The 572,637-nt window shown below is 45.6% G+C and overlaps 12 protein-coding genes across 22 annotated transcripts in view; 6 read left to right on the top strand and 6 right to left on the bottom strand.

The window, feature by feature from the left end:
- Nucleotides 1–16,993, bottom strand: part of SRRM4 (serine/arginine repetitive matrix 4) — a 104,160-nt gene extending 87,167 nt beyond the window's left edge. Inside the window, exon 1 of the mRNA XM_058158790.1 lies at nt 16,860–16,993. Within this exon, the coding sequence (XP_058014773.1) occupies nt 16,860–16,993 (134 nt within the window). The remainder of the gene's footprint in view (nt 1–16,859) is intronic.
- Nucleotides 16,994–104,058: 87,065 nt separating this feature from the next.
- Nucleotides 104,059–127,142, bottom strand: SUDS3 (SDS3 homolog, SIN3A corepressor complex component). Its single transcript, XM_058158068.1, has 12 exons — nt 126,807–127,142; nt 124,704–124,773; nt 123,488–123,543; nt 122,750–122,821; nt 121,253–121,272; nt 117,485–117,641; nt 116,121–116,216; nt 114,462–114,523; nt 112,342–112,363; nt 110,872–110,977; nt 105,889–105,973; nt 104,059–105,145 (listed from the first exon to the last, which is right to left on the bottom strand). Exons 1-12 carry the CDS (start codon nt 127,018–127,020, stop codon nt 105,047–105,049), a joined length of 1,059 nt encoding a protein of 352 aa, XP_058014051.1. The 5' UTR covers nt 127,021–127,142; the 3' UTR covers nt 104,059–105,046.
- A 3,217-nt stretch (nt 127,143–130,359) lies between these two features.
- On the top strand, nt 130,360–259,261 carry TAOK3 (TAO kinase 3). Of its 8 annotated transcripts, none has more exons than XM_058158060.1 (22): nt 130,360–130,533; nt 169,896–169,997; nt 174,375–174,477; nt 175,981–176,190; nt 178,546–178,617; nt 180,588–180,689; nt 182,851–182,896; nt 186,119–186,215; nt 186,462–186,575; nt 190,748–190,839; nt 192,390–192,483; nt 194,138–194,219; nt 196,850–197,017; nt 202,006–202,212; nt 211,688–211,822; nt 238,862–239,098; nt 242,316–242,474; nt 243,993–244,196; nt 249,626–249,865; nt 252,615–252,827; nt 254,246–254,428; nt 257,110–259,261. In XM_058158060.1, the coding sequence occupies exons 4-22, from the start codon at nt 176,071–176,073 to the stop codon at nt 257,269–257,271; spliced, it is 2,727 nt and encodes a 908-aa protein (XP_058014043.1). In that variant the 5' UTR covers nt 130,360–130,533; nt 169,896–169,997; nt 174,375–174,477; nt 175,981–176,070; the 3' UTR covers nt 257,272–259,261. The 8 variants fall into 8 exon arrangements, with proteins under 8 accessions (XP_058014043.1, XP_058014042.1, XP_058014045.1 ...); XM_058158059.1 differs by having other exon boundaries at nt 174,369–174,477; XM_058158063.1 differs by having other exon boundaries at nt 130,362–130,533; nt 174,369–174,477; nt 242,316–242,444.
- Nucleotides 259,262–285,528: 26,267 nt separating this feature from the next.
- Nucleotides 285,529–335,080, top strand: DTX1 (deltex E3 ubiquitin ligase 1). The gene is made up of 9 exons (XM_058158600.1): nt 285,529–286,524; nt 313,313–314,003; nt 325,839–325,900; nt 326,210–326,371; nt 326,726–326,787; nt 329,821–329,979; nt 330,980–331,141; nt 332,433–332,522; nt 333,812–335,080. Exons 1-9 carry the CDS (start codon nt 286,266–286,268, stop codon nt 334,034–334,036), a joined length of 1,872 nt encoding a protein of 623 aa, XP_058014583.1. The 5' UTR covers nt 285,529–286,265; the 3' UTR covers nt 334,037–335,080.
- A 3,991-nt stretch (nt 335,081–339,071) lies between these two features.
- Nucleotides 339,072–401,788, bottom strand: RASAL1 (RAS protein activator like 1). Its single transcript, XM_058158599.1, has 21 exons — nt 401,724–401,788; nt 393,326–393,382; nt 375,917–376,030; nt 375,215–375,276; nt 374,467–374,596; nt 372,428–372,509; nt 371,791–371,928; nt 370,149–370,237; nt 368,148–368,265; nt 366,594–366,747; nt 364,919–364,983; nt 362,575–362,687; nt 354,642–354,834; nt 352,375–352,512; nt 350,986–351,130; nt 349,537–349,712; nt 348,689–348,826; nt 347,737–347,872; nt 345,682–345,802; nt 342,872–342,940; nt 339,072–339,458 (listed from the first exon to the last, which is right to left on the bottom strand). The coding sequence occupies exons 1-21, from the start codon at nt 401,786–401,788 to the stop codon at nt 339,320–339,322; spliced, it is 2,442 nt and encodes an 813-aa protein (XP_058014582.1). The 3' UTR covers nt 339,072–339,319.
- A 15,696-nt stretch (nt 401,789–417,484) lies between these two features.
- CFAP73 (cilia and flagella associated protein 73) lies at nt 417,485–431,209 on the top strand. Its single transcript, XM_058158789.1, has 8 exons — nt 417,485–417,543; nt 418,625–418,730; nt 421,326–421,430; nt 424,050–424,250; nt 427,029–427,250; nt 428,162–428,320; nt 430,291–430,428; nt 431,174–431,209. The coding sequence occupies exons 1-8, from the start codon at nt 417,485–417,487 to the stop codon at nt 431,207–431,209; spliced, it is 1,026 nt and encodes a 341-aa protein (XP_058014772.1).
- A 2,705-nt stretch (nt 431,210–433,914) lies between these two features.
- Nucleotides 433,915–459,808, bottom strand: DDX54 (DEAD-box helicase 54). Its single transcript, XM_058158609.1, has 20 exons — nt 459,662–459,808; nt 457,176–457,302; nt 456,732–456,802; nt 455,217–455,405; nt 454,540–454,589; nt 451,962–452,003; nt 449,669–449,764; nt 448,435–448,556; nt 447,239–447,300; nt 446,316–446,447; nt 445,537–445,747; nt 444,579–444,713; nt 443,261–443,482; nt 442,252–442,325; nt 440,742–440,933; nt 439,684–439,829; nt 439,342–439,455; nt 438,103–438,207; nt 436,288–436,385; nt 433,915–434,261 (listed from the first exon to the last, which is right to left on the bottom strand). Exons 1-20 carry the CDS (start codon nt 459,737–459,739, stop codon nt 434,035–434,037), a joined length of 2,493 nt encoding a protein of 830 aa, XP_058014592.1. The 5' UTR covers nt 459,740–459,808; the 3' UTR covers nt 433,915–434,034.
- A 1,836-nt stretch (nt 459,809–461,644) lies between these two features.
- Nucleotides 461,645–465,204, top strand: RITA1 (RBPJ interacting and tubulin associated 1). Of its 2 annotated transcripts, none has more exons than XM_058158378.1 (3): nt 461,645–461,941; nt 463,629–463,945; nt 464,701–465,204. In XM_058158378.1, exons 2-3 carry the CDS (start codon nt 463,677–463,679, stop codon nt 465,182–465,184), a joined length of 753 nt encoding a protein of 250 aa, XP_058014361.1. In that variant the 5' UTR covers nt 461,645–461,941; nt 463,629–463,676; the 3' UTR covers nt 465,185–465,204. The 2 variants fall into 2 exon arrangements, with proteins under 2 accessions (XP_058014361.1, XP_058014362.1); XM_058158379.1 differs by lacking the exon at nt 461,645–461,941 and adding an exon at nt 461,978–462,517.
- Nucleotides 465,205–465,905: 701 nt separating this feature from the next.
- Nucleotides 465,906–473,669, bottom strand: IQCD (IQ motif containing D). 2 transcript variants are annotated; one of them, XM_058158377.1, is made up of 5 exons: nt 473,416–473,669; nt 470,900–471,724; nt 468,988–469,221; nt 467,154–467,225; nt 465,906–466,187 (listed from the first exon to the last, which is right to left on the bottom strand). In XM_058158377.1, the coding sequence occupies exons 2-5, from the start codon at nt 471,578–471,580 to the stop codon at nt 465,909–465,911; spliced, it is 1,266 nt and encodes a 421-aa protein (XP_058014360.1). In that variant the 5' UTR covers nt 471,581–471,724; nt 473,416–473,669; the 3' UTR covers nt 465,906–465,908. The 2 variants fall into 2 exon arrangements, with proteins under 2 accessions (XP_058014360.1, XP_058014359.1); XM_058158376.1 differs by lacking the exon at nt 473,416–473,669 and having other exon boundaries at nt 470,900–471,768.
- A 689-nt stretch (nt 473,670–474,358) lies between these two features.
- On the top strand, nt 474,359–511,420 carry TPCN1 (two pore segment channel 1). The gene is made up of 27 exons (XM_058158380.1): nt 474,359–475,249; nt 479,239–479,366; nt 481,094–481,270; nt 481,948–482,061; nt 482,228–482,358; nt 483,801–483,889; nt 484,582–484,616; nt 486,038–486,096; nt 487,426–487,525; nt 488,537–488,653; nt 488,881–489,005; nt 490,398–490,446; nt 491,321–491,384; nt 491,933–491,977; nt 493,566–493,622; nt 493,729–493,779; nt 494,492–494,564; nt 494,686–494,793; nt 495,772–495,843; nt 497,042–497,131; nt 499,195–499,310; nt 500,359–500,405; nt 502,669–502,737; nt 504,021–504,105; nt 506,094–506,230; nt 506,336–506,416; nt 507,511–511,420. The coding sequence occupies exons 1-27, from the start codon at nt 475,153–475,155 to the stop codon at nt 507,631–507,633; spliced, it is 2,439 nt and encodes an 812-aa protein (XP_058014363.1). The 5' UTR covers nt 474,359–475,152; the 3' UTR covers nt 507,634–511,420.
- A 4,816-nt stretch (nt 511,421–516,236) lies between these two features.
- Nucleotides 516,237–555,489, bottom strand: SLC8B1 (solute carrier family 8 member B1). The gene is made up of 17 exons (XM_058158697.1): nt 554,662–555,489; nt 553,979–554,144; nt 552,641–553,000; nt 546,923–547,075; nt 545,620–545,672; nt 543,273–543,329; nt 541,528–541,634; nt 540,947–541,114; nt 538,523–538,630; nt 535,393–535,440; nt 534,633–534,763; nt 529,967–530,108; nt 528,710–528,831; nt 525,179–525,332; nt 522,009–522,089; nt 520,946–521,010; nt 516,237–519,456 (listed from the first exon to the last, which is right to left on the bottom strand). The coding sequence occupies exons 3-17, from the start codon at nt 552,821–552,823 to the stop codon at nt 519,259–519,261; spliced, it is 1,770 nt and encodes a 589-aa protein (XP_058014680.1). The 5' UTR covers nt 552,824–553,000; nt 553,979–554,144; nt 554,662–555,489; the 3' UTR covers nt 516,237–519,258.
- Nucleotides 555,490–564,339: 8,850 nt separating this feature from the next.
- Nucleotides 564,340–572,637, top strand: part of PLBD2 (phospholipase B domain containing 2) — a 23,737-nt gene continuing 15,439 nt past the window's right edge. For both annotated transcript variants that reach the window (XR_009152231.1, XM_058158720.1), the window contains exons 1-3: nt 564,340–564,593; nt 571,185–571,278; nt 572,266–572,427. Coding sequence is in view for 1 of the 2 variants with exons in the window: in XM_058158720.1 (XP_058014703.1) it covers nt 564,376–564,593; nt 571,185–571,278; nt 572,266–572,427 (474 nt within the window). In the remaining variant the exon portion in view is untranslated. The remainder of the gene's footprint in view (nt 564,594–571,184; nt 571,279–572,265; nt 572,428–572,637) is intronic.

Genomic DNA, 572,637 nt, shown 5'->3' with positions numbered 1-572,637 from the left:
TACATCTTTCCAAAAAAAAAATTACGGAAAATAACAATCCATTTCCGTGCTTATGGTATATATTTATCTTGCTGGAAGAAATGGGGCAGACCCCTTCCGTCCCTCCAAGAGATCTGGTAATGACATCAATTACCGCTCAGAGAAAAACATCCATCCATTCCAATAAGAGCTTCACATCCAGAGGCAGCCATACTCTGACGTAACCGCCGGCTGTCAAAAATAAAAGCAAGCAGAAAACGGGGATGCGTTGAATATACCAGGGTTTGTGGGGGGGGGCTGCGATGGAGCTTGGAAAGAGGACCTGACCTTTGAGGATAAAACCACTCATTTTGATGGAATTGAAGAGCCTTTGGTTTGGTTTGAAATAAGCCGAAGTTATGTTTTCTGGGAGGAAGGAAGGAAGGGAGGGAGGGAGGGAGGGAGGGAGGGAGGGAGGGAGGGAGGAAGGGGAGCAGTGGTGGGATTCAGCCAATTCGCACCACTTCGGGAGAACCGGTTGTTAACTTTCGGAGCAGTTTGGTGAACTGGTTGTTGGAAGAAATCATGAGGGCAGAGAACCGGTTGTTAAGTTGTTTGAATCCTACTACTGGAGGGAAGGGGAGGGGAGAGGAGGAGAGGAGAGGGCAGAGTGGGGAGGGAAGGGAAGGGAAGACAAGGGAAGGGAAGACAAGGGAAGGGAAGGGAGGAAAATATATTTTCTGGAAGGAAGGAAGGGAAAGAAGGAGGAAAGGAAGGAAGGAGGGAGGGAGGGAGGGAGGAGGGAGGAGGAGCAGTGGTGGGATTCAGCCAATTCGCACCACTTCGGGAGAACCGGTTGTTAACTTTCGGAGCAGTTTGGTGAACTGGTTGTTGGAAGAAATCATGAGGGCAGAGAACCGGTTGTTAAGTTGTTTGAATCCTACTACTGGAGGGAAGGGGAGGGGAGGGGAGGAGAGGAGAGGGTGGAGCGGGGAGGGAAGGGAAGACAAGGGAAGGGAAGGGAAGGGAGGAAAATATATTTTCTGGAAGGAAGGAAGAGAAAGAAGGAGGAAAGGAAGGAGGGAGGGAGGGAGGAAAAGGGAAGGGAAGGGAAGGGACAAAGATATGTTTTTTCTCAGGAAGGACCTCGGAGAGATGGAAGGCTGAGTCAATCTTGAGCCGGTCAGGATCACACTGTGGGCAGTGGGCAGAATTAGCCTGCAGTACCGCATTCTAACCACTGCGCCACCATGGCTCTAGAAGATGTTCTATTAGATTAGGGGTCACCAACCTTTCGGACCTCAGGGACCATTAAATTCATAATTTTAAATCCCGAACACCACTAATATGAATTTTTTTAAAAAGATAAATAGTATTTAGTACAATATAAAAAAAATGCAAATAATTTTTCTGCGGACCACCAAAATTTTCTCACGGACCACTGATTGTTGACCATTGCATTCGATGGAGCAAGGGGATAGTTTTCCCTCTAATACCAATACAGCTCAGCTTAACAAGTCAGTTTCCCTCTCTTCTCCTCTCCTCTCCTCTCCTCTCCTCTCCTCTCCTCTCCTCTCCTCTCCTCTCCTCTCCTCTCCTCTCCTCTCCTCCCTTCCCTCCTTCCTCCCTCCCTCCCTTCCTTCCCTTCCCTTCCTCCTCCTCCTCCTCCTCCTCCTCCTCCTCCTCTCCTCTCCTCTCCTCTCCTCTTGTCTCCTCTCCTCCCTTCCCTTCCCTTCCCTTCCCTCCTCTCCTCTCCTCTCCTCTCCTCCCTTCCTCCTCCTCCTTCCTTCCTCCTCTCCTCTCCTCTCCTCTCCTCCCTTCTCTCCTCTCCTCTCCTCCCTTCCCTTCCCTTTTCTTCTCTTCCCTTCTCTCCTCTCCTCTCCTCCCTTCCCTTCCCTTCCCTTCCCTTCCCTTCTCTCCTCTCCTCTCCTCCCTTCCCTTCCCTTTTCTTCTCTTCTCTTCTAGATTGTGGATGGCTGGTGGGCATGATAGCTGTCTTCCAGTCCCTGTGTTGCTGTCACAAATAAGAGGGAATTGATTTATTCTCCAAAACACCTGACAGCATGACAAGAACTAACAGACTGGAAGCTTATCAAAGAGAGATCCAACCTAGCATTAAGGAGAAATTTCCCTGACAGAGACAACCATCTAGTCAGTAGAAGGGGCTTGCCTTTCTAGGCGGCTCCATCATTAGAGGTTTCAGTGAGAAGACTGGGCCACCAATCTGTCCACAGCATGGCATAGGACCTCTTGCTCCAGCAGGAGGGTTGGCCTAGATGACCTCCAAGGTCCCTGCCAACCCTATTATTCTACTCTGTATGTTCTACAGCACACACAAAAAACTCTCTCGCAGGGTATATCATCAAGTCCTGGGAAAAGAGCCAAGTTTTCAGTGTGGGGTTTTTGGACAAAATAGGAGCCATATGGATCTCAGGGCGGGATTTCGATCTAGAGGACGTGGAAAAATTGAAGGATAATTTATCTTATCCAACAGATTTTCTCTCTCTCTCTCTCTTCTCTTCTCTTTCTAAGAGAGAGAGAGCCTTGCGTGACTGTTTTCGCCAATCTTGTTTGCATTTTTTTTTCATCCCTTCTCCCCTACTGCCGCTTTCGTTCCTTTTTTTTTTTTTTTTTTTTTGCAGGATTGTTCTGTTTCCAGCGCTTGCAAAGTGCCCTCAGCCACTGTTAATTCCGGGAAAACAAGCAGAATCCAGAAAGAAAAGAAAGGAATATTGAGGTGTTGCCTGCAGGCCCTCATTACTCACGAAGCCAGGCTGAGACAGCAAAACTGGAAAGGTGGCGGTGTGGGGGGCGGGGGGCTTATTGAACCTGAACATCAGTATGGGGAAGAGAACTGGTGAAGCTGCAGTGAACCAGAGACATTTGTTGTTGTTGTCGTTGTTGTCGTTGTTGTTGTTGTTGTTGGACTCAGAGTCACCGGCTGTCTTCAGACCGGAGTTGGCCTTTTTGTCCACCGATCGAGTCCTTTCCCCGAGAGCCAGGTGTGGATATTTGATGGAGTTAAACATCTCGTCGCAGGATGAAAGCTGTGCCACGTCAAACTGCCTTTTTTTTTTTTTTGCAATTGACCGATCGGGGATTTTGTCAATGCCGATGATGTTTTTGTTTTTTTGTTTTCCAAAAAAAAAAAAGTTTTTATTTTTGTTTTTCATAAGCATATTTAAATGTACAGTCTTTTATCCATCATTTTCCCTTCGTCTTGTCTTTTAACTTTCATTTTTAATTGTTCGGGGCCCCTTTTTTACCATTTACCCTTCTTTATTTTGCCACTGCTTTTCTTTTCCATTCCCTCCTTACTCCTGGGGGAAGGATATTGCAAAATCCCCATTCCCACCCCACTCCTGGGGGAAGGATACTGCAAAATCCCCATTCCCACCCCACTCCTGGGGGAAGGACACTGCAAAATCCCCATGCCCTCCCCACTCCTGGGGGAAGGATACTGCAAAATCCCCATGCCCTCCCCACTCCTGGGGGAAGGATACTGCAAAATCCCCATTCCCACCCCACTCCTGGGGGAAGGATACTGCAAAATCCCCATTCCCTCCCCACTCCTGGGGGAAGGATACTGCAAAATCCCCATGCCCTCCCCACTCCTGGGGGAAGGACACTGCAAAATCCCCATGCCCTCCCCACTCCTGGGGGAAGGATACTGCAAAATCCCCATGCCCTCCCCACTCCTGGGGGAAGGACACTGCAAAATCCCCATTCCCACCCCACTCCTGGGGGAAGGACACTGCAAAATCCCATGCCTCCCACTCCTGGGGAAGGACACTGCAAAATCTCCATTCCTCCCACTCCTGGGGAAGGATACTGCAAAATCCCCATTCCTCCCACTCCTGGGGGAAGGATACTGCAAAATCCCCATGCCCACCCCCCTCCTGGGGGAAGGACACTGCAAAATCCCCATGCCCTCCCCACTCCTGGGGGAAGGATACTGCAAAATCCCCATGCCCTCCCCACTCCTGGGGGAAGGATACTGCAAAATCCCCATGCCCTCCCCACTCCTGGGGGAAGGACACTGCAAAATCCCGATTCCCCCACTACTCCTGGGGGAAGGATACTGCAAAATCTCCATTCCCACCCCACTCCAGGGGTAGGACACTGCAAAATCCCCATCCCCCCACTACTCCTGGGGGAAGGATACTGCAAAATCTCCATTCCCACCCCACTCCAGGGGAAGGATACTGCAAAATCTCCATTCCCTCCCCACTCCTGGGGGAAGGATACTGCAAAATCTCCATTCCCTCCCCACTCCTGGGGGAAGGATACTGCAAAAACTCCATTCCCTCCCCATCCCTGGGGGAAGGATACTGCAAAATCTCCATTCCCTCCCCACTCCTGGGGGCAGGATACTGCAAAATCTCCATTCCCTCCCCACTCCTGGGGGGAGGATACTGCAAAAACTCCATTCCCTCCCCATTCCTGGGGGAAGGATACTGCAAAATCCCCATTCGCACCCCACTCCAGGGGAAGGATACTGCAAAATCTCCATTCCCTCCCCACTCTGGGGCCAGCCAGAGTTGGCATTTACCAAACTACACAAAGTTCCCACCACCGGTTCTCCAGAACCTATCAGAACCTGCAGGATTTCATCCCTGCCTTCATGGTGTACCTAGCGTTGGTTCACCACACCGTCAGCCAGTTGCTCAGTCTGGATTTGGCATTCCAGGTAGTCCTTGACTTACGGCCGCGCTCTGTCGCTAAGCGAGGCATTTCTTAAAGGAGGATGCTGCAAGGATCCCTTTTTTCAGTGCTGTTGTAACTCCAAGCGGTCACTAAAGAAAGGGACGTAAGTCATTCCTGTACATTAATAATCCTTCATCTTCCACCCCCCAAGGAATGATTGAAGATATGTAATTAAAAAATAGAAATAATTTGAACAATTTGAAATGAAATCGGGGCTGCTCAGCTGCCATTTCAGAAGGGAATGGAAAGGGAGAGAGGAGTAGAGAGAGTGAAGAAAGAAAATAGGTAGGAAAAGAGAGAGGTAGAAGAGGAGGAAAGGAGAGGAAGAAGAAAGGGGAAAGAGAGAGGGTTAGAAAGGGGGGAAGAGAGGAGTGGGGAAGGAGGAGAGGAAGTAGAAAAGTGAAAGAGAGGAAGGATGGAGAAAGTAGAAGAAGATAGAGAAGGGAGGAGGAAAGGTTGTGTTAAGGAAGGAAGTGGTAGCTGAGCAGGCCCGAATAAGTAACAAATGAAAGTTAATGATTAATATTGAATAAGAGACTGTAGATTGAATATGTTGTTGGAAAATGGAAATAAAACTTTTTTTATTAAAAAAAAAAAGAAAGGGATGTAAGTCGAGAACTAGCTCTATTAGGGAAAAAAAAGAATTTGGGATTAGCTGGCTGGCGGTAAATTTCCTGAATAACCATTCCCCACCCCAAAAAGCAAGCTCCCCCCCCAAAAAAGTATTTTCCTGTCTGAAAACCACAGAGAGCCTGTGCTCGGATTCATTGGGCATCCGTGGATGAAATTAATCGCGCTCACCCAAGGCAATGACAAAGCAAGGACTTCAAATAACACCTTCCAAGCCCTATTCAGTGTGTAGCCTTCTTCCTCCCTGAGGTCCAATCCTGGCTATTTTTCTCTTCTGCCCCTCTCCGAGAACACCTAAGTCTGTTTCCCCAACCTTGAATACAGCTCGCCTGTCTGGAACCCATACCACATTTCAGACATCAATACAATTGAACGAGTCCAGAAATATTTTACAAGAAGTGTTCTCTACTCCTCTGAATACAACAAAATACCTTATGCCACCAGACTTGAAATCTTGAATTTAGAAACCTTAGAACTCCGCCGCCTTCGACAGGACCTGGTTTAACTCATAGAATCATCTGTTACAATGTCCTTCCTGTTGAAGACTACTTCAGCTTCAATCACAACAATACAAGAGCACACAATAGATTTAAACTTAATGTTAACCACTTCAATCTTGATTGCAGAAAATATGACTTCTCTAACAGAGTTGTTAATGTTTGGAACACACTACCTGACTCTGTGGTCTCTTCTCAAACTCCCAAAAGCTTTAACCAAAAACTGTCTACTATTGACCTCACCCCATTCCTAAGAGGTCTATATGTAGGTCTTTGGTTATTCGGGTTTTCTCCTGCGTAAAATTGGAAGTGTCTTGGCGACGTTTCGACGAAGTCTCATTCGTCATCCTCAGGCTTCAGCTCTGTGCTTCTGGGAGCAATGCATTGCTCCCAGAAGCACGAAGCTGAAGCCTGAAGGTGACGAATGAGACTTTGTCGAAACATCGCCAAGACACTTCCAATTTTACGCGGGAGAAAACCCGAATAACCAAAGACCTACATACAAACACCCGCGAAAACCTCAGAAAACATATATATATATTCTTTTATGTACACTGAGAGCATATGCACCAAGACAAATTCCTTGTGTGTCCAATCACACTTGGCCAATAAAATTCTATTCTATTCTATATATATGCTTTTATGTTATATAGTTATTTTCATGCTTATGCTTATATATACTGTTGTGACAAAATAAATAAATAAAATAAATAAACCTAGCGGGGCTCGTTGTCCTCAGCTGCACTGTTATTCAAAGGGTCTTTTGCCCCACATGGGACCTCCGGGAATGAAAATAAAATCCGCTAGGATTTGTCACCGTCGGCCTTGGAGGGACGTTTGAAAGACTGCCGGGATTGGAAAAAGGGAGCTAAGAGGAGCACGAAAGGGGGAGAGAGAGAGAGAGAGGGAGAGAGAGGGAGAGAGAGACATCAGCTGGGGGGGAGCAGACAATTTCATGACAGCATCACCATAGCAAGCGTCCTGTTATTGGGGGGGGGGAACTGTCACATAGAAGATTTATTTTCTCCCTGCCCCAAAGGCCAGGGACGGAGGGGGGAACCAAATGAATTAATGCGACTGGAAAGATGGCTCAGGACTAAAGGTCAGGTAAGAACTACCCAAACTGCACAAGCTTGTCAGCCAGGAGAAGAGAACTGGACCATGATCTGGTGCCTTGTCAGTTGCATTTAAAGTAGAGCGAACCGAGAAATAAACTCCCCCCCCCCGAGAAAAGGAATACGGCTTCTAAAAAGAATGGCAGAGCTGGAAAAGGGACCTTGGAGGTCTTCTAGTCCAACCTCCTGCTCGAGCAAGAGGCCCTATACCATCCGGACAAAGGGTTGTCCAATTGCTTCTTAAAAACCGTCAATGAATAGAATAGAATAGAATAGGATAGGATAGGATAGGATAGGATAGGATAGGATAGGATAGGACAGGACAGGACAGGACAGGACAGGATAGGATAGGATAGAATAGAATAAGGATAGGATAGGATAGGATAGGATAGGATAGAACAGGACAGGACAGGACAGGATAGAATAGAATAAGGATAGGATAGGATAGGATAGGATAGGATAGGATAGGATAGGATAGGATAGGATAGGATAGGATAGGATAGAATAAGGATAGGATAGGATAGGATAGAATAGAATAGAATAGAATAGAATAGAATAGAATAGAATAGAATAGAATAGAATAAGGATAGGGTAGGATGGATAGGATAGGATAGACAGGACAGGATGGGATGGATAGGATGGGACAGGACAGGATAGGATAGGACAGGATAGATAGAATAGAATAGAATAGGATAGGATGAGAACAGAATAGAACAGAACAGAATAGAATAGAACAGAATAGAATAGAACAGAATAAGGATAGGATGGATGGGATGACAGGACAGGATGACAGGATGGGATAGGATGGGATAGAATGAATAGAATAGAACAGAATAGAACAGAATAGAATAAGGATAGGATGGGATGGGATGGGATGGGACAGGATAGATAGGATAGATAGGATAGGATGGGACAGGATGACAGGATGGGATAGGATGGGATAGGATAGAATAAGGATAGGATAGGATGGGATGGATAGGATAGAATAGAATAAGGATAGGATAGAATAAGGATAGGATGGGATGGGATGGGATGGGATGATAGGATGGGATGGATAGGATGGGATGGGATAGAATAGAATAGAATGAGATAGAATAGAATGAGATAGAATAGAATGAGATAGAATAGAACAGAACAGAACAGAACAGAATAGAATAGAATGAGATAGAATAGAATAGAATAGGATAGGATAGGATGGATAGGATGGATAGGATGGGATGGGATAACAGCACCAGCGTGCCTTCCATCCCTATCCTAATGTTCCCTTTAATTGTATTCATGTTATGTATTCAATTCATGCTTACATATATTATCTAATATGTACTCGACAAAATCAATCAATCAAAAGAAATCAAGCAAGCAAAAGGAGGGAGCATGGGATCTCCTGCTTGAACAGGGGGCTGGACTAGAAGGCCTTTCAGGGTCCCTTCCAGCTCTATTCTGATCCTGATTTAGAAAGCGGCGCCGTCTCATCAGCTGACGTCCCCTGGAGACTCCCAAGTTGACAGCAGACCCTAAAAGCAGAGCCCAACCGCCATTTCGATATCTCTCCTGTCAATTCGAAGGTTGCTGCACTTGTCAGTGGTTTAGTCTTCCTGATATTTAATCATATTCTCATTTTTTTTTCTCCCCTCCACTCTGCGCCTTGACTTTCATTATTAGTGCCTGCGGATCATCTGCAAACTCGGCTGTCAGAATAGTGTCATCAGCACAGTTACAAGGTGCTGATGTTTCTTTCTACAATTTTAAAACCATCCCCACCGCCTCTGAGCAAGGCAGGGCAGGAAGCAACCAACGGATGGAAAGGTGTCGAGGAGAGAAGGCGACTCCTGAAACTAAGGAGAAATTTCCCGACTGTCAGGACAAATTACTCAGTGGAATGACTCGCCTCCAGAAGGGGTGGGCAGCCCAAGACTGGAGGTTTTCAAGAAGATGTTGGACAACCATTTTGTGTGAAATGGTAGAGGGTTTCCTGTCTGAGCAGGGGGTTGGACTAGAAGATCTTCAAGGTCCCTTCCAACTTCTATTCTGTTCTGTTCTGTTCTGTTCTGTTCTATTATTTTTCTATTCTATATTTTTCTATTCTATTTTCCTATTCTATTTTTTTTTATTTGCATTTATATCCCGCCCTTCTCCGAAGACTCATATATGAGTATGTAATAACTATATTAATTTGATATAATGAAAGGGAACAATAGGACAGGAACGGTAGGCACGCTGGTGCTCTTATGCACGCCCCTTACAGACCTCTTAGGAATTGGGTGAGGTCAATAGTAGACAGTTTTTGGTTACAGCTTTGGGGATTTTGGGAAGACACCACAGAGTAGTAACGTATTCCAGGTATTAACAACTCTTGTTACTGAAGTCATATTTTCTGCAATCAAGATTGGAGCAGTTAACATTAAGTTTGAATCTATTGTGTGCTCAGGTATTGTTGCAATTGAAGCTGAAGGAGTCTTTGACAGGAAGGACATTGTAATAGATGATTCTATGAGTTAAACTCAGGTCCTGTCGAAGGTGGCGGAGTTCTAAATTTTCTAAGCCCAGGATTTCAAGTCTGGTGGCATAAGGTATTTTGTTGTATTCAGAGTCTGGAGTATTATTAGTCTGGAAGCTTCCATGCTGCCTACTTTTCCATGTGTTGGAAAGTAGGAGGTGGGGGATTTAGTAGAGGGGTTGTCTTTAGACGTAACAGCATCCTTCCTGTCGGTCAAGGTCAGGCCGAGAAGGAGTGGTCGGAGTGTTGTCTCGAGATGCGACGGATGGCGATTGGAGCATGTGATCAACCGAGGAGTCAAGGGATGGTTTTGGGGGTTTTGATTTACTGAGGGGAAACCCGGAACGTTCAGATTCGGATTTTCCCAGATGTGCCAGTTTTTACCTATTCTAGTAAATAGAATTTTGAAAAATGCTTGCTTCGGAGTTTTGACTTGGAGTTGGATTTATTTATTTTTTTCCTGGAAAGCCGACACGATCTTCCTTAAGCTAAAATTCAACCCATGCTTTTCTCTCTTTCATTTCTCTAACCCCTTTCCCTGAAAATAAGACCCAACCGGAAAATAAGACCTAGCAAGGTTTTTTTTCAGGATGCTGGAAATATAAGTCCTCCCCCCAAAAATAAGCCCCAGTTATGATCATCAGCTAGGACTGTATTTCCCCCCAAAATAAGACCTAACCAGAAAATAAGCCCTAATGCAACTTTTGGAACAAAAAAAATAATAATACAAGACCCAGACTTATTTTCAGGGAAACATGGCGCTTTTTTTTTTTTTGAAGAGGGTCTCCTCTAGCAAGTTAGAAGGTCAGAGAGATCTATCTCTGATAGGATTACATCCTTGTTTCGAAACAGCCTCGTGCCTCGTTTGGCAGGAGGAGGAAATAATACTCAGTCAATGTTGACAGGGCAGAGAAAATGAGTTGTTTCAGTGCAGATTAAAGCTGATGCAACATGAGTCAAGGGGACCTCTGAGCTTTCCCAAGACGAGTTCGAAACCCAACTTGAGGATAAACAGAAGGAAGAAGAAGAACACCCAACCCAAAACCCAAGAACTATATTGTAGCCATGTAAATATATATATATATATATATATGTATATCTTTGGTTATTCGGGTTTTCTCCCGCGTAAAATTGGAAGTGTCTTGGCAACGTTTCGACGAAGTCTCATTCGTCATCTTCAGGCTTCAGCTTCGTGCTTCTGGGAGCAATATATATATATTTATATACATACATACATACATACATACATACATACATACATATATATATATATGTCGAGGCTCTGGAAAGAGTGCAGAAAAGAGCAACAGGCTAATAAAACATACAAAGGACGGTTGCGGGAATTGGGTATGTCTAGTCTAATGAAAGAGGGACGCGATGGCTCAGTGGCTAAGACGCTGAGCTTGTCGATCGAAAGGTCGGCAGTTCAATGGTTCGAATCCCTAGTGCTGCGTAACAGGGTGAGACGAGAAGAGAAGAGAAGGGAAGGGAAGGGAAGGGAAGGGAAGGGAAGAGAAGAGAAGAGAAGAGAATGACAAGAAGAAGAAGAAGAAGGGGAAGGGGAAGGGGAAGGGGAAGAGGAAGAAGAAGAAGAAGAAGAAGAAGAAGAAGAAGAAGAAGAAGAAGAAGAAGAAGAAGAAGAAGAAGAAGAAGAAGAAGAAGAAGAAGAAGAGGAGCTTGGAGATCTTCTAGTCCAACCCCCTACTCAAGCAGGAGACCCTAGACCATTTCAGACAAATGGTTGTCCAATCTCTTCCTTAAAAACCTCTAATGATGGAGCACCCACAACTTCCGGAGGCAAGCTGTTCCACTGGTTAATTGTTCTCACCGCTTAGGTAATTTCTTCTCTCCTTGATGAGTTTCCATCCGTTGCTTCTTGTCCTGCCTTCAGGTGCTTTGGAGAAGAGGTTGACCTCCCCTCTTCTCAATGACAGCCCCTCAAGTACCGGGGAGACTGCTATCATGTCACAGATCGCACAGCGATGAAAAGCGAGTCCTCTTCACCACATTACAATCTCTTTTTTCCCCCCTTCCTTTCATCTCTTCCCGGCTTAGTTAAAACTGTGAGTGATCGACGCCGCACATGAGTGACAGCTTTCGGCACAAACACGCCGAGCTCTTCCACAAACACGCCGTTTCACCCTTCCCTTGGTGTAACTCAGAAACGCCGCATCGTCCTCCCACCCGTTCTCTCTCATTCAGCTTTGGTTCATCTTTTTTTTTTTCCAGAGGAAGAAAAAAAAAATAGTTGCTAGTGAAATTCTCACGGGAGAAAGGTGACGTTTGAGCACCTGAGCAACGACACGCCATAAAATGTTGGTTGGGAAGGGTTTGTCTTCTGTGCTACAAACTTCTCTCCGGAGGGCTTGCAATCGCTCTAGTTTTTTTCACTCCTCACCTGAGGAAGAAATTCTCTCCAGGAGATTTTTTGGGGAGATTCCTTCCCCCCCCCCAAAAAAAATTCTGGTGTTACTATGAATGCTAGGGGAAAGTCCTGCCTTTCATAAATGATTGGATAGTTTTACTGCCCCCAAAGGAGGTTGGAATAATTTAGCTGTCCATAGATAAGTTGGGGTTTCACGGTGGCTCATTGGCTAAGATGCTGAGCCGATCGAAAGGTCGGCAGTTCAGTGGTTCGAATCCCTAGCGCTGCATAAAGGGGTGAGCTCCCGTGACTTGTCCCAGCTTCTGCCAACCTAGCAGTTCGAAAGCACGTAAAAAATGCAAGTAGCAAAACAGGGACCGCCTTTAGTGGGAAGGTAACAGCGTTCCGTGCGCCTTTGGCGTTGAGTCATGCCGGCCACATGACCACGGAGATGTCTTCGGACAGTGCTGGCTCTTGGGATTTGAAACGGAGATGACCACCGCCCCCTAGAGTCGGGAACGACTAGTACATATGTGCGAGGGAAATCTTTATCTTTACCTTATGTATATATGTGTGGATGGAAGGATGGAAGGATGGAGGGAAGGAGAGAAGGATGACAGAGAGAGGGATGGAGGGAGGACAATGAGATGGTTGGAGATGGAGAGGGATGGAAGGACAGTGGGATGGAGTGATGAATGGATGCACAGTAAGAGGGGGGAAAAGAGGGAGGGACGGACCGTAAGAGTGTTGAGATGGAGATGGAGATGGATGGAACGATAGTGAGAGGGATGGATGGATGGATGGATGGGACAGTGAGACGGAGAGAGGAGGAAGGAAGAAGAGTGAGAGAATTGGAGATGGAGATGGATGGATGGATAAACAGTGAGAGGGAAGAACGGATGTAAGAAAGGGCAGCTGAGTTGACCTTGGGAATCCCCCCATAATTAAACCACCCTCTTTTTCTGTCCGCCGTTTTCTTTTCTGAAAACAAACAAAAAAAGGATGCTCTTAAGAAATGCCCAACCGCTCCGAACGACTGTATGAAACGAAACCGCAAACCGTTTAAAAATATGTCCATGGCTGCTTATGCAACCATAGAAATGCAGGAAGAAAATTCCTTAAGAAAGGACCCAAGATTAGATTCAGATTAGAAAGAGGGGGGGGGGAACCCCCCACAAAGCTAGCAATAAAACAAGGCGAAAAAGAAAGCAGATTTTATCAAGCGGATCGTCTCCCCCTGTTTGAAATCGGAAATCATGTCAAGCAATCCAGAACAGTTTCCAGGATAAGAAGAGGCAACGAAGGCCACGGAAGTCCTTACTCGCAGCCGCCTCTCTGCCACATCCCCTTGTAGGAAGGGCTTCACTTCGTACAAATGCCCCAATTTCCCCCAAAAAATATACATTAATTTCTTCTACAGCTGCATTCGAGAAGAAAAGGTTCCAGATTGTTACACAGATTCCCTCCATGATGGAGTTAAAAAAAAAGAGAGAGAGAGAGAAAGAGAGATGGAGACACTCATGCAATTCAGAAAGACGTGCCCAGGTTCTGTTGTTCTAAGAATTTTAGGGATCTGGAAAAAAAATAAATAAAGACCGACGATGGCAGGTCCAAGTCTGCCTGGCTAGGCGGCTCAGCGGCTAAGACGCTGAGCTTGTCGATCAGAAAAGGTCAGCAGTTCGGTGGTTCGAATCCTGCGTTGAGCGGGGGGGGGGTTGGACTAGATGACCTCCAGGGTCCCTTCCAACTCTTACTGTTAAAGTGTTCCTTTTCAGATTTTGGATCACAACAGGTTTTTTTTTAAAAAAAATAAAACAAAACCCTGCCATTTTGACGTGAAAAACATATGAAAACTATAAGCAAAGACTCGGCCGAGTCAAACTCAACTCTGGGAGACCACAAGGATACATTTTGTAGGCCAAATCTGTAGAAGGATAAGGAAGAGGTTTTATTTATTTAATTACCGATCAAGGGCCTCTGGTGGCTCAGACTGGTAAGACAGTCTGTTATTAACAGCAGCTGCTTGCATTTACTGCAGGTTCAAGTCCCACCAGGCCCAAGGTTGACTCAGCCTTCCATCCTTTATAAGGTAGGTAAAATGAGGACCCAGATTGTTGGGGGCAATAAAAGTTGACTTTGTATATAATATACAAATGGATGAAGACTATTGCTAACATAGTGTAAGCCGCCCTGAGTCTTCAGAGAAGGGCGGGGTATAAATGCAAATTTTAAAAAAAAGCATCAGGTTCGAGTGCTTCATTTATCAGCTGCAGGAGAAGAAACCATGAGGGGGGAAGTGGGGAGAAAGGAAAATGTTTAAAGAGCGATCCAACCCACAATTAAGAAGAAATTTCCTCACAGTGAGGATAATTAACCAGTGGGACGGCTTGGCTTCCAGAAGTTGTGAATGCTCCATCACTGGAGGTTGTCAAGAAGAGATTGGACAACCGTTTGTCCAGAATGGTCTACGGCCTCCTGCTTGAGCAGGGGGTTGGACTAGATGACCTCCAAGGTCCCCTTCCAACTTTATTATTCTGTATTCTGTAACTTTACATAACTGCTTTTCTCACAGCAAATGATTCTGGGTGGTTTATCCCTCCCTCCCTCTCTCCCTCCCTTCCCATCCACCTATTAATCTATCTAACCATCTTCCTTCCTTCCTTCCTTCCTTCCTTCCTTCCTTCCTTCCTTCCTTCCTTCCTTCCTTCCTTTCCATCCACCTATTCATCTATCTAACCATCTTCTTTCCTTCCTTCTTTCCTTCCATCCTTCCATCTTTCCTTCTTTCCTATCCACCTATTCATCTATCTAACCATCTTCCTTCCTTCCTTCCTTCCTTCCTTCCTTCCTTCCTTCCTTCCTTCCTTCCTTCCTTCCTTCCTTCCTTCCTTCCCATTGACTTATTCATCTATCTAACCATCTTCCTTCCTTCCTTCCTTCCTTCCTTCCTTCCTTCCTTCCCTAAATTACAACCTTCTAATTTTCTCCTAATCTCTCACACTCTCTCTAAATGTTTGACCAAGTCCAACCTTGGTGAAGACCAGGCAGCTTCGGTCATTTTACCCATTAAATAAACAGCCCCTTCAAAACTCTTCCCCAAGAAGAAGGAGGAGGAGGAGGAGGAGGAGGAGGAGGAGGAGGAGGAGGAGGAGGAGGAGGAGGAGGAGGAGGAGGAGGAAAGCAACTTCACGCAAATACGGGATGCGATTGTGCACATTTTGTAGTCTCCTGCTCCCCTGTTAAGAGACTCATTTCTCTGAAAGCTTAACTTCACAAGGATATTTCCTAGCGCATTGTGATTTTGAGGATATTGTGCTGTCAGAGGGAGCCAAAACAGCCTCTCAGGAGACAACCTGTCAATTATCTTGAAAGCAAATAGAAAAACGACTCCGCTACTTTTCCGTACAGCAACACACGTACTGTATTACCACCGCTCTGCTCTTGTCCCTGAGGAGCAAATATTTTTTTGGACCACTTCAGGGAAAAGCAGGTAGGGAAGCCGTCAAGAACAGCCCCCGTTGGCTACCACCAGGGCCAAGAGGTTACACACCTTTCTCCTTCAGGAAGCTCCTAGCAGGTGACACGTCTTCTCCAGAGTAGTGGCAGAAAAGCTTGGACGAAAACCATCCCTGGAATTTCTCCTCTGGGAAATCATATTACGGTTTCTAGTCTTCACAAGTCCCTGTTTTTCTCCAAGAATTCTAAAGCTATATGCATCCCTCCCTCCCTCTTCCTCTCCCTCTCTCTCTCTTTCTCTCTCTCTCTCTCTCTCTCCCTTCCTTAGTTTTCCTCCCAACCACATGGGATAGGCTGGAGGGAGAGAGAATGACTGGTCCAAAGAGCCAGGATGATCCATGGCTGAACATGGACTTAGGTTTTCCACCGTCGTAGACCAGCGCTCTTAACCAACACACCGTAGGGGGATATCAATCGCATCTAGTTTCTACATTTATCTTCTTTCTTAATCCATAATATTCCTTTGAGAAATCCCAGGGGAGTTTATCTTCTCCCACCATTGAAATAACCCTGCCAGAGTTTTATTTCAGGAACGCATGAAACGGGCCAGATGGAAGGAAAATACTAAAGGATCTGTTTAAAGAATATTCCTCCTTCACTTTTTCAGCTGAATAATTTGTACACCTCTGCTTTTCTGCCTCTGGACAGTGTCCCTTCCTGCCTGGATCCTTGAAGGTCACAGGAGATCTATTCTAAGACCAATCTCTCTTCATCCATCAGAAAAACTGACACTCTTGGGTCAAGAGTGACCTTCTGTATCCATAAGGTTGTGGACTGGTTTACCATCACTGGATGGTAAGATTAAGAACCATCCTTTTTCTTGGGCTCATGGCTTGTCCCACAAATATTGGCGGTGGCGTGGAAGAGAAGGAGAAGGGCTTGTCATCCAAGGGAAAATTAATTTGAGAAGAGCATCCCAGATCAACTCAAATCCAGAGCCGCCCAGGACAGAAGATTCAACCCAGCTGGCTGATCCAAGCAAAAATAGACAGCAGAAATAAAGAGCAGGGGTTGAGCAATATTAACAGGACCACAATACAACGTCAACGGTATTAGAGGCGAGAATCAAAGCCAGGAATTGTACACTGAGAGCATATGCACCAAAGACAAATTCCTTGTGTGTCCAATCACGCTTGGCCAATAAAAATTCTATTCTATTCTATTCTATTCTATTCTATTCTATTCTATTCTATTCTATTCTATTCTATTCTATTCTATTCTATTCTATTCTACTCTAAATGATACGATCATTGCAATAAATGCCATCGATGTTTAGCGGTGGCCGCGGTCGTTAGTATAATTTTGCCGCGCCGAAGTGTCAAAGAATCGGAGGCGAAATCGTTCTCGGCTACCCCAGGACCTTGGAAAAAGTTTTCAACCCTGCCCAATGATGACCCCACCACACCACACACACACACACACACACACACACACACAATGAGCACAGTCTTTCTTTCCATCCATCAACTCTCCCAACAGAGAATATCTCAGCCAACGAATCTCTCGGCAGAGCGACTGAGTTCTCCCCTTGGTGGTCCAGGCTCTCTCGGCCATCCTGGAACGGAGGGTCTTACCTGGCCAGGGGCTTGGTACGGGAGGTGATCTTGGTCATGATGATGCTCCCCAACCTGGGGGTGGCCACGGCTCGGAAAGTCCCTTCCCAAAACTTCTCGAACAGCTGCTTCTCGCCTTGCTGTAGGGTGGCCATGTCGCGGAGCTCTCCGAAGTGCTGAAAAGGCACCCCACGGGGACATCCAGAAAGGGCGTGGAGGGCGGGGGGTGGGGGGTTTCTCGGGCGCCCGGAGGAGGCAGGCAGGGTTTAGGGACCCTGGGTCGGGGGCTCCGGAGTAGACGACCCTGGAGGAGAGGTGGGAGAGGGGGGGTGGTGGCTTCCCTTGCCTCTCGATCCAGCTGCGGGGCTACCTTGACGGAGGCGTTTCTTTCTTTTCTTCCTCTTCAACCCGACCAACAATTGAGGGACGGATGCTCAGTTGCCTCCTTCCTTCTTTCCTTCCTTCCTTCCTTTCTTTTTTCCTCCCCTTTCTGTCTTTCTTCTCCCTTCTTCTCCTCCTCCTCTTCCTGCTCCCTCTTGTCTCAGAAAGGGACACAAAAGGCAGGCGCGCTCTTCGCTCCGATTGGCATCACAAAAGACTGCCCCGTGTGTCCCTCCCACTTCACCCCCCTCCCACACCCCACCCCGGTGTGAGGCGGTGCCGGAGGGAGGGGTTGGGGGGGGTCGTGTGCTTGTCAATAGCTTGGGAGGGGAAGGGGGCGAGGCGAGGGCGCTGACTCACAGCCGGCAGAATTGGGGAAGGGAGAGGGAGGAGACCAAGGCGCAGAAGCCCTCCAGCAGACACACAAAGACACACGCGCGCACGCAGGCGAACACGCGGAGACACACTTCAGTCCGGAGCAGACGGAGGAGGAGGAGGAGGAGGAGGAGGAGGAGGGAGGTGGGCGGGATGAAACCATCCAGATTCGCCACCTCGTGGTCGAGTGAAGTTGGGGGGGGGAGGGCAGAACAGTGCTCCTTGGGGGCCCCAAGTTCTTGGCAACTTCCCCCCCTCCACGCAGTCAGGAGGGAGGTAAACACACACGCACACAACACAAAAAACACACGCGCACAAATACTGTCGGAGCCAATTTGTCAGCTGCCAACCAAACCCGCTTTTCCCAACTTGCTTCTCTTTGGTTGGGACGGGTGCCAGCTGTCAGCTACCCCAGCCAAGAAGCTTTGGCGGGTAAGTGAGAAGGCTGCAGCTCTTGCTCTTTCTCTCTCTCTCTCTGTCTCTCTCTCTCTCTCTCCATTTGTCCCTGTCTCTGTCTCTGTCTCTCTTTCTTTTTTTCCTCTCTCTCTCCATTTGTCTCTGTCTCTCTCTTTCTTTTTTTCCTCTCTCTCTCTGTCTCTCTCTCCATTTGTGTCTCTCTGTCTCTCTTTCTTTTTTTCTCTCTTTCTCTCTCTCTCTCTCTCTCTCTGTCTCTCTCTCCATTTGTGTCTCTCTCTCTGTCTCTGTCTCTATCTCTCTCTTTCTGTCTCTCTCCCTCTGTCTCTCTGTCTCTGTGTGTGTGTGTGTGTGTGACTGTGCCTGTCTCTTTCTCTCTCTCTGTCTGTCTTTCTCTTTCTCTTTCTTTCTCTGTCTCTGTCTGTCTCTGTCTGTCTCTGTCTCTCTCTCTCTCTCTCTCCATTTGTGTCTCTTTCTCTCTCTCTGCCTCTATCTCTCTCTCTCTGTCTCTCTCCCTCTCTATCTCTCTGTCTCTGTCTCTCTGTCTGTCTGTCTGTCTCTATCTCTCTTTTTCTGTCTCTCTGTCTCTCTGTCTCTCTCTCTCTCTCTCTCTGTAAAGCCACATCAGCATCAACTCCAAAAGGTTCCTAATTGGGAAATCAGGTGCAAAATGCTTTCCTTGGAGATCTTGATGCCTTGTGACCAACTCCTGACCCAACACCAAAAACCCAAGGCACACATTACAGAATTTCTCCCGAAGTCACCTTCCTGGCCTGCTTAAGTAACCTCGCTCAATAGACTCGCTCCTCCACTTCAAATCAAACCCTTTTGGTATATAGACGCTGAAAGCTTGTCGGTCAGAAAGGTTGGCCATTCGGCCGTTCGAATCCTTAGTATAGGTCTCCTGGGTGAGCAGGGGGGTTCGACTAGAAGACCTCCAAAGGCCCTTCCAACACTTCTCTTCTATTCCTCTTCTGTTCCTATTTCATTCCTATTCTATTCCTATTCCTATCCCATCCCATTCTGTATTAAAAGCTGTGCATATAAGCGTACAAGATAAATTGGGCATTAGGGAATTGCTATGAATTTGCTTTAGGTAGCAAGGCATGGTATTCTTCAATTCTCTGCCCTCTTGGGACCTTCCAACTTTCCCTTCCCTTCCCTTCCCTTCCCTTCCCTTCCCTTCCTTCCCTCCCTCCCTATCTCTTCTCTTCTCTCTCTCTCTCTCTCTCTTCTCTCTTCTCTTCCTCCCTCCCTCCCTCCCTCCCTATCTCTTCTCTTCTTCTTCTCTTCCTTCCCTTCCTTCCTCCCTCCCTTCCCTCCCTATCTGTTCTCTTCTCTTCTTCTCTTCCTTCCTTCCCTTCCATTCCATTCCATTCCATTCTCTCTATCTCTTCTCTTCTCTCTCTCTTCTCTCTTCTCTTCTCTTCTCTCTCTCTCTTCTTCTTCTTCTCTCTCTCTTCCTTCCCTCCCTCCCTCCCTCCCTCCCTCCCTATCTCTTCTCTTCTCTCTTCCTTCCTTCCTCCCTCCCTTCCCTCCCTATCTGTTCTCTTCTCTTCTCTTCTTCTCTTCCTTCCTTCCTTCCATTCCATTCCATTCCATTCTCTCCTATCTCTTCTCTTCTTCTCTTCTCTCTCTCTTCTCTTCTTCTCTCTCTCTCTCTCTTCTCTCTTCTCCTCTTCCCTTCCCTTCCCTTCCCTTCCCTTCCCTTCCATTCTATTCCATACTACTCCATTCCATCCCATCTCATCCTCCTTCCTTCTTTCCTTATTCATATTCCTATTCCATTCATTCCATTCCATTCCATTATGCTTCTATTCTATTCTATTCTATTCTGTTCTGTTCTGTTCTGTTCTGTTCTGTTCTGTTCTTACTCTGCTCTGTTAAAAGTTGTGCATATAAGCATACAAGATAAATCGGGCAGTAGGGAATTGCTATGAATTTGCCTCAGGTAGCAAGGCATGGTGTTCTTCAATTCTCTGCCCTTTTGGTGTGTGTGCATGTCTGTGCCTGCATGCTGGATTACACCCCCCATTAACCACAGCCTCTTCAGGAGAGGGAGCTGAAGTCCCAGCCATCAGAAACAGTGCCATGTGGATTTATCATATTGCAACTCAGAACCTCTCCGATAGAACAAGAACAGTTTTCCCCCGAAGGCCATCACTCTGCTAAACAAATAATTCCCTCAGCAATGTCAAACTATTTACTAAATCTACACTACCATTAATCTTCTCATCGTTCCCATCACCCATCTCCTTCCACTTATGACTGTAGGACTGTAACTTTTTGTTGCTATCACTAAAGGTTCAATTGCAACCTATGACCATCATTTGTGTTGTAAATGTTGTACCTTTGATGAAGGTATTTTTTTCTTTTTCTTTTTCTTTTCTTTTATGTATACTGAGAGCATATGCACCAAAGACAAATTCCTTGTGTGTCCAATCACACTTGGCCAATAATTCTATTCTATTCTATTCTATAGAGAAAAGAGGTTTTGTTGCAGAAGGTAAATTCAGTAAAAAAAAAGAAAAAAGAAATGCTTATCTTAAAATCCAAGTAATTCCTAATACCACCTCTAGTTTCCGGGGATTTAATGCACAAGCTCCTTGCCTGCTGCTCTTTTAATTAAATGAATTTAAATTAAAAGGAAAAGCACTTTGGCTAGCCGGGGTCTGCGCTACCTGTGAAATAATCGAGATAAATTTTGAAGTAACATTTTTGGTTTTTTTTTTTGGTGCTTCGGTTGTGGAGAAGCTTTGCCCACAAATGGTTGCTCGTAGCTCTTGTTGTCAGGGGATCGTTCTGCGTTGTAAGATTGTTGTCTATTGATTGGGTTTTTATTGGTCAATGACCAAAATAAAGTTCTGCCTGTCTAGCGCTCTATTAAATTGAGGGGAGACACCTCCCAAATTACTCAGAAAGCTTTCACTTAGATTAGTTTTAATCTCTTCCCCTCCCATCCTCTTCTCTTCTCTTCCCTTCCCTTCCCTTCCCTTCCCTTCCCTTCCCTCCCCTCCTATCTGTTCTCTTCTCTTCTCTTCCCTTCCCTTCCCTTCCCTTCCCTTCCCTCCTTCTCTTCTCTTCTCTTCTCTTCTCTTCTCTTCTCTTCTCTTCTCTTCTCTTCTCTTCTCTTCTCTTCTCTTCTCTTCTCGTCTCTTCTCCTCTTCCCTTCCCTTCCCTTCCCTTCCCTTCCCTTCTATTCCATACTACTCCATTCCATCCCATCTCATCCTCCTTCCTTCTTTCCTTATTCATATTCCTATTCCATTCATTCCATTCCATTCCATTATGCTTCTATTCTATTCTATTCTATTCTATTCTATTCTGTTCTGTTCTGTTCTGTTCTGTTCTGTTCTGTTCTGTTCTTACTCTGCTCTGTTAAAAGTTGTGCATATAAGCGTACAAGATAAATCGGGCAGTAGGAAATTGCTATGAATTTGCCTCAGGTAGCAAGGCATGGTGTTCTTCAATTCTCTGCCCTTTTGGTGTGTGTGCATGTCTGTGCCTGCATGCTGGATTACACCCCCCATTAACCACAGCCTCTTCAGGAGAGGGAGCTGAAGTCCGAGCCATCAGAAACAGTGCCATGTGGATTTATCATATTGCAACTCAGAACCTCTCCGATAGAACAAGAACAGTTTTTTCCCGAAGGCAATCACTCTGCTAAACAAATAATTCCCTCAGCAATGTCAAACTATTTACTAAATCTACACTACTATTAATCTTCTCATCGTTCCCATCACCCATCTCCTTCCACTTATGACTGTACGACTGTAACTTTTTGTTGCTATCACTAAGGGTTAAATTGCAACCTATGACCGTCATTTGTGTTGTAAATGTTGTACCTTTGATGAAGGTATTTTTTTTCTTTTTCTTTTCTTTTATGTATACTGAGAGCATATGCACCAAAGACAAATTCCTTGTGTGTCCAATCACACTTGGCCAATAAATTCTATTCTATTCTATTCTATAGAGAAAAGAGGTTTTGTTGCAGAAGGTAAATTCAGTAAAAAAAGAAAAAAGAAATGCTTATCTTAAAATCCAAGTAATTCCTAATACCACCTCTAGTTTCTGGGGATTTAATGCACAAGCTCCTTGCCTGCTGCTCTTTTAATTAAATGAATTTAAATTAAAAGGAAAAGCACTTTGGCTAGCCGGGGTCTGCGCTACCTGTGAAATAATCGAGATAAATTTTGAAGTAACATTTTTTTTTTTGGTGCTTCGGTTGTGGAGAAGCTTTGCCCACAAATGGTTGCTCATAGCTCTTGTTGTCAGGGGATCGTTCTGCGTTGTAAGATTGTTGTCTATTGATTGGGTTTTTATTGGTCAATGACCAAAATAAAGTCCTGCCTGTCTAGCGCTCTATTAAATTGAGGGGAGACACCTCCCAAATTATTCAGAAAGCTTTCACTTAGATTAGTTTTAATCTCTCTTCCCCCCTCCCATCCCCCTGTCTGTTTGAATCAGTGTCGAGACAGCTGCCTAGAAAAATCCCTGCTGTTTCCTTGGCGAAGTTTTTCAGAAAGGGGCTGGCCATTGCCTCCTTCCTAGGGCTGAGAGAGACAGGCTGGCTTAAAGTCAGCCAGCTGGCTTTGCGCCTAAGGCAGGATTGAAATAGTAATAGCAATAGCACTTAGACTTATATACCGCTTCACAGTGCTTTCCAGCCCTCTCTAAGCGGTTTACAGAACCGGCCTCTTGCCCCCCTCTCCCAACAATCTGGGTCCTCATTTTACCCACCTGGGAAGGATGGAAGGCTGAGTCAACTTTGAGCCTGGTGAGATTCAAACTGCCAAATTGCAGGCAGCCAAATTGCCAAATTGCAGACAGAAGTAGCCTGCTGTATTGCACTCTAACCACTGCGCCACTGTGACAGACAGACAATAGATGAATGGATGGATGGATGGATGGATGGATGGATAGATAGATAGATAGAGCAATAGCAATAGCACTCAGACTTATATACCGCTTCACAGTGCTTTTACAGCCCTCTCTAAGTGGTTTACAGAGTCAACCTCTTGCCCCCCAACAATCTGGGTCCTCATTTTACCCACCTCAGAAGGATGGAAGCTTGAGTCAACCTTGAGTCGGTCAGGATCGAACTGCTGGCAGTCGGCACAGTTAGCCTGCAATACTGCATTCTAACTATTGCACAGGAAGGAAGGAAGGAAGGAAGGAAGGAAGGAAGGAAGGAAGGAAGGAAGGAAGGAAGGAAGGAAGGAAGGAAGGAAGGAAGGTGGTTAGATAGATGAATAGGTGGATGGGAAGGAAGGAAGGAAGGAAGGAAGGAAGGAAGGAAGGAAGGAAGGAAGGAAGGAAGGAAGGAAGGAAGGAAGGCTGAGTCAACCTTGAGCCAGTCAGGATCAAACTCCTGGCAGTGGGCAGAGTTAGCCTGCAATAATGCATTCTAACTACTGCATAGGAAGGAAGGAAGGAAGGAAGGAAGGAAGGAAGGAAGGAAGGAAGGAAGGAAGGAAGGAAGGAAGGTTGAATCAACCTTGAGCCAGTCAAGATCAAACTCCTGGCAGTGGGCAGAGTTAGCTTGCAATACTAATACATTTTAACACTGCACCACCACAGAAAATGGCCATAAACCAATTTTTTTCCGTGCTGTTGTAACTTTGAATGGTCACTAAACGAACCATTGTAAGTCAAAAGGACTACTTCTAATTACTTAATATACACTCCAAGTCCCTGGATCACATTTATTTTCCCTTTTCAACCCAATCTTGCGTATTCGCTTACTGAAGGATTGTCCCAGATGGCAAACAAACAAACAAACAAACTACGCGATTTGCATTTTAGTGCTCTTCATTCTTCTAACAGGAATTTGCAAAGATGGTTCACCATCAAATCAAATAAACGGAGGGCGACAGGAGCGATGTAAGAATAAACCTCAACAACAAGCATGAGTGAGTCCCGAAAAATATTACAGTCAGTTATAGAATGATGAAAACCTTCCAGATTTAGAGACAGGAGGTTAATAACGAGAACTGAGGGTGACTTCAGAGTCAAGTGGACCTCATCTTGCTGAAGGAGCGGAAAGCTAGTTTAAGCTGCCAAAATCTGATATTAGCAGAGTTGACATTCCTTGTTCAACCAGGCCAATTAAAGACCAAGCGACTGCAATGCACAATCAGCTCAACTTGGTTAATGCGACATTGGTTGTTTTTCCCCTCGCACAACCGTTCTTGGCATTGTGGGTTATGCTACTCCAGGCTGATTAATGTATAGTCCAAGGTATTTTATGAACCCAAAAAGCAAAATAGGTTTATTTCCAATTGCTTGGACAAGCTTGCTGTGGAGTCCCAAATGTTACTGCTCAACGGGAGACAAACTAACAGAGATTTTGCAAGGCATTCTGAGAGACAAAGCTCAAAGGTGAATAGTCAGGATTTAAGAAGCAGGGTGGAAAAACCATTTAAAAGAGAGAAGGAGAAAAAGTGAAAGGGAGAGAGAAAGCAAGAGAAAGAGAAAAAGAGAAAGAAAGAGGGAGAGAAAGAAATAGAGAGACAAAGAGAAAGAAGGAGAGAGAAAGAGAGAAAGGGAGAGAGAAAAGGAGAAAGGGGGAGAGAAAGGGAGAGAAAGCAAGGTAAGGCCTGGTAAGGCCTGTTATTAAGAACACAAAGCCTGCAATTACTGCAGGTTCGAGCCCGGCCCAAGGTTGACTCAGCCTTCCATCCTTTATAAGGTAGGTAAAATGAGGACCCAGATTGTTGGGGGGGCAATAAGTTGACTTTGTAAATATATACAAATAGAATGAGACTATTGCCCTATACATTGTAAGCCGCCCTGAGTCTTCGGAGAAGGGCGGGGTATAAATGTAAACAAAAAAAAAAAAAAAAAGAGAAAAAGAGAAAGAAAGAGGGAGAGAAAGAAATAGAGAGACAAAGAGAAAGAAGGAGAGAGAAAGAGAGAAAGGGAGAGAGAAAAGGAGAAAGGGGGAGAGAAAGGGAGAGAAAGAGAAAGGAAGAGGGAGAGGGAGAGAAAGAAAGAGAAAGAGAAAGAGAAAGAAAGAGAGAAAGGAGAGAAAGAGAAAGAAAAAGAGAAAGAAAGAGGGAGAGAGGGAGAGAAAGAAAGACAGACAAAGAGAGAAACAAAGAGAAAGAAAGAAAGAAAGAAAGAAAGAAAGAAAGAAAGAAAGAAAGAGAAAGGAGAGTAAGAAAGAAAAAGAGAAAGAAAGAGGGAGAGAGGGAGAGAGAGAGAGAGAGAGAGAAAGAAAGAAAGAAAGAAAGAAAGAAAGAAAGAAAGAAAGAAAGAAAGAAAGAAAGACTTATTTAAAAATCAGTCTGAAGAAAATACTCCAAAACATTGCTGGAAACAGGAGGAATAAAATTAGAACTGTCAAATTTTAGAACTTCAAACGAGCATCGGAACAATGTATACCGTAAGTCTTTCCTGCCACCTAGTGGCCAAGTGGATTTTTGCAGCTATAGATCGGGTGGCCTTCATCGCAAGACCCCCTTCTGCCATTGATACCAGAGGTGAAACGTCAACTCCCAGAATTCCCCATGCTGGGCTGGGGAATTCTGGGAGTTGAAGTCCACAAGTCTTAGCGGCCGCCCTGGTTGGACACTCCTGATTTCTATAGATCTACCCGCTATTAGCAGACGGACATTTTGCTACCAGTAAATAAGGATCATGAGACTATTTGTGGTCACAACTAGCTGTACAACCTTCATCGTTCTCTTCATTCAAAACTCTCTCTCATCGACTAAGATCTGCCACTTGAGAGACAATTTAACTTCCTCTCAGTAATGCTAGCCTGGTTTTAGATGTCTGTCATGAAGGAAAAGTCGTATATCCTTTTAAACACACACACACATACATACACACACACACACCTTCGAATATGATACCCTGCTCCTGACAGTGAGAATAATTAATCACCAGAACAGTTTACCTTGAGAAGCTGTGGATGCTCCATCTCCACAGCTTTTTGAAGAGGAGGGTGGACAGCCATTTGTCTCCTGCTTCAGCAAGCAGGTTGGACTAGAAGACCTCCAAGGTCCCGTCCAAGCCTATTATTCTATGTTCTGTTTGTTTCCCAGTATAGTTTGTTTCCTTATATTTTCCCTGTTTGTTTCCTAGTAGGATTTGATCGCTTATTAGTAACTTATGGCTATCACTAAGTGTTGCATCTTATGATTCTCGATGGATGTATATTTTTCCCTTTTAGGTACACTGAGAGTATATGCACCGAAGACAAATTCCTTGTGTGCCCAATCACACTTGGCCAATAAAAGAATTCTATTCTATTCTATTCTATTCTATTCTATTCTATTCTATTCTATTCTATTCTATTCTATTCTATTCCATTCCATTCCATTCCATTCCATTCCATTCCATATTTTCTATTCTATTCTATTCTATTCTATTCTATTCTATTCTATTCTATTCTATTCTATTCTATTCTTCCAATATTCTATTTTTTTAATCATTCTATTCCATTCCATTCTTCCGATATTCTATTCTATTCTATTCTTCCAATATTCTATTGTTTTAATCATTCTATTTCATTCCATTCTTCCGATATTCTATTCTATTCTATTCTATTCTATTCTATTCTATTCTATTCTATTCTATTCTATTCTATTCTATTCTATTCTATTCTATTTTTTCCCTCAGAAATTTAACAGTTATCAATAGCTTACCATGAAGGGAATGCTGAGCAGGAAGAAGTAAACTGGGAATAATAACCTCTTTCTAAACTATTAAAAAAACCCTTTTTTTAATAGATTAGGAAGAGGTTATTATTCCTCTATTATTATTTCTCTATTATTATTATTATTATTATTATTATTATTATTATTATTATTATTATTATTATTATTATTATTATTATTCCTCCCTATATAAAGAGGGAGGCAAGAAGTGTTATTTTTGCCTCCATATTTACCCCACAAATATCAGCAAAGGCCCCTCCTATTTCAAGTCCATGATTAGAATTATCTCCACCTGTCCTTCCTCCAATGTGAACTAAGTCATGTTTAACCAGGAATAGCCCTCTGAATCCTATACAGCAGGAGTCTCCAACCTTGGTCCCTTTAAGACTCGTGGGCTTCAACTCCCAGAATCCCTCAGCTGGCTGAGGAACTCTGGGAGTTGAAGTCCACAAGTCTTAAAGGAACTAAGGTTGGAGACCCCAGCTATACAGGACAAACAGACCAGGGGTCACACAAAAGTACTAATGGGTTTTACAATCTTAACAGAATAAACAGAATTGGAAGGGACCTTGGAGGTTTTTCAAAAGGCCACTGGACTTTCTTTGAAGATGTTTCGCTCCTCACCCGAGAAGCTTCTCCGGTTCTCTCAACAGCTTCTCGGATGAAAAGCAAAATGTCTTCAAAGAAAAACAAAGAAAGAAAGTCTCGTGGCCTTTTGAAAAAGCTCCTTTGGGACATCCTGAGACTGTCTGGGATAAATCCCTGAAGTTTTCTCGATAAACTTTTTGGATGTGGTTATCCAGCGTCTCCTTCCTAGAACTGAGAGAAATGGCCCAAGTCCAAGTTGCTCGCCTGGTTCTGCGCCTAAGGCAGGATTAGAACTCGGGGTCTCTAATCCGATGACTCCCAACGCTGTGCTAGATTGGTCCCTGACATTAGATGACAGGCAGTTGTCGAGTTACAGCCATTCATTCAGTGACGGCTCAAAGTTACAACAGCATTGGAAAAATAAAATCGGAACGAACAGAGGAATTAAGGTTAAATATCCAGATGTTTTAAGAGTAAATGGCCAGGTGAGATCAAGTGGTTAAGTGCGCCCTCTGGTGGATTTTGGAAGCATTAAAAATAAAGTGGTGTTTTTATATATATATATATATATATATATATATATATATATATATATATATATATATATATATATATCTGAAGCCTGAAGATGACGAATGAGACTTCGTTGAAACGTCGCCAAGACACTTCCAATTTTACACGGGAGAAAACCCGAATAACCAAAGACCTACATACAAACACCCGCAAAAACCTCAGAAAACAAATATATATATATATATGTGTGTGTGTGTGTGTGTGTGTGTGTGTGTGTGTATGTATGTATTTAGAGGACCATTTTTTTGAATCCAAGATGACTGAATGTCTTTGATAAGATTTTGATTGGCTCTGTGACTTGGTTAAATTGGTGTCTCTGAATCCAAAGTTTATCCAATCCCGAAATGTATCCCTCTTATGAAGAATTATCGTCATTTTGAAAACTTTTATTACTTCTCCCTTTTCCCACCCAGCTCCATTTTCCTGGCTTCAACAAAACACAAAAATCTGGCTAGAAGGCTTAAACAGTTGTCGATAGAAGAAAATATCTGTAGCGCAGAGTCAAACGGTGGTCTCTTTTTTTTTTTGTTTACATTTATACCCCGCCCTTCTCCGAAGACTCAGGGCGGCTTACAATGTATAAGGCAATAGTCTCATTCTATTTGTATATTTTTTTACAAAGTCAACTTATTGCCCCCCCAACAATCTGGGTCCTCATTTTACCTACCTTATAAAGGGTGGAAGGCTGAGTCAACCTTGGGCCTGGTGGGACTCGAACCTGCAGTAATTGCAGGCTCTGTGTTCTAATAACAGGCTTCTCTATTGCCTGAGCTATCCCGGCCCGGTCTCTGAGCTTAGTGGCTTTCTTGCAAGACCATAATGGAGCAGAGGGATGGACTAGAAGACCTCCAAGGTCCCTTTCCAACTGTTTTTATTCTAGGTTCTGTGTTCCATGATTTGTGTCCTGGTTAAGTACAGGTCTATTTGCATTCCGACATGTATAAACTTGGGTTATTGAATCAAACTATTTCCTGGACTGGCACATATTAAATACTTAATTGACCAGAATGAAAAAAAAAATAACAGAATTGGAAGGGACCTTGGAGGTCTTCTAGTCCAACCCCCTGCTCAAGTGGAACCCCTGTTCCACTGGTTGATTGTTCTCACTGTCAGAAAAGTTCTCCTTATTTCCAGGTTGAATCTCTCCTTGATCGGTTTCCATCCATTATTCCTTGTCCGGCCTTCAGGTACTTTGGAAAATAGCTTGATCCCCTTCCTCTCTATGGCAGCTCCTCAAATATTGGAAAACTACTATCGTGTCTCCCCTGATCCTTCTCTTCACTAGACTAGCCATGCCCAGTTCCTGCAACCATTCATCGAATGTTTTAGTCTCCAGGCCTTTGATCATCTTAGATAGATTCAGATTAACAGAGCTGGAAGGGACCTTGCAGGTCATCTAGTCCAACCCTCCCCCCAAGCAGACCCTACACCAATTCTGACAGATGGCAGTCCAGTCTCTTCTTGAAAGCTTCCAGTGATGAAGCTCCCACAACTTCTCTTCCACGGATTGATTGTTCCCACTGTCAGGAAATTCCTCCTTATTTCCAGGTTGAATCTCTCCTTGATCAGTTTCCATCCATTATTCCTTGTCTGGCCTTCAGGTGCTTTGGAGAATAGCTTGACCTCCTTCCTCCTCTCTGTGGCAGCCCCTCAAATATTGGAAGACTGCTATCCTGTCTCCCCTGGTCCTTCTCTTCACTAGACTAGCCAGGCCCAGTTCCTGCAACCATTTTTCATTCTATCCCTCTGTTAATACAGCCTAAGATCGCTTCTTTTTATTACTGTGTGCACATCAAATGCTATATCTTGTCAACATTTCCCCCCCCAACCTACCCTACCCCCAAAGATTGACCTGAATTTAGCTCGTTGTGTAATTCCAGCCACAAGTCCTTAAATAAGGACCAATTAAGCAGATCGCGCATTGTGACGGGTCTATGATGCCACTGACTCTTCTCGGTTGGATCGGGAATTTCGAACATCTCTGGTAGATCCTAGCAACCGCACAGTCCTTTTGTTACTCAAGGACAAGCGAGACAATTCAATATGCAAACAATTTATACCCTGCCCGTCTAGTGCACACCCATCATTCAGGGTGGCTATCAATCATGGTTTGATTTGCATAGCTCTATTTTATTTTATTTTTTAAAAGAAAAAAAAGATAGCAGCCGTGGGCCAGATCGAAAGATGGAAGAGGTTTCAAATGGATTGGAAGCAAGAAAACCCAGTCTCTGGTTTTGCCTCCTTTTGGAATGACCCCCATGCTGAAAACTGATCCAGAGGGTCTGCTTGAATAGGATAGAATAACAGAGTTGGAAGGGACCCTGGAGGTCTTCTAGTCCAACCCCCTGCCTAAGCAGGAAACCCTACACCACTTGGTTATCCAACATCTTCTTAAAAACTTCCAGTGTTGGAGCATTCACAACTTCTGGAATCAAGTGGGTCTATAAAATAGACTATAAAATAGAATAACAGAGTTGGAAGGGACCTTGGAGGCCTTCTAGTCCAACCCCCAGCTTAAGCAGGAAACCCTACACCACTTCAGACCAATGGTTATCTAATCTCTTCTTAAAAACTTCCAGTGTTGGCGCCTTCACGATTTCTGGAGGCAAGTTGTTCCACTGATTAATTGTGGAATGAATCAGGAAATTTCTCCTTAGTTCTAAGTTGCTTCTTTCCTTGATTAGTTTCCACCCATTGCTTCTTGTCCTGCCCTCAGGTGCTTTGGAGAAGAGCTTGACTCCCTCTTCTTTGGGGCAGGCCCTCAAATATTGGAAGATTCAGGGCTGGGCTGCTGGGGGTTCGCAGGGGTTCGGGAGACCCTCTAGTTAAGATTCTGTGCAGTTTGGAGAACCCTCAAATCCCACTCCTGGCTGGCCCTTCCTACCCCACCCTGCCCCTCCCAGGAGTCCCCATGAGGCCCGTTTTTGGATGCAGGTAAGTGCAGGGTGCACATCCATCCCCCACCATCCTGTCAGAGCTGAAGAAGCTTCTCAGACGAGAAGCAAAACGTCTTCAAAAGCAAAAAATAGCAAGAAAGTCCAGTTGCCTCCTGAAAAAGCACCTTTGGGACAAACCGTGACCTGGATGACTGGGAATCTCTACAGACTTTTAGCTACACAATTTGGTATGAACCCCCTTTGAATGGTGTGTGGGAATAAGAATGGATTTCCAGAGGAAAAAAATGGGAGACTACAAGAACCATTTGCACCACTCAGGTGACCCTGAGGACACAGGCAAACCTCTCCAAGTGGCCTCAAGGATCCTCTAAAGCAGCGGTTCTCAACCTATGGGTCAGGACCCCGTTGGGGGTCGAATGACAATTTGCCAGGGGTCGCCTAAGGCCATCGGAAATATGGGAAGTATACTTGCGAGTCGAAGAATCGCGCTCCAATGGTTGACTCCACAAGCCAGCTGCAGGCTCTTCAAATCGCTAGCCGAATTCGGCTTCAGGGGCGATGAATTAAAAAAAGAGAGAAATCTTTGCTCTGATGTCTCCCTCTCAAGCCAGATGCAATCACTCCCAATCGTCAGCCTAATCTGGCTTCAGGTGCGATAAACTTAATAGGGGAGGAGTCTTCGCTTTAATGCCTCTGTCCTCAAGGCAATCGCAAGCAGTTCAGATCGCTAGCCAAGACGGCTTCAGGCGCGATAAATTCAAAAAGAAAATAATTTTATGGTTGGGGTCGCCACATCGTGGGGAATTGTATTAAAGGGGTCGCCACATCATGGGGAATTGTATTAAAGGGGTCGCAGCACTATGAAGGTTGAGAACCACTCTCTAAACAAATGACCGGCTATCTGCAAGGAGTATCAATCCTTCCATTCCATCCAGTCAGAGCTGAAGAAGCTTTTCGGATGAGAAGTGAAATGCTTTCAAAAGAAAAAACTCTATTATGGATGTAATGTTGTTATTTGGTTAAACAGAATTTAATTGTTATAATTTATATATTTTGGACATAAGTTATAGGTGTAATTTCAATAATGTTATTTGATATATGTAAGCTAAATTGAAGATTTTAATTAGTACAATTGACATATTGTGGATACAATATAGGTTTAATATTAATATTAGCAATGCTATTTGAGGTATGTAAGTGATACCAAAGCTTTGAGAAGATAGAATATTGTTTATTTTTGGAGATTGGACATTGGACAGTAAAAATTAGAATAGAATTTTTATTGGCCAAGTGTGATTGGACACACAAGGAATTTGTCTTGGTGCATATGCTCTCAGTATACATAAAAGAAAAGATACGTTCATCAAGGATTTAGAATTTAAGTTGGAAACATGAACTATTTTTGAGAGACTGTTTAAGGAAGAAAGATATTATAGAAGAATTCCTGATGAATATTGGAAGATGGAACGTTGTTTGGGCGTTGATCGATGAAGATTGGATATTAAAAACTATGTACTTTATTGAAGAACTGGAAATACCAATTTAATCGGAAGATTCTGAAGACTTTAGGAGTGGAATGGACTGAAATATAATGGACTGGAAGAAGAATGTACTTTCTTGTTTCTGGAAGGGGAGTTAAGGTTTTAGAGAAAGGAGTGACTATGGATTATGACTTATGTTGTATTTTAATTTATGATTGTTAATTTTATACCCTGCATTCTGTTCTGGGAAGTCTCGGGGGGGGGAGGGGAAGGGAGGGGAGAAAATCTTTTGTAAAACTTTTTAATAATAATAAAAAAGAAAAGATCTATTAAGTGTGACTCACTTACCCACCTCGCTTAGCATTTCCCATATCCATCTGTTGTTCATTGGTAATATTTTGAAAATGTGTCTCCCCCCCATTTTTTGTCTTCTACTCTATCTCAGCGTGTTCTGTGGCTTGGATGCCTGAATTCTAGTACAGGCAAGTCCTCGGTTTACGACCATAATTGAGTCCCACATTTATGCTGCTAAGTGAGACGTTTGCGAATGACTTTGGCTCCACGTTACGACTTTCTCCACCCGCAGTTGTGATGGCGGCTGTTATGTTAATAACCCGGGCGTTAAGTGAATCACACGATCCCGGGACACTGCAACCGTCATAAATACGAGTCAGTTTCCAAGCATTTGAAATTTGGGCACTTAACCAGGAGGATGGTTCAATGGTCATAAGGGTGAAAAACGGTTATAAGTCACTTCTTTTTCCAGAAGTAACTTTGAACGGCCACTAACGGTGGTAAGTCAAGTCGATCAGTATTATGAAGTCATCAACATACCACACAGGCACGGAAGGGATATTTTCGGCGAGCGAAATTATTAGGAAAGGTGCTGGAAAAAAAGGATTAAGCTCCTTTTCCAGTTCAGCAAGACAGATTAATTTTTATCTCTAAGTAGCTACTCGGGGATACCAACCGCTTACGATATTGCTGTTATACGATTCTGCTTTATAGCTTGTCTAACGCTGTTTTATTTACTTGTACGATTAGAGACGCTTTTGGGTACAGAGATATTTCAAATTCTGCATCTTTGCAAGGCCGCCCCGGAGGGAAGGCAAGCCCCTTTGGGAATGGCTGAAGTGGCAATCTAGCCCATAATAGTATTGAAAGAAGCCTTAACCCAGTGGAAGGCATAGACTGTAAGGATTACAACTGGAATTAAGAGAAGGGGAAAAAGAGGCATCAAATTTAAAAGCTGTTTCAGAGCTACGGGTCCCAGTGGCTCTGAGATTTTTGGGGGGTACGGGGGAATTTTGTCCTTAAGATTGGTGGAAAACTCCAGACACCGCTTTAAACTCCTTGGAGGAAAAGCAAAATAAATGCATTAGTTGTCCGCAGATTTAAAAAAAGAAGTAGAGACTCTGGAAAGAGTGCAGAGAAGAGCAACAAAGATGATTAGGGGACTAAGAGGCTAAAATATATGAAGAAAAGTTGCAGGAATTGGGTACATCTAGTTTAATGAAAAGAAGGACTAGGGGAGACATGATAGCAGTCTTCCAATATCTCAGGGGCTGCCCCAAAGAAGAGGGAGTCAACCATCACTCTGCTAAACAAATAATTCCCCAACACTGTCAAACTATTGACTAAATCTGCACTACTATTAATCTTCTCATCGTTCCCATTACCCGTCTCCTCCCACTTATGACTGTATGACTGTAACTTTGTTGCTTGTATCCTTACGATTTATATTGATATGGATTGTTTCCTGATTGCTTATTTGTACCCCATGACTATCATTAAGTATTGTACCTGATTCTGGATGAACGTATCTTTTCTTTTTATGTACACTGAGAGCATCTGCACCAAGACAAATTCCTTGTGTGTCCAATCACACTTGGCCAATAAAAAAATCTATTCTATTCTATTCTATTCTATTCTATTCTATTCTATTCTATTCTATTCTATTCTATTCTATTCTACTCTACTCTACTCTACTCTACTCTACTCTATTCTATTCTATTCTATTCTATTCTATTCTATTCTATTCTATTCTATTCTATTCTGCACCAAGACAAATTCCTTGTGTATCCAATCACATTTGGCCAATAAAAAATTCTATTCTATTCTATTCTATTCTATTCTATTCTATTCTATTCTATTCTATTCCATTCCATTCTATTATGCACCAAGACAAATTCCTTGTGTGTCCAATCACACTTGGCCAATATCCTTCCCCTGGAGTGGGGAGGTAATGGGGATTTTGCAGTATCCTTCCCCGAGGAGTGGGGATGGAATGGGGATTTTGCAATATCCTTCCCTTGCCATACCATCAAGCCATGCCCACAGAACCGGTAGGGAAAATTTTTTGGATTTCACCCGTGAAAAAAACACGTCGGGCCTTATAGGAAGGCTGAGGGATTCTAATGAAGTCATTGCTGGGGGCTCCATCACTCTCTCTCCGGGCTGTTATGGTTTTTTTGTTTTTTGCAAACAAATCTACAGTCCTTTAAAATTGAGAGTGGGGATGGGTGGAGGGAGGGGGAGAGGGAGAGGGAGAGATAGAAAGGGGAATTTTGTTTCTGTTTCTCCTGGCAGCTGTCGGTCACCAATCAATCCCTTGAGTTTTTAAAGGGCACCTTTTCGAAAAAATGGCTCGGGAAGCGACGACTGTTTTCAAAGCTAATGGATGCCCGCTAAAAGCTGTTATTATCTGGCCCGTGGATCCGTCGCCATGGGAGGGAGAAGGGGAGAGAGAGGAAAAAAAAAAGAAATATGCCAACGTTGCCGGTTGCAGAAAACACTGGATTGGGCACATCCCTGAAAGGTGTGTGTGTGTGTGTGTTTGTGTGTGTAGTTGGGGGAGGGGGGGCGAGACAGGTAACAGGGCTGGAAGCTTCAATGGTCAGGGAAGAAGAAGGCAGAATGGTGGCATCGGTTGGCTTCTCCAACCAGTTTGGATTGTAAGAAGCACCTTTCTCTTCCCACCGTTCCCACCGTTCCCAAGCCGAGTGGCGCTTCAGAAATCCTTACTCCCCCCCCCACTTCTTCTCATTTATATTCTGCTGTTTTGGGATTACCCCGTCAGCGGTTCCAGGTGATGCAGACAGGAATTCCAAAACAGTGAGCGGCAATGCTATCTTGATTGACAGGTGCCAGCAGCAAAAAATGTGCATATCTGGAAGCCTTTTCTCTCTCTCCCCCCCCCCAACCCCCGCCTTTACCTGTCAGAGCACTAGGGAGGGTCCCGGCTGAGATACTTTGTCCACCCTCATCTCTGCTTTGGACTTAAGAGTTTGTTTATCAGACCGTGGTCTAAGCTGTCGCCCAAGGTCATTTTCACAGTTTGTTATATAGTGGGAGAAAGAGAAGAGAGGGAGGGAGGGAGAGAGAGAGAGAGAGAGAGAGAGGAGGGAGAGAGGAGGGAGGGAGGAAGGTCATTTCACAGTATGTTATATAATGGGAGAGAGGGAATGATGAGGGAGAGATAGAGCAGGGAGGGAGGGAGGGACGAAGGAAGGAAGGAAAAAGAGAGAAAGGAAGGTTAAGAGGGAAGGAAGGAAGGAAAAGAAAAAAACAGGGAAAGAGGGATAAGAGAAAGATGGAAGGAAGGAAGGAAGACTAGAAGGGAGGGAGTATAGAAAGAAGAGAGGGATAAGGGAGAGATAGAGAAGGGAGAGAGGGAGGAATAAGAGAGAAGGGAAGGTTAAGAGGGAAGGATGAGGGAGGGAGAGAAAGAGAGAGAGAGGAGGGAGGGAGAAAGGTCATTTTCACAGTATGTTATATAGTGGGAGAGAGGGAAGGATGAGGGAGGGAGGGATAAGGGAGATATAGAGCAAGGAGGGAGAGAGGGAGAAAGGAAGGAAGGAATAAGAGAGAAAGGAAGGTTAAGAGGGAAGGAAGGAAGGAAAAGAAAAAATAGGGAAAGAGGGATAAGAGAAAGATGGATGGAAGGAAGGAAGGAAGACAAGAAGCGAGGGAATGTGGAAAGGAGAGAGGGATAAAAGAGAGATAGAGAAGGGAGAGAGGGAGGAATAAGAGAAGGGAAGATTAAGAGGGAAGGAAGAAAAGTGAAGAGAAGAGAAGAAAAAAACAGGGAAACAGGAATAAGAGAAGGAAGGAAGGAAGACAAGAAGGGAGGGAGTGTGGAAAGAAGGGAGGGATCAGGGAGAGATAGAGAAGGGGGAGAGGAGAGGGGGGAGTAAGCAATAAAAAAGAAAGGTTAATAGGGAAGAAAGAAAAGAAACGGAGCGAGGGATAAGAGAAAGATTGAGGGAAGGAAAGAAGGCAAGAAAAGAGGGCGTGTAGAAAGGGGCTTATCCATCTTATCAATGCCAATGACACAACACTGAGGCTTTTGCAAAACAAAAACAAAAACAGTGAAAGGGGGCTCAGAAAACATGAAAATAAACGGATAACAATAAGCCCTCGGAGGCCAAATCAGCCTTTGGTTAACAGATGGCGAGGAGGAAAAGAAAGGCTAGGAAGGTTGACAAACTCATGTTTTGCTTGCAGGAAGCGGCTTGCCGGACTGGATTGAGTCCCCGAAAACTCCCTCTCATTTTTCTTAAAATAGCCCCCGTCGCCGTTTCAGAGCAGAACAAGCTGCTAGCGCCACAGGGCCAACACCACTTCTGTCAAAACGACGCGGGGGAATTCATACACCCATCCACTTGCACGGAAAGAACATGCCGAGACCCGATCAACACAACACAGGGAGGAGGTTGAGTCATGCTGTTGTGGCCCACCGGCGGCCAGCGGGTCTGGCAGCAGATTCGGACAGTGAGGAGGTTGGGGAGGAACATGGGCCAGTCCTGGAGTCTGGGGAAGGCTCTGATGAGGGCTCTGCATCGGAGGCAGAGAGGGGGCCAGGGCCGTCTGATAGGTATCAGCTGCTTTTGGAGTCGGACATCAGTGAGGCAGACGAACAGCTGGAGCCTGTTCCCAGTGTGCGCATGCGCAGGGCTGCTAGACAAAGGGAGCAGCTAAAGAACAAGGGTCGACTTGGGAGTAAGGCCACAGGTGGATGATGAATGGCCCCTCCCAGAGGGAATAAAAGAGGAGCGAAAGGGGAGTGGAGTTTGCAGGAGGCCATTCATTCATTCCTGCATTCTTGCCAAGTATTGTGGGAGTCTGAAAGATCTCGGCCTGGCCACTCTCCAAGCCTGATCAAGGTCAGTCATTCCGAACTATCTTGAAAGACTGTGAGAGTGGAAAGACTTTGCTGGAGAGGAATTCACTGTCGATGAAATAAAAGAGGTTTATCGGGACGAGGACTCGGCTTCGTCCTGCTGTGGAAACCTAGGTCAGAACACATGCAACCAGACCAGGCGTGAAATGCTATTGGTTCGCTCCAGTTCAGGTGAACTGGTAGTGATAAAAACTACCGGTTTGGGCGAACCGGTAGTGAAAAAAAAAAAAAGCTACAGATTCCAACTGTCAAAATGACACTCTTCCACTGGGTTTTTAATCAGGTTTGAAGGGTTCTGACCACATCTGTGTGTGTCTCTCTCTCTGTATCTCTCTCTCTCTCTCTCTCTCTCTCCTTTCTTTGTCTCTCTGTCTCCCTCCCTCTCTGTCTCTCTCTGTCTCTCTCTGTCTCTCTCTGTCTCTCTCTGTATGTTTCTCTGTCTCTTTCTCTCTCTTTCTCTGTGTCTTTGTGTCTCTCTCTTTCTCTCTCTGTGTCTCCCTCTCTCTCTCTCTCTTCCTTCCTTCCTTCCTTCCTTTCTTTCTCTCTGTCTGTCTCTCTGTCTCTCTGTCTGTCTCTCTCTCTCTCTCTCTCTCCCTCTCTCTCTCCATCTCTCTCTGTCTCTCTCTCTCTCTCTCTCTCTTCTTTCTTTCTCTCTCTCTCTTCTCTCCATCTCCCTCCATCTCTCTCTCTGTCTCTCTGATTCCCCTCTCTCCCCCTCCCTGTCTCTCTCTGTGTGTGTCTTTCTCTCTGTCTCTCTGTCTGTCTGTCTGTCTCTCTCTCTCTCCCTCTCTCTCTCCATCTCTCTCTGTCTCTCTCTCTCTTTCTTTCTCTCTCTTTCTTTCTTTCTCTCTCTCTTTCTCTCCATCTCCCTCCATCTCTCTCTCTGTCTCTCTCTGATTCCCTCTTCTCTCTCTCCCCCTCCCTGTCTCTCTCTGTGTGTGTCTTTCTCTCTGTCTCTGTCTCTCTCCCCGCCCCCGTTTGTGTTTTTTCAACTTGTGCAGCCAGAAAAGGTCTGTGAAAGCCTGCCTTAGCAGATGGAGCTGGAAGGGCTCTTGAAGAGTGAGGCTTTCCCTACGAGTAAATCAGAGGCCCATCCAAGCAGGTGATGTTTCTGCTTTGCGCCAGAGTGACCCCTTCAGCCTATGGACCCTGACTATCAAACTCTTCTAGGAAATGGCGATGGGCCTTCGCTGGGGCTGGGGAAACGGCTTTCGGTATTTGCAATATGGCATTTTAATTGCCAGCAAGCTCCGTCCTGCAACATCAGATGGGAACGGAGAGAATTCCACAATTGGTTTAATGACCAGTTTAAAATGGAATTAAGCAGCTGTCAAAACACTGCTTGTGCCTGGTTTTATTATAGTCCCAGTTTGGAAGGAAAAGAAAAAGAAGAAGAGAAGGCGGGAGAGAGGGAAAGAGGAAAAGAAAAAGAGAAAAGGAAGGGGGGAAAAAAGAAGGAAGGAAGGAGGAAAGGGTGGAGGGAGAAAAAGAAAGAGAAGGAAGAAAGGAGGAATGAAGGATGGTATGAAGAGAAAGAGGGAGAGAGGAAAAGAATGAGAGAATAGGAAAGGAAGGAAGGAAAAGAAAGAGAAGGAAGGAGAAGGAGAAAAAGAAAGAGGGGGAAGAAAGGAGGAACAAAGGTATGAAGGGAGAGAGGGAGGAAAGGAAGGATGGAGGGAGGAATAGAAAGCATCCCAGAGAAGAAAGAAAGGAAAAGAAAGAGAGAAGGAAGGAAGGAAGGAAGGAAGGAAGGAAGGAAGGAAGGAAAAGAAAGAGAGAAGGAAGGACGGGGAAAGAGACGTCTCATCGTTTGCCTCCAGTCCCCCACCCACCCCCCGTCTCATCGTTCACAATCTAAATTGGACTTGATCTTAAATTTGAAACCACCAAGGGATTCCAGCATCTTATCTTTTACAGGCAAGCAATGTTTAGACACGAACAGTATGAGAATGAATGGCCTGATAAAAAAAAATAAAGCCGCATCCATCTGTCATAAACCAAGTTGCTATGGCAAGGTAGAGCGCCAGACAATGTCTGGAGGGTGGGCGATTTTTTTTCTCCCTCTGGTCAGTCTGAAATCAGCTTGCTGATCCCCTGACTACAGGCTGCCTTTAAAACTTACCTGACAGTCCGTATTAATTGCCCGTCTTTATGTTTTATCAGCCGCGCCATCATACTTTCCAACCTAGCCGGCCAAGAATTAACATTCATCATTCCTCGAACAGGACCATGGACAGCTCTCCTTCTCTTCCTTTAACCCCCATCTGATGTCCTTGGACGTTTTCGACCAACGCTTGCTGGCTGGGGAAGACGGGGGTGGTCATCTACATATTTGAAGGGCGCTGAGGTTTGGGGACAAAAAAAAAAAGTACTTTAAGGAAAACTTAGGTTAGGGCAGAGAGAAAACGCAAACTTGACTCCAGTCCCTGACAAACGCTGCCAGAATTTGTGAGGCCCAGAATTGTGGGTTGAACCGTCTTTAGTGGAGGGCCGTAATTAAAAAGGCTGTGGAAGTTGGACCACAAGGAAGGCTGAGCATCAAAGAAGAGCATCCGGAGGCTCCAACTGGTACAGAATGCGGCCGCGCGGGGGATTGAGGGAGCTCCTTGTAGCTCCCGTGTAACACCTCTCCTGCGCGGGCTGCATTGGTTGCCGGTGGTCTTCCGGGTGCGCTTCAAGGTGTTGGTTATCACCTTTAAAGCGCTCCATGGCATCGGACCGGGATATTTACGGGACCGCCTGCTGCCGCCAGTTCCCTCCCATTGTCCGGTGCGTCCAGTCCGCTCTCACAGGGAGGGCCTCCTTAGGGTGCCGTCAGCCAACCAATGTTGGCTGGCGGCCCCCAGGAGAAGAGCGTTCTCTGTGGGGGCCCCGGCTCTGTGGAACGAGCTGCCGGTGGGACTCCGTCTTCTCCCTGATCTTCGGACCTTTAAACGCGAGCTCAAGACTTTCTTTTTCCACCAAGCGGGGCTGGCCTGATTGATTGATTTTAATAATTAGGGATTTTAGTGGGTTTTTAACAGGGGTTTTATCTCTGTATTTTTATCTAATAGTTTTAAGTATACAGCAGTTTAATAAGTTTTTTAATTTTTGTTATGGTATTTTAACTGGTTTTTGTATTATTGTCGTTTTATTTGCTGTACACCGCCCTGAGTCTTCGGAGAAGGGCAGTATAAAAATGTGAATAATAAATAAATAAATAAATAAATAAATAAATAAATAAATAAATAAATAAATAATGGAGACATTTGAACTCTGGGGCTGGAGAAGACTCCTGCGAGTCCCTTGGACTGCAAGGCGATCAAACAAGTCAGTCCTAGAGGAGATCAACCCTGACTGCTCTTTAGAAGGCCAGATCTTGAAGAGGAAACTCAAAATCCTTTGGCCACCTAATGAGAAGGAAGGACTCGCTGGAGAAGAGCCGAATGCTGGGAAGGATGGAAGGCAAAAGAAGAATGGGACGACAGAGAATGAGGTGGCTGGGTGGAGTCCCTGATGGGGTTGCGATGGGTCGGATAAAATTTGCAACTAACAACGATTAAAAAGATATATGTGGGGGAATGCATGTTCCCATAATCCTTCCCCCAGGAGTGGGGAGGGAATGGGGATTTTGCAGTATCTTTCCCCTGGAGTGGGGTGGGAATGGGGATTTTGCAGTATCCTTCCCCTAGAGTGGGGAGGGAATGGGGATTTTGCAGTATCCTTCCCCTGGAGTGGGGAGAGAATGGGGATTTTGCAGTATCTTTCCCCTGGAGTGGGGTGGGAATGGGGATTTTGCAGTATCCTTCCCCTGCCACGCCCACCAAGCCACGCCCACAGAACAGATAGTAAAATTTGAAATCCCACCACTGCTTCAGTCACGCAGTTATAGCTGGCATCTGGATTTTTTCTTGACCCTCGCTCTACAGAAGAGACCATATTGTAGTCGCAAAGGTTACGCAAAAGGGAAGCCACATTCTTGTAGCCGTGTGGTGCTCTCGTTTTGACTTTGATCCACCACGGACTATACCCTGAGGATCATAGTTCCTGTCGTGTCCCACTCCTCCTCTGACGGCCGGGTCTGGGAAGTCTGTATCCAGCGTGGCCACGAAGCCTCTGCAGCTTTGCCAAATTCCTGTCAGAGTTCTCAGGGCAGGCAGGAATCCAAGGTGTGACTTCAGCAACCAGATGAGATTTTGCCTGACTCAAGGAATGCCAAAAAGCAGATCCTTTATATAGGCCATGGGGTGTGGCTCCATGACTCAGCACTTATCCAGGCCTGCCCCTCCCTTCCTTTTGCTGACGTCGCCTCTCCATTCTCCGGAAGCGGGGATCTGTCCACGTTTTGTCCTCCTGCTCAGCTGCCGGCAATTCTAGCTCGTGGCTGGCTTCGTGCTCACACGCTGTAGGAGGGAGGTTTGTTTGCTCAGTCTGTCCAGGCATGGTGCCAGGGCTGGGGGCTGGAGGCATGCCAGGCCATTCTTCTTCACTATCAGTCTCTGGCTCAGATAGCAGGAGATGGGAGGGGCCCGGCTGAGGAGAGGAGGGCGGGCAAGGCACAACAGTTCCTCTTTCAGAGTCCTCCAGCTGACCTGCTCTTAAGAGGGTCCATCTGCCGCCATTGCCAAAGGAGAACTGGATGCAGAAGATCAAGCGAGTTAAGCCCCTTATTAATTCATAAACTGATGAAGCCAGAGTAATATAATGTTCGACAGAGGCGGGAATAGAGTTTTCTTTTTCCTGCCCTGCTGGGTTTTCTTTCCAACTGGAAAACTGCAGCATCCTTGGTGTTCTCTGAGCTGGCATGTTTTCTTGGAGACGTTTCATTACCCAACTAGGTAACATCATCAGTGCTAGAAGGGAGAGGGAGGAGGAGGACTGTGAGGTCCTTGGTGCTCTCTAAGCTGGCTTGTTTTCTTGCAAACATTTCATTACCCAACTAGGTAACATGATCAGCTAGAAAGAAGTGGGGTTTGTGGAGAGGAGGAGGAGGAGAGTAGGGTCCTTGGTGCTCTCTGAGCTTGGCTGTTTTCTTGCAAACATTTCATTACCCAACTGGGTCACATCATCAGCTAGAAGGGAGTAGGGTTTGTAGAGAGGAGGAGGAGGAGGAGGAGAGTAGGGTCTTTGGTGCTCTCTGAGCTTGGTTGTTTTCTTGCCGACGTTTCATTACCCAACTAGGTAACATCATCAGCGCTAGAAGGGAGGAGAGGAGAAGGAGAAAGAGGAAAGGGAGGGGAGGGAGGGAGGGAGGCAGGAAGGAAAGAAGGAAGGACAGACTGTGGGATCTTTGGTGCTCTCTGAGCTTGGTTGTTTTCTTGCCGACGTTTCATTACCCAACTAGGTAACATTATCAGTGCTAGTAACAAGTAGTGTTTGTTCTCAGTTTATATTCTGGAGGCTCTTTTCTGTTGGCTTCTTTGGCAGGTTCTTGATTGGGGCATTGTTGGTTTCTAGTGAACCTTAGAGTTACTCTATGCCGATTTGAGTGCCGATTGCTGGTGGAGAGGTGCTTGGGTCTAACTTGGGCTGGTTGACGGTCTCTTTTTGCATAGTCTTTAGATCTCGTTCACGTCTACCTGCCGATCAATGGCTGATTTGTCAAGAATGCCAGGCCTCTAGAAATTCCCTGGTGTTTTGGAGACTTGGCTTGGTCTACCATGGTCACCTTTCCCCAATTTGAAACTACGGTCGACTCCGTCTACACGTTGTGAAATGAACGAATTTTCGCCATGTCTTCTGACAGCCAGCTGGCGTTCGTGGATGCGTTCTGCCAGTCCTCACCCGGTTTGTCCTACATAGCGGCTGTTGCAGTTCTTACATTGTAGGTTGTAGATCAACGGTCACCAACCGGCGGTTCCATGGACCACCGGTGGTGCGGGAGAAAATTTGGGTGGTCCGCAGAAAAATTATTTGCATTTTTTAAAATCTTGCACTAAATCAGGGGTCCTCAAACTAAGGCCCCTGGGACAGATACATGCAATGAAGGTTTGTTTTTGCTGCAAAGAGTCTCCCCCTTCGGGGTCCTTTTGTGGGGGTCACAAGGGGGGGGAAATTCTGACTTGGGGTCTGCTTCAGCCTCCTGGTGAGGGACTTTGGACGAAGGCTAGAGGGAAGCGCCGCTGGTGGCAAAGAGCCGGAAGGCCTCGTTCCAGTGGGGCTGCATCATGGCCTGGAACTGGCTGACCATCTCAGCCCTGCTGGAGCCTCCAGGCACCGGTACCTGGCCTTGCACTCCCGCAGGTATTCCCTCTGCTTGGAAAGCCTATGCTCCTAGTCCTCAGTGAGGTGCTTCTGCTGAGCCTCCTTCTCGGTCAGATCCAATTTGAACTGAGCTGTTTGGCCAACTCTTTTCTCGCGATGGCTGCTTAGCTCCAACAACTGCTTCCTGTTGGGGCCCTAAGGAGCCCGGGCGGGCAGGCGAGGAAGAGCTGGGAGGGGAGTAGAGGCTGGCGAAGCACCCCTCAATGCGAGTGACATCACGTTGGCCACTCCCACCCAGTCACATGACCACCTAGCCACGCCCACCCAGCTGGTCATTAGGCAGATCATATTAATGGTCCGCGGGATTTAAGATTATGAATTTAGTCGTCCTTGAGGTCCGAAAGGTTGGGAAACCCCTGTTCTAGAAGACTCTTGGGGTTTTTTTTCTCTCTCTTCTTCTGGAGTTATTGGGTCTTTTGGTCTGCTTAAGATTTTATTTTATTTTATTTATTTATTTATTTTGTCACAACATCATACAAAAAGATTATATAGTATATAAACATATATATGAGTAAATGTTAGGAGGTATAAGCATATATATATATAGGAAGAAGAAAAGAAAAACAATAGGACAGGAACGGTAGGCATGTTTGTGCGCTTATGCACGCCCCTTATGGTCCTCTTAGGAATGGGGTGAGGTCAATAGTAGAAAGTTTTTGGTTAAAGCTTTTAGGATTATGGGAAGAGACCACAGAGTCAGGTAAAGTATTCCAAGCACTGATGATTCTGTTACAGAAGTCATATTTTCTGCAATCTAGATTAAAGCGGTTAACATTAAGTTTAAATCTATTGGTTGCCCTTGTATTATTGCAATTAAAGCTGAAGTAGTCTTTGACAGGAAGGACATTACAATAGATGATTCTGTGAGTTAAACTTAGGTCTTGTCGAAGGCGACGGAGTTCCAAGTTTTCTAAGCCTAGGATTTCAAGTCTGGTGGGATAAGGTATTTTGTTGTTTTCAGAGGAATGGAGAACTCTTCTTGTAAAATATTTCTGGACACGTTCAATTGTATTGATGTCAGAGATGTGGTGAGGGTTCCAAACAGGCGAGCTGTATTCTAGAATTGGTCTAGCAAATGTTTTATATGCTCTGGTTAGTAGTGTGGTGTTTTTGGAAAAGAAGTTACGCAAAATTAGGTTTACAACTCTTAGAGCTTTTTTTGCTATGTAGTTGCAGTGGGCTTTGGTACTTAGATCATTTGACATGAAAACTCCAAGGTCTTTAACGGGATGGCGGTCGTCTGTAAGGTAATGTCCATCTAGTATGTACTTAATTTTTGGGTTCTTTTTTCCTATATGTAAGACTGAGCATTTGCTGGTTGAAATTTGGAGCTGCCAATTTTTAGACCAAGCGGTTAGATGATCAAGGTCGTTTTGAATGATAGAAGTATTGTCTGTGGTGCTAAATACTTTGACATCATCAGCAAAGAGAACACAATCACTTGAGATGTGATGGAGATGGTTGGAAGGGCTTGAGTTGGCTCGTCACAGGAGTGGGGGGAGATTGCAAGTAGGGACATAAAAAAGGTGGTTAAAATTACAAAGAAGATGGTGGATGTATTGGTTTATTCGGCTTATCCAAACAAATCGAGCAATGGTGATTTACTACCCGGTTGGAAAAACACAGCAGAACAAACACGATAAGGTCTTGGCATGAAACCCTTGTTTTTGTTTTTGCTTCTTGTTCTCCCATCGTCGGTGTTTACTTTTCTTGTCTTCTTTTGTTCGTGGCTGGTGGCTCTAGAAGAGCCAGTCAGCTGCGATGGCTAAATTAAACTTCTTGGATGAGAGAAATGACATTAGCGGCTTTTTTTTATTAGTGACTGGAAACCTCGGGTGGACTTTTTGCATTAAAAAAAAGTGGGGGGGAGGGGAATGAGCGTGTGATTTATGGCTCCGATGATGAGACAGGATGGATTGTAGAAAGAAGAGAGTCAGTGATGGAACTCTAGAGAGAAATTACGATATAATTGCACTCATAATTGCTGGGAAGAAGTTACTTCTTTGTGTGTGTATATGTGTGTGTGTTTTCTTTCGTTCTTTTCTATTCTTCTTCAACTTTTTTTCCCCTTTTCTTGCACTTTTGGCTTTCTCTTTCTCTTTCTTTTTTCTTCCTTACTTCATCTTAGTTTGTATTCATTTTTATCATTTTTTTCCTCTATCTCGCTATCTCCGCCTCTCCGTCTGTTTCTCTGTCTCTCTCTATTTCTCTCTCTGTTTATCTCTCTCTTTCTATTTATCTATCGTATAGCTCTCCTTATTATCTATCTATTATCTCTCTCTTTTTTCTCTATCTACCTATCTGTCTGTCTTGTCTCTTTATCTATCTATCTATCTGTCTGTCTGTCTGTCTGTCTGTCTGTCTGTCTGTATATCTATCATCTATCTATCATCTCTCCCTCTCCCCCTCTATCCATCCATCCATAGCTAACTCTCTCTCTCTCCATCCATCTATCCATCTGTATCTTTCCTCCTCCTCCTCTTCCTCCTCCTCTTCCTCCTCCTCCTCCTCCTCCTCCTCCTCCTCCTCCTCCTCCTCCTCCTCCTCCTCCTCCTTTTTCTTCCATAGCTAGCCATCCATCTATCTATCTCTTTTTCTCAATCATCTGGACTTATTCTGTATACAATGCAAGCTATTTGGTTGCACCATTCAGTGTAGGCTGTTCCTGCCTGCCTCTTATGTCCTGTTACTATGTATTGGACTTCCTTTGAGGCTTCTCTGCATAGCAACTGTGTAGAGTAGTAGTAAGAAAATTCCCTTCCCCTCCCCGCTTAGTTGTGAATGGGAACTCTCAATTTTACAGACACAGGGAGAGAAACTCCAGGGAAAGATTAATAATTATGTCCATGCATCCAAGCCCAGATTCCACTCGGCTATAATCCTCAAATCTTCCTGGAAGCTCTATAAATAAATTAGTGCTGGGAACGGAAGATTTTGGCCTGCTGGCTCCACAGAGCATTAGTTGAAATATCTTCAAGTTACTTCAGAAACACTATGGAACCATTCCGGGAACCAACTCATTTGCCAATTCATCTACGAATACCAACTCGTTAGCTGCCTTGGTAGCACAAGCCAAACTTGGCTTGTTTTAAATTTTGAATATTTTGTGTGTGTTTGTGTGTGGCTTAGCATGTGCAAATCCAAGCCTTGGAGGCAGTTTATGAATCAATTGATTGCAGAGTGCAGAATATTGGCTAGTCAATTAAATGCCTCTCTATCTATATCTATATCTCTCCTGTCTCATGTCTAATCTCCATCTCCAATCTTCAATGCTAATCTCCATCTCTGTCTCTATTGCTCCTGTCTCCTGTCTAATTTCATTTCTAATCTCCATCTCTGTCTCTATCGCTCCTGCCTCATGTTTAATCGCCATCTCCAATCTCCAATCTCCATCTCTAATCTCCATCTCCATCTCCAATCGCCATCTCCAATCTCCAATCTCCAATCTCTAATCTCCATCTCCATCTCTAATCTCCATCTATGTCTCTATCATTCCTGTCTCCTGTCTAATCTCCATCTACCTCTCTAATCTCCATCTCCAATCTCCAATCTCTAGTCTCCATCTCTAATCTTCATCCCCATCTCTAATTTCCATCTCTGTCTCTATCATTCCTCTGTCTCCTGTCTAATCTCCATCTCTATCTCCATCTCTGTCTCTATCGCTCCTGTTTAATCTCCATCACTGATCTCCATCTGTCTCTGGTTCTCCTGTCTCCTGTCTAATCTCAATCTCCATCATACACCGCCCTGAGTCCTTCGGGAGAAGGGCGGTATAGAAGTTTGATAAATAAATAAATAAATAAATAAATAAAATCATCTCTAAACTCCATCTTTAATCTCCATCTCTAAACTCCATCTCCATCTCTATCATCTCTCTCCATCTCCACCTGAACCTCCATCTGTGTAGGCTTGGCTCCATCTACGTTGTAGACTTTTCTAAAACTCTGAACTCTAGAGAGAGGAAAATGCACCGCATCTATTATCTGAATGTCAACCGTATAAGAAAGAGAGGCCTTAATATCTCAGTCCAGCCTATTGGGAAGCCTATGTTAAAACAACATATTTCATGCGCGGTCAGAACCTAAATATTATGCATAACTTGGCCTCTTTATCTGAACACAAGAGTACAATTAAGAACTGCATATGTGGATCCGATTGGAGTAAATTGTGACATTAAAATATGATTTGCGCTTTTGTTTTAGTTCTGCCTTTCGCTCTGTTTTGTAACACATGGTCTTTTTATCGTTCTGCAGTTTGTATTCCGATATGGTCGTAAACTAGTTTTAACGAGCATCTACTTTGCCATGCTAGAAGGTTCTGTAATTTGATACCCTTCCGCGCAATAATCTTTATGCTCCCTAATATCCATCCAATGCTCCTACTCCTTCTTTAAAACTCTTTTTTTTAAATATATCTACTCTCTGTTTATTAATACTTACTAGACAACCCGTGCCTTACTAGACAACCTCGGTGGTGCAGAGGTTTAATGACTCTGGAACTTCTGGCCAGAAATGGGCAGTTCGAGTCCAGCTCTGAGAGATAGAGTGAGCTCTCATTGCTTAATCCCTAGCTCCTGCCCACCCAGCAGTTTTGAAAGCATACAATATTGCGAGTAGATAAATGGGTACCACTTTGGTGGGAAAAACCTAGCTACGATTGTGTGTGCAGAGAGCAGAAATTAAAAAAAGGAAGGCAATTATTTCCTGACCTAAACACAGAAAGAGAATGACTAAGGTCAGCCAAAAATATGCAGTGGAAGCCGGAATAAGTTTCGGCTTCCTGTCGGCTTCCGCAGTGACTTTTCTTATAGGAAACAACCCAGGGGTGAAATCCAGCAACTTCTGACAGGTTCTGGAGAACCGGTAGTGGAAATATTGAGGAGTTTGAAGAACCGGCAAATACCACCTCTGGCTGGTCCCAGAGTGTGGTGGGAATGGGGATTTTGCAATATCCTTCCCCCAGGAGTGGGGTGGGAATGGGGATTTTGCAGTACCCTTCCCCTAGAGTGGGGGTGGGAATGGGGATTTTGCAGTACCCTTCCCCTAGAGTGGGGGTGGGAATGGGGATTTTGCAATATCCTTCCCCCAGGAGTGGGGTGGGAATGGGGATTTTGCAGTATCCTTCCCCTAGAGTGGGGGTGGGAATGGGGATTTTGCAGTACCCTTCCCCTAGAGTGGGGTGGGAATGGGGATTTTGCAGTATCCGTCTGACTCATTTTTGGAATTTTATCCATCGAGTCCTTCCCAAGAGTCTGGGATAGGCAGATGTGGATGTTTGTTGGTATCAAAGATAACATCGCAGGATATAAGCTGTTCTAAATTAAAGCTGCCTTCTGCAATTGACCGATGGGGATTGTGTCAATGCCGACGGTGTTCAAGGCATCCTCCAGATTATCATTACGGTTGGTTGCTAGCTATTTAGGCTGGATTTGGCATTTATGTCCACCTATCAAGTCCCTCCCAGGGACTTGTGATAGGCAGAACATTGTTATTTGACGCTGATAGTGTCAAAAGTCTCATCACAGGATGTCAGCTGTTCCGAGTAGAGCTGCCTTTTGTAATTGGCGGATGGGGATTTTGTCAATGCTGAGGGTGTTCAAGTGGTGCTCCAGATATTTCGGGATGGCACCCAAGGCACCAAGCAATATTGGGTCTTATCTTTGTTTTTTTTTGGTCACAATTATCCTATTTCTCTATGCATGTCTCTGCATTTTGCTATTTATTATTGCTCGCCACACCATCGGCCAGATGTTTAGGCTGGAATCCACCTATCCACCTATCGAGTCTTTCCCAAACAAGGAAGATGTTGTTGCTTGACGGTGTTACATGTATCCCCTTACAGGGGACACGCAACCTGTTCCGAGTGCAACGGCCGTTTGCCATCGAGCCGCAGGCGGTTTTGCAAAACCCTCCCGTAGACGGGAGAACATTCTAGACTTGGGAAAGTTGACGGGTGAGAAAATCCTAGATGTGCCAAGCGTCTCAACAAAGATTGCAAGAGAAGACGAAAAGGTGTGACTGGGGTTTTTTTTTCTCCCCCACCCCAGGAAGCAACCGTAAATCATAGCTCTACCGGAGACAGGCTTTTATGCAAAATGCCACATGCGCAATTGGCGTGAAGGGCTCGCAAGCCCTTCCATTGTTGGGAGGGACATGCAAATAACAGCCAGGGGTCCATCAACTGTCACTAGGAGGCTAGGCATCCTTGCTAATATCTGCAAGGTGTCATTATATTCCTCCGAATTTGTCAGCCGCCGTTTGACGCCGGACGTTCTGAGCTAATGTAATTCGTGCTCCTTGCCAAATCTAGCTGAAAGCCATGTCAGTTTTGTTTTTAAAAAAGTGGGGTTCCATCAAGAAAGAAAAGGTGGAAAAAAAGCATGAGTGAGGGGTAGGGGGAGAAAAGAGGACTGTCTATTGGTTCGCAGAAATCAAGGGTTCGATTGTCAAGGGTACCCCGTTTTCAAAGACATCAGCCTGCTTTGCATACAGGTTTAATCCTTGACTTACTGTTCTGACCTAGGCTTCCCCAGCAGCACGAAGCCGATTCCTCGTCCCGATAAACCCCTTTTATTTAATTTACAGTGAAGAAGAGCAAAGTCTTTCCTCTCCCACAGTCTTTCAAGATAGTTCACAGTTACCGACCTTGATCAGGCTTGGAGAGTGGCCAGGCCAATATCTTTCAGACGCCTGCAATAATGCAGGAATGAACTAATTGTCTCCTGCAAACTCCACTCCCCTTTCGCTCCTCTTTTATTCCCTCTGGGAGGGGCCATTCATCATCCACCTGTGGCCTTACTCCCAAGTCGACCCTTGTTCTGTAGCTGTTCCCTTCGTCGGGCAACTCTGCGCAGGCGCACACTGGGAACAGGCTCCAGCTGTTCGTCTGCCTCACTGATGTCCGACTCCAAAGTCAGCTGATAACTGTCAAAAACGAAATTCTTCATAAACAGTCTACCAACCATCCTAATACCTTCAAATCCTTTTTGCCACGAATGAATGAATGGGGAGGGGGGGGGAGAGCAATTTATAAGTTTTATAAGTCTCAGTTTTATTTCCAATTTTTCAGCAACTTCCATTTTCTTCTTCTTTTATATGCCTGGCCCTCCAGCTCCGGAGGCGTATCTCATGCCGAATGACTTCATTCTCGGGATTGTGTTCCCACAATTGCCACTTCCTCATAAAGATGGGGGGAGGCGGGAGGGGGGCAGCGAGATGGTCTTGGGAACTCCATTTCCTCTGTGACTCCCCTTTCCGCTATTCTGTCGTCTCCCCATCACACCTGCCACGCTACCCTCCCCCTTATTCCTCCAAAACATGAAATGCCGCCATGAACAAACCAATTAAGATTTGAAATGGGCTCGACATTCGCCAACCTCTATTCTGGTTCCAATTTCAGGACTGGGACTCATAAACCTCATTAATTTATGAAAAGAAGAAATCTCCATAGGATCTCGAGAGCCGGTCAGCTTGCTTCATTGGAGCACAGCATCTCAATAATATATCGGAGGAACATTGGTAATGATATCCTAAAATATTAAAACCAAAAGTCTGCTCGTTGTTTTTTTTTCATGGCAAGTAACAGCAGCAGACTTGAAAGGGACCTTGGAGGTCATCTAGTCCAACCCCCCCTGCTCGCGCAGGAGGCCTACACAAGGGATTCGAACCGCCGAACTGCCGACCTTTCTGAGCGACAAGCTCAGCGTCTTACTCTCCCCCCATATCTGTGGGCCTGTTTTCTTTAAACCCATCTCGTGATTTCTCTGGTGGGCTGATGGGAAATTGACCGATGGGGATTTGGTCAATGCCGATGGGGTTCAAGCGACGCTCCAGATTATTATAAGGGATGGTTGCACCATAAAGCCAGGCTGATTTTGGGATTTGTATCCGTCCATTGAGTCCTTCCCAAGAATCTGGGATAGGCAGATGTGGATGTTTGTTGGTATCAAAGATAACATCGCAGGATGTAAGCTGTTCTAAATTTAAGCTGCCTTTTTGCAATTGACCAATGGGGATTGTGTCAATGCCCATGGTGTTCAAGGTATGCTCCAGATTATCATTATTGTTGGTTGCACTATCAGCTAGATATTCAGACCTCGGCCAAAGAGGTTGTTTAAAAATGCTTTTAAAAGGCTCTGACGATCCCAGCTGAGTTACCTGATCGTCAGAGGCTTTTCTTTTCTTTTAAAAGCATTTTATTTTGCCTTTAAAAGAAAAAAAAAAGCCTCTGACGATCAGGCAACTCAACTGGGATCGTCAGAGCTTTTTAAAAGCATTTTTTCTACCGAAGGCAGTGACGATCAGGCAACTCAGCTGGGATCGTCAGAGGAGCCTTTTAAAAGCATTTTTTTTACAATCTCTTCGGCCAAAGAGGTTGTAGAAGAAATGCTTTTCAAAGGCTCTGACAATCCCAGCTGAGCCGTGCGATCATCAGAGGCTTTTTTTTTACTTTTAAAAGCATTTTTTTTTGGCCGAAGAAAAAATGCTTTTAAGAGTTAAAAAAAAACCAAACAACCTCTGATGATCGCACGGCTCAGCTGGGCATGGGGGAGGGCAAGGATTTTTTCTACCGGTTCTCCGAACCACCCACTGCCATCACTACCGGATCGCATGATCCGGTCCGAACCGGGAACATTTCACCCCTGCTTTCCATAGAGGAAAACTAAAAGAATATCACAGCCTGTCATTGAACAATGTCTCTATTAAACTTAAAAAAAAAAAAATAGGGGAAAAGAGAGCAACGGCTTCCGTTCCCTAGCTGTGTTTTGCCCGCAAGTTCTTCTTTAATTTAATAAAGTTTCGCCAGCCAGGCCTTTCATTAACCAGAGCTCCAATTTTGGGAGTTTTATCACAAGATGGATGTCATCTTTTTTCCGAGATACTGTAAGTGCCTGCGAAGTATTGTTCCGGGCCACGGAAGACGACTTGAAGGACTGCGAGGGGCTGCAGGGTGATAGTGGTGAGATCCATGATAAATGTTCTTGATTAGAAGGTTTGAAGGGTCAGTTCAACCTTGCAGGTGCTTTCTTCGCTGTGTATTTAGCAAGTGACCTCAAGGACAAACAGTCGTCTGGAGGAGGAAGAAGATATTGTATTTTCTCCGCCGGGCTCTTAATCAAGCAGTGACAGGCGTCATGTTTGGAAGTGCAGCCTTCCATAAAGATTGTAGGCCTCTCATCATACGGCGCTGGCAAAGAGCTGCCCCATGCATCAAAAGTTTGGTGTGTGTGTGTGTGTGTGTGTGAGAGAGAGAGAGAGATTGTGAGGCTTGACACAAGCAGCTTATGGAGGCAGGGAAAGGGATGGATGGGGCAGGAAACAAGGGAGGGAGGGTGGTAGAGAGGGAGAGGAACAAAAAGGGAGGGAGAGAGGGAGGGAGGGAGGGTGGAAGGATGGTAGAGAGGGAGAAGAACAAAGATGGATGGAGAGAGGGAGGAAGGGAAGGTGATAGAGAGGGTGGTAGAAAGGGAGAGGAACAAAAAGGGAGGGAGAGAGGGAGGGAGGGAGGGTGGAAGGATGGTAGAGAGGGAGAAGAACAAAGATGGATGGAGAGAGGGAGGAAGGGAAGGTGGTAGAGAGGGTGTAGAGAGGGAGAAGAATAAAGAGGGATGAAGAGAGGGAGGAAGGGAGGGAGGGAGGGAGGGAGGAACGGTGGTAGAGATGGAGAAGAACAAAGAGGGATGGAGAGAGGGAGGAAGGGAAGGTGGTAGAGAGGATGGTAGAGAAGAAGAAGAACAGAGGGAGGGAGGGAGGAAAACCAAGGGAATGAGGAAGGGAGGGAGGGAGGGAGGGAGGAAGGATGGTAGAGATGGAGAAGAACAAAGAGGGATGGAAAGAGGGAGGAAGGGAGGGAGGGAGGGAGGGAAGAAGAGATGGAAGATGGCACTCATGGATGATAGACACCTACTGTCACCTGAAGAGAAGATGCATTGCCGGCTGCGGGGAGCAAGAAGCGGCAGGAAGGCGCCCTCGTCCCACCTTCTCATCCTCCCGCTGGCACCGATATAAATGTTAGAGGTGGAAGGAAGGGTGTAGATCAAAATGCAATTTTCTTTTACAAGCTGAGGGAGAACACCAGGCCTGGTGGGCAATTTGCCCCCAAGGGTCTTCTAAGCAACAACCACTTCTTCTTCTTCTTCTTCTTCTTCTTCTTCTTCTTCTTCTTCTTCTTCTTCTTCTTCTTCTTCTTCTTCTTCTTCTTCTTCTTCTTCTTCTTCTTCTTCTTCTATTCACAGATTAACAGAGATGGAAGGGACCTTGTAGGTCATCTAGTCCAGCCCCCACCATCCAAGCAGGAGACCCTACACCATTTCTGACAAATGGCCGTCCAATCTCTTTTTGAATGACTCCAGTGATGAAGCTCCCACAACTTCTGAAGGCAACTTCTATTCTATTCTATTCTATTCTATTCTATTCTATTCTATTCTATTCTGTTCTGTTCTGTTCTGTTCTGTTCTGTTCTGTTCTGTTCTGTTCTATTCTATCCTATCCTTATCCTATCCTATCCTATCCTATCCTATCCTTATCCTATCCTATCCTATGCTATCCTATCCTATCCTATCCTATCCTATCCTATCCTTATTCTATTCTATTCTATTCTATTCTATTCTATTCTATTCTATTCTATTCTATTCTATTCTATTCTATCCTATCCTATCCTATCCTATTCTCCTTCTTCCCTCCTCCTATTCTAGTCTAGTCTAGTCTAGTCTAGTCTAGTCTAATCTAATCTAATCTACTCTACTCTACTCTAGCCTATGCCATGCCACCCCATCCCATCCCATCCCATCCCATCCCATCCCATCCCATCCCATCCCATCCCATCCCATCCCATCCTTTCCTATCCTAGTGAGAAAGAAGTTCCCTGAGGATAGGCTCCAGCACAAATCTGAAAGCTTGGAAGACTTCAAACCTCTGGCCCCACTGACCGACCCAGATTGGATCCTATATTTTAGGTAGTGTCTGCTTTACGTGGTTTTTTTGGGCTGTATGTTTGTGTGTGTGTGACCTGGCTTTTCTCCCTCCCTTTTGGCCCGAGAGCGGACAAGACGGTGGGATTGTTTCTATCAGGTTTCTCATCAGCCTTTGTCTACGACTGCAGCCAACCTCAAGACTTTGGAGGGAGAGAAGGAGTCACCTCCAAAGGAGCGCTGACTTTTCCACCATGAAAGGTGAAGAGGAAGGCAGAGGAGGAGGAGGAGGAGGAGGAAGCTCACTTGCCTTGATTAAACAGATTTTTCTTGCGTGCTTGAGAGCTCACCGAAGTCAGCCCTTGCTTTTCTCAGGGAGGCGTCGATCCTGTCTTGCAAATGAATGCTGGAAGCTTTGGTTGCAGGCTAATGTGGTGTGAAGTAGCTCAGCACGCGAGAGAGAGAAAAAAAGAACTCGGGAAGGAAATACATATGAAGGACTTCGGGGAGGATGGCAGCATTCGGCTTTGATTGCCACATGATGGGCCGCTTGGCAGACGTCAAACACCCCCCCCCCCGCTTCCTGAAATTTCAATTTGGGAGAAGGAGGCTGCGGAATGCAGAATACAGACACAAGAGAGGTCACGGGAGGATCCAGGAGAACTTACCTTTAACCAGGTAGACCAAGATAGGTACAGGAGACACCTTGGACACAGGGTTCTGCAACCTTAAACACTCAAAAGAGCCATTTGGACCTGTTTCCAACAGAAAAGAAAAAACCGGGAGCCACAAAAACTGGGTGGGTGTGGCAACTCAATGTCACTCACTCTCAACCAGTCACATGACACCTCCCCAGCCACGCCTACCCAGGTTTTGTGGCTCCCAGTGTCTTCTGTGGGAAACAGGTATCTCTCTCTCTGTGTCTCATTCTCTGTCTCTGACTTTCTCTCTCATCTCTCTCAAGCCAGGCGAGGAGTGACTGGAAGAGGAGGGCGAGGGGTGGGTTCCACCCAGTGGTGATGTTCCGACAGATCTATCCAGATCGTGTGATCCGGTAGCGCTGGCAGCAGGAGGCTCTGGCCACCCGCCCGGATGTCATCACGTCCCGTTTTTTATCCTCTGTGCATGCGTAGAAGGTTCTGTGCATGCATGGAGGAGGCGCGTGTGCTCACATTTGCGAGCCGGTAGGGAAAGGTAAGTGAATTTCACCCCTGGTTCAGCTGATAGGGAGCTACAGCAAGGAGACAAAAGAGCCGCATGCGGCTCTGGAGCTGCGGGTTGCCGACACCCTCAGGCTTGGAGAGAGGATTATGTGGTTAGGTGAGAATTGCGTGTTAGGTACAAATGGGAAGAAGGGAATTGGCACGTTCAACTGCCACAGAAGACAATCCACGGCTTGGTAATGAAGAGAAGGGGTAGAGGGGATAGGACAGGACAGGACAGGACAGGACAGGACAGGACAGGACAGGACAGGACAGGATAGGATAGGATAGGATAGGATAGGATAGGATAGGATAGGAAGTCCTTCGGGACTTGAGGAGCTGACTCAGAGAAGAGGGGGGTCAACCTATTCTCCAAAGCACCTGAATGCAGGACAAGAAGCAACGGATGAAAACTAATCAAGGAGAGAAGCAACTTAGAACTAAAGAGAAATTTCCTGACAGTGAGAACAATTAACCAGTGGAACCACTTGCCTCCAGAAGTTGTGAATGCTCCAACACTGGAAGTCTTTAAGAAGAGGTTGGATAACCATTTATCTGAAGTGGTGTAGGGTTTCCTGCCTAAGCAGGGGGTTGGACTAGAAGACCTCCAAGGTCCCTTCCAACTCTGTTATTCTAAAAATTCTAAATCCTATCCTCACAAAAGTGAGCTCAATCCAGTAACTTTAATTTTACATTTTTTTTCCCTCTTGAGTACTATCCCTTCCTTCTCAGTTTTAAATGAGAATCATTACGGTATCCTCCTTGTTCTGAATTCACCGAATATCTGTGTCTGCCTAAACCCACTATCCTTGCTTAGATGCATCTGGCGGAGGACAACTCTTGGATTCTATGAATCATTGGGGCTTAATCATCTTGAGTCCAACTGCTAATCGTAAAACATTTATGACTCCGCAGAATAAATAGCAAATTTCAAGAGCAGGCTATTTCCATTTAGAAGCACTAATGAAATGTGAAAAGGGTGGTTGTTTTTTATTTTTATTTTATTTCTCTCAGCTATCCGGTAGCTACGTTGGCATATTTTGAAGTGCTTCCATTTGTGGCTAATGCAAAGGCCCATAAAAAGTGGGCTAAATTTACATTTTATTAAAAGGCTAAACTTTTGGGGGAGTTTAGAGCTGCAGAGGGACAAAAGTAGCCCCTCTTCTCATTGTGTAATCATCAATTACACAATTGGCCAAACGGATGGAATAGAAAGTCAACCCTGTGTGAGAGTTCAAACGTGGGTTTGGTTAAATGGAAACGATTCCACGAACTATAAGCATCCACTATTTTATCCATTAACAAAGAAATTTGAGGGAGATCTGAGGGCCACTTCAAAAAGGAAGTCCACCATACACCCTACGCCATTCTGGACAAATGGCTGTCCAGACTCTTCTGGAAAACCTCCAGCGATGTAGCCTTCAAATTTCTGGAGGTAAGCCATTCTACTAATTAGTTCAGGTAAATTTACAGATTAAAAGACGCTTGCTCCTGGGGAGGAAAGCTATGGCAAAGCTAGACAGCATACTAAAAAGCAGAGACATCACCCTGCCAACAAAAGTGTGTCTAGTCAAGGCTAGTTGAAATGGGAAATCAACTTTCCCAGTTGCAATGTATGGCTGTGAAAGCTGGAACATAAGGAAGGCTGAGCGCCAAAGAATGGAGGCCTTTGAACTCTGGTGCTGGAGAAGACTCCTGCAAGTCCCTTGGACTGCAAGGCGATCCAACCAGTCAGTCCTAGAGGAGATCAACCCTGACTGCTCTTTAGAAGGCCAGATCCTGAAGAGGAAACTCAAATGCTTTGGCCACCTAATGAGAAGGAAGGACTCCCTGGAGAAGAGCCTAATTGTTGTGTCTGCGTCCCCCGAGCGGGGCCTCCTGCCAGAAAGTGACTTGGACAGTGAGGGGGAAGGGCCGTCAGGACTTACCTTGGGAGCACCGGCTTCCCTGGCTCAGCTCCAGGAGCCAGAAGCAGGCCAGGTGGAGGAGATAACGAGGCTTCCATCCCCTGACTCTTTCCCCCCCCAGACCATGCCTCCAGAACCAGCTGATGGCAATCAGGCCTGGCTGGACCCTAGGTTTCTTAGGCAGGAGAGGAGGGAACAACAGAAGCAGGGGTGGGGCAGGCCTAGGAAATGCTGAGTCATGGAGCCGCACTCCACAGGATATAAAATACAGCGAGAGCTGCTGTGTCTCTTTGTAACAGGCAAATCCACTGATTAAGAGCTGACGTTTGTTCCTGGGTGACTCACCAGCGTCATGGAAGATAACGGAGGCTTTTGGCAGACGCTGGCTATTCTGCTGCCAGAGCTGATAGTGCCAGCTAATTAAGCCATCACTCAGACGGAGGCGAGGGAGGACACAACACTAATGCTGGGAACGATGGGGACGGCGGAGAACGAAGTGGCTGGATGGAGTCACTGAAGCAGTCGGTTGGAGCTTAAATGGACTCCGGAGGATGGTGGAGGACAGGAAAGCCTGGAGGAATGTCGTCCATGGGGTCGCGATGGGTTGGATAAGACTTCGCAACTAACGATAGATAGATAGATAGATAGATAGATAGATAGATAGATAGATAGATAGATAGATAGATAGATAGATAGATAGATAGATCCAAGGGACTCCTGTGAGTCCCTTGGACTGCAAAGCAATCCAACTGGTCAGTCCTAGAGGAGATCGACCCTGACTGCTCTTTAGAAGGCCAGATCGGGGGTCGAAAAATGGATTTGGAAAAAAAAGAATGGAATGCTTCTGCAAAGAAGAACTTTTTTTTCCAACCGAGTCCATTTTTGACATTCGGCTCTCTCAGACAGGGTGGTGGACGTTTGATATGGACACACAGAACCGGCACTGGGTCTTGTTTTTTTTTTTTTTTGCATTTATATCCCGCCCTTCTCCGAAGACTCAGGGCAGCTTACACTGTGTCAAGCAATAGTCTTCATCCATTTGTATATTATATACAAAGTCAACTTATTGCCCCCAACAATCTGGGTCCTCATTTTACCGACCTTATAAAGGATGGAAGGCTGAGTCAACCTTGGGCCTGGTGGGACTTGAACCTGCAGTAATTGCAAGCAAGCTGCTGTTAATAACAGACTGCATTAATCTGTTGAGCCACCAGAGGCCCAAGGTTTTATCCACTGAACTGAAAATCCATCTTGAATCAAAAGCCGCCGAGAGATTTGAATCCATGATTTGAACGTGAATTTGCCTGATTTTTTTTTGTTAAGGGTTATAGAATTATAGGGCTGGAAGTGACTTCGGAGGTCTTTTAGTTCCCAACCCCTTGACCAAGGCAGGTGTCCTTATGTCATCCTGGTCAAATGGTTGTCCGATCAGTGATGGGGCATCAACAACCCTGGGAAGCAGGCTTAACAGAAGAACAGTCAGATAGGGACCTTGGAGGTCTTCTAGTGTCATGTCCCACTCCTCCGCTGACGGCCGGGTCAGGGAAATCCGAATCAGGCGTGCCTCTGCAGCTCTGCCAAAGTCCTAGCAAAGTTCTCAAGGCAGGCAGGAGACCAGAAAGTGACTTCAGCAAGATAAGTTCGACTTTGCCTGACTCAGGGAATGCCAGAAAGCAGGTCCTTTATATAGGCCATGGGGTGTGGCTCCACGACTCAGCACTTATCCAGGCCTGCCCCTCCCTTCCTTCTGTCGCCGCCGCCTATCAATTCTCCTGAAGCGAGGGTCACTCCAGTCGGCAGCTGTTGGTAATTGACCTCCCTCAGGCTCACATGCTGTGGGGGAGGGGGAGGGGTCTAGTTGCTCCGTTTACCTGGGCATGGAGCCAGAGCTGGGGGCTGGAGGTACTTCTTCCTCCTCAGCCTGTCTGGGCATGGAGCCAGGGCTGGGGCCGGGAGGCATACTAGGACATTCCTCAGCGTTCGGAAGCAGATAAGAAGGCCCCGGCTATGGTGAAAGCGGACGAGACACAACATCTAGTCAGACTAGAAGTCAGACCATTTCAGACTAATGGATGTCCAATCTCTTCATAAAAACCTCCAGTATTGGACATTCACAATTTCCGGAGGTAAGTTGTTCCCCTAGTTAATTGTTCTCGGTATCAGGAAATTTCTCCTAAGTTCTAGGTTGCTTCTTTCCTTCATCAGTTTCCATCCGTTGCTTCTTGTCCTGCCTTCAGGTGCTTTGGAAAATAGCTTGACTCCCTCTTCTTTGGGGCAGCCCTTGAGATATTGGAATACTGCTATCATGTCTCTCCTCCTCCTCCTCCTCCTCCTCCAACCCCACTCCCTTCCATCACTGATGTTACCTAGTCATTGTCCTCCTCCTCCTCCTCCTCCTCCTCCTCCTCCTCCTCCTCCTCCTCCTCCTCCTCCTCCTCCTCCTCCTCCTCCTCCTCCTCCTCCTCCTCCTCCTCTTCTTCTTCTTCTTCTTCTTCTTCTTCTTCTTCTTCTTCTTCTTCTTCTTCTTCTTCTTCTTCTCCTTCTCCTTCTTCTCCTTCTCCTTCTCCTTCTTCCTCTCCTCCTCCTCCTCCTGCCATATCCATCATCGGACGTTGGTGATCATGTTGGCCATCCTATTTTTGTCAACAGCCACATGAAAAAGTGCTGCTGAGTTTTGTCCAGACCAGTCCCTTAGGTTTTGAAGCCATTTCAGTAGCCTACACATATCCAATTCCTGCAACTGTTCTTCATATGTTTTAGCCTCCAGTCCCCTAATCAAAGCCTAATAATTAGCCCTTTGAGATAGTCCAGACAAGAGGCACAAGAATGGATACTAGCTCTATCTTTGTACATTAGCAGAATGCTGTAAGGTTGAAAGTTCCCTTCCTTTCCCTAAAGATATATGGAAAAAACTGTAACCTCCATAACATTATATATCTCGGCCTTACTTGTTCTCTTGTACTATATTCCTTTATTCCTTTTATATAACTTTAAAGTTTCATGCTTTGTAGTCTTTTTTTTTTTTAAAAAAACGCCTAATGCAAAATATGACATGCTCATCAAGTTTCCAATATTGTGTAATGTATCTTCTTTTTCCTGGTGGTTAAACCCGGATAATGAAATTGTGCGGTACTCTGCTTCCTGGGTCAAAGGCTGATGTAAGGAGAGAGAAAGAACCTCAGTCAAGCTTTTAAGCTTCTTCTTCTTCTTCTTCTTCTTCTTCTTCTTCTTCTTCTTCTTCTTCTTCTTCTTCTTCTTCTTCTTCTTCTTCTTCTTCTTCTTCTTCTTCTTCTTCTTCTTCTTCTTCTTCTTCTTCCTCTTCCTCTCCTCCTCCTCCTCCTCCTCCTTCTTCCGTATAAAAATATAGCGGCGTTCCAGTACTTCTGCTACCTGATCTAGCTTACCTAGGAGGGCTGATAGCAGTCTTGAAAGCCTAGCAGAATTTCTCTCCGTTACATTAGCCTTACATTGGCAAATCAAGGAGAGGCGGTCTTGAGTTTCTTCCTTATCTCTTCCTGCCTTTCAAGACTAAGTCTAGGTCTTCTCAATGGCTGCATATTGTCTTTGGATGGATGGATAGGTGGGTGGACAGGTGGATGGATGGACGGGGTTGATGGATGGATGGGGTTGATGGATGGAGATAGGTGATAGCTAGTGGATGTGTGTGTGTGTGTGTGTGTGTGTGTGTGTGTGTGTGTATTTATCTCTCTCTCTCTCTCTCTCTCTCTCTCTCTCTCTCTCTCAATCTCTCTCTCTCTCGATCTATCTCTATCTATCTATCTAATCAATTTCTCTCTCTCTCTCTCTCTCCCCCTATCCCTATCCCTATCCCTATCCCTATCCCTATCCCTATCCCTATACCCAATCTATCTACCTATACCTATACCTATACAATTAACAAGCCTTCTGAAGTTATGGGTGCCCCATCACTGGAGGTTTTCAAGAACAGATTAAACAGCCATTTATTTGCAATGGTATAGATAGATAGAGAGAGTTAGTGATAGAGAGAGATGAGAGAGAGATGAGAGAGAGAGAGAGAGAGAGAGACAGTTAGAAAAATAGAACAGATTAAACAGCCATTTATTTGCAATGGTTTAGAGTCTCCTGCTTGAGCAGGAAGTTGGATTAGAAGACCTCCAAGGTCCATTCCAACCCTATTATTCTAGGTTCTATGTTATAGATTAGAGATAGATAGATAGATAGATAGATAGATAGATAGATAGATAGATAGATAGATAGATAGAGAGAGAGAGAGAGAGAGAGAGAGAGAGAGAGAGAGAGAGAGAGAGAGATGAGAGATAGATGAGAGAGAGACAGAGACAGAAAAATAGATAGATAGATAGATAGATAGATGATAGATAGATAGATAGATAGATAGATAGATAGATAGATAGATAGATAGATAGATAGATATAGAGAGTTAGTAATAGAGAGAGAGATAGAGAGAGAGAGAAAGAAATGATAGATAGATGAGAAACAGACAGTTTGACACAGATAGAGAGATGGATAAATGGATAGATGGACAGACAGATAAGCATTACCTACTTTATAATTAAGCGATCAGACTAGCCTAGCATCGACTATTCAAATAAAGGGCAATCTCTCAAGTGAAAGCAATTTTCCTCGATAGATTCCGAGTTTATCTGACACGGAGAAATCCGGAATGGACTTCCTGATTATGTCCTCCCAGTGAGCTATGGATCTCATTAGCTCGAAATGCAAGCGGTAATGTATAGATTCATGGACGGCCTCCAACGGTATTCATTTGTATGATAAATAAGATGGATTAAAGTGATTTTTGTTTTTGTTTTTAAAAATTGAAAAGATGAAGCCAGACAGCAATGGAGTGGAAGATGTTTTGCTTTGAGGGGTAGGGTTGTTTTTTCTTCTTCTCTCTCTCTCTCCCCCCCCTTCTTTTCTTCTTCTTTAAATAGTAGAATGCCATTTATTGGTTCAATTAATTGTTTAAACTGCCAAGCGGATGAAAAGTGTGGGGACTAAACAGATGCTGATCATGATTCAATAGTCATTAAGGAAGAGAAAGGAGCCGTTTGCTATGCATGAGTAACTTCTGCCAGCCAATGTTTCATATAGCAGATGATCAGAAGAGGATTAATTGCTCCACAAATAGCCTCTTTGATAGCTCGGGAATGTTGGCCCGCGACTTGGCTCCGCTACCGTTGGAGAGGGCGGCGTTGGTAAACTTCGCCGTTCGTGAGACTCGACCCAACGGAGCCGTCAACTGGGTGTAGAACTTGTGCCTATCGCAGGGAGAGGGTCTCCTGGTGGACCGCCGCTAAAGGATGAGCCAGCTGTGCGCTGCAGCTGCCCCAAAAAGCGGAGGCAGTCCTGGGCGGACGTCAACGGACGGATGGTTATCAAGATCACGTCAAAGGCAACTGGACTTTGTTTTTTTTTTTAAAAATTTATTTATTTGTCAATCATATATAAATCATATATTATCTGCTAAACAAATAATTCCATCAACACTGTCAGACTATTTACTGAATCTGCACTACTATTAATCTTCTCATAGTTCCCATCACCAATCTCTTTCCACTTATGACTGTATGACTATAACTTGTTGCTGGCAATCCTTATGATTTATATTGGTATATTGACCATCAATTGTGTTGTAAATGTTGTACCTTGATGAAGGTATCTTTTCTTTTATGTACACTGAGAGCATATGCACCAAGACAAATTCCTTGTGTGTCCAATCACACTTGGCCAATAAAATTCTATTCTATTCTATTCTATTCTATTCTATTCTATTCTATTCTATTCTATTCTATTCTATTCTATTCTATTCTATTCTATTCTATTCTATTCATAAGATAACAGGTAAACGTTTGTATAAACATAATTTGGATACATGAAAAGAGTAAGTAAGTTTTCCTTGAAGACGTTTCGCTTCTCATCCAAGACCGTCTAAAGACTTTTTAGCTATTCAGTTTGGAATGAACACCCTTGGAGTGGTGGGTGTGTGGGAGTAGGAATAGATTTCCAGAGGAAAAAATTGCAGACTGCAGGAACCATTTGCGCCACTCAAGTGACCCTGAGGACACAGATAAACCTCTCCAAATTTTTTTGAGCACCATTGCTAAATTCAAATGGACGCGAAACAAATGGTCATAAGTCAAGGCCTTCCTGTGTTAATACTCATAACTTGGTTTTCTAGGCTGGTCTACCTCAAAGGGCTGATACCCAAGGTGTCGGGATTCCGACGGATGCCCTAATTAAATCATGAGCCTGGAGCCAAGCTTCAAAAGAAATCCAGTTATTTATTAGGAGCTTCGTGTTGGCATGTCCCAAGTGAAGCCAACTCTGACCTCACGTAATTTACAGCCCAGACTTGATGCAGTTTCCTCGCTCCCCTCCCCCCCAGGTGTGTCATCAGTCACATTCATCAACAGAGCAATTTTGCGGGTTGTAGAGATCATTCCCCTTCGGCCGCTGTGGGTAACCCCCGGAGACAGCCTTGAGAGAGATATGTCTGCAATGTGCTTTTGTTTTTGGCTGCCTACTGCTTTGCCGTTTCCCCATCCCCCTTGCCTATGGCAACTCGAGAGCAGGCCAGGGATGCTTTGCAGGTTGACCCAGGGACTGGGTGACACAGCATGTTGAATCACAAAGCAAAAACATAGGATGAATGGTTGCGGGGATTGGATGTGTCTAATCTAGTGAAAAGAAGGACTAGGGGTGACATGATAGCAAGTGTTGTGACTCGTCCTCCCTCCTCTCCTCAGCCGGGCCCCTCCCATCTCCAACCGGGCCTTTTATCAGACTCCGAGTCTGATGATGAAGATGAAAGGCCTGTCATGACTCCAGCCCCTGACCCTGGCCCCATGCCCGGAGAGGATTCAAGGAGTGAATCACTCATACAGCGTGTGTTCCTTTGGCTCAGCCTTCAGAGCAGGAAGCCAGCCAGGTGGTGGAATTACCCAGGCCTACTCCCTCTGACCCCTCCCTTTCCCAGACGCTGACAGCAGAGCCAGCTGAAGACAATTCAGGGTGGGTGGATCCTTGTTTCCGGAGATCTGAGAGGCGATGCCAGCAGAAGGAAGGGTGGGGCAGGCCTGGATAAATGCTGAGTCATGGAGCCACACCCCACAGCCTATATAAAGGACCTGCTTTTGGCATTCCAACCTTGAGTCAAGCAAAGTCTTATCGAGTTTGCTGATACCGGACCCTATCGCTGAAGTCACAACTTGGACTCCTGCCTGCCCTGATAAACCTCGAAGGCACTTGGCAAGCTGCAGAGGCTTCGTTGCCAAGTTTGTTACGGACTTCCTTGACTCGTTCGTCGGAGTGGGGGGTGGGACACGACAGCGATGTTCCAATATTTGAAGGGCTGCCACATAGAAGAAGGGGGTCAAAAACTCCAGAAGGCAAGAAAAAATGGATGGAGACTGAACAAGGAGAGAAGCAACCTAGAACTAAGCAGAAATCTGCTTAGTTAGTGAGAACTTAGTGAGAACTTAGTTACTTAGTTAGTGAGAACTAACCGGTGGAACAGCTTGGCCTTCAGAAGTTGTGGGTGCTCCATCACTAGTGGCTTTTAAGGAGAGACTGGACAGCCATTTATCTCTAACTGGTAGAGGGTCTCCTGCTTGGCCAGGGGGCTGGACTAGAAGACCTCCAAGGTCCCTTCCAACTCTGTTGTTCTCTTCTACCCTGTTCTTATTTTTAAGAAGACTTTGCAAACCAGGGATCTTCTGGTCGAATCCCGCTTCAATCTTTCGCCATGTCAGATTAGAAGAATTTCGAACAAAAGGTGAGACTATCCCTGGGTTGTTGTTTTTTTTGGATTTTTTTTGCTGGAACATCACAGCTGAATAGAAACCCTTTCGCCCCTGGGGGTTGGGGGGGTTGGGAGAGCCGCATGTCCATTTTCTGGCCACCGATGCTCCGAAAGGAACACGCCAAGCGCCTGCTGTTTGCGTTTAGCGAGCAGCTGTTTGGTTAGAGATAAAAACTGCCCATCAGGACGCAGTCTATCTCCATTTGCTCATGGTGTGTGCCCGAACAGATATTTCAAAACTAGCCCCATAAATCTCCGAAACGCTCTCTTCACAAAGGAACTGACCCCATCTAAGCAGCTGCGTTTAGAAGTTCCTGCCGCTTTGGAAGGACCGGGGAGGGGGGAGGAAAGGGGGGAAACGGAGCATCGGTGCGCAAAACATTATCTTTGCCAAGGGACAGGAGGCTAAGTTTTTGCTCTCCCAGGATATCTGCCTATTGTCTAGAATCAAGAACGCAGCGGATGTTCCAGTTCTTTGCAGGAATAGACGGGGGGGGGTGGGGGGGAAGGAAGCCCACATAAAAATAAGAGAGTGGTAAAGAGAGAGTAAAGAGGGGACATTTTATGCAGTGGTGGAATTCAATTTTTTTTTCTGTGGGCGTGGCTTGGTGGGCTTGGTGTGGTGTGGTGTGGTGTGGCTTGGTGGGCGTGGCAGGGGAAGGATGCTGCAAAATCCCCATTCCCACCCCACTCCAGGGGAAGGATGGTTTTATAGAAATGGCTTGTTCATACTATTACGGAAAAGCAAAAAGCTGTGATTTGATGTTATTTTACTGTAACAGAGAGAGTCGGAAGTCAACTCTTGTGGTACCCATTTAATGAAACACCCGTGTCCTTCCTACCTTCTTTCTTTCCTTCCTTCTTTTCTTTCCTTCCTTCTTCTCTTCCCTTCCCTTCCCTCCCTTCCTCCGCTTTCTTTATTTCCTTCCTTCCTTCCTTCCTTCCTTCCTTCCTTCCTTTCTTTTCCCTTCCCTTCCCCTTCCTACCATTTTTTCTTTCTTTCTTTCTTTCTTTCTTTCTTTCTTTCTTTCTTTCTTTCCTTCCTTCCTTCCTTCCTTCCATCCTTCCTTCTTTCCTTTCCCTTCCCTTCCCTTCCCCCCCTTCCTACCATTTTCTTTCTTTCTTTTTCTTTCTTTCTTTCCTTCCTTCCTTCCTTCCCTCCTTCCTTCCTTCTTTTTTCTTTCTTTCTTTCTTTCTTTCTTTCTTTCTTTCTTTCTTTCTTTCTTTCTTTCTTTCTTTCTTTCTTTCTCTTTCCTCACTTCTCCTTCCCCTTTCCCTCCCCACGGCTTTCCCATTTACTTTTTGTATTTTATATTAACTTTCTAACTCAATAAAAATGTTAACTCGTTAAAAATAAGAGAGCGGAGTGCGGTGTTATCGAATTACAGGTCGTCCTTGACTTACAACAGTTCATTTTAGCGACCGTTCAAAGTCAGAACAGCGTTGAAAAAAAGTGACTTGTTGTATGACCGTTTTTCACAGTTACGACCTTGGCAGAGGAACAGATCGGTGGAATGAGGTTTTTTTTTTTTTTTAAATTTGCATTTATATCCCGCCCTTCTCCAAAGACTCAGGGCGGCTTACACTGTGTTAAGCAATAGTCTTCATCCATTTGTACATTATATACAAAGTCAACTTATTGCCCCCAACAATCTGGGTCCTCATTTTACCTACCTTATAAAGGATCGAAGGCTGAGTCAACCTTGGGCCTGGTGGGGCTAGAACCTGCAGTAATTGCAAGCAGTTGCTGTTAATAACAGACTATCTTACCAGTCAGAGCCACAGGTGCCTCCAAAACTTGTGGGTGCTCCAACACCAGAGGTTTTGAAGAAGAGATTGACAAGCATTTGTCTGAAACTGTATTAGGGCTTCCTCCAGTTCAGGGGGTTGGACTAGAAGACCTCCAAGGTTCCTGTTGCAGCCCGCCAGAGGATCTGGCAGCAAATTCGGACAGTGAGGAGGTTGGGGAGGAACATGGGCCAGTCCTGGAGTCTGGGGAAGGCTCTGATAAGAGCTCTGCATCAGAGGCAGAGGGAGGGCCAGGGCCGTCTGACAGTTATCAGCTGCCTTCGGAGTCATCAGTGAGGCAGACGAACAGCTGGAGCCTGTTCCCAGTATGCGCATGCGCAGAGTTGCCAGACGAAGGGAGCAGCTAAAGAACAAGGGTCAACTTGGGAGTAACGCCACAGGTGGACGGTGAATGGCCCCTCCTGGAAGGAATAAAAGAGAAGCAGAAGGGGAGGGGAGTTTGCAGGAGACCATTAATTCATTCCTGCATTCTTGCCAAGCATTGTAGCGTCTGAAAGATATCGGCCTGGTAAAGCCTGATCAAGGTCGGTAACTATGAACTATCTTGAAAGACGGTGGGAGAGGAAAGACTTTGCTGGAGAGGAACTCACCGTCAATTAAATAAAAGGGGTTTAATAGGGATGAGGACTCGGCTTCGTGCTGATGGGGAAGCCTAGGTCAGAGCAGTTCCTTCCAACTCCCGTTATTCTGTACTCTGTCAATAAATAAACAACCAAGCAAGTAAATAAATATATTCAGTGGCTCCTCTGCGTTGTCCATCCGCAAGCTACGTGTCTCTGCTGGCCGTCAGCAACGGATTGAATTGGGAAGACAAATTGGCCAGCAGCTACCTGAAATAGGGAGAGGAAGATGTTGGTGCGGGGAGGTGGATTCTCTGTTAATTGAGACATTTGCTCCAAACCAGCCAGCTACGGGCTTCCCGCACAATGATTAGTGCTTGTTATCAGTGGTGCCAAGGTCCTGTTTTCTGCGACGACAGGGGCTGGTTTTCACAATCAATGCAGGAGCCTGGTTCTCCTCCAGGCTATAGAGAGGAAGGTTGGCTGCTTCCTTCGTTTCCAACAAAGGATGCTGGCAAAAGAGTTTCTCAATTAGATTTTTTTTCCCCAGGTCAAACACAGCCCTTTTTGCAAGAGCATCTATGGAGATTCTCCGTCAGCTGGGTTACGTTTGTCCCAAAGGTGTTTTTTTTCAAGAAGCAACTGGATTTTCTTGTTTTTTTTTTTCTCCTTTTGAAGACGTTTCGCTTCTCATCCAGGAAGCTTCTTCAGCTCTGGACTGGATGGTGGAGGAAGGATTCAATCACTTCAAAAGACATTACCTTGTAGATGACCCTCACCCCATTAAAGACCTTGGAGTTTTCATATCAAATGATCTAAGTGCCAAAGCCCACTGCAACTATATCGCAGAAAAGGCTTTAAGAGTTGTAAACTTAATCTTTTTTTATTTATTTATTTAATTTTGTCATAATAGTATACATAAACATTGTCATAAGTAAAAAACATATCATGAATCTATCTATCTATCTATCTATCTATCTATCTATCTATCTATCTATCTATCTATCTATCTATCTATCTATCTATCTATCTTGCGTAGCTTCTTCTCCAGAAAGATTACACTACTAACCACAGCATATAAAACATTTGCTAGACCAATTCTTGAATACAGCTCGCCTGTCTGGAACCGACACCTCATTTCGGACATTAATAAAATTGAGCGTGTCCAGAAATATTTTACAAGAAGAGTTCTCCACTCCTCTGATTACAACAAAATACCTTATGCCATCAGACTTGAAATCCTGGGTTTAGAAAATTTAGAACTCCGCCGCCTTCGACATGACCTGAGTTTAACCCATAGAATCATCTGCTACAATGTCCTACCTGTCAATGACTATTTCAGCTTCAACCGCAACAATACACGAGCGCACAATAGATTTAAGCTTAATGTGAACCGCTCCAATCTTGATTGCAGAAAATATGACTTCAGTAACAGAGTTGTTAATGCCTGGAATGCACTACCTGACTCTGTGGTCTTTTCCGAAAACCCCCAAAGCTTCGACCAAAGACTATCTCCTATTGACCTCACCCCATTCCTAAGAGGTCTGTAAGGGGTGTGCATAAGAGCACAAACGTGCCTACCGTTCCTGTCCTAACGTTCCCTTTGATTGTATCCAATTCGTATAGTTATTTCATGCTTACGCTTTTATATACTGTTGTGACAAATAAATAAATAAAATAAAAAGGATTGATACCCCTTGCAGACAGATGGTCATCTTTAAAGGGTCGTTGAGGCTGCTTGAAGAGGTTTTATCTGTGTCCTCAGGGTCACTCGAGTGGTGCTACTGGTTCCTGTAGTCTGCAATTTTTCCTCTGGAAATCCATTCCTACTCCCACACACCATTCCAAGGGGGTTCATCCCAAATTGTATACCTAAAAGTCTGTAGAGATTCCCAGTCATCCAGGTCACGGTTTGTCCGAAAGGTGCTTTTTTTTCAGGAGGCAACTGGACTTCCTTGCTATTTTGAAGATGTTTCCCTTCTCATCCAAGAAGCTTCTTCAACTCTGACCGGATGATGGCGAATGGAAGGATTGATACTCCCTTTGCAGACAGCTGGACATTTGCATCCCTTTTAGAGGGTCGTTGAGGCCACTTGGAGAGGTTTATCTGTGTCCTCAGGGTCACCTGAGTGGTACAAAATGGGCGTGGAGCCTTCTTGGAACTGCTGAGAGAGAGCTGGAGCTGGGCGTTCAAATGGTTCCTGTGCGCTTCAGTGTGAGAGGCAGAAACCCACAAACACAACAGCCTGCGCCTGTCTCCAGTAGTGAAGGGTCACAGGGCAGAAAAGATCCTGCAGAAAGCACAGCTCCACGACACAATCCTTTCACCAGTCCCAAGAAGGCTCCACATCCGTCGACTGGCGGCCCCCAGGGGGAGGACCTTCTCCGTGGGGGCTCCTACCCTGTGGAACGAGCTTCCCCTCGGGCTTCGACAACTACCTGACCTTAGGACCTTTCGCCGCGAACTTAAAACCTATTTATTCCATATGGCTGGACTGGCCTGATTTTAAATTTTTAAATTTTAATTGTGGGTTTTAAATTGTTGTAATTTGAATGGGGTGTAATGTTATTTTAAATTTCTGGCATATTTGAATCAGTTTTTTAAGGGTTGTTTTAATTGTGGTGTATATTTCTGTTTTGTATTTTATTTGCCTGTTCACCGCCCTGGGTCCTTCGGGAGAAGGGCGGTATACAAATTAAAACATTATTATTATTATTATTATTATTATTATTATTATTATTATTATTATTATTATTATTATTATTATTATTATTATTATTATTATTATTATCCATTTGCACTGCTCAGGTGACCACCCCCACCCCCCGAGGACACAGGTAAAACCTCCAAGTGGCCTCAACAGCTCTCTAAAACAGGGGTCTCCAACCTTGGCAACTTTAAGACTTGTGGACTTCAACTCCCAGAGTTCCTCAGCCGTCCACAATTCTTAAAGTTGCCACGGTTGGAGACCCCTGCTTTAAAAGGACCAGCTGTCTGCAAGGAGCATCAATCCTGTCCCAGCGCCACCCCTTCTGCTGTTCTAGCTCATAAAATCGGACTAGCTCAAGAAACAATCTGCCAGCCGGCTTGGATGGAGCTCATTCGCAGTGCCCTGAGTAGGTATGTGTGTATAATTGTGCAAATGCTTTCGGTGGCGTTGAAAAACACCATTTCTTTTTCTTTTTTTCTTTTTTAATTGTTTGGCCGCCCTTACCTTCCGACCCCTTGTCTCTGTTTTCATTTCCAATTTGGACTTGCATTCTAAATCTCATTAGCAGCAAAAAAGTTTTCTTTATTTTAATTTTTTATTTTTCTTTCTTTCTTTATTTGTCAATCATATATATAAGGTAATAGGTAAAAGTATAAACATAATTTGGATACATGAAAAGAGTAAGTAAAAAAGGAATATTAGGACAGGGATGGTAGGCAGGCAGGTGCTCTTATGCACGCCCCTTACAGACCTCTTAGGAATGGGGTGAGGTCAACAATAGACAGTTTAAGCTTAAAGTTTTGGGGGTTTGGGGAAGAAACTACAGAGTCAGGTAGTGCATTCCAAGCACTGACCACTCTGTTGCTGAAGTCGTATTTTCTGCAATCAAGTTGGGAGCGGTTCACCTTGAGTTTGTATCTATTATTTTCTCATGTATTGTTGTGGTTGAAGCTGAAGGAGTCATTGACAGGTAGGACATTGTGGTAGATAATTTTATGTACTATGCTTAGGTCGGATTGAAGTTGGCGTAGTTCTAAGTTGTCTAAGGCCAAAATTTGGAGTCTGGTGGCAGAAGGTATTTTATTGCGAGCAGAGGAGTGGAGGACTCTTCTTGTGAAATATCTCTGGACTCTCTCGACTGTATTTATAACTGATATGCAGTGCGGGTTCCAGACAGATGAGCTGTATTCAAGGATTGGTCTAGCAAAGGTTTTGTATGCTCTAGTTAGTAGTACAGTATTACCAAAGAAGAAGCTGGCTTTCTTGTGCAGCCAAAGCAGGGGGAAAAAAAATTGACTTAGAGATAGTCCTCGGCTTACAACAATCTGGTGAACAATGGTCCAAGGTAGCGCCAAACTTGGAAAAAGCAACTTTTGATCTGCACTCGCTCTTACAACGGTCATAACACCGCTGCGGTCGTGTGATCGCCATTTAGCGCTTGGCCACCGTCTCACAGTTACGATGGGTTGGAACGTCCTGCGATCAAGTGATCCTGATTGGAAACCTCTTTTGTACCATTTCTGGCCCCCAAAAATAATAATGGCAAAACCCATCCATTGGGGAAACTGGATACGCTTAATGACCGCGTGATTCGTTTTGCAACCACGTTGATTTGCTTAGCAGCCGCTGTAAAGCTCCACACGTCCGTCGCCAAGCGAGACAGCGGTTCAGTGAGGTTTGCCCCATTGTCGGACCTTTCTCGCCACCGTTGTTAAGTGAATCCCTGCGGTGCTTAAATTGGGGACACGGTTGTTAAGTGAATCTGGTGTTCCCCATAGACTTTGCTTGTCGGAAGGTCGCAAAAAGGCAATCGCGTGACCGTCATAAATACGAGGCAGTTGCCAAGCATCTGAATTTTTATCACGTGACCATAGGCATGCTTGCAACGGTCATAAGTCACTTTTTTCACCACCATTATAAACTTCAGAGGGTGGAGTAGGGCGGTGGCTTAGAGGTGGCGCTCTCGCCTCACAATCAGGAGGCTGTGGGTTCGATCCTAGGTAGAGGCAGGTATTTCTTTCTCTCTGGGTACCGTGAGAATATATCTGCTGAACAAAACTCCGCACTGGCAACAGGAAAGGGCATCCGGCCAGTAAAACACTCTGCTAGCTCCATTCAGTTGCCCAGACTCCACCCTGCAAGGGATTATGGGGTCATTAAATGACGATGATGATGATTGTAACTTCGGATGGTCACTAAAGTTGGAGACTACCTGTATTTCTACCTGGCGCATCCTTCCTTATTTCCCTGAATCTTTGTTAGAGTAGATATAACCTATTCTTATCTCTCCTCTCTTTTTCTCCCCTCCCATCGTCTGTCCTAGTTGCCTGGTTACTGACTGCTTCAAGAGACAAACCAAGGCTAACAGGCAACCCTGCTAAAAACCTCTCAGTTGTTCTTCTCCTTCCTTTTGTTCAGTCCTAGTCACTTTCCTTTTTTCTATCCGGCTCCCTTCGCGGAAATTCTTAATTTATTTGGGCATCGCCTTCCACATCCGTGGGTGTATTTGCGAACCGTTCTCTGAATCTTCGGAAAAGAGCAGAGCTTTGCCCCTCCTTGCCTCTGAATCATTCCAAGAAAATTATAGACTTGTAGAAAGGAAAAGTTGAGATTTTGCTTTTAAAAAAAATATCTAATGGCCTCTGAATCATTCATCAACCTAGGTTGGGTAATGAAACGTCTGTAAGAAAACCACCAAGCTCACAGTTGTCCTCCTGCTCCCGCTCCTCCTCCTCTCTGCAAACCCCACTCCCTTCCAGCACTGATGACGTTACCATGTTTGGTAATGAAATGTTTGAAAGAAAGCCACAAAGTTGAGAGATCACCAAGGGCTCCAAAGTTCTTCACCTCCTCCTCTTTGCAACCCCTCCCAAACTCAGGAAGCACACGGACCCCATAGTCGTTGTCGTCCTCCTCCTCCTCCTCCTCCTCCTCCTCCAACCCTACTCCCTTCTAGCATTGATGATGTTACCTACTTGAGTAATGCAACGTCTGCAAGAAAGCAACCAAGCTCAGGAAGCACAAGGACCCCATAGTTATTGTCCTCCTCCTCCTCTCTTCTTCTTCTTCTTCTTCTTCTTCTTCTTCTTCTTCTTCTTCTTCTTCTTCTTCTTCTTCTTCTTCTTCTTCTTCTTCTTCTTCTTCTTCTTCTTCTTCTTGTTCTTCTTCTTCTTCTTCTTCTTCTCCTCCTCCTCCTCCTCCTCCTCTTTTCTTCTTCTTCTTCTTCTTCTTCTTCTTCTTCTTCTTCTTCTTCTTCTTCTTCTTCTTCTTCTTCTTCTTCTTCTTCTTCTTCTTCTCTTCTTCTTCTTCTCTTCTCTTCTTCTCTTCTTCTCCTCCTCCACCTCCTCCTCCTCTTTTCTTCCTCCTCCTCCTCCTCCTCCTTTTCTCCTCCTCCTCCTCCTCCTCCTCCTCCAACCCCACTCCCTTCCAGCACTGATGATCTTGTATATTTTTGTATATTTCTTTTGTCCCAACAGTATACACAAACAATTGTCATAGATAAAACAACATGTCTTGAAGAAAATACATAAGTAAAGATATATGTTAAAGATATATGTTACCTACTTGAGCAACACAACATCTGCAAGAAAGCAACCAAGCTCAGGAAGCACCCAGGACCCATCCTTTCAACCCCGAACCACAAATATTCTCCTCTTATGGTGGAACAACTACTTTAGAGTCTTACGCTCTTCTCTCCTCCTACCTTCCATTCACCATGGCTCCTCTTTTGCTCATAATTAATCAATAATAATCTTGGAAACGCATCTTGCTTCCCCTCTCCCACCCTCAGGATATGAGCATGGCAGTTCCAGAAGAGGACCAAAGGGCAACCACACACAATGAAAAAGAAAACACCTGTCACAGGTAACTGCGAAGCACGAAGCCATCTGCCAGGATGAAGAGGGGCTCCCTTCCTAACCCTTCAGGTTTGATGGCGCTCCTGCAAATCTACTCCTTAATCTCAGCCAGCGGAACTGAGATTACGAGCACCTGGCGCTGTCCGAGTTGCCAAAGGTGATTTCCGCGGGCCGCAAATCCTTGACAAACACGATTAGCGGATCGCGTGTGGATTTGTCACTGGGGGCCTTTGGCGGAAGGGCGATGAGGCGAGTGGGTTGTTTTACATCCCCGTAACTGAAATCAGCCTTACAATCGCTCCCCGTGGTTTCTACTACCCCTTGCGGGATTTATTTATTTAGTTATTTGCAAAACCATCTTTTTCAAAAACTTCTTTGCAAGGCGCTTGGTATTTTTTGTGGCAGGTTTTGACGGCTGGAGGTGGATGAGGCGAAGAGGATTGACAATTTTTTTTTTCTCTACAAATTTTTTTTCTCCCCTGCTTTCCGTCACTCTGAATCCTCTCCAGCTGCTCAAATCTGAGAGGGATTTTCCTACCCACTCCCCTCCTGTGCTTTGGAATTGCTTTCCGGATATCTTTTTACATTTATTTCTTTATTTGAAGGGAAGGGCGGGGGACGGAGGGAAGCTGACAGCAGCTGATTTTCCGTTGTACTTTACTTTTCTCTCACTTTGAAATGGAAGGAGGAGGAGGAGGAGGAGGAAGCAGTGAGAAAGAGAAGGAAAAAGGAAAGGAGGAAGAGGAGGCAAGAAGAAGAAGGAGAAGGAGAAGGAGAAGGAGAAGGAGAAGGAGGAGGAAGAGAGGAGGAGGAGGAGGAGGAGGAGGAGGAAGACAATGCTCTCTACATGGGGCTCCCCTTGAAGAGCACCAGGAGGCTCCAGCTAGTCCAGAATGCGGCTGTGCGGGTGATAGAGGGAGCACCGCGGTGCTCCTATATAACACCTATCCTGCGTGGCCTGCACTGGCTGCCGGTAGCCTTCTGGGTGCAATTCAAGGTGTTAGTGACCACCTTTAAAGCGCACCATGGCTTAGGACCGGGCTATTTACGAGACCACCTTCTGCCACCGATAGCCTCCCAACAACCTGTGCGCTCCCACAGAGTGGGCCTGCTCTGGGTGCCGTCGACCAAACAATGTCGGTTGGCGGCCCCCAAGGGGAGGGCCTTCTGTGTGGCAGCACCCGCCCTTTGGAATGAGCTGCCTCCGGGGTTATGCCAACTCCCTGACCTCCGGACCTTCAAACGTGAACTGAAGACTTCATTATTTCATCGTGTGGGACTAGCCTAAGTGTATTTTAATTGTAATTTTAAAGGGGTTTTATGTCGGTCTTTGACCGTTTTAGTTGATTTGGCCTACTAAATATTTGTTTTTAATTCTTTTTAAATTTGTTATTTATATTTCTGTGTTTTAATATGGCTGTAAACCGCCCTGAGTCCTTCAGGAGAAGGGCGGTATAGAAATTAAATTATAAATAAAAATAAATAAAATAAATGATAGACCAATTGCCTGAAATGGTGTAGTAGGGTCTCCTGCTTGGACAGGGGGTTGAATGGTTGCAAGAACTGGGACTTATCTAATGAAGAGAAGGACCAGGGGAGACATGATAGCAGTCTTCCAATATTTGAGGGGCTGCCACAGAGAGGAGGAAGGAGGTCAAGCTATTTTCCAAAGCACCCGAAGGGCAGACAAGGAACAATGGATGGAAACTGAACAAGGAGAGATTCAACCTAGAACTAAGGAGACATTTCCCGACAGTGAGAACAATTAACCAGTGGCAGAGAAGTTGTGGGAGCTTCATCACTAGAAGCTTTCAAGAAGAGTCTGGACTGCCATCGGTCAGAAATGGTGTAGGGTCTGCTCGGGAGGGGTTGAACTAGATGACCTACAAGGTCCCTTCCAACTCTTATTAATACGTTAAATCTGTGAAAAGGAGGAAGCGAGAAGGAGGAGGAGAAACAGAAGGAGAAGGGAGAGGTCAGAAAAAGGAGGAGATTTCTACGTTGTGCCATCAGGACTTAATACCGGCACCCGAGTTCTTTTTAGCGATACGTTCAGAAGCAAAGTTGTTTTCCAGCCTTATCGAAATTTGACAGCTCAGCTCCCTTGTGGTTTCTCGAAGACATATCTCTTTTTAAAAGAAGGGACGTGAAGAAAGGAGAGATGGAGTAAGACGAAGGGAAAGAGAAATGTGGAAAGGCAATTAGATTTGGAAACAGCAAATGGATTTGTGAAAATCAAAATGCTTTCCAGTCAATCGTTTTAGGGGCGTGGGGGGAAACAATTTCTTGCCCCCAATATTAGCACCTGGCTCCAGGTTTAAAAATGAGAACACTCTTGAATCTTCATCTCTCACTCTCTCTCTTGTGTTCTTTGGGTCTGCAAACCACAGAAATAAGCTGCATTGATTTTCATTCAAGTTGTCAAAGCAGTTTTCCCTCGCCTATCGTATTACATTCGCAACATTTGTGGGTGATAAATTCCAGACCTAAAAAAGAAGAAAGATGGGAGTCGAGAGGAAAAATTCTATCTGCAAAGCCACCTGCCCATTGCTACATTCAGAAAGAAACTCCTTTTTGCCTAAATTCAACCTAGAGCTTAGGACTGTGATAATAAGAGAAGAGAAGAGAAGAGAATTTTTTTATTGGCCAAGTGTGATTGGACACACAAGGAATTTGTCTTGGTGTAGAATAGAATAGAATAGAATAGAATAGAATAGAATAGAGTAGAGTAGAATAGAACAGAACAGAACAGGAATAGAATAGAATAGAATAGAATAGAATAGAATAGAATAGAATAGAATAGAATAGAATAGAATAGAATAGAATAGAATAGAATAGAATAGAATAGAATTCTTTATTGGCCAAGTGTGATTGGACACACAAGGAATTTGTCTTGGTGTAGAATAGAATAGAATAGAATAGAGTAGAGTAGAGTAGAGTAGAGTAGAGTAGAATAGAATAGAACAGAACAGGAATAGAATAGAATAGAATAGAATAGAATAGAATAGAATAGAATAGAATAGAATAGAATAGAATAGAATAGAATAGAATAGAATAGAATAGAATTCTTTATTGGCCAAATGTGATTGGACACACAAGGAATTTGTCTTGGTGTAGAATAGAATAGAATAGAGTAGAGTAGAGTAGAGTAGAGTAGAGTAGAGTAGAGTAGAACAGAACAGAACAGAACAGGAATAGAATAGAATAGAATAGAATAGAATAGAATAGAATAGAATAGAATAGAATAGAATTCTTTATTGGCCAAGTGTGATTGGACACACAAGGAATTTGTCTTGGTGCATATGCTCTCAGTGTACATAAAAGAAAAGATAGATTCATCAATAATCATAAGGTACAACACTTAATGATAGTCATAGGGTACAAATAAGCAAATATTGTTTCCTGATTGCTTATTTGTAGCCTATGACTATCATTATGTGTTGTACCTTAGAATTGTTGACAAATGTATCTTTTCTTTTATGTACACTGAGAGCATATGCACCAAGACAAATTGAACCGAAAAAATGCTTTTAAAAGTAAAAAAAAAAAGCCTCTGATGATCGTTCGGCTCAGCTGGGATCGTCAGAGCCTTTTAAAAGCATTTTTTTACAACATCTTTGGCGGAAGAGGTTGTAGAAAAAATACCTTTAAAAGTTTTTTTAAAAAAAGTTGGCCATGCCCACCCGGTCACATTACTCCCCACCAAGCCATGTCCAAAGAACCAGTAGTAATAAATGAATCAAGAAAAGAGGTAAGCATTTAAAATCACAATTTTCCCCTTATTATGATGCTGCCGAGCGTCCATTTTTTGCATTTTGTAATGAAAGCGGAGGAACAGATTGCCGTAACAAAAGCAAGGAGTCTATTAAAACAATATTTGTGCCTCTTCTATTGTCGTGTGATTGTGAAGAGCTCTTGGTCGCTCGGGTTGGCTAATGAGCACCATCACACGTGATTCTGGTCACGGAACTCTTATTTACAACAACAAGAAAAGAAAAACCCTTATCTATCTATTTATTTATTTATTTTGTCACAACAATATATGTAGGTATCATACAAAAAGATTATATAGTATATAAACACATATATGAGTAAATATAAGGTAGAAGTGTATATATATATATATATATATATATATATATATATATATACATATATATATATATATATATATATATATATATATATATATATATATATATATATATATATATGAAGAAAAAAGAAAAACAATAGGACAGGAACGGTAGGCACGTTTGTGCTCTTATGCACACCCCTTATGGTCCTCTTAGGAATGGGGTGAGGTCAATAGTAGAAAGTTTTTGGTTAAAGCTTTTAGGATTATGGGAAGAGACCACAGAGTCAGGTAAAGTATTCCAAGCACTGATGATTCTGTTACAGAAGTCATATTTTCTGCAATCTAGATTAAAGCGGTTGACATTAAGTTTAAATCTATTGGTTGCTCTTGTATTATTGCAGTTAAAGCTGAAGTAGTCTTTAACAGGAAGGACATTACAATAGATGATTCTATGAGTTAGACTTAGGTCTTGTCGAAGGTGACAGAGTTCCAAGTTTTCTAAGCCTAGGATTTCAAGTCTGGTGGGATAGGGTATTTTGTTGTTTTCAGAGGAATGGAGAACTCTTCTTGTAAAATATTTCTGGACACGTTCGATTGTATTGATGTCAGAGATGTGGTGAGGGTTCCAAACAGGCGAGCTGTATTCTAGAATTGGTCTAGCAAATGTTTTATATGCTCTGGTTAGTAGTGTGGTGTTTTTGGAAAAGAAGCTACGCAAGATTAGGTTTACAACTCTTAGAGCTTTTTTTGCTATGTAGTTGCAGTGGGCTTTGGTACTTAGATCATTTGACATGAAAACTCCAAGGTCTTTAACGGGATGGGGGTCGTCTGTAAGGTAATGTCCATCAAGCGTGTACTTAGTGTTTGGGTTCTTTTTTCCTATATGTAAGACTGAGTATTTGAGAAGTTTATCGTCTCAGCATTACAAGGGGAGGGGAAGAATGAGAAGTTGCGGAATCTATAAAAACCCCTGTCAAAGGAAAGGAGTGTGCAAAACGCTTCCGTTCGTTACACGGTGGTGTTTTGTCTCACCGGGTGACAATCGGCTCCCCTCAGTGGTGGGATTCAAGTAACCGGTTCTCTGCCCTAATGATTTCTTCCAACAACCAGTTCACCAAACTGCTCAGAAAGTTAACAACCGGTTCTCCCAAAGTGGTGCGAACTGGCTGAATCCCACCACTAGCTCCCCTAGGAACAAATTTGCATCCATTTGTCCTCTGGACAGAAATCCCCCTTTAAAAATGAAATGAAAAAAAAATATTCCTCACCTGCTTTTACGATGGACCTTGTCAATCGTCAACTTTTGATGCCATTAGTTGTACTCCTCTGATTCAGTTTGGGTACCAGATGTAGGAGGATTCAACCGGTCTAAAGTAATAATAATAATAATAATAATAATAATAATAATAATAATAATAATAATAATAATAATAATAATAATAATAATAATAATAATAATAATAATAATAATAATAAGTATATTGTGAAACTGATTAGAAAGGAATAGACAGCATTAAAGGTAAAGGTTCCCCTCGCACATCTGTGCTAGTTGTTCCCGACTCTAGGGGGCGCTGCTCATCTCCGTTTCAAAGCCGAAGAGACAGGGCTGTCCAAAGACATCTCCGTGGTCAGGTGGCCGGCATGACTCAACGCCAAAGGCGCACGGAACGCTGTTCTCTTCCCACCAAAAGTGGTCCCTATTTTTTCTACTTGCATTTTTTACCTGCTTTCGAACTGCTAGGTTGACAGAAGCTGGGACAAGTCACGGGAACTCACTTGTCCCGTTATGAGGCGCTAGGGATTCGAACCGCTGGACTGCCAGCCTTTTGATCGACAAGCTTAGCCCCTGAGCCACCTGGTCACTGTAAAGGTAAAGGTTCCCCTCGCACATATGTGCTAGTCGTTCCCGACTCTAGGGGGTGGTGTTCATCTCTGTTTCAAAGCCGAAGAGCCAGCGCTGCCCAAAGACGTCTCCGTGGTCATGTGGCCGGCATGACTCAACGCCAAAGGCGTCACGGAATGCTGTGACATTCCCACCAAAGGTGGTCCTGATTTTTCTACTTGCATTTTTTTACCTGCTTTCGAACTGCTAGGTTGGCAGAAGCTGGGAAAAGACACGGGAGCTCACCCCGTGACGCGGCACTAGGGATTCGAACCGCTGAACTGCCGACCTAAAATAAAAGAAAACGATTTCCCAGCGTGAGCTCTTTGGGGCTGAAGGGCTGAGAGTTTTTTTTCCCACTCATCAGTATTTTTTTAAGTGAAGTTCAGTCATCTTCTCCCAGCATATCAGTCTTCCCAGAGCAGTGGAAGGAAAAGAGATTAGATCTATTCAGACCTGACAGATAGACCCAGGCATGATAGCTTTCATTCATATCAGCCCAGAAATTGCATGCATCCGTCCCAGGGGCCGCAGTTTGAGGGCCCCTGATTTAGTGCAAGATAAAAAAAAAATGCAAATCGTTTTTCTTAAATTAAATTTTTATTAATTTTACAGGGCTGATACTGTATTTTAAATGGAGCCAATTGAATAAGTTTTTTAATGTTTGTTTTTAGCATTGTATGTGTTGTTTTTTGTATTTTATTATGGCTGTAAACCGCCCTGAGTCCTTCGGGAGAAGGACGGTATACAAATTAAAATATTATTATTATTATTATTATTTTCTGTGGACCGCCAAAATTTTCTCGCGGACCACCAGGTGGTCCATGGACCACCAGTTGGTGACCGCTGGACTAGAAGACCCCGAAGGACCTCCATAACTCTTGTTACTCTGTATTCAGATGCTTCACCTCACTTTCCCCTGTCTTGCAACAGCCCTTATACAACGATGTGTTTTCGCCACCAACCGAGTTTGATGTGTCAATGGCTCCGCCGAGCAGAACTAATCGGAACAGATGAGGCGCCACATTCATTCGTGAAACTCAGCTTGTTCTTCAGGACAATTAGGCCGAAGGCAATCTCGGGAGATAAAAAAAAAAACTGTGCAGGAGGGGAAGGCGGTGGATGTTGGCACCAGAGGACAGGCCTGAAATAATAACCGCTCTATAAAGCCTTAGTAAAGACCACTCCTAGAATCCTGCATCCAGTTTTGGTCACCACACTGTAAAAAAAGATGATGAGACTCTAGAAAGAGTGCTGTTGTGACTCCAGCCCCTGAACCTGGCCCCATGCCCGAAAGTGACTCCGAGAGTGAGGGAGAAGGGCCGGTAAGGCTTACCTTGGGAGCACCAATTCCTTTGGCTCAGCTCCAGGAGCCAGAACCAGACCAGTTGGAGGACGTAATGAGGCCGTCATCCCCTGATTCCTCCCTTCCCCAGGCTACGCCTTCAGACCCAGCTGATAATAATAATCAAGCTTGGCTTGACCCATGCTTCAGAAGATTAGAGAGGCGGCGTCATCAAAAGGAAGGGTGGGGCAGGAGCCCCACCCCACAGGATATATAAGGAGCTTTGGAACTGCTCTCACTCCACGGGAAGCAAAGTTTAGCTGATCCGTTTCAAAAAGAGCTGAAAGTCTTGCTACATGAGTCATTTGTTTGAACTTTGGCAGGCAGCTGCGATTTCTCTGCCAGGACTGATAAGAGCTGTGAATCCACTGGCTGAAGGTCAGTCAGAAGTGGGGAAGGAGACAAAACAAGTGCAGAGAAGAGCAACTAAGATGATTAGGTGGCTGGAGGCTAAAACGTACAATGAACGGTTGCAGGAACTGGGCATGTCCAGTCTAATGAAGAGAAGGACCAGGGGAGACATGATAGAATAGAATAGAATAGAACGGAACGGAACGGAACAGGAATCTCCAAAGCTTCAACCAAAAACTATCTACTATTGACCTCACCCCATTCCTAAGAGGTCTGTAAGGGGCGTGCATAAGAGCACCAGCGTGCCCACTGTTCCTGTCCTAATGTTCCCTTTGATTGTATCCAATTGATATAGTTATTACATACTTATGCTTATATATATGGTTATATACCGTATAGTTATTTCATGTTTATGCTTATATATACTGTTGTGATAAATAAATAAATAAATAAATAAATAAATAAATAAATAAATAAATAAATAAATAAATAAATAGCACAGCACAGCACAGCACAGCACAGCACAGCACAGAATAGAATAGAATAGAACAGAATAGAATAGAATGGGTTCTGGCAATCAGGCAACTCACCTGGGATTGTCAGAACCCTTTCAAAGCATTTTTTTCTACAAGCTCTTCGGCTGAAGAGGCTGTAGAAAAAAATGCTTTTAAAAGTAAAAAAAGAAAAAAGTTGGCCATACCCACACAGTCACATTACACCCCCCCTCACCAAGCCACGCCCACAGAACCGGTAGTAAAATTTTTTACATTTCACCCTGCTCCAGAGGCTTTCTAGGGGCCTGGGGAGGGCAAAAACGGCCTTCCGCAACTCCCCGCCCCCCGGAGGCCGTCCAGAGGCCGAAAACAGCCTGTTTCCTGATTTCCTGTGGGCTCAGAAGGCCCGAAAATCAGCTGGCCGGTGTGTGCATGAGCTCTGGAGCTGAGCTAGGGCAACACGCGCATGCCCACCTATATGGCTCGCCGTGCCACCTGTGGCATAGGTTCACCATCACGGGTTTAAGGTCTCCCGCTTGGACTAGAAGACCTCCAACAACCTATTATTCTAAAAATCTACGTTCTAACTTCAGCCACCAGGGCAAAGGTGGCCTCTCTTTGTTTTTGCTGCGATAACTTTGGTGCCTGTTGAGGAAGACTTGGCAATAGTTGTCTTCCATCCAAATTGTCTCCTCTGCTCACAGCCCAACCTAAATATTCTTATCGCTGGTCATTTTCTTCAGGCGGAGAAATATCTCGAGAGGAGACACCTTCGGATCGCAACAACTTAATCTCGGCGGCATCTCCCGTTTGTCATTCAGTTATTCCACATCTCATTTTTCGTGGGCTGCAGCGTCCCGTCTCTGCAATATGTTAACCATCAAACAAATAAATAAGAGAACACCCAGCACCAGGAACACTGATTTCATATAATGCACCATTTATTTTCAATTATCGTGGCGCTTTCTGTTCCTTCCCCTGCGCCTCCTTCTCGGCCTTCCCTCGCCTTCCCTTCCAACACCCTTGCCAGCTCGGTGCCAGGAACGTTGCACAATTACACAGCCAATTCTCCGCTGCAGAAACTCTCTCGAGGTAGCGGGAGCCTTTTGAAGTTCAAATAGAGGAACGGAGATTTTAGGTAACATGAACTTCCCTGCCTTAAAGAATTTATTTATCCCATTATTTCAATATCACAGGCAAAACCGAGTCTGAATGGCAGCAGTCACTTGTAATAGCGCTTAGGCTTATATACTGCTTCACGCTGTTCTACAGCCCTCTCTAAGCGGTTTACAGAGTCAGCCTCTTGCAAACCCCAACAATCTGGGTCCTCATTTTACCCACCTCGGAAGGATGGAAGGCGGAGTCAACCTTGAGCCGGTCAGGATTGAACTGCTGGCAGTGGGCAGAATCAGCCTGCCATACTCTGTTCTAACCATTGCGCCACCCGGGCTGCTAAAGCATTCCTATTGGTGTGAAATGTATGTGAAAAGAGCAGTTACTCTCTGGTAACCTGTGTGTGTGTGTGGATAGCTAGCTGGATGGATGGACAGAGAGAGAGGGGCAGATCTAGATAGATAGATAGATAGATAGATAGATAGATAGATAGATAGATAGATAGATAGATAGATAGATAGATAGATAGATAGATAGATAGACAATAGAAGATAGATAAATAGATAGATAATAGATAGAAGATAGATAGATAGATGATAGATAGATAGATAGATAGATAGATAGATAGATAGATAGATAGATAGATAGATAGAAGATAGATAGATTGATTGATTGATAGATAATTTCTATGGTAGGTAGGTAGATAGATAGATAGATAGATAGATAGATAGATAGATAGATAGATAGAAGATAGATAGATAGATAGATAGATAGATAGATAGATAGATAGATAGATAGATAGATAGATGAATAGATAGATGGAGATAGATAGAATAGATAGATAGGTAGATAGGTAGATAGATAGATGAATAGATAGATAGATGAATGAATGAATGAATGAATGATAGATAGATAGATAGAAAAATAGATAGAAGATAGATAGGTAGATAGGTAGGTAGGTAGATAGATAGATAGATAGATAGATAGATAGATAGATAGATAGATAAATAGATGAATGAATGATAGATAGATAGATAGATAGTAGATAGATAGATATAGATGAATGAATAGATAGATAATAGATAGATAGTAGATTAGATAGATAGATTGATTGATTGATAGATAGATAGATGAATGAATAGATAGATAGATGATAGATGAATAGATAGATTAGATAGATGATAGATAGATAGATAGATAATTTCTATGATAGATAGATAGATAGATAATAGATAGAAGATAGATAGATAGATAGATAGATAGATAGATAGATAGATAGATAGATAGATAGTAGATTAGATAGATAGATAGACAGATAGATAATTTCTATGATATAGGTAGGTAGGTAGATAGATAGATAGATAGATAGATAGATGATAGATAGATAGATAGATAGTAGATAGATAGATAGAAGATAGATAGGTAGATAGGTAGGTAGATAGATAGATAGATAGATAGATAGATAGATAGATAGATAGATAGATAGAAGATAGATAGATATAGAGGCTCCAGTGACGTCACCCTCCTGCTGGGTGCTCAAACAGAGCACTCCGTGTTAGAAGATTGTAAAAGTCAGTGAAACAGAAAATAAATCACTGTTCACTGAGCTTAGCATAATCTCTGGGTGAAAGAGATTATCAGAATTGTGGAAGAGTGGCAGGTCTGACAGGGGGTTTGCTCTTAAGAGCGAATTTTCCTGGATTTATGACCCCACCGAATTCCACTCCTTCCAACTTCAGCACGCCCCTGTTTTTATCAGGGAAAAGGAGAGGAATGTTGCTTCTGCTCTAGAGAACTTATTAAATTGATTGATATTCCAAGCAGACGGGAATTTCACAAGCGTTCGAACTTTGATGTAGAATCAGCACGGCAAGTACCGACTCCCTTTTTGAAATTTGAAACCTTTCTTTGTCTTTGATTAATTGACTTTTAAAATGGCGTCTAAAAGTGAAAGTAAAATTTTTTAGTACGATGAAGCAGCGTTACTTGTGGATTGTTACAAACGGAGTTTTTTTTATACTGAAAGGAGGGAAGGAGAGTTATTAAGTTTGAATTCCTGATTCTTTTGAAGACAGAATGGCAGCTAAACCTTTAAAGCCTTCTGGAAGAAGGGGATCTGAACCAAGTCTTGAGGAAATATTGAAAGAACAATTAAAACTTTCTGAAGATAGGCAAAAAGAGATGATGGAGAATTTTAATGCAAAAATAAGAAGATATTCTTATGGCAGTACAAGGACTGAGAAAAAAAATTGAAGGATTGGAAGTGGAAATGCAACAGATCACTCAGTCAAATAAGCATTTAGAAGATGAAATGAAAGGTGTTCAGAAAAAAGTGGATCAAAATGAAGATCAGGTTGTGATATTACAATATAAACTTATGGAAGGAGCTCTTAGAATTCGTGGTATGAAAGAAGAGCGTGGAGAAGACTTAAGAAAAATTATATCAGAAGCATTGGCTGAATTTATTGAAGCGGACCCCAAGAGGTAGCTTACCAAATTGATAAAATATATAGAGTTAATTCTTGGATTGCAAGACAGAGAAAGCTTCCTCGGGACATTGTGGTTTATTTTGTGAAAAGGACTATGAGAAATCAAATTCTGCAAGTTTCATATCAGACAACTTTAAAAATTGGAGGACAGGAGTTGAAGGTGTTGAAAGAGATTCCTTCAAAGATGTTAAGAGACAGGAAGAATTTGCTTTTTACACAAGAACTTAAAAAACATCAGATTCAATTCAGATGGGAGGTGCCAGTTGGACTGACACTATTCTATCAAGGAAGGAGATATAGAATTGACACGGTTTTAAAGGCAAAGGATTTTCTTTCTACAGTTTTGAAAGTCGAAATAGAAGTGATAGAAAACTTCAAGAGACTCAAGAAGGCGTGGTGACCCAAGAGCCTTTATTGCTGCCAGTATTAGAGGAACCACAAGAGCAAAGGGTGACAAGAGGGCCCTTAAGCGTAAGAAGAGCAACAGTCTCAAAGTAAAAGTCAGGATCCCATTATGGAAGCTGTGGGAGGAGCTAGACGGAAGATACCGGAGGAGGAGCTCGTTGTCTGCTTCAAAGCTTCAGGAGGCCAGTAATGGCAAATAGAATCTTGTCATGGAATGTTAATGGCTTGAATTCAGCTCAGAAAAGAAGGAAAATATTTCACTACTTGAAACAATTTAAAAATGATGTGATTTGTTTGCAAGAGACACATATAAAATTATCAGACCAAAAATATTTAATTAATTCAAAATTGGGTAACCATTTTGTTGCATCAGCTTTGGAAAAGAAGCATGGAATTGTTGTATATATCAGGAAGGATATACCAGCTAAGCTAATTGAGGCAGATATTCAAGGAAGATTTATTGCTATTGAACTGGTGATAGATGCAAAAAAGACTTTGTTGATAGGTATTTACGCACCTAATCAGCAACAAGAAAAGTTTTACAAAATGTTACATGAGAGGTTGACCCTCTGGGATTATAGTTCGTTTATTTTATTAGGAGACTGGAATGGAGTAATTGATACAAGAACCGATAAGAGAACTTCCTCCAAGAAGATACCTATACATGCAAAATTACCAAAATCTTTTTTGAAATGATGGAAGACTTTGAGTTTAGAGATATATGGAGGTTACGGAATCCAGATGAGAGAGATTTTACTTTTTTTTCTGATAGGCATCAATCTTTTTCACGCATTGATTTTATTTTAATTTCTAATGACTTGCTTTCTAGGGTGAAGAAAACGAAGATATTTTCGAGGTGTTTAACTGACCATAGCCCAGTATGGATGGAATTATTACAAGGGAAAAAAGGTGGTAGAACATGGAGGTTGAATGAAAATCTGTTTAGATATGAGGATAATGTAACTTATTGTAAGAAACAGTTAAAAGAATTTTTTGATTTTAATATGTACAAAGGGACACCTATAGGAACTGTGTGGGAAGCGAGCAAAGCGTTTATTAGAGGATATTGATTTTATTTGGACAACAGGCAAAGGAATAATAAACAAAAGCAGCGTAGATATTTGGAAGAAGAAATTCAAAGGAAGCAACAGTTATTAATTCAAAACCCACAAGATCATAAACTTAAAGAGGCTATAAAAATATTACAGAGTCAATTTAATATGTTAATGGCAGACCAGGTGGCAACGAATATACAATATGCTAAACATAATACCTTTTGTAATGCAAATAAACCTGGGAGATGGTTGGCATATAATTTAAGGAAGAAACAGAAAGCACGTGTCATACAAAAATAGAATATAAAGGTAAAGAGATATATCAACAGGATAAAATTAAAAGGCATTCTCAGAATTTTATACTGCACTATATGCAAAAGACAAAATATTGGATAGGGACATTTATGATTATTTGAAAGATTATAAGGTTAATATTCTAACATTAGAACAGAGGAGGAGCTGAACCGGCCGATAGCTACTGGAGAAATAGTGGAGGCAATTAAACAATTAAAATGGGAAAACCCTGGTACAGATGGTCTTACAGCAACTTATTATAAAAAACACAGGATGAAATATTAGGCCCACTTAAAGAATTATTTAATCAGATACAATTAGGGTGGAATACCCCCGTCATGGAAAACATCTTTTATTTCACTGATACCGAAAGAGGAGCAAGACTGCTCTAAACCTGGTAACTATAGGCCGATTTCACTTTTAAATAATGATTATAAGATTTTTGTAAAAATAATAGCAAACAGATTAATGTTAGTTTTACAACAAAGAATTCATACTGATCAATCTGGTTTTATAAAAGGGAGGCAGATGAGGAATAATGTTAGACAGATTATTAATATATTGGAATATTTGGAAAAGAAGAATACTTCAGCGGCACTTATTTTTTTGGATGCAGAGAAAGCCTTTGATCGATTGCATTGGGATTTTTTATTTAAATTAATAGAGAAAATGCAATTTGAAGACTGTTTTATTAGAATAATTAAAGCGATTTATGGAGAGCAAACAGCACAGATTATAGTAAATGGTAGTTTGACAGAAGTTATTAAGATTGCGAAGGAACAAGACAGGGATGTCCCTTATCACCATTATTGTTTGTTTTGACTCTGGAACCATTATTAGATAAAATACGAGAATTAATGAAAATAGAGGAATTAAGATTAGACAATATGAGTACAAAGTTAGAGCTTTTGCAGATGATGTAGTGGTTACGTTAATGAATCCTATAAATTCAAGTAGATTTTTGTTGGAAGTAATTGATAAATATGGAAAGGTATCAGGATTTAAAATAAATCAGAAAAAACAAAAGTGATAATTAAAAATATGTCTATACAACAGAAACAAAAACTAGAGGAAATGACAGGATTTGAGGTAGTAAAAAAGGTTAAATATTTAGGGGTCTATATTAGCTCATCGAACAAGAAACTTTATAAGAATAATTATGACTTGCTATGGCAAAAAGTTCAGAATGATATGAATGGCTGGAAGAAATTGCAGTTATCCCTATTGGGAAGGATTGCGGCTATTAAAATGAATGTGTTACCTAGATTTTTGTTTCTGTTCCAGATGATACCTATAATTAAAAAGGATAAAAATTTGGAAGATTGGCAGAGTGGGATTAATAAATTTATATGGCAGGGTAAAAGGCGAGGTTAAAATGAAAATAATACAGGATTCACGGGAAAGAGGTGGTTTAAGAATGCCTAATTTTAAACTATATTATGAAGCAGTAACCCTCTCAGTAATAAGTGACTGGTTTAACTTAACAGAGGAAAGAATTTTGAATATAGAAGGTTATGACTTGTTATATGGATGGCATGCGTACTTATTTTATGGAAAAAGTGGATAGGGCTTTTAAGAATCATGTGTTGAGAAGTGCTCTTTTGGTCTGGAATAAATATTCCTATAAATTAGATTATAAGATCCCTATATGGGCGAGCCCTAGACATGCAATAGAGAATATAAATATAGAACAGAAACAGGAAATGATTACATATAAAGAACTTTTGTATGCTGAAGGAGGTAGATTGCAATTAAAATCATTACAGGTATTAAATGAAGAAGGGAGGAATTATACTTGGTTTCAATATGGGCAAATAAGTGCTAGATGGAAAGAAGATCAAAAATTGGTATAATGCAAAGGAGGAAAATTTAATAAAGCAAATTAGAAATCAGACCCAGGAGCATATAAAGAGATTGTATAATGTGTTGCTTGAAATAGATTCGAAAAGGATTTGGTAAAGGATTGTATGATAAAATGGGCACAGAATATTCAGGAACCAATAATGTTGGAAACATGGGAGAAAATTTGGGTTAGAAATGTTAAGTTTACACAAGCACAGAATTTAAGGAAAATTTTTATAAGATGTTTTATAGATGGCATTTAGATCCCAAAAAATTATCATGTATGTATCCTAATATCCAAGCGAAATGTTGGAGGTGTGATTGTGATGATGCTACATATTTTCATATTTGGTGGACTTGCAAGAAAATTAAGGTCTTTTGGATAAGAATTTGGTGGATTATTCAAAATGTACTGAAGAAGAAGATAAAGTTCCTGCCACAATTTTTCCTTTTGGGAATTATAATGGATTGTACAGGGATTGAGACTAAACTGATTTTGAACTTAATAACAGCAGCAAGACTGTTGATTGGACAATACTGGAAGAAGAAGAGATACCTACAATAGAAGAATGGATATTGAAAGTTATTAACTTGGCTGAGATGGCTAAAATCTCAGCGTTTTAAAAGACAATACGCAGGAAAGATATTTAATTGAATGGAAAAATGGATTGATTATCTACAAAACAGATATCAGATTAAGAAATATCAGATTGCCTTTGAATAATTAGAAAGTTATTTTATGTAATGGGAGGGTTGGGAGGCGAAAAGCTTTGGATGTGGTTATTTGGATTGGACTTTACCTTGTGATTGACCGGGAAGCCGGGGTGGGGAGGAGGGGATGTTTTTTTTTTTTTTTTTTGGGAGGGAGGGGGAAAAAAGGGGGAAAATGTTTTTGTTTTTTTTAAAACTCTTTCAATAAAAAAAAAAAAAAAAAAAAAAAAAAAAAAAGAAGATAGATAGGTAGATAGGTAGGTAGATAGATAGATAGATAGATAGATAGATAGATAGATAGATAGATAGAAGATAGATAGGTAGGTAGGTAGATAGATAGATAGATAGATAGATAGATAGATAGATAGATAACCAAAGACCTACATAGATAGATAAATAGATAGAAGGTAGATAGGTAGATAGGTAGGTAGATAGATAGATAGATAGATAGATAGATAGATAGATAGATAGATAGATAGATAGATAATAGATAGAAGATAGATAGATAGATAGATAGATAGATAGATAGATAGATAGATAGATAGATAGATAGAAGATAGATAGATAATAGATAGAAGATAGATAGATAGATAGATAGATGATAGATAGATAGATAGATAGATAGATAGATAGATAGATAGATAGATAGATAGTAGATAGATAGATTGATAGATAGATGGATGGACGATAGGTAGGTAGCAGTGGTGGGTTTTAAAAGCTTTTACTACCGGTTCTGTGGGTGTGGCTTGTTGGGCGTGGCAGGGGAAGGATACTGTAAAATCTCCATTCCCACCCCACTCCAGGGGAAGGTTACTGCAAAATCCCCATTTCCTCCCGATCAGCTGGAACTCGGGAGGCAGAGAATAGATGGCGGATGGGGCCAGTCAGAATTTTTACTCCCGGTTCCCCGAACTACTCAAACTTTCCGCTGCCGGTTCTCCAGAACCGGTCAGAACCTGCTGAAACCCCACCTCTGGTAAGTAGGTAGAGACAGACAGATAGACGCACTGTGACAGGTGTTAGTGCAATGACCAGTCGTAAGTCGTTTTGCCTCAGTGCTGTTGTAATTTCGAACAGTCAGTACACAAATGGCCGTACGTCGAGGACTAGCTGCACACAATAAGGGCATTTCCAATGTTCCTGGAATGAAGAAGCCAATTTGAGAAGAGAGCCAAGCAGGGAAACGCTGCCTGCGTTAATTAGTTCTTCTGCAAGCCTCGAGGTTCTGAGTGTCCGGTACTTAATTGTGCCCTTGCAGATCTCACTTTACACAAGAGTGCAACACCCTGGAGTTTTGTGCAATAATACTCCCTTTTTTGTGTGTGTCTACTGTGATAAGGCCAGAAATTATGATTTGCTGGGCTTTGTCAGCATCTTTAAGGGTCTCTATATCCCTGTCCTCATCTATCTTCCATGCCTGTGATTGTCCTGCAGTTCTTTAGTCATAGGCAGGAATTCTTTTTTTTTTCATTTCACAAGGTGGAATTGGCTAAGACAAAAATCCAGCTGGTTTACTGTTGGCATTTTGTCTGGCAGTTTGCTTGTCGTCTGTCTGTCTATCTATCTATCCATCCATCCATCCATCTAATCTATCTATCCATCCATCTATGATAGGTTTATCTATCTATCTATCTATCTATCTATCTATCTATCTATCTATCTATCTATCTATCTATCTATCTATCTATCTATCTATCTATCTATCTATCTACCCCATCTATCTATCTATCTATCTATCTATCTATCTATCTATCTATCTATCTATCTATCTACCTACCTACCTACCTACCTACCTACCTACCATCTATCTGCCTGCCTGCCTGCCTGCCTACCTGCCTGCCTACCTGCCTACCTGCCTACCTACCATCTATCTATCTATCTATCCTCTATCTATCTATCTATCAATCTCATCTATCTCTCTCATCTATCTATCATCTATCTACCATATCTATCTATCTATCTATCTATCTATCTATCTATCTATCTATCTATCTATCTATCTATCTATCTATCTATCTATCTATCTATCTATCTATCTACCTACCTACCTACCTACCTACCTACCATCTATCTACCTACCTACCTACCTACCTACCTACCTACCTACCTACCTACCTACCTACCTACATCTATCTATCTATCTATCTATCTATCTATCTATCTATCTATCTATCTATCTATCTATCATCCATCTATCATCTATTATCTCTCTCTCTCCCTCTCCCTCTCCCTCTCTCTCTCTCATCTATCTATCTATCTATCCATCCATCTATCATCTATCTATCCATCCATCCATCCATCATGTCATCTATTATCCATCTGTCCTTCCTTCCTTCTTTCCTTTCATCCACCCACCCATCCATCCTTCCATCCATCCATCCATCCCCTACCTTAGCTTTTAATATTATTGTTTTGCATTCCATGCCTCTTACGATGGTCTATAACTATAACAACAAAGATGTGTCTGACAGAAGTTTTGTTGTTTCTCAAGAACGGTATCAAGAGCTTTTGTGTTGTTGTCGTTGTTGTTGTGTTTTTTGAAGTCACCTGTGTCATTATCTTGAGTTTACAAGACCAGAAAAACGGGCACAGATGGCAAACGTTTTGGGGCAGCAAGAGCAGGGAAGATTCCCAAGCTTGTCGGAAGCAAGTAAGAATCGTCATAACGAATTATTTCTTCTTAATTGTTAGGGAAAGCCTGGACTAATGAAACACAGCTGCACAGTAACGTTTAGGGAAGGAAAAAGGAAAAAAGGGAGAAAAAAGCCTTGGGGGCTGAATGTATGGCCCTTTTCTTTCATAAACCACAGGCTGTTAATTATCTAAATACAGGCCCCTCCGTGCTGGCTGAATGAAGATTAATTAATTTTTGAAATAATCACTACATTGACGCTGGGGGGGAAAAAAAAGTAGGCTGGACTTTGGAATAATGGCTAAAAATTAGCCCCCTTATTATTATTTTTTTTTCTTTGTTTCTCTTTGTAGAAGTCCAGATGAAATTTGTCTCTGTTGCATTGGCAAGGGAAGGCCATTAATCAGCCAGGCAGATGGTCCTTCCTGAAGTCAGAAACACAGGAGAGAACATGACAAAATTTCGTCCGTGAAAAAAACCAACAACCCACAAAGCAGTGGATTCTTCTGTTTGGACGCGCTCCAGATTTGATGCCTGAAAGTCCCGCACAGCGTATTTATTAAGTCTGAGAAGCAGAAATCCAAATTTTAGACGTGGTAGAGAAAGTCTCTGAACTTAAGAGCGGAAGAAGAGATGGAGGAACCCTAGAATCATAGGGCTGGAAGGGGCCTTGGAGGTCTTCTAGTCCAACCCCCTACCCAAGACAGGAGACCTTAGACCTGTGATGGTGAACCGGTGGCACGCGTGCCAACACCAGTTGCTTTCTGGTTTCCGGTGCGTGCATGCCATTTTCCAGGCCATTTTCAGGCCGTTTTTCATATGTGTATGTGCCATAAACCTGAAGGCCAGCTGGCCGGCACACGCCTGCCTGTTTTTGGGCATTTTTCGGGCCATGTTCAGGCTGTTTTCACGCTGTTTTTCGAGCTATTTTCAGGCCGTTTTCAGATTTTTGGGGGGCTGTTTTCAGGCTGTTTTTTTGGGCCATTTTCCGGATGTTTTCCAGGCCATTTTCAGCCTGTTTTCCTGGCTGTTTCTTGGGCCGTTTTCAGGCTGTTTTTCGGGGCATATTCAGGCTGTTTTTGGGGCCATTTTCAGGCTGTTTCCAAGGCATTTTCAGGCTGTTTTCAGGGCATTTTTAGGCTGTTTTTTGCGGTGTTTTCTGGATGTTTTTCGGGCCATATTCAGGCTGTTTTGGGGGGCATATTCAAACTGTTTTCCAGGCCATTTTCAGGCTGTTTTTCTGGCTGTTTCTTGGGCCATTTTTAGGCCGTATTCAGGCTGTTTTTTGAGCCATTTTCAGGCCCTTTTCCAGGTTGTTTTCAGGCTGTTTTTCGGGCCGTATTCAGGTTATTTTGGGGGCCATTTTCCGGATGTTTTCCAGGCCATTTTCAGGATGTTTTTCTGGCTGTTTCTTGGGCTGTTTTCAGGCTGTTTTTCAGGGCATTTTCATGCCATTTTTGGGCCATTTTCAGGTGGCTTTTCAGGCCGTTTTCAGGGCATATTCAGGCTGTTTTGGGGGGCATTTTCAGATTGTTTTCCAGGCCATTTCCAGGCTGTTTTTCTGGCTGTTTCTTGGGCTGATTTCAGGCTGTATTCAGGCTGTTTTGGGGACATTTTCAGGTAGTTTTTTAGGTGGTTTTCAGGTCATATTCAGGCTGTTTTTTGTGGCATTTTCAGGCTGTTTTTCGGGCCATATTCAGGTGGTTTTTCAAGCTGTTTTCAGGTGGTTTTTCAGGCTGTTTTCAGACTGTTTTTCTGGCTGTTTCTTGGGCCATTTTTAGGCCATATTCAGGCTGTTTTTTGCGGCATTTTCATGCCATTTTTGGGGCATTTTCAGGTGGTTTTTCAGGTCGTTTTCAGGCTGTTTTTTGGGCCATTTTCAGGCTGTTTTTCGGGCCACTTTTGGTGTCCCGGCCACCATGAAGACCAGCTGGCAATGGCACATGTGCCCACAGAGAGGGCTCTGCGTGCCGCCTCTGGCATGCGTGCCATAGGTTCGCCATCACAGCCCTATACCATTTCAGACAAATGGTCGTCCAATGTCTTCTTCAAAACCTCCAGTGGATCCTTCTGGAGGCGAGTCATTCCACTGATTAATTGTTCTCACAATTTCCAAACCTTTCAGGATATCAAGGAATAAAATGGTAAGGCTTTCTTGCCCTGCCCTTCAGTGGGTTGCTTAAGAGGGAGATTTTGCCCTTCTTGTGATAGTTGTGCCAAAACAATTCAACAGTGTTGGAAAGGAATCCATTAAAAACAACAAAAACATCCATAACGTTCCAAAAATAAACCTGGAACCGCAGCCACCTATTAGGCATCGTTCCAGAAAATGCAAAGGAAAAAAAATATCATAATTGGCATCAGGAATGAATCAAGCACGTTTCAAAAGAGAGATCTTGGCTATTGATATCGGACTGAGAGATTAAATGTGGAAATGTGCTGCCAGGGCAAAATTGACAGTATAGATCAGTATTTTCTCAACGTTGGCAGTTTGAAGATGGATGGAGTTCAACTCCCAGAATTCCCCAGCCAGTCGGGGAATACGTTTTTATTAGATTTACAAAGAACTCAAACACAGAGGTGAGTTGGGCTGAGAGAGAACTAGCCCAAAATTACCCAGCTGGCTTTCATGTCTAAGGCAGGACTAGAACTCACAGTCTCCTAGTATAATTGGCCCAAAGTCTCCCAGTTGGCTTCCAAGCCTAATGCAGGACTAGAACTCGCAGCCTCCTGGCGGTTGACCCAAAGTCTCCCAGTTGCCGTACAAGCTTAATGCAGGACTAGAACTCTCAGTCTCCTGCGAGCTGCGTGCGCACCTACAGTGCACACCAAACGCACGCTTTGCGCAGAAAAAAAGGACATAGAAGAGCAGAAGAGCGAGGGGGGGGGAACAGCTGTGCCGCACTATTTAGATTAGCTAGAAAGCAATTCGGAGCAACTGGTAGCTTTTTTTTTTACTATCAGTTCACCCGAACCGGTAGCTTTTATCACTACCGGTTCACCTGAACTGGTAGCTTTTATCACTACCGGTTCGCCCGAACCAGTACGAACTGCTAGGATTTCACCATTGGTTTAACGATCTTATAAGCATTGCATGCCATCCTCCTTCCTACTTCAAACATGAGTAAACTAGCTGTGCGACTCCTGGAAAAATAGGGCTGGTTTTTTGATGGCTCCATTGCCATCTTTTGTCTTTTCTCATTCAGATAAGCAGAGAGCCTTCTGGAAAAAAAATAGGTTTTTGGTTTCTGCTTTTATTAAACACAAAACTCCTCAACGGAGCCCAGCTGGGTGTAAAACAGTGATAAGGGAATCAACTCTTTCAGTATATCTATATTTTATTAAACTCCGCTTGAGAGGGAGATCCTATCTCGGTTTGAGATATCAGCCCACTGCTTCCTGTAAACTGTAACTTGAATCAAAGCCAGTTTAGCAGGAAGGGAAATAATGAGATCTTCTTGAAGTTAACTAGACTGCCCTGCAGGAATAGAGATCTTTAAAAAGTTGCTAGAGCACAGAATTTTGCCTGGGTTGGCAAAATTTTGTTTGCTATCTCCTGGAAAATGTCAAGGTTGACCATTTGAGTTTAATCACCCCCCCCAAAAAGTTTAAAAACTCCATCATCGATCAAAGTCACAGACTTTGCATCAGGTTAAAATGTGTTTCAACCAGTGTTACATGCCATGCCAATCTAACCGCAGGGGTGGGCTTCAAAAAATGGGTGGGCGTGGCCATGGTGGGCGTGGCCTAGTAAGCCTCCTGCACCATGGCGGGTATGTATGTGTTTTTGCCCTCCCTGGGCTCCCGAGGCCTTTCTTGAGCCTCTGGGAGGGTGAAGACGGCCTCCCCAGGCTCTGGAGGCCCTCCTGAACCTCTGGTAGGCCCGATTTTCGCTCTCCCCAAGCCTCCATGTGCGCCCTGCACTTACCTGCATCTGAAATCGGCTGTGTGGGGACTCCTGGGAGGGGCAGGGTGGGGTGGACGGGGCCAGCCAGGAGTGGGATTTGGGGGTGGTGGTTCTCCGAACTGCCCAGAATCTTACCTAGAGGTTCTCCTGAACCCTTGCGAACCCCTAGCAGCCCACCCCTGCCTAACCGGTATTGTTAGCTTAGTTGCACTGTGTGACTTCCAAGTAAATTAGCTGAAGTGATATTAACTTGCCCTGATTAGCATATTGTGCAAGAGACGAGGGCTGCAACCATTATCAGCTGGCTTCCAACTAGCAAACTCGACGGGAAGCTGGCTCCGTTGAACGACCGTGTGATTCTCTTAACAATGGCCGTGATTCGCTTAACGACCATGGGGGCAAAAAAGGTCAACCACAAAAAATAAACCCGTCGCAATTTGCGTAACAACCGCCCTGCTTTGCCATTGTGGATGTAAGTTGGGGGCTGCCTGTTAACGGCAGTGCCAAATCTCCGTTTGATTTTTAATAAAGGAGAATTTGCTTCAAAAATCTCTTCCAAAGAGAGGGAGGATTTCAATGATTTTGCTTATGGGCTCGGTTCACAGGCTGCCTGGATCAAAGTTCTGCCTTTCAGATCAATCAACTTCCCTTCAGCAGCTGCAGCCTTGTTGGAAGCTAATTGAATTCCATTCGGTTACATGAAATCAAATTTCATTTTTTCCCTCGGTTTGACCCACTTCTTCCTTTTAATCCAATTTGCCTCCTGGTGTGCCCCATAAGTTAAAAAACAAGCGGGAATCTTATATATATATATATACCCTCTTGCCATCAACCAGCCTCTAAACAAGCTAGCATTTATCCTAATGATGAGGGGCTAGCAAGCCTTCCTTTAAAAACTTTCCTGAAATCCAGGGGATGAAATCCAGCAGGTGTGACCTGTTTTAATTCTTTCTTCCTGCCTTCCCATTTGGTACGAGGTGGGATGGACTGGACGCCCCCTCTTGTTAAGCTTTCTGAAATTTATTGTCTTTGCTTAGCGCGTGGCAGCATCTACCGAGGTCATGCCGAGGAACTGATATACAATTTTTTGTCTAAATAAAGTTTAAATTTCATTCACTGGATTTCAGGAAGCTTAAAAGGAAGGTTGCTAGTACAGTCCCGACCTGTAGCATAATGAAATGGGAGCAAGAAAAGAATTGAAATAATGGTGGAATTGCCATACATCCTAAATTTCTTCTACTGAAATGATAGATGTAGATAGATATCTAGATAGATAGATAGATAGATAGACAGACAGACAGACAGACAGACAGACAGACAGACAGACAGATGATAGATGGATGGTTGGATAGATAAATTGGAGAGAGATAGAGATGAATAGAGGTAGGATAGATACAGATAGGTATAGATGAGACAGACAGACAGACAGACAGATAGGTAAATAGATTGATATGGATGGACGGATGGATGGACAGATAATTGGAGAAAGATGAATAGAGGTAGATAGATATAGATGAAAGAGAGAGATGGAGATAGATGATAGATAGATAGATAGATAGATAGATAGATAGATAGATAGATAGGTAGATAGATTGATATGGATGGACGGATGGATGGACAGATAATTGGAGAAAGATGAATACAGGTAGGATAGATACAAATAGGTATAGATGAGAGAGATGGAGATAGATGATAGATAGATAGATAGATAGATAGATAGATAGATAGATAGATAGGTAGATAGATAGATAGATAGAGAATGGAGAAAAAGCTGAATAGATAGTATAGATATTTATAGATGAAAGAGAATGATAGATAGATGAGAGGTAGGTAGGTAGGTAGGTAGGTAGATAGATAGATAGATATGGACGGACAGAAAGATAATTGGAGAAAGATGATGAATAGAGGTAGGATAGATATTAGGTATAGATGAGAGAAAGAGAAGGAGATAGATAGATAGATAGATAGATAGATAGATAGATAGATAGATAGATAAAGAATGGAGAGAAAGCTGAATAGATAGTAGATATAGATAGGTATAGATGAGAGAGAATGATAGAGATGATAGATAGGTAGGTAGGTAGATAGATAATAGATAGATAATAAAGAATGGAGAGAAAGCTGAATAGAGATAGTAGATATAGTTATAGATGAGAGAGAGAGAGAGACAGATATGGAGAGAGAGATAAATAGAGATATAGATGTACATAAAGGTATGTGGATAATACTATATGGGAGTAATATATTAAATTAAGATAGAACCATAATAAAATCACCATAAAACAGAGCCATAGGATTGCAATCGGACAGATGATATAATTCGATATAATTTAGTTGATGAAATTCAGCATGTATGATGATCCCACTATTATTTTAAACCAACCTTCCTTCCTTCCTTCCTTCCTTCCATCCATTTCATTATGCTACAATTAGGGATGGATTAGCAACCAACCTTTTAAGCTCCTGGAAATTCAGTGTACGACAACTACACCATTATTTTTTTTATCATTTCCTTCCGCCTTCCCATTAAATTATATCTCAGGTGTGTCTCTTAGGATCCCTGGAGCAAGGTTATGATTGAAAGGTTAAGACAACGTTGGCCTTCTCCATCAACCCGATGTTCACCTCAATGGTAGGAAGACACTCAAACTGGACCCATGTTGCTAAGCAGCTCACCGCCACCCAATTCCAAGCCATGGTTTCTGGGAAAAACAAGTGTAAGCATCCATCAGTGACAATTAAATTAACGGCAAAAGGCCGCCTGTTTTAGCAATGGCACCTTCGTCTTTTGACAGGCTGAAGCTCCCCCAGAAAATAATGCCTGTGTTATCAGTAAAGGGTAAATGTGCAATTTATCCCCTAATTGCTGTCACGATGATCAAACATTTATTCTGTAAATAAGGAGATAATTAAGACGTGACATGGAGTGCCAGAGAGCTCAAGATTTCAGTCTTGGAGACTTTCTCTTTTTACGGAATAAATGTTTGCTGAATCCCGGGCACCGTTTGCCAACACATGGCTACCTACCTACCTACCTACCTATCTATCATCATCATCATCATCATCTATATCTTATCTATCATCTACTATCATTATCTATCAATCATGATAGATAATGCATATGCACCAAGACAAATTCCTTGTGTGTTCAATCACACTTGGCCAATAAAATTCTATTCTATTCTATTCTATCATCTCTCATCATCTATAGTCTCTGTCATTTGTCTGTCAGTCTATCATTCATCCATCTCTCTTATCTATCATTATCTACCTATCATCTATCATCCATCTTATCTATCATCTATCTTTATATTATCTATCTTATCTATATTTCATCTATCATTATGTATCAATTATCTATCATCATCTATCATATCTATCTCTCTGTCATCTATCTATGTATAATCTATCATCTATCCATCCACCTATCTTTATTATTATCTATCTATATTTTATCTATCATTATCTATCAATCGTCTCTCATCATCTATCATGTCTATCTCTGTTATCTATCTATCATCTATCTATCCTCATCCATCCATCCTATGTATCATTATCTATCATCTATATCTATCATCCATCCATCCATCTTCTATCTTTATCATTATCTTATTTATCTATATTTTATCTATCATTATCTATCATCTATCATGTCTATCTGTCATCTATCTATCTATCTATCTATCTATCTATCTATCTATCTATCTATCTATCTATCTATCTATCTATCTATCTATCTATCTATCTATCTATCTATCTATCTATCTATCTATCTTCTAATAATTAAATATAATTAAACTTGGCTTGTTGTGGTTTGCCAAGTGCCGAGACCAGATTTGGAATACAGGTAGTCCTTGACTTACGATCACAATTGAGCGCAACATTTCTGCTGTTAATCCAGACGTTTGTTAAGTGAGTTTTGTCCCAGGTTGCGACTTTTCTTGCCACCGTTCTTAAGTGCACAGTTGTCACTGCAGCTGATAAAGTGAGCAATCTGGGTTGTGAAGCGAATCTGGCTACCCCACTGAGCTTGCGTGTCAGGTCAGAAAAAGTTGATCACACGACCCTGGAACGCAGCGACGGTCGTAAGTATGAACCAGCTGCCAAGCACCTGAATTTTGATCAGAGAGATTGTGGGGGATTCTAACGGAGCTGCGCTCGCCGTGTGAATACATCTGCTAGGTATCTCTTCACCTGACTCAGCGTATCGTGTGAACATACAGCCAACCTCCGTTTCTCCTTCTGGGCCTCTGGTGGCTCAGACTGGTAAGACAGTCTGTTATTAACAGCAGCTGCTTGCAATTACTGCAAGTTCAAGTCCCGCCAGGCCCAAGGTCGACTCAGCCTTCCATCCTTTATAAGGGAGGTAAAATGAGGACCCAGATTGTTGCGGGTAAGAGTCTGACTCTGTAAACCACTTAGGGCTGTGAAATGTCATATAAGGGCCTCTGGTGGCTCAGGCTGGTAAGACAGTCTGTTATTAACAGCAGCTGCTTGCAATTACTGCAAGTTCAAGTCCCACCAGGCCCAAGGTTGACTCAGCCTTCCATCCTTTATAAGGGAGGTAAAATGAGGACCCAGATTGTTGCGGGTAAGAGTCTGACTCTGTAAACCACTTAGGGCTGTGAAATGACATATAAGGGCCTCTGGTGGCTCAGCAGACTAAATCTGTCTGTTATTAACACAGCTGCTTGCAATTACTGCAGGTTCAAGTCCCGCCAGGCCCAAAGTCGACTCAGCCTTCCATCCTTTATAAGGTAGGTAAAATGAGGACCCAGATTGTTGGGGGCAATAAAAGTTGACTTTGTATATAATATATAAATAGGATGAAGACTATTGCTTGACATAGTGTAAGCTGCCCTGAGTCTTCGGAGAAGGGCGGGATATAAATGCAAATTAATAATAATAATAATAATAATAATAATAATAATAATAATAATAAAAAAAAACACATCTGGAAGCAAAGACCCTCCGAATAAATTTGCACAAAACGGAGGCCTTTCCCATTACGTATGTCAAGCATGTTTCTCCTCCCTGCGCTCATCTCCCCCCCAGCCTTGTACTGATGAGGTTACGCTAAAGCAACCTTTTAATTAGAGATTAACATGCAGATTAACCTCTGATTAGATCTAATAAACCAGGCTGGTTTGTAAGCCTTACTCTTGGGGAGGGGGAGAATCAGCCAGGCGAGGGGGGGGGGCCAAACCCAATCCTAAACCATTTTTTTTACAAGGATGAGCAGTGGAACTAACCCTCCCTTGAGTTTACGGTCTTTAAAAAAAAAAAGGTATTTGAAGGAAAAGGGATGAGGGAAAAAAAGCAAACACATTTTTTTTTCAAAATTGATAACCATTTGGGTTCAGTGCTTTTCAAACTTGGCAACTCCCAATATGTGGAATTCACAGGCAGCGCAGGCAATGAGAAATGTGGCCTAGATCAATCAGGCTGTTAGTTCGATCCTAGGTAGAGGCTGATATTTCTTCTCTCTGGGCACCATGGGAATATTTTTGCTGAACAAAACTCCGTACTGGGGGCAGGAAGGGCATCAGGCCAGTAAAACAGCTCCATTCAGTTGGCCCGACTCCATCCTGCAAAGGGTTATGAGGGGGTTATTAAATGACGAACAACATAGGGCAACGAGAAACGTAGGAGTTGAAACCCACAGATCTTTAAAAGCTGCCAGATCTGAAGTTGAGATGCTCTCCCAGCGAAGGTGATGGAATCAACCTGCTTCTCTTCATCTTGATTTTGGAGCACAGCTGCAAAGGGAGGGGTGGGTGGGTTCTACTTACCTTTACCTTTAATTTACTTTACATTTGCACATGCTTCATCCATGCAAATGACCCATGATGACCTCGTGGCAGGTGGGCAGATCCTCCCACCGGTTTTACTATCGGTTCTCAGAACCGGAAGCAACCTACCACTGGTAGGTGGGTGGATGGGGGAAAAGGTCCGTTGCCTAGCTGCCTTCCAGATGTTGTTGAGCTCAATTCCTACAATTCTCCATCAATGTCTACACTGCTTGCCAGTTCCACATACCTGGAAGGCAACAGCTGGGGAAAGGTAGGGAAGGAATGGCTTATAATATATATCCTTTGGAAATACGGATGACACGTGTCCTGGGTTCCTAACAATTCAGCTGGGCTACAGGTGGAGTATATCCAGGTTGGAAAAAGCAGACTTGGGATACTCAATATTTTTGCACAAGGCTCACTATAGGTTTACTTGGAGCCGGTTAAGATGCTGCGTTAGAAACCAGGAGATGGTGAGTTCTAGGCCTTGGGCGTGAAAGTTGGCTGGGTGACTTTGGGTCAATCACCAGGAGATGGTGAGATCTAGTCCTGTCTTGGATATGAAAGCTGTCTTGGTAACTCTGGGTCAATCACTAGGCGACTGTGACTTCTAGTCCCACCTTAGGCACAAAAGCCAGCTGGGTGATCTTGGGCCAGTCAACCAAGAGACCGTGAGTTCTAGTCGTGCCTGAGATATGAAAGCAGACTGGGTGACTTTGGCCAATCATCAGGAGGCTGTGAGTTCTAGTCCCACCTTAGGTATGAAAACCAGCTGGGCCAGTCAACCAAGACACTGTTGAGTTTTAGACCTGCCTGAGGCATGAAAGCCAACCGGGTGACTTTGGCCAATCACCAGGAGACTGGGAGTTCTAGTCCTGAGTTCTTAGGTATGAAAATCAGCGGGGTGGGGTGGGGATTTTGGGCCAATTGGCAGGCTCTCCATGAAGGTTCAAGTATTTCACCCAACCTTGAGGTCACAGGCGGGTATGACTAGTACCCTTTTTCACTGCATATCTGGAATATTTAATCTTGACGTACATGCCCATGTGATGCATAATCGTGGCTTAACTGTGGTAGATGATTCCGTGTTTATTTTCAACACCCCATTTCTCGGTTCGTTCCACCCGTAACCAATCTGCAGAGCGATCGGGAATAATTCTAGAGACCTTCGCCCTTCGAAGGAGGTCGATGGTGGCACCAGAAGGTGAAGCCACACAAAAACTGCGCAGCGTTGTGAGGCCGGGAGAAATAAAGCCAAGGCTACACATAAAGACCGAAGAGATAAAAAATATTTGGGGAGGCAACGTTGTCGTAAAAACAGTACAATGCTGGGAAACTCAAGTCTGGGCTTTCAACCTGGATCCGAGCTCTACTCTCTTTAGTATTTACATTTGGGGAAGGGGAGGAGCCAAAGGAGGAATCAACTTGCATGCACAAAGTCAAGGCCCCCTTCAAAACATGTGACCCAAAGTTTGGAGAAGGCCAGCCTGACGAAGGGGAAGGTACCCCAGCAATGGTGGTACCTTTTGCTGATACAATCAGCCTCAGCTGTAAAGCCTTCCACGTGCTACTTTGAGCAGGGAAGGGGGATCAGGGGAGGGGGGGAAAAAACCCCAGAAAGAAGAGACAACCGCCCCCCCTCCCCACCGTGTTTGTCCATCTTCGCCTGCAAAACCAAGAACGGAAAAAAACGAGGCCAAGCTCTGAACGTCGCTTGGGTTCAAATCAAGAAAAGAAAAAAAAAAATCGCGAAACTCCGTTCCATATTAAATAACGCAAAATCCGCGGTGCCAAGGTGGGCTCCGAGAGTTCCCAACCATTTCCCGGCATGCCGACGCCGTCCTTGCTTTCCTTGTTTCGACGCGGTCGCTTTCTCCTCCTCCGGTGATGTCTGCCGTACACTCCGTTTCGCCGGAGGTTTTGGCGGAAATTCCCTCCAGGCTGACCGCGCGGCGGAGCTTTTCCTTCGACAGAAACCGTTTGCGACCGAATGAAACAATGGGAAGACAGAAAAGCCGGAGGTCCTTCTGCAACTTTGTGGAGACCACGAGGCGGCGAAAAAACAAAATCGTCAGTCCGGGTGGCGGGGACGTTCCACGAGAGAAACGTGCAGCTGGTGGAGACGCACTTCCAAATAAGGGAAGGATTGTGGTTTTGGTTTTTGGGCCAAATCACACCTAAGGGGCGCAAGCACACATCTCGCAGACGGCCAATTGTCCTCAACTACGAGGGTCTGCCGGGGGACGGGAAAAATAACAGTCAAGCTGCGGATCGCCGGCGGATCACGAAAGCGCCCCTCTGGAGCTGCCCAAGGTAGATTCTCATTTTTGTGCTGTCGCTGGTTTTCCTCACCCAGATCTGTCAAGGGTTGGGAAAAGAGAGAGACAGAGAAGGAGAGAAATTGTGACACTGGAAAGAGTTGTTCCTTTATGGAGCGGTTTTAAAACTTGACTGGCTCGATATGATGTTACGGCAGCCGGAAGTCCACTTTGATTCTACCTGCAATTCCATCCACCTTGGTTCAACCACAACATAGAATAACAGAACTAAACATTTGTGGCAATGTAACGATTCCAAGCTGATGACATGCTTAACTCCGCCCTTCATCTCTGCCTGCTCTTCTCCTACAGAAGCAGGAAACATTATAGCTTTCCACTGAAGAGCCCATCATAATCCAGCCACAGAAATCAACCACACTCATCTCTTATTTCTCCATTTTAGCAACACACCTAAGGGCTGAAAGAAAAAGATGAAGTCCTAGGAGAAGATGGATTTAAACACAACCAGCTAAAAAGCAGTGGAGCCGTAAGGGTATCTGCTTCCGATCCACCGCCAGAAAAGCTAGACGAGAGTTCCGATTAAGTTTCTAAAGAAGCGCGATGGTTAAGATCAGAAGTGTAATCTGAAGAAATAATTGCTTGATGAAAATCTCTCTTCCTGCTCTCAAGGATCCTTCCCCGAAGCCCTCCAGCCGGACGGTTGCCATGCAACGGAAGCAAGAACAATACCGTTTAGCGCACGCCAAAGTTACGGGGGAAGGCTGATCCTGATTCGCAACTCCGGAAACCCCCTCCCCCCCCGAAAAGGAGACATCGTCTTACCTCGTTGGCTCCCACCGAGCTGATCACACAACTGATTTTGGTGTTCTCTTTTGATTCCAGATAAATAGCCTGGCTCTTGTGATACCTAGAAAAGAAAGACAATATTTATTGAATTGATAGTTAGGGCACATTCGTATCATATTTCGGTTTTTTAAAAAAAGGAACAGGGAAATAAAATACAAAACCTAGAATACAAAACCTGGGATTTTAACAGGAAGATTGGCTTTCTTATATAATACGCCAAATCAAATTTAATTCTAACCGAGCGGCGCTGGCTGTGTGGATACACCTCTTGACCTGACTTAGCATATTGTGTGAACACATGGCCTCCATTTCTCCTTCTTGGACGCCCGTCTCCCGTTTTTCAGTGCCCTTGTAACTTTGAATGGTCGCTAAACAAACTGTTGCAAATCAAAGGACTGCCTGTATTGCCAGCCGTGCGTTTTTAAAAGAAATTAAAGACGTTACCCTGCCAACAAAAGTGTGCATAGTCAAGGCTACGGTGTTCCCAGTTGCAATGGATGGCTGTGAAAGTTGGACCATAAGAAAGGCTGAGTGCCAAAGAATGGAGGCCTTTGAACTCTGGTGGTGGAGAAGACTCCTGCAAGTCCCTTGGACTGCAAGGCGATCCAACCGGTCAGTCCTAGAGGAGATCAACCCTGACTGCTCTTGAGAAGGCCAGATCCTGAAGAGGAAACTCAAATCCTTTGGCCACCTGATGAGAAGGAAGGACAAGCTGGAGCCTAATGCTGGAAAGGATGGAGGGCAAAAGAAGAAGGGGACGGCGGAGAACAAAATGGCTGGATGGAGTCACTGAAGCAGTTGGTGTGAGTTTAAATGGACTCCAGAGGACGGTAGAGGACAGGAAGGCCTGGAGGAACTTTGTCCATGAGGTTGTGATGAGTCGGACACGACTTTGCGACAAACAACAACGTAACCTATGTATATGTGTGTGATGTATATGTTTGGGTAGATATACACTCTCTTGAGAGCAGGCAACAGAATTTCATTTTTAATGTGGGCTGGTGTGCTCGCAGGGAAAAAAAAATGACAATAAAATTATCTTCTCTTCTTCCAATGCCTTGTTTTTTTTTGTACCTGATCTTCTTCTAGAGATTAAGTGTCTCAGGTAGAGCTCAACTAAGATTAGCCATCCCCTAAATCGCCAGCCTAAATTGTTTGACATGCTTCCTGCTTGCGCTGTTCCGCTTGGATATCTAGGTAAGTATGGAGAACGGTTGTGCTTCGCTCCCCGTTTCTGATTGCTCTTAATAGCTCAATCTCCTGCCCAACAACGTTCACGGTGCCGTTTCCATCGTGGTTTGTGCAATTTCCTCTCCACGGTTTGTATTGCCGTATTGATTGGGAACTTCACCTGCCTGCAAGAAGTGTGTGTGTGTGTGTGTGTGGGAACATCTGCAACCGTAGAAGAGATGCTATTTTACGTTTCTCCCAATTTCTGGCATTTAAAATTGAGTACCGTTGCTTTTTTTTAACCTTGCCTGCCAATTTTAAGGGAAATGAGCAGAGGATTTTACTAGAGCGAGGAAAACCTTTTCTGCTTTCTGATAGGATCGAAAACGTTAGGCACGGGTTCGAACGTATGAGGGTGTTCAATCCAGCAGCTTTGATTCCCTGGGAGGGATTCATTGTTCTGACCCAGCCTTAGCAGAAGCGAAAAACAGACTCCTGGTCACGAAAAAAAACCCCCTCTTTCTTTATTACCGCTTGTGAATTAATGGCGTTCACCCACCGAAAAGTCCAGGCAAGAGACCTTCAAGGAGTTAAAGGCAGCAACAGACATTAATCAGTTCCTTGCGATAATTGCACGGCAGCCGAAATGCTGCAAATTTAAGTTCTGGCAAGCGGTCTTTGATGCACGAAACACCATGAGCAAAATCTCCAGAAATACGAACGGTTGTCTCCTACGACAACTACTCCCCTTTCCTTTTATTTATTCCCCAGCCAGGGACGGGCTGTTCAGCGTCCACATGTGCTTTGCTTCCCAAGTTGACTCCTTGTCCTCCATTGTTCTCTTCTCCTAACTTCCCCTATAAGGGCCATGGTAGCTCAGGCTGTAAGAAGCCTGTTATTAAAACACAGCAGCCTGCAATTACTGCAGGTTCAAGCCCGGCCCAAGGTTGACTCAGCCTTCCATCCTTTATAAGGTAGGTATTGGGGGGGGGGGGGGGGGAAATAAGATTGTTGGGGGGGGGCAATAAGTTGACTTTGTAAATATACAAATAGAATGAGACTATTGCCTTATACACTGTAAGCCGCCCTGAGTCTTCAGAGAAGGGCAGGATATAAATGTAAATTAAATTAAAAAATTAAAAAAAAAAACTGCTCTGCGCATATGTGCATCTGGAACAGGCCCCAGCTGTTCTTCCTCCTCACTCATCTCAGTCTCCAAAGGCAGCTGCCTCTCCGGTGGCTGGGAAACGTCGGACGGCCCTGGCTCTATCTCTGCGTCCAACGCAGAGTATCCATCAGAGCCTTCCCCAGACTCCAGAACTGGCCCAAGTTCCTCCCCAACCTCCTCATCGTCTGAGTCTGCTGCTAGCTGGTGGGCCACAACACTCATTTATGATAACAACCACTCTGCTTAGCAATGGAAATTCTCGTCCCAATTGTGGCCCTAAATTGAGGACTACCTACGTAGATGTTACAGTCATCTTTTTGCTCCCACGCGCAATTGTCATAACCAAGCCACTGTCTATCACACCTGATTCCTTGATGAATGTACCTTGATGAAGGTATTTTTTCTTTTATGTACACTGAGAGCCTATGCACCAAGACAAATTCCTTGTGTGTCCAATAACACTTGGCCAATAAAAATTCTATTCTATTCTATTCTATTCTATTCTATTCTATTCTATTCTATTCTATTCTATTCTATTCTATTCTATTCTATTCCATTCCATAAATGAGGGTGTATGTCCACTAAAAATCAGGTTTCACTCAACGCTTTGCACAGATTCTGGGTTCCAGCCTGAAACCCACTACTTTTTAAAAGTCTAAATAGCATTAAAGCACTTTAGATATTCCATTCCTAGCCATAATCATTAGTTCTTTCGAGATAATGATCCTTGCCTATCAAGAAAGAGGGGGAGGGGGGGGAAAGAAATATATTTTTGCAGCAGTCGGCAGATTCATTTTTTTAAGACATATGATAGCTGGGGAATTTTAATTTGCATGTCAAAATTGTCCTCCTACACGTGGGAGCTATTTTAAAAGTATCAAATTTCTGCCAAACTATTGCAATTAATCTTTTTTTTTCTTTTAAATTACAATACACATTTCTAACAGTAAAAGGGGATGGCTACGCTGAGCATAGGAAAAACCTGCGAAAGGAGAACAAAAATAACCAAAAAAACATTCTGAAATTAAACAACACGTTTAGCCTAAATATAACAAATATTCTGTGGAATGCAGAAAACCCCCAAACCAGTGAATTCGGGTGCTAGAAGGGAGTGGAGTTTGTGGAGAGGAGAAGGAAGAGAGGGAGGGAGGCACGGAAGGAAGGAAAGAAGGCAGATAGGTAGCGAATGACAGGGAAGGAATCTTAGTGCTCTCTGAGCTTGGTGGTTTTCTTGCAGAGGTTTCATTATCCAACTAGTTAACATACCCAATGCTAGAAGGGAGTGGGGTTTCTGGAAAGGAGGAGGAGGAGGAGGAGGAGGAGGAGGAGGACTGTAGGGTCCTTGATGCTCTCTGAGCTTGGTGGTTTTCTTGCTGATGTTTTATTACCCAACTAGGTAACATCATCAGTGCTAGAAGGGAGTGAGGTTTGTGCAGTAAAGGAGGAAGGGAGGAGGTGGAGAAGAAGGGGAGGAGAAGGAGGAGGAGGACTGTGGGGTCCTTGGTGCTCTCTGAGCTAGGTTGTTTCCTTGCAGATGTTTCACTGCTAGACTAGGTAACATCATCGATGCCAGGCCAGTAGCACTGATGATGTTACCTCGTTTGGGTAACCGGTCATTAAGTCAGGACTGTAGATGGGATCTTTTAAAACAGGGGTCACCAACCTTTCGGGCCTCAGGGACCACTAAATTCATGATTGTAAATCCTGCGGACCACTAGTATGAATTTTTTTGAAAAAAGATAAATAGTATTTAGTGCAATATAAAAAAAATGCAAATAATTTTTATGCGGGCCACCAAAATTTTCTCACGGACCACCAGTGGTCCACGGACCACCGGCTGGTGACCACTGTTTTAAAGATATGGCAGGTATGGGGAAAATAAGGGGCTGGGGGGGGGGAGAAAGGCATTTTCTCAGAGAAAGAGACCACTTTTGGTGGTCTCCTGCCACCTAGTGGTATAAAACATATGAAGAACGGCTGCAGGAACTGGGGATGTCTAGTTTAATGAAAAGAAGGACTAGGGGAGACATGATAGCAGTCTTCCAATATCTCAGGAGCTGCTCCAAAGAAGAGGGAGTCAAGCTATCCTCCAAAGCACCTGAAGGCAGGACAAAAAGCAATGGGTGGAAACTAATCAAGGAGAGAAGCAACTTAGAACTAAGGAGAAATTTCCTGACAGTTAGAATAATTAATCAGTGGAACAACTTGCCTCCAGAAGTTGTAAATGCTCCAACACTGGAAATTTTTAAGAAAATGTTGGATAACCATTTGTCTGAAATGGTGTAGGGTTTCCTGCCTGGGCAGGGGGTTGGACTAGAAGACCTCCAAGGTCCCTTCCAACTCTGTTGTTGTTGTTGTTGTTGTTGTTGTTGTTATTATTATTATTATTAAACATTCATAACAACCTTGATTTCCATTTCCTCCTGAATTTGGTTCCATGGGGAGACTACGATTCCCAGAATCCCCCTGCCCGGGTGACCTGGACAAGATAACCCCTCGGAGCGTGAACAGCTATTACTACTCTCCATACTTAAACTTCTGGCCTTCCCAATTCTGACAAAATAAATGTGACTTTCCGAGCGTCCTTTAAATGTTGCTCTTAAAAGCCGGGCGCCCCTTACCATCGTTTATCGTAGTAAAGCTTCCCGTCTTCTATCCGTGCCTCAAATCGTTGGGCGGGGGATTCTGCAGGCGTCGTTGGAAGATGCTCGGGCGAGGAAGGAGATGCTGGAACAGAAAGACAGTCAGGAGATAAGCGTCTATGTCTATGGAGATTCTCCGTCCTTCGGGTCATGGTTGTTGTCCCAAAGGTGTTTTCTTTTTCGCCCCAAGAGGCAACTGGGCTTACTCGCTTTTCTTCGAAGACGTTTTACTTCTCCTCCCAGAAGCTTCTTCAGCTCTGACCGGATGGTGGGGAACGGAAGGATTGAGATACTCCTGGCAGACAGCTGGTCATTTGCATCCTTTTAGAGAGTTGTTGAGGCCACCTGGAGGTTTATCTGTGTCTTCAGGGTCACCTCCAAGTGGCCTCAACGACTCTCTAAAGGGACGCAAATGAGCAGCTGTCTGCAAGGAGTATCAATCCTTCCATTCCCCACCATTCAGAGCTGAAGAAGCTTCAACCCAACAAGACAGACAGAGACTTCACAGGATCATTAGAACTGCAGAAAAAACCATGGCTACCAGCCTGCCTTCCATTGAGGACCTGTATACTGCACGAATCAAGAAGAGGGCTGTGAAAATATTTACAGACCCCTCGCATCCTGGACACAAACTATTTCAACTCCTACTCTCAAAATGACGCTATAGAGCACTGCACACCAGAACAACTAGACACAAGGACAGTTTTTCCCCTGAACGCCATCACTCTGCTAAACAAATAATTCCTTCAACACTTCTCATCGTTCCTATCACCCATCTCCTCCCACTTATGACTGTAAGCTTGTTGCTGGTATCCTTATGATTTATATGGACTGTTTCCCTACGACTATTATTGTGTTGTACCTTATAATTCTTGACGAATGTATCTTTTCTTTTATGTACTCTGAGAGTGTATGCACCAAGACAAATTCCTTCGGTGTCCAATCACACTTGGCCAATAAAGTATTGCATTGCACTGCACTGCACTGCATTGCATTCTATTCGATTCTATTTTATTCTTGGATGAAAAGCTTTGTTCCCTAGGCCATCCGTCTGGTAAACGGGCAAGATTCATTTTCCTCGCCATGTAGAGTAGTGGCCAAAACTGTGGAAACATCCGAACTAGACTGTGTTGTTTCTCTGTGTCCTATAACATGGGTGGGTATGTGCATAATACTTACTTAAATTGTTTATGTAGTATATGTTAGAGGTGGAGACCCTTTGAGAGCTGTATGCAGCGAAATTTTATTTTAATGTATGCCGATTTGTGCACATTTAAAGTGACAATAAAGTAATTTTAATATACCAACGGCAGGATGGACAGATGCTGAATCTGGGATTTTCCATACGGCAAGAAGGGCACTAAGCTACAGTCCTTCCCTCCGTTCCAAGCCAAAGCAGGCAAAATAACTAATTAAATTGAAACAACGCGCCGTGGTCATAGGACTCACCTGGTCTTTTAGGTGATTTAAGCTAAAAAAGAAAGAAGAGGAAAACTGTTGATGGAATAGTCACAAAAACACGACCAAGAAATTCATTTTTAGCTTCAGTTTTCAACTGAGGGCCAGCTAAGGTTGAGATCCAGATGTGCGGGACTCCAAATCCCATCACTTCCTTGGGGAACAGAGCTTACTAGCCACATCAGCTGGGAAGGGAAGATATTACTGGAACCCCACATCCGGAGCGTCCCAGATCTCAGCTAAAGCTTTGAATTAAATCAAACCCACAATGAAATGAATATCAAGTTATTCTTCGATTAACTTTCTACAGGTAAGTTAAGTGATGGTTTGAAGTTACGATGGCACTGAGAGAAAAAGTGACGGATAAGCAGTTCCTGCACTGATGACTTGTGGCAGCCTCCCAGTTGTGATTGCGCAATATCCCAGAGTCACATGGTTGGGAGACTTCACCTGTCTACAGGATAATGTTCTGACCTAGGCTTCCTTAGAAACAGCACAAACTTAGTCCCGGCAAACCTCTTTAATTCCTACGGCTGTAAATCACTTTCATTTACAGTCCGCAAGGCTTCATAAAACAGTTTTTCAGAGGAAGGTTATCAACACCCACCTATCTCACGTGGAACGCTGCCAAAGAGCTAATTGCCAGGTGCAGGTCAAGGCCAAACTTGGCACAGAGTCACAAACCAGACGTTTCAAATCTTGAATCGGCCAGATGAACTAATTGCTTCCTGCAAAAAGCTCACGTTCTGTTCGCTCCTCTTTTATGTCTTATGGGAGGGGCCAATCATCTCCAAACCTTACTCCCAAGTCGACCCTGTTTCCTTAAACCGCCCTGAGTCCTTCGGGAGAAGGGCGGTATAGAAATATGATTAATAAATAAATAAATAATTGTTCCTGTCTCCTGGCTGTCAGTTTTGGAAGGCAATTTTCTTTTTGCTTCTTAACTGTCACATATTTTAGCTGGGGAAGTTGGGAGGGGGTTGTTGTTGGAGCGGTAGAAAGTAAGTCATAACAACATTCCGTGTTCAAGGACATCCAATGTCTGACGGAGACTGCCTGAAGATTGTAGCCAATTGAGTGTGAAGAGTTGATTGGACAATGTGATGAACTTGTGGGTGTGGGGCAGGGCTGTGAACTGTCAACTGGGTGTGGAAAACCTGGAAGCTTTCAGTTTCGGGTTTTCCCAGCTGTGCCAACATGACATCTCTAATAAATTGGAACTTGGAGGAACCTCAAGGCTTAGAGTCTTATTTCGTTGGGGGTGTTCCTTGGAACCCTGACACTGGCAGCTCTGCGCATGCGCACACTGGGAACAAGCTCACGCTGCCTCGCTGATGTCAGACTCCGGAGACTCCAGAGGCAGCAAAAAACTACCAGATGGTCTTGGCTCCCTCTCTGCCTACGACTCAGAGCCCTCGTCCGAGCCTTCCTCAGACTCCAGCAGTGGCCCATGTTCTTCCCCGACCTCCTCACTGTCTGAATCTGCTGCCAGTTCTGCTGGCCACAACAGGAGCCCCGAGTGCTCTCTGAGCTTGGTGGTTTTCTTGCAGACATTTCATTACCCAAACTAGGTAACATCATCAGTGCTAGAAGAGAGTGGGGTTTGTGGAGAGGAGGCGGAGGACGACTGCGGGGCTCTTGGTCCTCTCTGAGCTTGGTTGTCTTTTTGCAGACATTTCATTACCCAACTAGGTAACATCATCAATGCTACTGTTTTAATTTTTTTTGCAATGTTTGGATACGGTAGTTGTAATGCTGAATAATTTAGAACAGGGGTGTCAAACTCAAGGAGTGCCTAGAACTGTCCCGCAGGGCCATCCTGGAAACAGCGAAGGACCGGCCCACTGTGCCAATCCCAGCAAAAACAGAGCTTAGGGAGGAGAGCACTGTTTTCACTGGCCGAGCTCTCGGGCCTCCACAGGCGGCCCCCAACACGAGTGTTGTGAAGGTGGCCATGTCCCCCCCACCCCCACTCCTTGAAATCGAGTTTGACATCCCTGATATAGAAAATAAAGAGGAAGGGTCTCACCCCTCCTTTCACATCAACCCCTGCCTTCAGAAGACACGCAGGGCTGTGTTTTTTTTTTTCTGCTTCTTCTAGCTACACTTACCTTATTGAGAGTCCTCAAATCTTCCATTATCTGCTCATCCGTTAGGAGATAATTGAGCTGAGGTAATCCACATTAAGGGTCATCCAAAACACTTGCGAAACTGTTCAGGCCTTGCCAAAACAACCCAACGGTGCCCTCTCGTTTTTCCATGTCATGCTGCCATGATGGCAAAGCTGTGGCACGCAGAGCCCTCTCTCGGGGCACGACGGTCGTCGCCCAACCAGCTTCACTGCACACCCACGCACGACTCCCACGACCCAGTTGGTCTTTGGGTCTTCGTGGTGCCTGCACAGGGCCTTCCCCGATCTCTACAGTTTCTCCCCCACCAGCACGCGCTAGTTTTCTCCTGCATTTTTGCTGCCCGTGCCTTCCCTGATCTCTGCAGGTTCCACCCTCCGCAGGTGACTCTCTGTGGCAGGAATGCAGGGGAAAGCTAGGGCGCGCAGTGGGGGAGAAACTGAGATCGGGGAAGGCACAGGCAGCAGAAATGCAGGAGAAGCAATCTGGAAGCCAAAACGGGGGGCAGGGGTGAAATGCTCCCAGTTCGGACCGGATCACCTGATCCGGTAGCGATGGCAGTGGGTGGTTCGGAGAACCGGTAGCAAAAATCCCCGCCCTCTCCCCCACATGCCCAGCTGAGCCGCGCAATCATCAGAGGTTTTTTTTTTTTTTACTTTTAAAAGTATTTTTTATTCGGCAGAAAAAATCCTTTTAAAAGTAAAAAAAAAAAAAAGCCTCCGACGATCGCGCAGCTTAGCTGGGATCGTCAGAACCTTTTAAAAGAATTTTTTTCTACAACCTCTTCGGCCGAAGGGGTTGTAAAAAAAATGCTTTTAAAAGGTTCTGGCGATCACGCAACTCAGCTGGGATCATCGGAACCCTTTAAAAGCATTTTTTTCTCGGCTGAAGCGGTTGTAAAAAAATGCTTTTAAAAGGTTCTGGCGATCAGGCAACTCAGCTGGGATCGTCAGAACCTTTTAAAAGCATTTTTCCTACAACCTCTTCGGCCAAAGAGGTTGTAGAAAAAATGCTTTTAAAAGTAAAAAAAAAAAAAAAGTTGGCCACACCAACCCAGTCACATTACCGCCCCCCAACCAAGCCACACCCACAGAACCGGTAGTAACAATTTTTACATTTCACCCCTGACGCACGGGGAACGCATGCACATGTGCGGGGCTAGGGCGCATGCGCCAGGGGTACTTGCACCGCATTTGGGGATTGGGGCACGCTCGTGTGCAGGCACGCACACGCACTTTGGTCACGTGGCACCAAAAAAGGTTCACCGTCACTGTCAAAGCGACAGGTGTCCTGGAGTTTGTTTTTTCAGCCAATGTTGATAGAATATGAAGGAACATCCTGATTTTTTGGAGAAAGAGGGGAAGGAGGTGGGAACACAATCTTTAACACTGGAGGTCAGTCCCCCTCCGATTCGAGGCCATCTTAAAAAGTCAGCTGGCTTTGGGGAAAAAAAAACAGCTTGGCAAGTTCTCGGTGGGTTTTCAGGGACCGGCTCAAGCAGGGGTGCCTAAGCTTGGCCACTTTTTAAGACGGTTTTCAAGGCTGTTGTGACTTTGAGCGGCCGCTAAAGGAACCGTGGGAAGTCGAGGGCTACCTTATACTGGGTTTTTTAGGGCAAGGTTTCATCGTGAGGAAGGATATCTGGAGCGGGTTTCCTCCTTTTGTCAGGAATGGGCACCGGATCGTTCGGCCTCCTCCGTAGTTTCCTGGTCATGATCGGCTTCACTTCCATGGAATCTGAAGAGAGCAACAAACCAATTGGATTGCAAGTCTGCAAATTTCTTTAAAAAGCACAGGGGAAAAAAAAAACACCTCTCCATCTGAATACTGAGGCATAATAATAATAAAAAAAAACTACTGTATTTTTTGGAGTATAAGATGCTGCTACCTTTTTTTTTTTTGATGAGGAAAACAAGAAAAAGAAATCTGCCTCCCAGCAATTTTGCCTCCTTGCAGCAAACAGCCGGATTTACTTTCATTTTCATTTTTAGCATAGCTTGAGTAGCACAAGAAAGAAAAAAAAATCTGCTCCCAGCAATTTACCTCCTTGCAGCAAGCAGCAGAGGCCCGTGCAGCAATAGGCCATGGCAATCCCTGCAGCCTGAAACAGCTGAGAGTTGGGAGACCGATCCAAGGACAATCTTGTGCTAATCAGGCTTTGCTGAAGCTGAAATGGGCTGTTTCTTCTTGCTGCTTGCTGCAAGGAGGTAAATTGCTGGGAGGCAGAGGGCAAAGGTGGGGGCCACATTCGGTATATAAGACACACCCAAATTTTCACCCCTTTTAGGGGTGCGTCTTATACTCTGAAAATATGGTATTTTTTTACTCCCCATTCCACCCCCAGATATATTTTTCACATCTATAGAATGTCGAGTCAAACTCTGTTATTCAATTTCACTGAATCTCCAAACCAGGTGGGATTTCTGTTGTGGTCTGTCAGCCGCTGGCCCCTCTAGTAGCCGAACCAGAGGAGTGGGAGTCAGGGTTAACATCAAGACAACCTGAGAGCTCTGAGGGGGGAGAGAGAATGGAGCTGGCAGAGAGAGACAGAGGTGGAGCCTGGGCCATCCGTCAGCCCTCAGATGGAGACTCAAAAGCCCCCAGATCTGGAGGTGGCTGATGAGGAAGAAGAGGAACAGCTGGGTCCAGTGCCTGATGCGTGGCTGCGCAGAAGGCAGAGGAGAGGAGAACAGTGGAAATCTAGGGGCCAGTCCTCGGGACGGAAGAGTCACCGCTGCTAGTGAAGCCCCACCCTAGCTCTGGGGATCAAAGGCAGGGGGTGGAGATGAATAGATGTGGCAAGACGGACGGACTTGTTAGCTTGCATTGAGAGAGAAACCTTTTGCCGGGACTACCGGCATTCCTAATAAAGGAATCTTTTGTGTTCACTTCGCGTTTGGGGAGGTGGGTCAGAACACTTTTGTAAACGTTGCATTGAATCTGTGTATTGAGTCAGGTGCTTCCAAAGCGATCTGTCTCAACGGTTTGGAAAAATTTTGCTCTACCTCCTGTCAGTTCCATGGTGAGCTTCTCACTCTCAATCATCTTCTTCTTCTCTTCCAATTCAGCGATCAGGCTCTCCTTCAGCTCGATCTTTTTATCCTCAAACTCCTTCACGGCGGCTTTTTTCTCTTTGATGTAGTTTCGTTCCACCTGTTCCGTCTAATCCACACCCAAAAAAGAAAAGGAGAGCATTTTCAAGGTTAAGGCGAAACGTAGGTTGCTCGTCATTAAGCATTAAGCAAGAATTCATTACCGTATTTTTCCGAGTGTAAGACGCTCCGGACTGTAAGACCATGGCACCTATCTTTTTCGGGGAGGAAAACAAGAAAAAAAAAATCTGCCTCTGCCTCCCTGCAGCAAATAGCGGAGGCCGAAAATGGGATGTGCGGAGGCGGCAATAGGCAATGGCCATCCCTGCAGCTTGAAACAGCTGGTGGTCGGGAGGCCGATCAGCTGCTTGTGCTAATCAGGCTGTGCTGAAGCTGAAACGGGCTGTTTGCTGCAAGAAGGCCAATTGCTGGGAAGCAGAGGCCAAAGGGTGGGTGCCAGGGGGTGGGCAGGGCTACATTCAGTGTATAACACGCACCAAATTTTCACCCTCTTTTGTGGGGGAGGGGAGTGCTTCTTATACTCTGAAAAATACTGTAAGCGGCTGCTTGACTCTCATCCTGGAAGGGGTTCTAATTGGGTCCAAAATGATGCTCACAGAGTCCCATAGGTGCAGCAATGGGCCTCTGTGGCTCAGACTGCTAAGACAGTCTGTTATTAACACAGCTGCCTGCAATTACTGCAGGTTCTAGTCCCACCAGGCCCAAGGTTGACTCAGCCTTCCATCCTTTATAAGGCAGGTAAAATGAGGACCCAGATTGTTGGGGGCAATAAGTTGACTTTGTATATAAATATACAAATAGGATGAAGACTATTGCTAACATAGTGTAAGCCGCCCTGAGTCTTCGGAGAAGGGCGGGATATAAATGCAAAAAAAAAGAAAGAAATATGATTTTTTTAAAAAAAATTTAAAAAATGGATTTCTTTTTATTTAAATCGGATTTTAAAATTATCTTCATCAAATTTATTTTAATAAAATGCTTTCGGAGTAAAAAAATCTATTTAAAGATAGTTTTCTATTTAAGATACGTTAATAATTTAGTTTATTCAGCATGAAATGGGAGTTTAGCTATGTAGCATGAGGCTGTATATTCTACAATATTGGGACTGTCGGTGAGTCAACAGCGGGTCAGAGGAGGAGCCACTGCGGGGCAGAGATGACGGTTGCTCTTTAAAAATTAGGATTTAAAGCGAGTTGATTTAAATCAAGCCTTTACTAGTAATTTAAATCGTGATTTGATTTGAATCAAATCCACCCCAGGATTGATGGATGGAAGAGAATGGCCAGGTTAAATGGAAATATATAAATATGGTCTGTCAGGAAAACCAATTCTCGGATGAGGAGGGAACTGGTTTGCAAAATAAAAACACAGAAGGAATGGATGCTAACTGGGGCAACCTGAAGTGCCTGGTTTTCAATAAGCTTTTCCAAAATTTCTATGGCAACGTAACTGGTGGATTTCTTTAAGGCAACAATTCTTTCTTGAAGACGGTAGCAGTAGAAGGGAAATAACCTGAGGCTGGCTAATTGCAACTATCTCTGCTTATATCAACTGGGTGATATGTATGACTTTTTATCATTTTCTCCTCCTTTTCTGAAATGCACGACTGCAACCTTTTTGTATGTAGGAATCTGTCTCATTATTTCCCGGAGGGAATTCTGTTAAATAAATACAGCAAGCGAGCCTTGATTATTAGTTTAGGGGTTTGATTCCACAGGGTCCACCCAGTGCGGAAATCCTCCTTGGTTTGCCATCGGTTCGCTGCCCACGCATGCACGGTGTGTGTTGTGACTCCAGTCCCCGAACCTGGCCCCATGCCCGAAAGTGATTCCTAGAGTGAGGGGGAAGGGCTGGTAAGGCTTATCTCAGGAGCACCGAATCCTTTGGCTCGGCTCCAGAAGCCAGAACCAGACCAGTCGGAGGACATAATGAGGCCGTCATCCCGATTCCTCTCTTCCCCAGGCTACGCCTTCAGACCCAGCTGATAATAATAATCATCAAGCTTGGCTTGACCCCCGCTTCAGAAGATTAGAGAGGCGGTGTCATCAAAAGGAAGGATGGGGCAGGAGCCCCACCCCACAGGATATATAAGGAGCTTTGGGACTGCTCTCACTCCACGGGAAGCAAAAGTTTAGCTGAACTGTTTCAAAATAACCCGGCATAGGGCCGGGTTATCTACGGGACCGCCTACTGCGACCAGATACCTCTCACCGACCCGTGCGCTCTCACAGAGAGGGACTCCTCAGGGTGCCGTCAGCTAGGCAGTGTCGTTTGGCGACGCCCAGGGGAAGGGCCTTCTCTGTGGGGGCCCCCACCCTCTGGAACGAACTCCCCCCAGGACTCCGTCAACTTCCTGACCTTCGAACCTTCCGTCGCGAGCTCAAGACACATTTATTCATCTGTGCAGGACTGGCTTAGATTTTTAAATTTAGAGGGGTTTTAAATTGATTTTAATATTTATATTTAATATTTATATTTCTATTTTTAATAATTCGGGCGCTAGAATAAGTTTTTTAAGGATTATTTTAATTTGTATATTGATATTGATGTTTTATATGCCTGTGAACCGCCCTGAGTCCTTTGGGAGATAGGGCGGTATATAAATTCGAATAATAAATAAATAAATAAATAATAAAAGAGCTGAAAGTCTTGCTACGTGAGTCATTTGCTTGAACTTTGGGAGGCAGCTGCGATTTCTCTGCCAGGACTGATAAGAGCCGTGAATCCACTGGCTGAAGACCAGCTCGTGGGTCTGAAGTGGGGAAGGAGACAGAACAGTGTGTGCCAAGCGTGTGCGCATGCGCGGTGTGTGCCAAATGCATGCTGTGTACACGCATGCGCAATATGCACCAAATGCATGCTCCACATGCGCAATACACACCAAACGTGCACTGAGCACGGAAAAAGGAGGCTTAGGAAGGTAAGTAGAACAGTGGGGGAGGGGAACAGCTGTGCCGTGCAATTTAGAGTCACTAAAAAGCAGGATTTCCGGCTTTCCTAGCGATTTTAAATCGCAATACCGGTTTGGACCAACAGATAGTTTTTTTTTTTAAACTACCAGTTCGCTGAACCGGTAGCTTTTTTCCCTACCAGTTCGCCCCAAACTGGTGCAAACCAGTAGGATTTCACCACTGGTCCCGTCACTTGGTAAAAAAGGAATCCCTGCAGATTTTATTCTGCTGGTCATTGGCAACTATAGTGGGCAGTGGAATGGGACAACTCGCCACGTGACCATTCATGACCAAGGTGGGACTAGAATTCTCCGTCTCCAGGTGATCGGCCCAAAGTCACCAGCTGGCTTTCATGGCCAAGTCAGGACTAGAACTCACCATCTCCTGGTGATTGGCCCAAAGTTACCAAGACAGCTTTCATGCCCAAGGCAGGACTAGAACTCACGGTCTCCTGCTTTCTAGCCTGGTGCCTTCATCACTAGACAAATTGGTCGGTCTTTATGTGTACCTGATGGGCAAAACTACCAGCCACTCACCCCACCAAAAGTAGTTGAGTGCACACTAAATCGTATTTTTTGTACGTCAAAATCAGTTAATAGCAACTTTGTTTAAATTTTGGTGAATCTATTCCAAATCTGTCTAGGCTGGAATCAAATGCAGGAAACAGAAATAGTCCTACCATAAAATAATTTTTGTAAGATATACTTACTTCCAAGTGAAGAAAAAGCTCTGGAAGGAAACAGACATAACAATTTTAGTAGAATATTGGAGTTGTTCTGGGATAGGTTTGTGAATGACAAAGGAGTTAAGCGTAAGCTTTAAGGTCTTTAACGCTTAGGTCGAATATACTTCTCTCTGAACGAAATCCCCCAAAAGTACACAATTCACACACACACAAACGCATGCACACAACATCATTTATAATTGTATTTATACAAATTCAATTTCTATTTATGTAGTTTGTCCATCTCATCAAAAGTCCCTTTGGGCAGCGCACAACAAAGCAGATAAAATATAAAATGCCATAGATTTATATAAACACATAAAAAAGATATATAAAATCTCATTAAAAGCTAGGTTTTTTTTTTCAAAAAAAGAATACGTCACTACAGCAATCCAAGCATTATGGCTTCTGCCTGGAACAACGTTTATTTATGAAATTTATATGCCACCCATCTCGTGGCAGGGAGAGATTTAAAACAAGAATGACGAAGCTACATGGAATTCAGGCATTTATTTTCTAGTACACAGATAGGACCAAGGGTGGGATTTAGCCTGTTTCGGATGAACCAGATGCTAATTTTACATCTGGTTCACTGAACTGGTAGTTGCAAGGACTAGCTGGTCCTGCCCCCCCAGTAGTTTCCACGCAGCCCGTTTTGGATGCGAGGTAAGTGCAGTGTCAGTTTTGGAATGCAATTTTCTTTTTGCTTCGTAACTGCCACATATTTTAGCTGGGGAAGTTGGAAGGGGGTTGTTGTTGGAGCGGTAGAAAGTTAGTCATAACAACATTCCGTATTCAAGGACATCCAGCGTCTGACGGCGACTGCCTGAAGATTGTATCCAGTTGAGTGTGAAGAGTTGATTGGACAATGTGATGAACTTGTGGGTGTGGGGCAGGGGCTGTGAACTGTCAGCTGGGTGTGGAAAACCTGGAAGCTTTCAGTTTCGGGTTTTCCCAGCTGTGCCAACATGACATCTCTAATAAATTGGAACTTTGAGGAACCTCAAGCCTCAGAGTCTTATTTCGTTGGGGGTGTTCCTTGTAACACTGACATTCAGGGCCTGCGCAGAGCCTCTGGGAGGGCAAAAAACAGGAGAAGTACTGGAAATGAAAACCCACCCCCCAAGGTGCAGGAGGCTGAGTAGGCTACGCCCCCCATGGCCACGCCCTCCCAGCAACTGGGCAGAGAACCAGTTGCTAAAATTTTTCAATCCTACCCCTGGATAGGACCGAATTGTGAGACCTAACACAAGGCTCACAACCGGCTGTTTTTTGATTTCATAAATGAATCTGGTGATCAGTGATAGCTTCAGCTCATCCAAAAAGGAAACACCGAATAACTAGCTATAACTGCTTAGCGATGGAAATGCTGGGCTCCATTGTGGAGGCGGAGCGAGAACTACCTATATCTCCCTTTGTAAGGTTCGAAATCCTGACCAGGTAATTCGACACATTAGGATGAATTTGCTACCTCTTGCTCACCTGCATTGCGGATCCTCTCTTTGTATTGCTGATCCAGCTTCTTCATCCTTTTCTGATATTCTTGTAAAGTACCTATGGAATAAAAAAGTCAGGGCATGAGAGATTGCAACTACACGCCAAAAAATGGAAAAGAAAAAAAGAAAACGAAAACCCTTTTCATTTTCTCAATTTCTTTCTATAGAAATTGCCTAGTAATGACTGCTAGGTTTAAAATACTACCATCGATTTACTCAGGAAATTATATTAACAGTTTACTAAAAACTTCTGCATTCTCTCAAAATTCTGAATTACAATCTCCCCTCCACCTCTACCACTTGACACTGGTCATGTTACCGAGAGATAATAGGTACTGAAATTACCATATTTTTCGGAGTACAAGACGCACCTTAGTTTTTGGGCAGGAAAATAAGAAAAAAGCTGATTGGCAGGTGGATTGGCCTCCCGGAATATCCCCAATCAGCTGTTCCCAGAGGTGAATTTTAGTTTTTTTTTCTGCCTCTGAAACTTCTGGAACTCTGTTTCAGAAAAAACTTATTTTTCTGCCTCTGAAAGCCTCCGAAACAGCTTCAGAAAAAAAGCCTCTGAAGCTCTTTTTGGGGGCTTCTTTTCTGGATCTCTGTTTGGGGGCTTTTTTTCTGAAGCTTCGTTTCTGATGGTTTTTTCAGCCTCTGAAACCTTCCAGGGTAAGCAAACTCACAAAGCTAAACGGTTTTGCGATTAGCAATTTAGAAGTCTTACCTTCTTGTAGTTGCTGCAGCTGCCTTTTTAGGGATGCCAATTTATCCTGGTACATCCTGAAAAGAGAATAGGTTTTAATGTTATAAGCTGCCCAGAGTTGGCAGTGGGATGGGCGACAAGCAAATGTTAATAATGATAATAATGATGATGATAATATTAACGATAATAATAATGATAATGATAATGATAATAATAATAATAATAATAATAATAATAATAATAATAATAATAATAATAATAATAATAATAATAATATGATGATGATGATGATGATGATGATGATGATGCCAGGAGATGCCAGAGTCGAAGAAAAAGAACTGGAAAAAACCATGAAATATCGCGACCTGGCCATCGAAACTACACAGCTATGGATGAAACATGTCACAGTGATACCCAAATTGTCATCGGGGCACTTGGTACCATGTCCAAGAATTTTATAAGATACATAAAACAAATTGCAGCTTCCTGCAATAACACCAGCAGAACTGCAAAAAACTGCGCTACTTGGAACATTGTACATCTTAAGAAGGTACTTGGTCGATACCTAGAGCACTGTTTTATACATATATAAAACCCTGACAAAGAAATAAACATGGCTTAGAGGTTAATACATCTGCTTAATATGCAAGCAAGCCTAGGTTCGAATCCCAGAAGGGGTATGGTTAGCTGATGAGAATTAAATAGCTTGAAATAGATCTATACTAATTATATAAATAATGTGGATGGTATATACACAGACAGACAAACAAACACACACACACATATAGAGAGAGAGATGGAGGGATCAGTGTGAGTATAATTATTGTATTTTATTCCAGTCTCATTTTAAATTGTATATTTATTCCAATTTCATTTTAAATTGTATTTTATTCCAATTTCATTTTAAATCGTTTTTATCGGATGTTAGTAATAATTTGTTTTTTGGAACTCTGCACTTTGGCATGGCCCATGGGCTAATCAGTAAACTAATTATGTATATATATATATATATATATATATATATATATATATATATATATATATATATATATATATACACACACACAGTGTGTGTGTGTATTTATTTGTGTGTGCATGTGTGTAGTTATATACATATACAGTATTTATACACACACACACACACAGGTATAATCACAGTCCATTTTGAGTATAGAGTGGAGAGTCCTGAGAGTAAGAAGGTGGATCCTAGATGGTCCAAAGCTGCCACAATACTCACTGCTCCTTCATCTCTACGTAATCTTCCTCATCGTGTTTCGCCAGATCAGTTTCACTGGCATCTTCCGTATCTAAGCAACAGGATCAGCATCATGTCAGAAAACATCAAATAAAAGCCTTTTTTCCCCCCCTTTTTATTTGCTCAAACAAGTTTCTCCAGGCTGACCCTGCAGGGCCAAAGTTGCTAACTGGCCTTTTAAAAGCCGAGATGCTGGCACGGGTGAGTCTTAAAAGTGGCAGAGATGGGTATTGTGGTCCACCACCCAGAGTCTCCATGGGGGTAGGGAGACAGTCATGGGTGTTGTGGTCCAGAACCAGCAACCGCCGTCTTTGCGGTTAGAGCAATGGGTGCCGTGGCTGGAGACTTGCAATCCAAGGCAGGCAAAAGGAGTCCAGCCACTTTAGTCAACGTAGATGGGAAGACTAATAGGTGTAGATAGTCCTTGACTTACAACCGTTCGTTTAGTGTCCGTTCGAAGTTACAACGGCCCTGAAAAAAGTGACTTATGAACATTTTTCACATTTATGACGGATGTTGCAACATCCCCCCCCCCGGTCACGTGATTTTATACTGGGATGCTTGACAACCGACTCACATTTATGACGGGGGTGTCACATGATTCCCTCTTGCGACCTTCTGATAACCCAAGTCAATGGGGAAGCCAGATTCGCTTTACAACCGTGTGGCTCATTTAACAACTGCAGTGATTCACTTGACAAACTGGGGCCGAACTCCCTCAGCAGATTTCTCCCTTGGCAACATAAATATTGGGCTGAATTGTGGCCATAAGTCGAGGACTACCCGTACTGGGGCAGAGCATGATGGGCATTGGGCTGCAGCCCCTCCCCCCTACCTCCAAAGCGATAGTTAGTGTAGTTCAACTACCTCAGAGAGGGAGTTATGGGTGCTGGAGTTCACCCTATGCACTCCCACTGTCGGCAGTGCATGATGGGCATTGGAGTCCAGTCCCTCCCCCCTACCTCCAAAGCGATGGTTAGTATAGTTCAACTATCCCAGAGAGGGAATTATGGGTGCTGGAGTTCACCCCATACACTCTCAATTGTCGGCAGTGCATGATGGGCATTGGGGTCCAGCACCTCCCCCCTACCTCCAAAGCGATGGTTCAACTACCCCAGAGAGGGAGTTATGGGTGTTGGAGTTCATCCATTGTGGGCAGAGCATGATGGGCATTTGGCTGCAACCCCTCCCCCCCACCTCCAAAGCGATGGTTAGTGTGGTTCAACTACTCCAGAGAGGGAATTATGAGTTCTGGAGTTCACCCCATGCAGTCTCCACTGTCAGGAGTGCATGATGGACATTGGGATCCAGCACCTGCCCACTACCTCCAAAGCAATGATTCAACTACCCCCAGAGAGGGAATTATGGGTGCTGGAGTTCACCCTATGCACTCTCCATTGTGGGCACAGCATGATGGGCATTGGGCTGCAGCACCTGCTCCCTACCTCCAAAATGATGGTTAGTGTAGTTCAACTACCCCAGAGGTGGAGTTATGGGTGTTGGAGTTCATCCATTGTGGGCAGAGCATGATGGGCATTGGGCTGCAGCCCCTCCCCCCACCTCCAAAGCGATGGTTAGTGTAGTTCAACTACCAGAGAGGGAATTATGGGTGCTGGAGTTCACCCCATGCACTCTCAATTGTCGGCAGTGCATGATGGGCATTGGGCTGCAGCACCTCCCCCCTACCTCCAAAGCGATGGTTAGTGTAGTTCAACTACCGGAGAGGGAATTATGGGTGCTGGAGTTCACCCCATGCACTCTCAATTGTCGGCAGTGCATAATGGGCATTGGGGTCCAGCACCTCCCCCCTACCTCCAAAGCGATGGTTAGTGTAGTTCAACTACCCCAGAGAGGGAATTATGGGTGCTGGAGTTCACCCCATGCACTCTCCACTGTGGGCAGTGCAATATGGGCCTTGGGGTTCGAGCACCAGCCAAACGAATGGGTATTATAGTCCACCACCCCCCGACACACACAGGAAACGACGGTCTAGCGCCCCCCTCCCGTCCCCCACGGTCGGCGGGGAGCGATGGGTCTTGGAGTCCGGCCCTCCCTCCGCCCCCAGACAGACCGGCCGGGGCTCACCTTCGTCGGAGTCCCGAGCGCGTCCGCTGCGCTCGCCGTCCTCCTCCTCGGCGGGGCTCTCCAGCTCCTCCTCCCCATAGCTCTCGGCGGCGACGGCAGCGGCGGCGACGGCAGCAGCAGCAGCGGCGGCCGCCCCCGGGGGCAGCGTGGAAGCCGGCGGGGGCAGCGGAGGCCCCGCGGGCAGCGCGGGGGAAACCAGCGCGGCGGCGCTCATGGCCCGAGAAGCCGGACGAGACTCGTCCTTCCTTCCCTCAGTCCCTCCTCAGGCGAGCGCCCACAGAAGCGCGCTCCTTCCCTCCCTCCGCGCAGGCGCGGCAGACGCTTCCGGAACCGCGGGGCGTTCTTCCTCGACCTCTTTTGGCCCGTCGCTCTTTCCGTAGATACCTGGGCGGGGCTCTCAGCCGCCAGGACGGGGTAGTTAGACTCGTTTGTAGAGTTGTACGCGAAACGCCTACTTCCGGGCTCTGTTTTCTCTCTCTCTCTCTCTCTCTCTCTCTCTCCCCCCCGCCCCCTTGGCGCCTTGAAGAGGCATGGACTTCCACTCCCAGAATTCCCCAGCCGTGTACATGCATGCATCTGAACTACACTGGGTTGTTTCTCTCTGTCATATAATGTATGTGGGTAGAGAACTTGCTTGCTTGCTTAGTTATCAGTGTAAATTGGAGGTGGTGACCCTCTGAGAGCTGTATGCAACGAAAGTTCATTTTAATGTATGTCGATTAGCGTACATTCAAAGTGACAATAAAGTTATTCTCTTCCCTTCCCTTCCCTTCCCTTCTATTCTATTCATTTTCTATATTCTTTTCCCTTCCTTTCCTTTCCTTTCCTTTCCTTTCCTTTCCCTTCTAATTCTATTCTATTCATTTTCTATATTCTATTCTATTCTATTATTCTATTCTATTCTATTCTATTCTATTCTATTCTATTCTATTCTATTCTATATCTATTTCTATTTCTATTCATTTTCTATATTCTATTCCCTTCCCTTCTATTCTATTCTATTCTATTCATTTTCTATATTCTTTTCCCTTCCTTTCGCTTCTAATTCTATTCTACCCTACCCTACCCTACCCTATTATTTTTATTTATTCATTTAGTCTACCATGGTTATGTACTTATATTGGAGATCGTGACCCTTTGAGAGCTGTATGCAATGAAATTTAATTTTAATGTATGCCGATTAGTGTATATTTAAAGTGACAATATCTGTCTGTCTGTCTGTCTGTCTGTCTATCTATCTTGTATCATGTCATCTATCTACCTCTCTCTCTCTCTCTCTCTCTCTCTCTCTCTCTCTCTCTCTCGTATCATGTCATCTATCTATCTATCATCTATCTTTCTTTCTTTCTATCTATCTATCTATCTATCTATCTATCTATCTATCTATCTATCTATCTATCAATCAATCATCTACAGTATCTATATCTATATCTATTTCCTCTCTCTCTTTATCTACAGTATATCTATATCTATTTCTCCATCTCTGTTTCTCCATCTATCTATCTATCTATCTATCTATCTATCTATCTATCTATCTATCTATCTATCTATCTATCTATCTATCTATCTATCTATCTATCTATCTATCTATCTATCTATTTCCAGCCAGCACACTTTAAGATGCATGGACTTCAACTCCCAGAATTCATAGCCCCTAACATCATAGAATGTAGAACTGTTTGCAGAGCAGGCTTCCCTAATTCGCACCTGGAATCCTTGCAATCCGCTTCGACCTGGGCGCTTCAAGAGGCTTCAGAGTGAAATAGATTCCCGAAGGTGGAGCAAATCCTGAGCACGGGATCCCGTGCAGGAATTGAAGAAAGGGGAGCTCCCCGTTTATAAAGGAAAATCCGTCTGTGCAAACCGAGGGGGAAAAAAAAAAGCAGAGAAAGGTTAAGGGGAAAAAGAGGGGAAGGGGAAGGCGAGGGCGAGGTTGGTAAGAACGCCGTGCAATAATAAATTCCGTATGCGAGAGGCGGCAATATTTAATCCAGGGGTCTCCAACCTTGGTCCCTTTAAGACTTGTGGACTTCAACTCCCAGAGTTCCTCAGCCAGCTTTGCTTTGCTGGCTGAGGGACTCTGGGAGTTGAAGTCCACAAGTCTTAAAGGGACCAAGGTTGGAGACTCCTAATTTAATCCATGGGTCCTCCGGATAGGATGTATGACGATGCTGATGGTTTAGACCAGGGGTCTCCAACCTTGCCCACTTTAAGACTTGTGAACTTCAACTCCCAGAATTCCTCAGCCAGCTTTCCCAGGGGAATTCTGGGAATTGGAGTCCACAAGTCTTAAAGTTGCCAAGATTGGAGACCCCTGGTTTAGACCCTCCTGGATGGGACTCAGGGGCACTGTTGTACTCCCACCCACCACTCAGCTGGAGGGTGCAGGGTTGGGGAAAGACAAAGCAAAGCAACACAATCTAGAATAGGAGGCGGAGGAGGAATAAGAATAGGAATAGGATAGGATGAGGGATAGGGAATAGAATAGAATTAAACTGGAATGGAATTCTTTTCTTTTAATTCTATTCTATTCTTTTAATTCTATTCTAGTCAATAGAATTAAAAGAATAGAAAAGAATTAATAGAATAGAATTACAGTAGGATAGGATAGGATAGGATAAGGAATAAAGCAAAGGAATGGAATGGAATGGAATAAAATAAAGAAATAAGAATAGAATAGAGTAAAGTAGAATAGAATAGAATAGAAAAATATAGAATAGAATAGAATTAAAGTAGAATGGAATAGAATGGAGTGGAATAGAATTAAAGTAAAATACAATAGAACAGAATTAAAGTAGAATAGAACAGGGGTCACCAACCCTGGCAACTTTCAGACTTGTGGACTTCAACTCCCAGAATCAGCTCATGATTCTGAATGAATGAGTTGATCCCAGAATCAACTCAGCGAAGCTGGCTGAGGAACTCTGGGAGTTGAAGTCCACAAGTCTGAAAGTTGGCAAGGTTGGAGATCCCTGAAATAGAATGGAATGGAATTAAAGTAGAATAGAATTAAAGTAGAATAGATTAGAACAGAATTAAAGTAGAGTGAAATGGAATAGAATTAAAATAGACTCGAAATAAATAGAAATAAAATAGAAATGATACTTTTATGATAATTATAATTATACTTTTACTTATATATACTTTTTCTCTCATGCTGAATTATTATGTTGATGATTGTATATAGTGTTGTGACAAAATAAAATAAAAATAAATAAAATAAATAAATAAAAGTTTTGGCTCCGGAGCCATTTTTTCCCGACCTACGAAATCCCGCTCTTCCCCCCCCCCCCCCCCCCCGCACAGCCCGCCCCCCCGCACAGCCCGCCCCTCCCGACGCGTGGGCGGAGCCTGGCTCCCTCCTTTTCCCCCTCGGAATACGGAAGTGCCGCTGATTGGTCCGCTCCCGAGAGAGGGAGGAGCAAGAGGAAGCAGGGCGAGTCCGAAGGAATCGATGGCCGATTTCCTCGCTTCGCGACCAGGGCCGGCTTCCCTCGTTTTCTCGGGAGGAGGTCCGCCCAGACCTGGGGAATCGAGCACCGAGCGGTCGATCGCCCCCCCCCCACTTTCGGCCGCGCCGGAGGGAGGGAGCGAGCAGGCGAGCGGCGGCTGCTTTCTCCTCAGGCGGGCGGAGGGTCGCTGGGAGTCCCGGCTCACCGCTGGGCTTCCCTTCCCGGAGCTTGAGCGGAGCGGCCGCCGGCGAGGAACTTTTCCCAGCGCCAGGCGGGTAAGGAAGCACTTTTGAGGTGGGGGGGGAGGAGGAGGAAGGGGGGGGGGAGAAAGCGGGGGGGGGTCGCGTGGGAAGGAAAAATGACGCGGCCGGTGGAGGAAAAAAAGAGGGAGGAAAGGAAAAAAAGCAGGCGCCGAGGGTGCGCGGGGAGAGAAGGGGGCTGTGAGGGCGGAAAACGCCGGTGGGGGGGGAGGCTTTTTTTTTAAAAAAATATTTATTTATTTATTTATTTATACATTTATATATTGATATATTTATTTATTTATTTATTAATATATTGATTGATTGATTGATATATTTATTTACTTATACGTTTATTTATTTATTTATTTATACATACATTGGTTTATTTATACATTTATTTATTTATTTAGTTATATGATATATTTAGTTATACATTGAGATGTTGATATATTTGTTTATTGATACGTTTATACATTGAGATATTTATTTATTGATACGTTTATTGATACATTTATACATTGAGATATTGATATATTTGTTTATTGATACGTTTATTGATACATTTATACATTGATATATTTATTTATTTATACGTTTATTTATACATTTATACATTGAGATATTGATATATTTGTTTATTGATACATTTATACATTGAGATATTTATTTATTTATACGTTTATTTATACATTTATACATTGAGATATTGATATATTTGTTTATTGATACGTTTATTGATACATTTATACATTGAGATATTTATTTATTTATACGTTTATTTATACATTTATTCATTTATACATTGATATATTTATTTATTGATACGTTTATTTATACATTTATACATTGATATATTTATTTATTGATACATTTATTTATACGTTTATACATTTACACATTGATATATTTATTTGTTTATACATTTATACATTGATATATTTATTGATTGATATATTTATTGATTGATTGACATATTTATTGATTGATATATTGATTGATTGATATATTTATTTATTGATCTTTCCTTCCCCCCTCCCTCCCTATGGGAGGAAGTTGAAAGGAGCAGGAGGAGGAGGAGGAGGGGAAAAAAAAGAAAGAAAGAGGAGATGGGGGGGAATGCCAGAGGTTATCTAGTTGGTCTTTTCTGCTCAGGGGAGGGGACGGGGTGGGAAGGGCACCACCGCGGCCGCATGGAGCTGGGCTGTTAGTGGCGGAGGGTGGGGTGGGAAGAAAGAGAGAGAGGTGGGGAAGAGGGGCAGTTTGGTAAGGAGGGATCTGGGGGAGGAGGGGGTCTGGGGTGGGCGAGAGAGGAGTGGGGTGGAGAGGGGCAATATTGGGAGAGGGTGGGGCTATATTGGGAAGGTGGGCAAGAGATGGGGAAAGGGTGGGGGGCCTATATTGGGAAGGTGGGGGAGGGCAAGAGAGGGGTGGGTGCTATATTGGGAGAGGAGGGGGAAAGAAGCGATTGGAGGCTGCAAAGAGCCCTCCATGATTTGGAGGGGGGGGCCTGGAGTGGATGGTGAGGGTGGATAGTGGTGGGGACCTGGGTACAATCCCCAGGAGACTGGGAGTGCTAGCTCCACTTTAGGCATGAAATGTGGCTAGGTGACTTTGGTTCAATCCCCAGGAGACTGGGAGTTCTAGTCCCACTTTAGGCATAAGAGTCAACTGGGTGACTTTGGTCCAGTCCCCAGGAGACTGGGAGTTCTAGCTCCACTTTAGGCATAAGAGTCAACTGGGTGACTTTGGTCCAGTCCCCAGGAGACTGGGAGTTCTAGCTCCACTTTGGCATAAGAGTCAACTGGGTGACTTTGGTCCAGTCCCCAGGAGACTGGGAGTTCTAGCTCCACTTTGGCATAAGAATCAACTGGGTGACTTTGGTCCAGTCCCCAGGAGACTGGGAGTTCTAGTCCCACTTTAGGCATAAGAGTCAACTGGGTGACTTTGGTCCAATACCCAGGAGACTAGGAGTTCTAGCTTCACTTGAGGCATGAAATCTGGCTGGGTGACTTTGGGCCAATCCCCAGGAGACTAGGAGTTCTAGTCCCACTTTAGGCATGAAATCTGGCTGGGTGACTTTGGGCCAATAGCCAGGAGACTGGGTGTTCTAGTCCCACTTTAGGCATAAGAGTCAACTGGGTGACTTTGGGCCTACCTCCTCAGGGTTGTTGCGTGAGAAAAAAAAGAGAAGGAGAAACGAACGTTATGTCTGTTCTGCACCTTGGGTTATTTATGAATATTTTTTTTTTTAATAAAATCTATAGTCGGTAAATAAAATTTTTAAAAAATGGAATCCACTCACTCCTGATATAATGTACGCTGCTGACTGACCATGAGAACCAGGACACCGTGTGTGTAGAGAAAAAGATCAGGGAACAGTCCAAGGAGCATCCCGAGATAGGCAGGGAAGCAAAGACAGTCTTGAGATAAGGACAGGCTGTGCTTTCCAGGGCCATTTACCCTCCCAGTATTCTCCCACACAATCGGAAGGGACCTTGGAGGTCCTCTAGTCCAACCCCCTGCTCAGGCAGGAAACCCTCTACCATTTCAGACAAAGTGGTTGTCCAACATCTTCTTTAAAAAACTCCCAGTCTTGGAGCATTCACAATTTCTAAAGGCAAGTCGTTCCACTGATTAATTTCTCTCACGATTTCCAAAAAATTTTTCCCACCATTTCTAAGACTCCCCCCCCTCAAATTCCACCTTTTTTTTTTTTTTTTGAATTTATATCCCGCCCTTCTCCGAAAACTCAGGGCGGCTTACATTGTGTTAAGCAATAGTCTTCATCCATTTGTATATTATATACAAAGTCAACTTTTATTGCCCCCAACAATCTGGGTCCTCATTTTACCTACCTTATAAAGGATGGAAGGCTGAGTCAACCTTGGGCCTGGTGGGGCTTGAACCTGCAGTAATTGCAAGCAGCTGCTGTTAATAACAGTCTTACCAGTCTGAGCCACAGAGGCCCCTTGAAATAAAGATTTAGCCCTGAGAGCACCATACTTTGGAAGCATTTTGTTGGTGGAGATTCTCAGTCCTCCAGGTCACAGTTGTCCCAAAATTGCTTTTTTAAAAAAAAAAAAAGAAGAAGAAGAAACTGGACTTTCTGGTTTTTTTTCTTTGAAGACCTTTCGCTTTTCATCCGAGAAGCTTCTTCGGCTCTGACTGAATGATTATATTCCCCACCATCCAATCAGAGCTGAAGAAGCTTCTTGGATGACAAGTGGAACGTCTTCAAAGGAAAAAAAAAAGCCGGAAAGTCCAGTGGCCTCTGGCCGGTGGTGAAGGCTGAACCGGTTGACTAACCGGTTCGCTGGCTGTGCATGCGCGCTGCGCACCACACACCCAATGCAAGGTGTGCGTGCGCAGTGCACGCCAAAAGGAGGCGTTGGGTAAGTAGAACTGCGCGCAGGGAGGGGCTGATCAGCTGTGGCGCGCGATCTTTTTTTTTTTACTTTTAAAAGCTTTTTTTTCCAACCTATTTGGCCAAATAGCTTGTAAAATAATGCTTTTAAAAGTATATAAAAAATGCTCTGATGATCAGGCAGCTCAGCTGGGATTCTCAGAGCCTTTTTTTAACCTTTTAAAAGCTTTTTTTTCCAACCTATTTGGCCAAATAGCTTGTAAAATAATGCTTTTAAAAGTATATAAAAAAACACTCTGATGATCAGGCAGCTCAGCTGGGATTCTCAGAGCCTTTTTTTAACCTTTTAAAAGCATTTTTTTTTACAACCTATTCGGCTGGATAGCTTGTAAAAAATGCTTTTAAAAGTATAAAAAAACGCTCTGATGATCAGGCAGCTCAGCTGGGATTCTCAGAGCCTTTTTTTAACCTTTTAAAAGCATTTTTTTTTACAACCTATTCGGCCGGATAGCTTGTAAAAAAATGCTTTTAAAAGTATATAAAAAAAACACGCTTGGATGATCAGGCAGCTCAGCTGGGATCTTCAGAGCCTTTTTTTTTTTAACCTGGGGTGGTGCATGGGTGGGTGGGGGCAGGGATTTTTGCTACCGGTTCTCCGAACCACCCGCCGTCATCGCTACCGGATCGGCTGCTCCAGTCCGAACCGGGAGCATTTCACCCCGCCTCTGGGGAGGGGAGGGGGGGGTAAAAGCACCATTGGGTTTGAAAGCAATTCCACTTAAATTAAAAGCAACCTAAAATCCCGAACATCTGGAAGTAGGAATATTTCTCTTTCATTTTTCTTATGTCACACCGATTTAATTATAAGGTACCTAGTCAAGGAGAAGTTTCCTTATGATTACTATTAATTAATTTTGCAAGCGCAGTCAAAGAGGGGGGGAGGGAAAAGGAAAAGATAAAAGGAGATGTGCAAACATTGTAGTCTTATGTTCTGACCTAGGCTTCCCCTGCAGCACGAAGCCGAGTCCTCGTCCAGATAAACCCCTTTTATTTAATTGGCGGTGAATTCCTCTCCAGCAAAGTTGTTCCTCTCCCACAGGCTTTCAAGATAGTTCACTGTCAGCGACCTTGATCAGGCTTGGAGAGTGGCCAGGCCGATATCTTTCAGCCGCCACACTGTAACCCACAATACATGGCAAGAATGTGTCTGAGTCCTTTGGGAGAAGGGCGGTATAAAAATCTAATAAAATAAATAAAATAAAATAAATAAAGGAACAGATCTTCACCCCAATGAACTAATTGTCTCCTGCAAACTCCCCTCCCCTTCTACTCCTCTTTATTCCCTATGGGAGGGGCCATTCACCGTCTACCCGTGGCTTTACTCCTGAGTCGACCCTTGTTCCTTAGCTGTTCCTTTCTCCTGGCAGCTCTGCGCAGGAGCACACTGGGAACAGGCTCCAGCTGTTCTTCTGCCCCACTGATGTCCGACTCCGAAGGCAGCTGACAACTGTCAAGATGGCCCCGGCCCTCTCTCTGCCTCCGGCGCAGAGCCCTCATCAGAGCCTTCCCCAAACTCCAGGACTGGCCCATGTTCCTCCCCAACCTCCTCACTGTCCGAATCTGCTGTCAGATCTGCTAGAGGGCTACAACACCTTAGCTGTAACTTTTCAAAATAACCCAGAGATAAATTCGCCTTTTAAAATGTCTTCAAAACGATTGTGCAGTCTTTTCGTCAATATGAAAACTTGCCTTCATGGGATTTCATGGGGGGGGGGGAGGTGTTACTTGGAACCCTGACACACACACACACACACACACACACACACACCCCTCCATTATTTTGTCTTCTTGACATTTTGTGGTGGAATCTGCTGGTTAGCAAGATGTAACATGGCTAGCGAGTCCCAAAATGTCCTTGAGTTTTGGGAAGACACGTATACAGGTAGTCCTCGACTTGACAATGGTTCGTTTAGCGTCCGTTCGAAGTTACAATGGTGCTGAAAAATGGACTCAGGATCGTTTATTTCCCCGCCCCCCACTTAGCAATTTGTCTGTGCAACTTGTCTAGGACCGTCTGGCGGTCACGTCGCCAAAATTCAGACGTTCAGCAAACTGACTCGAATTTATGACGGTGGCATTCGCTCAACAACCAAAATGTGACCAAATGAACAGTTGTAGTGTGATCCCCTTAACAACGGTGTAAGGTGGAGCCAAAATTCACTTAACAAACGTTTCGGCTCAGCAGGGGGAATTTTGGCCTCTCGGTTGCCGTCGGAAGTCCGAGGACTTCCTGCACTCTCAGTTGCAGCCAAGCTTGTCCTCCCCGTTTGGAATCTGGGGAGAGAGGCGGGAAGCAGGGGGGGAACCCTGGTTTTTTTTCTTTCTTTCAGATAATCCTAGTTTTGCGTTATTTTCCCCTAAATTCCGCCTTCCGCCGCGAGCTTAAAACACATCTATTCATCTGCGCAGGACTGGACTAGATTTTAAATTTATATTGGTTTAATGGGTTTTATTATGTATACTGTTATTTTTAATTATTTGGCTATGTGGAATAAGTTTTTTAATCGATATTTTATTTTGTATTTATATGTACCTTTTTATTTGCCTGTGAACCGCCCTGAGTCCCTAGGGAGATAGGGCGGTATACAAATACGAAAAATAAATAAATAAATAAAAATAAATAAATTTCCATGTAGGCCAGGAGCCAGCTTGGAGTTTGGTTGATGCTAGGCGACGTGTACTAAAATAGCGTGGCAGAAAAATCTTGAGCTGGAATTGCAAAGTGGGTGAATTTAGCCTCCTTTGGAAGGAAGCTGGGGGGGGGGGCGCGGGGGAGTCAGGCTTGATAGAACAGGATTGGATTGAGAATTTTGGACCAATTCAAGGCCTGTTTCTTACAAGCTTCGGTCCAGGTTACCGGATTACTTAAAATGCTTCCCAGATCTTTAAATAGGCCTTCTACTAATAGTGCAAAATTGCTAAGTTATATAACCGGAAACAAAACCCCCCGAGTATTGAATCATTATTTGTTCAGTGTTGCATAACAGCCGACCCTACCCAAAGACATGCCAATCTGGAATGCCTACCTACCCCAACCCTCGCCATACTTTATAGATATCACTTTTCTAATCATATCATCAGGGACGCTTGCAATAATTTTAAAAAACAAAACCTTTAATATCACTGTAAACTGGGTGGATTCTCTTTGGAGCATTTTGTTTTGCTAGTCATCCAGAAAACTGGCCGAAGACAGACAGACAGATATGTGTGTCTGTGTGTCTGTCTGTCTTTGTGTGTCTGTGTGTGTTTTTGTAGGTTTTCACGGGTATAGGTATGTAGGTCTTGGCATTTTCGGGTCTTTTTCCGTGTATCTTGGCAACGCTTCGACGAGGTCTCACTCATCATCTTCAGGCTGGTGTCTTCGACCTCGAGAAGCACGAAGCCGAAGACACCAGCCTGAAGATGATGAGTGAGACCTCATCAAAACGTCGCCAAGATACTCTCAACCTTACATGGGAAAAGACCGGAAAATGCCAAGACCTATATATATATATATATATGTATACACACACACACACACACACACACACACACACACACACACTCCAAACCAAACGCCAAAGGCACACGGAACGCTGTTCCCTTCCCACCAAAGGGTGGTCCCTATTTTTCTACTTGCATTTTTTTTTAGCTGCTTTCGAACTGCTAGGTTGGCAGAAGCTGGGACAAGTCACGGGAGCGCACCCCGTTACGCGGCAGCACGAGGGACTCGAACCACTGAACTGCCGGCCTTTCAATTGACAAGCTCTGCCTCTTAGCCCCTGAGCCACCGTGTCCCCATTTATATTTATATGTGGCTCAGAGGTTAATACAACTGCCTAATAGGCAAGCAGCCCAAGTTCGAATCCGAGTAAGGGATGAGAGCTAAATAGCTTGAAATAGATCTATACTATAGGCTTGCTTTATTTCTTTATCAGCAATATATATTTGGTACAATGGCTTAGTAGGTAAGACTAAGGGAAAATAAAATCTGTCACCACCTCCATTTCTTCCCCATCTATTTGCCAGGAATTGAGAGGGCCGGATGCCATGATCTTAGTTTATATAGTTTTTTATATGTTGAATAGAATAGAATAGAATAGAATAGAATAGAATAGAATAGAATTTTTTATTGGCCAAGTGTGATTGGACACACAAGGAATTTGTCTTGGTTCATATCCTCTCAGTGTACATAAAAGAAAAGATACCTTCACCAAGGTACAACATTTACAACACAAATGATGGTCAGTATATCAATATAATTCATAAGGATTGCCAGCAACAAAGTTACAGTCATACAGTCCTAAGTGGAAAGAGATGGATGATGGGAACGATGAGAAGATTAATAGTAGTGCAGATTTAGTAAATAGTTTGACAGTGTCGAGGGAATTATTTGTTTAGCAGAGTGATGGCCTTCGGGGGAAAAACTGTTCTTGTGTCTAGTTCTGGTGTGCAGTGCTCTATAGCGTCGTTTTGAGGGTAGGAGTTGAAACAGTTTATGTCCAGGATGTGAGGGATCTGTAAATATTTTCACGGCCCTCTTCTTGATTCGTGCAGTATCCAGGTCCTCAATGGAAGACAGGTTGGTAGCAATTTTTTTTTCTGCAGTTCTAATTATCATCTGAAGTCTGTGTCTGTCTTGTTGGGTTGCAGAACCGAACCAGACAGTTGATTGTGTAATACTAATTCAGTATTAGTAATTTTTCTGCCCTGGATAGAAAGCCTCCTGAAATCTCATTCTGTCTTCTTAATCCGTTCCAAGAAGCGGTTCCATTACTTTTCATTGAAAACTTTTTTTTTCCTCTTCTCTGAAAGCTTTGTCCCGTCCCCCCCTACTCTCCCAAAGCATTTCTGGATTCTGTTATCTTCAGCAAGGGAAAACATATCAGATAGTCATGTTACTGACCAAGTCCTTGAGATTTTAAAAACTTAAGGTCACTGGAGTAAATTCATTCATGGGAAACCCTCCTGCCTGGTTTCCCCAGTTTTTTTTTTCTTTCCTTTCAATGAAATAAAGTCATCTGAACTGAAAAAAATAATAATAATAATGAGGAAGCTGCAATAAGGTTAAATTTGAATAGGGCTTGCGTTTCTCTGCACCAGCTACTTCCTGATGGGGAGGAGGGGCATTCAATGCATTTGAGCATAGTTTAGTTTGGTTTAGTTTATGTTGTGGTCTGCCAGCGGCCTACGGAGCTGGCAACAGAGTCGGACAGCGATGAGGCTGAGGTGGGGCCAGGGCCATCGGGGAGTGAGGTGCGGACTCCAGAGTCTCCAGAGACTGACAGTAGTGAGGCAGAGGAACAGGAGGAGCCTGTTCCTAATGCACGCATGAGAAGAGCTGCTAGAAGGAAAGAGCAGCTCAAGCAAAGAGGATGACTCGGGAGTAGGGCCAAGAGATGATTAGCCCCTCCCATAAGGCTTAAAAGACCAGCAACGGCGTTTGGGCTTTGCCGGAAAACAACGTTGATAGCTTCGTCTTCTTGCATTTATTTTTGTATCGGTGTCTTCTGAACTTTTGCCAAGAAAGGCCTTTGGCAGTTTGCCTAATTGGACCAAGGTTTGCGATATGACTGAGGAATTTGTGTTGGGAGGAATTTGCTTTAATTTAGTTGGACTACGCGGAGAATGAAGTAATTCTCAGCTGTTCGAATAAAGTTTGTTTCCTTTTTCACCGACTGAGTTTCCTACTACCTACTTGGGGCTGGGTCACAACAGTTTAGTTTAGTTTATTGTCATTGAGCATGGTACAACGAAATTAAATGCCGTCTTCGGTGCACATTATAACTATAAAAATAAAAACACAAACATACGGCGCATCCTTCACATTCTATATAATTGAAATTGAAAACCCGATATTGCATTATACCATAGACTCCAATACAGTTATTGCCCTGGGATAGAAGTTGTTCTTCAGCCTATTTGTCCTTGTTTTTAATTGCCCTGTACCAGCTGCCAGATGGTAATAGTTCAAAAAAAAAAAAAAAGGGTGCCTAGGATGAGATGGCTCTTTAAGAATGTTTTTGAACTTTCTGAAGGCAGCGGGAGCTATAAAGCTCTTCTAATGAGGGGAATGGGCAACCAATGACCCTCTGGGCAATGACGTTGACCCTCTGGAGCGTTGTCCTATCTGCCCCTCTGCAATTGGCAAACCAGACACAGGCGCAGTAAGTTAAAATACTCCCTATGGTACAGCGGTGGAAGGTCACCAGCGGTTTACCGTTCAGTTGTTGTTTCCTGATAAGTCTTAGGTGGTATAATCTCTGCTGGACCCTTTTGACCAGTGCTGCCATGGTCCAAGGTCCTCGTTTTTATGACCACACCCAGAAACTTAAAACTGACCACTTGCTCCACTCGGTCTCCACGGATAAGCAAGGGCTGGATGTCTGATCTGTTCCTTTCGTAGTCCACTCTAAGCTCCTTGGTTTTCTTGGTGTTAAGGACCAAGTTATTGTCTCCACACCACGAAAGGGGAAAAAAAAACCAGGGTGGGGGCTTATTCATTTTTGTCTATGTCAGGCGGTTCAAGATATATTAGCGGTTTCTTCCTCCTTCCAAAGGAGGAAGCGCGATTAGCGTTTGAGTGAGCAGATGCTAACCGTAACTTAATTTTCGGCTGCTTGCTGAATCAGGAAGTAGCAGAACAGCCATGACTGGCCAATAACCCCTGGGGGGGGGGCACGGATTATTATTTATTATTAGGAAGTCTGGATAGTGGGATGTGGCATTACAGTAGGTAGTCCTCGGCTTACAGCCAACATTTCTTGTCGCTAAGTGAGGCCTTTCTGAATGGAGTAGGACAGGAAAGGGAATGGAATATGGAATATGGAATGGAATGGAATTAAAAAATAGAAATAGAAATGTAACCTGGTTGCTGGTATCCTTACGATTTATAGTGACTGTTTCCTAGTATGATTTGATTGCTTATTTGTACCCCATGACTATCATTAAGTGTTGTACCTTATGATTCTTGATGAACATACCTTGTCTTTTTATCTACACTGAGAGCATATACACCGACAAATTCCTTGTGGGTCCAATCACACTTGGCCAATAAAGAATTCTATTCTATTCTATTCTACTCTACTCTACTCTACTCTACTCTACTCTACTCTACTCTACTCTACTCTACTCTACTCTACTCTACTCTACTCTACTCTACTCCACTCCACTCCACTCCACTCCACTCCACTCCACTCCACTCCACTCCACTCCACTCCATTCTAATCCTGTTCCATTCCGTTCCGTTCCATTCCACTCCACTCCATTCCTATTCCTATTCCTAGTCCTATTCTTCTATTCTATTCTATTCTGTTCTGTTCTGTTCTGTTCTGTTCTGTTCTGTTCTGTTCTGCTCTGCTCTGCTCTGCTCTGCTCTGCTCTGCTCTGCTCTGCTCCGCTCCTATTCCTATTCCTATTCCTATTCCTATTCCTATTCCTATTCCTATTCCTATTCCTATTATTCTATTCTATTCTATTCTATTCTATTCTATTCTATTCTATTCTATTCTATTCTATTCTATTCTAAATTAGAATTGAAATAGAGTAGAAGAATAGAATTAAAAAATAGATATAAAAATAGAAATAAAAATTATAATAGAATAGAATTAAAAATAGAATAGAATTAAAAAATAGAAAATAGAATTGAAAATAGAATAAAAATAGAATAGAATAGAAATTAGAATTGAAATAGAGTAGAAGACTAGAATAGAATTAAAAAATAGAAATAAAAATTGGAATAGAATAGAACTGAAAATAGAATAGAAATAGAATAGAATAGAATAGAATTCCGTAAAATCAGGTTTAGCAATCCTTTATCTTAGCAATGGAAATTCCTATGCCTATTGTGGTCGTAGGTCGAGGACTGCCTATACTCCGCTTGTAATGGTAAGAAAACGTCAGATTAACTCTGAAAAGCTTACAAAACCGCTTTTGACAAAGCTATAACGGAATGCTTTCAACCTGGGAATATTTTTTTTTATGTAAGCCGTTTGTTTTAAGGACATACCTAACTTTGTGGCTGAAAAACTCAAGAAAATATTTGAAACATTCTGTCCTGACTTGGTTTGGTTTTCTTTCTAAGGTTACATTGTCCTTTTCTGTTTTTTCCTGCTTTTTAAACCCCTGAAACATTGTCTTGTAATTGAACTGGGCATCTTCAAATTGAAGATTCAGTTTAGTGTTTTTTCCCCCCCAAACTGGATAACTTTAAGACACCTCAGACTTCAGTGCAGGTAGTCCTCGACATACAACAGCTCATTTAGTGACCGTTCAAAGTGACAACGGGCACTGAACAACGTGACTCGTGACCGTTTTTCACATTTTTCACGGCCTTTGCGGCATCCTTCATGATCAAAATTCAGATGCTTGGCCACTGTCTCGTATTTCTGACGGTTGCAGAGTCCCCTTTGGCGACCTTCTGACCAGCCAAGTCAATCCGGGAAGCCAGATTCACTTAGCAACCGAGTTCCTGACTTAATCAACGGCGGCGATTCACTTAACAACGGCGGCCAGAAAGGTCGTAAAATGGGACCAAACTCAAGCTTCACAACAGGAACGTTGGGCTCCACGATGTGGCCGTACGTCGAGGACCACCACGAACAGGGAGTTGCTGACTCACAACCACGACGGAGCCCAGCATTTCTGTCGCTCAGCAAGGAGGCAGTTGTTAAGTGAATCATGCGGCCATTAAGCAAACCAGGCTCCCCCTCCCCCCCTCCATGGACTTTGCGATTTCGCTTGTCAGATGGTGGCTGGGAATGATGGTGACATGAACCAGGGACAGTGCAATGGGTCCTAAACACATGCTACGTGCTGTGACTGTCATTTTGTGCTACTTTTGTGTCCCCATCAGCTCCCCGGTTGACATGCAAAGCTCATTTTGTCCGTTTGGAATATGCGATAAACAATCTGACCACTTGCCCTTAACGTAGCTTTCCCCCCCCACCCCACTTCGGTCCTCTTTAAACCCCTTTAGTCGAATTAGGGAAATCTCCGCCAGATCTGCTTTTCCAATTTCTCACCGAGTAAATAATCAGATTTGAGAGAGAGAACAAGGCAGCCTTAATCCACTTTGCTGAGAGGAAAGTTTTGCTTCGTTTTCATTCGATGAACGGGTTGAAGGAAGCTCCTCGACTTACGGCCACGAACGAGCCACAAAAAACTTCCCGTCGTTTAAGCCGGAAGCTTGCCAAATGGGTTTTGCTGCATTTTGCGACCTACCGTGCCACAGTCATTTAGGTGAATCACTGCCGTTCTTCAGTGGTCAAAGCGAATCAGGCTTCCGCCATCAATTTGCACGTGAGAAGGTTGCAAAAGGTGGATCGCAAGACCCTAGGACAGTGTCGGCGAACCTTTGGCGGCCCCGTGTGCCGGCCTGTGGGCCGAAAGTGGCACGTGAAACCATCCCGCCCGGTGTGCGTGGCCCCGCTGGCCTTCGTGCGCGTGGGAGCGGCGATACCCGGAAGAGCGGCAGTCCATCGCGCATGCATGAGCCGGCCCCCCGGATACCGGCATGGAACTGTGCCCGATGAACAGCTGGCCATCGCGCATGCGCACGTCAACCCGGAAGTTCGGCCTGCGCATGTGTGCTGGAACGGCGCTCTTCCGGGTTCACCACTCCCGCGCATGCAACTGTTGTGCCTCGCTCGCCCCCCTCTCCGCAGCCGGGCCCCTCTCATCTCCTGCTATCTCAGCCAGAGACTGATAGTGCAGAAGAATGTCCTGGCATGCCTCCAGCCCCCAGCGCTGGCACCATGCCCGGACAAACCGAGCAAACAAACCTCCCCCCGACAGCATGTGCGCCTGAAGCCAGCCACGAGCTGGAATTACCAGCAGCTGGGGAGGAAACGATGCAGTGGATAGATCCACGCTTCCGGAGAATGGAGAGGCGACGTCAGCAAAAGGAAGGGAGGGGCAGGCCTGGATAAGTGCTGAGTCATGGAGCCACACCCCATGGCCTATATAAGGGATCTGCTTTTTGGCATTCCTTGAGTCAGGCAAAGTCTAACTTGGATTGCTGAAGTCACATCCTGATCTCCTGCCTGCCCTGAGAACTCTGACAGGACTTTGGCAAAGCTGCAGAGGCTTTGCGGCCACGCTTGATACGGACTTCCCCGACCCGGCCGTCAGAGGAGGAGTGGGACACGACAGCAACGGCCAGCTGACCGGCGCACGTTTGAACACAGGAATGCGGAAGGGGAGCCGGCGAGGCCTCGTATTTGTTGCGGGATGGTTTCCATAGGTTCACCGATACTGCCCTAGGATAGGGCATGTGTGCCGGTCACATGGTCTTCTGTTTTCTGGCATGTATGCACGCTCGAAGACCAGCTGGCCGGTGCACATGCATGCACCGGAAACCAGAAGTTCAGCATGTGCGCCAGGGAGCTGCTCTTCCTGTTTCCGGCACATGCGCAAAGACCAGCTGACGGGCGCGCATGTGCATGCCGGAACCTAGAAGAGTGACCGCTGGCATGCTCAGAGAGATGGCTTTCTGTGCCATTTCTGGCATGCGTGCCATAGGTTCACCATCACAACCCTCTACCATTTCAGACAAATGGTTTATCCAATTTCTTTAAAACTTCCAGTGTTGGAGCGTTCACAACTTCTGGAGGCAAGTGTTTCCACTGATTAATTGTTCTCACTGTCAGGAAATTTCTCCTTTAGTTCTTGGTTGCTTCTCTCCTTGATTAGTTTCCACCCATTGTTTCTTGTCCTGCCTTCAGGTGCTTTGGAGAATAGCTTGACTCCCTCTTCTTTGGGGCAGCCCCTGAGATATTGGAACACACTACTATCATGTCACCCCCCTAATCCTTAGCGTCATTAAATAAGTCCCAGTTCCTGCAACCATTTAACCACCTGCCCAAGAAGGAGAACATATATCAGACAGGTAGCTGTCCAGTCTTTTCTTAAAAACCTCCTGTAATGAAGCACCCATAACTTGTGGCAAGTTGTTCCACTGATTAATTGTTCTCACTGCCAGGAAATTTCTCCTTAGTTCTAGGTTGCTTCTCTCCTTGATTAGTTTCCACCCATTGCTTCTTGTTCTACCCTCAGGTACTTTGGAAAATAGCTTGACTCCCTCTTCTTTGGGACAGCCCCTGAGATATTAGAACACTGCTATCATGTCTCCCCTAGTCCTTCTTTTCATTAAACTAGATGTATCCAATTTAGAATTTAGAATAACAGAGTTGGAAGGGACCTTGAAGGTCTTCTAGTCCAACCCCCTGCTTAGACAGGAAGCCCTACACCACTTCAGATAGATGGTTATCCAACATCTCCTTAAAAACTTCTAGTGTTGGAGAATTGTCTGGAGGCAAATTGTTCCACTGATTAATTTTTCTCACTGTCAGGAAATTTCTCCTTAGTTCTAAGTTGGTTCTCTCCTTGATTAGTTTCCACACATTGCTTCTTGTCCTGCCCTCAGGTGCTTTGGAGAATAGCTTGACTCCCTCTTCTTTGTGGCAGCCCCTGAGATATTGGAACACAGCTATCATGTCTGGTCCTGGTCCTTCTTTTCATCAAACTAGACATCTCCAGTTCCTGCAACCGTTCTTCCTATGTTTTAGCCTCCAGTCCCCTTTATAAAATATGGGGGGGGGGGGAATTCACTTAGCAGCTGTCTTTCTCACTTAGCAACAGAAACGTTGGGCCCAATCATGGCCGTAAATGGAGGACTCCCTGCCCAAAATGTAATTTTATGAATTCATTTCATCCTGGCGCATTTTCACAAGCCCCCCTCCTCTTTTTTGGGGCCTTAAAGGACCGGGAAAATCGAAGATGATAATCTTGGCTCATGCACGCATCTTGAATCCATCTCCCTTTTAAATAAGCCGTGTCTTCATACAGGGATAAAATAATTACACACCCATGTGTGGGGCGCATCAGAGAGCTGTGTCATGACTTTCGTTCCCTGGAGGAAGGGTGGAATAGAAGTTTGAAACATAACCACTTCCTCCAGCTGATTCCGAAAGCGGAAATAAAATTCAGTATACAGATACAGTCCTGGGTCGGCAACCCTACCTCTCCATTGCCCGTTTTTTTTTTTTCCTTCCAGATGCTCCGTGCTCTAATATTTCTGTTTTATTTGCCGTATAATTTTGCCGCCTTTCATAATTGCTGCTTTGTTCTTCGTTCCGCAAGCTGTAAAAATTTGGTTCATTCCTGCAGTCGTTCCTGGCGGAATCGGCTAAATTTTATCCCAAAGGGGCTTTTTTTTCAGGAGGCAACTGGACTTTTTCTTGTTTCTTCTTTTGAAGACGTTTTGCTTCTCATCCAAGAGGCTTCTTCAGCTCTGATAGGATGGAGGGGAATGGAAGGATTGATATTCCTTGCAAGACAGCTGGTCATTTGCATCCCTTTTAGAGAGTCCTTGAGGCCACTTGGCGGTTTTATCTGTGTCTTCAGGGTCATCTGAGTGGTGCCGATGATTCCTGTAATTTGAATTTTTTCTTCGGAAAATCATTCCTACTCCCACACCAGGGGTCAGCAACCTGCAGCTCTGGAGACGCATGTGGCTCCTTCACCTCGCTCAAAATATGCGCCAATGTGCAGCACCCATCGGCATGTGATTTATTGAGCTTTTCAACCCCCGGTTGGCCAACCATAGATAAATCCAAGAAAAGAAACGTTTCAGAAGAAAACAGAACATTTAATTCAACTACATACGCTAGTTTTGTGGCTGCTCAAGAAATAGCCAGGCACGGGAAGGGTTTTGTGTGGCTCCCGGTGTTTTCTTTTCTGTGGGAAACGGGTCCAAATGGCTCTTTGAGTGTTTAAGGTTGCAGACCCCTGTCCCACATCATTCCAAGGGTCTTCATCTGTTCTCACTGTCAGGAAATTCCTCCTTAGTTCTAAGTTGCTTCTCTCCTTGATGGGTTTCCATCCGTTGTTTCTTGTCCTGCCTTCAGAAGTTTTGGAAAATAGCTTGGCTCCCTCTTCTTTGTGGCTGCGCCTTAGATAATAATAATATCAGAGTTGGAAGGGACCTTGGAGGTCTTCTAGTCCAACCCCCTGCCCAGGCAGGAAACCCTACACCATTTCAGACAAATGGCTATCCAACATTTTCTTAAAAATTTCCAGTGTTGGAGCATTCACAACTTCTGGAGGCAAGTTGTTCCACTTATTGATTGTTCTAACTGTCAGGAAATTTCTCCTTAGTTCTAGGTTGCTTCTCTCCTTGATTAGTTTCCATCCATTGCTTCTTGTCCTGCCTTCTGGTGCTTTGGAGAATAGCTTGATTCCCTCTTCTTTGGGGCAACCCCTGAGATATTGGAACACTGCTATCATGTCTCTCCTAGTCCTTCTTTTCATCAAACTAGACATAATCCAATTCCTGCAACCGTTCTTCATATGTTTTAGCCCCCAGTCCCCTAATCCTCCTGGTTGCTCTTCTCTGCACTCTTTCTAGAGTCTCAGCATCTTTTTTACATCGTGGTGATCAAAACTGGATGCAAGTATTCCAAGTGTGGCCTTACCAAGGCCTTATAAAGTGGTATTAACACTTCACGTGATCTTGATTCTATCCCTCTGTTTATGCAGCTCAGAATTGTGTTGGCTTTTTTGGCAGCTGCTGCACACGGCTGGCTCATATCTAATATGATACTGGAACCCTGCTATCACGTCACCCCTAGTCCTTCTTTTTCATGAAACTACTAGACATATCTACTGAACTTTGTTTAAGGAGGGAGTATCTGCCCTGTAAAACACATTGCTTGAAGTGATAGAATCATAGGGGACCTTGGAGGTCTTCTAGTCCAACCCTCTGCCCAAGGCAGGAGCCCTTATTATACCATCCCAGACAAAGGTCCCAAAGGTGCTTTTTTTCAAGAGGCAACTGGACTTTATTGTTTTTTTTTTCTTTGAAGATGTTTCTCTTCTCCTCCAAGAAGCTTCTTCAGCTCTGACTGGGTGGTGGGGAATGGAGGGGTTTATACTCCTTCCAGACTGTTAGTCATTTGCATCCTTTTTAGAGGGTCGTTGAGGCCCTCTAAAAGGGGTGGAGCAAAAGTCACTTAGCTGATTTCTCACTTTTTAAATATATAAATGTATGTTTATAAATGCATAAATATAAATTTATAAATTATAAAGCAACAGTGTTTGGTCCTAAGTTGAGGGCTAGCTCTTCTCCTCCTCCTCCTCCTCTTCTTCCTCCTCCTCCTTCTCTTCCTTCTTCTTTGCCTTCCTCCTTCTACTTCTCCTCCTCTTCCTCCTTCTCCTTCCTCCTTCTCCTGCTCCTCCTCTTCCTCCTCCTCCTTCTTCTCCTTCCTCCTTCTCCCCCTCTTTCTCATTCTCCTCCTCCTCCTCCTCTTCCTTCTCCTTCCTCCTTTTCCTCCTCCCCCCTCTTTCTTCTCCTCCATCTCCCATCCTCCTCCTTCTCCTCCTCCTAATTCTCCTCCTCCTCCTCTTCCTCCTCCTATTACTGCTTTTTTAAAAAAAACTAATAATAATAATAATATTGCTCCTATAAATGCTTGGAGGGGATTATCGATGGAGAATCTGAAACTTCATGGGGTGAAGAGCTGGGGCACCCCTGCTCCGTCCACTCTTCGCTGGGTGTGTGTGTGTGTGTGTGGGTGGGGGCTGAATTTTGGAAGCTGTCCTATATTAGCAGAAGGGGAGCGGGGGGGGGGGACGGCGGCATCCCTGCAGAAAGCAAAGCAGGCCTGAAGGTAAAAAAAAACCCAAAAAACAAATGCATGAGTCACATCGTGAGCGATTCTCCCCCCTCTCCCTCTCTCTGTTCCCCCCCCCCAAAATTGTGCCATGCATTAAGACCTATCCTTCCTTCCCTCCCCACTCTTCCTTTCCCTCCATCGTTTTATTTTTCCTATGGAGAGCCCTCCCAGGGGCCTTTCTGGTCTATTTTGTCCCCCCCCCCCACTTCCCTAAATTTAGCTTTTTGAGGGAAAGCTGGCGGCTGGGGGAGGGAGGCGGCTCGGGGAGGGAGGGGGGGAGAGTGCGGGGTGCGGGGGGGGGGGTGGAAGAAAGAGAGAAAAAGGAACCGTTTCTGCCCAGCTACATACAGGGGGAATTGCAACCGGCTGGTTATTTTTAGCATCTGAAGTTATCTCACCGCAAGCTTGAGACTCTCTGGTTGCAGATGCTGGTGCATAAGGATTTTTTGTGCGTCTGTGTTTGGGGGTGGGGGGTGCTTATTTTATTTTATTTTTTATTTTTTATTTTTTTTGTGTGGTGCTTCTCTCCCCCCCTCTCCCCTCTTCTTGCCGGTTTCTTCGAACAGAGCGGACCGCCAGCAGACTGACAGGGGTATGTTACTGTACTTTTTTTGGGGAGGGGGTTTGGGGGGAGAAATCTGAGGAAGGGGCTTGAACTCTTGAATTCTCCTTCTGGAGACCTCTCCCCCCCTCCCTCCTCTTCCTCCTCCTCTTCCTCCTCCTCCTCTCCCCCCATCCTCCCCACCCCCTAGCAGCTTATGCAGGATTTGAGGAAGGGGCTTGGTCTATAATTTCGTTGCTTTCTGAATGGCTGAGTCAATAAATATGTGGTTGAGTGTAACTATTGGTTACTTTCTGGGTTAAAAACCCAACATGCTAGTTGTTTACATTTTGCACCAATAACGCGTCAGATTTTTCTTTCTTTCTTTCTTTCTTTCTTTCTTTCTTTCTTTCTTTCTTCTTCTTCTTCTTCTTCTTCTTCTTCTTCTTCTTCTTCTTCTTCTTCTTCTTCTTCTTCTTCTTCTTCTTCTTCTTCTTCTTCTCCTCCTCCTCCTCCTTCTTCTTCTTCTCCTCCTCCTCCTCCTCCTCCTCCTTCTTCTTTTCCTCCTCCTCCTCCTTCTTCTTCTTCTTCTCCTTCTCCTCCTCCCCCTCCTCCTCCTCCTCCTCCTCCTTCTTCCTCTTCTCCTCCTTCTCCTCCTCTTCCTCCTCCTCCTCCTTCTCCTCTTCCTCCTCCTCCTCCTTCTCCTCCTCCTCCTCCTCTTCCTCCTCCTCCTCCTCCTTCTCCTCTTCCTCCTCCTCCTCCCTCTCCTCCTCCTTCTCCTCCTCCTCCTCCTTCTCCCCCTCCTCCTCCTCCTCCTCCTCCTCCTCCTCCTTCTTCTTCTTCTTCTCCTCCTCCTTAACCTGCCATAATCCATAATTTAGGACGTGCAAAAAAAAGCTGCTGAAGAATCTCGGACTCGAGAAATAGCCAACCGGGGCAAGTTTCAAACCCTTCCTCTTCCCACCCACCCCAATTTTTTTCTTTTTTTTTTAAGGGGGACTTTCAAAGCATCGCAGTTAAACTTAGCTTTTTTTTTTTTTTTTTAAGGCCAACTGCGATTTTTGGGTTTTTCTTTTTCTTTTTACTGGAATGACGGCTTGTCCTCTTATTTTGCTGTGGCTTTTTTTGATGTGGTGGGGCGGGGGGGAGATGGAAGAGAACGTGCTAAAAACGCTCAGGCGCCCTTCCATTTCTGCAAGTTTTTTTAATCTTTTTTTTTTTTTTATAAAAAAAGCTAGAATAGGAAGTCAAAACGTATCCCCGGAAAATAAATAAATAAATAAAAAAGACCAGCGGCAACAAAACCCTCATTTTTTAATTTTTTTATATATTTTTTTTGGTATTGTTGCTAGGAAAACTGCATGGATGTGTCACTATAAGCAGCAGGAGCTCGGTTTCAATTCAAAGCCTTTTTTTTTTAACCTTCTTCCCTTCTAGAAAATCTGCAAAGAGGCGTCTCTTTTGCCAGGCTGGTTTAGGAGTTGAAGATTATAACCTTTTGGTGTGTTTTTGTGTTTGTGTGTGTGCGTGTGTGTTTAATGCTTTAGCTTCCTTTGAGTTCCCTCCCTTGTTCAGAAAACTTGGATCATAATTCGCCTAAATAAATAAGAGAGGAGCCAGTAATGCCTCTTTTGGAAAGTCGGCATCGTTCTGAAATCCTTGCATTAGAATTTATTTTAATTTACTTTTTTTTTCGCCCAAAAAGAAGGTATTACAGGTATCGAACAAATTTTACATACTTCCTAAGCGAGATATTCAGTTGTTCTCTTTAGGTAAAAGTTGTGTTTAGGCTAATTGGGGAAGTCGGGATAGACATGATACAGAATAACAGACTTGGAAGGGACCTTAGAGGTAATAATAATAATAATAATAATAATAATAATAATAATAATAATAATACTAACAGAGTTGGAAGGGACCTTGGAGGTCTTCTAGTCCAACCCCCTCCTCAGGCAAGAGACCCCTATACCAGTGATGGCTAACCTTTTTGCCATCGTGTGCCAGGAAGGGGGGGTCGGGGGGGTCACACGCGTGCATGCCTACACCCATAATTCTATGCGCCCCGCGCATGGGCGTGTGACCCCTCCCCGCTCTCCCCCTGCTCCTGGGCACACGATAGCCCAGTAGGCCCGTTTTTCTCTCTCACCTGGCTCCAGAGCCTTTCTAGGAGTCTGGGGAGTGGGCCAAAATGGCATCCCCCCCCGGAGGTCCTCCAGAGGCCGAAAATGGCCCGTTTGCCAACTTCCGGTGGGACCGGAAGGCCTATTTTTTGTTGTCCCCAGCCTCCAGGGCCTCTCTCGGGTCTGGGGAGGGCCTTCTCCACTCACCCACCCCCGGAGGCCCTCCGGATGCCAGAAACGGAGCTGAGCTCGCGTGTCCACCGATACGGTGACACGTGCCATCTGTGGCATGCGTGCCATAGGTTGGTCCATCACGGCCCTATACAATTCCAGACAAATGGCTGTCTTGAAAACCTCCAGTGATGAATCACCCACAACTTCCGGTGACAAGTTGTTCCACTGTTCTCACTGTCAGGAAATTTCTCCTTAGTTCTAAGTTGCTTCTCTCCTTGATGAGTTTCCACCCGTTGCTTCTTGTCCTGCCTTCAGGTGCTTTGGAGAATAGCTTGACTCCCTCTTCTTTGGGGCAGCCCCCTCGAGTGTTGCTCTTGGCATTAAGGTAGAACTTTTCAAAGTCAGAGGTTGGTCAGTGATTCGAGGGCCCCCGTCCTCCAACTGGTCGGAAGCGAGTGCACCAAGAAACTCAAGGGTGGAATAAAAATTGAACAAGGCCAAAGCCTCAGAAGGTGCTTTTTTTATTTTTTTTATTTTCCCAAGTAGCAAACTCGACTTCCTTCTTGTTCTCTGAGGACCTTTCGCTTCTCACCCCAAGAAGCTTCTTCAGCTCTGAGCTGAGAACTGAAGAAGCTTCTTGGGATGAGAAGCGAAAGGTCTTCAGAGAAAAACCAGAAAGTGCAATTTGCCTCTTGGGAAAAAAAAAAACCACCTTTGGGACAACCACGACCTGGATGGCTGAGAATCTCCATAGACAACAAGGCCAACACAGGCCCAGGAGGGGCTGTAGCTCAAGAGTCCCTGCAGAGCAGGGGTCTCCAACCTTGGCAACTTTTAAGACTTGTGGACTTCAACTCCCAGAGTTCCTCAGTCAGCTTTGCAAAGGAATTGAAGTCCACAAGTCTTAAAGTTACCAAGGTTGGAGACCTCTGCTGCAGAGGAAGCTGTAACAATTTTTTATTTTATTTTTTTTAAAAAAGAGCCATGGTAAAGTGGACCACAGGCTGTTTGTCAAATTGCCAAGGAGACGCCTGCAAACAGGATACGTTTGGGCCACAGTACATCCCCATCCACGCGAAGTGAAAAACAAGTGAAAACAAGGGGCCTCTGAGTGGCTCAGACTGCTAAGACAGTCTGTTATTAACAGCAGCTGCCTGCAATTACTGCAGGTTCAAGTCCCACCAGGCCCAAGGTTGACTCAGCCTTCCATCCTTTATAAGGTAGGTAAAATGAGGACCCAGATTGTTGGGGGCAATAAGTTGACTTTGTATATAATATACAAATGGATGAAGACTATTGCTTGACATAGTGTAAGCCGCCCTGAGTCTTCGGAGAGGGGCGGGATATAAATGCAAATTAAAAAAAAAATAAAAAAAAATAAAGAGGATGGATGGATCGCCTTGCGCTCCGGAAGCATTGAAGAGGCTAATCACCAATTATTTACAAGGATCCAGAAACAAGATGTGATTATTTATTGTTATATTTTATTGATAACCCAACTGATCAAGCCAATCAAAGAAGGATTCAACCTAGAACGGAGGAGGAAGTTCCTGACCCGCGGAGAACAATTTGCCTTCCGAAATGGTATTTTTTATTTTTTTATTTTTTTCATTATTTGCATTTATATCCCGCCCTTTTCCGAAGACTCAGGGCGGCTTACACTATGTCAAGCAATAGTCTTCATCCATTTGTATATTATATACAAAGTCAACTTTTTATTGCCCCCAACAATCTGGGTCCTCATTTTACCTACCTTATAAAGGATGGAAGGCTGAGTCAACCTAGGACCTGGTGGGGCTTGAACCTGCAGTAATTGCAAGCAGCTGCTGTTAATAACAGACTGTCTTAGCAGTCTAAGCCACCAGAGGCCCTCCATCCCTGGAGACTTTCAAGAAGAGACTGGACAGCCGCTTGTCTGGAATGGTATAGGGCCATGATGCCGAATCTATAGCATGCGTGCCCCAGCTGGCACATAGAACCCTCTCTGTGGGCACACGAGCTATCACCCATGTGCGTGCGCACCTCCTGCCGGCCAGCTGATTTTCGGGATGCACGGGGGGTGGGGTGGGGTGCATGAAAGAGATGTGGAGATCACACCCACATGCATGGGGAGCGGGGGCGGAGTGCGGGGGTGTGGTTTGTCCCGCACAGTCCATTTTTGGGGCCAGGAGGCTGCAGGGAGGCCTCCTAGGTCCAAAATGGGGGACCGGAGAATCGAGTGTGCGTGTGTGGGGAGCGTGGGGTGGGTCATGGGCACATGTGCAGGGAGCGCGCATTGCATTATGGGTGCCGGCACGCACATGTGCTGTCCGGCACCTGACAAGAAAAAGGTTAGCCATCCCTGATATAGGGTCTCCTGTCTGAGCAGAGGGTTGGACTAGAGGACCTCGAGGGTCCCTTCCAGCTCTGTCATTCTGTATTTAAAGTTAACAGCGTTGTCTCAACGTACGATAGAGGCCATTACTCACCCGCCGTCATCCATGAAGTCAACTGTTCCTGGACGGGATCTGATTCATGATGTATTTTTCCGTATTTGTCCTCCTCTGGTTTTGTTCTTCTCTGAAGGACCGAGAGGTATAATTGTTTCTTCTTCTTCTTCTTTCGAGCTTCGCTTGTAGGCTACCTGGGCCGGCTTTCGCATAAGCAGCGCATTAAATCGATCAATCAATCTTGAGTTAGAGACGAAATGAACAGCGAATTGTTTTATGTTATTGTATTGTATGCTGGTCTTTTAATTGCGGTTGATCTTGGACAAGGAAGGAAGGAAGGGAAGGGAGGGAGGGAAGGGAGGGAGGGAAGGAAGGGAAGGGAGGAAGGAAGGGAAGGAAGGGAGGGAGCCTCTGGTGGCTCAGACTGTTAAGACAGTCTGTTATTAACACAGCTGCTTGCAATTACTGCAGGTTCAAGTCCCGCCAGGCCCAAGGTTGACTCAGCCTTCCATCCTTTATAAGGTCGGTAAAATGAGGACCCAGATTGTTGGGGGCAGTAAAAAGTTGACTTTGTATATAATATACAAATGGATGAAGACTATTGCTTGACATAGTGTAAGCCGCCCTGAGTCTTCGGAGAAGGGCGGGATATAAATGCAAATTTTAAAAAAAAAGGGAGAAAGGAAGGGAAGGGAGAGAGGAAGGGAAGGGAGGAAGGAAGGAAAGGGAGGGAGAAAGGAAGGGAAGGGAGGGAGGGAGGGAGGAAGGAAAAGGGAGGGAGGAAGGAGGGAGGGAGGAAGGGAGAAGGGAGGGAGGGAAGGGAGGAAGGAAGGAGGGAAGAGAAGGGAAGGGAGGAAGGAAGGAGGGAAGGAAAGAAGTCATTGGATTTCCATGTTTGCTAGCTACTTCAGCTGCTTCTATGTTTGTTAGGTACTTTAGGTACCTCCATCTACATTTCAGACGCACTGAAGAATGTTTTCAATAGAACCTCTTCAACACATACCATATATAATATTCCATCATCATCATTGCAAGGGACTTTGGAGGTCTTCTAGTCCAACTCCTCAAGCAGGAGACCCTATTACCATTCCAGACAGGCGGCTGTCCAGTCTCATCTTAAAAACTTCCAGTGTTGGAGCAGTCACAACTTCTGGAGGCAAGCTGTTCCACTGGTTAATTGTTCTCACTGTCAGGAAATTTCTCCTTAGTTCTAGGTTGAATCTCTCCTTGTTCAGTTTCCATCCATTGTTCCTTGTGGTGCTTTGGAGAAGAGCTTGACTCCCTCTTCTTTGGGGCAGCCCCTGAGATACTGGAAGACTTCCATCATGTCTCCCCTAGTCCTTCTTTTCATCAAACTAGACCTACCCAGTTCCTGCCACCGTTCTTCATAGCTAGGTTTTAGCCTCCAGCCCCCTTAATCGTCTTGGTTGCTCTTCTTTGCACTATTTCCAGTGTGTCCACATCTTTTGTTGTTGTTGTTGTTGTTTTGTCCTTAAAATAGAGAGTCTTCCTCCGGATCCTAAAGAATTTGAGAAGGAAGGGGAAGACTCTCAGTTAGATGAAGAAGAGGAGGAGGGAATCCATTGGGAGTTGGCCTAAGCTATGTTTAGCTCTCAGCCTCCAAAGGCATCTTAAGAGTTCCGCAGATTATTACGAGACCTCCTGTAACGTAGCAGCAAGCAAGCGTGTTCAGTTTAATCGCATTTGCTAGCCCTCTAATGATAGCCACAGGGCCTGCCATCTGTTCGGATCCATTGGCAGTTCCGTTTTCGAACGCATGCCTGAATTGGCTTTGGCCAAATCCTGAACATTCGCGCTGGTATCGTGTAGCGCTTCATTTTTTTTTTTAATGCTTTCCCCAAAAGGCCAATAAGCCTAAACTGGTTTTGTGGCCGGATGGCCCAGTTCCACTTAATCTTGAGAAGAAAACCCCTCAGTGTTTGGATCATTTCAAACAGCCCAGTTCAGGGCTGTTTCTCAACTCGGGCAACATTTAAGATGGTGGACTTCAACTTCCAGAATTCCCCGGCCATGATCTGCCCCAATATGGGAGGGAGCATACGGCTTCGCAGTCGCTTTCACGACAAACTATTTTGTACCAAATTTGTGTTTTGCCGATAAAGAAATAAGGGGAGACTAGTATAGATCTATTTCAAGCTGTTTAGTTCTCATCAGCTAGCCATACGCTTACACGGATTCGAACTTGGGTTGCCTGCATATTAGGCAGTTGTATTACTGGCAATGTATTACTATCCTATACTGGCATAGGATTTTAGAATTTTAATTCTTGTTATTGGGGTTTTAATTCAATTGGTTTTATTGTTTTATAATGTATTTTATATAGGGCCGTATTTGATAGGTTTTTTAATTATTGTTTTATTATATTTATTATTGTGGTTTTATATGGCTGTGAACCGCCCTGAGTCCTTCAGGAGAAGGGCGGGATAAAAATCTAATTAAATAAAGAAATAAAGAAATAAATAAATATTAACCTCTTGAGCCCTGGCTCAGCTGATCAAGGGAGGAGAACTTGTGGCTCAGAGATCAGCCCTGACTGCTCTTTAGAAGGCCAGATCCCGAAGAGGAAACTCAAACGCTTTGGCCACCTAATGAGAAGGAAGGACTCCCTGGAGAAGAGCCTAATGCTGGGAAAGATTGAGGGCAAAAGAAGAAGGGGACGACAGAGAAGGAGGTGGCTGGATGGAGTCACTGAAGCAGTCGGCATGAGCTTAAATGGACTCCAGATGATGGTAGAGGACAAGAAGTCCTGGAGGAATGTTGTCCATGGGGTCATGATGGGTTTATTTATTTATTTATTTTATTTATTTATTCGTATTTTTATACCGCCCTATCTCCCTAAGGACTCAGGGCGGTGTACAGCCATGTAAAAACACATAAATACACAAAGTAAAACATTCATCTAAAAAACTTAGGGTTGGACAGGACTTCACAACTAACAACAACAACAACATGGCAGTTTGGGAGAGGAAGAAAGTGGCATTATTTGTATATATTAGAACCTGATCCACTCCTGGGTAGTTTAACTGTGTTTGCGATTGGATGTCAGTACTTCCAAGGCGAAGTTTGTTTTGTTTTGTTTTGTTTTTAAATTGAATGGAGAACTTTTGGGGGCGGGGGGGATTCATGGTGAACTAGATGTCGCTGAAAGAGTGCGGACTGCGTTGTAGCAGAGATCAACGGTTCTAGACAGTGAATTCTGGCTGTCAAAATCTCTGGAAAAAGGAGAGATTGGGAGATGGCCCACTCGATACTCCGGACAGCAATAGTCTTCATCCATTTGTATATTATATACAAAGTCAACTTATTGCCCCCCCAACAATCTGGGTCCTCATTTTACCTACCTTATAAAGGATGGAAGGCTGAGTCAACCTTGGGCCTGGTGGGGCTTGAACCTGCAGTAATGGCAAGCAGCTGTGTTAATAACAGATATAATATATAATAAATTGATATAATAATATATATAATATATAATAAATTGAGTAGCTGAGAGTCGAGGGATTTCAATCAAGCTCAAATCTGTAATACAGCCTATTTTATTTCATTTTAAATGGTGTTTTTTTTTAAAAAAAATCCCATCTTTATTATTTATGGACATATAATTTGCCAACTCTGATTTCTTAATCACTTTTAAGAAATTGCTTCTTAAGTGCTAGGAAGCTTTTGCAACAACTTATTTTAGAGCACTGGGTATGCCTCCATCAATCCTTAGTAAATTAAGTTTTAAATATAATTTTAACGACTTAAAAATATTCTTTGGGGCAGGGTTTTATTTTTTTGGGAAGGAACAGCAAAGAGTTGAGTAAAACATTGATTTTGGAAAGTTACCAATGGACTAGGAATCCAGATGAATTTGAAATAAGGTATTGAAATTAATTTTAAGAATCCTGCCTATGGATAAATGCTGCTCTTTTGAAGCAATTGAATTGCAAACAGCATGAAAGGCGGAACTGGAAAAAATGAAATATTGCAATTAAAGGGGAAGAAAACATAAATTATTAATACAGGATGGAGCAAAATATTTTAACATTGGGTGAACTGAAGGTTATTTGTGAACAATGGATCCGGAAGATAATTATAATAGTGTCTGCCATTATAAATAGACTGTGTTTAAAAGATTGTATGGAAGAAGAACAAGTTTTACCAGACAAGGCTAAGATTGATTTCAAAGTGGATTTAAAAATGACAGGCTGCAAGAATAATGTAGAAAAAGTTGTTATACTGGATATACAAATGAAACCTGCTGATGTCTTAATAATTAGAATAAAATAGAATAGAATAGAATTTTTTATTGGCCAAGTGTGATTGGACACACAAGGAATTTGTCTTGGTGCATATGCTCTCAGTGTACATAAAAGAAAAGATATGTTCATCAAGGTACAACATTTACAACACAATTGATGGTCAATATGTCAATATAAATCATAAGGATTATCAGCAACAAAGTTACAGTCATACAGTCATAAGTGGAAAGAGATTGGTGATGGGAACGATGAGAAGATTAATAGTAGTGCAGATTTAGTAAATAGTTTGACAGTGTTGAGGGAATTATTTGTTTAGCAGAGTGATGGCCTTCGGGAATAATTAATAATTTATTAATTTATTAATATTAATAATAATTTAATAATTAAAAGCCAAAAGAATGACCTGGACAATTTTCCTATATTGAATTTCAAAAGAGACTTGCTAAAATTTTAAACAATTTTGAGATGCGGCAGAGAGCAAAAGATAAATGAAATCAATTGTTTGAAGGGATTAAAGATCAAGACTGTTAAAAGTAAAAGGAAGGAATTTAAAGTTAGATTATTTGATCAAGGTTAACATACATATGTTAATTATCCTTTAATGGACCCTTAATGGACTTTGCAAATCAGAACTGAATGACAAGGTTTTAAGGATTTATTTATAGATAAAGGATGAACTATGGGGGAAATATATTGTTTCTTGTATTTTAAGAGAAGGAGATAAGTTAGCAAAAATTGTTCATCCTTCTCATGAAGGAAAAAGTCGTTTATGTATTTCTTTCATTTTCTGCATTCTTTCTTTTCTATTTTCCTTTCTATTTTCTTTTCTTTTTGAGTTTGTATTTTTTTTAACTTTGCAAACCACACAATGCTGGCACTTACAATGTTGGCGTTTTTATGAACCGCGACTCTGCTACTGGTTCACCCCTTTGCTTGGAGTTCCATTTTTAAATGTTGTTCTTTCTTTTTTTTTTTTAAAAAAAAAAATCATTTTTAAATTGTCCATTGTACAATGCTATCCGTAGATAAAATCATTGTTATACAACGATTCCCTGAATTAAGGGTGTCTTCCTGGTTAAAAAAAAAAAAAAAGGTTGTGAAACCTTCTTTTAACATTTCTTCTGTTTTTATACCGTCTACACCTGCAGTCTTACAATTCTCCAACTGAGGTTTCATTTAGGGTTTTTTTTTCCCCCCATCCGCTTTTTCTTGGACGTTAAAACCTGTAAGCATTTGCTTCAGTTTCCATTTTTTAGTATATTATTTTCTTGTCCATACAAATCTCTAAAACCTTTCTTCTGTTGTCCTTGTTCCACCCCTTTTATTTCCAACTCACTTGGTTCGTTCGGAAGCTTCATGTTTAGCCCTCTGTCCACTTTCAAAACTCGTTTTGATGATCGCTCGCCCTTCATTTTCTCTGCCTCTTAATCGGTGATAACCACTTGGCAGCTCTCTTTTCTTTGTTTAGAACAACAGAGTTGGAAGGGGACCTTGGAGGTCTTCTAGTCCAACCCCCTGGTTAGGCAGAAAACCCTATACCATTTCTGCCTAGCTTTCGTGCCTTCCTAGCACATTTTTTTCTCTCCTCCTGCCAAGTTCTAAAATAAACTCCCCGCTCGCCCCCCGAATTTTATCTTTGTAATTTTGAAGTTCCTTGTTGGTCTCCCTTTTTTTAGGCGTGGAAGCGAAAAACAATATGTTAACTGTCTTAAATCCACGCGTCAATAAAGGAGCATCCAAATCACAGGAGCGAATATTCTTTGGCATATTCTCTTTTTAGCGATAGATCGGTTAAGAAATTAATTGCTAAGCTTGTCGTTTTGAAACGACGATAGCAACTGTTATATTTTGAAACGGGCCCAATTCTGTCTGCAGCTACTTTACTTTGGCATATGCTATCAAGATTAAGTCTGCTGACATTGTCATAATATTTTGGATATACACGTCAAACGTATTAATTTTCCAGCTGGCACTTTGCCTATAAGTAAAAAAACAGTATTGAAATTGAAGGCAGGCGTTTTGATTCCCTTTTTTGTGATTTTAACCTTACTCCCCTCCTCTTTCCTCCTTACCCCACTCCCCAAAGTTAATTTGACTTGTTCATTTCCTGTAAGTTGCGTGACACTGGATAGCATCACCTGGCTAGCTAGGGGATTCTGGGAGTTGACGTCCACGCATCTTAAGGGGACGAAGCAGTAGTGAGATCCAATTTTTTTTTACTACCAGTTCTGTGGGCGTGGCTTGGTGGGCGTGGCAGGGGAAGGATACTGCAAAATCCCCATTCCCACCCCACTCCAGGGGAAGGATACTGCAAAATACGGGTCTGGATGGGGAGGAACAGACTCAGACTCAATCCCACCAAGACCGAGTGGCTGTGGATGCCGGCAGCCCGGTACAGTCAGCTAATTCCATCGCTGACCATTGGGGGCGAGCTATTGGCCCCCACGGAAAGGGCTCGCAATCTGGGCGTCCTCCTGGATGTACGGCTGTCTTTAGAAGATCATATGACGGCCGTCGCCAGGGGAGCTTTTCATCAGGTTCGCCTGATACGCCAGTTACACCCCTTTCTGGATCGGGCTTCCTTATGCACGGTCGCTCATGCCCTTGTTACATCCCGCCTGGACTACTGCAATGCTCTACATGGGGCTCCCCTTGAAGGGTACCCGGAGACTCCAACTGGTCCAGAATGCGGCTGCGCGGGTGATAGAGGGAGCACCTTGTGGCTCCCGTGTAACACCCCTCCTGCGCAGTCTGCACTGGCTCCCGGTGGTCTTCCGGGTTCACTTCAAGGTACTTGTTATCACCTTTAAAGCACTCCATGGCTTAGGGCCGGGATATTTACGGGACCGCCTACTGCCACCAGTAGCCTCTCACCGACCAGTGCGCTCTCACAGAGAGGGCCTCCTCCGGATACCATCAGCTAAACAATGTCGGCTGGCGACCTCCAGGGGGAGGGCCTTCTCTGTGTGGGCTCCTACCCTCTGGAACGAGCTCCCTCTGGGGCTTCGTCAACTCCCCGACCTCCGGACCTTCCGCCGCGAGCTGAAGACGTTGTTGTTTCGAAGAGCAGGACTAGCGGGAACATAGTTTTAAATTGGGGTTTTAAATCAGGAGTTTTAAACGGGGTTTTAAATTTGTATTTAAAAGTTTTAGGCCATCAATTGAATAAGTTTTCTATACTGTTTTTAGCTGTTCTATATGTATTATATGTTTTCTGTTGTTTTTTATTGGCTGTGAACCGCCCTGAGTCCTTCGGGAGAAGGGCGGTATACAAATATAAATAAATCAATCAATCAATCAATCAATCAATCAATCAATCAATCAATCAATCAATCCATCCCCCATTCCCACCCCACTCTGGAACCAGGCAGAGATGGCATTTGCCGGTTCTCCGAACTACTCAAAATTTCCACTACCGGTTCTATGAACTGCTCAAAATTTCTACTACCGGTTCTTCAGAACCTGCTGGATTTCACCCCTGGGATGAAGGTGGAGAAGGCTGAGGAATTCTGGGAATTCTGGGAGTTGAAGCTTTCCAAATTGCCACGGTTAAGGAACTCAAAGCATGCCGACTGGGGGATTCTGGGAGTTGGTCCACCCATCTTAAAGTGACAAAGGCTTAGAGGTCCACACCTTTCCAAGCTTCAAGGTTGAAAAACTATAAAGCATGCCGGCTGAGGGATTCTGGGAGTTGAAGTCCAGGCGTCTTTTAAAGGCACCAAAGTTGACAAAATGCTACTTCTGAGTTCAGCTCAGTTTACTTTATTGATTCGCCCTTGGGCCATATCGACGTGCGGTGTTCCAGACGTGCGTTATTACTAAAATCTGATTAGAAAACAATTTAAAACGGAATTGGAATAAAACACGATTAAAAATGGAATCGGAATAAAATACGATTAAAAATGAAATCAGAATAAAATACAGAGGAAGACCGAGCAAAGGAAATTGCTAATTGCTGCTGATTTGGTTGCAGAGTTTGTTTCTCTTGCCCCTGTTATTCCATCTGGAAATTGGAATATAACATAACATAATAACAGAGTTGGAAGGGACCTTGGAGGTCTTCTAGTCCAACCCCCTGCCGAGGCAGGAAACCCTACACCATTTCAGACGAATGGCTATCCAACATTTTCTTAAAAATTTCCAGTGTTGGTGCATTCACAACTTCTGCGGGCAAGTTTTTCCACTTTTTGATTGTTCTAACTGTCAGGAAATTTCTCCTTAGTTCTAAGTTGCTTCTCTCCTTGATTAGTTTCCACCCATTGCTTCTTGTTCTACCCTCAGGTGCTTTGGAGAAGAGCTTGACTCCCTCTTCTTTGTGGCAAAGAACCCTGAGATATTGGGACACTGCTATCATGTCTCCCCTAGTCCTTCTTTTCATTAAACTAGACATACCCAGTTCCTGCAACCGTTCTTCATATGTTTTAGCCTCCAGTCCCCTAATCATCTTTGTTGCTCTTCTCTGCACTCTTTCTAGAGTCTCAACATCTTTTTTACATCGTGGTAACCAAAATTAGATGGAATATTCCAAGTGTGGCCTTACCAAGGCCTTATAAAGTGGTATTAACACTTCACGTGATCTTGATTCTATCCCTCTGTTTATGCAGCCCAGAACTGTGTTGGCTTTTTTGGCAGCTGCTGAATATTTTGTTGGGAGGGTTCGAGAAAAATTGTTCCGTTTGCAGATTTGCACAACTCTTGGGGGGAGTTTTACCAGAACGGTAGAGTAATGGAAGGAGTCATAATATCACTCTGCTGATAATACTGCCATAACTACCACACCCTCAAGGCTGAGCAGGAGCCAAAGTATTTGCTGGCTCTGGGCGAAGATGCATGAATAGATGGCCTGTTAACAATTCTTTCTTTTCCAGTTTACATTCCTCTCTGCTTTGCTTAAGATCACCAAACATTCTGTTCCAATCTCAGTGGGCTTCGGAATAAAGCTTTTAAAGCTGGAATGTTGTAAGCTTGGTACACACTTTCCCCGTTACTGTAATAGTCACACTATTTTATTTTTTTTAATTTGCATTTATATCCTGCCCTTCTCCGAACTCAGGGCGCCTTACACTATGTCAAGCAATAGTCTTCATCCATTTGTATATTATATACAAAGTCAACTTATTGCCCCCAACAATCTGGGTCCTCATTTTACCTACCTTATAAAGGATGGAAGGCTGAGTCAACCTTGGGCCTGGTGGGACTTGAACCTGCAGTAATTGCAAGCGGCTGCTGTTAATAACAGACTGCATTAGCCTGTTGAGCCACCAGAGGCCCCACTACCGTGTTTCTCCGAAAATCAGACCGGGCAATGGTGAAATCCAATTTTTTTTTTTTACTACCGGTTCTGTGGGCATGGCTTGGTAGGCGTGGCAGGGGAAGGATACTGCAAAATCTCCATTCCCACCCCACTCCAGGAGAAAGATATTGCAACATTTCCATTCCCACCAGACTCTGGGGCCAGCCAGAGGTGGCATTTGCCGATTTTCCGAACTACTCAAAATTTCTGCTACTGGTTCTCTGAACTACTCAAAATTTCTGCTACTGGTTCTCCAAACTACTCAAAATTTCCACTACTGGTTCTCCAAACTACTCAAAATTTCCACTACTGGTTCTCTGAGCTACTCAAAATTTCCGCTACCGATTTTCCGAGCTACTCAAAATTTCCACTGTCCGTTCTCTGAACTACTCAAAATTTCCGCTACTGGTTCTCTGAATTACTCAAAATTTCTGCTACCGGTTCTCTGAACTACTCAAAATTTCCGCTACTGGATCTCTGAACTACTCAAAATTTCTACTACTGGTTCTCCAGACCCTGTCAGAACCTGCTGGATTTTACCCGAGACCAGGTCTTATATTAATTTTTGCTCCAAAAAGACACATTAGGGCTTATTTATTGGTTAGGTTTTATTTTTTGTGAAATACTGTACTAGATGCATCCATCTGGTTGACAATCTTAACTGGGGCTTATTGGGGGGTTGGTAGGGCTTATATTACGAGCATCCTGAAAAAAAATCGTGCTAGGACTTATTTTCCAGTTGGGTCTTATTTTTGGGGAAACAGGGTAGTTGATAATCAAAGGTTTGATCTCACAAGTAAAGGCAAATAGAGGTGTCCCATGATAATATTTTAGGATCAAACCTGGGTCAATCACGGGGACCAGAGGCTTAGTCTTCTGAGCTTTCAGATTCATGCTAGACGCATCCTCAGGGAACTTCTCTCTACAAGAATGTGTGCTTTGGGCTATTCTATTCATAGCGTTTATGTGGTGCCTTGTTGGGTGCGGTTTCTTCTTGGTTGATTGTGGTGTTGATGGCTGACTATTAAGTCATTGGCTGTTGTTTCCGTGTGCTGCCAAGTTCTCCGCTGCTGACAGGCTGGTGGTGAATCAGCCCTCCTGTTGACTGCCAAGGGGCCCGTTTCTCAGGCTTCAATCATTTTCCCTGGCTGTTTTTGTCCCTGCTTGGCCAACAATCATCGTAGCTGCGAAATTGAATGTATGTCCTTGTTCACGGCAGTGTGAGGCTGCCAATGAGTTCGGGTCGCCTCATCTTGACCGCTCGCTTGTGTTCTTGCAATCTCATCAACATCCTCCTTAGAGGGATGCGGTGGCTCAGTGACTGAGGTACTGAGTTTGTTGATCGAAAGGTCGACAGTTCAGCGGTTCGAATCCCTAGTGCGTGTAACAGGGTGAGCTCCCATGACTTGTCCCAGCTTCTGCCAACCTAGCAGTCCGAAAGCAGGTAAAAAATGAAGGTAGAAAAATAGGGACCACCTTTGGTGTGAAGGGAACAATGAAAGAAAAAAATAGAATAGAATAGAACAGAACAGAGACAATAGAATAGAATGGAATAGGAATAGGAATCGGAATAGGAATAGAATTTTATTGGCCAAGTGTGATTGGACACACAAGGAATTTGTCTTGGTGCATACGCTCTCAGTGTACATAAAAGAAAAGATACGTTCGTCAAGAATCAAGAATCAATCAGGAGATGGGTGATAGGAAAGATGAGGAGATTAATAGTATTGCAGACTTAGTGAATAGTTCGACAGTGTTGAGGGAATTATTTCTTTAGCAGAGTGATGGCGTTGGGGAAAAAACTGTTCTTGTGTCTAGTTGTTCTGGTGTGCAGTACTCTATAGCGTCATTTTGAGGGTAGAAGTTGAAACAGTTTATGTCCAGGATGCGAGGGGTCTGTAAATATTTTCACAGTCCTCTTTTTTACTCCTGCAGTATACAGGTCCTCAATGGAAGGCAGGTTGGTAGCCACTGTTTTTTCTGCAAGTTCTAATTATCCTCTGAAGTCCGTGTCTGTCTTGTTGGGTTGCGGAACCAAACCAGACAGTTACAGAGGTGCAGATGACATGATATGTGGCATTCCTATCCATGAATAAGAAGCAAGGAGCAAGAACGCAAGGAATACAGATGCAAACCTCTGGCTGTGAGAACATCTCAGCTGGGCATATCGTGAATCATAGAATGGGAAGGGACGAGTTGGGCTGTTGGGTCCAGACATCTGCTCAGTATCAAGAAACCTAATAAAAACCTCCATGAGAGACAGCTGCCCAACTTGTGCTCGGTCACACCCACAGAAAGAAAGTTCATGACCTCCAACAGTGCTTTTCCCACTGTTGGGCTGGTTTCCTGGTGAGAAACCTCAAGGAGAATCTGTCTTAGGTACGTTGAACATCAGTCTTAAGATCAGTCCGACGCTCTCAGTCCCCCTAGGTAGAAATCAGCTCCAGAGGAACCTAACCTAACTATCAGATATCAGCCTAAAGTTATCAACCAAACTATCAAGTGTCAACCTAAAACTTTCAACCAAATTATCAAGAATCAACCGAAAACTAGTAACTGAAATATCAAATATCAACTTAAGACTATGAGCCAAACTATCAGGAATCAACCTAAAACTATCGAACTATCAAGCATCAGCTAAAATTGTCAAGCAAACTATCTAGAATCAACCTAAAACTGTCAACCAATCAGGCATCAACCTAAAACACTCAACCAATCAAGAATCAACCTAAGCCAGTCAACCAAACTATCAAGAATCAACCTAAAACTATCATACTATCAAGCATCAACTAAAATTGTCAACCGAACCATCTAGAATTAACCTAAAACTGTCAACTGAACTATCAGGAATCGACCTAAAACTCTCAACCGATCAAGAATCAAGCTAAAACTTCTCAACCGATCAAGAATCAACCTAAAACTCTCAACCAATGAAGCATCAACCTAAATCCAACCTAGAACTGAGGAGAAATTTCCTAACAGTGAGAACAATTAATCCGTGGAACAGCTTGCCTCCAGAAGTTGTTGGTGCTCCAACACTGGAGGTTTTCAAGAAGAGATTGGACAGCCATTTGTCTGGAATGGTATAGGGTCTCCTGCTCCTCGGATTAGAAGACCTCTAAGGTCCCTTCTGACTCTCTTATCCTGTAAATCTTGGACTTCATGGGATCCTGCAAGTACTGATTTTAAACTCTAGAACAGGGGCCTCTAAACTTGACAACTTTAAGACTGGTGGACTTCAACTTGAGGGCTTCAGCTCCCAGAATTCCTCAGCCAACATGCCTTGCTAAGGAATTCTGGAGTTGAAGTCCACAAGTCTTAAAGCTGCCAATTTGAAGACCCCTGCTCTAGAACTTCAGAACATCTGTGGCCTTTAGAGGTTCCCTCAGCCAGAAGATGTGAACTAGGCAAATGTCATAAACCTGCCCACCAAGTGGTATCTTTCCAACAGTCTCTGAATTTAGTTGAAAATATCAAATGTGGGTGTCTTTTGAACAGAAGACGCTTGAGTTCTTCTTGAGTTACGTAAAGGAGGGGTGAACTAATTGGTGACCACCTTCTGAAGTTTGTTTCTGTTTCCTGCATTCCTATCTTTCAACCAAAGGGTGCTGCTAAGACCAACTTGTCTGTTCCTTGCTGAGTCATATGTTTCTCTCATTAGCAAGACCAACAACCGGGATCTTAGGCATGGCCTGCAGTATGCGGTGGAGAAGATCAGGAGACGCCTACAGATGAAGTGCACCTCTGCCTCCAACGCAGAGCCTTCATCTGGGCCTTCCCCAGCCTCCAGGACTGGCCCGTGTTCTTCCTCAGCCTCATCGCTGTCCGACTCCATTGCCAGCTCCACAACGATCAGAATGAAATAGCAAGCTTAACTGAGAGTAAGCCAACACTTGTTTTTGACAGCTAGTAGGTGTAAGACTTGCTAATGATTGTTTCTCTGTTAATAGTCTCTCACCTCTGTGGAGTTTATGCAAACGCTTTGCATTCCTGGATTGGACAGGAAAGGTGTCTGAATTTCATGTTGAAGTATTCATCTTCACAGATTGTAAAACAGGTTTGCTACCAGTCTATGGGAGATTCTCCATCATCCAGCTCATGGTTGTCTCATAAACGCTTTTTGCAAGAGGCAACTGGACTTCCTTGGTTTTTCTTTTGAAGACGCTTTGCTTATCATCCAAGGAAGCTTCTTCAGCTCTTGACTGGATGGTGGCCAACGGAAGGATTTATATTTCTTGGTATATGCAGTACAATGCAGTGAGCCGTGTGTGCAGATTTGTCCATTGGGGAAACAAAACAACCACTTCATAAACGCATGGCGCAACATAAGAGAACATACCTTGAACATTTGAACATTGGGCGCTATCTAACAAAATGAAATTCAAGAGTGAAAAAAGTAAGGTTCTACATTTAGGCAAAAAAAACAAAATGCACCGGTACCGTATATGTGGCACCTTGCTCAATAGTAGTACCTGTGAGAGGGATCTTGGAGTCCTAGTGGATAACCGTTTGGATATGAGCCAGCAGTGTGCAGCAGCTGCCAAAAAAGCCAACACAGTTCTGGGCTGCATAAACAGAGGGATAGAATCAAGATCACGTGAAGTGTTAGTACCACTTTATAATGCCTTGGTAAGGCCACACTTGGAATATTGCATCCAGTTTTGGTCGCCACGATGTAAAAAAGATGTTGAGACTCTAGAAAGAGTGCAGAGAAGAGCAACAAAGATGATTAGAGGACTGGAGGCTAAAACATATGAAGAACGGTTGCAGGAACTGGGTATGTCTAGTTTAATAAAAAGAAGGACTAAGGGAGACATGATAGCTGTGTTCCAATATCTCAGGGGTTGCCACAAAGAAGAGGGAGTCAAGCTCTTCTCCAAAGCACCTGAGGGTAGAACAAGAAGCAATGGGTGGAAACTGATCAAGGAAAAAAACAATTTAGAACTAAGGAGAAATTTCCTGACAGTTAGAACAATTAATAAGTGTAACGACTTGCCTGCAGAAGTTGTGAATGCTCCAACACTGGAAATTTTTAAGAAAATGTTGGATAACCATCTGACTGAGATGGTGTAGGGTTTCCTGCCTGGGCAGGGGGTTGGACTAGAAGGCCTCCAAGGTCCCTTCCAACTCTGTTGTTATATATATACCCATCAGGACAAGATTCAGCAGTCCAGCTGCGTTTAACAGACAAAGGCCACTCTTTTGAAGACAGCAAAAGTCCGTATTTTGGACAGAGAGGACCGCTGGTTTGAAAGAGGGGGCCAAAGAGGACATCTATGTCAAAATTGAACAGCCGTCTCTCAAGAAAGCGGGAGGAATATCTCCAGTCTACAACACAACAGTTCTGAGAATGGTCCACTGCCATTTCCACTACTCAGGTGACCCTGAGGACAAAGATAAAACCTCCAAGTGGCCTCAACGGCTCTCTAAAAAGGATGCAAATGACCAGCTGTCTGCAGGGAGTATAAATCCTTCCGTTCTCCACCATACAGCCAGACCTTCCTTGCCACCGTCGTTAAGTGAATCACTGCGTTGGTTGAGTTAGTAATACGGGCGTAAAGTAAATCTAAGTTTTTTATTTTTTAAAGCATCAATGCATGAACAGTGCGATACCTGCGAGTCATACATTTTGGTACAAATAGAATGAAATTGCTCACATTTGATGAAGGTATCTTTTCTTTTATGTACACTGAGAGCATCTGCACCAAGACAAATTCCTTGTGTGTCCAATCACACTTGGCCAATAAAAATTCTATTCTATTCTATTCTATTTATCAAGCTTATATGGTTCTAATCATAATACAAATTCCTATGTCATTATTGAGTTATGTAAAATTTCAATATGTTATTTCTATGCCAATCAACCATAACCTGAATATCATACCTTTTAATACAAATAAAGTATTGATCGTCTTTATTACGTTGAGCAAGCTTATATAATTCTAATAATAGTACACATATTTAAGTTGTGTTACAGTCTTCCATTATTTAGTTGTTCAATATTGCAATATGTTTACTTTAATTATTGCAACGTCAAACGGTCACTATGGGAATTGATGACGATTGTAAATCCAGGACTACCTGTAGTGGAATAGATTGCTTTGGCCCAGGGGTGAAATGCTCCCGGTTCGGACCGGATCAGTCGATCCGGTAGCGATGGCGACGGGTGGTTCGGAGAACCGGTAGCAAAAATTCCTGCCCCCCCCCCGCCGCCCATGCCCAGCTGAGCCGCGTGATCATCAGAGTTTTTATTTATTTATTTATTTATTTTACTTTTAAAAGCATTTTTTCCTCGGCCTTTTGTTCCCTGCTTGTACGTGTCCCACTTGGGTGTGAAGGACGGGACATCTTTTGAAAAGCGAAGAGGGAAAAAAAGACCAAGAGGTGGTGAAAATGGTAGTTCCCGTAAATTGTTCGAAACGGGGCCCATGATCGAAAAGAAAAGTTGTATGGTGTGTTGCTTATTTTAATTCTGGCTGCTTTCCCGTTCTCTTGCAGGTCAGAAAATCGGCGTACCGAGAGCCACCAGCAACTGCGGAAGAAAAATGCTGCCGAAATGCGTTTGAGCCATAGACTGTGGTGAATGCCATAATTGTCCAGGTAGGCTATTACAGGGAGTCCTCTACTTATGACCGCAATGGAGCCCCACATTTCTGTAGCTACACAAGCCTTTGAAACAAAAACTAGGTTCAGCCACATCCTTCCTTAATCCCTTCTGGAATTGGCTTGCTAACCACGTTTGGGATGCGGGCAGTTCCCGACTTACGAGCACGAGGGAGCCCCGGATTTCTGTTGTTAAGCAAGACAGGTGTTAAGTGAGTTTTGCCCCGTTTTACGAGCTTCCTGGCCACCGTTGTTAAGCGAATCACTTCAGCTGTTTAGTTAGCAACATACTTTGTGAAGTGAATCTGGCCTTTCCTCTTCGACGTTTGCTTGTCAGAAGGTCACAAAAGGGGATCACGTGACCCCGGGACACTGCAACCATCATAAATAGGAGTCAGTGGCCAAACATCTGAATTTTAATCATGTGACCATGGGGGAATCCTGCAGTGGTCGTAAGTGTGAGGACCATTTTAAGGTATGCTGATTAATGTATATTTAAGAATAGAATATTTAAGTTCAGTTCTATTCTATTCTGTTCTGTTCGAATTCTATTCTGTTCGAATTCTATTCTATTCATTCTAATTCTGCTCTACTCTACTCTCCTTCCTTCTTCCTAACCTCCTCCTCCTCTTCCACCACTCTCCTCTCCTCTCCTCTCCCTTCCCTTCCCTTCCCTTCCCTTCCCCTCCCCTCCCCTATTCTTATTCATATTCCTATTCCTATTCCAATTCTAATTCTATTCTCTTCCCTTCCTTTCTATTCTATTCTATTCTATTCTATTCTATTCTATTCTATTCTATTCTATTCTATTCTATTCTATTCCATATTCTATTCCATTCTGTTCTATATTCTATTCTATTCTATTCCCTCCATTTCTATTCCTATTCCTATTCCTATTCCTATTCCTATTCCTATTCCATTCCTTTTATTCTATTCCACATTTTCTATTCTATTCTATTCTATTCTATTCTATTCTATTCTATTCTATTCTATTCTATTCTATTCCATTCCATTCCATTCCATTCCATTCCATTCCTTATTCTATACTGCAATGGTTTAAGTGCGAAACATTTCTTCAGTTTCACAGTGTAACTTCAAACGGTCACTAAACGAATGGTTATTAAATCGACCGTACCGTAAAGAAGTCCTAATTGTAGGGTTCCCCTCAGGAGATTTTTTTCCCCTTTCCTGGAAACCTGAGAAACCAGACAGTTTGCAAACCCCTCCAAGGGGGAGAATGAGGTAATTAAAAACCAGATGAACTCATGACTAATAAAATGCCTATTCCGTATATGAGAACATCTCCAGAATTCTGTTCTCCTTTAAAAAAAAAAGGAAAAGAAAAAAAATGCATTTTTAAAAAATTAAACAAATTAACAAGAGTTGGAAGGGACCTTGTAGGTCATCCATGGCATAGGGCGGGGTTATTTACGGGACCGCCTACTGCCACCGATCGCCTCCCACCGACCCGTACGCTCTCACAGAGAGGGACTCCTTAGGGTGCCGTCCGCCAGGCAGTGCCGACTGGCGACACCCAGAGGAAGGGCCTTCTCTGTGGGGGCTCCCACCCTCTGGAACAAGCTTCCCCCAGGGCTTCGTCAACTTCCTGACCTCCGAACCTTCCGCCGCGAGCTTAAGACACATCTATTTATTTGCGCAGGGCTAGCCTAGGGTTTTAGTTTTAAATTTAGCTTTTAATGGGGTTTTATATTATTTTAGTGATATTTTTAATTCGGCCTAATTAATAAGTTTTTTAATTGTTGTTTTTACTTGTATTATTCTCATGTTTTTTATCTGGCTGTAAACCGGCCTGAGTCCTTCGGGAGATAGGGCGGTATAAAAATTTGAATAAATAAATAAATAAATAAATAAATCTAGTCCAACCTCCTCGCCCAAGCAGGAGATCCTACACCATTTCTGACAGATGGTAGTCCTGTCTCTTCTTGAAAGCCTCCAGTGATGAAGCTCCCACAACCTCCAAAGGCAACTTCTGTTCCACGGGTTGATTGTTCTCACTGTCAGGAAATTTCTCCTTATTTCCAGGTTGAATCTCTCCTTGGTCAGTTTCCATCCATTATTCCTTGTCTGGCCTTTGGGTGCTTTGGAAAATAGCTTGACCCCCTTCCTCCTCTCTGTGGCAGCCCCTCAAATATTGGAAGATGCTATCATGTCCCCCTTGGTCCTTCTCTTCACTTAGATTATCCATGCCCAGTTCCTGCACCCATTCATCATATGTTTTAGCCTCCAGGCCTTTTATCGTCTTAGATAGATTCTAACACAACTGGAAGGGACCTTGTAGGTCATCTAATCCAACCCCCTGCCCAAGCAGGAGATCCTACACCATTTCTGACAGATGGCAGTCCAGTCTCTTCTTGAAAGCCTCCAGTGATGAAGCTCCCACAACTTCTGAAGGCAACTTCTGTTCCATCGGTTGATTGTTCTCACTGTCAGGAAATTCCTCTTTATTTCCAGGTTGAATCTCTCCTTGTTCAGTTTCCATCCGTTATTCCTTGTCTGGCCTTTGGGGGCTTTGGAAAATAGCTTGAACCCCCTCCTCTCTGTGGCAGCCCCTCAAATATTGGAAGATTCCTATCCTGTCTCCCCTGGTCCTTCTCTTCACTAGACTAGCCGTGCCCGGTTCCTCCAACCGTTCTTCCTATGTTTTAAGAAGATAAAAGGATTGAACTCGATGGGCTCTCACCATCTCTCGTCTCTAGCTCGGGCCTGACATTCCATCAATTTAAACCGATGGGAGGGGGGGAAATAATTGCAGATGTTCTCTGGGTAGCAGGAAGGAAAATGGACAATAGCGAAAACTACGTCAGAATCGGAAAGGGACAAATTTGGCTGATGCCATGAATTGTCGGTCTTAGCAGCCATTTTCTCTTTTTGTATGGAAGCGTTTCCTCCGTCGTGTTTTCCAAAATATCCTGATTTTTTTGTCCCGTTCCCCCCCCCCCCGATTTCTCCCATTCAAATGCATATCATCTGTCGAAATGAGTCACTCCCATTGGGACGGGTGATGTCATTTCATTTTTTAAAAAATTTGGGCCTTCAAAATCTCTGCATCTTGTACTTTGTGTCCCCAGGCGAAGCACAGATGTGTGTAGGTCATTTGAGGGTTTTTTTCTTCTTAAAAATATAATTTTGCTGAGGTAATGTTTAACGAGATAAAAAAAAACAATATATGGACTTAAACAACAGTTCGGTTACTGACTGTTCAAAGCTACAAAGCCACTGAAAACGAAGTGACTTAGGACCGTTTTTCACCACTTAGGACCGTTGCAATGCCCCCACGGTCACGCAATCAAAATTGGGACATTTGGCCACTGACTCGTATTTATGACAATTGCTGTGTCATCCCCTTTTGCGACCTTCTGTTCTGACCTAGGCTTCCCAAGAGCATGAAGCAGACTCCTTGTCCCGGCAAAACCGCCTCTTGTTGTTCTTTTATTCTCTCTGGGAGGGGCCATTCATTGACCGCCCATGGCCTTACTCCTGAGTCGACCCTTGTTCTTTAGCCGATCCCTTCGTCTGGCAACTTTGCGCATGCGCACACTGGGAACAGGCTCCAGCTGTTCGTCTGCCTCACTGATGTCTGACTCCAAAGGCAGCTGATAATTGGCATACGGCCCTGGCCCCCTCTCTGCCTCCGACGCAGAGCCCTCATCAGAGCCTTCCCCAGACTTCAGGACTGGCTCATGTTCCTCTCCCAACCTCCTCACTGTCCGAATCGGCTGCCAGCTCTGCTGACCGCTGGCGGGCCACAACACCTTTTGACAAGCAAAGTCAACGGGGAAGCTGGATTCACTCAACAACCGTGTGACTAACTTAACAACTGCAACGGTTCACTTAACAACTGTGGCAAGAAAGGTCGTAAAATGGGGCAAAACTCACTTAACTGTCTCGCTTAGACCCACGGAAATTTGGGGCTCAATTGTGGTCGTAAGTCGAGGACTACCTGTCTATTGAACTATTTGAAAGGAGACCCAAAAAAAAAATGTCACGTAAAAAAATGGGTCTTTTTTAAGGGGTTTGAATGCGAGTGAGGAATGAACCTATTATATTTAATTGGGGAACGATCCCATCCAATAACCTTTCATCTTAAAAGAAAAAGAAAGGAATACAAAGTTAGCTTATTTGATTAAGGTTAAAATCTAGATGTTATTGCTGGTAACTCTCAATGGACTTTTGTCAATTCTGACTGAATAACCAGGCTTTAAAATTTTATTGATAGAGAAGAGTTGAGATATTCTACCCTTTCTAATCCTCAAACCCAAAAATTACAAGTTCATTTCTCTCCCTCTCTCTCTCTCTCGCTCTCTCTCTCTCTCCCCCTCCCTCTCTCTCCCTCTCTTTTTTTTTAAGCAAAAGTTGTTTCCAGGCCCTGATAAATGAAGTTGTTGATCTTTCTGTAATCAAGTCAATTTTTGTCATCCCTGCTAATTTTGACATCTTCAACAACCATTCTTCCATTGTAAGTATTTCAGAATCTTCCCATTTCGGGGCATATAAAGAGTCTCGGAACCGTAATCATAGATTAAAAACAACCTTCCGTGGCTTTTTTTCTAACTGACTGTCCATTAATGTGTTTTATTATTATTATTATTATTATTATTATTATTATTATTATTATTCAAACTTTTATACCGCCCTATCTCCCAAAGGACTCAGGGCGGTTTACAGCCTTATAAAACATAAAATATAATATAAATACATGTTAAAACAACATTTAAAAATATCATTTTAATGATATTTTAATTGTTATTATTTTTTACTTCTTTTATTTATTTATTTTTTGTGTGAATTTTTTTTTTTTAGACAAACATACATAAAAACATCTTCAGTACAAATACAGACAGTGTGTCGGTTGGTTGGTTGCAAATCTTTTGTGCAATTTCACCATATTCATAACGTCTGATTTATCTAATTTTACATTTATATGCCCAAGTATTTTGGTCAATGAATCATTTATTTAACTCTTAAGTATTTCTTCCCTCATTTTGTATAAAATGTTCTAAATTTTATATTAATTGTATTGCATCATTCGTTTCATCATCTTGAATCAATGTGCATTTCGACAGTTCTTACATTATAAAAACCTCTATCAAACTTCATTAAGATATTTTTTTATCTAACCGTTGATAAAACAAATCCCATATCTTATAATATTGTTTATCTTCCTGTTCTCTAATTTCAAATGTCAATTTACTCATTTCAGCACATCCCGTTATTTTCTTAATAACTTCATCTTGCGTTGGTATTTTCTCATTTTGCCAGTTTTTAGCAAACACAATTCTAACCGCTGTTACTACATTCACAATCAAATATCTCAATTATAAGTTTTGGGTATAATCCTTAATAGACATATTTTTACTTCTTTTATAAGCCGCCCGGAGTCACCTTTTAGGGGAGATAGCGACATAAAAACATTTATAAGCCCAACATTTATGTCGCTAAGGGAGAAATTTGCTAAGGGAATTCGGTTCCATTTTTCAACTTCTCTTGCCACGGTTGTTAAGTGAATCACTGCAGTTTGTTAAGTCGGTCACATGGTTGTTAAGTGAAGCTGGCTTCCGCCTTGACTTTGCTTTGTCAGAAGGTCATAAAAGGGGATCACGTGACCCCGAGGATGATGCAACCCGTCGTAAATAGGAGTCAGTTTGCCGATTTTTATCCCGTCACGAAGGGGATGCTGCAACGGTCATAAATGTGAAAAACGGTCATAAATCCCTTTTTCCCCCCGTGCCGTCATAACTTTGCACGGTCACTATCGTCGTCTTTGAATGACCCCATAATCCCTTGTGGGGTGGAATCTGGGCAACTGAATGGAGCTGAGTGTTTACTGGCCGAACGCCATTCCAGTCGCCAGGGCTAAGTTATATTTAGCAGATATAATCTCAACGTGCCGAGAGAGAGAAAAAACTTCAGTTAACTGCTTTGGGGGTTGTTGTTTTTTTTCTTCTTTTCACCCTGGAAGGCTCTGAAGCCCTTGAAAATCGCACCGTCAATGAAGGAAGAAACCGCCTTGGATTTTGAAGTGTGGGCGAGGTCCTGATTCTGTCCCAACATGCGTAAAGGGGCACCCAAGGATCCGGATATCACCGACCTTTTCTACAAAGATGATCCTCAGGAGCTGTTCGTGGGTTTACATGAAATCGGGCATGGAAGTTTTGGAGCGGTTTATTTCGTAAGTAGCGGTGTGCTTTCCGTTCTCCCTTGCTCTCCCTTTCTCTCCCTCCATCCCTCCCTCTCCCCGTCTTCCTCTCTCCTTTGTCTCTCTCTCCCTCCCTCTCCCTGCCTTCACCGCTCCGTCTCTCCCTCCCCCTCTCCCTCCTTCTCCCCATCTTCCTCTCTCCTTTCCTCTCCCTCCCCCTCTCTCTCCCTGCCTTCACCGCTCCCTCTCTCCCTTCGTCTCTCTCTCCCTCCCTCTCCCCATCTTCCTGTCTCCCTTCCTCTCCCTCCCCCTCTGCCTCCACTGCTCCTTCTCTCTCTTCCTCTCTTCTTCCCTCTTTCTCCCTCTTCCTCTTCCTCTCCCTCCCCATCTCTCTCTCTTCCTCTCTCTGCCTTCCCCGTTCCCTCTCTCCCTCCCTCTCCCCATCTTCCTCTCTTCCTTCCTCTCCTCCCCTTCCTCTTCCTCCCCTTCCTCTCTCCCTTCCTCTCCCTCCATCCCTCTCCCTTTCTTCCTCTCTCCCTTCTTCTCCCTCCTGCCTCTCTCTGCCTCCACTACTCCCTCCCTCCCTCTTCCTCTCTTCTTCCCTCTTTCTCCCTCGTCCTCTTTCTCTCCCTCCACATCTCCCCTCTCTCTTCCTTTCTCCCTCTCTCCTTCACTCCCTCTTTTCCTCTCTTCCTCTCCATCTCTCCTTCCTTTCCCCCTCTGTCTCTTCCCCTCTCCCTCCTCTCTCCCTCTCCATATCTTCCTTTCTGTCTCTCTCTCCTCCTGTCCCTCCTTTTTTTTTTATTTGCATTTATATCCCGCCCTTCTCCGAAGACTCAGGGCGGCTTACACTATGTTAGCAATAGTCTTCATCCTATTTGTATATTTATATACAAAGTCAACTTATTGCCCCCAACAATCTGGGTCCTCATTTTACCTACCTTGTAAAGGATGGAAGGCTGAGTCAACCTTGGGCCTGGTGGGACTAGAACCTGCAGTAATTGCAAACAGCTGCTGTTAATAACAGACTGTCTTAGCAGTCTGAGCCACAGAGGCCCCTCCCTCTCTCCCTCTGTCTCTCCTTCACCTCACAAGCATTTATTTGTGATCCATATCTCTGCTCTCCAAAGCAATTCAGCAATATTGGTATAGGACAGTGTTTCACAACCTTGGCAGCATGAAGAAGTGTGGGCTTCAGGATTTTGGGAATTGAAGTCCGCCTCTCTTCAAATTGCCAGGGTGGAGAAAAACACCAGTCTTGTTGTGTCTGCGCCCCCCGAGCCGGCCCTCCTGCCAGAAAGCGACTTGGAAAGTGAGGGGGAAGGGCCGTCTGGACTTACCTCGGGAGCACTGGCTTTCCTGGCTCAGCTCCAGGAGCCAGAGGAAGGCCAGGTGGCCTCCGTCCCCTGACTCTTTCCGCCCCCAGGCCAGGCCTCCAGACTTGGCTGATGGCAATCAGGCCTGGCTGGACCCTAGGTTTCATAGGCAGGAGAGGTGGGAACAACAGAAGCAGGGATGGGGCAGGCCTAGGAAGTGCTGAGTCATGGAGCCACACCCCACAGGATATAAAAGCAGCAAGGGCTGCTATACCTCTTCGTAGCAAGCAAATCAACTGCTTAACTAGAGCTGAAGTACTGTTTGTTCCTGGTTGACTCATCAAGAGAGATAACAGAGTCACTTGGCAGACGCTCGCTAGTTTGCTGCCAGAACTGATAGTGCCGGCTAATTAAGCCATCGCTCGGTCGGAGGCGAGGCGGGACAGAACAGCCCTCCAACAGGTCCCCGATATGTCATCCCTTTGGATCTTTGATTAGGGGCTGCTCCCATGATCCGTATCCTTGTAACGTCATGTGTCGAACCGGAGCTGGGCTCGACAGGATGCGCACACCAGGTAAGGTACGCGCCGGCCAGCTAGTCTTCTGGTTACTGCTGTGTATACGCACACGCCAATCAGCTGGCCGGCGCGCACACTGGAAAATGGAAGACCAGCTCTTCCAGTTCCGGCACTGCCACATGCACAAAGTCCAGCTGATTGTCGCATGCACGCCAGAAACCCAGAAGAGGAACGGGCAACGCCACGTGTGCCAGGCGACATGGCTTCGCGTGCCACTTTGGCCACGCATGCCATAGGTTCGCCATCACGGCTCTTAAAAGGACCAGCTGTTTGCGAGGAAGATAAATCCTTCCATTCCCCACCGTCATCCGGTCAGAGCTGAAAAAGCTTCCCGGTTGAGAAGCGAAACGTCTTCAAGGAAAAAAAACAAACAAACCAAGAAAGTCCAGTTGTCTCCTGGAAAAAAAACAAAAACAAAAAAGCACCTTTGGAACAAGCGAGAATCTTTTATTAAATTTCATTTCTCTCCTCCTCCCTTCTGCTTCCATTTCCAGGCCACCAACGCCCGCACCAACGAAGTGGTGGCAATCAAGAAAATGTCTTACAGCGGAAAACAAACAAACGAGGTAAGAAGAGTTTTGATATCTTGACCTGGAGCAACGCGCCAATGCTCTAAAGATGCATATTATTATTTGCTGCTGCTGTCGAAAAAAGAAGTCATTAAAATACATTATCTATCTATCTATCTATCTATCTATCTATCTATCTATCTATCTATCTATCTATCTATCTATCTATCTATCATCTATATCTATCTATCTCTCTATTTCTATCTCTCTATCTATCTTATCTTTCTATCTATCTATCTTTTCTTTCTATTTATCTGTCTCTATCTATCTATCTTATCTATCTATATCTATCTATATTTATCTATCTTTCTTTCTTTCTTTCTATTTATCTCTATATCTTTCTTTCTTTCTTTCTTTCTTTCTTTCTTTTTATCTCTCTCTCTCTCTCTCTATCTATCTATCTGTGCGAAATACCACTCACGCATCATCGCGAAATCTCCAGAACCGTAAAACCTAAAAACTTGAAATTTGCCACGGATGTTCCTGTTGGCTTCTAGGTGGGCGTGGCTTGGTGGGCATGGCAGGGGAATGGTACTGCAAAATCTCCATTCCCTCCCCACTTCAGGGGAAGGATACTGCAAAATCCCATTCCCTCCCCACTTCTGGGGGAAGGACACTGCAAAATCTCCATTCTCTCCCCACTCCTGGGGGAAGGATACTGCAGAATCCCCATTCCCTCCCCACTCCAGGGGGAAGGATATTGCAAAATCTCCATTCCCTCCCCACTCCTGGGGGAAGGATACTGCAAAATCTCCATTCCCACCCCACTCTGGGGACCAGCCAGAGGTGGTATTTGCCGGTTCTCTGAACTACTCGAAATTTCCGCTACCGGTTCTCCAGAATCTGTCAGAACCTGCTGGATTTCACCCCTGCTAAGCGCTCAGTTGTAGTCCCATGTTAAGGAGTCATTGCACTCAAGGCAGAATGTGTGTCTTTTTATTTTATTTTATTCCTTTCTAGATTTTGTGTGTCACCTTTCTCACCTAGAGGTGACTTCCGTTTTATTTTCTCTTTTCATCCCAGCCGCAAAGCATTGTGTTCAAAGGATTTTATTCTGATCTCCCTGGGCAAACTCGTAGCCTTGACTAATTGCCCTTTGGTCTTTCTATCTTAAAGAGATAAGGAATAATTAACATTCCCTCCTAATCTTTCGTATCTGAAAGCCCAGGAAGCGATGTCACTTCCAAGCCATTCCTTGTCATAAAACTCATCATGAACAAAAAAATGCAGAAAGCCAAGCCCTTTGACCTGCACCTTTTTTCAGTTGGTTTGTTGGGACCCAGGCCCAAGTAGATAGTAGGAAACTCAGTCAGCGAAAAAACAAACAAACTTTATTCGAACAGCTGAGAATTACTTCATTCCCAGCATAGTTCATCTAAATTAAAGCAAATTCCTCCCAACACAAATTCCTCAGTCCTATCACTAACCTTGGTCCAATTAGGCAAACTGCCAAAGGCCTTTCTTGGCAAAAGTTCAGAAGACACCGATACAAAAATAAATGCAAGAAGACGAAGCTATCAATATTGTTTTCCGGCAAAGAGCCCAAACGCCGTTGCTGGTCTTTTAAGCCTTATGGGAGGGGCCAGTCATCTCTTGGCCCTACTCCCGACTTGTCCTTTTTGCTTGAGCTGCCTTTGCCTTCTGGCAGCTCTTCTCATGGGTGCATTAGGAACAGGCTCCTTCTGTTCCTCTGCCTCACTACTGGCAGCCTCTGGAGGCTCCGTAGTCCGCGCATCGCTCCCCGATGGCCCTGGCCCCACCTGTGCCTCCGATGCAGACCCCTCATCCAGGCCTTCCCCAGCCTCCAGGACTGGCCCATGTTCTTCCTCAGCCTTATCGCTCTCCGACTCCGTTGCCAGCTCCGCAGGCTGCTTGCGAACCACAACATGGTTCATCTTTGGAATTTTCTCGATCAAGCGACTCTGGATGTTAAACTTTATTTCCTTTTTTCCCCCCTTCTCCTTCAGAAATGGCAGGATATCATCAAAGAGGTCCGGTTTCTGCAACAGCTGAAGCACCCCAACACCATAGAATATAAAGGCTGCTATTTGAAAGAACATACCGCCTGGGTGAGTTGCATCTTGGCGAGACGGTTTTGAGATGTTTTGAGCAAGGATGGTTCCTTAGGAGGAATTGAAGCATGAGGCTAGATCAGGGGTCGGCAACCCCGTGGCTCTGGAGCCTCATGTGGCCCTTTCGCCCCTTTTCTGCGGCTCCCTGTCGCTCAAAATACGCGTCACAGCCGCCGATGTGCGACACTCGCCGGCACGGGATTTATTGAGGTTTTTTTTCCAACCCCTGGCAGTCCACCATGGATAAATCCGAGAAAAGAAAAGTTTCTGAAGAAAACAGAACATTTAATTCAACTACATCTCCTAGTTTTGTGGCCGCTCAAGAAATAGTCAGGCAACGTGAAGGGTTTTGTGTGGCTCCCGGTGTTTTCTTTTCCGTGGGAAACGAGTCCAAATGGCTCTTTGAGTATTTAAGGTTGCAGACCCCTGGGATAGATCTTTCGTTCTTTGGAGGAAGAAAAAAAAAACATTACCAGAATGGAGATACGATTCCTGCTCTGACGTCGTTGTTTTAAGCTGCAGCCCTAATGTCGTGTCCCACTCCTCCTCTGACGGTCAGGTCGGGGAAGTCCGTATCAAGCGTGGCCACAAAGCCTCTGCAGCTTTGCCAAAGTTCTGTCAGAGTTCTCAGGGCAGGCAGGAGACCAGGATGTGACTTCAGCAATCCAAGTTAGACTTTGCCTAACTCAGAGAATGCCAGAAAGCAGATCCTTTATATAGGCCATGGGGTGTGGCTCCATGACTCAGCACTTATCCAGGCCTGCCCCTCCCTTCCTTTTGCTGACGTCGCCTCTCCATTCTCTGGAAGCGGGGATCCGTCCATCCTCCAGCTGCCGGCAATTCCAGCTCGTGACTGGCTTCAGGCTCCTCATGTTCCCATGCTGTGGGGGAGGGGTTTATTTGCTCGGTCTGTCCGGGCATGGTGCCAGGACTGGGGGCTGGAGGCATGCCAGGCCGTTCGTCTGCACTATCAGTCCCTGGCTGAGATAACAGGAGATGAGAGGGGCCCGGCTGCGGAGAGGGGGGCGAGCGAGGCACAACACCTAATGATATGTCAAGGGCTGTGCCTTCACATTGCATCACACCGCAGAATAGACTAGAATAATAACAAGAGTGGGAAGGGCACCTGAAGGTCATCTCGCCCATCCCCCTCATCGAGCAGGAGAGTCTCTGTGGTTTCAGACCAATGGCTGCCCAGCCTCTCCTTGAAAGCCTCCAGTGACGGAGCATCCACCACTTTCCATACGTTGCCTCACAAGCTTATGGTCATGGCGGGGACTTAAAGAACATGACGATTCGCAAAGGATGCTGGGAAGTGTAGTTTGAGGCAGGTTCACAGTCCTCCTCCTCCTCCTCTCCACAAACCCCACTCCCTTCTAGCATTGATGATGTTACCTAGTTGGGAGGAAGAGGAAGGAAGAGGTGGTAGAGGAGAGAAGGAGGATGAGGAAGAGGTGCTGGAGAAGGAAGGAAAGGAGGAGGAGGAGGAGGAAGCTCTGAGAACATCAAGGACCCCACAATCCTCTTCCTCTTCCTCCTCTCCTCCTTCTTCTTCTCCTCCTCCTCCTCCTCTCCTCCTTCTCCTCCTCTTCCTCCTCCTCCACCTCCTCCTCACAAAGTCCACTCCCTTCTAGCATTGATGGTGTTACCTAGCTGGGTCATGAAACATCTGCAAGAAACCCACCAAGCTCTCAGAGCACCAGGGGCGTCCTCCTCCTCCTCCACCACCACCTCCTCTCCTCCTTCTTCTCCTTCTCCTCCTCTTTCTCCTCCTCCACCTCCTCCTCCTCTTCCTCCTCCTCCACCTCTTCCTCACCTCTTCCTAGCATCGATGATGTTACCTAGTTGGGTAATGAAATGTCTGCTAGAAAACAACCCAGCTCAGAGAGCACCAGGGTCGTCCTCCTCCTCCTCCTCCACCTCCTCCTCCTCTCCTCCTTCTCCTCCTCTTTCTCCTCCTTCTCCTCCTCTTTCTCCTCCTCCTCCTCCTCTTTCTCCTCCTCCTCCTTCTCCTCCACCTCCTCCTCACGAACTCCACTCCCTTCTAGCATTGATTAGGTTACCTAGTTGGGTCATGAAACGTCTGCAAGAAAACCACCAAGTTCAGAGAGCACCAAGGACTCCAACCCTTCCATTTCTTTCCACCTTTTCTTCACAGCTAGTGATGGAATACTGCCTGGGATCCGCTTCAGACCTGTTGGAAGGTAAGCTTTCTGATCACCTGCTGCCTCTTTTAGGCCATATGGCTCAGGTATGTAGGGAATTACATTCCACGGCACCATTTCCTAGGCCCATCACAGTTCCTTACAGCGACCGCCAAATCTTTTTCCCCTCTTTAGGCGTTGGGCGGTTTCTGTCCTACGCACTGAACCTCCATTCAGCTGACTATGTAGCTTAGAAATTCCCAGGCAGGCAGCTTACATCTGAATTACCGTATTTTTCAGACTGCAAGAGGCACCGGAGTATAAGACGCACCAAGATTTTGAAGAGGAAAACAAGGAGAAAAAAACCCCACATTTTTGGCCTTCATGTGTCCGGTTTTTGCCCTCCCCGGCCCCCAGGACCACTCTGCAGGCTTCCCAAACCCCTGCGTGTCCAGTTTTTGCCAAAAACAGGCCCGTTTTTTGCAAAAACGGGATGCGCAGGTTTGGGAGGCCTGCAGAGTGCTCCTGGGTGCTGGGGAGGGCAAAAACATGATGCATGGGGGGGTTTTGTGACAAACGGGCCTGTTTTTGGCTTCCCAGTCCCCACCCCTCATGTGTCGCATTTTTTGCCCTCCCCAGCCCCCCAGGAGAACTCTGCAGGCCTCCCAAACCCCCCACGCATCACATTTTTGCAAAAAACGGGCCCGTGAATGCACGGGGCGGGGTTTCAGGAGGCCAAAAATGGCTGTATTCGGTGTATAAAATGCACCGACATTTCCACCCTCTTTTAGGGGGGGGGGGAAAGATGCGCCTTACACTCCGAAAAGTACGGTAATGGCGTGCGGGGGGGGTCTGGTTTCCATCTTTTCCTGCTTCGGGTTGGATGATGGCTCAGAACGATGAGAGAGAGAGCAGGGTAGGTCCAGAGCATATTTCCAAGTCTTTTTCTAACCGTCCGTTTCCAATTTCAATGCTCCTGGGCCCGGCTGTGTTTTTTATTTTCCGTCGTTGGCAACCGAAGCCGACCGATTTGGCCAAGAGACCACTCTCGTCCGAGATCGTTTCCTTGCACGATATCTTTATTTAAAAAGCTGAAAATAAGGGCCTGTCTTTTTTTTTTCTTTGGTGGCACTAGGACAAATTCTCCGTGGTCGTTTCCCACGCTCTTATTCCCGGGGTAGTTAACCAGAAGAATGAGATGTGGAGAGGGTGGGCTCTTTGGTCAGGAGAAAAACTAAAAAGAAAATCATTTTACATTTTAAGTGCTGGTTGGTTACAGATCTAAACCGTGTGTCTATACGTGTTTTTATTTAATTTTAATTTTAATTTAATTTTATTATATTATTTCCTGCCTTTATTATTTTTATAAATAACCCAAGACTATGTGGATTTGGGTCTGTATGCACGTACGTGTGTATATATTTTATTTTATTTCATTTGATTATTTTAGAATAGAATAGGATAGAATAGAATAGAATAGAATGAAGGAGAATAGAATGGAATACAACAGGAATAGAATAGAATAGGAATGGAATGGAATGGAATGGAATGGAATGGAATGGAATAGAGTAGAATAGGGAAAGAAGGAATGGAATGGAATAGAATACAAGGAGGAGGGGGAGAGAACAGAATGGGATGGGATGGGATGGAATAGAATAGAATAGAATAGAATAGAATAGAATAGAATAGAATAGAATAGAATAGAATAGAATAGAATAACAGAGTCTGAAGGGACTTTGGAGGTCTTCTAGTCCAACCCCCTGCTTAGGCAGGAAACCCTGCATCACTTCAGACAAATGATTATCCAGCCTCTTCTTAAAAACTTCCAGTGTTGGAGCATTCACAACTTCTGGAGGAAAGTTGTTCCACTGATTAATTGTTCCCACTGTCAGGAAATTTCTCCTTAGTTCTATTTTATTTTATTTATTTCCTGCCTTTATTATTTTTATAAATAACCCAAGACTATGTGTCTTTGTGTTTGTACGTACATACGTGTGTATATATTTTATTTTATTATTTATTTCATTTCATTTCATTTTATTTTTATTTTTTTATTTCATTTTTTTAATTCCATTTTATTCCATTTTATATTTGTTTCCTGCCTTTATTATTTTTTATAAATAACCCAAGGTGGCAAGCGTTTCTAATATTCCTTCCTCCTCCTGTTTTCCCCATAACAACAACCCTGTGAAGTGGGTTGGGCTGAGAAATAATGAGTGGTCCAAAGTCATCCAGCAGACTGCCACGCTTAAGGCGGGACTAGAACTCACAGTCATCCTGGTGATTGGCCCAAAGTCACACAGCCAGTTTTCATGGCTAAGGCAGGACTGGAACTCACCATCCCCTGGTGATTGGCCCAGAGTCACACAACTGGCTTTCACACGTAAGGAAGGACTAGAATAGAATAGAATAGAATTTTTATTGGCCGTGTGATTGGACACACAAGGAATTTGTCTTGGTGCATATAGAATTTTAGAATAGAATTTTTTTTTTTTTAATTGGCCAAGTGTGATTGGACACACAAGGAATTTGTCTTGGTGCATATGCTCTCAGTGTACATAAAAGAAAAGATACGTTCATCAAGGTACAACATTTACAACACAATTGATGATCAATATAAATCATAAGGATTGCCAGCAACAAGTTATAGTCATACAGTCATAAATGGAAAGAGATTGGTGATGGGAACTATGAGAAGATTAATAGTAGTGCAGATTCAATAAATAGTTTGACAGTGTTGATGGAATTATTTGTTTAGCAGAGTGATGGCCTTCGGGAAAAAACTGTTCTTGTGTCTAGTTGTTCTGGTGTGCAGTGCTCTATAGCGTCGTTTTGAGGGTAGGAGTTGAAACAGTTTATGTCCAGGATGCGAGGGGTCTGTAAATATTTTCACGGCCCTCTTCTTGATTCGTGCAGTATACAGGTCCTCAATGGAAGGTAGCAATTATTTTTTCTGCAGTTCTAATTATCCTCTGAAGTCTGTGTTTTTCTTGTTGGGTTGCAGAACCGAACCAGACAGTAGAACTCACCATCTCCTGCTGATTGGCCCAAAGCCACCCATCCGTCTTTCGGCCTAAGGAGGGACTAGAACTCACAGTCTCCCAGTTTCGAGTCTTACTTAATCACTTCTCTCTAGACCAGTTTGTGACGGATCCTTCATTAGCCCCACTTTTAAACTTCCTGTGCCATTGAGAGAAGTGAATCTGCCTTTATTCAACCTTGTCCACACATCTTAAAAGTTGCTCTGGGTGAGACTAAAATCTGGTTTTTCTTCCTATCCAGTACATAAAAAGCCACTCCAGGAAGTAGAGATCGCTGCCATTACCGACGGTGCCTTGCAGGGACTAGCATATCTTCATTCACATTATAAAATTCACAGGTGAGAACTGAGAGTTCCTTCTCTTAAGTTTTATCATTTCTTGGCCAATGAAGCCACCCCCTTGATCTCCGTTGGCTCAGGTTCCGGCTTCCCCCACAGATTCAGGCTCCCACGACGGCATGACACTATGGTCCTAAGTCACATTTTTCAGTGCCGTTGTAACTGTGAATGGTCGCTAATCGAACTGTCGTATGTCAAGAACTACCTGCGGTAAAACAGCTCTCCTTTTTTTTTTCTTCCTTGCAGGGATATTAAAGCAGGAAATATTCTTCTAACAGAACCGGGCCAAGTGAAACTAGCAGACTTCGGCTCTGCTTCTATAGCCTCTCCTGCCAATTCTTTCGTGGGAACACCTTACTGGTAAGTGAAGCCGATGTGCCCTTTTCCTGCAGCCTTTCAAAAGACGCTGAACAAATTGGGGGAACTAAGACATCCGTTTTGCTTTAAAACACAATCCTGACCCTCAAAGAAAAAAAATCTGCATTTCCCACCTTCCGTGGATGTGGACTCCAACTCCCAGAATTCTTCAGTCATCGTGGCTCTTCCTGAGAACACTGGGAGTTGACGTTCACAGGTCTGCAAATGGCGAAGTTTGGAAAACTTTGTCCTAGATCAGGGGTCTCCCAACTTGGTAACGTTAAGAGTCGTGGACTTCAGCTCCCAGAATTCAATTTTTAAGAGTTGCTGACTTCAGCTCCCAGAATTCAACTTTTAAGTGTTGTGGACTTCAACTCCCAGAATTCAACTTTCAGACCTGTGGATTTCAACTCCCAGAATTCCCCAGCCAGCCAGTTGAGGAATTCTGGGAGTTGAAGTCCACAGGTCTGAAAGTTGCCAACCTGTTCTAAATCAAGAATCTGTAGGCAAACATGGCACATTCTACCATCCTGGCACCCTGGATGCTGAAAGGTGGAACATGTGTAGCCACTTACAATGACTTTTTAATCCCCCACCCTCCAAAAAACAGGCTAAATAACCAAAACCAATCTACGATGCAAATAAGTGCCCCTTATTATGGCACCAGCCAGGCATCTTGGAAAAAGAGTAAATATTTCAGAGAGTATATGTTCAGACAGGCCTGGTAGTCTGGCAACTACTGGGGAATATATGGGTAGTATGAATCCATTACTCCAGGGGTGTCAAACTCGATTTTATTGAGGGCTGCATCAGGGTTGTGTTTGACCTTGGGGGGGGGGCCTGGGGGTGCGTGGCCTTCTATCAGCAAAAATGGAGCTCACAGACCCCATTTTCAGCTAGGACAACCTCCTGCAGCCTTCTGCCAGTGAAAATGGAGCTCATGGGCCCTGTTTTCAGGCGGGACAGCCTCCTGCAGCCTTCTGCCAGTGAAAAATGGAGCTCACAGGTCCCGTTTTCAACCAGGACGGCCTCCTGCAGCCTTCTGCCAGTGAAAACGGAGCTCGTGGACCCCGTTTTCAGCCGGGACAGCCTCCTGCCAGTGAAAAATGGAGCTCATAGATCCCGTTTTCAGCCAGGACGGCCTCCTGCAGCACTCTGCCAGCGAAAACGGAGCTCGGGAGCCCGCATGTGGCCTCCCTCGAGCTCCATTTTCACTGGCAGAAGGCTGCAGGAGGCCATCCCAGCTGAAAATGGAGCCTGGGAGGGCCGCACACAGGCCTCCTGAGCTCCGTTTTTGCTAGCAGAGGCACAGCGGCCGATCTTCCCTTGTTTCCAGGGTGGCCCCGCGAGCCAAATCTAAGTACCCCGTGGGCCAGATCTATCCCCCGGGCCTTGAGTTTGACACTCCTGCTCTACTCCAGGAATCTCCAAACTTGGCAACATTAAGCTTTGTGGATTTCAACTCCCAGAATTGGAAGAATTGAATTGGCTGGCCGGGGGATTCTGGGAGTTGAAGTCCAGAAGATAATAAAGTTTGGAGGCTGTCCCTCTACTCTTTTATCATTTTTATAATCGGTATACTTCGGACGGCCTGCTCCCTTGTCAACCTCTAGCCCAGTCGCCTATCAATACGTCCCACCCAAGCCTCTTCAGTCACTAAGTTCTTGTGCACATTCTGTGTGTGTCATTTTGGTGTGAGCTTCCAATGCATGGCACCTTCTAGAAGCCCACTGATTCGTTGATTGGGTTATCCATGTTAATTGTTGGTTTGATTTATATAGCTTCCCTCTTCCCCCTGTCTCAGATGCTCATAGGTTAGTTGGTTGGTTGGTTTATTTATTAGATTTATAGACAGGTAATCCTCGACTTACGACCACGGTCGAGCCAGAATTTTCTGTTGTTCCGCAAGAGAATTGTTTCAAGTGAATTTTGCCCCTAAATTTTATGACCTTTCTTGCCGCCCTTTGCTAAGTGAATCCCTGCAGCTGTTGAGCTAGTAACCCGGTGTTAAGTGAACCCTGGCTTCTCCATTGGCTTGTGAGAAGGTCACAAAAGGGGATCACATGACCCTGGGACTCTGCAACCGTCATAAATATGAGTTGGTCACATGGCCACTAGAGTACTATAAGTGTGAAAACTGATCATAAGTCACCTTTTTCAGCGCCGTTATAACTTTGGATGGTCACTAAAGGAATGGCTGTAAATTGAGAACTACCTGTAGTAAGCTTTACAGCTAAAACAGATAAATTGACCCTACTCCAGTCAGTTCTTCAACCACAATTACGGTTGTAAGTTGCGGACTGTCTGTAGCTGCCCAACTTAGATGCCCATCATGGTAGTAGGTAATCCTTGGTATACGACAACAGTTGAGCCAAGGGGTCTGCAACCTTAAACACTCAAAGAGCCATTTGGACCCATTTCCCACAGAAAAGAAAACACCGGGAGCCACAAAACCCTCCCCGTTGCCTGACTATTTCTTGAGCGGCCACAAAACTAGGAGATGTAGTTGAATTAAATGTTCTGTTTTCTTCTGAAACTTTCCATTTCTTGGATTTATCATGGTTGGCCGACCGGGGGTTGAAAAGCTCAATAAATCGCATGCCGGCGGCTGTCGCACATTGGCTGTTGTGATGCATATTTTGAGCGACGGAGCCGCAGCAGAAGGGTGAAAGAGCCACATGCGGCTCCCGAGCCACATGCGGCTCCCGAGCAACAGGTTGCTGACCCCTGGTCAAGCCCAACGTTTCTGTTGCTCAACTAGACATTTGTCACGTGAATTTTACCCCGGGTTTACAACTCTTCTGGCCACCGCTGTTAAGTGAATCGCCGCCATTGTAAAGCCGGTAACCCAGTTGTCATATGAGTTTGGCTTCCCCATTGTGTTTGCGGTCGGAAAGTCGCAAAAAGCCATGTCATGACCCTCCAGGTTACAAGTGCAGCTTGGGTCATAAATATGAGCCAGTTGCCAGGGATCTGGATTTTGATCCTGTGACCAATGGGGGTGGGGGGGGATGCTACAACGGTCGTTAGGGGTGAAAAGCATTCCTGAGTCCCTTTTTTCCTCTGCCGTCGTAAATTGGAATGGTCCCTAAATGAACTTTGTAAGTCAGGGGCCACCTGTATGGCTTTCCCTATGTCTTGAATAACGACCGTGGTCTTTCTGTAAGTCAAGGACCACATGTATGGTTTTGAATAACGACTGTGGTCACTCTGTAAGTCAAGGACCACCTGTATGGTTCTCCATAAGTCAAGGACCCACCTGTATGGTTCTCCATATGTCTTGAATAACGCCCGTGGTCTCTCCGTAACTCGAGGACTACCTGTAGGGGATTAGGTTCAGGTGAGGAGGACCCAATTGCCAATTGCATCTGAGCGTTGGTCCCTTCCCCCTCTTCCAAGTCAAACCCCCTGCAAATGTGCTTGTAGCGTGTGGGTTTCCCCCGTGCTGTGTTTGCCTTGCCACCCCGCCTTTCCCCCCCCCCGCTCCCCCTTTTCCCTTCTGTGCTCCAGTTCCCCCCTTATTTCTTTCCTAGCTGCAACCCCAGACTGAACAACTCCGAGAAAACACAGTGTTGGTGTGTCAGTGGGAAAACTCACCGTAATCTGGTGAGAAGTGGTGCCTTAGGAGCGTTTTCAGGCCCTGCTTGGCTGGATCCAGGTACAGTGCCGATGGGCTGGGTGTCGGCTGCCCGTTTGCCAGCATGTTGCACTGAGATGGATCATGACAAAAACAAAAAACAAAAAAACAACAACAAAAACTTTTTTGATTTTGCATTCTCCATACATCCATAATCATTCCCCTCCCCAAACCCCTCCCCTCCTTCAACCCCAGGAGGAATTCTTGGCTTAAGGAGGCGAGTACAACAACGACGACGATGGTTATTATTATTATTATTTTATTTTATTTTATTTTTTAAAAAGAACCTCCCCAGCATGGCTTAATTCTGTTCCATGCTGATTTTATTCTTTTTGAGTTGGTCGGGGGGGGGGGAGGGGGGGAGGGGAGGGGGGACTTTGAAGAGGGGTGGGGGTGAGTGCATCTGTTGCAGTGCTGTGCCTTTCTTCCTTCCTTCCTTCCTTTCTTTCTTTCTTTCTTTCTATCTTTTTTTCTTTTCGTTTTTCTTTTTTTTTACCGGCATCCCATAATCTTCACTCTTGGAATTCATGTACGGTAGGATGGCTCCGGAAGTTATCTTGGCTATGGACGATGGACAGTACGATGGGAAAGTCGATGTTTGGTCGCTTGGAATTACTTGCATTGAGTTAGGTAAGTCAATCCGGCGTTTGCAACCCGTTGGATTTAATGCAATAACTGTCTAATTCTGACAGTTGTTTTAATCGGACATAATCTTTTCTCGGGTTCTAGTTTTGCGTTGGAAAGATTCTTGTGAGAGGGATCTTGGACAACCATTTAGATATGAGCCACTCATGTGCAGCAGCTGCCAAAAAAGTCAACACAATTCTAAACTGCATAAACAGAGGGATAGAATCAAGATCACGTGAAGTGTTAATACCACTTTATAAGGCCTTGGTAAGGCCACACTTGGAATACGGCATCCAGTTTTGGTCGCCACGATGTAAAAAAGTTGTTGAGACTCTAGAAAGAGTGCAGAGAAGAGCAACAAAGATGATTAGGGGACTGGAGGCTAAAACATATGAAGAACGGTTGCAGGAACTGGGTATGTCTAGTTTGATGGAAAGAAGGACTAGGGGGTGACATGATAGCAGTCTTCCAATATCTCAGAGGCTTCCCCAAAGAAGAGGGAGTCAAGCAATGGGTGGAAACTCATCAAGGAGAGAAGCAACCTAGAACTAAGGAGAAATTTCCTGACAGTGAGAACAATTAATCAGTGGAACCACTTGCCTCCAGAAGTTGTGGATGCTCCAACACTGAAGGTTTGAATAGCCACCTATGTGAAATGGCATAGGGTCTCCTGCTTGAGCAGGGGATTGGACTAGAAGACCTCTGAGGTCCCTTCCAGCTCTGTTCTGAGTGATCGATCGATTGATTGCACTCTATCTAGAGCCTCAATATCTTTTTTTTTATTATTATGGTGGCAACCAAAATTAGATGTGACATTCATGAATGATAATAAAAAGAAGGACTAGGGGAAACATGATAGCAGCCTTCCAATATCTAAGGGGCTGCCCCAAAGAAGAGGAAGTCAAGCTATTTTCCAAAGCACCTGAAGGCAGGACAAGAAGCAACGGATGGAAACCAGGAGTGGTTTCCTTTACTACCAGTTCGCTGAGGGAGCGGGAGCACTTTTGCGCATGCGCAGATCACTCATGACGATTTCACAGCCTCCCCCCCCAAGAGGCCCTCTGAAGGCTCTGGGGCTGGGGACAGCAAAAAAGTCACTTCCTATCCAACCGGAAGTTGGCCAATGGGCAGTTTCTGGCCTCCAGAGGGCCTCCGGGGGGTGGGAAAGGCCGTGTTTGCCCTCCCCGACTCATAGAGAGGCTCTGGAGCCAGGTGAGAGACAAAAACGGGCCTTTCCCACCACCACCCCGGGCCCTCCGGAGGCAGGAAATAACTTGTTTCCCTACTTCTAATGGGGCCCAGAAGGCCCGAAAATCAGGAGCTGTGAGCTCGCGCGCCCACTGATATGGCTTCATCCATCACAGGTTCGCCATTACGGGTGTAGTGTCTCCTACTTAGGCGGGGGGTTGGACTAGATGACCTACAAGGTCCCTTCCATCTCTGTTAATCGGTAATCTTTCTATAGTTTGTAAGCTGGCCACAGTCGCCCAGAGATTCCATCTTATCTCGCCTCGCTTTTTTTTTTGTTTCCGTTCTCTGTTTTTTCCTTACAGCGGAACGGAAACCACCTCTCTTCAATATGAATGCAATGAGTGCCTTATATCACATCGCCCAGAACGATTCTCCCACGCTACAGTCCAATGAGTGGTAAGAGTTATTGGGGTGGTGGTGTTGTGTCTGTCTGCTTTGGTTTCCGGGAAGACGTGTGCCGTGTTAGGTTTGGAGCAAAGCGTCCCTCTCCAAGCGAGAGATGGGGAATTCAGCAATACGAAACATCAACAAGTAAAATTAAAACATTCCAAGTCTCAGAAGCACCAAAAAGACCAATCCAATTGTTAAGTTGCATGTTGTCAGGTGTGAAGCATCAGGACCTCCCCTTAAGTTTCAGTTAAGCCGATTGTTGGTTCATGCTTAAAGGTAAAAGCTAAAGGTTCCCCTCGCACATAGGTGCTAGTTCGTTCCCGACTCTAGGGGGTGGTGCTCAACTCTGTTTCAAAGCCGAAGAGCCAGTGCTGTCCAAAGACGTCTCCGTGGTCATGTGGCCAGCATGACTCAACGCCAAAGGCGCACGGAACGCTGTTCTCTTCCCACCGAAGGTGGTCCCTGTTTTTTCTACTTGCATTTTTTTAACCTGCTTTTGAATGGCTAGGTTGGCAGAAGCTGGGACAAGTCATGGGAGCTCCCCCCCATGACGCGGCGCTAGGGATTCGAACCGCTGAACTGCCGACCTTTCGATCGGTGAGCTCAGCGTCTTAGCCGCTGAGCCACCGTGTCCCCTTTGTTCGTGCTTATGGATCTGGAATTAAGGAGAAACTTCCTAACAGTGAGGACAATTAACCAGTGGAACAGCTTGCGTCCAGGAATCATGGGCGGTCCATCACTGGAGATTTTTAAGAAGAAACCAGACAGCCATTTATCTGAAATAGTATAGATTCTCCTGCTTGAGCAGGGGGCTGGACTAGAAGACCACCGAGGTCCCTTCCAGCATGCTTATGACCAGCAAGTAGCTGTGATGCGGGTTGGTTTAATCTTGGCTTAGATGAAGTAAAAGCTGATGGAATTCATGGGGATCAGTCTTTGATGTCCTTCTGATTCTCAGATACCGATAGAAGAGAATATTTGCATCTCAAGGTTGAACTGTGGGGTCTTCTGCTGCTCTCTGAGCTTGGTGGTTTTCTTGCCGACGTTTCATTACCCAACTAAGTAACACCATCAGTGTTAAAAGGCACCTGGGTTTGTGGAGTGGAAAGAGGAGGAAAAGGGGAAGGAAGAGAAGGAGTTTTGGGTCCTTCGTGCTATCTGAGCTGACTGGGGGTTTTTTTGGTAGACGTTTCATTACCTAAGTAGGTAACATCGTCAGGCCTAGAAGGGAGTGGGCTTTGAGGTTGTTGGGGCTCTCTGAGCTTCGTGGTTCTCGTTGCGGACATTTTATTACCCAGCTAGGTAACTCCGTCAGTGCTAGAAAGGTTGCAGAATGGAGGAGAAAAAAGGGAGGAGGAGGAGGACCTTGGTGCTCTGTAAGTTTGGTGGTTTTCTTGCAGACGTTTCATGACCCAACCCAGGAGTATCATCAGTGCTAGTAGGGAGTGGGGTTGGAGGAGGAGGAGGAGGAGGAGGAGGAGGAGGAGGATAACTGTAGGGTCCTTGGTGCTCTCTGAGCTTGGTGGTTTTCTTGGAGACGTTTCATTACCCAACTGGATAACAGCATCAACGCTAGCAATTCTCAACCGCCACACTTTGACTTTCTATTCCCTTTCCCAACCAGAGCATGTTCTGACATCCGTTCTGTTCCCAAATCCAGGACCGATTCTTTTAGAAGATTTGTTGATTACTGCTTGCAGAAAATACCTCAGGAGCGTCCATCGTCGTCCGAACTTTTGAGGGTAACGTTTTGCCTTTCTGCTTTGGGAAATAATGGGGCAGCAACCGACTCCCCTTTTCAGTTGTCCTCCAGCGACCGCCCAGCTTTTCCTCCCTGTCTGGTTCCGCCCTTAAAAAATTCTCTTCAGATGTATCAGACCAGCTTGAGCAAACCCAAGTGGTCCATTTTTAGCCCTATTCCCTAGATCTATTCCCCTCCAAGGATTCTGGGGAAGTAAAAGAAGAGGCCATCGGTAAGACGAGTAGTTTGGAAGCAGCAGAAATCAAAGTAAGGACAGAGTGAGTGGAATAGAAGAGGTGACACATTGAAGACCAAGAAGCAGATGTACCGTGAAGTCTACTTCCTTGTTTGGTGAAGGAAAGTAGACCGGTCATCAGGTCAACCATACACATCCTTGAGTCCAATCCGGGTCGGTCACTGGGACCAGAGGTATAACCTTCCGATCTTTTGGACTCCCATCCTCCGGGATCTTCTCTCTCACCAGAATGTGATTTTTGGTGACGGAAAAGGTGACATTTTGGTGAGAGAGAAGTTCCCCGAGGAAGGGCTTTCAAGCATGAGCCCAAAAGCTCAGAAGACAAAACTTCCGGTCCTGGCAACCGGTCCAGATTGGATCCCGCAACATTATCTCAGAACATGCTTTCATTCATGAATTTTGAGACTATATGAATAAGAGCATAAGACATCAACAAGAGTCAACAATACATAGTGATGAGTCTGTACAGATAAGGCCATATCCCATCATCAATAGTCAACAATACCTAGTGATGGGTTTATACCATATCCCATCATCAGTAGTCAACAATAACTAGTTATGGGTCTTTACGGATAAAGGCATATCCCATCACCAACAGTCAACAATACCTAGTTATAAGTCTGTATGAATAAGGCCATATCCCATCTTCAACAATCAACAATACCTAGTTATAAGTCTGTATGAATAAGGCCATATCCCATCATCAACAGTCAACAATACCTAGTGATGGGTCTCTATGAATAAGGGTATATCCCATCATCAATAGTCAACTATACCTAGTTATGGGTCTGTACGGATAACAGCATATCCCATCACCAACAGTCAACAATACCTAGTTATAAGTCTGTATGAATAAGGCTATATCCCATCATCAATAGTCAACAATACCTAGTTATAAGTCTGTACGAATAAGGGTATATCCCATCATCAATAGTCAACAATATCTAGTGATGGGCCTCTATGAATAAGAGCATATCGCGTCATCAGTAGTCAACAATACATTGTCTTGAGTCCATATGCATAAGGGCATGTCCCATCAACAGCAGTGAACAATATATAAGTGAGTCTGTATGAACAACATGACATCTTCCCATGGAGTGAACCAAGTCTTTAGAGTTCTGCAGCTGTTATCATGTGAGACCAAGTTTGAACGATGGCTTCTATTAACTGAGTTTTATTGCTGGGTCGCTTCTGACTAACAAGTTTCTTTAGTCGGCTCCATAGATTTTCCACTGGGTGAAGGTCTGGGCTATTCCCAGGCCATTCCAGCAGTGGAATAGGATGATCTTGAAACTCCCCCCCAAAAAAGTGGCGTTATTAGCCATCAAACCTCAAAAATACACTTTTCCCCAAAAGGTCTCCACAGTTTTGGCCACTACTGTATTTCTAAAATGTCAGGGTAAGGACCAAAAACTTACTTTAATACTACAGGTAGTCCTTGACTTATACAGCCATTCGTTTAGTGACCCGTTTGAAGTTACAACAGCACTGAAAAAAAAATTGCCTTGTGATCGTTTTTCACTCTTATTATTTATTATTATTATTATTTGCATTTATATCCCACCCTTCTCCGAAGACTTAGGGCGGCTTACACTATGTCAAGCAATAGTCTTCATCCATTTGTATATTATATACAAAGTCAACTTATTGCCCCCAACAATCTGGGTCCTCATTTTACCTACCTTATAAAGGATGGAAGGCTGAGTCAACCTTGGGCCTGGTGGGACTTGAACCTGCAGTAATTGCAAGCAGCTGCTGTTAATAACAGACTGTCTTAGCAGTCTGAGCCACTCAAGGACCATGACCGTTGCAGCACCCCCATGGTCACGTAATCATGCCTGTATTTCTGACGGTCAGAGTGTCCGGGATGGGGGAAGTCCCATGATCCCTTTTTCCAGCCTCCTGATGAGCAAAGTCAACGGGGAAGCCGGGTTCACTCAACAAACGTGTGTCACTCACTTAACAACTGCAATTATTTGCAAGAAAAACCGTTAAACCAAACTCGCTTAAGAACCATCTCGCTTAGCGGTGGAAATTTTGGACTCGGCTGTTGTCATAGGTCAAGGACTAGCTGCGGCCTGCCCTTTTAATTTAGGGTTCAAATAAGCCAGTTTCTGCCACCAGTTGCCATTGACTCAATGAATATTTTCTGCCATAAGAGAGAGAGAGAGAGAGAGAGTCAGGGTTTCAACTAACGCCCCCCAACGAAATCACACTGTAAAATTTTCTTGACTTCATAATGAGTTTCTCCTTGTACAACTATAGGAGGAGGAGGAGGAGGTTGTGGGAGAGATTGGGCGGGTGGGGTGGTCTCGTCTTTTGCCTCTTTTTCTCTTCTCATCCAGAACGCTTCTGTCATCCCTTCTAAAACCCAGCACGAATTTGTACGATGCGAGCGTCCGCCACGGGTCCTCATAGACTTGATTCAAAGAACCAAGGATGCCGTCCGAGAGTTGGATAACCTCCAGTCTCGCAAAATGAACAAAATCCTTTTCCAGGAGGTCTACAATGGCCCTCTGAACGAGTCTCAGGAAGACGAGGAGGTATCAAGTTTATCTATACCGCCGATAAATAATAATAATAATAATAACAATAATCATCAAAATAACGTGTCTCCTGCTTCACAGGGTCCCTGCCAAGTCCTGTTCTGACCTAGGCTTCCCCAGCAGCACGAAGCCGAGTCCTCGTCCCGATAAATCCCTTTTGTTTAATTTACAGTGAATTCCTCTCCAGCAAAGTCTTTCTTTTCCCACAGTCTTTCAAGATAGTTCACAGTTACCGACCTTGATCAGGCTTGGAGAGTGGCCAGGCCGAGATCTTTCAGACGCCCGCAATACTTGGCAAGAATGCAGGAATGAACTAATTGTCTCCTGCAAACTCCACTCCCCTTTCGCTCCTCTTTTATTCCCTCTGGGAGGGGCCATTCATGGTCCACCTGTGGCCTTACTCCCAAGTCGACCCTTGTTCTGTAGCTGTTCCCTTCGTCGGGCAACTCTGTGCAGGCGCACACTGGGAACAGGCTCCAGCTGTTCGTCTGCCTCACTGATGTCCGAAGGCAGCTGTTAACTGTCAGACGGCCCTGGCCCCCTCTCTGCCTCCGACGCAGAGCCCTCATCCGAGCCTTCCCCAGACTCCAAGACTGGCCCATGTTCCTCCCCAACCTCCTCATTGTCCAAATCTGCTGCCAGATCCGCTGGCTGCTAGCGGGCCACAGCAAGTCCCTTTTCATGGGTTCCTAGCATAACGTGAGGAATGTGGTTGAGAACAAGGCTGTCTTACCTCTTGACTTCCGGCCACTGATGCTTTGGAGACAGTCCTTGAGACAGATGGCAAAAGAACATTTGAAGAAAATCCAGTTTGCTCTCAGTTTTGGGGTCACGGCTGTGGAAACCAGGGCCTACTTAGATCCCAAAACAGTCGATCCCAAAACAGTTAGATCTCCAAAACAGGGCCCGGTAGCTGTCGTTTTGTACCCAGACTAAAGAAAGTGACTCAAGATGTTTTCCTTCATGACCATGTCCAACGGAGATGATAAGAGCATCCAGCCCAACCAGAAACAACAGCAACTTCTCCCCCATGGCTGAATTAAGATGAGATGGACCAAAGGTCACTTCATTGCAGCTTGACATGGGGATAAAGACTAGTCCATAGCCGATCCGCCCATCAATCAGGGGAGGAAACTTTGTATGGAGCACAACTGGAGAATGTCTTCTTCATTGGATGATCTTTATTTACTCAGGGGCTGCCCCCCACCCATTACAATACAGGGTTAGTGAGTTAACGTCAAAGGATGGTAGTGTTTAGAAATAAAGGAAGGATCAGGACAGCTGACCAGTAGCCTTATACAGCCCTCTCTTAAGCGGTTTACAGAGTCAGCCTCTTGCCCCCGATACTCTTTGAGTCCTCATTTTTTACTGACCTCGGAAGGATGGAAGGCTGAGTCAACCTTCAGCTGGTGAGACTTGAACTGCTGGCAGTTGGCAGTCAGCAGAATTAGCTTGCAATACTGCATTCTAACCACGGTGCAGGAAGGAAGGAAGGACAGAAGGAAGGAAGGCAGGAAGGAAGGAAAATAGTAATAGCACTTAGACTTACATACCGCTTCATCATGCTTTTACAGTCTTCTCTAAGCGGTTTACAAGGTCAGCCTATTGCCCCCAACAATCTGGGTCCTCATTTTACCCACCTCGGAAGGATGGAAGACCGAGTCAAGCTTGAACCGGTGAGATTCGAACTGCCAAATTGCAGACAGCCGGCAGTCAGCACTCTAAACACTGCACCTCCATGACAGACAGACAGACAGACAGAATCAGCCTCTTGCCCCCCAATGCTCTTGAGTCCTCATTTTTTTTACCTACCTCGGAAGGACAGAAGGCTGAGTCAATCTTAATCCGGTCAGGATCGAACTGCTGGCATTGGGCAGATTCAGCCTGCAGTACCGCATTCTCACCACTGCACAGCCACGGCTCTGTTAGACTAGAAGGAATCTTGGTTTTTGAAAAAGCAACAAGGGCCATAGAGAAAGTCCGATGGACCAAAATCTTTCCTCCCAGACATTTTAACCACCAAACTAACAAGGATAGTGACAGAGTTTGGTGAAAACTCATTTGGTTGTGATTTGGGCATGAATTCAGCCTCAATCTCACCGTTCTTCCGGAGCGGCCTTTGACAAAGTGGTCTTTTGGTCCCGTCAAATAATCATTGCATGCAGCATGCAAACCTGAGCTCAGATAGTCCTCCACTTACGACCGTTCATTTAGCGGCCATTCAAGGTTAAAACGGCCATGAAGAAAGCAACTTGCTGCCGGTCCTCGCACTTACAACCGCGTAACGGCATCCTCCCCGGGTCACGTGGATCAAAATCCTTGGCAACTGACGTGTATCTGACCCTAGGGTCACGTGATTGCCATTTGACGAGCCCAGTCAATATTGGGAAGCCGGATTCGCTTAACGTCCTCACGGGTTGGCTTAACAACTCCCCAACTCGGGATTCATTAACCACCGTGGCAGAAAAGGTTTGTGAAATTGGGCGCCGTTCACTTAACCAACTGCCTCGCTTTGCTTATTCCAGCCCCTACCTTCCCCCCCCATTGTGGTCGTAAGTCGAAGACTACCTGTACTTGAACGCATGTCAAAAACCCTTCCATCTGCTTCTTGTCATTATGGCTGCTGGAATGTCCCAAGGCAGATAGCAACTAACTTTTTAAAAAAAATATGTGTATATATATATTTTAACCATCTCTTGCACGGTGGCTCAGCGGCTAAGATGCTGAGCTTGTTGATCAAAAGGTCCGCAGTTCGGGTAAAATCCCGAGTGCCGCGTAACGGGGTGAGCTCCCGTGACTTGTCCCAGCTTCTGCCAACCTAGCAGTTTGAAAGCAGGTAAAAAAAATGCAAGCAGAAAAAATAGGGACCACCTGTGGTGGGAAGGGAACAGCGTTCCGTGCGCCTTTGGCGTTGGGTCATGCCGGCCACATGACCACAGAGACTTCTCCGGACAGCGCTGGCTCTTCGGCTTTGAAACGGAGATGAGCAGCGCCCCCTAGAGTCGGGAACGACCAGCACGTATGTGCGAGGGGAACCTTTGCCTTTTAACTATTTCCAATTTGCGATTAAAAATAGAAGTGAAATAGGAGTTTCCGTGAAGCAAGTCTCCCATTCCGTACCTGGTGCCTAAAAGATGGGATTTTGAGGAGACTTAGCCCCAAAACAGTAAAGTTATCCAAGCTTGTCTTGATTTATGCAGAGGGCAAGACTGGCAAAGAACAACCGGTTTGCAAAACGTCAGGTAACAGGCATTAGAGGGAAGCTGTTTGGCTCCTGCCACCTCGCAGAAACCAGTTTCTTGGTTTTTTTTACAAGGGAAGAAGGAATCTGAGAAAAGAGAATATTTGTAGCTCGAGGTTGAACTGTGGGGGTCTTTGATGCTCTCTGACCGTGACCTAGCTAGGTAGTGCTAGAAGGGAGTGGGGTTTGTGGAGAGGAGGAGGCAGAGGAAGAGAAGGACTGTAGGGTCTTGGTTCTCTCTGAGCTTGGTGGCTTTCTTGCAGACCTTTCATTACCCAACTAGGTGATATCATCAGTGTTGGAAGGGAGTGGGGTTTGCGGAGAGAGGAGGAGGAGGACTGTAGGGTCCTTGGTGCTCTCTGAGCTTGGTTGTTTTCTTGGAGACGTTTCATTACCCAACTAGGTAACATAATCAATGCTAAAAGGGAATGAGGTTTGGGAGGAGGAGGAAAAGGACCGTGGGGTCCTTGGTGTTCTCTGTGCTTGGTGGTTTTCTTGCAGAGATTTCATTAACACTCCCTCCTAGCACTGATGACATCCCCTAGTTGGGTAGTGAAATGTCTGCAAGGAAACAACCAAGTTCAGACAGCTTTGAGGACCTCTCGGTCCTCCTGCTCCACCTCACAAACTCCTCTCCCTCCTAGCACTGATGCCGTTACCTAGTTGGGTCATGAAATGTCTGTAAAAAAAAAAAAAACCCAGCCAAGCTCAGAGAGACCCAGGACCCCACAATCCTCCTCCTCCACTACCTCCTCCTCCTCCTTTCCTTCCTCCTCCTCTTTCCTCCTTCCTTCTCAATCCTCTTCCTCCTCTGCGCAAAGCCCACTCCCTCCTAACCCTGATGATGTTACCTAGTTGGGACATGAAAGGTCTTGTAAGAAAACCACCGAGTTCAGAGAGCCCCAAGAAACCCACAGGAGGAGGAAAGGACCTAGAACCCTTTTTTTTTAAATTTGCATTTATATCCCGCCCTTCTCCGAAGACTCAGGGCGGCTTACACTATGTTAAGCAATAGTCTCATCCTATTTGTATATTTATATACAAAGTCAACTTATTGTCCCCCCCCAACAATCTGGGTCCTCATTTTACCTACCTTATAAAGGATGGAAGGCTGAGTCAACCTTGGCCCTGGTGGGACTTGAACCTGCAGTAATTGAAAGCAGCTGCTGTTAATAACAGACTGTCTTAACAGTCTGAGCCACCAGAGGCCCAGAACCCTAATGGTGAACCTATGGTATGCGTGCCAGAGGTGGCACTCAGAGCCCTCACACGCCGTCGCCGGCTGATCTTCTGGTTTCCAGTGTGCACATGCACGCCAGCCAGCTGGTCTTCACCGGTGTCGGAGCGCCAGAAAACGGGCTGAAAATGGTCCAAAAAACAGCCCAAAACCAAGCCGGTTTTAGGCTGGTTCGGGGGCATTTTTTGTGGGCCAAAACCAGCTGAAAAATGGCCTGAAAACGGGCCAAAAACAGCCTGAAACAGCCCAAAAAACACCTCAAAAATAGGCATGCCCGCGCCCGCCAGCTGATCTTCGGGTTTCCACTGCTCCGGCGCCCGCCCACACACATATTCCGCTTTGGGCACTCGGTGCCGATAAGGTTCTCCATCACTGACCTAGAAATAAGCGCGAAGAACCTTTTTGCGTCTCCTCCTAGAACAGTCCCTGTTCTAGTCTTTCCCCCCCCGGTTGGCGGCAGTTCCCGCTTTCATCCCGGCGTTAAACCTGCCGCTCCTTATTTTGTAGGACAGTGAGCATGGGACAAACCTGACTAGGACGATGGACAGTCTGGGCAGCAATCATTCCACCCCCAGCATGTCCGTCAGCACAGGCAGCCAGAACAGCAGTGTCAACAGCATGCAGGAGGTAATGGAGGAGAGCAGTTCTGAGCTGCTTCCGATGCATGACCACGAGAGCGCCATTAATTCCACTTCCTCTGTTGTCATGAAGAAGGTACGTCCGGCTGCTGCTTCCCCACCCGTCCTTCCTTCCCCGGTTTCCCCTGATCTCTGCTTCGCCGCATTTCCTTTGCAGATCTTGAAGGCGCCGTCTGTTGATCGGCGCCGCATCTTAAGAAAAGTTGAAATTGTGGCCACGGGAAACCAAAGTGGCTGCCGCGGCCTAGAGGTGGAGCTCTCGCCTCACAATCAGGAAGGGTGCGAGTTCGGTCCTAGGTAGAGGCAGATGTTTCTCTCTCTCTCTCTCTCTCTGAGCAGAATGAGAATATATCTGCCGGGAAAAACAAAACTCCGCATTGGTAACAGGAAGGGCATCTGGCCAGCAAACACTCAGCTCCATTCAGTTGCCCAAACTCTGGGCACAATGAAAATATATCTGCCCAAAAAAAAAAAAAAAAACCCCTCCGCATTGGCGACAGGAAAGGCATCCAGCCAGTAACACACTGCTAGCTCCATTCAGTTGCCCAGACTCTACCCCGCAAGCGATGACTGGGTCGTTAAAAGAGGATGACGATGATGGCAACGGGAAACAAAACTTTGTTAATCTGAGATTGTGCCATTGCTCATCTGAGCAACTTCCTGGGTCCAAACTTCCCCCCCACCCCACCCCAAAAAAGATAATTTTAGATACCTATGGCCTCAGAGGTCCCCCAATCCCTGGGCTGTGTGTGAAAAGCTTCGGGGGAACAATCTCGCGCTGCTTCAGGCCTTCCCGTCCCTTTGCACAAACTTTTATTTATTTTTTATTTATTTATTTATTTTTATTTGCATTTATATCCCACCCTTCTCCGAAGACTCAGGGCGGCTTACATTGTGTTAAGCAATAGTCTTCATCCATTTGTATATTATATACAAAGTCAACTTATTGCCCCCCAACAATCTGGGTCCTCATTTTACCTACCTTATAAAAAATGGAAGGCTGAGTCAACCTTGGGCCTGGTGGGGCTTGAACCTGCAGTAATTGCAAGCAGCTGCTGTTAATAACAGACTGTCTTACCAGTCTGAGCCACATGGAGAAGCCCAAAGGAGCGCAAAACCGCACCCCAAAGGTTTCTCTTCTCTCTTGCTCACGCATCCCAGTTCTCCTCTACACCCCACCCAAGCTGAGCCTCCCAAGCCCGCAAAAGTTAGGGACTACTGGCCTCAATGATTGAGTCTCCATCAATGTATTGCAGGGGTGTCAAACTCAAGGCCCATGGGCCGGATCTGACCCGTGGGGTGCTTAAATTTGGCCTGGAATTGGCAAAGGACCGGCCCACGGTGCCTGTGGCAGCCAAAACAGAGCACAGGGGGGCCTTGCACTCCTCCCCGGTGCCCCGTTTTCAGTCTGGATGGCCTCCTGCAGCACCCTGCCAGCCAAAATGTGGTGTAGGGCCCCCGAATGCGATACACACACACCCGTATCCTGTTTTAGCCGGTAGGGTGCTGCAGGAATCGTCCATCCCATCTCACACCACCCTGGGCCGGCCCGTGGAGGAGAACTACAATGCTGATCCGGCCCTCGAAGAAATCCAGTTTGACACTTCTGATGTATTGCATTGCATCCTTTTTTTAAAAAAAAAAATGTTGACCAAGTTACTTGGATGGGCCACGAAACCTCTCAGTTTAACACAGTTCGGTTCCACGGTTTGCCGCGATTCAACCTTTTTAAGACACATTGGCCTGGATGATCCGAGTCCTCGTGGAGTCCAGTTTACAACCCATTCATATCGTGACCGTTCAGAGTTACGACAGAGAGACCGATGAGCGGTTCCCCGCGCTTAATCCGTCATGTCGTCCGCACGGTCACGTGATCAAATTTCAAGTGCTGGGCCAATGGCATGTTTAGTGTGACGGTTGTAGCATCATCCCAGGGTCACGCGATTGCCATTTATTACCTCCCTGGCTGGCTTCCAAGAAGCAAAGTCAACGAGGGAAACCTAGATTTGCTTAAAACAATTGCAGCTGTAAGTGATTCGCTTAACAACTGTGGCAAAAAAAAAAACACACAACCCCAAAAAATAGGTAAAAGTCAGGCCCGATTCACTGAACAACAAACTTGCTGAACAATGGAAATTCTGATTGTAAGTTGAGGACGACCTTAATGGCATACCTGCTTTAAGAGCTTAGGGTCAGTATCCATGCAGGATTCATGTCTGGAACAGATCTCAAGTAGCGTTCGAGTCTGGTTAGCGAATCCAGAAAAAGGAACGTTATTTTGCTAAGAGTATCTATAAAGCTTTCCTGAGTTAAACCACATTGGCACCGAAGAAGCAAAACTAGCTCTGGGTTTCCCGCGCAAAAGCAAGTATAGTCAATTCTCCCTTTTTTTTCCCCCCACGGGCCACCTACAGTCCAAAACTTCCGACAATCACCCCTGTTCATTATGTTATGGGAAACAGGCTAGCTACGCCGGGACATCTGCTGGGGGCATCCTTGAGACGCCAGCAGTGTCTCACGGAAGCCGACGGATGCTTGCATACTTTTCTTCCTCCCTCTGATTCTGACCAACCATCCCCCCCCCCCCCCCCGTTATGGTCAAGCTGTGAGCGAAGAAGAAACGTAGGCGACACAGCGGAAATCGGTCTCGACGGTTAGGTTGGAAACGAAAATAAGAAAGTTAACGACGAGTGGAAGCTTCTAAGATCCGCCTTTTAAGACAGAATGCCTGCCAGCCTCTGCCATATCCTGCTCTCATTGTATCCTTCAACCTTGCATGTGTACCTCTGTCCTCTCCTGCGACACCACTTTGTCTCCCCAAATCTGTCTCCCGCTAAGTGGTTGTCCTCTGGCTGAAACTGTCACAGTCCCTAAACTAACAGCGTAACTTCAGTAGCTTCCCAACCGATCCTGATCTTCACGTGGATTCTTCTCTTGACCAAATAGCTGCTTCACGGATCTCCCCGAGAAGGTACGTGGTTCAGGGCTCAAGTCAGTACAGTGTTCGGATCGCGTCGGTCGCCCGAATGTAATACGTGGTCTCAGTAAAATGATCTTTCCGATCTAATGTGATTTCTGCGGGATGGTGTCAGGCACCAGCCACCAGACCCACACGTGGTAGCGTTCAAAACTAGCTACTTTATTGCTCCGTGCCTGTTTTACAGGAATCATCCCAGGCTGGCCGATTCTCCTGGGAAAAGCCAGATAAAGTTCAAAGGCATTTCAAGGGGATTCAGATCACTTGCCCTCTTGTCTTTACCTAATGATTCCATGCTACTTTCCTGTTTGATCCTTCCTCTACTTGGTTGCTCTCCGACGGGTGGAGCCATTTAGGCAAAGTCCAGGTTTGTGCGAGTGTGTGTGAATGAAACGAAACGAAACAAATCGCCACCGCCCCCTCCCTCTTCTTTGCGTTTGAGAGAGTCTGCCATCTTGAGCTACTGGGAATACTTTTCATTGCGGCAGTGTAGAAGCGTGTTTAAAAAAAAAAAATACAGCCAGTCCTCGACTTATGACCACAATGGAACCGGAACCTCCATCTCTTAAGCGAGTCGGTCATAAATCGGGAGTCACACCCGATTTAACTACCTTGTCAGTGTTCCAAGGAACACCCCCAATGAAATAAAGCTCTGATGCTTCAGGTTCCTCAAAGTTCCAGTTTATTAGAGATGTCATGTTGGCATAACTGGGAAGACCCGAAACTGAAAGCTTCCAGGTTTTCCACACCCAGTTGACAGTTCACAGCCCTGCCCCACCCCCACAAGTTCATCACATTGTCCAATCAACCCTTCACACTCAGTTGGATACAATCTTCAGGCAGTCTCCATCAGATGCTGGATGTCCTTGAATATGGAATAGAATAGAATAGAATTTTATTGGCCAAGTGTGATTGGACACACAAGGAATTTGTCTTGGTGCATATGCTCTCAGTGTACATAAAAGAAAAGATACCTTCATCAAGGTACAACATTTACAACACAATTGATGGTCAATATATCAATATAAATCATAAGGATTGCCAGCAACAAGTTATAGTCATACAGTCATAAGTGGAAAGAGATTGGCGATGGGAACTATGAAACGATTAATAGTAGTGCAGATTCAGTAAATAGTCTGACAGTGTTGAGGGAATTATTTGTTTAGCAGAGTGATGGCCTTCGGGAAAAAACTGTTCTTGTGTCTAGTTGTTCTGGTGTGCAGTGCAGTGCGTTTTGAGGGTAGGAGTTGAAACAGTTTATGTCCAGGATGCGAGGGGTCTGTAAATATTTTCACGGCCCTCTTCTTGATTCGTGCAGTATACAGGTCCTCAATGGAAGGCAGGTTGGTAGCAATTATTTTTTCTGCAGTTCTGCAGAATGTTGTTATGACTAACTTTCTACCGCTCCAGCAACCACCCCCTCCCAACTTCCCCAGCTAAAATAGGTGGCAGTTAAGAAGCAAAAAGAAAATTCCCTTCCAAAACCGACACGCCTATTTTTTTCCATACTTGCTGAGCCAACAACTAGGATTCTTAAGCGAGCCACTTTGTCGTTTAGTCAAATCTGGTTGATTTTGCTTGTCGGAAGATACGGAGAGCACGTGACGCAACCGTTGTAAGTACACACAGGTTAACCAAGCTCCTGAGTTTTGATCGCAGGACTGGGATTGATGCAAATGTTGTGCTTTTTTCCCCCCCAGCATGTTCATAACTTTGAACAGTTGCTAAATAAACACTCCTAAGTCAAGGGCTACCCGGGAAGTTGAAAGAATGAGTTCAGCAGCTCACAGCAAAGAAGCATTGTGAGAAGGCAATGTTTCTTAACTTCAGGATCTTTACGTTGGGCGGACTTCAATTCCCAGAATCCCCCAGCCAGCATTGCAGAAAACGCCAATATCTAAGAGAGTAAAAGAATGAATAGCAAGGAATAAAATGAGTTCCAGGATTAAGTCAGTATCCAATGATACTTAGAGAATCTGATGGAAAGGAAAACAAAATACATCCGTTGAAAGAAAATACATCCACTGACACGCAAATGCCAAAATAGCTTTTTTTAAAACTTCAGATTTTCTCTTTTTAAAAAGAAAAAAACAAAATCCTAGCCTTTCTGTAACTGTCTAGTTGGGTTTATCGGAACATCCATTTAGAATAGAATAGAATTCTTTTATTGGCCAAGTGTGATTGGACACACCAGGAATTTGTCTTAGGTGAATCTATTCTATTCTATTACACTGGCTATAGTAAGGTTATTTTTTTTTAAAATTTACTTAAAATTCTCCCGTGCCAGGGAATTGGGGACCCATGCCATAGATACTTTGTCATTCAAACAATGCAAATAAATTATAATGTTCCCTATTAATATCAAAGCAGTAGGGCACCGATCTTCTTCACTTGCAGTAAAAAAAACAAAACCCCCAAACACACATTATCCTAATCTGGGCCCAATGCATGTAGTTTTTGCCAAAACGGCCGACTTATATACCTTGTGCAAGATTACACTGTTTTATTGCTGCAATAACAATATATTGCTTATCAGATAAAATTTATGCAGTAGTGTGTTACTGAATGAGATCCACCAAAGCCAACCTAATGAGACTAATAAGTTTTTCTAGCGCAGCACTTCGCGTCTGTGCGTAATAACTAAAAACTCACGCCTGCCCGTTCGCCCTTTGACGGCCTTCAGTCAGCCTAAACCATGCGCCAAAGCGCAGACATTTTGAACCGAGGCACCGTTAGCTTAACGCGTCCGTGGGATCCATGACTCCCGTGGAATTGAAATTTCAAGGAGCTTCACCCTGCCGGATGTTTTCTCAAAAGTGATGGCCACCGCAGCGTTGCCGTGGCCCGTTGCGGTCACACGATTGCCGATTTCCGAAACTCCCCGCCGTTCCTGTAAGCAAAGTCATTGGGGAAGCCAGCGGGAAATCGAAAATCGCTCCTGCTCCTACTGTATTTTGACCCACGCGTAGTCTTTCTGTTTACCTGGTTAGGTAAGGAACCCTCTCTGAAAAGATGACCCCCGACACGTCTTGGGTTATCCAGTTTGATTTTAAAGGTACTTTGGAGGGGCTGCAGCTTTTTTTTTTTACAGGAATCCTGTCTCTTTTCCACAGCAAACAAATTACAAGAAACAGATTCCTGGGCAAACATATTCCTGACCCCAGCTGGACCAAAGCATCTTTTGGACGCTTGGCAACTGACTCGCATTTATGACGGTCACGGTGTCCCGGGGTCCTCTTTTACGACTTTCTGACAAGCAAAGTCAATGGGGAAGCCAGATTCACTTAACAACCAAGTGACCAATTTAACAACTGCAGGGATTCACTTAACAATTGTTGGCAAGAAAAGTCGTAAAAACGGAGCGAAATTCACTTAACAAAAGTTTCGCTTAGCCACACAAATCACTGTCATCTTTTAACGGCCCCAAAATCCCTTGCAGGGTGGAGTCTGGGCAACTGAATGGAACTAGCAGAATGGTTACTGGCCAGATGCCCTTCCTGTTGCCAGTACTGAGTTTTGTTCGGCAGATATATTCTCATCGTGCCCAGAGAGAGAGAGAAATATCTGCCTCTACCTAGGATCGAACTCACAGCCTCCTGATTGTGAGGCGAGAGCTGCACCTCTAGGCCACCGCACCACTCCTCGCTTAGCCACACGAATGCGGGGCTCAACTGCCGTAAGTCGAGAACCACCCGTAGCTTATAAGTGATAAATCATGGCTTAGAAAACCCGCCATGGCTTGCCAACCATGCCCGGCCTCCAAATCTTGAGATGATTAAATGGTGCCCCATCAAATTTCTTGCAAGAACCTGCTTTTGCTGAATGATGGAAGGTTAGAAAGTTTTGCAAAATCAGACGTCTCTCAGCGGCACAGAAGAGACGGGGACTCCTCAAGTTGCAACCAATCGTTTAATGTCAAAAGTGAGAGCCACCCCTGGGAGAAAAAAAAGTAATCTAAGGACTGATCCTTGCGCTTCCAACCTTTAGACCGCTGGAGTCCCTGCACTCGGGTGATCCAAACTGGGTGTGACTCACTTAAAAGACCGCCTTGCTTGGGCGTGGAAGTTCTGGTGCACCGTTGCGGTCATAAGTCGAGGACTACCTGCGTGCGATGATGATTTTACGAGGACCGTCTTTTAAGAATTTGTTAGGAAATTCCCACGTCTTGCCAGAGCTGGGAACCTGGAAGGAAGTTTTTTGAGGATACCAACAGAATAACAACCCTAAACCAGGTTTCAAAATTTGGCCAACTCGTACAACCTGGTTTGCGGCCCACACCCTTGTGTGTTTGTTGTGTGTGCTGGAACCCGCCTCCTTTTGCGTGTGTTTTCTTTTAACAACGAATTTGTTTCCCAGCCAGTTTGACACTTTACAAGCTGTAGCCAACTTCGCTTCGCAAACCTGTTCCCGCCAGAGTCTCTTGGCAGCAGCCTCAAAGCAGCGCCAGAGCCAATACAGTCTGGACCATACCGTAGTCCTCGTTTAGCGACTGCCTCGGCGACGGTGACGAATAAATCAATCCCCTGTCCACCCACCCCCCCACCAACCCTCACCTCCCCCAGCCTTTGCACCGATGACCTTCTCAGGAGCGCAAAGCGAAGCCAACTTGCAATCCGGCCATCGGCAGCGTGGCGGTTTTAAGTGAGCGACTGCTACGCTCAGCGACTTCGGCCCCAGTTGTGGTCGTTAAACGAGGACCCTTCCCCCGCCCCCCGTTATTTGATGCCCGCATTCCTACACCTGGCAAAAATGCAAGTTGTTTTTTTTTTTTTAAATGTCGGTCACATACGCCAACCCCAATGACTTTGCCAGCATCTACGACTCGCTCGTTCACTTGACCACAGATGACCCCCAGCCCCGCCCCACGTAAGTGGGTTTTTACACCCGCCGTCGAGCCCGTTTTCACGACCAGTGGAAGGAAGACAGCCATGTATCCGCCTCTCCCCGTTTCACAGATGGACCCACTGAGGTTCGGAACGGGGTTGGGAGGTCAGTAGGTAGGTAGCAAAGCTTAGGGCCACCCAGTCTGTGCGTTGACGGGCCATCACACGTGTGTGCACACGCGTGTCTTCCGAATCGGGACCCGCTCTGGGTCAAAAGCCCTCTTCCCTTCCCCCCCACCACCACCACCACCAAAGGCCCTGCATATCCTCCCCTCCCTTCCATCGTCTCTCTATAGCTCCTTCGGCCCCCGCTTACCCATCCCTTCCCCACGCCCCAAAGGTGCCCGCGCACGAGGCAATGCACATCCCCTCCTGGTTCAGGCTCTCACGCTTGTACGGGTGGGGGGGGGGAAAAGTGGGCTCTGTCTCTTTAAATGTGAAAGGAAAAAAAAAAAACAAAAAAGCCCCTTCTCATCCCTTTACAAGGCTATGGAAAGAAAATGCTAGAATCGTGCACGATCATGACTAGAAAGCAGCATTTCTGAGTGGCCACCGAAATCTTCGGAGCACCCCGATATATAGAAGCCAGAGCGGGTGGTGGTTGTTCTGGTTTTTTTTTTTTTTTTTTAAATTATTATTATTTTTTTGGGTGTGTTTTTTTTTTTTCCTTCCTTTTTTTTCTTCCCCCCACCCCCTTGCTCCCGCTTTTTGGCTTTTGCATTTTTTTCCCCCTTTTTTTTTTCTTCTTCCCCTCCTCCTCCTCCTCCTCTTCCTCCTCCTCCTCCTCCTCCTCCTTCAGGCTGTAGCCAGCCAGGCAGAAAATGCTTCTCCAGAGCAGATAGCCGAGTTCAGAGAGGTGTAAGGGGGGGAGAGAGAGAGAGAGAGAGAGAGAAGGGGGGGCCGGGAAAAAAAAAAGGAGAGAGGGGGAGAGGAGGAAAAAAAAAAGGGAAAGGAAAAAAAAAAAGAAAGAAAGAAAAAACCCCAGGCTGGACAAGGGAATGAGGCAAATCCTTACTCCTTTTTTCAAAGGCGGCAGCAGGAAAGGGAGCAGCGTTTTTTCTAGCCATGGAAACCATTTTTTTAAAGCGATTATTTGGGCGCAGCGTTCTCAGCCAGCAGCGCTTCTGAGGACTCCTCTCACAGCTCTGCAGTGCTCGGCGGCGGCATCGGCGTTTCCAATGCTCTTTTTGGGACCGATGTGATTTCTTTTGGAGGTTATAAAGGCTCCCCCCCCCCCTTTTCCCCACCTCCAAAAATTACCAAAAAAAAAAAAAAGGAGGAGAGAGAGAGAAAGAGGAGAGAAGGAAGGAAGGAAGGGGAAAAGAAAGAATCCAAGGAAAAAAACAAAAAAGGAAGAAGAAGAAGAAGAAGGAGAAGGAGAGAAACCTGCCGGGGAATTCAGGAGGCAGCAGCATCCCACTTAGCAATCAGCTGACGGAAAGGAAGAAGGAGAAAGAAGAAGAAGGAAGGAAGGAAGGAAGGAAGGAAGGAAGGAGCAGAGGAAGGAGTGCTGACAATGTGGTGCCCGCTTGGTTTCGTACCGCGATTGCTGTGAGGGTCTATCAAGAGCCTCAGAGCCAAACTATGCATTTCAAACAGCCGGGCTTATGTGAAAAGCAGGGTGAGCGCAAGGCTGCTGGCGAAGAAAGAGCACAAGCGGACTTTCTCCTTCTTTTTATCCATTTCTGCAGGATCATGTATTCATAAGGGATGAGGTGGGCCAAGGGGAGCGGAGGCCTGAACTGCGGCCTACTCATTCGGTCCAGAATCAGGCCCTTCACTACCGGAACAGAGAACCATTTGCCACAATCAGATCAGCATCATTGGTAAGCCGCTACCACACCCCTTATCCTGTTGTCTCCTCTCTCTCTCTCTCTCTCTCTCTCTCACATCCTCTCCCCCCTTTCCCTTCCCCATCACCCCATCGCCTCCTCCCCTCCCCCCGATGTGACACTCCGGTCTAGGGAAGGGGGTCAAGCCGTTCTCCTCTTATCCCCCCCCCGCCCCCCCCCACCCCAAAGACCCTCCATTCCATGCCTCCCACCCATTTCTTTTTTTTTTTTTTTAAATTTCTTCTCCTTCTTCCTTTTTTTTTTCTCCCCCCCCCTCTTTCCCGCCGGGGGCAAGGGAGAGGAGGAGGAGGGAGGGGGGCTGTTGGCATAGCAACCAGATATTGTAATATATATATATATATATATATATATATATATATATATATATATATATATATATATATATATATATATATAATGATGGTGATGGGGACCGGGTGGGGGTCGGGAATGGGGAGGAGGAGGAGGAGGAGGGGGGGGCGCGGCGGCAGTGGCGGCGTTCGGTGCCATGCGGATTATTTTCTCTCTCTGTCTCTCTCCTCTTTCTTTTTTTCTTTCTTTTTTTTTTTTTTTTGCAAATCCTCCCTTCAGCAGCCCCGGGATTTTTTATTTATTTTTTTAGTAGCAGTGGGGTGGGTGGTGGGGAGGAAGAGGGGAGGGTGAAGGGAAAGGGGCTTTAGGGAGAACAGGGGCTCTGGATAGGGATGGGTGTAAAAAAAGCATGCCTGTTGGTGAGGGTGGTGCTCGCACACGCACACGAGCGTGTGTGTGTGTGTGTGTGTGTGTGTGTGTGTGCTTGTCTAATCTATCTATCTCTGCATCTACATCCATCCATCCATCCATCCATCCATCTATCTAATCTCTCTCTCTCTCTCTCTCTCTCTCTATCCGCCTCTAATTGGTTCGCTCCACATCGCATCCATTTTTGGGGAGCATTATCTGTCTGGGGTGGGGGTGGGGCAGCGAGGGGGGTGGGGCCCCGGGGCCGACTCCGAAGTATTGATGATTATCATTTTAATTTGAACGAGCGGTGATGGATCTGAGCGAAGGGAAGAAGGGGACAGCTGGGCTCCGCTCAGCCCCCCGGTTTGGCGAGGCGAAAGCTGTTTGCATTTCATTCAATAATAACTCCGGCGGTGGCTGGCTGGCTGGCTGGCTGGCGGCCGTTCGTACCCGTTTGCAACCGAAAGGCGTTTTTCTTTTTTTCTTTTTCTTTTTTTTGCTTTCCCTGTTCCCACCGGTCCATGTTTTTTTATTAAAAAAAAAGAGAGAGAGAGAAAGGGTGGGAGAGGGACTAAGGTCTAGCATTCTTGCGGGAGGGATACAGGGTATATAGATAGATGGATGGATAGATATGTCTGTTAAACATACATATATATATATATATGTATATGTATATGTATATATATATATATATGTATATGTATATGTATATGTATATGTATATGTATATATGTATGTATAAAAGGGTGGAGGGAGGGTGTTTTCTCCTGAAAATGGGAGGCTGGTGAAGGAGAAGGGAGGAGGAGGGCGAGCGAGGCTGGTAGCAACAGCGGGAGTGGAATTTGTACTCTAGCAAATGTGGTTGCTAGCGCTGCCTTTGTAGTAGGAAAAGGGGTGTGTACCGATGGAGTAGAAGGTCTGGGCTCCCCCCATCCTTACCTCCCCTTCTCTCTCTCTCTCTCTCTCTCTCTCTCCTCTCTCTCTCACACACACATGCACACATACACACACAGATAAGATAGGCAGAGCCCGGAATCAGGGATGCAAAAAAAACAAAAAACAACCACACACACACACACACACAAAAACCACACCAAACCCCCCTGGACCAGAAGGGTAGCCAGCAGAGTCCGCCTGTTTGGTTCCTTTCCTCTCTATCTCTCTCTCTTTTTTTTTTTTCCACCCGTCTCTCTCTCTCTCTCTCCATCTCTCTCTCCCTCTCTCTCTTCCCCCCCCCTCCGTCCTCCTCCTCCATGCAAAACGCTAAGAAATCATTTAGTATTTCGGCCAAATCTCAGTATTAGAGGTCACATGGGCAGAGAGAGAGAGAGAGAGAGGGAGAGAGAGAGGAGGGGGGGAGATTTAGAAGGTGCCCAGCGCTTGGCCAGTTGCATTTGCTGGCTGCCATTATGACATCATCTGGAGCCAGCCCAGAAATTACAATGGTCTAACCCTCTCCTCTCGGTGTTTTCTCCTCTTGCCTTGCATTTGAATGATGCTATTTTTCACCTCCTTCCTTCCTTCCTTCCTTCCTTCCTTCCTTCCTTCCTTCCTTCCTTCCTTCCTTCCTTCCTTCTTTCCTTCCTCCTCTCCTCTCCTCCTCCTCCTCCTCTTCCTCCATTGCTGTCTCCCGGAGTCCTCTTCCCCTCCATAGCGCATCTGTCTCCCCCCCCACCCTCCCCACAAGCCCAGCCCACCCCCGTTGCTGCCGCTGCTTTTCCAGCACATCAAAAGCAGCTTGCCAGGAGCCGTGGCGGGGTTGCGATGGGCAAAGGAATGGGGGCAGGCAGGAATGGGAAGTCCTTTACCCTGGGTGCTGGAAACCCGGGGAGTTTACGGCATTGCTCACGCGCTTCCCTGGCATGGAGCCCAGGATGGGTGTGTATGTGTGTGTGTGTGTGTGTGTGCCCTCTCTCTCTCTCTCTCTCTCTCTGGTGTAGGGTAGTGTGGCACGAGGGAAGTGCCAACTTGGCGATTGACCTGAATGCATGGCGAAAGGCTGTAGGCTTCCCCCCACGGCGAAAGGCTGTAGGCTTCCCCCCACCTGCTTCAAATGGGCTTTTCATCTTTGGTTTGTGGTGTTTTTTTCCCCCCCTTTTTTTTTTTTTTAAAAAAAGAGAGAATCTATCTAATACCTTGAACCGGGGGGGTAGAACCTCTCTTTACTACGAAGCTGGCTCCCTTCCAGCAAAAAAAAATAAAAAAAATTACTACGGTCAACCTCCTCGGTTTGTTCCCGTGCCTCAGTTTTTCGGAAATGCTTAGCTGGGCATCCTTTTAGGCAGCTGAAGCAACGCTGTGACAGATAGGAGGAGGAAGCATGGGCCATTGGCGGGTTCCCTCGCCCGACCGTTCATGGGCTTCGGAGTCCCTCTCTGAACCCACCCACCCCCACCCCCCCAATCCCGCTTGGGTCCGAGGCACTCGGTCAGCGGAGGCGTGTTCCGCAGGCTGGCGTTCGGTGATCTCTTGCTCGCCTGGGGGGGGCATATTTCTTTTTATTTTATCAATTATATCCCACGTTTTGAGCTGCCCCCTCCCCCCCCATGAGTGGTGTGCTAAACGGAGGCATCTTTGCAGAGTCACACTCTTCCCCGACAACCTGAAAAGGGGAATTTTGTGGGTGTTTTTTTCCCTTTTTTTTTAAAAAAAAATGTTGGCCAGACCCTAGAAACCTCCTTGAGTTGCACCTTTTCGTGGGGGGCACAGAAAGGGCCACTGCCATGGAGCCTGGAAGGGGTGTGTGTGTGTGTGTGTGTGTGTGTGTGTGTGTGTGTGTGTTTGTCCATGACTTTTATCTCCTGTTGATGCTATATGAGAATAAAATCGGATAGCTAGCCAGCTCTGGTTCTTGTTTTCACCTTTGTCATTTCACACCGAATGATTGCTCCCCTCCCTCCTCAAAAGGCAACTGGGATTTTCTGGGTTGTTGTTTTGTTTTGTTTTTTCTTGGAAGACGTCTCTCTTCTCATCCCAAGAAGCTTCTTCGGCTCTTAAGAAAGAACTGAACTGAGACCCGAAGAAGCTTCTTCGGATGAGAAGCGAAAGGTCTTCAGGGCCAAAGCAGAAAGTCCAAGTTAACTCTTGTGGAATGGGAGGGGGAGGGCGGGGGGGGCGGGAAGCACCTTTGGGACAACCTGGATGACTTGAGCATCTCCGTAGACTCAGTGGTAGTTTATTTTATCATAAACCACCCATGGGCCGCACAGCGCACTAAGCCAGAACCAGACCAACCTCAGCAGTTGGGTGAACCTCACGTCCCCCCCCCCCTCCTCCATCTCCCAATCGGGATCGCCTCCGAGAAGACACGCGTGTCATTCAGAGCAGGGGTCTCCAACCTTGGCAACTTTTAAGCCTGGTGGACTTCAACTCCCAGAATTCCTCAGCTCTGGGAGTTGAAGTCCACAAGTCTTAAAATGACCAAGGCTGAGAAAACTCCGGGAGTTGAAGTCCACAAGTCTTAAAGTGGCCAAGGTTGCTGGCTGAGAAACTCTGGGAGTTGAAGTCCACAAGTCTTAAAATGACCAAGGCTGAGAAACTCCGGGAGTTGAAGTCCACAAGTCTTAAAGGGGCCAAGATTGCTGGCTGAGAAACTCTGGGGAGTTGAGGTCCACAAGTCTTAAAGTGGCCAAGGTTGGAGACCCCTGATTCAAAGGACACGCTAACTCCTTAGAAGGGTAGACCTAACTCATAAAAAAAAAAGCCATCTGGGACCGCCAGAGGTGACTTAATTCTTCATAGCCAGGTCTATAAGGGAATACCTTTCTTACCTGTTGGAAGCTTGTGCCCCTTCAGGAGTTCAGCTCACCTGTGTGAGGGGGACACGACAACAACTAACTTAGCTCTTTCCAACTTTGCTATGTTTCTCTTCCCCTGAGGGTATTGGTGTTCTGGGGGGGGGGAGAGGCTTAATTGGACCAGTGACTTTGGAGTTGTGGGTTATACATTTCTTCACAACTCCCACTCCCCTCCTTCGCCTCCCCACCCAACCCCTGGCTGCCAAGTTTCCATCCGACCTTCTTAATAATTCTCACTTCTCGATTGGCATCTTATCTGACTCTGGAACACGGGGTCTCCAACCTTGGCAATGTTTAAGCCTGGCGGACTTCAACTCCCAGAATGCCCCAGCCAGCAAAGCCAAACCAGAAGGCAAAAGCCAAAGCAAAGCTGGCTGGCTGGGGCATTCTGGGAGTTGAAGTCCACAAGTCTTAAAGTGGCCAAGATTGCTGGCTGAGAAAGTCTGGGAGTTGAAGTCCACAAGTCTTAAAGTGACCAAGATTGCTGGCTGAGAAACTCTGGGGAGTTGAGGTCCACAAGTCTTAAAGTGGCCAAGGTTGGAGACCCCTGATTCAAAGGACACGCTAACTCCTTAGAAGGTCTTCAGGGCCAAAGCAGAAAGTCCAAGTTAACTCTTGTGGAATGGGAGGGGGAGGGCGGGGGGGGCGGGAAGCACCTTTGGGACAACCTGGATGACTTGAGCATCTCCGTAGACTCAGTGGTAGTTTATTTTATCATAAACCACCCATGGGCCGCACAGCGCACTAAGCCAGAACCAGACCAACCTCAGCAGTTGGGTGAACCTCACGTCCCCCCCCCCCTCCTCCATCTCCCAATCGGGATCGCCTCCGAGAAGACACGCGTGTCATTCAGAGCAGGGGTCTCCAACCTTGGCAACTTTTAAGCCTGGTGGACTTCAACTCCCAGAATTCCTCAGCTCTGGGAGTTGAAGTCCACAAGTCTTAAAATGACCAAGGCTGAGAAAACTCCGGGAGTTGAAGTCCACAAGTCTTAAAGTGGCCAAGGTTGCTGGCTGAGAAACTCTGGGAGTTGAAGTCCACAAGTCTTAAAATGACCAAGGCTGAGAAACTCCGGGAGTTGAAGTCCACAAGTCTTAAAGGGGCCAAGATTGCTGGCTGAGAAACTCTGGGGAGTTGAGGTCCACAAGTCTTAAAGTGGCCAAGGTTGCTGGCTGAGAAACTCTGGGAGTTGAAGTCCACAAGTCTTAAAGTGGCCAAGGCTGAGAAACTCCGGGAGTTGAAGTCCACAAGTCTTAAAGGGGCCAAGATTGCTGGCTGAGAAACTCTGGGGAGTTGAGGTCCACAAGTCTTAAAGTGGCCAAGGTTGCTGGCTGAGAAACTCCGGGAGTTGAAGTCCACAAGTCTTAAAGTGGCCAAGATTGCTGGCTGAGAAAGTCTGGGAGTTGAAGTCCACAAGTCTTAAAGTGACCAAGATTGCTGGCTGAGAAACTCTTTTCCATCCGACCTTCTTAATAATTCTCACTTCTCGATTGGCATCTTATCTGACTCTGGAACACGGGTCTCCAACCTTGGCAATGTTTAAGCCTGGCGGACTTCAACTCCCAGAATGCCCCAGCCAGCAAAGCCAAACCAGAAGGCAAAAGCCAAAGCAAAGCTGGCTGGCTGGGGCATTCTGGGAGTTGAAGTCCTCCAGGCTTAAAGTTGCCAAGGTTGGAAGACCCCTACTTTGGAAAGCACGTTTGCTGCCCGCTCTCGCCATCCCGAATCTGAAATTTTGAGGAAACCCCAAGTGTTTTGAAGAAGTGCAAGGAAGCGTAATTCCGGCGGCCCTTGAAAAAAGAGTGACTTGTGGGCCGTTTTTCACCCGTGGCAGGCATTCCCAGGGTCACATGATCGAAATTCAGAGGCTTGGCCACCGGCTCATATTTATGACGGTTGTGATCCCCTTTTGGGGAATTTTCAGACCGAGCAAAGTCAACGGGGAAATCTGCGGAGGTTCTCAACCGTACAGACCGTGGTTGTCCTAGAGGCGACTTGTTTTTCTTGGAAAACGTTTCGCTTCTCATCTAAGAAGCTTCTTTAGCTCCGGACTGGATGTTGGGGAAGGGAAGGATCAGTGGTGGGGATTCAGCCAGTTCGCACCACTTCGGGAGAACCGGTTGTTAACGTTCTGAGCAGTTTGGTAAACTGGTGGTTGGGGAAAAAAATCATTAGGGCAGAGAACCGGTTGTTAAATTATTTGAATCCCACCATTGGGAAGGATTGATACTCCTTGCAGACAGCTGGTCATTTGCCTCATTGTAGAGAGTCATTGAGGCCACTTGGAAGTTTTATCTGTGTCCTAAGGGGTCACTTGAGTAGTGCGAATGGGTGTGGAGCCTTTCAGCCGTCCCAAGAAGTTTCCACACCCATCTGCACCCACTCAGGTGACCTTGAGGATGCACATAAAAACTCCCAAGTGGCCTCAACGACTCTCTAAAAAGGATGCAAATGACCGGCTGTCTGCAAGGCATAATCAATCCTTCCATTCATTCCCCACCATCCGGTCAGAGCTGAAGAAGCTTTTCGGACGAGAAGCGAAACATCTTCGAAAGAAAAAAAAAAACAAAGTCCAGTTGCCTTTAAAAAAACAACAACAAAAAACACACCTTTGGGTCAACCGGGGAAGCCAGATCCACCTAATAACCGTGTGAGTCACTTAACAGCTGCAGGGATCCATTTAACGACGGTGGCAAGAAAGGGCGTAAAATGGGCAACACTCTCTTAGCGAACGTCCCATTCAGCGACAGAAACATGGATACTACCTGTATCCAAGTGATGAGGAACCCAGAGGGGTTGCAAGATCAGATCGCCCCGCCCCCAACCTCCCCCCTCCCCCATCTTCTAGTTACCTGCTCCTAGTTTGAGTGACATGAGACTAGTAAGGATCTGCAGAGTAATCCCTGCAGGTGGATCCCCCGTTTTTCCAGATCTCATGCCCAACTCTTGGAATTTCCCTCCATCACGCCCGTCCTTCAAAACACACCTGAGTGACTTTGCCTCTGACACCAAGCCACAAAGCATCATCTACAGACCACACCTAGTCCTCGACTTACGACAGTTCATTTAGTGACCGTTCAAAGTTACATCCCGCCCCCCCCGCCCCCCAAAAAGATGATTTAGGACCGTTTTTCTCCCACTTAAAGGCCTTCATAGTAGTCAACCCACGATCACGCGATCAAAATTCAGACATTTGGCAATCGTTTCCTACTTACGATCATTGCCTGTGACTCCCCCCCCCCCAGGTCAGGTGATCACCTTTGGGCAAGCCAGATTCACTTAACAACCAGGTTACTGGCTTATCGACGGCGTCGATTCGCTTAACGACCGGGAAAAGAAAGGTCGTAAACGGGGGGAAAAACTCATGGGACAAACGTCTCCACTTAGTGAGAGAAATCTTGGGGCTCAATTACGGTCGTAAGTAGAGGACTACCTATACAACAACCGGGTGTGTCAAGCACAAAAAAAAAAACCAAATAAGACCCAGTGTAGTTTTAATGCAAGGTTAGAACGTTGCCATAATTTATTTATTTATTATTTATTTATTTAGCTTATCAAGCATGTATAAGATAACAGCTGTTAAGTCTAACCGTGATTATAAATACAGGAAATGGATACAAATAAATAATGTCATAGAGATGAGGAGGATTGACTGTTGTAACGGCCACTAAATGAATAGTTGTAAGTCAAGAACTGTCTGTATGCTGGTCATAAGGATGCTGGAAGGGACCTTGGAGGTCTTCTAGTCCAGCCCCCTGCTCAAGCAGGAAAACCTATACTATTTCAGATAAATGGCTGTCTGGTTTCTTCCTGAAAACCTCCATGATTTCTGGAGGCAAGCTGTTCCACTGGTTAATTGTCCTCACTGTTAGGAAGTTTCTCCTCAATTCCAGATCCATAAGCACAAACAAAGGAAATCGCGAAAGCCCAACTGGTTCAGCGATTAAGGCATCGGGCTAGAAACCCGGAGACAGCGAGTTCTAGTCTCGCCTTAAGGCACAAAGCCATCTGGGTGACCTTGAGCCAGTCCCTTTTCTCAGCCCTAAGGAAGGCGGCAATGGCAAACCACTTCTTTAAAAACCTTGCCAAGAAAACTGCAGGGATTTGTCCAAGCACTCTTCGAGAATCGGAGACAATTGAAGAAAAGGAGGGGGGAAAAAGATAGTGGGGAGGAACAGTAGATTTTAACAGGTTGAGGATTCCAAATCATGTGGCTTTTTTATCTCCAGAAATGCCGCATCTTCTAAAACACCCAACAATTCTACAATACGTGCACCTCGCTGTTTAGATATAACAGAATAACAAGGGTTGGAAGGGACCTTGGAGGTCTTCTAGTCCAACCCCCTGCTCAGGCAGGAAACCCTACACCACTTCAGACAAATGGTTGTCCAACATCTTCTTAAAAACTTCCAGTGTTGGAGCTCCCACAACTTCTGGAGGCAAGTCGTTCCACTGGTTAATTGTTCTCACTGGCAGGAAATTCCTCCTTAGTTCTAGGTTGCTTCTCTCCTTGGTTAGTTTCCATCCGTTGCTATCTGTTTTTATCCCGAGGCTCGGAAGAACCTAAAATAAGCTGAAATTTACCCCCTGCAGCTTAAATTAGCTTTAAAAGTTGGCTTAGCTATTAAAAGTTGGTGTAACCTTCCTGTGGTCAGCACTTTGCTGAAGGCATCATGCGGGCAGCTTCCTCCGGGACGTAACTGAAAACAGGCTGTCCAACCAAGGTTTTGAAGGCTCCATTAGCTGGTGAGAATTCATTCTTTTGGCTGCCATCTCTCTTAGGGTTGGCCAGCTGGGCTCCAGATTTTGCCACGGTTCATTTGAGGGTCTGGTCTTCCCAAGGCGCTGCAGTCAATTCAACAGGTCTTCTTCTTCAACTGCCAACTTTTCAGTCTTCCCACCCACCCACCTGGTCTCTCACCCTTATGTTGGATGGAGACTCCAGAGCTTCTAACCCTAGTTGCAGTCTGACCGATGTAGTTCGGATTGCAGTTCGATGACTTTAACTCGGGGGAAACTGATGGAATGACAGAATAACAAAGTTGGAAGGGACCTTGGTGGTCTTCTAATCCAGCGGTCACCAACTGCTGGTCTGTGGACCACTGGTGGCCCGTGAGAAAATTTGGGTGGTCTGCAGAAATATTATTTGCATTTTTTTATCTTGCACTAAATCAGGGGTCCTCAAACTACGGTCCCCGAGACAGATATGTGCAGTGAATGTTTGTGTTGTTGCAGAGAGTCTTCCCCTTTGGGGTCCTTTTGTGTGGGTCGGAGGGGGGCAAAAATTCCAGCTTGGGGTCTACTTCAGTTCGAGGCGTTGGCGAAGGCTGGAGGGAGGTGCTGCTGGTGGCAAAGACAGCCTTGTTCCAGTGGAACTGCATCATGGCCTAGAATTGGTTGACCAGCTCAGCCTGCTGAGCCTCCAGGCGCCGATACCTGGCCTTGCAACCCTGCAGGTCTTCCCTCTGCTTGGAAAGCCTATGCTCCTAGTCCTCAGTGAGGTGCTTCTGCTGAGCCTCCTTCTCGGTCAGATCCAATTTGAGCAGGCAAGGAGTGGCGGGGAGGGGAGGGGAGAGGAGAGTCTGTCGAGGCGCCCCTCGACGTGAGTGACGTTGAGTTGACCACGCCCACCCAGTCACACAACCACCTAACCACGCCCACCCAGCTGGTCATTAGGCAGATCATATTAGTGGTCCGCGGGGTTTAAAATTATGAACGTACTGGTCCCTGAAGTCCGAAAGGTTGGGGACCTCTGTTCTAATCCACCCCTCTGCTCAAGCAGAAGATTCTGTACCACTTCAGACCTCTTATCCAACCTCTTCTTAAAAACTTCCAGTGTTGGAGCATTTACAACTTCTGGAGGCAAGCTGTTCCACTGATTAATTGTTCTCGCTGCCAGGAAATTTCTCCTTAGTTCTAAGTTGCTTCTCTCCTTGATCAGTTTCCACCCGTTGCTTCTTGTTCTACCCTCAGGTGGTTTGGAGAACAGCCCGACTCCCTCTTCTTTGTGGCAACCCCTGAGATATTGGAAGACTGCTGTCATGTCACCCTTGGTCCTTCTTTTTATTAAACTAGACATCCCCAGTTCCTGCAACCGTTCTTCATATGTTTTAGCCTCCAATCCCCTAATCATTTTTGTTGCTCTTCTCTGCACTCTTTCTAGAGTCTCAACATCTTTTTTATATTTTTCTGTATCGTGGTGGCCAAACGTAGACTCAGTATTCCAAGTGTGGCCTCACTAGTGCAGTATAGATATTCCTCGATGTACAGTTAGTTCCAATGGTCCTTGGGGGGGGGAAAATTGACTTACGACCGTTTTTCACCCAATTGCTGCAGCATCCCCATGGTCCCACGATCCAAATTAAGATGCTCGGCATCGGGTTCGTAGTTACGACGGTTGCAGTGTCCTGGGCTTCTGCGATCCGTCTTTACAACCTCCCGACAAGCAAAGTCAATGAATCCAAGATTCATTTATCAACCGTGACAACCCACTTAACGGATGCAGGGATGCCCTTAAGAACGGTGTCCCAAAAGACGTCGTAAAACGGGGCAAGCTCCCTCAACCAGTGTTTCACTTAGCGACATAGTCTCAGTTGTGGTCATAATTTAAAGATTTACCTGTCCAGAGCAGCTGCTAACACTTCATGTGATCTTGAAGCTTTCTCTCTATAGACGCAGCCTAAGGACCGCATTGGCTTTTTTGACGGCTGCAGCACACACGGCGGGCTCATATTTAAGTGGAGGGTCCACCTGGGCTCCAACAGGGCCATCACCATTACTGCTAATTTTTTTTTATTTATTTTTTTTAATTTATATCCCGCCCTTTTCCGAAGATTCAGGGCGGCTTACATTGTGTAAGGCAATAGTCTCATCCTATTTGTATATTTATATACAAAGTCAACTTATTGCCCCCCCCCCAACAATCTGGGTCCTCATTTTACCTACCTTATAAAGGATGGAAGGCTGAGTCAACCTTGGGCCTGGTGGGACTCAAACCTGCAGTAATTGTAATTGCAGGCAGTTGTGTGTTAATAACAGGCTGCATTAGCCTGGTGAGCCATTTCCCAGCCCTTTTAAGCCAGGTATCGCCTATTCTGTACCTGTCTGAGTTTCGTTTTTCTTGCCTACTATAGAATAGAATAGAATAGAATAGAATAGAATAGAATAGAATAGGGAATGGAATATGGAATGGAATATGGAATATGGAATATGGAATATGGAATATGGAATATGGAATATGGAATATGGAATATGGAATGGAATGGAATGGAATGGAACAGAGAATAGAATAGAAGAGTAGAGTAGAGTAGAGCTGAGCTGGAAGGATCCTTGGAGGTCTTCTAGTCCAGCCCCCTGCTCAAGCAGGAGAACATATACCATTTCAGGCAAGCGACTGTCCAGTCTCTTCTTAAAAACCTCCAGCGATGGAGCGCCCACGATTTCTGAATGCAACTTCAGTTCCACTGGTTAGTTGTCCTCACTGTCAGGAAATTCCTCCTTAATTCCAGGTTGCTTCTCTCTTTGATTAGTTTCCATCCAATGCTTCTTCTCCTGCCTTCAGGGGCTTTGGAGGATAATTTGACCCCCATCTTCTCTGTCAGCCGCTCAAATGCTGAAATACCGCTATCATGTCGCCCCTAATTTGTCTTTTCTTTAGATTAGCCCAGGGATCAGCAACCGGTGGCTCTTTTGTCCGTCTGCTGCGGCTCCCTGTCGCTGGTTGGCTCCACAATTGATAGGACATTCGGTTAGGACAGGTAGAGGAAAAAAGATACTGTGCTAGTAGGAGACTCTATGGTGGGGGAACTGGACTTCTGGTCGGCTCCAGAATTGAATGGGGGGGGGACTTCCGGTTAGGACCTTTGTGGCTCTTTGAATGTTTAAGGTTGCCGACCCCTGGACTAGCCAGACCCCAAACCTGCAGCCCTTCTTCGTATGTTTTAGTCTCCAGGCCTTTGATCATCCTAGTTGCTCTTCCCTGCACTTTTTCCAAAGCCTCAACATGCTTCTTGTAGTACGGCGACCAAAACTTGGTTGCCGTATTCCAGGCATGGGCCTTACTAAGGTTTTTGTAAAGTGGCGCTAATCCTTCACGTGATCTTGATTCTGTGCCTCTCTTTATACAACCCAAGATTGCGTTAGCTTTTTTTGGCGGCGGCTGCATACATTGCTGGCTCGTATTCAAATGATCGTCCGCCACTTTTAAGTCCGTTCCTCGCTCCATTCCCGGCATCTCCGGTGAAAGATTTATTCAACGGGACTGAATAAGATCTTTTCGAGAAAGAGTGAACAACCTGTATGAGGTGTTTCTTAAAGCTGGCCTGAATTCAAATGGGAGTTAGTCATACAAGTTTAGCTGTCAGGGTTCCAAGTAACACCCCCAATGAAAGAAAACTCCGAGACATGAAGTTCCTCAAAGTTCCATTTTATTAGAGATGTCATATTGGCACATCTGGGAAAACCCGAACCTGAAAGCTTCCAGGTTTTCCTCATCCAAAGGAAAGTCCAGATCCCTGCCCAGCACCCACATGTCCATCACATCATCCATCCCAACTGCCTCCCAGTCACACCCCTCCAGGTGCAGGGCAAGATGTCCTTGACTCTCTGAGAAAGGAATGTTATTTTGACTACATATCTCCCCAGCTCCATACAATCCCCCCTCCCAGTTTCCCACAGCATTAAATATGGCAGGCCTGAAGATCCAATGAAAAAGATGGCTTCCAGGCCTGACATTAGCTTCACAACCTTCGCGTCCTCTTGAAACAAGCCGCATCCTCCTTATTCATCTCTCTCTCTCTCTCTCTCTCCCTCTGTCAATCATCTTTCCTTCTTTTCGGCATCTGATTTGAAGATTTCATTCCTGATATGTTGCCTGAGGGACATAATCAGCCATGATCATGGTCCTGTAAATATACGTGCTAGTCGTTCCCAACTCTAGGGGGCGGTGCTCATCTCCATTTCAAAGCTGAAGAGCCAGCACTGTCCAATCACGTCTCCATGGTCATGTGGCCGCCATGACTCAACACCAAAGGTGCACAGAACGCTGTTCCCTTCCCACCAAAGGTGGTCCCTATTTTTCTACTTGCATTTTTTACCTGCTTTCGAACTGCTAGGTTGGCAGAAGCTGGGACAAGTCACGGGAGCTCACCCCGTTACGCAGCACTAGGGATTCGAACCTCTGAACTGCCGACCTTTCGATCGACAAGCTCAGCGTCTTAGCCCCTGAGCCACGGCATCCCGCTTTCATGGTCCTATAGTAAAGCCAAAGGAGATGTTTGTGTAAGTCATCAAAGAGAGCCCAACAACATTTTTTTTTTAAATTTGAATTTATATCCCACCCTTCTCCGAAGACTCAGGGCAGTTTACATTGTGTAAGGCAATAGTCTCATCCTATTTGTATATTTATATACAAAGTCAGCTTATTGCCCCCCCCCCAACAATCTGGGTCCTCATTTTACCTACCTTATAAAGGATGGAAGGCTGAGTCAACCTTGGGCCTGGTGGGACTCGAGCCTGCAGTAATTGTAATTGCAGGCAGCTGTGTGTTAATAACAGGCTGCATTAGCAGCCTGAGCCACTTCCCAGCCCAGGGAATTTCTCAGATGGCCAAAAATGACCAAGCACCCCGAGTCTAGAGGAGCGTTTGAGGGGGAGAACGTAGCACCTTCACCTTCCTTAGATCTTCTCCAATGGAGGATAAGTCTGGGAGAAGATCACTCCCAAGATCCAGTCAACATGAACAGAGAACCTTCCTTCCAGCATCCATCTCACAAGCGCTCCATTTTACCTGGGTAGTTTGGCCATGGTTGGGTAAGATTGAAACCAGAAGCAAACTAGTTCAGACTTTTAAAAAAGTAGAGTTGACTAATTGACCTCTTCAGGAGACATTAGCTTCCGGATAACAGAATTTAATGTTTCCTCTGTTCAGTCCATTTGCCACTTTTGCAAGTTGTTCGAGACCAATTGACCTCCAAGGGTCCCTTCCAACCTTATTTATTCCATGTTCTAAACTCACGGGCAAATATTGATGTTACAGATTAACGGATTTGGAAGGGACCTTGTAGGTCATCTAGTCCAACCCCCCACCCAAGCAGGAGACCCTACACCGTTTCTGACAGATGGCAGTCCAGACTCTTCTTGAAAGCCTCCAGTGATGAAGCTCCCACAACTTCTGAAGGCAACTTCTGTTTCATTGGTCGATTGCTCTCCCTATCAGAAAATTCCTCCTTATTTCCAAGTTGAATCTCTCCTTGCTCAGTTTCCATCCATTATTCCTTGTCTGGCCTTCGGATGCTTTGGAAAATAGCTTGACCCCCTTCCTCTTCTCTGTGGCAGCCCCTCAAATATTGGAAGATTCCTATCATGTCTCCCCTGGTCCTTCTCTTCACTAGACTAGCCATGCCTGGTTCCTGCAACCGTTCTTCATATGTTTTAGCCTCCAGTCCCCTAATCATCTTTGCTGCTCTTCTCTGCACTCTTTCTAGAGTCTCAACATCTTTTTTTGTAGTGTGGTGACCAAAACTGGATGCAGTACTCTAGGTGTGGTCTTACTAGAGCTTTAAAGAGTGGTATTAGTACCTCCCTTGATCTTGGTTGGATCTTGGTTGTTAATGCAGCCTAGAACTGTGTTGGCTTTTTTGACTGCCGCTGCACATGGCTGGCTCCTATTTAGCTGGTTGTCCACTAAGACTCCAAGATCCCTCTCACAGTTACTGCTCTTAAGCCTGGTTTCGCCCAGTCTATATGCGTACTTTTGGGTTTTCTTTCCTGAGTGTAAGACTTGACTTTGGTTGAGAAACAGCTGATGTGGCCCCAGAATTATACAAAAAAAGTTTTTGCTTGCGTCTTTGGACTAAGGATCCTGGGGTTTTATGGCAACATTTATTCTGTTTATAAGCCTGCAATTTTTCCAATTTGGTTTTGAGAATGTCACTTGCTTTGGTGAGGTGGTACTTCCTTGACCTTTTTTTGGGGAGATCCAGTTATGGATCTTAGGGACGCGGTGGCTCAGGGGCTAAGACAGCTGAGCTTGTTGATCGAAAGGTCAGCAGTTCGGCGGTTCGAGTCCCTAGTGCTGCCGTGTAACGGGATGAGCTCCCATGACTTGTCCCAGCTTCTGCCAACCTAGCAGTTTCGAAAGCACGTAAAAATGCAAGTAGAAAAAATAGGGACCACCTTTGGTGGGAAGGGAACAGCCTTCCGTGCGCCTTTGGCGTTGAGTCATGCCGGCCACATGACCACGGAGATGTCTTTGGACAGCACTGGCTCTTCGGCTCTGAAACGTAGATGAGCACCGCCCCCTAGAGTCGGGAACGACTAGCACGTAAGTGCAAGGGGAACCTTTGCCTTTTAGTTATGCAGCTTACAAGTTTTTTAAGAGCGGAGCATCAAATATTCCATGCAGAAGCCACCCCTGTCCCTCCCTCCATTCATCTGGGCATGGTAATTACAGGTAGCCGTCACCTGACGACCACAGCGAGGGCCCCAAATCTCCGTTGCTAAGCGAGAAATTTGTTAAGTGAGCTTTGCCCCGTTTTACGACTTTCCTGCCCACGTCTGTTCAGTGAATCCCTTGCCGTTGTTAAATGAGTAACACGGATGTGAAGTGAATCCAGTTTCCCCCTTTGCCTTTGCTTGTCGGAAGGTCGCAAAAAACGGGATTGCGTGACTCTGGGACAACTTGCAGCCGTCGTAAGTTTGAGTCAGTTGTCAAGCATGCGAATGTAAATCGTGTGGCCCTGGGAACGCTGGAACGGTCGTAAGAGTGGGTCATAAGTCACTTTTTCCCCCAAATGGTCACTAAGTGAATTGTTGTAAGTCGAGGACTACCTTTATTTCAGGGTCAGTATATCTTGGCTTTTGGCCAGCATGCCCCACAAAGATCTATGTGACCCTCATGGAACATGACGTATCAGGGGTGAAATGCTCCCAGTTTGGACCAGATCGCCTGATCCGGTAGCGATGGCAGCAGGTGGTTCGGAGAACCGGTAGCAAAAATCCCTGCCTCCCCCCACCCATGCCAGCTGAGCTGCGCGGTCATCAGAATTTTGTTTTGTTTTGTTTTTTTACTTTTAAAAGCATTTTTTCTTCGGCCGAAAAAATGCTTTTAAAAGTAAAAAAAAAAAAAAGAGCCTTTGATGATCACGCGGCTCAGCTGGGATCGTCAGAGGCTTCTAAAAGCACCTTTCAAAGCATTTAAAGCCCCCCCCAAAAAATGCTTTTAAAAGGAAAGAAAAAAAATCCTCTGATGATCAGGCAACTCAGCTGGGATCGTCAGAGGAGCCTTTGAAAAGCAATTTTTCTACAACCTCTTTGGCCGAAGAGGTTGTAGAAAAAATTCTTTTAAAAGTAAAAAAAAAAAAAAAAAGCCTTTGATGATCGCGCGGCTCAGCTGGGATCGTCAGAGGCTTCTAAAAGCACCTTTAAAAGCATTTAAAGGCCCCCCAAAAAAATGCTTTTAAAAGGAAAGAAAAAAATCCTCTGACGATCAGGCAACTCAGCTGGGATCATCAGAGGAGCCTTTGAAAAGCAATTTTTCTACAACCTCTTCGGCCGAAGAGGTTGTAGAAAAAATGCTTTTAAAAGTAAAAAAAAAAAAATTGGCCACGCCCACCAAGTCGCATTACCCCCCCCCACTAAGCCACACCCACAGAACCGGTAGTAACAAATTTTACATTTCACCCCTGTGACGTATCTCTGAAAATATGGACGTTCTACCAGGCCAAGGGTTCGGATGAGCCCTTGTAGGACTTGTTTTAAGGAGTTGCCTTTTCCAAGTGTGTATGCTTTATTCTCCTTATTGATTAGATTAGAGTAGAGTAGAATAGATTAACGGAATTGGAAGGGACCTTGGAGGTCATCTAGTCCAACCCTCCCACCCAAGCAGGAGACCCTACACCATCTCTGACAGATGGCAGTCCAGTTTCTTCTTGAAAGCTTCCAGAGATGAAGCTCCCACAACTTCCGAAGGCAACTTTTGTTACCTCAGTTGATGGCTCTCACTGTCAGAAAAATTCTCCTTATTTCCAAGTTGAATCTCTCCTTGGTCACTTTCCATCCATTATTCCTTCGGATGCTTTGGAAAATAGCTTGACCCCCTTCCACCTCTGTGTGGCAGGTACTCAAATATTGGAAGATGGTTATCCTGTCTCCCCTGGTCCTTCTCTTCACTAGACTAGCCAGGCCCAGTTCCTGCAACCGTTCTTCATATGTTTTAGTCTCCTGTCCCCTGATCCTCTTGTTTGCTCTTCTCTGCACTCTTTCTAGAGTCTCAACATCTTTTTTTGTAGTGTGATGACCAAAACTGGATGCAGTACTCTAGGTGTGGTCTTACTAGAGCTTTATATAGTGGTATTAGTACCTCCCTTGATCTTGATTGTATTCCTCTGTTAATGCAATTTAGGATGGCATTGGCCTTTTTTTTTTTTTTTTGGCTGCCGCCGCTCATATTTTAGCTGGTTGTCCACTAAGACTCCAAGATCCCTCTCACAGTTACTGCTATGTTTATTCTTTTATCCCATTTGAATGTGGTATGCCTTCCTAAACTTGGGCGGCCTTCTCAGTGCAATAAACAAACAAACAAATAAATATATATATTTATTACCTACTATCTTATCATGAGTCCTTCCCTTCATGTTCTCCAAAGCACCTGAGGGTAGAACAAGAAGCAATGGGTGGAAACTGATCAAGGAGAGAAGCAACCTAGAACTAAGGAGAAATTTCCTGACAGTTACAACAATTAATAAGTGTAACGACTTGCCTGCAGAAGTTGTGAATGCTCCAACACTGGAAGTTTTTAAGAAAATGTTGGATAACCATCTGACTGAGATGGTGTAGGGTTTCCTGCCTGAGCAGGGGTTGGACTAGAAGGCCTCCAAGGTCCCTTCCAACTCTGTTGTTATGTTATGTTATGTAGCAGCCTGGTCCCCAAAGTTCTTGTCAGACATTAAACGTACACAATTTGCAGTTGAAACTTGCAATCAAAATCCAATCGAATCAAATCCTTATCATGTTTATCAGACCAGCATAAGGAGGGTGGGGTACCACCCACCGAAAAGCAGAGATGATAGATAAGTGGCTCAGTGGCTAAGACACTGAGCTTGTCGATCAGAAAGGTTGGCAGTTCGGCACTTCGAATCCCAAGTACAGGTCTACATATGCAGGGGGTTGGACTAGATGATCTCCAAGATCCCTTCCAACTCTGCTACTGTTAGATATATCAGAGTCTTTAAAATGTGGGGGGGAAACCCCCCCCCCACCGAAGATTATTAGCCCAGAAAGTAAATATAAAAGTCTATAAGAATCTTTAAAAAAGAGATAGGAGCATTAGATGGGTGTTCTGACTCCTTCCCCACTTCAGACCCACGAGCTGGCCTTCAGCCAGTGGATTCACGGCTCTTATCAGTCCTGGCAGAGAAATCGCAGCTGCCTGCCAAAGTTCAAACAAATGACTCATGTAGAAAGACTTTCAGCTCTTTTTGAAACGGTTCAGCTAAACTTTTGCTTCCCGTGGAGTGAGAGCAGTCCCAAAGCTCCTTATATATCCTGTGGGGTGGGGCTCCTGCCCCACCCTTCCTTTTGATGACGCCACCTCTCTAATCTTCTGAAGTGTGGGTCAAGCCAAGCTTGATTACTATTATCAGCTGGGTCTGAAGGCGTAGCCTGGGGAAGGGAGGAATCGGGATGACGGCCTCATTACGTCCTCCGACTGATCTGGTTCTGGCTCCTGGAGCCGAGCCAAAGGATTCGGTGCTCCCGGGTAAGCCTTACCGGCCCTTCCCCCTCACTCTTGGAGTCACTTTCGGGCATGGGGCCAGGTTCAGGGGCTGGAGTCACAACAATGGGTGTAGGGCAGGAATCGGCAACGAGCCGACAAAGGGAAGCCCCCTGTTCAGTTCAGGAGCCGACCGGAAGTCCTGTTCCCCCACCACAGAGTCTCCTCCTAGTGCGGCTTCCCTTTTTCCTCTACCGGTCCTAATTGAAAGCCCTATCAATTGTGGAGCTGACCGGCGACAGGGAGCCGCAGCAGAGAGATGAAAGAGCCACATGCGGCTCCAGAGCAGCAGGTTGCCGACTCCTGGTGTAGGGGAGCATCAGCATTTAATATGTGGGAGATGGTATGAAACTGACATGAAACGACACTTAAAACAGTGTTCAGCTTTGCATCCAGTTTGGTATCCTTCGTAATGATGACTCGGACACAAATTATCTGGATATGTTTGCAGTCATTCACTGTTTGGGATCTTGTATATAGCAGCAGCAGCAGCATTTAGACTTATATACCGCTTTACAATGCTTTACAGTCCCTCTCTAACCGGTTTACAGAGTCAGCCTCTTGCAAACCTCAACAATCTGGGTTCTCATTTGACCGACCTCGGAAGGATAGGAGACTGAGTCAACTTTGAGCCGGTCGGGATTGAACTCTTGGCAGTGGGCAGAGTTAGCCTGCAATATTGCATTCAGATAGATCGAGAGACAGACATAGATAGATAGCAATAGCACTTATAGACCGCTTCACAGTGCTTTTACAGCCCTGTATAAGCGGTTTACAGAGTCAGCCTCTTGCCCCTCGAAAATCTGGGTCCTCATTTTACTGACCTTGGAAGGATGGAAGGCTGAGTCAACTTTGAGCTGGTCACAGGGTTCTTTATGAGAAGAAAAATCTTTGCATTTCCTGATGGAATGACTAATGTCCCACATGGAGCACGATACAATAGTAGCATCAGTCGTACGATACAATAGTAGTATATGGAGCACGATACAGTAGTAGTAAGAGAATGGGTTGCAGCCAAAACTCAGTGAAGGACCCCTACTGTGACTTGTGTGGGTGGTAGGGGGAGAGCCAGTTTGTTTCTAGTGATGAAGGCACCAGGCTAGAAAGCTGAAGGCCCTGAGTTCTAGTCCCACCCTAGGCGTGAAAGCCAGCTGGCTGACTTTGGGCCAATCACCAGGAGATGGTGAATTCTAGTCCCATTTTTAAGCTTGAAAGCTGGTGGGAATGACCTTGGACCAATCACCAGGACACTGTGAGATCTAGTTCTGCTTTTGCCATGAAAGCCAGCTGAGTGACTTTGAGCCAATCACCAGGAGACTCGTGAGTTCTAGTCCCGCCTTAGGCACAAAAGCCAGCTGGCTGATTTTGGGCCAATCACCAGGAGAAGCTGAGTTCTAATCCCGCCTTAGACATGAAAGCCACCTAAGTGATTTTGACCAATCACCGGGAGATGGCGAGTTCTAGTCTCACCTTAGGCATGAAAGCTAGCTGGGTGACTTTGGGCTAATCACCGGGAGACTGTGAGTTCTAGATCACCTTTGGCCCACGTCAGACTCTTGCACACATCAACTCAGAAGGGTGGTTCGAGCTGCCATCTTGCTTGTTTCTCATGGTTTCCCCAAACGGGTCCAAACTCCTTATCACCAGAGAAAACATAGGTGATATGAATAATTCAGTTCCCACCTGGATGAAACGGGGAGCAAGCGCGTGCTCTTTTTCCTAGAAAGGCGCGTCTCAAAACTTTCCAACGGGGGAAATTTCTATCCACTCGTTTGCCTTTTTTTCCCCCCTTTTCTGCCTACACTCTTGAATATAGAAGCATCAGATAACTAGTGTTGGTGTGTGTGTGTGTGTGAGAGAGAGAGAGAGAGAGAGAGAGAGATTACTCAGGCAATGTGACTCAACCCTAGTGCTATTGGGATGAATCGGTTAAACCGGGGTGGACTCGGATTAAAATTAGAAATGGGCTGAGTCGCCAAACTTTCAATCTCAATTAATCTTTAAAAGCGACATCGATTAGGTGGATGACCCCCAAATTTAATCGATTGTCTCTCGGGTGGAGGATTGGTGCCGACTTCTGAATCCCCTTGCAACTTTACAGATGTTGCTAAGCCCTAGAACAAGGTGGCAGCTTTCGTGCACCCGGCAACCATCTTAGCACAAATTAAACATTTTCTTCCTTCTTTTTTTTTTCTTTCGGTGATAATCTATTCACTGGAGAGGGCAACAGCACAGATTAGTTTGGTGCAGGAAGGACACCCGATACTTTTGGGATACAGAAGGATCTTGACAGACTTGAACATTGAGCGCTATCTAACAAAATGAAATTCAACAGTGAAAAAAGTGAGGTTCTACATTTAGGCAAAAAAAAAAAAAATGCACAGGTACCGTATATGTGGTACCTTGCTCAATAGTAGTAACTGTGAGAGGGATCTTGGAGTCCTAGTGGATAACCATTTGGATATGAGCCAGCAGTGTGCAGCAGCTGCCGAAAAAGCCAACACAGTTCTGGGCTGCATAAACAGAGGGATAGAATCAAGATCATGTGAAGTGTTAATGCCACTTTATAATGCCTTGGTAAGGCCACACTTGGAATACTGCATTCAGTTTTGGTCGCCATGATGCAAAAAAAATGTGGAGATTCTAGAAAGAGTGCAGAGAAGAGCAACAAAGAGAATTAGGGGTCTGGAGGCTAAAACATATGAAGAACAGTTACAGGAACTTGGTATGTCTAGTTTAATGAAAAGAAGGACTAGGGGAGACATTATAGCAGTCTTCCAATATCTCAGGGGTTGCCACAAAGAAGAGGGAGTCAAACTATTCTCCAAAGCACCTGAGGGTAGAACAAGAAGCAATGGGTGGAAACTCATCAAGGAGAGAAGCAACTTAGAACTAAGGAGAGATTTCCTGACAGTAAGAACAATTAAATCAGTGGAACAACTTGCCTGCAGAAGTTGTAAATGCTCCAACACTGGAAATTTTTAAGAAAATGTTGGATAACCATTTGTCTGAAGTGGTGTAGGGTTTACTGCCTAAGCAGGGGGGTTGGACTAGAAGACCTCCAAGGTCCCTTCCAACTCTGTTATTATGTTATTTTCAAACCTCATATACTACTATTTAAAAAAAAGAGATGACTGTAAATGCAGGCCAAAATGGGATCACATGACCTTAGGGAGGGTCTGGGCATTGAAAGTTTGAATCTTGGCCATAAGTAGTTTATGCGGGGGACTCTGTCATAACTTTGATCAGTGACGAATGACTGGTCATTAATTGAGGACAACCTTCCATGCTGGGTTTGGAATTCAGTCTGATTTCCTTCCTTCCTTCCTTCCTTCCTTCCTTCCTTCCTTCCTTCCTTCCTTCCTTCCTTTCCTGCTTTCTTTCTTTCTTTCTTTCTTTCTTTCTTTCTTTCTTTCTTTCTCTGGTTTTCTTACTTTCTTTCTCTCTCTCTCTCTCTTTTCTTCCTTTCTTCCCTCTATCTCTCCTTCCTTCCTTTATCTCTCTCTCTCTCTCCTCACCCCTTTCCCTCTCTCCCTCTGCCTCCCATTCCAGTCCATGGTAAGGAGGCCATGGTGAGCTGGCGGTGACAAGTTGTCCCACAGTGGGGTGGTCATGGCTAATTGGCCACGATGAAGTGGCCACAGCAAGTTGGCGGTGATAAGTTGGCCATAGCAAGTTGTACATAAAGAGATGGCCATGGAGAGTTGGCCATAGCGAGTTGTATATGAAGAGATGGCCATAGCAAGTTGTACATAAAGAGATGGCCATGGAGAGTTGGCCATAGTGAGTTGTATATGAAGAGATGGCCATGGAGAGTTGGCCATAGTGAGTTGTATATGAAGAGATGGCCATGGAGAGTTGGCCATAGCGAGTTGTATATGAAGAGATGGCCATGGAGAGTTGGCCATAGTGAGTTGTATATGAAGAGATGGCCATGGAGAGTTGGCCATAGCGAGTTGTATATGAAGAGATGGCCATGGAGAGTTGGCCATAGTGAGTTGTACATGAAGAGATGGCCATGGAGAGTTGGCCATAGCGAGTTGTATATGAAGAGTTGGCCATAGCAAGTTGTGCATGAAGAGATGGCCATGGAGAGTTGGCCATAGCGAGTTGTATATGAAGAGTTGGCCATAGTGAGTTGTACGTGAAGAGATGGCCATGGAGAGTTGGCCATAGTGAGTTGTACATAAAGAGATGGCCATGGAGAGTTGGCCATAGTGAGTTGTACGTGAAGAGATGGCCATGGAGAGTTGGCCATAGTGAGTTGTACATAAAGAGATGGCCATGAAGAGTTGGCCATAGTGAGTTGTACATAAAGAGATGGCCATGAAGAATTGGCCATAGCAAGTTGTACATGAAGAAATGGCCATGGAGAGTTGGCCATAGTGAGTTGTACGTGAAGAGATGGCCATGGAGAGTTGGCCATAGTGAGTTGTACATAAAGAGATGGCCATGAAGAGTTGGCCATAGTGAGTTGTACATAAAGAGATGGCCATGGAGAGTTGGCCATAGTGAGTTGTACGTGAAGAGATGGCCATGGAGAGTTGGCCATAGTGAGTTGTACATAAAGAGATGGCCATGAAGAGTTGGCCATAGTGAGTTGTACATAAAGAGATGGCCATGAAGAATTGGCCATAGCAAGTTGTACATGAAGAGATGGCCATGGAGAGTTGGCCATAGTGAGTTGTATATGAAGAGATGGCCATGGAGAGTTGGCCATAGCGAGTTGTATATGAAGAGATGGCCATAGCAAGTTGTACATAAAGAGATGGCCATGGAGAGTTGGCCATAGTGAGTTGTACGTGAAGAGATGGCCATGGAGAGTTGGCCATGGAGAGTTGGTAGTAATGAGTTGTCCCACGATGCGTTGGCCATGGAGAGTTGTCCACGTCGAGTTGTCCTATGGTGAGTGAGCCATCACGAGTTGTCCCATGGTGAGTTGACCATGGCGAGTTGACCACAGTAAGTTGGTGGTGATGAGTTGTCCCACTGTCAGTTTTGGAAGCAATTTTTTTTTCTTTTAGCTTCCTGACTGCCTGGGAAATTGGGAGGGTTTTTTTTTTTGTTGGCGCGGTGAAAGAATAGCCATAACAACATCCTTGGTTCTGGGAGTCAAGGACATTTGTCTGCACCTAGATGGGAGTGACTGGGGATTGTTTTCCAGTTGAGTCTGACGGATGCATTGGACCATGTGATGAACTTGTGGGTGTGGGGCAGGGTTGTGAACTTTCAACTGGGTGGGAAAAACCTGGAAGCTTTCAGATTCGGGTTTCCCCAGTTGTGCCAACACGACATCTCTAATAAATTGGAACTTTGAGGAATCTATTGCCTGGGAATTTTATTTCATTGGGGGTGACACCCGCGATGAGTTGGTCATGGAGAGGTGGCTGTGGTGAAGCGGCCGCAGCAAGTTGGCCGTGGCAAGTTGTCCCACGGTGAGTTGGGCTGTCGCAAGTTGGTGAGTTGGCCGTGGCAAGTTGTCCCACGGTGAGTTGGGCTGTCGCAAGTTGGTAAGTTGGCCGTGGCAAGTTGTCCCACGGTGAGTTGGGCTGACGCAAGTTGGTAAGTTGGCCGTGGCAAGTTGTCTCACGGTGAGTTGGGCTGTCGCAAGTTGGTAAGTTGGCCGTGGCAAGTTGTCTCACGGTGAGTTGGGCTGTCGCAAGTTGGTAAGTTGGCCGTGGCAAGTTGTCCCATGGAGAGTTGGCTATAGCGAGTTGTATATGAAGAGATGGCCATAGCAAGTTGTACATAAAGAGATGGCCATGGAGAGTTGGCCATAGTGAGTTGTATATGAAGAGATGGCCATGGAGAGTTGGCCATAGCGAGTTGTATATGAAGAGATGGCCATAGCAAGTTGTACATAAAGAGATGGCCATGGAGAGTTGGCCATAGCGAGTTGTATATGAAGAGATGGCCATGGAGAGTTGGCCATAGTGAGTTGTATATGAAGAGATGGCCATGGAGAGTTGGCCATAGCGAGTTGTATATGAAGAGATGGCCATGGAGAGTTGGCCATAGTGAGTTGTACATAAAGAGATGGCCATGAAGAGTTGGCCATAGCGAGTTGTATATGAAGAGATGGCCATGGAGAGTTGGCCATAGTGAGTTGTACATGAAGAGATGGCCATGGAGAGTTGGCCATAGCGAGTTGTATATGAAGAGATGGCCATAGCAAGTTGTACATAAAGAGATGGCCATGGAGAGTTGGCCATAGCGAGTTGTATATGAAGAGTTGGCCATAGTGAGTTGTACGTGAAGAGATGGCCATGGAGAGTTGGCCATAGTGAGTTGTACATAAAGAGATGGCCATGAAGAGTTGGCCATAGTGAGTTGTACATAAAGAGATGGCCATGGAGAGTTGGCCATAGTGAGTTGTACGTGAAGAGATGGCCATGGAGAGTTGGCCATAGTGAGTTGTACATAAAGAGATGGCCATGAAGAGTTGGCCATAGTGAGTTGTACATAAAGAGATGGCCATGAAGAATTGGCCATAGCAAGTTGTACATGAAGAAATGGCCATGGAGAGTTGGCCATAGTGAGTTGTACGTGAAGAGATGGCCATGGAGAGTTGGCCATAGTGAGTTGTACATAAAGAGATGGCCATGAAGAGTTGGCCATAGTGAGTTGTACATGAAGAGATGGCCATGGAGAGTTGGCCATAGTGAGTTGTACGTGAAGAGATGGCCATGGAGAGTTGGCCATGGAGAGTTGGTAGTAATGAGTTGTCCCACGATGAGTTGGCCATGGAGAGTTGTCCACGTCGAGTTGTCCTATGGTGAGTGAGCCATCACGAGTTGTCCCATGGTGAGTTGACCATGGCGAGTTGACCACAGTGAGTTGGTGGTGATGAGTTGTCCCACTGTCAGTTTTGGAAGCAATTTTTTTTTCTTTTAGCTTCCTGACTGCCACGTATTTTAGCCTGGGAAATTGGGAGGGTTTGGTTTTTTTTGTTGGCGCGGTGAAAGAATAGCCATAACAATATCCTTGGTTCTGGGAGTCAAGGACATTTGTCTGCACCTAGATGGGAGTGACTGGGGATTGTTTTCCAGTTGAGTCTGACGGATGCATTGGACCATGTGATGAACTTGTGAGTGTGGGGCAGGGTTGTGAACTTTCAACTGGGTGGGAAAAACCTGGAAGCTTTCAGATTCGAGTTTCCCCAGTGGTGCCAACATGACATCTCTAATAAATTGGAAGTTTGAGGAATCTATTGCCTGGGAGTTTTATTTCATTGGGGGTGACACCCGCAATGAGTTGGCCATGGAGAGGTGGCTGTGGTGAGGCGGCCGCAGCAAGCTGGCCGTGGCAAGTTGTCCCACGGTGAGTTGGGCTGTCACAAGTTGGTGAGTTGGCCGTGGCAAGTTTTCCCACGGTGAGTTGGGCTGTTGCAAGTTGGTAAGTTGGCCATGGCAAGTTGTCTCACGGTGAGTTGGGCTGTCGCAAGTTGGTAAGTTGGCCGTGGCAAGTTGTCTCACGGTGAGTTGGGCTGTCGCAAGTTGGTAAGTTGGCCGTGGCAAGTTGTCTCACGGTGAGTTGGGCTGTCGCAAGTTGGTAAGTTGGCCGTGGCAAGTTGTCCCATGGTGAATTGGCCATCGCAAGTTCTCCCACGTTGAGTTGGGCTGTCGCAAGTTGGCCCACGGTGTGTTGGCCGTGGCAAGTTGACCACGGCGAATTGCCGTTGAGCCTCCAGGCGGGCGCTAACTCTGTGTCTTCTTCTTTCCTCCCCTTGGCCGATCACAGGTTACAAGGCAGATCCATGAGCATGAGCAGGAGAACGAGTTGCGGGAACAGATGTCAGGATATAAACGGATGCGGCGCCAGCACCAGAAGCAGCTGATCGCCCTGGAAAACAAGCTGAAGGCTGAAATGGACGAACACCGCCTCAAGCTGCAGAAAGAGGTGGAGACCCATGCCAACAACTCGTCCATTGAACTGGAGAAGCTAGCCAAGAAACAGGTGGCCGTCATAGAGAAGGAGGTGAGGAGCCAGGTTCTCCTGTGGGATGGGCCACCTTCAATGGCTGAGGGATTCTAGCTCCATAACACTTTGAGATGCCCCGTGTCAGCGTTCCGGAAAAAATAATAATAATAATATAATAATAATATTTTAATTTGTATACCGCCCTTCTCTCGAAGGACTCAGGGCGGTTAACAGCCGAATAAAACAACAATAAAAACACATACAATACAGCTAAAAACAACAATAAAAAAACTTATTTAAATTTGGCCCAAGTTTTAAAATACATTCAAACCCAATAAAACTTAATTCGAATTAAAACCCATAAAATCATCTAAAAAATTAAAATTCAGGCCAGTTCTGCGTGAGAAAATAAATATGTCTTAAGTTCGCAGCGAAAGGTCCGAAGGTCTGGTAGCTGTCGAAGTCCAGGGGAAAGTTCGTTCCATAGGGTAGGAGCCCCCACGGAGAAAGCCCTTCCCCTGGGGGCCGCCAGCCAACATTGCTTGGCTGACGGCACCCTAAGGAGTCCCTCTCTGTGAGAGCGCACGGGTCGGTGGGAGGCAGAAGGCGGCAGAAGGCAGTCCTGTAAGCCATGGAGCGCTTTAAAGGTGGTAACCAACACCTTGAAGCGCACCTGGAAGACTACAGGCAGCCTGTGCAGCCTGCGCAAGATAGGTGTTATGTGGGAGCTCCGAACCGCTCCCTCTATCACCCGCGCAGCTGCATTCTGGACTAACTGGAGCCTCCGGGTGCTCTTCAAGGGGAGCCCCATGTAGAGAGCATTGCAATAGTCCAGGCGAGAAGTAACCAGAGCATGAGTGACTGTGCATAAGGAATCCCGATCCAGAAAGGGGCGCAACTGGCGAATCAGGCGAACCTGATGACAAGCTCTCCTGGTCATCAGATGTTCCAAAAAAAAAACAAAACCTCCAAGTAAAAACTCCGAAGCAAGCATCTTTCAAAGTTCTATTAACTAGGATAGGTAAACTGGCACATCTGGGAAAACCCGAATCTGAAAGATCTGGGTTTTCCTTCAATCAATCAAAACTCCCCAAACCTTCACCTTCCCCAGATCTGGAGTGCATCTCACATATTTAGTGCTGGGCAAACTGGTTGTTAAATTATGTGAAGCCCACCCACCCCAAGTCACTGGTCACGTTGTCCAATCCAGGAGCTGGCCGGTTGCTTGGTTACTTCGCTCCTCCTCTGGCCAGCTGCCTGAGAAAATGTCCTTGGTTCCCACAAGAAAACTTTATTGTTTCGGCTGCAAAACCGCATCTATTTCCCCCTTTCCCTCCCACTGTTGTGTGGCAACTGTGAAGCCTCCCAAGATGGCCTCAGCCAGGTTCATTTCAGGGTTGACAATTTTGTACACCAAACAGGGTCACTTCACATCACTTGGGCACCTGTGTAAAACAGAAACATGGACAGACAAGAGTGTGGGTGGCTTACAACCATAAAAACTGAACATAGAACAGAAAAAAAAACCTTGGAAAATTGCTATCAGGTCATTTGTAGTCTTTCTTTTCTCTAGACTAACTATACCCGAATTCCTGCAACCGTTCATCCAATGTTTTAAACTTCCGTCCCCTAAATCAGCGGTCACCAACTGGTGATCCAGGAGAAAATTTCGGTGGTCCGCAGAAAAATTATTTGCATTTATTATCTTGCACTAAATCAGGGGTCCTCAAACTAGGACCCCTGGGACGGATAGGTGTAATGAACGTTTGTGTTGCTGCAGAGAGTCTCCCCCTTTGGGGTCTTTTTGTGTGGGTCGGAGCGGGCCAGAAGGTCTGCTTCAGACTCCTGGTGGGGGGCTTTGGGTGAAGGCTGGAGAGAAGGGAAGCTGGTGGCGAAGAACTGGAGGGTCTTGTTCCAGTGGGACTGCCTCATGGCCTGGAACTGGCTGACCATCTCAGGCCGCTGAGCTTCCAGGCGCCGGAACCTGGCCTTGCACTCCTGCAGGTCTTCCTTCTGCTTGGAAAGCCTATGCTCCTAGTCCTCAGTGAGGTGCTTCTCCTGAACCTCCTTCTCGGACAGATCCAATTTGAACTGAGCTGTTTTGCCAACTCTTAAATCCAGCAACTGCGTCCTGTTGGGGCCCTAAGGAGCCCGGGCGGGCAGGCGAGGAGGGGTGGGGAGGGGCGACTAGAGGCCATTGAGGTGCCCCTCAACGTGAGTGACATCAAGTTGACCACGCCCACCCAGTCACATGACCACCTAGCCACGCCCACCCAGCTGGTCGTTAGGCAGATCATATTAGTGGTCCACGGGATTTAAAATTATGAATTTAGTGGTCCCTGAGATCTGAAAGGTTTTATTTATTTATTATTTTAATTTATATACCTCCCTTCTCCCGAAGGACTCAGAGCGGTTTACAGCCAAGTAAAACAAAGAATCACAAAATTTAAAAACATTTTTTTTAAAATAACCTAATTCAATTTGGCTAAGAAGCTAAAAATTTTAATTAAAAAAACCCCATTAAAATATATTAAGCCAGCCCTGCGCGATGAAATAAAAATGACTTTAACTCGCGTCGGAAGGTCCGGAGGTCAGGGAGTTGACGTATCGCTGGAGGCAGCTTGTTCCAGAGGGCAGGAGCCCCCACAGAGAAGGCCCTCCCCCTGAGGGTCGCCAGTCGACATTGTTTGACCGACGGCACCCTGAGGAGACCCTCCCTATGGGAGCACACAGGTCGATGGGAGGCAATTGGTATGCCATGGAGCGCTTTAAAGGTGGTAACCAACACCTTGAATTGCACCCGGAAGACCACCGGAAGCCAGTGCAGCTTGCGCAGGAGGGGTGTTACGTGGGAGCCTCGAGTTGCTCCCTCTATTACCCGCGCAGCCGCATTCTGGACCAGTTGGAGCCTCCGGGTGCTCTTCAAGGGAAGCCCCATGTAGAGAGCGTTGCAGTAGTCAAGGCAGGAAGTGACGAGGGCGTGAGTGACCGTGCATAAAGAATCCCGGTCTAAGAAGGGACGCAACTGGCGTATCAGGTGAACCTGATAAAAATCCCCCCGGCGATGGCCGTCATATGCTCTTCTAAAGATAGCCGTACATCCAGGAGGACGCCAAGATTGAGAACCCTCTCCATGGGGGCCAATGACTCGCCCCCGTTGGGGAACCCCTGCCCTAAATGGCAGTCTCTGTGAAAATGTGGGTCAATTTTAAATTTTTTTAAAAAGTTTTTTTTTTCCTTCTCTCCCCCCCACCCCACCCACCCCCCTTCACAGGCAAAGACAGCGGCAGCAGATGAGAAGAAGTTCCAGCAACAGATTTTGGCTCAGCAGAAGAGGGATCTGACCAATTTCTTAGAAAGTCAGAAGAAGCAATACAAGATTTGCAAAGAAAAGATTAAAGAGGCAAGGAGACGCTCTCCAGATCTGGGGAAGGTGAAGGAGCAAAATGAACCTGGGGGGGGTTTCTCATTTCAGCTCATTAACTTACCTCCAGAATGACAGGCCCCCATGGGGAGGAAGAGGAGGAGGAGGGAGAAGGAGAAGGAGAAGAGGAGGAGGGAGAAAGGGAAGAGGAAGAGGAGAAGAGGGGGAAGAGGAGGAGGGAGAAAGGGAAGTGGAAAGGAGAAGAGTGGGAAGAGGAAGGAGAAAGGGAAGGGAAGAGGAAGGAGAAAGGAGAAAGGAGAAGAGGAGGAGGGAGAAAGGGAAGAGGAAGAGGGGAAGAGGGGGAAGAGGAGGAAGGAGAAGGGGAAGCAGGGAGAAAGGGAAGTGGGAAAGGAGAAGAGTGGGAAGAGGAAGGAGAAAGGAAGGAAGGAAGGAGAAAGGGAAGGGGAAGAGGAGAAGAGGGGAGGAGGAGGAGGAGGAGGGAGAAAGGGAAGTAGAAAAGGAGGAGGGAGAAAGGAAGGAGAAAGGGAGCAAGGAAGTGGAAAAGTAGAAGAGGGGAAGAGGAAGGAGGAGGGAGAAAGGGAAGGGAAGGGGAAAGGAAAGGAGGGGAAGGGAAGAGGAGAAAGGGAGCAAGGAAGTGGAAAAGGAGAAGAGGGGAAGAGGAAGGAGGGAGGAAGAGGAGGAGGAGGGAGAAAGGAAGGAGAAAGGAGCAAGGAAGTGGAAAAGGAGAAGAGGGGAAGAGGAGGAGGAGGAGGGAGAAAGGGAAGGAGAAAGGGAGAAAGGGAAGTTGAAAAGGAGAAGAGGGGGAAGAAAAAGGAGGGGGAAGAGGAAGAGGAGGAGGGGAGAAAGGGAAGAGGAGGAGGAGGAGAACTGTGGGGTCCCGGGGAGGTGGTGGGGTCTCATTTCAGTCCATTAACTACCTCCAGCATGACATGCCGCCATGGGGAAGAAGAGGAGAAGGAGGGAGAAAGGGAAGGGGAAAAGGAGAGAAAGGGGAAGAGGAACAGGAGGGGAGGGAAGGAAGGAGAAGGGGAAGAGGAGGAAGGAAAAGGAAGTGGAAAAGGAGAAGAAGAAAAGGAAGGACAAAGGAAGGGGGAGAAAGGAAGGGGAAAGGAAAGGAGGGGAAGGGAAGAGGAGGGGAGAAAGGGAAGGAGGAGGGAAGAGGGAGAAAGGAAAGTGGAAAAGGAGAAGAGGGGAAAGAGAAGGAGGGGAGAAAAGGAGAGGAGGGGGAAGAGGAGGGGAGAAAGGGAAGGAAAAGGGAGGAGGGGAGAAAGCGAAGGGGAAAAGGAGAAGAGGGGGAAGGGGAGAAAGGGAAGTGGAAAAGGAAAAGAGGGAAGAGAAGGAGGAGAGGAAGGGAAGAGGAAGAGGAAGAGGAGGAGAACTGTGGGGTCCTTGGTGCCCCCTGGGCTTTTTTCCTTGTAGACGTTTCATTACCTAACCAAGGAACGTCATCCATGTTCGAAAGGAAGAGAGGGGGAGATTAGAGGAGGACCCCGGCGGTACCCCTGTTCCCTTTCTGCCGTGGCCTTTTTACTCAGGGCCCCCTCGGTCTCCCGGCCTCTCTTTTAGGAGATGAACGAGGATCACAGCACACCCAAGAAGGAGAAGCAGGAAAGGATCTCCAAACACAAAGAAAACCTGCAGCACACGCAGGCTGAAGAGGAGGCGCATCTCCTCAGCCAGCAGAGACTCTACTACGACAAAAACTGCCGTTTCTTCAAGCGGAAAACGATGATCCGAAGGCATGAGTTGGAGCAGCAGAATATTCGTGAGGTCTCTGCTTTTCGCCTTTGCCCTGCACCCCACCCACCCTGTCCCCCCAAAACTACGTGCAAGGGGGGCGACACTGAGCAAATTTGGATAGAAAGGGTCGGTGCGCCTCCCCCCCCAAATCCTCTTTTGAAGGTTCTAGACCCGGGGGGGGGGGGGCTCTCCTATCTTGGCCACTTTAAAGACTTGGGGACTTCGACTCCCAGAGTTCCTCAGCCAGCACGAGGAGGAATTGGCTGGCGGAGGAATTCTGGTGTGTGGATGGATGGATGGATGGAGAGAGAGAGAAGGAAAGAAAAGGAAGGAAGGAAGGAAGGAAGGAAGGAAGGAAGGAAGGAAGGAAGGAAGGAAGGAAGGAAGGAAGGAAGGAAGAAAGAAAGAAAGAAAAAGAAAGAAAGAAAGAAAGAAAGAAAGGAAGGAAGGAAGGAAGGAAGGAAGGAAGGAATGTGGTTAGACAGATGAGTAGGTGGGTGGGAAGGGAGGGAGGAAGAATGGAAGGAAGGAAGGAAGGAAGGAAGGAATATGGTTAGATAGATGAGTAGGTGGATGGGAAGGGAGGGAGGGAGGAAGGAAGGAAGGAAGGAAAAGAAAGAAAGAAAAAGGAGGAAGGAAGGAAGGAAGGAAGGAATATGGTTAGAGAGATGAGTAGGTAGATGGGAAGGGAGGGAGGGAGGGAGGGAGGAAGGAAGAAAGAAAGAAAGAAAGAAAGAAAGAAAGAAAGAAAGAAAGAAAGAAAGAAAGAAAGAAAGAAAGAAAGAGGGAGGAAAGGAAGGAAGGAAGGAATATGGTTAGACAGATGAGTAGGTGGATGGGAAGGGAGGGAGGAAGGATGGAAGGAAGGAAGGAAGGAATATGGTTAGATAGATGAGTAGGTGGATGGGAAGGGAGGAAGGAAGGAAGGAAGGAAGGAAAAGAAAGAAAGAAAAAGAAAGGAGGGAGGGAGGGAGGAAGGAAGGAAGGAAGGAAGGAAGGAATATGGTTAGAGAGATGAGTAGGTAGATGGGAAGGGAGGGAGGGAGGAAGAAAGAAAAAGAAAGAAAGAAAGAAAGAAAGAAAGAAAGAAAGAAAGAAAGAAAGAAAGAAAGAAAGACAGTGTGCCCCCTAAATCCAGGGGTCTCTAACTATGGCCACTTTGAGACTTGGGGATTTCAACTCCCAGAGTTCCTCAGCCAGCATGAGGAGGAATTGGCTGGCGGAGGAATTCTGGTGAATGGATGGAGAGAGAGAGAGAGAGAGAAATGAGCCCGTTTTTGGCCTCCCAAACCCCCCATGCGTCACGTTTTTGCCCTCCCCAGCCCCCAGGGGCACTCTGCGGGCCTCCCAAATCCTCTGCGTCCGTTTTGCAAAACGGACCTTCCACAAAAACAGGACACGCAGAGGGTTTGGGAGGCCTGCAGAGTGCTCCTGGGAGCCGGGGAGGGCAAAACTTTCTTTTTTTTCCTCACTTATCTCTCCGAAATCTTGGCGCGTCTTATACACCGGTGCGGCTTATAGTCCGAAAAAATACAGTGATCAGAATTGCAGAATATATTTTCAGCAATTTCAGGGGACAGCGGCTGAGCTGAACAAAATCCCATGTTCTCTTAGCCGTCGTAGACTTAAGGGTAAGCATGGATGGGGCTTTCTCCACCTTTGTGCCTTTTTTAAGAGATGTAGACTTGAACTACCAGGATTGCTTTAAGTTTCTCAACCCTGGGGACTGGGACAATGTGGGAACCTCTGAACCTGGGTGACTTGGATGCATTGGCTCGCCCTCCATAAACCTCCCGGATCCTTTGGCGTTACTCCTCCCTGTGTAATATAAATCAGAACTCCCAAGAAGGAGGGAAATGGAGAAACATTTTGGAGCAAAAAACAAGAAATCAAAAGTGGTTCAGCCGGTTCAGCCGTACCGGTTTGTACCGATTTGGGCGAACTGGTAGCGGCGACTCCGCCCCGGCCATCCCATTTAGTTACATTTTCAAGGCTGGGGGCACGCGTGGAAGGCATGTGCGGCGAACCGGTGGTAAGAATACGTGGAAACCAATCGCTGAACCTCGTAGTCCTTTCAAAAATTGTTTCTTGGCGTTCTCCTAAATTATTTCAACTCTGCATCTTCTGCTTTAAGCGATGCGTGATCGGTTGAGATTTGGATCACGTTCTCGGCGGACGGTGCTGAAAGTTTAACGCCTACCGATAAAGGAGAATATCTGTAGCTCCCGGTTGAGAGGAGGGGGGGACCTTGGTGGGTCTCGGAGCTTGGTTGTTTTCTTGCAGACGTTTCATGACCAAACTTGGTAACGTCATCGGTGCTAGAAAGGTGTGGGGTTTGCTGAGTGGAGGAGGAGGAGGAGGAGGAAGAGAGGACAACAGTGACGACTGTGGGGTCCTTGGTGCTCTCTGAGCTTGGCTGTTTTCTTGCAGACATTTCATGACCAAACTTGGTAACGTCATCAGTGCTGGAAAGGGAGTAGGGTTTGCAAGGAGGAGCAGGAGGAGCAGACTGTGGAGTCCTTGGTGCTGTCTGAGCGTGTTGTTTTCTTGAAGACGTTTTATTACCAAACTAGGCAACACCATCAGTGCACTGACGATGTAACTTAGTTCGGTAATGTAACGGTCTTCAAGGAAACCACCAAGTTCGGAGAGCATCAAGGGCCCCTCGCCTCCTGGTTCTCACGCGCATTTGCTTGTGCGCCATCTGCTGGACAGTTTTGAGAAATACGCCTCCGATTCATGCCTGCAGCAAGACCGCGGCAGGAAATTCTGCAGCCAGAATGCAAGAAAAGTTCTGGAATTCCTTTTGTGAGATGAAGCCAAGGTGTCTTCTTTTAGAAAGGGTCTAGTTCAAGATTTTTCAACCTTGATAAACTCTAAGGTAGGGGGTCCCAAAGGTTCCTTTTTTTCAAGAGGCAACTGGACTTTCTTTGTTTTTTTCCCTTGAAGAGGTTTCGCTTCTCATCCGAGAAGCTTCCTCAGTTCTTGGATGAGAAGCGAAACGTCTTCAAAAGAAAAACCAAGAAGCTCCAGCTGCCTCTTGAAAAAATGCACCTTTGGGATAGCCAGGACCTGGATGACTTGAGAATCTCCATAGACATCTAAGGTGGGTGGACTTCAACTCCTAGAATTCTCAGCATGGCCGGCTGTGGAATTCTGGGAATTGAAGTTCACACCTCTTAAAGAGTTGCTAAAGTTGAGAAAACACTAATCTGGTTTAATGGGAAGAGACAGTTTAGTCTACTGATTAAGGGGGCTGGACTAGGACTGCGGATATGTGAGGTACGATGTCTCTTAGACATGCTGACCTTGTCTCTCAGAAGAAGACTAGGGGCAAGCCATTTTTAAAAATATAGCCAACGAAACTTCTGAAATTTATCGAAGCAGTCACCGGGAGTCAAGACTGACTTGAAGGCACCCCAAAAAAATATTTTCATGGGGCAGAAAAGGTCTACTGGCTGCACTGTCTCAGGAGAGCAGAGTTGAGTTGAGTTGAGTTGAGTTGAGTTGAATTCTTTATTGGCTAAGTGTGATTGGACACACAAGGAATTTGTCTTTGGTGCATATGCTCTCAGTCTACATAAAAAGACAAGATACATTCCTCAAGAGTCATAAGGTACAACACTTAAATGATAGTCGTAGGATACAAATAAGCGATCAGGAAACAATATCAATATAAATCGTAAGGGTGCAAGCAACCACAGTCATACAAGTCATAAGTGGAAAGAGATGGGTGATGGGAACAATGAGAAGATTAATAGTAGTGTAGATTTAGTCAATAGTTTGACAGTGTTGAGGGGATTATTTGTATAGCAGAGTGATGGCATTCGGGGGAAAAACTGTTCTTGTATCTAGTTGTTCTGGTGTGCAGTGCTCTATAGTGTCGTTTTGAGGGTAGGAGTTGAAACAGTTTATGTCCAGGATGTGAGGGGTTTGTAAATATTTTCACAGCCCTCTTTGACTCGTGCAGTATACAGGTCCTCAATGGAAGGCAGGTTGGTAGCCATTGTTTTTCCTGCAGTTCTAATGATCCTCTGAAGTCTGCGTCTGTCTTGTTGGGTTGCGGAACCAAACCAGACAGTTATAGAGGTGCAGATGACAGACTTAATTATTCCTCTGTAGATCTGGATCAGCAGCTCCTTGTCCTCCAGTCCTTTAAATGCAGATCTTGGGAGCCATATAGTACGTGAGGAAAGACAAGCAGCTTCATCCGTGGGTTTGCGGGTCTCTTAAGCGATCTTTCTGGCTGTGCTTGGAGACAAAAATTGTGGGAGATGACCAGGCTGAGCCCGAAGGAGAGGTCAAATGTGCCATCAATCTCAACTCCTTGCGCACCCACGAGAGATCCAAGTCCAGCCCACCTTGAATTCTGTTGACTTTTTATTTACTGCCAGTTTGCTTTGACGGTTAGTAGTTCTGATTCTTGTAGAGAACAAAAACTTGGCATGAAATAAACCTGATGTTGGAGATGAACAGGCAGAGCTCAAGGGGGGAGTCAAACAAGTCATCAGTTTGGAATCCCTTCGTGCCCACAAGACATCTATGTCCAGCCCTCCTTGAATGCCGGTGGCTCTTATCTACCCCCAGTTTGCTTTGACCTGTTAGTAGCTCAGATTTTTGTAGAGAACAAGAGCTTGCAATAAACCTTCATATTCATTTTCAAACCGCCTGGACTTCCTGATTTTCTTGAGATTGACCAAAATGGTTTGTTGCTGTTTTTTGCTTTGGGTGAAGGGCAGGCTCTCTGGTTGTCTCCTTAGGAAGCGTCAACCTTGCAAGGTAGTCCAGACAGGAAGCACACCGGTAGGTGTTAGCACTTTTCTTTATTGTAAGGTTACCTTAACAGAATCTTGTAAGTCTGAAAGGGCATTTTTCTACAGTTGCCTTGACAGCCAATAAACTAAGGAGGGTCTCTTCAGAGACGGTTGCCACACCCCATTTCTGCTCTGGGCTCAGCAGCCTCTTATCCCCAGGCTTCAAAAATTTTAGCAAGGGGTTCTCTGCCCGGTTGCTGGGTGGGTGTAGCCTGGTCGGCCTCCTACACCATGGCGGGGTGGGGTGGGGTGTTTTTTCCCTCCCTGGGCTCCGGAGACTTTTCTTGAGCCTCCAAGAGGGTGAAAACGACCTCCCCAGGCTCTGGAGGCCCGTTTCTGGCCTTCCCAAACTTCCCGTTTTTTGCCTTCCCCGAACCTCCGTGTGCACCCTGCACTTACCTGCATCCAAAACAGGCCGCATGGGGACTCCTGGGAAGGACAGGATGGGCGGGGCCAGACAGGAGTGGGATTTGGGAGTTCTCCGAACTGCACAGAATCTTAGCTAGAGGTTCTCCCGAACCCCCAGCAGCGAACCCCCGGCTGCGGCTCTTCCCTCTGTCTCCCAAGGTCGTCCTCGCAGACCACGCCATGAAGGCCTCGCCTCACCTCTGTTCCTTGCCCCCCTCCCCCCCCACAAAAATGCAGGAGCTGAACAAGAAGAGAACCCAGAAGGAGATGGAACATGCCATGCTAATACGGCACGACGAGTCGACGCGGGAGTTAGAATACCGGCAGCTGCACTTGCTGCAGAAGCTGCGTATGGACTTGATCCGGCTGCAGCACCAGACGGAACTTGAAAACCAGCTGGAGTATAACAAACGGCGGGAACGAGAGCTGCACAGGAAGCACGTCATGGAGTTGCGGCAACAGCCGAAGAATTTGAAGGTAGTCAAGGGGATGGAGGATGGGAGACCCCGGCCCGGAAAGCTCAGGCAACTGACCCCTCCTAGAGCCTGAAGTTTGGAAACGGCCAGCTAAGGTGGAAGGAGGCGTCAAGTGAGGTTCTGGCTTGGAATCGTTGCGTAGCTGCAAGCAGGCAATTAGCTTGGCTTCAACGAAGATCCATGAAGCCTTATCTGGCCGTTTCCGAACTTCGGAAACAGTCTGGGGGAAATTCTTCTAACACGGGCATAGATAATAATCCTTTTAACTATTCACAAGTGGGGACTGGACAGCCCCTTGTCTAAAATGGTAGCGGCTTTCCTGCTTGAGCTGGGGATTGGACTAGAAGACCTCCAAGGTCCCTCCCAACTCAGTTATTCTGCTATTCAGCTATGCCTTGCCTTGCCTTCCTTCCTTCCTCCCTTCCTCCCTCCCTCCCTCCCTTTCTTCTTCCTCTCATTCCTTTTGTACTCCCTTCCTCTTTCTCCTTCCTCTCCTTCCTTCTTCGCCCTCCTTCCTTCTTCCTTCTCCTTCCTTCATTTTCCTTCTTCCCTCCCTCCCTTCCTTCCTCTCATTCCTCCTCCCGCTCTTCCTTCCTCTTTCTCCTTCCTCTCCTTCCTTCCTCTCCTTCCCTTCCTCTCGTTCCTCCTCCCTCCCTTCCTCTTTCTCCTTCCTCTCCTTCCTTCCTCTCCTTCCCTTCCTTCCTTCCTCTCGTTCCTCCTCCCTCCCTCCCTTTCCTTCCTCTCCTTCCTTCCTCTCCTTCCCTTCCTTCCTTCCTCTCGTTCCTCCTCCCTCCCTCTTTCTCCTTCCTCTCCTTCCCTTCCTTCCTTCCTCTCGTTCCTCCTCCGTCCCTCCCTCTTTCTCCTTCCTCTCCTTCCTTCCTCTCCTTCCCTTCCTTCCTTCCTCTCGTTCCTCCTCCCTCCCTCCCTTTCCTTCCTCTCCTTCCTTCCTCCTTCCTTCCTCTCGTTCCTCCTCCCTCCCTCTTTCTCCTTCCTCTCCTTCCCTTCCTTCCTTCCTCTCGTTCCTCCTCCCTCCCTCTTTCTCCTTCCTCTCCTTCCCTTCCTTCCTTCCTCTCGTTCCTCCTCCCTCCCTCCCTCTTTCTCCTTCCTCTCCTTCCTTCCTCTCCTTCCCTTCCTTCCTTCCTCTCATTCCTCCTCCCTCCCTCCCTCTTTCTCCTTCCTCTCCTTCCTTCCTCTCTTTCCCTTCCTTCCTTCCTCTCGTTCCTCCTCCCTCCCTCTTTCTCCTTCCTCTCCTTTTCCTCTCCTTCCCTTCCTTCCTTCCTCTCGTTCCTCCTCCCTCCCTCTTTCTCCTTCCTCTCCTTCCCTTCCTTCCTTCCTCTCGTTCCTCCTCCCTCCCTCTTTCTCCTTCCTCTCCTTTTCCTCTCCTTCCCTTCCTTCCTTCCTCTCGTTCCTCCTCCCTCCCTCTTTCTCCTTCCTCTCCTTCCTTCCTCTCTTTCCCTTCCTTCCTTCCTCTCGTTCCTCCTCCCTCCCTCTTTCTCCTTCCTCTCCTTCCCTTCCTTCCTTCCTCCTCTCCTCCCTCCTCCTCCTCTTTCTCCTTCCTTCCCTTCCTTCCTTCCCTCCTCTCCTCCTCCTCCTCCCTCCTCTTCTCCTTCCTCTCCTCTCCTTCCTTCCTTCCTTCCTTCCTTCCTTCCTTCCTCCTCCTCCTCTTTCTCCTTCCTCCTTCCTCTCTTCCTTCCTTCCTTCCTCTCTTCCTCCTCCTCCCTCTTCTCCTTCCTCTCCTTCCTCCTCTTCCTTCCTTCCTTCCTCTTCCTCCTCCCTCCCTCTTTCTCCTTCCTCCTCCTTCCCTTCCTTCCTTCCTCTCTCCTCCTCCATCCTCCTCTTCTCCTTCCTCCTTCCTTCCTCTCCTTCCCTTCCTTCCTTCCTCTCGTTCCTCCTCCCTCCCTCCCTCTTTCTCCTTCCTCTCCTTCCTTCCTCTCCTTCCCTTCCTTCCTCTCGTTCCTCCTCCCTCCCTCCCTCTTTCTCCTTCCTTCCTCTCCTTCCCTTCCTTCCTTCCTCTCGTTCCTCCTCCCTCCCTCTTTCTTCTTCCTCTCCTTCCTTCCTCTCCTTCCCTTCCTTCCTTCCTCTCATTCCTCCTCCCTCCCTCTTTCTCCTTCCTCTCCTTCCTTCCTCTCGTTCCTCCTCCCTCCCTCCCTCTTTCTCCTTCCTTCCTCTCCTTCCCTTCCTTCCTTCCTCTTCCTCCTCCCTCCTCTCCTTCCTCCTTCCTTCCTCTCCTTCCCTTCCTTCCTTCCTCTCGTTCCTCCTCCCTCCCTCTTTCTCCTTCCTCTCCTTCCTTCCTCTCCTTCCTTCCTTCCTCTCGTTCCTCCTCCCTCCCTCTTTCTCCTTCCTCTCCTTCCTTCCTCTCCTTCCCTTCCTTCCTTCCTCTCATTCCTCCTCCCTCCCTCCCTCCCTCCCTCTCCTTCCTTCCTTCCCTCCTTATCACTAGAGGTTTTTTTAGAAGAGTTTGGACAACCCTTTGTCTAAAGTGGTAGAGGGCCTCCCGCTTCAGCAGGGGATTGGACTAGAAGACCTGCAAGGCCCCTTCCAGCTTTGTCACTCAGTTTATTCTAACGTGATTTGGAGAGAAGCATCGCAGTAGCTGATAATATTGGGCCTTAATTTTTCCCCGCGTCCTGAAAAATGTTTCCTTCCGTTTAAAATCAAACCTCTGCAGCCCGCACAACGGGGAGCTCCAAACATTAAAAAAAATGTTTTGTCGGTTTTGCTTCTCGTTTCCACCCCCACCTCCCCGGCAGGCCATGGAAATGCAGATCAAGAAGCAGTTCCAAGACACGTGCAAAGTGCAAACTAAGCAGTACAAAGCGCTCAAGAATCACCAGCTGGAAGTGACTCCAAAGAGTGAGCACAAAACTATTTTGAAAAGCCTGAAGGATGAGCAGACGAGGAAGCTCGCCATCCTGGCGGAACAGTATGAGCAGAGCATCAATGAAATGATGGCGTCGCAAGCGGTAAGAGGGGGTGGGGTGGGTGGAAATGCCCCCTCCCCGCTGTTGTGACCGAGGCCCAAGTAATGATTACCAAACACAATTCAGTCCTCAACAAACTTATTTCATTGAAACAGCTGAGAATCAATTCATTCTCAGCTTCGTCCAAAACAAAATGCTTAACAACCAGTCCGTCCGCCTTATCACCAACCTTTGATGTCTTTGGCAACCTGCCAAAGGCTTTTCTTGGCAAAACCCCCACAAAGTTCAAGAGACGCTGACAAGAAGCAACGGAATCAACGTTGCTTTTCCACAGAGAACCCAACGGCTCGTTGCTGCTCTTTTTAAGCCTTATGGGAGTGGCCAATCATCTCCTGGCCTTACTCCTGAGTTGTCCTTTTTGCTTCAGCTGCTCTTGCCTTCTGGCAGCTCTTCGCATGCATGCACTAGGAACAGGCTCCTCCTGTTCCTCTGCCTCTCTCCTGTCTGCCTCTGGAGGCTCCGGAGTTCGCACATCGCTCCCAGATGGCCCTGGCCCCATCCCTGCCTCCGACACAGACCCCTCATCCAGGCCTTCCCCTGATTCCAGGACTGGCCCATTGCCCTCCCCAGCCTCCTCATTGTCGGACTCCGCTGCCAGCTCCATGCAGGTGCTGGCGGACCACAACATCTGTCCTAAAAATGAGAAAAATGAAAGCCACGTTGGACTTATTGAATTATTTTTATCCAGCCTTCATTAGAGTTTATAAGTCACTCAAGGCAGCGAACATACTTAACAAGTTCTTACTCCTTCTGTTTTCCCTGCCACAACGATCCTGTGAGGTGGACTGGCTCAAAGTCACTCAGCTAGGTTTCATGCCTAAGGTGGTACTAGAGCTCACTGCCACCTAGTGATTGGCCCAAAGTCACCCAGCTTTCATGGCTAAGGCGGGACTAGAACTCACCGTCTCCTGATGATTGGCCCAAAGTCACCCAGTTGACTTTCATTCCTAAGGCGGGTCTAGAACTCACCGTCTCCTGGTGATTGGCCCAAAGTCATGCAACCAGCTTTCATGGCTAAGGTGGGACTAGAACTCACCGTCTCCTGGTGATTGGCCCAAAGTCCCTTAGACAATTTTTATGCCTAAGGCCAGGATTAGAACTCAATGTCTCTAGGTGATCGGCCCAAAGTCACCCCGTTGATTTTTAAAACTTAAGACAGGACTAGAACTCACATCCACCTAGTGATTGGCCCGAAGTCACCCAGACAATTTTCATGCCTAAGGCAGGACTACATTTCACCTTCTCCTGGCGATCGGCCCGAAGTCGGCCACCCAGTCGGCTCGGCGCCTTAACCATTACACCAAACTGGTTTTGCGTTTACCGATTACGGGGTCATAAAAAGAAGGAGATGACCAATGAGCGTCACTTCCCTTGACTCTTTCGATTGGCTTTTCTTGCAGCTGCGGCTAGACGAGGCTCAGGAAGCAGAATGCCAAGCCTTGAGGCTGCAGTTGCAGCAAGAGATGGAACTGCTCAACGCCTACCAGAGCAAAATCAAGATGCAGACAGAAGCACAGCACGAACGGGAGCTCCAGAAGTTGGAGCAGAGGGTGTCCTTGCGCAGAGCACATCTGGAGCAAAAGGTACGGGAGAGAGGATCCGTTTGAGTTTTGCAGCTGGGCTAAGATTGTTGGACGAGCAGGCACTGGCGATTCGATTGAAGCCCTGGAAACGGTTCCCTGGTCAGTCAGCAGAAGGGTTGATTTACCACCAGCTTATCGGGTACCGTATTTTTCGGGCTATAAGACGCACCTAAATTTAGAAGAGGAAAACAACAACAAAAAGGTTTTGGCCTCCCTTTTTTGGGGCCCTTCTCCAGTCTTTTTTTCGGCCCATTTTTTCGGCTTTTTTTCGGCCCATTTTCGAGGCTTTTTTTTATTGGCCCATTTTCGAGGCTTTTTGCGACCCATTTTCCATGTTTTTTTCGGCCCGTTTTTGGGGCTTTTTTTGGCCCAGGGTTTTTTGGCTTTTTTCAGCCCATGTTCGGGACTTTTTTGGGCCGTTTTCGAGGCTTTTGGGAGGGCATTTTTGAGACTTTTTTGGCCCATTTTTGAGGCTTTTTTCAGCCCCTTCCCGGGGCTTTTTGGGGGGGCCCTTTTTTAGGGTTTTTGCAGCCCCTTTTTGAGGCTTTTTTCGGCTCATTTTCGAGGCTTTTTGCGACCCATTTTCCATGTTTTTTTCGGCCCGTTTTTGGCTTTTTTTGGCCCAGGGTTTTTTGGCTTTTTTCAGCCCATGTTGGACTTTTGGGGTTTTGCAGCCTTTTGAGGCTTTTGAGGCTTTTTCGGCTCATTTTCGAGGCTTTTTCAGCCCCTCCGGGCTTTTGGGGCCTTTTAAGGGTTTTTGCAGCCCCTTTTTGAGGCTTTTTTCGGCCCATTTTCAAGCCTTTTTGCAGCCTGTTTTTGTGGCTTTTTGTGGCCTGTTTTCAAGGCTTTGTGTGGCCCATTTTGGGGGTCTTTTTTGGCCTGTTTTTTGGGGTTTTTTTCAGCCCATGTTTGGGGCTTTTTTGGGCTGTTTTTGAGGCTTTTGGGGGGGGCGTTTTTGAGACTTTTTTGGCCCATTTTTGAGGCTTTTTTCAGCCCCTTTCCGGGCCTTTTTTTGGACCAATTTTTGAGACTTTTGGGGGTTCATTTTCTAGGTTTTTTGGACCATTTTTGAAGCTTTTTTGCCCCATTTTCAAGGCTTTTTTCAGCCCGTTTTCAAGGCTTTTTTCAGCCCATTTTTTCAACAACAACAAAAAAACAGGCTGAAGAAAGCCTCAAAAAGGGGTGAAAAAGCCTCGAAAACAGGCCGAAAAAAGCCTAGAAAATGGGCCTGAAAAAGGCCGAAAAAAGACCTGAAATCAGGGCGTGTCGAGGCCCAAAAACAGCCGGCGGGTGGACGGGGCTTTGGCAATATTCGGTCTATAAGACGCACAGACATTTTGGTCCCCTTTTGGGAGACAAAAAAGTGTGTCTTATAGTCCGAAAAATACAGTACTTAGGAGGCGATGACTGGGCAGAACAAGGAAAACAACAGCCAACGACTTTATATGTCTCTGGAGATTCTCCATCACGGTTGGGAAGGTTGTTGGGTTTTTTTTTTCTTTTCAAGAAGCAACCGGACTTTTCTAGTTTTGTCTTTGAAGACGTTTCGCTTCTCGAATTCACCAATTCGCTTTAATTCCTTCCAATAATTTTTTAAAATATTGTAACTTTTTTGTCGCTCTCATTTCGTTTTCCGAATGGAAAAGAGCTGAAGAAGCTTCTTGGATGAGAAGCGAAACGTCTTCAATGAAAAAAACCAGAAAGTCCACTTGCCTCTTGGGAAGGAAAAAAAAGCACCTTTTGGAACGACAAATTAATAGCTGGGAGGGTGGGGTTTGCCCCTGAAGAACGTCTGCAAGCAAACAATTAAACTCAAGAGAGCACCAAGAATGGTACAGACAAATAGAAGAAAATATTTGTAGCTCAGGGTTGAAATGTGAAGTCCTTGGTGCCCCCTGAACTTGGTTGCTTTCTTGCAGACGTTTCACAACCTAACTAGAGAACATCATCAGGGCTAGAAGGGAGGGGGTTGGTGGAGTAGAGGAGGAAGAGGACTGTGAGGTCCTTGGTGCTCTCTGAGGTTGCTTGTTTTCTTGCAGAAGTTTCATTACCCAACTAGGTAACATCATAAGCGCTAGAAGGGAGGAGAGGAGGAGGAGAAAGAGGAAAGGAGGAGGAGGAGGAGGAGGAGGAGGAAGGAAGGAAGGAAGGAAGGAAGGAAGGAAGGAAGGAAGGAAGGAAGGAAGGAAGGAAGGAAGGAAGGAAGGAAGGAAGGAAGGACAGATTGTGGGATCTTTGGTGCTCTCTGAGCTTGCTTGTTTTCTTGCAAACGTTTCATTACCCAACTAGGTAACATCATCAGTGCTAGAAGGGAGTGGAGCTTGTGGAGAGGAGGACGCCACAATTCTCCTCCTCCACCTCTCCCTCCTCTCCTTCCTCTCCTCCCCCTCCTCCTCCTCTCCCAGTACTGATGATGTTACTTAGTTGGGTCATGAAACGCCTGCAAGAAAACCACCAAGCTCAGGGAGCCCCAGGGAGCCCCTCATTTCAACCCCGAGCTACCAAGATTCTCCTTTGTCGAAATGGCTGGTCCTTCTCTTCCGTTCAGCTCTCTCACCGTCCCAGGAACCTGAGATCGGGGTGGGGGGCCGCTGGTGCATTTGTGTGTATGTTTGTGTGTGTGTGTGGAGAAGGCCTGTACCCCATCATCTCACCTCTCCCCCTCCCCCCCCCACTTTCAGATTGAAGAGGAGTTGGCCGCCTTGCAGAAGGAACGTAGCGAGAAGATCAAGGTTTTGTTGGAAAGGCAAGAGCGAGAGATTGAAACTTTTGACATGGAAAGTTTACGAATGGGCTTCGGGAACTTGGTGACATTAGAATTTCCTAAGGAGGACTACAGATGAGATTAAATTCCTTTGGCCATTTTCCAAAAAAAAAACCCAACAACAACAAAATCCCACACGAAAACCACCAAGCAAAAATTGCAGAACCAAGGAGGAGAGAGAGAGAGAGAGAGAGAGAGAGAAAGAAAAATAAGTATCTCAAATCAACATTGGCCCTTGCCCCTCACCCCACCCGGTCCCCAAGTTAATGGCTGTGCTCGCTCTCTCTTTCCGTCTCTTTAACTGACGTCCCGTCGGACTTAGTGCCTGTATAATTATAATCCATCAGGGCCTCCCACCTTCACCCCCCGCGCGTCTCGTTTGAAGCTGGACCATGCTTGGCTGCCTCTGGAAACTTCATAACGTCTGACGATATCGATGTCTCTGTGCAAGCCATTTTGGTTTTCTTTCTTTTTCTTTTCCTTTTTTTTTTCTTTTTTAATTTTTTTTTCCCCGATTAACCTTTTCGGTGCAAACTTTGGAGATCGTTTCAATGAATCCAACCAACCACAACCGATCAACGCCAACCACACACACAAAAAAAACAAAAAAACCCAAGGAAATTCAGTTTTTTGCTTTCGGGCAGTCGTTCCTGGATGGCCATCAACGCATGAGAAGGAAAAAAAAAACAAAAAAACAACCACACACACACACACACGCAAGCCAAACAAGAAAGAAACCAACAAAAAATTCAGAAGGAACCTGAAAAAGAAACAAACAAAAAAAACACCTCCAAATAAATCGCATCTCTCTTCTTCTTTTTTTTTTCTTTTTTCTTTTTCCGGAAAAAAAAACAAAATTGAAAAAGAAGCGAAACAGAAGCGTTCAGCTTTTCCAAACCACACACACACCCTCCTCCCCTACCAGAGAAGGGGAGAGGGGAAAAAAAAAAAAAAAAAAATAACGTACGCGGAGATCTCGCAGCCTTACCTTAATCCGCTGCTCCTTTATTTTTATTTTTAGTTTTCGAATTTCATTGCCGTTTCCTCTCTTTTTTTTTTCTTTTCTTGTTTTTTTTAAATTTCCTTTCGTTTGACTTTTTTTTTTTTTTTCCCTTTCGGTCTTGATTCATCAGGAATAAAGGAAATTCCGTGGAAATAATAAAACCGTTTTTAAGGAAGAGATCGAGAAATTTGATAACCTTTTGCAGAAGAAAAAATAATAATAATAATAATGATAATAATGACGAATTCTGAATTGTGGTGTACATATCAATGGTCGACATTTTTTCGTGGGTGGGAGGAAAGGGTGGGAACGGGTTGGAAAGAGGGAAAGCGTGAAATTCTTTTTTTTTTATAACTTTTAATTTTTTTTCTTCTTTCTTTTTTCTTTCTTTCTTTCTTTCTTTCTTTCTTTTTTTTTTGGAAAGGGCAAGGCCGGGCCAGCGGGGTGGGTGTGCGGGGCTACAGTTTGGCCTTGGCCTTTGGCACATTCTTGATTGTATCATAAATCATTTTCTGCTGTCGCAGAGGATGTGAATACACTTAAAAAAAAATAATAATAAATAATAATAATAATAATAAAAATTAAAAAAAAAAAAAGAGAAGAAGGCCAGAGGATACCCAGAGCACAAATTGGGCCTTCTCAAAATTGTGTATTTTGTGTATAGAAGGAAATTTAAGGAGAAATTTACTTATTTTCATATTGTATTTTAACTGTTTCTCTGATCAAAAGTTTTTTTACTACCTACCTTCCTTGACCCTCGATCCCATTCCAAGCCACACCAACCCTCTACCTCCCCCACCTCTCCTCCTGCTCCCCCCTCCCTATCGCCTCTTTTTCCAAGTCAAAACTTTGGAGTTGAACACTGTCTATCAAATCACATCACCTTGACCCTCTTCCCCCCCTCCTCTCTCTTGCTCTTTTCCTGGTCCTTGACCTTTGCCCCCCCCCTCCCCGCCCCCTGACACCCTCCCCTTCTTTCCCATCCCCGATAAATCTTGGTCATAAATATTGCATTATTCACTCTTTCAAACTGTGTATTTTCTTACAATAAAAACGGTTTTAAAAAGGTCTTTTTTCTTCGGCATGCCTTTTCGAGAGCGCACCGGCAAAACGCTCCAGTGACATTTTGGCAAAACCCAAAAAAATAAATAAATGCCGCCGTGGGAATTGGGACGTTTGGCGGCGACGTGGAGTTGGACGTCCGCCAATATAAGTGTTGCCCTTGAAGCTTGCGGTCTTGTTGGGTTAGGGTTTCTTGCTTGGGAGGGGAGGCGGTTGTACTAAAACAGGGGTCTCCAACTTTTAAGACTTGTGGACTTCAACTCCCAGAATTCCTCAACTGACTGGCTAGGGAATTCTGGAATTTGAAGTCCACAGATCTGAAAGTTGAACTCTGGGAGTTGAAGCCCACAACTCTTAAAAGTTGAATTCTGGGAGCTGAAGTCAGCAACCCTTAAAAGTTGAACTCTGGGAGTTGAAGGCCACAACTCTTAAAAGTTGAATTCTGGGAGTTGGAAGTCCACAATTCTTAAAAAGTTGAATTAAAAGTCTTAAAAGTTACCAAGGTTGGAGACCCCTGGACTAGAAGACCTCCGAAGTCCCTTCCGACTGTTATTTTGGGGAGAGACATTGGGGCCATCTCTTGCCGTCATCCCATTCCACCTCTTAGCCCTGTGATGGAAGACGGCGGGACTTCCTACTCTGCTTCCTCCCCACTGCTACAGAGGTGGGGTCTCGGACAACTGGCAATGGGAAAACTCACTGTGGGACAAAAATTGGGCCTCTGGTGGCTCAACAGGCTAATGCAGCCTGTTATTAACAGCAACTGCCTGCAATATTGCAGGTTCAAGTCCCACCAGGCCCAAGGTTGACTCAGCCTTCCATCCTTTATAAGGTAGGTAAAATGAGGACCCAAATTGTTGGGGGGCAATAAGTTGACTTTGTATATAGTATACAAATGGATGAAGACTATTGCCTGACATAGTGTAAGCCGCCCTGAGTCTTCGGAGAAGGGCGGGATATAAATGCAAATTTTTAAAAAAAATGACACTAATAGGCCTTTTCCAAAGAAATAATCGAACAGAAAGGAGGGACAACATGGAATGTGAATGACAAAAGTTAAAATGCTTTTTAAAAAAAAATATTTTAAATGATTTACATTGAATTGTTGAGTTGGCCGTGGCGAGGTGACGATGGGGAGTTGTTCCATTCTGACAGAGGGGTCTTGACCGACTCTGCAAGCCGTAATGGGCAGATTCGGACACATCCCCACCCGAGCCAAGAATAAGCCAACAATGTTACGCAAGAATCGGGAACCGCATTTTCTCTCCTGGCTGGGAAAGTAGCGTGAGGGAGGGGAGACTCCCAGAGAGGGTTGTCAGAGTAACAGAAGGTCGTTGAGTGGCAAACGAGAACAATGTCAATTAAGTTCAGCTTCATCCAGGCAGCGGAATCATTTCTCCCCCCCCCCTTCATTTAATAATTCCATCTGTCGCATTGGGGATCGCAAGGCCCCGAAGCTGTTTCACCACGGCGAAGGTCTATGCACAACAGCTGTGGTTGGACTTGTGGCTTCATTGGTGCCATCTTACATGGCCTTTTGGGGGCTCGACAACATTTTGGAATGGCTTTAAGTAGAATAGAATTAGAATAGAATGGAATAGAATAGAATTAGAATAGAATAGAAAGGAATAGAATAGAATAGAATAGAGTGGAATAGAATGGAATGGAATAGAAGAATGGAATAGAATTAGAATAGGAATGGAATGGAATAGAAGAATAGAATAGAATAAGAATAGAATAGAATAGAATAGAATAGAATAGAATAGAATAGAATAGAATAGAAGAATGGAATAGAATTAGAATAGAAATGAATGGAATGGAATGGAATAGAATTAGAATGGAATGGAATGGAATGGAATGGAATGGAATAGAAGAATAGAATAGAATAGAATAGAATAGAATAGAATAGAATAGAATAGAATAGAATAGAATAGAAGAATGGAATAGAATTAGAATGGAATGGAATGGAATGGAATGGAAGATGGAATAGAATTAGAATAGAATTAGAATGGAATGGAATGGAATGGAATGGAATGGAATAGAAGAATAGAATAGAATAGAATAGAATAGAATAGAATAGAATAGAATAGAATAGAATAGAAGAATGGAATAGAATTAGAATAGAAAGGAATGGAATGGAATAGAATTAGAATAGAAAGGAATGGAATGGAATGGAATAGAAAAGAATAGAATAGAACAGAACAGAATTCTTTATTGGCCAAGTGTGATTGGACACACGAGGAATTTATCTTTGGTGCATACGCTCTCAGTGTACATAGAAAGACAAAATAATGTTCGTCAAGATGCATAAAGTGCAACGCTTAATGATAGTCATAGGGTACAAATAAGCAATTGAATCATGCTAGGAAACAATATAAATTGTAAGGATGCAAGCAACAAGTTGCAGTCATGCAGTCCTAAGTGGGAGGAGATGGGTGATGGGAACAATGAGAAGATTAATAATAGTAATGCAGACTGAATAACTAATTTGAAAGTGTTGAGGGAATTATTTGTTTAGCAGAGTGATGGTGTTCGGTAAAAAATTGTTCTTGTATCTAGTTGTTCTGGTGTGCAGTGCTCTGTAGTTATCGTTTTGAGGGTAGGAGTTGAAACAGTTTATGTCCAGGATGTGAGGGTCTGTAAATATTTTCACAGCCCTCTTTGACTCGTGCAGTATACAGGTCCTCAATGGAAAGCAGGTTGGTAGTCATTGTTTTTTCTGCAGTTCTAATGATCCTCTGAAGTCTGTGTCTGTCTTGTTGGGTTGCAGAACCAAACCAAACGTTGACTACGACAGGTGCAAGTTGTTAAGTTTATTGTGTTCTTTCTCCATGGTTTTATCGTTTTCAGAGGTTTTAAAGAAGAGTTTGGATGGCCATTTGTCCGGAATGATCTAGGGTCTCCTGCTTGAGCATGGGGTTGGGCTAGAAGACCTCTGAGGTCCCTCCCAACTCTTGGCTCAGAAGGACCATAATTTTGTTGAAAGACCTGGTTATGGATATAACGTCCATGAGTCGTCTCTTGCCCAGAAAACTCTAATCCCAGGTCAATCTGGACATGTTTCTATTGTCGACAAATTCGCTGTTGATAAAATGCAATTCTGATGTTTGCGGGAAGACGAGGAAGTACCCAAAGTTGAAATTCAACCGGTTGTGAATCCTCCTTCTTACGACTTCTGCCTTCGTTCTTCTAAATCCAAAGAGAACGTTCCGATCAATAAAAGTGGAATTAAAAGAGGCCCAAAAAATGGCCAGCTGATTTTGTTTTGAAGTCTGCCAAAAAAGATGCCCCACAAATGGAGTCAAATTAACATTCAAGACAAATGGGATTATTTTTTTTGAGGGGTGGGAAAGGAGTTTTGGGGATCTGCATGAGAAAACTCTGGTAATGTCAAGGGGAAATTGGAATGAATGGAATGGAATAGAATTAGAATAGGAATGGAATGGAATGGAAGATGGAATAGAATAAAACAGAACAGAATTCTTTATTGGCCAAGTGTGATTGGACACACGAGGAATTTATCTTTGGTGCATACGCTCTCAGTGTACATAGAAAGACAAAATAATGTTCGTCAAGATGCATAAAGTGCAACGCTTAATGATAGTCATAGGGTACAAATAAGCAATTGAATCATGCTAGGAAACAATATAAATTGTAAGGATGCAAGCAACAAGTTGCAGTCATGCAGTCCTAAGTGGGAGGAGATGGGTGATGGGAACAATGAGAAGATTAATAATAGTAATGCAGACTGAATAACTAATTTGAAAGTGTTGAGGGAATTATTTGTTTAGCAGAGTGATGGTGTTCGGTAAAAAATTGTTCTTGTATCTAGTTGTTCTGGTGTGCAGTGCTCTGTAGTTATCGTTTTGAGGGTAGGAGTTGAAACAGTTTATGTCCAGGATGTGAGGGGTCTGTAAATATTTTCACAGCCCTCTTTTTGACTCGTGCAGTATACAGGTCCTCAATGGAAAGCAGGTTGGTAGTCATTGTTTTTTCTGCAGTTCTAATGATCCTCTGAAGTCTGTGTCTGTCTTGTTGGGTTGCAGAACCAAACCAAACGTTGACTACGACAGGTGCAAGTTGTTAAGTTTATTGTGTTCTTTCTCCATGGTTTTATCGTTTTCAGAGGTTTTTAAAGAAGAGTTTGGATGGCCATTTGTCCGGAATGATCTAGGGTCTCCTGCTTGAGCATGGGGTTGGGCTAGAAGACCTCTGAGGTCCCTCCCAACTCTTGGCTCAGAAGGACCATAATTTTGTTGAAAGACCTGGTTATGGATATAACGTCCATGAGTCGTCTCTTGCCCAGAAAACTCTAATCCCAGGTCAATCTGGACATGTTTCTATTGTCGACAAATTCGCTGTTGATAAAATGCAATTCTGATGTTTGCGGGAAGACGAGGAAGTACCCAAAGTTGAAATTCAACCGGTTGTGAATCCTCCTCTTCTTACGACTTCTGCCTTCGTTCTTCTAAATCCAAAGAGAACGTTCCGATCAATAAAAGTGGAATTAAAAGAGGCCCAAAAAATGGCCAGCTGATTTTGTTTTGAAGTCTGCCAAAAAAGATGCCCCACAAATGGAGTCAAATTAACATTCAAGACAAATGGGATTATTTTTTTTGAGGGGTGGGAAAGGAGTTTTGGGGATCTGCATGAGAAAAACTCTGGTAATGTCAAAGGGGGAAATTGGAATGAATGCTATAAATGTTCATTCGGGCGGCGGGGGGGGGGGAACCGATGAAAAGGAGGTCAGCAAGTATTTATTTTATTTATTTATTTGTCAAACACATCAGTATATATAAATATAAGCATGAAATAACTATACGAATTGGATAGAATAGAATAGAATAGAATAGAATAGAATAGAATAGAATAGAATAGAATAGAACAGAACAGAATTCTTTATTGGCCAAGTGTGATTGGACACACGAGGAATTTATCTTTGGTGCATACGCTCTCAGTGTACATAGAAAGACAAAATAATGTTCGTCAAGATGCATAAAGTGCAACGCTTAATGATAGTCATAGGGTACAAATAAGCAATTGAATCATGCTAGGAAACAATATAAATTGTAAGGATGCAAGCAACAAGTTGCAGTCATGCAGTCCTAAGTGGGAGGAGATGGGTGATGGGAACAATGAGAAGATTAATAATAGTAATGCAGACTGAATAACTAATTTGAAAGTGTTGAGGAATTATTTGTTTAGCAGAGTGATGGTGTTCGGTAAAAAATTGTTCTTGTATCTAGTTGTTCTGGTGTGCAGTGCTCTGTAGTTATCGTTTTGAGGGTAGGAGTTGAAACAGTTTATGTCCAGGATGTGAGGGGTCTGTAAATATTTTCACAGCCCTCTTTTTGACTCGTGCAGTATACAGGTCCTCAATGGAAAGCAGGTTGGTAGTCATTGTTTTTTCTGCAGTTCTAATGATCCTCTGAAGTCTGTGTCTGTCTTGTTGGGTTGCAGAACCAAACCAAACGTTGACTACGACAGGTGCAAGTTGTTAAGTTTATTGTGTTCTTTCTCCATGGTTTTATCGTTTTCAGAGGTTTTTAAAGAAGAGTTTGGATGGCCATTTGTCCGGAATGATCTAGGGTCTCCTGCTTGAGCATGGGGTTGGGCTAGAAGACCTCTGAGGTCCCTCCCAACTCTTGGCTCAGAAGGACCATAATTTTGTTGAAAGACCTGGTTATGGATATAACGTCCATGAGTCGTCTCTTGCCCAGAAAACTCTAATCCCAGGTCAATCTGGACATGTTTCTATTGTCGACAAATTCGCTGTTGATAAAATGCAATTCTGATGTTTATGGAAGACGAGGAAGTACCCAAAGTTGAAATTCAACCGGTTGTGAATCCTCCTCTTCTTACGACTTCTGCCTTCGTTCTTCTAAATCCAAAGAGAACGTTCCGATCAATAAAAGTGGAATTAAAAGAGGCCCAAAAAATGGCCAGCTGATTTTGTTTTGAAGTCTGCCAAAAGATGCCCCACAAATGGAGTCAAATTAACATTCAAGACAAATGGGATTATTTTTTGAGGGTGGGAAAGGAGTTTTGGGGATCTGCATGAGAAAACTCTGGTAATGTCAAGGGGAAATTGGAATGAATGCTATAAATGTTCATTCGGGCGGGGGGAACCGATGAAAAGGAGGTCAGCAAGTATTTATTTTATTTATTTATTTGTCAAACACATCAGTATATATAAATATAAGCATGAAATAACTATACGAATTGGATAGAATAGAATAGAATAGAATAGAATAGAATAGAATAGAATAGAATAGAATAGAATAGAACAGAACAGAATTCTTTATTGGCCAAGTGTGATTGGACACACGAGGAATTTATCTTTGGTGCATACGCTCTCAGTGTACATAGAAAGACAAAATAATGTTCGTCAAGATGCATAAAGTGCAACGCTTAATGATAGTCATAGGGTACAAATAAGCAATTGAATCATGCTAGGAAACAATATAAATTGTAAGGATGCAAGCAACAAGTTGCAGTCATGCAGTCCTAAGTGGGAGGAGATGGGTGATGGGAACAATGAGAAGATTAATAATAGTAATGCAGACTGAATAACTAATTTGAAAGTGTTGAGGGAATTATTTGTTTAGCAGAGTGATGGTGTTCGGTAAAAAATTGTTCTTGTATCTAGTTGTTCTGGTGTGCAGTGCTCTGTAGTTATCGTTTTGAGGGTAGGAGTTGAAACAGTTTATGTCCAGGATGTGAGGGGTCTGTAAATATTTTCACAGCCCTCTTTTTGACTCGTGCAGTATACAGGTCCTCAATGGAAAGCAGGTTGGTAGTCATTGTTTTTTCTGCAGTTCTAATGATCCTCTGAAGTCTGTGTCTGTCTTGTTGGGTTGCAGAACCAAACCAAACGTTGACTACGACAGGTGCAAGTTGTTAAGTTTATTGTGTTCTTTCTCCATGGTTTTATCGTTTTCAGAGGTTTTTAAAGAAGAGTTTGGATGGCCATTTGTCCGGAATGATCTAGGGTCTCCTGCTTGAGCATGGGGTTGGGCTAGAAGACCTCTGAGGTCCCTCCCAACTCTTGGCTCAGAAGGACCATAATTTTGTTGAAAGACCTGGTTATGGATATAACGTCCATGAGTCGTCTCTTGCCCAGAAAACTCTAATCCCAGGTCAATCTGGACATGTTTCTATTGTCGACAAATTCGCTGTTGATAAAATGCAATTCTGATGTTTGCGGGAAGACGAGGAAGTACCCAAAGTTGAAATTCAACCGGTTGTGAATCCTCCTCTTCTTACGACTTCTGCCTTCGTTCTTCTAAATCCAAAGAGAACGTTCCGATCAATAAAAGTGGAATTAAAAGAGGCCCAAAAAATGGCCAGCTGATTTTGTTTTGAAGTCTGCCAAAAAAGATGCCCCACAAATGGAGTCAAATTAACATTCAAGACAAATGGGATTATTTTTTTTGAGGGGTGGGAAAGGAGTTTTGGGGATCTGCATGAGAAAAACTCTGGTAATGTCAAAGGGGGAAATTGGAATGAATGCTATAAATGTTCATTCGGGCGGCAGGGGGGGGGGGAACCGATGAAAAGGAGGTCAGCAAGTATTTATTTTATTTATTTATTTGTCAAACACATCAGTATATATAAATATAAGCATGAAATAACTATACGAATTGGATAGAATAGAATAGAATAGAATAGAATAGAATAGAATAGAATAGAATAGAATAGAATAGAATAGAATAGAATAGAATAGAATAGAATTTTTATTGGCCAAGTGTGATTGGACACACAAGGAATTTGTCTTGGTGCATATGCTCTCAGTGTACATAAAAGAAAAGATACCTTCATCAAGGTACAACATTTACAACACAAATGATGGTCAATATATCAATATAAATCGTAAGGATTGCCAGCAACAAAGTTACAGTCATACAGTCATAAGTGGAAGGAGATGGGTGGAGGGAACGATGAGAAGATTAATAGTAGTGCAGATTCAGTAAATAGTTTGACAGTGTTGAGGGAATTATTTGTTTAGCAGAGTGATGGCCTTCGAGGAAAAACTGTCCTTGTGTCTAGTTGTTCGGGTGTGCAGTGCTCTATAGCGTCGTTTTGAGGGTAGGAGTTGAAACAGTTTATGTCCAGGATGTGAGGGATCTGTAAATATTTTTATTTGCAGATTTATTTATTTAAATAAATAATTTATTTAATAAATTTATTTAATAATAATGTTTATTTAGACCCAGATTGTTGGGGGGCAATAAGTTGACTTTGTATATAGTATACAAATGGATGAAGACTATTGCTTGACATAGTGTAAGCCGCCCTGAGTCTTCGGAGAAGGGCGGGATATAAATCCCCCCCCAAAAAAAATTAATAATAAACAGATTTAGTTATTTAAATACAATCAAAGGGAACATTAGGACAGGAACGGTAGGTAGGCACGCTGGTGCTCTTATGCACGCCCCTTACAGACCTCTTAGAAATAGCAATGATGCGGAAATATCAAAAAAAAAAAATGCCAGTAAGGCTGGAAGTGTAAGGCTGTAATTAACACAGATTTGCTTCCAGGTTCTTGCTGAGATGGGTTTTCATGTCTGCGGGTAAAGGCTGCATTTTTGTGATTGACAATTGGGAGAAAGCTGTGGTCAACGGGCTGAATGCAAAACCTGCTGGCAACTGTGAGGGAGGGTGTTTCCCGTGCCTGGGAAAATATTTTTTGTCAAAATCCTGATCAAATGAAATCAAATTCAGGGCGCGCCGCGCGCAGCGGATGACCCAAGGGCGTGCCGCTCAATCCTTGCTCTTCGGTTGTTGAGAAATGTGAAAAAGTAAGTTTATTGTGGGTTCGTTGATTCCAGGAAACGCACAATAAAGCGATTAGGCTTGAATGAGGAAGGTTTGGGCAAATTCGGAGTTTAAGAAGGTTGCTCTGTCCGGTTAGAATAGCAGATAAAGGGTGCAAGAACATGAATGTTGTGCTTGTTAAATGATTCATGAAGATGTGTGAGGTCACCTTGGTTATTTGATGATGATGATGATGATGATGATGATGATGGAGGAGGTAGAGAAGAAGGAAGAAGAAGAAAGGAGGAGGAGGAGGAGGAGGAGGAGGAGAAGAAGAAGAAGAAGGAAGAAGAAGAAGAAGAAGAAGAAGAAGAAGAAGAAGAAGAAGAAGAAGAAGAAGAAGAAGAAGAAGAAGAAGAAGAAGAAGAAGAAGAAGAAATAATAATAATAATCCATTGTCCGACTTTTGGTTACTCTATAGGCCAGGTCTCTCCAATACTTCCGCTCTTGCACTACTTCTTTGAGTTGTTGGATACTCTGCCCGGTATCATTTTTGATGGCTGGTGTCAACTTCGATGGTCCACATTCTCTAGTTTGCTTTTACCGTTTTTACCATCCCACATTAAGACAAATGGTGCTCATCTCCGTTTTGTGGCCGAGGGAGCCAGAGTTGTCCTGGAAGACATTTTCCATGGTCGTGGTTGTGGCCAGCATGGCTATCTATGCCAAAGTCACATGGAATGCCGCTCCTTTCCCACCGAAGTGGTACCTATTCATCTACTTGCACTTGCATGCTTTCGAATTGCTAGGTGGGCAGGAGCTGAAGCAAGGAATGGGAGCTCAATGCATTGTGCGGAACCCGGGTCTTGAACCCAGGCTGTCTGTTTTCCGGCTGACAAGCTCCGACATCTCACTTGCTGACCCACCACGACCCCTTGCATATATATATATATATTTAATATATATATAAAGGAAGAGAAGAGAAACAACACATTTACTAAGTGATTCAAGAAGATGTGAGATTCGCTCGGTTATTTAAATATATATCTAAATAAATGTTTCTGATGTTCTTACAAATGGTTGATGACAATGGATGCTCATGTACCGTTGTATGCATGTGATGCTACAACTGACTAAGACCCAAATGATTTGCAACGAACATCAGCTAGATTGCCCACTGGATCTGAAAATTAATGTATCAAGACTTAAGACAGCCGTGTTCGACAGGAAAATAAAGTGAGCAGTGCTGAGTAAAGACGCACCAATTACCAGATGCGGTCATGTTTATGGCTATTAAGCACTCTTTTGCACACCTGACATGATGCTTGGGTATTCTGGGAGTTGTAGTTCAACAAAGTGAAAAAAAAAACCCTACAAGTTTCCACCCTTCTCATTTTGCAGATCTACAAAAATAGACCCTCTGGCTGAAAACCCTTTGGGTGATCTGGCTTCAATTCACGTCCTCCACGGTACAAGAGAAACAGAACAAGGAAGTGGCGTAACCGCCAGACTTAGTTGTGCCGACGGATTTTATGGGCGTGAGGTTTGCAAGCGACCCCTCAAATCCTCCACTCCACCTTCAATCTCTCCCTCAGTAGCTGCTCAAGTTTGGTTGCATCGGGGGCCGACGCCTCATAGATGGCATTATTGGGAAAACGGCCTATTGTTCCACTTCAACCAATCAGAGTCTCTGGAACCACCCCTTCATTTGAATACTGACCACTATATAAAGGCAGGGCTCAGAGCTGGTCTTCATCATTCGCAGGTGGGTCAACTCAGTTGTGCTGACGTCAACATCACAAGCCATGGCTGTTGTCAAAAGAGAGAGGAAGAGCGAGGTTCTGAGAAGGACCCGGCCCAAGAAACCAGCCAAGATCGTTATCAAACGTGGCAGGCTCCATGCCAAACCCAAGAGGAACATGTGCATTATAAGGTTTCCGAGGAGTAGCTATTTAACCTCGTGCCCTCTGATGTCCTGGTATTTCAACAGGAAGATGCGGGATGATGTCCTTGCCTTGCACAAGAGTAGACATTCTCTGAGCCCTTGCATAGCCGACACTCACCAGAATTTCTCTCTCAGGCTTGACCGGCAACGAAAGCCACAGCCCTTTGTCCGAGGAGCTTTGAGAGCCACGCTCCGAGAAGTGGCCAGAAAAAAACGAGCCAAGTGGGTGGTGGAACCAGCCAGGAAGAGGAGAAGATACTCTGACAATGAGATCTTCTACCGGTTGGCCAACCGTTCCTCCATATCAGAAGATGCAGATGGCTCCCCTACTGACGGAGAGGTGGGAGACTTAGCCCCCCACCCTCCTGCGATACCCCAACCAACTGCCAGTGAATTGCAAGAAGCCTTCAGCTAAATGAACAGCCCTCACTTCTTCTCGGCACGTCAAAGCAAGCTTCAAGAAGAGCCGAGATAGAAGAATAGAAGAAGACCAAGAAGCCACTTAACCACCACAAAAGATCCACTAATAAAGGGGCCACCTGCACTCAACGTTTCAATCCTGTACCCAGTTTTTGATGAAATTAGTATTTATCAATCCTTAAAAGAGAAAGAAGTGGGGGAGAAAACATTATTTGAACTATCAGTGAAATTGTTGCCACCTGGAGAAAAGGAGACCAAGTAGCACCACAAGAAGAAGAAGAAGATCTCCCATCCTATCATAGCGACAATGGAATATCTCTTCGTCCTATCGATCTCCCCGTTCCTCAAGGATATCCATCTCGTAAATCCTAATAAAAGCAGGATCTTTTGCAACGCAACTCGCTATCTCGTGAATTCTTTCCCCAAAAAATCAAAATATTAAAAATTAACGTTTTAGGGTCAATAGGATGAATTTAGGTGGGACCAGGGGTTTGGGAGAACCTCTAGCTAAGATTCTGTGCAGTTCGGGGGAACCCCTAAATCCCACTCCTGGCTGGCCCCGCCCACCCCGCCATCCCCTCCCAGGTATCCCCACGTGGCCCGATTTGGATGCAGGTGAGTTCAGGGCATGTTCAGCGGCTCGGAAGGGCAAAACACGGGCCTACCAGAAGTTCAGGAGGGCCAGAAATGGAACTGTTTCCAGCCTCCAGAGGGCCTCCGGAGCCTGGGGAGGCCTCTTTTGCCCTCTCGGAGGCTCAAAAGAAGCCTCTGGAGCCTGGGGAGGGTAGAAACACCCCCCCCCACTGCTGTGGAGGCTGACTAAGCCATTCCCACCATGGCCAGACCCACCCAGCAACCAGGCAGAGAACCCCTTGCTAAAATTTTTGAAGGATTAACTAGAGGGGGCTGGGTTTTGTTTTGTTTTTTAACATTTTGAGATGAGAAAGGGGAATAGATGACTTCAAACGGGTGGATTTAAGGTTCAAAAAGCAAAGGACGGCACAACGTGGAGTTGTTAATTCAGTTTGGAAAAGAATCCGCTCAACAATTGGGGCAAGGAAGACCAACAGATTGCTTCGGTTTGACGCCAATGCTAAAGAGAAAAACAAACAAAATTGGTGTGCATGTATAAAAAGGTTAAAGTAAAGGTTTCCCTCGCACATATGTGCTAGTCGTTCCCGACTCTAGGGGATGGTGCTCATTTCCGTTTCAAAGCCGAAGAGCCAGCGCTGTCCGAAGACGTCTCCATGGTCATGTGGCCGGCATGACTCAACGCCAAAAGTGCATGGAACGCCGTTCCCTTCCCACCAAAGATGGTCCCTATTTTTTCTACTTGCATTTTTACGTGCTTTCGAAACTGCTAGGTTGGCAGAAGCTGGGACAAGTAACAGGAGCTCACCCCGTTACACGGCAGCACTAGGGATTCGAACCGCTGAGCTGCCGACCTTTCGATCGACAAGCTCAACGTCCTAGCCCCTGAGCCACCGTGTATACACGGTGTATACATACATCGTGCATGTATAGCAACTCCCAATGTAGTAGTAGCAGGAGGACAGGCAGAGCTGGGGTGGAGTTAAGCACATCATCAGCTCAAAGTCTTTTATGTTGCCACAAAGGTTCCAAAGCCTGAATTCCCATTGATCCTTATCTGATGCCAATTTAGTGTTGAATTTTAGTTGACCAGAATCTTCTGCGCAGCCTTGAATAAATCATCTATGCTGCAATCTAATGGATTGTTTATTTATTTATTTTTATTTATTTATTTATTTTGTCACAACAGTATATATAAGCATAAGCATGAAAGTAACTATATAATATATAAGCATATATATATATATATATATATATATAAGCATAAGCATGCAATAACTATATTAATTGGATATAATGAAAGAAAACAATAGGACAGGAACGGTAGGCACGTTTGTGCTCTTATGCACGCCCCTTACGGACCTCTTAGGAATGGGGTGAGGTCAATAGTAGACAGTTTTTGGTTAAAGCTTTGGGGATTTTGTGCCTGACACAAAGGGGTAGGGTTATTGCCCTGAAACAATAGGAATTTATATCAGACTGGAGAGAGATATTCTGAATATACCTGTTCTTGAAGGAGTCTTGGTCAAGGGTGGGATTCAGCCGGTTCTGGTAAACCGGTAGCTCCGAAAATCAGCTGAGAGCGAACCAGTTCGCTCCGATGATCAGCTGGGCCCATCTGCCCACCCACCCCTGTACTATACTGACCTATATTTTGTTTGAAGCCCAGCTGATAGGCAGATTGCCTCGCCTCAGCTGTTCTATTCACCGGAGCTTCAGCAGGAGGTTAGTTTTGGAGCTGTTTTCAAGAGTACTGCACCTGCGCGCAGACCATGTGTTAGGTGTGTGCGTGAAAAAAACGAGCAATTGCACGCAAAACGGGTGAAGCGAGCCAGTTGTTACACCGGTTGAATCCCACCACCGGTCTTGGTCAGGGGTGAAATGTACTTACCTTTAATACCGGCTCGCTGTGGTGCACGTCGTCTGCACTCACACCGTCATCTGGGCATGCGCAAATCCTGCGCAGATGGTCAAAACCGGGACATGACAACATCCTGGTTTTGGGCATTGGAGCCTCCTTCCACCGGCACTACCGTTTCGCCGAACTATCGGCCGCCGGCACTATTGATTCCCACGAGCCGGATAAAGCCGGCAGTATTTCACCTGTGGTTTTGGTCCTCTTGGCTGAAAACGTTTCCATGTTCAGAGAAATAAACACAGATCATTCTCAACCTGAACTGTAATTGAGCCCAAAATTCCTCTTGCTGAGCGAAGCATTTGTTACGTGAATTTTACCCCATTTTACGACCTTTCTGGCCACCGTTAAGTGAATCACTGCCGTTGTTAAGTTAGTCACATGGTGTTTAAGTGGAATCTAGCTTCCCCATTGACCTTTGCTCATCAGAAGGTCACAAAAGGGGATCGATCACATGACCCTGGGACACTGCAACCGTCATGAACATGAGTCAGTTGCCAAGTGTCTGGATTTTGATCTCGTGACCATGGGGATGCAGCAACGGTCGTAAGTGTGAGGACCACTTTATGCTGATTAATGTAACTTTAAAGTTAACAATAACGTTCTATTCTATTCTATTCTATTCTATTCACTTCCTTCAGTGCTGTGGTAACTTTGGTCACTAAACGAACTGTTTGTAAGTGACTGACTATCTGTACTGAGCAGAATTTTGAAGACAAAACAACCCGACCACAAACCAATTCTGACTTGGCAAACCACGTATTAGAAAACTTGCACCGAATCTGCAAAGAGTTATTAAAACTCTCCCTGAACTCACGTATTGGGGGCAATGGAGGGAGGGCGGGTGGGCAAGTGCCTCTACACACACACACACAAAAAAAAACACCCGCCCCGCTGCCCCTGGGCATCCCAGAATGCAGCGTCCATGTTGCAAAAGATCCAGTTTTATTTATATTTCCCAAAAACAAAAACAAAAAAAGTTCCTTTTTTGGGAGACCACCGCTGGCGACAACGATCTCACTGCAGCCAGGACTAAGGGAGATAGTTTCTCCTCCAGTTGCGTACTTGCTTCTTCCTTGCCTTCAAGCTGTAGATACAACTAGTTGGAAAAGGTTCAGGGAAAAGGTCCTTCCTTCAGCCCAGATGGTCTCTTGATGGTTGCTGGATCTTTGGAGTAGGGCAAGTTCTTGACGTATTTCTCTCTCTCTCTCTCTCTCTCTCACTCACTCACTCACTCTTTCTCTCTCTCTCTCTCTGTCTCTCTCCTCTCTCTCTCTCACTCTCTCTCTCTCACTCTCTTTTTCTCTTTCTCTCTCTCTCTCTTCTCCACGTTGGTCCTCCTGCACGTTCCTCAAAGAAGAGAGAGGCAGGTGTCTTTTAAGTTTCTCCAGTCGGTTGAGACACCCCGGGGGCTACCGCCTCGGGCCTTCTATCGGACACACTGGCACGGTTTTGCCTCCTCTTCATCGACAGAGACTTGGCCAACTTGTAGAAGACCTCATCGTCCGAGTAACGCCTTCGCTTCTTGGTGGCCGACGCCAGCGTCCGCTTCGCCCCTTCCTTCTTGGCCATCTCCCTCAAGGCCGCGCGTAAGAAATTCGGGCAGCGGCGAGGTTGGGCGAGGGGCCTCTTCTTGGGCCTACGTCTAAGTCGGAAGGGCATCCTAAGGCAGGGGCCACTTTTCTTACACGACGGGTGAGGTTTGGCCACTTGGAACGGAATCCTGCTGCCCTGTATCCACCGGTCAAAACACCAAGACATGAGCGGGCAATTCATCCGATAGCCTCGTTTGGGAAATCTTATGACGCATATATGTTTCTTGGATCTGACCGGTAACTTCTTCCTTCTCCTGACCAATGTCCTCCAAGGTCTTCTTCTCCTCAAAGGGCTCCTCCTCCTCCTCCTGCTCTCTCGGCTCTGCCTCCTTTTCACTGGGTTCCTCCTCCTTTTCACTTTGCTCCTCCTCCTTTTCTGACTCCTCCTCCTCCACCACCTGCTACTCATCAAATACGTCCTCTTTTGCATTCTGAGAAGAGCCAGGTTTTCGGTAGGGCTACTTTTCTCATTCCTCCTTGGTCTTTAGCAATCAGGAGGGTCTCACTCCAGGCGCCCCCTGATATAGTTTCCTGCATTCAAATGAGGGTCTGGTTTTGCCTTCCCTGATTGGCTGGGGGAGAACAATAGTCAGACCAGCTACCCAATAATATCAGACTATGAGCCTTTTGCTCCTGTGTGAGGTGGACGGGAGGCGGTCAAGAGCAGGAGTGAAATCCAGCAGGTTCTGGAGAACCGGCAGCGGGAATTTTTTTTTTTAATTGAAAAACTTTTACAATGAATTTTTTTTAACAATTATCTTCCCCCCTCCCCCCCTCCCTTCCCCCTTCCCCTTCACCCTCCCCCCCACCCCCGGAGACTTCCCAGAGCAAAATACAGGGTATAACATCTAACAGAGGGCCTCTGGTGGCTCAACAGACTAATGCAGTCTGTTATTAACAGCAGCTGCTTGCAATTACTGCAGGTTCAAGTCCCACCAGGCCCAAGGTTGACTCAGCCTTCCATCCTTTATAAGGTAGGTAAAATGAGGACCCAGATTGTTGGGGGCAATAAATTGACTTCGTATATAATATACAAATGGATGAAGACTATTGCTTGACATAGTGTAAGCCACCCTGAGTCTTCGGAGAAGGGCGGGATATAAATGCAAATCAAAAAACAAAAAACAAGCATACGCTAAAATACTACAAAAACCATAACCCATAATCTCTTCTCTCCCTTTGCTCCCTTAACTCCCCTTTCCCTTTTAAACAAATACACAAATACATTTCCTACAATCACTCATAAGCTATTTGATACTTTTTTAGTCTGATACTTGTTTTGAATAAAATCAGTCCATTTTCTCCATTCTACTATATATCGTTCCTGTGAATAATCTTTCAGGTACGCAGAAATTTTTGCCATTTCTGCCAAATTTGAAACTTTGAGTGTTCGTTCTTCAATTGTAGGCAATTCTTATTTCTTCCAACATTGCGCCACCAAAAGTCTCGCTGCTGATATTAAGTCCAATATTAATTTAGTCTCTATGACTGTACAATCCGTAATTACGGGAATTTTGAGTAGTTTGGAGAACCGGCAAATGCCACCTCTGGCTGGCCCCAGAGTGGGGTGGGAATGAGGATTTTGCAATATCTTTCCCCCAGGAGTGCAGAGGGAATGAGGATTCTGCAATAATTGCCATGTTTGAAAATATTCTGTATCTTCTTTATCTTTTATCTTTAATGTAAACCTATCCATTTCTGCACAATCCAGTATTTTTTTTTAATTGCTCCCTTCTTCTACGCGTGGTCCCTTGTTTTTCCACTGTTACCCATATACAAATCTTGCTGCCGTCACGGCATGTAATATTAAATATATATTTCCTTTATCATATTTTTCTGGTACTATGCCTAACAGAAATATTTCTGGTTTACAATCTATGTGGTGTTTTAACATGTTTTCTAACCATGTATGTATTTTCCTCCAGTATTTTTTTTTTTTTTTGGCCTTTACACATGTCCACCACATATGATTGTATGTGCCCGGTATCTGATTACATTTCCAACATTTGGCAGATATATGAAGCTGTACTTCGAGGGTCTCTGGAGATTCTCCATCATCCAGGTTATGGTTGTCCCAAAGGTGCTACTTTTTTCAAGAGACTACTGGACTTTCTGGTTTTTCTTTGAAGCCGTTTCGCTTCTCATCCAAGAAGCTTCTTCAGCTCTGGATTGGACAGTGAGGATACTCCTTGCAGACAGCTGGTCATTTGCATCCTTTTAGAGGGTCATTGAGGCCGCTTGGAGAGGTTTATCTGTGTCTTCAGGGTCACCTGTGTGGTACAAAATGGGTGTGGAGCCTTCTTGGCTGCAGGATGTTTTCTGCCCTGGGTCCCTTCCAGAAGTGGGATTCAGAAATTTTATCAATTGTTTCTCTGCCGGGTTGCTGGGTGGGTGTGGCCATGGTGGGTGGGGTCTACTCAGCCTCCTGCACCATGGCGGGGGGGTTGGGTATTTTCACCTTCCCTAGATTCTGGAGGCTTTCCTTGGGCCTCCAAGAGGTCAAAAATGGCCTCCCCCTGGCTCCAGAGGCCTTCCGGAGGCCAGAAACGGACCAGTTTTCGGACTTCTGGAACATCCAATAGATCCATTTTTTGCTCTCCCCAGGCTCTGGAGGCTTTCCTTGAGCCTCTGGGAAGGTGACAACAGCCTCCCCAGGCTCTGGAGGCTCTCCAGAGGCCAGAAATGGGCCCATTTCCAGACTCCCAGAACTTCCGGTAGACCCATTATTTGCTCTCTCCAGGCTCCGGAGGCTTTCCTCGACCCTCTGGGAGGGCGACAACAGCCTCCACATGCTCCAGAGACCCTCCGGAAATGGACCCATTTCCGAACTTCCAGAACTTCCGGTGGGCCCATTTTTCACCCTCCAAGAGCCTCTGTACTTACTTGGCATCCAAAACGGGCTGTGTGGTGACTCCTGGGAGGGGTGGGTCAGGGTGGGTGGGTTCAGCCAGTTCTTACAACTACCGGTTTGGCGAACCAGATTAAAATTAACATCCGGTTTTCTCGAACCGGCTGTTGTGTCTCGCCCGCTTTCACCGCAGCCGGGGCCTTCTTATCTGCTTCCGAACGCTGAGGAATGTCCTAGTATGCCTCCCGGCCCCAGCCCTGGCTCCATGCCCAGACAGGCCGAGGAGGAAGAAGTGCCTCCAGCCCCCAGCTCTGGCTCCATGCCCAGGCAAACGGAGCAACTAGACCCCTCCCCCTCCCCCACAGCATGTGAGCCTGAGGAAGGTCAATTACCAACAGCTGCAGACTGGAGTGACCCTCGCTTCAGAAGAATTGATAGGCGGCGGCGACAGAAGGAAGGGAGGGGCAGGCCTGGATAAGTGCTGAGTCATGGAGCCACACCCCATGGCCTATATAAAGGATCTGCTTTCTGGCATTCTCTGAGTCAGGCAAAGTCTAAACATATCTTGCTGAAGTCACTTTCTGGTCTCCTGCCTGCCCTGAGGACTTTGCTAGGACTTTGGCAGAGCTGCAGAGGCACGCCTGATTCGGATTTCCCTGACCCGGCCGTCAGCGGAGGAGTGGGATACGACACCGGCTGAATCCCACCCCTGCTTCCTTTCCCTGTAGAAGACAGGCGCATGATATTCATTCTGCAAGGAATATCAATCCTTCCATTCCCCACCATCCAATCAGAGCCGAAGAAGCTCCTTGGGTGAGAAGTGAAACGTCTTCAACGAAAAAACAAGAATGTCAATTGCCTCTTGGAAAAAAAAAACATATTTCAAGGGGAATATTAAAGTGACACAGGTAGATCTCAACTTACAACATTTAGCGACCGTTCAAAGTTATAACGGCGCTGAAAAAAAGCGACTTTAGGACCGTTTTTCACACTTACGACCGTTGCCGCATTCCCACAGTCCACTGACTGGCAACCGACTTGCATTTAGGACGGTTGCATTGTCCTGCCGTCATGGGATTTGCTTTTGCGACCTTCTAACCAACAGAATCAATGGGGAAGCCAGATTCACTTAACAACCGTGTTGCCGACTTAACCACTGCAGCGATTCACTCAGCAACGGTGGCAAGAGAGGTTGTAAAATGGGGCGAAACTCAGCAGTTCAACCACAGAAATGTTGGGTTCAATCAAGTCGAGGACTACATTTCTGTATAGTATTTAGGAAGACTGATATGTCAAGGTTCCAGAAAAACCTCTTCTGCATAAAAAAAACTCAGAAGCCATTGTTTTTTCAGAGTTCTTTACTAGCATGAGGAAACTGGCACACGATGAGTGAAATTCCAAAACTGAACTTCCGGATTCTTTTCCCAGTTATACAAACCCCAAGAGTCCCACCCCCCCTGACCCCTTTGATGGTCACAGGGTCCCACGTTCTCCCAGTTCATTCGAATATCCTCTCGCCACTCTTCCTGCAGATGTGAACACCATCCGACCTTGACCGCTTGAAGAATGTTACCATACCCCTCAACCCCCCTTCTTCCCCTCAGGGGAAAAATGTGGCAGCGTCTGGAACCCTAAAGTCTAGTATGGTTTCCAGGCCTGACATGATGTTTTGGGGTCTGTAATGCCAGTTTTTTCCGGGATGCGGTGGCCCAGTGGCTAAGACGCTGAGCTTGTCGACCGAAAGGTCGGCAATTCAGCGGTTCGAATCCCCAGCGCCGTGTAACGGGGTGAGCTCCTGTGACTTGTCCCAGCTTCTGCCAACCTAGCAGTTCGAAAGCAGGTAAAAAATGCAAGTCGAAAAATAGGGACCACCTTTGATGGGAAGGAAACAGCGTTTTGTGCGCCTTTGGCATTGAGTCATGCCAGCCACATGACCATGGAGACGTCTTTGGACAGCGCTGGCTCTTCGGCTTTGAAACGGAGCTGAGCACCGCCCCCTAGAGTCGGGAACGACTAGCACAGATGTGCAAGGGGAAACCTTTACCTTTTTACCTTAATGCCAGTTTTAAGTTATCTTTATTTACTGAAACGTTGGGCCGGCAGGAGGCGCTAAAGAGCTACGAGTCCCTCCTTAGCCTTCTGGCTCATCCTTCATCTTATCCTTCTTCTTAGTGCATTACAGGAAAATGCAGACAATTGGCGGCCTGGTTTCGTGCGTGGTGTAATCATGGTCTAATCTCGTCAGAAGCAGCAGTCAGCAACCCACACTTGGGGCCAAAGGGATTTCCCCCCCTCACTCATTCTGCAGAAACGGAAATCTTCCTAACCTGTGTGATGGCCAGGTTAGCTCTGCAGATGTTGGGCGTGAATTGATTTATTTTTTTCCCCCTAAAGTACTAACAGCAACAGGAGCCACAATCTGAAAAACAGGATAACGAAACACCCCCTGGAAAGCAAAGGTGCAGGAATTGCCCAAGCGAAGGAAAAGCAAAAACAAAAACTGGGGTCCGGTTTCTCTAAAAAAATTTTCCTCCAGGTAAAAATTAAATGACCGTCTTGGATTTGAATAAATGAGCAGTGCAGTTTCTCGCACGGATTTCCTGCTCTTCTCCCTGATTGTGTTTGTGCAACCCACAACTCGGTTCCGGAAATTACAGATAAGCCCTTAACTTACAACTGTAATAGGGAACTGGAAAATATGTTGTTCTGTGGTTTCTAAGTGAGGCATCATGGGACCGCAACTGATTTTTACGACCATTTTTGCCATGGTCCTATCACTGTGAGGTGTGACCTTCTCTGTCTGCTTCCCCAGGGTCTGTGCTTGTCGAAAGGCAGCTGGGAAGATAGATAGATAGATAGATAGATAGATAGATAGATAGATAGATAGATAGATAGATAGATAGATAGATAGATAGACAATGAAAGTTAGCTAAATAGGTAGATAGATAGATAGATAGATAGATAGATAGATAGATAGATAGATAGATAGATAGATAGATAGATAGATAGATAGATACTCTGTTTTCCCCAAAATAAGACATCCCCTGATAATAAGCCCAATCAGGCTTTTGAGCACATGGCAATAAGGCCAAGCGCTTATTTCAGGGTTCAAAAAAATATAAGACAGGGTCTTATTTTCGGGGAAACACAGTAGATAGATATGGATGGATGGACGGACGGACAGACGGACAGACAATTATAATGATAGATATAATGATAGATAAAGAATAATAAATAGAGAATAGTTAGATATAGATATAGACAATGATAGATGATAGCGAATGATAGAAAGAATAGATAGATAAAGAGAGAGAATAATAGAGAGGATGGAGATAGATATATAGAATAGAATAGAATGGAATGGAATGGAATGGAATGGAATGGAATGGAATGGAATAGGAATTTTTTATTGGCCAAGTGTGATTGGACACACAAGGAATTTGTCTTTGGTGCATTTGCTTTGGTGTACATAAAAAGACAAGATACATTCGTCAAGAATCATAAGGTACAACACTTAATGACAGTCATAGGGTACAAATAAGCCATCAAATCATACTAGGAAACAAAATCAATATAAATTGTAAAAATACAAGTAATAAAGTTAAAATAATGATACGGTAGATGATAGAGATAGATGATAGATATAGATATATAGAGATAGAATGATAGGAAGGGAATATATATATATATATAAAATGGTAGATGATAGAGATAGAGATAATGATAACGATAGGATAAATAGATTAGAGATAGATAGTGATAGATAGATAGATAGATAAATAGATAGATAGATAAATAGATAGATAGACAGATAGACAGAAATAGAGATAGAAAGATATAGATAGATAGATAGATAGATAGATAGATAGATAGATAGATAGATAGATAGATAGATAGATAGATAGATAGACAGACAGACAGACAGACAGACAGATAGACAGAAGAGCTAGATCATAGATGATAGAGATAGATAGATAGATAGATAGATAGATAGATAGATAGATAGGTAGGTAGGTAGGTAGGTAGGTAGGTAGGTAGGTAGGTAGGTAGGTAGGTAGATAGATAGATATTTTATTCCAGCAGTCAATTTCTGCACCAGAGGTCTGGAAACACACACACAGAACCCCCCCCCACCTCCCCGTCGTTGTTCTTTGGGGTCCTGTTTGCTCTTTCTTGCACTAAATAGAAAATAAAAATACAGCCGAGGTGGTAGGAAAGCAGAATAACACTTGGAAAGACGCCCCCGTATCATTTGCTGCAAAATTGTGCAATTGAGGTAAACCAATTGCATCAATCAAAACCATTTTGGAGAAGCATCCATCAGCTTCTCTTGACCCAAGCTTTCTCCTTTAGCTTAATTTTTTTTTTAAATTTCTTTTGGGTTTTTTGTGCTTTTAAAATATCCTGGTTACGCGCCTGGCCTTCTGGGTCAATCAAAGGGTATCCCCTTAATATGGGAGGCAAAATGACAGCCACCACAAGATGCCCAGAATGGCCGTGGGGTTTTCTTGGCCAAGAAATGGAGGGCGCTCTCTGTGCTTGTCTCTTGCTGTCTTGCAGACGTTTCATTACCAAACTGGATAACATCATCAGTGCTAGAAGGGATGGCGTGTGTGAAGAGGAGGAGGAGAAGGAGGTGGATTGGGGGTTCCTTTGGGTTCTCTGAGCTTGGTGGTTTTCTTGCAGATGTTTCACTACCCAACTAGATAATATCATCAGTGCTAGAAGAAGGGAGTGATTACAGGAGGAGGAGGAGGAGGAAGAGGAGGAGGAGGAGGAGGAGGAGGAGGAGGAGGAGGAGGAGGAGGAGGAGGAGGAGGAGGAGGAGGAGGAGGAGGAGGACGACGACTGTAGGGTCTTTAGTGCTCTCTGTGTTTGGCTGTTTTCTTGCAGACATTTAATTACCAAACAAGATAACATAATCAGTGGCAGAAGGGATGGAGTTTGTGGAGAGGAACAGGAAGAGGAGGAGGAGGAGGACAAAGAAGAGGAAGACAACAACAACAACAACTACTACTACTGTAGGATCCTTAGTGTTCTCTGAGCTTGGTTTTTTCCATTGCAGACATCTCATTACCCAACTGGGGAACACCATCAGGGCAGCTTTATCTCTTTCTTCCTTCAGAGGTACCAGGTGGTCCTGGAACTACATCTCCCAGCATTCCTCCCGTTTGTGCAGTCTCTCTCTCTCTCCCCCCCCCCCCCGGACTTGCAAAATCTGGAGGTCCACAGGTTCCTTGCTCCTGCTCTAGGGCCCCACCGAAGCCATCTGGAGGAGGAAGGGGGGGGGGTAATCTGGCTTATCCCCTGGGACCCTCCCCGGCTGAGCCCAAAGGTAGCTGGCTTTCTTCAAAGAGCTCAGTATGAGTGGGGGGTCCTAGGCAAGGATTATAATAAAGAACCAGACAGCTAGATCTCCAGACAGGGCACTGGAGCAGATCGACAGAGGGATCCTTGATCCTATCCCGATCTGGACTCCCTCTGGCGATCGATAGATAGATAGATAGATAGATAGATAGATAGATAGATAGATAGATAGATAGATAGATAGATAGATAGATAGATAGATAGATAGATAGATAGATAGAAAGAATAGTAGATAGATGATAGATAGGATGGATGATAGACAGACAGACAGACAGATAGATAATGATAGTAGATGATAGATAAGATGGATGGATGGATGATAGACATGATAGATGATAGATAGATAGATAGATAGATAGATAGATAGATAGATAGATAGATAGATAGATAGATAGATAGATAGATAGATAGATAGTTGAGAGAGAATAGATAACAGAGAGACAGAGAAATTATTGAGAGAGGGAGGGAGGGAGATAAAATATGACAAAATTAATGAAAATAATAAATGCAGGAGATGATAGATGATAGATGGATGGATGGATGGATGGATGGATGGATGGATGGATCAATGGATGATGGATTCCTTAGGTAGGTAGGTAGGTAGGTAGTTGAGAGAGAGAATAGATACCACACAATTATTGAGACAGAGAGAGAGAGAAAAAAAATGACAAAAATAATAAAAATAATAGACAGGAGAGATAGATAGATAGATAGATAGATAGATAGATAGATAGATAGATAGATAGATAGATAGATAGATAGATAGATAGATAGATATTACGGATGGGCCGATCGGCTTCTTCCGCGGGGCGTTCTGTGTATGCTCAGAGGCGAGTCCGACACCCAAGTGGCAGGGAAGCGGGCTAGGTGAGAAGTGAACCTGGCATTTATCCATGCGGGGGACGTGGTACCCGGGAAGGGGTGTGGAGAGGAAGAGGAGGAGGAAGGCCAGGCGGCTGGTTCTCTGCGGTTTCTAGCCGCCTCCATAGGAGGGGCCAGGGATTCCCCCCCTCCCCTCCTTCCCTCCCTCCCTCCCTTCCATCCCCGGTTCCCCCCTCCTCCCCACCCCTGCCAACATTTAGCCTGCGCCATTCTTGCTCAGGGGCAGCGCGCGAGAAGGCGGGGAGGGGTCCGGACCACTTGGTGGGTGGTGGGGGAGACAGCGGAAGGCTGGGGAGGGGGTGCTGCAGGATGAGCGCGACGCTCCTGGTTCTGTCTTAGCGGCCGGGAGGCGTCGCCCCTCTCCCTGCCCGCCCCCCTGCCACCTTCCCTCCATCCCTCCCTCCCTACCCTGGCCACCCTCGCTCTCAGCATCTCGGCCGTCCTGACGTGTGTGCAGCCGGGCCGGGAGGAGGGGAGAGGGGTGGGTGAGGGCCAGCCGTGCGCCTTTGGGTGGGGGGGCGAGTAGGGGGGGCGAGGAGAGCAAGAGAGCGGCGGGCAGAGCCCAGCCGGAGGAGGGGTCCCGCCTGCCATCCGGACGGTGCCCGCTGGATGCCCGCCCGTCTCCGTCTCGTTAGCCCCCCCCTCCCTCTTTTGTGTCTGGCGCTTGGACCTCCAGCGGCCAGGTAGGAGGCAGCTGGGGTGGGTGGGGGAAGGAGGAGAAGGGGAGAGGAGGAGGAGTCTTTCATTCCAACGAAAGACGGTGGGAAAGAGAGGGAGGGTAGGGCGATGGGGGGGGGTTAGTGGAGGGAAAGACAGAGAGGGGAGAGAGGGGCAGAGGGAGGGAGGGAGAGAAAGAAAGAAAGAGAGAGGCGTGAGAGACGGGGGAGAGAAGGAAAGAGAGAGAGAAGGAGAGAAGGAAAGGGGGAGAGGGAAAAGAGAGGAGAGGAGAGAAGAGAGAGAGAGAGAGAGGTGGGGGAGATAGGGAGAAGGAAGAGGAGAGAGAGAAGGAAAGAGGAGAGAGAGAAGGAGAGAGAGAGAGAAGGAAAGAGGGAGAGGGAGAGAGAGAAGAGAGAGAGGCGTGAGAGACGGGGAGAGAAGGAAGGAGAGAGGGAGAGGGAGAGAGGGAGAGGGAGAGAGGGAGAGAGAAAGAGAAAAGGAGAGAGAGGAAGAGGAGAGAGAGAGAGGTGGGGGAGATAGGGAGAAGGAAAGAGGGAGAGAGAGAAGGAAAGAGAGAGAGAGAGAAGGAGAGAAGGAAAGAGGGAGAGAGAGAGAGAGAGAGAGAAGGAAAGAGGGAGAGGGAGAGAGGGAGAGAGAGAGAGAAGGAAAGAGAGAGAGAAGGAGAGAGAGAGAGAGAGAGGGAGAGAAGGAGAGAAGGAAAGAGAGAGAGAGAGAGAGAGAGAAGGAAAGAGGGAGAGGGAGAGAGAGAAAGTGGGAACAGACGGATGGAGATCGCAGCAGCCGGGAATGGTCGCCGCCGTTAAATCCGGAGAAGCTCCGGATTTGGATCCCCCCTCCCCCCGCTCATTCGGTTTTCCTTCTCTCCCTCCCCTCCCCGCTTCCTAGGCTTGTCTTCCAGCTCCTCCCCGCCTCTATATCCATCAGGAGTCAAACCCAGGTTTGGGAGCCGGTTTGCGCCAAACGCCGGTGACACCGTCTCGCCGCTGAGAGCAGCAGCCGCGCGGCCAGGAAGATGGGAGCTTCGCGGAGGAGGTGAATCTCCAGCTGGGGGGGGGGCTCCCCACTCTCTCCTCTGACTGGGGGTCCAGAAGGAGGAGACCCTCCCCACCCACCCACTCACCCAGCCACTCACCCACCCTCCACCAACTCTACCCCTCTGGTCCGATTGGCTGGAGACGGATCTCCCCTCCGAGACTTGGGGTGGGGGGGCTATTCCAAGGTGGGGTGGGGGCTCGGAGGGCTGCTTGGGTAGATCCTCCGAACTGGGGGGGGTCCCCCTCAAAGCAGAGCTGGAGAGTCGGGTGGGGGGGAGAAGAAGATTGCCGCTGGGAACCAGGGTTAACACCTGGGCAAAAGACTCGCTCCATCTTTTTCTGAGCAAAAGGAAAGGAAGAGAGAGGTCGCTGATGCCCCCCCCCCCCCACTCCTCTCCCTGCACCCCCAAAAGCTGCTGCAGAAAAACCAGGCACCTGTTTTGCTGCTTCTTTCCCGAGCCTCTTTGCTCCTCTGGCCTTTTTTGAAATGACTGGACTTTGGAATTTCAGTGCTTCTGCTCCACTCAATTCCTCCTTCCTGCCTGAAACTGATCTGGAAAAACTCAAATTTCCTCCTTTCTGCTTGAAACTGACCGGGTCTGGAAAACTGGCTGCTGCCTGAAACTGACCTGGAAAAAACTCAATTCCTCCTTTCTGCTTGAAACTGACCGGGTCTGGAAAACTGGCTGCTGCCTGAAACTGAGCTGGAAAAAACTCAATTCCTCCTTTCTGCTTGAAACTGACCGGATCGGGAAAACTGGCTGCTTCCTTGCCCAGGGTATCTTGGCCCTTCCTGCCCAATTTTCTGCTTACTGCTTCCTCGCTTCGCACAATAGTAGCATCGCCCAAGGCTGGATGGAGTTGCCGTTTGGACACTAAGAAACGGGGGAGCTACTCCTGAACCGTCCTGGGGCGCCCCAAAGAGGTGAGAAGAAGGCTGCCGGCCGCCCATGCCTGGCCCACAGGAGGTCGCATCATGGCAAGGCCTGGTCCCGGGGCGCTGCTCTTTGCCAATGGGTTGGGCTTCCCCCCCAGCAACGTGGCCCGAGTCGTGGTATGGGAATGGCTGAACGAGCACAGCCGATGGAGGCCCTACACGGCGGCTGTCTGTCACCACATCGAGAACATCCTCAAGGAAGATGCGCGGGGCAGCGTGGTCCTCGGACAGGTAGATGCCCAGCTGTCTCCATACATTATAGATTTACAGTCCATGCACCAGTTCCGGCAAGATACAGGTAAGTCTTACCGCTAAAATGTCGCGTGGAGGAAGGATTAAAACCCCTTCCTTGAAACCTGTATATGTGGGGTTAAGACGCTGAGCTTGTTGATCGAAAGGTCGGCCGTTCAGCGGTTCGAATCGCTGAGTGCTGCCGTGTAATGGGGGGGAGCTCCCGTGACTTGTCCCAGCTTCTGCCAACCTAGCAGTTCGAAAGCAGGTAAAAAAATGCAAGTAGAAAAATAGGGACCACCTTTGGTGGGAAGGGAACAGTGTGCAGGGCTTGAGGGGAGAAAAGATTTTACTCTGCAATTCTGAAGAATGAACGGGGGCAAGGATTTGAACTCGGGGCATGGCCTGGGAAGACGTCGTCCTGTTGGGTCAGGAAGGAGCTGAGATATATTTGTGTGGTGTGTGTGTGTGTGTGTGTGTGCAAATCTCCATTTTTTTAAGCCGACGTCAGGTCATTGCCTTTCCATTGCTCGTCATCCCTAGGAGGGTGGCATATGATCCCAACAAAGATATTAGTAGTAGCAAACAAGGTTGAAAATACAAGTTAGGGTTGAATAGAATAGAACAGAATAATGATAGAATAGAATAGAATAGAATAGAATAGAATAGAATAGAATAGAATAGAATAGAATAGAATAGAATAGAATAGAATAGAATAGAATAGACTTAAGGACTAGAATAGAGAATAGAAGAGAATAGAATAGAGAAGAGAAGAGAAGAGAATAGAGAATAGAATAGAATAGAATAGAATAGAATTAAGGACTAGAATAGAGAATAGAATAGAATAGAATAGAATAGAATAGAATTAAGGACTAGAATAGAGAATAGAATAGAATAGAATAGAATAGAATAGAATAGAATAGAATAGAATAGAATAGACTTAAGGACTAGAATAGAGAATAGAATAGAATAGAATAGAGAATAGAAGAGAAGAGAATAGAGAATAGAATAGAATAGAATAGAATAGAATTAAGGACTAGAATAGAGAATAGAATAGAATAGAATAGAATAGAATAGAATTAAGGACTAGAATAGAGAATAGAATAGAATAGAATAGAATAGAATAGAATAGAATAGAATAGAATAGAATAGATTTATTTATTGGCCAAGTGTGATTGGACACACGAGGAATTTGTCTTTGGTGCAAAAGCTCTCAGTGTACATAAAAAGACAAGATACATTCGTCAAGAATCATAAGGTGCATCGCTTAATGATAGTCATAGGGTACAAATAAGCAATCGAATCGTACTAGGAAACAAAATCAATATAAATTGTAAGGATACAAGCAACAAAGTTAAAATAATGATACGGTAGATGATAGAGGGATGATAGATAGAGATAGATGATAGAGATAGGTGATAGAGATAGATATATAGAGATAGAATGATAGGGAGATAATATATATCTATCTAATTATAAATAAATAGTGATAGATGATGGAGATAATCTACCCAATCAATATCAATGGACTGAAAATACAAAGCTTACACCCAGTAGATATTCGGATGTTTTAAGGCCTGATTTTTGTACTAGAGCAGTGAGTAGAAAATGCCCCAGTCAGGACGCTTCGGTGTTTCGCATAATTCGCAAAATATATGCTTAATTATAAGGAAAACAACAACCACAACCACAACAATCCGGGTGGAGTTAAGACAGGGTCTGGGGAAGGCCCCAATCCTACCCCTCGGCTTTGCATCCACCCCCACCCACCCACCCACTCAAAAAACAAAAAGGATGGAGCATTTGCAAGTTGATAGCCAGCTCCACCATCCTATACCCATGGAATGCAAGGGGCGGCTTTATTGACGTCAATAGGAACCCCACCCCTCCACCTCTGTGGTTAATGCGCGTATAAGGATTTTGCTAACCTTTTGAACCGGAATTGTGCATTTCCCCTCCTGCATGGAGCTACGATGCCAAAGATGTGGTCATCCAAGGTTTATTTTTTTTAAAAAAAATAAATAAATAGAAAAACAGGTTGGTTTTCAAAACAAAACAAGATTTGTGGCCATCTGGCTGGATGAGCTTCTGCGGCTGAGAAGCCCAACTCATCTTCGTCAGATTTGTCGGGGTGGCCCGACGGATTTGTGCGTAGAGGGAGGAGCGCGGGGAGTCTTAGGGGACCCTAAGAAAAATACCTTATGCCACCAGACTTGAAATCCTGGGTTTAGAAAACTTAGAACTCCGCCGCCTTCGACAGGACCTGTGTTTAACTCATAGAATCATCTATTACAATGTCCTTCCTGTCGAAGACTACTTCAGCTTCAATTGCAACAATACACGAGCACACAATAGATTCAAGCTTAATGTTAACCGCTTCAATCTTGATTGCAGAAAATATGACTTCTGTAACAGAGTTGTTAATGCTTGGAATGCACTACCTGACACTGTGGTCTCTTCCCAAAATCCCCAAAGCTTTAACCAAAGACTATCTACTATTGACCTCACCCCATTCCTAAGAGGTCTGTAAGGGGCGTGCATAAGAGCACAAGCGTGCCTTCCGTTCCTGACCTATTGTTTTCTTTTGTTATATCCAATTAATATAGTTATTACATACTCATACTTATATATATGCTTATATGTTATATAGTCACTTTCATGCTTATGCTTATATATACTGTTGTGACAAAATAAATAAATAAATAAACAAACAAACAAACATCCATCTGATAGCCCCAAGATTCTACTTTGCTGCCGTAGACAGTGGGGTGTGTAGCTCTCGAATGGAAAATCATTCGCTGAGGAATAAGCTTCTAGATCTCATGGAGGGCAGGGCGAGGCACATTAGAAGCCGTTTTGGATTTTCAAGCAACAGGATTCAGTTGGTTTCAGAGTGGATTTTTTGGCCCTGCTTCTCAGCTTCAAAAAAAAAAAAAATACAGAGTTGTAAAAAATAATAATAACAGAACTATTCCTGACAGTGAGAATAATTAATCAATGGAACGACTTACCTCCAGATGTTGTGAGTGCTCCAACACTGGAAGTTTTTAAGAAGAGATTGGACAACCATTTGTCAGAAATGGCATGGGATTTCCTGCCTGAGCAGGGGGTTGGACTAGAAGACCTCCAAGGTCCCTTCCAGATTCGATTCTGTTCTGTTCTGTTCTATTCATTCTAATTCTCTTCTCTTTTCTTCTTCTCTTCTTTTCCCTTCTCTCTTCTCTTCTCTTCTCTTCTCTTCTCTTCTCTTCTCTTCTCTTCTCTTCACTATTAAATTCTAATTCTTTTCTATGCTATTTATTCTAATTCTAATTCTCTTCTCTTTTCTTCTTCTCTTCTTTTCCCTTCTCTCTTCTCTTCTCTTCTCTTCTCTATTAAATTCTAATTCTTTTCTATGCTATTTATTCTAATTCTAATTCTCTTCTCTTTTCTTCTTCTTTTCCCTTCTCTCTTCTCTTGTCTATCAAATTCTAATTCTATTAATTCTATTAATTCTAATTCTAATTCTATTCTGTTCTGTTCTGTTCTATTCATTCTAATTCTCTTTTCTTCTTCTTTTCCCTTCTCTCTTCTCTTGTCTATCAAATTCTAATTATATTAATTCTATTAATTCTAATTCTATTCTGTTCTGTTCTGTTCTATTCATTCTAATTCTCTTCTCTTTTCTTCTTCTCTTCTTCTCCCTTCTCTCTTCTCTTCTCTTTTAAATTCTAATTCTATTCTATTCTATTCTATTCTCTTTTCTTTTCTTCTCTTATTTTCCCTTCTCTCTTCTCTTCTCTATTAAATTCTATTAATTCTTATTCTATTATTCTAATTCTCTTCTCTTCTCTCTTTTTTTCTTCTTCTCTTCTTTTTCCTTCTCTCTTCTTTTCTCTTCTCTTCTCTTCTCTTCTCTTCTCTTCTCTTTTAAATTCTAATTCTATTAATTCTAGTTCTGTTCTGTTCTGTTCTGTAGAAGATTTAGGGATAGAAATGGAATGGTAGACCGGAGTGCCTCTGAGAACATGCAGAGTGCTTCCAGTTCGCAGAGGTAGGGGAGGATGAAGATCAAATGTTTCAGATAGGGTTGAGCTATGGCCTCCTGGCTTGGATATGTGCAGAGGTTAGCATTGCAAGTAGTTCTTGGCTTACGAACGCAATTGACCCTCCCAAAAACTCCATTGCTAAGCAGGACAAGTCCTTAAGTCAGCTTGGCTCCATTGTACGACTTTCCTGGCCGCAGCTGTGAAGCGACTGCTCCCCTGTAGTCATTCGAGCAAGTCACACGGCCGTTAAGTGAATCTGGCTTTCCCCAGCGACTTTGCTCAGCGGAAGGTCGCGAAAGGGGGAAATCACGTTAACCCCCGGGAGACACTGCGACCGTCGTAAAGATGAGTCAGTTTGGAATTCGGATCGCATTCTCTGGGGAATGCAGCAACGTTCCTAAGCTGTGAAAAACAATCCTAAGTCCCTTTTCTCTGTGCCGTCGTAGCTTCAAACGGTCACTAAACGAACCGTTACACGTCGAGGACCGTCTGCATCCATTGCTTTCAGGTCTATCGGTCAAGCTGAGCTGCAAATTGCATTTGCTGCTGGTCTGTGTGTTTTTTTTTAATTATTATTATTATTTTCCTCTCTGCTAAATTCCATGCAAAGATCTTGTTTATTTTCCTCTTTTGGTGAAAGAAACCCAGAGGGACTGTTGAAACAGGGGTGTGTGTGTGCACGTCTCTCTCTCTCTCTCTGTGTGTGTGTGTGTGTGTGTCTGTTTGTGTGCTTGTATTTTCAACGGAATAGAGTTGATTATTTTTAACAGAACTGAAAACAGCTTGATCAGCTGAGTGTCTCAGGCTGTCAAGCCTTTAAAAATCTTCATGCTTGATAGACTTTGAGCATCCTTATTTAGATAACCGAAAAAAAGGGGGGGGGAAAGACACCAACAACCCACAATTGTTTTGAGTTGGCTTGATAGATTGCAAGACAACCCTACGTTTTCTAGCGGACCGGACTATGTTCCCCATCGTTCTTCATCACGCTGGGCATCAGGGATATAAAGTCGGAAAAGTCAAAAAGAACAACCGCACTGGAGGCCACCGTTTTGAACACAATACTCTTGAAAGTGGGACGCGGCGGTTCAGGGGCTAAGTCGCTGAGCTTGTCGATCGAAAAGTCGGCCGTTCGAATCCCTAGTGTCGCGTAACAGGGTGAGCTCCCGTTACTTGTCCCAGCTTCTGCCAACCTAGCAGTTCGAAAGCACTTAAAAAAGGCAAGTAGAAAAATAGGGATCACCTTTGGTGGGAAGGGAACAGCGTTCCGTGCGCCTTTGGCGTTGAGTCATGCCGGCCACATGACCACGGAGACGTCTTCGGACAGCGCTGGCTCTTCGGCTTTGAAATGGAGATGAGCACCGCCCCCTAGAGTCGGGAACGACTAGCACATATGTGCGAGGGGAACCTTTACCTTTTACTCTTTAAAGTACAGTTATCTTCAACTTACAAGAGTTGCTTTAGTGACCGTACAAAGGTGCAACACCGCTGAAAAAAAAGTGGCTTAGGACTGTTTGTCACACTTAACGACCGTTGCATCAGCATTTCCCACAGTCAGGTGATCCAAATATACCTGCCTGGTCACATTGACTCGAATTTATGACGATTGCACCGTCCCCCGAGGTCGCGTGATTAAGATCCCCCTTTGTGACCTTCCGAGCGAACCAAGTCAAGGGGGAATCCAGCTTCACTTAGCAACCGTTGTTACTGATGCAACAACGGCAGTGATTCACTTAATGACGGTGGCAAGAAAAGCCATCAAATGGGGCAAAACTCCCTTCACCGTTGTTAACGGGATGTTGATTCCATCAACCACAGTGGCTGGATCGCCAGAAGAGGTGAAACCAGTGGTGGGATTCAAATAATTTAACAACCGGTTCTCTGCCCTAATGATTTCTTCCAACAACCAATTCACCAAACTGCTCAGAAAGTTAACAACCGGTTCTCCCGAAGTGGTGCGAACTGGCTGAATCCCACCACTGGGTGAAACCAACGGTGCTATTCAGCAGGTTCTGACAGGTTCTGGAGAACCGGTAGTGGGAATTTTGAGTAGTTCGGAGAACTGGCAAATACCATCTCTGGCTGGCCCCACAGTGGGGTGGGAATCAGTGGTGGGTTTCAAATTTTTTTTTACTTCCGGTTCTGTGGGTGTGGCCTGGTGGGCGTGGCATGGCTTGGTGGGCGTGGCAGGAGAAGGTTACTGCAAAAGCCTAGGAGGCAGACAATAGATGGGAGCGGGGCCAGTCAGAGGTGGTATTTATTGGTTCTCCAAATTATTCAAAATTTCCGCTACCGGTTCTCCAGAACTGGTCAGAACCTGCTGAAACCCCACCTCTGGTGGAAATGGAGATTTTGTAATATCCTTCCCCCTGGAGTGGGGAGGGATTGGAGATTTTGCAGTATCCTTCCCTCAGGAGTGGGGAGGGAATGGGGATTTTGCAGTATCCCGCCCCTGCTACGCCCACCAAGCCACGCCCACCAAGCTACACCACGCCCACCAAGTCATGCCCACAGAACCGGTAGTTTAAAAAAAATTGGATTTCACCGCTGGGTGAAACCATAAGCTTGCACACTAAAACTAGGAAAACACACACAAAAGCGCATTATTGAACAACAAAATTAGATTTCACATTTACTCATGCAAGCTGTCAGGAATTTTTATACAATTCTGATGGGAATGAATGCAGCATAGGTTTCCATTATTTGGTTGCATGAAAACAATACAGAAAAGCTTTGACATTAAAAATAAATTAAACACTTTACAAAAGATATGTTAAATAATTTAGTAACTATGATTTAAATTTGCAAAACATACATTTTTACACCATTGTCAGAATCCTAAAAGCCTAGACAGTAAGTTTACTGCAACAGAATAAGGCAATATATGAGTGTATTTGCAACCATAAGCTTGCAAATGCCAAAATGAACCCTTGACTTTTATCGATCTCTCCTTGGGCAAAATAACAGAATAATTTTGGCAGGTTTCTCCCACCCCTACTCCCCCAAAAAACACATCATGATATAATAGAATAACAGAGTCGGAAGGGACCTTGGAGGTCTTCTAGTCCAATCCCCTGCTTAGGCAGGAAACCCTACACCACTTCAGACAAATACAGTAGTTGTCCTAGCTCTTCTTAAAAACCTGCTGTCAGGGTTAACGATGGATGCCCTAATTAATTCATGGGTTTCTCCAGCCAAGCTTCAAAAGAAATCCAGTTATTTATTAGGAGCTTCATGTCCCCAGGTTCCCAAGTGAAGGCAGCTCTGACCCTATGTAATTTACGCTTCAATTATGACCCTGTTTCTCCACCCCTCCCCCAGCGTGTGTCATCAATCACATTCGCCAAGGGAGCAATTTTTCAGGTTGTAAAGGTCACTCCCCTCGGCTGCTGTAGGTAACCCTGGGATACAGCCTTGAGAGAGATAAGCATGGAATGTGCATCTGTCTTTGGCTGCTGTGCCATTTTGCCGGTTTCCTCCCCCTCCCCCTGCCTATGGCAACTCAAGAGCAGTCCAGGGATGCTTTGCGAGTTGTCACTTCCAGTGTTAGAGTATTCACAACATTGGGAGGCAAGTTGTTCCACTGGTTGATTGTTAATTAATATTTTTTTCTGGCTGGGCTTGAAAGAAACCATCATTGTCTCTCACCTTCAGCCTTGTGGGCATCTGATAAACCCAGGTCTAAATGTCCCTTTCTCCATCTTTCTGCAAGCTTGCAAAACTTCTGGGTTGATATGAAATATATACAGTGGTGGGATTCAAATAATGTAACAACCGGTTCTCCGCCCTAATGATCAAATGGGTGGGTGTGGCTCAGTGGTCATGTGACCGTGTGGGCGCGGCCAACTCAACGTCACTCACGTCGATGGGCGTTTCGCCTTCGCTGTTACAATGTAATAAGGGTTAACCAGAGAGGCAGTTTCTGTAAGCAGGGCAATAAAGATTAGGCTAGAAACAACACCAGAATGTTTCAGTTCCTTACAGGATTAGCCTTGGAAAGTGGGAAAAAAAACAAAATGAGATTTCTTCCAACAACCGGTTCTCTGAACTGCTTAGAAAGTTAATAACTGGTTCTGCTGAATTTGTGCGAACCGGCTGAATCCCACCACTGGAGATATATATATATATCTCCAGTGGTGGGATTCAGCCGGTTCGCACAAATTCGGGTTTTCTCCCACGTAAAATTGGAAGTGTCTTGGCGACGTTTCGACGAAGTCTCATTCGTCATCTTCAGGCTTCAGCTTCGTGCTTCTGGGAGCAATGTGTGACTGCAGCTGTTTCTTCCTTTTTACCTGCTAGTGGGGGTTTGAACTGATTGGGTGGGAGCTTGGCTGTGCTCTGATTGGATGGTTTTTTGTGTGTGTGTGCTCTGATTGGCTGGGGGTGTGTCCTGTTTGGGTGGGGGCTTGGTTGTGCTCAGATTAGTCTGAGTAGCAGGGGGATTTGAGCTGGTGAGTTGCATTGCTGTTGTTTGGCTTCGTGTTTTTGGTCGTGCTACATCTTCATAGTGGGTGTCAGTCTGCTGCATGTATGGATTGGAGGGGTTTGAAATGGCTAATGTTGCAGCTGCGGTCTGGTTTCTGGTCCTTGTGTGTGTGTGTGTGTGTATGTATATAAATGCAAACTGGATGGGTCAACAGCATCCTTCCAGATGGGCAGGAGTTGTTGGCCCTTCCCAGCCTGATTGGAAGAAAACAACAGTTGTGTTTATTCCTAGGACGGTGCAGTGTGGGTCACACTAATCCTCCCTTAGCGATGAAGGTCCGTATGAAAAACAACAAAAACATATTTTTTTTTGGTCTAGTGCCCTCTGAGTCTTGCCTGCAGCTCCCCAGGGTCTCTGAATTACACTTGCTGATCATCAACACAACAGCTTCCCTGCAGTGGTCCCTTGCTCCCTTCCCATAAGTGTGTGTGTGTGTGTGTGTGTGTGTGTGTGTGTGTGTGTGTGTATGCAGCCATCTCCCTCTGCAGAAGGCGCAATGTTTCCAAAACAGCAGCCAGGATGCAGCTGAGCATCTCGCACCAAGCTTTGGAGAGAGGCGGGTCTGATCGGAAAGATTTCATCAGCTGCCCCGCTTTGCGGGGGAAAAAAACAAAAAACACTCATCTGTAACTCTAAAGTTCCTCTAGTTAGTGGAATGGATTTGCAAGAATTATCCTAGAGGGGATTCACAGGTTGGGTCTAACCAGAGATTGATTGATTCATTCTTTCTTTTCTTTTCTTTTCTTTTCTTTTTCTTTTCTTTTCTTTTATTATTTTCTTTTCTTTTCTTTTCTTTTTCTTTTCTTTTCTTCCTTCCTTCCTTCCTTCCTTCCTTCCTTCCTTCCTTCCTTCCTTCCTTCCTTCCTTCCTTCCTTCCTTCGATACCATTGGCATAAAGATGCCAGGTGACCGACACCAGAACAAGCCAATGTATCAAACACTCTTCTGCATATGGTACCCATTTAATGAAACACCCATGTCCTTCCTACTTTCGTTCCTTCCTTCTTCCCTTCCCTCCCCTTCCCTCCTTTCCTCTGCTTTCTTTATTTCTTTCCCTTCTCTCCCTTCCTCCACTTTCTTTTTTTCTTTCCCTCCTTCCTTCCTTCCCTTCCCTCCCTTCCTCCCGTTTTATTTTTCTTTCTTTCTTTCTCTTTCTTTTCTTTTCTTCCTTCCTTCCTTCCTCCTTCCTCCTTCCTCCGTTTTATTTTCTTTTCTTTCTCTTTCTTTTCTTTTCTTTTCTTTTCTTCCTTCCTTCCTTCCTTCTCTTCCCTCCCTTCCTCCCGCTTTATTTCCTTCCTTCCTTCTCTCCCTCCTTCTTTCTTTTCTTTTCTTTTCTTTTCTTCTTTCTTTTCTTTTCTTTTCTTTTCTTTTCTTCCTTCCTTCCCTTCCCTCCCTTCCTCCCATTTTCTTTCTTTCTTTCTTTCTTTCTTTCTTTCCTTCCTTCCTTCCTTCCTTCCTTCTTTTTCTCTCCCTCCCTCCCTCTTTCTTTCTTTCCTTCCTGCCTTTCTTCCTTCCTTCCCTTCCCTCCCTTCCTCCCGTTTTCTTTCTTTCTTTCTTTCTCTCCCTCTTTCTTTCTTTCTTTCCTTCCTTCCTTCCTTCTTTCCTTCCTTCCTTCTAATGTTATTGAAATTAAGCGTAAACCCGTGGAACAGCTTGCCTTCAGAAGTTGTGGATGTTCCATCATTAGAGGTTTTAAGAAAAGATTGGATAGCCATTTGTCTGAAATGGTGTAGACCAGGGGTGAAATCTACTTACCTTCCCAACCGGTTCGGAAGTGCACACACCATGTCTGTGCATCACGTGCCCGCATGGACCCTCTGCGCATGAGCAAACCCTTCTGCGCAGGCACATAGGGTAAAAATCAAGTTACTTCCTGGTTAAAACCAGGAAGTAATGATGACTGGACTGGTGGGCGGAGCCTCACACCGCCATCGCTACCGGTTCTCCGAATCACCGGCTACCATCGCTACCAGTTCGGGCAAACCAGTCTGAACCGGGAACATTTCACCCCTGGTATAGACGAGAGTCTCCTGCTTGAGCAGGAGGTTGAACTAGAACAGCGGTCACCAATTGGTGGTCCATGGACTGCTGGTGCTCCGCAAAAAATTTTTGGTGGTCCGTAGAAAAATTATCTGCATTGTTTATCTTGCACTAAATCAGGGGTCCTCAAGCTACGGCCCCTGGGACGGATACGTGCAATGAACGTTTATGTTGCTGCAGAGAGTCTCCCCCTTTGGGATCTTTTTGTGGGGGTCGGAAGGAGGCAGAAATTCCGACTTGGGGATCTGCTTCAGATTCCTGGTGGGGGGCTTTGGACGAAGGCTGGAGGGAAGAGCCGCTGGTGGCAAAGAGCCGGAGAGCCTCGTTCCAGTGGGACTGCCTCATGGCCTGGAACTGGCTGACCATCTCAGCCCGTTGAGCCTCCAGGCGCCGGTACCTGGCCTTGCACTCCCGCGCGTCTTCCCTCTGCTTGGAAAGTCTATGCTCCTAGTCCTCAGTGAGGTTTTGCTGCTGAGCCTCTTTCTTGGTCAGATCCAAATTTGAACTGACCCAGATGTTTGGCCAACTCTTTCTCGTGGTGGCTGCTTAGCTCCATCAATTGCTTCCTGTTGGGGCACTAAGGAGCCCGGGCGGGCAGGCGAGGAGTGTCTGGGAGGGGAGGGGTGAGTAGAGGCTGGCGAGGCACCCCTTGACATGAGTGACACCGAGTTGGCCACGCTCACCCAGTCACATGACCACCTAGCCACGCCCACCCAGCCGGTCATTAGGCAGATCATAGTCGTGGTCCGCGGGATTTTAAAATATGAATTTAGTGATCCCTGAGATCCAAAAGGTTGGGGACCCCTGGACTAGAAGACCTCTGAGGTCCCTTCCAACTCTTACATTCTAAATTCTACTGCAGTTTGCTAAAATATTCAACTCTGCCTCAAAAAATAGAGTATAATAGAATCTCAAAACGTTCTTTTGAGGTCCCTTCCCTCTCCATTCTGATTGATTGATTGATTGAAATGTTTAAATAAAAGAAAAGGATGAACTCAGAGAGGGTAAAATAGAGTTAAAGGGGGGGTGGAAAGGAAAAGGAAAAAAAAAACACCTAAAAGAAAAGAAATAGCAGCAAAATAGAAAAGGAAAGAAAAATGAGATCCGTCCAATCCTCTTTAACAGCAGTTACAACTTAACAGGCAATCCTCGAGTTACGACCACAATTGCCTTGCTTAACAACGAAAAATTTGGACTCGCCTCTCGCAGTAAGTCAAGGACTATTTGGAAAACATTTTGAAGATCTTGACAATTGAGAACTAAACCGTCATATGCTCACTTTAAAAAACAAAAAGAAAAACTAAAGCCAAGAGAAAGGACATGTTTATTCATTCATAAATGTTGCATCCGTCCTATATTTTCATTATTAAATATAATTGGATTTTGTCTCCCTCTCTGCCCCCTCTCCCTTCCTCCCTCTCCCTCCTCTCTCCCTCTCTCCCTCCCTCCCTCTCTCCATCTCTCTTTCCCTCCCTCTCCCTCTCTCTCCCCCTCCCTCTCTCATCTCTCTCCATCCCTCTCCCTCTCCCTTCCTTTCTCTCTCCCTCTCTCCCTCTCTCCATCCCTCCCCCCTCTCTCCCCCGCCCTTTCTCCCTGTCCCTCCCTCCCTCTCTCTCCTTCTCTCTGTCCCTCCCTCTCCCTCCCTTTCTCTCTTCCTCTCTCTTCCTTTTTCTCTCTCCCTCTCTCTCTCCCTCTCCCCCTGTTTATTGAAGATGGCCTGGAATTTAAAATGCAAGAATGTTTATCGCTCTACATCTCCTTTCTTCCTTTGATGAGTATTTTGTTTAAGATAAGAGGATAATCCTTACCTGGCTATTAAAACCTTTGATCTGCTCTACCCAACACACGCAGGGTAGCTCCTCTTCTCTCTAATTGCTACCTTCCTGGTTTCTTTTCTTTTAATTATTATCCTTTGACACTACAAAAAGAAGAAGAAAAAGTCGCCCTCATTTGTTCTGTAGCAAACCTGTCATAGACTCTGATGCTGGAGCTTTTGAAACTGGCAGTCTCTCAAGGAAGGAAAGAAATCGCTTTCCAGACAAAAGGCTGGGAGGGGGAAGTCCAGCTGCAAAGAAGAACTGGACCAGGGGTTCATTTGATGCAATAGGTCCCGTGGATTCAACAGGATGGGGGCAAGATTGCTCATTGTAGAAAGTATATGCTTTTATTGATTTGTTGATCACATTTTGGAACTGCTCATTTCTGGAATGGAATGGGGAAGGAAGGGGAGGGGAGGGGAGGAGAAGGAGGAGAAGGAGAAGGGAGGAAGAGGAGAGGAGTGGAGAGGAATAGGAGAAGGGAGGAAGGGGGAGGAGAGGAGAGGAGGAGGGGAAAAGGAGAAGGAGAAGGGAGGAAAAGGAGAGAAGTGGAGAGGAGAAGGAGAAGGAGAAGGAGAAGGGAGGAAGAGGAGAGGAGTGGAGAGGAATAGGAGAAGGGAGGAAGGGGGAGGAGAGGAGGAAAAGAAGAAGGAGAAGGAGGAGAAGGCAAAGGGAGGAAGAGGAGAGGAGTGGAGAGGAAAAGGAGAAGGAGGAGAAGGGAGGAGAGGAAAGGAGATGAGGGGAGGGGAGGGGAAGGGGAGGAGAGGAGAGAGAGAGAAGAAGATAGAACTGAAATAGAACAGAATATTCTTTATTGGTCAAGTGTGATTGGACACACAAGAGGGACTCTGGGTGGTGTATAATAAAACATTTAAACTGAAAAACAGTAGATAAAAGTGAAGGTTTAAAAAGATGCAAGCATGATTAGATGATTGGCAGTGATTCTATCTGTTGGCAGATAGATATAGATAGAAAGATAGAGATAGATAGAAAGATAGAGATAGAAAGATATAGATAGATAGATAGATAGATAGATAGATAGATAGATAGATAGACTGTAAAAGATAGATAGATAGATTGTAAAAGATAGATAGATAGATAGATAGATAGATAGATAGATAGATAGATAGATAGATAGATAGATAGATAGATAGAAAAAGATAGAAATAGAGATAGATAGAAAGATATAGATAGATAGATAGATAGATAGATAGATAGATAGATAGATAGAAAGACAGACAGAAATAGAGATAGAAAGATATAGATAGATAGATAGATAGATAGATAGATAGATAGATAGATAGATAGAGATAGAAATAGATAGAGATAGATCGAGATAGATAAATAGAAAGATAAGATAGATAAATAGAGATAGATAGATAGATAGAAAGAGAGAGAGAGAGATCTAAATAACTAAAACAAACCAGAACAATATTTTAGTTTGGCCTAGTAGTTTGTCATTCCCGGACTGCATTCGCAAAAGTCGCTTGGCAAGTGTTGGTTTTCTCTGGTTTAGTGTGTTGTGCAAATCTACCCTCCACTCCCAACTTAGATTTTGATTCTCCGCCTGAGGCAAAGGGGTTCCATTCAGGAAGCAGATTTGGTATGTCCTGTGAATGCCAGTGTTTCCCTTCGAGTGGGATACATGCAGGAAGGGGAGAGGGAAGGAGGGAGGGGGCATAGATGCTTTCGTGAGGCCGCTGACCTGCTGTTGTGATCTGGTGCATGGAGGCTTCCAGCAACCGCCCGAATGGTGCATTGCTCCCTGAGCCAATACTGCAGGAGTCATTGGCATCCTTGCCTGGTGCTTGGATGAGATTCCTGGGTCACCCCCAAGCAGGTGGCCAAGGGCTTTGTCACAACTGAAGAAACTTCTCTATCTTCTTCTAAGCTGGAGCCAATGAGGGAGAGGGAGGGAGGGAGGGAGGGAGTGGAAAGGAGGGAGGGAGGGAGAAAGAGGAAGGTGAGGGAGGGAAGAAGGGAGGGAGGGAGGAAAAGGAAGGAAGGAAGGAAGGAAGGAAGGAAGGAAGGAAGGAAGGAAGGAAGGAAGGAAGGGAAGAAAGAACAGAGTGAGGGAGGGAGGAAGTGGAAAGGAGGGAGGGAGGGAGGGAGAAAGAGGAAGGGAGGGAGGGAAGAAGGGAGGAGGGAGGAAAAGGAAGGAAGGAAGGAAGGGAAGAAAGAACAGAGGGAGGGAGGAAGTGGAAAGGAGGAGGGAGAAAGAGGAAGGGAGGGAGGGAGGGAGGGAGGAAAAGGAAGGAAGGAAGGGAAGAAAGAACAGAGGGAGGGAGAGAGGAAGAGGAAGGGAAGAAAGAAAGAAAGAAGAAAGAAAGAGAAAGAGAAAAGAAAAAAGAAAGAGGGCAGGAGGGAGGGAGGAAAACGAAGGGAGGGAGGGCGAGAGGGGATGGGAAGAGGAAGAAGAAGGAAGGAAGTGAAGAAAGAAAAAATGAAGAAAGAAAGGGCAGGAGGGAGGGAGGGAGGAGAAGGGAGAGAGGGAGAAGGGGAGGGAGGAGGGAGGAAGGAAGAAAGAAAGAAAGAAAGAGGGCAGGAGGGAGGGAGGGAGGGAGGGAAAGGAAGGGAGGGAGGGAGAGAGACGGGGAGGGGAGGGGAGGGGGAGAGGAAGGAAGGAAGGAATAAGGGAGAGAACGTAAAAATGGAAGGAATAAAGGAGAGGGAAGGAAGGAAGGGAGACAGAGAGGGAGAGAGATGGAGCGAGAGGGGAAGGAAGGAAGGGGAGGTTCTTGTCAACCGCAGGAAAACAGGAATCAAGGCAGTTCAAAAGAATGCAGGTTTATTGCATGTTAACACTTCTCCCTTTTCACGACCTTGTAATCCCTTAATTCAGGATAGAGTCAGGGTGATTGGATGGGGCTGAGCCTTTACTGGCCGGATGCCCTTCCTGAAACCTGTGCGGAGTTCACAGCAGATATTTTCTCTTTGCCCCCGGAAAGCAGAGGGAACATCTGCTGTTACCTGGGATTGAACTCTCAACCTTCCAAGAGGGAGGCGAGCGTCTTCCCCACTAGGCCGCCACGCCGCTCAGTGTTGCACGCTAACGTTCTCTACAAGATTCTGAACTACTAACGGTCCAAGTCAACTGTTGGTAGATCAGAGTCAAGGAGGGCTGGACTCAGATCTCTTGTGGGCGCGCAGGGACTCCAGACTGAGGATACGCTTGCCCCCCACCTCTCTCCCTCCCTCCCTCCCTCCCTCCTCAGGCATAGCCTGGTCATCTCCTACGATACGTTTGTGACCCACCCAAAGCAGGAAAAGCAGAGGATCTCTTGCTTTTTCTGCAAACTGTTCACGCCCCGTCACCCAGCCGTGAAGGCGAGCGGTCTCTTATATAATTGTTTGCAACAGACCCTTCATATCCGTTCTGGCCAATTCGGGTTGAAACGCTGCTGCAGCCGAGCAGACACACTGCACGGAAGGAGGAGGAGGAGGTGGAGGTTGAGGAGGAGGAGGAGGTTGACTCCCAGCTGTCAGCTTCCCTAGGCCGTCTTCCAACCCGAGAAGGAAAGGAACTGATTCAGCAAAAAGCAGATGTCTAATTCAATCTTCTCCTTTCTCGCTACAGCTGCTTAGAAGGCAGTTGATTAATAGCCATAATTACAGCAATTAACCAGGCTGGACAAACAGAGATTGAGGGTGGGGTGGAGGTGTGGGGGAAAGAACCATGTTGTGTGTGAGGAGGAGGAGGGCTGCACACGTGGAAATCATCCTTCTAGGTTGCGTAAAAGACCGACAACAGCACCCAGGCAGGGAGTTGAGTGATGAGATCGAAATGGTCACAGTCCTAAAAGATATAGCTGAGTTTCTCCATCATCCAGTTGCTGATGCTGAGAGTTTGCGATGGCACGTGAGAAAGACCTGGGGAGAAGAGTTCTTCGCTCCTCCGAAAACAACAAAATACCTTATACCACCAGGCTTGAAATCCTGGGATTAGAAAACTTACAACTCCGTCGACTTCGACAGGACCTGTGTTTAACACACAAAATCATCTATTGCAATATCCTTCCTGTAAAGGACTACTTCAGCTTCAGTCGCAATATTACAAGAACAAAAAATAGATTCAAGCTTAATGTCAACCGCTTCAAACTTGATTGCAGAAAATATGACTTCTGCAACAGAGTTGTTAATGCTTGGAACTCATTACCTGACTCCATAGTCTCTACTCAAAATCCCAAAATCTTCAACCAAAAACTGTCTACTATTGACCTCACCCCATTCCTAAGAGGACTATAAGGGGCGTGCATAAGAGCACAAAAGTGCCTACCGTTCCTGTCCTATTGTTCCCTTTATTATATCAAATTAATATAGCTGATGCATATTCTTTACTCATATATATATATATATATATATATATATATATATATATATATATATATATATATATATATATATATATATATATGTATATATATATATATATATATATATATATATATATATATATATATATATATATTTGTTTTCTGAGGTTTTCACGGGTGTTTGTATATAGGTCTTTGGTTGTTCGGGTTTTCTCCCGTGTAAAATTGGAAATGTCTTGGCAACGTTTCGACGAAGTCTCATTCGTCATCTTCAGGCTTCAGCTTCGTGACCGCAGCTGCGATCACACATTGCTCCCAGAAGCACTTGACCATATATATATATTCTTCATGATATGTTTTTTTTACTTATGACAATGTTTGTGTATACTGTTGTGACAAAATGAAATAAAAAAAATAATGAGAAGCTGCTAAGAGAATGGCCAGATAAGAGACTGCTTAGTCCCCAGAGCTGGATAACGGGAGGGGTAAAATCTTCGGAAGGGACCCTCCCTAGTTTCTCCAGATCTAAAGGAAGATGGGTGCAATGGTATGTGGGGAAAATTTTGGGAGACGAGGCAGATAAGAGTTCGTACAGGTAGTCCTCGAGTTACGACCATCGTCGAGCCCAGAAATCAACGTTGCTAAGTGGAACATTTGCCGGGTGGGTTTCGTCTTCTTTTTCACGACTTTGCTTGCCCCCGTTTGTGAAGTGAATCACGGCACTTGTTAAGTTAGCCACACGGCGGTTAATGCGAACCTGGATCCTCCCTCGACTTTGCTCGTCAGAAGATTGCAAAAAAGCTGATCCCACGACCCGCCGTCCTCGATACGAGTTCGGTTGCCACGCGTCTGAATGTTGATCCTGTGAAAATAGGGATGCTGCAACGGTCGTGTGACCTTTTTCAGTGCTGAAAAACTTCGCTACGGTCACTAAACCGACTGCTGTAAGTTGAGAAAGTTCAGAAGAAACCCTCCCTAGTTTCTCAGGTGGTAAAGGAGATTTGGGGAGGGGGGGGGAGGGGGGGAGAGAGATTTGTGCTTTCAGACTTTCCAAGATTCTGTCAAGATTCCGTCTCTCCTCTCATCGTTATAATGAAGTGAAATTAGCTCGTCGCAAGTATGATGTGATAAATGAATGGGGTGTCCAACTTCGTTGTCCGTGTGGTGTTTGAACCTGGCCAGTTGGACACATTCACTAAATCATCGTTCGGGTGATGCAAAAATTTAGCCTGTGAGATGAACCCCACTAACGCAAACAGACTGTCGTGTCCCACTCCTCCGCTGACGGCCGGGTCAGGGAAATCCGAATCAGGTGTGCCTCTGCAGCTCTGCCAAAGTCCTAGCAAAGTTCTCAAGGCAGGCAGGAGACCAGAAAGTGACTTCAGCAAGATATGTTTAGACTTTGCCTGACTCAGAGAATGCCAGAAAGCAGATCCTTTATATAGGCCATAGGGTGTGGCTCCATGACTCAGCACTTATCCAGGCCTGCCCCTCCCTTCCTTCTGTTGCCTCCGCCTATCAAGTCTTCTGACGCGAGGGTCACTCCAGTCTGCAGCTGTTGGCAATTGACCTTCCTCAGGCTCACATGCTGTGGGGGAGGGGGAGGGGTCTAGTTGCTCCGTTTGCCTGGGCATGGAGCCAGAGCGGGGGGCCGGAGGTACTTCTTCCTCCTCAGCCTGTCTGGGCATGGAGCCAGGGCTGGGGCCGGGAGGCATACTAGGACATTCCTCAGCGTTCGGAAGCAGATAAGAAGGCCCCGGCTGCGGTGAAAGCAGACGAGACACAACACAGCCTATGGCCCAGTGGTGAAATCTAAATTTTTTAATACTATGGGTTCTGTGGGCGTGGCTTGGTGGGCGTGGCATGGCTTGGTGGATGTGGCTTGGTGGGCATGGCAGGGGGAAGGATACTGCAAAATCTCCATTCCCACCCCACTCTGGGGCCAGATAGAGGTGGTATTTGAACTACTCAAAAATTTCGGCTACCGGTTCTCTGAACTGCTCAAAATTTCCGCTACCGATTCTCCGAACGGCTCAAAATTTCCGCTACCGGTTGTCCAGAACCTGTCAGAACCTGCTGGATTTCACTCCTGCTATGGCCCAATGGAGAGATGTGGATCACTCTAATTCAGTGTTGTGACTCCAGGGGTCTCCAACTGTTCTGTCCTCCTTCGCCTCCATCCGAGTGATGGCTTAATTAGCCGGCACTATCAGCTCTGGCAGCAGAATAGCCAACGTCTGCCAAGTTCTCTGATATCTCCCTCGACGCTGGTAAGTCACTTCAGCTCTTAGTTAATCAGTTGATTTGCCGGCTACGAAAAGACACAGCAGTGCTCACTGCCTTTATATCCTGTGGGGTGTGGCTCCATGACTCAGCACTTCCTAGGCCTGCCCCACCCCTGCTTCTGTTGTTCCCTCCTCTCCTGCCTATGAAACCTAGGGTCCAGCCAGGCCTGATTATTATCAGCTGGGTCGAAGGCGTGACCTGGAGGGGGAAAGAGTCAGGGGACAGAGGCCTCGTTATCTCTTCCACCTGGCTTGCTTCTGGCTCCTGGAGCTGAGCCAGGGAAGCCGGTGCTCCCGAGGTAAGTCCTGACGGCCCTTCCCCCTCATTTTCCAAATCACTTTCTGGCAGCAGGGCCGGCTCGGGGGGCGCAGACACAACACCAACCTTGGTCCCTTTAAGACTTGTGGACTTCAACTCCCAGAGTCCCTCAGCCAGCAAAGCTGGCTGAGGAACTCTGGGAGTTGAAGTCCACAAGTCTTAAAGGGACAAAGGTTGGAGACCCCTGCTCTAATTGATCCACTGATGGATTACGTGACCTCAAGTTCATCGTTGATGCTCAGATAGATTTTTCCATGATAAACTAGTCTGAAGCCAATCTTTGACCTCTCCCACCAGCAACGGATAGATTCGAGAATTGATTCCTCTCACGGATTCAGCCCGAGCTCTCCAGTTTTCCTGACAGGATTTTCACTCTTACAGTACGTCACAGAAGTGAGTACGCCACCCCCTCACATTTTGTAAATATTTAAGCATATCTTTTCATGTGACAACACCGAAGAAATGACACTTGGCTGCAATGTAAAGTAGTGAGTGTACAGCTTGTATAACCGTGTAAATGTGCGGTCCCCTCAAAATAACGCAACAGCCGTTAATGTCTAAATTTCTGACAATAAAAGTGAGTACACCCCTAAGTGATAATGTCCAAATGGGGCCCAAAGTGTCAATTTTTTTTAAAAAAATTTACATTTATATCCCGCCCTTCTCCGAAGACTCAGGGCGGCTTACAGTGTGTAAGGCAATAGTCTCATTCTATTTGTAAATTTACAAAGTCAACTTATTGCCTCCCCCAACAATCTGGGTCCTCATTTTACCTACCTTAAAAAGGATGGAAGGCTGAGTCAACCTTGGGCCTGGTGGGACTTGAACCTGCAGTAATTGCAGGCTGCTGTGTTCTAATAACAGGCTTCTAACAGCCTGAGCTACTACGGCCCTATTTTGTGTGGCCAACATTATTTTCCAGCACTGCCTTAACTCTCTTGCGCATAGAGTTTACCAGAGCTTCAGATTTTGCCACCGGAGTCCTTTTCCACTCCTCCACTCCCCACTCCTCGCTTTTGTGGACACCAGTTTAGATTAATGCAGCGGTGGAGTTCAAATTTTTTTTACTACTGGCTCTGTGGGTGTGGCTTGGTGGGCGTGGCAGGGGAAGGATACTGCAAAATAAGGACCGTGGTGTGGCTCAGGCTGTAAGAAGCCTGTTATTAAAAAAAACACAGCTGCCTGCAATTACTGCAGGTTCTAGTCCCACCAGGTCCAAGGTTGACTCAGCCTTCCATCCTTTATAAGGTAGGTAAAATGAGGACCCAGATTGTTGGGGGGGCAATAAGTTGACTTTGTAAATATACAAATAGAATGAGACTATTGCCTTATACACTGTAAGCCGCCCTGAGTCTTCGGAGAAGGGCGGGATATAAATGTAAACAAAAAAAAATTTTTTTTTAATCCCCATTCCCACCACACTCCAGGGGAATGATGCTGCAAAACCTCCATTCCCTCCCCAGTCCAGGGGAAGGATACTGCAAAATCCCCATTCCCTCCCCACTCCTGGGGGAAGGATACAGCAAAATCCCCATTCCCTCCCCACTCCTGGGGGAAGGATACAGCAAAATCCCCATTCCCACCCCACTCCAGGGGGAGGATACTGCAAGATCCCCATTCCCACCCCACTCCTGGGGGAAGGATACTGCAAAATCCCCATTCCCTCCCCACTCCTGGGAGAAGGATATTGTAAAATCTCCATTCCCACTCCACCCTGGGGCCAGCCAGAGGTGGTATTTGCCGATTCTCCGAACTACTCAAAAGTCCGCTACCGGTTCTTCAGAACCTGTCAGAACCTGCTGGATTTCACACCCCTGCATTAATGACTGTGTGTTGCGTTATTTTGAAGGGACTACACATTATACTGTTATACAAGCTGTATACTCACTACTTTACATTGTAGCCAAGTGTCCTTTCTTCAGCGTTGTCGCATGAAAAGATATATCGTATTTTTCGGAGTATAAAATACTCCGGACTATAAGACTGCTATTTTTTTTTGGTGAGGAAAACAAAAAAAAAGAAATCTGCCTCCCAGCAATTTTGCCTCGTTGCAGCAAACAACGAACAGCCGGCTTTACTTTCATTTTCGTTTTCAGTATAGCTTGATTAGCACAAGAAGAAGAAATAAATCTGCTCCCAGCAATTTACCACCTTGCAGCAAGCAGCAGAGGCCCACGCAGCAATAGGCCATGGCAATCCCTGCAGCCTGAAACAGCTGAGAGTCGGGGACAATCAGCTGGTGCTAATCAGGCTGTGCTGAAGCTGAAATGGGCTGTTTCTTCATGCTGCAAGGAGGTTAATTGCTGGGAGGCAGAGGTCAAAGGGTGGGGTCCAGTGGGTGGGCGGGGCTACATTCGGTGTTTAAGACGCACCCAAATTTTCACCCCCTTTTTTGGGGGGGGGGCAAAAAGGTGCATCTTATACTCCGAAAAATACGGTACTTAAATATTTACAAAATGGTGAGGGGGTGGTGTACTCACTTCTGTGACGTATTGTATCTCTCCTGGAGTTGTCAAGAAGAAGGACCACGGGCAATTTTTTTTTATCACCGCTGCCTCTAAATACCAAAAGAGCAGAAGCTGTTTTGGAAAGTCAACATCTGGTGGACTAGACGTGGTTTGCGGAGTCATTAATTTAATAATAGCCCCGAACTGTTTGGGAGGAAGAGGAAGAGGCCATGATTAAAGAGCTAGCTTGGAAATTATGGGAGGTGATTGTGGAACAACCCGGAGTCGACAACCACAATTTATTAATTGTGCATGTTGTGGAATGTCAACTCTTGTTTTAAAGTCCATGGTGTCATGAGGCCCTGGGAAAATGGGTTACTGGAGTCAAACCACAAGGAAACGCATTGCACCAAGAGAGGAGAATGTTTTTAGCACAGGGTTGAACTCGGGGGGGTCCTTGGTGCTCTCTGAGTTTGGTGGGTTTCTTGCAGACGTTTCATTACCATACTAGGTAACATGATCAGTGCTAGAAGAGAAAGGTTTGTGAAGAGGAGGAGAGAGGAGAAGGCGTCCTTGGTGCTCTCTGAGCTTGGTGGGTTTCTTGCAGATGTTTCATTCCCCAACTAGGTAACATTATCAGTGGTAGAAGGGAGTGGGGTTTGTGGAGAGGAGGAGAAAGAGGAGGAAAAAAAGGACTGTGGGGTCCTTAGTGCTCAAATGTAGCAACGTTGCTTTCTTACAAAGAGCCCAAGAGCCGTTGCTGCTCTTCTAAGCCTTATGGGAGGGGCCAATCATCTCCTGGCCTTACTCCTGAGTCATCCTTTTTGCTTTAGCTGCTCTTGCCTTCTGGCAGCTCTTCGAATGCGTGCACTAGGAACAAGCTCTTCCTGTTCCTCTACCTCTCTGCTGTCTGCCTCTGGAGACTCCGGAGTCCATGCATCGCTTCCAGATGGCCCTGGCCCCATCTCTGCCTCTGACGCAGAGCCCTCATCCAGGCCTTCCCCTGACTCCAGGACTGGCCCATGGTCCTCCCCAGCCTCCTCACTGTCCAACTTCACAGCCATCTCCGCAGACTGCTGGCAGACCATAACAGAGGCAGCCGTGGGAGTGAGATTTCCACTTCAAAGCAATTTTCAAAGTGCTCGGAGGCACGGTTGAAACCCGCCAGGAGGATAATGCATTAGAAATCCAGAGGCGATCGGATTGTTAATGAAGTTTTCCCCTGATCCCTTGTCTGAAAGGATGTTTTTGTTTAAAATCTCAATCAGAGGAAAGCACAGAGCATGGTGTCGAAAGCCATTTTCATTACCCGAAAGCACCGCGCGGCTTTAATTAATTACAATTAAGGAAGGACGGAAAACAGCCGAGATGAAAATTACTTCTCAGAACTTAACCATGTTTGGTCAAGCTTGCAGTCTTCAGGGTAGCTCGGCTTGCACAAGCGAGAGAGAGCGAGAGAGAGAGAGAAATAATAATAATAATGCAAAATTGCTGAGCCGATCATCCTTTTCAATAGAAGGGTTAGAACAGAGTCAGGAAGCCCCTTGGGTGGGGTCGAAATGATATCATAGGAAATCAAAAAAATATTATTTCTTTTTTATGGGGGGGGGAGGACTGTTGAGAATGGAGAGCTTTTTGAGATTCTACATATATATTTTTAGGCAGAGCTGAATAATTTAGCAAACCGCAGTAGAACATAGAATAAAAGGGACCTCAGAGGTCTTCCAGTCCAACCCCCCTGCTCAAGCAGGAGACCCTATACCATTTCAGTCAAATGGTTGTCTAATCTCTTCTTAAAACCCTCCAGTAATGGAGCACCCACAACTTCTGGAGGCAGGCTGTTCCCCTGGTTAATTGTCCTCACTGTTAGGAAGTTTCTCCTTAATTCTAGGTTGATTAGGTTCCACCCATTGTTTCTTCTCCCGCCTTCTGGTGCTTTGGAAAATAAGTTGATCTTCTCTTCTTTGTGGCAGCCCCTCAAATACTGGACTTGTCCCAGCTTCTGCCAACCTAGCAGTTCGAAAGCAGGTAAAAAAAATGCAAGTAGAAAAAATAGGGACCACCTTTGGTGGGAAGGGAACAGCGTTCCGTGCGCCTTTGGCGTTGAGTCATGCCGGCCACGTGACCACGGAGACGTCTTCGGACTGGCTCTTCGGCTTTGAAATGGAGATGAGCGCCGCCCCCTAGAGTCGGGAACGACTAGCACAGATGTGCGAGGGGAACCTTTATCTTTAAAGTAGGTGTACTAAAGCCCACTGAAGCTTGTCCAGCCTTTATTTTCAGGTTCTCTGCACCCTTTGCATTGCAACCTTGATTCAGGCCCCCTCCCTTGCCTTCTGGATAGCATCTCCGACCCACCCACTCACCCACCCCAGCCCCTTTGCCCCTGGGATCTTGTTGCTGGAGAGGGCTGCAAGCCGAAGCCGCAGGCCGCTTGCCAAACCCATAGCTGGCTGAAAGCAAACACCACGGAAACTGGTAGCGTACTGCTGCTTAGTTTTACGAGCCCCTGGGGAAGGATGCATAGTTAACGCAACACTTCAAACATCATTATTGATTGCATGCATGGACTCTGGCGCACGCGGGCTGCATCAGCAAACCCAGGCAGGGAGGAGGGGAGGGGAGGGAGGGGAGGTGGTGCAGAAAGTGTTTACGTGTGTCTGTGTCTCTCTGTGGGTGTGTGCGTGTGTGCATTGTGTGTGCATCTTAAGCAATGGAGCCCTTCATTATCAACTGTGCAGGGACTAAAAAATAGAGAGAAAGATCCCCGTTTGCTTGCAAGTATCCTGCCTTTATTCTTGTTTTGCAAATAATTCGAGGTGGCGAACCTATCCAACACACTTTCCTCCTCCAATTTTCCCCCCACAACAGCAACTACAACCCTGGGAGGTGGGTTGGGCTGAGAGACAGAGGAGCCCAAAGTCGCTGAATCAGCTTTTAAGATGGGACTAGAACTCACCGTCTCCTGGTGATTGGCCCAAAGTCATTAAATCAGCTTTCATTGCTAAGGTGGGATTAGAAGTCACTGTCTCCTGGTGATTGGTGCAAAGTGCATCCAATCAGCTTTGATGGCTAAAGTGGGACTAGAACTCACCGTCTCCTGGTGATTGGCCCAAAGTCACCCAGCTGGCTTTCATAGCTAAGGAGGAACTACAACTCACTGTCTCCTAGTGATTGGTGCAAAGTCACCCAGCTGGCTTTCATGGCTAAGGCAGGACTAGAACTCACTGTCTCCTGGTGATTGGTGCAAAGTCATCCAATCGGATTTAATGGCTAAGGAGGAACTACAACTCACCATTTCCTAGTGATTGGCTCAAACTCATCCAGCTGGCTTTCATGGCTAAGGTGGGACTAGAACTCACTGTCTCCTGGTGATTGGCCCAAAGTCACCCAGCCAGCCTTCATAGCTGAGGCAGGACTAGAATTCCCAGTCTCCCAGTTTCTATCCAAGTGGTCTAACCACTAGAACCAAGCTGGCTCTTCCAATTCCATTTTTCCCCCCCAAAACAAACCACAGTGATTTAAAAAAATCTTATATCGGGTATTAAGCCCAACAGCTTTCCTAACCTGAGGGTCAGAGACTATTTGAGCCAAATTGGGCTTGCCCACCCATCTTTTTCTCATCTCCAAAGGAGACCTTTTCTGCCTGCTGCCTCTGGATGCCTTCTGGGTGTTGCTACAACAAACATTCATTATTCTCCTGGGTATCTTTCCATCCATGCTGGGCTCCTCCCTTTGTTTCAACCGCCTGGTCAGTCTGGAGCAGAGTTTGGTTAGTCACAGGACTTTGCCCTCTGGCCATTCCGACCGGTCAGCCCAGCCATTGTTCTATCTTACCAGGCCTTGACAGGTAGAACAATGCCAGCTTTCCTGTGGATATTTCCATGCAGCCTGAGGGAGGGAGGGAGGGAAGCTTCTGTTCAGATATTCTTGCTGATGTCGCCATTTTGGTGGTCACTTTTCCGTTTTGTGCTCCTCAACTCCCAGCAGATTCTATCAGAGGTCATTGTGGAAGAACTTTCCTTCCTTCCTTCCTTCCTTCCTTCCTTCCTTTCCTTTCCTTCCTTCCTTCCTTCCCTTGCCTTCCTTCCTTCCTTCCTTCCTTCCTTCCTTCCTTCCTTTCCTTTCCTTTCCTTTCCTTTCCTTTCCCTTCCCTTCCCTTCCCTTCCCTTCCCTTCCTTTCCTTTCCTTTCCTTTTCCATCCCTTCCCTTCCCTTAATTGCTCTCCTCCCCTCCCTTCCTCTCCTCCTCTTTCCTTCCCTCCCTCCCTCCTCTCCGCCACAATTTTTGCCCTGTGAACTTGAAAAGACGACATTCAAATCGAGAGAAATAGATGAAAATTTCAAAGGCTATGTGAAGTTTTAGTTGGGGACAAACAACCTTAGAAGAATAATGTGGTGCTCTCGATGTTTTCCTGAGCTTGGTGGTTTGCTTGCAGGCATTTCATGACCCAACTGGATGAAAGTCATCCCCACACCGCACTCCCATGCACTGATGATGTTCCCTAGTTGGGTCATGAGATGTCTCCGAGCAAAACCACCCAGCTCAGTGAGCACCAAGGACTTTGCTGTCTACCCTTAGCACCAGATTGCAGGGGGTGTCAAACTCGATTTCATTGCAAGGGGTGTCAAATTTCGATTTCATTGCAGGGGGTGTCAAATTTCATTGCAGGGGATGTCAAACTCGATTTCATTCACATCAGAGTAGTGTTTGACCTCGGGGGGGGGGGAGTGATCAGCTCAACATCAAGGCTCCGTTTTCACCTGTGACAGCCTCCTGCAGCTCTCCGCCAGCAAAAAGGGAGTTTGGAGAGGCTGCATGGGGCCCTCCCGAGCTCCGGTTTTCGCTGGCAGAAGCACCACAGGCCAATCCTTTGTTGTTACCAGGGGCCAGATCTAAGCACCTTGCAATCTGGATCTTCTGCCCCCCGCCCCGGGCCTTGTGTTTGACACCCCTGATCTCTTTGGACCCTAATATACCATGTAACAAAACAAGAAAACCCTTAGCGGCAGGTCGTCTCGCCTTTCCTTCGAATTCCTTCGAGCAACGCCACTGTTTTTGCTTCCATTTCCTGTGCCGTATCAGTTAATATCCACTCGATGGTCTCCTTTCCTTTGCAGGGACCATGCGCCCCGTCCGGAGAAATTTTTACGACCCTTCTTCCGCTCCCGGCAAAGGGGTGGTGTGGGAATGGGAGAACGACAACAACTCCTGGACGCCTTACGATATGGACATCTGCATCACCATCCAGAACGCCTACGAGAAGCAGCATCCGTGGCTGGACCTCTCGTCCTTGGGCTTCTGCTACCTGATTTACTTCAACAGCATGTCGCAGGTGAACCGCCAGACGCAGAGGAAGAGGCGTCTCCGGAGACGCATGGACTTGGCTTACCCGCTCATCATGGGCTCCATCCCGAAGTCTCAATCCTGGCCGGTGGGGACCAATTCTGGCCATCCTTGTTCGTGTCAGCAGTGCCTGCTGGTCAACAGCACCCGGGCGGCATCGAATGCCATCTTAGCCTCCCAACGCCGGAAAGTCTACTCGGGCAATAGCAACGGGACCTTGGCTGTCCGTCAGAGCAATACTTTCAACGGGACGGCGTTGTGGTCTTTGGGCGCCGTGCCAGCAGGAGGGATGATGTCCAAGATGGAGCAGTCTCGTTCGGCCAACGGGATGCAAGCTACCGCCACTTTCTCCCGAAGCCAGAGCGCACCCAACAATACAACCCAAGTGCCCGGTCAAAATAACTTGAACCGGCCGGGGACACAGCGTGCGGCCATCTTAAGTAGCAGAGCCTCCATCCCGCCAGGGTAAGTGTCGGAGACCTTTGGTGTTCCTCAAAGCACCGAGGTCAAATGGTCAGGGATGAAAATGAAGAGGACCAACGGAGTCCTCAGTGCTCGTTGAGCTGGGTGGTTGTCTTGTGGACCTTTCATTGACCAGCTAGGTAACATCATCGGTGCTAGAAGGGAGTGAGATTTGTGGAGAGGAGGAGGAGGAGGAGGAGGAGGAGGAGGAGGAGGAGGAGGAGGAGGAGGAGGAGGAGGAGGAGGAGGAGGAGGAGGAAGACTGTAGGTTCCTTGGTGCTCTCTGAGCTTGGTGGTTTTCTTGTAGATGTTTCACTACCCAACTAGGTAACGTCATCAATGCTAGAAGGGAATGAGGTTTGTGCAGAGGAGGAAGAGAAGGAAGAGGAAGATGAGGAGGAAGACTGTAGGTTCCTTGGTGCTCTCTGAGCTTGGTGGTTTTCTTGTAGATGTTTCAATACCCAACTTGGTGGTTTCTGAGCATAATAATTTGTTTGCAAACATTTCATTTCCCTACTAGGTAACCTCAACAGTGCTACTGAGTGTGTGATTGGCTCCTCCTTTATACAACAATAGCTTGTCCTGCCAATGTTGGTGGGGTTGTAATTTTCCCCTTGGTATTTGATGAGGATATTGTTGTTCTTCTTGATTGTTTGTCTGGTGTTAATCCCTGCTTATCTGGGTATTGGCTGCTGGAGACTATGCGGTTTGGTCATTTTATTTCCTTCCTTCTTCGCTTTTTATTTTGAATGGTGTGTAAATGTAACTTATCTCTGTGTGTCTATTAATGGCTGATTTGTCTGAATGGCAAGCTTCCAGCAATTTTTGGATGTAGCTTGATCTGCATATAAACTTGGTCTATATAAGCAGAGAGCAAACGGCCACACTGATTGATGAGGTTATCTTGTTTGGTAATAAAATGTCTGAAAGCAAACAATTGAAGACAACTCCGCAGTTCAACCGTGATAAGACGTCAAAGAGAGGTGCAGGAAAGAGGAAAAACAGTGAGAGAAAAATAGGAAAGAAAGAAAAAAGATACAAAGAACTCGCTCACGAATTCTTTACAGCAGTTTATAAGCACAAATTCTAACTTTCTGCGGTTAAACATAATTTTCCTTTTTCTATCATTTCTATCCTGTCTAATCATCAAAACAATAACTGATGACTTCATGGTGTGTTTTTTTTTCCTTTTCTGCTTGAAACTGTGCATGCTGTTCCTGCTTTTCTTGAACGTTACGTTTTGGCAAAGTTTTTGATAGTACATTGCATTTTGGCACTTCAAACGTACGCAATTTGGACCAGGTTTTTTTTTTTTACGGAAGATGCTTTCTGTATTTTTGTGGGGTTTTTTACACATTTTGGAAGGCATATTTTAATGCTGCAACTGGCGTCATCAAATTTGGGAGTGGGGGGGAAATGCACATCTTGGTACATACCTGGCTGCTAATTTATAGTTTGGGAAACTACAAAATAGTCAAATTTCTATTGATAGGACAGTATTGGAAGAAAAAAGAACTACCTACAATAGAAGAATGGATATTGAAAGTTGCTAATTTGGCTGAGATGGCAAAAATCTCAGCCTTTTTGAAAGACAATACGCAAGAAAGATACTTAAATGAATGGAAAAAAATGGATTGACTATATTTAAAATAGATATCAGACTAAGAGATATCAGATTGCCTTTGAATGATTAAGATGTATTATTTCTGATTGTTATGGGGGAGGTTAGGATCTGATGAGAAATGCAGGAGTATAATTGTGTTAGGAGGGAAAATTTTTAGCATATGCTTGTTTTATTTTTAAACTATACCTTGTATTTGTTCCGGGAAGTCAGAGGGGGAGGAGGAGGGTTTTGAAGGAGACGGAGGGGGTAGAGGGGGAGGGGGAAAGGGGGGGAAAACTTTTTTGTAAAAACTTTTTCAATAAAAAAAAATAGGCAAATTTAAGGAAAAAACCAAGCATTCTAGCGTCGGGCTAGAATGAATGCACCTGCTAGTTATTTGTATTTTGTATTTATTTTCTGTGCTGTTTGGCCAGATTTCCCATCTTCTACATTATTTATTGCAGATTGCATTTTTTTATTTAAAAAATCTCGTTTTGTAATACTATATTGGAACTCTCTCAGAGTCAGACATTATCCCCCAACAAATTAATTTTAAAAATAAAGAATATAACACCCAGCTCTGTTTTCTTTTAATTTAAACCTCTTTTGGGCTTGTTGTAACCCAGGCTTAAGTATTTAGTAGTAAACTCAGTCAGTTTAAAAACAAACAAACTTTATTAGAACAGCTGAGAATTAACTCATTCTCAGCGTTGTCCAAACTAAATCAAAGTAAATTCTTCCTAACACAATTCTTCAGTGTTATCACTAACCTTGGTCTAATTAAGCAAAGGCCTTTCTTGGCAAAAGTTCAAAAGCAGAAGACGCCGACAAGAAATAAATGCAGCGAGACAAGGCTATCAACATTGTTTTCCAGCAAAGAGCCCAAAGGCCGTTGCTGGTCTTTTAAGCCTTATGGGAGGGGCCAATCATCTCTTGGCCCTACTCCCGAGTCGTCCTCTTTGCTTGAGCTGCTCTTGCCTTCTGGCAGCTCTCCTCATGCGTGCATTAGGAACAGGCTCCTCCTGTTCCTCTGCCTCACTACTATCAGCCTCTGGAGGCTCCGGAGTCCGCACCTCCCTTCCCGATGGCCCTGGCCTCGCCTCAGCCTCTGACACAGAGCCCTCATCTGGGCCTTCCCCAGCCTCCAGGAATGACCCATGTTGTTCCTCAGCCTCATCGCTGTCTGACTCCGTTGCCAGCTCCGCCGGCTCCTGGCAGACCGCAACAGGGCTCTCCCAAATGCTGCTAACAATCTCGATTGTTAGTGGCAAACTGCAAGCAAGATTTTTTTAAAAAATTTGAATTTATATCCCGCCCTTCTCCGAAGACACAGGGCGGCTTACACAGTGTTAAGCAATAGTCTTCATCCTATTTGTATATTATATACAAAGTCAACTTTTATTGCCCCCAACAATCTGGGTCCTCATTTTACCTACCTTATAAAGGATGGAAGGCTGAGTCAACCTTGGGCCTGGTGGGACTTGAACTTGCAGTAATTGCAAGCAGCTGTGTTAATAACAGACAGACTTAGTCTGCTGAGCCACCAGAGGCCCTTTCTTTCTTTCTTTCTTTTTTAGTTCAAATAAAAGTGCCCCAGTTAAGCATCCTTGTTTAATCACGGAGAAAAGCTATTCAGAGTTCACTCAGAGGAGTTACAACAATCAGCCATAGATACTAAAAACCAATTGTTGTTGCCGCCTGCAATTATTGAAATATGACTATGTTCCTTAGCATGTTTTAATAGGCAGCTGAAAAAATTGCCCTTTTTCTTGATGTTCTTTTCAAAGACAACGTCTCTTGCTTTATCGTTAGGGACGTTTTTCCATGTATGGAATACAATGCTCTGTATTATTACTATTAGGTAAAGGTAAAGGTTCCCCTCGCACATATGTGCTAGTCGTTCCTGACTCTAGGGGGCGGTGCTCATCTCCGTTTCAAAGCCGAAGAGCCAGCGCTGTCCGAAGACGTCTCCGTGGTCATGTGGCCGGCATGACTCGACACCAAAGGCGCACAGAACGCTGTTCCCTTCCCACCAAAGGTGGTCCCTATTTTTTCTACTTGCATTTTTACCTGCTTTCGAAACTGCTAGGTTGGCAGAAGCTGGGACAAGTAACAGGAGCTCACCCCGTTACACAGCAGCACTAGGGATTCGAACCGCTGAGCTGCCGACCTTTCGATCAACAAGCTCAACGTCCTAGCCCCTGAGCCACCGTGTCCCTTATATTATTACTATTGCTACATGACTATTCCTAGCAGTATTACCACTGGTACCGGTATTAATAATAATGGCAACTGCATTTGGGACAATGCTTTTCAGATGGAAGTCTAAAGTGGCCTGAGGTTATTAATAATTTACTCTGCGGTTCAACTAAACTATTTAATTATTTATTAAACGTTTAATTTATTCTGCAAGTTATTAAAAGTTTGACCTAATAATTAAAACGATGATGACGATCATCATCATCATCATCATAAGCGATTTTAAAAAAAAATAGCTGGGTTTTTTCCCCTCCCTATTTCCAGATCCATAGTCTGGTGGAGTAAACAGCCCTTAGAATTTCACCAGCTGTTCCAATAATAAGAAAAATAACAATAGCAGCAATAATAATAGCGATAGCAATAATAACACCAGAAACAACAATAGGGACTAACAGCCATTTTATTATCTATCCTTTATTTATCATCTATCTCATTATCTATCTATCTATCTAGCTAGCTAGCTATCTTTTCTATCATCTATTATCTATCATCTATCTCATTATCTATCTATCTACACTATCTATCTATCTATCTATCTATCTATCTATCTATCTATCTATCTATCTATCTATCTATCTATCTAATTTTATTTATTTATTTATTTATTTATTGTATTTTTATACCGCTCTTCTCTGAGGACTCAGGGCGGTGTACAGCAAATAAAACATAGATATCCAAAAATTTTAAAATACAATATTCAATTAAAAATCTGATTCAATAAGCTGCATGTTAAAATTACTGAGTAAAAGTTACTAAATAAATTAAAACCCCTTTAAAACCCACTAAAAACCCTCAATATTAAAATTCAACAATTTTCTAGATTGTATTCTCTTCTCTTCTCTTCTCTTCTCTTCTCTTCTCTTCTCTTCTCTTCTAGAATAGAATAGAATAGAATAGAATAGAATAGAATAGAATAGAATAGAATAGAATAGAATTTTTTATTGGCCAAGTGTGATTGGACACACAAGGAATTTGTCTTGGTGCATATGCTCTCAGTGTACATAAAAGAAAAGATACGTTCATCAAGGAACAACATTTACAACACAAATGATGGTCAATATATCAATATAAATCATAAGGATTGCCAGCAACAAAGTTACAGTCATACAGTTATAAGTGGAAAGAGATTGGTGATGGGAACTATGAGAAGATTAATAGTAGTGCAGATTTAGTAAATAGTTTGACAGTGTTGAGGGAATTATTTGTTTAGCAGAGTGATGGCCTCCGGGAAAAAACTGTTCTTGTGTCTAGTTGTTCTGGTATGCAGTGCTCTATAGCGTCGTTTTGAGGGTAGGAGTTGAAACAGTTTATGTCCAGGATGTGAGGGATCTGTAAATATTTTCACGGCCCTCTTCTTGATTCGTGCAGTATACAGGTCCTCAATGGAAGGCAGGTTGGTAGCCATTATTTTTTCTGCAGTTCTAATCTCTCTCTCTCTCTCATCTATCTCATTATCTATCTTTTTTACATCGTGGCAACCAAAACTGAATGCAGTATTCCAATATTACAGTATTTTCTTTGAAGACTTTTCACTTTTCATCTAAGAAGCTTCTTCAGCTCCCCATCATCCAGTCAGAGCTGAAGAAGCTTCTTAGATAAGAAGTGAAAGGTCTTCAAAGAAAAATCAGAAAGTCCAGTTGCCTCTTGAAAAAAGCACCTTTGGGAGAGCAAACACAGGCATTTGTTCATAGTTACACCTTACAGTGCATTTTGTCATAGAATTAATCATTAGTCAAACATATAAAGAACGGTTGCAGGAACTGGGTATGTCTAGTTTGATGAAAAGAAGGACTAGGGGAGACATGATAGCAGTCTTCCAATATCTCAGGGGTTGCCCCAAAGAAGAGGGAGTCAAGCTATTCTCCAAAGCACCTGAGGGTAGAACAAGAAGCAATGGGTGGAAACTAATCCAGGAGAGAAGCAACTTAGAACTAAGGAGAAATTTCCTGACAGTTTGAACAATTAATAAGTGGAACGACTTGCCTTCAGAAGTTGTGAATGCTCCAACACTGGAAGTTTTTAAGAAGATGTTGGATAACCCTTTGTCTAAAATGGTAGAGGGTTTCCTGCCTAAGCAGGGGGTTGGACTAGAAGACCTCCAAGGTCTCTTCCAACTCTGCTATTCTAAATCTTCTCAGTTTACAGAAGATAGACTTTTTTTTTTCCAGGTTGGCATACTAAAAAGGGCTATTTGTATTTATTTATTAGTCAAAATGAAAGTGGAGAAGGTTGACGGCAAGTTCCTTTTGCACCCAGAAAAAGCCCGACCACTTTTTAAAGCATTGCTTTCTCGCTGCGCTTTGCACGCACTTCCTTCTAGTGCTGTTTGGCGTTTTTTTTTTCTTTCTTTCTTTTGGCTGTTGCAATTTTGAATGTTACACAACGGTTATCCCTCCTTGCAGGATCTGCTATGTCAACAACTAGGTAAGATGAGCCAATGGGCAAATTGCTGTCCCGAGATTTACTGCAGGCACCAGAGATGATTGTCAGAGTCAGCAAAAAGGAGTCGGAGATGAAGAACGTGTGGCTTGTGTGTGTGTGTGTGTAAGAGTGCGAGGAGGGACACAGTGGCTCAGTGGGTAAGGTGCTGAGTTTGTCGATTCAAAGGTCGGTAGTTCAGCAGTTTGAATCCCTAGCGCCGCGTAACGGGACAAGTGAGCTCCCGTGGCTTGTCCCAGCTTCTGCCAACCTAGCAGTTCGAAAGCACGTAAAAAATGCAAGTAGAAAAATAGGGACCACCTTTGGTGGGAAGGGAACAGTGTTCCCTGCGCCTTTGGCATTGAGTCATGACAGCCACATGACCACAGAGACGTCTTCGGACAGCGCTGGCTCTTCAGCTTTGAAACGGAGCTGAGCACCGCCCCCTAAAGTCGGGAACGACTAGCACCTATGTGCGAGGGGAACCTTTACCTTTAAGAGTGCTTGAAGGGTGCAGCAGTCCTTTTAGATTGTGAGTTGTGCATTTTTTAGGGGACTTTGAATGTGTGGAAGCAGCCCTCTTGCAAGTTATATATGGAAATCCAGGCCAGGAACGGGGTAGTAAGGTTAGTTGCTGACTGCAGGTGAAAGTTAGATATTTTGGCCCAAAACTGACGCCGAAGAAGTAAATTTGGCTGCCGGGTAACATTTTTACCTTTTTCTCTTTTTTTTGCCACGGTCGTTAAGCAAATTGTGTGGTTCTTAAGTGAAGGAGGCTTCTCTCCTATTGATTTTTCTTGTTGGTTGTCCCCTTGAGTAGGCTGCAAATGACATTCACGAGACCCTGGGATGCACCTTAAATACATGCCGTTTGTAAGCATCTGAATTTTGACCATGTTTACGGGGACGCCATAGCAAAGGTAAGAATAGAATAGAAGGATAGAAACGGAGGGAAAAAAGGAGGGGAGAATAAAACAGCATGAAATGCAGCAAGAGAAAGGGAATTCCATTTTAAAGCAGGGGTGAAATGCTCCTGGTTCGGACCGGATCGCGCGATTCAGTAGCGATGGGGGAGGGTAGTTCGGAGAACCGGTAGCAAAAATCCCTGCCCCTCCCCACCGCCCACGCCTTGCTGTTCCTCTTCTCTGTCCCTGAAGCTCTCGTTGGTGATATACCTGCAAATGGCCTTAAATGACCGCCGCGGCGCTTCAAAGGGCCGCACTACAGCTTATCAGTGCCTCTATTTTTAAAGAAGGAAGACCGGTGCCTCCCAACAAAAGGCAATTAGTAGACCGGTGCCTCTATTTATTTATTTTTCTCCTACCTCCTTCTCTCTTCTACTTCCTTCTTTCCCATCATTCTGAAGTGGTAGCCAGGCAGCTCCGATCTTACATTAATTATACATCTTCAATCATCTTTGTACATTAACTATCAATCCATTTTCTACCCTCATCCCCCCTCCCCCTCCCTTCCCCTTCCTCCCCCCACCCCCCGGGACTTCCGAGAACCGAATACAGGGTATAAAACTAACAACAAAAATTAAAATATAGCACAAATCATAATCCATAATCACTCCTTAAAACCTCCACTCCCCTTCCAGAGACAAAGAAGATACTTTTCTTCCAATCCATTATATATCAGACCATTCCACTCCTAGAGTTCTCAGAAATTTCCGATTGAGTTAGTGTTTGTTCTTGAATAAAGTACATAGTTTTTAATATCCAACCTTCATCAATCAATATCAAAACAACGTTCCATCTTCCAATATTCACCAAGGGTTCTTCTAAAATGTCTTTCTTCCTTAAGCAGTCTCTCAAGAATAGTTCATATTTCCAACTTAATTTCTTTAATTTTTCTGTCCAACCTTCAAGTTGAAGGTTGGACCGGTGCCTCTATTTTTAAAGAAGGTAGACGGGTGCACTCCCAAGTTTTGTATACTCTATTATTTTTATTATTTATTATTATTGGCCATGCCCATTCAGTCACCTGACCACCAAGCCACGCCCACCAATTAAGCCACGCCCACAGAACCGGTAGGAAAAATTTTTAGATTTCACCCCTGCTTTAAAGTTATTTATTTTAAAGGAAGCAGGAATGAAGGAGAGTCAACATTTAAGGCAGATTAGCATAACAGTTAAATGGTTGGCATTTGTACCAAGGCGATCCCGGAGACTTTCAATCGATCCGCTTCTCTCTGTCCAACACCAAGAGTTGTCGTTGTGAGAATAAAACTAGGAAAACACACACACACACACACACATGGTGGGAGTGTCTTTCCTTGAGAAATAACTCATCGTAGTTGTCAAAACCGATCCTGTTGGCAGAGGAAAGGGAATGTGGTTATTTTTAGTGGCTCTGCTTGTAGGACCATCTGGAGGGTGAAGAGAATTTTGCTGGGGGGTGGAAATGGGGGGGTTGGTTAGGTTTCTGCAGGCCCCTCCAGCGAAGATCCATGAGTTGCAAGCGAAATGTGGTCGGCCATCTGGTTGCACTAGAGAGGAATCGGTCGGGGATTAATCCTGCCGGTGACAATGGAAGAGTTTACTGATGAAGCCTGACTAGCCTGACCTAAAGATGCATGCAGACACATGTGTATCCATGCATATAAATACACTCACACAACCACATATGCCCACAACCACATAAATACATGCAGACACATATTTGTACACTGACCCATGCACATACCCATATATACTAACACACACAAGTACATACAATATATATGTGTGTGTGTGTGTTTGTATATCTATATCTATATATCTCTATCTCTATCTCTATCTATCTATCTATCTATCTATCTATCTATCTATCTATCTATCTATCTATCTATCTACAGTATCTACCTATCTATCTATCATCTATGCATCTATATCTATTATATATATATATATATATATATATATATATATATATATATATATATATATATATATATATATAGGTCTTTGGTTATTCGGGTTTTCTCCGTAAAATTGGAAGTGTCTTGGCGGCGTTTGACGAAGTCTCATTCGTCATCTTCAGGCTTCAACCGTGCTTCTGGGAGCAATGTGTGATTGCAGCTGTTTCTTCCTTTTAACTGCTAGTGGGGTTTGAACTGATTGGGTGGGAGCTTGGCTGTGCTCTGATTGGATGGGGTTTTTGTGCTCTGATTGGCTGGGGTGTGTCCTGTTTGGGTGGGGGCTTGGTTGTGCTCAAATTAATCTGAGTTGCAGGGGATTTGAGCTGGTGAGCTGCACTGCTGCTGTTTGGCTTCGTGTTCGTGGTGGTGCTACATCTTCATAGTGGGTGTCAGTCTGCTGCATGTATGGATTGGAGGGTTTGAAATGGCTAATGTTGCAGCTGCGGTCTGGCTTCTGGTCCTTGGTCGTGCTTCCTGATCAGTGTGGGTTTGGGTCTGCTTTCTGGGTGGATGTGGTGGTGACATCCTGTGTGGACCTCGTGAGTGTGGGTCTGGTGTCATTCCTCGTGTTAGGGACACGTTTGTCAATAAGGGCAGGTTTCAAATGGCTGGTAGGCGGAGGTATCATCTCGTTTGTTCATGCTGTGTGGGCGTTTTTCTATCTCGATGGCTTCTCTGATTATTCTGTTGTTAAAGTGTTCAGTTTTGGCGATAGTTCTGGTCTTTTTAAAGTCAATATCGTGTCCTGTGACTTTAAAGTGTTGGACCAGGGACCACTTTAAAGTCACAGGACACGATATTGACTTTAAAAAGACCAGAACTATCGCCAAAACTGAACACTTTAACAACAGAATAATCAGAGAAGCCATCGAGATAGAAAAACGCCCACACAGCATGAACAAACGAGATGATACCTCCCGCCTACCAGCCATTTGGAAACCTGCCCTTATTGACAAACGTGTCCCTAATACGAGGAATGACACCAGACCCACACTCACGAGGTCCACACAGGATGTCACCACACATCCACCCAGAAAGCACACCCAAACCCACACTGATCAGGAAGCACGACCAAGGACCAGAAGCCAGACCGCAGCTGCAACATTACCCATTTCAAACCCCTCCAATCCATACATGCAGCAGACTGACACCCACTACGAAGATGTAGCACGACCACGAACACGAAGCCAAACAGCAGCAGTGCAGCTCACCAGCTCAGATCCCCCTGCAACTCAGATTAATTTGAGCACAACCAAGCCCCCACCCAAACAGGACACACCCCAGCCAATCAGAGCACAAAACCCCACATCCAATCAGAGCACAGCCAAGCTCCCACCCAATCAGTTCAAACCCCACTAGCAGTTAAAAGGAAGAAACAGCTGCAATCACACATTGCTCCCAGAAGCACGGTTGAAGCCTGAAGATGACGAATGAGACTTCAAAACGCCGCCAAGACACTTCCAATTTTACGCGGGAGAAAACCCAATAACCAAAGACCTACATACAAACACCCGCGAAAACCTCAGAAAACATATATATATATATATATATATATATATATATATATATATATATGTATATGTATATGTATATGTATATGTATATGTATATATATACTATATCTAGATAGATAGATATCTATCTATCTGTTTCTATCTCTTTCTCTCTTTTCCTCTCTCATCTGTCTGTCTGTCTGTCTATCTAATTATCTATCTCTCTATCTATCTATCTATCTATCTATCTATCTATCTATCTCTATCTATCTATCTATACATCCATCTATCTACAGTATCTATCTACCTATCTATTTATCATCTATGCATCTATATCTATTATCTCTCTCTCTCTCTCTCTCTCTCTCTCTCTCTATCTATCTATCTATCTATCTATCTATCTATCTATCTATACATCCATCTATCTACAGTATCTATCTACCTATCTATCATCTATGCATCTATATCTATTATAGATTATCTATCTATCTATCTATCTATCTATCTATCTATCTATCTATCTATTTCTATCTCTCTCTCTCTTTCCCTCTCTCATCTGTCTGTCTGTCTATCTATCTATCTATCTACTTATTTATCATCTATCTATCTATCTATCTATCTACTATCTATCTATCTATCTATCTATCTATCTATCTATCTATCTATCTATCTATCTATCTATCTACCTATCGTATATATACATGTACATGTCTAAGGAGAAGGAGAAGAAGGGAGGTGGAGTAGAAGGAGAAAGGGAAGGAGGGAAGAGGAGGAGGACGATTTGGTGGTGGTGGACAAAGAGGAGGAGACCAGCTGGATCAGAACTTTCAAATTAAAGAATATTTTACAAAGAATTCCCGGGGGGGGCGTGGAAATGGTATTTTGAATTTTTGGGACATTGATGCTGTTGTCTAGCCTGGTAATGAAACATCTGCAGGAAATCAACCAAATTCTGAGAACCCAACATACTCGACCTGAGTAGATATGGTCTCTATTCTGAGAATGTGATTTGTTTGTTTGTTTGAAAGTCAGGTGGACTAAGTTGTTTGGGAGGCTGCAAGGGAAGATTCTGAAAAGTAAAACAATACCCTTTTGGAATATTTCAAATGCATCAAAAGAATCAAAGGATTCCTGTTCAAATCTCCTCCATCTTTCTCTTCCAGGGTTCCTGCTCTCCCGGTGAAGAATCTGAATGGAACTGGTCCAGTCCACCCTGCCTTGGCAGGTAAGAGTAATAAATGAAATGAGGCCTTTCTAGTAAAATATGCTAGTCAGAAAAGGTGCTCCCATCTGATTATTTTATTAAGGAACAATGAAAACCTTGATTTAACAGACTGTTTGGCAGGACGTCATGCCTGTTAAATCCAGACGTCTGTTAAATCCAAAGGTTTGTTAAATCTAAAAGTCTGTTAAATCCAAAGGTCTGTTAAATCCAAAGTTCTGTTAAATCCAAAAGTCTGTTAAATCCAAAGGTCTGTTAAATCAGAACATATGAAATTAGTTTTGTTAGAATCACTTTCTTTCTCTCTTCCAGGAATGACCGGTATCTTGATGTGTGCAGCAGGTTTGCCCGTCTGTCTGACGCGAGCTCCAAAGCCCATCTTGCACCCCCCGCCTGTCAACAAGAGCGACATGAAGGCAGTGCCGGGCATTACCGGCATTTGCCGTAAAACCAAGAAGAAACATTTGAAGAAGAGTAAGCCGTCTTCCTCCCTGTCCTCTGAGGGATTAAAATGTGGGGTCGCACGCTGCGCGCTGCCTTTTGGACCCTTTTAGGGTCGGCGGCCATTTTGCATTCTACCCAGGAGGGATGCTGCCTCAAGAACCCTGGGCACTGTGGGAAATTTTGAAAGGCCGTAGAGAGTCAACTGTCTGCCTCTGGGTAGGATTAGACTTTGCATTACTTTGACCGAAATTGACTGGCGCAGGTGGGAATGGAGACGTATAAAATGGCTTTCATGAGGACTAGAGAAGTGAACTAATAGCAGTATCCTGTTAGCAATATGTATTTGTGCTTTTAAGTCAGCACTGACTCTTCTCTTCTCTCCAGGCAGAAACCCTGAGGATGTGGTGCGACGTTACATCCAGAAAGTGAAAAACCCTCCTGATGAGGTCAGTTAACCTCACTTTCTGACACCCCAGTGTGGCAAAAAAGTGCACAATATCCAGACATGAGTCGATTGATCCCTCCTTCTCAATGTAGTATTCCATGATGTTAAGAACAATCCATCAGCAGAACAGCTTGCCTTCTGAAGTTATGGGGGCTCCACAGAGCTGTTATTCAACTGGTTCAGACCGGTTTGCCCGAACCGGTAGCGGAAATTGCAGGTGGGCCTGCCATCGTTTTTAGGCATGTGCAGGGCACATGTGTGGAAGGCAAATGGGCGTGCGAACCAGGCATGCGCACGGCGAACTGGTAGTAACAAAATGTGAAGCCCACCACTGGTGCTCCATCACTGGGTTGTTTTTTTCTGTCACGGCAACCTGGTCTCCCCAAATATGGGACGGAGCATACTGCTTTCCTTTCGCCTTTCGGCCCCAATCCAGGAGCCTTCGCAGGCAGGCGCTTTCACGACCAACAATTTTTGTGTTAAATTTATATTTACTGGCAAAGAAATAAAGGGACTTTACTAGTACAGACTAGTCAAGAGTCTAAAATAGTTGGTTGTGAAAGGTTGCCCTGATCGAAAATATACACTTAATCTCTCCCCTGGCACAGCTGACAAAGTTAGGAGAACCTGTGGCTTAGAGGTTAATACATCTACCTAATATGCAAGCAGTCCCAGAAAGGGTACGGCTAGCTGACGAGAACTAAATAGCTTGAAATGGATTCTATACTAGCCTCCCTTTATTTCTTTGTCGGCAAATATAACTCCGTCACTGGAGCTTTTCAAGAAGAGATTGGACAGTCACTTGTCTGGGATGATATAGGGCCGTGATGGCCAACCTATGGCATGTGTAGCCATATCAGTGGGCACGCAAGCTCAGCTCCGGCGTGCCTGCGCGCACTGGCCAGCTGATTTTTGCACCCACCAGAAGAGAGAGAAACTGATTGTTTCCTGCCTCCGGAGGGCCTGGGGGCTGGTGGAGAAGTGCTGTTTTTCTCTTTTACCTGGCTCCAGAGCCTCTCTGTGAGTCTAGGGAGGGCGAAAACGGCCCTTCCCCACCCCCACGGAGGCCCTCCAGAGGCCAGAAACGGCCCATTTGCCAACTCCCGTTTGGACAGGAAGTGACGTTTTTTGCTGTCCTCAGCCTCCTCCAGAGCCTCACTAGGAGTCCAAGGTCTTTTCCAACCGTATTATTCTATGTTTTAGTGTACTTTGCAAGGTTGTTTGCGGAGTAAAAGGGGAAGAGATCCTGGAGTCTCAAGGTGTTTAAAAGAAGAGGAGGTTTGAGATGAAATAAGGATTAAAAATAGAAGCAAATGACTTGGAGCAAAGGAGCTGCTAGACGTGGGATCTCGGGTGTGTAATTTCCAGCAACAGGAAAGTGCTTATATTTGCACCAAGGGTGGTGCAGGTTTATTATCATGAAATAGTTTGTGATACATTTCAGGATTCTCTGAGTCACTGAAAGAAACTGGTGATATGCGTTTCCACCTACAGAGATTGCTTGAGCATGTTCAACTCCACGTCAACTCTGAAGGTGGCCTAACTGTGGCCATCTTCTTTTCTGTAGTTTTCCTTTAAGGAGGTTTCTCTTCGCATTGCTTCAGGACTGACACAGCCTAAAGAGAAGGAGCCAGGGAGTGGGGTGTAGAAATAGCTAGGGTGTCGTAGCCCCAAATAAAGTTATTTCTCTTAGGAATCAAGGATGTTAGTGCAGGTGTTGTTGTGATCAAGGCTCAAGTAGTGATTACCAAACACAATTCAGTCCTGAACAAATTCTTCATAAACAGTCCTTCGGCCTTATCACCAACCTTTGTTGTCTTTGGCAACCTGTCAAAGGCTTTTCTTGGCAAAACCCCCACAAAGTTGAAGAGATGCTGACAAGAAGCAATGGAATCAACGTCGCTTTTCTACAAAGAACCCAACAGCTCCTTGCTGCTCTTTTAAGCCTTATGGGAGGGGCCAATCATCTCCTGGCCTTACTCCCGAGTTGTCTTTTTTGCTTCAGTTGCTCTTGCCTTCTGGCAGCTTTTCGCATGTGTGCACTAGGAACAGGCTCCTCCTGTTCCTCTGCCTCTCTGCTGTCCGCCTCTGGAGGCTCTGGAGTCCGCGCATCATTCCCAGATAGCCCTGGCCCCATCTCTGCCTCCAACGCAGAGCCCTCGTCTGGGCCTTCCCCTGACTCCAGGACTGGCCCATGGTCCTCCCCATCCTCCTCACTGTCTGACTCCACTGCAGGGTCCACAGGCTGCTGGCAGACCACAACAGGTGTTCAACAGGTGGAGACTGAAGTCACCTAGCAACTGGACTCTATATGCTGATTGGACCATGTGACTCATGAATCTGGAGGGAAGTGACAAAGTTTTACTTTTAATTGGCTGTAAAAACCGGCGGAAACTTAGAGCCGGTTTTTCAACAAGTCTGTGCCAAATTGATAGGTCCCAATAAAATGTTCTTTGAAGAATATGCCTGCCTTGGAATTCTCATTGCTGGGGATGTTTTACTTGGAACCTTGACAGCCCAGTGGTCCAGAGTCTGGGTTCCCACCAGAATTCAGTTCCCATCCTCAACCACAAAATGTTGGACCAGTCCCTCTTAACCAGTGGTGAAATTCAATTTTTTTTTACTACCTGTTCTGTGAGAGGGGCTTGGTGGGCGTGGCAGGGGAAGGATACTGCAAAATCTCCATTCCCACCCCACTCCTGGGGCCAGCCAGAGGTGGCATTTGCCGGTTCTCCGAACTACTCACAATTTCCGCTACCGGTTCTCCGAACTACTCAAAATTTCCGCTACCGGTTCTCCGAACTATTCAAAATTTCCGCTACCGGTTCTCCGAACTACTCAAAATTTCCACTACCGGTTCTCCAGAACCTGTCAGAACCTGCTGGATTTCACCCCTGCTTCCAACTCTATTAGTCCCTATTCTTTTTTATTTATTTATTTACTCTCAGTGCTCTGCAGCTTCCTGGAATCCAACCTTCCTCCTTATTAGTTATTGCTGACACCCCCTATTTGTTCCCCGCCTGCCCCCCAACAGGACTGTACCATCTGCATGGAGAGATTGGTTTCCTCCTCGGGTTACGAGGGTATCCTCAGGCACAAGGGTGCCAAGCCGGAACTGGTAGGAAAACTGGGGAAATGCGGGCACATGTACCACCTCCTTTGTCTCGTTGCCATGTACAACAACGGCAATAAGGTGAGCCTGGATTACCAGGGGTGGCTGGGGGGAATCGGAGGGGGAGTGTTATTGGTTTGGGGGGGCAAAGAGTCTCAATCCCCCCCCCCATGGAAAATAGAGTTGAGCCCAAATGGTTTTAGAATGTAGAGAACTTGGAAACAGAAAAGAAATAGAAATATATAAAGAAATATATGGACTCACCACATATAGTATCTATATGTGTCCTTTTGGGTTTTTTTGCCTAAGTGTAAGACTTTACTTTACTCTACATTGAATTTAATTTTGTTAGATAGGGCCCAGTTTGTCAAGATCTCTCTGGATCTTGAGCCTGTCATCTAGGCCAGGGGTCAGCAACCTTAAACACTCAAAGAGCCACAAAGGTCCTAACTGGAAGCCCCCCCTGTTCAATTCTGGAGCCGACAGGAAGTTCAGTTCCCCCACCATAGAGTCCTCTCCTAGCGCACCTTTTCCTCTTCCTGTCCGAACCGAAAGCCCTATCAATTGTGGAGCCGACCGGTGACAGGGAGCCGCAGCAGAGGGACGAAAGAGCCACATGCGGCTCCAGAGCCACATGCGGCTCCAGAGCTGCAGATTCTGACCCCTGATCTAGGCTATTCCTGCCAGTTTAATATCATCCGCAAATTTAGTAAGTTCCCCTTCCATTCCCTCATCTAAGTCATTGATGAAGATACTGAAGAGTAGAAGACAGAACTTTGTGGTACCCCACTGCTTACTTCCCTCCATCTAGATGTGGTACCATTAAGGACTACTCATTGAGTACAGTTTGTGAGCCAGTTACAAATCCATCTGGTGGTGATGCTATCTATCCCACCTTTTTTTAGCTTATCAAGAAGTAGGTTGTGGTCTACTTTGTCGAATGCCTTGCTGAAGTCTAAGTACATTATGTCCACAGTATTTTTCTGGTCTGCTAATTTTGTCACTGTGTTGAAAAATGAAATAAGATTATAAATAAGTCCTATACCTCCTTCTCACCTCCTTGCTTTCTTCTGCCTCCCAGGATGGCAGTCTCCAGTGCCCCACTTGCAAGGCCATCTATGGGGAGAAGACGGGAACTCAACCTCCTGGAAAGATGGAATTCCACATTATCCCCCACTCTCTTCCCGGCTATCCAGATTGCAAAACTATCCGCATTGTGTACAACATTCCTGCGGGGATCCAGGTGAGAAGGACAACCCATTCCAGGTAGCCTTTGACGTACGACCACAATGGAGCCCGAAATGTATATGGCTAAGTGAAACATTTGTGATAAGTGAGTTTTGCCCCATTTTACGAACTTTCTTGCCACATTTGTTAAGTGAATCACAGCAATAGTTGAGTTAGTAACATGGTTGTTAAGTGAATCTGTCCCTATTTTCAGGGTTGTTGTAACTCTGAATGGTCACTAAACTGACTAAGTTGCGGGCTATAGCAATAGCAATAGCCCTTAGACTTCTATACCGCTTTACAGCCCTCTCTAAGCGGTTTACAGAGCCACCGTCTTGCCTCAACAATCTGGGCCCTCATTTTACCGGCCTCCGAAGGATGGAAGGCTGAGTCAATCTTGAGCCAGTGAGAATCGAACTCCTGGCAATGGGCAGAGTTTGCCTGCAATAGCAATAGCCCTTAGACATATATACCGCTTCACAGTGCTTTCCAGCCCTCTCTAAGCGGTTTACAGAGTCAGCCTCTTGCCTCCAACAAACTGGGCCCTCATTTTACTGGCCTCCAAAGGATGGAACCTTGAGCCAGTCAGAATCGAACTGCCAAACTGCTGGCAGTCAGCAGAAGTAGCCTCGAGTACTGCATTCTAACCACTGCACCACCACGGCTCTTACATGACTACTTGTCATTTTCTAATAGATGATAACCTCATTGTAACTTCAACCGGTTGTAAGTTGAGGATTATCTGTGCTCCCTTCCATAACGCACACATTATTTATTTATTATTATTTATTTACATTTGTATACCTCCCTTCTCCAAAGACTCCGAAGGGCGGTGTACAGCATAAATAAAACAGATGTACAAAAGACTTAAAATACAATATATATTTAAAAATCTAATTCCATAAGCTGAAAAATTAAAATAAGAAGATAAAACTATAAAATTATAAAAGAACCCCACTAAAAACCCTCAATTAAAATTATCATTAGGCCAGCCCTGTTTGATGAAAGAAAAAAGTCTTGAGCTCGCGCTTAAAGGTCCGGAGATTGGGGAGTAAGCGTAGCCCCACCGGTAGTTCATTCCACAGGGCAGGAGCCCCCATGGAACACTCTTCCCCTGGGGGCCGCCAGCCGACACTGTTTGGCCGATGGCACCCTAAGGAGGCCCTCCCTGTGAGAGCGCACAGCTCGATGGGAGGTTACCGGTGGCAGTAGGCGGTCCCGTAGACATTGTGGAAGAGACGTATTTTTTGTTGCACCTTCCAACTCTGGGTTGTTGTTTTTTGGGTGTTTTTTTTTTGCTTAAGCAGGGCATAGAGCATCCAAATCCTGGGAAAAAGTTCACCGCGCGAGGATTCCCACGTCATTGTTACCTTCCAGACAATGAGAAAGGCAGAAAGGTAAGTGCTCCCTTTCCCTGACCTTAAAAGGTAAAGGTAAAGGTTCCCCTCGCACATATGTGCTAGTCATTCCTGACTCTAGGGGGCGGTGCTCATCTCCGTTTCAAAGCCAAAGAGCCAGCGCTGTCCGGAGACGTCTCCGTGGTCATGTGGCCGGCATGACTCAACATCAAAGGTGCACGGAACACTCTTCCCTTCCCACCAAAGGTGGTCCCTATTTTTCTACTTGCATTTTTTTACCTGCTTTCGAACTGCTAGGTTGGCAGAAGCTGGGACAAGTAACAGGAGCTCACTCCGTTAGGTGGCAGTAGGGATTTGAACTGCTGAACTGCCGACCTTTTGATCAACAAGATCAGAGTCTTAGCCACTGAGCCACTGGGTCCCTTTCCCTGACCTTAGTGGGCTTTAAGTAGAACATACTTAAGTAGTCACTGTTCCTTGCCTTCATGATATCATTGCTTCTTTTTTGTGTTGATGGTATTCCTATATATGCCCTGGTACTTCGCGTTCTCTTTCTTCCTCATGTTGCTCTCAGTTGGCACCACAACATCTGTTACCATCACTGTCCTTTGGTCGTTGTTTACCACCAGGATGTTGATTGGCTACAACCTGTGAGACTTCCAGACAGACAGGCATTTGGTAGTAGAAGGACCAGAAGACAGTCGTGGTCCAGATAGACAGGCAAGAGGTAGCCAATCAACCAGACATCGTGGTAGTAGAAGGACCAGAAGACAGTTGTGGTCCAGATAGGCAGGCAAGAGGTAGCCAATCAACCAGACATCGTGGTAGTAGAAAGACCAGAAGACAGTCGTGGTCCAGATAGACAGGCAAGAGGTAGCCAATCAACCAGACATCGTGGTAGTAGAAGGACCAGAAGACAGTCGTGGTCCAGATAGACAGGCAAGAGGTAGCCAATCAACCAGACATCGTGGTAGTAGAAGGACCAGAAGACAGTCGTGGTCCAGATAGACAGGCAGATGCTGCTAATCAAACAACTAGACATCATGGTGGTAGACAAGGGCCAGATGACAGGGGCTAGCCAATCATCCAGACATCATAGTAGTAGAAGGACCAGAAGACAGTGGTGGTAATAGTTGTAGAAGTGCCAAATGAGACCAGGATCAGGAAGAAGAAGTATGAGAAGCTGGAGAAGTAGCAGGGCCTGAAGTATCAGGGCCGCAATATTGACTTTCCACACGCGCTCCAGTTCCTTCTTCAGGCCCTGCTACTTCTCCAGTTTCTCATATGTCTTCTTTCTGATCTTACCTTCTTACCTTCTTCTCCTCCAGATTTTGAAACTCCTCATTGTGGCCTGGGAACGCCGGCTCATCTTCACCATCGGGACCTCGAACACGACGGGTGAATCGGACACTGTGGTGTGGAACGAGATCCACCACAAAACCGAATTTGGCTCCAACCTCACTGGCCACGGCTATCCTGACCTGAACTATCTGGACAATGTCCTGGCTGAACTGACGGCCCAGGGGGTCTTGGAAGCCAACCTGAAGGACTGAGAAGATGTTTGTTTGTTTGTTTTTGGCCTCCCTCCACCCGATGTTCCTCCTGCATCCATTTCGCCATGTGCAGCGCAAGCCACTGCCTGCCTCTCCTCTCCTCCATCTGTCTGTCCGTGTCTTGTGTTCGCTGACTGGTGAGGCAAGCCGTGTTTGGGACGGTTCCTTCCACCTTCCCAAGTCACTTTGACTAGCTCGACTTCAAAGCATGGAGGATACGGGGTGCTTTCCTCTACCATCCCTGTCAGGATTCGCAACATGATCCCGGGGTTCCCTCCCTGGAGAAACAAATCAGAAGCTTTGTGAGTGAGCAACAACCCATACAAGCTTCCTGCTCTTCTCTTCTTCTTTTTTTCTACATAGGTGTATAATTCTTGGCCATTCCCATGGGTTCAAAGCTCAGTTCCCCAATCAAACCCTCCACCTCCAACTACTCAAAATCTCGCAGCCAGGTTGTCCTGCCTCCTTTTGTCTCTGTTCCTCGCTTTTTTTCCCCCTCGGGTTGCCTTTGTGGCTCTGCCCAGAGAAGTTGAGTACCTAAGGAAGGGCAGACATTGTGGCTTCACAAGTGGGGTAGAGCCGTTGTCGACCGGCTTTGTCGTGTCTGCCTTCCGTGCAAATTAAAAGGGCCCCGTCTCCCCACCCAGACTCTTCACTGATCAAATGCAAAGTTTGCCCTTTAGTGCGGTGGTCCCCCAACCCCGATCTGTGGACCAGCACCGGTCTGCAGCATGCCAGAAACCAGACGGTGCAAACAAGCGATGCTCCATCCGCAGGATGCTGGCGGCATGCTAAACCACACCGGTTTGTGGAAAAAAACCCTCTCCATGGAACCGGTCCCTGGTGTCTCAAAGGTTGGGGGGGTCGCGATTGCAAAATGGGGGAGGTTTTTCTAAGTGGTGAAGATTGGAAAGCCCACAAGACCGTCTCCTTTCCCATAATCCACATCGATTCCCTTCTGTTAGCTGTTTATTTAACAAACCCAAAAATATATGTTGCAGGATAAGCCAGATAGATGAGGGGTCTCCAACCTTGGCAACTTTAAGCCCGGTGGACTTCAACTCCCAGAATTCCCTAGCCAGCTTTGCTGGCTGGGGGGTTCTGGGAGTTGAAGTCCACCGGGCTTAAAGTTGCCAAGGTTGGAGACCCCTGAGATATATGGTCCTTTATGCTCCTCCATCCACAATTCTTGAACAGACGGGCCTTTCTGATGGTCGGTCTTACATCATCTTCTTGTCATCTCCCCAAACACCAAACTACACAGTTTTGGACCTGGGTTCTAGACCACTTGGGCGACGGAAAGAGGGGTTGATTTTTTTTTTCTTCCTGCAACATCAAATGCCTGCATACCCTTTCCCTATTCTACTTCCTTTTGCTCCCTTTTTGACAATGGAGATATCCCATATTCAGGGGTGGGCTTCAAAATTTTTAGCAAGGAGTTCTCTGCCCGGTTGCTGGGTGGGTGTGACCTATTCGGCCTCCTGCACCACGGGGGGCGGGCGTTTTTGCCCTTCCTGGACTCTGGAGGCTTTCCTCGAGCCTCCGAAAGGGTGAAAACAGCCTCCCCAGGCTCTGGAGGCCCATTTCCAGCCTTCCCGAACTTCTGATAGCCCTGTTTTTCACCCTCCCCGAGTCTCCAAAACGGGCCGCGTGGGGACTCCTGGGAGGGGAGGGGCGGGGTGGGTGGGCCAGCCAGGAATGGGATTTGGGGATTCTCCGAACTGCACAGAACCTTAGCTAGAGGTTCTCCCGAACCCCCAGCAGCCCCATCCCTGCCCATATTCTGAAGCCTTGGAGAACAGTTGTCCTCCTACACAGCCTCTAGGGTCTCGAAAGCAAAGTACCAATCCATTGGGAGATCTCGGCATGTCTGTAGCTTGGGAGGGTGGGGGGCAATTGCTCCCATTGCTTCTGCCCCTCCTGAAAAAAAGACCAGACTTCAGCCAATAAGATGCCACCTCCTCTGTCCCCCCCTTGCTTGGCATCCAATGTGATAATTTGAGGTTCTACTACATTGCAAGGTGGTTTCTTGTAACAGCCTGGATCAGTTCTGGAGATGAGATGGAAAAGGGCTCCTTCTGGGCCACCGCTGGCAAATTTTCTATCCTCCACCATCTTATGTAGCATGTTGAATTATCCAGATGTGAGGGCAAGACTGGGATGGAAATGACTTTTGCAGGAGAAAATGTAACTTCTATACACAGCTTTGGTCCATATCAAGCAGATGCAATAACGACAACAGCAACAATAAAAAAAATGGGACGAAACAGAGCAAAATGTTGATTGGCCGTGGTGTCACCAGTGCCGGATTGGTCCGCAAACATCGTGAGAAGCTCCAGAGGGCCCCCAATCCTTGAATAGAATAGAATAGAATAACAGAGTTGGAAGGGATCGTGGAGGTCTTCTAGTCAAACAATAAAGGTCGCGCGGGAGACTGCGGCCCTTTTCTGCCAGGAGGTATTTTGTATTTTGTTTAAATTAAAACCATCTGTTTAACACAGAGAGAGACGGGGTGGGGGTTGCAGAGGGCACCAACATATGTGTTTGCCTCTGGCCCTCTCAGCCTAATTTGGTGGCCTGTTTGCTTTTAGCTACTGAACGGTTTTGCTAAAGAAAGAAGAGGAAGAGAGGATAATGGGAATGGCTTAGGGTAATTCTGGACATCCCACACAAATCCGTGGCAGGACACTGTGGCACTGCACAGGTTCATCTCAGTCATCAGGGAATTTGAGCAGGGGAGCATACGAGGTGTGGTTAGAACAGTCAGGAAAGAAAAGAAAGAAAGAAAGAAAGGAAGAAAGAAAGAAAAAGAAAGAAAAGAAAGAGAGAGGAAGGAAGGAAGGAAGGAAGGAAGAAAGGAAGAAAGAAAGAAAGAAAGAAAGAAAGAAAGAAAATGAGGCTGGAAGGAGAAAGTTGGAGAGAGAAATGGAAGAAGGGATGATAGAGGAAGAAAGGAAAGGGAGGGAGGGAGGAAGGAAGAAGGGATGGATAGAGGAAGGAAGGAATGAGAAAGTTGGAGAGAGAAATGGAAGAAGGGATGGATAAAGGAGGGGAGGAAGGAAGGAAGAAGGGATGGATAAATGAAGGAAGGAAGGAGAAAGTTGGAAAGAAATGGAAGAAGGAATGGATAGAGGAAGGAAGGAGAGGGAGGAAGGAAGGAAGAAAGGAGAACACCAGATGAGGAGCAAAGGCAAGCAAACACCCTAAGAAAAGCATAGAAAATTCACATTCCAGAACCAAGATATCCCAGTTCATTAGAACAGCACGCAGGGTGATTTAGATCAGGGGTTTCCATGCTGGCTGCGGAATTCTGGGACTTGAAATCCACAAGTCTTAAAAGTTGCAGGTTTGGAGAACCCTGATCCAGACAAATGAGGCAAGAAACAGCCAACAATTTCCACATTTTATATGACTTTATTCGCCGGTTTTCAAAGTTCGTGTACGTGGCCCTCATTTACCAGCCCAGAGGAACAGCTCCAAGAGTTATAGTTTATTCAGCCCCTCTGAAAATGTTATGCAACCATCCCGCTCTCTTCTTGAGATTGGACCTCCCTCCCCAATATTTTCAAGCTTATTTTTACTGTGGTAAAGACTAGAAACTTGATGTTTGTGTATGTGTGTGTGTGAGAGAGAGGGGGGGAGGGAAGGGGAGAGGGGGAAGGGGAGAGAGAGAGAGAGAGTGGGAAGGAGGGAAAGGGAGAGAGAGAGGGAAGGAGGGAGAGGGAGAGGGGCAAGGAGAGAGCAGGAGGAAGGGGAGAGAGGGACGGGAGAGGGAGGGAGGGAGGAGAGAGAGGAAGGGGAGAAATGTAGGGAGATGGAGGGAGGGAGAGGGAGAGAGGGAGGGGGAGAGACGGAGGGAGAGGGAGAGAGTGAGAAGGAGGAGGGGAGAGAAAGTAGGGGAGAGATGTAGGGAGAGGGAGGGAGGGAGGGAAAGAGGGAGGGAGGGGGAGAGACGAAGGGAGAGGGCTAGGGGGAGGGAGAGGGCTAGGGGGAGAGAGAGGGGGGGAGAAAGAAGGAGAGGGAGGGAAAGAGAGAGAGAGAGAGAGATCTACACCATTAATGATGGCCCACAATCTGGGCTACAATCTGGGCTACAGGAGACTTGTGGGCCAGGGGAACTAACTTCCATCCATCTCTGTGGTTAGCAGAAACCTGGACTCCCATCCTATTTTTCTGAGAAAGATTCATGTGATAACACGAAAGGTGGTGTAAATTCTGCCATGTTCTTCTCGGTCTCTTGTTCTCCTTCATTGTTCAGCCAGAGCCTAATCTGCGGCCGTAGGTAGTTGCTTTCTTCCCCCAAACAGATGTAGAGACAACATCATCATTACAACACAGACGAGACGACCCGGTTCCCAATGGGAGATGCCACCTAGGAGGGTGGGAGAGTGCCAGTCCCTGGTTTCTCCCCATCTTCTTGATGTTCAAAAGCCTTGTGGGCCTCTTCCAGTCCTTGGATGACTTCTAGAAGATGGGCAGCCGCTGTCAACCTTCGCTGGTTTTTGTCTGAGGTGTGGAACAGAGAAGAGAAAGGAGAGGGGCAAGGAGAGCAGGAGGAAGGGGAGAGAGGGACGGGAGAGGGAGGGAGGGAGGAGAGAGAGGAAGGGGGAGAAATGTAGGGAGAGGGAGGGAGGGAGAGGGAGAGAGGGGCAAGGAGAGAGCAGGAGGAAGGGAGAGAGGGACGGAGAGGGAGGAGGGAGGAGAGAGGAAGGGGAGAAATGTAGGGAGATGGAGGGAGGGAGAGGGAGAGAGGAGGGGAGAGACGGAGGAGAGGAGAGAGTGAGAAGGAGGAGGGGAGAGAAAGTAGGGGAGAGATGTAGGGAGAGGGAGGGAGGGAGGAAGGAAGGAGGGGAGAGAGAGAGAGGAAGGAGGGGAGAGGCTAGGGGAGGAGAGGGCTAGGGGGAGAGAGAGGGGGGGAGAAAGAAGGAGAGGGAGGGAAAGAGAGAGAGAGAGAGAGATCTACACCATTAATGATGGCCCACAATCTGGGCTACAATCTGGGCTACAGGAGACTTGTGGGCCAGGGGAACTAACTTCCATCCATCTCTGTGGTTAGCAGAAACCTGGACTCCCATCCTATTTTTCTGAGAAAGATTCATGTGATAACACGAAAGGTGGTGTAAATTCTGCCATGTTCTTCTCGGTCTCTTGTTCTCCTTCATTGTTCAGCCAGAGCCTAATCTGCGGCCGTAGGTAGTTGCTTTCTTCCCCCAAACAGATGTAGAGACAACATCATCATTACAACACAGACGAGACGACCCGGTTCCCAATGGGAGATGCCACCTAGGAGGGTGGGAGAGTGCCAGTCCCTGGTTTCTCCCCATCTTCTTGATGTTCAAAAGCCTTGTGGGCCTCTTCCAGTCCTTGGATGACTTCTAGAAGATGGGCAGCCGCTGTCAACCTTCGCTGGTTTTTGTCTGAGGGTGTGGAACAGAGAAGAGAAAGGCGAGAAAGGTCAACCCTGAGTTAGCAAAGGAGGACATTCCAATGGTGCTTCTTCTAGAGTTCTACCACCACGCTCAGTTTGGCCGGGGAAATCTAATGGGGTTCCTCATAAACCAAAAATCAGGTCAGACAAGTAGGGATCCAAAAGTCAACAGGGAGATGGACTTCGGTGGCTGGATGAACCCATTCTGAATTATCCAACCGACTGGGGGATTCTTTTGGATTGAACAATTATTATCTCAAATCCCAGATTCAGTTCAGAAATGCTGTTTGATTGGAAAGATCCCACTTACAATGCCGTGGCATCTAGAACGTAGAACGATAGGGTTGGAATGACTAAGGCAGTAATGGCAAACTCACCAAGTGCCCAAATCGGAATACGTGTGCATGTTGGTGGCAGGAAATAGACTTGTTTTTGGATTTTTGGTACTTCTGGTAGGTCCTTTTTTCACCCTCCCCAGGTTCTGGAGGCTTTCCTGGAGCCTCCAGGATGGCGAAAATAGCTTCCCTCGGACTCAGGAGGCCCCCCCAGAGGCTGGAAATGAGCCCGTTTACAGACTTCCAGTAGACCCGTTTTTCACCTTCCTAGAGCCTCCGCAAACACCCTGCACTTACCTGGCATCCAAAACGGGCTGTGTGGAGATTCCTGGGAGGGCTGGGGTGGGGAAGGCGGGGTTAGCCAGTCCTTGGAACAACTGGTTCGGAAAACCAGATTAAATTTAACATCCGGTTCACTCAAACCGGTTCGAACTGGCTGAATCCCACTGTTCTGCCTCGTCCTCCCTCCTCTCCTCAGCCGGGCCCATCCTGTCTCCTCCTGGGCCTGCTATCAGACTCGGAGTCTGATAATGAAGATGAACGGCCTGTCATGCCTCCAGCCCCAGCCCTGGCCCCATGCCCGGACAGGACGTCAGGAATGAACAAACAAACCTCATTCATATGGCGTGTGTTCCTTTGGCTCAGCCATCAGAGGAAGTCAGCCACAGATTGGAATTATTCAGGCCTACTCCTTCTGACCCCTCCCTTTCTCAAACAGCAGAAGACAATTCAAAGTGGGAGGATCCTCGCTTCCGGAGATCTGAGAGGCGACGCCAGCAGAAGGAAGGGAGGGGCAGGCCTGGATAAATGCTGAGTCATGGAGCCACACCCCACAGCCTATATAAAGGACCTGCTTTTGGCATTCCTTGAGTCAAGCAAAGTCTCATCTAGTTTGCTGAAGTCACACCTTGGATTCCTGCCTGCCCTGAGAAATCTGAAAGGAATTTGGCAAAGCTGCGGAAGCTTCGTTGCCACGCTTGATACGGACTTTCTAAACCCGGTCGTCGGAGGGGGAGGGGGACACGACACCCACCCTTGATTCCACCACATCAGTAAATCTCTCTTATTCTCAGATTTTGCCCAGTGACAATCCCTTGTAAGGGTGTGAAGTGGTCCAAGAAGCCCACGGTTCCTGAGAGATTTTAGCTTGCTATTCAGCTCCGAAGGGACGACCAAGTCTTGTTGGACATTCTAACCCACCATCACATCTCACTGGGTTGGTGTTGAAGTGATTATCTAACGCTGCGCCCGTTTCATTCCTTTTGGGTTTGCTAAAAGCATCTTTCACTTCCTTGGAAAAGCAAATATTGGTCATCCATGCAGGAGACTGGCTCATTTTCACCCTTGATTAGGGATGCACAGATTTATCGTGGAATGTCAGATTTGGAAACAGACTTTTGATCTCAATAACGGAGAATATTTGTAGCTCAAAGTTGAAATGAGGGGTCCCTGAACTTGGTTGTCCCAAAGGTTCTGGTTTGTCTTTCTTTCTTTCTTTCTTTCTTTCTTTCTTTCTTTCTTTCTTTCTTTCTTTCTTTGTTTGTTTGTTTGTTTGTTTGTTTGCTTGTTTATTGTTTAAATTTCTATACCGCCCTTCTCCGAAGACTCAGGGCGGTGTACAGCATAGATAAAACAAATGTGCAAAAGAATTAAAATACAATATATATTTAAAAATCTGATTCCATGAGCCGAAAATTTTAAATGGGAAGATAAAATTATAAAAAAAACCAAAAAACCCTCAGTTAAAATTTATCATTAGGCCAGCACTGCTAGATGAAAGAAAAAAGTCTTAAGCTCGCGGTTAAAGGTCCGGAGATCAGGGAGTAAGCGTAGCCCCACGGGTAGTTCATTCCACAGGGCAGGAGCCCCCACAGAGAACGCTCTCCCCCTGGGGGCCGCCAGCCGACATTGTTTGGCCGACGGCACCCTAAGGAGGCCCTCCCTGTGAGAGCGCACAGGTCGATGAGAGGCTACTGGTGGCAGCAGGCGGTCCCGTAAATATCCCAGTCCCATGCCATGGAGTGCTTTAAAGGTGATGACCAAAACCTTGAATCGCACCCGGAAGACCACCAGCAACCAATGCAGTCTGCGCAGGAGAGGTATTATATGGGAGCTACGAGATGCTCCCACTATCCCCCGCGCAGCCGCATTTTGCACCAGCTGGAGCCTCCTGGTGCTTTTCAAGGGGAGCCCCATGTAGAGAGCATTGCAGTAATCCAGGCGGGAGGTAACGAGGGCATGAGTGACCATGCATAGAGAGTCCCGGTCCAGGAAGGGACGCAACTGGCGAATCAGGCAAACCTGATAAAAAGCTCCCCTGGCGACGGCCGTCAAATGATTTTTCTAAAGACAGGTGTATATCCAGGAGAACGCCTAAGTTGCGCACCGATTCCCTGGGGGCCAATGAAGACGTTTCGCTTCTCATCCAAGAAGCTTCTACAGAGCTGAAGAAAATTTACAGCTGGTCGCTGAACCGGTAGTTGCAAGGACTAGCTGGCCCTAACCACCCCGCCCCTCCCCTCCCAGGAGTCTCCACGTGGCTGGATGCCAGGTAAGTGCAGGGCCTGCGTGGAGGCTCTGGGAGGGCGAAAAATGGGCCTCCCGGAAGTTCCGGGAGTCTGGAAATGGGCCCATTTCCAGCCTCCGGCGGGTCTCCAGAGCCCAGGGGAGGCTGTTTTCACCCTTCTAGAGGCTCAAGGAAAGCCTCTGGAGCCTGGGGAGGGCAAAAACGGCTCCCCCCCACCATGGTGCAGGAAGCTGAGTAGGCCACACCCACCATGGCCACGCCCATCCAGCAACCGAGCAGAGGACCGGTTGCTAAAATTTTTGAATCCCATCCCTGGTCTTGCAACGTGCAAAACAGGAGATAGATCTCTGGGTGTAGAGCACAGCAGAGGAACAGTGACGACGAACTCAAGCTACTGAACGGAAGCGGCACGCTGGCTGAGTTACGCATGGTCGATCGCCCGTGCAGCCAAAGCCACTTCGGTGGTTTATTTTTATCGCCTTCTTCTACCCCTTTCTTCCTGTCCTCCATCCCAGCTTCTAGGCAACCCGAAAGCTGCAGGCTTACCTTTTTTGGCTGCGCTGCTTTGTACCCGCATAGTAGCCTCCACGTTTGAAATCTCCTGGTACTTTTCCCTAGAGGGAAAAGTAAAAAAAAAAAGCAAGCCATTAATCACAGGCCAATAAGCCTTAAAAGCGAATTGGAAAAAAAAGGGGCAATTAATCACCGACATCATTAATTGCTAGCTTTTAGGAGCAGGCGTCTAGCGAGGGATACAGGATATTGTCAACACCTGGATTGGCTTTTACGTAAGCGATGCAGAGAGAGAGAGAGAGAGAGAGAGAGAGAGAGAGAGAGAGAGAGGGAGAGGGAGAAGCACCTATTTTAAAAATAATTTTCAAGTCGAACTCCGAATGAGAAAAGCCGATTGAATGTGGGAGAAAGGGAGCATTCCAGCTCTCTGTGCAATTTGCAGCAAATCAATACAGTGGCTGTTTCGAGGAGAAAGGAAAGAAAAAGAAAAACACATGTTTTAAAGCAGAGGTCTCCAATCTTTAAAGCCACTTTAATGTATAATTAAATATACTCAATTATACTCAAGATGAAGAGTGGTACTCATATACCACTCTATAAATCCTTAGTAAGACCACACCTAGAATCCTGCACCCAGTTTTGTTCACCACACTATAAAAAAAGATGTTGAGACTCTAGAAAAAGTGCAGAGAAGAGCAACCAGGATGATGAAGGGACTGGAGGTTCAAACATACGATGAACGGTTGCAGGAACTGGGCATGGATAATCTAAGTGAAGAGAAGGACCAGGAGAGACAGGATAGCAGTCTTCCAATATTTGAGGGGCTGCCCCAGAGAGGAGGGGGTCAAGCTATTTTCCAAAGTACCAGAAGGCCAGACAAGGAATAACGGATGCAAACTGAACAAGGAGAAATTCAACCTGGAAATAAGGAGGAATTTTCTGACATTGAGAGCAATCAACCCGTGGAACAGAATTTGCCTTCAGAAGTTGTGGGAGCTTCATCACTGGAGGCTTTCAAGAAGAGACTGGACTGCCATTCGTCAGAAATGGTGTAGGGTCTCCTGCTTGGGCAGGGGGATGAGGGGGTTGGATTAGATGACTTACAAGGTCCCTTCCAACTCTGTTAATCTGTATCTATACATCATTGGGCTGATGTATAATTATGAGACCTATACTTCTTCTTTTTTTTAAAAAAAAACCCGTGTTTTAAAAACAGGGGTGTCCAAGACTTGTGGACTTCGACTCCCAGAATTCCCCAGCCAGCCGGTATCCATTCTGGGAAAACAGCCTCAGAGTCATATCCCACAAAGAAAGAAGGATGCTCAGGGATGAAAACTTTGGAGAAGAGGAAAAATAAAGCAACTGTGGTCCCCATTGCTGGTGTGATGTTCTTATCAGCACCACCGTGAGATAAAAATGATTTGGAGAACCTGATGGGAGTGACTGATAATTAGTTTTCTGATAGGTAAAGGTAAAGGTTCCCCTCGCAAATACGTGCTAGTCATTCCTGACTCTAGGGGGTGGTGCTCATCTCCATTTCAAAGCCGAAGAGCCAGCGCTGTCTGAAGACGTCTCCGTGGTCATGTGGCCGGCATGACTCAACGCCAAAGGCGCACGGAACGCTGTTCTCTTCCCACCAAAGGGGGTCCCTATTTTTTCTACTTGCATTTTTACATGCTTTCGAAACTGCTAGGTTGGCAGAAGTTGGGACAAGTAATGGGAGCTCACCCTGTTACACGGCGGCACTAGGGATTCGAACTGCTGAGCTGCCGACCTTCCGATCAACAAGCTCAACGTCCTAGCCCCTGAGCCACCGTGTCCCTTCTCTCTGATAGAGGAAGGTCAAATATGAATATTTTTTGGAAGGGATGAGAGGACTAAATTTCACACAAAGTAGTGGTCTCTCATCTAGCTGTGACAATGCCCGGGATTTAGACATCATCACCATCATCATCTTCTTCTTCTTCTTCTTCTTCTTCTTCTTCTTCTTCTTCTTCTTCTTCTTCTTCTTCTTCTTCTTCTTCTTCTTCTTCTTCTTCTTTATTTATTTATTTATTTATTTATTTTGTCACAACATCATACAAAAAGATTATATAGTATATACACATATAAACATATATAGGAAGAAGAAAAGAAAAACAATAGGACAGGAACGGTAGGCACGTTTGTGCGCTTATGCACGCCCCTTATGGTCCTCTTAGGAATGGGGTGAGGTCAATAGTAGAAAGTTTTTGGTTAAAGCTGTTAGGATTATGGGAAGAGACCACAGAGTCAGGTAAAGTATTCCAAGCACTGATTCTTCTTCTTCTTCTTCTTCTTCTTCTTCTTCTTCTTCTTCTTCTTCTTCTTCTTCTTCTTCTTCTTCTTCTTCTTCTTCTTCTTCTTCTTCTTCTTCTTCTTCATCATCATCATCATCATCATCATTTTGATAACCCTGGGACAATTTCTTAACTGGGGCTGCCCTCTGCTGGAAACCTCTGCAAAATTTAAGACCTGATCAACGTCAAACAGGAATGAAACTCGCTGTGTGCTGCCTCCTGCTGGCCAAGCGAAAGGACAACACCATGCATGTGCAGAAGAGCGCACGAGCGGAGCAAGCACACGCGGGCACGATGCGAACCGGTAGTAAAAGTAAGTAGAACCCACCCCTGTTTTGGAGGCTCGAGGAAAGCCTCTGGAGCCCGGGGAGGGCAAAAATGTCCCTCCCCCATGGTCCCTAGCCCACACCCACCATGGCCACGCCCACCCAGCAACCGGGCAGACAACCCCTTGCTAAAATTTTTGAAGCCCGCCCGTGCTGCGCGGGTGTTCCCCCATCAAATAGGATCGGACCTGTACAAACCTGAGCTTGTCCTTATGCAACAAAAGCTGCTTGTACACCATCTGAGCTTCTGCGTCGGGATCCAGTGGGTCGCTCCAGTCACCCAGGGTCACTGCAGAATGTGTACGGCTGCAGCCCCGAACTGTAACCAAAGCACAACCGCCCAGATGGTCCTGTAAGTTGAGGGAACAGATGGCTGCGTAGCCCAGAGGTGGGGAACGGAATCCTATGATACTACTGATTTTTTCCCCCCATGTTAGAGGCACCAAAGTGCTTCTGGGGTTAAAGGATTTGCATCATCAACGTTGTCTGGGGGATGCCCAGTTAGGGGCTCCTTTTATGTCCCCAAGGAAGTGGTACCAATTAATCTATTCGCGGTTGCCTGCTTTCGAACTGCTGGGTCAGCAGGAGCTGGAGCGTCTGACAGGAACTCAACCTCTCCCTGCAGCAGCAACGGGTCTTAAACGCCAATCTGCTGATCATCAGCCCAGCTAACCTCGTGAATTGTCACACACCATACTGCTAATTTACAATAGCCAGTTATCTCGGTCAATGAGGCTGATGGGTTGAGAAACCGAAGTTTTCTATCGATTAAAGCTTCGGAGAGAGATGCAAATCCTCATCTCTAATATCTACTCATCTGAGTTTGGGTGATGGTGAAAAGGAAGTTTACAACCAAGATCTGTCCAGGTGTATTTCTTCCTTTGGGGTCATTGGTGCTCTCTTGAGCTTGGTTTGTTTCTCACAGATGTTTCATTACCCAACTAGGTCATATCATCAGTGCTAGAAGAAAGTGGGGTTTGCAGAGTGGAGGAAAAGGGGACAAGACGAAGACGGTTGGGTTTTTGATGCTTCTTGACCTTGGTTGTTTTCTTGTAGATGTTTCATTATGTAAACTAGGTAATAGAATCAGGACTAGCACCGATGATGCTATCTAGCTGGGAAATGAAATGTCTGCAAGAAAACAACTAAGTTCAGAGAGCACCAAGGAGCCCTCATTTCTAGAAGACCCTTCATATCCTAGAACTTCTAGAGGACCCTTCAAATCCTAGACCCTAGAGAACTTTTTAAATCCTAGAACTTCTAGAGAACCCTTCAAATCCTAGAATTTCTAGAGAACCCTTCAAATCCTAGCCCTTCTAGAGAATCCTTCATATCCTAGAACTTCCAGAGAACTCTTCAAATCCTAGAACTTCTAGGGGACCCTTGATATCCTAGGACTTCTAGAGAACCCTTCAAATCCTAGAACTTCTAGAGAACCCTTCATATCCTAGAACTTCCAGAGGACTCTTCAAATCCTAGAACTTCTAGAGGACCTTTGATATCCTAGGACTTCTAGAGAACCCTTCAAATCAGAGAACTTCTAGACAATCCTTCAAGTCCTACGGTTCTAGAACTTCTAGAGAATCCTTGACAGGGCCTTTCTTCCATCATGTCTAGAAGAAATCTGTCTGGAACCTGCACTGCACATTGGACATTAATACAATCGAGAGAGTCCAGAGATATTTCACAAGAAGAGTCCTCCAGTCCTCTGCTCGCAACAAAATTCCTTATGCCACCAGACTCAAAATTTTGGGCTTAGACAACTTCGAACTTCGCCATCTTCGGTATGACCTAAGCATAGTACATAAAATCATCTGCTACAATGTCCTACCAGCCAATGAATATTTCAGCTTCAACCACAACAATACAAGAGCACACAATAGATACAAACGCATGGTAAACCAATCCAAACTAGACTGCAGAAAATATGACTTCAGTAACAGAGTTGTTAATGCCTGGAATGCACTACCTGACTCTGTGGTCTCTTCCCAAAATCCCCAAAGCTTCAACCAAAAACTGTCTACTATTGACCTCACCCCATTCCTAAGAGGTCTGTAAGGGGCGTGCATAAGAGCACCAGCGTGCCTACCGTCCCTGTCCTAACGTTTTCTTTTTCTTCGTATCCTTTACATGTATTTAGAATTATGTTTACACTTGTATCTGTCATAAAATTTATGCGCGACGAAATAAAACCAAAATGTTTTCAGAGGCGTCATTCCAACCGTGGAATTCTACAATGCAGTATCCGATTACCGGCACGGTCCATCTGCAAGCAACAAGTCCAGCGATTGCCTCTGAAGGCCCCCGGGTGGCAAAAAGGCAGCATGCATTCATTGGAGATGGTGGCTTTGCGGATGGCGGAAAGCCATTGGTTGAGCTCATTGACGTTCTGCCCAAAAAAAAAGAAAAAAGAAAAAAAGAAAAGATGCAAGGCAAATGAAGTTCACGACCTAACTGGGTCACGACATCCGTGCTCAAAGACGGCTGAAAGAGTGTAACTCAGAATGTGCCGAATACCGGCACCTTGTAAGCAAGGATGGGCTGCTGGGGGTTCGGGAAAACCTCTAGTTAAGTTTCTGTGTTGTTCGGAGAACCCCCAAAAATCCCACTCCCGGTTGGAACCGCCCACCTCGCCCCTCCTCTCTCAGGAGTCCCCATTTGGATGCAGGTAAGCGCAGGGCACGCGCGGAGGCCTAGGGAGGGCAAAAAATGGACCTACCAAAAGTTCAGGAAGGCCGGAAACAGGCCTGTTTCTGGCCTTCCCGAACTTCTGGTAGGCTCCTTTTTGGCCTCCAGAAGGCCTCCGGAGCCTGGGGAGGCACTCCTGGCTGGCCCCTCCCACCTCCCGCCCCTCCCAGGAATCCCTATGCAGCCTGTTTTGGATGCAGGTAAGTGCAGGGCATGTGTGGAGGTTCAGGGAGGGCGAAAAGCGGGCTTACCGGAAGTTTGAGAAGGCCAGAAACGGTCCCGTTTTTGGCCTCCACAGGGCCTCCGGGGTCTGGGGAGGCCGTTTCTACCCTCCTGGAGGCTCGAGGAAAGGCTACAGAGTCCGAGGAGGGCAAAATGCCCCCACCTACCCAGCCGTTGTGCAGGAAGCCGACTAGGCTACGCCCACCATGGCCACGCCCACCCAGCAACTGGGCTGAGAACCCCTTGCTAAAAATTTTGAAGCCCACCCTTCCCTGTAAACACAAACTAGGCCTACCTTACACTGAATGTACATGGTAAACAACTGGCCCCCAGTCTCTCTCGTCGCGATCTGCATGACGTGGGGCTGCTGGAAAGCGTTTTCATCCACCCGTTCCACGGCGCAGATTCGTTGGATTGGAATGGTTGTACGGACCTGAGCATGAAGGAAACCCACCAGCACTGCGAGGTAGTCCAGATAAAAAGCACACCCAGCAGTCCTCACTCTAGGTCAGGGGTAGTCAAACTTTTTATACCTACCGCCCACTTTTGTATCTCTCTTAGTAGTAAAATTTTCTAACTGCCCACCGGTTCCACAGTAATGAGCCATGTATCATCATCTACACATGCCTCTCGCGCCTCGTGGATTGGGTTGGGGGGGGGTGCTGGCTACCAGCTCTGCTTGTCTGTTACAGCTGGGTGGTGTGGGGGGAGATGCGCGAGCTATTCTGAGACGAGGCTCTTTGGTTTGCGGTCCCACTATAGTGCCATTTAGTTTCACTTAGGTAACGCGAACTAAACTTATGCACGGGCGATACAAATAGTATATTTTCAGAAATTGAAATTGTCACGGGGAATTTTATGAAAACCTAATGAAAATGTTTTTAAATAATGCTATGAAATTTTTTTTTAAAGTCCATTAAATTAAAAAAAAAGGAAAGTGCTTCAGTATCGGACAAAACCCCTACTGCCCACCATGAAAGCTGGAATGCCCACTAGTGGGCAGTAGGGACCAGGTTGACTACCACTGGTCTAGGTTTAACTTCCAACCATTTCTTCAATGACCCTTTGAAGTTACAGCAGGAGAGATGAGAGAGAGAGAGATGAGAGATGGTAGGCTGGTAGCAGGCAGGCAGACTGGCTTACCTGCCACTCTGGAGATTTGGAGTAGGAAAAGCTTTCATGGCTCAGCCAGAAGTAGCGCTTTTTGAAGGTGAAACGAGACACCAGGTGGACCCCTTCTGCTTTACGTTTCTGCAGGTAACCTTCTTTGATGATGGCCGAAGAGTGGAAGAGGGTCCACGGTTGTTTTTTGCTTCCTTCTGGGGGCAGGGAGCCGGGGAAGAAGCAATGGAGTGAACCGGAATGCCTCCAGCAAGTGAAAGCTTGCTACGTTAAATGTAGCAAGCTACGTTTCTTTCACCGAAGAAAATGCGGCAGGCCTGAAGGCCCAACATAAAACATGGCTTCCAGGCCTGATGCTCTCAAGTATGGGAAGACTGCATTCAGGTCACCCATAGTCCTTCTCGCCATTAGATCTAAACATACCTAGTTCCCGCAACCGTTCTTCATATGTTTTAGCCTCCAATCCCTTAATCAGGGGTGAAATCCAGCAGATTCTGGCGAACTGGTAGCGGAAATTTTGAGCAATTCAGAGAACCGGCAAATACCACCTCTGGCTGGCCCCAGAGTGGGGTGAGAATGGGGATTTTGCAGTATCCTTCCCCTGGAGCGGGGAGGGAATGGGGAAGGAATGGGGATTTTGCAGTATCCTTCCCCTGGAGTGGGGAGGGAATGGAGATTTTGCAGTATCCTTCCCCTGGAGTGGGGAGGGAATGGGGATTTTGCAGTATCCTTCCCCTGGAGTGGGGAGGGAACGGAGATTTTGCAGTATCCTTTCCCTGGAGTGGGGAGGGAATGGGGATTTTGCAGTATCCTTCTCCTGGAGTGAGGAGGGAATGGGGATTTTGCAGTATCCTTTCCCTGGAGTGAGGAGGGAATGGAGATTTTGCAGTATCCTTTCCCTGGAGTGGGGAGGGAATGGGGATTTTTCAGTATCCTTTCCCTGGAATGGGGAGGGAATGGAGATTTTGCAGTATCCTTTCCCTGGAGTGGGGAGGGAATGGGGATTTTGCAGTATCCTTCCCCTGGAGTGGGGAGAGAATGGGGATTTTGCAGTATCCTTTCCCTGGAGTGGGGAGGGAATGGGGATTGTGCAGTATCCTTCTCCTGGAGTGGGGAGGGAATGGAGATTGTGCAGTATCCTTCTCCTGGAGTGGGGAGGGAATGGGGATTTTGCAGTATCCTTCCCCTGGAGTGGGGAGGGAATGGAGATTTTGCAGTATCCTTCCCCTGGAGTGGGGAGGGAATGGAGATTTTGCAGTACCCTTCCCCTGCCATGCCCACCAAGCCACACCCACAGAACCGGAAATAAATAAACGTGAATTTCGCCACTGCCCTTAATTATCTTTGTTGCTCTTCTCTACATTGTTCCTGGAGTCTCCACATCTTTTTTGCATCGTGGCGACCAAAACTGGGTTCGGTATTCCAAGTCTAGTCTCACCACTGCAGTACAGCGTCACTTCAGTGACTCACCCATCTCCGTGTCCACATCTATGAGTCTATCGAGGAATTCTTGGACACGCCCAATGCTGGCGAGGATGAAGGGGTGTAGGGGCTCCATCCACTGCTCCTTCCCGTGCCCCAGCTGGAGCCCCAGGTTGCCAATGCTCTGGACTGCCTGCCAGGGAGGGAGGCAAGAGGGGGAACCATTGGCATAAAGATGCCAATTGACCCACACAAGAACAACCCAACATATCAAACATGAGTTAACACTCTTCTGCGTGTGGTAGCCATTTAGTGACAACACCCATTTTCTCCCTTCCTTCCTTCCTTCCTTCCTTCCTTCCTTCCTTCCTTCCTTCCTCCCTCCCTCCCTCCCTCCCTCCCTCCCATTTTCTCCCTTCCTGCCTTCCCTCCTTCCTTCCTTCCCTCCCTCCCTCCCTCCTTTCCTTCCTTCCTTCCTTCCTCCCTCCCATTTTCTCCCTTCCTGCCTTCCCTCCTTCCTTCCTTCCCTCCCTCCCTCCTTCCTTCCTTCCTTTCTCCCTCCCATTTTCTCCCTTCCTGCCTTCCCTCCTTCTTTTCCTCCCTCCCTCCTTCTTTCCTTCCTTCCTTCCTTCCTTCCTCCCTCCCTCCCATTTTCTCCCTTCCTTCCTTCCTTCCTTCCTTCCCTCCCTCCCTCCTTCTTTCCTTCCTCCCTCCCTCCTTCCCTCCCTTTCTCTTCCTTCCTTTCTTTTTTCTTTCTTTTTTCTTTCTTTCTCTTTCTTTCTTTCTTTCCTTCCTTCCTTTCTTCCTCCCTCCTTCACTCCTTCCATCCCTCCCTTCTTTCCTTCCTTCCTTCCTTCCTCCCTCTCCCCTTCCCTTTTCCCTCCCTCCATCTCTCCTTCCTTCCTGCCTCCTTCCCTCCCTCCCTCCCTCCCTCCTTCCTCCCTCCTTCCCTCCCTCCCTCTTTCTTTCTTTCTTTCTTTCTTTCTTTCTTTCTTTCTTTCTTTCATTCCAGAACTCCCGAATGCATATGCTTCCTTTAGAGAAGTGTTTTCCAGTCTTGGGAATCTTAACACGGCTGAACATCAATTCCCAGAATTCCCCAGCCAGCCAGCCAGCTTTAACAAGTGTACAATTCACCTGCCAGAATTCCCCAGGTAAGATCTTTTAAGATCTTTTAAGACGCCATCACCTCCCAGAAGTCCCCCAACTGGCCTATTTTAAGATCGACAGACTGCAACTCCTGGAATTCTCCAGCCAGCAAGTTTTAAGTTTGGATGGACTTCAGCTCCCAGAATTCTCTAGTCTAGCCAGCCGTCATGCTGGCCGGGAGGAATTCTGGGAGATGAAGTCCACCCATCTTAAAGTATCCAAGGCTGGAAAAACAACAACAACAACATCGCTTTGGAGGAACTGCTAGGTGAAACTCATCAGATATACCTTGGCCAGAAGTAAGAGAGTCCGGCTGGTCTGCGTATCTGCATGATGGTCTCGGAGGCTGAAGAGTTTCGGGGTTAGAATCGCAGGGGCGAAGAAGCGGAGGAAGAGGAAACCACTGATGGCGATGTATTTGGCTTCCTGCAAGGAGACCACCAAGAATGAAAAAGGCACAGAGAGAGCCTGTCACCCTTATGGGGGGAGGAAAAAAGACCTTGTCCTGCTAATTTTGAACTATAAATGTGTTGTGCCTCGCTCGCCCCCCTCTCCGCAGCCGGGCCCCTCTCATCTCCTGCTATCTCAGCCAGAGACTGATAGTGCAGAAGAATGTCCTGGCATGCCTCCAACCCCCAGCCCTGGCACCATGCCCGGACAAACCGAGCAAACAAACCTCCCCCTAATAGCATGTGCGCCTGAAGCCAGCCACGAGCTGGAATTGCCAGCAGCTGGGGACGAAACGATGCAGTGGATAGATCCACGCTTCCGGAGAATGGAGAGGCGAAGTCAGCAAAAGGAAGGCCTGGATAAGTGCTGAGTCATGGAGCCATACCCCATGGCCTATATAAAGGATCTATTTTCTGGCATTCTTTGAATCAGGCAAAGTCTAATTTGGATTGCTGAAGTCACATCCTGGTCTCCTGCCTGCCCTGAGTACTTTGACAGTACTTTGGCAAAGCTGCAGAGGCTTTGTGGCCACGCTAGATACGGACTTCCCTGACCCGGCCGTCAGAGGAGGAGTGGGACACGACAAAATGTGAAAGCACCCAGAACAACCTCAGGACCTCTGAAATTAACCGACGAACAGATGAACAGAGTTGGAAGGGACCTTGAAGTCCAACCCCCTCATCCCCCCCGCCCAAGCAGGAGACCCTACACCATTTCTGACAGGTGGCAGTCCAGTCTCTTCTTGAAAGCTTCCAGTGATGAAGCTCCCACAACTTCCGAAGGCAACTTCTGTTCCACCGGTTGATTGTTCTCACTGTCAGGAAATTCCTCCTTATTTCTAGGTTGAATCTTCTCCTTGCTCCGTTTTCATCCATTCTTCCTTGTCTGGCCTTCAGGTGCTTTGGAGAATAGCTTGACCCCCTTCCTCCTCTCTGTGGCAGCCCCTTAAATATTGGAAGATGCTATCCTGCCTCCCCTGGTCCTTCTCTTCGCTAGACTAGCCAGGCCCAGTTCCTGCAACCGTTCATCGTATGTTTTAGTCTCCAGACATTTGATCATTTTAGATAAATTCAGATTAACAGAGTTGGAAGGGACCTTGTAGGTCATCTAGTCCAACCCCCCGCCCAAGCAGGAGAACCCACATCACTTCTGATAGGTGGCAGACCAGTCTCTTCTTGAAAGCCTCCGGTGATGAAGCTCCCACAACTTCTGAACAGCAGAATAATAATAGAATAACAGAGTTGGTAGGGACCTTGAAGGCCATCTAGTCCAACTCCCCGTCCAAGCAGGAGACCCTACACCATTTCTGACAGATGGCAGTCCAGTCTCTTCTTGAAAGCTTCCAATAATGAAGCTCCCACAACTTCTGAAGGCAGCTTCTGCTCTACTGATGGATTGTTTTCACTGTCAAAAAAAAATTATCCTTATTTCTAGGTTGAACCTCTCCTTGATGAGTTTCCATCCATTGTTCCTTGTCTGGCCTTCAGGTGCCTTGGAAAATAGTTTGACCCCCTTCCTCTCTGTGGCAGCCCCCCAAATATTGGAAGACGGCTATCCTGTCTCCCCTGGTCCTTCTCTTCACTAGACTAGCCATGCCCAGTTCCTGCAGCCGTTCATCATAGGTTTTAGCCTCCAGTCCCCTCATCCTCCTGGTTGCTCTTCTCTGCACTTTTTCTAGAGTCTCAACATCTTTTGCACCCTTCCCCAAACCAGGTTCTTTGGATCAACACCCTTTCTAGCTCTTTCCCATCTTCTGTTGACTAGAAAACAACACGTGTCAAGAGAAGAGCTTTTGAGTTCCCCTCTCTTGGACAGCCCACCAGCTAGGTCCTCAAAGACTCCCTTGATTCTGGGGTCTGTGGTGCTCTCTGAGCTTGGTGGTCTTCTTGCAGATGTTTCATTACCCAACTATGTAACTTCATCAGTGCTAGAAGGGAATAGGTTATATTTGTCAACAAGGCAAGCCACTCCCTTCTAGCACTGATGATGTTACCTAGTTGGGTATTGAAATGTCTGCAAGAAAACCACCAAGTTCAGCAAGGACCAAGGACTCCAGAGTCGAAGCCTGTTGCTACAAATATTCGCTTTTCTTGAATTCTTCTTACCTGGTTCTCTGCTTCCTTAAAGCGTTGCTCCACTCGCTTGTACAGCTGTTTGAAAGCTACTCGCATGAGAGAAGGGCAGTTCTCGGTGGAGCCCACAATGGCGTCCACGATCTCTCCCAAATATCCTTTCAGCACTTCCAAACTGCCTTCTCGGATCTGGGCCTCAGACAAGGAGCCTTTGAAGGAAATCCGCCTGAACGAAAAAACACCCAAAAGAAGTGTCCAAAATATATATATATATATATAGAACACCCCAGGAATTTTCACTTTAAAAGGGAAGAAAAGACATCGGGCATCATCAAAGCAGCTCAAAAATGCTTTTTTTTTTCCCAAGAGGCAACTGGACTTTCTGTTGTTGTTTTTTCTTTGAAGACATTTCGCTTCTCATCCAAGAAGCTTCTGAACTTTCAGACGGGTGGACTTCAACTCCCAGAATTCCCCAGCCAGCTATGAATTCTGGGCATTCTCAACGGTCGACAAGAGTTGAAAACCAAAGGACTAAACGAAGCTTGTTAAAAGGTGGGTTTTGCAATATGTGAAGATGGTATTGCTTCTTTTCTTCTTTTCTTTTTATTATTCTTTCCTATCTCTTTATTTTTATTGTGAGGGGATCTAAAGTTTTAAATTTTTAAAGGTGGGAGGTTATGTATATTTTGTATACTTTAGCTTGTGATTGTTGGTCATAATACCCGGTATTTGCTCTGGGAAGTCTGTGGGGGGGGGAAATGATACATGGATTGATTATTAATGTACAGTAATTTTTGAAGATATGAAATTAAAATTTAAAATGATATTGGGGATGCTCGACTGCCATTTCAGAAAGAAAAGGAGAGAGGAGTAGAAGGAGGGAAGAAAGTAGGTAGGAAAGAGTAGAGAAGGAGGAGGGGAATAAGAAGGTTAGATAGGGTGGAAGAAGGGAGGAGTGGAGAAGGAGGAGAGGAAGTAATAAAGTGAAGGAGATGAAGGATGGGAAAGTAGTAGAGGGTAGAGAGGGAGGTTGTGAAGAAAGGAAGTGGCAATCGGGCAGGCCTGAATCAGTAATAAATAAAAATTAATGATTAATGATGGATAATAGCTTGTACATAAATATGATGTTGGAAAATGGAAATAAAAATTATTTATAAAAAGAAAAAAGAAAAAAGAAAAAAAAAGGTGGGTTTCGCAAAATTTTATCACCGGTGTGCCGCGCGCCAAAAATGTGAGCGCACGTGTGGCTTCCATGCACGCGTGCTTTGCTCACACACCCGGCTTGCACACATGCACGCGGCTTAGAAAATGTGGCTAAATAGGACGGCGTAGTGCCGGGGCGGGTGGGCGGGGAGCCTCCGGGATGGCGGAGGTCTTTAGTGGTCCTTGAGGTCCGAAAGGTTGGTGACCCCTGGACTAGCACATATGTGCGAGAGGAACCTTCACCTTTTACCTTATGTCTGGGCATTCAGCAACCCATTGTTAAAATTGATGGGCAGATGTTCTGCAAGTACCAGTGGAGGCCACCTGGATTTGAGTATTTTCGCTGATAAATAAGGAAGGCCTGGGTGTACCCTATTCTTATATAATAATATCAGAGTTGGAAGGGACCTTGGAGGTCTTCTAGTCCAACCCCCTGCCCAGGCAGGAAACCCTACACCATTTCAGACAAATGGCTATCCAACATTTTCTTAAAAATTTCCAGTGTTGGAGCATTCACAACTTCTGCAGGCAAGTTGTTCCAGTGATTGACTGTTCTATTTTTATTTATTTATTTATTTATTTGTTTATTTTGTCACAACAGTATATATAAGCATAAGCATGAAAGTAACTATATAATATATAAGCATATATATATATATAAGCATAAGAATGCAATAACTATATTAATTGGAGATAATGAAAGGAAACAATAGGACAGGAACGGTAGGCACGTTTGTGCTCTTCTGCACGCCCCTTACAGACCTCTTAGGAATGGGGTGAGGTCAATAGTAGAGAGTTTTTGGTTGAAGCTTTGGGGATTTTGGGAAGAGACCACAGAATCAGGTAGTGTGTTCCAAGCATTAACAACTCTGTTACAGAAGTCATATTTTCTGCAATCAAGATTGAAGCGGTTCACATTAAGTTTAAATCTATTGTTTGCTCTTGTATTGTTGTAATTGAAGCTGAAGTAGTCTTTAATAGGAAGGATATTGCAGTAGATGATTTTGTGTGTTAAACACAGGTCCTGTCGAAGGCGGCGGAGTTCTAAGTTTTCTAAACCCAAGATTTCAAGTCTGGTGGCATAAGGCATTTTGTTGTATTCAGAGGAGTGGAGAATTCTTCTTGTAAAATATTTCTGGACATGTTCAATTGTACTGATGTCTGAAATGTGGTATGGGTTCCAGAGAGGCAAGCTGTATTCAAGAATTGGTCTAGCAGTTGTTCTAACTGTCAGGAAATTTCTCCTTAGTTCTAGGTTGCTTCTCTCCTTGATTAGTTTCCACCCATTGCTTCTTGTTCTACCCTCAGGTGCTTTGGAGAATAGTTTGACTCCCTCTTCTTTGTGGCAGCCCCTGAGATATTGGAACACTGCTATCATGTCTCCCTTTGTCCTTCTTTTCATTAAACTAGGCATACCGAGTTCCTGCAACCGTTCTTCATATGTTTTAGCCTCCAGTCCCCTAATCATCTTTGTTGCTCTTCTCTGCACTCTTTCTAGAGTCTCAATATCTTTTTTACATTGTGGCGACCAAAACTGAATGCAATATTCCAAGTGTGGCCTTACCAAGGCATTATAAAGTGGTATTAACACTTCACGTGATCTTGATTCTATCCCTCTGTTTATGCAGCCCAGAACTGTGTTGGCTTTTTTGGCAGCTGCTGCACACTGCTGGCTCCTACCTAAATGGTTGTCCACTCGAACTCCAAGTGAGTTAGGACTCCAAGTGGGTTCTCTTAGGTTCCTGCAGAGGGGATGGACCTGAGAACCTCAAGGACTCCCTTCCATCTCTGGGATTCTAGGATAGGATGCATACTCTGCTATTTCATAAGCAGGTGGACCTCGGAAATGAGTTCAGCTAATCCAGACCACGATTGCTGGCTTCCCATGTCTTGGTCTTCGTCATTCCCCAGCTCGTGTGCTCTTGACTGCATCTGCAGCAAGACGCGTGGGTTTTTTTTTCAGGGGCACACCCTCTAGCGGCACACTTCCCTTCCACGCTATCTTGATGCAGTGCCGTGTTCTTCCCAGCAGCATCCCGGAGACGGGGTTGCCTAGCAACCTGAGCGAACAGCATCCCAAGAAGGGCGCTATCTTTGGAACATCTGAAAATCTCGCCCGCCAGCTTGGCCGGCCTGTTCTCAGCTCTCAAAACCACATTGGCACCCTTCTCAGAACGCGATGCTCGGTGCCATCGTCACTCACCTAAAATCGAGTTTCTCGCACCCGACAAATCAACCACGGACGCTCACAAACACCGTGTTTCCATGTGCGTGCGTTGAACGCGAAGACGAGGGTGCTACTTGATTTTCAACGACTGTCGTCTTTAAAAGAGGAGTGTGCATTCTCTCGCTTGGATACCCTAGGGGTTAGCCCTTAAGCACTAGGCATTTTGACCCATGGATCGTCCCTATTTTGGATCACAGAAGGTCCTGGGACTGACAGTCTCTTCTCCCCCCCTCTTCCCCAAACTATCTCCTGCTGCAGAGAAGAGCAATCAGGATGATGAGGGGACTGGAGGCTAAAACATACAATGAACGGTTGGAGGAACCAGGCATGGATAGTCTAGTGAAGTGAAGGACCAGGGGAGACAGGATAGCCGTCTTCCAATATTTGAGAGGCTGCCACAGAGAGGAGGAAGGGGGTCAAGCTATTCTCCAAAGCACCCAAAGGCCAGACAAGGAAGAATGGATGGAAACTGACCAAGGAGAGATTCAACCTGGAAATAAGGAGGAATTTTCTGACAGTGAGAACAATCAACCCATGGAACAGAAGCTGCCTTTGGAAGTTATGGGAGCTTCATCACTGGAGGGTTTCAAGAAGAGACAGGGCTGCCATCTGTCAGAAATGGGGTAGGGTCTCCTGCTTGTGCAGGGTGTTGGATTAGATGGCCTCCAAGGTCCCTTCCAACTCTCTGTTATTCTTTCGAATCAAAGGAAGACGTATGTACAGGCAATCCTCGACTTACGATCACATTTGAGCCCAAATTTTTGGTTGCTAAGTTGTTCGGTTGTCCCTTGTTTAGGACCTTCCTTGCCATGTTTGTTAAGTGAATCAGTGTAGTTTTTAAATGAGTAACGAGGGGTGATACATAACCCAGGGACGCCGCAGCGCAACCGTCATAAATATGAACTACTTGCCAAGCCTCCGAATTTTGATCACGTGAATGATCACGGGGATGCTGCAGAGGCCGTAAGCGTGCAAAACGGACCTATGTCACTTTTTTCAAATTCCGTCGTAACTGGTCCCTAAACGAATGGTTGTACAGAGAGTTATTTTCAACCTCGAGCGAAGGAATCCCAATTAAGCGATACCTTACAATATGCCGTGGGAAAAACTGGGAAAAATTACACCCAGGTGGGTATGATAAAATCATAGGGCTAGAAGGAGATCTTCTGGACCAATGCATATTCAATCTTTTCTTGAAAACCTCCGGCGATAGACCCAAAGGTACTTTATTTCAACTGGACTTTCTGGGTTGTTGTTTTTTTTCTTTGAAGACATTTCGCTTCTCATCCAAGAAGCTTCTTCGGTTCTGAAGAAGAACTGAACTGAGAACTGAAGAAGCTTCTTGGATGAGAAGCGAAACATCTTCAAAGAAAAACCAGTTGCCTCTGGAAGAAAAAAAACACACCTGTGGGACAACCATGACCTGGATGACGAAGAATCCCCGTAAATCTCCAGTGATGGACCACCCAAAAATTCTGGAGGCAAACCTTTCCACTGATTCATTTTTCTCACCAAATTCTGTTTTATTTCCATGTTGGATCCCTCTTTAATAAACCTCCACCCATTGTTTCTTCTCCTGCCCTCGGGTGTTAGGCACAATGCACAACCAAGTATCCCATCACAACCGCAGAACGACAGAACTCACAATATGCCACCAGGCTTATAATTTTGGCCTTGGACAATCTGGAACTATGCTGCCTGCGGTCTGATCTAAGCACAGTACATAAAATTGTCTGCTACGCAAATAAGAAGCTGGTTAGAAAAGATAAAGGTAAAGGTTCCCCTTGCACATATGTGCTAGTCGTTCCCAACTCTAGGGGGTGGTGCTCATCTCCGTTTCAAAGCCGAAGAGCCAGCATTGTCCAAAGACGTCTCCGTGGTCATGTGGCCGGCATGACTCAACACCAAAGGCCCACGGAACGCTTGTTACCTTCCCACCAAAGGTGGTCCCTATTTTTCTACTTGCATTTTTTACGTGCTTTCGAACTGCTAGGTTGGCAGAAGCTGGGAAAAGTGACAGGAGCTCACCCCGTTACGCGGCGCTAGGGATTCGAACCGCTGAACTGCCAAACTTTCAATCAACAAGCTCAGTGTTTTACCCACTAAGCCACCTAGTGGTCAAAACAGAGGTCAAACCAGAATTTTTCTTATTGGGCATGATGGATGGCAAATACGATAGAAATGTAACCTACTTAACGTTGCATATATTAACCACGGCAAGATTAGCATTTGCTCAAAAATGGAAGTCTAAAGAAATAAGCCTCAGAAGAAGAAGTAATAAGCAAAATTTACAACTGTGGAGAGATGGACAGACTGACTTTAAAACTCAAAGATAAAAGCGAATCAAGGCAGTAGGAGGTCTGGAGTAAATTCTACGACTGGCTTGATAGGAGGAAGAATGCCAAAAACAAGAGATAATGAATGTCTGGAAATGAATATATATCAACGTACTTGTGAGGGTATGATAGGTTTATTAAATATGTATATAGTTGTAGGGCTAGTAGTAATATAGTATATACTTGATATAGAAGGAATTAGGAGATACGTAAATTTGTATATAGACTGAAGAATATATGATATAGTAACTTGACCTTGATGTAAATATTAGAAACCAGAGACGTAGACCAATGTCCATTGTTTTTGTTTGTTTTTAAAACCAATAAATTTTTTTCTTTAAAAAAATTGTCTGCTACAATGTTCTACCTGTCAATGACTACTTCAGCTTCAACCACAACAATACACGGGCAAACAATCGATACAAACTCAAGGTAAACCACTCCAAACTCGATTGCTGAAAACACGACTTCAGCAACAGAGTGGTCAATGCCTGGAATGCACTACCTGACTCTGTGGTTTCTTCCCCAAACCCCCAAAACTTTAAGCTTAAACTGTCTACTGTTGACCTCATCCCATTCCTAAGGGGTCTGTAAGGGGAAGTGCATAAGCGCACCAGCTTGCCTTCCGTCCCTGACCTACTGTCTCCATTTAGAACAGAAGAACAGAGTTGGAAGGGACCTTGGAGGTCTTCTAGTCCAACCCCCTGCTTAGGCAGGAAGCTCTACACCAGACAAGTGGTTATCCAACATCTTCTTAAAAATTTCCAATGTTGGAGCGCTCACAACTTCTGGAGGCAAGTCGTTCCACTGATGAATTGTTCTCATTGTCAGGAAACTTCTCCTAATGTATTTGTATTCATTTCCTTCGTTCATTTCCCTGTTCATATTTATACCTGCTACCTTGTACATGTGTTTGGCAAACTGATAAATAAATAAACCAACCTCCCGAGATCCCTTCTGGACTAAGAGATCCGGCCTTCATTCCTAGAGTTTCCCCCGCACAGCAATTCACATCTCAGCTGCGATCTATCTTATCCAGGAACATTCTGTCCCATTATTTTTAGACTTGTAAATCATCCGCCAAAGAAACATGGCCCTTTCTGTTTTAATTAGCCCGGTGGGGTGAGGAAAGCTACTTGTGAAGGAGGCTGGGTCCCCTGCCCCGCTGTTCTAATCCTTTTTTACTGTCCCAGGAGAAAATGGACTTTCCTACAATCTTGTTCCAAATGCATGACTCTTGAGATAGCGGCAGCAACCCGATTAGTTTGAGCGATCGCCTCCATAAGGCAACACAGCTAGTCCTCGCACTTACGACCAGGGGTGGGCTGCTGGGGGGTTCTCAAGGGTTTTGGAGAACCTCTACCTAAGATTCTGTGCAGTTCAGAGAACCCCCAAATCCCACTCCTGGCTGGCCCCGCCCAACCTGCCCCTCCCCTCCCAGGAGTCCACACACACTGTTTTGGATGCAGGTAAGTGTAGGCTCGGGGAGGGCAAAAAACAGGCCTACCAACAATTTCCCGAACTTCCGATAGGCCCGTTTCTGGCCTCCAGAGGGCCTCCTTTTCGCCCTCCCGGAGGCTTGAGAAAAGCCTCCAGAGCCCAGGGAGGGCAAAAATTCACACACACCCTGCCGTGGTGCAGGAGGCTGACTTGGCCACGCCCACCATGGCCACGCCCACCCACCAACTGGGCAGAGAACCCCTTGCTAAAATTTTTGAAGCCCCGCCCCTGCTTACGACCGCAAAGGGTCCCAAAATGTCGGTGGCTAAGGGAGACATTTGCGAAGCGAATTTTGCCCCGTTTTAAGACGGTTGTTAAGTCAGTAAAATGAGGACCCAGATTATCGGGGCAAGAGGCCGACTCTGTATACCACTTAGAGAGGGCTGCAGAGCTCTATGAAGCGGTATATAAGTCTAAATTCAATTTCTATCCTAGGCAGTGGTTGGAATGCAGTATTGCAGGCTAACTCTGCCCACAGCCAGGAAGTTCGATCCTGACTGGCTTAAGGTCGACTTGGCCTTTCACCCTTCTGATTTCAGAAAAATGAGGACCCAGATTGTTGGGGGCAAGAGGCGACTTTGTATACCACTTAGAGAGGGCTGTAAAAGCACTGTGAAGTGACATATGAGTCTAAGTACTATTCCTATAATTACATAAAGGTTATTGAAACCATTACATAAATATGTATTTATTTCCTTACTTGGCCCGGCTAGGTTCAATCTTGCAGGGATCGAGTTCCACATACTTCTTCTCTTCAAAGATCCGATGTATGATAACTTTTAAAACTTCGTGGAGGTAGGGCATTCCCACTATCTACAAAGGACCAGGAGATTGGGGAGACGTGGAAGGCAAGATAAAACACATTGGTTAAAAAAAAAGAAGGCAGTAAGAGTTGCTATTAAAGAAGAAGGAATATTATACTCCCAAAATCTTCTTTTAGTGCTATGAACAAAGTTCATTTCTTTACAGATGGTCCTCCACTTATAACCCATTCACTCAGTGACTATTTAAATTTACGACACTGAACAAAGTCATTTATGACCTGTCCTCACACTTGCGACTATCATAACATAACATTCTGTCAGAGTTTCGTGCAAAAATCAAATCCAGAAGCACACACAGGTAACTGATTCAGCTGGATTCATTAACTAATAACAGATGAAGTATTTACAATACCAATATAGATTCTTCTTCAATGTAGTAGCAGTTACAACACAAGGCAGGAGAGAACAGTTAGTTTCATTTCAGCAGAACAAACAAACACACACACACTGCTTAGTTTCAGTTTCAATTCTCTGCACAGACTCATAAGCTGCAGACTAAGACACGCCCTGGCTCCAGTCTGTCTCAGCTCCCAATTGGCTGACTTAGTTGCTATGCCTATTCATTGGCTGACCTTGTTACCACGTCTCTGCCAGTTCATGAATAATCTGACACATTCCCACAGTCTTGTGTTCAAAATTCAGGCATGGCTACTGGCATGTATTTACAATGGCTGTTGTGTTTCAGGGTCACTATTTGTGACCTTCTCACCTGTCCAACTACCTGCTCAAGTAGGAGAACCTACAGTCTTTCAGACAAATGGCTGTCCAATCTTTTCTTGAAAACTTCCAGTGTTGGAGCATCCACAACTTCTGGACATAAGTTGTTCCACTGATTAACCGTTAGGAAATTTCTCCTTAGTTCTAAGTTGCTTCTCTCCTTGAGTAGTTTCTATCCGTTGCTTCTTGTTCTACCCTCAGGTGCTTTGGAAAATAGCTTGACTCCCTCTTCTTTGGGACAGTCCCTGAGGTATTGGAAGACTGCTATCATGTCACCCCTAGTCCTTCTTTTCATTAAACTAGACATTCCCAATTCCTGCAACTGTTCTTTATATGTTTTAGCTTCCAGTCCCCTAATCATCTTTGTTGCTCTTCTCTGCACTCTTTCTAGAGTCTCAACATCTTTTTAATATTGTGAGGACCAGAACTGGACGTTGTATTCCAAGTCTGTTCACACCAGTGCAGTATAAAGTTCAACATTCAATAGCATTTTTTTTCCTTGAACTACTGAAGCTTTCCCTTGGACCTACAAGCATCTCCTGTAGATGCATATTATGGCATTTCTCTCTCTCTCTCTCTTTTTTGAAGATGTTGTAGCCAATCAGAGGTCACCTATATAATGGAATAATGTGTCACTAAACAGCTAGATTTAGAATAGAACAGTACAGAATAGAATAACTAAGTTGGAAGGGACCTTGGAGGTCTTCTAGTCCAACCCTCTGCTTCGGTAGGAAACCCTACACCACTTCAGACAAACGGTTATTCAACCTTTTCTTAAAAACTTCCAATGTTGGAGCATTCACAACTTCTGGAGGCAAGTTGTTCCACTGATTAATTGTTCTCACTGTCAGGAAATTTCTCCTTAGTTCTAAGTTGCTTCTCTCCTTGATTAGTTTCTGTCCGTTGCTTCTTGTCCTGCCTTCAGGTGCTTTGGAGAATAGTTTGACTCCCTTTGACCACGTCATGGGTGCAACTCAAGATTTTCACATGGGCTGTGCTGCTGTATCTTACGATGGGAGGTTTGCCACTTGACACACCCTTTTCTCCAGCATGGCAAAAGGGTTGGCCTCCAGCTTTATCCTGTTCTACCCAGGAGTGAAATCCAGCAGTTCTGACAGGTTCTGGCGAACCGGTGGCAGAAATTTTGAGCCGTTCGGAGAACCGGCAAATACCACCTCTGGCTGCCCCCCCCCCCCCCCGAGTGGAATGGGAATGGAGAATTTTGCAATATCCTTCTCCGGCCACACCCACCAAGCCACGCCCAACAGAACCAGTTGGGAAAAATTTTGGATTTCACCCCTGGTTCGACCCCCTCCCCTCCCACCTCAAAAGAAACAATCGGCATAGGAATCAAACAAGAGAGAAAAACCTGGCACTGTCCATTTGAAACCTGTTTCTGCGGTTCCTCTTTCTTTCTTTCGAGCAATTTCTGGAGACCGATCATTCGGCTTCTATTTTCTCCATCCTAATAACCCTCTGTAGGTCCTTTTGCCCCTCACTCACCTTCATGAATTGTTCCAAGGATTTGGAGGCTAAGGAGTTGGAACGGAAGAGGGTGTTGGGATCCACTGTGGGGGGCAAAAAGAAAAAGAAAAAAGAACGCGCAGATACGTGACATTTCTCCCCTAATTATTTTAAGATGAGCAAGAGACAAGCGTGATCATCGTCCTTGATTTCATTTGGCATTCTACCACCACCCTCAGCCAACTCGTCGTATCCATGATCTTGCGTTTAAAATAAGCGATTCAACACCTCCTCATCACTCACTCTAAACTTCTTGGCTCACGTTTCATTTCGCTCAGGACTACGTAGGTTTCACATACTGTATTTTTTCGGAGTATAAGACGCACTCCCCCCCCCCCTTAAAAGAGGGTGAAAATTTGGGTGCGTCTTATACACCGAATGTAGCCCGCACCCTTTGGCCACTGCCTCCCAGCAATTTACCTCCTTGCAGCAAACAGCAAACAGCCCGTTTCAGTTTCAACACAGCTTGATTAGCACAAGCAGCTGATTGTTGGTTGGATCGCCCATCAGCTGGTTTCAGGCTGCAGGGATTGCCATTGCCTATTGCCGCCTCCGCGCACCCCATTTTCGGCCTCTGCTGTTTGCTATTGTTTGCTGCAAGGGGGCAAATTGCTGGGAGGCAGAGGCAGACTTTTTTTTCTTGTGCTAATCAGGCTGAAAATGAAACAGGCTGTTTGCTGTTTGCTGCAAGGAGGGCAAATTGCTGGGAGGCAGAGGCAGACTTTTTTTTTCTTGTGCTAATTAGGCTGTGCTGAAAATGAAACAGGCTGTTTGCTGTTTGCTGCAAGGAGGCAAATTGCTGGGAGGCAGAGGCAGACTTTTTTTTCTTGTGCTAATCAGGCTGTGCTGAAAATGAAACAGGCTGTTTGCTATTTGCTGCAAGGAGGCAAATTGCTGGGAGATTGGGGGTTTTTTTTTCTTGTTTTCCTCCCCAAAAAAGGTAGGTGCATCTTATAGTCTGGAGTGTCTTATACTCTGAAAAATACGGTAATTTAAAACTAGGTTTAAGGCATCTAGACTCTCATCATATTTTTGTGTATCGTGGGGACCAAAGCTGGATGCAGATGAGATCTGGTCACATCTACCTGACTCGCTAGAATGGGGAATGTTACGGGAATCCTCTTTTTAAGGAGAAACATCTGACAGGATCCAGAAGAAGGGACTTCTCCGTGGTGGCTCCCTCCCTTTGGACCATTCATCCCTGTGGAAATTGGATTGCTCCCCACTTTGCATTCAGGAGCCCTGGGTGCGCAGAGGTTAAAGCGCAGTATTGCAGACTAACTCTGCCCATTGCCAGGAGTTCGATCCTGACTGGCTCAAAGTTGACTCAGCCTTCCATCCTTCCGAGGTCAGTAAAATGAGGACCCAAAATTGTTGGGGGCAAGAGGCTGACTTTGTGAACTACTCAGAAGAGTTGTATATAAAGCCTAAGTGCTATCGCAGCCAGGAGTGGTATTTGGGGGTTCTCTGAACTGCACAGAATCTTAGCTAGATTTTCTCCTCCCGAACTCCTGCAAACCCTGGGCTCCCCCCCCCCTCAAAACAGTCCTGCTCATCTATTGCAGACAGAAGTTGGTTGCAACCTTGGTCAACTTGATGACTGAGTTCCTGGCTCACACTGGTGAAATACCACTTGGTACATGAAGGCACTTACTTGTTCTTGAAATCTCACGGAAATTCAGGTAATCCAAGAAAGGTATAACCAGGCCTTGCCCAAGGAAGATCTTGACAAGCTTGATGGATACATCTTGACGACTCTCCACCAAACATACTTCTTCCAGAAGGGCAAGTGGGGTCAGGTCATCTGCCTCCTGTGAAGAGTAGCACAATACCTATCATTAACGTACACACACCTATGATATTGAAGACGTACACACACACACCTTCCTGATATAGAAAAAGGCCTTGAGGTCAATCATCTGACTGAGGATGTTGATGGAGAACTAGAACTGTATGTATTCATCATGTGATGAGTCCATTACAGGACCTTTGTAACAGAGGTGGTATTCAGCCGGTTTGCACCAGTTCAGACGGACCGTTTGGTGTGGTTTGCCGAACCGGTTGGCCACGCTCTTGAACCAGTCATCGGTCCCCGCTCATTCACTCCACCCGTCTGCTCGATGCTCGCCCCGCCTGCCTGCCCGCCCCGCCCAGCCACTAGCTGTGTACTTCTGCTCACCTCTGCTGGCAAAGGTAAGGTTGAAGGGCATGGGCCAGTGGGTGGGCAGGGGAGGGAGAGCTGGCAGAGGGGTGATACCAGCAGCGGGTGGACCGATGTGCGCGGGGAGGGAGGGGAGCATGCAGGAGATCGTGGCACCAGAGCTCCTCCCATGTGTTTCCCCCAGCCGGCGTGGCCTGCGAGGGAAGCACAAGGAAGAGCCTAGTTGCAGTTTACTCACAAGCAGGGAGAGTGTGTAAACCAGGTAAGAATCTAATTGGAATCTTCAATTCGGTTCAAATAATTGAATAGATTCCGTTTGCAATTTCTTTCAATGTCGTGCTTCAGATCATCGGATTGATTCAATTAGACACGCGTATCTGCAAAGTCTGCCCAATATTTGGGTCGATTCGAAGGCATCCAATGAACGGATCTGAACATTTGACTTGAAATAATAATCGGATCAAACCACCTTTGAGTTGAAAGTTCACACGAATGTGTATAATCAATTGTGAATCCCTCTTGACCCCTCAAGACTTCAGGTTTGAGATGGATTTCTCAAGAGCAACTCCTGCATTCCTAGGGAGCTCTCCAAGGTCCTGTAACCTCAAATTATCCATATAGAGAGATAACTCTGTTCTTTCCCGTTTGCACTGCACTGGGTGATACCAAAACTGAAACTAACAACTCTTGTCTTGAAATGTATGAATTATCGTTATTTTAGTTTGATACATTTGGCAGTTACATTGGGTTCAGAATCATCTAACATATTTTTTGTTTCTGATTGAGGTTTAACCTGCTGTGTGACTCCAGATCCATTCCTGTTTTTAAGCTATAATTGATGGCTTCTTGTGACCTAGGTACCCAACCAATGTGAATTATCCAACAAACCACAGTTAGAAACAACCGTGGCTTACTCTCTTATTCACATTCATTTTGTCCTATAATTAGGACGTCTCTTTTTATAATCCCTCCCTTCTTCCCACATTAAATAATCCAACAAAAAATTTGTTCAGCTTTATATAGGTTCTGTTCAACCTAACTACCCACCTCTGGAGGACACAAGACAGATTCCGCAAGGAGGTCTATCAGGGGTTGGTAGTAGCTGGAAGGCAGGATCCTGTCTTCAGCAAGCCGAACCTGCAGCCTTAGCTGACCCAGTTTCTCCCTGCAAAGCAGAGGAGAGGCCCACATGGCATCTAGCCTGCATGTTTTGCTTTGCAAAGAGAGGTTTACAAAGGAAGGCAACAGTTTAACATCGAGAACTGGATGTTGATGAACATTAAGTTGAGTGGACATGCCAACCTCAGAAATTTTAAATACGAGCCAGCCGTGTGCAGCATCTGCTAAAAAAGCCAACACAGTTCTGGGCTGCATCAACAGAAGGATTAGGGGAGACATGATAGCAGTGTTCCAATATCTCAGGGATTGCCACAAAGAGGAAGGAGTCAAGCTATTCTCCAAAGCACCTGAAGGCAGGACAAGAAGCAAAGGGTGGAAACTGATCAAGGAGAGAAGTAACTTAGAACTAAGGAGAAATGTCCTGATAGTGAGAACAGTTAATCAGTGGAACAACTTGCCTCCAGAAGTTTTGAATGCTCCAACACTGGAAATTTTTAAGAAAATGTTGGATAGCCATTTGTCTGAAATGGTGTAGAGTTTCCTGCCTGGGCAGGGGGTTGGACTAGAAGACCTCCAAGGTCCCTTCCAACTCTGTTATTATGTTATGTTAAAAAAAACAACAACAGGGGGATAGAATCAAGATCACGTGAAGTGTTAATACCACTTTAGCATGCCTTGATAAGACCATGCTTGGAATATGGTGCCTCTCTGTGGCAGCCCCTCAAATATTGGAGGACTGCTATCCTGTCTCCCCTGGTCCTTCTCTTCACTAGACTAGCCGTGCCCAGTTCCTGCAACCGTTCATCATAGGTTTTAGTTTCTAGTCCCCTAATCATCCTTGTTGCTCTTCTCTGCACTCTTTCTAGAGTCTCAATATCTTCTTTATATTGTGGTGAGCAAAACTGGATGCAGTACTCTAAGTGTGGTCTTACTAAGGCTTTATAGAGTGGTATTAGTACCTCCCTTGATCTTAATTGAATCCATCCGTTAATGCAGCTAAGGATTGCATCGGCTTTTTTGGCTGCCGCCACACACGGCTGGCTCCTATTTAGCTGGTGGTCCACGCAGAGTCCAAGTTCCCTCTCACAGTTACTGTCTCTCACTAGATCTGCCTGGCTAGGTGGCTCAGTTGCTAAGAGGCTGAGCTTGTCGATCAGAAAAGATTGATCAGTTCGACGGTTTGAACCCCTAGCATAGGTCTCCTGGGTGAGCAGGGGGTTGAAGTAGATTTATTTATTTTATTTATTTATTTATTATTTAGATTTTTATACCGCCCTTCTCCCGAAGGACTCAGGGTGGTGTACAGCCAGATTAAAACAGAACAATATACAAATTAAAACCATAATTAAAATAACGTATTCTATAAATGGCCGAAAATTAAAACCGTCAAATTTGACCCGTAAATAAAATACACCAGTTAAAATTATTAAAATTTAAAAATTTAAAAATTTAGGATATTAAAAATTAAGCCAGTCCCGCTTGAATAAATAAGTACGTTTTCAATTCACGGCGAAAGGTCCGAAGGTCAGGTAATTGACGCAAACCAGGGGGCAGTTCGTTCCAGAGGGTAGGTGCTCCAACAGAGAAGGCCCTTCCCCTGGGGGCCGCCAACCGACATTGCTTGGCGGACGGCACCCTGAGAAGACCCTCTCTGTGTGAGCGTACGGGTCAGTGGGAGGCATAGGGTAACAGCAGGCGGTCCCGTAAGTACCCGGGCCCTAAGCCAAGGGTACTTGGATGACCTCCAAGGTCCCTTCCAACTCTGTTACTGTTCAAGAGCTCTTTAAATCGGAACTAGGGTCAGCAGCTCCCTAGCTAACAGCTTACAAGAAACAATTCACAGGTCTCTGAAATGAGATATTCAGTATTTTTGCTGGTCAACAAAGGGTGCTCCAATCCCAAATACTGCAAGCTTCACTTCTTATTTACCCAGTATCCTCCCCTGAAGAGGGCAGAGGAAGCAGACGGAACCAGTCCTTGAGAACGGTCTTCTGCACGGAGCCCAGAGAGAACTTGACCTGCACGGAAGACAAGAAAAACCGCAGGTAAACCCCAGGGATCAGAGTTAAATCGCAGCTACGAAATGCTTCTGTCTTTCTTTCTATTTATTTATTTGCCTCCGCAGTCGCAGACCAAGATCAAAGATCTTTCCGCTGCTTGAGAAAAGGAAAACAACAACAACAACAACAACAAAGCACGTCCCGAAATGCAACGCACTGGAGGGCAGGACAAGAAACAATGGTTGGAAACAAAGAGAAAAGCAAGCTGGAATTAAGGAGGAACTTCCTAACCGGAAGGACAGTTAACCAGTGGAACAGCTGGCCTCCAGAAATCGTGGACTCTCCATCATTGGAGGCTTTTAAGAAGAGACCAGATAGTCACTTATCTGAAATAGTGTAGGTTCTCCTGCTTGACCAGGGGGCTGGACTAGAAGACCTCCAGGGTTTCTTTCATGCTGCTATGCTATGCTATGCTATGCTATTCTTTATTCTATTCCATTTCATTCCATATTTTCTTCTCTTCTCTTCTCTTCTCTTCTCTTCTCTTCTCTTCTCTTCTCTTCTCTTCTCTGTTCTGTTCTGTTCTGTTCTGTTCTGTTCTGTTCTGTTCTGTTCTGTTCCATTCCATTCCATTCCATTTCATTCCATTCCATTCCATTCTATTACATTCCATTTCATGTTTTCTTTTCTATTCTTTTCTATTCTTTTCTATTCTATTCTATTCTATTCTACTCTACTCTACTGTACTCTACTCTACTCTACTCTATTCTATTCTATTCTACGCTATGCTACTCTACTCTAATTATATGGCTGATTGCCACTTAAGATGGAAAAGAATTGATTAAATCTGATGTATGATATTTCCTTAAGGCCATGAGGACTGAACAATATTTTGTAATATATTTTTTTTGAGGAGGTTGATATAATTATTAACCAGAAAGAATGCCCTCTCTTCCACAGATTAGCCAGAAGGATTAGCTAAGAGACATAATATGAATTCAGAGTTCCAAATATAGGACAGTGGACAATTCAACAGTACATGGGATGCTAATTCAACTACTTCTTCCTTGCTGAAGCAATCTTAGATGGAAGACAAAGGCAAGAAAATAGTAAAAATATCCACCTAGAAGTAGAGAGACCTAAATCCTAGTGATCCCCGCCAACCATGGAACCTCCATGGAGGACTCAAACATTCCTCTCTCTCTTCCCAAGACCCATCGTGGTGTTGTGTTGAAGGTGCTGGACTAGAGGTGGGGAGCTACCAGTACCCTCCTTCCTTGAGGACTTTGGGGTCCTGAGGACTGCGGGTTGTCTAGTGGTGAAGTTGTTGGACCATAAGTAGAGCGCCTCCAAGTTCTACTCACTACCCAACCATCGACTGATCTTCAGCAGTCGGGACTGGAAGAGAAACGGGGTGCTGCAAACGCAAAATTCATAGATGGCATCTCAACTTCTAAACTAGAGAGTTGTGTTGGTTGAACGTTCTCTCAGGTCTCCTACACAACAGGGTGCTTGGTTAAGCTCAGGCCAAGGGTCCACCTCCTTCATCCATGAGCCTTCTTCGTCCTTACCTGTCCCAAGAAGTCATTCTTGCCCACCATGTCCCAATCCCAGACTTCTACAACAAGGGGCGCCTCGGAACCAGCTCCCTCTTCCAGGACAAACTCCAGCATCTCCTCCCAACGTGGGAAACGGGTCTTCTTGATAATCTGAAGAGCCATAAGAGAGGCAAAGCTGAGTTTTCGATTTAAAGCCTTCGGTCCCATCCAGGGGTGAAATTTAAAATTTGTTACTACCGGTTCTGTGGCTTGGGTGGGGGGGTGTAATGTGACTGGGTGGGTGTGGCCAACTTTTTTTTTTTTTACTTTTAAAAGCATTTTTTTCGGCCAAAGAGGTGGTTAAAAAAATGCTTTTAAAAGCCTGCGATGATCAGGCAACTCAGCTGGGATCGCCAGAGGAAAAAAAAAGGTTTTAAAGGGTTCTCACAATCCCAGCTGAGTTGCCTGATCGCCAGAACCTTTTAAAAGCCTTTTTTTTTTTTTACAACCTCTTCGCGTTATGGCTTTAAGGAGTTGTATGTCCGGTGGATCTCTTGGCCAGTGGATCTCTTCTCAAACCATTGTTATTAACTTGGAGGTTCCTCTGCCATTCAGGAGCTACCCACAACATCTCTGCCCTAGCCTGCAAAATATATCCAAAGATACTCACAGCGGTTTCCAGGATCTGCCCATTAAACAGCACGCGGGCGAAGGGATCTGACGTTCCTGAGAGATCACGCGGTGCTAGATCTCTAAGGGGAAGAAAGCAAGAGGAGATCAAGGGCACGAAAGAGCAGATCAAAAGCAAGAGAGCGGAAATAGCACAGTCATAATTTTTCCCCAAGAATAAGCCAGTCATCAACAGATAGACCAGGGGTCTGCAAACTTGGCTCCTTTAAGATTTGTGGACTTCAACTCCCAGAGTTCCTCAGCCAGCAAAGCAAAGCTGGCTGAGGAACTCTGGGAGTTGAAGTCCACAAGTCTTAAAGGAGCCAAGTCTGCAGACCCCTGGGATAGACCATTGATTGTGATTCATTCCAGCAAAGACCTAGCCAAACCACCATTATCTGTTGCATTACAAACTTTCTCAGCGATTTGCAAACAGGATATGGATCTTAGCTTGTTTGGCAGTGGTTAACCACCATTTTCCAGTTTGCAGGTAATAGGAATGACAACGAACAGCAGCGAAGAAGAATAAGTTACGAAGTAAGAAAGTTACACATCATTCTGAAGGTTGGAAAAACCAAGTTTCATCTCCATCAGGAGTTCCGTCAAACCAAAAGGAATTTGAAATTAACTTTCTGTTCTCTCTCCCACCTCTCATACTGCCAAAAACGTTCACAGTTTTTTTTTTAATTTTTTAAATCATAAACTGTTAATTATCTCACTTTCTTCTAAAGGAGAGGAGAGATTTTTTAAAAAAATAAAATAAAATAAAAATCACACTCCCTTTCAGCAACCTCAACACCTTTCTGTTACAACACCTTCTGCATTTTCACCAATCCGGGGTGGCAATTCGCAAACCTCACACCCCTCCATCACTTTGTCACCACTTGAAAAGAAGAGCTGGCAGATTGTTCTGCTCAGGTAGGTACTTGACAAAGGCCCCAACGAACTTCAAAACTGGTCTCCAAGAGATAGAATAGAATAAAATAGAACAGAACAGAACAGAACAGAACAGAACAGAACAGAACAGAATAGAATAGAATAGAATAGAATAGAATAGAATAGAATAAGAGTAAAGTAGAGTAGATTAGAGTAGAGTAGAGTAGAGTAGAGTAGAGTAGAGTAGAGTAGAGTAAGATAGAATAGAGTAGAGTAGAGTAGAGTAGAGTAGAGTAGAATAGAATAGAGTAGAATAGACTAAGAGTAGAGTAGAGCAGAGCAGAGTAGGATAGAATAGAGTAGAGTAGAGTAGAGTAGAGTAGAGTAGAGTAGAGTAGAGTAGAGTAGAGTAGAGTAGAGTAGAGTAGGATTCTATGGGCCAGGTCTCTCTGTGTCTTCCAATCTTGCACTACTTAATTGTAGATAGATAGATAGATAGATAGATAGATAGATAGATAGATAGATAGATAGATAGATAGATAGATAGATAGATGATAGATGGATGGATAGATAGATAGATAGATAGATAGATAGATAGATAGATAGATAGATAGATAGATAGATGATAGATAGTAGATAGATGATAGATAGATAGATAGATAGATAGATAGATAGATAGATAGATAGATAGATAGATAGATAGATAGACAGACATAGATAATAGAAAGAAAGATAGATAGATGATAAATGGACAGACAGATAGACAGATGGATAGATAGATAGATGATAGATAGATAGATAGATAGATAGATAGATAAATAGACAGACAGACAGACAGACAGACAGACAGACAGACAGATAGACAGACAATAAATAGGAGCTGTGGTGGCCCAGTGGTTAGGATGCAATATTGCAAGCTAACTCTGCCCACAGCCAGGAGTTCCATTCTGACCGGCTCAAAAAGTTGACTCATCCTTCCGAGGTTGGTAAAACGAGGACCCAGATTGTTGGGGGCAAGAGGCTGACTGTGTAAACCGCTCAGAGAGGGCCGTATAAAGCATTGTGAAGCAGTATATAAGTGCTACTGCTACCGCTCTTCTTCCCAAGGAAATACAGCCAGCCTCCCATTCCAGCTGCAGATCTACTTCCCTTCCCTTCCTTTACCTGGCTTCAAGGACATGGCAGCAAAGCAGCCGTTGGTGGGCTTCCTCCACCACCTGCAGCTCCAGCAAGATTTCCCCCTGCACCTCCTCGTTGGGGTCCACGGGGCTCAGGTTGATCCAGCGATCGATTCCTGCCACGAAGAGAAAATCAGGGGCCACCTAGCTTCTCTTTCATCTCATCCTTGGTGATTTCCTTCTACCTTTCAAAGTGGCAGAGAATTTGCCCAACGCTCAAACCCGTGTTTTGTTTTGTTCTTTCCCCTACTTCAAGTACAGCACTTTGGTGCAGGAATGGCTTCATTTGCGACCAGGGATGGGTTTCAAAAATTTTAGCAAGGAGTTCTCTGCCCGGTTGCTAGGTGGGCGTGGCTATGATGGGCGTGGCCTAGTTGGCTTCCTGCACCACAGCCAGGGGGCGGTTTTGCCCTCCCCGGACTCTGTAGGCTTTTCTTGAGCCTCCGGAAAGGTGAAAACAGCCTCCCCAGGCCCTGGAGGCCCTCTGGAGGCCGAAAATGGGACCATTTCTGGCCTTCTCGAACTTCCGGTAGGCACACTTTCCCCCCTCCCAGCTGGCCGACAGGAGGCGCATGTGCATGCATGGTAGAGCTGGACTGGGGCGATGGCTGGCATACCAGCAGACAGGACTCTGTGTGCCACCTGTGGCACGTGTGCCACAGGTTCACCATCACAGCTCTAGGTGCTGTCACCAAGGACAGCATCCTTTAGGTAGCAACTCCCAGGTTACTCACCCCTTGGCTGTGATGAAATCTCGTCTTTGCTCAGGGAGATTTTGCCAATCACATCATCGTGTCTGCAGAGAAAGAAGCCGAAAAAGAGACCTGAGATCGCAAAGTTTTGTCCCCCCGGTAGAAAAAAATAAAAAAAATAGCTTTGTTCCCTTTCTTGGTTCTACAACTAACTCTGCACTTCACGTTGTGCACGGGGCCCACCCTTGAAGAGTATCCGGAAGCTTCAGCTAGTGCAGAATGCAGTGGTGCAGTGTGGGCAGTTCTTGGAGGCTCTAAGGGTTCAGTCCAAGTTACATGGTTGTTCTGAGAGCTTACAATGGCTGCTAGTTTCTTTGCTTTCAGGTCCAATTCAAGGTTTTTCTTTCTTTCTCTTTCTTTCTTCCTTCCTTCCATCCTTTCTCCCTTCCTTCCTTCCTTTCTCCCTTCCCTCTTTCTTTCTTTCTTTCTTTCTTTTTTCTTTCCTTCCTTCCATCCTTCCTTTCTCCCTCCCTCCCTTCCTTCCTCCTTTCCCTCCTTCCCTCCCTCTTGCTTTCTTTCTTCCTTCCTTCCTCTCTTCCCCCTTCCCTCCCTCCTTCTTCCTTTCTTCCTTCCTTTCTCCCTTCCCCCTTTCGTTCTTCCTTCCTTCCTTCCTTCCTTTCTCCCTCCCTCCCTCTCCTTCCTTCCCTCCCTCTCCTTCCTTCCTTCTCCTTGCGTTCCACTCACCCAATGGTGTCTTCATCCAAGACATAGAAAGAGAGGTTGTGGAACCCCATGGGAAGGTGCAGAGTATATTCTTCCCCCCAGAAGGGGTTGAGATTCTTCCAAACCGTAGCAGTCCTGAAGGGTAGAAGAACAGTGAGAGATATCAAATGACCTAAGTGCCAAAGCCCACTGCAACTACATAGCAAAAAAGGCTCTAAGAGTTGTAAACCTAATTTTACGCAGCTTCTTTTCCAAAAACTCTACACTACTAACCAGAGCATACAAAACATTTGCCAGACCTATTCTTGAATACAGCTCATCCGTCTGGAACCCATACCACATCTCTGACATTAATACAATCGAACGCGTCCAGAAATATTTTACTAGAAGAGTTCTTCGCTCCTCTGAAAACAATAAAATACCTTATACCACCAGGCTTGAAATTCTGGGATTAGAAAACTTAGAACTCCGCCGACTTCGACATGACCTGTGTTTAACACACAAAACCATCTACTGCAATATCCTTCCTGTAAAAGACTACTTCAGCTTCAATCGCAATAATACAAGAGCAAACAATAGATTCAAACTTAATGTCAACCGCTTCAAACTTGATTGCAGAGAATATGACTTCTGTAACAGAGTTGTTAACGCTTGGAACTCATTACCTGACTCCATAGTCTCTACTCAAAATCCCAAAATCTTCAACCAAAAACTGTCTACTATTGACCTCACCCCATTCCTAAGAGGTCTGTAAGGGGCATGCAGAAGAGCACAAAAGTGCCTACCATTCCTGTCCTATTGTTCCCTTCATTATGTTTGTGTATACTGTTATGACAAAATAAAATAAAAAAAGATAAACAGTGAGAGACAGAGATATAGATAGATAGATATAGCCCCTAGCAATCTGGGTCCTCATTTTACCCACCTGGGAAGGATAGAAGGCTGAGTCAACCTTGAGCCTGGTGAGATTCGAACTGCTGAACTGCAGCTAGCAGTCGGCTGAAGTAGTCTGCAGTGCTGCCCTCTAACCACTGCGCCCCCTCGGCTCAGAGGATAATTAGAACTGCAGAAAAAATAATTGCTACCAACCTGCCTTCCATTGAGGACCTGTATACTGCACGAATCAAGAAGAGGGCCGTGAAAATATTTGCAGATCCCTCGCATCCTGGACATAAACTGTTTCAACTCCTACCCTCAAAGCGACGCTATAGAGCACTGTGTTGCGATATTATGCCATATGAACCCCTTTATGAAACTGTTTATAAAATTACTTATGTGCAAATATAAGCATGAGCAAGTTTTGAGAAATTGCTTATGTGCAAAAATATCAGCATAGGTAAGTCTGGCTAATTGTTATCATGTAAGCAGAAATCTGTTTGATGCCAAGGTTACAAAGATGTTTGCCAGTAAATGTAACAACACCTATGAGATAGCCACAGAACATTCCTTCTCTGATAAGGTCAGCTTCATAGAGCTTCAAAAGAAGTTTGCTCCTACACACAATTATATGAGATTTATTAGTATGTAGTCAGGATGTCTCAAGATGTATTTCTGTTTGCTGTACCACGTAGGCAAAAAGCAGAGAACAAAGAACCACTTCATGGTAAAACTCCTCCCAAGAATCATGATCTTTCTCCCAAAATCATAGGCTTGTGGATGTGCTTGCAGTCACGTGTTCACGTGTTGAATATATGCTAATATGTAACCACCCCTGCTTACCTTCTGTAACCCACCCCTAACCCCTAATCTTAATAAAAGGGTTGTTTCGAGCTAGCTCGGGGCTTGCTCACCCGAGGAGAATTGAACTCGCGTCTTCGTTCTCACTCCGTCCGGTGCGGATTGGCCGGACGATCTCGTGGCGAGCCCGCTGGCCGCGAGAAAAGCCACAACTGGTGACCCCGACGTGATTTGATCCATGGTCCTGGTTGTTCGCCTTGATGCCCCCATACTTTCGCCAGTGAGGCATTCCAGTCGTCAGACTTAGTGAGTATGGAGAAAGGGTTGTCCGAGCCCCAGGTCGCGCACCTCCAAAAACTTGGAGACCTTATCTTGGCTTCAAAAATTATTTGCATGAACCATGGCAAACCTTTACTCTCAATTTCAGGGAATGATCTAGTCAAATTGTTGAAATTCATTTGGCAAAATATCCCAGCTATCCCCTTCAGGGATATTACATCTAAAAATGGAGGCATATTGAAATATTTAAATGACCCCTAAAGCCAATCATGATTTGATTGTAACTTGTCAAGTAATTGTTATTAGCCTGGAGATTTATGAAAAGGCTATCAGAGATTCGAGCGATGCCATGGCGCTCAACGCTGCATCTCCACCTCCATACGAGGATGCCTCCACGCAGCAAAAATCTCTTGAGGTAAAATGTTCCAACATTGCCTCTTTAACTGAAACATCTCCATCATCTGCCCCCCCTCCGCCTCCGCTAACTGCGGACGGGGAGACCTCGTCTCATTCTGCTCTCGCAGCTGGACTGAAGAGAGCGATGGCAACGGGGGACCTTTCCTTAGAGGATTTGCAAATGTTTCCTATTGGCCTTATAGATGACCCAAAATCCTAATCAAAAAATTCGAGGTCATCAACCCCTTGATTTCAAAATGGTTAAAGATCTTAAAAGGGCAGTGGCAGAATATGGGATTCAGAGTCCTTATACCAGGGGTTTGCTTAATTCCATGGCCAATGGTCATGAATTGATTCCGGAAGATTGGAAAAATATTGCCTCTATGCTTCTTTCCTCTTCGCAATTTCTGATTTTTGAATCTGTTTGGCGGCAAGGGGTACGAGTGGCGGTGGCCCGCGGGAACCTCCCGGCCGGCATCACCGCTGACCATCTTCTAGGGGAAGGTGCTGTTAATACCATTGCATTGCAAGCTGCTTCCCCCCGTACCCTGTTCCCTCCACTTAATGCCATAATCTTATCTGCCTTTCTCAAAGTGGATGACCCTAAGTCATCCGTCTCCTCTTTTGCTTCTATCCGCCAGAAACCCAATGAGTTGTATTCTGATTTCATTGAAAATTCTCCAACCTTTTCGTTCTTTGTTCCCTTCTTTTCTTGTGTATCTGTTCTGTTTCCCTTCCCCCAATACTCCCAGCAAAGAGTCCGTCAGAGGCCTTCCTTTTTTTTCCTTTTATTTACATAGATACATGTCCTGGCCACGTCTACCCACGGGCCTGCCAAGTTTCTGGAGATAACGAGGAAATTATAGATAAGGCCAGAATTACTCACGAATATATTCTTCCCTCCATGAATTAGCTTGCGCCAAATTCATTGTTTTGTCCGAGACAAAAAACCAGGAAGTCCCGCCTCCTATTTATAGTCTCTGCAGATGTCACTGCATGACAATTATGACTTGGCTTTGTCCCAACTCTTCCGCTGCTGCGCACGCCGATCAAGCCTTCGTAACCTTGCGTCCCTCCAAAACTGTTCTTGGGGCGTTGCCAAATCAGAAGAAAGCCGGGAGAATCAGGCCTTGCCGGCCCCTCCCTTTGAGTGGGTGCCAGGGAGGGAGAGGGCTCAAGAGAAGCAGGGCTTGCCAGGTCTTCTCCCTCATTTTCTGAATCATCCGAGTCCAGGAGTCTGGGTCCAGGAACCTGGGTCACAACACTATCCCTCACCGCAGGGCCCTTCCCCCGGGGCTGACGATCGGGATGCGGTCGGGCTGGGTTCTGCTCATGGAAGGCCTGCACCAGGTCAGGGGCATGAACGCCGGAGGCATCTACCCAGGAGAAATCAGTCCCGTATCCCTTCCACGCGATCAAATATTGGAAACGACCCTTTAGCCAGCGAGAGTCTCGTACGCTGTGGACTTCGTATTCCTCCGATCCGTCCTCAGCGACAGTGACGGGTGCTGTTGGGCACCGAAGGGGACTCGGTGTGGCCTCAGGAACCAGAAGGGACCGGTGAAAAACGGGGTGGATCCGCATGGATCGTGGCAGGGTCAGTCGGTAGGCTACCGGGTTGATGACTGCCTCGACAGGGAACGGGCCGATGAATCGGTGGTCCAACTTCTTTACCGGGCGGTCGGACGGGAGGTGTTTGGTGGAGAGCCACACCTGGTCTCCAACTGCCAGCGGGGGCGTTGCCCGTCGGGAGCGGTCGGCGGACCGTTTGTAGTCCTCCTTTGCCCGATTCAGCTGCTGACGTACCAACTGTTGGACCGCATGCAATTCCGTCAGGAAGGTCTGCGTTTCGGGAACAGGAGAGTCCGGTGGTGCCAGAGGGAAGAGCCGCGGATGGTACCCACATTGGCAAAGCGGGGTCATCTGAGTAGAGGTGTGCTGAGAGTTGTTAAAAGCAAACTCCGCCAGGGACAGGTAGTCGGCCCAGTTGTCCTGTTGCTGGTTGATGAAGCAACGGAGATACTGTTCCAGTATACCGATGACCTTCTCTGTACCCCGTCGGTCTCCGGATGGTGCGATGACGACAGACATACCTGCACCTCCAACGCGCCATCAGGCTCTTCCAGAAGCGGGCTGTGAACTGAACTCCGGTCCGAAACCACCCTGTCCGGTAGACCATGGAGGCGGAAGATGTGCTGCAGAAAGAGACGGGCGTTTTGCGGCTGTGGGCAGTCCGGCATGGGATGAAGTGTGCCATCTTGGTGAGCATGTCCACCACCACCAGCACCGTGGTGAACCCAGAGGACGGCGGCAGGTCTGTCAGGAAATCCATAGAGATCGCCCCAGGGTCTGTCGGGTGTCGGCAAGGGCTGGAGGAGCCGGGAGGGGCCCCGTGGCGGTCTTGGCTTGCCGGCACGGTACGCAGGATGTCACGTAGGCATGTATATCATGCCGCACTGGGCCACCAAAGGTCCGTGTCACCAGGTGGAGGTCTTGAAGAACCCAAAATGTCCTGCTGCAGGGTTGTCGTGGCACTGGGTCATGACGAGGGCTCGGAGTGGTCCTGTGGGCACATATAATCGCCCCCGAAACTTGAGTAAGTCCTCCTCCAAGGTCCAAGGAGACGTGGGGCCCACCTCCGCTCTCCTTTGCTGCGACCAGGCGTCCTGGCGCTGCGCCTCGCACCTGGGCCCGCAAGTCCACTGGCTCCGTGCTGCGGCCAAGGCTTCTGCCGGCAGCACTGTCCGTGGAGGAAGGGGTCCTTGGCGCAGAGGTACTCTGGCTTGGACAGGGCATCCGCCCTCCGGTTGTGACCGCTGGGAATGTAGGTCACGCGGAAGTTGAACCGGGCAAAAAACAACGACCACCGGATCTGCCGCTGGTTCAACTTCCGAGCTGTGGTGAGGTGCTCGAGATTCCGATGGTCCGTTCGGACCTCCACCTGATGTCGGGCCCCCTCCAGATGGTGTCGCCAAGCCTCGAATGCAGCCTTGATAGCCAGCAACTCTTTTTCCCAGATAGTGTAGTTGCGCTCGGAAGGGTTGAGTTTCCGGGAGTAGTAAGCGCAGGGAAAAAGTGTGCCGCCATTCGTCGGAGCCTGTAGCAGCACCGCTCCCAGAGCCACATTGGACGCGTCCGTTTCCACCACAAAAGGCCGGAGCGGGTCGGGATGCCTCAGGACGGGTTCCGTGATGAAGGCTTTCTTGAGGGCTGTGAATGCTTCTTGCTGCGGGGGACCCCACCGGAATGCAACCTTCTTCCTGAGGAGCTGGGTAAGTGGAGCTGTCAGTGTGGCGAAGCCCGGGATGAAGGTCCGGTAGTAGTTGGCGAAGCCCAGTAGGCGCTGAACATCCTTCACCCGACGAGGGGCTTCCCAGCTACACAAAGCTTCTACTTTACATGGGTCCATGGCTATGCCCTCGGGCGAGATGATATGCCGAGGAATTCTATGGAAGTCGGAAGAAGACGCATTTCTCCAGCCGCATTGAGTTGTTGCTCCATAGCGTTGCAGAACCAGACTGGCGTGTCGAAGGTGGCTTTCCCTGGACCGGGAGTAAATCAGGATGTCGTCAGGTAGATAACCACGAACCGATCCAACATGTCTCGGAACACGTCGTTCATGAAGTGCTGAAAACGGCGGGAGCATTGGTCAACCCAAATGGCATGACAGTGTATTCGTAGTGTCCGTATCGGTGCGAATGCCGTCTTCCATTCGTCTCCTTCTCGTATCCGCACCAGGTTGTAGGCCCCGGAGATCGAGCTTGGTGAAGATCGTGGCCTCCGCAACCTTTCCAGTAGCTCCGGGATGGCGGCGGGGGTAGCGATTCCGCACCGTAATGGCGTTTAGCCGCGGTAATCACAGCATAGGCGCAAGTCCCTGTCTTCTTCTTCACAAAGAGGACCGGGGCCGAGAGGGACTTTGAAGGCGGATGAACCCTCGGGCCAGGTTTTTGTCCAGGAAGTCCCTGAGGCGGCCAACTCGGGCTCCGACATGGAATACAGGCGTCCCACAGGCAGTGGTGCGTTGGGCAGAAGGTCCACGGGCAATCGTAGGGCCGATGCGGGGTAGTCGGTCCGCCTCCTTCTCGCTGAACACGCCGGCGAAGTCCGTCAGCTCAGGAGGCAAGGTGATGGCAGCGGTGGGGCGTTCTGGCCGGCACAGGTGTGGCGGATGTGATCGACGCACTGCAGACTCGGGAAAGAGATGGCGTTCGCGACCAGGCCACCTGAGGATCGTGGGTCCGGCCAGGCCAACCCAAGGACCAAGGGAAAATGAAGGTCCGCCGTGACATAAAACTGGATCGCCTCCTCATGGTCCCCAATAGCCAGGCGCAAAGGCTGGGTGGCGAATTTAATGGGGCCGGACACCAGTTCTCGCCCATCAATTGTCTCTACCGCATCGGAGGGTCCACGGAACCACGGGACCGCAAACTGGGTCACAAAGGCCTGGTCCATAAAGTTTGTTGTGGCCCTGAGTCCACCAGCGCATGCGCCTGGAGCCCGTCCGACTGGTTCCCCAACCATATCCGTGTGTCCAGAATCAGATGCCGAGGGGCCCAGAGTCTACTTCCATAGCGTCCAGTGGGGGCTTAATGCGTGCCCGACCTAGGGTTTCCCGAGGTCGGGCCTGCTCCGTTCGATTGGTCACGCTGTGATTCGGGGACGGCGTGCGTGCCCGCCGCTTTCTGGGGCAAGAAGCGGCGAGTGGCCGGGCTCCCCACAGTACAGGCACAATCCCCCTTGGCGCCTCCGGTTCCGCTCCTGGGCTGTTAGGCGAGGTCTGGCCGCTCCCAACTCCATGGGCTCTTCCGCAGCGGTTACAAAACGTGGGGCGACCCTGGGTGCTGGTGGTGCAGGAAGTGGGGTGCAGATGTCGACGGAGGGTCCCGGAGTGCGACGGGACGGTCGCCGTTGCAGACGGGCATCGAGGCGGAGACAAAGGGGCACCAAGTTGTCGAGGGTCCGCGGCGCCTCCACGCGGGCCAGCTCGTCTTGCAATTCCTCTGAGAGTCCCTCCTGGAACGCGTCCACCAGCGCTGCATCATTCCAGTCAGAGTCCTGGCACAAAGGACGAAATTGCGATGTACTCCTGCAGGGGCGTTTCCCTTGACGGAGTTCCTTAAGGCGCCTGGTTGCCGTCAGCATTGACGGGTCCTCATACATGGTGCGAGGTGCTGCCAAAACGCTGTTGGTCCGCCAGCAGGGGCTGTCCTGGAGCAAGAGGCGTGGCCCATCGAGCAGCCGAGCCGGAAAGAAGGTTAATCACGAAGGCCACCTTAGCCCGGTCATCTGGGAAATCCTCTGGCCTCATAGCCATGTAGAGCTGGCACTGTCCCAAGAAGGTCGGGAACATCTCAGGCTGCCCAGAAAACTTATCCAGCACGGTTATCGGGCACTGCGGCGAGGAGGAGGAGGAGGATGGGGGGGGGCTGCAGGCACATTCCTGGCAGCAAGTTGGCCTGCCAAGTGAGCCACTTGCTGCTGGAGCTGTTGATTAGCCGCGTGTAGCTGCTCTAACTGCTGCTGTACCTGCTGCTGATCCATCTTTGGTGGAAGATGTTTTAGTCAGGTCTCGGACAAAATGTTCTGTTTCCTTCCCCAATACTCCCAGCAAAGAGTCCGTCAGAGGCCTTCCTTTTTTCCTTTTATTTACATAGATACATGTCCTGGCCACGTCTACCCACGGGCCTGCCAAGTTTCTGGAGATAACGAGGAAATTATAGATAAGGCCAGAATTACTCACGAATATATTCTTCCCTCCATGAATTAGCTTGCGCCAAATTCATTGTTTTGTCCGAGACAAAAAACCAGGAAGTCCCGCCTCCTATTTATAGTCTCTGCAGATGTCACTGCATGACAATTATGACTTGGCTTTGTCCCAACTCTTCCGCTGCTGCGCACGCCGATCAAGCCTTCGTAACCTTGCGTCCCTCCAAAACTGTTCTTGGGGCGTTGCCAAATCAGAAGAAAGCCCGGGAGAATCAGGCCCCGCCGGCCCCTCCCTCTGAGTGGGTGCCAGGGAGGGAGAGGGCTCAAGAGAAGCAGGGCTTGCCAGGTCTTCTCCCTCATTTTCTGAATCATCCGAGTCCAGGAGTCTGGGTCCAGGAACCTGGGTCACAACAGTATCATTATATGGATGACATTCTTGTCGCTGCGCCTGGGCCCCCAGGCACAGTCAAACAGCAATTGCCAAAACTCTTACACACCCTTCAGAAGGGTGGCCTTACTGTTGCCCCAGAAAAAATTCAATCCCACCCCCCTTTCTCTTATTTAGGATATACGGTTCTCAGGTCAGCGGCGGCCCCAAATGTGCCAACCCTCTACCTTTCAAACAAGCCCACTTTAGTTCAGCTACAGCAATACTTGGGGACACTGAATTGGATTCGCTCTTACACAGCTCTAACCACTGCTCAATTATCTCCACTGTTCACAGCCCTCACACAAGGCTCTCAACCATCAGACCGTATACAACTAACCGATCAACAAACGCATGCCATGCATCAAGTCAATCTAACCCTAAAACACATATGGGTAGACAGACTTGCTCCTAACATCCCATTTGGCATGCTCATTGTCAACACTGTAATGCTCCCTACTGGGGCATTAGTTCAAAAGGAGGAGAAACTTCTAATCCTAGAATGGTTTCATCTTCCTCACACTTCACGCACTTCTTTAACTTCAAAGCCTACACAATTAGCGCAGCTCATTACAAAGATTAGATCTAGGAGTAAACTCCTCGCTGGAATAGAACCATCTATTTTATATGTTCCTTTTTCTTTGTCTATTTGGGAATCTTTGTTGTCTGTTTCTGATGAATTGCAATTTGCACTTGCCGAATGGCCAGGAGAAGTCTCCTGCCATCCGCCCCAGACCCACGACTGCTACTTCTAAGAACCATTCCTTTCTCCTGAATTCCCCTTTTCTCCCCAACCACTACCTAATGCCCTCACTGTCTTTGCTGATGGCAGCAAGTCTTATGGTGCCTGTGCTTGGCAGAAAGGTGGTCAGTGGTACACTAAAATTACTCCTCCTCAAAAATCTGCCCAGAGAGCAGAACTCTTTGCTTCTATATTGGCTTTTCAAAACTTTTCTGATGAACCTTTCAATCTCATCTTAGACAGTCTATATGTCACTCAAATTATTAGCTCTCTCTATGAGTCATATCTGGCTCCCTCCCTCGATGCAGAACTGCTATCTTTGTTTCTCAAACTACAAACACTCATTTCTGCTCGACATTTTCCTTTTCATGTTTCACACATTCAAGCCACCAGCCTCTGCCTGGAATACTTCAAAAGGCAATAATGTGGCGATGCTGCAGCTGCCGCTGCCTCTGTTAGTACTTCACTATCTGTTCTGTCTCTCTCTCCCAATCTCCTGGGAGAGTCACGCTTATTTTCATCAAAATAAAAAGGCGCTCATGAAACAATTTGGTTTAACGGTTGCTGAGGCATCTGCTATAATACATCAATGCCCTACCTGCAGCCGCCAAGGTAACTCTCTTCCAATGGGGTCAACCCCAGAGGAACAGTGGCCTGTCAACTTTGGCAAATGGATGTTACTCAATATCCATCCTTTGCTCCATGGAAATTCTTACATGTATCAGTGGATACCTTCTCAGGCTTCATCATGGCCACCCCACAAAGGGGAGAAGCCACTAAACATGTAATCAATCATTGTATTCGGACCTTTGCATCGCTGGGATGCCCCAAAGAACTAAAAACAGATAATGGTCCTGCCTACACCAGTGCTGCATTTGCAGACTTCTGCGACGGTGGAACATTACTCATAAATTCGGAATTCCATACAACAGCCAAGGTCAAGCTCTGGTAGAACGCGCCAACCAGACATTAAAAACAGCCCTTGACCGATACACCAAACAACAGGGGAAAAATGCCCCTGGCCTCCCAGCAGTGCAAGATACCTTGAATCGTTGTTTATATGTGTTGAATTTTTTAAACTTAACTGGACAACCGCTGACCGCTGCAGAGCGACATTTTCCCCTCCCCATCTGCAGGTCTACCCAAACCACAGGTATACTACCGCGAATTACCTGACCTGACATGGAAAGGGCCTGCTGATCTCATCACCTGGGGTCGAGGTTACACAGCCATCCAGCTGCCGGACCGAGTGCTTTGGGTTCCAGCCAGACACACCAGACCGTATTTGGTTAAAGACGGTCCCCTTCAGCCATCCCTCAACTAGAAAGAATGCTGTAGTTCCCTGTTGCCTTTCATCTACTGGACACTGCCTCCCTTCCCCCAGAGCACCCCTCCTTTTCCCCCATGGGTGCGATAGCTCAGACTATTTTTAAAAGTTTTTTTTTTCTCTCTCTCTCTCCTCGCTGGCTTATCTTAACTACCCCCCCTTGGTTCCTTGCAGTGCCAGGGAAAAGGGCGGGCTACGGGGGAGAACCATTCACCCCCACTCCATTTTTTTTTCTTCTCTCTCTTCTTTCTTGTCTGAGAAGGGAGGGACAATTAGGCTCTCTGGAAGCATTGCTTTTGTAAAAAGCTATGTAAAAACTATGCAGATATATTTTCTTTTTAACCATGAAAACAATTTTGATTTTAAGGATTAATCATGCATACAATTTTGGTTTTGCTTTTAATTTTCATTTTTATCTTTTCTGGAACTTTTTGAAGTTTAACCTGCCTGATTAAACCTATACCTTTATAAATGTTTTCAAAGCACTGAGTTGACTCAAAATGTTTCATTTAGTTTTGTATTTTTGCAGCTGTTAACATACATCACAAGAGTTGGAGGGGACCCTTGGAGGTCTTCTAGTCCAACCCCCTGCCCAGGCAGGAAACCCTATAGCATTTCAGACAAATGGCTATCTTCTTATGTATGGACACATTTTTTTAAGCGTAAATCTGTTTTTTGGAAAATGCACTCAGGTTTTCCACATAAACTGACTCACCCAACAGCTTAAACCCTTATTTGCTGTTTGTATTGTTTCTTTTTCTTTTTTAGCAGCACAATATGTGCCCTGTTTTAGGAACTATTTCAGAGATAAGTTAGAAGGTTACAGTATGTGAAGAGAGAGTTAAGAGGATGTTTTGATACTAGTGCTGAGAAAGTTTTAGGAAGTTAGAAAAGTATGAGTAAAGTAAGACAGATGGTGATTTTGCTAAGATATAATGTGGTTTGTTTTTGAAAGTTTTTGATAGCATGGTTTTGTTAGTGACCAACTTCCACACATAAATAAAAAGGGTGGGAGTTGGGTTTTTATTGATTGATTGTCTTTTTCTCTGTCTTCCACATAGTACCTTTGTTAAAACACAAAACTGAGATTTGTATGTTTGTTGTTTCTATTTCAGTTCTACATGCAAGCTATCTATTCCCCCTTGGCCCCTCCTAATCCTCCAACAATGCCTTTTTCACCCAGAAAGGGAGGAGGAGGGACCCTTTCTCATGTCTTTTAAACATGTAACGATCAAAAGACTTTTAAGACAGTTTGGTTTTTCTTGTTTTATGTATTCATGTAAGGATTTGTATTTTGAGATTTCTGTCAGCAGCGAACATCCACATCAACGGTGAGACCTTGAGGCCCTGGTCGACATATCCGTCCCTACCATCAAAGATTGATGGCAACTGACTCTTTTCTTCCTACAAGAGACATTTATCGCTCCTTTGGCCTTTTCTTTCTCCAAGAAGGTGGATTGTGTGTGTTTTAAAGGAAGAATGCTGCTTCTATACTGACCATCTGACATTGTACAGGACTCAAAGAAAAACTAAGGACTTAACTTTGATATGATTTACAAGCTATTATAGTTGTAGTTGGTATAATTGCATTAGGATGTATAATTTTACCTTGTATTCTACCTATTTTGTTAGAACAATTTCTAAAAGTTTATCTTTACTGGCTATTGAAGAACTCGAAGATGATTACACCCAAACTGCACCTAACTATTCCTGCCTGGTTGACGAAAAAGAAATAGACAAGGATAGTATGGCTAATATCTGTGTTTACACCACCATGAAACCGACTGATTGTCTGGTCCTAAAAAATAAAAACAGAGGAGATGTTGCGATATTATGCCATATGAACCCCTTTATGAAACTGTTTATAAAATTACTTATGTGCAAATATAAGCATGAGCAAGTTTTGAGAAATTGCTTATGTGCAAAAATATCAGCATAGGTAAGTCTGGCTAATTGTTATCATGTAAGCAGAAATCTGTTTGATGCCAAGGTTACAAAGATGTTTGCCAGTAAATGTAACAACACCTATGAGATAGCCACAGAACATTCCTTCTCTGATAAGGTCAGCTTCATAGAGCTTCAAAAGAAGTTTGCTCCTACACACAATTATATGAGATTTATTAGTATGTAGTCAGGATGTCTCAAGATGTATTTCTGTTTGCTGTACCACGTAGGCAAAAAGCAGAGAACAAAGAACCACTTCATGGTAAAACTCCTCCCAAGAATCATGATCTTTCTCCCAAAATCATAGGCTTGTGGATGTGCTTGCAGTCACGTGTTCACGTGTTGAATATATGCTAATATGTAACCACCCCTGCTTACCTTCTGTAACCCACCCCTAACCCCTAATCTTAATAAAAGGGTTGTTTCGAGCTAGCTCGGGGCTTGCTCACCCGAGGAGAATTGAACTCGCGTCTTCGTTCTCACTCCGTCCGGTGCGGATTGGCCGGACGATCTCGTGGCGAGCCCGCTGGCCGCGAGAAAAGCCACAGCACTGCACACCAGAACAACTAGACACAAGAACAGTTTTTCCCCCGAAGGCCATCACTCTGCTAAACAAATAATTCCCTCAACACTGTCAGACTATTTACTGAATCTGCACTACTATTAATCGTCTCATCATTCCCATCACCAATCTCTTTCCACTTATGACTGCATGACTGTAACTTTGTTGCTGGTAATCCTTAGGATTTATATTGATATATTGACCATCATTTGTGTTGTAAATGTTGTACCTTGATGAACGTATCTTTTATTTTATGTACACTGAGAGCATATGCACCAAGACAAATTCCTTGTGTGTCCAATCACACTTGGCCAATAAAAAAATTCTATTCTATTCTATTCTATTCTATTCTCTTCTCATTTATCTATTGACCTCTTAGAATAACAACTCCAGTCATAATAAGAACAACAACAACAGGGGCTGCCTAGCCCAGGTCCTTGGGAAGAGGTCAATGGATAAAGAAAAATGTCAAATCTAATCCACTTGATCACCGTTGGCATTGATTAAAATCCCCACCACTCGGCTGCAAGAGGCAGGTTTGCTGGGAACAGCTTACAACGAACATTTTAACACCAGCAACCAGCAACATCTGCCTATCCGGTCCTCCTTGGGAAGGACTGGATAGGTGGACCAAAATGCCAGATCTAATCTAAACATCCGGCGGACCGTGCAACTGATCATAACAACAACAACAACGACAACAATAATAATATCTACTATTTGCAAACCAGCTACTACAGGGAACGTTGTCAATTGCAAAGCTACGAGGATGTTTTGCAGCAGCACTCCTGGCTTTTCTCGTCTTTATTTACTTATTTTTTTTTCCTGGAAACAGGACCACAGGAAAAAAAAAACACTGAAAAAGGGTCCATTCCGTGTTTATTTTCTTAAAGCACAGGTTCTCTTAGAGCAAAGGTCCTGCAACCTTAAACACGCAAAAGAGCCATTTGGACCCGTTTGCCACAGAAAAGAAAACACCGGGAGCCACAAAACCCTTCCCGTTGCCTGACTATTTCTTGAGCGGCCACAAAACTAGTAGTTGAATTAAATGTTCTGTTTTCTTCTGAAACTTTTCTTTTCTTGGATTTATCCATGGTTGGCCTAACCGGGGGTTGAAAAAGCTCAATAAATCATGTGCCGGTGGGTGTTGCGCATTGGCAATTGTGATGCATATTTTTTTTTTCATAAAAAAGTTTTATTTTTACAATCATGTCAAACAACTCATCCAATGTACAGTTATATACAATTAGTCGGGCTTGCCCAGTCACCAGCCCCCCTTTTTAAACACTCTTCCCTCTTCTACCTTCTTTTACTTTCCTAACCTTCCTCTCCTTCTCTTATCTACATCCTCTCCTCCCTCCACCCTCCACCTTCCTTCTCCCTCTTCTACCCCTCTTCCTTCCTCTTCTCCTCTTTCCTACCTCCTACTCTCTCTTTTCTCCCTCCCCACCATTCTAAAATGGTAACTGGGCAGACCCGACCCTACATTAATTATATTTATACATCTTCAATAATCCCTGTACATTAACCATCACTCCATCTCTAGCCTCAACCCCCAATTCCCTCCCCCTTACCCCCCACCCCCCACCCCAACTTCCCAGAGCAAAATGCAGGGTATCAAAACTAACAATCATAATCTAAAATAATTCCTAAATTATAATCTCTAGTCACTCCACACTTAATCACACTCTCAATTCCCCTCTCCTTCAGAAATATATCTAATACAAAATATTTCCTAAATTTACTCATATGCTATTCGATATTTTTTTATCTGATACTTTTTGTGATGCATATTTTGAGTGACCGGGAGCTGCAGCAGAAGGGTGAAAGAGCTGCACTCGGCTCCAGAGCCGCAGGTGGCTGACCCCTGTCTTAGAGAGCATTCTTAGAAATAGAGGCAATGCCACTTCCCTTCTCTTCCCTTTTCGTTTGCAAGATTTTTTTTTTTTAAGTTAGAACGCAAGGCCAAGCAAAGGCAGAACCTGCTGGTTATCGATAGAGGCAATATCTAGCAATAATGCGATTTACATTTTCGAAAGAGCCAGGAATGTCAAAGAAATGTTGATAGTGGGGTCTTTGGGGCACTTTTTGACCTTGGTGGTTTTCCTGCGAACATTTCATTACCTAGCTAGGTAACAGCATCAATGTTCCCGATATACTAAAGCAAACCGCGCTAAAAGAGAATGGGGTTTGCTTTAAGTATATAAAATGGGAGAAAACCCCACTCCTTTATAGCACGGAAAATGTGATCTAGTTGGCCAATGAAATATCTGCAAAAATATTACCAAGCTCAGAGAGTACTAAGGACTCCTCCTCCTCCTCCTCCTCCTCTCCACAAACCCCACTCCCTTCTAGCACTGATGATGTTACCTAGTTGGGCAATGAAATGTCTACAACGAAACAACCAAGTTCAGAGAGCAGCAAAGACCGCACAGTGACAGTCCTCCTCCTCCTCCTCTTCCTCCTCCTCCCCTCCTCTCCACAAACTTCTACAATTGATGATGTTACATAGTTGGGTAATGAAACGTCTACAACGAAACAACCAAGTTCAGAGAGCAGCAAAGACCCCACAGTGACAGTCCTCCTCCTCCTCCTCTTCCTCCTCCTCCCCCTCCTCTCCACAAACTTCTACAATTGATGATGTTACTTAGTTGGGTAATGAAACGTCTACAAGAAAACAACCAAGTTCATAGAGCAGCAAAGATCCGCCACAGACCACCACCTCCTCCTCCTCTTCTCCTCCCCTCCTCTCCTCCTCCTCCCTCTTTTATTCCACTCCTCAAACTCCATTTTTAGCACTGAAAATGTTATCTAGTTGAGCAATGAAACATCTGCAAGAATATTACCAAGCTCAGAGAGTACTAAGGACTCCTCCTCCTCCTCCTCCTCCTCCTCCTCCTCCTCCTCCCTCTTTTCCTCCACTCCTCAAACTCCACTCCCTTCTAGCACTGATGATGTTACCTAGTTGGGCAATGAAACGTCTACAAGAAAAACCACCAAGCTCAGAGAGAACCAAGAACCCCACAGACAACCACCTCCTCCTCCTCTTCTCCTCTCCTCCTCCTCCTCCTCCTCCTCCTCCTCTCCTTCCTTCTCCTCCTCCTCCTCCTCCTCCTCCTCCTCCGTCCTCCTCTTCCTCTTCTCCTCCTCCTCCTCTTCCTTCTCTCCTCCTTCTCCTTCTCCTCCTCCTCCTCCTCCTCCTCCTCCTCCTCCTCCTCCTCCTCCTCCTCCTCCTCCTTCTCCTTCTCCTCCTCCTCCTCCTCCTCCTCCTCCTCTCCTTCTCCTTCTCCTTCTCCTTCTCCTCCTCCTCCTCCTCCTCCTCTTCTTCTTCACCTTCTCCTTCTCCTCCTCCTCCTCCTCCTTCTCCTCCACTTCTTCTTCTCCTTCTCCTCCTTCTCCTCCTCTTCTCCTCCTCCTCCTCCTCCTCCTCTTCTCCTTCTCCTTCTCCTTCTCCTCCTCCTCCTCCTCTTCTCCTTCTCCTCCTCTCCTTCTCCTTCTCCTCCTCCTCCTCTTCCTCCTCCTCCTCCTCCTCCTCCTCTCCTTCTCCTCCTCCTCCTCCTCCTCCTCCTCCTCTCCTTCTCCTTCTCCTCCTCCTCCTCCTCCTCCTCCTCTTCCTCCTCCTCCTCCTCCTCCTCCTCCTCCTCCTCCTCTCCTTCTCCTTCTCCTTCTCCTTCTCCGTCTCCTTCTCCTTCTCCTTCTCCTTCTCCTTCTCCTCCTCCTCCTCCTTCTCCTCCTCCTCCTCTTCCTCCTCCTCCTCCTCCTCCTCCTCCTCTCCTTCTCCTCCTCCTCAAACTCCATTTTTAGCACTGAAAATGTTATCTAGTTGAGCAATGAAACATCTGCAAGAATATTACCAAGCTCATAGAGTACTAAGGACTCCTCCTCCTCCTCCTCCTCCTCTCCACAAACCTCATTCTCTTCTACCACTGATGACGTTACCCAGTTGGGCAATGAAACGTCTACAAGAAAACCACAAAGCTCAGAGAGAACCAAGAACTGCTCCACCGTTCAATCCCGAGCGATTGATCAATATTCCCTTTTGTCCATCTGTTCGATATTAGAACACCCACCACCCCATTTGTACAAGGATGGCATTGTGACTTCTTGTGACACCCTCGTCTCTCCTGATCCTTTTCTTGGACTAACAGAGGTTTTACCAAGTCTTTGTCTTTGAGGAACGTTGTTTTCGTAAAGAAATCATAGGTTGTTTCCCCCTCCCACTTTAAGCTCTTGACACGCACACATTCTTCCAAGAGCAACACACAAATCCCATTTCATGCTATTCTTGGGTCGCTGCTGAATGTTTCCTGCTGGGAAAGGAAGAGCAGAGTTGCTGCCAAACGCCACACCTTGTACCTGGCACTTACCTGGCCACGATTTCATTGTCTACCTTGATGATACAATACGGATCACTTGTGCCAGACCTGGAGGGAACAAAACGACAACTTCGGGTGAGCCAATTACAAGCACATCGACAAGTTCAAAAAAGCAAACTTTCTTCGCCGGGCGCAACTTCGCAGTCAGGTTTTGTTTTTGTTTTTATTTGCATTTATATCCCGCCCTTCTCCGAAGACTCAGGGCGGCTTACACTATGTTAGCAATAGTCTTCATCCATTTGTATATTATATACAAAGTCAACTTATTGCCCCCAACAATCTGGGTCCTCATTTTACCTACCTTATAAAGGATGGAAGGCTGAGTCAACCTTGGGCCTGGCGGGACTAGAACCTGCAGTGATTGCAGGCAGCTTCTGTTAATAACAGACTGTCTTACCAGTCTGAGCCACCAGAGGTCCCAGAGGTTGGGGAAGCGCAGGGGGTCCTCGACTTACAACTCACAGCTGAGCCTCAAATTTTCCTTGTTCAGTGAGTTTCACCCCGTTTTACGACCTTCCTTTGCCACGGCGGTTAAGGCAATCCCTGCTGTTGTTAAGTGAGCCGCACGGTCACTAAGTGACTCCAGCTTCCCCCATTGACTTGGCTTGTCACCAAAGGGGATCAGGTGACCCAATGGTGGGTTTCAAATTTTTTTATTACTGGTTCTGTGGGTGTGGCTTGGTGGGCGTGGCAGGGGAAGGATACTGTAAAATCCCCATTCCCTCCCCAACACAGGGGAAGGTTACTATAAAATCTCCATACCCACCCCACTCCAGGGGAAGGTTACTGCAAAATCCCCATTTCCTCCCGATCAGCTGGAACTCGGGAGACAGAGAATAGATGGGGATGGGGCCAGTCAGAATTTTTACTACTGGTTCTCTGAACTATTCAAAATTTCCACTATCGGTTCTCCAGAATTGGTCAGAACCTGCTGAAACCCACCTCTGACGTGACCCCAGGATACCGCGACCACCATAAATATTGTAAAATGGGCAAAACATAACGAATGTTTCACTTAAGCAACAGAGATTTGTGGTCATTAAGTCAAGGACTCTCTGTAAAAATGGCTTTTGCAATTGACCCAGGGCGATTTTGTCCATGCCGATGAGGTTCAAAGGCTGCTCCAGATGTTTCGGGTTTGCGCCCTATAGTGCAGCTATCCCTATTGGTGCTATCTTTGCTTTCTTTTGCCACCGTCGTTTTATTTGTCTGTTTGTATTTTGTTGTTTAGAATAGAATAGAATAGCAGAGTTGGAAGGGACCTTGGAGGTCTTCTAGTCCAACCCCCTGCCCAGGCAGGAAACCCTACACCACTCCAGTATCGAACATCCTCTTAAAAACTTCCAGTGTTGGAGCATTCACAACTTCTGGAGGCAAGTTGTTCCACTGGTTAATTGTTCTCACTGTCAGGAAATTTCTCCTTAGTTCTAGATTGCTTCTCTCCTTGGTTAGTTTCCACCCATTGCTTCTTGTCCTGCCTTCAAGTGCTTTGGAGAATAGCTTGACTCCCTCTTCTTTGGGGCAGCCCCTGAGATATTGGAAGACTGCTATCATGTCTCCCCTGGTCCTTCTTTTCATTAAACTATGGATAGAGAAAAATGGTTGCTTCCTTCCTTCCTTCCTTCCTTCCTTCCTTCCTTCCTCCCTTCCTCCCTCCCTCCCTCCCTCCTTGATCAGTTTCCATTCATTGCTTCTTGTCCTGCCTTCAGGTGCTTTGGAGAATAGCTTGACTCCCTCTTCTTTGGGGCAGCCCCTGAGATATTGGAAGACTGCTATCATGTCACCCCTGGTCCTTCTTTTCATTAAACTAGACAGACCTAGTTCCAGCAACCGTTCTTTATATGTTTTAGCTTCCAGTCCCCTGAACATATTTGTTTAAATAGAATAATCCTTACACACACACACACACATACACACACACACATGAAGCACTTTGGGGCTCCTGGTTGTGTTTTTTCCAGCTCTTGAATGAGCATCGCGCAAAAGCATCCTTTGCTAAATCCATGGAAACGGTGAGTGGACACACGCCGGATTGTGTGCGTGCGTGTACGTCAAAGACAAGCCTCTGCTGTGTGGCTGAAAAATGATGGAGACGGTTTTCCCCTCTTGGAAAATGGGGAATGGATCCGATTCTTTAGATCCTGGGCCCACGGAAACGGAAAGAGAGGCGGGTGGATCCAGTCGTGAAATCCAATTTTTTTTTTTACTACCGGTTCTGTGGGCGTGGCTTGGTGGGCGTGGCTTGGTGGGCGTGGTAGGGGAAGGATATTGCAAAAATCTCCATTCCCTCCCCACTCCTGGGGGAAAGATATTGCAAAATCCCCATTCCCAACCTACTCCTAGGGAAGGATATTGCAAAATCCCCATTCCTTCCCCACTCCAGGGGAAGGATACTGCAAGATCTCCATTCCCTGCATCCTAACCACTGCGCCACCACGGCTCCTATTTATCATCCGTCTATCTGTCTGTCTGTCTGTCTGTCTATCTATCTATCTATCTATCTATTTATATCATCTCTATATCTATCTATCTATCTATCTATCTATCTATCTATCTATCTATCTATCTATCTATCTATCTATCTATCTATCATATCTATCTATCTGTCTATCAATCATATCTATCTATCTATCTATTTATCTATCATCTGTCTATCAATCATCTATCATCTATCTATCTATCTTTCTATCTATCTATCATATCTATCTATCTATCTATCTATCTATCTATCTATCTATCTATCTACCTATCTATCTATCTACCTATCTATCTATCTATCTGTATATCTATCTATCTGTCTGCCTGCCTGTCTGTCTATTCTATCTATCATCTATCTAGGCTGTGGGCAGAGTCTGCCTTCAATACTGCATTCTAACCCCCCAGGCTCTGCATTTATATCTATATAATAATAATAACAATAATAACAACAGAGTTGGAAGGGACCTTGGAGGTCCCTAGTCCAACCCCCTGCCCAGGCAGGAAACCCTACACCATCTCAGACAGATGGTTATCCAACATTTTCTTAAAAATTTCCAGTGTTGGAGCATTCACAACTTCTGCAGGCAAGTCGTTCCACTTATTAATTGTTCTAACTGTCAGGAAATTTCTCCTTAGTTCTAAGTTGCTTCTTTCCTTGATCAGTTTCCACCCATTGCTTCTTGTTCTACCCTCAGGTGCTTTGGAGAACAGCCCGACTCCCACTTCTCTGTGGTAGCCCCTGAGAGAAGTGGGAGTCAGGCTGTTCTCCAAAGCACCTGAGGGTATAATATAAATTATACAGAGATAAATATTTCTCTCTATATCTAAATCAAAGCCTCATTTATAGTTGTAGTCTCTGCCACATGAAATGAGTCAAAAAACTCCCCGAAGACTCCAAAGAGAGGCATTATGGGAAGGACGGTTTACTCAAGAGTTGCTTGTTCGCAACATCTGATTGCGTTGAACTCATATTGGCTGTGTTTGCAGAGAGATCATAAAAAGACTAAGAAGCTATTGATAATAATCAAGCTAGTATTTGCTTAAAGCTGTGGCGTGCGTTATTCAGGATTAGGAGTGGGGGTTCTTTTGAGGTTCAAAATTGGGGGTTGTTTAAATCTAGTGTAGAAAAAAACTACACAGGATCAGAGGGCAGGATGAGTAATGAATGCAGGCTTGATAAAGAGCAATTCAAGCAAGGAGAAATTTATTGACAGTGAGAACAGTTACTCAATGGACTAGGTACAGTATATGTGAAACCTTGCTCAATAGTAGTAACTGTGAGAGGGATCTTGGAGTCCTAGTGGACAATTAATTAAATAGGAGCCAGTCGTGTGCAGCAGCTACCAAAAAAGCCAACACAGTTCTAGGCTGCATAAACAGAGGGATAGAATCAAGATCACGTGAAGTGTTAATACCACTTTATAATGCCTTGGTAAGGCCACACTTGGAATACTACATCCAGTTTTAGTCACCATGATGTAAAAAAGATGTGGAGACTCTAGAAAGAGTGCAGAGAAGAGCAACAAAGATGATTAGGGGACTGGAGGTTAAAACATATGAAGAACGGTTGCAGGAACTGGGTATGTTTAGTTTAATAAAAAGAAGGACTAGGGGAGACATGATAGCAGTGTTCCAATATCTCAGGGGTTCTGTGGGCGTGGCTCGGTGGGCGTGGCATGGCTTGGTGGGCGTGGCAGGGGAAGGATACTCTAAAATCTCCATTCCTTCCCCAATCCAGGGGAAGGATACTGCAAACATAAAATAAAATAAGATACACAGTTGGTTGCTTCACAAGCAAACCAGAATTGTCCATCTCGAATTGGGTGCCCGATTTGTATTGCATGCGAGCTTGTAAACGATGAACCAGGATTCAGCTACGACTTGCAGGTGCGGTTAGTGACACCAACGGTGGATTTTTATTTTTTTTTTAAAAAGGGGATTTCTGTCACCGGCCGCCCTAAAGGCCAGTGGCGATCAGTTCCGCCGGCTCGGTTAGGGAATTTTTCTCTTGACGCAATTTCCTTGAATTTTTTGCTGTCGTGAGTCAGGGACACAAAAGGTCGCTTTGAAAAGAAGCCGGGAGCCCTTCCAAATACTTGGCATCCACCTGGCTTGGCAGGGGCTGGCGCTTCTAATCCCGTCTTCCATGCCGCGTTTGCAAATTAAGAGGGTTGGGCATGACTCGCCAAAGGGATTGGCTGATCCCTGTTCAGTTATTTCAAACAGTAATTAACTCTAATGGGGCTCCCCAATGCTCAGGAGCTTCAAAAATTTTAGCAAGGGGTTCTCTTCCCAGTTGCTGGGTGGGCGGGGTTATGGTGGGCGTGGCCTAGTCAGCCTCCTGCACCATGTGGGGTGGGCGCATTTTTGCCCTCCCTGGGCTCCAGAGGCTTTTCTCGAGCCTCTGGAAAGGCAAAAATGGCCTCCCCAGACTCTGGAAGTTCTCTCAAACGTCCGGTAGGCCCATTTTTCACCCTCCCCGAGCCCCTGCGACCTAAAACGGGCCGCGTGGGGACTTCTGGCAGGGGCAGGGCAGGGTGGGTGGGGCCAGTCAGGAGTGGGATTTGGGGGGTGGGGGTTCCGAACTGCACAGAATCTTAGCCAGAGGTTCTCCCGAACCAGGGGCGAAATCCAACAGGTTCCGACAGGTTCTGGAGGACCGGTAGCAGAAATTTTAAGCAGTTCAGAGAACCGGGAAATGCCACCTCTGGCTAGCCCCAGAGTGGGGTGGGAATGGAGATTTTGCAGTATCCTTCCCCCAGGAGTGGGGAGGGAATGGGGATTTTGCAGTATCCTTCCCCCAGGAGTAGGGTGGGAATGGGGATTTTGCAGTATCCTTCACCCAGGAGTAGGGTGGGAATGGAGATTTTGCAATATCCTTCCCCCAGGAGTGGGGAGGGAATGGGGATTTTGCAGTATCCTTCGCCCAGGAGTGGGGTGGGAATGGAAATTTTGCAGTATCCTTCCCCTGCCACGCCCACCAAGCCCACAGAACCGGTAGTAAAAAAATTTGGATTTCACCGCAGTCCCGAACCCCTGCAAACTCCCAGCATCCCACCCCTACCAATGCTGCTAGTCCTCACTGACTTTTGCACACTTGCAGGTAAGTGTGAATAGAACGACCTCCCCTTTTCTATTAAAAAAAAAAAAAAGTAAGTTCTTGCGTTCTTCATTAGTTTATCTTTTTGTGGAGGAGAAAAGTATCGGTCTCGTTAAACCTCAGTCCAGTTCAAAGTGGAACAATCCAACATGCATACCGAATTAACAGCGTTGGAACATTTACCATTGTCTAAAAGAAATACCCATTCATGGATCACTGCCTTGTCATGGCGAAGGGGCTTGCGCAGCGCAATGAAGCTATGAGCTATGCCATGCAGGGCTTCCCTTCCTTCTTCCTCCTTTCCTTCCCTTCCCTTCCCTTCCCTTCCCTTCCCTTCCCTCTTCTTCCTTTCCTTTCCTTTCCTTTCCTTTCCTCTTCTTCCTTCCCTTCCCTTCCCTTCCTTCTTCCTCCTTTCCTTTCCTTCCCTTCCCTTCCTTCTTCCTCCTTCCCTTCCCTTCCCTCCCCTCTTTCTTCTTCCCTTTCCTTTCCCTTCCTTTCCTTTCTCCTTTCCTTTCTCTCTCTCTCTCACTCTTTCCTTAGCCAGTTTTCCAGAACCCTGTCCTAAGGCAAGTCCATTTTCTAACCTAGGTAGTGTCCTTCTCCAATTGTGGAAGAAAAGGGGGGATGGGTGATGCAGTCTCCAAGCAACTGTGTCAGAGACGAAAGAACTTTTGAGGAGGGGGGGGGAGAGCTTCGCCCCTGCTACACCCCCTTCGCCCTCCCCCGCCATACTCTTGGCATGAAGAGTCACTCTCTCTACTTGGAAATGATTCTCAGTGTTTCCAAGCAAGCTGACTCCCGCACCTGGGAACAGGCAGTTCATTTCAGAGAATTGAAGAGCTCAAGCGTGCTTTTTAAAACCAGGGTTAGATTCAAGATAGCGGGCATTTGCAAGCGTCCCTCAAGGTGAGTTTCTCTCAAAATTACCACTCTCTTGGCTGAAGGACACACAACCCTTGTTCATCTACGGTAGATGTGGTCCAGAATGCTGCAGAAGAAGCAATGGGAACCTAACCTTTTGCATTGGCCAACTCTCTTTAAGCTACTATCTTCCAGGTGAGGTGGGACAGAGCTAACCTTGGCTGGAAAGGACATGCATAAATGCCCCTCTTAAAAAGGAAAACCGGTTGAGGTTATATCCCCCAAGACTTAAAGAAACTTTTGATTTCAACCCAAACAGAAGGCTCTGGAAATATCTACAAACCCCTTGCATCCTGGACATAAATTGTTTCAACTCCTACCTTCAAAATGACGCTATAGAGTACTGCACACCAGAACAACTAGACACAAGAACAGTTTTTTCCCCGAACGCCATCACTCTGCTGAATAAATAATTCCCTCAATACTGTCAAACTATTCACTAAGTCTGCACTACTATTACTATTAATCTCCTCATCGTTCCTATCATCCATCTCCTTCCACTTATGACTGCATGACTGTAACCTGGTTGCTTGTATCCTTACGGTTTATATTGATAATGATTGTTTCCTGATTGCTCATTTGTACCCTATGACCATCGTTAAATGTTGTACCTTAGAATTCTTGATGGAGGTATCTTTTCTTTTATGTATACTGAGAGCATATGCACCAAAGACAAATTCCTTGTGTGTCCAATCACACTTGGCCAATAATTCTATTCTGTCCTGTCCTGTCCTGTCCTGTCCTATCCTATCCTATCCTATCCTATCCTATCCTATCCTATCCTATCCTATCCTATCCATATGCTGTTCTATTCTATTCTATTCTATTCTATTCTAGCCTAGCCTAGCCTAGCCTAGCCTAGCCTAGCCTAGCCTAGCCTAGCCTATTGTATTCTATTCTATTCTATTCTATTCTATTCTATTCTATTCTATTCTATTCTATTCTATTCTATTCCACTCACTCCACTCCACTCCACATTCTATTCTATTCTATTCTATTCTATTCTATTCTATTCTATTCTATTCTATTCTATTCTATTCTAGCCTAGCCTAGCCTAGCCTAGCCTAGCCTAGCCTAGCCTAGCCTAGCCTAGCCTAGCCTAGCCTATTCTATTCTATTCTATTCTATTCTATTCTATTCTATTCTATTCTATTCTATTCTATTCTATTCTATTCTATTCTATTCTATTCTATTCCACTCACTCCACTCCACTCCACATTCTATTCTATTCTATTCTATTCTATTCTATTCTATTCTATTCTATTCTATTCTATTCTATTCTATTCTATCATCGTAGGAGGAAAGCCAATTGGACTATGGGGACAAGATACCAAACAGAAGGTTCTGGGTACCACCAAGAGATCTGATTCAAAAACATCCCTTTTTCACAGACAAAGTGAACTTGGCCCTCGATGCATTTTTAATAAAAATCGATCCTTGATGCGGAATTTCCTCCTGATCTAGGAGATCTTTTAACCTGTTTTTTAAAAAAATTATTATTATTTTTTGTTTCTCGGAGGGCGAGAGCAAGAAATTTCAGCTCCGCTTTCAAGGGATTTTCGACTTTCGTGCCCAGCTTGGAGCGCTTCCCTCTCCGAAGGCGGCTGACAACTCTTGTCGGTTTTTTTAAAGGCACCGGTTCTGCCCCGAAGCGCGCAAGGCAAACCCAGTCCGCTCCGTATAACGGGGGCCATCTAAGTCCCATCCATCCCACCCACCCCATCCCCATTTGGGATCCTGGCTGGCCGGCCGCCCCGACCAGAGGCAATTCCAGCCAACCCTCTTTGACTCGCCCCGCTCCCTTCCACCCGGCCCGTGGGTCCCTTTCGCGCCCGCCGGCGGCTAAGGATGGGGAACGGCTCGGGGGTTCCCGGTTGCCGGCCAACTCACACGTCCTTGGCGGGGAGGTCCCGTCCCTCCACCACGCGGAAGTGCAGCGCCGTGTTCTTGGCCATGCCGCCGCGGCAGGTGAGGGTGGGCGACAGGTTGCAGATCTCGCGCCGACCCAGGAGAAGGCTGGGGAAGAAAAAAGCTGGAACGGGGAGAGGGGCGCTTTCCCGGCTACCCCCGAAGAGCCTTGCAAGCCGGAATGTTGCAAAAAAAAAAAAACCCGCTCCCCTCCTCTCCCTTTCCCCTCCAGGCAGGCAGGCAGGCAAGCAAGCAGAGGAACCGGTCCGGCCAGCTGGCGAGCTCTAGCCGGGTTCAGCAGCGCCTACCTGCCAGCTGGCGCTCGCACTGCCTGCTTCGCGCCCGGGTGGCCCCCCGACGCGGCTGCCCGAGGCTACAGGTTGCCCCAGACGAGGCGGAGGGGTGGCCGCTCGCCTCCCCTCGTGGCAAAAAACAACAACAACGGCGGAGCCACCGGTAGGCTTGACGCTCTTGGCTTGGAAGAGTGGGAAGAAGAAGAAGAAGAGGAGGAGGAGAGCCGGCCAGCTGAGCTGCCAAAGCCCGCCCAGTCCAGCCTACCCTACCCCGGTCCAACTCCCCCTCCTCCTCCTCCTCCTCCTCCTCCTCCTCCTCTTCCTTTTCTTCCTCCTCTCCTCCTCCTCCTCCTCTTCCTCCTCCTCCTCTTCATCCTCTTCTTCCTCTCCACCTCTTCCTCCTCCTCTTCCTCCTCCTCTTCTTCTCCTCCTCCTCTCCTCTTCTTCTTCCTCTTCCACCTCCACTTCCTCTTCTTCCTCCTCCTCTTCCTCCTCCTCCTCCTCCTCCTTTTCTTCCTCCTCTCCTCCTCCTCTTCCTCCTCCTCCTCTTCCTCCTTCTCCACCTCTTCTCCTCTTCTTCCTCCTCTTCCACCTCCACTTCCCCTTCTTCCTCCTCCTCCACCTCCTCTTCCTCTTCCTCTTCCTCCTCCTCCTCCTCTTCCTCTTCCTCCTCCTTTTCTTCCTCCTCTCCTCCTCCACCTCTTCCTCCTCCACCTCCCCCTCCTCTTCCTCCTCCTCCTCCTCCTCTTCTTCCTCCTCCTCCTCTTCCTTCTCCTCCACCTCTTCTCCTCTTCTTCCTCCTCTTCCACCTCTACTTCCTCCTCTTCCTCCTCCTCTTCCACCTCCTCCTCCTCCTCTTCCTCTTCTTCTTCCTCCTCCTCCTCTTCCTCCTCCTCCTCCAATCAATTTTGGACACCATACTACCAAAAAATAAATACATAAATAAAGATGTTGAAACTTTGAAACAAAAAATTCAGAGAAGGGGCGAGAAAAAAAATATCAGAAAGTCCAGGTGCCTCCTGAAAAAAATAAGGATCTTTGGGACAACCGTGACCTGGATGAGGGAGAATCTCTACAGAAATTTCTACAGAAGAGCAACTAAGATGCAACAACTAGCCTGACTAGGTGGCTCAGTGGCTAAGACCCTGAGCTTGTCAATCAGAAAGGTTGGCGGTTCGGCAGTTCGGCAGTTCGAATCTCTGGTAAAGGTTTCCTGCCTGAGCAGGGGGTTTTATTATTTATTTATTATTTAAATTTATATACCGCCCTATCTCCCAAAGGACTCAGGGCGGTTCACAGGCATATAAAACATCAGTGTACAAAATTAAAATAATCTTTAAAAAACTTATTCCAGTGCCCTATCATTAAAAATAGAAATATAAATATTAAAATCAATTTAAAACCCCTATAAAATTTAAAATCTAAGCCAGTCCTGCACAGATGAATAAATGTGTCTTAAGCTCGCGACGGAAGGTTCGAAGGTCCGGAAGTTGACGGAGTCCTGGGGGGAGCTCGTTCCAGAGGGCGGGAGCCCCCACAGAGAAGGCCCTTCCTGGGCGCCAGACGCAACACTGCCTAGCTGACGGCACCCTGAGGAGTCCCTCCTGTGAGAGCGCACGGGTCGGTGAGAGGTATCTGGTCGCAGTAGGCGGTCCCGTGATAACCCGGCCCTATGCCATGGGCGCTTTAAAGGTGGTCACCAAAACCTTGAAGCGCACCGGAAGGCCACAGGTAGCCAGTGCAGCCTGCGCAGGATGGGTGTTATGCGGGAGCCACGAGGGCTCCATCTATCACCAGCGCGCATTCTGGACTAACTGTAGCCTCCGGATGCCCTTCAAGGGAGCCCCATGTAGAGGCGTTGCAGTAATCCAGGCGAGGCGTCACGAGGCGTGAGTGACCGTGCATAGGGCCTCCCGGTCCAGAAAGGGGCGCAACTGGCGCACCAGGCGGACCTGGTAGAACGCTCTCCTGGAGGCGGCCGTCAAAAGATCTTCTAGAGACAGCCGTTCGTCCCCGAGGGCGCCTAAGATGCGCGCCCTCTCCATCGGGGCCAGTGACTCGCCACCGATGGTCAGCCGCGATTTAGCTGACTGTACCGGGATGCCGCATCCACAGCCACTCTGTCTTGGAGGATTGAGCTTGAGCCTGTTTCTCCCCATCCAGACCCGTCGGCCTCCAGACACCGGGACAGCACTTGATAACCGTTGGGGTGGTCCGGTGTGAAAAATACAGCTGGGTGTCATCCGCATACAGCTGGTACTTCACACCGAAACCACTGATGATCTCACCCAACGGCTTCATGTAGATGTTAAACAGAAGGCGAGAGAATCGACCCTGCGGCACCCACAAGTGAGGCGCCTCGGGGCGACCTCTGCCCCTGTCAACACCGACTGCGACCGGTCGGAGAGATAGGAGGAGAACCACCGATAAACGGTGCCTCCCACTCCCAATCCCTCCAACCGGGCGCAGCAGGATACCATGGTCGATGGTATCGAAGCCGCTGAGAGGTCTAATAGGACCAGGGCAGAGGAACAACCCTATCCCTGGCCCTCCAGAGATCATCCACCAACGCGACCAAAGCCGTCTCCGTGCTGTAACCGGGTCGGAAACCGGACTGGAACGGGTCTAGATAGACAGTTTCATCCAGGTGCAAGGGAAACTGATATGCCACCATACTCTCTACAACCTTCGCCGCGAAGGTTGGAGACCGGACGATAATTACCTAAAAGAGCCGGGTCCAGGAAGGCTTCTTGAGGAGGGCCTCACCACCGCCTCTTTCAAGGCGGCCGGAAAGACACCTCCACCAAAGAAGCGCAGAATCGCCTGAGCCAGCCTCGTGTCACCTCCTGCGTGGCCAGCACCAACCAGGAGGGGCACGGGTCCAGTAAACATGTGGTGGCATTCAGCCTCCCCAACAACCTGTCCATGTCCTCGGGAGCGACAGGGTCAAACTCATCCCATACAATGTCACCAAGACCACCCTCAGACGTCTCACTTGGTCCAAACCATCCCGAAGCTGAACGATTTTATCGTATAGATAACCGTTAAACTCCTCAGCACGTCCCTGCAACGGGTCATCCCGCTCCCCCTGGTGTAGGAGGGAGCGGGTCACCCGAAACAGGGCGGCTGGGCGGTTATCTGCCGATGCAATGAGGAGGAGGCGAGGTACGCCCGCTCTCATTGCCACTAGGTAAGCCCTAGTATAGGTCTTCACTAGTGTCCGATCAGCTTCTGAACGGCTAGACCTCCAGGAACTCTCTAGGCGTCTTCTCCGGCGCTTCATCCCCCTCAGCTCCTCGGAGAACCAAGGAGCTGGTTGGGACCTGCGCTGGGTCAGAGGCCGCAAAGGCACGACCCCGTCTAAGGCCCCGCCGCGCCCGCTCCCAGGCCGCAACAAGTTCCTCAGCCGAGCCGTGTGCCAGACCCTCAGGAAATGGCCCAAGCTCCGTCCGAACCCTCCGGGTCCACCAGGCGCCTGGGACGGAACCAACGTGTCGGCTCCGTCTCCCTGCGGTGGTGAATGGCGGTCAGAAAGTCCAGACGAAGAAGAGAGTGATCTGACCATGACAAAGGTTCAATGACTATTTCCTTTAAGTCCAGATCTCTCAACCACTGACCAGAGACAAAAATCAGGTCCAGAGTGCCACCCCAACGTGAGTAGGGCCATCAACTACTTGGGTCAGGTCCAAGGCCGTCATGGAAGCCATGAACTCCCGAGCTACCGTCGATGGCAGGCGGACGATGGCAAGTTAAAGTCCCCACGACTAAAAGTCTGGGGTCTCAACTACCACCCAGCAAGCACCTCCAGGAGCTCGGGCAGGGCAGCTGTCACGTAGCAAGGAGCCAGGTACGCGACCAGCAAGCCCATCTGACATCTATGACCCCATCTCACAAAGAGGGATTCGCACCCGGCAATCTGAGGTACAGTGGTCTCCCTCGGCTCTAGACTCTCTCTAATCACAACCGCCACCCCACCACCCCTACCCTGGCCCCTCGGCTGATGAAATGCTCGGAAACCCGGTGGGCACATCTGAACAAGGGGCACGCCCCCTTCTGGGCCCAACCAGGTCTCCGTAACGCCCATAAGGTCCGCGGCACCCCCCTGAATAAGATCGTGAATTAGGGGGGCCTTATTGGCCACGGACCGTGCATTGCATAACATCAGCCGAAGGCCGGGGCCCTGAGGATCCTGACCTGAGAAGTTTGAGGGCTCGGGGCGCGCGATCGCCTGTAAGCATCGAGCGCGCACCCCGCTAACACGATATGAGCCCCCACTTCCGCCATATCTGCCCCTCCCCCTTACCGTGGAAATCGCACCACCCTCAACCAATGGAACACCGACTCCCCCCATGACCCTCGGACCCACCAACCCCCCGCCACGAGCATGCGCAGGAACTGGACTCCCCGACGGGTTACCCCAACACCCACCCTTCCTCCCACCCCCAACCCAAGCCCGTCGGTTTCCTCCCCTTAAAATCCCTTTAAAACTCCCTTAAAAATCTATTAAAACAGCCAATTAAAAACCCTAAGCCTCCTATTTTCATGCCACCTCTCGGGACTCCAAAGCCCGTCCTCAAGGTGGGCCCTCGATAATCTGGAGGCCAGACCCGCGAGAGGGCATCTCGCAGGGCAAGAAGGTCAGCCGCAGTAAATGTTCGCATCACTGAGACGGTCCGGGCAAGGCCCATCCTGGGCTGGTCAAGTTGGCAGCAAAAGTCATAACAGATGATAAAATGACCATGACCAGTCTGTCCTGATGGGAAATAGTTCGAGATAATCCATGTGCGGTAGATGACAAAACCGCTGACTCAGTCAGTTCACCACCCCATACAAACGACCTGCGGTGGGCTAAGGAAGAAGGGAGAGGCGATGGTAGGGATGTTATAAAGATGGTAAATAGTGGAGGGGTGTCCGCTGGACCCGCGGGCCTTCCTCCGGCGCTGCCACATATCCGCGCCACTAGGGCAAGGTCACAGCCACCCTGGGCCTATCGGGCCATCCGCCACTTCAAGGCACCGGGGCAGGCCGCCGCCACCGCCTCCGCCAGGCCGCCGCCACCGCCTCCGCCAGGCCATCGCCACCGTGAGCAGGCCACTGGAGCTCCCCAGATGAGAGGGGACACCCGTCGCCAAATCCGCCAGCAGACCCAGGGCTCACCGGTACCAACGCCCGGCGGAGGGAAGGGCCAGGCCGCCGCCCTCGCCACCGCAGGTTCAAAGAGGCCGATGGGGCCGGGCGGCCCTCCAGATCTTCATTGGGCGCAGCCTCCGGGCTCCTCCCATCGCCAGCGGAGACGCCCAAAACCCCACACCCAACTCCCACTGGCCAAGCCTTCCAGGCGGGGGTCCAGGGGGCGCTGCCACCCCCCCCCTCCCCCCCCCCGCCGCCGCCACCGCCGCCGCCAAACCGCCGACAAAGGCTGGCGGCGGCTCGGCAGGCCGCTAGGCCGCCAGGGTTACCTCCCTGCCTCCGCCCTGGCTCCGGGGCTTCTCCCACCGCCCCGCGAGTCGCTGGCGCCCAGCCACCCTATTTACGGGTGGCTGGATCTTCCTCCATCAGGGCGGGGGGCCTATGATGGTATCAAGGCCCCAGACCCAAAAGAGCCGGAAGGCCCGTCGCGCCCCCGATCAGCAGGGCGGCGCCATCTTGGACATGCGCAGAAGCAGAATGGACCAGATGACCTCCAAGGTCCCCTCCAACTCTTTTACTGTTACTGTTTAAGATGATCAAAGAGCCCTGGAGACTAAAACACGTGAAGAAGGGCTGCAGGATTTGGGTTTGGCCAATCTAGAGAAAAGGAGGACTGGGGGTGGGGGACATGATAGCGGTATTCCAGTATTTGAGGGGCTGCCCCAAAGAAGCAGGGGTCAACTTATTCTCCAAAGCGCTAGAAGGCAGGACAAGAAACAATGGATGGAAACTAACCAAGGAGAGAAGCAACCTGGAATTAAGGAGAAACTTCCTAACAGTGAGGGCAATGAACCAGTGGAACAGCTTGCCACCAGAAGTTGCAAATGCTCCAACACTGGAAGGTTTTAAGAAGATGTTGGATAACCATTTGTCTGGAGTGGTGTAGGGTTTCCTGCCTAAGCAGGGGGTTGGACTAGAAGACCTCCAAGGTCCCTTCCAACTCTGTTATTCTATTCTATTCTATTCTATTCTATTCTATTCTATTCTATTCTATTCTATTCTATTCTACTCTATTCTATTCTATTCTATTCTATTCTATTCTATTCTATTCTATCCTATTCTATTCTACTCTACTCTACTCTACTCTACTCTATTCTATTCTTTCTTATTCTTTCTTATTTTTTATCCTTTCTTATCCTATTCTACTCAACTCGACTCGACTCGACTCAACTCAACTCAACTCTATTCTATTCTATTCCCCTGCCAATGGGTTTGGGTGTGTGAGTGTGTGTGTGTGCTTCTAAACAGGAGCTGGAGGAGCGAACAAGAGTTGGAATGAGCACTGCCAGAGTTGTGCCGCAAAAAGGCCAGCGAAGCGATCTCTAGGTGGCGGCAGAGGTAGAAAGAAATGCGCTTTGCCGCCCCCTAAAGGTGGCCCGCTGTTTTGCAGATCCAGGGATGCTGACTCTCCCTGAACTCTGGAGGAATTCCAGAGGCAGCGTTTGTACAGTATGCCTTCTGGATTTCAAAACCTCTGGGGTCTGGCCCATAAATCCGGGGGGGGGGGGTGTCTCAAAATAGATGACGACCAAAGATGCCAGCCTTGGACCGCTAAGTAGTTTGATCTTGGCAGGACTCTTTGGGCCTATAAAAGCCGATGTCCTCAATCTCCGGATCCACGCTTGATCGTAGCAGCGATTGCCTGCTAATCCCAACACCTTCCTGGATCCTTGAGTAGTTTGCGGTAACCTTTTACCAGCTTCAGCTCAACAATCTGGCTGCAGTTATCCATGCCTCAGTAAACACCCAGGACACGAGAAAGCACCCTCAGGCTAGCAGTGTTCCCTAGCAACTGGAATTCAGAGTTAGCCTGCCTCTTCTAATCTGCAGATCAACTCCCGGCTTCACCTTTCTCAAATTTGTGGGTTTGCGTGATAAGTGAATTATGGAGAGTTGCAGCAAATGTCCTAGGACACCTTCCCCCAGGGTGGCTGTGGCCAAAATGCCAGCGCTTTCCTTCCTTCCTTCCTTCCTTCCTTCCTTCCTTCCTTCCTTCCTTCCTTCCTTCCTTCTTTTTTCTTTCTTTCATTTTTCTTTCTTTCTTTCTCCTCCTCCTTTTGCAGTGTTTTAAGGCATTCAGCAAATATCGTAGGACACACTCCCAGGATGGCTGTGGCCAAAATGTCAGCACTTTTCTTTCTTTCTTTCTTTCTTTCTTTCTTTCTTTCTTTCTTTCTTCCTTCCTTCCTTCCTTCCTTCCTTCCTTCCTTCTTCTTTCTTTCTTTCTTTCTTTTTTCTTTCTTTCTTTTCTTTCTTTTTTCTTTCTTTCTCCTCCTTTCTCACTCCTTTTGGAGTGTTTTAAGGCGTTCAGCAAATATCATAGGACACACTCCCCAGGAGTGCTGTGGCCAAAATGTCAGCGCCTTTCCTCTCTTTCTTTCTACCTTCCTTCCTTCCTTCTTTCCTTCCTTCCTTCCTTTCTCTTTCCTTCTTTCCTTCTTTCCTTCTTTCCTTCTTCCTATCTTCCTTCCTTCCTCTTTCTTCCTTCCTTCCTTTCTTTCATTTTTCTTTCTTTCCTTTCTTTCTTTCTTTCTTTCTTTATTTTTCCTCCTTCTTTCGGAGTGTTTTAAGGCATTCAAAAGGGCCAAAGGTATTGCAAGCATTTAAAAACATCCCCTAAAAATAAACTCTGCTTTTGGAACAATGCAACCTTTGACAGGGCAGGAAATATCCTTAGGACAGCAGAAATCCCTTTCTGTGGGAAATTTCAGACATCAATACAATTGAACATGTCCAGAAATATTTTACAAGAAGAGTTCTCCACTCCTCCGAATACAACAAAATACCTTATGCCACCAGACTTGAAATCCTGGGTTTAGAAAATTTAGAACTACGCCGCCTTCGACATGACCTGAGTTTAACTCATAGAATCATCTATTACAATGTCCTTTCTGCCAAAGACTACTTCAGCTTCAATTGCAACAATACAGGAGCACACAATAGATTTAAGCTTAATGTTAACCGCTCCAATCTTGATTGCAGAAAATATGACTTCAGTAACAGAGTTGTTAATGCTTGGAATACACTACCTGACTCTGTGGTCTCTTCTCAAAATCCCCAAAGCTGTAACCAAAAACTCTCTACTATTAACCTCACCCCATTCCTAAGAGGTCTGTAAGGGGCGTGCATAAGAGCACAAGCGTGCCTACCATTCCTGTCCTATTGTTTTCTTTCATTATATCCAATTAATATAGTTATTACATACTTATGCTTATATATATGCTTATATATTATATAGCTACTTTCGTGCTTATGCTTATATATACTGTTGTGACAAAATAAATAAATAAATAAAATAAAAATAAAAGGAGAAGGGAGAAAAACCAGCCAACAGGGCGGCTCAGGACTTAGACTTGAATTTGTTGTAAACCAGACCATTGGCTGAGGGAGACATGGAGCAGGGGGGGCTCTTTATTCTAAATTAAATGCTGTGGTCTAATTGGCTCCTGGACCCAGAAGTTAGGCAGTTTCTGACTGGACACCTCGGTTTGGGATAATGTGTGTGTGTGGGAGAGAGAGAGAGAGAGAGAGAGAGAGAGAGAGAGAGAGGGAGAGGGAGAGAGGGAGAGATGGAGAGAGAAAAAAATGAAAAAGAGACAGAGAGAAAAAAAGAGAGAGAAAGAAAGAGAGGGCAAGAGACAGGCCCAGAGAAAAAATGAAAAGAGACAGACAGAAACAGAAAAACAGAGAGAGAGAATGAAAGAAAGAACGAGAGAAAGAAAGAGAGGAAGAACAAAAGAGAAAAAGAGACAGACAGAAACAGAAAAACAGAGAGAGAAAGACAGAGAGAGAGAGAGATAAAGAAGAGAGGAAGAGAGAGAGAGAGAGAGTGTGAAAGAAAGAAGGAGAGGAAGAAAGAGAAAAAAGGAGAGAGAGTGGGAGGACAACAAAAGAGAAAAAGAAACAGGTAGACAGAAACAGAAAGACACCGAAAGAGAGAGGAAGAGAGAGATAAAGAAGAGAGGAAGAGAGAGACACACAGAGAGAGAGAGAATGAAAGAAAGAACGAGAGAACGAGAGAAAGAATGAGAGAGAGAGACCATATTCAGCAAACAGTAGGCTGTAGAGCTGTGTATTTCCCTCATTCCTTTATCACACATCTCACCTGTGAAACTGATGTGTAAAAGATTCAGGCTTTAATTACACAAGGCGTTTAACTAGGTCAGGTTCAGATTTTAAAATATTCCCTCCACCTCCTCCCCAATTGTAAAAATAAAATAAAATAAAAATAAAAGGAGAAGGAGAAAACCAGCCAACAGGGCTCAGGACTTAGACTTGAATTTGTTGTAAACCAGACCATTGGCTGAGGGAGACATGGAGCAGGGGGGGCTCTTTATTCTAAATTAAATGCTGTGGTCTAATTGGCTCCTGGACCCAGAAGTTAGGCAGTTTCTGACTGGACACCTCGGTTTGGGATAATGTGTGTGTGGGAGAGAGAGAGAGAGAGAGAGAGAGAGGAGAGAGAGAGAGATAAAGAAGAGAGAGAGAGAATGAAAGAAAGAACGAGAGAAAGAAAGAGAGGGCAAGAGACAGGCCCAGAGAAAAAATGAAAGAGAGGCAGAGACAGAGATAGAGATGACAGAGAAAGAGAGAGAGAGAGAGGAAGAACAAAAGAGAAAAAGAGAGAGAGAATGAAAGAAAGAACGAGAGAAAGAAAGAGAGGCAGAGACAGAGATAGAGATGACAGAGGAAGAGAGAGAGAGAGAGAGTGTGAAAGAAAGAAGGAGAGGAAGAAAGAGAAAAAAGGAGAGAGAGTGGGAGGACAACAAAAGAGAAAAAGAAACAGGTAGACAGAAACAGAAAGACACCGAAAGAGAGAGGAAGAGAGAGATAAAGAAGAGAGGAAGAGAGAGACACACAGAGAGAGAAAGAAAGAGAGGCAGAGACAGAGAGAGAGAGGAAGAAAGAGAATGAGAGAGAGAGACCATATTCAGCAAACAGTAGGCTGTAGAGCTGTGTATTTCCCTCATTCCTTTATCACACATCTCACCTGTGAAACTGATGTGTAAAAGATTCAGGCTTTAATTACACAAGGCGTTTAACTAGGTCAGGTTCAGATTTTAAAATATTCCCTCCACCTCCTCCCCAATTGTAAAAATAAAATAAAAAATATGTTGAGATGTTGGAAAAAGTGCAAAGAAGAACAACTAAGTCCCTTGGGGGACTTCTAATCCAATCCTCTACTGAAGGCAGGAGAACTTATGCCGTTCTGGGCAAATGCCTGCTCAGGGTCTTCTCAAAAGCCTCCAGTGATGAAGAACCCACAACTTCTGGAGGCAAGGAGTTCCACTGACTGGTTGTTCTCACCGTCAGAAAATTTCTCCTTAGCTCTAGTTTGGCTTCTCTCTTTGTAAAGCTTCCATCCACTACATCTGGTCTTGCTTTGAAGAATAAGTCAAGCCGTTGTTGTTTTTTTCTATGACAGCCCCTCAAGTACTGGAAGACTGCTGTCATGTCGCTCATAGTCCTTCTCTTTGCTAGTACTTCCCTCAAGTACTGGAAGCAAACTGCAAGTTTGAGGAAGCAAACTTCCCTCAAGTTTGCTAGTACTTCCCTCAAGTACTGGAAGATTGCTATCATGTCACCCATAATCCTTCTCTTTGCTAGACTACGCATGCCTAGTTCCTTCGGTTCTGCAACCCAACAAGAAAGACACAGACTTCAGAGGATCATTAGAACTGCAGAAAAAATAATTGCTACCAACCTGTCTTCCATTGAGGACCTGTATACTGCACAAATCAAGAAGAGGGCCGTGAAAATATTTACAGACCCCTCACATCCAGGACATAAACTGTTTCAACTCCTACCCTCAAAAAGACACTATAGAGCACTGCACACCAGAACAACTAGACACAAGAACAGTTTTTCCCCCGAAGGCCATCACTCTGCTAAACAAATAATTCCCTCAACACTGTCAAACTATTTACTAAATCTGCACTACTATTAATCTTCTCATCGTTCCCATCACCAATCTCTTTCCACTTATGACTGTATGACTGTAACTTTGTTGCTGGCAATCCTTATGATTGATTGATTGATTGATTGATTGAATTAATTAATTAGATTTTTATACCGCCCTTCTCCTGAAGGACTCAGGGCGGTTTACAGCCAGATAAAACAGAACAAGAATAAATACCAGATAAAATAATATTTAAAAAACTTATTAAATTGGCCCAAATTAAAATATTATTAAAACAATAAAAAATCCAATTAAAAACTAAAATCCTACGCCAGTCCTGCGCGAATAAATAGATATGTCTTCAGCTTGCGGCGAAAGGTTCGAAGGTCAGGAAGTTGGCGGAGTCCTGGGGGAAGTTCATTCCAGAGGGTGGGAGCCCCCACAGAGAAGGCCCTTCCCCTGGGGGTCGCCAGCCGACATTGCTTGGCGGACGGCACCCTAAGGAGTCCCCCTCTGTGAGAGCGCACGGGTCGGTGGGAGGCAATTAGTGGCAGTAGGCGGTCCCGTAAATATATTTTGATATTGATATATATATATTGATATATTGACCATCAATTGTGTTGTAAATGTTGTACCTTGATGAACGTATCTTTTCTTTTATGTACATTGAGAGCATATGCACCAAGACAAATTCCTTGTGTGTCCAATCACACTTGGCAAATAAAAAATTCTATTCTATTCTATTCTATTCAACCATTCAGCATACAGTTTATTTTTTTTATTTTATTTTTATTTACATTTATATCCCGCCCTTCTCCGAAGACTCAGGACGGCTTACAGTGTGTAAGGCAATAGTCTCATTCTATTTGTATATTTACAAAGTCAACTTATTGCCCCCCCAACAATCTGGGTCCTCATTTTACCTACCTTATAAAGGATGGAAGGCTGAGTCAACCTTGGACCTGGTGGGACTAGAACCTGCAGTAATTGCAGTCAGCTGGTTTTAATAACAGGCTTCTTACAGCCTTGAGCCATCACGGAGTTTAGCCTCCAGATCCCTTATCATCTTCCGTTGCTCTTCTCTGCACTCTTTCTAGGGCAGGGGTCGGCAACCTGTGGCTCTGGAGCTGCATGCCGCGTGCTCCAGAGCCTCTGCTGCGGCTCCCTATCGCCAGTTCGCTCCACAATTGGTAGGGCTTTTGGTTAGGACAGGTAGAGGAAAAAAGATACCGTGCTAGTAGGAGACTGTATGGTGGGGGAACTGGACATCGAAAGTCGGCTTCAGAATTGAACGGGGCTGGGGGCTTCCCTGGGGGGGCTTCTGGTTAGGACCTTTGTGGCTCTTGGTTGCTGACCCCTGTTCGGCCATCCATTAGGCCTCTCATATTATCCCTCTCAGAGTTATTGCTATTGAACCAAGGGTGCTGAATTATGGGAAAGTGTTTTTTTCCCCCCCTTTCTCCATATTACGATGAAAACACAACACAATCTGACAAATGAAGAACGGTTGCAGGAACTGGGTATGTCTAGTTTAACAAAAAGAAGGACTAGGGGAGACATGATAGCTGTGTTCCAATATCTCAGGGGCTGCCACAAAGAAGGGAGTCGGGCTGTTCTCCAAAGCCCCTGAGGGCAGGACAAGAAGCAATGGCTGGAAACTAATCAAGGAGAGAAGCAACTTAGAACTAAGGAGAAATTTCCTGACCGTTAGAACAATTAGTAAGTGGAACGACTTGCCTGCAGAAGTTGTGAATGCTCCAACACTGGAAATTTTTAAGAAAATGTTGGATAACCATCTGACTGAGATGGTGTAGGGTTTCCTGCCTGGGCAGGGGGTTGGACTAGAAGGCCTCCAAGGTCCCTTCCAACTCTGATGTTATGTTATATGTTATAAACACACAACATATAACATATAAATATCTCTTAGTGGTCTTCTTTTTATACCTTTCCCCACCACCACATCTCATTTATGATTTTATTTTCTTTACTTATCCCATTTTCTTTAGTTACATGAAATTATCTAATACTGATAGCTTTACTTTTCTAGATTCTTATACGTTTGTTATCTACCTATTGTAACATTTATAATTTCTCCCCTTTATTCCCCCCCCCCTTTATTTCTAGTCTCAAGCCATTCATAGCATTTGTTCCAGATTGTATAATAATCTTTTCTCTTCTTTCTCTTTAATTTCTTTTGTTAACTTGTCCATTTCGGCACATTTTAGAATGTGAGGATGAAATCCTTTACGTGCAATTTGATTGAGAGATGAGGAAATCAGCGATCAGGTTGCCGCGGAGGTCAATTGTGGCACCTTACACAGGGGTGATGCTTGGCACTTGCTTCACCGCGATTAAAAACGCCTCTAAGGACAAACACGAAATAAATATCGGCAGGGGAGGGGGAAAAGGGGGAAATAACCCTGAGTGTCTGCAACATCTTTTTTTTTTTCCTTTCTTGCAAAACATCACAGGGCTGGATGTTAAAAGGGAGATTGCTCCTTCTTTCACAACTCCACTGTGTCACCCAAGAGTGGACAAGCTGTAAGTGTGCAATGTTGGGGGAAGAACCAAAAGGTCAGTGGGACAGCCAGATGTGGCTTTCTAACAAGTCTCTTCCCCCACTCCCCCTTTTTTTTTTTTTCAAGTCCAGTTGCAACACTTGGCCCCAGACTGATTTTTTTTTTTAATTTGAATTTATATCCCGCCCTTCTTCAAAGACTCAGGGCGGCTTACACTGTGTTAAGCAATAGTCTTCATCCATTTGTATATTATATACAAAGTCAACTTTTATTGCCCCCAACAATCTGGGTCCTCATTTTACCTACCTTATAAAGGATGGAAGGCTGAGTCAACCTTGGGCCTTGGTGGGACTTGAACCTGCAGTAATTGCAAGCAGCTGCTGTTAATAACAGACAGACTTAGTCTGCTGAGCCACCAGAGGCCCTGGTGCACGGGATTTTGGGTGCAAGGGAATTCTAGTGCACGAATGAAAGCAATTTTACGATTTGATAAGCGAGAATAGAATAGAATAGAACAGAACAGAATAGAATAGAATAGAATAGATATTGCAATGGAACAGAACAGAACAGAATAGAATAAATATTGGAATAGAATAGAATAGAATAGAATAGAATAGAATAGAATAGAATAGAATAGAATAGAATAGAATAGAATAGATATTGGAATAGATATTGGAATAGAATAGAATAAATATTATATTGGAATGGAATGGAATGGAATGGAATAGAATAGAATAGAATAGAATAGAATAGAACAGAACAGAACAGAACAGAACAGAACAGAATAGAATAGAATAGAATAGAATAGAATAGAATAGAATAGAATAGAATAGAATAGAATTCTTTATTGGCCAAGTGTGATTGGACACATAAGGAATTTGTCTTTGGTGCATATGCTCTCAGTGTACATAAAAAGACAAGATAACGTTCGTCAAGAATCATAAGGTACAACACTTAATGATAGTTATAGGGTACAAATGAGCAACCAGGAAATAATATCAATATGAATCGTAAGGATATAAGCAACAAAGTTACAATCATACAGTCCTAAGTGGAAGGAGATGGGTGGTGGGAACGATGAGAAGATTAATAATAGTGCAGACTTAGTAAATAGTATGACAGTCTAGACCCCTTTAAATTGTCCAACAGAGTGGAGGGGGAGAGGCAGGATTTAAATTTAATATGCAATGAAGGGATGATGGAGAATTTTCCTGACAGTGAGAGCAATCAACCCATTGAACAGAAGTTGCTTTCGGAAGTTGTGGGAGCTTCATTTCTGGAAGCTTTCAAGAAGAGATTGGACTGCCGTGTGTCAGAAATGGTGTAGGGTCTCCTGCTTCGGCGGGGTGGGGTGGGGTTGGACTAGATGACCTCCAAGGTCCCTTTCCAACTCTGCTAATCTATAACCTCGAGATAAACGGGCTTTGAGGTTGGCTGCGGAGGTTGCGACCCTTCCTTCCTTAAAACCTGGGCGAACCAACCAATGCCATCATCCGGTTGATTTGCGGGTTTCTCGCAGGTTGTGCGAACCGCAGCAGCCCCTTGCCGTCGGCTCATCCGAGTTGTGGCTTTCGGGAGTTGTGGACCAACTAACTCAACCAACTGACGATAGAAACCTGCCGGTTCAACGCAGGCTGCGCAGGAGGGACGCGGGAGGGGGGACTTTTGCTCCAGCCCGTCAGACGCGTCGCCCTGGCAACAGAACGTTGTGCTGGCCGTCTCCATGGCAACCCCCAGGGAACTCCCGGGACCGCTTTTTTCCCCGCTGCAAGCTGTCGCTTCGCTGGGGCCCTTTGGGGTTGCTCCGGGGCAGCTGGTGGGGAGGGGGGGAAAGGGGAAACGATGGCTTCGGATTTGGAGGAGAGGGTCCGCGCCGCCATCCGGGACAAGTTGCTGACGATGTAAGGCCGGGGAAGGGGCGGTGGAGGTGGGAAGAGATGCTGCAAAGTTTTACCCCTTGCAAAAGGAGTGATTTTTAAAAAATAAAATAAAAATTAACCAGTGGAACGACTTGCCTCCAGAAGTTGTGGGTTCTTTCCATCACTGGAGGATTTTTGTTTTTTTTTTTCTGAAGAGATTGGACAACCAGGGGTGAAACCCAGCAGGTTCTGACAGGTTCTGGAGAACCGGTAGTGGAAATTATGAGCAATTCAGAAAACCGGCAAATGCCACCTCTGCCTGGTCCCAGAATGGGGTGGGAATGGTGATTTTACAGTGTCCTTCGCCTGGAGTGGGGAGGGAATGGAGATTTTGCAGTATCCTTCCCTTGGAGTGGGTGGGAATGGAGATTTTGCAGTATTCTTCCCCTGGAGTGGGGAGGGAATGGAGATTTTGCAGCATCCTTCCCCTGGAATGGGTGGGAATGGAGATTTTGCAGTATCCTTCCCCTGGAGTGGCTGGGAATGGAGATTTTGCTGTATTCTTCCCCTGGAGTGGGGAGGGAATGGAGATTTTGCAGCATCCTTTCCCTGGAGTGCGGAGGGAATGGAGATTTTGCAGTATCCTTCCCCTGGAGTGGGAAGGGAATGGAGATTTTGCAGCATCCTTCCCCTGGAGTGGCTGGGAATGGAGATTTTGCAGTATCCTTCCCCTGCCATTGTGGGTGGGCCCGCCTACCCGCCCTGGCTGTATGCTGTCCTATTTAGACATGTTTTTGAGGCCGTGCGCATGCGGGCAAGGCACACGTTTGAGCAAAGCACATACATGTGAAAGCCGTGTGCATGCAAGGATGTGGCGCATGAGAATTTGAGAATCGGTAGAGAAAGTAAGTGAATCCCACGTCTAGTCATAAGTCGCTGTATTCAATGCCTCTATAACTTTGAACGGTCGTTAAATGAACAGTTCTTTTAACTTGAGGACTACCTGCAAACGTCTTGGCCAACCTCCTTCGTACTTGCTTGGCCCTCTTTGTTCCCCTGGGTTTTGTGATGGAATTGGGATCTTCTCTGCTAAACAACTGAGTCTTGGATTGGTCCTTTCCAGGAAAATCCCGGAAAACGAAAACGACTTTTTGCCCTCATCTTGCTACCTCTTAGAGAAGCAAAGAGAACTGACAGAGGTGGAGAAAACTTTCTCAGCCACCAAAGAGGTAAATCTGAATAACCTGAAGGACACCACCAACAGGCGTGGACTTCATTTCCCAGAATTCCCCAGGCAGCAGGGCTTCTTCGTAATAATAATTTCAGGGGTTAAAGATAAAGGTTCCCCTCGCACATCTGTGCTAGTCGTTCCTGACTCTAGGGGGCGGTGCTCATCTCCGTTTCAAAGCCGAAGAGCCCAGCGCTGTCCGAAGACGTCTCCGTGGTCATGTGGCCGGCATGACTCAATGCCAAAGGCGCACGGAACGCTCTTCCCTTCCCACCAAAGGTGGTCCCTATTTTTTCTACTTGCATTTTTTACCTGCTTTCGAACTGCTAGGTTGGCAGAAGCTGGGACAAGTAATGGGAGCTTACCCCATTACGTGGCGCTAGGGATTCGAACCCTTGAACTGCCGACCTTTCGATCGGCAAGCTCAGCGTCTTAGCCACGGAGCCACCACATCCCTTGAATTTCAGGGGTTAGAATAACACAACTGGACAGCCCTGGGGATCGGGAAGCCAATATTTAATGCATTTTGGGTAGTTGTATATGAAGGACCTTTAAAGTCCTTGGTGCTCTCTGAACTTGGCTGTTTTCCTGCAGACGTTTCATTACCCAACTAGGGAACATCATCAGTCCCAATAATATGACATCGTCGCCATGCATTACCTCATCAGGGCTGCATTGATGATGTTCCCTAGCTGGGTAATGAAACGTCCTTGGAGGTCTCTTAGAACATAGTTGGACTTTCTTAGAACATAGTTGGAAAAGACCTTGGAGATCTCTTAGAACATAATTGGACTTACTTAGAACATAGTTGGACTTTCTTAGAACATAGTTGGACTTTCTTAGAACATAGTTGGAAGAGACCTTGGCGGTCTCTTAGAACATAGTTGGACTTTCTTAGAACATAGTTGGAAAAGACCTTGGAGGTCTCTTAGAACATAGTTGGACTTTCTTAGAACATAGTTGGAAAAGACCTTGGAGGTCTCTTAGAACATAGTTGGACTTTCTTAGAACATAGTTGGAAAAGACTTTGGAGATCTCTTAGAACATAGTTGGACTTTCTTAGAACATAGTTGGAAAAGACCTTGGAGGTCTCTTAGAACATAGTTGGACTTTCTTAGAACATAGTTGGAAAAGACCTTGGAGATCTCTTAGAACATAATTGGACTTACTTAGAACATAGTTGGACTTTCTTAGAACATAGTTGGACTTTCTTAGAACATAGTTGGAAGAGACCTTGGCGGTCTCTTAGAACATAGTTGGACTTTCTTAGAACATAGTTGGACTTTCTTAGAACATAGTTGGAAAAGACCTTGGAGGTCTCTTAGAACATAGTTGGACTTTCTTAGAACACAGTTGGACTTTCTTAGAACATAATTGGAAGAGACCTTGGAGGCCTCTTAGAACATAATTGGACTTTCTTAGAACATAGTTGGACTTTCTTAGAACATAGTTGGAAAAGACCTTGGATGTCTCTTAGAACATAGTTGGACTTTCTTAGAACATAGTTGGACTTTCTTAGAACATAGTTGGAAGAGACCTTGGAAGTCTCTTAGAACATAGTTATTTATTATTATTATTATTTATTTGATTTTTATACCGCCCTTCTCCCGAAGGACTCAGGGCGGTGTACAGGCAAAAGTAAAAACAGACAATACAATATACAGTTTAAAATGCAAGTTAAAAAACTTATTATAATTGGCCTAAAACTTTAAAATGTATAAAAAACTAAAACCCCATTTAAAAATTAGTAGTAGAAAATTTAAAATCAATAAAATTTAAGCCAGCCCCGCGCGAATGAAAAGATATGTCTTCAGTTCGCGGCGAAAGGTCCGAAGGTCAGGTATTTGGCGTAAACCCGGGGGAAGTTGGACTTTCTTAGAACACAGTTGGACTTTCTTAGAACATAATTGGAAGAGACCTTGGAGGTCTCTTAGAACATAGTTGGACTTTCTTAGAACATAGTTGGAAGATACCTTGGAGGTCTCTTAGAACATAGTTGGACTTTCTTAGAACATAGTTGGAAGAGACCTTGGAGGCCTCTTAGAACATAATTGGACTTTCTTAGAACATAGTTTGACTTTCTTAGAACACAGTTGGACTTTCTTAGAACATAGTTGGAAGGGACCTTGGGGGTCTTCTAGTCCAACCCCCTGGTTGAGCAGGAGACCCTACACCATTTCTGAGAAATGATTGTCCAGTCTTTTTTGAAAACCTTCAGTGATGGAGCACCCACAACTTTTGCAAACAAGTTGTTTCATTACTTATTGCTCTCACCATAAGGAAATTTCTAGTTAGCTCTTGGTTGCTTCAGTCCTTGATTAGTTTCCATCCATTGTTTCTCATCTTGCCTTCTGATGCTTTGGAAAATAATTTGATCACCCTCGTCTTTGTGGGAGCCCTTGGCTTTAGTTGTGGTTTCCCCCCCCCCCCAATCCAGTTGCCTTTTGGGACAACCATGGCCTGGTTGATGGAGAATCTCCATTGACTTCAATAAGGTCAAGCTTCTTCTTTGTTCAAAAGCTTCTTCTTTGTTCAAAAGATTTGGCCATATCTTTTCTACAGTTGCTCTTCTCTATCTCTCCCTGTTCCTTTCCAGGAGTTCCAGAAGAAGATGGAACATCTGCAGCAGCGACGGCAAGAGCTGGAACACAAAGAAGGTCAACTCAAACAGGCCATCCTGAAGTTTGACAAGTTCTTGAAGGTCTGTGGTCAGAAATGAAGCTCAGCACTCGAACGTAGACTCTTCGGGCTGGAAAGGACACTGGAAGTGTCTTCTAATCCAACCCAGAAAAGAGTATAACCAGTGGTAGGATTCAGCCGGTTCGCACCTATTCGGGAGAACCGGTTGTTAACTTTCTAAGCAGTTCGGAGAACCGGTTGTTGGAAGAAATCTTATTTTGGTTTTTTCCCACTTCACAGGGCTAATCCTGTGAGGAAGGCAGGAAGGAAGCATTCTGGTGTTGTTTCTAGCCTCATCTTTATTGCCCTGCATACAGAAACTGCCTCTCCGGTTAACCCTTATTAGTACATTGTAACAGCTAAAGTGAAGCGCTCATCGCTGTGAGTGACGTTGAGTGGGCCACACCCACACGGTCACATGACCACCGAGCCACGCCTACCCAGCTGATCATTAGGGCAGAGCACCGGTTGTTAAATTATTTGAATCCCACCACTGAGGATAACCAATCTTCGGTGAAGAGTAAATACAGAATTTATTTATTTGTTTATCCCATTTTTGGAACTGCCCAAAAATGGGATAAAGGGGCAATAAAATATGAAAACAGAACATAGAGTAATTGGGTTGGAATGGACCTTGAAGGTCTTCTAGTCCAGGGGTCTCCAACCTTGGTAACTTTAAGACTTGTGGACTCACACTTGGCCAATAAAAATTCTATTCTATTCTATTCTATTCTATTCTATTCTATTCTATTCTATTCTATTCTATTCTATTCTATTCTATTCTATTCTATTCAACTCCCAGAGTTCCTCAGCCAGCAAAGCTGGTTTGCCAGCCGGCAAAGCGAAGCAAAGGCCCATCCCATAGGAAACAAAAGAGGTGCGAATGGGGAGTACGCTTTTGCAAGGAAACAATTTGGTCGGTCAATTGTTTCAAGAGTGGGAAGATCTGTCTTTGAATCTGTCCTTGAATCACAACAATACACGAGCACACGATAGATTTACGCTTAATGTGAACCGCTCCAATCTTGATTGCAGAAAATATGACTTCAGCAACAGAGTTGTTAATGTCTGGAATGCACTACCAGACTCTGTGCTCTCTTCCCAAAATCCCCAAAGCTTTTAACCAAAAACTATCTACTAATGACCTCACCCCATTCCTAAGAGATCTGTAAGGGGCGTGCATAAGAGCACCAACCTGCCTACCGTTCCTGTCCTAATGTTCCCTTTGATTGTATCCAATTTCATAAAGTTATCACATACTTATAATTATATTTATGCTTATACATTGTATAGTTATTTCATGCTTATGCTTATATAGAATAGAATAGAATAGAATAGAATAGAATAGAATAGAATAGAATAGAATAGAATAGAATAGAATAGAATAGAATTTTTTTATTGGCCAAGTGTGATTGGACACACAAGGAATTTGTCTTGGTGCATATGCTCTCAGTGTACATAAAAGAAAAGATACGTTCATCAAGGTACAACATTTACTATTTACTATTTACTGAATCTGCACTACTATTAATCGTTTCATAGTTCCCATCACCAATCTCTTTCCACTATATTGATATATTGACCATCAATTGTGTTGTAAATGTTGTACCTTGATGAACGTATCTTTTCTTTTATGTACACTGAGAGCATATGCACCAAGACAAATTCCTTGTGTGTCCAATCACACTTGGCCAATAAAATTCTATTCTATTCTATTCTATTCTGTTCTATTGATGGTCAATATATCAATATAAATCATAAGGATTGCCAGCAACAAAGTTACAGTCATAAGTGGAAAGAGATTGGTGATGGGAACGATGAGAAGATTAATAGTAGTGCAGATTCAGTAAATAGTTTGACAGTGTTGATGGAATTATTTGTTTAGCAGAGTAATGGCCTTTGGGAAAAAACTGTCGTGTCTAGTTGTTCTGTTGTGCAGTGCTCTATAGTGTCTTTTTGAGGGTAGGAGTTGAAACAGTTTATGTCCAGGATGCGAGGGGTCTGTAAATATTTTCATGGCCCTCTTTTTGATTTGTGCAATATACAGGTCCTCAATGGAAGGAAGGTTGGTAGCAATTATTTTTTCTGCAGTTCTAACTATCCTCTGAAGTCTGTGTTTTTCTTGTTGGGTTGCAGAACCGAACCAGACAGTTATAGAGGTGCAAATGACAGACTCAATAATTCCTCTGTAGAACTGAATCAGCAGCTCCTTGGGCAGTTTGAGCTTACTGAATTGGCGCTATACAGTATATATATATATATACAGTATATATATATACTGCACATATATATACTGTTGCGACAAATAAATAAATACATAATAAATCCCAGAGACTCTGTGCCAAGTTTTGCCTTGCGCTGCATTTGGAAACTAGTTACCTGGCAGCCTTCCAAGCGAGATGAGGTCTGTGTTGATAAATATTCCTTTGAAAGACTGTTTGGACAAAACGGGTTTTGCCGGGACCAAGACTCTGTTTCCTGCTTTTTAAGGGAAGCCTAGGTCAGAACAGTTTAGCCTCCAGATGTAAAAAGAGGGTATAAATTTTTTTTAAAAAAATTAATTTGATTTGAAGGGGCTGGGATCCACCCCAAAGGAGGAAGGGCTTTCGGGAGTGATCCGGGATCATTTTCTGCTTTGCAGGAGAACGATGCCAAACGGGACCGAGCGATGCGGAAAGCTGAGCAGGAAAAGAAGCAGATGGCTCAGAAAGAAGTGGAAGCCGAACACCTCAAACAGGAAATTGCCCGGTTAATGACGGTGAAGACAAAACTCCAAGGACGCCTGGAAGCTCATAAGCCTTTCTCCGAGTATCTGCAGAAAGTCCTAAGGAAGACAGAGCAAGTGAGTAGGGGAGGGAAGGGGAAGGGGCAGGACTGGAGAGGTGGCTGAAGAAGAAAATTCTCCAGGCTGGCAAAGGAACACCCTGTCAACAAAATGAACTCCAGACCTATGTGGTTTCTTCTGTGATTTATTTACATATTTATTTTGGTGCCCTCCAGTTAGTCATGACACCAGTAGTTGGCTGGCTGAGGAACTCTGGGAGTTGAAGTCCACAAGTCTTAAAGTTGCCAAGGTTGGAGACCCCTGATATAATCGATACTGTAATGGAAGACAATATATGTTATAACGTGATTGATGTTATCGCATATTTGTTTTTATATATATCTTTGGTTGTTCGGGTTTTCTCCCATGTAAAATTGGAAGTGTCTTGGCGACATTTCGACGAAGTCTCATTCGTCATCTTCAGGCTTCAGCTTCGTGCTTCTGGGAGCAATGTGTGATCGCAGCTGTTTCTTCCTTTTAACTGCTAGTGGGGGTTTGAACTGATTGGGTGGGAGTTTGGCTGTGCTCTGATTGGATGGGGGTTTTTTTGTGCTCTGATTGGCTGGGGGTGTGTCCTGTTTGGGTGGGGGCTTGGTTGTGCTCAGTTTAGTCTGTGTTGCAGAGGGATTTGAGCTGGTGAGCTGCATAGCTGTTGTTTGGCTTTGGGGTCGTGCTACATCTTCATAGTGGGTGTCAGTCTGCTGCATGTATGGATTGGAGGGGTTTGAAATGGCTAATGTTGCAGCTGCGGTCTGGCTTCTGGTCCTTGGTCATGCTTCATGATCAGTGTGGGTTTGGGTCTGCTTTCTGGGTGGATGTGGTGGTGACATCCTGTGTGGACCTCGTGAGTGTGGGTCTGGTGTCATTCCTCGTGTTAGGGACTCGTTTGTCAATAAGGGCAGGTTTCCAAATGGCTGGTAGGCGGAGGTGTCATCTCGTTTGTTCATGCTGTGTGGGCGTTTTCTATCTCAATGGCTTCTCTGATTATTCTGTTGTTAAAGTGTTCAGTTTTGGCGATAGTTCTGGTCTTTTAAAGTCAATATCATGTCCTGTGACTTTAAAGTGTTGGACCAGGGAAGAAGTTGGTTCCTCTTTTTGAATGAGTTCTTGTGTTCTTCAATGCGTGCACTTATTCTTCTGTTGGTTTGTCCAATATATGTGGTGGGGCAGGCGGTGCATGGGATTTCATATACTCCTTGATTTTCTAACTCAATTTTGTGTTTGGGGTTTCCTAGAATGGTGGATATTTTTCTGTTTGTGCAGAATGCTGTCTTGATGTTGTGTTTGTGGAGGATCTTGCTGATTCTGTCTGTGGTGCCTTTTATATATGGGAGGAGGGCTGTGCCATTTTCTTGTTCTCTGTCTTGGATTTTAGTGGGGGGTTCTTTTTGGATTAGCTTGGTAATCTTATTTCTTTGGAATCCATTGGATGTTAGTACATTAGTGAGGGTGTCTAGTTCGGTTTTAGGTGTTGTTCGTCAGCTAAGCATTTTGTTCTAGAGATGAGTGTCTTGGCTACGGAGTTGATTTGTGCTGGGTGGTGGTTTATATATATATATATATATATATATATATATATATATATATATATATATATATATATATATATATATATATATATATATATATGAATGATCATAACGACGATAATGATGTGTGTGTTTGTATGGTAACACCTTGGACCCTAGAGAGCTCACTGCTCAACATTGAAAGGTATTGAAATGTATGATATAAAACAATAAAAAATATTTCAAAAAGAAAAAGAAGAAGGAGAAGAGTTGGCTTAATGTCAAGGTTCCAAGTAACATACCCGCAGCAAACAAAACTCGGAGGCAGGTGGATTCCTCAGAGAATAGTTTTCATTGGATATGTCATATTGGCACGGGCTGGTGAAAACTGACTTCTAAGCGTTCCCATGGTTTTCACTTCAAAGTTTTTCACTTTCTCAAAAACCATCAGTTACACGGTCCAATCAGGATACAGTCCAGTTGCTAGGTGACTTCAGTCCCCCGCCTTCCAAGCCCCTGCTGGAATGTCCTTGGTTCCCAAGAGAAAGTATTTTGCTTTGGCTACAAACCGCAGCTATCTCTACTCTCCCCTCCCCTTATCCCTGTTGTGGTCCGTCAGCAGCCTACGGAGCTGGCAACAGAGTCGGACAGCGATGAGGCTGAGTTGAGGCCAGGGCCATCGGGGAGTGAGGTGCGGACTCCAGAGCCTCCAGAGACTGAGAGTAGTGAGGCAGAGGAACAGGAGGAGCCTGTTCCTAATGCACGCATGAGAAGAGCTGCCAGAAGGCTAGAGCAGCTCAAGCAGAGAGGACAACTCGGGAGTAGGGCCAAGAGATGATTGGCCCCTCCCATAAGGCTTAAAACAGACCAGTACTGGTGTTTCAGCTTGCCGGAAAACAACGTTGTAGCTGCATCCTCTGCTTTGTGTACGTCTTTGTTTTTGTGGCTTCTGGACATTTGCCAGGAAGGGCCTTTGGCATGCCTAATTGGACCAAGGTTTGTGAGATAACTGAGGAATTTGTGTTGGGAGGCATTTGTTTTACTTTTGAGTTAACAACGCTGGGAATGAAATAAATTCCCAGCTGTTCGAATACAGTTTGTTTTTCCATGGACTAAGTTTATTACTACCTACTTGGGCCTGGGTCACAACAATCCCTTAGCTTCAGCTGTGGCAGTGCTGAAGCCTCAAAATGGTCTCCGGTCAGGTCAGCTTCAGGGTTGACGTTACTTCTAGTAGTTTTGGGAGGGGGTCCTCCTTTTTTTTCTCTCTCTCTCTCTCGTTCTGCAGTTTCAGGAAATCTCAGAGCTGATTGGTCGGTTCCAGACCCTGAAGGCCACCCAGGTCAGCTTGCTCGAGAGAGAACAAGTTGCCCGCGAAGCTGTGGAAGAGGAACGCAGGTGCCTACAACGGTACCTGGACGAGAGCAGTAACAGGATGTTGCAGCAAAATAACCTGGTGGCTGAGCTCCAAGGCCAGCTGGAGCAAACCCGGGCCAAAGTCCTTGAATTGGTAAGGTCAGGACATCAGTGGAGGACGAAGTGAACATAGAATCGTGAGGCTGGAAGGGACCTTGGAGGTCTTCTAGTCCAACCCCCTGCTTCGGCGGGAAACCCTACACCGCTTCAGACAAATGCAGGGGTGAAATCCAACAGGTTCTGGAGAACCGGTAGTGGAAATTTTGAGCAGTTCAGAGAACTGGCAAATACCACCTCTGGCTGGTCCCAGAATGGGGTGGGAATGGAGATCTTTGTGTCAACCCCTGAGATATTGGAAGACTGCTATCATGTCGTATCTTTTCTTTTATGTACACTGAGAGCATATGCACCAAGACAAATTCCTTGTGTGTCCAATCACGCTTGGCCAATAAAATATTCTATTCTATTCTATTTCAATTCCATTTTATGTACACTGAGAGCATATGCACCAAGACAAATTCCTTGTGTGTCCAATCACGCTTGGCCAATAAAATATTCTATTCTATTCTATTTCAATTCCATTTTATGTACACTGAGAGCATATGCACCAAGACAAATTCCTTGTGTGTCCAATCACGCTTGGCCAATAAAATATTCTATTCTATTCTATTTCAATTCCATTTTATGTACACTGAGAGCATATGCACCAAGACAAATTCCTTGTGTGTCCAATCACACTTGGCCAATAAAAAATCCTATTCTATTCTATATCTCCCCTAGTCCTTCTTTTCATTAAACTAGACATACCCAGTTCCTGCCACCGTTCTTCATATGTTTTAGCCTCCAGTCCCCTAATCATCTTTGTTGCTCTTCTCTGCACTCTTTCTAGAGTCTCAACATCCTTTTTACATCGCGGCGACCAAAACTGGATGCAGTATTCCAAGGGTGGCCTTACCAAGGCCTGATATAATGGTATTAACACTTCACGTGATCTTGATTTTCTAGGAGTCCAACTGGATTTGCATCCAGAACACGGCTGCCGGCAAGACCCTGGAGCTGGGACAGATCAAGCTGGCAGCTTTGAACCTTTTCCAGATGGTGGCCAAGCACAGGAAGCTACCCATGAACGTGCCCCAAGAGGACACCGAAGCCCAACTAGATGCGGTCAGCTCTAAGAGTTACTCCCATAACTGATGTTAGCTTTCGGCAAAGTCACACCGTGGGAGGTTTTAAATTATTAATATGCTGACAATGGATCTTGCAAAGGGAAGTAATGTAAGATGTTTGCCGGGCAAGCGATGGCTCCAAGCTGTGAAATTTTATTGACCTTTGGCTGATCTCGGTGCCCGGGTACAAATAGTCTTAGACTTGTTGTTAGTTGCGAAGTCATGTCCGACCCATCGTGACCTCATGGACAACATTTCTCCAGGGCTTCCTGTCCTCCACCATCCTCCAGAGTCCATTTAAGCTCACGCCAACTGCTTTAGTGACTCCATCCAGCCACCTCGTTCTCTGTCGTCCCCTTCTTCTTCTTTTGCCCTCCATCGTTCCCTCTTAGGCTCTTCTCCAGAGAGTCCTTCCTTCTCATTAGGTGGCCAAAGTATTTGAGTTTCCTCTTCAGGATCTGGCCTTCTAAAGAGCAGTCAGGGTTGATCTCCTCTAGGACTGACCGGTTGGATGGCCTTGCAGTCCAAGGGACTCACAGGAGTCTTCTCCAGCACCAGAGTTCAAAGGCCTCAATTCTTTGGCGCTCAGCCTTCCTTATGGTCCAACTTTCTCAGCCCTCCATTGCAACTGGGAAAACCATCGCCTTGACTATAAGCACTTTTGTGGGCAGGGTGATGTCTCTGCTTTTTAGTATGCTGTCTAGATTTGCCATAGCTTTCCTCCCCAGGAGCAAGCGTTTTTTAATTTCTTGGCTGCAGTCCTCATCTGCGGTGATCTTGGAGGCCAGGAAAATAAAATTTGTCACTCCCTCCATTTCTTCATTCATTTAGTGTCTGAGATTACAATGCCGCTCTTGGAGCATATGTACCAAGACAAATTCCTTGTGTGTCCAATCACACTTGGCCAATAAAAAAATATATTCTATTCTATTCTATTCTATTCTATTCTATTCTAGACCGTTTTCACACTTAGGACTGTTGCAGTCATGCGATCCAAAAATTAAGGCGCTTGGCACCTGGTTCATATTTATGACGGTCGCAGCATCCTGTGATTCACTTTTGCAGCCTTCTGGCAAGCAAAGTCCTTGGGGAACCCAGTTAATGACTGAGTTATTAAATTACCTACTGCAGTGGTTTTACCTACATAGATTTTCGTATAGTTAGACCATGTATAATTGACAAGACTGGATTTTATCCTAGATTTTATCTGTTATTTATTATTTTATTCTAGAATCTTTAATTGCATGTTCATTGAGTGTTTTTATTTGTTCTGGTCTCTGGTCTGTGCTTGTAATAAATTCGACGTATGTATGTAACTTGCAGTGGTTCGCTTGAGAATTGTTGGCAAGAAAGTTTGTAAGAATGGAGCAAGACTTAACAAAGGTTTCACTTAGCAACTGAAAATTTGGGCTCAGTTGTGATCATAAGTTGAGGACTAGCCGTATCCTTGAGTCCACCCTATTGTTGCTGGTCACCTATTACTTCTTCCCTTTCCTCTACCTTTTCTAGAACCATGGACTTCTTCTCTACGCTGTCTCCAAAATGAAGTCATTTGCGCCTGGCCATTTCAGTCTTGAGTGAGACGTCTGGATTGATTTCTCTTAGAATATTTATTGGATTAAACGCTCTTCCTTTTCTTGAATTACTTAAGATAATGCATGTACCGCTTCAGCTTCTTTTAAAGACCCCATAATCCATTGCGAGGTGGAGTCTTGGGCAACTGAATGGAGCTAAGGGTTTACTGGCCGGATGCCTTTCCTGTTGCCAGGGCAGAGTTTTGTTCGGCAGATATATACTCAGTGTGCCCAGAGAGAGAGACATATCTGCCTCTACCTAGGATGGAACTCACAGCCTCCTGATTGTGAGGCGAGAGCTCCACCTCTAGGCCACTGCACCACTCAATACATGTACCGCTTCCTCTTCCCAATTTTAGCAACGGCCACCCTCTCTGTTTCTCCATCCCTCCAGGTGCAGCTTTGTGTTGAAGATTTAACAGCCATACTCGCCGATTTCCGCAAAGCAGAGCCACCGCAACCTTCACAACCAGAAAAAAGGGTGCCATCACAAACCAGTACATCAGCCAGCCAGTCACAACTACTATCTAGGGTACGTATAATCCAAACTACATCCTCTGTAACTTGCACTACGAATCTCCTGATTTGAGGAAAGTTAAACTTTCTAACGGTAAGTCGGAGTGGCCTTGAAGAGACGGAGGAAAGAGCTACAGCCTAGGCCAAGGGGTCTGCAACCTTAAGCACTCAAAGAGCCATTTGGACCCGTTTCCCGCAGAAAACACCGGGAGCCACAAAACCTCGTTGGCCGGGGCCAACTCGATGTCACTCACTTCCACCAGTCATATGACACCCCCCCCCAGCCACGCCTAAACAGCTGGTCATTAGGGCAGAGAACAGTTGTTAAAAAACACCAGGAACCACAAAACCCTTTTGACATCTCTCTCTCCCCTCCCTCCATCTCTCTCTCCCTTCTGTATCTCTCTGTCTCTCTTCCCCCGCTCTCTCCCCCCCCTCTGGATCTCTCTATGTCTCTCTCCCCACCTCTATGTCTCTCTCTCCCCCTCTGTATCTCTCTCTCCCCCTCTCTGTATCTGTCTCTCTCTCCCCTCTGTATCCAACTCTCCCCTCTGTATCTGTCTTTCTCTCCCCTGTATCTCCCCCGTCTATGTCTGTCTCCCTTGTATCTCTGTCTCTCGCTCCCCTCTGTCTCTCCCTCTCCCCTCTGTATCTCTCTACGTCTCTCTCTCTCTCTCTCTCCCTCTCCCCGTCTCCCTCTCCCCCTCTCTCTGTATCTCTCTCTCTCTCCCCCTCTCTGTATCTCTCTGTCTGTGCCCCAGCCTCTTCTACATCCCCAGTCACCCTTACCTTCTTAGGCCAGGCAAGGAGTGTCACCAAGTGTTGCATTTTAGGATTCTTGATGAATGTATTTTTTTAAATGTTTCTTTTATGTATCTTACGATTCTTGATGAATGTATTTTTTTTTAATGTACACTGAGAGCATGTGCACCAAAGACAAATTCCTTGTGTGTCCAATCACACTTGGCCAAGAAAGAATTCTACAATTCTATGGCATTGTAGAATCCAGCATACTTTCAGCACCTTGGACAGTACACTAAGTTCCCTCCCCAATCTCCCATCTTAAGCCTAGCCCTGGGCAAGCCTACAATTCTTCATAATTAACTTCAGAAAACAATATTTTATATAATAATAACAACAGAATTGGAAGGGACCTTGGAGGCCTTCTAGTCCAACCCCCTGCCCAGGCAGGAAACCCTACACCATCTCAGACAGATGGTTATTCAACATTGTCTTAAAAATTTCCAGTGTTGGAGCATTCACAACTTCTGCAGGCAAGTCGTTCCACTGATTAATTGTTCTACAACTGTCAGGAAATTTCTCCTTAATTCTAAGTTGCTTCTTTCCTTGATCAGTTTCCACCCATTGCTTCTTGTTCTACCCTCAGGTGCTTTGGAGAACAGCCCAACTCCCTCTTCTTTGTGGCAACCCCTGAGATATTGGAAGGCTGCTCTCATGTCTGCCCTAGTCCTTCTTTTTATTAAACTAGATATTCCCAATTCCTGCAACTGTTCTTTATATGTTTTAGCCTCCGGTCCCCTAATCATTTTTGTTGCTCTTCTCTGCACTCTATCTAGAGTCTCAGCATCTTTTTTACATCGTGGCGACCATTTTGCAAAATGGGTGCCCTTCAGGTCAACTCATGAAACTCTTTAGCAACAATCACATAGATTGGAGAACTAGTAACAGTCGAAATCTATTCATCAGGGGCAGCAGTCCTATTCAGCAGGTTCTGACAGGTTCTGGAGAACCGGTAGCAGAAATTTTGAGCAGTTCGGAGAACTGGCAAATACCACCTCTGGCTGGTCCCAGAGTGGGGAGGGAATGGGGATTTTGCAATATCCTTCCCCTGGAGTGGGATGGGAATGGGGATTTTGCAATATCCTTCCCCCAGGAGTGGGGAGGGAATGGGGATTTTGCAACATCCTTCCCCCAGGGGTGGGGAGCGAATGGGGATTTTGCAACATCCTTCCCCCAGGGGTGGGGAGGGAATGGGGATTTTGCAACATCCTTCCCCCAGAAGTGAGGAGGGAATGGGGATTTTGCAATATCCTTCCCCCAGGAGTGGGGAGGGAACGGGGATTTTGCAACATCCTTCCCCCAGGAGTGGAAGGATATTAAGGGAATCCCTATCTTACTTTAGCTTAACTGGAACTGAGTCTCTAGCATGTCACAGGATCAAGTTTGAATCGCCAAGTTTGAATCTGCATTTCTCTAAGCTCATCGTTCGAGATAAATCCCTACTCCAAACTAATTTAAAAAAAACAACAACAACAAAAACCAGAGAAAATGGATTGACGGTTAATGTACAGAGATGATTGAAGATGTATAATTAATGTAAGATCGGAGCAGCCTGGCTACCATTCCAGAATGATGGGAAGGAAGGAAGGAAGAAGAGAGAAGGAGTTAGGAAAGAGAAGAGGAGGAAGAGGACAGGAAGGAAGAGGGATAGAAGAGGGAGAAGAAAGGAGTAGGGAGGAAGGAGGAGAGGATGTAGATAAGAGAAGGGGAGGATGGTCGTGGAAAGTATTTGACGGCCGTCTCCAGGAGGGCCTTCCACCAGGTTCGCCTGGTTCGGCAGTTGCGCCCCTTCCTTGATCGGGATGCCTTATGCATAGTCACTCATGCGCTCGTTACCTCTCGCTTGGATTACTGTAATGCTCTCTACATGGGGCTCCCCTTGAAGTGCGCTTGGAGGCTTCAGTTAGTCCAGAATGCAGCTGCGCGGGTTATAGAGGGAGCTACGCGTAGCTCCCATGTAACACCGCTCCTGCGCAGACTGCACTGTGGCCTTCCGGGTGCACTTTAAGGTGTTGGTTATGACCTTTAAATCGCTCCATGGCTTAGGACCTGGGTACTTACGGGACCGCCTGCTGTTACCACACGCCTCCCACCGACCCGTACGCTCCCATAGAGAGGGACTTCTCAGGGTGCCGTCTGCCAAACAATGTCGGCTGGCGGCCCCCAGGGGAAGGGCCTTCTCTGTGGGGGCTCCCACACTCTGGAACGAGCTTCCCCTGGGTTTACGCCAAATACCTGACCTTCGGACATTTCGTCGCGAACTCAAGACTCATCTTTTTATCCACGCGGGGCTGGCTTAAATTGGGATTTTAATGTTAAATTTATTAATTTTAAACGGGGTTTTTTAGTATGGTAAATTTTAATCACTGGGCTAATTTAAATAAGTTTTTTAAATCGTATTTTAAACTTGTATATTGTATTGTCGGTTTTATTATGCCTGTACACCGCCCTGAGTCCTTCGGGAGAAGGGCGGTATAAAAATCAAATCAAATAAATCAAATAAATAAATAAATAAATAAGTAGAAGAAGGTAGAGAAGGGAAGAGTTAAAAGAAGGGGGTGGTGACTGGGCAGGTCCGATTAATTGTATATGATGGTACATTAAATATGTTATTGGATATGAATGTTAAAATAAAACTTTAAAAAAAAACAGAGGAAAGCGTCGGAATGCGGCATGATAAGAAACCAAAATGAGGCAGCTGGATGCTGAAATTCTTTTAATCTTTTTTTAAATTTTAATTTTTTAGACCCAGAGTTTACACAGTAAATAAAGTGGGAATCGGCCGCCACAAAGGCCACCTCCTGGACAGGCGCTGGGGCTTCTACATCCGTTTCCGCAGCTTGCCTTTCTTGACATTTCCGCGACCGAAGGCCATTTGGCGCATCTGTCGCACCCGTTGCCGGCTACGAGATTTCAAGCGCTTCATCCCACCGCCCTGCAGGAAGCGTTGCTTGGATGCCTTTTTCCTCTGCTTGAAGATCTGTTCTTTGGTTTTCAGCTCGGAGCGGACTCTTCCTCGCTGGGAGGAGGAGGAAGCCGGATGGGGCCCTTTGGAAGGGAACGGGGAAAAAAAAATGTCGGCATGGAGTTCGAATGAGAAGCTGCTGATCCAGTTCTACAGAGGAAGGATGGAGTCTGTCATCTGCGCCTCTAGAACTGACTGGTTTGGTTCCGCAACCCAACAAGACAGACAGAGACTTCAGAGGATCATTAGAACTGCAGAAAAAACAATGGCTACCAACCTGCCTTCCACTGAGGACCTGTATACTGCACGAGTCAAAAAGAGGGCTGTGAAAATATTTACAGACCCCTCGCATCCTGGACATAAACTGTTTCAATTCCTACCCTCAAAACGACGCTACAGAGCACTGCACACCAGAACAACTAGACACAAGAACTGTTTTTTCCAGAACGCCATCACTCTGCTAAACAAATAATTCCCTCAACACTGTCAAACTAGTTACTAAGTCTGCATTACTATTAATCTTCTCAACGCTCCTATCACCCATCTCCCTCCACTTATGACTCTATGACTGTAACCTTGTGGCTTGTATCCTTACGATTTATATTGATTGTCTCCTAGTATGACTTGATTGCTTATTGGTACCTTATGACTATCATTAAGTGTTGTACCTTATGATTCTTGATGAACGTATTCTATTCTATTCTATTCTATTCTATTCTATTCTATTCTATTCCATTCTATTCATTCTATTCCATCCCACCCTCCTTCCTTCTTTCCTTCTTTGTATTCCTATTCCATTCATTCTATTCTATTCCATTCCATTATACTTCTCTTCTCTTCTTGTTCTGTTCTGTTCTATTCCTATTCCATTCTCTTTCCTTCTTTCCTTGTTCTATTCTATTCCATTCCATTCCACTTCCTTCCTTCCTTCCATTCATTCTATTCTATTCCATTCCATTATACTTCTCTTCTCTTCTTGTTCTATTCTATTCTATTCCTATTCCATTCTCCTTCCTTCTTTTCTTGTTCTATTCTATTCCATTCCATTCCATTCCATTCTTCCTTCCTTCCATTCATTCTATTCTAATCCTATCCTATCCTATTATTCTATTCTATTCTATCCTATCCTATTCTATTGCTATTGCTATTGCTATTCTATTCCTATTCCATTCTCCTTCCTTCTTTTCTTGTTCTATTCTATTCCATTCCATTCTTCCTTCCTTCCATTCCTTCTATTTTATTCTTATCCTATCCTATCCTATTATTCTATTCTATTCTATTCTATTCTATTCTATTCTATTCTATTCTATTCTATTCTATTCTATTCTATTCTATTCTATTCTATCCTATCCTATCCTATTCCATTCTGTATTTCTATTCTATTCTATTCTATTCTATTCTATTCTATTCTATTCTATTCTATTCTATTCTATTCTATTCTATTCTATTCTATTCTATTCCATTCCATTCCATTCCATTCCATTCCATTCCATTCTTGACAGGTAGCCTGGTGCAGAATGATAGAACCACATTAGTTACTTGGCTCCTGTCCTTTTGTGGCAAATTAAGAAGAGACTGAACAGAATGGCGATTATTCCTTGTGCTCAAGAGTGTGGCTGTTTCAACCACCCCATAATTACATGACCGCAATGTGGGGCAGCTGGAAACTGGCTTGTACTTAAATCAGTTGCAGCCCTCTGTGATCACATCACGTCTATGGAGATTCTCAGCCACCTGGGCTGTTGTTGTCCCAAAGGCGCTTTTTCAAGCGGCAACTGGGTTTCGTTTTTGCTTGAAGACGTTTCGCCTCCCACCCAAGGAGCTTCTTCAGTTCCCAAAAGACAAACCGGACTTCCTTTGTTTTTACACTTGAAGGCGTTTTCCCTTCTCATCCAAGAAGCTTCTTCCGTTCTGAAGAAGGAAGCGGAGAGAAACGAAGAAGCTCCTTGGATGAGAAGCGAAATGTCTTCCAAGACAAATAAAGCAAGTCCAAATTGCCTTTTGAAAAAACAACAACACACTTTTGGGATGTTTGGATAATTATTGCAAATACCAGGGTGAGTGGGAGGAAGGTGAGAGTTTGATGTTTCTTTTTTTCTCAAAACTCACCTCTGCCTTTCTGCCTCCTCCTGTTCCTCTGATCGCCACCAACCTCCGTGTCGGAATCCTGCTCGTCAATCTTATTTCTCTTTTTCCATTTGTCGTAGCTGGCGCTGAATAGGAAATGCAACTTATCCAAGTCTTCCTGAGTAGCCCAAGTACGGACAGTATGGCACTCACCAGTCTCGTTCTTTTGTTTCCTATCCCACCCACCTGGGTTAACATGGATGCGGGGACAAAGAATGATGGTGGACTCTTAGGACCCATTTGATGAGAGAGAAAAAAAGAAAGAAGGATGGAAGGAAGGAAGGAAGGAAAAGAAAGAAAGAAAGAAAGAAAGAAAAGAAAGAAAGAAAGAGAAAGGAAGCAAGGAAGAAAGAAAGAAAGAGAAAGGAAGCAAGGAAGGAAGCAAGGAAGGAAAGAAGGAAGGAAGGAAGGAAGAAAAAAAGAAAGAAAGAAAGAAGAGAAAGGAAGGAAAGAAGGAAGAGAAAGGAAGGAAGGAAGGAAGGAAGAAAGAGAGAGAGAGAGAGAAAGGAAGGAAGGAAGGAAGAAAGAAAGAGAAAGGAAGGAAGGAAGGAAGGAAGGAAGAAAAGAAAGAAAGAAAGAGTCAGCATACCCCCAAATCCAGGGGTCTCTGACCTTGGCCACTTTAAGACTTGGGGACTTCAACTCCCAAAGTTCCTCAGCCAGCATGAGGAGGAATTGGCTGGTTGGGGAATTCTGGTGGGTGGATGGATGGATGGATAGATGGAAGGAGAGAGAGGAAGAGAAGACAGCATGAGGAGGAATTGGCTAGCTGTGGAATTCTGGGAGTTGAAGTCCACCAGTCTTAAAGAGGCCAAGTCTGGAGATCCCTCTTCTAGAACAGCGGTCACTAACTGGTGGTCCGTGGACCATTGGTGGTCTGCGAGAAAATTATGGTGGTCTGCAGAAAGATTATTTGCATTTTTTTATCTTGCACTAAATCAGGGGTCCTCAGACTAAGGCCCCTGGGCCGGATACGTGCAATGAACGCTTGTGTTGCTGCAGAGAGTCTCCCCCTTTGGGGTCTTTTTGTTTTGAGTCGGAGGGGGGCAGAAATTCTGACTTGGGGTCTGCTTCAGCCTCCTAGTGCGGGGCTTTGGGCGAAGGCTGGAGGGAAGCGCCACTGGTGGCAAAGAGCCGAAGGGCCTCGTTCCAGTGGGACTGCATCATGGCCTGGAACTGGCTGACCATCTCAGCCTGCTGAGCCTCCAGGCACTGGTACCTGGCCTTGCACTCTGCTTGGAAAGCCTATGCTCCTAGTCCTCAATGAGATGCTTCTGCTGAGCCTCCTTCTCGGTCAGATCCAATTTATATAAAGGGACACGATGGTTCAGTGGCTAAGAGGCTGAGCTTGTCGATGGAAAGGTCGGCAGTTCAGCGGTTCGAATCCCTAGTGCTGTGTAACGGGGTGAGCTCCCGTGACTTGTCCCAGCTTCTGCCAACTTAGCAGTTCGAAAGCACATAAAAAATGCAAGTAGAAAAATAGGGACCACCTTTGGTGGGAAGGTCACAGCGTTCCATGGGCCTTTGGCATTGAGTCATGCCGGCCACATGACCACAGAGGCGTCTTCAGACAGCACTGGCTCTTCGGCTTTGAAACGGACATGAACACTGACCCCTAGAGTCGGGAACGGCTAGCACGTATATGCGAAGGGAACCTTTACCTTTACATACATACATATCTACCTACCTACCTACCTCAATAGATATTTATCTCCTCCATGATTTGGTGCATATATATATAAAATAAATCATGGAGGAGTCTTAGCTAGACCGTCTGGGATGAAAATTGAAGGATACAGGTTAGTTTTGTAGGAACTGCTGATGTAGGCGCCACTTTCCGTACGGATCTTCTTCTTATCCTCCTGACCCGTTTGCCCGACAAACCGTTTCCGTTTCCGATCCCTGCAAAACAACAACACCAGGTCATCCTTTTCACTTACAACAGTCCACCTCTGAGCCACAAGTTCCCCTCCCTTGATCAGCTGAGCCAACTGCCTAATATGCAGGCAGCCCAAGTTCGAATCCGTGTAAGGGTATGGCTAGCTGATGAGAACTAAAAAGCTTGAAATAGATCTATACTAGTCTCCCTTTATTTCTTCATCAGTGGGATTCGAACCTGGGCTTGCTTGCGTATTAGGCAGATGTATTAACCTCTAAACCACAGGTTCTCCTCGCTTTGTCAGCTGCACCAGGGGAAAGATTAAGTGGGGTGGTTTTTTTCCCCTTATTGAAGCAACCTACTTTACCCAAGCAGCATGCTCCCTCCCATATTTGAGTAGACCAGGTTGCTTCGATAGGAAAAAAAACCACCCATATATCTCTATCTAGCTATCTATCTAGCTATCTGCTCTCTCTTTATCTATCTATCTATCTATCTATCTATCTATCTATCTATCTATCTATCTATCTATCTATCTATCCTCTTTTTCTTTCTATCTATATCTATCATCTATCTATCTATCTACTCTCTCTTTTTCTATCTATCTCTCTTTTCATATCTATCTATCTATCTATCTATCTATCTATCTATCTATCTATCTATCATCTCTTTTTCTACCTACCTACCTACCTATCTATCTACTCTCTTTTCCTATCTATCTATCTATCTATCTATCTATCTATCTATCTATCTATCTATCTATCTATTCTTTCCCTATTCATCTATCCATCTATCTCTTTTTCTATCTATCTACTCTCTCTTTTCCTATCTATCTATCTATCTATCTATCTATCTATCTATCTATCTATCTATCTATCTATCTCTATCTATCTATCTATCTATCTATCTATCTATCTATCTATCTATCTATCTATCATCTCTCTTTTTCTTTCCCTATCCATCTATCTACCTACCTACCTACCTACCTATCTATCATCTATAAAATAAGATGGCCTAATTAAAGGAAGGTGGGAACCGAGGGGTCTTTGATTCACGAGGAACCAGAAGAATATTCTTACCTCTCTTGTCTTTGAAGAAAGAAAAGAGGCGAAATAGGCCAAAAAAAAAAAAATTTGCTCCGCAATTGGGTGACTCACCATTTCAAAAGCTTTTTGTTCTTGTTTAAATTCCGGTCTTCGTCGCCCATTAAGTCCAGGACGGCCGCGGAGGCCTGCTGTTCAAATGCGGTGCCTTCCCCTCCAACACAGAGCCTGCGAAATTGAGGGGGTGAAGGGAAATGGGTTTTATCAGTTCCCCCTTTTGTGGTTTCGGAGATCCTGCATAAGACTTGTGGACTTCAACTCCCAGAATTCCCTAGCTTGCATGCTTTAAGACCTGTGGACTTCAACCCCCAGAATTCCCCAGCCAGCTTCTTTAAGATCTGTGGACTTCAACTCCCAAATCCCCCAACCAGCATGCTTTAAGATCTCTGGACCTACCCCCGCTCCGAAGCAAAGTCCTTGGGTTGGTAAGGGACATAAAACTCCTCCTCCTCCTTTGCTGTTGGCGTCTTCTTCTTCTTCATTGCTCTACTTTCTGATGGAAGACGCTTTCGTTTCTTTCCCACCACGCTGGAGAAGACATCCTGGTGCGGGAATTCAGGAGAATGATATAAGGTCTCCTGCTTGAGCAGGGAGTTAGCCTAGAAGCTGGGGGTTCGGCAAAACCTCTAGCTAAGATTCTGTGCCGTTCAGAGAACCCCCAAATCCCACTCCTGGCTGTCCCGCCCATCCCGCCCATCCTCTCCCAGGAGTCCCCACACAGCCCGTTTTGGATGCAGGTAAGTACAGAGGGACGTGGTGGCTCAGTGGCTAAGACGCCGAGCTTGTCGATTGAAAGGTCGGCAGTTCAGCGGTTCTAATCCCTAGTGCTGCCACGTAACGGGGTGAGCTCCCGTGACTTGTCCCAGCTTCTGCCAACCTAGCAGTTTGAAAGCACGTAAAAAAAAAAATGCCAGTAGAAAAATCAGGACCACCTTTGGTGGGAAGGTCACAGCGTTCCGTGCGCCTTTGGCGTTGAGTCATGCCGGCCACATGACCACGGAGATGTCTTCGGACAGCGCTGGCTCTTTGGCTTTGAAACAGAGATAAGCGCCGCCCCCTAGAGTCGGGAACGACTAGCACCTACACGCGAGGGGAACCTTTACCTTTACCTAAGTACAGGGCGCGCCTGGAGGCTTGGGGAGGGCGAAAAACGGGCCTACCAGAAGTTCGGGAAGGCCGGAAATGGGCCCGTTGTCGCCCTCCCGGAGGCTCAAGGAAAGCCTTCGGAGCCCTGCAGGAGGCTGACTAGGCCACGCCCACCATGGCCACGCCCACCCAGCAACTGGGCCTTTTTTGAAGCCCATTCCCAACTTCTAAAGGTCCCTTCCAAGACTGTTATTCTACCATTCCGTTAAGCCATTGGCTGGCTATGACCCTCTGAGCAGCATCTCCACGACTAAAAGGAGCCGTCCCGCTCGAGGTGCGCGAGAGGTTTTCTCTTCCCTTGCTCTCACCTGGATGTGGTCTTCTCCGTCTTCCGTCAGTTCCTCTCGGAAAGCCGCCGCTTGAGCTTTCACAGCAGCCAAGGAGAGCCTCTCCTCCTGCTTCCGTTGGTGCCGGTCGATGGACTGCCGGTCGCGGATACGTTTGGCCCGCATGACGTCACTGGCCAGGGTTTTGTTGGTGGCGTTGATTTCAAAGATGGTCTAAGGAGAAAGGACCAGAGATGGGGAACGTTTCTCTGAAAATCACGCTAGGTGTTGTGGCCCGCTGGTGGCCAGCGGAGTCGGACAGTGAGGAGGTTGGGGAGGAACATGGGCCAGTCCTGGGGGGCTGAGGAAAGCTCGGACGAGGGCTCTGCGTCGGAGGCAGAGAGGGAGCTAAACAGCAGCGAGGCAGAGGAACAGCTGGAGCCCGTTCCCAGTATGCTCATGCGCAGAGCTTCCAGAAGACAAGAGCAACTCAGAAAGCAGGGTCGACTAGGGAGTAAAGCCACACCTTGGAGGTGATTGGCCCCTTCCATAGGAAACAAACAAACAAACAAAAAAAGCGAACAGGGAAGGGGCTTTTGCAGGGGAAAAAAATTGTTCGTTCGGTTGTTTCAAGAGTGGAAAGCTCTGTTCGGGACTCTGAGAGACTCTGCGTTTGGAAACAAGTTTAGGTTCCAGTTCTAGTTCCACCTTAGGTATGAAAGCTGGCTGGGTGACTTTGGGCCAATCACCAGGAGATGGTGAGTTCTAGTTCCACCTTAGGTATGAAAGCCGGCTGGGTGACTTTGGGCCAATCACCAGGAGAGGGTGAGTTCTAGTTCTACCTTAGCCAGGAAAACCAATTGGATGACTTTGGGCCAATCACCAGGAGACGGTGAGTTCTAGTTCCACCTTAGGTATAAAAGCCGGCTGGGTGACTTTGGGCCAATCACCAGGAGAGGGTGAGTTCTAGTTCTACCTTAGCCAGGAAAACCAATTGGATGACTTTGGGCCAATCACCAGGAGACGGTGAGTTCTAGTTCCACCTTAGATATAAAAGCCGGCTGGGTGACTTTGGACCAATCACCAGGAGAGGGTGAGTTCTAGTTCCACCTTAGCCAGGAAAACCAATTGGATGACTTTGGGCCAATCACCAGGGGACAGTGAGTTCTAGTTCCACCTTAGTCAGGAAAACCAATTGGATGACTTTGGGCCAATCACCAGGAGAGGGTGAGTTCTAGTTCCACCTTAAGCACAAAAGCCAAGCCGGGAAACCTTGGGCTAGTCACCTCTCTCAGCCCAACCCACCTCACAGGGTTATTGTTGGGGGAGGGGGGTAAACAAGAAGGAAGAAGCATTGATTTATTAATCCACCTTGGCTTATTGACAGAAATAATAAAGGTGCGATATAACTGAATGAATGAATAACTGAATGAATGAATGTTCAAAACTATAAACTGCTCCAGGCTTGAAAAATTATGGAGCATGAACAGACCAACTCTACGTGTCTTCAAAAGGATCATAAAAGCAGGATTGAAATCTGGAGCCCACTTACCGCTTTAGAACGGTACGTTTTGATGCTATCCACAAATTTCAGCTGCGCCATCTCATCCTCCTCAAAACGCAAACCTTAAAACAGGGTGAAAATGAAAGGAGGGTCAAGTGTGGTGGTCTAAGAAACCCAAGATGGCATTCCCACATTAAATTTACTCCCGATTGGAGGAATCCATTGCTCACACATGCATGGACCATAAAGTCTCTCTAACCAAAGAGATTAGATTTACACAATTCCGAAAGTCCACCTCTAAGTGAGCCAAGGATCAAACAGGCTTTCATCCAGTCCTTGAAACAGAATTCCTCAAATTTGGCAATTTTAAGGTGGGTCGACTTCAAATCCCAGAATTCCCCAGTCAGCATGCTTTAGGATGGGTGAACTTCAATTCCCAGAATTCCCCAGCCAGCATGTTTTAAGATGGGTGGACTTCAATTCCCAGAATTCCCCAGCCAGCATGTTTTAAGATGGGTGAACTTCAATTCCCAGAATTCCCCAGCCAGCATGCTTTAAGATGGGTGAACTTCAATTCCCAGAATTCCCCAGCCGGCATGCTTTAAGACGGGTGGACTTCAAATCCCAGAATTCCCCAACCAGCATGTTTTAAGGTGTCAACTTCAATTCCCAGAATTCCTCAGCCAGCATGCTTTAAGATGGGTGAACTTCAACTCCCAGAATTCCCCAGCCAGCATGTTTTAAGATGGGTGAACTTCAATTCCCAGAATTCCCCAGCCAGCATGCTTTAAGATGGGTGAACTTCAATTCCCAGAATTCCCCAGCCGGCATGCTTTAAGACGGGTGGACTTCAAATCCCAGAATTCCCCAACCAGCATGTTTTAAGGTGTCAACTTCAATTCCCAGAATTCCTCAGCCAGCATGCTTTAAGATGGGTGAACTTCAACTCCCAGAATTCCCCAGCCAGAATTCTGAGAGTTGAAGTCTGCCCATCTTAACGTACCCAAAGTTGAGACGCACTTCCTTGGAGTACCTCACAACATCCAGAAATACTTACTGAAAAGGGGATGGATCCCTACAAGACTGAACTCCATTTCTTTGACCCTCTTGATGGATTCGGGGGACGAACTTGGCCGGGATTTTTGGTACTGCTTCAGGGCGTTGTCAGAGACACGACGGAGGCTCTGCAGGTCAAGGGAACGCTCGTGGTCAGTCTGTAGCAAGCTCTCCTCGTCATCTAGGATGATTTGGGGAACGCGGCCAAAAACGCCATCTGAATCTGGGAGGGGGAGAACTTCCGTTATTCCCCAGAAAATTCAGTTAAGTCAGAATTGAACTGCTGGCAGTGGGCAGAATTAGCCCGCAAGATTGCATTCTAACCACCGCGCCACCACAGCTCATGGTCATGTCGCTTTTTTTCCAACGCCGTTGTTATTTTGAAGGGTCACTAAATCAGGGGCCCTCAAACTGCAGCCCGGGCGGGGGGCAGATATGGCCCACCGAAGCCATTAATCTGGCCCGTGTGGGACCATGAGGTTGCCCCGCCCACTGACCCCCCACCCGCAGGTATGTGTAGAAGCCTCAGGAGGCCAAAAACGTTTTGGCACGTTTTTGAGCAGCAGTGGTACTGGAGTGGTATCCTACTGGAGAGGGAGGAAGGGGAGAGACACACACGGGGGGGGGGGGGGGGGGGGGAGAGGGAGACACACACACACACACACACATAGAAGTCTCTCACCCCTCCCCCAAGGCAGCCACATCCCTTCACTAACCTGCTTTCAACAAACAAATTTGCTTGTTAGGCTCCTGTTTAATTTATGTGTATTGTTTAATGGACTGCTACATTGGCCATGCCCACCAGTCACATGATGACCTAGCCACGCCCACCCAGATAGTCCCACCCACCCCACCCGCCAACAGTCTGAGGGACCATGAATTGGTCCCCCTGTTTAAAAAGTTTTGAGGGCCCCTGCACTATTTATTTATTTTATTTATTTTATTAGATTTTTATACCGCCCTTCTCCCGAAGGACTCAGGGCGGTGTACAGCCAAATAAAACCCACAATATACACATTAAAACAAGATTAAAACCAAACATATTACAAAGGCGGCCAGAATTTAAAACAATTTAAAACCCTAAAATATAAAATAACCCCAATTAAAAATTTAATAAAACTTTTAAGCCAGTCCCACTTGAATAAATAGGTGCGTTTTCAGCTCACGGCGAAAAGTCCGAAGATCAGGCACTTGACGTAAACCAGGGGGAAGTTCGTTCCAAAGCGTAGGAGCTCCAACAGAGAAGGCCCTGCCCCTGGGGGCCGCCAGCCGACATTGCTAAACGAACAATGGTTACGTTGAGGACTAGCCGTACTCACCCGTAGGCTTCTGATGAGGATTGGCGAAGACCAGGGGCCGGCCGAGAAACAGATGCAGGTCAAAGACGTAAGGGACCTCATCTGGAGCCACGAGGGAGTAGGCTATTCCAGTCCTCCCCGCACGGGCCACTCTGCCTATATAGAAGACGAAAAGTCCAAATGGGTCGAGCATTGAAAGTCCTTGAAATTGGAGTCTTCTATCTTCTCGGAATGTGATTCTTTGCTTGCAAACATTTCACTACCGCACTCGGTAACATCATCAATACTAAGGAGTGTGGGGCTTGCTCCCGAAAGCGACTTGCCCTCGGTGGAGGCGCGCTCCTTGAATGATAAATTACATTTTACGCACCACCGAAAGAGGCGATTAAAAAACAACAACAACGTAAGAGGGAAACCAACTAACACCTCGAGAAGCAGGGATTAACCCCAGACAAACAATCCAGCAGGGGGAAAAAAATTATTCTAATTAAGAAAAATACCGAGAAGAAAACCACAGTCACAGCAACGCTGGCAGGGCAAAACGCTCTGTATAAACAGGGAGCATATTCCATACACATCAGCACTGGTGATGTTCCCTAGATGGGTAATGAAACGTCTTCAAGCGAACCACCAAGCTCATTGATCACCCACAGTGGTCGTTCTCCTCCTCCTCTCCACAAACCCCGAACCCCTCTAATCCTGATGATGTTACTTAGCTTGGTAATGAAATGTCTCCAAGCAAACTAGCAAGCTAACAGAGCACCCACTGTCCTCCTCCTCCTCCTCTTCACAAACCCCAAACCTCTCTAATCCTGATGATGTTACTTAGTTTGGTAATGAAACGTCTCCAAGCAAACTAGCAAGCTCAAGAGAGCACCAAGGAACCAGTTGAGGGATTTTTAATTCCCCGCTTACAGCAATAAGCAGAATCATTAAAACAAAAAAACAAAAAAACGGCTCCCGACTTTAAGAAACTCACCGACGCGATGCAGAAAAAGTTTAGGCTTGGCTGGGAAGCTGTAGTTAATCACATTATCCAGCAGGGGGATGTCGATCCCGCGAGCGGCGAGGTCGGTGACAATCAAGACCGAGCATTTGCCGTGAGCAAACTTGCCGATGTTGATTTTGCGAGCCGTCTGGTCCAGAGAGCTGTAGATGTTGGTGCAGTTCACCCCTTGCATGGTCAGCAGCTGCCAAGACACGCATCCGTCATGCCAGGGGAAAGTCAGCAAGCGTTCTGGCCTAGGCGTCCCCAGCAGCACACTGGAACCGACAATACTTGGCAAGAATGCAGGAACAGATCTTCACCCAAAGGAACGAATTGTCTCCTGCAAACTCCACTCCCCTTTCGCTCCTCTTTATTCCCTATGGGAGGGGCCATTCACCGTCCACCCGTGGCTTTACTCCTGAGTCGACCCTTGTTCCTTAGCTGTTCCCTTCTCCTGGCAGCTCTGCGCAAGCTGGGAACAGGATCCAGCTGTTCTTCTGCCACACTGATGTCCGACTCCGAAGGCAGCTGACAACTGTCAGACGGCCCTGGCTCCCTCTCTGCCTCCGACGCAGAGCCATCGTCAGAGCCTTCCCCAGACTCCAGGATTGGCCCACGTTCTTCCCCAAACTCCTCACTGTCTGAATCTGCTGCCAAGCAGCAGCCACAACAAGCCACAACAGCAAGTGGCGGAAATAGACGAGGACTACAAACCCTCTCCTTTCCTCAGGCAATTGCGGGGGGGGGAGGGCGGGGGGCTCTGCACGTACCTCCTTCAGGTATTCTGTGTGATGTTTGGTGGCCACAAACACAATGGTCTGGTCTTGTGGCTTGACCACCGTCCTCAGCAGATATAACAGAAGGGCAGGCTTGTCATCGGCCCGCACGTGAAAAAACGAAAGCTAGCGAAAGGAGATTAAGACACAGGATCATAAGTCTGGAAGGGACTTTGGTAGTCTTCTAGTCCAGGGGTCCCCAACTTTTCAGACCTCAGAGACCACTAAATTCATCATTTTAAATCCAGCGGACCACTAATACGATCCGCCTAATGACCGGCTGGGTGGGCGTGGCTAGGTGGTTATGTGGCTCGGTGGGAGTGGCCAACTTGATGTCACTCATCAAGTGACATCAACGGGTGCCTCATTGTCCTCTACTTGCCCGTCCCCTCCCAGGTATTCCTCTCCTGCCCAACTGGACTTATTAGGGCCCCAACAAGAAGCAGTTGTTGGAGCTAAGCAGCCACCATGAGAATGAGTTGGCAAAACAGCTCAGTTCAAATTGGATCTGGCCGAGAGGGAGACTCAGCAGAAGCACCTCACTGAGGACTAGGAGCATAGCACTAGAGATTCGAATCACTGAACTGCCGACCTTTCTGATCGACAAGCTCAGCGTCTTAGCCGCTGAGCCACCGTGTCCCTTAGTGTGGCCTTACTAATGCAATATGGAGCCATACTATCCCTTCTCGCGATCTTGATGCTATCTTGATGCAGCTATTTAACAACAACTGCTCTCTTTTAATTTCCCTTCCTTCCTGGAGGAGTTGTCTCAGAGCAACTAGGAACCGGGGCGTTCGCCACGTTTTTTGAACTAAAAATAAAATAAAATAAAATCCGAGAAACCCAAGTCTCCCACTGAATTAACCGCCACCCTACCCCAAGTGGGCCATTGTTAAGGAGCTGTTGAGCGTTCCTACCTTGAGTTGCTCGCTCAGCTTGGATTCCACATCCAGTCGGATTAATACCGGCTCTGTGAGACCTGAAAAAAGAGGAACGGATTGTCAATCACAGATGTGAGCAGGCTGTACAACAGAACGGTTTAAAGAAAAGGGTGGGGGAGCAAAGAAGACCCCTCGCATCCTGGACATAAACTGTTTCAACTCCTACCCTCAAAACGACGCTATACAGCACTGCGCACCAGAACAACTAGACATAAGAACAGTTTTTCCCCAAAGGCCATCACTCTGCTAAACAAATAATTCCATCAACACTGTCAAACTATTTACTGAATCTGCACTACTATTAATCTTCTCATTGTTCCTATCACCAATCTCTTTCCACTTATGACTGCATGACTATAACTTTGTTGCTTGTAACCTTACGATTTATATTGTTTCCTAGTATGATTTGATTACTTATTTGTACCTTATGACTATCATTAAGTGCTGTACCTTATGATTCTTGACAAATGCATCTTGTCTTTTTATATACACTGAGAGCATATTGCAAAGACAAATTCCTTGTGTGTCCAATCACACTTGGCCAATAATTATTTATATCTATCTATCTATCTATCTATCTATCTATCTATCTATCTATCTATCTATCTATCTATCTATCTCCATCCATCCATCCCTATCTTTCCTCAATTTCCTCTTCTTCTTCCTTCCTCTCTTCTATCTATTTATCTCTATCCATCCCTATCATTCTTCCTCTTCTTCTTCTCCTTCTTTCCTCTTCTCATCTCTCTCTCCAATTATCCCTTTCTTCCTCTTCCTCTCCTCCTCCTTTCACCTATCTATCTATCTATCTATCTATCTCCATCCATCCATCCCTATCTTTCTTCAATTTCCTCTTCTTCTTCCTTCCTCTCTTCTATCTATCTATCTCTATCCATCCATCCCTATCATTCTTCCTCTTCTTCTTCGCCTTCTTTCCTCTTCTCATCTCTCTCTCTCTCCAATTATCCCTCTTTCTTCCTCTTCCTCTCCTTCTCCTTTCATCTATCTATCTTTCATCTATCTATCTATCTATCTATCTATCTATCTATCTATCTATCTATCTATCTATCTATCTATCTATGTCAGAAAAACCCCAACATATCCCTCTACGTAACGTCCAGCTCTCCAACCACCCCACGGGAAACAAACACAGTCCTGGACCATTTTCTCACCAGCCTGTGCGAACTCCACAAGAAGTTTTGGTAAAGTGGCTGAGAAGAGCAACGTCTGGCGACCGTCGGGCAGCCTGGAGACGATCTCCCTCAGCTGTTCTGAAAAGCCCATCTCAAACAACCTGGGCAGGGCGAGAAGAAGAGGACCTTAGAACGGATTCTGCCGAAGATCCAGACAGCCTCAGATTCCCTCACCGCTGATGAAGATCCAACCGGAGAAAGTCTTTTGGGGGAATACCTTGTCACATCTTCAAATGGTCTTTGAGTGAGGACTGTATACAAGCAAAAGATGAGGTTGGGTTTTGGGAGCGGGGGAGTTATTGGATCAGTGTCTTACCCCCTCAAGATGGAGGAACCCAAGAGTCCCCTAACAGAGGTATGGGAAGAAAGACTACGCAGCGCCCGCTTTGTGGGCATCACCCCAGTTCAGCTCTGCCACCATGCACAAGCGCCTCCTATTGGCCAGCTGGTCGTCGGGTCTCTGCTGTGCATGTGTGGGGGTGGGGCATATGCCCATGCGGAGGGGGGATGGGGCAAATGTATGGGGGGGGGGGGTTGTGGTCCGCCAGCAGCCTGCGGAGCTGGCAACGGAGTCAGACAGCGATGAGGCTGAGGAAGAACATGGGCCACTCCTGGAGGCTGGGGAAGGCCCGGATGAGGGCTCTGCGTCAGAGGCAGAGATGGGGCCAAGGCCATCTGGGAGTGATGTGCGGACTCCGGAGCCTCCAGAGGCTGACAGTAGTGAGGCAGAGGAACTGGAGGAGCCTGTTCCTAATGCACGCATGAGAAGAGCTGCCAGAAGGCAAGAGCAGCTCAAGCAAAGAGGATGACTTGGGAGTAGGGCCAAGAGATGATTGGCCCTTCCCATAAGGCTTAAAAGACCAGCAATGGCTCTTGGGCTCTTTGCTGGAAAACAACACTGATAGCCTTGCTCCTTGTCTTGCTGCATTTATTTCTTGTCGGCGTCTTCTGCTTTGGAACTTTTGCCAAGAAAAGCCTTTGGCAGTTTGCCTAACTAGACCAAGGTTGGTGATAAGACTGAAGAATTGTACTGGGAAGAATTTGCTTTGATTTAGTTTGGACAACGCCGAGAACGAGTTTAATTCTCAGCTGTTCTAATAAAGTCTGTTTGTTTTTGAACTGATTGCGTCTAATACTACCTACTTGGGCCTGGGTCACAACTGGGTCTGTCCGCAGAAGGTTAGCCATCACTGGACCAGGGGGAGTGGCTCACCTGTCTGCTTCATCGAAAACCACGTACTCCACACTGTGCAACTTCAGTTTCATCTCGACAGCAACGTGCATCAACCGGCCAGGGGTTGCAATGATGCTGCACACAGAAAGCACAAGGCACAGATTCAAGGGCCCATTCTTCCTCCCGTGTGGTTGAGGCAAAAGCGGGCTGCTTAGGAGAGCCCCTATCTCATTCGTTTACTGAAATGATTCCACTTAAGTCAGTGGAACTGTTTGCCACCAGAAAATTGGACCAGAAAGTCCCATCATTGGAGGTTTTTAATAATAATAATAATAATAATAATAATAATAATAATAATAATGATGATGATGATGATGATGATGATGATGATGATGATGATGATGATGTTTTAATTTGTATACCACCCTTCTCCCGAAGGACTCAGGGCGGTGAACAGGCAGATAAAATACAAACATACACAATAATTAAAACAACCCTTAAAAAACTGATTTAAGCTTGCCCGAAAATTTAAAATAACAATACACCCCATAAAATTACCAAAATTTAAAAACCCATCAAATTCAATTAAAATTTAAAGGTAAAATCAAGCTAGTCCAGCCATACGAAATAAATAGGTTTTAAGTTCGCAGCGAAAGGTCCTTAGGTCAGGTAGTTGTCGAAGTCCAAGGGGAAGTTCGTTCCACAGGGTCGGAGTCCCCACAGAGAAGGCCCTCCCCCTGGGGGCCGCCAGTCGACACTGTTTGGCTGACGGCACCCTGAGGAGTCCCTCTCTGTGGGAACGCACTGGACACTGGGAGATAGAGGCCGGCAGTAGACGGTCCCATAAGTAGCCCGGTCCTAAGCCATGGAGCGCTTTAAAGGTGGTAACCAATACCTTGAAGCGCACCCGGAAAACAACAGGTAGCCAGTGCAGTCTGCGCAGGATAGGTGTTACGTGGGAGCTCCGAACCGCTCCCTCAATAACCCGCGCAGCCGCATTCTGGACTAGCTGAAGTCTCCGGGTGCTCTTCAAGGGGAGCCCCATGTCTCCCCGTGGGAGCCTCTTCTCTTTAAGAAGAGATTGGACAGCCATTGGACTGGAATGGTACAGGGCAGGGGTCGGCAACCTTAAACACTTATAAAGAGCCATTTGGACCCGTTTCCCACAGAAAAGAAAACACCAGGAGTCACAAAACCCTTCCTGTGCCTGACTATTTCCTGAACGGCCACAAAACTAGTAGATGTGTTGTGTCTGAGCCCCCCGAGCCGGGCCCCCTGCCACAAAGTGACTTGGAAAGTGAGGGGGAAGGGCCGTCAGGACTTACCTTGGGAGCACCGGCTTCCCTGGCTCAGCTCCAAAAGCCAGAAGCAGGCCAGGTGGAGGAGATAACGAGGCCTCCGTCCCCTGACTCTTCCCCCCCCCCCGGCCATGCCTCCAAACCTGGCTGATGGCAATCAGGCCTGGCTAGACCCTAGGTTTCGTAGGCAGGAGAGGCGGGAACAACAGAAGCAAGGTTGGGGCAGGCCTAGGAAGTGCTGAGTCATGGAGCCACACCCCACAGGATATAAAGGCAGCGAGAGCTGCTGTGTCTCTTCGTAGCAGGCAAATTAACTGCTGAACTAAGAGCTGAAGTACTGTTTGACTTATCGGCGTAGAGGGAGATAACAGAGCCACTTGGCAGACGCTCGCTCTTTTGCTGCCAGGGCTGATAGTGCCAGCTAATTAAGCCATCGCTCGGACGGAGGCGAGGGAAGACAGAACAATATGTAGTTGAATTAAACTTTCTGTTTTCTTCTGAAACTTTTTTCTTTTCTTGGGATTTATCCATGGTTGGCCTACCGGCGGGACCTAAAAGCTCAGTAAATCGTGTGCCGGCGGCTGTCGCGCATTGGCGGTTGCGACGCATATTTTAAGCGACAGGCAGCTGCCGCAGAGGGATGAAAAAGCCGCATGCAGCTCCAGAGCTGCGGGTTGCCGACTCCTGGTATAGGGTCTACTGCCTGAGCAGGAAGTCGGACTAAAATGGCTCCAAGCTCCGTTCCAAACCTAGGGTGATACGTTTTTAAGTGTGCATTGCTCCATCGCTGGAGATTTGGAAGAAAAGACTGGACAGTCATTTTGACCAGGATGGGATAAGGTCTCCTGCCTGAGCAGGGATTTGGATTAGAAGACTTCCAAGGTCCTTTTTAGCCCTGTGAATATATTTTGCTAAGTGTGGGGGCTCCCTCACTGGAAAGCATCGTCTCTATTATCAGAGACATCAAGTTTTGAGCCACCGTTGCTTAAATTCAGGCTTGCATCAGATACCTGACTGGAAAAAAACAGACTTACATGTCAGGGTTCTCGTGCAAAGCGGCAAATTGGTCTTCCATCCTAGAAGGGAGAAGGAAGAAAAAGTACGAACAATTCAGAGGCTACTTAAGCCGTCCCTTTCTTCTTCTTTTGCCCTCCATCGTTCCCAGCATTCGGCTCTTCTCCAGGGAGTCCTTCCTTCTCATTAGGTGGCCAAAGTAATTTGAGTTTCCTCTTCAGGATCTGGCCTTCTAAAGAGCAGTCAGGGTTGATCTCCTCTAGGACTGACTGGTTGGACCGCCTTGCAGTCCAAGGGACTCGCAGGAATCTTCTCCAGCACCAGAGTTCAAAGGCCTCCATTCTTTGGTGCTCAGCCTTCCTTATGGTCCAACCTTCACAGCCATCCATTGCAACTGGGAAAACCATCGCCTTGACTATACGCACTTTTGTTGGCAGGGTGATGTCTCTGCTTTTTAGTACGCTGTCTAGATTTGCCATAGCTTGCCTCCCCAGGAGCAAGCCTCTTTTAATTTTTTGGCTGCAGTTCCCATCTGCAGTGTCTTGGAGCCCAGGAAAATAAAATCTGTCTCTACTTCCATTTCTTCCCCATCTTATTTGCCAGGAATTGAGAGGGCATTTTCTTAATGTTGAGTTTCAAGCCAACTTTTGCACCATATGGTATGTATATATGCAGGTTTTGGTATGTTCGGGTCTTTTCCCGTGTAAGATTGGAAGTATTTAGGCAATGTTTCGATGAGATCTCACTCATCTTCAGGCTTTGGCTTTGTTCTTATGTGAGCAAAGTGTGGCTGGGGGTGTGTCCTGTGTTGGTGGGGGCTTGGTCTGTGCTGTGCTCTGATTGGCTCTGATTGGCTGTGCTGTGCTCTGATTGGCTGGACACACCCCCAGCCAATCAGAGCACAGAAAAACCCCCATCCAATCAGAGCACAGCCAAGCTCCCACCCAATCAGTTCAAACCCCCACTAGCAGTTAAAAGGAAGAAACAGCTGCGATCACACATTGCTCCCAGAAGCACGAAGCTGAAGCCTGAAGATGACGAATGAGACTTCGTCGAAACGTCGCCAAGACACTTCCAATTTTACACGGGAGAAAACCCGAACAACCAAAGACCTATATACAAACACCCGTGAAAACCTCAGAAAACAAATATATATATATATATATATATATATATATATATATATATATATAAATGTAGGTTTTTGGTTATTTGGGTTTTCTCCCACGTAAAATTGGAAGTGTCTTGGCGACGTTTCGACGGTCTCATTCGTCATCTTCAGGCTTCAGCTTCGTGCTTCTGGGAGCAAATACACAAACACACACACACACACACATATATATATGTACACACACACACACACACACACACTCCTATTTTTAGAATAGTTTGTAATATATAAATATATCACAAACTATTCTAAAAATACGAGTGCCAGGTATATTTGTAAAGAAAGAAACAGACATTCTGTGAACTCCGGAATTAAAATACTTTATTTAACTTTATTAAACTTAATTTACTTTATTAAAAAAAATTATTCTATTAAGCTTTCGTCAGCCATGTGCTGACAGTGGTAGTTTATTACTCTGACGATGTCAGCAGATGGCTGACGAAAGCTTAGCAGAATAAATTTTTAATTATTCTAGTTCTGGAGTTCGCAGAATGTTGGCTTCTTATCTTATCATCTCTGGCGGTGCTAAACTGTATCTTCTCTACTCAATCTTGCCAATGGTCAAATATAATAAAGATCATAAAAAAAATATAGTCCAACTTCTGAGTACAGAGGAGCAAGCCTATTATAAATTATTATGCATTTTAAGCTCTGACAATTAAGAACAAATCGGTAGAGGTGTGATTGTGATGACGCTACATATTTTCATATTTGGTGGACTTGCAAGAAAATTAAGGCCTTTTGGATAAGAATTTGGTGGATTATTCAAAATGTACTGAAGAAGAAGATAAAGTTCCTGCCACAATTTTTCCTTTTGGGAATTATAACGGATTGTACAGGGATTGAGACTAAACTGATTCTGAATTTAATAACAGCAGCAAGACTGTTGATTGGACAATACTGGAAGAAAGAAGAGGTACCTACAATAGAAGAATGGATACTGAAAGTTACTAATTTGGCTGAGATGGCTAAAATCTCAGCTTTTTTAAAAGACAATACACAGGAAAGATATTTAATTGAATGGAAAAAATGGATTATCTACAAAACAGATATCAGATTAAGAAATATCAGATTGCCTTTGAATAATTAGGAAGTTATTTTATGTAATGGGGAGGGGGTTGGGAGATGAAAAGCTTTGGATGTGGTTAATTGGATTGGAAGGGAAAATTTTATTCTATGTTTGGTTTATGTATAACAATACCTTGTGATTGACCGGGAAGCCGGGGAGGGGAAGGGAGGGGAAGGGGTTTTCTGGGAGGGAGGGGGGAAAAAGGGGGGAAAAATGTTTTTGTTTTTTAAAAAACTTTTTCAATAAAAAAATAAATAAGAACAAATCGGTAAAGCACTACGAAGCGGTATAGGTGTCTAAGTGCTATTGCTATTAAGCATAAACACACATCATCTGTGCGCATAAGCATGCAACTGACCTGTCACCTCCAAGAATCAGAGCGGTTTTTAAACCGGTAAACCGACCCAGCTGCAGGAAAAAAAGGAAAGAGAATTAAATGCCAACTTAGTTCCAATAAAAGGAGAATCTTTGTAGCTCAGGGTTGAAACGAGGGCTTAAGGGGCTCTCTTTGCCGACGTTTCATTACCCAGCTAGGTAACATCATCAGTACTACAAGGGAATGAGGTTTGCGGAGAGAAGAAGAAAAGGGAAGGAAGTGGAGGATTGTTGGATCCTCGGTGGTTATTTTCTTGCAGACGTTTCAATACCCAATTAGGTAACATCATCAATGCTAGAAGGGAATGAGGTTTGCAGAGAAGAAGAAGAAAAGGGAAGGAGGTGGAAGGAGGAGGATTATTGGTGGATCATCGGTGGTTATTTTTTTGCATTACTCAACTAGGTAACATCATCAGTGCTAGAAGGGAGTGGCGTTTGTGAGGAGGAAGAAGAGGAGGGAGGGAGGGGACTGTAGTCCTTAGTGCTCTCTGAGCTTGGTGGTTATTTTCTTGCAGAAGTTTCATGACCCAACTAGGCAGCCTCATCAGTGCCAGACCTAACCAGGTTGCCGTCCAGCCATTTTCAAGGGCTCCGTGGTTGAGAGTCGCTGCTTTTAGTTCCTCGATTCCCACTCCTCCCTCTGATTTTTTTTGAAAGTACCTCTTTGGTGAATTTGAGAGTCTGCAAAGCCAGTTCTCGGGTTGGCGACAGGACGAGAGCTCGCGCTCCTGTCTTGGCGCAGCGGGCTTTCAGTTTCTCCAGCATGGGAATCAGAAAACAAGCCGTTTTTCCACTTCCGGTCCTCGCCATGGCTACCACATCCTTGCCGTCCAAGATCAACGGAATGGTCTGCGGAAGAAGGCAACTTCGAGTGAGGAAAACCCCAGCGGCAACGGCCCATTTTTAAACCACAGGTAGTCAAGGGAGAAATAACAGAACAACAGGGTTGGAAGGGACCTTGGAGGTCATCTAGTCCACCCCCACCCACCCCATGCTCATGCCCCATTCTGGACAAATGGCTGCTCAGTCTCTTCTTAAAAGCGTCCAGTGATGAAGCACCCCACAATTCCAGGGGAAAAGCTGTTTCGCTGATTAATTTTTCTCACTGTCAGGAAATTCCTCCTTAGTTCTAGGTTGGTTCTTTCTTTAGTGTTCTTCCACACATTGAGGACCTGTATGCTGCACGAGTCAAGAAGAGGGCTGTGAAAATATTTACAGACCCCTCGCATCCTGGACATAAACTGTTTCAACTCCTACCTTCAAAACGGCACACCAGAACAACTAGACACAAGGAGAGTTTTTTCCCCCCGAACGCCATCACTCTGCTAAACAAATAATTCCCTCAGTACTGTCAAACTATTGACTAAGTTTGAGTATTAATCTTCTCAACGCTATCACCCATCTCCCCTCCACTTATGACTATATGTTGTTGTGTGTATCCTTAAGATTTATATTGATTTGTTTTCTAGTATGATTTGATTGCTTATTTGTACCCTATGACTATCATTAAGTGTTGTACCTTATGATTCTTGACGAATGTACCTTTTCTTTTTATGTACAATGACAGCATATGCACCAAGACAAATTCCTTGTGTGTCCAATCACACTTGACCAATAAAAAATTCTATTCTATTCTATTCTATTCTATTCTTCTATTTCATTTCATTTCTATCCTATCTTATCCTATCCTATCCTATCCTATTTCTATTCTAGTCTACTCTCTGTTGTTCTATTGTATTCTATTTTAATTCTAATTCTTATTCCTGTTCTATTCATTTTCTATATTCTATTCTATTCTATTCATTTTCTATTCTATTCTGTTCTATTCATTTTCTATATTCTATTCTAATCTATTCCATTCCATTCATTTTCTATATTCTATTCTATTCTATTCTATTCTATTCATTTTCACTATTCTATTTTCTATTCTATTCTGTTCTATTCATCTTCTATATTCTATTCTATTCCATATTTTCTATTCTATTCTATTCTATTCTATTCTATTCTATTCTATTCTATTCTATTCATTTTCTCTATTCTATTCTCTATTCGATTCTATTCTGTTCTATTCATCTTCTATAGTCTATTCTATTCCATATATTCTATTCTATTCTATTCTATTCTATTCTATTCTATTCTGTTCTGTTCTATTCTATTCTATTCCTGTGTTCTCACCTTCCTCTGGATGGGTGTGGGTATTTTGTAGCCTTTTTTCATAATTCCTTTGAACACCGGATAGCTGAGACCTAGGAAAGTGACAAAAACAAGCTTAAAGAAATTGTCCCTCTTCCCCCCCCCCCCCAAGCTCAAAGGATTTTCTGGGTCTTCCTAGCACACAAGCAGTTGCAAAGATAAACATTCCCCTGAAAGACTGTTTGAGAAGCCTTTCGGACTGGGAAGGACAATAATTCACAGCCGTTTGAATTAAAGAGGTTTGCCGGGACTAAGTTTGTGCTGTATACTTTCCTAGGTCAGAACACTATCTAATTTGCTGACTCTTTATTTGCAGTAAATGTGTATATCAGTGACTGCACGACCTCTGTAGTTGCCATAAGTTAAATAATAAATAAAAAGCTATAGCTCCCCTTAAAACATCCAACTGAGAACTCTTCCACTTACCCATGGATTGAAAACCTCCCGATTTCTTCTTTTTCTTGTTCTGGGCACGAACCATTTCCTGGGTATCGGGCTCAATATCGGAAGCACCATCAGGCTTCGATAAAGCAGTTTCTGGCAGCTCATAGTCCTTTAAACACAAATAAGGAAAAAAATGGAAATTTTCAGATCTGGGCGGCTGGGACGGCCTCTGGTAGGAACGCTCACAGTTCTTGACAGCTTCTCTCATAGCAACATACTAGGGGTGAGCTGTTGTGGTCTGCTAGCAGCCTGCGGAGCTGGCAACAGAATCAGACAGCGATAAGGCTGAGGAAGAAGAAGATGGGCCAGTCCTGGAGGCTGGGGAAGGCCCGGATGAGGGCTTTGCGTCAGAGGCAGAGGTGGAGCCAGGGCCATCGGGGAGTGAGGTGCAGACTCCAGAACCTCCAGAGGCAGACAGCAGACAGGCAGAAGAACAGGAGGAGCCTGTTCCTTGTGGACGCATGCGAAGAGCTGCCAGAAGGCAAGAGCAGCTAAAGCAAAAAGGACGACTCGGAAGTAAGGCCAGGAGATGATTGCCCCCTCCCATAAGGCTTAAAAGAGCAGCAAGGAGCCGTTGGGTTCTTTGTAGAAAAGCAACCTTGATTCCATTGCTTCTTGTCAGCGTCTCTTGAACTATGTGGAGGTTTTGGCAAGAAGGTTTTGGTTTTTAATTGGGATTTTATTATCATTTTTTAATAGTTTTAATGTGAGCCAAAATTTAATTAAGATTTTTATAGTGTTTTTAATTTTTATTATGAATATTGTTTTATATTTGGCTGTAAACCGCCCTGAGTCCTTCGGGAGAAGGGCGGTATAGAAATTTAATAAAATAAATAAATAAAAATAAAAATCTTTGGCAGGTTGCCAAAGACAACAAACGTTGGTGATAAGGCCGAAGGATTGTTTATGAAGAATTTGTTTTGGACTAAGCTGAGAATGAATTAATTCTCAGCTGTTGTAATAAAATAAGTTTGTTCAGGACTGAATTGTGTTTGTAATCACTACTTGGGCCTCGGTCACTAGAAGCCGCAGTGGATGGAAACTAATTTAAGGAGAGAAGCAACCTGGAATTAAGGAGAAAGTTCCTAACAATTAACCAATGGAACATCTTGCCTTCAGACATTATGGGCTCTCCATCACTGGAGGTTTTTAAGAAGAGACCGGACAGTCACTTGTCTGAGAGGGTATAGGTCCTATACTATAGGATCTCTTGCTTGAGCAGAGGGCTGGATTAGAAGACCCTCAAGGTCTCTTCCAACTCTGTTATTATTAAATAATAAATGAAAGGAGATAACTTATCAACCTAGAACTAAGAAGACATTTTTGGACAATGAGAATAGTTAACCAGTGGAACAGCTTGCCACCAGAAGTTGTGGGTGCTCCATCAAGGGAGGCTTTTAAGAAGAGATTGGACAGCCACCTGTCTGGAATGATATAGGGTCTCCTGCATGAGCAGGGGATTGGACTAGACGATGGGTGGGGATGATGGGAAACTTGGACTGCAATTCCCATGTCGTGGCTTGGATGATGGGAACCTGGACTGCAATTCCCATGCCGTGGCTGGGGATGATGGGAACTTGGACTGCAATTCCCATGCAGTGGCTGGGGATGATGGGAACTTGGACTGCAATTCCCATGTCGTGGCTTGGATGATGGGAACCTGGACTGCAATTCCCATGCCGTGGCTGGGGATGATGGGAGCTTGGACTGCAATTCCCATGCCGTGGCTGGGGATGATGGGAACCTAGACTTTAATTCCCATGCCGTGGGTGGGGATGATGGGAACCTGGACTGCAATGCCCATGCCATGGCTGGAGATGATGGGAACCTAGACTTTAATTCCCAAACCGTGGCTGGGGATGATGGGAACCTGGACTGCAGTTCCCATGCCATGGCTGGGGATGATGGGAGCGTGGACTGCAATTCCCAAGCCGTGGCTGGGGATGGTGGGAACTTGGACTGCAGTTCCCATGCCGTGGCTGGGGATGATGGGGATGATGGGAGCGTGGACTGCAATTCCCATGCCGTGGCTAGGGATGATGGGAACCTGGACTGCAGTTCCCATGCCATGGCTGGGGATGATGGGAGCGTGGACTGCAGTTCTCATGCCATGGCTGGGGATCATGGGAGCGTGGACTGCAATTCCCATGCCGTGGCTGGGGATGGTGGGAACTTGGACTGCAGTTCCCATGCCGTGGCTGGGGATGATGGGGATGATGGGAGCGTGGACTGCAATTCCCATGCCATGGCTGGGGATGATGGGAACCTGGACTGCAGTTCCCATGCCGTGGCTGGGGATGATGGGGATGATGGGAGCGTGGACTGCAATTCCCATGCCATGGCTGGGGATGATGGGAACCTGGACTGCAGTTCCCATGCCATGGCTGGGGATCATGGGAGCGTGGACTGCAGTTCTCATGCCATGGCTGGGGATGATGGGAACGCTAGTCCAGCTCATCTTCCCATACCTGATCCTCGTCGGGCTCCCGGCTTTTGCACCACCGCTGCTTTTTCCTCCTCCGACCGGAGCCGAAAGCCGGAGCCATAGCGGCTGCTTCCTAGTAGGCGAAGCCACGTGCGCTAAACAGGAAGTATCACGGGGCGGAGTTTGGAGGAGAGCCTGCCTCTGATTGGTGCGCTGGTGGGCGGGCCGCGTTACGAAGTCCCGCCTGCGCGCTTGCGTACTCCGGGGATGGCTAGCCTCGCGGTCAATCCGGAGACGGAAGGGGGGAAAAAATGCTCCGGTAGAGAAACGAAAGCGAAAACTTGGAAGAGTCGTCGCTTCTTCCGATTTAGGTAGGCACTTTCGGGTTCGCTTAGCACCTTGGCTGAATTTGAACGGCCTTTCTTCGGCTGAACTTTTTTGGTTCTTGGCTTGGAAATTGCAGGGTTCAAGTTTTGGTATAAAATAATATATGCATATGTATTTGTATATATATAGGTGGATAGGAAAGAAGGAAAAGAAAAGAGAAGAGAAGAGGTAGGAAGAGAGAAAAGAAAAGAAAAGAAAAGAAAGAGACAAGAAAAGAAAAGAGAATTATAGATACATACATCATCATCGTCATTTAGCCAGTGTCTGCCCACTGCAGGATGAAAGCCTCTTCCACATATATTTCAATGTATGGATGTATATATAAATTTCTGCATATATATGTCCATGTTTACAATATTTGTGCAACAATAATTATTAAGCAGTGCATATATTTGCACACTAAACAGTACATATGGGTATGGTGCATGTAATTAAGGGAATACAGGTTTGGAAAAGGGAGTTTGTGTGTGCATATATTTCTCTCTGTGCATATAGATATATAATGATATACGATATGTAGAGAATGATAGAAATAGATAGGATAGATAGACAAAGATAGATAGATAGATAGATAGATAGATAGATAGATGGATGGATGGATGGATGGATGGATGGATGGATGGATGGATGGATGGTAGGTAGGTAGGTAGGTAGGTAGGTAGGCAGGCAGCCAGATAGATGGATGATAGGCAGAGATAGATAGATAGATGATAGATGATAGATAGATAGATAGATAGATAGATAGATAGATAGATAGATAGATAGATAGATAGATAGATATAGGTGATAGATGGTAGACAGACAGACATATAGATAGAGTAAATGTATGGATAGATTAGAGTGGATGGATGAATAGAATAGAATAGAATAGAATAGAATAGAATAGAATAGAATAGAATAGAATTCTTTATTGGCCAAATGTGATTGGACACACAAGGAATTTGTCTTTGGGGCATATGCTCTCAGTGTACATAAAAGAAAAGATACCTCCATCAAGGTACAACACTTACAACACTTAATGATCTTCATAGGCTACAATGAAGCAATCAGGACACAATCAATTACAGTATAAACCCTAAGGATACAAGCAACAAAGTTACAGTCATACAGTCACAAGTGGGAGGAGATGGGTGATGGGAACGATGAGAAGATTAATAGCAATGCAGACTTAGTGAATAATTTGACAGTGTTGAGGGAATTATTATATAGATAGAGATATGATAGATAGATAAGTAGGTAGGTAGATATAGGTGATAGATGGTATCTATGTTTGTAGGTAGGTAGATAGATGGATGGATGGGTGGATGGATGGGCGGACGGATGGGCGGACGGATAGACAGACAGACAGACAGACAGACAGACAAACGTATATAGATACATAAATATAAACAGATATTGATATAGATGCACGTACACACAGAGATCTTGATTGCAGAAAATATCATTTCAGTAACAGAGTTGTTAGCACCTGGAATGCACTACCTGACTCTGTGGTCTCTTCCCATAATCCTAAAATCTTCAACCAAAAACTGTCTACTATTGACCTCACCCCATTCCTAAGAGGTCGGTAAGGGGGCGTGCATAAGAGCACAAACGTGCCTACCATTCCTGTTCTGCTGTTGCTTCATGCTTATACTTATGTATGGTGTTATGACAAATAAATAAAATAAAAATAAATAAAAGATCTGTTTGTGCATCTCAAACATACACCTGTGTATATACATGATCTACTTTCTTTTGCCCCGCCCCCCCCCCAAGGGATCGCCGGGCTGGATCCAGGGAGGGGGTGGAGAGGGGGCCCGACTAGCTCCTCCTCGGAAGCCCCGTCCAGTTCCAGCCTCCCTGCGCCACTCGCCGCGCTGCAGAGCCGGTAAAGGCTTTCCGACGCATCCTTTGGCTCGCCCGCCTGTCCCTCCGTCCGTCCGTCCGCCGACCGGTCAGTTGGGTCTCGGGACGCTTGGCTGCAAGCGGGGCCCCGTTTTGCGTGGCTGCAGCTGGAAGTGGGTGGAGAAGGGGAAGCGGCTGGCCGCAGAAACCCCCCCCCCTTCCCTTCCCTTCCCTTCCCTTCCTTCCTTCCTTGAGCGGCTGCGTCTCCCGGGGGAACCACCGGAGACGCGCCGCTTCCCGGCGCTGGTTGCAATCCATTCTGCAAGCGGGGGATCCTTTCCTTGCAACAAGGTTGCAACGGACACGGTCCTGCGTGGGTGGAAACATCTCTAACCCACCTTGCAGGGGGGCGGCGGTGGTGGTCACGCGTGGCCAGGGCGAGGGGGGTCTTCTTTGACCCCCATCACCACCACCACTCCCAGCAGAAGCCCTACCTGGCTGGATCGCTCGCAGCCCCGTCCCGTCCTGTCCCCTCCTAACCTCTTCTTCCCCCCACAACGCCATCCTACCCCACTTCCACGCAACTACCCCGGGATTGCCCGCTGCGCTCTAGCCTGGATGAAGCTGAGATGGCTTGGGGCTTGGATGAAAAGAGGATGAAAAGAGGAGCCTTCAAGCCAAATAGGTTTGTCGGGCGGAGTCCTAACGCTTAACAGAGTTGGAAGGGGCCTTGGAGGTCATCTAGTCCAACCCCGGAGGAGACCTGTACTAGGGGGTTCGAACCGCCCGAACTGCCGGCCTTTCGGATCGACGAGCTCAGTGTCCTAGCCACTGAGCCACCTGGTCAGCCTTAGATTAACTGAGAGTTGGAAGGGAACTTGGAGGTCAACTAGTCCAACCCCCTTGCTCCGGCGGGAGCTCAGTGTCTTAGCCACTGAACCACCTGGTCAGGCTTAGATTAACAGAGTTGGAAGGGACCTTGGAGGTCATCTAGTCCAACCCCCTTGCTCGGGCGGGAGCTCAGTGTCTTAGCCACTGAGCCACCTGGTCAGGCTTCGATTAACAGAGTTGGAAGGAACCTTGGAGGTCATCTAGTCCAACCCCCTTGCTCGGGCGGGAGCTCAGTGTCCTAGCCACTGAGCCACCTGGTCAGTCTTAGATTAACGAGAGTTGGAAGGGACCTTGGAGGTCATCTAGTCCAATCCAGTAATGGCGGAGGGGAAGAGGGGGAGTTGACCATGGGATAGGGAGGTGGGGTTTGCAAAAATAGACCCTTCCCCCTTAAATAGCCAGGAGAATTTATCTGGAGTCCTTTGGGGATTGGCAATTTGGATACAACAAGGCGGGTGTGGAACGGGCATTGCTGTCTCTCAATCTATATTTGAGGTTTGAGGTCTGGTGGGAGCATATTTTGCGGATTGTGTACCAGCAACCGGGATTCAGTTGGCCTGTTGAATTTGGGTTTACTGCACACTTGTCTATGCTCCGTGGAGTCGGAGCTGTAGTGTCCCAATGTTTTGGAAAACCCAAATGTTCTTCTATGGATCCCACCGTTGCTTGGTTGCTCAGCGACCAAGTGGGCTATGGGTTAGCATGTTGTACAAACACAATCCTTATCTCCCGCCAATTTGCCTTGACTGTTAGTAGTTCAGATTCTCATCTAGAGGCAGCACGGAGTAAACATGTGTTGGTTTTGCATCTAATTCCTGGTTCCTGATTTCTTCCGCCTGGCAGTCGGTTCTGCCCATGCCATGAATAACTTGAAATCAATCCTATTTCCATTCCATCATTCTCAGGAAGTGACGGTTGATGGATGAGAGCGTCTGCCTGCTTCAGTCAGCTCCATGAAGGCCGCCCGAGGGTTGGGCGCTCCCTTGCAACGCAAAGGAAGAGTCTACAGGATCAAGGCCACGGCGTCGTTTGTGGACGAATCGCTCTTCGGTAACCAAGGAAAACACCAACCTTCCAGCCCGGAGTTTGAGCCACCCTGGACGGAGGCCAAAACTCATGGTCAAAGACCCCTGCTATGGAGTCCGGACACCAGGCATGTAGATTCCGGTCCTTTGAAATCCCCCCAATCGGTCAGCACTCCAAGGAAGAGAAATAAATACAGGTAGGGCACTTATGGGGTGCTGGAATTTTTTGTGGTTTTTTTTGTTTTTTTTTTTGCAATAAGGAGATGACACAGTGCCCCAAAGAGAGAATATCTCAGGTGAACGATGTGTGGAATTCATTCGTTTCAAAACAGCCTGTCGAGCTATCTCACGGCTAGATTGGGCCAAATTCACCCAGCCAGCTTTCATGCCTAAGGCAGAAATAGAACTCACCGTCTCCTAGTGATCGGTCCAAAGTTACCCAGTTGGTTTTCATGCTTAATACGGGACTAGAACTCACCGTCTCCTAGTGATTGGTCCGCAGTTACCCAGCTGGCTTTCATGCTTAATACAGGACTAGAATTTACTGTCTCCTAGTGATTGGTCCAAAATTACCGAGCTGGCTTTCATACTTAATACAGGACTAGAACTCACCGTCTCCTAGTGATTGGTCCAAAGTTACCCAGCTGGTTTTCATGCCTAAGGCAAGACTAGAATTCACCATCTCCTAGTGATTGGTCCAAAGTTACCCAGTTGGTTTTCATGCTTAATACAGCACTAGAACTCACCGTCTCCTAGTGATTGGTCCAAAGTTATCTAAAGTTATCCAAAGAACTCGCTATCTCCTAGTGATTGGTCCAAAGTTACCCAGCTGCCTTTATGCCTTAGGCGGGACTAGAACTCATCGAACCGACTTTCATGCATGAGGCAGAACTAAAACTCAAGAGAAGTTAAGCTTTTTTCGCTTACATCCATATCTCTTTCCTTCTGGAAGGTTGAAAAGCCACACACCATCCTATTGCGACGAGACTCTATTTGGGTCCAAGCCAGGAGGACACGAATGGACAACCTCCTGGGCCACCAGAGAAGACGTGGCTAAACTCCGCCCTTTGCTCTGGACTCCGCCTTCGGCTCCAAGAGACCGCCCGGTCCTTTTCCACCGTCCACCGAAGGAGGTAGTGACCTCTACGGGAAAGGACAGATTGGAAGCCAACCACAAAGCAGGAACCTCTTTTTGGAAGCCACCTGAGACCTGTTCAGACGTGGCCACCCAAGTCATGAGTAGGCCACGTTCCCAGTCTCTCGTCAGACTGTACGAGACTTCCGATCGATTTCGCCCAGCAAGATCCAATCAACAGCAGGACCAACGTACCCCTACTGCTTCTTTGGGAGCACTTCTCACTCCCCGTTCGAAAGGGTTGCCTGGTTCCTCTGCTCGGACCACAAGTTCACGGTCAGGGAAACCTCCCTGGAGGTAGAACAGCCCAACCCATCCTTAAGTGGACTGCTTCCCTAAATCGGTGTGCAGGTTGGGGAATTCTGGGAGTTGCGGTCCACCCATGTTCAAAAGTTTAACCAAATTTAGGAAACGCTGCACGAGACAAAAGAGAATGTAGAGAGAATAATTGTGGTTGTTAGTTGCGAAGTCGTGTCCGATCCATCGCGACCCCATGGACAACGTTCCTCCAGGCCTTCCTGTCCTTTACCATCCTCCGGAGTCCATTGAAGCTCATGCTGACTGCTTCAGTGACTCCATCCAGCCACCTCATTCTCCGCCGTCCCTTTCTTCTTCTTTTGACCTCCATCGTTCCCAGCATGAGGCTCTTCTCCAGGGAGTCCTTCCTTCTCATTAGGTGGCCAAAGTATTTGAGTTTCCTCCTCAGGATCTGGTCTTCTAAAGAGCAGTCAAAAAATTGATCTCCTGTAGGACTGACCAGTTGGATCGGTAATGAAACGTCTGCAAGAAAACAACCAAGCTCAGAGACCCCCAAAGGCCCTGCTCTCTGGGATCTTCTCCCCTTTCTACTCAAGACGAGAGATTTTGGGTTGGGGAAAATGATATTGACAGGTCTCACATCTTTTTAAATGATCAACTTTATTAAAGAACATCCCAGAACCTCCGAAGGGTTCCTTCCCTCTGCGAAACTGCCCAGGGCAGCCGAGCCACCAAATTAGATAACGGCCAGGCATTGACCTCAACGCTCATCTCCTGCCTGTACCCTTCTTCCCCTTCCCCTTCTTCTTCCTTTTGCTGCGTAACAATGACCTCACTAAGTAGCCCTTCCAGACGGCCTGGATCAGAGTAGCAGCTCGTGCCAGGATGGCTAGCTCCTTCTCGGCTTTGTCCTTCTGTTCCTGCTTGATCCTCCTCTCCTCCACGATCTGGCAGTATTCCTCGTCCAGCCGGGTGTATTTCTCCCGCAGTTGAGCCAGATCCTGCTTCTCGATCACGTAGACTTCATCGATCTCATCGATTTCCTCCTGGGGAGAGAAAGAGTCGCGCTCGTGTTTTATGACCCCCTTTTATTTTATTTATTATTTTATTATTTTATTTTATTTTAGTTCATTTCATTTCATTTTATTATTTCATTTCATCCTTTCCTTTCCTTTTCCTTTCCCTTTTCCTTTCCTTTTATTTTATTTTGCCACGGTTGTGAAGCGAATCGCAGCAGCTTTAAGTGAACCCTGGGCTCCTTAAGCAAATCCCCCGTTGATTTTCCTTGCCAGAAGCCTAGCAGATTACAGATTAACAGAGATGGAAGGGACCTTGTAGGTCATCTAGACCCTACACCATTTCTGACAAATGGCAGTCCAATCTCTTTTTGGAAGCCCAAGATCCATCTCATCCTGGGCGCCGCTTTTTTTTTTTTTTAACTATTACCATCTGGCGGCTGGTACAGGTCAATAAAACAAGGACAAATAGGCTGAAAAACAGCTTCTATCCCAGGGCAATAACTATATTGAATTCTACGGTATAGTGCAGTATTGGGTTTTCAGTTACAATGATATAGAATGTAAAGGATGTATGTTTGTGTTTTTATTTTTATAGTTATAATGTACACTGAAGACGGCATTTAATTTGTTGTACCACGTGTAATGCACAATAAAGTAAACTATAAACTATAAGATGGTTTCCAGGCCTGACACTCTCGAGACGAAAGTAGCTATTTTTCTTTTTCTTTTAATCCCTTGCATCGGGGGTGAAGTTGGGGGCCATGAAATGGCGTTCAAGCATTTACTGGCCGGATGCCCTTCCTGACACCGATGTGGAGTTCACAGCAGACACTTAGCTCATCGCACCCAGATAGAGAAACATCTGCCACTGTCTAGGATCGAACCCACAGCCTCCTGAGTGTGAAGCAAGAGGATTACCTCTAGGCTACTGTGCCACCGTTCTCGAGAGAAAAACAGCTCGATGAGGGGAAAGGAAAGAAGCTGATATCTTACCTGCTTTTCAATCATTTCGATATCGTATTTTTGGACCCAATTTTCTATCTCCATTTCCACCTTGTATTTTTTCTAAAAGGAAATAAGATTGTAGTAAAAAAACGGTCAGCTTGGCAGCAAAGGTTTACGATTCCTGCCTTAAAGGTTGTGTCGTGTCCCACTCCTCCACTGACGGCTGGGTCGGGGAAGTCCATATCAGGCGTGCCTCTGCAGCTCTGCCGAAGTCCTAGCAAAGTTCTCAAGGCAGGCAGGAGACCAGAAAGTGACTTCAGCAATTCAAGGTAGACTTTGCCTGACTCAGAGAATGCCAGAAAGCAGATCCTTTATATAGGCCATGGGGTGTGGCTCCATGACTCAGCACTTATCCAGGCCTGCCCCTCCCTTCCTTCTGCTGACGCCGCCTATCAATTCTCCTGAAGTGAGGATCTCTCCAGGCTCCAGCTGTTGGTAATTGACCTTCCTCAGGCTCACATGCTGTGGGGGAGGGGGAGGGGTCTAGTTGCTCCGTTTGCCTGGGCATGGAGCCAGGGCTGGGGGCTGGAGGCACTTCAGGCACTTCGTCTTGTTCGGCCTGTCTGGGCATGGTGCCAGGGCTGGGGCTTGGAGGCATGCCAGGACATTCCTCAGCGTTCGGAAGGAGATAAGATGGGCCCGGCTGCAGGGAAAGTGAGGGAGACACAACAGGTTGGGGACAGCTGCTGTCGGGTATTTCCCCAGCCAGGTTGTGCAAATATGTTTCATAGTTTAGATTCACAGAGTTGGAAGGGACCTTGTAGGTCATCTAGCCCAACCCCCTGCCCAAGCAGTAGACCCTACACCATTTCTGACAGATGGCAGTCCAGTCTCTTCTTCAAAGCCTCCAGGGATGAAGCTCCCATAACTTCTGAAGGCAACTTCTGTTCCATGGGTGGATTGTTCTCACTGTCAGAAAATTTCTCCTTATTTCTAGGTTGAATCTCTCCTTGCTCAGTTTCCATCCATTATTCCTTATCTGGCCTTCTGGTGCTTTGGAGAATAGCTTGCCCCCACCCTCCTCTCTGTGGCACCCTCCCGAATATTGGAAGACTGCTATCATGTCTCCCCCTGGTCCTTCTCCTCACTAGTCTAGCCATGCCCAGTTCCTGCAACTTTTCATTGTATGTTTTAGCCTCCAGACCTCTAATCATCTTGGTTGCTCTTCTCTGCACTCTTTCTAGAGTGTCAACATCTTTTTTATAGTGTGGTGACCAAAACTATATGGGGTATTCTAGGTGTGGACTTACTAGGGCTTTATAGAGTGGTATTAGTACCACCCTTGATCTTAATTGTATCCCTCTGTTAATGCAATTTAGGATTGCATTGGCTTTTTTGGCTGCCACTGGACACGGTTGGCTCCAATCAAATAGTTTGGCCACCTAATGAGAAGGAAGGACTCCCTGGAGAAGAGCCTAATGCTGGGAACGATGGAGGGCAAAAGAAGAAGAAAGGGACGGCGGAGAATGAGGTGGCTGGATGGAGTCACCGAAGCAGTCGGCGTGAGCTTAAATGGACTCCAGAGCAGGGGTCTCCAACCTTGGCAACTTTGTGGACTTCAACTCCCAGAGTTCCTCAGCTTTGCTGGCTGAGAAATTCTGGGAGTTGAAGTCCACAAGTCTTAAAGTTGCCAGGGTTGGCGACCCCTGCTCCAGAGGATGGTAGAGGACAGGAAGGCCTGGAGGAACGTGGTCCATGGGGTCGCGATGGGTCGGACACGACTTCGCGACTAACAGCAACAAAACCACTAAGGAGCCCAGATCCCTCTCACCATTACTACTAGTAAGCCTGGTTTCTCTGCTCAGCCTCCATTGGGATTTACCTTCCGGAGGTTGAGTTCCGTCTCCCGATCTTCGGCCACCAGGGCGTTGAACTGAGCGCGCAGCTGTTGCAGCTCCTGCTGCAATTTGGCGCATTTCGCCTGGGAAGTGCGCACCTCCGTTTTGTGCTGTTTCTCGGCTTCGGCCCGGGTACGCTGGATTTGGCTTTCGGAGAACTTGGCCAGGTTGTGCAAGTGGGTTTTCAGATCTTTGATGACAGCGTTTTTCTTGGAAATCTGAAAAAGGAGTACGGGGAGGGGGAATAAACAAATGAAAAAACAGCTTTGCGATCCAACTCTCTAGGGCAGAATCTTCTGGAAAGACCGACTGGATCCAAACTACACTCGGAATAACGCTGTTGTGGATCAGTGGGAGTCGAAGCTGGACACAGCAGTCAAAACTGGACGAGATGTGTTTGGTAAAATATGTCCATTTCATCATCATTTTCATTTAACGACCCCATAACCCCTTGCGGGGTGGAGTCTGGACAACTGAATGGAGCTAGCAGAGTGTTTGTGGCCGGATGCCCTTCCTATCCCCAGTACTGAGTTTTGTTCGGCAGATATATTCTCAGTGTGCCCAGAGAGAGGAATATCTGCCTCTACCTGGGATCGAATTCACAGCCTCCTGATTGTGAGGCAAGAGCTCCATCTCTAGGCCACCGCCCCAGTCTCGTTGAAGGGTCCAGGTCCCCTTCCTAAAAACATAATCACTAGTACAGGTAGTCCTCGACTTACGACCCAGCATTGAGCCCAAAATTTCTGTGGGTGAGCTGGGCAAAATAGGGGTCATAAGTCGAGGATGGATAATCTCCCTCCAGTTTTGGCATGAAAAGGTTCTCTTGAAGCGGTCAAATATGCCAGGCTCAATTACGGTCGTAAATCGAGGACTATCTCTATAGTCAATTATGGTGTTTTTTTTAAAAATTAATTAATTAATTAATTAATTAATTCAACCCTTCAATTAATGTCTGGTTCTCTGAGACTGCCTGGAGAAGTCCCTGAAGTTTTCTTGGCAAGGTATTTCCAAAGCGGTTTGCCGTTGCCTCCTTCTTAGGGCTGAGAGAGAGAAGCTGGCTCAAGGTCATCCTTAAGGCGGGACTAGAACTCATGGTCTCCCAGTTTCTAGCCTGGCGCCTTAATTGCTAACAGGCCTTTTTCTCAAGTGTTTTTCTATCATTTCTCTTCCTCCCCTTTTCTTGGCAAAGTTTCTGTGGTCTGCCATTGCTGCCTTCCTCGGGCGGAGAGAAAACGACTGGCCCAAGGTCAGCCTGCTGGATCGATGCCTAAGGCGAGACTAGACTTCCACATCTCCCAGTTTCTAGCTGGATGCCTTCACCATTACACCACACTGGAGCTCTTACAGTCCGTAACAGTGACAAGAGTTGGAAGGGACCTTGGAGGTCATCTAGCCCAACCCCCTGCTCCACACAGACCTGCACTAGGGATTCAAACTGCCAAACTGCCAACCTTCCTGATCGACAAGCTCGGTGTCTTAGCCACTGAGCCACCTAGTCAAATCTGTGCTCTCTTTTTTCCTGCCTACCATTTGAACTGGCAATTACCAGTCTTTCCCTGAAAATAAGGCCCTGTCTTATATATATATATATATTTGGAACCCCGAAATAAGCGCTTGGCCTTGTTTTCGGGGAGGTCTTATTATTTTGGGGCGCGTGGAGCAAGATGTGGCTTCTCTTACCGTCTTACCTGATTTCCAGCTCTGCATTTAAATATTTTGGGGGAGGGCTTATTTTCGGGAGAGGGGGGGAAGCTTATTTTCAGCGCTCAAAAGCCTGATTGGGCTTATTATCAGGGGATGTCTTATTTTCGGGGAAACCGGGTAATTAAATCGAGTTTTTGACTGGCCAAGTGGACCGGACAAGTCAGGTCCTGCCGCTTAGCTCCACCGCCACACCTCGTCGTCCCTACTCTGCACGGCTGCCGTCAGCTCGTCTTCCAGTCCTGCCGCCGTCTCCGTGTTTTTCTTGTCCCGCTGGAAGACTTCGTGCAAAAAACGACATTTCTCTTTTTCTTCTAAAGGGGTGGTGAGGAGCTGCTCAAAGAGGAAGACCCTCTGCTTGGACAGACAGTTAATGAATTTATGGACGGACGGGTCCCTGGCGTAAGCAACCTCTCTCAGAGCTTGGCAAGCGACCGTGTTGGTGTAAAGCAGGCGTAGAATATTTCGGACCGAGCTTTTAAGGCCTTGAACGTGCAACGTGAGATGGCCGTCCGTATCCACAAGGCCAAAAAAAGTTCCTTTCCCCGATCCTATGTAGACAGCATTTTCTTCTTCCGGATGCGAGAGTAGGAATTCCAGGATGGTCGAGAGCCGGTGGTGCTCTCGGAAGGCTCCTGTGAGGTCGGGACCTAAGACGGCGCTAAACTCATCGAAGTTCTCGATGACGTGGGAGAAGACGCTGACCAGTTCTACCTTGAAGATGGTTTCATCCAAGACAGATATGATCCTCTTGGTTTCGACGGTGCTCAGTTTCGACCGGGCGGGATCCAAATTCCTTAAGGGGGTTCGGACAGCCTTTTTAGGGCGGCTGGAATCCACCAGCTCGTAAGATGTGGAGACCAGTTCCGTCGTCATCTTTTCTGACTGGAGAACCTTCGGAACGGGAGACGCTTTTTGAGTTTCCCCGACAAGGGTTCAGATGTTCTAATGCCTTTGTTTTAGTGCCTCTGATGGAGACGATTCTGAGAGTAAGATAGAGCAATGGGTGGGAGGATTAACCTTGAGGGACAGGAGGAAGAGAGGAAACCAATGGTTAGATAAGTGGAATCTAAGTCCAAGACAGAAATGTAACCTGGGAAAGAGTCTCAGACATGACCTGTCCAGTGGTGGGTTTCAAATTGTTTTACTACCAGTTCTATGGGTTAGGCTTCATGGGCGTGGCATGGCTTGGTGGGCACGGCAGGGGAAGGATACTGTAAAATCTCCATTCCCTCCCCAATCCAGGGGAAGGTTACTGCAAAAAATCCCCATTTCCTCCCGATCAGCTGGGACTTGGGAGGGAGAGAATAGATGGGGGGCGGGGCCAGTCAGAATATTTACTACCTGTTTTCCGAACTATTCAAAATTTCTGCTACCGGTTCTCCAGAACTGGTCAGAACCTGCTGAAACCCACCTCTGGACCCACCCTAGTTCCTCCTGAAGATAAAGATAAAATAATGAATGTGGAACTTTACAATCATATAATAATTGTAATGAATAATAAAGCTAAGGGGGTATCAATAGTGATAATCGCTTTGGGTGCAACCCCAAAACATCTGGAACACCACTTGAACGCCGTCGGCATTGACAAAATCCCCATCAGTCAATTGCAGAAGGCAGCTTTGATTTAGAACAGCTTACATCCTGCGATGATATCTTTCATACCAACAAACATCCACATCTGCCTATCCCAGATTCTTGGGAAGGATTCAATGGATGGATAAAAATGCCAAATTGAATCTGGCTTAATAATAATAATCTGGAGTGTCGCTTGAACCCCATTGGCATTGACAAAATCCCCATCGGTCAATTGCAAAAGGCAGTTTGGCTTGGAACAGCTGACATCCTGCGACGAGACCTTTAATATTATTAAATAATAATATCTGCCCATCTCAGGTTGGTTGGGAAGGACTTGATAGGTGAACCGAAACACGAAATCCAGTTTGAACATCTGGCTGTGTGATGAACGAATGAATAATAAAATAAAATATAATAATAATAGTAATTGTATATAGGTAGTCCTTGAGTTACGACCATAATTGAGCCAAAAATTTGTGTTGCTAAGTGAACCATTTGTCCAGTGACAAATGTTGCTCCATTTTACGACTTTTCTTGCCGTTGTCCTTAAGTGAATCACGGCAGTTGTTAAATGGGTAACACGGTCGTTAAGCGAATCTGGTTTTCCCATTGACTTTGCTGGTCGGAGGGTCGCAAAATGGGATCATTGCGACAGTCACAAATGTGAGTCAGTAGCCAAGCACCTGGATTTTGATCACGTGACCCACAAGGGATGCCGCGACGGCCGTTAAGTGCGAAAAAACCCGGCCATAAGTCGGTTTCTTTCACTGCCGTTGTAACTTTGAAACGGTCACTAAATGAGTAACGGTCACTAAATGAGTAAGGGTCACTAAATGAGTAACTCGAGAACTACCTGTGCTCTGTAGAGGGATAAAAACGTCAAATCCGGCTTAAAACGCCCGGCTGACCCATCATAATAAAACTGGTCATATAATAGAAATGGAATATAATATTGTATAACAATTCAATGTAATAGTGTAAAATAAAATGATGTAATACAATGATCTGTTCTGTTATAAAATGACAAATTATTAATTAATATAAATATATAAATATAAATATTCCCCGCCCTCCCACCCTTTGAAATGCAACCCGCGCAGGAAAAAGCATCATTTTTAAGTTTTGCAGCTCACCCGATCTAAAAGCCAAAGGACCCCTCGGTTACCATGGCAACGGCTTCCCTTCCGTAAAGTTTTAAAAGCCGAGTCCTCGTTGCCAGGTAACGCTGGACCGCGCGAGGGGGAAGAGCTTCACTTGACCAATCGAAGCCCTCGTTGCTCCCACTGTGATCGTTCCTACAGCCAAGACGTGGCCAATAGGAGGCGTCGACGGGTCGGCGGTTCGCTCCGCCCACCTCTCACGTGCCTCTTAAGAGGGCAAGGGTACGATAGTAAGAGGAGGTGGCACACACTTCGGGTTGTCAGTTGACCTCAATGGGAGGCCAAACGGAAAGCGAGCGATACTTATCGCCTGAAATTCGACGAATTTATAAACAGGCTGTTGGCCAGATACGCAAATGAACTCTTATACTTTATATTATAAGGGCTAATTCTGGCTGTTTCACTGGCGGCACCTTGATGGAGAACCGGAGTTTGCAAACAACCATAACGTTTCCCTATCTCTTCGCTCTACTGGAGGCGTAGCGCATTCCAGGACAGGACGTCGGGGAAAGGGCACGCTAATAGCGCATGCGCAGTCCTAAAGCCTCTAGGGAACGCGGCAAACGGGTTTTACCACCACTTCCGATTACCAATAGGACGCTGTTTATACTGCATGTTGAGTGGAGACATTTAATTAAGTTGCTAGCTCCTAATTTTCTCCTCGCCGCCCTGCTGGTTGGGGATGATGGAAGTTGTGGTCCCACATCCTTCCAAGGCTGCAGGTTGGGAGAGGAGTGGTGCAATCCTAGGGACTTAACTTTGTATTATTATTGCAGGGAATGCCTATAGGTAGCACTGCAACTTGCAAAAAATATATCTTTTTTAAAAATAATAATAATAATTTTTTAAAAAAATAAATAAATTAAAAAATAATCCTTTTTTTTCCAGGGTTGCACGCCTCGCTTCCTCCTCCACCCAAGCCGTAAATGAAACGGGAGCTCTCCCTAATTCCGCCAAAGTCATCGGGGGACTTTTTGCAAGGAAGTGGGGCTTAAACTGGAGGGTCTCCGCCTGGACCCCGCCCCCTTAAAATTAAGCCCAACCTCCTCCTTCGCCCACTTGTTTTGTCTGGTTAACATTTGCAAAGTCCGGAGGCGTGTGAAGCTTCCTTTTGCAACATTATTGCAAAAGGAAGAAGAGAAAAAAAAATACTTAAAAAAAATAATAACCTCTGCAAAGTCCTGGAACTGACTTCTGAACCAACCAACGATGATTGCAAACCAGGGTTAAGAAGAAGGCTGGCAGGAAAAAAAAAAGGGAAAGGAGAAGAAAAAAAAAGGAAGAGAGGAAGAGGGAGGGAAGTTGGAGGTTCTCACGCTTTATTTACGCGCTGCCTCCCTCCTTCCCCGCCTCCTTTAGACTCGTGTTTGGCTGCTGCCTCCTCCTCCTCCTCTTCCTCCTCCTTCCTAAGTCATCGCAAGAAGGGCTGGAGAGGCCCGAAAACTTGGCGTTTGCATTGCATTGCATTGCATTGCATTTCTTCTTCTTCTTTTTTTTTTTGCAAACGACCCGGGACTTTTGCCGACACGCGTTGACGGAGATCATGGGAAAGCCGGCAGATCCCCGGGACGGGCTCCCGCTTTGATCAAACCGATTGCAAAAGGGGGGCTGGGAGGGGTGGTGGAAGAAGAAGAAGAAGAAGAAGAAGAAGAAGAAGAAGAAGAAGAAGAAGAAGAAGAAGAAGAAGAAGAAGAAGCATCCCCCCCCCACATGGCTGGGTGCCTGGAAGAGGACGACGTCCCCCTCATCTTGACCTTAGAGGACGGCAGGAGCCGGAGGGTCGAGCCGGAGGGGGTCCCCAACGAAAGTAAGCCAACTTTGCTTGCCCCTCTCTCTCTTTCTCGCTGGGATGCGAAGCTGGAGACGCGCTTGGCCAGCGGCTCCGTCCAATGGCTTCTTGGGTGGGGAGGGGGCTCTGCGGGTCTTCATTGAGAGGAAAAAGGGGGTGAGGGTGGGGATGGGGGGTCCCGACAACAGCATTCCGGTTTTCTTTGCTTAGGGAGAGGGGGGGTCTCCCTTTAGGAAGCTGAAGTGAGGAGAGAGAGAGAAAGAAAGAGAGACAGAGAGAGAGACAGATAGCTAGAGATGGATGGATGGATAGGTAGATAGATAGATAGATAGATACCGATAGATAGGTACCTATAGATACCGATAGATAGATAGATAGATAGATAGATAGATAGATAGATAGATAGATACTTTAGAGAGGTAAAGAGATAGAGATAGATAGAGAGAGAGAGAGAGATAGAAATAAAACCAATAAATAGATAGATACTGATAAATAGATAGATAACCGATAGATAGTAGATACCAATAGATAGATACCAATAGATACAGAGAGAGAGAGAGAGAGAGAGAGAGAGAGAGAGAGAGAGGTAGAAATATAGATTGATAGACATAGATAGATAGATACTTAGAGAGATAGAAAGATAGAGATAGATAAATAGATAGATACTGATAGATAGATAGATAGATACTTAGAGAGATAGATATAGATAGATAGATACAGATAAACAGACAGACAGACAGATAGATACTTAGAGAGATAGAGATAGTTAGATACTGACAGATAGATACCGATAGATAGATAGATAGATAGATAGATAGATAGATAGATAGATAGATAGATAATCTGGAGCTGTTGGACTCTAATTCCCAGCAGCCTCAGCTGGCTTGGGTAAGAGGGGGGAACACCAAGTTGGCCAAGGGAGTGCATTCTAAGTCGGGGTCCTCACGTACATAATGGGACTTTGGCAGCTACGGGAGAAACACACATGATGGACAGTTTAGTCTGGAAGGCTAAACTGTGTGGCTGTGTGGGGGGGAACTAATTATGTCTAGTTTAAGGAAGAGAAGGATTAGGGGTGACATGATAGCAGTCTTCCAGTAGTAGAGGGGCTGGCACTTAGAAGGGGGGTAGGATCTCCTGCTTGAGCAGCGGGCTGGACTAGAAGACCTTCAAGGTCCCTTCCAACTGTATGGTATTCTGTGGGGGAAGGGAAGGGGAAGGAGAGAAGGAGAGGAGGAAAGAGGAAAGTAGAAGAATAAATGGAAGAAGGGAGGGAAAGGAAAGAGAGGAGAGGGAGAAAAAGGAGTGTTGTAAAACAAGGAGAGATGAAATGGTAGAATAGCAGCCCCGAACATATTTAAATTGTTTAGGATGAAGATTGCATTAGTATGAAAGTTAAAAGAAAATGTGTTATGTTAGATAAGAAACTGTACATTTATAAAACTTTTTCAAAACAAAAAAAAAATGGAAAGTAGTGGGAAAAATTACATTCCCGAGACCACTTCTTTTTCGTTTTTAAAATAGTGCGTTTTAAAAAGGAGGCCTGTGTTATTTTTCCCTTCGCCCTTCCGTGCTATCTTGTTGGCAGAAAGCAGAGCTGGAAAATCTGGATGAAAATAAGGGAAGGAATAAAAAAAAAAAAGGTGGCGTGATTTTGTCACGCCAAGGGACGGTGGTTATCCTGCTCTGGAGTTGCAAACTTAGGAAGATTTTATTTTATTTTTTTAAGCCTGTTTGAGTCCTTTGTTCACCTTGAATCTCTCCTTGAGCAGAGAGGAGGAGGATGGAGTGATTCAGAAGACGGAGGCAGAAAAATATCAACGTGGCCCAAAAGGAAATAAGAAAATGCACACGGTACATCTGTTCGTGCAACGCATCCCACACACTCAGGGAAAAGCACGTCTGTTTTTGTCCCTTGGTAGTGAATTCCTGAAAGCCAGTTTGGTCTGGCTCCGTGATAGCGAACCCATGGCACGCAGGGCCCTCTCGGTGGGGACACGTGCCGTCGCCAGCTGCTTTTCTGCTTTTTTTTTTCTGGTTTCCGGCCGTTTTCAGGACTTTTTCGGGCTGTTTTGTGGGCCGTTTTCAGGTCGTTTTCAGGGTGGGTGTTTTTGGCCCGAAAAATGACCTGGAAATGGCCAAAAAACAGGCACACACAAACCGGCCAGCTGGTCTTTGCAGGTACCAGTGTTGTGGTCCGCCAGCAGCTTGCGGAGCTGGCAACGGAGTCGAACAGAGATGAGGCTGTGGAAGAACATGGGCCTGTCTTGGAGGCTGGGGAAGGCCCAGATGAGGGCTCTGCATAGGAGGCAGAGGTGGGGCCAGGGCCATCGGGGAGTGATGTGCGGACTCCGGAGCCTCCAGAGACTGACAGTAGTGAGGCAGAGGAACAGGAGGAGCCTGTTCCTAATGCACGCATGAGAAGAGCTGCCAGAAGGCAAGAGCAGCTCAAGCAAAGAGGACGACTTGGGAGTAAGGCCAGGAGATGATTGGACCCTACCATAAGGCTTAAAAGACCAGCAACGGCGTTTGGGCTCTTTGCTGGAAAACAATGTTGATAGCCTTGTGTTGCTGCATTTATTTTTTGTTGGCCTCTTCTGCTTCTGAACTTTTACCAAGAAAAGCCTTTGGCAGTTTGCCTAATTAGACCAAGATTGGTGATAAGACTGAAGAATTGTGTTGGGAAGAATTTGCTTTTGATTTAGTTTGGACGACACTGAGAATGAGTTTAATTCTCAGATATTCTAAGTCTTTATTTTTGAACTGATTGCGTCTAATACCACCTACTTGGGCCTGGGTCACAACATAGAGTGCAGGAAAATGGCCAAAAACCGGGCAGTTTCTGGGCCTTTCTCAGGCTGTTTTCTCTCTCCCATTTCGTCTCCGCTCCCTCCCCTCTTACTCTCCCTCTCTCTCTCTCTCCCCCCTCTCCCTCTCCCTCCCTCTCCTCTCTCTCTCTCCCTCTCTCTATCTTCCCCCTCTACCTCTCCCCCCTCTTCCTCTCTCTCCCGTCTCCTCTCCTCTCCCTCCCCACTTCCTCTCCCTCCCTCTCTCCCCCTCCCTCTCTTCCCCTCTCCCTCCCTCTCCCTCTCCTCTCCGCATCCCGGAAAATCAGCAAGTATTAAAAAGCAAAAACTGAGAGGATCGTGAAGTGGATGTTAATTAATCCTTGCCAGATCCCGTTTCTTGGAAGCTGTGACATTCTAAGTTTTGGGGGTTTTTTTTTCTCCCACTCCCCCCCCCTTGTTGTTGCTCCCAACATTTGTACTGCCGCTTTCTGACTCAGCTCCGGCAAGGGCTGAGCGACCAGATGCTGCTGAAAAGTTTCCGTCGTTTCGTATGCGCGGGTTGTCGGCTTTCCAGGGTTTTCACGCTGGCTTAGGATGCGGCGTGCGTGATTTCCATCTGTTCCCAGAGCAACCGGACCAACGCCGGTGTGCATCCCGGCAGCACACTCATTCCTTTGTGCAAAGCCGCCTACTTGGGGGGGTGAGGGGGTGGGTGGGGGTAAGCCAAGGGTTTTGAAAAGCTAAGCAAGCGGGTTTAGAAAATTTAGAACTGCACCGCCTTCGGTGTGACTTGAGCATAGCTCATAAAATCATCTACTACAACGTCCTACCTGTCAACGACTACTTCAGCTTCAACCATAACGATACACGAGCACACAATAGAGACAAACTTAAAGTGAACCGCTCCAATCTTGATTGCAGAAAATATGACTTCAGTAACAGAGTTTTTAATGCCTGGAATGCACTACCAGACTCCGTGGTCTCATCCCCAAATCCCCAAAACTTTAACCTAAGACTGTCTACTGTTGACCTCACCCCATTCCTAAGAGATCTGTAAGGGGCGTGCATAAGAGCACCAGCGTGCCTACCGTCCCATCCTCTCTGTCACAATTTTAACATGTCTCGCCTTCCTTGGGAAGGGAAGGTCTCAGGAACAAAGAGCCCCAAAAATGGAGTTGCTTATGGCTTAACAATCTTTTCTCCCTGCTTCCCATCAAGATGGCATCAATTATGACGAGATCCACGATATGGCCAGCCCAGCGACGGGAGACCGATGTTCTCACCCGTGGGATCGCGGAAGACGAACTTGGGAAATGAACTATCAGGAAGCTGCAATTTATCTACAGGTGGGCCGTAATTTTTGCATTTTACGTTTTGGGGGAGGATGGAACAAATTAAGGGGAGGAAAACGGGAGGAGGATGGGTGAGGTTTTCTAGAATGCACCAGCCTGAAAAATGGGTGCTAGGAATTCTGGGAATTGAAGTCCACACATCCCAATAACCAGTGGTAGGATGCTGCTGGTTCGGCCCGGTTCGGGCAAACCGGTAGTTCTGAACCTGCCCACCTGCCCCAATGCTATGCTGTCCTATTTACCGTATTTTTCAGACTATAAGAAGACACAATTTTTTGTCTCCCAAAAGGGGGTGAAAATGTCTGTGCATCTTATAGACCGAATATTGCTGAACCCCTGCCCACCCACTGGCCATTTTTTGGCCTCAGCGTGCCCTGTTTTTAAGTCTTTTTCAGGCCTTTTTTCGGCCCATTTTTGGGGCTTTTTTGGCCATTTTGAGTCTTCATTTTTGAAGCTTTTTGGGGGGGCATTTTTTAGACTTTTTTGGCCTGTTTTTGAGGCTTTTTTCGGCCCATTTTCAGGGCTTAATTTTTTTTTGGAAAAAACGGGCCGAAAAAAGCCTCAAAAATGGGCCGAAAAAAGTCTCAAAAACATACCAAAAGAAGTCTCAAAAATAGCCCCCAAAAAGCCTTGAAAATCGGCCAAACCCCTCTAAACGGCCCCCAAAAGCCTCCAAAACGGCCCCCAAAAAGCCCCAAAAATGCGTCGCAAAAAGCCTTGAAAATGAGCCGGAAAAAAGCCTCAAAAATGGGTCAAAAAAAAAAAAGCCTCGAAAATGAGCCGAAAAAACCCCCCGGAAACAGGCCCAAAAAAAAAAGACTGGAAAAGGGTCGAAAAAAAAGTAGGCTAAAAACATTTTTTTCCCCGGTTTTCCTCTTCTAAATTTAGGTGCGTCTTATAGTCCAAAGGATACGGTAGCTGTGTTTTTCAAGGCAGTCGCATGCGTGCAAGCAAAATGCAATGCACAGAAGGTTGCACGCCAACAACTCTGGCCAGAAGGGTGGTAAAATGAGGCATCATTTTATGGGCCGCAGTGTGGCTCAGGCTGTTAGAAGCCTGTTATTAAAGCACACTGCCTGCAATTACTGCAGGTTCTAGTCCCACCAGGCCCAAGGTTGACTCAGCCTTCCATCCTTTATAAGGTAGGTAAAATGAGGACCCAGATTGTTTGGGGGGGCAATAAGTTGACTTTGTAAATATACAAATAGAATGAGACTATTGCCTTACACACTGTAAGCCGCCCTGAGTCTTCGGAGAAGGGCGGGATATAAATGTAAACAAAAAAAAAAAATCATAATTCCTTCCCTTTAACAACTCTTGTTAAAGAGTTGCCTCTTGTGGCTCAACAGGCTAATGCAGTCTGTTATTAACCCAGCTGCCTGCAATTACATACAATTACTGCAGGTTCGAGTCCCACCAGGTCCAAGGTCGACTCAGCCTTCCATCCTTTATAAGGTAGGTAAAATGAGGACCCAGATTGTTGGGGGGGCAATAAGTTGACTTTGTATATAATATACAAATGGATGAAGACTATTGCTTGACACAATGTAAGCCGCCCTGAGTCTTCGGAGAAGGGCGGGATATAAATTCAAATTTAAAAAAAAACTGTCCTGCTTAGCAACAGAAATTCTGTCGTTGGTCAAGGACTGCCTGTTATTTGGGGTTTGTGCCATAACTATGTGGTTTTTCTTCTCCCCCCCGCACTCCTTTAAACGTTACAGGAAGGTGAGAACAATGATAAATTCGTCACCCATCCGAAGGATCCCAAGGCTCTGGCGTCCTACCTCTTTGTCCACAACCACCTTTTCTATCTGATGGAGCTAACCACGGCTCTGTTGCTCTTGTTGTTGTCGCTCTGCGAAGCCCCAGCGGTTGCCATATTCCGCCTCGGCATTTACGTACGTGGTTCCTGGGGGACGGGAGGGAGAAGGTGGCCGGGAGCAGGGGTGAAATCCAGCAGGTTCCGACAGGTTCTGGAGAACTGGCTGCGGAAATTTTGAGTAGATACCACCTCTGGCTGGTCCCCAGAGTGGGGGTGGGAATGGGGATTTTGCAGTATCCTTTCCCCAGGAGTGGGGAGGGAATGGGGATTTTGCAGTATCCTTCCCTCAGGAATGGGGAGGGAATGGGGATTTTGCAATATCCTTCCCCCGGGAATGGGGAGGGAATAGAGATTTAGCAGTATCCTTCCCTGGAGTGGGGTGGGAATGGGGATTTTGCAGTATCCTTCCCCTGGAGTGGGGAAGGAATGGGGATTTTGCAACATCCTTCCCCCAGGAATGGGGTGGGAAGGGAGATTTTGCAATATCCTTCCCCTGGAGTGGGGAGGGAATGGGGATTTTGCAGTATCCTTCCCCCAGGAGTGGGGAGGGAATGGGGATTTTGCAGTATCCTTCCCCCAGGAGTGGGGAGGGAATGGGGATTTTGCAATATCCTGCCATCAGGAGTGGGGAGGGAATGGGGATTTTGCAGTATCCTTCCCCCAGGAGTGGGGAGGGAATGGAGATTTCGTTTTTAACGAACGAGCTAAGGAACCTGGATCCGTGCCTCTCACTTTTCCTCCATCTTGTTTCAGGTCCATGCCACCTTGGAGCTCTTTGCATTGACTGTCGTGTTGTTTGAGCTCTCCATGAAATTAAGATGGCTGGGCTGCCATACCTACATCCGGCACAAAAGAACCATGGTCAAGGTAAGGACTCCCCTTCGATCTCTCCCTCCCTTCCAAACTATTTAAGCTCCGCCCCTTCTGGAGGATCCTCTGGAATGCAGCCCCTCCCTCCCTTCCTCCTGGGAATCCAGGCTGCATTCTACCACACCACCTGCCTTTTTTCTTTACCTTCTTCTCCCCTCCGCAGACCTGCGTCCTCTTCCTGCAGTTTGTAGAAGCGGTCGTGGTGTTGGTGCGTCAGACATCCCACCTTCGCATCACCCGAGCCTTGCGGTGTATCTTCCTGGTCGATTGCCGTTATTGTGGAGCTGTGAGACGGTAACGGGTTAGATTGTCCCTGACCGGGCTGGTGCGATTCTCTTGGCAAGAAGTCCGGCGTTTCTCCTTTCTCTTGCTTTTCAATGAAGAATTGTGTAAATTGTGGTATCTCCCATTTTTGACCTGGACGGCCTCCTGCAAGACTCTGCTGGCCAAAACAGGGCGCGGGGCCCGCATTTTAGCTGGCAGAATGCTGCAGGAGGCTGCCCAGGCCAAAAATGGAGCGTGCGGGAGGACGTGCATGGCTCCCCTGGTGTCACGTTTTGGCCGCCAGATGCTCAGTGGGCTGGTTGTTTGCTATTTCCAGGCCAGCCCCACCGGCTAGATTTAAATACCTCGTGGGCCAGATCCAGCCCGCGGGCCTTGAGTTTGACACCTGTGCTATAAAGGGTTGATTTCAGTCAAGCCCTTTTGGTCTGAAAGCTACTAATTGGAGGTTTGAACCATAGCTTGTACACAATTAGAGGGATGCAATGACTCAGTGACTGAGCTTGTCGATCGAAAGGTCGGCAGTTCAGCAGTTTGAATCCGTAGTGGGGGCAGAGAGGGGGCCAAGACCATCTGGTAGTTATTTGCTGCCTCTGGAGCCTCCGGATTTTGTTATCAGCGAGGCAGAAGAACAGCATGAACCTGTTCCCAGTGTGTGTATGCGCAGAGCTGCCAGAAGACAAGAATGATTAAGGAAACAGGGTCGACTTGGGAGTAAGGCTTGGAGATGTTTGGCCCCTCCCATAAAACATAAAAGAGGAGCGAACAGGACGTGAGCTTTTGCAGGAAGCAGTTAGTTCATCTGGTCGGTAAAAGCTCTGGAAAAGTTCTGTTTGACTCTGTGCTAAGTTTGGCCTTGCCCTGCGTGTGGCTATTAGTTCTCTGACAGCATTCCAAGGGAGATAAGGTGGGTGTTTGTAAACACTCCTCTGATAGACTGTTTGTGAATCCTTTCAGACTGTGAATGACAATAATTCACAGCCATATGAATAAAAGAGGTTTGCCGGGACTATGATTGTGCTTTATGCTTTCTAAGGATGCCTACATCAGAACAGAGCCGTGGTTTCTACAGTCTGCGAAAGTGCTTCGTTGGAGAATGTGATTTATGACACAGCCTGAGAGGAGGGGGAAAAGGGTCATAGTTGAGCTGTAAATTACGTGTGGCAGAGTTGACTACAGTTGGGAAGCTGCCGACATGTTGCTCCTAATAAATAACTGGATTTCTTTTGAAACTTGGCTCGAGGCTCATGAGTTAATTAGGGCAGTCGTCGGTGCCCTGACAGTATTTGTTTGCAAGTTTAACCAGGGGAACTTTAAACAATGGTGGAGTTGTTACTGTTTCGGCATCTCACTGGATGTTTTTAAGGGATGGAATAATAATCGACGCGGAGCTCTTTGAAAGAAAGAGCTGCTGTTTTGTTTTTTTGTTTTTGTTTTTGTTTTGTGTTTTCCAGAAACCTACGTCAGATTTTCCAGTCTCTGCCACCCTTCATTGATATTCTCCTCCTTTTGCTTTTCTTCATGGTCATCTTTGCGATTTTGGGTATGATTTATTTATTTTTTGGTCACTCACTCTAAGGTGAAACTTTTTCAGGAAAGGTAGAAACATTTGCAGTCAAGAGAACTGGACAGAATGTGTGTCGAGATGTCGCAACGCAGGCAGCGCCATGCGTTGTGGCATCGCTGTTACGTACTTACGTGTATGGTTGTGGCGGAGGTAGCAAAGCCTCCCACGTGTGCGTTGCAACATCACAAAACAAGACGCATCACGTTTTGTCTTGGTCTGTCTGTCCACAGACATAGTTGAATATATGCCAGTTTCACTTCCATGGAGAAATTATTCAATACAGGTAGTCCTGGATTTAGGACCGCAGTTGAGTCCAGGATTTCCGTTGCTAAGTGAAAAATCTTGTTTTGCCCTGCTTTACGACTTCTCTACTACGAATTACGTTACCTAGTTTGGGTCGTGCAAGAAAACAAACGGATCTCAGAGAGCACCCAGGACCCCTCGTGTTTGAAAAAAGGGAGAATAAAGTCAATATAAAAAAAAAAAACTGGAAATGGCTGGCTGTGTCTTGCATAATTTGTCTAGATCTGGGTTTTCCAAACTTGAAACTTTGAAGACTTCTGATATGAAGACAAACCCTGAGCTACAAATATTCTCCTTTTTCGGTAACACTTTATAGGTGCAATTTGTTTGATCTTTCTCCGTTCTTTCTTCTCTCTTTCTTCTAGGATTTTATCTGTTCTCTCCAAACAAATCGGACCCTGTAAGTAAACCATAAATCCCAGCATTTTTTTTACTGTTCTTGGGAAACCTTGATACACAAACCTTGATAGGGGGAAACTTTTAAACAGCTTTTGTTGACGTGAATTCCAGTGCTGTGCAGACAGTTCTAGATTAGCTGTTGTGCCAAGCAGTGGTGGTTCTTAGTTTGGCTCCATTTCCTTCCCCCTTTTTAAATAAAGAAATGTCTCACCCGTGCAGACTTAAAACGCCAGCTCTTATTGGCATCTTTCGCTTAATTGTTTTGCGAAAAGGGAACGGATGAAACATGCTTGTGACATGCTTAGCCAGCAAAGTTACAGCCAGGAGCTTTCAGCTCATTGCTTTTTTTCCCCCCGAAGCAAGGAAAACTTAACACAAGAATATTTTTTCTCTCTCGCTAAACTGGAGTGGCATTCGAGATCTTTTCAGGCCGCGAAATTCTTCTAAAATTGTCAATTCCGAAGCAACTGTTTCACGCCAGAACAGCTAGACACAAGGACGGTTTTTTCCTGAATGCCATCACTCTGCTAAACAACTAATTTCCCACAACACTGTCAAATTAACTACTAAGACTGTATTACTATTCTTCTTCTCATCCTTACTAATACCTATCCCCTCCCACTTACGGCTATATCCATGTTGCTTGTATCTTTACAACTCATATTGTTTTTATTGTTTCCTAGTATGATTCGATTGCTTATTAGTATTCCTATGACTATCACTAAGTGTTGTGCCTTATGATTCTTGATGAATCTATTTTATTTTTCCTTTATGTACACTGAGAGCGTATGCACCTAAGACAAATTCCTTGTGTGTCCAATCACACGTGGCCAATAAAAGCATTCTATTCTATTCTATTCTATTCTATTCTATTCTATTCTACTCTACTCTACTCTACTCTACTCTACTCTACTCTACTCTACTCTATTCTTCATTCCAATATTCTCTTCTCTTCTCTTCTCTACTCTACTCTACTCTACTCTACTCTACTCTACTCTACTCTACTCTACTCTATTATTCTGTTCTGTTCCGTTCCATTCCATTCCATTCCATTCAACTCCACTTATTATTCTATTCTATTCTATTCTATTCTATTCTATTCTATTCTATTCTATTCTATTCTATTCTATTCCATTCCATTCCATTCCATTCCATTCCATTCCATTATTCTATTCTATTCTATTCTATTCTATTCTATTCTATTCTATTCTATTCTATTCTATTCTATTCTATTCTATTCTATGACTATCATTAAGTGTTGTACCTTATGATTTTTGATGAACGTATCTTTTCTTTTTATGTGCACTGAGAGCTTATGCACCAAAGACAAATTCCTTTTGTGTCCAATCACACTTGGCCAATAAAAGAATTCTATTCTCTTCATTTTTCTTTCTCCTCAGTGCTTTTTTCATTCTTTTGCAGTATTTCGACACTTTGGAGAGCAGCCTGGTGAATCTTTTCGTTCTTCTCACTACTGCCAAGTAAGACTTGGGTTCTTGGGGAACCGCACTAGAGGTGATGGCCGTGGGAGGGCAGAGGAAAACTAGCCACCTTACTATTCCAGAAGCTCATATTAATGCGTCTTTATTTGAAACGTGGGTGGATAAAGTCCTCTCTCCTGAATCAGAATAACAGAGTTGGAAGGGACCTTGAAGGTCTTCTAGTCCAACCCCTCTGCATCCATAGAGAGATGGAATCACATGAATGCATAATATATATGGTTATATGCATAATTTTGTATATAGAATAGAATAGAATAGAAAATAGAATAGAAATAGAAATAGAAAGAAATAGAATAGAAAAGAAATAAGAGTAGAGTAGAATGGAATCGAATGGAATAGAATTAGAAGAGAAAAGTATAAATAGAATAGAATAGGATAGAACAGAATAGAATAGAATAGAATAGAATAGAATAGAATAGAATAGAATAGAATAGAATAGAAATAGAATAGAAAATAGAAATAGAATAGAAAATATAAAGTAGAGTAGAATGGAATGGAGTAGAATTAGAATAGAATAGAAAATAGAATAGAATAGAAAATAGAAATAGAAATAGAAAAGAAAAGAAAAGAAATGGAATAGAGTAGAGTAGAATGGAATGGAATGGAAGAGAATAGAATAGAAAATAGAATAGAATTAGAATACAATAGAAGAATAGAATAGAAAATAGAAAATAGAAATAGAATAGAAAAGAAATAGGAGTAGAGTAGAGTAGAATGGAATGGAATGGAATAGAATAGAATAGAATAGAAGAGAATAGAATAGAATAGAATAGAATAGAATAGAATAGAATAGAATTAGAAAAGAAATAGGAGTAGAGTAGAATGGAATGGAATAGAATAGAATAGAATAGAATTAGGAGAGAAGAGGAGTAGAAAAGAAGAGAAGATAGAAGAGAAATAGAAATAGAAGAGTAGAATAGAATAGAAAATAGAATAGAAATAGAATAGAAAATAGAAATAGAATAGAAAATAGAAATAGAATAGAAAATATAGAGTGGAATGGAATGGAATGGAATGGAATAGAATAGAATAGAATAGAATAGAATAGAATAGAATAGAAGGAAGGGACCTTAGAGGTCTTCTAGTCCAACCGCCTGATCAGGAAGGGAACGCTATACCATTTCAGACATCTGGTTATCCAGTCTCTTCTTGAAAGCCTCCAGTGATGAAGCACCCGCAATTTCTGGTGGCAAGTTGTTCCACTGTTTAATTTGTCCTCGCTGTTAGGAAGTTTCTCCTTAATTTTTGGGAAGTTTCTCCTTAATTCCAAGTTGCTTCTCTTTTCATCTCTCTTTCTTTCGGTACCAGTTTCCCTGATGTGATGATGCCCTCTTACTCCCGAAACCCATGGTCCTGTGTCTTTTTCATTGTGTACCTATCCATCGAGTTGTATTTCATTATGAATTTGGTAAGTAGAGTCTCCAGCCATTTGTGATCTTTCTCCTGGTTGAAATCTGGGTCTTCAGCTCCTTCGCTGCTATGCCAGGCTGTCTCTTTCATACACCTGTAAGAGGAGTCAGTTTGGTCCAGCGGTTAAGGCACCAGGTTAGGAAGCAGGAGACCGTGAGTTCTAGTCCTGCCTTAGGTACAAAAGCCAGCTGGATGACTTTGGGCCAATCACCAGGAGACTGTGAGTTCTAGTCCCGCCTTAACCATAAAAGCCAGCTGGGTGACTTTGGGCCAATCACTGGAGACTGTGAGTTCTAGTTCTGCCTTAGGTACAAAAGCCAGCTGGATGACTTTGGGCCAACCACCAGGAGACTGTGAGTTCTAGTCCCGCCTTAACCAGAAAAGCCAGCTGGGTGACTTTGGGCCAATCACTGGAGACTGTGAGTTCTAGTCCCGCCTTAGCCATGAAAGCTAGCTGGGTGACTTTGGGCCAATCACCAGGAGACTGTGAGTTCTAGTCCCGCCTTAACCATAAAAGCCAGCTGGGTGACTTTGGGCCAATCACTGGAGACTGTGAGTTCTAGTCCCGCCTTAGCCATGAAAGCCAGGTGGGTGGCTTTGGGCTTCCTTCTCAGCCCAGCCCACCTCACAAGGTTGTTGTTTGTGGGTAAAAGAGGAGGAAGGATGCTAGAAGGCCGATTCAAGGAGTTTCCCAGCTGGACCTGGGGATGGTTCCAGTGCGGTCACACAGTGTATAAACTCCTTTGATGTGAAGACCGGACACTCCTTACTAGGTGTTATTTTATTTTTTTATTTGATTTCTTTTTAAAAGTTTTGTCAGAGAGCAATGGACACGTTTTCCTCCCAAGCATACTTAAACTCATGGTCAACTCACTACCTCCGCTGGAAGTTGGTTCCAACTTTCCACTGCTTAGTCATAACCTTCTCACCTGACGGTTTGAAACTTCCCTCCTGTTCGGATTCGAGGTCATTCTTGAATTTTTTGCCCCACCCTTCCTTTCTCCTGTAGCTCCTGGCTGTCGTCTTTGACACCTTCAGTGACATCGAAAAAAGGAAGTTCCGATCACTGTTGCTTCACAAGCGCACGGCCGTCCAACACGCCTTCCGCCTGCTGGTTAGCAAACAGGTAGGTGGTCCTGGATGCACGTTGGGAGGAGGGGTTGGGGGAGAAGGGGGTCTCCAGGAAGAAAGGTGGGGTGATGAGCTGTGAGGCTAACCTTGAGGAACAGGAGGAAGAGCTGCAGCCAAGGCAACTGACGGCAGACATCCAGTATTTGAGGGGCTGCCCCGAAGAGGAGGGTGTATGTGTCGAGCTTGTATGTCCTCCGTGTAACTTCCTTCTTTTGTCTCTAGAGACCCTCGGGGATTGCTTTCAAGCAGTTTGATGGCCTGATGCACTTCTACGCGCCTCGGATGAGCGTCCGAGACCGTTATCTGACTTTCAAAGCACTGAGTCAAAGCAACAGCCCTTTGGTCAGGTAAGAATGGAGGTGGGTTTTGGTTTTTTTTCTGCCCCAGGGAAGAAGGTGGAAAGTACCTGAAGCTTTCTTTTTCCCAAACAAATTACAGAACTTCAGAACTAGGTGTCAGTCCTGCCCTAGTCTGATCCCTTAGGGAAGAAAAACCCTCGACTCCCATTTGGTTGACGTGAAAGGTACTTTTACTGAAACTATTTCCTTCGGTCTCATCCCACCCCCATAACCAGTCCAAACCCAGCCAATGAGATGCTGCTGGGATGTTTCCAAGGTGTTTCAGCTGGTAACTTTCCACACTCAGGGAAAACGGACTTGAAGATATCTTGGCACGAACCGGTCCCACGATGATCAGCTTTTCTTCAGCTGTCATCCCCCTTCAGAATTACCCCACAATGCATACAGGTTTATTGCCCATTTTGTCCCCTTCATGCCGCACCCTAACCCTAACCCTAACCAAGAAAATCCTGTTTCCTTTTGGGAAAATAAAAATAAACTCATTTGGGACATTCTGAGACCGTTGTAACTTTGAACCACCGTTAAACAGTCGTAAGTCAAAGAATCCCTCTTATCTTAAGAATTTAGCCACTTGTGCAATGTTATATGTTTGGTAGCCTTAACGTGTTTTGCAAAGATCAAGTAAAATACCATGTTTCGCCCCAAAATAAGACCGGGTCTTATATTAATTTTTGCTGCAAAAGATGCATTATGGCTTATTTTCCAGTTGGGTCTTATTTTAGGGGAATATACAGTACTAAACGCTTCCGTTTGGTTGACGATCTTAACTGGGGCTTATTTTTGGGGTAGGGCTTATATTACGAGCATCCTGAAAAATCATGCTAGGACTTATTTTCCAGTTGGGTCTTATTTTCGGGGAAGCAGGGTAGCTTTTTATCAGACGGGAAGTGTGTGTTTGTGTGTTTGTGTGTCTGTGTGTCATGGTATTTTAGCGACTGTGAACATCTGCCAGTCTTGTATGCCAAACGTTTTAACACATTTTATAGTAAGGATTGTGTTTGTTTGTTTTTTCCTAGCAGTGAGATGTTCTTAGAAAAGGAACAAAATCTTTGCTTGAAGATTTGCCTCCCATTTTTATTATTATTTTTTTTGCTTTGCAAGCCCACATCAGCCAATCTAGCCATGCAACAATCCTTATTTTTAGCGCTCTCTCTTAGCTGAGTCGGCACGCACAAGCCACTCGCGTGACATGGGTGTTGCAAGTTTTGGCTCAGACTTTTATTTTAAATCTGGGACCGAGCCCTTAACTCTTGAACTGGGTGGGGTTGGGGTTGGGGGTTGAGGATTGGGGCATCCGGTTTGGCAAAATCTGAAGACGTGTTTGAACCGGAGAATGGAGCGCAGGTAGAAAAGGCAACCATCCCTCTTTGTCTGTTTCAGTTTGAAGGATATGTACAGTTTCTACGAAGTGGCTGGTTTGAAATGGAAGGTAAGCTGTCAAGTTGGGGGTTGCTTTGGGTGTCTTTAGTTTAGGGGCGCTGGGTGTGGGAGGTGAGCCCCTAGAATGGGGAAGGGGCACCCTGAGGGGAGAACAAAGGCTGGGGAGATGGAGGGATGGAGGGATGGAGGGATGGAAGGAAGGGAGGGAGGGAGGAAGGAAGGAAAGGGAGGGAGGGAGAGAGGGAGGAAGGAAGGAAGAAATAAGGGAAGGAAGGAAGGATGGAGGGAAGGAAAGGAAAGAAAGAAAGGAAGGAGGAAGAGAGGAGGAGGAGGGAGGAGGAGCGAAGGAAGAAATAAGGGAAGGAGGAGGAAGGAAGAGAGGAGGAAGAAAGGGAGGAAGAGAGGAAGGGAAGGAAGGAGGGAGAGGGAGGGATGGAGGAGGAAGAGGGGGGAAGGGAGAAAGAGGGAGGAACGAAGGAAGAAATAAGGGAAGGAGGGAGGGAGAGAGGGAGGGAGGAACAAAGGAAGAAATAAGGGAAGGAGGGAGGGAGGGAGAGAGGAGGGAAGGAAAGGAGGGAGGGAGGAAGGGAAGGAAGAGGAGGGAAGGAAGGAAGAGGGAGGGAGGAACGAAGGAAGAAAAGGAAACGAAGGAAGGATGGAGGGAAGGAAAGGAAGGAAGGAAAGAATGAGGAAGAGGAGGGGAGGGAAGGAGAGAGGGAGAGAGGAACGATGGAAGAAATAAGGGAAGGAAGGAGGAAGAGATGAGGGAAGGAAAGGAGGAGGAAGAGGAAGAAAGGGAGAGAGGGAGAGGAAGGGAAGGAAGGAAGGAGGAATCCTGGAGGGAGAAGGGATCTTAAAGATCCACTAGCCTACTCATGAAAATGAACCAACACTGACTGAGGTTTGCTTTCTTTCTTTTCCAGGCCAAAAGAAACCGAGAACATTGGTTTGACGATCTTCCAGGGACAGCTTTCCTTATTTTTAAAGGTGAAAAACTCCATAGCGTTTCTATAGAACATAGAATCCTATGGCTTGGGAAGAGACCTTGGAGGTCATCTAGACCCAACCCCCTGCCCAAGCAGGAGACCCTCCACCATCTACCATCCCTGACAAAAACGGTTTCCCCCCCCCCATCTCTTCTTAAAAGCCTCCAGCGATGGAGCGTCCACAACTTCTGGAGGCAAGGAGTTCCACCGGTTAATTTTTCTCCCTGTCGGGGAAATTCTTCCTTAGTTCTAGGTTGCTTCTCTGCTCGATGTTTCTCTGTTTTTTCTCTGTTTTTTCCCCTGTTTTTTTTTCTTTGTTTTTTCGGATCTTTCTCGATGTTTCTCTGTTTCCATCCGTTGCTTCTTGTCCTGGCCTCAGGGGCTTTGGGGAATTAAGGCCCCCCAACCCCTTCTTCTCTATGAGGAAAGAGGAAGAAGTTACCAGCCTGGGGTATTTCAAAGAAACGGGGCAAGAAGGATGTTTAAAAAAACAAAACAAAAAAAGCATTGAATTGTTTTTTTCCTTCTCTCTCTCCTTCCTTCCAACAGGTATTAACATCTTAGTGAATTCTCGGGCTTTCCAGTATGGCATGTGTAAGTAAGACTTCACTCCCGTTTCGGGTGGGGGCGAGGGGCTAATGGAGAAGAGTTACGCAGCAGCGTATTAAGTGGACTTTACCTGCTTACTGACCAGTGGTGGAATTCTAATTTTTTTACTACTGGCTTGGTGGGTGTGGCTTGGTGGGCGTGGCAGGGAAGGATACTGCAAAATCCCCATTCCCTCCCCACTCCAGGGGAAGGATACTGCAAAATCTCCATTCCCTCCCCACTCCGGGGGAAGGATACTGCAAAATCTCCATTCCCTCCCCACTCCAGGGGAAGAATATTCCAAAATCTCCATTCTCACCCCATTCCAGGGGGAGGATACTACAAAATCTCCATTCCCACTCCACTCCAGGGAAGGATATTGCAAAATCTCCGTTCCCACCCTGCTCTGGGGTCAACCAGAGGTGGCATTTGCCAGTTCTCCGAATTAAGTGTTGTACCTTATGATTCTTGACGAATGCATCTTGCCTTTTTATGTACACTGAGAGCATATGCACCAAAGACAAATTCCTTGTGTGTCCAATCACACTTGGCCAATAAAGAATTCTATTCTATTCTATTCTATTCTATTCTATTCTATTCTATTCTATTCTATTCTATTCTATTCTATTCCATCCCATTGATATTTTCTATTCCTATTCTATTCTATTCCATCCCATCCCATTGATATTTTCTATTCTATTCTGTTCTGTTCTGTTCTGTTCTGTTCTGTTCTGTTCTGTTCTGTTCTGTTCTATTCTATTCTATTCTATTCTATTCTATTCTATTCTATTCCATTCCATTCCATTCCACTCCACTCCACTGCACTCCATTCCATTCCATTCCATATTTTCTATTCTATTCTATTCTATTCTATTCTATTCTATTCTATTCTATTCTATTCTATTCTATTCTATTCTATTCTATTCCATCCCATTGATATTTTCTATTCTATTCTGTTCTATTCTATTCTATTCTATTCTATTCTATTCCATTCCATTCCATTCCATTCCATTCCATTCCATTCCATTCCATTCCATTCCATTCCATTCCATTCCATATTTTCTATTCTATTCTATTCTATTCTATTCTATTCTATTCTATTCTATTCTATTCTATTCTATTCTATTCCATTCCATTCCACTCCACTCCACTCCACTCCATTCCATTCCATTCCATTCCATATTTTCTATTCTATTCTATTCTATTCTATTCTATTCTATTCTATTCTATTCTATTCTATTCTATTCTATTCCACTCCACTCCACTCCACTCCACTCCACTCCATTCCATATTTTCTATTCTATTCTATTCTATTCCACTCCACTCCACTCCACTCCACTCCATTCCATTCCATTCCATATTTTCTATTCTATTCTATTCTATTCTATTCTATTCTATTCTATTCTATTCTATTCTATTCTATTCTATTCTATTCTTCTATTCTATTCTATTCTATTCTATTCTATTCTATTCTATTCTATTCTATTCTATTCTATTCTATTCTATTCTATTCTATTCTATTCTATTCTATTCTATTCGTGCCCCCGAGGGCTTTGTCTAAAAACGCTGTCGTTTTTTCCATTGTGCCTTGCAGATGTTCTGGTGGCCATCAACGGTCTCTGGATTCTAGTGGAAACCTTCATGTTGCGAGGTACGGCGCGACGTAATTGAATGTCTGCTGACGGAATCCACCTTCTCTTCTTCCGGATGGGGTTTCAATTATCCTCTGAAACACTCTGCCGTTTCTTTTTTTTCAGACGGAATCTTTTCCCGGGACGTCCCTTGGAGTTACATCATGTTCCTCACAAGTAAGTTCTTTAGCAACTTTGGTTTCCAAGGAGGCACCTGGAGAGAATAAAAATGTTGGGACATTGGAGGAAAAGAATAAATCGAGTACAATACATCGGGGGGTACGAAATGCTGTGGTGGCCTAGAGGTGGAGCTCTCGCCTCACAATCAGGAGGGCTGCGAGTTTGATCCTAGGTAGAGGCAGATATTTCTCTCTCTGGGCACACTGAGAATATATCTGCTGAACAAAACTCCGCCCTGGCAACAGGAAAGGCATCCAGCCAGTAAACACTCAACTCCATCCAGTTGCCCTGACTCCGCCCCACAAGGGATTACGGCAGGGGTTGGGATTCTACTTAACTTTACTACCGGTTTGCAACGGGGCTGCTCGCGCGCACTTCCTAATAACATCCGGGTGAGTGGGCGGAGCCTCCCGCCGGTTTTACTACCGGTTCTTACGAACCGGTCCGAACCAGGGACAACCCACCACTGGATTACAGGGTCATTAAAACGACAACAATACATCGGGATACTAATAGAAAAGAATATCTATCCCTCAGGGTTGAATCGGTACTCTGTGGCAAATACGTAAAATACGCGTGCAAAATCAAGAAGTTTAAAAGAAGTTTTTGCAAAGATAAGTTATATCAACGGAAAGCCGTGTTATCGGACCACGTTTGTGCGGTGATTTTAAAAACCACAATCGCAGCACTTCCCCTTCTGTGTTGACAGTCTATGGGGTCGAGGTGCTGTTGAAGGTCACCGGCCTGGGTCCGAAAGACTATCTCTCTTCAGGCTGGAATCTGTAAGTATCCAAACCCATTTAAGGGGTTTGGCGTTGGGGGACTTGTAGGGAACGCAGCTTGCGGATGCCAGCCAGAAAATCCACTTCTCTCTCTCTCTCTCTCTTGCTTTTTCTTTTCCAGTTTTGACTTTGCCGTCACTTTGTTTGCGTTTTTGGGTCTCCTGGCACTGGCGTTCGATATGGAACCCTTCTACTTTATTGTTGTGCTGCGGCCTCTGCAGTTACTGAGGTGAAGATACAGGATAGCTCAGATATCTGTAGAACTGTGCGGGGGGGTGGATGGGGGTGTTCTTCTGGCTACTGAGAAACTACAAGTCCCAGAATCCCTTGACCCCAGGTTGCAAGGAATAATTCTTCTTCTCCTTCTCCCTCCTCTTCCTCCTCCTCTTCTTCCTTCTTTTTCTCCTTTTCCTCCTCCTCCTCCTCCTTTTCCTCCTTCTCCACCTCTTCTTTCTCTTTCTTCCTCCATCTTCTCCTTCTCCTCCTCCTCTTCTTTTTCTTCTTCTCCTTCCCCTTCCTCCTTCTCCTTTTCCTTCCTTTTTTTCTTCTCCTTCCTCTTCCTGCTCCTCTTCTTCCTTCTCCTCCTTCTCCCTCCTCTTCCTCCTTCTGCCTTCTTTTTCTCCTCGTCGTCCTCCGTCCTCTTCCTCCTCCTCCTGTTCTTCCTTCTTTTTCTCCTTCTTCTTCCTCTCCTTCTCCTCCTCCTCCTTCTTCTCCTTCTCCTTCTTCTTCTTCTTCTTCTTCTTCTCCTTTTTCTCTTCTTCTCCTCCTCCTCCTCCACTTCCTTCTTTTTCTCTTCCTTCTTCTTCTCCTCCCTCCTCTTCCTCCTCCTCCTCTTCCTTCTTTTTCTCCTTCTTCCTGTTCTCCTCCTCCTCCTCCTTCTCTTTCTCCCTTTTCTTCTCGTTCCTCTTCTTCTTCCTCTTCTTCTTCTTCTTCTCCTTCTCCTTCTTCCTCCTCCACCTCCTCCTCCTCCTCCTCCTGTTACGATGCAACAGCTTCCTATTCCTGCTTCTCAAGGTTGAAGTCCGCATGTTCTTAAAGCATGCTACCTGGGGAATTCCGGGAGTGCAAGCTCTCCCATCTTTAAAGCATGCGGATTGAGGGAGTTTTGGAAGTCCATATAATCTTCAAGTGGCCGAGATTGGAAAACGCTGCTGTAGAGAGTCATGCATTTTCTCCCCCCCCCCGCCCCCACTTTTCCTTATTGCAGGCTGTTTAAATTGAAGAAACGTTACCGCAACGTCCTGGATACGATGTTTGAACTTCTCCCTAGGATGGCCAGGTACAGAGAATGAAAGATTGGCTGCTGGGGGGGCATTGAAGTCTACACGTTTTAAAGTTGCAGGAATAGAAAACTCCATCATTGTCATCATCTTGCCACCCAGTGCTTCATCACTGGAAGATTTTAAGAAGAGACTGGACAGCCATTTGCCCAGAATGGTAGAGGGTCTCCTGCTTGGGCAGGAAGCGGTTGAATGGTTGGAGGAAGTGAGGCTGTCTAATCTCATGAAGATATGGACTAAGATACAGCAGTGGCCATAATTGTGGAAACCTTTTGGGAAACGTGTATTATTGAGTTTAGATGCAGTAGTGAAATGTAAAATTTCAATATATAACACACATATAAATCTGCTATATACCTAGATACCGTGTTTCCCTGAAAATAAGACCTGGTCTTATATTTTTTGGGGGACTCCAAAATAAGCATGACATACATACTAGGGGTGACATGATAGCAGTCTTCCAATATTTGAGGGGCTGCCACAAAAACTTACTATCCAAAGCCACCAGAGGACAGGAAAAGAAGCAATGAGTGGAAACTAATCAAGGAGAGAAGCAACCTAGAACTAAGGAGAAATTGCCTGACGGTGAGAACAATTAATCAGTGGAACAACTTGCCTCCAGAAATGGTCAGATCTTCATCACTGGGAGCTTTTAAGAAGAGACCAGACAGCAACTTGTTTGGTATATAGGACACGGATGGCTAACCTTTTTTTGCCATTGTGTGCCAGGGGGCGTGGGATGGTGGTGGTCACCTGCGTGCGTGCCCACACCCATAATTCTATGTACCCCATGCGTGTATGTGCAACCGCCCTCCCTGGCACGCGATGGCCCGGTAGGCCTGTTTTTCTCTCTCACTTGGCTCCAGAGCCTCTCTATGAGTCTGGGGAGGGCGAAAACGACCTTCCCCACCACCCCACAGGCCCTCCAGAGGCAGGAAACAGTCTGTTTCCCTATTTCTAGTGGGCCCAAAAGGCCCAAAAATTAACTGGCCAGCATGCGCATGTCGTCGGAGCTGACCTCACGTGCTTACTGATATAGCAACGCATGCCATAGATTCACCATCATGGGTATAGGATCTCCTGCTTGAGCAGGAGGGGGTCGGACTAGAAGACCTCCAGGGTCCCTTCCAATTTTTCCTGTTAAAAAGCCACCTTGCTGAATTGCACTTTTCCTAAACCCTCTCATTTCTCTTCTAGCCTAGGCCTAACTTTACTCATCTTCTATTACTGCTTTGCCATTGTCGGCATGGAATTCTTCTCCGGAAAACTCTACCCAAACTGTTGTAAGTAAGTATCTTCCACGTTCTTTCTCTCTGAAAATATATACTTAAATTCAGTTTGCCCGTAGATCAGTGCAGTTTGCCATATTAGAACTGAAGTGACAACCTCTGGTCGCTGAATTGTTTGGTGCCTAACTTTTTTTTTTTTTTTAATCTCAGCCAGGGAATTGATGGGAACTGGTTTTCAACAACATCTTGTGGACTGGTGTTCCTTGGTGCTCTCTGAGCTTAGCGGTTTTCTAGCAGACGTTTCATTACCAAACTAGGTAACGTCATCAGGGATATTACCTAGTTTGGTAATGAAACGTCTGTGAGAAAACTACCAAGCTCAGAGGGCACCAAGAACCCAACAGTCCTCCTCCTCCCCTCCTGGCGCGCGATGGCCCGGTAGGCCTGTTTTTCTCTCTCACTTGGCTCCAGAGCCTCTCTATGAGTCTGGGAGGCGGCGACCTTCCCACCACCCCACAGGCCCTCCAGAGGCAGGAAACAGTCTGTTTCCCTATTTCTAGTGGGCCCAAAAGGCCCAAAAATTAACTGGCCAGCATGCGCATGTCGTCGGAGCTGACCTCACGCGCTTACTGATATAGCAACGCATGCCATAGATTCACCATCATGGGTATAGGATCTCCTGCTTGAGCAGGAGGGGTGAGACTAGAAGACCTCCAGGGTCCCTTCCAATTTTTCCTGTTAAAAAGCCACCTTGCTGAATTGCACTTTTCCTAAACCCTCTCATTTCTCTTCTAGCCTAGGCCTAACTTTACTCATCTTCTATTACTGCTTTGCCATTGTCGGCATGGAATTCTTCTCCGGAAAACTCTACCCAAACTGTTGTAAGTAAGTATCTTCCACGTTCTTTCTCTCTGAAAATATATACGTAAATTCAGTTTGCCCGTAGATCAGTGCAGTTTGCCGTATTAGAACTGAAGTGTCAACCTCTGGTCGCTGAATTGTTTGGTGCCTAACTTTTTTTTTAAAAAAATCTCAGCCAGGGAATTGATGGGAACTGGTTTTCAACAACATCTTGTGGACTGGTGTTCCTTGGTGCTCTCTGAGCTTGGTGGTTTTCTAGCAGACGTTTCATTACCAAACTAGGTAACGTCATCAGGGATATTACCTAGTTTGGTAATGAAACGTCTGCGAGAAAACTACCAAGCTCAGAAGGCACCAAGAACCCAACAGTCCTCCTCCTCCCCTTCCTCCTCCTCCTCCTCCTCTCTACAAACCCTACTCCCTTGTAGCACTGATGATGTTACCTAGTCGGGTCATGAAACATCTGCAAGAAAACCACCAAGCTCAGAGGGCACCAAGAACCCAACAGTCCTCCTCCTCCCCTTCCCCCCCTCCTCCTCCTCTCTACAAACCCTACTCCCTTGTAGCACTGATGATTTTACCTAGTCGGGTCATGAAACATCTGCAAGAAAACTACTAAGCTCAGAGAGCACCAAATACCCCACAGTCATCCTCCTCTTCCTCCTCCTCCTCCTCTCCTCCTCTCCCTCCTTGCAAACCCCTTCTAGCACTGATGATGTTACTTTATGGGCCATGGTGGCTCAGGCTTTAAGATAGCCTGTTATTAAAACACAGCAGCCTGCAATTAGTGCAGGCTCGAATCCCACCAGGCCCAAGGTTGACTCAGCCTTCCATCCTTTATAAGGTAGGTAAAATGAGGACCCAGATTGTTGGGGGGGCAATAAGTTGACTTTGTAAATATACAAATAGAATGAGACTATTGCCTTACACACTGTAAGCCGCCCTGAGTCTTCGGAGAAGGGCGGGATATAAATGTAAATAAATTAAAAAAAAAAGTTGGGTTATGAAACGTCTTCAAGAAAACCATCAAGCGCACCACTCCCAGATGGCCCTGGCCCCCTCTCTACCTCCGACGCAGAGCCCTCATCAGAGCCTTCCCCAGACTCCAGGACTGGCCCATGTTCCTCTCCCAACCTCCTCACGGTCCGAATCTGTTCCCGGATCCGCTGGTGGGCCACAACAGACCATTGTAAAAACAGATTCTTTTTTGAACCCTCTCTCTCTCTCTCTCAGTTCGTTCTTTCTTATTTTCTCATCCAGCACCAGCACAGTGGCCGATGCGTTTCGTTGGGTCAACCGCACCGTTGGGAACAAGACTGTGGTGGACCAAGGATACTACTATCTCAACAACTTCGACAACATTTTGAACAGTTTCGGTTAGCGCTCCAGATCCTTTTCAGACATTAACTTAACGGGTCTGCAACGGGTTTTTTTCCTTTGTGCGGTTTCTTTGTTTGTTCTGTTTCTATAGAGCCGCCTGTCTCGGTGAATGACATGGGGGAGGCTTACAACTCCAAGAACATATTACAATCCAAATACTAAAAGAAATTTTTAAAATGATGAAAGCAATAGAAACTTCCAAAAAAGCAATAGTAATAGCGCTTAGACTTATAGACAGCTGCACAGTGTTTTACAGCCCTCTCTAAGCGGTTTACAGAGTCAGCCTCTTGCCCCCCAACAATCTGGATCCTCATTTTACCCACCTCGGAAGGATGGAAGGCTGAGTCTACCTTGAGCTAGTCAAGATCAAACTCCTGGCAGTGGGCAGAGTTAGTTTCCAATACTGTACTCTTAACTACTGCAAAGGAAGGAAGGAAGGGCAATAACATTTAGACTTACGTATCACTTCACAGTAATTTACAGCCCTCTCTAAGCGGTTTACAGAGTCAGCATATAGCGCCCCAACAATCTGGGTCCTCGTTTTACTGACCTCAGAAGGATGGAAGACTGAATCAGCTTTGAGCCGGTCAGGATCAAACTCCAGGCTGTGGGCAGAGTTTGCCTGAAATCCTGCATTGATTGATTGATAGATGGATGGATGGACGGACAGACAGACAGAGACAGGATAGAGGGACAGAAACAGTGAGAGAGAGAGAGAGAGAGAGAGAGAGCGCAATAGCACTCATATACCGCTTTACTGTGTTTTACAGCCCTCTCTAAGTGGTTGACATAATCAACATATTGCCCCCAACAATCTGGGTCCTCATTTTACCCACCTCGGAAAGATGGAAGGTTGAGTCAACCTTGAGCCAGTCACAATCGAACTAATGGAAGTGGGCAGAGTTGTCCTGAAATCCTGCATTCTAACCTCGGTGCTACCATAGCTCTTTGACTTACCGGTTGAAGTTTGCAAATGACCTTCAAGGGTCCTAGAATTGTTTCCTGTTTTTTAATCTCTTCCCCTTCATTTTTTTTTTAATGCAGTGACTCTCTTTGAATTGACGGTTGTGAATGATTGGTACATCGTCATGGTAAGTCACCTAAGAATACCCCCATAGGTGTTGGAGCTATCGCATGCTCACCTAAATGCCACCATCTTTGCGGCACTTTAGGTTCCACAATAGTGCAGTGAATAAGCCAGAGGAAGCACTGGCAAATACCTGTCGTGTCCCCCTCCCCCTCCGACGACCGGGTCAAGGAAGTCCGTATCAAACGTGGCAACGAAGCCTCTGCAGCTTTGCCAAATTCTTTCAAGGTTTCTTGGGGCAGGCAGGAGTCCAAGTTGTGACTTCAGCAAACTAGATGAGACTTTGCTTGACTCTTGGAATGCCAAAAGCAGGTCCTTTATATAGGCTGTGGGGTGTGTGGCTCCATGACTCAGCATTTATCCAGGCCTGCCCCACCCTTCCTTCTGCTGGCGTCGCCTCTCAGATCTCCGGAAGCGAGGATCCTCCCACTCTGAATTGTCTTCAGCTGTCTCTACTGTCGGCATCTGGGAAAGGGAGGGGCCAGATGGAGCAGGTCCGGGTAATTGCACCACTTGGTTGACTTCCTGCTCTGACGGCTGTGTCGAAGGAACACACACAGTATGAGTGAGCTGTATTGGGTTTCTTTTTTCACTCCTTGACTCCTCTCCGGGCATGGGGCCAGGGCCGGAGGCTGGAGGCATGACAGGCCGTTCATCTTCATTATCAGACTCGGAGTCTGATAACAGGCCTGGGAGGAGATGGGAGGGGCCCGGCTGAGGAGGACGAGGCACAACAATATCAGTAATGAACACCATCAATAGCTAAGAAATTGCAGTTTGAACCGCTCCTCAAATTTGTAATCACCTAGGGGAGGGGTGCTGGAGAAGACTCCTGCAAGTCCCTTGGTGTTCTGTCCCCCCTCGCCTCAGTCTGAGTGATGACTTAATTAGCCGGCACTATCAGCTCTGGCAGCAAACTAGCGAGTGTCTGCCAAGTGTCTCTGTTATCTCTCTTGATGAGTCAACCAGGAACAAATAATACTTCAGCTCTAGTTAAGCAATTGATTTGCTTGCTACGAAGAGGTATAGCAGCCCTTGCTGTTTTTATATCCTGTGGGGTGTGGCTCCATGACTCAGCACTTCCTAGGCCTGCCCCACCCCTGCTTCTGTTGTTCCTGCCTCTCCTGTCTACGAAACCTAGGGTCCAGCCAGGCCTGATTGCCATCAGCCGGGTCTGGAGGCGTGGCCTGTGGGGGGGAAGAGTCAGGGGATGGAGGCCTCGTTATCTCCTCCACCTGGCCTGCCTCTGGCTCCTGGAACTGAGCCAGGGAAGCCGGTGCTCCCGAGGTAAGTCCTGGTGGCCCTTCCCCCTCACTTTCCGAGTCACTTTCTGGCAGGGGGCCTGGCTCGGGGTGTGTGTGTGCAGACACAACACTTGGACTGCAAGGCGATCCAACCGGTCAGTCCTAGAGGAGATCAACCCTGACTGCTCCTTAGAAGGCCAGATCCTGAAGATGAAACTGAAATACTTTGGCCGCTTAATGAGAAGGAAGGACTCCCTGGAGAAGAGCCTAATGCTGGGAACGATGGAGGGCAAAAGAAGAATGGGACGACAGAGAACGAGGTGGCTGGATGGAGTCACCGAAGCAGTCGGCATGAGTTTAAATGGACTCCAGAGGATGGGAGAGGACAGGAAGGCCTGGATGAACGTTGTCCATGGGCAGTGGTGGGATTCAAGTAATTTAACAACCGGTTCTCTGCCGTAGTGATTTCTTCCAACAACCAGTTTGCCAAACTGCTCAGAAAGTTAACCGGTTCTCCCGAAGTGGTGCGAACTGGCTGAATCCCACCACTGTCCATGGGGTCGCGATGGGTCGGACAGGACTTCGCAACTAACAACAACAAAGGGGAGGGGGGGAAGGATGGAGGGAGAGAGAGAGAGAGAGAGAGTGGGTGGGGGGAAGAGAGAGAGAATAGATAGAAATATATAGTGATAGTTAGAGATAGAGAGAGAAAATGAGACAAAGATACAGTAGTGGTCAAAATTGTGGAAACCTTTTGGGAAAAGTATATTTTTTGAGGTTTGATGGCTAATAATACCACTTTTTTTTTGGAGTTTCAAGATGATCCTATTCCACTGCTGGAATGGCCTGGGAATAGCCCAGACCTTCACCCAATGGAAAATTCTATGGAGCCAACTAAAGAAACTTCTCCAAACTGCACAGAATCTTAGCTAGAGGTTCTCCCGAACCCCCAGCAGCCCCACCCCTGCGTCCATCACCAACCACGTAAAGATCTCATTTTCCTATGTTGGTTTTTTTTTTTAGGAAGGGGTTACCTCCGAAACGTCTCACTGGAGCCGTCTGTATTTCATGATTTTCTACATCGTGACCATGGTGAGTAGATCGAACAAGATCCTTCGGCCACGAGAGGCACGTTCAGATGACGGTTGCCCCAACATCCTTTTTTATTTTGATGATATTTCCCCCTCCCCCCCCTTTTTTTTCTTCGTTTCGTATGTTTTTATTGGAAACGTTTACGGGAAGCAAAAGATAAAACTAGATGAGACTAGATGAAGAAAAGTTAAGAAAACAATAAAAAAGGAAAGTGCAAAGAGCAATACGGATAGGAGGGAAAATGATAATTAAGGAAGCTTCCTGTACATCCTAAAATATACCCAACTTTTCAGTGGAATTTATTAATTTAGAGTTTGGACAACCATTTGTCTGAAATGGTATAGTGTTTTTTGCCTGAGCAGGGGGTTCGACTAGAAGACCTCTAAGATCCCTTCTATTATTCTATTCTATTCCTTTTTTCTATTCTATTCTATTCCTTTTTTCTTTTCTATTCTATTCTATTCTATTCTATTCTCCTTCCTTCTTTCCTTATTCTATTCTATTCCTTTTTTCTATTCTATTCTATTCTATTCCAATTTTATTCTATTCTATTCTATTCTATTCTATTCTATTCTCCTTCCTTCTTTCCTTATTCTATTCTATTCCTTTTTTCTATTCTATTCCTTTTTTCTATTCTATTCTATTCTATTCTATTCTATTCTATTCTATTCTATTCTATTCTATTCTATTCTCCTTCCTTCTTTCCTTATTCTATTCGATTCCTTTTTTCTATTCTATTCTATTCTATTCTATTCTATTCTATTCTATTCTATTCTTCTTCCTTCTTTCCTTATTCTATTCCAATTCTATTATATTCTATTCTATTCTATTCCTTTTTTCTATTTTATTCCAATTTCCTATTCTATTCTATTCTATTCCAATTTCTCTTCTATTCTATATTTTCTATACTATACTATTCTATTCTATTTTCTATTCTATTCTCTATTCTCTAGTCTATTCTGTTTTCTGTTCTGTTCTATTCTATTTATTTAGCATATAGCATCTACAGAAGTCATGCAAGTCAACACGAATAAAATACATTATACACAGAAGCACAATTACAATTTGAATAAAACATCAGCAGCGTGTGTGCGTGTGTGTGTTTAAGATACGCAAATAATACAATATAGGCGATAATACATTAAATTAAGATAAAACCAGAATTGAAAGCACCATAACAGCTTAGCCCACCAAAGGTCAAGCGTCCCAGATGTTAGTCACGTTACCGCTGACTTTGTATTATTATTTTTTTCTTCTCCCCCCCCTTCCCCCCCCCCCGCCAGGTGGTGATGACAATCATAGTCGCTTTTATACTGGAAGCGTTTGTGTTCCGCATGAATTACGCCCGCAAGAATCAGGATTCAGAAGGTATGTGGAAGATATTTGCTCTCTGCTGTATCACAGGATTCCTTTCTATCCGTCTTCCTCCCTTAGATTAGAATCAAGGAACAAGAATAGAATAGAATAGAATAGAATAGAATAGAATAGAATAGAATAGAATAGAATAGAATAGAATAGAAAAAAGGAATAGAATAGAATTAGAATAGAAAAGAAAAGAAATAAAATAGAATAGAATAGAACAGAAAAAAGGAATAGAATAGAATAGAAAAAAGGAATAAAATAGAATAGAATAGAAATAGAATAGAATAGAATAGAATAGAATAGGGCCTCTGGTGGCTCAACAGGCTAATGCAGCCTGTTATTAACAGCAACTGCCTGCAATATTGCAGGTTCAAGTCCCACCAGGCCCAAGGTTGACTCAGCCTTCCATCCTTTATAAGGTAGGTAAAATGAGGACCCAGATTGTTGGGGGGCAATAAGTTGACTTTGTATATAGTATACAAATGGATGAAGACTATTGCCTGACAGAATAGAATAAATATTGGAATGGAATGGAATAGAATAGAATACAATAGAAAAAGGAATAAAATAGAATAGAATAAATATTGGAATGGAATAGAATAGAATAGAATAGAACAGAACAGAACAGGAGTTGGAAGGGACCTTGGAGGTCTTCTAGTCCAACCCCCTGCTTAGTCAGGAAACCCTACACCACTTCAGACAAATGGTTGTCCAATATCTTCTTAAAGACTTCCAGTGTTGGAGTATTCACAACTTCTGCAGGCAAGTCGTTCCACTTATTAATTGTTCTAACTGTCAGAAAATTTCTCCTTAGTTCTAAGTTGCTTCTCCCCTTGTTTAGTTTCTACCCATTGCTTCTTGTCCTGCCTTCTGGTGCTTTGGAGAATAGCTTGGCTCCCTCTGCTTTGTGGCAACCCCTGAGATATTGGAAGACTGCTATCATGTCTCCCCTGGTCCTTCTTTTCATTAAACTAGACATCCCCAGTTCCTGCAACTGTTCTTCATATGTTTCAGCCTCCAGTCCCCTCATCATCTTTGTTGTTCTTCTCTGCACTCTTTCTAATTCTCTTTCTAAGAATCAAGAGAGCATCTGAAACTATTTTCATCTGGAAAAACAAAAGAAACGGTTGTGAAAGAATTTGAGGGAATGTCCTAAAGATGCTTTTCCAAGAGGCAACTGGACTTTCTGGTTTTTCTCAGAAGACATTTTGCTTCTCATCCAAGAAGCTTCTTCGGCTCTGACCGGATGGTGGGGAATGGAAGGATTTATAATCCTAGCAGACAGTGGTCATTTACATCCTTTTAGAGAGCCGTTGAGGCCACTTGGAGGTTTTATACTCCTTGCAGATGTCAGGGTTCCAATTAGGATGCCCTAATTAAATCATGAGCCTCGAGCCAAGCTTCAAAAGAAACCCAGTTATTTTTTAGGAGCTCCATGCCGGCATGTTCCAAGTGAAGCCAAATCTGACCCCACATAATTTACGCCCCAATCATGACCCTGTTCCCCCCCCCATCCCCGCAGGGTGCGTCATCCATCACATTCGCCAAGGGAGCAATTTCGCGGGTTTTAGAGATCACTCCCCTCCAGCCGCTGTGGGTAACCCTGGGAGACAGCCTTGAGAGAGAGATGTCTGGAAGGTGCTCCTGTATTTGCCTGCCGTGCTGCTTCGTCGGTTTCCCATCCCCCTTGCCTATGGCAATTCGAGAGCAGGCTAAGGATGCTCTGCGAGTTGACAGCAGACAGTTGGTCACTTGCATTCTTTTAGAGGATCTCCTTGGATGAGACGCGAAAAGTCTTCAAAGAAAAAACAAGGAAGTCCAGTTGCCTCCTGAAAAAAAAACACCTTTGGGACAACCATGACCCGGATGGCTGAGAATCTCCATAGACGTGCCAGGGAATGCTGACTAGGCAAATGTCAGATCTGGACATTTTGGGGGAGGGTAGCTTCCTTCTCCTCCTGTTATCTAACATCCTTGATTTGTGTCTCCAGCAGAAGACAGTGGGATTGTCTTTGAGCGGGAGGTCTCCAAGGAAGAAATTGGGGGCCTAGCCGAGATCTACGGAAGGCAAGGTGACAACTTGGCAGCTAGCCAACTCCTCAAGGTTGTTTCCCAGATGGACAGGCATCGGGTGAGTCGATGAGACGGGACAGCTCTTCAGAGTAGGACACAAAACAGTCCTTCCATCTAGCTGAGACGATCCTTCTAATCATGTATTACGTTCTAATCGCTTTAGCAAGCCGCCATGCTGTTCCTGGGCCGCCGATCGAGGACCAAAAGTGATTTAAGTATGAAAATGTACGAAGAAGAGATACAGGTAGGTTGGCGCAAGTTGCAGAGGAAGGGCCGGAATAGCTCAGGCTGTTAAGAAGCCTGTTATTAGAACACAGTAGCCTGCAATTACTGCAGTTTCAAGCCCGGCCCAAGGTTGACTCAGCCTTCCATCCTTTATAAGGTAGGTAAAATGAGGACCCAGATTGTTGGGGGGGCAATAAGTTGACTTTGTAAAAAAAATACAAATAGAATAGAATGGAATGGAATAGAATGGGAAATATGGAATGGAATAGAATGGGAAATATGGAATGGAATAGAATGGGAAATATGGAATGGAATAGAATGGGAAATATGGAATAGAATAGAATAGAATAGAATAGAATAGAATAGAATAGAATAGAATAGAATAGAATAGAATAGAATAGAAAATATAGAATGGAATGGAATCTACTTGAATAGAGTAGAAATAGAAATAAGAATAGAATAGAATAGAATAGAATAGAATAGAATAGAATAGAATAGAAAAAAGAGAAGAAAAGAAAAGAAAAGAAAAAAGAAGAATGGAATGGAATAGAATGGGAAATATGGAATGAAATGGAATCAATTAGAGTAGAGTAGAAATGGAATGAAATAGAATAGAATAGAATAGAAAAGAAAAAATAAAATAAAATAAAATATGGAATGGAATAGAAGAATGGAATGGAATAGAATAGGAAATATGAAATGGAATGGAATCAGTTAGAGTCGAATAGAGTAGAAATACAAATTGAATAGAATAGAATATAGAAAATGAATAGATTAGAATAAAATAGAATATAAAAGAGAAGAGAAGAGAAGAGAAAATAGAATAGAATAGAAAATAGAATAGAATAGAATAGAATAGAACTGGAGCTTTTTAAGAAATTGGATATTCATTTGTCTGAAATGGTAAAAAAGGTTTCCTGCTTGAGCGGGGGTTGGGCTAGAAGACCTCAAAGTCCCTTCCAACTCTATTACTCTGTATCCTGTGTTTATCCAATTCCTGGCTTGGCCTTCCACAAACATTTTCTGGGGTCTGCCTGTTTCGTTTTTCCCCTTGGTGGGCGGGCGGGTGCTCTGTCATGGTTTTGCGTCATGATGCCAGTTTTCCGTTCTCAGGAGTGGTACGAAGAACATTCCAGAAGGGAGGAACGGGACTTTCCTTGGCACGAAGACGAGGAGTTGCTCAACCAGACCTTCCACCCTGCTCCCCTCCGGCAGCGTTCGCAGACCATCATTTAAACTCGGCTTCAATCAAGTAAGCCGGTTCTCCTATGCATTCAGCCGGGCTTGGCAGCCACGGCGGTCTCTACGCCCCCCCTCCCTCAATCGGATATTCCTTTAATGGTCTTAATCTCTTGGGATCGCCAGCCAGGACCCTGAGATCTTGCGAGAGGGAAGATGGCCATTTTTATCATTACTATTTTTTTTAAAAATTTTTTGGTCTTCTCCTTTTTCGTGGCATCGAGCGTGGGGTGTGTCTGGAAGGACTCTTCACCTTGCGGTCGTTGCAATGGGAGACGCCTGCAAAGTCCTTCCTTGACCGAAGGACCACTGGCCCTTCCTTTGAAGGAGACCTCTTCGTTTTGTCCTTGTGGCCGCTACCGGCAAAAGGCCGGTGGCTATGGTGAAGCGTAGAGGGCTGAAAACCGGCCCAGCGGAGACGGCCAAGCAGGAGAGAAAATACGAGATGCCCGCATCCTGGCGTAACCCATCGCGCTGTCTTCCACTAGCAGTCGAGATCGGCTAAAAAAATAAATGGCGAGAAGGCAGGTGGAATCGCCAAGCGTCAACTACGTCTCTCTCCGTCTCTCTCTCTCTCTCTCTCTCTCTCTCTCTCTCTCTAATCCACGATGCACTAAATGCAGCCGAGTGAAGTAACGCAAATTTATTTTACACCACTCCATCGTTCCCCTCCCTTCGTTGTTCCTTGGCATCTGTAAAGACTGCTAGTACTCCGGTTACTTGCTTGGCAGTTTTTACCCAAACGTAGTGAGAACCCAGGACCGACGGAGATCTTCTTAGCAAAAAATGAATTTTTGGTTCCGTGAGATCCTGGACAGGTTTAAAGACTCTTACCCAGCTCACAAACTTTGTCCTGCATTGGCATAATAATTCATTCCAGGATCTGAACATTTGCAGTGGCATCTTCCTGGAGCTACGCACAGTGATGGGCCAGTAGATATTGTCTTAAATCCCAGAAACCAATCCTGCCTAAAAGTCAATTGTATTAACTCTTAAAAACGCTGCCGATCTACATTACACTGCATTAAAACCGGAAGCCCCGATGCGGAGAGGCACGATAGAAAAGCAATAATTCTTTGAAGAGAAAAGACAGAAGTGATCTCGGAATCAGGGTGTCTTACCAGATTTTAGTTTGGATTCCACTTCCGTAGAAATTCCTTTAGTCGGTTACCGAGCTGCAGATCTCTTCGGAAGATCTTTCTTCCACGAGCAAAACCTACAAGCAGCTGTGTATTTGCCGAGCATTCTTTGTTTGGCAAAGAAGTATTAAGGTTTTCGTCTCCCTCCGCTAATCTCGATTGCTAATTAGCAAACGGTAAACGGAATTTGCTTTTTTTTCCCTGTTGCCAATTTATAAGCAGAAAAACGGGGGGTTTCCCTCCCTTCCTCTTTCCCCCCCCACTTTTTGTCCCTTCTGTAATTTTAGGATGGCAAACCTAGAAAATAATTAGGAATTTGCTTTCTCACGTCTGCGAACTCTCTGGCGTAGTTCCTCATTTAAAAACAACAGTCTGATTTCCATGCTAAATAAATAAGTGGAGAAGGGTTGGCTTTGAAGGAGCTAAATTGTTTTCCAGTTGTTGGAGGGAGGATGAGTTTATTTTACTCCAAGCCGAATCTCCGAATAAGAGATGGGTTTGAGATAAGCAGTCACATAAATGAGATTTTTTTTCCTTTTCTTAAGCAGCTCAATTCTATGACGGCATCTTTGAATGTACCTCCCTCAGCTACGTTAATGGCTGTGGAAGATTGCCGTTGTAGTCTTTAACACTATTGGAGGACCTCCAGTTGAGGAGATAAGAGTTCCTGCACCCATGATGCACTCCACGTCTTTGTTTTTTTCCTAAAAAAGAATGCAAATATTTTATGAGGTTGTAGGATAGCCACAACTCAGGCAACGTTCGGTGTGTGGACTTCAACTCCCAGAATTCCTGGGCTGTGAGGGTGACTCTGGGAGTTGAAGCCCACCCATCTGGACTTCCTCCAGGTTGAAAAAGGTTGCTTTAAGGAGAGGAAAGGGGCGTCTTTAAAGAAAAAATATACTATTGGTTCAAGAGGGCATTATGTTTGTCAATTCAGGGAAGCCATTCCTTCCTACTGTATCAATCAAGTTCGTTAATTCTTTTTTTAAAAAGGGATAGGTTCAAAGGTGGGCATCACATACCGTAACAACCAGTTTTGCCCAGCACTGGAAATGTGAGCGGGCACGCATGCGTGCAGCATCACTAAACACGGGAATTTGCTCACACATGCGGCCCGGCACATGTATCCAGTGTCAAACAACACAGTGATGTAGAATGGGATTTGCGCCTGGGCACCTGCAGGTCACTACGACCGGTTTGCCCGAACCGGCAGCAGCCCACTACTGGATAAGTTGGAGCAAAATTAGATGGAAGGTTTTCTAGTAAACATTCATTAGGGGATTTGCAACGTGTTGGCTTCCGAGCAAAAATTTCAGAATTCAGGGATCTCTAAATCTCCCCTATTTGTGTAGGGGGGGAGAAAGGTGACTTTCCCAGGGCTTGCAAAATAATTAATTAAAATAAGTAAAATTTTAAAAATAGGTAGGGAGGAGGAGCCGATGGCGTGGGACTACAGATCCCCAAAGTATCTTACGTATCGGCGCTTTCTTCCTGGAACACAAATTTTTCCTGGGATTGTGCGGTGACAATGCAAAACCAAGGAAGGCTCAGCTTCTTGGCAGAGCTGCGGGAGATTGTAGGACACACAACAAACTCCAAAGCCCGTTTTTTCCCCCTCCTTTTTTTACCTTTGAATTTGAAGCAACACGTAGCTTTGTACGTTCTCGGTTTGCTACCTTTTTTTTAAAACAGGAGCGCGGTCGATCCTTCTCTGGCTTACCGACCGTTTTTGCCGGCGTCACTAAACGAAAATGAACGCTGACCACCTTTATCATTCGGAGTTTTCTTGCTCGTCCGGTCCAACAACCCAAACTTTGGACGTACGCGGGGTGCGTTTTGCACGCCGCGCACACTCAAGCTGTGAACGATGAGAATCTGCTTGGTACCATTCTAGCCCATCGTTCGCACAAGTGGTTTGGCTTAAAGATCCATGATGTCAAAAATCTAGAGCAACGTTTCTCCGTTTTGAAAATGTATGGAATTTCCCCCATGCCGGCGGGATAATTCTGGGAGTTGAAGTCCCCACATTTTCAAATTTGATAAGCTTTTGAGAAACATTGATCGACAGCAGTAGCCTTCCCAGTTAGCCACGAGCAAGATTGAACGCCGCCGAGCTTAATTTTTAGCATTCAAACACTAATAATTGGAAGGAAACGGACTCCCGGTTTTGAGGCACTAGAGTTAACGTCACCAATAAGCACTAAATTCCATTTCCCCCCCCTACCATCGTAGTAAATGAAATAGTATCTAATTTCAGATTTCATTCCTCCGTAAGAGATGCTAGAAATGGGGTAATTTTTTTTTTGATTTTTTTTTTGGGAGGGGGGCATGTTTTTGTTATTTTTATTTTCGTTTAGGATATAAGCTAGAAACGACTCCAGAAAGTTCTTCTTTTCGGAGTCTCTTAGAAGGAAAACAAAAAACTTCAAAAGAAGTTTTTGTTCCTTCCTAAATATATATTTTTTTTCCTCTCTGCTCTAAACTCCAAAGACAATCACTCGCAGGGGACAGGAAAGGGATGGTGGGGTTTTGGATACGGGGAAATTTGTATGAGCGATATAACGATGTCCGAAACAGTATTATATAGTTGTTTACAGAACATTTAATAAACCTCTTTAACCCTTTGTCTGCCTCTCTCTCTTTATATTTAGGGCAGTGGTGAGATCGAAAAAAAAAAAAATCTTACTGGTTCGGTGGGTGTAGCTTGGTGGGGGGGGGATCATGTGACTGGGTGGCCCTGGCTATGTCCTCATGTTAAGGGGCGTGCATAAGAGCACCAGCGTGCCTACCGTTCCTGTCCTAATGTTCCCTTTCATTATATCCAATGAGGTGCGCAACTTGGGTGTCCTCCTGGATGAACGGCTGTCGTTTGAAGACCATTTGACGGCCGTCTCCAGGAGGGCCTTTCACCAGGTTCGCCTGGTTCGTCAGTTGCGCCCCTTCCTTGATCGGGATGCCTTATGCACGGTCACTCATGCCCTTGTTACCTCCCGCTTGGATTATTGTAATGCTCTCTACATGGGGCTCCCCTTGAGGTGCACCCGGAGGCTTCAGTTAGTCCAGAACGCAGCTGCGCGGGTGATAGAGGGAGCTTCACGTAGCTCCCATGTAACACCACTCCTGCGCAGACTGCACTGGCTACCTGTGGTCTTTCGGGTGCACTTTAAAGTTTTGGTCACTACCTTTAAAGCGCTCCATGGCTTAGGGCCTGGGTACTTACGGGACCGCCTGCTGTTACCACATGCCTCCCACCGAGCCGTACGCTCACACAGAGAGGGACTCCTCAGGGTGCCGTCCGCCAGACAATGTCGGCTGGCGGCCCCCAGGGGAAGATCCTTCTCTGTGGGGGCTCCTACCCTCTGGAACGAACTTCCCCCTGGTTTACGCCAAATACCTGACCTTCGGACCTTTCGTCGCGAATTGAAAACACATCTTTTTATTCGTGCGGGGCTGGCTTAAATTTTATTGGGTTTTTAAATTTTTCCTATGAATTTTAATGGGTTTTTTTAGTTTTATATGTTTTAAAGTCTTAGGCCAATGGTGTAATAAGTTTTTTAATTCGGGTTTTAATTGTATATTGTATTGCTTGTTTTATTTTGGCTGTACACCGCCCTGAGTCCTTCGGGAGAAGGGCGGTATAAAAATCGAATAAATAATAATAATAATAATATCCAATTAATATAGTTGCTACATGCTTACGCTTATATATATGCTTATATATCGTATAGTTATTTCATGCTTATGCTTATATATACTGTTGTGACAAATAAATAAATAAATAAATAAATAAAATGTGACTGGGAGGGGGGGCTCAAAAGACAGAAACTCACTTTTAACAATGTCCTGCTAGAGAAGGGGGTTGGACTAGATGACCTCCAGGTCCCTTCCAGCCCTGGATTGCTGGGCTCTTTCGAAGTATCCTCTGAAGCTGCCTCTAGTGCCAGGTTTGTGGTCCTTCCTTCCTCTCCTTTTTCCCTTCCTCCCTCCCTTCCTCTCTTTCTTTTTCTTTCTTTCTCTCCTCTTTCTTTCCTTTTCTTTCTTTCTTTCTCCCTTCCCTCCCTTTCTTTCTCCCCTCCCTCCCTCCCTCATTCTTTCTTTCTCTCTGTCTCTCTCTTTTTCTTCCTTCCTTCCTTCCTTCCTTCCTTCCTTCCTTCCTTCCTTTCTCCCCTCCCTTTCTTTCTCCCCTCCCTCCCTCCCTCCTTCCCTCCCTCCCTGCCTCATTCTTTCTTTTTCTTTCTCTCTCTCTCGCTTTCTTTTTCTTCTTTCTTTCTTTCTTTCTTTCTTTCTTTCTTTCTTTCTTTCTTTCTTTCTTTCTTTCTTTCTTTCTTTCATTTGCAGCAAACCTCCCCCCCCATTTTTGGCCTAGCAGGCCTCAGGGAAGCCTCCTGGGAGCAAAAACGGATTCACCCCAATAGGTAGTAAAAAATGAAACAAGCCGTGTATAGGTTTTGTTCTGTCCCCCTCGCCTCAGTCCGAGCGATGACTTAATTAGCCGGCACTATCAGCTCTGTCAGCAAACTAGCGAGCGTCCGCCAAGTGTCTCTGTTATCTCTCTTGATGAGTCAACCAGGAACAAACAGTACTTCAGCTCTAGTTAAGCAGTTGATTTGCTTGCTACGAAGAGGTATAGCAGCCCTTGCTGCTTTTATATCCTGTGGGGTATGACTCTGTGACTCAGCACTTCCTAGGCCTGCCCCACCCCTGCTTCTGTTGTTCCCACCTCTCCTGCCTACGAAACCTAGGGTCCAGCCAGGCCTGATTGCCATCAGCCGGGTCTGGAGGTGTGGCCTGGGGGGGGAAGAGTCAGGGGACGGAGGCCTCGTTATCTCCCACCTGGCCTGCCTCTGGCTCCTGGAGCTGAGCCAGGGAAGCCGGTGCTCCCGAGGTAAGTCCTGATGGCCTTCCCCCTCACTTTCCAAGTCACTTTCTGGCAGGGGCCCTGGCTCGGGGGGCGCAGACACAACAGGTTTCTTATTGCTGATACCCAAGTATTCTAGTACTCAAACCATATTTGATAGTGTTTTGATTGAAATATAAATTTTTTTTATCTATATATAATTTTTTAAAAAAACTATTGGGAGTTGTTTCACAAAAACGTCCAAATGCTGTAATTGATCAGTGCTCTTTATTACTTAAATTGACAACTTACATCAAAACGGCAAGGTAAATAACAGCATTTGGGTTCTCTGAGGTAGATCATTAAACATAGATAAGCTGAACGGAAGTTAAACGTATTTACAGAAATGAGCAAAGTTGTAGAAGTGGGCCACCATCCCTTAACCTCTCCCTTATTCTCCAAATCACCTGAAGGCAGGACAAGAAGCAACGGATGGAAACTCATCAAGGAGAGAAGCAACTTAGAACTAAGGAGAAATTTCCTGACAGTGGGAACAATGAACCAGTGGAACGGCTTGCCACCAGAAGTTGTGGGTGCTCCAACGCTGCAAGTTTTGAAGAAGTGATTGGAAAACCTCTAGGCTTAAAAGAAACCAGGGTGGAAGCCTGCTTCAATATTTCTTCTTCTAGCTGACGTGTGGATTTGTGAAGTCAGTCTTAAGCAGCCAGCCACCTCCCAACAGCTGCATATAAACCATATTTGACTTGGTCAACACCCAGGCTGTGTAATTGCTGACTTAAGGGCAGATTTGAAATCCACTGGCTGTAAATGACAAAAGACAAGAGGAACAGTAAAAGAAGAGAGAAAAGAAAGAGAGAAAGAAAGAGGAAAAAAAAGAAAGGCAAGGAAGGAAGGAGAAAGAGGCAAGGAAGGGAAAGAAAAAGAAGAAAGGGAGGGAGAAAAGGATAGAAAGGGAAGGGAAAGAAAGAATGGATGGATGGAAGAAAGGAAGGAAGGAAAGGAAGGAAGGAAAAAAAGGAAAGAAGAAAGAAAAAGTCGAGAAGAACATATTAAGCCCTGCTGCACAGCCGGGTGGATACCTCCCCCCCCAAAAAATTAATCTGTTCATAATTGTATGTACGTCAGAGTGCAAATTTAAGTCATCATGATTGACTTATCAGAGAAATAGGAAAAAGAAACTTTAAAACAATTGTTCAGCCAGGATTTTTCCTGGAAACAAGCCATTGGTTTGAAGTGCGTAAAGGAGCAATGTCTTTGATCTTGTTAGGTATAGATACCCTATTTGCTCACCCAGCCCAAGAATAAAAAAATTAAAAAAAAGAGGAAAACGGGAAGCGCAAACTAAAAACTTCTTTCAAGGGCGTTGGGAAAATAGGAAGGGAAGAGGAACCAAGGACCAAAAAAAAACCTGGTCATCAAAGTTGCGTGTTTGCAATACGTTTTGCCCCCAAACACGGTTCCGTTCTTTTCTTGTTTTCTTATTCTGATTTAACAGGTCTGGAAGAGAATATTTGTAGCTCAGGATTGAATGGTGGGGGTCTCCTTGGTGCTCTCGGAGCTTGGTGGTTTTAATTGCAGACGTTTCATGACCCTACTAGGTAACAACATCAGTAGTCGTAAGGAATGGGATTTGCAGAGAGGAGGAGGAGGAGGACTGTGGGGTCCTTGGTGCTCTCTGAGCTTGGTGGTTTTTCTGGTAGACATTACTAGACAACTAGTCCCACAAATGTTTTTTTTCAAAAGGCATTTTCAAAAATGCTTTTTTCAAAAGGCAAGTGGACTTTTTTTTTTTTTTGGTTCTTCCTTGAAATCATTTCGCTCCTCATCCCAAGACGGTTCTTCGGTTCTGAGTTCAGTTGAGACTCTCAATCAGAACTGAGGAAGCTTCTTGGATCAGAAGCGAAATGTCGCAAGGGGGAAAAAAAGAAAGTCCAGTTGCCTTTTGAAAAAAAGCACTTTTGAGACAACCAGCACCTGGATGACTAAGAACTGTCCATAGACAATTACCCAACTAGGCAACTTATCAGTGGTAGATGGGTTTGCTCTTATTTTTATATACTAGTGGCTAACAGGGCAAAATAAGAGCAAACCCTACTCTCTTCTAGCACTGATGATGTTACCTAGCTGGGTAATGAAACATCTACAAGAAAAGTCTCCTATTCCTCCTCCTCCCTTCTTCCTTCCTTCTTCCTTCTCCTCCAATTCCATTCCTTTGCAGCACTGATGATGTTACCTAGTTCGGTAATGAAACATCTACAAGAACAGTTCTTCTTCTTCTTCTTCTTCTTCTTCTTCTTCTTCTTCTTCTTCTTCTTCTTCTTCTTCTTCTTCTTCTTCTTCTTCTTCTTCTTCTTCTTCTTCTTCTTCTTCTTCTTCTTCTTCTTCTTCTTCTTCTCCTCCTCCTCCTCCTCCTTCTTCTTCTTCTTCTTCTTCTTCTTCTTCTTCTTCTTCTCCTCCTCCTCCTCCTCCTCCTCCTCCTCCTCCTCCTCCTCCTCCTCCCCCTCCTTTTCTTCTTCTTTTCCTCCTCCTCTTCCTCCTTCTCTTCCTTCTTTTTCTCCTTCTTCTTCTTCCTTCTTTTTTTTCCCCTCCTCCTCCTCCTCCAATTCCATCCCTTTGTAGCACTGATGAAGTCCCTTAGTTGGGTAAATGCAACATCTACAAGAAAACAACCACGCTCAGAGAGCACCAAGGACCTTTCAGTCCTCCTCCTCCTCTCCACAAAACCTCGTAGCACTGATGACATTACCTAGTTGGGTAATGCAACATCTGCCAAAAAAAAAAACAAAAAACCAACCCACCAAGCTCAGAGAGCACCAAGGACCCTACAGGTCTGGAAGGATTTGCAACCCTTCCCTGCCTTCAGAGACAATAAAAGCCGCCCATTGTTTTAAGTCACAAGCTTGCAACCCGTATGCCCTTTTGGCTGCGTTCACAAGGCACGTTTTTCCTGGTCAGTTACAAAACCGAGCAGTTTCATTCATCCCAACCCCCACCCTCCAATCTTTTTGACGGTTTTCAATCCTAATTTTAGTTTAGCAGTGTTGGATAAAATCCAATTCGTTCAGCCGCTTTGCCAGTCAGTGTCGAGTGGTACAAACCACTGAAAGTAGGTCAACGCAATAAGGCGGAGAAGCGTGCTAGTGAACGCACACACACACACACACACCCTCCCCCAGGTTATCTGTTTTTCACAGGCAGTTGGCGGTTGTCCTTTCACGTCGCGGTTTTGCTATGTAATAATTCAGCAGCAGAGTTTCTAGCAGGCCTCTCTTACGAATGGATAAGGGGCCTGGTGTAGCTGAAAGTCAATATTCCGATTCCAATCGTGAGCAAGACAGTTTTCTTCTGTGTGTGTGTGTTTGTTTTTTTTCTAGTCCAAACCAGGAAAGGGGTAAAAAAGTCAAAAGACGGCAGGCATAACTCATGATTGAAGCCTGATCCCTTTTATATATAGCAATAGCCCTTCGACTTCTATACCGCTTCATAGTGCTTTCCAGCCCTCTCTAAGCGGGTTACAGAGTCAGCCTCTCACCCCACCAACAATCTGGGTCCTCATTTTACCCACTTCGGAAGGATGGAAAGCTGAGTCGACTTCGAGCCGGTCAGGATCAAACTTTTGGCGGTGGGCAGAGTTAGCAATAGCACTTAGACTTCTATACCGCTTCATAGTGCTTTCCAGCCCTCTCTAAGCGGGTTACAGAGTCAGCCTCTCGCCCCCCCAACAATCTGGGTCCTCATTTTACCCATCTCGGAAGGATGGAAAGCTGAGTCGACTTCGAGCCGGTCAGGATCAAACTTTTGGCAGTGGGCAGAGTTAGCAATAGCACTTAGACTTATATACCGCTTCACATGTGCTTTCACAGCCCTCTCTAAACAGCCTCTTGCCCCCCCAACAATCTGGGTTCTCATTTTACCCATCTCGGAAGGATGGATGGCTGAGCCTACCTTGAACTGGTCAGGATCAAACTCCTGGCTGTGGGCAGAATTAGCATGCAATCCTGCATTCTAACCACTGTTCCACCACAGGAGGGAAGGGAGGGAAGGAAGGAAGGGCAATAGCACTTAGACTTATATACCGCTTCACAGTGCTTTTACAGCCCTCTCTAAGCGGTTTACAGAGTCAGCCTCTTGCAAACCCCAACAATCTGGGTCCTCATTTTACCCACCTCGGAAGGACGGAAGGCTGAGTCAACCTTGAGCCTGGCGAGATTCGATCTGCCAAACTGCTGGCAGCCGGCAGTCAGCAGAAATAGCCTGCAGTACTGCATTCTAACCACTGCGCCACCACAGCTCTTTTATACATGTATAAAAGATATATCTTTCATATATACTGGTGTTTCGCTGAAAATAGGACATCCCCCGAAAATAAGCCCTGCCTGAAAATATTTAACCGCATGCGCAGCCGGTCCCCGCCATTTCCTCTGGTTAGGGTTAGGGAGACAGAGCTGGAAATCAGGTAAGATGGCAAGAGGAGCCCCATCTTGCTCCACGCGCCCCAAAATAATAAGACCTCCCCAAAAATAAGGCCAAGCGCTTATTTCAGGGTTCAAAAAAAATATAAGACAGGGTCTTATTTTCGGGGAAACACAGTATCGCATATATATAAAAGGTAAAGGTTCCCCTCGCACATACGTGCTAGTCGTTGCCGACTCTAGGGGGCAGTGCTCATCTCCGTTTCAAAGCTGAAGAGCCAGCGGTGTCCGAAGACGTCTCCGTGGTCACGTGGCCGGAATGACTAAACACCAAAGGCCCACGGAACGCTGTTACCTTCCCACCAAAGGTGGTTTCTATTTTTTCTACTTGCATTTTTACGTGCTTTCAAAACTGCTAGGTTGGCAGAAGCTGGGACAAGTAACGGGAGCTCACCCCGTTACACGGCAGCACTAGGGATTCGAACCGCTGAGCTGCCGACCTTTCGATCGACAAGCTCAACTTCCTAGCCCCTGAGCCACTGCATCCCTTTTATATAGCAGGGGTGTCTATGAGTCACGGAGACACACCTGCTACCAAACAGAGCAGGGTTCTCCAACCTTGGCAACTTTAAGACTTGTGGACTTCAACTCCCAGAATTCCTCAGCCAGCTTTGAAGTCCACAAGTCTTAAAAGTTGCTAAGGTTGGAGACCCCTGAAACAGAGGTCACCCCAATGGATGAAAAAAATCCATACCTGAGGGATGCGTTCAAGCTTCAATTCAGGAACCGAAAAAATTACTTCTAACGAAACTCGTTTCTTAAAAAGGATACCTTTTTTAAAAAAAAAAGAAATATTGCTATCTAAACAAAGGAGTTTTCCTTGCAAAAGCTAACATTGATGGAGGGAGGGGGGGCGAACGACGCCTCACGGGTTGTCTAATTCTAGATTGGGTTCCAAAATCCCCAAATCGCATCAAAAGGATGTGGAACAACTGGCTTGTCAATCATAACGTCACATCCCTGGCGCCCAGTTTTCACTGATCATCCTTCCTGCCGGGACCAGCATCCAATCTGGGTACCGAGTGCTATTCGAGACGTCGCCAGCAAGTCTCTGTCCCCGAAGGCAGCATCTTCAAGTAAGTCACACGGTCGAGGGCAGGTCCAACCGCCTTGGGAGACGTCGGTGAGACCTTCGGAGGAGACGCTCCGTTCAGAGGCTGCAAACTCGGATCACCCCGAACTCGGTTAGCAGCGCGATGGTTAGAAAGACCAGGTAGTAGGCTATGAGGCAGTAGCCATAAACTGATCCCAGATGGAAGCACTGGGCAGGCACCGAAAGGAAAGAAATGACCAGGCTGAGGCCCAGGGCACCTGCTAGAATCCATACCAAGAGGCCGTCCGACTCGAGCTGCAAAGAAAGAGACAAAAAGCAAATTAGAGTAGAATAGAATAGAATAGAATAGAATAGAATAGAATAGAATAGAATAGAATAGAATAGAATAGAATAGAATAAATATTGGAATAGGATAGGATAGGATAGGATAGGATAGGATAGGATAGGATAGGATAGGATAGGATAGAATAGAATAAATATTGGAATAGGATAGGATAGGATAGGATAGGATAGGATAGGATAGGATAGGATAGGATAGGAGAAAGCAGAATAGAATAGAATAGAATAGAATAGAATAGAATAGAATAGGATAAATATTGGAATAGGATAGGATAGGACAGGATAGGATAGGATAGGATATTGGAATAGAATAGAATAGAATAGAATAGAATAGAATAGAATAGAATAGAATAGAATAGAATAGAATAGAATAGAATAAATATTGGATGGATAGGATAGGACAGGATAGGACAGGATAGGATAGGATAGGATAGAATAGAATGGAATGGAATAGAATACAATAAGAGAAAGCAGAATAGAATAGAATAGAATAGAATAGAATAGAATAGAATAGAATAGAATAGAATAGAATAAATATTGGAATAGGATAGGATAGGATAGGATAGAATAGAATAGAATAGAATAGAATAGAATAATAGAATAAAAGGAGGCAGAATGGAATAGGAATAGAATTAGAATTAGAATTAGAATTAGAATTAGAATGGAATGGAATGGAATAGAATTCTTTTATTGGCCAAGTGTGGTTGGACGCACAAGGAATTTGTCTCCAGTGCATAAGCTCTCAGGGTAGATAAAAGCTATACGTGATAAATCATGATCATAGTAATCATAAAAAATGCATCCCCATAAATCACAAAATAGAACCCTTAGCGATAGTCATAGGATGCTAAATAAGCAATCAACATACATCACACTACGGTAAAGAAACGTCTGCAAGAAAAACCACCAAGCTTAGAGAGGACCAAGGACCCCACAGTCCTCCTCCTCCTCCTCTCCTTCTTCTCCTTCTCCCTCCTCCTCCTCCTCCTCCTCCTCCCCTCCTTCTTCTCCTTCTCCCTCCTCCTCCTCCTCCTCCTTCTCCTTCTCCCGCCTCTTCTTCTTCCTCCTCCTCCTCCTCCTCTTCTTCCTTCTTTTTCTCTTTCTCCTTCTCCACCTCCTCCTCCTCCCTGCCAACCTCCCTCCCTTCGAGCACTGATGATGTTACCTAGTAGGGTCATGAATCGTCTGTAAGAAAACCACCAAGCTCAGAGAGCACCAAGGACCCCTCCTTTCAACCCGGAGCTACACGCATTCTCTTTTATTGATATAGGTCTGTTTGCAGCTCCTCCATTAGAGCCAGCTGCAGCAATTCACACACACACACACACACACACATGGTTCTACTTTGGCAGGAAAAAATATTGCTCATCGGCTTTCCATCTTCCGGGAGGGAATACAGGCAGCAAAGAAACAAAATACACAACACAACAGAGACATTTCGTACCCTCACTAGCCATTTGGTGCTCGACATTTGCAAAAGGCAGCCCAGCCCGACGCCGACAAGCATATCTGGAAGCGAGTTCAGGAGAAAAGATTTGGCTAGTTTGACTGGCTGTGCAACAACTAGTTTTGCAAGAGGCCGATTAGAAAAGCCGTTCGGTGGACGTCGAATCTATTCTTATTTTATTGTTATTGGGTTGGGAATCAGATGCATTGTTTTTATTATTATTATTATTATTATTATTATTATTATTATTATTATTATTATTATTATTATTATTATTATTATTATTATTATTATTTTCAAACTGCTGCATGTCGAATCTATTCTTATTTTATTGTTATTGGGTTGGGAATCAGATGCATTGTTTTTCTTCTTCTTCTTCTTCTTCTTCTTCTTCTTCTTCTTCTTCTTCTTCTTCTTCTTCTTCTTCTTCTTCTTCTTCTTCTTCTTCTTCTTCTTCTTCTTCTTCTTTTCAAACCGCTGCGATTTTCCAGCTGTGAAATGGGTGCAGAGTTCTGGCTGGCTTTAGAAACAAATTCTAGAAATTTAGAAAGATCCTTCCCCCTGGAGCGGAGTGGGAATGGAGATTTTGCAGTATCCTTCCTTCAGGACTGGGGAGGGAATGGGGATTTTGCAGTATTCTTCCCCTGGAGTGGGGTGGGAATAGGGATTTTGCAGTATTTTTCCCCTGGAGTGGGGAGGGAATGGGGATTTTGCAGTATCCTTCCCCTGGAATGTGGTGGGCATGGAGATTTTGCAATATCCTTCCCCCAGGAGTGGGGAGGGAATGAAGATTTTGCAGTATCCTTCCCCTGGAATGGGGAGGGAATGGGGATTTTGCAGCATCCTTCCCCTGCCACGGCCACCAAGCCATGCCACACCCATCAAGCCACGCCCACCGAACCAAATTGGATTTCACCACTGATTCTATCCCTCTGTTCATGCAGCCTAGGATTAGGTAGGCATTTTTTGGCCGCTGGCTCACATTGAAATGATTGTCCGCTAGGACTTCACAACCTCCTTGCTTGGAATTGAGTCCTGCAATTTTGGGGGGAAAGGATACTGAAGATAATTCCCCCAAAACAAGCTGAAAAAGCCATCCGGGGGTAACCTTGTCGGGCCATGGTGAGGTCGGAGAACATGTCTGTTGGGAGAAAGAAAAGACACGCTCAGCATTCAGCAGTCACTTCCTGAATGCAGGTAGTCCTTGACTTACAACATTGATTCATTTAGTGACCGTGCGAAGATGCAACGGCACTGAAAAAAAGCGACTTATGACTGTTTTTCCACACTTACGACCCTTGCAACATCCCTACTAACTTTCAGACACTCGGCAACTGATTCCTACAGTGTCCTTGGGGTCACGTGATCCTCTTTTGCGACTTTTAGGACAAGCCAAGTTCATGGGGAAGCCGGATTCACTTAGCAACCGTGTTCCTATACTAGGACTTACTAGGACTTACCTAGTGGCATTGAGGGAAGCGAGGCGTAGCTACGCCTCCTCCCTCATTGCATCGGCAGATAACCGCCCAGCCGCCCTGTTTCGGGTGACCCGCTCCCTCTTACACCAGGGGGAGCGGGATGACCCGTTGCAGGGACGTGCTGAGGAGTTTAACGGTTATCTATACGATAAAATCGTTCAACCGGGATGGTCTGGACCAAGATTGCAGTGATACGGGCGAGATGCGTGAGGCGGTCTTGGTGACATTGTGTGGGATGAGTTTGACCCTGTGGCTCCGAGGACATGGACAGGTTGTTGGGTAGGTTGAATGCCACCACGTGTTTACTGGACCCGTGCCCCTCTTGGCTGGTGCTGGCCACTCGAGAGGTGACACGAGGCTGGCTCAGGCGATTCGACCGCTTCTTTGGTGGAGGTGTCTTCCGGCCGCCTTGAAAGAGGCGGTGGTGAGGCCCTCCTTAAGCCTTCCCTGGACCCGGCTGTTTTAGGTAATTATCGTCCGGTCTCCAACCTTCGCTTCGCGGCGAAGGTTGTAGAAAATATGGTGGCATATCAATTTCCTTGCACCTGGATGAAACTGTCTATCTAGACCCGTTCCAGTCCGGTTTCGGCCCGGTTACAGCACGGAGGCGGCTTTGGTCGCGTTGGTGGATGATCTCTGGAGGGCCAGGGACAGGGGTTGCTCCTCTGCCCTGGTCCTATTAGACCTCTCAGCGGCTTTCGATACCATCGACCATGGTATCCTGCTGCGCGGTTGGAGGATTGGGAGTGGGAGGCACCGTTTATCGGTGGTTCTCCTCCTATCTCTCCGACGATGCGTCGGTGTTGACGGGGGCAGAGGTCGGCCCGAGGCGCCTCACTTGTGGGGTGCCGCGGGGTCGATCCTCTCGCCTTCTGTTTAACATCTACATGAAGCCGCTGGGTGAGATCATCAGTGGTTTCGGTGTGAAGTACCAGCTGTATGCGGATGACACCCAGCTGTACTTTTCTACACGGACCACTAGCGAAGCTATCAGTGCTGTCCCGGTGCCTGGAGGCCGTACGGGTCTGGATGGGGAGAAATAGGCTCAAGCTCAATCCCTCCAAGACAGAGTGGCTGTGGATGCCGGCATCCCGATACAGTCAGCTAAATCCGCGGCTGACCATCGGGGGCGAGTCATTGGCCCCGATGGGAAGGGTCCGCAACCTAGGCGTTCTCCTGGATGTGCGGCTGTCTCTAGAAGACCATTTGACGGCCGTCTCCAGGAGAGCGTTCTACCAGGTTCGCCTGGTACGCCAGTTGCGCCCCTTTCTGGACCGGGATGCCCTATGCACGGTCACTCACGCACTCGTGACGTCTCGCCTGGATTACTGCAATGCTCTCTACATGGGGCTCCCCTTGAAGGGCATCCGGAGGCTACAGTTAGTCCAGAATGCGGCTGCGCGGGTGATAGATGGAGCCCCTCGTGGCTCCCGTATAACACCCATCCTGCGCAGGCTGCACTGGCTACCTGTGGCTTTCCGGGTGCGCTTCAAGGTATGACCACCTTTAAAGCGCTCCATGGCATTGGGCCGGGTTACTTACGGGACCGCCTACTGCTACCGAATATCTCTCCCCCACCCGGGCGCTCTCACAGAGGGGCTCCCCACAGGGTGCCGTCGGCGCGGCAATGTCGTCTGGCGACGCCCAGGGGAAGGGCCTTCTCTGTGGGGGCCCCCACCCTCTGGAATGAACTACCCCCCGGACTTCGTCAGCTTTCCGACCTCCGGACCTTCCGCCGCGGGCTTAAAACGTATTTATTTAATTGTGCAGGGCTGAGCTAGATTTTAAATTATTGGTTTTAAATTGGGTTTTATTTGATATTTTAATTCTAAATTTACGGGCTTGTTAGAATCAGTTTTTTTAATTGTTTTATATTGTATTTATATGTCTTTTAAATGCCTGTACACCGCCCTGAGTCCTTCGGGAGATAGGGCGGTATATAAATTTGAATAAATAAATAAATAAATAAATTCCTCAGTTAACAACCACCGTGATTCACTTAACAATCGTGGCCAGAAAGGTCGCAAAACGGAGCAAAAACTCACAACCAATCTCTCACTTAGCAATGGAAATTCTGGGGTCCATTGTGGTCATAAGTTGAGGACTATCCACGGGGAAGCCTGATTCACTTAACAACCGTGTTCCTAAGTTAACAATCGCCGTGATTCACTTAACAATCGTGGCCAGAAAGGTCATAAAACGGGGCAAAAACTCACTTAACCACCCTCTTACTTAGCAACGGAAATTCTGGGCTCCATTATGGTCATAAGTTGAGGACTATCAACAGGGAAGCCAGTTTTACTTAACAACTATGTTCCTAAATTAACAATTGCCATGATTCACTTAACAACCGTGGCCAGAAAGGTCGTAAAACAGGGCAAAAACTCACTTAACCAATCTCTCACTTAGCCACAGGAATTCTGGGCTCCATTGTGGTCGTAAGTCGGGGACGATCAACCAGGAAGCCAGATTCGCTTAACAACCGTGCGAGTAATTGAACAACTCCAGCGATTCGCTTAACAATCAGAGCAAGAGAATTCGCCAAACGGGGCAAAACAAATTCCTCACTTAACAACAGAAATTCTGGGCTCCGTTGTGGTCGTAAGTCGGGGACTACCTGCAAAGTTTCGATTTATTCTCAGCAGGGTTTCCCTTTCCTGAATAGCTTTGGGCGGAAACTCGCCTAATCTAAGCCCTCATTCGAAATCCGCCGTAGCTGGAAGGCGCCGATACGACGGCTGATCCTACTCACCCCCGATGCTGTTTCCCCAGGCGAGCAGCGTCAAGCCCAAGAGGGTGTTGCTCAAGTGGAAGATGATGCCCAGCGTCTGCAGGATGTTTACCACTTCCGTGGCTGCGGCGTTGATCCACATGGCGCTGACCAAGAAGCCCAGGAAGGCAAAGAGCTGTGGCCGGAGGGAAGAAAAGGGAACGCAGGAAGAGAGAGCGATGAGCTCACCCTTCCCCGTTAAATCGTGGGGTTTGTTTTAGCACTGCCTGCGGTATCAGCTGGGGTCAGTCTTGCAGTCCAGCAAAGTAATTTCAAACTTTCTCTCGTCTTTCCTTTCCTCTTCTTTCCTTTTTTCCTTTCCTTTCCTTTCCTTTCCTTTCCTTTCCTTTCCTTTCCTTTCCTTTCCTTTCCTTTCCTTTCCTTTCCTCTCCTCTCCTCTCCTTTCCTTTCCTTTCCTTTCCTCTCCTTTCCCTTCCTTTCCTTTCCTTTCCTTTCCTTTCCTTTCCTTCCTTCCTTCCTTTCCTTCCTTCCTTCCTTCCTTCCTTCCTCTCCTCCCCTTTCTCCTCCTTCCCTTCCCTTCCCTCCCCTCCCTTCCCCTTCCCTTTCTCTTCCCTTTTTCTCGTTTCCTTCCTTTTCCTTCCTTTTTTCTCTCTTCTTTCACCTCTATCCATTCTATATTTCATCTATGTATCTCTACCTCTCTTACCTCTTATGCTTCTTACCTTCCTTCCGTTTCCCTAATTTTTTCCACCTTTATTGTTTTTTAAAATAACTTAAGGTGCCAAACACACCTAATACTCCTTCTTTCCCTGCAATACCAACCCTGTGAAGTGGGTTGGGCTGAGAGAGAGTGAGCCAGCTCTCTGCCCAAGGTGAGATTAGAACTGCCCAAGGTTGACTCAGCCTTCCATCCTTTATAAGGTAGGTAAAATGAGGACCCAGATTGTTGGGGGGGCAATAAGTTGACTTTGTAAAAATATACAAATAGAATGAGACTATTGCCTTATACACTGTAAGCCGCCCTGAGTCTTCGGAGAAGGGCGGGGTATAAATGTAAACAAACAAAAAAAACAAACTCAGAATCTCTCGGTTTTTAGCCTGATGCCTTAACTATTAGCATAAACTAAGTTCCTTTCTCTCTCTCTCTCTCTCTCTCTCTCTCTCTCTCTCTCTCTTTATTTTCCTTCCTTCTCTTTCCTTCCTTTTCTTTCTTTCTTTCTTTCTTTCTTTCTTTCTTTCTTTCTTTCTTTCTTTCTTTCTTTCTTTCTTTCTTTCTTTCTTTCTTTCTTTCTTTCTTTCTCTTTCCTGATGCCTTAACCATTAGCACAAACTTACTTTCTTTCTTTCCTTTCTATCTCTCTCTCTCTCTCTTTTTGCCTGATGCCTTAACCATTAGCACAAACTAAGGTCCTTTCTTTCTTTCTTTCTTTCTCTCTCTCTCTCTTTTCCTTCCTTCCTTCTTTTTCTTTCTTTCTTTCTTCCTTCCTTCCTTTCTTTCCCTTCCTTCTCTCTCTCTCTGATGCCTTAACCATTAGCACACACCAAGTTTCTTTCTCTCTCTCTCTCTCCCTCTTTCTCTCTTTTCCTTCCTTCCTTCTTTTTCTTTCTTTCTTTCTTTCCCTTCCTTCCTTCCTTCCTTTCCCTTCCTTCTCTCCTTCTCTTAACCATTAGCACACACCAAGTTTCTTTCTCTCTTTCTCTCTCTCCCTCTCTCTCTCTCTCTCTCTTCCCTTCCCTTCCCTTTTCCTCCTGCCCAGTCTCTCTGGAAGATTTTTTTTCTCGAACCTCTGGAAATTGGGAAGGACACAAAAGCAAAATCAACAGAAACCCAACCAGAAATCACACATGCATCATTTTAAGCCACAACTGCAAGGAGCCACGGCAACAGGAAGCAGTGGCTGATCATGCTAACTGACAATAAATACACTTAAAAACACATATTTTGGCTTCCTACAGCTTTCCTTAACCCAAGCATCCTCCAGATGTGCGGGCAAAGCGTGGCTACCGCTAAGGATTCTGGGAGCTGAAGTCCACGTATCTGGATTGAGAATCTTGGAATAAAACCTGGTGGTTGCACAATCTCTCCTCTTGTTGCATTAGCATTTTTTTGAAGAGGGTGGGCCATTTGGCAGCGGCATAACTACGAGATGAGAAAGGAACAGCTGCTAAATACAGAAAATTTCAGCCTAAACTGCTTCTAAATATCCCATTTGGAGCCAGGGGAAAAAAAAAATAGCGTGTTTTGAGCAGAATGGGAGTATTTCAAACTCAAAAGAAGAGCTATTTTGGGTCGAAGACAAAATGCTCAGAAGTGCCCGTTTTGCATTTAAAATGGGATCTTTGCATCTGAAATGCCTCCAGTCAAAATGCTTTCCGCATTCTAGCACGGAGGTCCAGAAAAGGAACTTGGAAGATAGACATTGACATGGATGGGCAAAAAATATGTTTTTCATATGTTTTAACCTCCAGTCCCCTAATCATCTTCGTTGCTCTTCTCTGCACTCTTTCTAGAGTCTCCACATCTTTTTTACATCGTGGCGACCAAAACTGAATGCAATATTCCAAGTGTGGCCTTACCAAGGCATTATAAAGTAGTACTAACACTTCACGTATTCTTGATTCTATCCCTCTGTTTATACAGCCCAGAACTTTGTTGGCTTTTTTGGCAGCTGCTGCACACGGCTGGCTCATATTTAAATGGTTGTCCAGTAGGACTCCAAAATCCCTCTCAAATCATACGTTTTTTTTCCTCCAGGCCCCTAATCATCTTTCTTGTTCTTCTCTGCCCATTTCCTAGAGTCTCAACATTTTGTGTGTGTTGTGTAACCAGTACTGAGAGACGCGGTGCCTCAGTGGCTAAGACACTGAGCTTGTCAATCAAAAGGTCGATAGTTCAGCGGTTTGAATCCCTAGCGCTGCATAATGGGGTGAGCTCCCATGACTTGTCCCAGCTTCTGCCAACCTAGTAGTTCGAAAGCAGGTAAAAAATGCAAGTAGAAAAATAGAACCACCTTTGGTGGGAAGGGTACAGCATTCCGTGCGCCTTTGGCATTGAGTCACATGACCACGGAGACGTCTTCGGCAGCGCTGGCTCTTCGGCTTTGAAACGTTCCCCTAGAGTTGGGAACGACTAGCACCTATGTGCGAGGGGAACCTTTACCTTTACCTTTACCCAGTACTGGATGCAATATATTTTGCTATAGCAAAATAGCAAAGAAGTCCCGTTCTCAAATCTCTTGGAAAAACAACTCAATTCATCGGTTCTCCGTTTCTGCTTCCATTCTATTTTTTGATACACGCAACACATCTGGAGGAGGCTTTCATCGGGAAAGGAAACGACGGGCTGGCCATTAGTTAAGAGCCAGTTCCCCCATCCCTATCGCGGTCAGCTCGGGCCTGGCCTTTCATCTTTGTGGGGATCGAGGCAGGATGGCTTCCTACATCAGCCGTGCAACGGTTTGGCAACTTCGGAAGCCGAAGGTGGGGGAATGTCTAGACCGAATTTCGCAAGAAGCATTCCGGCCGCATCTCAAGCGCTGGCGCAAGACTCACAAAGTGGCACCTTGGCGGCTCTTCATTCCTGGTGACGCAAAAGAGAACGGCAGCCAGAGTAGCTCCTACCAGGACCACGAGGCCCCAAACTGGGAAGACGCCCTGGAGTTTGTAGAGACCATCTGCAACACAGATATTGGAAGACTACTACTAACCAGAGCATATAAAACATTTGCTAGACCAATTCTAGAATACAGCTCGCCTGTTTGGAACCCTCACCACATCTCTGACATCAATACAATTGAACGCGTCCAGAAATATTTTACAAGAAGAGTTCTCCATTCCTCTGAAAACAACAAAATACCCTATCCCACCAGACTTGAAATCCTAGGCTTAGAAAACTTGGAACTCCGTCGCCTTCCACAAGACCTAAGTTTAACTCACAGAATCATCTATTGTAATGTCCTTCCTGTTAAAGACTACTTCAGCTTTAATTGCAATAATACTAGAGCAACTAATAACCGCTTTAATCTAGATTGCAGAAAATATGACTTCTGTAACAGAATGATCAGTGCTTGGAATACTTTACCTGACTCTGTGGTCTCTTCCCATAATCCCAAAAGCTTTAACCAAAAACTTTCTACTATTGACCTCACCCCATTCCTAAGAGGACCATAAGGGGCGTGCATAAGCGCACAAACGTGCCTACCGTTCCTGTCCTATTGTTTTTTTTCTTTCCTTCTTCCTATATATATGCTTATACCTCCTTATATTTACTCATATATGTGTTTATATATTATATAATCTTTTTGTACGATACCTACATATATTGTTATGACAAAATAAATAAATAAATAAATAAATAAAAGACGGCGGTCATGTCTTTTTCTTTTTAATTTTTTTTTTATCGAACTGTTTTCTCCATTTTACATTTTCAATCTTTACAGCGCTCTAGTATTAGCATCACAGGTGGCACACGGAGCCATATCGGTGGGCACGCGAGCTCAGCTCCGGCGCGCATGTGTGTGCTGGCCAGCTGATTTTCAGGCCTTCTGGGCCCACCGGAAGTCAGGAAACAGGCTATTTCTGGCCTCCGGGGGGGCTGAGTGGCCAGATGCCTTTCCTGTTGCCAGTATGGAGTTTTGTTCAGCAGATACATTCTCATTTTCCCCAGAAAGAGAGAAATATCTGCCTCTACCTGGGATCGAACTCACAGCCTCCTGACTGTGAGGCGAGAGCTCCACCTCTAGGCCACCGCACCACTCAGCCATCTTCCCGAGACACAGCCCAGTTTGTAAAGGAAAAGTGGAAACTCACAGGTTCCAGATTTCAGGGCGAGGATGCAGATGAGTGGGCCGGTGACCAGGTGCAGACAGTTCAGAGGCCTTTTCCAGTTTTGGTCTTCCCGATCAGGATCAACAATCGGTACTGTCAGTAAAAGGACCAATTCCACAGGAAGCTGTAGAAAGAAGAAGCGATCAGCAAGTCGCCCAGACTAGAGACTGTTCTGCACTTCTGCAGAAGGCGGAACTAGAACTCCCGATTTCCTGGTTTTTGAACCTGGTGCCTTAAACCATTAGTTAGAGTGGGCCTTATTAGTGAGAAGGAAAATAAATCTGGAAGCTTTTCAGGGCTTCGCGGTGCTCTCTGAGCTTGGTTGTTTTCTTGCAGATGTTTCATTACCAAACTAGGTAATGTCATCAATGCTAGAAGGGAATGGGGGTTGTGGAGTGTAGGAGAAGGAAAGGAGAGGAGGAGGAGGAGGAGGAGGAGGAGGAGGAGGAGGAGGATTGTTGGGTCCTTGGTGCTCTCTGAGCGTGTGTCGTGTCCCACTCCTCCACTGACGGCCGGGTCAGGGAAATCTGAATCAGGCTTGCCTCTGCAGCTCTGCCCAAAGTCTTAGCAAAGTCCTCAGAGCAGGCAGGAGACCAGAAAGTGACTTCAGCAAGATAAGTTCGACTTTGCCTGACTCAGAGACTGCCAGAAAGCAGATCCTTTATATAGGCCATGGGGTGTGGCTCCATGACTCAGCACTCATTAAGGCCTGCCCCTCCCTTCCCTCTGTTTCCTCCGCCTATTCAGTCTTCTGATGCAAGGGTCACTCCAATCAGCAGCTGTTGGAAATAAACTTTCCTCAGGCTCACATGCTGTGGAGGAGGGGGAGGGGGTCTAGCTGCTCCGTTTGCCTGGGCATGGAGCCAGGGCTGGGGCCGGGGGATGCTCCCTCCTCTGCAGCCTGCTTGGGCATGGAGCCAGGGCTGGGACCGGGAGGCATACATTCCTCCGTGTTCGGGAGCAGATAAGAAGGCCCCGGCTGTTGTGAGAGCGGGCAAGACACAACAGCGTGGTAATTTTCTTGCAGATGTTTCATTACCAAACTAGGTAACGTCATCAATGCTAGAAGGGAATGGGGGTTGTGGAGTGGAGGAAGAGGGCAGACTATAGAGTCCGTGGTATTCTCTATAGTTAGCTTCGTTGTTTTCTTGCAGACATTTCATTACCAAACTAGGTAACGTCATCAGTGCTGGAAGGGAGTGAAGTTGGCTTTCTGTTTACATAACCAGCAGTTCCTGAAGGAACCACCAACTCGGACAATCAAACATTTATTTATTATTTATTTATTGTTTATATTTATATACCGCCCTATCTCCCAAAGGACTCAGGGCGGTTTACAGGCATTTAAAAGCAATAAATACAATCTAAAAACAATTAAAAAACTTATTCAAAAGCCTAATAATTAAAAATATAAAAAATTAAAACCCAAGTTAAAACCCACAAACTAAAATCTAACTCAGTCCTGCGCAGTTAAATAGGTATGTTTTAAGCTCATGGAAGGTCCAAGGTCCGGAAGCTGACAAAGTCCTGGGGCAGTTCATTCCAGAGGGTGGGAGCCCCACAGAGAAGGCCCTTCCTGGGCGTCGCCAGACAACATTGCCTCGCTGACGGCACCCTGAGGAGTCCCTCTCTGTGAGAGCGCACGGGTCGGTGAGAGGTATTCGGTAGCAGTAGGCGGTCCCGTAGATAACCCGGCCCTATGCCATGGAGCGCTTTAAAGGTGGTCACCAAAACCTTGAAGCGCACCCGGAAGGCCACAGGTAGCCAGTGCAGTCTGCGCAGGATGGGTGTTATACGGGAGCCACGAGGGGCTCCCTCTATCACCCGCGCAGCCGCATTCTGGACTAACTGCAGCCTCCGGATGCCCTTCAAGGGGAGCCCCATGTAGAGAGCATTGCAGTAATCCAGGCGAGACGTCACGAGTGCGTGGGTGACTGTGCATTAAACAGCAGCCTAATCAAGGGACCACTAAGAACATCCCCCACGTCACCGACAGAGGAAGGTGGAATTTGAACTCATGGTTCAATTGCTTTCTAGCCTGCTGCCTTAACCACTGAGACCAAACTGGCGCTTTTAAAATGTCGCCGTTCCTTATGTTGCGGGTTGCGTCACCACCTTCATCACCACAAGAAATGCGAAGGGGGTCTCGGCATCTTGTCTGCAACTTTACACCTTGGAACCCGCAAATGTGTGAAACCGAAGGAGCTGCATTTATGGTCGGCAAATGGGGAACGAATGTTTCGTGGGCCTCTTGGCACGCTCCCCACCCTCGTAATTCCCCATGTGTTTCTTCTAGAAGGAAGAGAAAGAAAAAGTCACGAGCTCTTTTGACTTCAAGGACAATAATTTAAAAAACTTGTCGGTCTAGTGGTTTGCTGAGTTCAACAGGAAGAGCCCGGCCTTCCCTCTAAATGTCCACTCAGCAGAAACAAAGATTACATCTGGAATGAAAACTGAAAACAGGAGGAAAACAAAACCAAACCAAAAAATCTCCTTTAGTTTTATGGTGGGCAATTCGGAGGTTCTAACTCAGGGGTCGGCAACCCGTTGCTCTGGAGCTGCATGTGGCTCTTTGATCCTCTGCTGTGGCTCCGTCGCTCGAAGTATGCCAATGTGGGACACCCACCGACACACAATTTATTAAGCTTTTTGACCCCCCCTGGTAGGCCAATCATGGATAAATCCAAGAAAAGAAAAGTTTCGGAAGAAAAATTAATTCGACTATATATGCTAGTTTTGTGACCGCTCAGGAAATAGGGCCGCGGTGTGGCTCAGGCTGTAAGAAGCCCGTTATTAAACACAGCTGCTTGCAATTACTGCAGGTTCGAGTCCCACCAGGCCCAAGGTTGACTCAGCCTTCCATCCTTTATAAGGTAGGTAAAATGAGGACCCAGATTGTTGGGGGGGCAATAAGTTGACTTTGTATATAAATATACAAATAGAATGAGACTATTGCCTTACACAATGTAAGCCGCCCTGAGCCTTCGGAGAAGGACGGGATAAAAAAAAAAAAAGTCAGGCATGGGAAGGGTTTTGTGTGGCTCCCGTGTTTTATTTTCTGTGGGAAACGGGTCCAAATGGCTCTTTGAGTGTTTAAGGTTGCCCACCCCTGTTCTAACTGAAGCATTTTTAAGCCCCCCCCCAAAAACCACCCCCCAAATTAGTTGGGCATGCCGTGGAAGTGAAAGTTAGAATATTTCGGACATGGGATGCGACACCCGGAAAAATACGCCATCCTTCATGTAATGCTCTCCAAGGAAAGATTGAAGGGAAAACGAGGTCCAGGCAGAAGAAGAATCTCAGCGGCTTCAAAATCTAAGGGACCGGTTTGGACAAAACTCAACAGCACTTTTTCCTGCGGCTGTTGATAATAATAGGATCGCCAATGTCCGATGATGGATATGGTGCAAGAAGAAGAAGTCTGATGCAGTTTAGAAGGGCCAATCGTGTTTCCCCGAAAATAAGACCCGGTCTTATTTATTTTTTTTTGTCTCCAAAACAGGCATTAGGTCTTATTTTCAGGGGAAGTATTTTTCACCGTCTCACCTCATGGCGTAGTACCAACGGCCCTGCCAAGCCGTTCCTTGCATGCAGTGCCCCCTGGTCTCAAAAGCCTCTGACAACAAAACTGTTGTGTCTGCGCCCCCCGAGCCGGGCCTCCTGCCAGAAAATGACTTGGAAAGTGAGGGGGAAAGGCCATCAGGACTTACCTCGGGAGCACCGGCTTCCCTGGCTCAGCTCCAGGAGCCAGAGGCAGGCCAGGTGGAAGAGATAACGAGGCCTCCGTCCCCTGACTCTTTCCCCCCCCAGGCCATGCCTACATACCCAGCTGATGGCAATCAGGCCTGGCTGGACCCTAGGTTTCGTAGGCAGGAGAGGCGGGAACAACAGAAGCAGGGGTGGGGCAGGCCTAGGAAGTGCTGAGTCATGGAGCCACACCCCACAGGATATAAAGGCAGCAAGAGCTGCTGTGCCTCTTCGTAGCAGGCAAATCAACTGATTAACTAAGAGCTGAAGTACTGTTTGTTCCTGGGTGACTCATCGGCGTCGAGGGAAATAACAGAGACACTTGGCAGACACTCGCTAGTTTGCTGCCAGAGCTGATAGCGCCAGCTAATTAAGCCACCGCTCGGACAGAGGCGAGGAGGGACAGAACAAAAACAAAGGCTGGGTGCGCCACACACAAGCAGTGGTAAGTGGCCGCAGAAGTGGGCCAGCAAGGCGAGTTCAGGTATCGGGGTGTGGGAGGCCTGGTTGCAACTGTCCGAAAGTAAGCGGGGGCACATGGGGCAGCTCCACCCCCCCATCCTCACTCTAGCTAGATTTTTACCCATGCACCTCACCCACACCTTGTGCAACCAGCTGCAACGGAGTGGGTGGGGTGTTAACTAGGCCTTATTTGGGGGGGTAGGGCTTATATTTCATTTTAAATGCATTTTAAATTTGTGATCCATATTGTGTATTTTATGTGTTTTAATATGGCTGTAAACCGCCCTGAGTCCTTCGGGAGAAGGGCGGTATAGAAATTAAATTATAAATTATAAATAAATAAATAGTGGGTGCAGGTGTAAAATCAAGGTAGGGCTTATTTTTTGGGTAGGTCTTATTTTCCGGAAAACGCCGTATATAAGAAAGCTGTAGTTCTCACCTTACACGCCTTGAGCAGTTTCCAATAGCAGGGTTTCCTCCTCCACTTTCTATAATCCAGAGGGTTGATGGACTGAGTCAGAATCCGGAAGGTGGTCTCCTCCGAGGGCAACAACGGTTGATATTCTTCCTCTGCACAAGTGAAAGGAACAAGGAGCTGTAAAGACGGTCAGGAATCAAGAGGCGTCGTTCTCTCTAAAATCAATTCTAAGCCATCTGTGTGTGTTGTGCCTCGCTCGCCCTCCTCTCCTCAGCCGGGCCCCTCTCATCTCCTGCTATCTGAGCCAGAGACTGATAGTGAAGAAGAATGGCCTGGCATGCCCCCAGCCCTGGCACCATGCCCGGACAGACTGAGCAAACAAACCTCCCTCCTACAGCATGTGAGCACGAAGCCAGCCACGAGCTAGAATTGCCGGCAGCTGAGCAGGAGGACGAAAGGTGGACAGATCCCCGCTTCCGGAGAATGGAGAGGTGACATCAGCAAAAGGAAGGGAGGGGCAGGCCTGGATAAGTGCTGAGTCATGGAGCCACACCCCATGGCCTATATAAAGGATCTGCTTTTTGGCATTCCTTGAGTCAGGCAAAGTCTCATCTGGTTGCTGAAGTCACACCTTAGATTCCTGCCTGCCCTGAGAACTCTGACAGGAATTTGGCAAAGCTGCAGAGGCTTCGTAGCCACGCTTGATACAGACTTCCCAGACCCGGCCGTCAGAGGAGGAGTGGGACACGACAGTGTGCTTAGAAAATGGAGAATGTCTTACCCCCGTTTACGTTTGCATTGACACCTTCTTCAGAATCCGTTGAAAGCTCTGGAGAGAGAGAGAGAGAGACAAAGAGGAAATGCGTTTATCATAGTCATATACTGCAAATCTTGAACTTCAGGTGACAATGTTAAGCAAGATAATGGAGCATCTAAGGAAGTTTGTCTAACACAAGTTGTTCTGGCATCTCAGGTAGGCAGGATTCATCATCTTCTTTTAACAATCTCTGGAATCCGGGCAGCTGAATGGAGCCGAGTGTTTACTGGCTGGATGCCCTTCCTGTCACCAATGCAGAGTTATATTCATTAGACGTATTCTCGACGTGCCCAGAGAGAGAGAAATATCTGCTTCTACCTAGGATCAAACTCACAGCCTCCTGATTGTGAGGCGAGAGCTGCACCTCTAGGCCACCACACCACTCATCTCAGATAAGCAAGACTGTCCTCTAATTATTTCCTAGCAGGTCACTTTATACCAGACGTTGCCACCAACTAAATTCCTGTCCTTCTCAATCCAAAACACAAAACCTTCTTGTAGAAGAGATAGGATCCTCATAAGGATGTTGAAGCCAACTCATGTCTTTCTTTCTTTCTTTTCTTTTCTTTTTGCAAATTTTTTTTTATTTTTTTATAAACATAATAGTAAAAAACATCACTGTGAACAGATTGTCAGTCAGGTACATGCTTAAATCCATTTCAAATTTCATCCCTCGTTGTATTCTATACTATATATTTCCTTCTTCTTCATTCAAATTAATAGTTTTGCACATCTCTAGTAAATATTGTGTTCCATACCACTGAAATTTAAATGAAGTCTAGTCCCCATATTTAAATTCCCTAAAACCTCATTATTAATTCTCCTATTAGCTTCTTAAATTCCACAAACGTATCTAGATTATTTTTAATCAGAGGTCAAACCGTGTAAAAACCTCTTCATAAAGCTGCCCTGCAATCACATAGACATTTCCATCATACTTAGGATAAGTCCTGAAATCACAAAGGCTATTCCCTCTTATCAACTTCCTCTACCTCTAAGTAACATATGTTCCAACTCACATCTTTCTTGACATTTTGGCCACGTTGATTTGGAGCTCATGGGAGTATTGAACATCTGTGAGTATTGAACATCTGTGGAGTCCACCCATACTCCAACTCCAGCCTATAGATACATCATTCCTCACCTGGTTCTGGATGGCTGGGTGGGGCCAATCTTTCCCTCCGCTGCCTCTTGTGAAGCCAAGTTGAGACCACAACCGTCAAGACGTAGAAGATGTAAAGTCCCAGGAAACCTGTGAATAAGAGACATCACAGCAGTTGATGTTGTCTTCTCTGCTCATCCAAACTCTGCTCATCCAGTCCATGTAACAAGTTATGAATTCACTTCATTTACATTAAATCAACTTCAAATAAATTAAAAAGAACTTGCCTAATGAGTTTCCATAGTCAGAAAAGAAACCAGCTCGAGTAAAAAGCATTGTAGGATGCTAAATACTCTACCTACCCGTGTTGGTCAAGATCATTACCCTACATAGTCTTGAGTACCGTTGGGTCATTTTTATTTTTCTATGAACGGGATGTCACTTTGAACCATTTGGAGTATCCTGTTTCCCCGAAAATAAGTCCTAGCATGATTTTTCAAGATGCTCAAAATATAAGCCCTAGTTAAGATTGTCAACCAGATGAAGGCGTTTAGTACTGTATTTTCCCCCCAAAATAAGACTCAGCTGGAAAATAAGTCCTAGCATGATTTTTCAGGATGCTTGTAATATAAGCCCTACCCTCAAAATAAGACCCAGTTAAGATAGTAAGCTAGATGGATGCACTGAGTACCGTATTTTCCCCAAAATAAGACCTAATCAGAAAATAAGCCCTAATGCAGTGGTTCTCAACCTTTATAGTGCTGCGACCCCTTTAATACAATTCCCCACTATGTGGTGACCCCAACCGTAAAATTATTTTCATTTTGAATTTATCACGCCTGAAGCCGTATTGGTTAGCGATCTGAACTGCTTGCGATTGCCTTGAGGACGGAGGCATTAAAGCGGAGACTCCTCCCCTATTAAGTTTATCGCGCCTGAAGCCAGATTAGGCTAGCGATTGGGAGTGATTGCAGCTGGCTTGAGAGGGAGACATCAGAGCAAAGATTTTTCCCTTTTTTAATTCATCACGCCTGAAGCCGAATTCGGCTAGCGATTTGAAGAGCCTGCAGCTGGCTTGTGGAGTCAACCATTGGAGCGCGATTCTTCGACTCGCAAGTATACTTCCCATATTTCCGATGGTCTTAGGCGACCCCTGGCAAATCATCATTCGACCCACAACGGGGTCACGACCCACAGGTTGAGAACCACTGCCCTAATGCATCCTTTGGAGCAAAAATTAAATATAAGACCTGGTCTTATTTTTGGGGAAACACGGTAGAACAACATAGCAATGTTAAGAAATGAAACAGATACAAGAGGAGGCTGAGCAGTCGGGGATCTAACTCAGTAGCTCCCACAATTCGTTTTGAACCAATAAAGTTTAGAGTAGTGCAACAAATTGCAGTGTATATCCACACTGAAACACTACTCCCTGGAGCAGGGTTTCCCAACCTTCCTGGACCAGGTATGAGGACTTAAACTCTGAGAAGTCTCAAATCTGCCAGAATTTTCACCCAAGTACGTTCTAGCTGTAGAATTCTGGGATCTGATGACCCTACACTGGAAATGTCCAAGTTTGGAGAACACTTTGATGCATCGGAGGTAGGGGTGAAATTTAAATGAAGTCTAGTCCCCATATTTAAATTCCCTAAAACCTCATTATTAATTCTCCTATTAGCTTCTTAAATTCCACAAACGTATCTAGATTATTTTTAATCAGAGATCAGACCGTCTAAAAACTTTTTTATAAAGCTGCCCTGCAATCACATAGACATTTCCATCATACTTAGGATAAGTCCTGAAATCACAAAGACTATTCCCTCTTATCAACTTCCTCTACCTCTAAGTAACATATGTTCCAACTCACATCTTTCTTGACATTTTGGCCACGTTGATTTGGAGCTCATGGGAGTATTGAACATCTGTGAGTATTGAACATCTGTGGAGTCCACCCATACTCCAACTCCAGCCTATAGATACATCACCCCTCACCTGGTTCTGGATGGCTGGGTGGGGCCAATCTTTCCCTCCGCTGCCTCTTGTGAAGCCAAGTTGAGACCACAACCGTCAAGACGTAGAAGATGTAAAGTCCCAGGAAACCTGTGAATAAGAGACATCACAGCAGTTGATGTTGTCTTCTCTGCTCATCCGAACTCTGCTCATCCAGTCCGTGTGACAAGTTATAAATTCACTTCATTTACATTAAATCAACTTCAAATAAATTAAAAAGAACTTGCCTAATGAGTTTCCATAGTCAGAAAAGAAACCAGCTCGAGTAAAAAGTAGGATGCTAAATACTCTACCTACCCATGTTGGTCAAGATCATTACCCTACATAGTCTTGAGTACCGTTGGGTCATTTTTATTTTTCTATGAACGGGATGTCACTTTGAACCATTTGGAGTATCCTGTTTCCCCAAAAATAAATCCTAGTATGATTTTTCAAGATGCTCAAAATATAAGCCCTAGTTAAGATTGTCAACCAGATGGAGGCGTTTAATACTGTATTTTCCCCCCAAAATAAGACTCAAGTGGAAAATAAGTCCTAGCATGATTTTTCAGGATGCTTGTAATATAACCCTACCCTCAAAATAAGACCCAGTTAAGATGGTCAGCTAGATGGGTGCACTGAGTATCGTATTTCCCCCAAAATAAGACCTAACCAGAAAATAAGCCCTAATGCAGTGGTTCTCAACCTTTATAGTGCTGCGACCCCTTTAATACAATTCCCCATGATGTGGCGACCCCAACCGTAAAATTATTTTCGTTTCGAATTTATCGCGCCTGAAGCCGTATTGGCTAGCGATCTGAACTGCTTGCGATTGCCTTGAGGACGGAGGCATTAAAGCAGAGACTCCTCCCCTATTAAGTTTATTAGGCTAGCGATTGGGAGTGATTACAGCTGGCTTGAGAGGGAGACATCAGAGCAAAGATTTTTCCCTTTTTTAATTCATCACGCCTGAAGCCGAATTCGGCTAGCGATTTGAAGAGCCTGCAGCTGGCTTGTGGAATCAACCATTGGAGCGCGATTCTTCGACTCGCAAGTATACTTCCCATATTTCCGATGGTCTTAGGCGACCCCTGGCAAATCATCATTCGACCCACAACGGGGTCACGACCCACAGGTTGAGAACCACTGCCCTAATGCATCCATTGGAGCAAAAATTAAATATAAGACCCGGTCTTATTTTTGGGGAAACACGGTAGAACAACATAGCAATGTTAAGAAATGAAACAGATACAAGAGGAGGCTGAGCAGTCGGGGATCTAACTCAGTAGCTCCCACAATTCGTTTTGAATCAATAAAGCTTTGAGTAGTGCAACAAATTGCAGTGTATGTCCACACTGAAACACTACTCCCTGGAGCAGGGTTTCCCAACCTTCCAGGACCAGGTATGAGGACTTAAACTCTGAGAAGTCTCAAATCTGCCAGAATTTTCACCCAAGTACATTCTAGCTGTAGAATTCTGGGATCTGATGACCCTACACCTGGAAATGTCCAAGTTTGGAGAACACTTTGATGCATCGGAGGTAGGGGTGAAATTCAAAAATTTTCCCTATCAGTTCTGTGGGCATGGCTTGGTGGGCATGGCAGGGGAAGGATATTGCAAAATCTCCATTCCCACCCCACTCTGGGGCCAGCCGGAGGTGGTATTTGCCGGTTCTCCGAACTACTCAAAATTTCTGCTACCGTTTCTCCAGAACCTGTTAGAACCTGCTGGATTTCACCCCTGGTCGGAGGCCTTATAAGAAATTCATTTGTTCAGCAGTTCAACTCAGCTACCCAACTCTGGTCCCTTGAACCAACCGTGAAACAGGCATTGGCTACAAAGCTGTTGGGACAAAGAGGTGGTATCACCTGTAGAAGGAGCAAGACCAGGGCTGAGCTGCTGGGGGTTCGCAGGGGTTCGGGAGAACCTCTAGCTAAGATTCTGTGCAGTTTGGAGAACCCCCAAATCCTACTCCTGGCTGGCCCCGCCCAATGTGCCGTGCCCCTCCCAGGAGTCCCCAAGTGGCCTGTTTTGGATGCAGGTAAGTGCAGGGCATGCGCAGAGGCTCGGGAAGGGCGAAAAACAGGCCTACCAGAAGTTTGGGAAGGTCTGTTTCTAACTTCCAGAGATCCTATGGAGCCTTGGGAGGCGGTTTTTGCCCACCCAGAGGCTCGAGGAAAGCCTCCGGAGCCCGGGAGGGCAAAAATGCCCCCCTCCAGCCATGGTACAGGAGGTTGAAAAGGCCATGCCCACCATGGACACGTCCATCCAGCAACCAGGCAGAGAACCCCTTGTTAAAAATTTTCGAAACCCACCCCAGGCAAGACGGGAAGTTCCCGGAAGGCAAAACCTTGAAGATGGATTGTCCTGCCTCTCGACAAGGTGTTTTTTTTTTTAAGGCCCCCTTTGCCTCCCAGGCAACCTACTCAGAGCTTCTGGCAAGGTGACTTGTTCAAAATAGAGAGCCACAAAGGTCAGGAACACTGCGATCATGTAGAAGATGGCATCCCGCAGGAAGGGACGAGAGGCGGCGGTGAAAGGCCTGACGAGGGCTATGCCACCAGCGACTATCGTGGTGACGAAGATGCCAGCACCTAGTAAAAACAAATAAATAAAAAGAGAAGGCGGCTGGAAGGTCTTTTTTCTTTCTTTCACTCAGCCATAAATATGTGTGTGTGTGTGTATGTGTTTCTGAGGTTTTCGCAGGTGTTTGTATGTAGGTCTTTGATTGTTTTCTCCCACGTAAAATTGGAAGTGTCTTAGTGACGTTTCGACGAAGTCTCATTCGTCATCTTCAGGCTGGTGTTATCAGCTTCGTGCTTCTTGGAGCAATGAGAAGCACGAAGCTGATAACACCAGCCTGAAGATGACGAATGAGACTTCGTCGAAATGTCGCCAAGACACTTCCAATTTTACACGGGAGAAAACCCGAACAACCAAAGACCTACATATATAATCTTGGTTTGAAACAGGACACAAAACCAGCCCATCTCTTTGTCATCCTTACCAAAGAGAGCTCCAATGGCTAATCCAGCTGTCCGGGGATCAGAGAATGCAACCACCGCGCTGAAGATGTCAGGTGCTCCGTTTCCGAAAGCCAGAAAGGTGACACCATGGAGGAAAGGGCTAAGGAGATCTACCACCAGGGCTGATCTGTTCACAGGAGTGGACTTCATTCCATTACGCTGCTGGCTTGTACATACCCAGGGCCAGCTAAGTTCAGGGAGCCTGATTTCTTTGCCATAAAGCTGATTAGAATATAGAATAATAAGGTTGGAAGGAACCTTGGGGGTCTTCTAATCCAGCCCTTCTGCTAGAGCACTAGACCCTGACTGGGTGGCTCAGTGGCTGAGTTTGTAGATCAGAAAGGTTGGCAGTTCGGCAGTTCAAATCCCTAGTACAGGTCTCCTACATGAGCAGGGGGTTGGGCTAGATGATCTCCAACATCCCTTCCAACTCTGTAACCTGTTACCCTATGGATAAATTTTAGCACGAGGTTCTCTACCTGGTTGCTGGGTGGGCGTGGCCATGGTTGGCGTGGCCTAGTAAGCCTCTTGCACCATGGCAGGGTGGGGGTGTGTACGTTTTTGCCCTCCCCGGGCTCCAGAGGCTTTCTTTGAGCCTCCAGGAAGGGCTAAAACAGCCTCCCCAGGCTCCGGAGGCGCTCTGGAGGCTGGAAACGAGCCCATTTACGGCCTTCCTGAACTTCCGGTAGACCCGTTTTTCACCCTCCCCGAGTCTCCGCGCATGCCCTGCACTTATCTGCATCCAAAACGGGCCGCGTGGAAACTCCACGGAGGGATGGGGTGAGGTGGGAGGGGCCAGTCAGGAGTGGGATTTGGGGGTTCTCCGAACTGCACAGAATCTTAGCTAGAAGTTCGCCTGATTCGCCAATTGTCCCTTTCTAGACCGGGTTTCCCTTTGCACAGTCACCTATGCCCTCGTTACATCTCGCCTGGACTACTGCAGCGCTCTCTACATGGGGCTCCCCTTGAAGAGCACCCGGGAGCTCCAACTGGTCCAGAATGCAGCCGCGCGGGTGACAGAGGGAGCCCCTCGTGGCTCCCATGTGGCATCTCTCCTGTGCAGCCTGCACTGGCTTCCGTCGGTCTTTCGGGTGCAATTCAAGGTGTTGGTTACTATCTTTAAAGCGCTCCATGGCTTAGGACCGGGCTATTTACGGGACCGCCTACTGTCACCAACAGCCTCCCAGCGACCTGTGCGCTCTCACAGGGAGGGCCTCCTCGGGGTACCGTCGGTTAGACAATGTCGACTGGCGGTTCCCAGGGGAGGGCCTTCTCTGTGGGGGCTCCTGCCCTCTGGAATGAGTTGCCTCCGGGGCTTCGCCAGCTCCCTGACCTCTGGACCTTCCGCTGCGAGCTGAAGACTCTTTTATTCCATCGAGCAGGGCTAGCCTAAAAATGCTTCTTTTAATGGGGTTTTAGATTGTTATTGTTTAGTTTCTAGGAAAATTTGGCCATAAATTATATTAATTTTATCCTGTTTTTAACTTGTATAATAATGTATTTTTAAATTGGCTGTTAACTGCCCTGAGTCCTTCGGGAGAAGGGCGGGATATAAATATGATTAATAAATAAATAAATAAATAAAATAAGAGGTTCTCCCGAACCCCTGCGATCCCCCAGCAGCCCATCCCTGATAAATGGCTATCTAGTCTCTTTATCCCACCTATTTTGTCCTGCATCCCCAAAGGACAGGAGGGAGTGGGGGGGGGGGCTCCAAAAGGATACTGCCACATTATGAGCCAGCCGCAGCTTGGTGGAGATGGCCGATAAGTTAGGGCAGAAACTAGGAGGAGAAAGAAAGAAAGAGAATGATTAAACATTTCTGAAATGCTGCTTACTGCTGTCCCTCTCTGCCTTGTCTCCTCCAGATAACTTAAAGACTAACAGAATAACAGAGTTGGAAGGGACCTTGGAGGTCCTCCGGTCCATCCCCCGGCTCAAGCAGGAGACCCTAGACTATTTCAGACAAATGGCAGTCCAATCTCTTCTTAAAAACCTCCAGGGGCGGAGCACCCACAATTTAGGGATGCAACTCATTTACTGATTAATTGTCATCACTGTTACGAAGTTTCTCCTTAATTCCAGGTGACTTCTCTCCTTGATGAGTTTCCACCCGTTGCTTCTTGTCCTGCCTTCAGGTGCTTTGGAGAATAGCTTGAGCCCCTCTTCTCTGTGGTAGCCCCTCGAATTTTGGAACACCCCTATCATGTCATCCCTAATCCTCCTTTTCACTAAACTAGACATACCCAATTCCTCCATATGTATTTAGACGATATGTTTTTCTACTATCTCCCTATGTTTTTAGACTGTTATGCTTCACTGCACAGACAGAATGGAACTTTTAAGATAAGCTCAGCATAAACCCAAGGACTTTAGAGTTTTCAAGCTGCTCTTTTGTTTGTGTTGCAGTCAGATTTGTGGTCACCCCGAGTCACCTCATAGAGCAGAGGTCTTCAAACTCGACAGCTTTAAGACCTGTGGACTTCAACTCCCAGAATTCTCCCAGGATAGAATTCTGGGAATTGAAGTCCACAAGTCTGAAAGCTGCCAACTTTGAAGACCTCTGCTGTAGAGGATGAGCAGCATAACAATTTAACAATAGTAATAATAATAATAATAGTAGTAGTAGTAGTAAATAATAATAATAATAATAATAATAATAATAATAATAATAATAATAATAATAATAATAATAATAATAATAACAACCTGCAACCTTTTGACTTGGCCATTGAAACTACACGGCTATGGATGAAACATGTAACAGTGATACCCATTGTCATCGGGACACTTGGTACCATGTCCAAGAATTTTATAAGATTCATCAACAAATTGTGGCTTCCTGCAATAACACCAGCAGAACTGCAAAAAACTGCGCTACTCGGAACATTGTACATCTTAAGAAGATACTTGGTTGATCCCTCGGACGTTGGCAGCAACCCGTATCAATCATTAGCACCAGTCAATGGTATTTGTGATGCATTTTTGAATGTTCAGTTGACTGAGTTTCATGTTTAATGAATAAAGATGATAATAATAATAATAATAATAATTAAACATGTACCCTGTTTCCCCCAAAATAAGACATCCCCTGATAATAAGCCCAATTGGCAATAAGGCCAAGCACTTATTTCAGGGTTGAAAAAAAATATAAGACAGGGTTTTATTTTCGGAGAAACATGGTATGCATGGTCTCTTTCACCAATCTCTTTCCACTTATGACTGTATCTTTGTTGCTGGTAATCCTTATGATCCTTATTGATATACTGACCATCATTTGTGTTGTAAATATTGTACCTTGATGAAGGTATCTTTTCTTTTATGTACACTGAGAGCGTATGCACCAAAGACAAATTCCTTGTGTGTCTAATCACATTTGGCCAATAAAGAATTCTATTCTATTCTATTCTATTCTATTCTATTCTATTCTATTCTATTCTATTCTATTCTATTCTATTCTATTCTATTCTATTCTATCCCAGGAGTCAGCAACCCGGGGCTCTGGAGCCGCATGTGGCTCTTTCATCCCCCTGCTGCGGCTCCCTGTCGCTCAAAATATGCGTGCGACACCCACATGCATGCGACACCCACCAGCACGTAATTTCTTGAGCTTTTAGACCCAACTTTTTTTTGGGGGTGGGGAGAGTTCAAAAGGTTTTTGTTGCATGTAGAAATAAAAATTTGTTTTCTGTTCATTGATTTCATAAATGCAACACACTATGGTTTTTTGTAAATACATAGCATAAAAGTAAAAAACGATATATGCAGTGTTCTCTTCATTTCAGACATCAAAAGGGTTCTGCGGCTCCCAGTGTTTTGTTTTTGGGGGTTTTTTTCTGTGGGAAACGGGTCCAAATGGCTCTTTGTGTGTTTAAGGTTGCCGATCCCTGGTCTATCAGATCCCGTGTGTTTTGTCAAGGTGCCTAGGAGAACATGCACGGTGTCTATTCTTCAACCCAAAATCCATCTTTTGCACACGGGAGCAGAAGGTCCTATCAGAAGGATAGTCCATTTCTGACCTATGGCTCTACTCTGAATTTAAATTTGATTTGGATTCCGGGTTTATTACTCACAATTTCTCAGCCGTGACTCCAAGGATAACGAAGAGGTAGAGAAGCCAGAGGACCTACAAGAAACCCATGCTGTGAAACAAGAAGTGGAAAAAACACCATCCAACCTTCCCAACCAGGCATGTCCCGCCCCAGATGGGTTGGGACTACAACTCCCAAGATTCCAAGACCAAAAGTCCATAGCCATATGAATCACACGGCTGGAAGTGACCTGGCAGTTCTTCTAGCCCCGTGATGGCGAACCTATGGCATGCGGGCGACAACCATATTGGTGGGCACGTGAGCTCAGCTCCGGTGCACACATCCGTGCCGGCCGGCTGATTTTCAAGCCTTTTGGGCTCCCCAGAAGTCAGAAAACAGGCTGTTTCCGGCCTCTGGAAGGCCTCTGGAGGGGTGGGAAAGGCCTGTTTTTTGCTCTCCCCAGGCTCATGGAAAGTCTCTGGAGACTGGAGAGGGCGAAAAATGGGCCTACCGGTCTCACTGTGTGTCGTGTCCCACTCCTCCGCTGACGGCCGGGTCAGGGAAATCCGAATCAGGCGTGCCTCTGCAGCTCTGCCAAAGTCCTAGCAAAGTTCTCAAGGCAGGCAGGAGACCAGGAAGTGACTTCAGCAAGATATGTTTTAGACTTTGCCTGACTCAGAGAATGCCAGAAAGCAGATCCTTTATATAGGCCATGGGGTGTGGCTCCATGACTCAGCACTTATCCAGGCCTGCCCCTCCCTTCCTTCTGTTGACGCCGCCTATCAATTCTCCTGAAGCGAGGGTCACTCCAGTCTGCAGCTGTTGGCAATTGACCTTCCTCAGGCTCACATGCTGTGGGGGAGGGGGAGGGGTCTAGTTGCTCCGTTTGCCTGGGCATGGAGCTAGGGCTGGGGGCTGGAGGGACTTCTTCTTCCTCGGCCTGTCTGGGCATGGAGCCAGGGCTGGGGCCGGGAGGCATGCTAGGACATTCCTCAGCATTCGGAAGGAGATAAGACGGGCCCGGCTGCAGGGAAAGCGGACAAGGCACAACACCGTGCCAAAAGTGGGGGAGGAAGCAAGGGGATCGCATGCACATGCTCAGGGGGAGGGCAAGGCACATAGAATTATGGGTGCGGGCCCGCCCCCCCACGCGCTCCCCCCATTTTTGGCACACGATGCAGAAAGGCTAGCCATCACTGCTCTAGTTCAACCCCATTCCAAGTAAGGAGAACTTATAGCCGTGATGGCGAACTTTTGACATTCCCGACTGTGGCACGTGAAACCATCCTGACCTTGAGGTATGCGCGGCCCTGCTGGCCTTCGCCTTTCTCACAGGGAGTCTTACATAGAGGGTGATGGCCAAAGGTTGCAGAGCCGCTGGGAAGAAGCAGAAAACTCCGTTGAGGTAGTTGAGGAAGCCGCTGTCCATTTTGCAGTTCGGGTTATTGCGGATGAAGGAACAACGGTCCGATTTATTCTGTTTTCCCACTTCTCTGCACTAGAGTCGGAGACAGAAAGTAAGGAAAGCAGGATTAACAGAAGAGATTCCATGGGAACAGCCTGGTCATCGCCTGTCAGCTGCCAACTTTTTTTGGGGGGGTGGGGAGAGTTCAAAAGGTTTTTGTTGCATGCAGAAATAAAAATTTGTTTTCTGTTCATTGATTTCATAAATGCAACACACTATGGTTTTTTTTAAATACATAGCATAAAGGTAAAAAACGATATATGCAGTGTTCTCTTCATTTCAGACATCAAAAGGGTTCTGTGGCTCCCAGTGTTTTGTTTTTTGGGGTTTTTTTCTGTGGGAAACGGGTCCAAATGGCTCTTTGTGTGTTTAAGGTTGCCGACCCCTGGTCTATCAGATCCCGTGTGTTTTGTCAAGGTGCCTAGGAGAACATGCACGGTGTCTATTCTTCAACCCCAAATCCATCTTTTGCACACGGGAGCAGAAAACGGCGTCTGAGCCAGAAGGTCCTATCAGAAGGATAGTCCATTTCTGACCTATGGCTCTACTCTGAATTTGGATTTGATTTGGATTCCGGGTTTATTACTCACAATTTCTCAGCCGTGACTCCAAGGATAACGAAGAGGTAGAGAAGCCAGAGGACCTACAAGAAACCCGTGCTGTGAAACAAGAGGTGGAAAAAACACCATCCAACCTTCCCAACCAGGCATGCCCCGCCCCAGATGGGTTAGGACTACAACTCCCAAGATTCCAAGACCAAAAGTCCATAGCCATATGAATCACACGGCTGGAAGTGACCTGGCAGTTCTTCTAGCCCCGTGATGGCGAACCTATGGCATGCGGGCGACAACCATATTGGTGGGCACGTGAGCTCAGCTCCGGTGCACACATCCGTGCCGGCTGGCTGATTTTCAAGCCTTTTGGGCTCACCAGAAGTCAGAAAACAGGCTGTTTCCGGCCTCTGGAGGGCCTCTGGAGGGGTGGGAAAGGCCTGTTTTTTGCTCTCCCCAGGCTCATAGAAAGTCTCTGGAGACTGGAGAGGGCGAAAAATGGGCCTACCGGTCTCACTGTGTGTCGTGTCCCACTCCTCCGCTGACGGCCGGGTCAGGGAAATCCGAATCAGGCGTGCCTCTGCAGCTCTGCCAAAGTCCTAGCAAAGTCCTCAGAGCAGGCAGGAGACCAGTAAGTGACTTCAGCAAGATATGTTTAGACTTTGCCTGACTCAGAGAATGCCAGAAAGCAGATCCTTTATATAGGCCATGGGGTGTGGCTCCATGACTCAGCACTTATCCAGGCCTGCCCCTCCCTTCCTTCTGTTGACGCCGCCTATCAATTCTCCTGAAGCGAGGGTCACTCCAGTCTGCAGCTGTTGATAATTGACCTTCCTCAGGCTCACATGCTGTGGGGGAGGGGGGAGGGGTCTAGTTGCTCCGTTTGCCTGGGCATGGAGCTAGGGCTGGGGGCTGGAGGGACTTCTTCTTCCTCGGCCTGTCTGGGCATGGAGCCAGGGCTGGGGCCGGGAGGCATACTAGGACATTCCTCAGCATTCGGAAGGAGATAAGACGGGCCCGGCTGCGGGGAAAGCGGACGAGGCACAACACCGTGCCAAAAGTGGGGGGGGGGAAGCGAGGGGGTCGCATGCACATGCTCCGGGGGAGGGCAAGGCACATAGAATTATGGGTGCGGGCCCGCCCCCCCACATGCTCCCCCCGTTTTTGGCACACGATGGCAGAAAGGTTAGCCATCACTGCTTGTAATCCAACCCCATTCCAAGTAAGGAGAACTTATAGCCGTGATGGTGAACTTTTGACGTTCCCGACTGTGGCACGTGAAACCATCCTAACCTCGAGGTATGCGCGGCCCTGCTGGCCTTCGCCTTTCTCACAGGGAGTCTTACATAGAGGGTGATGGCCAAAGGTTGCAGAGCCCCTGGGAAGAAGCAGAAAACTCCATTGAGGTAGTTGAGGAAGCCGCTGTCCATCTTGCAGTTTGGGTTATTGCGGATGAAGGAACAACGGTCCGATTTATTCTGTTTCCCCACTTCTCTGCACTAGGGTCGGAGACAGAAAGTAAGGAAAGCAGGATTAACAGAAGAGATTCCATGGGAACAGCCTGGTCATCGCCTGTCAGCTGCCAACTTTTTTAAAAAAAAATTTTTTAATTTTCTTTTAATGCAAACATTTCATCTTTCGTTAAACAGTGTGTCATCCGAGTACAATTTTTTTGTGCCATAACCATTAAAATGTACAACCATGTTCATTATTTATATCTATTCTTGGATTAATACTAATACATAACATATCTACTACTTTGGAATACATTTTCGATATTTCCCTCCTCTGCTTTTTATTTCTAATTTTTCATATTTATTCTCTAACCGTTGATAAAACAACTCCTATAATACTATAATAGTCAAATTCTTCCTTTCCTTTAATTGCAAGTCTTAATCTCTTCATTTCTGCACATTCCAATATTTTCTTAATCACATTTTCATCCGTAGGGATCTCTTCACTTTTCCAATTTTGTGCAAATACATGAATAATCAAATATACATTTTCTTTACTATAAGTTTCTTATAGTAGGAATAATTCAGGTTTGGGATCAATATGTTGTTGTCTCATCTTCTCCAACCACATACGAATTTTTGGCCAATATTTTTTTGCTTCTACACATGTCCACCACTTATGATATTACGACCCCAGTATCTGATGATACTTCCAACATTTAGCTGATTTGTCTTTAAACGTTTTTGCTAATCTTTCCGGTGGCAAGGGTCAGCTGCCAACTTGTGTTTGCTTGTGCAGCACTGTTATGCGGTGACAGGCTGCCGTGAACTGCGGGGAGGAGGAATAGAAGGAAGGAATGCTTGGGAAATAGAAAGTAGAAACTGTACTTTCTTGAGAAGCTGCCTCAAGGTGGAAGAAGGAGGGAGCTGCATACCAAACTACGCTTGAACTGACTGTTAGGAAAACTTCTTTCCTAAACCTAATTGGTTACCAAGGGGTGAGCAATGAGAGACAGTTAAGGGACAGAAAAATAGAACTTAGGGATTTGGGCGCACGATTCTCAGTTCCGGCTTTGCAATACTGCAAAACACTTGACTTCTAATAAAAGTATACCTTTCTCAGCAAATGGAGCCAAGAATTCTTGGCTCTATTCTATTTAAAGGTTTAAGTAGTGGAAGGTCCGATGCCACCATTGTTTACATTTTTAAACACCCCTCCCTCTTTTATTAATATGTAGTCAGCTATGAAACATAGTCTTTTGTTTGTGGCAAAACAAAACCAAGGTTAGGCGTGAAAAGCATTAGATCTTCTGCTGGTGCTTGTCTTTTGTTCAGGCCCAGCCAGTCTCTCAATCCACTGCTCATCCTCTTTTAATGACCCCATAATCCCTTGTGGAGTGGAGTCTGGACAACTGAATGGAGTTGAGTGTTTACTGGCCGGTTGCCCTTCCTGTGGCCAATACGGAGTTTTATTCAGCAGATATAATCTCATTGTGCAGAGAGAGAGAGAGAGAGAGAGAGAGAGAGAGAGAGAGAGAGATCTGCCTCTACCTAGGATTGAACTCGCAGCCTTCTGAGTGCGAGGCAAGAGCTCCACCTCTAAGCCACCGCACCACTCAGCTCTCACGAAAAGATGAAAGGCATGGTCAAGGAGGACCCATCGAGAATGGTCAGCTGCTAAACCCAACCAACATCTGACCTCTCCTGCTTGTGGATCCTTCCTCACTCAAGTTGCATCACTTCCAGGTCATGTCACCTATTGTGAAGCGGGTGGCTAGATTCTCTACCATCTGAAGCTTCTAAGCTCTATTCAAGTTGTAGGACAAAGAAAGCCGGCTTACAGCCAAGAAAATCAAGGTGAGAAATCCAAAGCACCCGAAGGCCAGACAAGGAATAATGGATGGAAACTGAAAAAGGAGAAATTCGACCTAGAAATAAGGAGGAATTTTCTGACAGGGAGAACAATCAACCCATGGAACAAAAGTTGCCTTTGGATGTTGTGGGAGCTTCATCCCTGGAAGCTTTCAAGAAGAGACTGGGCTGTCATTTGTCAAAAATGGCGTAGGGTCTCCTGGTTGAGCAAGGGATCGGACTAAATGATCTACAACCTACAACCTACATCAGGATATTCTAGAAAAGGGGCGGGGTGCCATGACTGTGTGTTCAAGCTCCAAACCAGGGGTGCTATTCAACAGGTTCTGACAGGTTCTGGAGAACCGGTAGCAGAAATTTTGAATTGTTCAGAGAACCGGCAAACACCACCTCTGGCTGGCCTCAGAGTTTGGTGGGAATGAGGATTTTGCAATATCCTTCCCCCATGAGTGGGGAAGGAATGGGGATTTTGAAATATCCGTCCCCCAGAGTGGGGAGGGAATGGAGATTTTGCAGTATCCTTCCCCTGGAGTGGGGAGGGAATGGAGATTTTGTAGTATCCTTCCCCTGGAGTGTGGAGGGAATGGAGATTTTCCCATATAACACCGTAGCTCCCATATAACACCGCTCCTGCGCAGACTGCACTGGCTGCCTGTGGCCTTTCGAGTGCACTTTAAGGTGCTGGTTACGACCTTTAAAGCGCTCCATGGCTTAGGGCCTGGGTACTTACGGGACCGCCTGCTGTTACCACATGCCTCCCACCGACCCGTACGCTCTCACAGAGAGGGACTTCTCAGGGTGCTGTCCGCCAAACAATGTCGGCTGGCGGCCCCCAGGGGAAGGTCCTTCTCTGTGGGGGCTCCCACACTCTGGAACGAACTTCCCCCGGGTTTACGCCAAATACCTGACCTTCGGACATTCCGTCGCGAACTGAAGACACATCTTTTTATTCGCGCGGGGCTGTCTTAAATTGAATTTTATCAAATTTTTAAAATTCTTATTAATTAATTTTAAATGGGGTTTTTAGCTCACTGTATATTTTAATTTTCAGGCCAATTTTAAAATAAGTTTTTTAATTGCATTTTAAATTATATATTGTACTGTTTGTTTTATTTTTGCCTGTACACCGCCCTGAGTCCTTCGGGAGAAGGGCGGTATAGAAATCAAATAAATAAATAAATAAATAAATAAATAAATTTTGCAGTATCCTTCCCCTGGAGTGGGGAGGGAATGGAGATTTTGCAGTATCCTTCCCCTGGAGTGGGGAGGGAATGGAGATTTTGCAGTATCCTTCCCCTGGAGTGGGGAGGGAATGGGGATTTTGCAGTATCCTTCCCCTGGAGTGGGGAGGGAATGGAGATTTTGCAGTATCCTTCCCCTGGAGTGGGGAGGGAATGGGGATTTTGCAGTATCCTTCCCCTGCCACACCCACAAAGCCACACCACACCCACAAAGCCATGCCCATAGAACCAGTAGTAAAAAAAAAAATTGAATTCCACCACTGCTCCAAACCTTTCTCACAACGCTTGTAAAGAGGCATAGGGCTTGGTCTCACACTGTTGCGGCTGCCATTTTAACAGATTAACAGTTGGAAGGGGGACTTTGTAGGTCATCTAGTCTTACCCTCCTGCCCAAGCAGGAGACCCTACCCTGTTTCTGACAGATGGCAGCCCCAACAGAATCAAAAAGAGAAGCATGCCTCTAACTTTTGGACCACTTACATCCACATTGGAGGTGGAGCTCTGGATTCCAGAAGGTGGTCCAGAATGACCATCTGTTGAAAAGGATGCTGGGAACTTGGCGCTCCATCGTCCGACCGCCTCCGTCTCCCCAACCAGCAGGAAGGCCGCACCGAGAACCCAGAGAGTTGGCGTAAGGCCCAGCCCAAAAAATTGCCTTGTCATTCTTTGAGACCGCCGTCTAGGGAGCAAGGATGGCACCGGGAGCGGGGATATCAAAAGAGGAGGAAGCGACGGGAAGAAGTCCAACCACCAGGAAGTTTCGCAACGCCCAGCCGTTGATGGAAATGAAGAAGTGAGCTCAGCAGAAAGTTGGAGAAGAAGTTACCACGGCATCCCCCTCTGTAGGGAGAGAGAGAAAAAAAAGAACAGAATAACAGAGTTGGAAGGGACCTTGGAGGTCTTCTAGTCCAACCCCCTGCTCAGACAGGAAACCCTCTATACCGTTTCAGACAAATGATTTATTCAACCTCGTCTTTAAAACCTCCAGGGTTGGAGCATTTACAACTTCTGGAGGCAAGTTGTTTGCCCTGGTTAATTGTGGAGGCCAAAAGTAAGTTCAGGCTGGCAGAAACGTAAAATGCAATCCATTAAAAAAATACATGACAATGCAATGCAATCGATAATAATAATAATACACTACTTGGAACATTGTACATCTTAAAAAGGTACGTGGTTGATACTCAGGATGCTGGCAGCAACCCGTATCAACCATTCGCACCAGTCAATGGTATTTGTGATGCATTTTTGAATGTTCAGTTGACTGAGTTTCATGTTTAATGAATAAAGTATATAATAATAAAATAAAAATACATAGAGCTTGGAGATTGTCGGTCAATCCAGATCACGGTTTTCTCAAAGGTGCTTTTTCCGAAAGGCAACTAGACTTGGTTGTGTGAAAACAGACATAAGTCACTTTTTTTCAGTGTCGTTCGGGGCCAACATTCACACTGGTACTAAATGGATGGTTATAAGTCACGGACTACTGGTATACATTGCAACAGAGGTGTACAGTTTGTTTTTTAAAAGTTCCTTATTTATTTATTTATTTATTTATTTATTTATTTATTTATTCACATTTTTATACCGCCCTTCTCCGAAGACTCAGGGCAATGTACAGCAAGTAAAACGACAATAATCCAAAACCATTTAAAATATCATAACAAAATTAAAAATCTAATTAGATTGCTGTATACTTAAAACTATTAGGTAAAAATACAAAAGATAAAAACCCCTGTTAAGAAACCCGCTAAAACCCCCAAATATTAAAATCAATCAATCAGGCCAGCCCCGCTTGGTGAAAAAAGAAAGTCTTCTTACCCCTATGAATGGCCTTTGTCTTCCTCAATCCTGGATCCTTGACTAGAGGCCTGGTAATTTGAGGGATCTTAGCTCTTCCTAGCCCTGCGTTCTTCTGGACCGAGATGTCTGGTTTTCCTGGGATCTGTTGCAGCCACTCACAGCCCCCCCTAGTGCTCCTAAACCCCTGGAACAAAATAATTGGTTTATTCAACCAAGTGTTCTTAAAACCTACCGCATACCACAATCTGTGACTACGTCTCAACCTTTTTGCCATGTGTCCTGGAACTACAACCCAGCTTGGTCAGCAAGAATTCTGGGAGTTGTCGTTTCCAACATTCACAACACATGGAAGGCATGAACTTGGTGAACCTTAGTCTGCTACTAAGGTTACATGGAGTGTGATGGCTCAGTGGTTACAGATCCCTGTGTTCGAGACCCGAGCTCCAGAAAACAGGTTGAGCTCCTGTTACTTGCTCCACCCCCTGCCCACTTAGCAGGTCGAAAGCATGCAATTGTGAGTAGATAAATAGGTACCACTTCCAGTGGGAAGGTAATAGCATTCCGCGAACCTTTGGCATATAGCCACGTTGGACCACATGACCACGGGAATTGTCTTCAGACAACAGAGTCCCTGGGCCAAAAAAATGTGGCTGAACACCACGCCTTTAAAAGTCAGGCGTGACTGACAGAGGAAACTTTACCTTTTTAATCTGCTACATTCCGAGCCTCTCATTGAAACCTGCAAATCTTTTCCCACGTTCTGCGAATTTTGAATGCATTTGGAGTTTTCTGTCTGTCGTTAGTGAAGGAAAAGAAAACCGCACAAAACTGGAACGGGTGGAAGAAAAAAAAGCTTGCGGTGACTATTTTAACACGGCCCTTCTTTTGCCGATGTAAAAATTGTAAATTGCCTCGAGGGATTCCTTCACTCTCACCTACTTCGGGAGGTCCCAATAATTTTGTTTTATTATTAAGGTGAATAATTATTGCGAGCTGCTTGCTAAACCAGCCAGACACGTTCTGAATGCCTCAGAAGAAACGAAAAATGCTTCCTGGCTTTCTGGATATGCTTAATCAACCAGTCTATTTCCAGGTTAATTCCTGTTTCAAAACAGGAACAGCCGGCGAAGGTGTCATATCAGTTACCCCTGAAGTTCATTCATAAATCTATGATCTCTTCCTTCCTTTTCCCTTTTACACAATTCTTGAAGGCACCAGCTTTCAACAGCCCTTCATCAAAGAGAGAATCCAGCATCTTTTGCCTGATTGCTCATGAATCCAGAGATCGGATGATACAATCCAGTCGGGCTTTGATCTACATCCCACCCCAGTTTAAGCCCATCACTGGGGCCGCCAGGGGAAAATTTTCTATGGCTGATTCCTAAATAACGTCCTTCCCATGGGCATGAGTGTGACAGCGACAAACTACATAACAGTGGCTACCAACCTGCCTTCCCTTGAGGACCTGTAAACTGCACGAGTCAAAAATAGGGCTGTGAAAATATTTACAGACCCTTCGCATCCAGGACATAAACTGTTTCAATTCCTACCCTCAAAACGATGCTATAGAGCACTGCACACCAGAACAACTAGACACAAGGACAGTTTCTTCCCGAACGCCATCACTCTGCTAAACAAATAATTCCCTCAACAGGGGGTTGTTGTGAGGATGAAACGTGAAGGAGGCAGGTTAGATGGATGCTGAAGGACCATGTTCCAAGGTCTTGGGCATTCGTGCCACCTCGGCATCACTTAAACATGTGGAGTCTCTAGAAAGAGTGCAGAGAAGAGCAACAAAGAGGATGCGGGGACTGGAGGCTAAAACATACAAAGAATGGTTGCTGGAACTGGGTATGTCTAGTTTGATGAAAAGAAGGACTAGGGGAGACAAGATAGCAGTCTTCCAATATCTCAGGGGCTCCCCCAAAGAAGAGGGAGTCAAGCTATTCTCCAAAGCACCTGAGGGCAGGACAAGAAGCAATGAATGGAAACTGATCAAGGAGGAAGGAAGGAAGGAGGAAGGAAGGAAGGAAGGAAGGAAGGAAGGAACCAACCAACCAACCAACCAACCAACCAACCAACCAACCAACCAACCAACCATTTTTCTCTATCCATAGTTTAATGAAAATAAGGTCCAGGGGTGACATGATAGTATACTTCCAATATCTCAGGGGCTGTCACCAAGAAGAGGGAGTCAAACTATTCTCCAAAGCACCTGACAAGAAGCAATGGCTGGAAACTAATCAAGGAGAGAAGCAACTTAGAACTAAGGAGGAATTTCCTGACAGTTAGCACAATTAATCAGTGGAACAACTTGCCTCCAGAAGTTGTGAATGCTCCAACATTGGAAGTTTTTAAGATGAGATTGGACAACCATTTGTCTGAAGTGGTGTAGGGTTTCCTGCCTGACCAGGGGGTTGGACTAGAAGACCTCCATGGTCCCTTCCAATTTTGTTATTCTATTCTATTCTAAACAGGCGAAGCATCTCTCGCCCTAACAATTCAGATAGAATAGAAGAATAGAATAGAATTTTTTATTGTCCAAGTGTGATTGGACACACAAGGAATTTTTCTTGGTGCATATGCTCTCAGTCTACATAAAAGAAAAGATACCTTCATCAAGGTACAACACTTACAACACTTAATGATGGTCCTAGGGTACAAATTTAACACTTAATGATACAACACTTAATGATAGTCATAGGCTACAAATAAGCAATCAGAATAGTCCTCTACTTACAACGGGTTTGTTTAGGGACCTTTCGAAGTTACAACAGCACTGAAAAATTGTTCTTTGTATGTTTTAGCCTCCAGTCCCCTCATCCTCTTTGTTGCTCTTCTCTGCACTCTTTCTAGAGTCTCCACATTTTTAAGTGATGCCGAGGTGGCACGAATGCCCAAAACCTTGGAACATGATCCTTCAGCATCCATCTAGCCTGCCTCCTTCTCTTTTTATCCTCACAACAACCCCCCTTTAAGGTAGGCCTTAAAGAAGCTGACTGCACTCTCCACCAAGTTGCCTTTGGACATCGTAGGAGCTTCATCCCAGGCGGCTTTTGAGAAGAGACTTGACTGATATTTGTCGGAAACGATGTAGGGTCTCCTGCTTGGGCAGGAGAGGGGGGGGGTGTTGAACACACTGTATATCGGACATTAATACAATTGAGCGCGTCCAGAAATATTTCACAAGAAGAGTCCTCTGCTCGCAAAAAAATACCTTATGCCACCAGAATTGAAATTCTGGGTTTAGAAAATTTGGAACTACGCCGCCTTCCGTATGACCTAAGCATAGCTCATAAAATCATCTGCTACAGTGTCCTACCTGTCAACAACTACTTCAGCTTCAACCACAACAATACACGAGCACACAATAGAGACAAACTTAAAGTGAACCGCTCCAAACTCGATTGCAGAAAATAGGACTTCAGCAACAGAGCGGTCAATGCTTTTTTTTTTTAATTTGAATTTATATCCCGCCCTTCTCCGAAGACTCAGGGCGGCTTACATTGTGTTAAGCAATAGTCTTCATCCATTTGTATATTATATACAAAGTCAACTTATTGCCCCCAACAATCTGGGTCCTCATTTTACCTACCTTATAAAGGATGGAAGGCTGAGTCAACCTTGGGCCTGGCGGGACTTGAACCTGCAGTAATTGCAAGCAGCTGCTGTTAATAACAGAGTGCTTAGTCTGTTGAGCCACCAGAGGCTTGGAATGCACTACCGGACTCTGTGGGCTCATCCCCAAACCCCCAAAAGCTTCAACCAAAAACTGTCTACTATTGACCTCACCCCATTCCTAAGTGGTCTGTAAGGGGGCGTGCATAAGCGCACCTGGGTGCCTACCGTCCCTGTCCTAATGTTCCCTTTAATTCAGTGGTGGGATTCAGCCAGTTCGCACCACTTCAGGAGAAGCTGTTGTTAACTCTCTGAGCAGTTTGGCAAACTGGTTGTTGGAAGAAATCATTAGGGCAGAGAACCAGTTGTTAAATTACTTGAATCCTTACCACTGCTTTAATTGTACTCCTTTTATGTATTCAATTCATGCTTATAGGTAAAGGTAAAGGTTCCCCTCGCACATATGTGCTAGTCGTTCCCGACTCTAGGGGGCGGTGCTCATCTCCGTTTCAAAGCCAAAGAGCTGGTGCTGTCCGAAGACGTCTCCGCGGTCATGTGGCCGGCATGACTCAACGCCAAAGGCACACGGAACGCTGTTCCCTTCCCACCAGAAGTGGTCCCTATTTTTCTACTTGCATTTTTTTTACCTGCTTTCGAACTGCTAGGTTGGTAGAAGCTGGGACAAGTCAGCTTCTAACGGGAGCTCACCCCATTAGGCGGCACTAGGGATTCGAACCGCTTATATATCTTATCTAATATGTACTTGACAAAATAAAATAAAATAAAATAAAATAAAACAAAATAAAATAAAATAAAATAAAATAAAATAAAATAAAATAAATAGAAGACCTACAAGGTCCCTTCCAACTCTTGTTGATCTAACATCCAGCAAACGTGTAGTAGCCCAGGGACACTGCAGGGATTTGAACTCAGCTCCTTCACCGAACAGCGCAGAAAAAAGCCTCTAAACAGGCGAATTCGACCGAGGGGGGGCGGTAAATACCCAAACCATCGCGCGCTCCCCAGGTTCTCACGATCTGCCCATTCATTATCTACTTTATTTATTTATTTTATTTGTCAAACACAACAGTATACATAAGTATAAGCATGAAATAACCATCCGAATTGGATACAATCAAAGGGAACATTAGGACAGGAACGGGACCCGCCACCCAGTACACGCCACCCGGGACCGCGAGCTTGTCAACAAACCTTTTTTTCCGTCCAGATGTTGGAGCCTCCCTTTCTTCCCTCCTTCTCGGAGCCCAACCAAAAAAGGATGATCGCCTCCGCTTTCTCTTCTACCTGCCGGCGCAAGCCGCACCTGCGCCCCCCCCTCCCCCCGCCGGCTTCACCTGGTGTCCTCAGCAGCTAAAGTAGAACCTGGCGCCACCGGGGGACTTTTTTCGCCGTGCGCCTCGCTTCTCTTTTTCTCCAGCCGGGGCCAGCCGAGTCACAACAACTCCGCCTTTTGTCACCGCCCCGGCTGTAAGCTTAAAGAGACAACAACGCCGACACACGCAAAGCCTCTGCAGTTCCACTCGGCTCTCCTCCACCCCCACGCGCAACGCGGTGCCCTGGCTGGCTCCCACGCGCCTCCTTTTGGGCTTTTGCAAATAAAGAGATTTTGCAGGCGGGATGCGCTTCGGGAAAAGGCTGGATTCTCACGCCCTTTTCCTGGCTGGCTGGCTGGTTGCAAGCCGATGCCGGCAGCCCCTTTGACCTGGCGTAATCCCAGGGAAAGAGGGTGAAGGAATGGCGGCTAGATAAGGCAAAGGAGTTCAGCCAGGCGAGCGAGGTCGGGAAGGAAGGAGGGAGGAGATGAACTGGTTTGACTCAAAAAAAAATTTTTTTTTAAAAAAAGAAACAAATATTCCTTCTTTGCCACGTTTTGAAGCCAAGAATGGCCCGCCCGCATCTCTTCAAAGATAATGCCTTCCTCACTTAGATTCCTGCCTCTGCTTCTCCTACAAGCTTCAGCAACCTCTCGCTCACTGTTTTACAGGGCTCCTGTTTTACCGGTGAGAAAATTTAAGGCTTAAAAAAAGTAGACTCGGAATAACTTGATGGTCACACTTTTGAATCTACCGCTGGTTGGCATGCATGAAAACGAAATTTCGTTGCGTGCGGCTCCCAAAGGGTCTCTCTCCGCCTCTAATATAGACTACTGCTGGCATCGCATGACAGGATAGGTAGATAGATAATTAAAGACAGATGGTAGGTAGGTAGGTAGGTAGGTAGGTAGGTAGGTAGGTAGATAGATAGATAGATAGATAGATAGATAGATAGATAGATAGATAGATAGATAGATAGAGATAGATAGATAGATAGATAGATAGATAGATAGATAGATAGATAGATGGGTGGATTGGGTGGATGGATGGGTGGGTGGGTGGGTGGGTGGGTGAGTAGGTAGAGTATGGATAGATATAGATGATAGATAGATGATAGATAGATAGATGGATGGATGGATGGATGGATGGATGGACAGAGATTAGATGATAGATAGATAGAAAGAAAGACAGATAGACAGATAGATAGATAGATAGATAGATAGATATAGATGATAGATAGATAGATAGAGTGTATGGATATAGAGTAGATGGATAGATGGATAGATAGACGGATAGACAGACAGAGATATGATAGATAGATAGATAGATAGATAGATAGATAGATAGATAGATAGATAGATAGATAGATAGATAGATAGGCAGGCAGGCAGGCAGGCAGGCAGGCAGGCAGATAGATATATAGATAGAGACAGAAGATAGATAGATGGGTGGGTAGATAGATAGATAGATAGATAGATAGATAGATAGATAGATAGATAGATAGATAGATAGATAAACCCACATATATGACACATAGATACCTACATAGATAAACCCACATATATGCATGAACCCACATATATGGCAACGGAGAAACAACACAGTCTAGTTCGGATGTATACAGTGGTGGGATTCAAGTAATTTAACAACCGGTTCTCTGCCCTAATGATTTCTTCCAACAACCAGTTAACAACTGGTTCTCCCGAAGTGGTGCGAACTGGCTGAATCCCACCACTGGATGTATACATGTACATGGCGAGAGAAACGAATCTTGTGAGTTTGCCAGACGGCCGGCCTAGGGAACAAAGCTTTTTCATTGTACAGGAGAACTCAAGTATATTGAATTCTACTGTATATAGTGCAATATTCATGCAATTTCAGGGGTTTTCAAGTCAATTGTATAGAACATGAAGGAGGTGTGTTTTCGTTTTATTTTTTTGTATGTAAAATATACACTGAAGACAGCATTTAATTTCATTGTACAAGGTGCGGTGACAATTAAGTACACTAACTAACTTATACAGAACTTTTTGCAGGAAGTCCTGCTAGGAATACTTTGAAACCTCCCCTCCCAGAGGGGAGTAATGGGAACAGAATGTAGGGTGGGTACTTGGGGTCTCTAACAATACTTTGAGCTCTAAGCACATGGCACTTATCTTATTATTTATCTTAAAGGTTAGGGTTTGCAGGAAGCTCTAGGGCAGTGTGTTTTCCGAACTTGGCAACCTGGCAGCCCTGTGGACTCCAACTCCCAGAATTCCCCAGCCAGCCACAACTGACGCTTTCAGATGTGTGGACTTCAACTCCCAGAAGCCACACCTCCGAAAGTTGCCAAGTTTGAGAAAACACCTGTTGTAGAAGGTTTATTTGGCAGCTTAGATAATTTATAGTTAATAATTACATTGCGACAGAGAGGAGTCCAAAGATCAATCCGCTCCCCTTAAGTTATTTTTCCCTCCAAATGTATCCTTTATTTATATTTATTTATTTATTTATTTTATTTGCATTTATATCCCGCCCTTCTCCAAAGACTCAGGGCGGCTTACACTATGTCAGGCAATAGTCTTCATCCATATCTGGTCTTTTATTGTTTTTATAAATAATTCAAGGTGGCGAACGTATCCGACACGCTTACCTCCACCTGTTTCCCCAACAACAACAACGACAACAACAAAGAGGTTGTAGAAAAAAATGCCTTTAAAAGGCTCTGACAATCCCAGCTGAGTTGCCTGATCGTCAGAGTCTTTTTTTTTCTTTTAAAGGCAAAAAAAAATGCTTTTAAAAGAAAAGAAAAGCTTCTGATGATCAGGCAAGTCAGCTGGGATCGTCAGATCCTTTTAAAAGCATTTTTTAAACAACCTCTTCGGCGGAAAAAAATGCTTTTAAAAGTAAAAAAAAGCTCGAATAGCATATGAGTAAATTTAGGAAATATTTTGTATTAGATATATTTCTGAAGGAGAGGGGAATTGAGAGTGTAATTAGGTGTGGAGTGACTAGAGATTATAATTTAGGAATTATTTTGGATTATGATTGTTAGTTTTGATACCCTGCATTTTGTTCTGGGAAGTCGGGGTGGGGTGGGTGGGTAAGGGGGAGGGGAACTGGGGGGGTTTGAGGGTAGAGATGGAGTGATGGTTAATGTACAGGGATTATTGAAGATGTATAAAGAAAAGAGAGAGTAGGAGGTAGGAAAGAGGAGAAGAGGAAGGAAGAGGGGTAGAAGAGGGAGAAGGAGTGTAGGGTGGAGGGAGGAGAGGATGTAGATAAGAGAAGGAGAGGAAGGTTTGGAAAGTAAAAGAAGGTAGAAGAGGGAAGAGTGTTAAAAAGGAGGGTGGTGACTGGGCAAGCCTGACTAATTGTATATAACTGTACATTGGATGAATTATTTGATATGATTGTAAAAATAAAACTTTTTTAAAAAAAAGTAAAAAATAGCTGGCCACGCCCACCCCACCCCACCCCCGCACCAAGCTATGCCCACAGAACCGATAGCAACAAATTTTATATGGGATAGGGTCTTGTGATCAAGTGGGTAGTAGGTGGGTTGGACTAGAAGACCTCCAAGGCCCCTTCCGACTTTGTCATTCTGTATTTTGGTTTTGCTCTCTGTCCGTCTCTCTCTCTAGGATAAAAACTCTTCAGGCAGATGCCACCGTATTACCTGGCCAGAGATATAAAAAGTCTTAAGAGCTTAAAAGGTCAGCGTTGAACGCAATTTAATTGCTCTTCCAGGATCACATGCTGCAGGTCAAAACAGACACTGAACCCAGTCACCTGGGCAATGAGTTCACGCCCAACTGTCCATTACTGTACAGTTGGGGGGGAAAAAAAAATACACTGTTCTTTTTTCTTTTTGCCCGAAACCGGACCGAGTCTGAAAGCCTCAGCCCCAAACGAGTGGTCCTTGTTTAGTGACTGCCTTAATTCACAGCTATAGGCAGTCCTCGACTTACAGCCATACCTGAGCCCAGAATGACAGGCATAAGTCATGCCAGTCATTAAGCTGATTGTCAGGTGACTGACCTCATTTTATGATGATGATGATGATGTTTTTTTTTTTTTTGCAGCAGTTGTTAAGCGAACACGGCAATCATTAACTGAACTCCTCATCCATGATGAGCAATTATTATTATTATTTTTTTGCCGGACACGGGGAAAAAAACATGGTCGAAAACATTGTGACTTGTGGTCATTGACCATGAGGCCGCGGGATCAAGGAGGACTTCTTTGGGGAAAAATTTTTTTTTCAACACACCCACAATAGGTGATTAGCTCTGGGATCTCCAGCTGGTTTCCCATCCAAGTCTTAAAGACAAATAGAAGAGAATGTTTGTAGCTCAGGGTTGAACTGTAGCGTCGTTTTGAGGGTAGGAGTTGAAACAGTTTATGTCCAGGATGTGAGGGGTCTGTAAATATTTTCATGGTCCTCTTTTTGACTCGTGCAGTATACAGATCCTCAATGGAAGGCAGATTGGTAGCCATGGTTTTTTCTGCGGTTCTAATGATCCTCTGAAGTCTGTGTCTGTCTTGTTGGGTTGCAGAACCAAACCAGACATTTATAGAGGTGCAGAAGACAGACTTAATCATTTCTAAAGATCTAAGTGCTCCACCGAGAGCATATGCACCAAGACAAATTCCTTGTGTGTCCAATCACACTTGGCCAATAAAAATTCTATTCTGTTCTGTTCTGTTCTGTTCTGTTCTGTTCTGTTCTATTCTATTCTATTCTACTCTCTTTCCTTCTTTCCTTATTCCTTTCTATTCCTTTTTTCTATTCCATTCTATCCCTTTTTTCTATTCTATCCTATTCCTAATCCTATTCCATTCTATTTTCCTTCCTTCTTTCCTTATTCTATTCTATTCTATTCTATTCTATTCTATTCTATTCTATTCTATTCTATTCTATTCTATTCTATTCTCCTTCCTTCTTTCCTTATTCCTTTCTATTCCTTTTTTCTATTCTATTCTATCCCTTTTTTCTATTCTATTCTATCCTATTCCTATTCCATTCTATTTTCCTTCCTTCTTTCCTTATTCTAATCTATTCTATTCCTTTTTTCTCTTCTCTTCTCTTCTCTTCTCTTCTCTTCTCTGCTCTGCTCTGCTCTGCTCTGTTCTACTCTATTCTAAAAAAGGCACTAAGAGTTGTTAACCTAATCTTGCGCAGCTTCTTTTCTAATCTTGCAGTACTAACTAGAGCAGTAGTGGGTGGTGTGGGAAGAGGCAAACCCGGGCTTCCTCAACCTTGCAAGTTTCGCTCCTTCCACCCGCTCCGATTTCACCCGGCCAGTCTTCCCCGAGCTTGGGGCTCCCTCGCGGGGCGCTCGTTGGAAGCGCACGGCCAGAGGCCAGCCAGCGGTGGCTTCGCCCGGCGGCGGGGACTCCTCCTCCTCCGGCTGCATCAGAGCCTACGCCAGCCGGCTTGGCATTCGTCCTACCCGGGAGGGACAGCTCGGACGGACCATGGCGCGGCTCGGGCTCTCGCTGCGAATCCTGCCGCTTCTGCTGCTCGGGGCGCTCGCCGCCTTTTCTCCCCCGCGCTTCCCCAACGCGGGTGGGCAACGCATCCTGGAATACTCGGTGCTGCTGGACCAGGCGTCGGGGGAGCTAAAATTGGTCCGCGGTTGGGTACCGGCCGCCGTCGCTTCGGCCAACCTGACCGACGGGATCCAGAATAACGGGTAGGAAACCTTCTTCCCCTTCTCCATCCTCAGGTTCCAGGGGAGAGGGGCTTGGCTGGGCTTCGGGGGTCTGCGGGAAGGCTCCGCGGAAGGGCTAAGCTCCTCCACCGCGGGCATTTTGCAGTCCTTTTTAAAGACATCGCAGAATCACAGCGTTGGAAGGAAGGGGCCTCGGAGGTCTTCTAGCCCAACCCCCTGTTGGAGAAGGAGAGGCTACAGTAGTGGCGAAAATTGTGGGAAGCTTTTGGGGAACGGGGAACAGTCACAGAGTGGGAAGGGACTTGGGAGGTCATCTAGTCCAGTGGTCACCAACCAGAAGTCCGTGGACCACTGGTGGTCCAGGAGAAAATTTTGGTGGTCCGCAGAAAAATTATTTGCATTTTTATACTGCACTAAATACTATTTATCTCTTTTTTAAAAAATCATATTAGTGGTCCTCGGGATTTAAAGTTAAGAATTTATTGGTCCTTGAGGCCCGAAAGGTTGGTGACCCCTGATCTAGTCCAACCCCCTGCTACCTAAGGATTTGAAACCCCGGACCTTTCTGATCGATAAGCTCAGTGTCTTAGCCACTGAGCCAGGTTTGATGGCTAATAAAACCACTTTTTTTGTTGTTTTGAGTTTCAGAATAATCCTATTCCACTGCTGGAATGGCCTGGGAATAGCCCAGACCTTCACCCAATTGAAAATCTAGGGAACCGACTGGAGAAACTGGTTAGTCAGAAGCGACCCAGCAATAAAAACCCAGTTAATAAAAGCCATCATTCAATCTTGGTTTCACATTAGAAAAGCTGCAACACTAAAAGACTTCATTTTTATTTATTTATTTATTTATTTGTCACAACAATATATGTAGGTATCATACAAAAAGATTATATAGTATATAAACACTTATATGAGTAAATATAAGGAGGTATAAGCATATATATATATATATATAGGAAGAAGAAAAGAAAAACAATAGGACAGGAACGGTAGGCACGTTTGTGCGCTTATGCACGCCCCTTATGGTCCCTTTAGGAATGGGGTGAGGTCAATAGTAGAAAGTTTTTGGTTAAAGCTTTTAGGATTATGAGAAGAGACCACAGAGTCAGGTAAAGTATTCCAAGCACTGATGATTCTGTTACAGAAGTCATATTTTCTGCAATCTAGATTGGTTCACTCCAAGTCGTTGTAAGGCCGTAATTCATGCTAAAGGTTATCCAACTAAGTATTAACTGACATGGTAATCATTTTTGCATATCTCATTTTTTCTATGGTAATTATTTTTGTATAACTCGGTTTTTCTACATGTTTCACTTTTCTCCTTTATACTGTAACTGCTATTCTAATAGCAAATCCTTCCTAAAAGTTATTGCATTCCATTCTTGATTAAATGATCTTTCCACTGATATATAATTTTATGGTACTACTCCAAAAAAAAAAAAAGTGGTGTTGTTAGCTAGCTTTAGAAAATACAGTTTTCCCCCAAAAGGTTTCCACAATTTTGGCCACTACAGTAGACCGTTTCAGACAAATGGATGAATGTCCAGTCTCTTATCCCAAAAGAGACAGCTGGACTTTTTTTTAAGCATCTTTGGGACAACCATGACCTGGATGAGTGAGGATCTCCATGGACATGTCTTCTTAAAAGTCTCCAGGGGAAGGGAGGGGAATTTATTCTCCATTTTTATTTAGCAATAACAAACCGAAAAGTGTGTGTGTGCGTGTGGAGAATTGGACGAACAAGAAAATTAAGAGACGTATAGATGACTTCTGGCCCTTGTTTTCAACTGATTTGCTGGCTGAGGGACTCTGGGAGTTGAAGTCCACAAGTCTTAAAGGGACCAAGGTTGGAGACCCCTGCCCTGGCGAAGAGCCTAATGCTAGGAAAGATTGAGGGCAAAAGAAGAAGGGGATGACAGAAAAGGAGGTGGCTGGATGGAGTCACTGAAGCAGTCGGCATGAGCTTAAACGGACTCCAGGGGATGGTAGAAGACAGGAAGGCCTGGAGGAATGTGGTCCATTGGGTCACGATGGGTTGGACATGACTTTGCAACTAACAACGACAATGAATTTATTTATTAAATTTCAGTGCCTCCCATCTGAACTCGTACATAAATAAACGAAGGGGAGAAAGAAGGTTGGCTTACATTAGAACAAAAAGTTTACAAGGGTTAAAAAAATAAACTTGGAGTAAAAAGTTAAAAAAAATCTAAAACCAAGTTGACAGGCAGCCCGGGGGTGAAAAATCTTTCAATTTTATCACCCCTGCTTCCCATAATAACATTGTTATTGTCTCTCTTTTCTCTTAAGTCACAAGTCCCTTTTCCCTTTCACTTATGTATTCATTCATTAAATTTTCTATATGCCACCCAACTCACTCTTGGCAGAGTAATTTTGGGCGGCGTGCAATTCAAATTCAAATTTAACCTTGAGTCTCACAGTTAATTTAATTAATTTAATTGCAATAATACTGGAGCAACTAATAGATTTAAATTTAATGTCAACCGCTTTAATCTAGATTGCAGAAAATATGACTTCTGTAACAGAATCATCAGTGCTTGGAATACTTTACCTGACTCTGTGGTCTCTTCTCATAATCCTAAAAGCTTTAACCAAAAACTTTCTACTATTGACCTCACCCCATTCCTAAGATGACCATAAGGGGCGTGCATAAGCGCACAAACGTGCCTACCGTTCCTGTCCTATTGTTTTTTTTCTTTTCTCCTTCCTATATATATGCTTATACCTCCTTATATTTACCCATATATGTGTTTATTTACTATATAATCTTTTTGTATGATACCTACATATATTGTTGTGACAAAAGTAAATAAAATAAAATAAAAATTAAAACTGAGCCCCCACCTCCGTTTTCAAATCCATAAATTATGAACACGTTTTGCTTTTTCATTCATTGTATATCTCATTTTTTTTCCCTACGTGTTTCACTTTTCTTCTTTATACTGTACATCCCCATCTTTCAAAAAAAGAAAAAAAGGAAGATTTTGGTATTTATTCTCTGATCAAGTAGGCCCGGTTCACCATTTCTGATATTTTTTACTATCTATTCTTCCACCCTGGGCCAGTCTTGATTCTCCCATCCTTTGGCCTAGCACAGTGGCCTAGCACAGTGGCCTAGCACATGGGGCTCTTTCACCCCTCTGCTGTGGCTCCGTCACTCAAAGTATGCGTCACAACCGCCAATGTATGACACCTGCCAGCACACGATTTATTGAGCTTTTTCAACCCTTGGTAGGCCACCCATGGATAAAGCCAAGAAAAGAAAAGTTTTAGAAGAAAACAGAATGTTTAATTCAACTACATATGCTAGTTTTGTGGCTGCTCAAGAAATAGTCAGGCAACGGGAAAGGGTTTTGTGGCTCCCAATGTTTTCTTTTCTGTGGGAAACGGGTCCAAATGGCTCTTTGAGTGTTTAAGGTTGCAGACCCCTGGCCTAGCATAATCTTGCTGCAATGACCTTAAACAATCTCAAATTCACCCTGAGTCTTTTTGGAATCCATGATCCGCAAGACCCAATTAAAAGCGAACATACAAGAGGCTAGTCCTCTGGAAGGTGCCTGACGAGGCGGCTCTGGGGCTAAGACACTGAGCTTGTCTAGGTTTTGCCTGACTAAGCGGCTCAGTGGCTAAGAGACTGAGCTTGTCGATCAGAAAGAATCCCTAGTACGGGTCTCTTGCGTGAGCAGGGGGTTGGATTTGATAACCTCCAAGGTCCCTTCTCGAGCTCTGTTGCTTTTTCTTCAACCGCCCAACTCTGTTATTGTTAATTGTTAAAGGTTATGTTTATGGAAATCCCGGGGAAGACACAGGTTGTTGGGAAAGACAAGAAAACAGCTCCAGCTGTAAATCACGAAGGGGACATAATTTTCTTTTTTTGGTGTGGGTGGATGCAGGGGAGGAACCTCCATCCATCTGAGGTCTAAAACAAATTGCATTATATTTACTTTTTTCTGTTTCTCTTTTAACTTTGGTTGTGTTTACACAGATAGGCACTAGGGGCCGAAGCAGATAAAATTCCTCCGCAGGTTTGATTAGAGATCATTCGGCCTCTCAACTTCAAAAGTCTCTCTTAAGGGGCCCAGTTCCTGGCAGGTTTGAGAGGGGATGATGGGGACAATTCCTGGCCGTTTGAGAGGGGAGGATGGGTTCTCCAGTTAATCCTTGCAAGCGTTTCGTGCGCTAAAACGCAGCTTGCTTCTCCAGAATTGGCAGGCTTTCAAAGAAGGAAATTGGACTGCCATTTGTCAGGAAACGGTGTAGGGTCTCCTGCTCGGGCAGGGGGGTTGGGCTAGATGACCTACAAGGTCCCTTCCAACTCTCAATTCTCCACTCCACTCTTAGAATTGGAGTGCCAGCTTCGGATTTGAACTTCAAATGTTTCAAAAAGTACACGCTTCCTGATTCTGAAGTGGAACTCCTGTAGTTTTGTTTTGTTTTGTTTTTTCGCTCATCGCCGCAATGGTTTTCAAAGATCAACCCGGTTAGTTCTCGATCTATGACCACAATTGAGCCCACAATTTTAGGTGGCTAAACGAGACATTTGTTAAGTGAGGTTCCCCCCCCCCGTTTTTACGACTTTTCTTGCCACGGTTGTTAAGCGAATCGCTACCGTTCTTAAGTTTGTCACGCGGTCGTTAAGTTGACTTGGCTGGCCAGGAGGTCGCAAAAGGGGAATCACATGACACACACACATCCCCCCGCACTGCGACCGTCATAAATATGAGCCGGTGGCCAAGTGTCCTGAATTTTGATTGCGTGCCCACGAGGATCCTAAGCGTGGAAAAAAAACACCCGCTGGTCAGTAACTTTTTTTTCAAATGGTCACTAAGCGAAATGTTTTAAGTGGAGGACTACCAAAAAATATCCTCTCTCTATTTGATATCGTAACATTCATCCCTTCACTGAATAACTGGTTTGGATGACAAAACCTGTTTTTATAATTCAAGTTTGCTGAGGGGGGGAAAAAGAAAAAATAGGCAAATTTTTCTTATCTTTTCTTCTTCTTCTTCTTGTCCCTTAAGCTGCAAAGAGCTTCGATTCAGCAATTTTTGGGACAATGCTGGGTTCATTTCCTGTGTTGCTAAAGTTCCTTAAAAAAAAATAAAAATGAACTAGGCGAGATTTATATGCCGAGTTTATCCGTGGACGATGGCTTTCGAATCCGGGACAGACCGAGAAAAGCCGGGAAGAAGTTTAAAGGAGTGATATTATGGGATGTGCCGGATAAAGACCGAACCCAAGGGCAATTTTGAGAGATACAGTAAACCTTGAGGGTGGATTTGAAGGCAAAGGGACACGACTCAATGGAATAGGAGAAGATGTCGAAAGCACAGAGAGGGGGAAGAAACTAGCCGTTTCAATAGGATTCCTTACTTGCTGAGGACTAGAGGCTTGAAACCGATCCAAAGTGTGTTGGCGAGGCCGCGTAAGAAGCTAGGCAAGCAAAAATGTGACCTTTGCCTGCGCCAGGAAAGAGGAACGACAGACTTATGCACAATTGACAGAAGAGGAAAACACATACACAAAACACACACACACACAAATCAACTAGATGCCTATATAGAAAGACCTGGTCAGAAATTTAAAGGGCTACGACTGTGTTACGAAAGTAAAGAGATGAATTGGTATACACCAGGGAGGAAAGAAAAGGCAAGTTTCCACGCTGAGGACTAGAAGCTTGGAACCAATACAGAGTGTAACTGGGGAGGCCGGGTAAGAAATTATGCAAAATCTATACTTCCTTTATCTTTCCTGGCACAGTAATTTTGCTTGCATAGTTTCTTACCTGGCCTCCCCATCTACATTCTGTATTGGTTTCAAGCTTCTAGTCCTCAGCGTGAAAACTTGCCATATTCTTATATTTCTTTCTTTCTTTCTTTCTTTCTTTCTTTCTTTCTTTCTTTCTTTCTTTCTTTCTTTCTTTCTTTCTTTCTTTCTTTCTATCTATCTATCTATCTATCTTTGTTTCTATCTATCTATCTATCTATCTATCTATCTATCTATCTATCTATCTATCTATCTATCTATCTATCTCTATCAGAGGTGCGTTTCAGCAGGTTCTGACCAGTTCTGGAGAACCAGTAGCGGAAATTTTTAGTTCAGAGAACCGGTACTAAAAATTCTGACTGGCCCCGCCCTCATCTATCCTCTGCCTCCCAAGTCCCAGCTGATTGGGAGGAAATGGGGATCTTGCAATAACCTTCCCCTGGAGTGGGGTGGGAATGGAGATTTTACAGTATCCTTCCCAAGCCACACCCACAGAACCGGTAGTAAAAAATTTGAAACCCACCACTGATATATATACACACACACATATATATATACACACACACACAGAGTTGAGAGAAGAGGAAAACACCCACCCACACACCAACTAGATACATATCAGAAGACCTTACAGTCGCGAGAACTCAAAAGACAAGTTTTCACGCTGAGGACTAGAAGCTTGAGACAGGATGCAACTGGTCAGGCCACCTTCGGAATGAAGCCGAGGGGTGTTGCAGTCGTACTTAGGAGGAGATGATAAATGGAGAGGAATGCATTCTTTAACTTCTCTGCTGTTTTCTTTTTCTCTCTTTCTCCCAGATGGGCAGTGCTGGAATTAACCACCAACGAGAAATATAATGACAGCATTCAGGCTTACGCAGCTGGGCTGGCTGAAGCCGCCGTCTCTGAGCAGGTGAGCTCACAACGAGGAAAAAAAAACCACGATTGAGTTCAGCGCAACTATTTGTGTCTCAGGCTAGTGTAGGTTTTTGCACATCCAAGCCACAATTGGGCTGGGGTTAGGAATTGGCAGATATACCCCAAATCTGGGCGGTGTGTGTGTGGGGGGAGACTCTGAAATCTCACACCTTTTCTCTAGAAAGAAAACAGGGTTTTAATTTGTGGGATCCTTGGTGCTAAGTGAACTTTGGTCGTTGTTTTTACAGATGTTTCGGTACCCAGCTAGGTAACATCATCGGCACTGGACCTCATTGGGTAATGAAATTTCTGCAAGAAAACCACCCAGCTCAGAGAGCATCAAGGACATCCCTCCTCCTCCTTCCCCTCCTCCTCCTCCTCCTCCTCCTTCCCCTCCTCCTCCTCCCAAACCACACTCCCTTCTAGCATGGATGGTGTTACCTAGCTGGGTAATGAAATGTCCGCAAGAAAACAACCAAGCTCAGAGAACATCAAGGACTCCACAGTTCAACCCTGGGCTACAAATATATTCACTTCTATCTATAGAGTGCAATTATCTTTTTTAAAATTAATTATCTTCCCAGCCTTCCAACCCTGATCTTAGGAAGGATTAAGGAATAGAAGATAGCTTCTGAACATACACAGAAGGGGAGCTCTCATCCTCGGAACTCCAACTTACTTGTTCACTAGACCGGTGAGGATATCTATTGCGTCGGTCAGGGTTTCTAAATCACAGCAGCTTTCAAATGCATGGACTTCAACGCCCAGAATTCCTGGCCGGCTGGGGAATTCTGGGAGTTAAAGTCCAGACATCTTAAAGGAGGGTGAAAAACACCTGTGCAGGCATAACAGGATACACCAAAGAAACCACAACTTGAACTGAGTGAGTAAAGGTATAAATCAGAATTCTAGCTGAGGATTTTCTGGGAAGAATTTAGCTTTGTAAATTTCCTTTTTTAAAGAATTTATTTATTTGTTACAGCTGATATACATGCAATGGATGAACACTTTGGTTAGCTACTGTGGGCCATTTACCTACCGGACGGACTACTGCCAAAAGTTGAAAAATTACCTTGAAGCCAACTTGAATTGGATGGAGCAGCAGATCGAACAAGCAGGAATGGATTCTGCGTATTGGCATCAGGCATGGAAAACAAACAAAAAGTCACTTTTAAAAGTGCTTGGCCGCTACAGAAATGGTTACAAGTTGAGGGCTACCTGTACGGTAGTGGCCAAAATTGTGGAAACCTTTTGGGAAAAGTGTATGGGGGAAAATGGAGATTTTGCAGTATCCTTCCCCCAGGGGTGTGGAGGGAATGGGGATTTTGCAATATCGTTCCCCTGGAGTGGGGAG

This window comes from Ahaetulla prasina, chromosome 15, assembly GCF_028640845.1.
Source record: "Ahaetulla prasina isolate Xishuangbanna chromosome 15, ASM2864084v1, whole genome shotgun sequence".
NCBI classification, from domain to species: domain Eukaryota; kingdom Metazoa; phylum Chordata; class Lepidosauria; order Squamata; family Colubridae; genus Ahaetulla; species Ahaetulla prasina.
This window is presented reverse-complemented; position numbering and strand designations above follow the sequence as displayed.

Excerpts from the sequence above, each read along its gene's own strand:
- DTX1 (XM_058158600.1), top strand. The coding sequence starts at position 286,266 with ATGGCAAGGCCTGGTCCCGGGGCGCTGCTCTTTGCCAATGGGTTGGGC. Across the intron at positions 325,901-326,209 it reads AGTCCACCCTGCCTTGGCAG|GAATGACCGGTATCTTGATG; the intron begins GTAAGAGTAATA and ends TCTCTCTTCCAG. Across the intron at positions 326,372-326,725 it reads GAAGAAACATTTGAAGAAGA|GCAGAAACCCTGAGGATGTG; the intron begins GTAAGCCGTCTT and ends TCTTCTCTCCAG.
- SLC8B1 (XM_058158697.1), bottom strand. The coding sequence starts at position 552,823 with ATGACAAGGCAATTTTTTGGGCTGGGCCTTACGCCAACTCTCTGGGTT. Across the intron at positions 547,076-552,640 it reads GCTCCACCTCCAATGTGGAT|TGCAGAGAAGTGGGAAAACA; the intron begins GTAAGTGGTCCA and ends CTCCGACTCTAG. Across the intron at positions 541,115-541,527 it reads AGCCATTGGAGCTCTCTTTG|GTGCTGGCATCTTCGTCACC; the intron begins GTAAGGATGACA and ends TGTTTTTACTAG.
- DDX54 (XM_058158609.1), bottom strand. The coding sequence starts at position 459,739 with ATGGCTCCGGCTTTCGGCTCCGGTCGGAGGAGGAAAAAGCAGCGGTGG. Across the intron at positions 447,301-448,434 it reads TGTGGAGTTCGCACAGGCTG|GTCTCACAGAGCCGGTATTA; the intron begins GTGAGAAAATGG and ends CTCTTTTTTCAG. Across the intron at positions 445,748-446,315 it reads ACACAGAATACCTGAAGGAG|CTGCTGACCATGCAAGGGGT; the intron begins GTACGTGCAGAG and ends GTGTCTTGGCAG.
- RITA1 (XM_058158378.1), top strand. The coding sequence starts at position 463,677 with ATGAAGGCCGCCCGAGGGTTGGGCGCTCCCTTGCAACGCAAAGGAAGA. Across the intron at positions 463,946-464,700 it reads AGGAAGAGAAATAAATACAG|GTTGAAAAGCCACACACCAT; the intron begins GTAGGGCACTTA and ends TCCTTCTGGAAG.
- SUDS3 (XM_058158068.1), bottom strand. The coding sequence starts at position 127,020 with ATGAGCGCCGCCGCGCTGGTTTCCCCCGCGCTGCCCGCGGGGCCTCCG. Across the intron at positions 123,544-124,703 it reads TACGTAGAGATGAAGGAGCA|GATGTACCAGGATAAATTGG; the intron begins GTGAGTATTGTG and ends TTCTCTTTTCAG. Across the intron at positions 105,146-105,888 it reads GCTCGGTGGGAGCCAACGAG|ATCTGGGTGAGGAAAACCAG; the intron begins GTAAGACGATGT and ends AACCCTTGACAG.
- TPCN1 (XM_058158380.1), top strand. The coding sequence starts at position 475,153 with ATGGCTGGGTGCCTGGAAGAGGACGACGTCCCCCTCATCTTGACCTTA. Across the intron at positions 475,250-479,238 it reads GGAGGGGGTCCCCAACGAAA|ATGGCATCAATTATGACGAG; the intron begins GTAAGCCAACTT and ends CTTCCCATCAAG. Across the intron at positions 491,385-491,932 it reads AGCTTTCCTTATTTTTAAAG|GTATTAACATCTTAGTGAAT; the intron begins GTGAAAAACTCC and ends TCCTTCCAACAG.
- RASAL1 (XM_058158599.1), bottom strand. The coding sequence starts at position 401,788 with ATGGCCAAGAACACGGCGCTGCACTTCCGCGTGGTGGAGGGACGGGAC. Across the intron at positions 368,266-370,148 it reads TCTTCAGGGGAGGATACTGG|GGAGAAACTGGGTCAGCTAA; the intron begins GTAAATAAGAAG and ends TCTGCTTTGCAG. Across the intron at positions 352,513-354,641 it reads TTAAGGAAGCAGAGAACCAG|GAAGCCAAATACATCGCCAT; the intron begins GTAAGAAGAATT and ends GTCTCCTTGCAG.
- TAOK3 (XM_058158062.1), top strand. The coding sequence starts at position 176,071 with ATGCGTAAAGGGGCACCCAAGGATCCGGATATCACCGACCTTTTCTAC. Across the intron at positions 202,213-211,687 it reads CCTCTGTTGTCATGAAGAAG|GATCATGTATTCATAAGGGA; the intron begins GTACGTCCGGCT and ends CCATTTCTGCAG. Across the intron at positions 242,475-243,992 it reads GCTCTCCAGATCTGGGGAAG|GAGATGAACGAGGATCACAG; the intron begins GTGAAGGAGCAA and ends CCTCTCTTTTAG.
- IQCD (XM_058158377.1), bottom strand. The coding sequence starts at position 471,580 with ATGACGACGGAACTGGTCTCCACATCTTACGAGCTGGTGGATTCCAGC. Across the intron at positions 467,226-468,987 it reads CGGAACTCAACCTCCGGAAG|AAAAAATACAAGGTGGAAAT; the intron begins GTAAATCCCAAT and ends ATTTCCTTTTAG. Across the intron at positions 466,188-467,153 it reads TCGAAATGATTGAAAAGCAG|GAGGAAATCGATGAGATCGA; the intron begins GTAAGATATCAG and ends TTCTCTCCCCAG.
- CFAP73 (XM_058158789.1), top strand. The coding sequence starts at position 417,485 with ATGGCTTCGGATTTGGAGGAGAGGGTCCGCGCCGCCATCCGGGACAAG. Across the intron at positions 417,544-418,624 it reads CGGGACAAGTTGCTGACGAT|GAAAATCCCGGAAAACGAAA; the intron begins GTAAGGCCGGGG and ends GGTCCTTTCCAG. Across the intron at positions 427,251-428,161 it reads GGGCCAAAGTCCTTGAATTG|GAGTCCAACTGGATTTGCAT; the intron begins GTAAGGTCAGGA and ends TTGATTTTCTAG.